Genomic DNA, 485,000 nt, shown 5'->3' with positions numbered 1-485,000 from the left:
CGTTGGCTGTTTTGTCCTAATGACAGTGACCTTTGCCTTATAGCAGCTTTTCAGTTTCATGAGATCTCATTTGTCAATTGTTGATTTTAGAGTCTAAGCCATTGGTTATCTGTTCAGGAAATTTATGGAAGAGTTAGGGGAAGGACTGAAGGAGCTGAAGGGGATTGCAACCCCACAGGCAAAATAACAGTATCAACTAACTGACCCCTCAGAGCTCCCAGAGACTAAGCCAAACCAACCAAAGACCACACATGGGCTGGTCCTTCCCCTCACACACACACACACACACACACACACACACACACGCGCGCGCGCGTGCGCGCGCATGCGCGCGCGTAGCTGAGGACTGCCTTGTCTGGCCTCAGTGGGAGAGGATGTGCTTGGTCCGGTGAAGGCTTGATGCCCCAGAGAAGGGGGATGCTAAAGTGGTGAGGTAGGAGTGGATGGGCAGATGGGGGAGCACCCTCTTAGAGGCAAAGGGGAGGGTGGATGAGATGGGGGAACAAGGAAGGGGGATAACATTTGAAATGTAAATAAATGAAATAATAAAAATATGAAAGGAATTTTATTTTCAAAGTTTTTTTTTTTTGCTATTTCATTTTTTGTTTATTTGTTTGTTTTTCAAGACAAGATTTCTCTTTGTAGTCACAGCTGTCCTGGAACTCACTCTGTACACCAGGCTGGCCTTGAACTCACAGAGATCCGCCTGCCTCTGCCTCCTAAGTGCTGCATGAAAGTCAAAGTGAATCCTAAGTTACAAACTTCAGTTCTTTTTCTGAGAAGATGACCCAGTGATCTCATAGACCACCCTCACTCCAGCTCTGTCCTGCAGAGGAGACTGGGGTCAAGAGCCTCCTCCTGCCCCTCCATTTGCTGAAACATAGGGACGGGTTTCAGGAATCTCTTCAACAAGTAAGAGTGAGTTTCAGATTGGACAGCCATCTTATGTGACTCCTACCTTCTTCCCTCCACAAATATGGTGCACCTTAGGAAACTCGAATATCTGAATCCAGTTAAGACCTTACAGGCAGTCGTTAATAAATGGTACATCTGAAACACGATCTTCTTCAAGTGATGCATATTTAAGCTTTCCCAGTTCATGCTTTTATAGTATTTCACCATATCTCAGTGCTTATATTAACATTAATAGTGGATTGTTTTGATGTCCTAGGTCTAAAATCTGTTGATTCAAATGAGCATGCCTTCTTGAAAGTCTAAATCCACCATATTACCTCCCAAGAGACTATGGTTGGGTACCCGCTGTATGTGCAAAAGCTCCTTCTCCCAGATGCATATGAACATTGACCTCGGTGAGTTCTCTCTGTCTTGACTCTTTTATGGAAGTATTGTGGCATCAGGTACAGGGTGTATGGGCATGTGTATATCCATGTGCATATGTATCCTGACATGGGATTTGTTGGTGGTTCTTGAGGAAACCATCTTCTCCCAGGTGCTTAGGCTGCAGGGTCCTCTGCCACTCTCTAGGCCACCTGAAGGCCTAATGATTGACACTCATGGTCTTCTGTTTTGGTTTCATTTTACTTCCATAAATATTCCCTCATGTCCGTTTTAATGGGTCCCCAGGGCAGAACTTGTGCTTAGTCTAGCATTTGTGTTAGAGGCAAGAAACCATGTGTATACTGCGCGACATAGAATCCTAGTACCTGGCCGTGTCTTTGGACCTTAAATATGTGATACACACACCCTGGTTTGTTCAGAGAGTGCTGCCAATTTAAGTCTTACAAACCCTACAGTGGCAAGGGAGGGCACAAGATGGCATGAGATACTTTAAAAAAATATTTACGTCCAAACATTTGAAAATGCCCTTTAAACCTGTGTTCTCATTTGGATGTCCCAAGGGCACCTTCATTTCAACATGCCTAAAATGGCTTGTCTTCTCATACTGACCCTGTCCCAGTTGGCATTGCTGTCACCCAGAGGCCCAGTTTACAAAACCCAGTTGTTTTTCCACCTTTCTGTCCCTTCACACACTTCATATACCTCCAGAGCCTCTTCCGCCATTCCCCATAATTACTTCTTGATTTAGCTCCGTGTTCTTTTAAAAGTTTTAAAATTACTGTGTGTGTGTGTGTGTGTGTGTGTGTGTGTGTGTGTGTGTGTGTGTGACAGTAAGGTGGTAGAGGGCACAGGACAACCCTGCAATAGTTAGTTTTCTCTTTCCACCATGTGAGTCCCCATAATGGAAGTCAGGTTATCAGACTCGGTTGTAAACATCTTGCATTAATTACTTTATCTACTGCTATGATAAAAACAAACAACAAACCAGCAAATAAAAAGACATTATCAAGCCAACGAATAGAAGAGTTTATTTAGGCTCACAGTCCCAGAGAGCTAGGACTCCAATACCAACACAACTGGGAAGTGTTGAAGAAGGCAAGCATGGTTGCCGGTGCTTACACATCTAGATGCATAAGCAAGAAGCAGAGAGGATGGTGCATGGCCTTTAAAACCTTACAGACCATTCCCGGGCACATACTCCATCTAGCAAGCTCCCAACTCCTAAACCTACCCAAACATTTCACCCCAGTGTGGACCAAGTATTGAAATACCTGAGCCTACAAGGGACTTCTCATTCAAACTTCTAAATACCTTACTCCCTGGACCATCTAGCTGCCTGGGGTCCCCATTCTTAATTTAGCATATCTCTAGCTTATGTCAGAAACTGAGCAGTGGCAACTGTTTTGAAGCGTAGATCGGACACTTACCTGACACCATTACCTCCAGCTTTTAAGTGAGACCGACAGAACCTTCTCTGAAATGGGCGTTTCTCCCTTTGGTTCATCCTCTGACCATAAGATTGTATTCTAAAGCAAAATGTGATTTTTATGGTGTGGCCAAGTAAACAGAGTTGGGGAATCAGAATCAGGCAAGGGACATCGCTGAATCACAGCTCTACTACCTAAGGTCATTGTTACTTTTCTCCTTGCGGATCCTAGTACCTAGGACAACATGCAATCTGCAGAGGGTGTGGTTGGCTTGGACCATAGATAGATACAGCGGCAGGAAGAGCTCTTCACCATGGCATCAGGAGTGTGCGGCTGCCTGTTCACATCTGGGCAGATCAGAATAGAAAGGAATCCTGACACCAAGCCAGATTTCATCCCCCCTGCCCCTGTTTTATTCCGCCTGGGATGTCTGCATATGGGATGGAACTACTCACAGCCAGGGTAGATTTTTCTTCCTTAGTTCCAGAACTGCCTCCTAGGTTCGAATCTAGTCATATTGATGAAACCACCACCAGTTTACTCATCAACATTCCCCAAAACATCACTTTTAAGCCACCACACCATTCATTCTTTAAGATCCAGCCACGGTGCTCTTTCATAGGGAGGTAGATGAGTCCTTCCATCCTCTGGCTTATGGTTTGTGTCAAATTTAATTAACTTTTTTACATATGTGATGGTTTCTTCCCCAGGTGTCCAACCAGTTGACCTTCGTTCTGCAGGGGTGGCAGTATTTGGACTATAGAAAGAAAGATGTGTCTGGCAGAAGGTCCTTGAGTCAGCTAGGTCCTCAGAAGGATCTGCATCTGGTAGGGTGTTGTTGACATCTCTTGGGAGTGTTGTCAGGAAAGCCCAAGTCTGGCCCACTCAGTCTCACTCTGGCAAAGGACTCTCTTTGGTCCCATAATTACTTACCTCTGCTACAGCTAAAGGAATCCCATTTTTATGCTAGACATCCATCTTGGTACCTACTAAGCATTTGTCTCTGACTACAGTCCCTGGAATATAAGCTCCTAGTAACCCCTGACCCAGTGATCCTTCCCAAAGTGTGCAGCTATGACTATCTACTTGTTATATGATTAACTGCTTTTGTAGGGGATATTATAACTCGTACACAGATACCCACTGACTGTTTTGAGTTGCTTTAATCGCTGAACTTGGCACAACAGAACAGTGTTTACTTGCCTGCATAAATACGGAACGTCTTCGTGTGGTTTTCCTCTTTGAAAGTCCTTCCCCATACCTCTCAGTTATGGTAATCTCAAATTTGACTCAAAAATTGTTCTTCCTGCTAGCAGCTAATCAATAAATCTTCTCATTATGTTTGGGTTGCGTCTGTAGTCTTTTCTGAGGGGTCACAAACCCTGTAACATCTCCTGCTCATGTTCCTGCCATGGAATGAGGTCATCTGTGGTGAGTCCAGGCAGCAGGAGCTTGCAGCAGCTGGTCACATCACATCCACAGTCAGAATAGAGCAGCGAACGCTAGTGCTCAGCTTGTTCTCTCTTTTCTTATACCGCCGAGGATCCCTCTTAGGGAATGGTGCCACCCATAGTGGGCAGACCTACCCACTTCATCTAATGCAATCATGGTGATTCCACACAGACACACCCACACCCACAGATCCACCTGGTCTGTGCAGACTCCAATTGAGACTCCCTCCGAAGAGAATTCCAAATCTGGCCCAGTTGGCAAAGGGAGTTGAAACAGTGCATAACTTTACCCGTTTTACATTTTCCCCTTTTCCACGTTTCTTCTAGAGTGACCAGTGCATTATGATGAACAGAGACTTTAAAGAATATCTTGCCAGCTTCAAATAAAATAAGAGAGTGATCATCATAAATACTTTCAGGTCAAAATTGTGTCTCTTCTAAAGGCTAAATGAGATAACAAGTTTTTGTCTATACCACATTTTCTTTTGAAATGTCATTCTGACTTACGAGTATCTTCTTTTGTATAACCTTGATGTTGGGAGGGCCTAACCAACTTTTAGGGATTAGTTGCAGTAGCTACACTTAAAATATATTGGAGTTATTTATTACATAGCATCGGTCATGTAACGTAACTCCAGTCAAGGGAAGGTTCAACAAACCAAAGTGTTCATTTAAAAATGACTTTAAGGACTAGAAAGATGACTCAGTAGGGAGAGGTTCCTGCCACCGTGTCTGGTGTTAGGAGTTGCATCTGTGGAACCATTTGGTATAAGGAGAGAACCAACTCCTGAAAGTTGTCTTCTAACCTCCACCATGCTCCCTGGTACATGAATTACTTAAATGGCTACTGTCTGCCGCAGAGAGAAGGCATGGCTAGGGCTTACAGGGTTGTACCCGTGACTCCTCACTGTTGTTGGACGAGGGAGCAGAGAACTCATGTCAGAACTAGACGTGGGTATAATCTTCAGGGCTGGGCTCCAGAGACCAGCCTCTTCAGATAGGTTGCACCTCCTACAGGTTCCTAAACCTCTCAAGACATTGTCACATGCTGGAGACTGGAGCATTTCCCACTCAAAACATAGAAAAGCCAAGTACTTTATTAGTGCAGTATCAGCCAGAATTTGAGAGAGGTTGTCTGCCATCCATCTTTGATAGCTTAGGAAAACAGGCACTGGAAATGCGACTTGTTTTAAACACCCTAACTTTTGAAAAGATATTTTGAAAACCAATAATAATTCTATTGAAGTCTCTTTGAGAACTCTCATTTAGAGTTAAGTGGGGGAAGAAAGCCAAATCATCTTTGCAGATGTTGAGAAGAAATTCATCGCAGGCAATCACCATCTAATATCAGGCACTGACTTTCTGAGCAAGTGCTTTCTCTAAATGATAAATCAAATGTGTTGGAAGTATCATTAATCTCAGAATATAAATGAGACAAGCAAGAATATTAAGACAATGGAAACATTAACATTAAAAATCAGCCATTATAGCCAAGAATAGAAAAAAATATTAGAAAAGTATGCTGAATTTTTTTGAGGTTGCTATTAACATACTCTAGCAGAGACTACCGTGTAATAATGCTAGCATGTAGGCTGTGCTATAAATATTTACCCAGCTAGATGTCATGCGGCAGACACATTGTCGATAATGATATTGCTTTAACTAACGTTTGAAATAAAAGGATGGAAAAGTTTGCCACTAAAGATGAGAGTGTGGGGCCAGTAAGAGGGAATCAGCAGATGAAAGGGCTTTCTGCCAAGCATGGCAACTTGTATTTGATCTCTGGGACTCATGTGGTAGCAAGAGAAAAAGAGACTCTGAAAACTGTCTTCTGACCACACACTGTGGCATACTCATGTAAGCATGCACATATACACTTGTACACACACACACACACACACACACACACACACACACACACACACACAGAAAGAGAGAGAGAGAGAGAGAGAGAGAGAGAGAGAGAAACTGAGACACACAGAGACAGACAGACAGAGACAGAGTGAGGGAGAGGAGGGGGAGACAGAGACAGAGAGATAGATATAGACACAGACACAGACACACACACACACACAGAGAGACAGAAACAGAGAGAAACACACAGAGAGACACAAAGAAATAGATGTTCACAGATGAAATAAATAAATGTACTGAGAAAATTAAAAAAAAACATGAACATGAAGACCAACAGTTTACTTAAATGCTATTCATCCCAAGCCCTAGGCAAGTGAGACTGCTTTCCAGGTCTTAAATAAGCCTTGCACATTTCAGGTTCTCCTGCCATAATAAATACCCTGACCACAGGCAGCTGGGGGACAAGAAAGGATTCACTTGGCTCACACTTAGAGGTCACAGTCCATCAATGAAGGGATCAAGGAAGAAACCTGAAGCAGAAGCCACAGATTAGCATGGCTCGCTGACCTGCATAGACGGATGCTTAGCTGGTTCACTTGGGATCACCTGCCTAGAGAATGGTGCTGCTCACAGTGGGCTGGCCCCTCCCACATTAACAATGAAGACCATGACGCACATACCAAGCCACAGGCCAAGCTGATCCAGGGAATCTCTCCATCAAGGCTTTTCTCTAAGGCGACTCTAGGCTTTGTCAAGTAGTCAAGACTAACTGGGACATCATATTTAGTGGTTTCAATAGGTATGGCCACCATAGACTCATGCATTTGAATACTTGGCCCATAGGAAGTGGCGCTATTAGGAAGCATGGCCTTGTTGGAGGAAGTGTGCCTCTGTGGAGGGGGGCTTTGAGGTTTCTCATGCTCAGGCTCTGCCCATTGGCTTGACTGCCTTCAGAAGACAGTCTCCTCCTGAGTGCCTTTGGATCAAAAGGTCGAATTCTCTGCTCCTTCTCTAGAAGCACGTCTGTCTATACACTGTCATGCTTCCTACCATGATGATAATGGACTGAACCTCTGAAACTGTAAGCCAGCCCCAGATGAATGCTTCCCTTTATGAGAGCTACCTTGGTCAGGGTGTCCCTTCACAGCAATGAAACCCTAACTGAGACACCATATATGCTTTTTTTCCATCTTCGTTCCCCCTGTTTCTTCTGTCTTCATGGCCGTATCTATGTGCCAAAGGCTTGTCTTTAAGTCCCAACAGAACACATGATTTTTATGCTATTTTACACCTTTAAAAACATGAAGTTTGTTTGTTCATTTCTTCATTTACTTCTACATGTAATTTTGGAGCTTGATCTCCTCCAGACGTCACACACGCTTGGGGAAGCCCTCTGCAGTGAGCTACAGCCCTGCCTCTAAGGCTTTAGTTTGTTTTGTTTAGTGACCGATTCACGTTTCTCTTAGTTTCCTGGCAGGGTTAGGTTATGTAACCCAGGCATAGCAGAATATGCAACCCTCCTCCCTCACCCTCTTGATCCCTGGAATTCTGGACATCCACCCCATATCTGGCACCTTAAAGCTTTCAATAAATGTCTTGGGCAAACATTTTTGTACAGATTTATGTAACAATTCAATATTCAATATGATTTTGTATAATGTAAATTTATTTTGTCTTTATATAAACACATGGGAAAGTAATAAAGGTGTAACTGGGTGTGTGTGCGTGTGTGTGTGTGGCAGCGGGGGGAGGAATTTTCAGATGCCTAAATCTCTTGCCTAATTTCAGTTGTCACACAATTCTAGGGGCTGAGAAGCTTATAATAAAAAAAAAATATCTCTTACAGTTCTGGAGCTCTGGAGCCCATGCTTTAACTGGCAAGAGACTTGCTCTGTCAGCACAGTGGAAGGCGTTATCAGCAAAAGGGAGGGGGCCAGGCCATGTCAGAAAAGGCAGAGCCAGTTTATAACCAGGTCTTGTGATACCATCATTACTCCACTCCTGAGGAGGGAGCCACCACAAGGTAACCATCTCTTGAAGGTCTTACCTTCCTCATACGGTTACATCGGTAATTAAATTTTACCGTGGGTCATTCAAAGTGCTGCTGCCCCATGGCTGCCCCAAACAAGTGGGTCTGGTGGACCACAGCTAGGTGTTAGAATCTGTTGTTTTTCCTGTGTCATTGTGGTAGTTTCATGATGGTTTCGACTTGACACAACATAGGATTACCAATGGAGTCTTATGAATTGTCTACTTGGACTGTGGCCATGTCTGTAAAAGGCATTTTAGTTGAGGTAGGAAGGCCCACCCTGAATGCACACTGTCCTGTTTTGTGGGCCGGGTCCTGGCCTGTGTAAGTGTGGAGTGAGCTGAGCACAAGTGAGCATCCGTGATTTCAGGCCCCTCTGTTCCTGAAAGTGGATGTTGACTAGCTGTTTGGGGTTCTTGCCATGACTAGTATCCATGATGAACTATAACCTGGGACTCAAACAGCCGCCCTTCCTCCAGGCCTGGAACTAGGCCTGCAATGCTGCTCCCCTGAACCCAAGTCTTAGCTTCCCTGGGCAGGTTGCACATACCCGAGGGCAAGCAAAGTTAAAGGATCTCTCTTGAAATGCTCTAATACTGATAGGGATTACAAGGCAGCCTCGCTTCTGGATGCAGCTCGCCAGGTACTAGAACCCCAACGCCCATCAGTCAACAGTTCGATTGCTTGTGAACACAGCCAATCGGTAGTCTATAAACCCCCTCGGCCTTGACAGACATTTGGGGAGGTTCTGGAGCAGGTAGCCTATAGCAAATTTCTACCCAGTAGGATTTAGTGAGGCCTCGGTTGTCAGAGTTTCAGTACAGCTGTCCCTTAACAAATACTACAGTCTCAACCATTGTTGTTACCTGGGAATTGTCCTACTTGGGGATAAATTGGGGACAGTGAGTCCTGCTGTCACATGCTGTCATCGGCATTTTAAAGATATCGGGGGATGCGTCTCTGGATGGCTTCTGAGTTTTGAATTTCTTGATTCCCTCTGGTTCTGTTGCAGACAAATGTGACCAGGCATCCTTCTTGACATCAATTCTCCCCTTACAGAGAAGTCTTTTTGTGCCCGGCTTTGGTTTTATGTCTGGTCCTATTATAGAGGGTTTTCTGGCTACCAGCTGCTCCCTTTCAGCATTTATGAGGATTTGACCTTTTTTATATTATTTTATTTCAGTGGTGGGGAGTCCAGAGTTCAGCGTCCGTAAGGGGTCCACCAGGCTGTGTTTTGTGAGTGGATTATGCATGAGGCAAGCCCACACCTTGGCTCTGATTTCAGCTTTAGGGGGCCTCCTCTTGCCTTGGTGCCTGTAGAAAGTTACGTCTCCTCTGTACCTCCTAGAGCGGGAGAGACGAAGGCTTTAGGCTAAATCGCCCAATCCTGTATTTCTGCAGCAGCAGGCAATAAGTGAAGAAGCTTAAGCGTTGCATTCCTACGGTCTGAAGCCTGCGGACCCTGCAATCAAACACGGAGGCCGTATTCCAAAACAATTGTGTCCCATGACGGTTTATTACGGAAGAGTCGGTCTCTCTAAAAGATGCTTGCCAATAAAACAGAGTGAAAAACCGGATCCCTTTATAATTTCTACTCCACAAACCCCAATTTTGTAGATGACAGCTGAGCTCTTCTTATTCAGATTTCAAAAACCACTTTGCATGCTTAGAGACCATTCATTCACACAGGGCCCCAGATGAAGGATTCCTCTGCAGGCAGCAAGTAGCATCAAGCAGAGACTGGTTGTCTCTGCTGGGCCCATTCACGCTGCCTGTGACCTTCTTGCCCAGCCATGTTGATAGCCTGTGAGGGCTGTGTTAACCAAGAGGTCCACCCAGCAGCCGGGGCTAATGGGCTTCCTCCCCCTGCCGTGTTGGAATTGGGATTTATCTTCCTGCAGAATGATTTTACGGACACCTCCCAGTCAAGCCTTTATTTCTACATCAGAGCGCAGTTGAAAGCAGGTTCAGCACTGGTAAAATGCAGATGCCTGACAACTTCACTAAGAGACAGTGTGCCCAGGAACATGGGAGTTATTTTGGCTTGTCTCCTCTGCCAGATGTTTTGTTTACAGGTCCTTGCGAACTTTCCTCTTAGTTAAGAAGTGCAGGTGGGGGCGTGGGGGTGTAAGGCTGTGAGAGAGAACTGGTGTGTTTGCCTGAAATAAAATGAGATAAACAGCCCTTCTCATATGAGGTGTGGAAACCATGCTTCTGCTGACTTACTCTAAAGTTTGAAGTTTTAAACACCCTTCTCTGTACACAGTTTGTGTCTGCGGACTCTCTTGTTGTCCTCACTAATTTAGCCAGAGCTAAATTTCAATTATGGACTAACTCTTAGATACTATATAATTTAAAGTGAATATATGTACTGGGGCTGAGGAGCTAGAATCTACATTAGGAGATTAAACCGTCTGTCTGTCTATCTATCACCTATCTACGTATCTATCTGTCACCTATATCTATCATCTATCACAGATAGAGAAGCAATTGAAAATTAATCCACCTGTCAAGGAAAGTGAGAATGTTATTTTCAGTCTTGTAGTGACTGCTTAGAAAGGTAATTATGTAAAAATAAATATACATAAAAAATACAAACTATACTAGAGCTAGGGAGATGGCTCTGCCAGTTAAAGGCCTGATGTGCAGGCATGAGAAACGGAGTTTAGATTCCCAGGATCCATGTAAAAAGCGGTTGGTGGCAGTGCTGGGGATGGGACATCCTAGGGCCAGTGGCCAGTCAATTTAACTGCTGAGGGGCTCTGGGCTTGGCGAAGAGACTCTGTCTCAAGAAGTAGAGAGCAGTGAAGGAAGATATCTGATACAGACCTCTGACTTCCGCATGCATGTGCACATGTGTGTGCACTCATACATAAACACATAAAAAAGACAGGAAAAAGTTATCTTAAAGTGAAAGCATTGGCAGTTTGCTGGACTCCAGATAGACACAGGTCGCTGGGCAATCTTCTTGAGGTCAGTGAGAGCACGGATACAGGCAGAGGACATGACAAAAAACGCAAACAGGCGAGGAGTCATTGAGAGAAGTAAGAGAGCCTGGAGAACCCCGAGGCATCATTGGGCAGATCTGGGTGCTTGGGCACCTTGATGACACTCTCTCATTGTGACCCAGGGCCTATACAGGATCACACATGTTCCCAACTCTTTTGTGCTTTGAAAGTCCAGTGTGAGCAGATCTTGTATTCACAGCATGATTCTTTGCAGTGCATCTGTTTTGATAAGATTGTTTCTTTCCTTCTTTTTTTTTTTTCTGCCCATTGGCCAACGCTGGGGCCAGTCTGCTTATGAACTGTTTTGAATTTCATTGCTGAATTTATGTTCTAAAAAAGATTTTAAGTCTCTTATGGGCAGTGAGTACTGTATGAAATTCATACAGTACTCACAGTGGCCATATGGCGTATGCTCCATAAATACCTAGCAAGTGGCATTTAACTAGAGGACAGGGAGAGGGCACATTCTGCATTGACAGACCACGACTGTAATTGATCTCGGTTTGTTCTGCAATGAGCCGTTTACCTAGCCTAACGACCTGCGAGATGCTTTATTTTCACAGATGCAGAAGTTTTTATTAAAGAATGGCTCCAAAGCCACGTATGATGGTACACATGTGTAATTCCAGCAGTCAGAGGGCTGAGGACTGAGGCAGGATAATCTCTTGCTCCAAGGCAGCCTGGGTGCAGAGTTGAGACTGTCTCGACAACTCCACTCCCACCTTGGACCCGAGAAGGGCCACAGCTACATCTTGTCTTAACCATGCCGACTATGGGACACACCAATAAACTTATCTATTGCAACGTTGACTGGGACATGGAGAAAGACAGGAGAATTCTAGGTAGGTTAGGATCTTTCTGCCCAGAGCCCGGCTGGGATGCTGTATCTGATCACCTCGCTATAGACTGAGGCAGGCTACGATTTCCTGTTACGTCTTCCTTCGATTGTGTCAACGCTGTCCACCAAAGAGATGACTTTCTCATTTCATCCCCAAAACCAGCCTCCACTGCTGTGTTTGTGTTTAATTAAAATAGACATTTTGTGCTCTAGATAAGGACTGCTTTGAAAGAAACCCCTCCCTAGAGTTCCTGCCTGCATTTTTCTGGGGGTTACTGAGCCCTCCCATGTAGCCACCGTGCCGAAAACTGCATTATTCATTCTGGTATCTTGTTAGTCTCCTTAGCCTTTCATCCCATTTTGTTCCAAGTCTTCAAATTGTATATAGAGTGAAGGGCGTGGTCCAGACCCCAGCTCCTTAAACAAGAGCCAACCTTTCTTCATTGTTCTGGGAAACCTGCTTGGGCTCCTGGCTAAGACCATTCTGCTCAGTTAGTATTATTATGACTCTGTGACCATGTGACTGGCATGTCACGAGGTGTGTATGTTAGGGGCTACTGTCAGACCCTATCAATTCGGAATTTATTTTAACTATAAACAAGCTGGGATCGAATGCTTGTGCAGAATTCTATATTTTAAACGGAATGTTAGACAGAAGTTACAGGGTAGACTAGTCCAAAAAAGTTTAAAAACCTTTGATATCATACTATATATAGACAGACTTAGAATATTATTTTATTTAACAAGCTTTTCTTCAGTTTAATTTTATTTGCTAGCATGTTGCCCGTAAACAAGATAGTATTTTGTCTTTAAGTGGTACATAATTTGGTCATTTAAGAACGAGACTTTCTCTAATTATATTGCATTAAGGAAGCACATCTAGTCTTTATAAACAGGTAGGACCGAAGAGAGGTGGTGATGCTCTTCTGTGAGGTTCACTGGAAAACAGTCCACGCAATCCCCAGGGCAGACACGGCACGCCATTGTCAATTCTATGTCCCGTCGAGCTTCCTCATTTGTAAATCTTGACTCTGACACCCTAAGTCAGGTGAGTTTCCTGAACTAGTGCAGGATGGGCCATATTTGAACTCAGGTCTTCCAACCCCTGGCCTCTCTGCTTCTCAGGTCTCCAACCCCTGCTTCTCTGTAACTTGACCTACCCTGCCTGTCTGGCCTCAGCTCTTTGGCTGCCTTCTTCTGTAGGAAGCCTGGGCCTCCTAGTGACCGGGCAGGAACAGGTGGAGAGGTAGGCACGTGAACTGGGAGCTGTTGATAAGGGGATCAAATAGCAGCCATCACTATCCTCCTCCAGCAAACAACCCTGGGTTTACTTGCTTGACTGTGATCAACGAGAAGTCACAAGACAAGCGGGGAAGACAGAAGGGCATGGGTTCAAATCATTTTTTTTTTAAACAACTTTGCTCTGCTCCACTTTACTCTGTAGAAACTATAAAATGGTTCAGTGAAAAATACCACATATCATACATCCATTAACTATTTAAAAAAGTACAATACTTTCTGATTACTTTCCAATTTTCCAGTCTTACTTAGAGATAATGGGCTTATCCCTGTAGAGAGGAATGGCGGGGTTCATATTTGAAAGAGTTAGGCTTGATTTAAAATAAATAAAAAGGAAATATGAGTCTGAGTCTTTTAACGTGCTCCTTTGCCACAAGATAGAACTTTATTAAAGCATTAGAAGGTATAGCCGTGCATTTAAAACTATACATTCTTAGCTGACTGAACAATCAGAGGAGTCTAATAGGTCAAGTGTAGTGGTACTTTTCAGTGTTTTATAATGCATTTAAATACTATCCAACATCCAGCCGAGAATTAGTATTATATGAATGTAACAGGAAGCCTCTCTTAATTTAGCCTATGCAAAAAAAGGGACATTTATTATAAGATAAAGGGGTGCCTTGTGGGACCAAGCCTAAGTCTTGAGGAGAGAATTACAACCATGGTAGACTGCTCAGGAGTCCTGTAGTAACCCAGAGAGCCTATTTTACCTTCTTGTCTGCTCACATAAAAACTAAAAATGGGACAATTGACTGTTATTATGACTTCGAATTTGTTTTATCTGGATCTATGATGGATATTTAATAAATACTGGCCTAGGTACATCGGCTTTTATACCCCGCCCCCAGTTAAGCATCTAATGATCTGTAAATAAGCAGTCAAGAGATTGCTTTCTGAGGGGACTCTGCTTTTTCGTGACAGATCTTGGTAGGATGTGAAGGACTCACCCTCTGGCTTACGTGTTTACTCACAAGATGCTTAGAGTAAGTGTTCTGTCAGATTTGTAAAAAGTGGGTCCAATGGCAGAGAGGCTGTGCTTTCAACAGAAAACGTCTTGCCTTCCCAGCGATGGCGTGATGCTACCCCTCAGGCTTTGAAGGTTCTGCAGCCACATGGAACCTGCCTTGCTTCTTCCGGTATTTTCTCCGCGCCTCACTCATCTCTTCGACCCCCGTTACCCGCCCCTTCCCCTTCTTTCCTTCACAATGGCGCCTCTGTTCAAGACACCAGTCACACTAAGACTGGCTGAGATCTCTTGGCTTTAATCCTTTAGCAGGAAGATGGAGGTGGGGTAAAGCGGAGCGAGTCCTCGTTAAATGCGCAGGGCGGAAGACCCAGGGCCCCACTAGAGGAGCCCACAGCTGGACGTGGCCAGAAGTTTGCTGACCCGACATCTGATTCTTCCACGGGAGGCTCAGTTGCGCCCTTATTCTCGGGTGCCTCACTTGTGAGGTTGAAAATATCGTATTTTTAAGTGCTCTCCTGGCAGTTCTTACACGCTGCAGTCTGGTAGGCACTGTTAAGAGAAGATGTTCTTTAAAAGATTGTGAACAGACACAATTTCAGGCTGAGAAAATACCAGAAACCGTAGGTTTTCTGAGTCCTGAGCTGAATGTATTCCCTTCCAGGTCTGGCACGGGCTTTGTACTTCACACTCCAGGGTCTATGAAAACACAGCGGAGGCCAGGGGAGCCACCAAGGGTCAGAACCAAGGCAGGCACGGTCGGGATCCCCACACGAGCTGCAGATGCCCAGTAACAAGTTTTCCTTGACTGCTGACGACTGAATGCTGTTTTTCCTGTTCACATTATTTTCAATTGGATGCACTCTTTAGAGGTTTGTTTATATTTATGCGTGTGCATGTGCGTCTGTGTGTATGTATGTGCACCCATGTTGGGATGCTACCAGAGGCCACAAGAGGGAGTCAGATGCCCTGGAGCTGGAGCCATGGGCCTTTGTGAGCTGCCCGACATGGGTGCTGGGAATCAAGTTTGGGTGCCCTACAAGACTGCAAGCTCCAGCCCTGAATGTATTTTTAAAAACCTAATCTCATCCAGAGTCATAGACACTTACTGCTGAAGGCATGTACTCCTGTGGCTAGGAAATTAGAGAACTTACTAAATGTATCTGTTGGCTGGAAAGTAAAAAAAAAAAAAAAAAAAAAAAAAGAGTTAACACCTCACTCAACCCTTCAGGCAGGAGTACACAAAGGGTTCCCCACTTCTTGAACCGCAAGAGGTACCTAGGTGCAAGGGCCTCCTTGTGCTAGATGTGCGGCTTCAGTCAGTCCCTAGACCCTTCTAAGGTAGTTACTGTCATCCCAGCACTCAGCAAAGGACTGGAAGATTAGACCACACCCGCACAGCGTCAGGGACACACATAGAGGTCACCGGGAAGAATCGTATGGCCTGTGTCTTCTGCATCATGTCAGAACATATCGTAGTGGCCGTGAGGAAACCTGTCACTCCCTAAGGAGTGGCTCCAGTCCCACCTAAGCATGCAATCTTCCCTGACTTTCTTATTTTTAAAAAGTGTCTTTTGTTTCACAGGTGATAATTTACACACCTTTTCATCACTGTCTCATTAGAGCTGGGCAGCCTGTTGTCATGGGCCACAGAGGGAAACTTCTCTTCCTGCTTCTCCATAAAATGAAGACACATCTTAACCGTGATGGTGTCTGTCTGAAACTCAATGAAATGAGGACCACACTCCTTTGCTACTTAGCAATCTGGACATGTCCCACAGTGTGGATACATGGCAGTAACAGTTCATGTACATTAAATACCCATGTGCTCCCCTACTGTGGGGAGAGTCTCTGTGACTCAGTGAGCCCGAGTGATGGAGCAGACCTCACCCGTGCTTCTCTTTGGCTATGGGAGGTGAGGGAGTCTCCTTCCTCTCTTCACCATACTGTGCTGGGACCCAGCAGGTATCTCTATAAGGTCAACTGACAAGAGGGGATGGATGCCTTTGAGGTGTCTCTCTTAAGCAAGGGATCTTTACATAGCTGATACTCTAAATAGTGTCCCTGGGGTGCTGCCTACCCTCACTCCTCTGCCTCCTGGTTCTACGTATCAGCAGGCTCCCTCTACCTCACAGGTCACTGTCCTGTGTGCTGACTGGCCTGGACAGGGTGACGAGCTGTTTCATGAGGGGGATATAAAGAGCAGCATGGACTTTCTAGTTTCTGAGTGGATGATGTCTGGAGAGGTGTAAAAAAAAAAATGTGTCATTCTTCAAGATGGTTCTTCACTCAAGTCTCTGACTTCCCAAGAAGCCCTTAGGACACTGGTCCCCAGAGCAAGATCCACCCCAAGAATTGTGTGAATGCAATGCTCAGGGTACTCCTGTGTTGTCAGGACCATCTTGTCTGTGAAAATGCCTTATGGCACCTCCCTGAATAGAAGAAGAAGTGAAGAGAAAGACTATTTGTTTGATGTAGTCAGATTCTCTGGAATTTAATCCTATATCCTCTTCATGGCTGAGCTAGCCATTCAAAATTAAAATGAACCTTTCATCCATGTGTATCATAAATGGGTATTTATCGGGATTATATGATTTTGCAATCCATCTGAATATGTAACCAGGATTTGTTTTCTTTCCGTTTCACTCTGTAATTACCATGCAACAATAACGAAAGTGACAAGTTTGAAGACCAGATAAAATGCTGTAAATTGGCCAGTAATGGTGATATTTCCTCATCTTCTGGAAAATCCATTTATTCTCTCTCAACAAATCAAGGCATTGTCAGCCCATACTCATCTTGTGGCCAGAGGGGCTCCACCAATTTCTGGATGTGAGCAAGTCCAGGAATGCAGATGAGGCAGACTAACGAAGGCTTTCAGCGCAGGCAGCTGGGCTTTGGTTGCCTCAATTTCTAAATCATCCGTAATGGGGCCAGGACCTCCCAAGCACTAAAAAGAGCGAGCTGACATGCTGGACAAACTGTTAATTTTTTCCTGAAGAAGCTGCTATATTGCACATCTGTCACTGCGGTGCGGACAATTACTCACTGAGTCGGGGAGGGAAAACCTGCTGCTTGTTTCTAACTGGGTTGTTAAGGGGCCTCATGGAGAAACAATGGCCCCAGAGTCGGAACGCACTGGCTTCTAGTGTGCTTGGCAATGCATCTCTCAGTCTAGGGACTGTCCTGTGATCATGTGGCATAGGATGTGCTTTCAAAGGAAGGACGGCACTGGATCCTATTGGTGTAGGATCCAGTGTGTCAGCCATCACGGTAAGGGCGGTGGCCAAGAGCTGCACACGCTATGGCGGAGTGCTGTGGCTTCCCGTTTTAGACTTCCTGCCTTTAACATGGGCTCCCAAGTGCCTCAACACTTTGGAATAACACGCCTTCCCGTGCACCACAGGCCATCCACAGTGATTCTGTAAGGAACTGGGTGACCAGTGTGCAATGTCAGAAGCCCGGCTGGCTGCTCAGTCAGAAACTGCTTCTCCTTTCCCCTCTTTTCTGGGTTCATTTGTCCATCCCAACTCTGTGGTTCTGGCTTCCGAGTAAGTTCACAAGAATTAGAACGGTTCATTTCTAAAAAGCCTGTCTTCTGTTACCTTTGTTTTTCACTCAAAATTTACTAAAGACTGATGGTTGAAGAAGAAATTAACACTTCTTGAATTTTTTTTTAAATTTTTTTTTTTTAATTGAGACAGAGTTTCCTGTAGCTGAAGCTGGCTTTAAATTCACTCTGTAGTTGAGGCTGGCCTAGAACTCCTGATTTTCCTGCCTAGATTTCCCATGTGCTAAGAATTTAGCCGTGTATCACATGTGGCCCTTAGAAATTTAGTAGTAACATAAACAGACTGAAGATAACTGGGCTGTTTCTCTTTGGGATGAAGTCCTAATAACCTAACCTAATAACCTAATAACCTAGTAAGTCCTGCTCACCACTAAAGTGTGTGACTCATTTGGAAAGGCCAAACCGAGGTGGGGGTGCCAGCAACTACAGAAACACAAGACGCATTTCTGTTGCTGGCCCGCCTCAGTCCCCTAACTTGAAGGAGTAGATGGCTGATAACAGTGACTTTGCAGGGGTGAGGGCTGAGAATCCGAGGGTGACTTAGACCATGTGATGACACTAATGTATGGAGAGGACTCTCGGTGGCAACAGTGGGTCACGGTCTTGGCAGCTAATGGCAGTGACCTGACAGACCCAAGTCTCCCTGAGGTGTCAGACGTGTGGAGTCCTTGCAGCAGCTCGGCCTTCATGGCCCACCTGTTGGCTGAGTTTGTATTACGACAAGCCTGCTAGCCTGTGAGTATTCAGTACCTGCTGGGCTGAAGAAAAAGCCCAAAACCTACTTCCTGTAACTAACAACTCTACTTGCTTTTGCCACAAGAACTGAAATGTCTTTTCGAGCAAAGTAAACTCAATAGTCTGATGGATATTACAAAATATCCCAAGTGCCTGAGTAGGTTAGGAGAGGGGAAGAGCCTTGCTGCACTGGTCACAAGATACTGTGGGAGAGAGAATGGAAGGCTGGCCTATTCCAATTTCAGAGAAAACAAAAACAGGCAAGTGTGGTCGAACTGGTCACAATCAGTTATGAATAAATTTGTGAGTCAGATACATTGCCAAATTTTTCTTTAATTTTTTTTTTTTGAGACACTGGGAATTCCCAGAGCTTACCAACAATTAACTCTACTGTTAAATGTTAACTGTAAGTCATTACAGTGGGTCAAACACAGAGCCCCATGCACTCCACCACCAAAGAAAACACCCAGAAAATCTTTAAATATTTCCATGACTCTGAAGGTAGGAGAGAAGGTGTGGAGGCCTGGCCTAGGGGATAGTGCTTGTCTGGAAAAGGCCTTAGATTCAATCCCAACCACCGCCAAACAGGACAGACAGGAAGAGAACTAACAGAAGGTTAAGACAGAAACACCAACAGCTGGATTGGAAATACGGCTCTTGAGATGCTCTACACGTTCACGTCTTTGCTGAACCAATACATTTTCTACAAAAAAACAAAAAACAAAAAAACCATCAAAGCACTCCTTGCTAACAACCTCACTTTACAGTACCAATGTAGAATATTTCTCTTTCTGAAACACAAAATACAGGTTAAAATGGTTATAAAAGTACTTCAACAATCACTGGCTTACGAAACATCTGCTGGAAATGAAGTGCGCTGAATACTAATTTGAACTTCGCAATCCTGTCTGTACACTGCAAACAAACGTGAGCTGCAAATGCTCCTGCAGTGTGTAAATGCTCCCGCGTGTACACACAGCCAAATGTGCACATTTAACCCTGATGTCTCAACTCTTCCTGTGCATAAGCACTGTAACCAGGAGTCCACAGCCACTGTGTTCAATCAAACATGGTGCCCCACTTATGGGTAAGTTGCACTTAGCGATGGGTTTCCATTGATATTTATTTTCGAGACAAGCTATCACTATATCCCCTCATCTGTCCTGGAACTACTATACAGTCTAGGTTGGTCTTGGACACCCCGCAATCCTGCCTCATTTTCCCAACTTCTGGGAATACTGATGGGTGCTAGCATGGCTGGGCACTTTTAAAGTCACTGGATCAAATGAAAACAAAAAGAAATGAATCCGAGGGGAATTCAGCCTTATTCATTTTATTTAGGGAAGAAGAGGAAGAGAGGTGGCAGCCGGCATCTGGTCGACATCAAAGATACACAATGTGGAGTCACGCTGCTAAGACAGCCATGCTTAGATGCTTTGGCCACCGTAGGGCATGGATGGGAAGAGACCCTGTCTTCCTGTCTTGCACAACGGCAGGGTACATTCATGAGGAAGCAGAGGAAATCTCTAGACTATTTAAAGGTCATATGAATGATACATTTAAAATCATGAACTGATCTGAACTGAATCTCTATCAAATGTAAACCAGTGGGCTTCATGCCCCAGCAGACAATTGATTTACACCAAAGTTTCCTGTTTCACTTGTGTTTATTTCTCGGCTGTGGTCAGGTCGACCCGAGCATCACTTCTTGCTGCTCTTTACAAGGACTCGAATGTTGAAGGGTACCCGTGGGCAGCTGGTGGTGGGCTAGGGGCTGGTGGTTCTCCTGTAAGTGCTGGTCATCCACTGTGAACAGATAAACACTGGTGGAATAGGAAGTGTCCACGGTTACCTGTGAGTCGAGTCTTTTTGTGTGAGAGTAGAACTCTGGTGTCACAGCAGCTCATGAGGACTTTGTGGCAGAAACCGTAGCCAAGGGTTCACACTGTCTAGAGGGCAGTGATGGGAAGTGCTCAGAGAGAGCAGTTATGGAGCCCCACCACTCAGCACGTGGGCTGCTCCTGTGTGTCCTTTAGGACAAGGCAAGGACACAGTAGCCACTTCCTCTGAAGCCTGGAGCTAAGTGTACAGGGGTCTAACTGTTTCTCGATGGCTCAAAATTGAGTCTTTATTTAAAAGTCCTCTCCTAGGGTTTTACAAGACCACCAAGAAATAAAATGCAAAGACAGACACGTTTGGAATAGACCCGGGGTCCAGCACATGACTAGTCTCCTCCATCTTCCCCTGCAAAAGACAGCTATTTAAAATGGCAGTTTGCTAGTGACGAGCTTGTCCCAGCAGCAATGCTCTCCCCAACATGAGTGGTCCGTGAGGCACAGCTGTCCACCTGTGTCCTAGGTGGCCCAATTCTTACCACGGCCACTTGCCAGGGTAGAAGAAATGCAGACATGTGCTGGACTCCCGAGGCCCCATTTATTATAGAGGACCACATAGGAAAGGGCTGTTAACCTGTGGAACCTTTCCTACTGCCTTAAATATTTAAAAAGAATTTTCAATTTACAAAATTGAAGTTCCTACTGCTTTAAGGATACACGAGTGTGGGTGGGTGATCACAGCACTTTCTGAAGCAAAGGCGACCAGGGTTGGTAATAACGAGTACCGGGGTTTTTAATGAAGATTATAATAAATCATTTTTTTCTGAACAAAGAACAACTTAAAATTTCTGACATTATGAAGAGAATGACTTAGAAATGGAATGGAAGGAACATAGTGTTTCACTTAATTTTAAAGTAAGTGTTTTGGTCTGAGAATGATGGGTCCCCGCAGTTCCTCCTGTTCTTGGTAAGTGGGTTAGGCCATTGCCTGACATCTCGGTTTTTGGACAAAGCTATTTAAATCTTCAAATAAAGTGACTCAAGAGTTTAATTTATTTACTTCAGTGACTAAGCCTTGAACCAGCCACTCTTCTCCACCTTGGAGCTGATCCTTAAACCCCAGCCTTTGGGAAGAGGTAGACATCTAGAGGACAGGGTTTACAGTTCAGTCAGGATGAATTTAAAAATACATTTTCTTTTAGTAATGACTTCATGTCCTAAATGAGGTAAACGTATAAACTCTGCACTGGAGTGATGCTGACAGCACTGGTGATGACGATGAGGAAGTTAGCTCTTGTCAAATGTCAGAGGGAAACACTGATTGCTGTCTCTCCACTGAATTTATGCTACATTGTTGAAAAAAGCGTCATCAGAGCCAAAGCAAAGGAGTGCGAGCTTACCAAGCCTTCTCAGATGAGCTAATGACTGAGCTAATGACTGACTCCTGCACGTGGGGAGAGGGAGGCAGAACTACTTAGTGTAGGCAACATGAGAATGTGACCCTCTCCAACCAAGTGGGTGTGCTCAACTGTTTCCAGGCTGCACGCACGCACGCACGCACGCACGCACGCACGCACTGCTGCTGCACTGAGCCGGGCAGCACAAAGAACGGACTTCTAGGATCAAAATAAATAAGAGCCTGACTGTTACTCATGTCTAGGAACCGATGGAAACTGAGGAGACGTAAAGGCTGCGGCTCGTACTTCAGCACCGTGGGCTGTGATGGAACCCATTTCTATCGCTGTGGGACTCTGCAGTCTGGAAGCTGGCTGGCGGCGGTGCTGAGGTCATCTTCACACCAGTGGGCTCTGTGATCATGTTATAGTAACGGGCACGGCGACAGAAGTCACTGGTTCTCTTCTCTGCCTTTCTGCTCAGGCAGGCTTTCCCGATGCGGGGACAGGGCTGGTGGGAGTGCTTTTTGGTAGAGGAAATCCAAGTCCTAACCCTTTCGGCCTCTGAATGGCTTGAACTGGCTCCGAGATCCCTCTGCCATCTCGCCCGAGGCCTGCCCCGGGTGTCCATCCCATACTCTGAAGCATTCGGTTCCCGATGTTGCTCTCTAGGATTGGCTGGGCGTTTTCACCTACAATTCCTGAAATGAGAACAGGACAAAGCACAAGTAAAGATCTGCCCAGGAGAAGAAGCCCCAGTGTTTTTCTCACCCATCACGCAAGCTTCCTACAGTCTACTATCCGCCTCACACAAAGCCACAGGCTCAGGTAAGCGCTTGAATATGAAAAAAGCCAGCAAACCAGGAAACACTCTACACCTGGGTGGGTTTCCGCTGCCACATGGGCTGCAGTAAACATACAATTATCCTGCAAGAGCTTACATTTGCTTCAGACCCTGAATGTAATAAAAGCAAACCAAACAAACCCAATACATAACTGGTTACACCCTGAATTCCGTAGGTGTGTATGCCTCAGAGCCACGTGGATGGTCTTCCTCTAGCATTCTCCATTTGACTTTGCGAGCCGGCATTTTCACTTATCCTGGAGCTTCGTGGCTGTGTAGACCCCAGGACAGCTAGACCCGGGATTCCTGTCTGTCATAAGCCAGGCTGTAGCACAGGTGCTAGAATTCTGAACTCAGGCCCTCACGCACATCTCCCCAAGCCCAGAATATAGTGTTGGCTCCTCTCCTTTTTATTCGGTTTGCCACCTTCTCCTTACAGGCCCATGTCTTCATGGCTATAGAAGAAGTGACACAGGAACAACACAGAAGACCACTAAAGAGCTCATGAGGTCCTTCCTGAGACCTGAGGGACAAAGGTCTCTCTGCACAGACCCACACGATGCCTGTGGTGGCCCAGCTCAGTCCGAGTCTGGGTGTCTCTGGTGTCTCTGTTCTGGAGTATGGAGAGAGGCTGAAGTGGGCCACTTAGTACTCTCCATGGCTCATGAGTCAGACGGCCTCCTTACCTCAGCTCTGTCACAGTCTTCCCCCACGGAGGTTTCTCCTACCTGACTGAGGAAGATGATAGCTACTTCTCTGTTTGTACCTTTCTACCGTCACAAAGAGCTGGGACTCTGTCCTAGGCCCCAGAGAGCCTCTAAAGGCAACAGGAGAGTCCCCAAACACTGACAGTGACAATAACAAGTGCCCAAAGGCTCCAGATACAGAGCTCTCCTAGTTCTGGTGTGGGTGGGCTTGCACGGGTGAGGTTTGTCACTGTTCTTTAACTGCACACACACTTGCATGTGCCCTTCTGCGCACATTTTCTAGGGAATAAGAAGTGTCAGTGTACAGCATTCAGGGAACCAGAGTGGGTTTATCTCACTGCCTGGCAGCACCAGGCAGAATGCTGCACACGCACTGTGAAATGACCGATCCTCTCTTACGTACTACAGAGTGGTCAACAGTTCTGCATTCTCCATTTTCAGGGCTTCAGGACAGGAGAAATATCGCTCACCACTTGTGAAGCTCACTCCAGTCCGCAGGGATCAGGCTACCAAAATAGTCAGCAATCATATGAGTTTTTGGCTAACTGAATCAGATGCCAAAGGGCTGGAGGCCCCTCAGGGTTAGAGTGCTTGTCAGGCATTGCAGGGCCTTGGGTTCGATGCCCATGATGGTAAGAAACGCGCCCTAAGCACCATGTGACAGGAAGGGCCCACTATGGCCTGCAGCTTGAATGGCAATAGCTGCCCCAAGTTTCCTGGTTAATATGGCCTCCTACTTGATGCTGCACAAAGACATCATTTATGAGACTGTGAGAAAGACAGAATGAATGAAATGAAAAACGAACAAAAAATATAAAGTCAAAGTCTTAAAAAACTTAGGTCTTTATTTCAAGCAGTGACCACCCTGAGCCTGTGGGAGCTGCTGAGCAGGTAGGTGTCAGGCGACACTGTGTGCACACTGTGTGCACACACAACTCTGGCTTCTCTCTGAGTGCAGTGCGCTGGCTCTGCGGGTAAGCTGAGCTGGGCTCAGAGGTTTGATGCTGCCCTGACTTTAGATCGCTGGTACTGAAGCATAGAGGCCTACGAGGCTTGTTCTTATAAAGTGGCCAAGAACTTGTTCTTTCTCAGTTTAGAATGGTGTCTGCACTGGCTGGCTTTGTGTGTCAACTCGTCACAAGCTGGAGTTATCACAGAGAAAGGAGCCTCAGTTGAGGAAAGGCCTCCCTGAGACCCAGCTGTAAGGCATTTTCTCAATTGGTGATCAAGGGGGGAGGACCCAGCCCATTGTGGGTGGCGCCATCCCTGGGTTGGTGGTCCTGGGTTCTATAAGAGAGCAAGCTGAGCAAGCCAGGGGAAGCAAGCCACTAGGTAACATCCCTCCATGGCCTCTGCATCAACTCCTGCTTCCTGACCTGTGAGCTCCTGCTTCCTGTCCTGACTTCCTTTGGTGAACGGCAATGTGGAAGTGTGAGCTGAGGATAGAACAACCCTTTCCTCCACGACTGGCTTCCTGGTCCTGATGTTCTGTGCAGGAGTACAAACCCCGACTACGACAGTGTTTAATTTTTTTAACTCAGTAAGGCTAGTCAAATAAAGCAGTATCTTGTATTTGGAAGAAAAAACCCAAAGGACCCAATTTCTAAGTGCAGTGCATTCCCATAAAGGAATAATGGAAAAGACAAAAAGGAAGGCCAGGCCACTTCATTTGTCATGGATCTATTCTCTCTCTGCTTGGGACTGTGGCGAACGCAGCCTGATTTAGTTCTTGTTCCAGGTTCTAGCCTGTCTGCTGGGTCCCCTGAGTCCATTGCAGGAGAGCCTGTCTCTCCCCTCAGACCCTCCACACAGCAGAGCTTGTGTAATTGGCTCAAGAGACAACCATCCTGCATCGGCCTCTGTCAGTCACTGATCTGTCCAGCTGACTGCGAGCCTGACGGGCAGCCTGTTGAGTAATTTGGCTCCTAAAGTATCGGACTGATGTCGGATCACCAGCCAGTGGAAGGGGAGGTGAAGAGCAGCTTCCCACACAACTGCAAGCTCCAGCCATCCCTGCCCTGCTCAGAAGGCAGATAGTTATTAGTCCTCCATATTCTGTCCAACCCCTTTGCTGGCCAGCAGGCTCAGGGCTGGTAGTATTAGCAATGCAAACAGAACTGTGGGTAGTAACTAAGTCCCCAGCATCTGCCTTAGGGATCAGAGGTGAGGACAGGAGGCATGGCTACTGCTTGTCAAAAACATCACTTATTTCACCTGTACAAGCACACATAGTTTCCATGTAAATAAAGTCAATCTAATCAATGCACATATCCATAAATGTCCTTTATTTTCCTCTTGTTTTACTGTGTTCTTTGACTGGGGATGGAACCCACAGCCTTGCCAATCCTCAGCACTCCCTTGCTCACAGAGTCTGCTCCCCAGTCCTGCATTTACATTTTATACAATGAAAATTATGATTTAAATTTACATGGAAATATAATGTCTAACTAGTTTCTTTTTCTTAAATGATAAACCGTGAATGTAAGACATAGTCGTCTCACCGTGTTTGGAGGAGTGCTTTCCTGTACGAGGTTTAGGTTGTAACAAACTGAACAGCTCGGACACCAGAAACCGCAAATAGCGCTAAACTCAGTGCGGTGGAGGGCAGGACGCTGAGCTGGGGTTGCAACCACATCAACACACGTTTACCACGTTTACCGCCAAACCTTCACAAGTTCTGACTCCTACGGACGGTGACACCCAGAGCGGAAGTGCTGGCCTGCAGACGAGCGACCCCTCTTCCCTCTGCTGCTCACTACTTCCCTGGCCTTTACTGATGGCTTTTCTCAGACTGTAAATGCCCCTGCTGCGAGACTCTTGCTTTAGATAACAGGGAATCCACGGCCTTTGCTGGAGACACACACTGGCTTTGGTATGTGACTTTGAAGGTGGCAGAGAACAAGCCATACATTAAAAAAGTCAATACCTAACCATATCAATATTCGATTTAGTTGTCAATACACAACACAAGGGGGAGGGAGCAGTAAATAAGCTAAGGCACTGACATGAATTTGGTGTTCCTGTCACAATTAATAAATGGACACCCAACAGCACTGCTGGTTGGTGCGTCCTTCTTGACTGAATTCTGCTCAGCACTCTAGCGCTGAGGACTGCAGGGTGGCCCCACTTTGGCAGCAGCACAGTCAGATGTGGGGTTTGGGTTCTGACGGGCTGAGTGTCTTACAGACATTCCCTATCATGAGTGCATTACTCCAGTGCTCGTGCCGAGAGCCGTCAACTGACACCGAGCCATGTGGGAAGGGAAACTAAGTTCCGAGTCGTACACTTGCAGCTCAGAGAGGATACAAACAACATCCGCCGCCATACCGTCAGTCTGCTCCCTACTTTCCATGAGAACACGGTCTTCTTTGTTCGTTTTTACAAGTTCCATCACTTACATTCAGTGCTGACTAAAAGAAAGAAACACAAGAGTGTATCTCAGGGAAGCGTGTCTTTTGGAAGGTCTGCAAGGACCTGTGAACACAGTGAAAACATACCTGTGTGTGTGGGACACATTTATGTGTGGGTACACATGCACACAGCCCAGAGGAGGACATTAGGTGTCCGCTTTTGCTGTATATTCCCATGAGACCCCATGTGTCTTTGAAGCTGGAGTGAGACTGGGGCTAGGCAAGTCCTAGTGACTGATCTGAGCCTTGTCTCTGCCCCCACAGAGCTCTGGAGTTGCTAGCGCTCTTGGCAGTGTCTAGCTGTAGATAAGCAGCTTCACTCAGCTGTGCCATCAGTGTGGGACAACTTCCCCAGCTGACACCATTTGTTCCCCCTTGAGAGGACTGCTGCACGCAGGCTTGACAAGTACACCTAAAGTCAGTGACATAGCATTCTGAGTAACTAAAGAACCAAAACAACAACAACAACAACAACACACACACGCACACACGCACACACACACGCGCACACACACGCACACACACCCCCCCCTAAATAACTACGAACGTTACTCCATGAGCTAAAATCTAGTAGTAAAATGAAAATCTCAACTCCTAAAAGCCTCTCAACAGGCCTGAAGTAGAGTGTCTGGAATATTGTGGCACACATTTTTGACAAAAGACGGTTTTGGCTATAGTTAAGGTTTACGTCTAACTTCTGCATGAATGTCTCCTTGATGTCCTGAGCTCTGAGGAAAGAACCCTCCTGTACAGGTAAGAACTGTGTGACCCTTCCTCACTCCATACAGTGCTATGTGCAGGGTGCTTCTGCTTTGTCACTGTGACCACACAGGACATTAGCAGTATCCTAGGACTTGTCCTTCTGTGGCTTCCTGTTGAGGAATTCCGTCCTGGCCTCAGGAGACAGAACTTACCACATATATTAGACTAAAATGTGGCTGCTTTTGACTTCACAAGCATTCCATATTCCCCCACGGTAACCAGCTGGACGCATCTTCTATAAATTTCAGACACATAATAGGGTTGACGTCAGTATATGCAAGAGCGGTCTCTTTTTTCATTCATTTTATATTAGTGTGTTAATTATATAAAATAATGGGTTTTGCTGTGACATCTTTATAACTGCATACGATGCGTTTTGATGGGACCTGCTCTCCTATTACTGCCCCTTCACACTGCCTACTCCTTCCTAGTGGTCCTTCTTTTGGGACATGATCCTTTTGATAATTAGGTGGCATTTGGGCCAGATGGCCTCTTTAGCTTTGTCTCTGACCTTTTCCAGAGATACCCAGGCAATATCTCTTAATGAAAAAAAAAAGGACAAATATTTTCACAATATCCTGTAAGCTCACTCACATTGTATGTGGGAAGATTCTAATCAGAACATGGCTGCTGAGCCCACATGTACAGCACTGAGCTCTATCAACACCATGCATCATACTCCAACCGTAGCTTCTGACCGGAAGGGTAGGCAGGTTATCTCAGGAAGGAAGAGATGGTAGGTAGGAAGGAAGGAAGATAGGAAGGTAGGGACAAGAGCCAAAGGAGGTCTTCACATGTCCTCAGAGTAGGTGCACACTCAGGATGCTAAGGGCATTACCAGGGGAAAAGTTGCCTTTAGCAGTCACAGGGTGACCACCTTGTCCCCCACTCAGACCCAGTAATCACACAGACTTGGTAGGGAGCTGTTGTCCTCTCATCTGTTTAGGCCCTGTCTCTCCTGCAAGTCCGTGAAGTTCTCCAAGCCCAAGACGCAGCCGTGGAGGTTTCTCTATCTGCGCGGCCCACCCATCTGACGCCCAGCTGAGGGGGCCCAGCATGCGTCTCACGGATTAGCTACTTGCCAGGTCCACGGTGAGGGGGCTACGCGTCCTAATGTAAAGGCAGAGGCCCTGCCTTAGCTTCTGGCAGCCATGCGTCTCTTGCAGGAGGGTGATTACGGTCGCCTGTGTTTTATTTGTGGTGATTTATGCGCGGGCCATTTGTGCCCCACTCCAACCCGTTCTGTTTTACCTGTTGTAGTGGGTCCAGGTCCAGGCAATGGGGCAGCTTTTCTTCTCCTTTTGATGTCTCCTGTGCACAAGGATCCTAAATGCATGCTTGTTTGCCTACAAGTAATTATCAGAAGAAATAAAGACTATTAACAAAGGAGGGGGAAATGACATACAAATACACAGCTCGTATAATCTGAACCTAAATGAAAACATTCTCACCAAAGACGGAGCTGCATAGTAAAACCACCAATCTTGTTTATATCGAAACATAATTACGTTTGTTGACAAGCGTTCAGCAGCTAAATGCACCATCATAAATTGTTACTGGGATGAATAATATAAAAGGAATGCTTTTTAATTTTCAAAACTGGCAATCTTTCTGGCTCAACATAAAATCAAGCACTGTTGCTTCTGACAGGAAAATAGCGAAGATTAATTATCTAAAGAGATCACAATATTGTTGCTAGGTTATCAATTGGTTGCTAATGCTTTACTGTCAGAACGACATTTATTACAGGAAAAGTATGATCAATTTCTTTTAGGATATTATGCAGCAGTGAATTCTTTTAAAACATTTTAAGTGGACGGAAGGGAATGGCGATGCTGTCTTATAACTCACACAATTAGAATGTTTAATTATTTACTTGTCTGGAGGGAACACGGTGAATGCATATATGCCTGCCTGCTGCTCTTGAATATCCTCGCATGAGCCAGGTTACAGATATGTAGAGACATGATACACAAGGACTCGAGGGAGCCTTGTTAATTTAGGAACCAGTTAAAATTGCCTAATTTTGCCTAACTTTAGTCCTCTACATTAAAAAGGTTTTATAGAAACAGTGGCACAACTAGAACTTACAAGGGTAAAATCAAAGAAAGAAAATCTTCAGACTGTACAAGCCACAGAAGGTTTCTGCGCTCATTCCCAGGACCATGGCCCCAGATACAAGGTTGGGGTAGGGCCTGAGGACCAAACCAAGGAGGAGAAACAAGGCAAAGTATTTACTTAAAGTACACGAGGTTTTAAAGAATCCAAATTGAAAATAGCCCGATATTTCAGAAATGTAAGAGGTGATACAGAGTCAGTGGTATACATTCATACTATATCCATATGCTTATGTTTAAGCACAACGGAAAAGTCTGCTGAGCAGTGGCACACAGCTGAACAAATACTCCCATGTGCATGCAGTTCCAGTGAGTGAGTTCCGGAAGACAGCAGGCAGAGACCAAGAGCATGGGGCAGTGTACCCCAGAGCAGCAGGATCTCTGCGTTTCCCTCCTGCGCTTGGTCCACTTTTACAGACTAAGTTCCTGTGTAAAAATCACTGAGCTAACACATAATTTTGCTTTGCTCCTAAATGGTTCTTGTCACACAAAACTATAACATATTTATTGGATTGGAAGAGGGAAATATTGCCTCATGCTCTCAAGATAAATAAATGATTATGGTCATTTTTATAAACCATATAAACATTTTAATCATTATAAGAAAACCACAGAGACCTTTACTTTTTGTACCAAATTAATTCAGCAAGCATTTGCTAGTATGCACATATGAACTCAGCATATGTTTTTATACAGGTGGCAAGAATGCCCAGAACAGGGAGGGAGAGGTGGAGACAGGAAGAAAAGGGCAGTCTGCACTTACCACAAGAGTAATTAAAAGTCAAACAGGAAAATCAACAAAATAATTAGCAGTGGTGGTGGCAAGACAGTTCTATTACACATGCACACACATGCACACACACACACACGCACACACACACATGCACACACACACACACACACACACACACACACACACACACACACACACACACATACACCCCTGTAAGATTTCTTTCTCAATGGAAGGAGCAAGGAACAGCTCCTGTCTACAGAAAGGCAAACTGGAGCTCTTCCAGTTGTGCTTGTCTGGCTCTTCCTCCGCAATCCCAATAACAGCTGTTATCCCCATTAATAAATCTGATAAATTCCAACACTTCAATTTCCTATTTTCTCCAGTCATGAGTTTACCTTTCTTTTATCACTTGTGTAAGCATGTGTGCACATATATGTATGCCCATGTATGTGTGCACATGTGTGTGTATGTGTGCACATGTATATGTGCCAGGTGTGCCATGCATGTGTGTACATGTATGTGTGCCCATGTATGTGTGTCCACGTACAGAGGCTCAAAATCCACCTCAGGTGAAGTTCCTAGGCATGTATTTGTTGTCTCTTTTGAAGTGAGGTCTTTTGTTGCTGGCCTGGAGACCACTGATGCAGACTGGGACCCACAAGTGTCTCAGCCTCCATAGCACCGGGATCACACGCGTGGGCCAGGCCCCACTGCTTTGTCTGGATGGTTAAACCCATGTCCTTATGCACTAAACTGCTTTACTGACTGAGCTACTCTCCCGGTTCTGCCTTCACACATTTCATTCCACTGGCATCTCTTTGCCAAAACTTAGGCTCAGGTCTCTAGAGCCTACACCAACAAAACTCAGCTACAGTACAGGAATGCCTAAGAAAGAAAGAAAGAAAAAAAGAAAGGAAGAAAGAAAAAAAGACAGACAGACAGACCAGTCTGCAAACAAGAAAATGGTGGAAATTGGTTTTATTTTAGTGTGTGTGTGTGTGTGTGTGTGTGTGTGTGTACGTGTGTGAGTGTGAGTGTGTGTGTGTGTGTGTCTGTGTGTGTGTGTGTGCCTGTACGTGTGGGAGGAACCAGCAGTCAATGTCTGGTGTCCGTATCCCTCTCCATTTACTCTTGACTTCCTGCCTGGTGTTAGGAATGTGAACTTGGTTCTTTAACCACATTCACCCAGCAGTCACTTTAGCCCTGAGCCATGTACCCTGACTGCTAGCACTGCGGGCTTCTTCTACCCAACACTGTTCTCGAAAGAGCTGTTTATACCCCAAGCACTGAACTTCAGTTTTCACACTATTAAAATTTATTAGCAAGGCCCACTTTAAAGATTGTGGGAGACAGACTTCAAGAATACTTCCCTCTTCTAAAACTTCCGAGGATCTCTACAGAGAACACAGCACCATCTTTATTCAACAGTCCTGCTCACCCAGTACAGGTACTCACTGGGGGAAAGAACTAGCGGAGACCACAGTCAGAGGCAACAGGCGGAGCAACCTGAGACCTGAGCCAGAAGGAAGAAGTCCATCAGGAAGCGAGTGCCCCGCATGTGGGGAAATTTGGGCTGCTAATCAGCAGGAGCACAGGCTGGCCCCAGGCAGGCCCCACTTCCACCTCACTCTAGACATGGGTGGTGGAGCAGCTACAAACAACTTGGTCTGTTATTCAGGTGTCACGGTTAATGTAAAACACAGCAGTTATGATTTTAATTTAAAAATCAATGACTGTCTCAAAGGCAGCCTTGCGTCTTTAGTCTGCTCGAGTTCTGCACAGCACAGGGCTGCCAGCTAGCTCCTTTTGGAGGAGGGGAAGGCACTGGGGCATTTTAAAGACAATACAACATTCTATGAATATCCAAAGTTAAAAGCTGCATTCTCCTTCGGTAAGGCCTGTCTGAGACCTGCCAGTGACAAAGCAGTGCATCTGTGCTAGCTGCACACACTGGATGAGAGGAGAGGAAGGCTGGCGGCTCAGCTCACGGTTTTGCTCAGCACCCTCAGGTCAGCACTGGGAGCCAGGCATGATGGGCTGCAGTCTAGACTCTGCAGCCATCTACGCAGACAGAGGAACAAGTCTGCTTGGATTTCCCTGTTGAGGAAAACCAGAGTCCTGGGGCCCTCACTTTTGTTTTGCTGTTTCAATAAACTGCCTCTGACTTATCCCTATTGCTTACTGCGAGCCAGCCTTTCAGATGGTCTGACTGTAGGAAACTGAGCATCTTATCATCTGGAGGGAGGAAAACATTGTCGTCGTCGTCGTCGTCGTCATCATCATCATCATCATCATCATCATCATCAACAACAACAACAACAACAACAACAACAACAACAACAACAACAACTAGTCCAAACAGGCCTATGATGACAAACCCCACGGAGAAGCTCCTTGCCCGAGAGAAGCGTGGCTTTGACAGGGGCTGACAGCACCGAGGCAGGCCATGTCAAACACAATAATACTACAGGCAAGACAACAGGAACTTGTCTCTTCCATGCATGCATTTACAAAGAGAGGCTTTTCTGAGCATTAGGCCTTGCAAAAGCTGCCCCCTGGATACAATGTGTTCCCAAGGCCTGGGACAAGTTACAGAGAGAAGACAAGCAGATGTGACCATGGCCCTAGCATTTGGCAAGAACGCTTACTGTCAGCTGGGACAATATCTGCCTGGACAGGGCATCAGCTGCACAGAAGTGAGCAGGGTCTATGGTGTCACTGGAGGAGTGCCCGGGTGGCAGAGGGATGGACAGCACTGCGAACCGCAAACCCGTGTGACCATCCCTCTCTAGACTCACATGGCCTTCTCTCCCCCTGTCAGTATGTCTCCACAGATTACACTGAACAGGCTGGGGTGGGATCGGCTCTGCTCCTTCTGGCCCCATACACACAAGTCTGAGGAACTTTCAAGCAAAACTTTAGGACAAGGACTCAAATCCTTGTTTCTCAGTGTCTTCATTTAAAGTACCCTGTTGTCCTCACCACCCTCCCTTCTCCTCCCCATGTATACATGCGTGCATACTTGTGCATGTGTGCTGTATGCATGGTCATGCACATGCATGCTTAGTTCAGAGGTTGGTGTCTCCCTCAAATGTTCTGCACTAAGTCAGGCTCACACAGGTTGCCAACTCAGCCCAGCGAGGCAGCTTGCTTTAGGGATCTCCTGTCTCTACCTCCCAAGAGCTAGGATTATAGACCTGGTTTATATGTGGGCGCTGAAGAGATCGAATTCTTGTCCTCGTGATGGTGTGCAAGCCCTTGGGTCTGCTGAGCCTCTTCTGTGTCAACTCTCCCAGGACGCGGACAGCGAGTCTCCATTTGGAATTGTTAGTCTTGGCTCTGATGCCTTCTCTCTGTCAAACTTTATCACCTGGCTTCCCATTCTGCTTCATCCTACATCAAGCCTCCTTGAATGTGTTGCATTTTAGGTCAGTTTCCTGAAGTAGATGCCTGGCCACAGTGACAGGGCTCTTCCCACATCTTAGTTCCTTCAGAAACAGGCCACTGCCTGCACCTTCCCAGGCGTTCACATTCAGGACCAACACCACAGCTTGCCACAGGAGCTCTTTCTAGGATTCCTGTGGCAGACTCTCCCATGGGAAACTCAGCAACCCACATCTATTAACCCTGCATTCTGTGTCCAGAGCTCTGTCCCTGGACATGGGTGCTCCCTGCCAGCACACAGCGCTCTCAGCTGCTACTGACAAGTCTGTCTGATTAGTGGGATCCAGCTTACTGTGCTCACCATGGCCGCGCGCCTTCAGAACCAAGTTGAAGACCATGCAAACGCTTCCCAGCAACAGCTCTTCTCCCCTCCAGGGCAGATAATACCTCCTTTTGATCCGTTAATAGAGAGATTTCCTGAAGCAGGGGACTGAAACTGGCCATCTAAGCATCTAGCTATGCATGGAAGCCCACATACGCTCAGCACTCAGGAGACTGAGGCAAGCGCACACTGACATACGTTAAAGGCTAACTTCACGGTGACTCCAGGTCATTGTGAGCTACAGTGAGGCTGTCTCAAGAAATGATCTTTCCATAACACTTCAAATATCTCATACATACAACTACACGGTGACTCCAGGTCATTCTGATTCTCCTAAAGCTTTAAATACCTCATACATACAGGGTCCCTTTCTAGTACAATAGATGGACAATAAAGTGTAAGAGTTTGGCCAAGGCATCCTCCAGGTATCGGCACATACGGACTCCAACAGCCACTGCTTTACTCTTGAGAGCACCACCCACTTCTCTTCAACAGACCCGAAACGAATGCACAAAAACGAGGAAACCCACACGTGTGCAGGGCAAAGCTTCCAAGAACTGTGGAGGGACACACTGGTGACTGGTTCTGTGTGCTGGCATTTTGTGGGGATTTCTTCTTCTTCTTTTTTGAGCTGGGGACCGAACCCAGGGCTTTGCGCTTCCTAGGTAAGCGCTCTACCACTGAGCTATGGGGATTTCTTCTTTTTATTACTGGCTGCTTTTGCACCAAGCCCCTAAGAAGACATAGGATGCACACATGGAAAAGTAGGCGCCAATAGAGCAGGTTGTTGGGGCAGAGGGCAAATCTCTATCAGGCAGCTAAGCTGTGACTGCTAAGTCACTTCGGTTACCATGGGTCTATCGGCCTGTCCCTGTTTAGCTCCCATCTCAGATTGCCTGCTCTATCTGTGAAGAAGACTCCGGTGGCGGCCATGTTTGTCAGTGCTGGCAGAGAACGCTCACACATCTTTAGCACACCGTGTCACTTCTCTTTGGCTTCTTTTCCATATATTCAGAAATTGACTCAACTAGTATGGACTTTACATATTTCGGGGGATGATTTTAGATATTCCCATGTAAAATATGTGGCGCAGATCGCATGCGCAGTGACACTGCTTCTCCTACACTACCATGCCACTTTGCAGGTAAGAAGCCTCCGGTACAGAGAAGGCAAACATAATTCATCCAGGTTCACACACATAACGGACAATGAAGCATGCTGCTGCTCAGTCCCCCTGGAGGCAGCTCTGTGAGCTGCTCCTAAGGCACAAGCATGTGACACAGTAACTATCACACACATACATGGCTCTATTCATACGCTATAAGGAAAGAATAACATTGTTTTAAATAACAATTATGTTGTTGTCTCCTGGTCAACAGAAAAGATTGTTTCTTCTTTAGCATTAGGTTCTGTTTGCTCTACCTATATTATAGCACCTTAGAACAAAACACCCATTTTTATCTCAGACTTAAAAGCTTATAAGTCCTGGGGCCTGCAGTCCCCCCTGCCATGGGTTTTCTCCTGGTCCTGACTCCATGCCATAGCCATGCCATACTTTCTGCTTTGGTGTAGTCGGGCTGTAGGAAGCCTGGCTTGGGGACGGACACCTGTGACAACTGGAGCTATCTGCATGGTGTCATGCCTCGTGTGTGCCATCCACAATCTGGAAAAGCACTTGTGCGACACTGGAAACAGCTACTGTAGCAGGGTAGGCACTCACTGAAGGGTCTGGGAGGTTGCTGGTGAACAGACTCCCATCTGGAGGGAAGAGCTAGCCGCACCGAGAGGGATGGAAGTGAGCGCTCCACACCTGCTGGTTCCTCCAGAACCCCTGCCAGTCAGTCACCGAGGCTGTGTTAGTGTTAACCTCAGAGCACAAACAGTCCATTCACTCCCCAAACTGCCCTCCCTGTTTCCTGCCTAATCCCGTCATCTTGGAGAGCTGGTTCTTTCTCACTCACAGTTCTCTCAGGGACATGAAGGCCATTTTCCTCTTCTCTCTTTTTTTATTTTTTCGGAGCTGGGGACTGAACCCAGGACCTTGTGGTTGCTAGGAAAGCACTCTACCACTGAGCTAAATCCCCAGCCCCCATTTTCCTCTTCTCTTAAGTGTTCTGAGCCCACTCCCCTTCAGATTCTTTCCCTCCATATCTACATCAGTGTGGCACGTCTGTCATTGTACACTTACCTTGATGGCGGCCTTCAGTTGTTTTCAGATTAGAAGGATCTGTCAGTTAACTGTGGGAAACTACTCCAGGCCGACGGCCATGTCTAAATCTCAGAACCCAACAAGCTGCTGTCGTTGAAATCAAACCTCTGGGAGGCTGTGCCCTCAACATTGCAACAAAACAGGAATTTCAAAAAAAGTATTTCTCCAACTATTATGTCAACTCAGTGGATTCAATGTATTTAATAATTATCAAATCTTCAATTATTAGATGCTAACCGAAATGCAGAGTGAGACAGGCCACATTCTCTAAAGCCTCCTTTGTAGTTTCCATGCATGACTGGGCTGTGACACTCTGGCTTCAGACTGAGCTCAGCTGTGACTAAGCCCACTCAGGAGTCAGTCATGTTGCCGTCTGAAGTGCACTTGTGAATAAGTCAAAACGCAAAGGGAAATGGGGCAGCCACTCTTATCTGCACACGGACATACTGTTTGAATGTCAGCAGACACTTGTGAAAAATGGAACAAGATCTTTGTTGAGTCTGTTAGGAGTACCGTGTGAAAACAAACATAACTGAATCTTGTTAAATTGCTTACTAGTGAAAATCTACTGGAATCAACTGACCTGCCACCTCCCTGACATGGCCTTTTGGGTTCCACTACAGAAATAAGTACTCATTCTTTAGAAAAAAGGTGTCTTCTACTTTAAGCTATGGTTACTTTCTACACAGACTATATGCCACGAAGGCAGTGGGGACCGCACCTGATTTACTGAAGACTATTTCCCTCAGCAAGTGCATCCTTGCTAATATCATATGCTTACAAAATAGTAACTGAATGAAATTTAACCAGGCATGCCCAGAGCTTACAAGAGTTTTCTCTTAAAAACCATTCATACTTTTATTGATTCCAATTTCGCTGAGTGTAAGTCCCTCCTTACGGAAACAGAAACATGCTAGGTTCCTTTGGTGAGTGTCTTAGACTGTGGGGTATAACACCGCGTGTTCACTACAATACAGACCTGCACCCCACTTCTACATTGCTGTCATTTCTGAATAATTCTGCATCTGAGTGAAGGTCCCTTCTTCCACCATGGCTGGGTAAGTAAATCTGACAAAGAGGCGGAGTATGGCAGCTCTTCAAACTCAGTGCAATTCCAAGTATATGGGAAGCTACAACATGCGGGTTTATTCTCAGGACTTGTTTGACACTGAAATATTTGAATCAAATTCCCCTTAAAACTTCTCTAATCCAGGTCTATTACTCACCGTATTTAAAGCCCTGATTTTCAATGCTCATGAAGTAAACAACCATGTTACAAGAACCATTTCAAATACAAACCATTTTTTTCTTTTCCCCTTATACACTTACTGACAGACATAAACAGGTGTATTTCTTCTTTTTTAAATTCAGATAATACACGCTAGATGATCAGCTTCCCAAAGAGTTGTGATTTCAAAATGTTTTCATATTTACAGACACACATACGCCAACTTTAACAGTCTTTAAGATGTTAATGGGGAAGACTGAGCGGGTTTCCATAAAAACAAGGGGTAAGCTTTCAGGAAGCAGGCAGGTTAATTGCCAACGTGTCCCACAATACTATCGTGGTGGGGACTGAACCCAGGGTCTCATAAGAGCGCGTGTGCGACTGCGGCAGACCTGCATCTCCAGCTCAAGATCACTGGCTTCACAAGGACGAGAAGTATGACTGGGTCACATCCAACGAGAGCTTCCCTAGCGCTGACTTAGGAACACTGTCCTTTCATACGGAGGGGTAATCGGAAGACCTGCTCACAGGGCTAATCTTAAGGCAGGGACAGTTCAATCCCCACCAGCACTCAGTGTCAGCTGCTATGAGAGGCTGGCTGTTCCGGCACATGCTCTGCCCCAGCACTCAGGGGCAGAGGATACAGAGTCTCAGTCTGCACTCTACAAGACCTTATCTAAGGAAGAAAAAGGAAAGGAGGCTTCCTTCTCAAGGGGGGAAACATGTCAGTTCTGCATTCATTCGTCCACCCCCCAGTCTGTAAGTGGTTAGGAGGACAAGCCCAGGGAGCCAGGGAGCCAAGTTCAGTTCTTGCTTCTCTGTCTGTTGTCTTAGGCATTCTGGCACCTGGCTTTCCTTCTCTGGAAATGGAGAGGCTAACGAAGCACCTCCCATAACGCTGACGTGAGGAATAAAGTCAGTGTGTCTCTTGGTGCGCAGTCAGCAAGCCCCTACGATGGGAATACGCATGCATTAAGAATGCTATATATGCTCTGAGGTAACTGAAAACTGAAGGGTGCAGAGGGAAGTCAGGACAGAGTTGCTTACTTGCTTTATGATCAGTAAACTAAAGATATTAGGTATTTGGAGGGCTGGAGAGAAGACAGTTCCATGCTGCTCTTGCAGAGGTCTGGTTGGTCCAAGTTTGGTTCCCAGCACCCACGTCAGGCAGCTCACAGCCACTGCCACTCCAGGCCCAGGGAGTGCGGCACTTCTGGTCCCCACAGGCCCCTGCACCCCATGCACGTTACCTTCCCTTTACACATCTAGAAAGGTGCACAGGTACAGAACAACAACGTGTGATGCTTGCAATGTTCTTGTGAAGGGCGGAGGGGCCACAGGCAGAACTGGACAAGGCTCTGATGTGAGTGTGGTCATCAGAGAGGATGAGCTGGCTTCAGATTTCCAGAAGTTTACCAGACAGCCTGAGAGTAAGACCGGTCTGTTCAGGTGTCTTCCCAAGAGATGCAGGTCAGACCACAGGGTGGGCAATGTCCTGAACAAACTGAACCGAAATGGGGTGGGAAGGGGTGTAACGCAGGCTGGGATGACGGCTGGACTTAGAAAAATTCTCCTTGTAAATATCTGACTGTGGAACCTTAAATCATTTTATGCTATTTTAAGAGAAAATAGTAATTTATTTTTACTTTCAACATAGAAAAGTGTATATTCCCAGTGAAAATACTTAACATGTGCAGAATAAACAGGAAAAGAGGAAAAAAAAATCCTATCTTAATGATTATTTTACTGGCAGTCACAATGGTTGTGTGATTTTGAGCCTGCTGGCTGGTATTGCCATATAAAATAAGTACTCCCATGCCCTTGACATGGACTATCTTCAACGCTGTTCAAGCGTAGACTGACAAAGCGAAGCCTACAGGACGGTGTTCTGAATTTGAGCTAGAGATGTCAGTGTGAACCACATCTTCTACCAGGAACAAAGGAAAAGGGAAGAAGAGAGAAATCCTATCGGCTTCCAGAAAGGACTCGAAACTATGCCCTGGCAATCTAAGTGGTTTCCGTATGACAAGAGCAAAGCTGCAATAAAGCACAATCCGGAGTCGATGGAGTCGCCCGTCTCAAGTGGGACAACTGGGCAGCCATTAGGATAACACCTGATGGACAGAGACACATCACTGTCTCTAAGAGAAAAATTCAGCTCTGTGAACTGAAAGGAAGGGCCAGATCCACGCCTTCATCAGGCCACCTCCACATCATCTACACCACACAGCACAAGTGGTCCGAAGAGGAATTTTTCAAGGAAGTAATCCCAGGTGGACAAAACCAAAGCAAAGCAGGAGAACTGTCACCATGTTGCATTGCTCATGGACAAGTGGCAGTGGCACCAAGGCCAATGCATTGCACAAAGAGCTGAACGAGTGACAGCACACACGTGTCCCTTTGTTAAACCCAATGCCACAAAAGAGGAACCTGACTGAGGGCACTGCCTTACTACATCTAAATGCTAGTTATAGGGCAGAGAGGACAGAGAAGCTGACCTAATGAGGCCAGTGGGAAAACAAGGCAGGCTTGTTCCAGGTGGGCTGGGGCTGTTCACACGACTTCACCCCTTTTGTTTTGTGTATTCAGATTTACTTACCAGGTTCATGCCAAAAGGAAGAAAACAAAAATAACTGAGCTCTTTCCAAAACCTTGTCAGTTTTGGGTCCAATCTGATGTCTTCAACAACAACACAACAACGTAAAGAAAACAGGATATGTATGGAAGGAGAATTCATAAGTGTAAGGGAATTAAAGACATTAAAGAATAAAATCAGTCAAGAAATGTGTGATGTGACATATATTCACACGTGCTAATTTTACCTGACTTTACTGATAAAGTCAGCATGATGGTGTTACCATGACTTTGTCAGAAGTTGCCAAATACTTTGATCAGTAAATGGATTAATGACCTGAACACCAAGCAAGTGCAAACGGCCAACACATGAAGACATGTTCAAATCTTCAGCCATCAGAAACATGGAAATGGAATCTTCATGGAACCCCCAGCTTACTCCAGCCAGAATGGCTGTCAGGAAGATGCAGAACAAATGGCAGCAAACGCTGGCGAGGATGGCAGAGAGGACCCTAGTCCATTACTGGTGGAAATGGAAATTAACATAAATTCCTCAGAAAACCAAACAGAGAGGATACTACTCCTGGGCACATACACGAAGGAACCCAAGTCATCATGTACACACACACACACACACACACACACACACACACACACACGCACACTGCTATGTCATCTGCAGAAGCCAGGTGCTGGCATCAGCCTACCTCTCCACCAGAGGAGGAGTGAGTACAACAGGATTGGAATAAAAAGTAAAACAAGAGAAATGCAGGACAATAGAAGTAGGATGTGTCCCAATAGTGTGAGCATTCAAAGTGTGAACAGCGCAATCTAGTACCATATGTGGAATCCATATTTTAAAAAGACACAGAAGTAGGAGCAAGACCATTTGGAAGGGGTAGGGCAGCCAGCAAGAGGTGGTTGAGACTGGCAAAATGTACTGCGGTGAATATGACGTTTGTGAAATGCGTGTATGGAAACGCCTCAAGAAAACCCAGGGTTTATAAATCAAACATATGCTGATACGAAGGGCCTGTGCTGTAGAGTGAACTGGCATACTCAAGGTGTGTATGTCTAGCAGGCAGGATCTGCAGTTGGCGAGAAGAGCATAGGCGTGCACACTTGCTAATGAATTACTAACATCGCCTCTCCGGCATCCTCGCTCACCAGCGTCTGCAGCCACCTGTCTTCTTCCTGACAGCCGCTCTGACTGCAGTGCGAGGGAATTTCAGTGACGTTTTATTTCCATGTTTCTGATGGCAAACATGTTGAACCTGTTTCCACGAGCCAGCCATTTGTACTTCCTTGTATTTTCTGCTTGATTCATTAGCCCTTGCACACATGGATACCTATCTAAAAGCCAGAGCTAGCTGACTGGCAGATATGAGCTTCAACTTTTCTTAGCATTCCTCCATATAAACATTTCTCATGGTAACACACTAAAATGGCCTTCAGCTCGAGCACCATTTTATCTTCTGGTCCTTATGTTTATAAGTTTAGAAATATGGAGTCACCATAGTCCATGCGGGCTCAGTGAAACAGACCATTCATAACTTTTAAGGACTAAATTTGAAATTCAATGAAGCTGTCTGTGAGGCTGGCAGTGTCCTCTAGTTTAGGAGCATGTGTACATGATAACCCACTGTAAAAAGAAAAAAATTACAAAAACCTTTATCCAAGGTTTATTGTCCTTAGGAAGGAGAATGAATCCTTCTCATTCTATCTTTCTAATTAGTAATTTAAGCATATGTTCAGCATTTAACTCTAAATGTTTGCCTTCTCCCCAAGCTCTAATACAGCTGTCCAAGATTTGAATGCCAGAAAACATTTAAATATCAACATCTGTTGAATTATGTTAATTTAGTATAATATAATTGGGCATGAGTTGGAGTTGAGCAGAAATATATGAAATAAAGAAAGGTAAAGTCCCATCTGTAGCCTGGTACACAACGGAATCAATACGGAATGACACAGTGTTTATTCCCGAGGAGAAAAGGGAAGAGAGAAAAAGAAAGTACCGGATATAAAAAAATTTGAGTAAAAAGCAAACCAACAACTAGGAAAACAAGTTTCACGTTACTTTTAAATTTATTTTGTATTTATCTAATAATTGAACAATGGTTAAAGTGATAGTTAAATTCTTAATATTTGAATTTTTATATATTATTAAGGGATTTTAGTTATAGACACATGGACATTAAAATTTATACTGACGGATAATTCCTGCTCTATTGTGATCCAGTTGATCTGGCTTAGATTCTACATGCATAAGACAGTATTGCGCATGCAGGATTAACTGACGCAGGCCTTCAGGTTGACGTAGGTTTATTCTGGAGCAGGAATGACACAAGCTGTCAAGTGGCCATATTCCCAGCAGCTCTCCACTGATAAGGTTAGAGCTGGAGCTTGTGGGAGTGTTCTGGCCAGGAGCACACTGCATCAGCATCCCCACATACTCCATAAAGAAGTGACAACTCGGGCTGCAGCGTGACACAGCCTTGAGATGCTGCTCTGCGGGTGCACCTTAATCATTTCCTGGGGGACCCATCCCTGCGAGCTGAAGGTTAGACCTGTGTCGGGGCCCACTTAGTCACTGGGCCAATTTGGAGAGTGCCAACTGTGAAACAGACACCTGTCCTTAAGGAGATGGACTTCGCACCGCAAATATCTTTCAGTTAAGGGTCGCAGGAGCAGCTCGCACATGCTCACAATTTTCCATCATTAGTGACCAGAGCCACATCCAAAAGCCATCCTTGGGGACAGAGTCTGTGCACATGTCTAGGCATCTGAAAACATCTAGTTCATCTGTGGGAGAAAGAGTTCCTACGTGATCCGAGATACACTGGGAGGAGTACATCTTTATAGAGTCTGATTTACTACACAAGGACACATATTTCCAGTTGGTAAGCTCGCTCATTCTCTGTGGTCCCTCAGATCCAACCCAAACGCAACAGTTCAACATTCAAATTGGCTAATTTATTTGGTATAATCATAACTTAAAATAACCCTCTCCAGTCATTCATTTAAAATCTTGGCAAGGAAGGTTAGGAATTCAGAATGCCAAAGGACAGGAGCCACGAGCACTGGCAATTTACGTACAGTGTGGTTTTATAAAATACAGTAATTTGGTCGTAGAGTGTAGAATGGGAAATTAAACCCCTTAAAAGCCATTTTATGTCTTGTGTGTGGGAAGCTCCCAATTACTCTGCTCTAACTATCTCTAGCCCTCGAAGTTATTCAAATGCTCTTTTTAATTAGGACACATATATAATTAAATGTACTCCAATTAAACAAATATGGAATGCATACATTCTAATTAAAGTGAACATGTGACTATTTTCTATTAGTTTGGCCATGCACACATAAGAATGAATGGGAATCACTTTGAGAGGGTTTTCTTTCTGAAGGGCTGAGCAAACCTGTTTACAACAAATATGGTCTCCCCTAGTTTTCAATTTGGGAGAAAGGTTATGAAGGACACTAACATTTTAAAGTCAGCATTTAAAGGTGGTCCCAAGTCACTCTCTGGACATATAAAATGCAAACTAGTCAACCAGCATAACTTGTTTTAAAAATACATTGTTAAATAGTTACAACTCCAGTGTGACAAGGACAGGTTTGTTTAAAATGCTAAATATTCTAAGAGGGTGGGTGGTGTCTCCTTGGACACAGAAGTAGTGCCATTTGGCTTTGCTGATATATAGAATGCTTGTGGATGTTTCTATGAAAGGCAACATTACACACACACACACACACACACACACACACACACACACACACGCACGCTCATACCCCTCACACGTAGTTCCATATCCACATCCTCACGTAGTCTCTAACCAGCAGTCTTCCTCCCATTTATTAACAGCTGCTTAGAACTGTAGTCGTTAATACTTTCATTTATTTTTGGCAAAGGTGCAAAATGACAAATAGTTTTGTATCTGTTGCAAATTAGCTTTCCTTCCAAAGGACAGACGGCAGACTGGGGAAGACCGAGCACAAATTAGCTTTCCTTCCAAAGGACGGGGGCAGACTGGGGCAGACTGGGGAAGACTGAGCACAATGCATCCTTGAACATCTTTGGAGCTTAGAAGATCAAGTAAAGAGCAGCTGTAATTTGTCCCTTCTGTGGCTACAGTGACAGCGTCGTTGTGGAAGGAGCGCAGCCGAGGTGGTGCACGCAGGAGAGAAGGCTCTTCTTACTCAGATGGGGTGGCAGGCACGAGCGAGTATGAATGTGTGACGCGGCCTTCCGTGTCTCAGATGAAATCTACTGTCTTCTATTTTTAATACATTTTTATTTTAATCTACTAACTGGGCAAGAAGATAGCAAAAAATCACTTTCTTCATTTTATTATGAATAGATAATGTAAGAACTTAGGGCACACAGTATATAAGAGTTATCAAATCATGTAATGTGAACTAAATGAAATGAAGTGAAAAGATATTATGGAGATTAAATACTATCAGCAATAAAATATTTTTACTTGATTTTAAATAATATGCAATGCATTGGATATGTTTTTCTGGGTGCTTCTTAGGAGTACATGCCAACAATTAAACTTTCTAAGAATGAGGGGAGAAATCCCACCTCACGACAAAAGTCTCCAGGAACGAAGGAGGCGTCTTGACGTAGAGGGAATAATGACTGGGCCGAGGGAAAAGCTCTGGGAGGGAACGGTCTTCCCAGGATGGCAAAACAGTGCCTTCCCGTGTGCCTGTGAAAGTGGCTGTCAGTTTGGGAGAGTGACGGGAGGTTTTTCCTGATGCTACACAGAGGTTTTTCAGAACTGGGAACTAACTTAATGTAACTTTAAATAAGGGGTGATATGGGGACACACAACTAATTTTTAAACCCCATCCTGTAAATGCTGAAGTAGAAGCTGGTGCCACAGAGGGCATCTCTCCTGGCCGTCATGGACACAGGCCCTTCCTCACTGAAGGTTAGGGCAGGAGGTACTGGGAGCAGACACATCCTTAGAGGAGGCTGAACTATGTGGAAACAGGGGATGTTTTGAGGCTTTGACCAGACTGCACCATATCCTGGAGGTATGTAAGCTTGGGTGGTTTCCTCTCAGGATCCCTCAGCTGCACCTCAAGTGTGGAATGGCAGGGACCCCATTTGTCTCAGAGAGCTTTCCTGAGCCTTGGGGGATCAGCTCAAAAATGAATGTCGCGTCTGGCATCTTTCCTGTCCTGCTGTCCATTCACAAGCAATAAACTGCTTCACACAGCGTGTGAACTCGTTCTGTCTCACTGCTCACAGATAGGGAGGTACCCAGGCCAGAGCTCAGTACTCTGGGACAGGCTGAACACAGATACTTGGGAGGCTGAAGTCAAGATGGCTGAGTGCCACTTGCAGAGATCCTACCTCAAAACATCCACAAAACAAAACATCCACAAAACAGAACCTCGGGTGCAATGCTCGCTCCAGGATGTAGTTCTGTTTCCACTTCAACAGATGATGGCTCAACAAAGTCATGCCTGCTAATTACGAACATCTGAAAGTGATAAGAAGTTCTAAAGTAACATTTAAATGTGCTTTTGAAACTGTTTTGAAAGTTTCATTTTCTTGAGTTTTTACTTATATTTGAAAGATTTTGAGGTATGTAAAGCTTAGCAAGTGGCACAACACTCTGATACTCATTAAACATTAAACAAGAAACAATACACGACCACTAAGGTAAAGACTCATGGCAGGAAACGGACAGCAAACACCGAGCCAATGGAAGAATGAACGGAACACAAAACTCCAGTGTGGCAGAGCTCGCCTGGAATCTGAGCCCGGAGCTCAGCCGGAGACCACTTCACCCGAGCTCGGAGGCCTAGCAGCACACATGTGAGTGTCTCCAGGACAAACCAACCCCCTGCTCCAAAGGAAAGCCCAGGTCCTATGCTCTTTGAACAAAAAGAATCAAGGGGAGAAGCCGCATGAAGGAACACTGGAGGGAGGTGAGCTACAACCTCCTGACAAACATGGCTGAAACCTGACAAACACCTCAAGTGAGCACCCAAGGGGGTGCTGTGAGGAACATTTCCCCATCCACTGCTGGGACACATCTGTGTGGTAGGGTACTCTGAGGAACACCACCAACCATACTGACAATCAGTGAATCTGCAATTTCATTTACAGTCGGTACTAATGCAGCCTGATGTTATTTTCTTAGTAGCCATTGGGATATGATAGGACGACCCATTGTGACAAACACTACTGGTGTCAGCAAGGTAAGAAAGAAATCCAGAAGTCCAGCACTTTGAGGAGCATGGACAGCTCACAGAACGCAGTGCAAATCTGCTTACAGAAATGACTGAAGCCAGACTGGTGAGTACTTCATACCTCAAGTCCCAAGATCCAGATGCTGAGGTGGAAGGGACAGTGTGAGTGTGGAGCCCTCTCAAGGCAAACAGTGAGAGACTGAGACTGTTAGGATGCAGCCAGCATGTGTAAAGGAGGTCTTAATGACGGCCTCTTCGTTAGGCCAGCACCTTCTCGAGCTGTGAGAGGACGATGTGGCCAGACTCAGTACTGCACAGAGCACAGAATATGAAAGCTGTGAGTGAGGAGACGCGGGGCAGGAAGCAGGAAGCAGAATCTCGAGGCACTGGTCAATACGTGGGTACAATTCTCTACAAAGACTCTTAACATTTCCCCAAGGTGCCCGGGCCAAAACTAACTTCACAGCACTTGGCTGTGATGGGAGCATCTCTGAACAATGCCCACTTTAAGAGTGTGCTACAGTCAAACATTTTAGCACTTCAGCCTTGACTCACACCTTGGATTTATGCCTCTGTACTTGCTGGGGATGTTCTGGGAGTAAATGGTCCCACAGTGCAATGACTCACTCAGTACGTTAGAGTCTTTTCCCTAACCTTTATGTTTTTCCCTAAGTTGAAAAAGGCAAGTGCAGTCACTCATCCAAAAGGGTTAAGAAAAGTCAAGATAATACTAAAATACTATGAAAGAAAATGGGTTTCAGGAGAGGGATGTAGAATACAATGTATGAATTGGAAGGTGAAAGATTTCATGTTGCATTTAACAAAGATCGAGAATAAAATTTAAGCTTCAATCTCTCCTCATATTTATGTTCGCTTTTCCACATTGCCCTGTGCCTAACACAGCCTGTGGATTCAGTGATCAAGGCAAAGAAGAAATGTGAGACGATGCTCATGAAGGGACATCTGGAGACGCGAGTGTAGAGGTTAAAAAAAATCTCTTGAGAACTGGATAATAACATTGAGAAAATTGCCCACCAGTGCTCCAGGAAGTCAGTTTATGTTTGTATTTATACCTGTTGTACAGTTGTGCAGACAAGACAATTGTGTACTTGTACCATAGACATGTATAACATAGACACGTGTGAGAGAGGCAATGGGAGAGGGGCAGGGGAGAAGAGTGTCTTAAACAGAGAATGAAGGGTTCTCCAGTACCTAAGTAAATAATGGAAGGAAGGCCATTACCTAAAACTGGAAGGTGGTGGTGGTGGTGGTGGTGGTGGTGGTGGTGGTGGTGGTGGTTGGGGGAAGGCATTGGATATGAAAACCCTGAGGCAGCTCAGTTCCAGGAGAGACGAGCAGTGTGTGAGAACACACACAACCTCCCATATTTAACAACCTTTTTCTTTCCCAGAGAGCTCAAGGGAAATAATGGAGCAGAAATATGAAAGGGGATGGGGAGCCCCTGGCTTCTCCCTCCTTCCCACACCTCCCCTCTTATTGTAGTGGTGCTGGGGATAGACCCCAGGGCTCTCCTACATAGACAGGCTCTGCTGGCTTCTAGATGTTCTTAGTCACATCTTCATTTAGTTCTGGCCGGTGTGTGGCCCACTTTGTCATCCTCACAGGGGGTGGGAAGCGCAGGTCTCAGTCGCCCCACTTGTTCTTATAGACTGGGCTTCAACTTCCTTAGAAATTCTTATTAATCCCAAGGTATAATGGCTAATTTTGCCTCAGCCATTCAGTTTTTGCTTTTCAGTGGAACAGAAGGACTGAAGGACAGAACTCCTCCCAGCCTCTGGGCCAGCATGGGTTTCTTGCTGGGGAGTATTAGTATTAGAAAGCTTTTGGTCTTGACACTTGCATTAGCTCCTTTTCGGGGATAAACACCCCCGCAAAAACAGCCTGAGGGGAAGGGGCTTCTTTAGATAACAAGTCTAGGTTACAGCCCATCAGTACTGATAAATCAAGGCAGTGAAACCTGAAGCAACATCGTATCCACAAATCCAGTCAGGAGCAGGGAAGAATGCATTAATTAATTAATGCATACACGCTTGTGCTCAATTCATTTTCTCTTTCTCATAAAGGTGAGGTTCTAAACTCAAGGGCTGCTCTGGTCTACTCTCAGTTAATTGTCTACAATGAACATCATCACGACAGTCACCACGCCCACAGAAGAAGACAACTCTCTTCCCCAGTGAGTTTGGAGTGTGCTAAGTTGATCTGGCAGTCAGTCATTCTTATCAATATTCAGTCAAGAAAGATAGTTTTTGTATCTGAGTAAAAATGAAATCTTCAGAAGCACCAGATGCAAATTGGAAAACATACTGTCAAGTGAGCTGCAGAAAAGCCTCTGCATTAAAACGAGGAGAAAACAGGCAACTTAGGTGACTTAAGATGAAAAAGAGATGAGTTTTTTGGAATAAAAAACCTTTGAAACAATTTAACCAAAACGGCATCTTTTTATTCATCCCTGGGAACCCTGACATGGGTTCTGATAAACACTACATACTTCACAAGGTTTCACGGTTGTCCAGAATGGCACTGAGCCGTGAGAACAGAGAGCATTCTGGGCACTTACCTGCTGGCTGTTTTCACGGAGCAGCTTTTCTTGTGCCCTCTTTCCGCTCGGTTATCTCTCAGAAGCTGATGCTACACAAAGTGCCAAGACAAGGTGTGAAAACAAGAACAGTTCCGTTATATCACTTTGCAATGAGGAAAATAGTTTGTAATCAAAGGGACACTGGAGTGTCCAGGCACATAACCCTCTGCCACTCCCTTGGCTAACGATGCCAGTGCTCCTGGAGCAGAAATGTCAGGGAGGGGTGGCGAGTCAGGGGTGACTTGTCCTTCACAGCTGCAGTGACTGACCTCTTGGAGCCTGGAGCTTCAAGACTAGGGATTAGGTGTGTCCCCACTTCTACAGCAACAGGGACAATACCTCTGTGGTCTAAGGCTTTGATTGGTAGGCTCAGCTGCCACAGTATTGAGGCTGATATGAAAGAGTTGACTGTTTCTTATGTACCTAAGCCTGCCCTAGCAGAAAACACACCACAAGTGGTCTAAAAAACTAATGGCCTGTGTGTGTGTGTACGTGTGTGTGTGTATGTATGTATGGGTATATGTATGTGTGTATGTATGCATGTATGTGTTTATGTACGTGTGCATGTGTGTAAATACACGTATGTATGTGTATATGTGTGTATGTATATATGTATGTGTGTATGTATGCATGTATGTGTTTATATATGTGTGCATGTGTGTGTATGTATGTATATATATATATGTACGCATATGTGTGTATGTGTACATTCTCCAAATATTTAGCCATACATGTCCCTTCATTCATGTTTTTTAATTAACTAGAAATAAAATCCACGTGGAAAACACTCAGCCAGTACTTTCACTATGTCAGTCAAAGCTTAATTTACTTTATACATAATTACTCTGAAGATGCATGACTAAGCTCAAATGCACAGCATATCAGAAATTGGCCTGGGCAGAGGAAGTTTTACAGGGACTGACACATGACAGACATGTGTTCCAGCAAACCCTCAAGTCATTTGCTTCAGTGACAGTGTCATCGAATACAAGCTGTACCCTCAGATACTCTGCACTCTCAGACAGAGCCTACAACCTCAGGGTTTGCACCCTCAGACAGAGCCTTCAACCTCAGAGTCTGCACCCTCAGACAGAGTCTGCACCCTCAGACAGAGTCTGCATCCTCAGACACAGTCTGCACCCTCAGACAGAGTCTGCACCCTCAGAAAGTCTTCCCTTCACTCTTCTAAGGTCTAGTCTCCCCCTGTAAAATAGGAACATAGGGTACTGAATTGTGGAGAGAATTCGGCCAGAGCTCTGCAGGTGTGACGGTGGTCACAGCTAAGGAACTCGGCTGCAGTGTGCACAGGCTGAGTCAAGGCCCTCTGCTGAAGGGTAGCTATTCTCAACAGTCCCACAGCCACCGAGAAGACGCTAATCTGCCCACTTTCTAGACAGCCCAGACCTCCACTCCGTCCTAGTACCCAAGGGTGTCTTCACTATCTAAGTTCTTCTGAAGGATCTATTTACCTCTACCCAGATTGTCACCATCCTAGTGCAGACCACGGTGTTCTCATTTGCCACAGCCTCCTAGGCCACCTCCCTGTCTGAGGCCTTGCTCTAGTCCACCTCCCTGTCTGAGGCCTTGCTCTAGTCCACCTCCCTGTCTGAGGCCTTGCTCTAGTCCACCTCCCTGTCTGAGGCCTTGCTCTAGGCCATCTCCCTGCCTGAGGCCTTGCTCTAGTCCATGCCTTGCTGAGCTGCAGTCAGTGTGAGCTTTCCTAAATGAACCTAATTCTCTTACACGTAAAGTAAAATTCAAAGTCAACGTTAGGCCATCCTGGCTCTTCATAATTTGATTACCTCTCTACATGAGTAACCTGCTGTGTTCTCTCCTACCCGTGGTCTAATCTCCTTACTTCCTCAAATCCCAGCCATACTGACTTTCCTTTGGGAGATAGTCCATGCCTTTGCTCATAGTGGCTCTTATTTCAGTGTTTCAGTTTATCTGTATCTCCAGGGCTTAGACTGTTCTGGAACATTTTCAGTGCTCAATGAATATTTGTTGAATAAATGAATGAACAAATGAACGAATGAGTGATGAGCGAATGAGTGAATGAACAAGGCAGTGAAATAGGCCTGAAGCCAGAGCTCATTACTGCTACCTACAGAAAACAGTGACCATTTATCTCAAGTCCATTAATCTGAGAGCATTTCAATTTAGAAATACTTTATACTATGAACATTAAATTGGTTCTGAAAATATGAAAAAAATTAATTGCTTTAAGTCTAGTGCCTTCAAGTCTATATATAAACCAACATTTGTGACACAGATAACTCAGAGTGAGATGACAAAATCCCCTTCGTTATCTTAAGATTCATGGCGCTAACTCTCTTCTCATTTTGAGATCAAAGTCACTGGAACTGTTTTCCTGAGGATGGCTCAAAAACAGTTCAAAAACTTAAAACCTTCAGTAAGAAAATGTTTCACAACTGGATTTGCAACTGCAACTATGAAGACAGGCTGCACCAAGCTGGCATGGTGGTTTCCAGCCTACTGTCTGGATGTCACGAAGGAGAGCATCCTGACTCTGAGCGGTGCTGTCGCTTCTGAAGAGAGCCACCTAAGACTGGTTTTGATGGGTATGGTATGTCACATGTAAGTGACTCAGGGGCCATGACTCAGTGCCTTTCTGGTTAAGAACAGAGCTTGTGCTCAGGCTTTCAGATGGGGGGTGGAGGGGGAGGAGGGGTGTTAGGGTCAAATGGAGCTTCTTAGCCATGTGCCCATCAGAAAATGGCTTTCATGAAGACAGCACCAAGTGTAACATGTAAAGCCACGGCACACAAGTTAGGGCTGATGGAGCCAACCAGGAAGACATGAGGGTCACTTGTAGCTCATGGTTTCCATGTACAGAATTCAAATGATGAGTTCCTCAGCTACTCATGTTCCCACGTGACTATTAAGTCTCACCAAAAGGGAGAGGCACAGTCCGCTTTACCGCTGCTCCAGACAAAGTACGCCTGGTCAAAGGCACCTCTGCTGGCACACCTCCTTCAGGAACCCTGACTATCTGAAAAGCCTTTTCAAGTCTCCTCAGACTGGGCCTTTCAGTGTTTTCAACATGAGAGAGAGAAAGGAGTAACATCTAAACCATGATCAGTGACTCAAAGTGTCAAGTTGTAAGATGTTCATGGAGGAAAAGCCTCAGAATCTAAACCCTTGTGCACACGAGAAATATACACACACATGCAGAGACACAGACATGTGCGTGTGCACGCACACACACACACACGCACAAACACACACACACACACACACACACACACACACACACACACACACACACACACACAAGGCCACACACACATCCACAGCCACAGTGATACACAGATGAGATGTCCCCTCTTCCTTTCACCTGAGTGGCCTTCCAAGATCCCTGTTTACTTCTCTATAGAGCCACCAACAGTCATTTCCTCTGTGTGCAAACCATCAGTGTCTAAGTAGAAAAACAATGCTTTTACAAATACCTTTACCTGTAAGAGTGGTGAGCATGTGACAGATCATACATGTGGTGGCTATCCCTGGTTGTCAACTTGACTGTATCCAGGATAAACCACAGTCTAGAACTGGAGGGCACACCTGTGATCCAGACCTTGAGGCTGGAAGACACAGGTTTCTGACCTGGCTCTTGGCCTGGAGATCTTGAGGCACAGTGGCCATAGAATATTTGGGCCCAGGCAAGGTAGCACATGCCTTTAATCCCAGGAGACTAAGGCAAGGAGATCTCTGAGTTCAAGGTTAGCATGGGACAAAGCAAGTCCCAGATCCATGCACGGTGGTGCACATCTTTAATCTGGGCCACGCCTTCTGCTGGAGACCTACATAAGGACAGTGGAAGGAGGAAGACTCACTCTCTCTTCTTCGCCTGCTTGCACCTTCCTAGGCAGCACATCTGTTGGAATCTGCTTCTACAGAGGAGCAGCTGAAACGGCTAGCCTCGTGGGGCTGGGCTACTCGATTCTTGGACTTCCATCCACAGCTGCCCAGTGTTAGGTTAATTGGACTACAGATTGTAGTGCATTACAATAAATTTCCTAATATATAGCGACAGTCCCTAAGTTCTGTGACACCAGAGAACACTAATACACAGATGACAGAAAAAAGTTCCTCTGTCTCAGGGAGGCAGCAGAAGCATGCTCGTGTTAGACAGCACACAAATGCACACGAGACAGCGAGGGAAGGAACAGAACAGGAGGGTGGAGCAAGGAACGAGTGAGGACTTACAGGCAATCAAGTCAATACTGACATCACTTTATGTTGCTCATTGGAATAGGAAAAGGGTAAGTACCTGGTAAGTCATTCACTCAACATGGGGAAAAATCTTATAATTCTCCTGCTTACTGTGCTACAGTTAGGTCTCTGTTGAATTCAGGAATGATCGATTCACAGTGTAAAGGCTATGCACGTGTGAACTGGTCCTCACGTAACTGTCTCGTGTACCTGCTGAAAATTATCTCGACACCCAGACCTGTGCTTTCCAAGCCACAACAGTCACTCGCAGACATATACTGAGGATAAAACCCAGTCTCCTAGGTGATCGGCCTACACAGTGCTGTCCTGCTACAGCGCTCATACTGTGAACAAACTGTTATGTGTGTGTGTGTGTGTCCTTTGCGTTCAAATGCTTTTGTACTGCTGTGGCCTGGGGACTAGTGTCTATTGCTTTTCCCCTCAAGAGAGCTGTGATGGGCTAGTAAAGAAAAGGCTCGCCTCTTAAGCCTTGCTCAGGTAGGGGCTAGTGCTGCAGTCAGAACTTAATGAGTCAGAGGTTTATATCTGAAACAGAACCAACCAACCAACCAACCCTCCCTCCCTCTCCCACTTCCTCTCCCACTCCCTTTCTGTCTCTCTGTCTCTGTCTCTCTGTCTCTCTCTCTCTGGTCACCAACTGACTGGCTGATGAAGAACTTGGGACCAAAAGTCTGGAAGAAACTAGCTCTGTACTTCTCTAAGAATACAGGTCAGTTTTACGGAATTTAGTGTTTGAGTCTACTTACAGAACCTAAGTACCACAAATGAGAACATTACTTATATTTACTAATTAATACCTTATTGAGTCAAGACAAAAATGTGGAATGCATAGTGAAGTTTAAGCAAAATGCCAAACTAAAAATCAGTCAAAAGAATCATGACTTTAGAAGTGAGAAAGAACTGGTACTCTCTTTAGAATCAAGGGGTGACAAAGGCACTAACTCCTGGGGCAGAGCTGAGCCCAGAGCCTCCGAGGTCACCTCTCCCAGCCCCAGGTCCCAGGGTCCAGTGAACTTTCAGACAGTGGATCCCTTATGGATCACATGACGAAAACAACTCTGTCATTCAAAAGAGCAAAAGCCCTCACAAGGAGTCAGAGGCTAAACTGTTAGTTTTAAGATTACCACAGTCTAACTCTTAGCATGTGTTAAGGAGACGATTAATACACTCACTCACTCATCTGTAAAGACCACTGAGGTGAATGCCCAGCTCCTGCCAGCCCAACTCTCACTGCACTGCCATGTATATCAAACGCTAGCCTAAAACACCCACCCGGAATAAGTCAAACCTTAGAAGAAATCATTGCCTCCTCCTCCGCTCGGCAACGCGACCTGTACCGCCTGGTCCCACACGGTTTTCACTACTTGCTGACCTGGATTTCTGAGGCAATTTCTCCTGCCAACCAGGCTGGCCCCCTGGGCTAGCCCGCTATATGAATGAGGATGCTCAACTCCCGATCTTTCCATCTTAACGTCCCAAGCACTGGATTACGCAGGCATGCGTGACCGCACCCAGTATTTCCTAGTAAAGTCCTTCATGTGACTCACCCCACAGTGGTTACCTGTGGCTCAGCACGGGGCAGGGGAGGAATCCCAGATGCAAGCTGAGGCTGGTCTTGAGGCCCAGCACAACTGACTCCTTTTAAAATAAGCTGCTCTCTCTGCCGACTTACTACCCCAGAGGACAGACTCATGGAAGGGATGGTTCCTTACCTGGCCGTGCTCTGTCCTAGCCCCAGGGCTAAACCAGTGGCTGTGGAGAGAAGAAGACCTGTGAGCTGACTCCTCCCAGAAGCCCTTGCTCTCCAATGAGCAGTCAGCATATGCTTTAAGGAATCTGTTCTCACCAGAACAGAACCTTAAATATGCTTTATTTTAATGGGTATTTCATGTAATTCTAGACTTACACCAATTTTGACAGGAATGTAAGAGTGCTCATAACCCAGTAATTTTCAATTTAATAAGCAAACGGAGTTAGAATTACATTTCCATTTAATTATGTTAACATAAACTGCTGGGACTGTGTTCATTTTACAAATCAATTCTGGTTATAAAATCTACAAATGCTATCATTTGCCACAACTTAATTATAGCATCATTATGCCAAATTATGACTTTTGATTATTAGAGTTATTTTAAAAAGAGTTGAAAATCCAAGAATATCCTATTCTACAGCTCCGCACTCAGGACTAAGACAAAAACAATCCCAGATATGAGTCGCGGACTTTTTACTTTGGATCCATGCCGTTCACAGTGACAGCAGTCTTGGTAGTGGGTCAGAAGCTCCACACCTAGGAAGCCATAGTCACTGCATTCTTCTGGCTTCTGCCAGCGCTTTCCCAGGCCCTCACGGATTCTCAGCACACTCGTCCCGCCAGTGCTCATCAGTTACACCCAGTGCTCTAGCAGCTCACAGCAAATATGCAGGAGTAGGAATAGAGGATGTTGAACACACTCAGAACTACAGGAGTACTAATGCATTAGTAGGTGACTAATACGACTGGAGGTGCCATTAGTATTATGAGGACAGCATCTTTATATGCCATGGCCTTTTTAGAGTCAGCAAATGCATCGCTCATCCTTACAAAACCTTAATTCCAGCTATGGAAAGGAGGATCTGGATTTCCTTACCACAGTCTGTGTTCAGCCATGCTACAGAAGGACACAGACTTAGACTGACTGGCACAGCCCTGGGGTCCCTCCGAGTCTATGGATTCTCTAGCTTCTGGGGCAGTCAGGTGGGTGTGACCAGCCTCCACAAGAGTGGGGTGGGGGGTTGTCTACATCTCCTTTAGCATTTCTCCAGGTCATGGTTGGTGATGTTCCCTGGCAGAGCACAACCCACGCTGCCGTGAGAAGGGACATAACTGGTGCTAGTGTGCTGCCGCTGGGTGAGTGCCAGCTGGAAGCAGACTCAGTGAGAGCTCCGCTTGAGTCACGGCTTGGCCAAGACCCCTTCTCTGCTGTGGACTGTTTTAAAGAGCAAATGCACAGCCTAGTGACTCATTTCATAGAAGGCTTAAAGGCAGCAGTCCTTCATGCAGTCTCTCCCAGGTCCAGAGTTCAGGTTGGAAAAGCAGCTCTGGTCTTTTCCTTTTCACAAACATGCTACATTTTGTAAGAGCACGGCATGGTGGTGCAGAAAGGATTTTATGTTAATTGCCGAGCTCCTGTTAGTGTAGACATACTCTTCCCTAGCTCCTGATGCTCTCCACTTTAGTCTGGCAGTCAGGTAAGGGAAGATTCCGATCACTACTGCTGAGCGACCGACCACTTCCTGCCAGCACACTTCTATTCCCACTCTTCCCTGGCTGGCCTCGGCTGCCTTCTTCTCCGCTGTGTTTCTGCTTTCCCTTCAGCCACCTTTAAATAAAGCATCACTTCGGGGGTGGGGTTGGGGTGTCCAATGCCTACCCTAGTTTAAGTGCTCAGCTTTTCTACGGCCTTTTGAGAGGCAGGTGATGGTTCTCTGTGGCGTTTGCTGACCCCACCCCTTCTATCTGCTGCCTCAGTTGATGCACTTTGGGTCTAGAAACTGGCTGAAGACTCTTCTATATGCCCTCTTCTCTCAACATTTTTTGTATTTTCTGCCTTCATAGAATTTTGGTAAAGAGATTCAAAATAAGTTTTCCAAGAGGCAAAAATCCAAAGATTGACCACTGAAGAAGTGTGGAATTTAGAGCATAAGGAAATGTAACTTGGCAGGTTCTGGAGGGGTCACTGGGGACTCCCAAGAAGTTCCTGGAGTTGGGGTGGGAGAGACGGAGATTCCAGTGTGGGTGGGTGGAAGGAGGAGGATGTGGAGAGTGCACTGCTAAGAGGAGATGGAGGAGGAAACTGGAGTGGGAGAGAGGATGTGGACCTGCGACAGACGAGGGCTGGCTGAAGCACAGCAGCCAACAGTGTCAACAGTGGACAGAAGTGCATTTCCTCTAACAGGCAAAACAGTAAGAAATCGGTGAAGGGAGGCATGAGTGGCCAAGGTTATCTGAATGAGCTAATGAGCAAAGGTTGTGAATAAGGACGGAGAGAGCTGGACAACATCAGAAAACCAAAATTCTGGAGGCCAGGAATTTTGGGTGCTTTTGCTCCAGAAAACCCAAGGAAGTGCTTTTGGACCTGCGTAGCACAGCGCACTGGTCAAGCGCGGAGCAAACCTGTCCAAGTGCTGGCAGGAACAGTTCATGCACATCTCTCTGCAGTGCCCCTGGTGTCAGGAGCACCCCATCCACTAGACAGGTAGCATTGGATCCCCAAACTCGCAAAGGGTAGACGCTTTGCAAAAAGAGAAACAGGCTCAAAGAGAGAAGTCATTTGCCAGATTTCCTAAGCAAGTAACAGCTGGAATTCAAACGCCAGGGTTCTGATTCCCAGCCACACTCTTCTGGCCACCATACCTGTGACTGCTGACAGAAAAGCAGCAGCGGTGGACAGCAGGAGAACGAAGGGTCCCCGGGGAGGTAGCATGTAGTGCTCTAGCAAGGAAGGCGCTCTACTGGGGTGCTGGTGTGGTCGGGAGAGGTGGCCTCTGCGCCCGCCATTGCACAAATGCCCCGGCAGGGTCAGACGCTTTCTCTCTACAGCACCTTTGCTCCACCTACCTCCTTTTGAGGAATTAGGGTCAGATCCCAGGGTGCTTACTTACCGTACTAACAGACTGGAGTTCTTGAGAGAGGGATGTATGTAAGAACAACAGTCACAGCAGTGGTAACGTGAAAAGTGTTAGACTCAGTTAGCAGAGGCAGGAGCCATGAGCTGCTGTGTCTAAAGTACGCTCACTGCTGGGAGCCTCACTCTGGCCGGGCAGCTCCCACCAGGCCCTGTCACCTCCAGTGCTCAGAGGCACACGAGGCTGCTATGCGCTAGGTAACAGCTGAACCCAGAGCATGCGATTCTGGGCCCTCAGTTCTTGGGCAGCCTCCCTTTATCTCCTCCAGTTTATATCAGGAGTTCTGGTAGAGGAATGGTTGGGAATGTGTTCCCGTGTTATTGTCTCCTTTCTGTGGCCACAGATCCTAGGATAATGATGAGATGATTTTAATAATACTGCCATTGGAAAAAAAAAAACCCAGAGTTGGGGAGATGACTGAGTTGGTAAATCCAAGAAGGCAACGTTGGCTTGAAATTCAGCAATGAGGAGGTTTAGAATGGAGCTTTCTGGGGCTTGCTGGCCTCCCAATTTAACCAAATAGGCAAGCTTCGGATTTGGTGCACACAACATGCACATACAAAATGAGAGAGAGAGAGAGAGAGAGAGAGAGAGAGAGAGAGAGAGAGAGAGAGAGAGAGAGAGAGATAATAGATAGACAAACAGATGATAGATAGATAGATAGATAGATAGAGATAGATGATAGACAGACAGACAGACAGACTGAGAGCTCGCAAATAAGATATACAATGGGGGAGTAGTGTCCTGCAGATGTGGCGGGCAGTGCTCAGAAGCAGACTACGCTGCAGTGATGACTATGTACATGGGTTATGGGTTTGTGCTCCAGTCAGGATTTCACGGTAAGCACTCAGATGACTAACTGTGAAGAAGTTGAACAGAAAGGCTGGGACATGGGCCTGTAGTCCTCTCAAGGCAGAAGAGCTGGATGTGACCTCTTGGCTCAGTTCTCCCTGTGGGCTACAGGCACAGGTTGGGCAGAACTAGAAACAGAGTCTATCATGTCAGCCCAGGTCTGCTGGGGAAATAAGTGTGCACCCCCGCACCCCCCACCCCCCGCCACCTTTTGCAGCCGTCATTCAAGCAGAGCGGTCTTGTAGCTACAGAGTGGAAGGGACTGTGTTTCAGGTCTCTGTAGATGCTGAGTAGCACATAAATTCCTTCTCATGCTTCTATAATCCCCTCTCTAACCAAGGAGCTGAACAGCAGGTAGCAGCAATGTATTGGCTTTCACAGGCAGTCAACCAACATTACTCCTGGGCAAAACGACAAAGCCAACCCCAAGGGTTTTGATTGAAGATTCTAAAAATGTGCTTTTATATACAGATTTTTTTAAAAAAAATTCTTTTTGAACAAAAAACATTTTTTAAACAGAAAATTGTGTGTGTGTGTGTGTGTGTGTGTGCATGCGCGCACGCGCGTGTGTAATGCAATCTGAATCTTTGCTGTTCGATACGGTAGCCGTTAGTCAGAGCTACCTATTTAAATTTAAAGGACTATTACACACTGGCTTCCTCTGCTCAGCAGTCACATTGCAGGCTTAAAGGTATTCGTGGTTTTAGGGATCACTGCTATGTTCACTTCAGTTCCCATGCGCACTACTGTGAACAGTTTACTGGACAGCACTGGTCTTAATGGGTTATGGCTGACAATCTAAATTAACATTGTAAACATTAGATAATCATCCAGCATGAACATGTTCCTTCTGAAGCCAGGCTTTTTCCCTGATGAGATCTCACACAACAGAAGGGCGAGCTGGGGACACACGCCTATCACCACGTACGCAGGAGATCCAGGAGAGTCATGAGCATCAGCCTAGCTGACGGGGGACTTACCGAAAAGATGAAAAGAGAGAGAAAGGCTGAGACATGACAAACTCCTAGCTCAGATATAGAAATAAACATTTAAAGCAAGATAGTCTAGCGCCAAGAAACTATTTGGCTACAGACTAAAGTCTTTGTCTTACCTTAGACAGTGGTGAAAAACAAAAATAAAAACAAAAAATAACAAAACCAAAAAGTCCTAGTAATAAAGGCTAACCTGTGAGGATAGAAACTGAGAGAGCTCAATCACACCAAATGATCAAATGAAGCAGACTAAACTTCCGGTGGCTTACTCACAAAGAAAGACTCCGTACCTATGTCTCAGGCCTGGCCTGCTAACCTCCAGTCTCACCATGTGACAATCTGCCTTCATGGTCTTTCACATGTTTTAGAATTGTTCCGGAGTTTTGAATGCAGAACATGCTATTTTATTTGCTTGGAATGTTCTTCCCACTCCCAATTCGTGTACGTCATAGAGATTTATCAGTTGTTGTAGTTCAATGTTCAGATAAAATTTAAGAATTAGAGCCCTTAGCTCAGTATATAGTAACACACATGTACTGATACGTAATTGCACATGCATGTGCCTATCCACTGACCACTGTCTGTTACCCTCTACAGATGGGAAAAGTCTGTGAATAGCATGAGCACAGTGACCGTGTGTGTATTCTCTGCTGTGTGTAGAGGGCAGCCTTCCTGGGTGTCCTGGGATGAGTGCAGAACGTGACTTAACCTGGCGGGCAGGGCTTCATCAACACAGCTGCCACGTTTGTTCTTTGTGAAGATATTCCTCCTTCATTAATTTTTTTTCTATGATATAAAACACCAACTCTAAAGTTATAAACAGAAGGTCTTTAAATGCTTCACTGACTTTATTAAGCACTAATGGAAATTCAGAAAGCTCAGCTTGATGAGCTTGATAAACAAAATCCCAAGTTCGGGTACGGGCTCCAGCCCCTCTCAGGCAGCTTCTGGCAAGTGTTATACAGTTGGGGTCTAGGTTCCTTCCTTATCAACAAAACGAACACTGGGAGCTGGCAAGATGGCTCAGCAGGTCAAGTCTTTGGTAGGAATGCTTGACTCTGTAAGTCCAACCTCTGGAACCAACACAGGGGAAACATAAGAGAAATGATTCTAGAAAGTTGTCCATGTGTGGGCCATCACACACACACAGACACACACACACACACACACACACACACACAGACACACACACAGACACACACACAGACACAGACACACAGACACACACACACACAAACACAGACACACACACACAGACACACACACAGACACACACACAGGCACACAGACACATACACACACAGACAGGCACACAGACACACACACACAGACACAGACACACAGAGATACACACACACAGGCACACAGACATACACACACAGACAGGCACACAGACACACACACATACATACACATACACACATACACACACACACACACACACACTAAAACATAAGAAAAGTAAAAATAAAGATCTCTCTCAGGACTTGGAGGCTTAAACATAAATTCTAATCTCCCACACGGAAGGCATTTGGAATCAATATTAATGTCCTTGTCCTGCAGAACACTGTAGGCTACAGTAACACATGTAGTTTCATTCTCAAGCTTTGAGACCCTCAATGTCCACAGAAGAATTAATAGGACTACAGCTCCCTATAGAATTCTCATAGGGCACACACGTCACAAAACATATCAGAGACGCCTAACATATTTGTTTCCTAATTGATTTTTGGTCAAGCAGAGTTACAGTGTGTGTTTCTGAAAAAGTGAAATCACCTATAAAATGGAGAAAGAACACCTGCTTTGGCAATTCAGAGAGTAATGACATTAAAATGACACATCTAAAAGTGTTCTGAGGAAGAAAACCTGTAAGGTGTAAGCTGCTGACGTGTTTTATAGCATGTGTAGATGGCGCAGTGCTCTGTAAACACCTTATGCAGGGAGGTGACCTCACTCCATAACTAAGTGACTCACACCATGATGACACGGTTGATAAGAGATGGAGATGACCTGGCATAGTGTATACACCTCAGCCTAGGGTGTAAGCCCATCTCCCCATAATGTAATAAATGCTAAATTTAAAAGTATTCCCAGTGAACATAACCTTTAATCCAATCAAATCTTGCTTAAAGCAAGCTTGATATTTACACAAAAGATAAAATGAGTGAATATTTGCTTTATGAAGGAATTCATCATAGGATTGTAATGAGTGTTAACTATGAATTTTTAAAAAAATTCACTCTATATACAGCTTTTAATGTAGATATAGTTTATATAAAAATAGAAACAGACTATGAATATCAATTTAAAAATCAATTAATAAATCATATTTTTCTCTTTAAGATTAATTATCTTGCAAGAAATTGAGAAAAGTTGGAGAGTAGATAAAGTCCTGGAACCTTTCTTTTGGTTTTCGAGACAAGATCATGTTGTTACCCTGGCTGTCTCAGTAATATGAAGTTCAGACTAGCTTTGTGATCTCTGGCAGTTCATTCTCTTGCTTCAGCCTCCTAGATGCTGGTCATGGGGGTGTGCTAGCATGCCTGGCTCAGCCTCCTAGATGCTGGTCATGGGGGTGTGCTAACATGCCTGGCTCAGCCTCCTAGATGCTGGTCATGGGGGTGTGCTAGCATGCCTGGCTCAGCCTCCTAGATGCTGGTCATGGGGGTGTGCTAGCATGCCTGGCTCAGCCTCCTAGATGCTGGTCATGGAGGGGTGCTAGCATGCCTGGCTCAGCCTCCTAGATGCTGGTCATGGAGGGGTGCTAGCATGCCTGGCTCAGCCTCCTAGATGCTGGTCATGGGGGTGTGCTAGCATGCCTGGCTCAGCCTCCTAGATGCTGGTCATGGAGGGGTGCTAGCATGCCTGGCTCTGCAGTCATTTGATGACAACAAGTTTTATTTTATGCTTGCACACAGTTCTAAGAGGGAGGCAGGTTAACTTTTACATTTCACTATCTGCATATTTAGAAAGGCAGCAGAATGACAGCAGAGACAATTACACTTCAAACATTGTTTTTAAGGTGATGATGATGATGATGACGATGATTAGTTTTGCTTATGTGTGACTGTGCCAGGAGAACAGGGATTCTGACAGAGCAGAGGCACTGGCTCCCCTGGTGCTCCAGTGACAGAGGAGGGAGCTTCCTGCTGCCGGTACTGAGAGGTGAGCATGGGCCTCTGAAGAGCAGTACGTGCTGCTAACTGCCGAGCCATGTCTCTAGTCTCCTCAAACTTTCTTTTTAACGAGGAGGTAGATGCTGACTTCACTGAGCTAGCTGGACTAATAAGGCTCTTGGCACATTCCGTGAGGGTATTATATTAACGCACACCTCATCTGTCTGTGCGCAGTGCTTCCTGCTGAAAGAGAACAACTATCTATTAGTGACTACTTTCAATACGATAATACTTTCCAGGGAATAATTACTAGTTTTTTTTCCCAATCAGCATAGGACAAAACAAAATGTCATCTTATTAAATGATCACATTTCCTGACTGCAGTACTCTTAGACCTTTCAGTGTGTGGTCCAAATGTCTACAGGACCCGTGGTGGAAGGTGCGTAGCAATGCTAACATTGGCGATTAATAACCCACATTGTTTTTATCATGGAAATCGTTTTGAATTGTCACTGCACAGCATTTACTTAGTTGACTATTTGGCTACAGAAGGAATGGGCTGAACCCAGGGTGGCGTGCACAGGCCACGAGTGCTCTACTACGGAGGGCAGCCCACCCCTTACCTACACTCCTACTGTCTGACTTCCACTCTCCTCCTCAGTGGAGAACGTTCAGAGTGGAATATCCTCCTGCTATTGTTCTCTGAAGCCTAAAACCGCCTCTCCCTTCTCCAGCACCTTCTCAGCTGTTTCTACACAGTCCGGCTCGGAGCAGAGCTCTGGGAGCCGCAGTCCTCCACCACCCACATTCAAACTCAAAGTCCCTTCATGCTTTAGAGCTGGCGCAGTAGCTTGCTCTACTCACTCAACTTTATTTTACCTGTGAATCTGGCCAGTGAAAGCCGTTATTTTCCTATGTTTGTGTGAGTGGTGCCGGAATGTGTGTATGCTTTCAAGAGTGTGGACACAGGCCGTGGAGGTCCTCACACCTACACAGCACCTATCTTCACCCACGGAGCCACCTCCCCAGCCTACAACTGAAACCGTTTTAAGACAGTTATTTTTCTACAAGACAGTTTTGGAGATTTGATAAAGAAATTTAAAAACCAAAACAAAAGTAATAAACAACAACAACAACAGCAGCAAAACCCTCCAAGTCTCACGACGTAGGCAGGCCGGTGCTGAATTTACAGTCCTCCTGCTGGCGCCTTTCTGAGTGTAACCACACGTACACTCAGAGAGCTCAAAGAACCCCTGATGGAATAAACAGCAGGCGAGTCCGGCTTTCCTGCAGGTCCTTACCACTGTAAGTAAACACAGGGCAGGTTCGCCCATGCATTTCCTGTATTCCGGTCACAGCACCAGGAAGGGCTGTCACAGGAACCAAAAACAAAGTAACTTCTAGCTGGGTGACATTCTAGGTGCAAAGGTCTGTTGTTTTTTAACACTCAATATCATGAAAAGGAAATCCACCATTCCACCATTATGCTCAACAACAGAAGGCTAGAAGACCACGTTTGGAAGGAGGCAGAGGATGGAGAGCTCTCACTGGGAAGTGCGAACTTCCCAAGCCAAGGCTGCTGGGAAGCCATGAGGACACTCAGCAGAGCAACTCCCACAGAGAGATGAGCATCTGTGGACAAAACCACTAGATCCCACCTGCCCCTGGCGGTCAGCGTGCACTGCCACAGATGGCTCTAGATCCCACCTGCCCCTGGCGGTCAGCGTGCACTGCCACAGATGGCTCTAGATCCCACCTGCCCTTGGCGGTCAGCGTGCACTGCCACAGATGGCTCTAGATCCCACCTGCCCTTGGCGGTCAGCGTGCACTGCCACAGATGGCTCTAGGAGACAGACCAGGAAGGGTCAGCAAGGGAGCAGCAGAACAAACTGAGTGTGTGAGGATAGGCCAAGGGTCAACCACATGGCCACCAATATCTGATGACAGCTCCGGCCTCTACCTCAAGAGCTGTGCAGCCTCAGTGCTGCTGCAGTCTCACGAGCAGCTGGTCCTGCAAGGCAGTGCCCTCTCTTCAGAATGGTGGTCAAACTGCACTGCACTCTCTGGCATTCCTGAGTGGACAGCTTCACCTTCTGCTGAGATGGCCTGCCCTCACACAACTCTATACCACGCATGTGCAGCTTTGGTGCAGAAGCCCCTTCACCAAGAGGATCCATAGTTAGACTGAATTAACAACTCCTACCAGGACAGACAGATCCTGGATGGGAGTCTGAGAGGGGTGAAGTAACCATAGGAGATCTGAAGAGGTCTCCTCTGGGAAAGGCTGGAGGGATCGAGTACTGCAACTGTGTAAGCCCAGAGGGAACAGACATGTGGATGGGGAAGCAATCGACTGAGCATGACAATCTGTCAGCAATTACTTCCTGGAGAGCAGGACAGGAAAAATGTCACGGAAGGTGGGGAGGGAGAGGGGACCAGCAGAGACTGTGGACTGTGAGAAGCAAGGAAACAACCAGGAAGTTTCTCTCTCACAGTCCCATGAGGGCACTAACCCTACTGACAGCTTTGCATCAGACCTGGGGTTTCCTGGGTAAGTGGTAAATTTTTGCTTCAGCCGTCTACTTTGTGGTGTTTTGACGCAGCAGCCTAGAATGGAATACGGATGATAAAATGATGAAGGGAAGCTGTCTGAGATAGAAGATGATGATAAGCTTTCCCGAAGAAGTCCCCTTTCTTTACTTACGTAAGAGAACAAAAAACAGGAAAAATAATCTGAAAGAAAGCAAAACTAAAGCAAAGCAACCGCAGACTTATGCTGGCCTAAGTCTGTTCCTAGCACAGACTGACTCTTTGCAAAGAGCCCTGACAGGAGCCAATCCCCGGTCTCAGGGTAGAGATGACATACAGGAGACACTGGGAGCATAGAAGCCGACTGATCTGGAGGTTTTATGTGCTGAGAATGGAGAGGACGGTGACAGACGGGTGTCAGGCATGCCAGGGCAGGGTGTTTGTTGATGAAAGCTAAGGTGTCCACACTGCTGGCAGATGACAGTGGAGAAGTTAAGTGAGAAAACAGGATGATGACCAGATCTGAACCTAAGTCACAAAGACAAGTAATGTACCCTAGAGCCATTGGAAGCTGGATCCTGAAGGGCCCACGGGGACTCTATGACACACAAGAATGAAGACAGCAATGGGTAGGAAGTGGGAAAGACTCTGGGAATGGGACTTGGGCCATGGGAAGGCAAGGGATTGGAGTTATCTAGAGACTGGAACTCTCCATGGTGAAGCAGTGGCGGGCTGCACATGTGGGAATGGAACCTAATGCCCACTACTCCTGGAGTGTGTTAGCATACTGAGAACCCTGGACAGACATCCTGGGGTGAAGGAGACAGAGGGACACTGAGCTAAGCCCTGTCCATTTGGGAGCAACACTGTGGATGGTATCCTGTTCTTTCTGACTTACTCATTCCTCTATTTACCACAGTTTTGGAGACGGGGTCTCGTAAAGCTGAGGCTGGCCCCAAGCTGTTGTAGAGCTAAACATGACCTCTAACTCCTATCCTTCTGCCCGTACTGTCCACGTGCTGGCCTGGGCACAGTGCCATGTCCCACAGGCAGATCAGAGTGTCCTAGTTTAACTGATACTAGCGGTCGGCCTCCAGCTACTCAGTGACTCCATCTAGCGGCCCGCCCATCAGGCGCAGGCTGCCACAGGCCTGCAGCAGCAGCCACGGAAACGTTCAGCAGAGCACCTGCCAGAAGGAATGATGGGAAATAGTGCTACATCTACCAGCCTCAGCTTCCGCAGTTCATCAGAGAAAATTAATGTAAGAACTGTACGCGGCATTTGGCTGCTGTCCTGAGTTTGTTTGTCTGTCTGTTCGTTTGTTTTTAAGGCTTCATCATATCAAGCAAGAAGACAAGGGAGATGCTGATAGCAATTTGCTGTCTGGATAATAGTTCCCTTTCTATTTCCGGTACAGTTTTTTGTTTTTGTTTAAAAAAACATTTTTTTTTAAAAAACAGATCTTAATTAGAATATTTTTTAGAAAAAAACCAATTTGATAATTCATGCCTTTCCACATCTCCCAGGCCACAATTTCAGCCATCTTCAGATGGCCGAGGAGACAAATAACCCAAACTACCATGCATCAGACATGGTTCTCCAATAGGACCATTTAGAATTTAAGGTCACCACCAAGAAATCCTACCTATAATTTATACTAAAGTCATGCAAACTGCTTAGCTATGTAAAGTTACCTACACCGCCATTTCGTTTGTTGCTAAAGAAAATATATTTTGGTTCCACTATAGCTCTTCACTGTGGTAAGTAAAGGCCAGCCAGGCAGGCAGAAGCCAGAGGGGAGGAACATCATGAAGATGGGTCATTTGGCGTTCACACTGGTACCATAGAAGGACTAGCACACAGGCTTGCTATAGGCCAATGTCATGCAGACTTAAATGCTTTTAGACAGGGCCTAGATTTCACTGAATAGGGCATGAACTTCGAACTCTATGGAAACAAAGAATGCAAGAAGTCCTTCTATTTCTGCCCTGAGCTCTACTACAGTTGCTCTTACAATGTTACCATCCTTGTGCCTTACTGTGCTCTTAGGGAAGGCACAAATGAAAGTGTCCTAACTTATAAATAGTGATCAATTTCCTAGAGAAACAGATGGATAACCCAAGCAGGCGACAGAAACATGAGCACTCACTCGTGGTGATGGGCGTCTGGGGAGAAGTGAACCATCCTCTTGTTACTGATAGGGCCAGGAGCAGACATCTGAAAACAAATGACAAAAACAAGTCACAATGGCTCACTGAGGGCCATGCCAAATTGCATCGTTTGAAGCTGCATCATTTGAAGACGTCTTTCTAAATGGAGGAAAGAACGTTAATTTCAACCCAAGGCAAAATGGCAAGGAGTGAAGGCCGAGTGAGAAGGGCACGCTGAGGGCTGCAGAGGGCACAGTGCAGACCTCAGCCTGGCACCCAGCACCCACTGAAATGCTGAGTCCCAGGGTTAGATCCTTGGGTCTAATAGATACCACACTAGGTTTTCAAGGTGCTGTCAGCTCCTTGACAAGTGTACACGTTGTGCTTAAGAACAGAGCAGTGACTTCACCATCCAGACACTGTCAAACTAACCTGAGAGGTCAGCCAGACCACTCCCTCCTGAACTTCTGGGAAACCAGCTCTGTTGTTAAGTTCCTAAATATGATGCTTGCATTAAAATGTGCAAATGCAAGTGTATACACGAACTTCTGTCAAAAGAACAGTCAAGGGCTCTTTTTATATATTTTCCACAAAGGAAGGAATTATCTTGGTATTTACATTGAGTGAAATATAATTTTAGCAAAAAGAATAATATTTGTTCCTCAATGTCTATATAAATGTTTGTTATGAGCGCCTGCTGTATGCCTGCTGTATTCCAGGTTCTCCAACGGAGCAAAAGGCAGCCAGGAATGGATGAATCTGCCATGACTAATGACAAGGGCTCTGAGTCATGCTCCCTCCTAACAAAAGTTACTCCTGTTTAATTACAGAGTAAAGTCAGCATGGCCCAACAAAGGAACATTTGGGGGAACTTTCTTCTTCTATCCCTTAGGGAACAGGCATCCACTCGGCATTTCTGTACAAGCCAGTGTGCAGGAGCTGACAGTGGTCTGTGCAGGGCAGGAGCACACACGGGAACACTTGGCTTGGCTCCAGGGCCACATCCTGCACCCGTCTTGGAGTACAGTCTCATGCGATTCCAGCAGGTATCCCCGGAACACAGTCATCCATTTTCTACACTGGGGCTGTGGGAAGCAGCCTGGGCCTGTGTCATGGTTTGTTAGACGTCCGTGATCATATTATCTCATGGCGGACCTGACACTTTTATTCAGTTTACAGGATGGTCTATGTACAGCAACTTATTTCTTTTGCCAGGGCTGCTGACAACCTTTTCCACACTATATTAATCTTGTTTACTGACTTTATCTTGGTACAAATATCAGAAAACTGAACTTTTTATCTCAGAGAAAGAATAAACAGCATGTTGACAGAAGCAGGAGCTATTTTCCAGGCTAAAATTGCTTGTTTACCTGAAGCTACTCTTATGGGAAAATGTTTAAGTCTTGCTCTGGATTGAAATACATAATCTGAAATTTAATAGATGAAGAAATTTCACATATACCCATGTGATAAATTGCCTGATGAAAACAACACAGGGAAATATAATAAAACAGAACTTTTAACAAGTTTATACCACAATATAAATGTAAGCTTTCAATCCAGTCAAAAATAATATTACTGGGTATTTCTCAGGAATTGGACACATGTCTAAAAAACTACACCCTCCCTTCGATTGCAGCACATAACTCACAGATTTAAAGACTCAAATGTAGACATTTAAATGATGTTATATGTGTATTTATCTGGTCATGGCCTTAGAGAAACACTAGCGACTGTCCTTCAGTTCCTATAAGTTACTTATATTTTGCTTTTAAAGACAGATAAAGTGGACACTTTCTGGCACTTCAAAATGCGCCAAAGTACCACTGCTGTGGTCTGTAAGATCACGTCTCAGAGTCCAATGTCACTACAAGGAGAAGCCTGACCCAAAATCCAAGTACGGCATCTACAATGCAGTCACAGCATTTTCAACTTTCAAGATATTTAATATGCCTGATTATTATTAACTTTTCAGATATTTAATATACCTGATTATTATTAACTTTTCAGAAACATAGTCAAAGAATTGTAAAAATTGATAGCAGGTCTATGATTAAATCAGTGTTTATAGTATTTATTAAAATAAAAACAGGCTAGAGAGGTGACAGAGTGGTTAAAAGCACTTATTGTTCTTGTGGGGGACCTGGGCTTGGTTTCCCAGTAACTGCATGGTGGCTCACAACCATCTCTAGTTCCAAAGATCTGATGCCCTCTTGTGGCCTCTGCACATATCTGTTATACACACATACATGATACTTAGGTACATACATACATACATACATACATACATACATACATACATACATACAATAAAACAATTAACCTCAAAGAAAACAATAAAAAGCCAGAGGCATCGGTCAGTGGTGCAGCCCTCCATGAAACAACAAAAGACCATAGAACTAAAACTTTTCAATATCAGATTATAAAGTGATTAATTCCAGAGAAGTTTTAGAAAGAAATCACAAACTATTGTAAGTCGCATCTCTTTAAATAGGCAGATCAAATATTCAGATAGTTGGGGAGGTTTCATTTGAGGCAGGGTCTCACTTTGCAGCCCTGGCTAGAGTGAAAGTCGTCTCTGTAGACCAGGTTGGCTTTGAACTCTGAGCTCCTCCTGCTTCTGCTTCCCCAGTGTTAGGATTAGTGGTATGCACCATCATGTCTAGCAAGACAGTCAAGTTTATCAGAACCAAAAACTTAAACTCATACAATTAGTAGAAGAGGAACTTTGAATTTCACATAGAAACAGAGCTCTTGGGGTATACAGCTCAGAGATGAACATTTATGTAATTAGAAAGTTTTAATAATGGTGATCTCAGCCGTCCCATGGCATGACCTAAGTCTTTAGGGTCCAGCTGCTAATTAGCATATGGCACTGAGGGAGGTTACGTAAGAACGCTTACTTCCATTATTTGAGCTTCTACCAATCAAAACAAGACTGCACAGCCAGACAGAGGGTTTCTATGTGATACAGACTTTCTGTTGTGATTTCAGTTTTTGCTGCTGGTGTTTCCAGCCAAATAGTTGACCTCAGCAAACTCCGAGGTAGTGAGAGATGAACACCTGACCATGTAGCTTAAGAACAACTGCTGACAGAATGGAAGTGCAAGCAAGTAGCCCTGTGGGCAGCACTAGCCCTCACTTTGACGTGTGGAGCCAGGAACGCCTAGCCCCTCAGTTCTTGTTCTCCATCAGTGTTTAATATGATGACGGTGATTTTCAAAGACTTAACGGCACCTGTTTTTCATTTTCCCAGTGCAAAACCTCCTGCAGGTTTCAGTTGACATATCCATCCCTGAACCAGAAACTGAACTGAGACCTACTTGTGAGGCTGCCCAGTGTGGAGGGGACGGCGCGCTCAGTCTGCAGGTAGAGGCAGATGCACCCGAACAGTGGTGTGAGAAAGCAGCAGCTTCACTGTGCCCTCCAGCAGCCCTGCCTACCAGCCTTGTGCTCATTTCCAACCACAGCCGAGTGCCTCCTGTGCACTATTCTGCCTCAGTGCCCGCACTGGCAAGCACTGACCACGGCAGGCTGCCATTCAAAAGAAAGCTTTTCAGCTTGGCGAGGCCTGGCTCATCAAAGCCCTGTAGCCTCCAGGCTGGAGGAAGCCAAGGCCTGAACTGCCTGCCAGTTTGTCCAGATATAAAAATTAGCTCTGTTTTCAGGATAATGATTAATTTGACAATACGGAGGAGAGAAGCAAGCCTTTACAGTCAAGCGGCCCTGAACCAATGTGTTACTCACATCCATGTGACAGATACTCAGGAAAATAACCCCAAAAAGGCAAGTTTCAAAATGTGCTTTAAATTCTGGGCTTGGGAAGCAAGAGCTGGGTGCTGGGGATGGGGCAAAAGGACAAGGAAACTATCCTTTAAAAGAGGTCAAGGAACTAACATTCTATAAAGCAGTCTGGCAAATGGTAATTATTACGTTTACACCTTCAGACACTCTCCATGAGCACTTGAGTCAAGACATTCATGCCAACACTGCTGTTCTTAAAGCTGTGCCCCAAGACAGACGGGGTGAGTAAAATACTTCACTGTGCCACCCACACTCACAATCATACAGACTGGTCACAATTACAAATGGTACAGAACACAGGTACACTTACTTTTAAAACAACATATGAAAAAGTAAAAGTTTCTGTGGAACAATTTGCCAAAACCACAAGAGTGTGCCTCGGACTACTGAGGCAGAGTGAGGGGCACCTGGCTGAGGAGAGCACAGAGGGGACAGAGCCTCCAGGAAAGCTGGACGCAATGCGAGCCCTCTGAAATGACGCCATGTGAGCACCATCTCAAGAAACACACACACATTTTTCTCAGTTGTCAAGACAAAAACATCATCCTAATACATACACATATGTGATAATGCATATGCACATATATACACACACTATATATATACACACACACACTATATATATACACACACTATATATATACATACATATAAATACACCAACATATGACTAGAGATATGATGTAATGATTTCAAACCCCCATTGAACAGTTTCTTCCTGCTAAAAGTCTGTATGAAATGGGAATTTAAAATTACCAGCCCGTTAGAACATTAATCATCATAACTAATGAATGTGTTGAGTCATGCTTTTGGTGTGGTTACTGATCATGTCTCTATTTCTAGACTGTAACAGTAATTATGCACCTCTGAGTACTCTCTCTGTTTCCACACAAAGGTAGCGTCCGTGCGTAACGGAGAGGCACAGTGGCACCTGCATTCATACCAGTGTTCAGTTATCTCTTTCTGAGGTTTTCCACAGCTCTAATGATGCTCAACATGGCTATGACGGAGGCTCACTTTCCATCTAGTTTCAGCAAGCTAGGAGTGGCCTCTACTGGCTGACCAGGGCCTTCCAAAATCCCTCATGTATATCCTGCCACATTCTGGTTTTCAAGGAGACAACACACGTTGATGTAATGAGGCCGTGCTCAAGAGCGGATGCAGATGGGTCTGAGCTACGTCCACAGGACGGCACGCACTTGAAGATTTCCTAAAATCTGTGTGCCTAAATTATACTGAGAATTTACACATTCTTCCCAAACTGCAACTTAATATGCCATAAATATGCACTCTCATTCAACCCAAACCAAAGCAACTCACATGCACTTTAAAAATGAATGCTTTCCACGACTCATTTTTAAAACACATACATACAGAAGAAGCAAAGCTCTGCTCAAAATACTGTGCACAGTGAAGACTGACAAAATTATCTTGAAGGCACACACGCACGCGCGCACACACACACACACACACACACACACACACACACACACTCAAATGAACTAAAATTCCTTAACGCCATTCTCAATCTAAAAAATGGCTTGACGTTATGTGTAATGGCTTTGAGAAACCCCATGAGAGGGCTGGAGAGGTGACGGCACAGCAGCTGAGGACGTCTGTTGCTCTTGCAGGAGGACCTGGGTTCAATTCTACCATTCAGACAGGTCACTGCCTGTAACACCAGTCCCAGGCAACCTGATAATCTCTTCTGGCCTCTGAGATACATACAATCATGTGGGCAGATACCCATACACATAAATATAGAAAATAAAAATAAAAACAAATCTTTAAAGACAGAGTGCTAGAAACACGGTAATACAAACGAGAATGTAAAAACAGTATTAGAATGCTTACGTTTGGGGTGAAGTATATTTAAGACATTTAATAGCAATTAACGAAGGGCTAAATTACTTTTTAATTATTTTTATGTGTATAGGTGTTTTACCTGCATGCATGTGTGCCTAATGCCAGGAAGCCAGAAGAGGGTGTCAGCACTGGAGTTACAGACAGCTGTGAGCTGCTATGTGGTTGCTGAGAGTTGAACCCAGGTTGTCTGGAAGAGCAGTGCTCTTAACGGCTGAGTCATCTTTCCAGTCTTGAAAGGGTTAAATCACCACCACGACCACGACCACGACCACGACCACGACCACGACCACCACCACCACCACCACCACCACCACCACCACCACCACTACTGGGAGCAGGAAATGTCACTTCAGAATCTTAGATGGAAAAGAAAGCATGCTATAGGTTTTGTTTGACAGCTTTTATATGTCTGTCTACCTACTGCCACCATACCCCCCACCCCCGGCCCCAACACACATATATGGCCAAGTTTTAACAGAGCTCAACCATTCCCTATAAGCCTCCCATACATAACATAGAAACATAAACGATGTTTGACTTATTTCCTTCATCTTTGTTCAAATGTATACACTGTCAAATATGCATAATAATGTCAAAGAATAGCTACATTCATTTTTAAAGTTATGGTTCTCATATGTCATAACATTCCCATGTATTTCAACCCTCACTTCAGATTCAGTCCCATATCTTACCTGCTGAAAAGCCTTCACAGGGTTATCTGGCTGACACATAAGACAGCCTTCCATCTCACCAGACACCACTGGGATATGACCCACTGACCCACTGTAAGCCCTAGTTATTAGCTTGAAACACACACCACATGCTGTAGCTCACAGTATTTGTATATTGAAACTCTATTATCTTTCTGGATACTCACAATATTATTTCCTTAAAATAATATTCAAGTGCCACAAAACATTTAAATAATAAAAGTTAAAATGATTCATTTTCTTTCTGCCACAAATGTACTGAAAGCCATGTATGTGAGTGTGTGTGCGTGTGTGTGTATGTGTGTGTGTGTGTGTGTGTGCACATATACACATTTAACACACACTGCAATGTATCTTGGCCTTATGCATTCATTTGTTCAGTCTATTATACAAGTTATATAAAGAGTAGGACTTAGAAAACAAAAGACATACTCATGGCTTTCCTTTCTAGGGAGAATTATGCTGCCGAGCTTGGTACATGTGAAACTTTTCTTTCATATATGTATATATATTTGGTTGTAAAAGAGGTCAGAGGGCTACATTTGATTTAGCACACAGCAAATTATTAAGATAGCTTTTTGGACCAAAATTCTAGGTGTCCATTAATACTCTTTTATCCAAGGATCTGAGGCAACTAGGAAGATTTTTATGTTCTTAGGTAAAAACATTTTTATATTCAAGAATCACATGACGAATAATACTTCAGTGGTCACCATTTTTTCTATGCACATCAGGTCGTACATGGCATTGTCACATGCTGCTCAGTCACCTGCCTAGATGCATGCATGGCTCCCACTGTGTTTTACAAACTGTTCTAGTAAAGGAGCCAACTTGTTACTTCCCAACAAGGCCAATGGTGGTCTGTGGACTCTTGAATTACATCAAAGGGTAAAGTTTACAGCTGGTCTCGATACTTAAAATATGGTTTCTAAGAATCTCAAGGATACTTTCATTGTAATTCATAAGGAAAATATAGACGGTTGCACATTTTTAAGCCAATATACATTTAGCAAAGCAAGAAATTAAAAATAGCACACCCTGGGGAGGGGCGGGAAAAACAGTAGCACACTCCTCAGGCTACTCTACTGAAGCAAACATCGGGCAGCTACTCAGTCCTGTGATGCAGGCCCATCTGGATAACCTGTACTTGTCAGGGACCATAACTAAAGTATACAAGTTAGAAGGGCGAATAGTCCTAGGAGGCGAATGGAGGGAGGGAACAGGATGCGAGAGGGAAATGGGGTGCAGTGGGGTGTCAGGGTCAGGTGTGGGAAAAGACAGGAGAGAGGGCCAGGAGAATGAATTGAAATATGCAGCTGGCAGGAGTGGGGAGGGTGGGGGGGCTTTCTAAGATGTGCCAGAGACCTGGGATGGTGAGGCTCCCAGGGGTCTATGGGGGTGATCTTAGCTGAGACTCACAGCAGTAATGTTGGAGCCTGAAGAGGCCACCTCCTGTAGCCAGGTAGGACCCCCACCCATCCACAAAATTCTACACCCAAAATGTATCCTGTCTACAAGTAATACAGGCACAGGGGAGGGAGCAGAGACGGAGGGAAAGGACAACCAACTGGCCAACTTGAGACCCATCCCGTGGGCAAGCACCAATCAGGACATGGTTAATGACTCTGTTATGCTTAGAGACAGGAGCCTAGCATAATTGTCCTCTGAGAGATCCACCCAGCAGATGGCTGAAACAGAGGCAGAGAGCCCTAGCCAAACCTTGGACTGAGCTCCAGACTCTTATGAAGAGTTGGAGAAAGGAATGAGGGCCCCAAAGGGGACAGGAACTCCACAGAAAGACCACCAGTGCCAACTAACCTAGACTCTTGGGGGCTCTCAGAGACTGTTCTGAGATTCCCCAAAAGAACACGCACAGGCTGGACCTAAGTCCCTAGCACATATGTAACATGCATGCAGCTTGATTTTCATGTGGGTCCCCCAATAACTGGAGCAGGGGCTATGCCCAAAGCTGCTGCCTGTCTGTGGAATTCCTTCCCCTAACTGGGCAGTCTTGTCTGGCCACAGTGGGGAGGATGCCCTATAGAGACTTGATGTGCCAGGGTGGTGGGGCACTTGGGAGGGAACAGGAGAGGAGAATCAGAGGAGGAACTGAGTGAAGGGGGCACAGGGGAAGCAATTGGGATGTAAAGTGAATAAATAAGTTAATGGAAAACATACAAGTTTGATCTGAGAGGAGAGGGGAAAGGTCACAAGCCAAGCACATACAGCGTGCTCTTCAAGGTGTAATTGAGGGAATGGATAAATCCTTATGAAGGCTCAATGGCAGTACGGTGGCTCGAGGAGAGGCTACACTGAGATATCCCCTTGCCTGTTGTGAAACCAAATGAAAACCAGCATATTTGTGGAAGCCAGGACAGATACTGGGACAATCAAGATGGCTCCTGAAGGCCAATAGTGTTGGGCATGTGATCCAGGAATCTCCACTCCTACAAGTGCTGGAGATGAGCCATCTTGGAAGCAGAAATGGAGATGAACATACTAATTTTAAAGAACAGCTACTTCATAATTTAACATCTTACACCAATTTCCATGCGCACACTTTGACAACACTGGGTGAGGACTCAGATGCTTTCCAATTAGCGGAGGTCACCAGCTTAAACAAAACGGAGTACTGAACCTAGCTCAGGGCTCTGAATTGCATGTGTTACAACTGACTTGCTTGTCTGGCAATAACTAGGGCCTCAAAGAAGCCCCCAGATCAGCTGGGCATCAGCTGGAGTAGCGGAAGGAGCAGGCCTTCTCCTCCAGTAAGCTGTGGGCAACTCCAAGTTCAACTGTTGGACACTCCTGTGACTGATCTGACGTGCCCTCAGTAACAAAGCCACTATTACTGATCTGTACAACTCAGACTGCATACTCTCTAGATGGCCGATTACTTTCATAAAATATCTATTCTCCCTGCTCTGTGAGATTCCAGAAATGGACACATATTTTTCATCAACGAAGCCTAGACAGGTTACAACAACTTGCCCTAAGTCTCTCCTGCCCAGCATGTAGAAGAGCCTGTATTTTACTGTAGAAATGTGGGGCTCACTGTGATAGATGACTGTGGATGGAACAGACTGGAGGAGACCTAGGTAGCAAGAGAATCCTCATGTCCAGATGTCTTTAGGACACCTCCTAAGGAGGTTGGCACCAAGAGTATGGTGGCCATACAGAGTTTTTTGTAAGCCATGAAAGCACTGTGGTGTGGGTGAGGGACACAGGTTGGAAGGCTTTGGAAATGCATTAGAAATGGCAGACGGGGAGATGTGTTGGCAGGCTAGGGTTCACCCTGAATTTGGATCCTCAGCATCTGTGTAAGCCTGGGTGAAGTGTTGTGAACATCTGTACCAACAAGGTGGGGACAGAAGGTTCCCTAGAGCTCTGGTGACATTCTAGCAAGCAGTATTCAATTCCCAACTCACAATCCAAGGCCACAATTTGAAGATATTATCAAGTACTAAATTCATAACTAAAAACTGCCCATCTTATTGCTGACCAGGGCTTTGACTGCCCAGTTTACTTTAAGTTTGAAACAAAACCACATTCAAAATGAAATTCTCTATGGTATTTGAGGTTTTTTTTTTTTTGTTTTTTTTTTTTTGTTTTTTGTTTTTTTTTTTGAGATGAAGTCTTCTGTTATGAGGCTCAAAGTGGCCTTCAGTTCATGGTGATCTTCTTGCTTCTTGAGTGCTTGAAGTACATACATGTGCCAACATGCTTGTTTCCTGATGTGTTTTCATTCATTCATTCATTCATGCATGCATGCATGCATGCATTCACTGAGGCAGAGCTTGATGTTACCTTCTCTAGGCTGGCCTTGAACTTCTCAAGTGCTAGGATTGCCTGACTCTGCAAGGGCTGAAATCTATTTTAAACCCCCGTGATCTATGACTCCATGGATAGTCCTGACAAAGTGACTGGAGTTGATGTGGCTTTAAAGCCAAGCTGTCCTGGTTTGTGATTTGCTACCCTTTAGCTCTCATTACTCTACTCCTGCAGCTGCACAGAAAGGTAACCAGCAGCAAAGACTGTCTCCTAGTGCTGAAGGGGGGGTCATGTACTCACATGTTATAACAAAGTTCTTAGGAAAATGCCAACAAATAATATGCTCTCAGCAGACACTGGTGTACTGTTACTCTCATCTGTTGCTGTGATAAAAGACCGTGACACAGGCAACGTATAGACCAGTGCACTTGCGCTAACAGCTCCAGAGGGTTAATGTGCATGACATGGTGGCAGCAAGTGGCAGGCATGGCAGCAGGAACAACAGCCGAGAGCTCACTTCCTGAACCACAAGCACAAAGCAGAAAGAGCAACTGGAATTGCAAAGTCTTAAATTCTTAGAGCACACAGAACAAAGCCACACCCGTTTGGCTGCCACACATGGCTAGTATCTAGTATCGGAAGTAGCATTCGTAGCTTTTATGGCTCCAATCTGCTTTATCAACCGGCTTGGCATTTTACTTCCCACCTAATTGCTAGGGTGACTCCTTGCTACGTTTTAGTTCCAATCGCTTGATTTAAAACTGTTACACCAGATGTTATCTCAATGTCAAGTACGACTTGCTCAGCTCTAGTGAGGCCAGTGAGCTGACTGGAAGTAAGTCTATCAAGGAGTGAGTTATGACCTCCTCAGCTTTTGTAAAGAGTTTAAGTTAAGTCAAAGTCAAAACTGTTGAAAAGGCTACCACATGCAAAAATCAAACCGACTGTATTTGTTGAATGGGCCAACAGACTGACTCTGTGGGCAGGAACTCAGCAGAATTGGTCAGAACTGGAACCAAATGCCAATGAGCCAGTAGTAACCAGTGGACCACAAACCCCCCAGCGGCATTGCCCATGGCCTACTAGATTCCAACTTGCACCACTTCTAGTGGAGTTTGATTGGTCTTCACTCTACCCACCTGTCTCTCCGTCACTTCTTTCCCCTGTGGGACTTCAGTGTTTTAATGCAATAAATAAAGAACTCTGTTCAGTCAATAATTTGATTCCTTAAAATATCAGCAAAACTTCAAATCTATATGCTTATCACTGTGAGTAGAGAAAGCTCTCGACTATAGTGAAAATTAAATTCTCATAATGTGTGTTTACCGAGCATGTCGTGTATCAGTGCGTGTCTGCTCATGTGTATGGATAGACACCAGTGTGCCTGTGGAGCCCCGGAGTCGTCTAGGTTTTGAGGCAGTCTCTCTCACTGGGATCTGTCTGTGATTTCCCTATTTAGCGAGTCAGCAGCCTTCCAGGGCTGTCCCAGTGTTAGGATCACACGTCTGCTTTCACACGGGAGCTGGATTGAGTCTGGGACTTCATTCTCACATCGCTAGCACTTTATTGACTGAGCAATGTCCCCAAGAACATGGATTAAAAACAAAATGAAGCAATCTATCAGGCAGTAAGACACATGATGCCTACAAACTTATGTTATTCTTCCATTGGGAACTTCGCCTTCTCTCCTTTGCTCTACAAACCACTGGAGAGTGCACAAATGCCTGCGCTTCAGTCAACCTCTCTACTGCCCACTCACAGGGAGAGCACAGTCAACCTCTACTGCCCACTCACAGGGAGAGCACAGTCAACCTCTACTGCCCACTCACAGGGAGAGTGCAGTCAACCTCTACTGCCCACTCACAGGGAGAGCACAGTCAACCTCTACTGCCCACTCACAGGGAGAGCGCAGTCAACCTCTCTACTGCCCACTCACAGGGAGAGCACAGTCAACCTCTACTGCCCACTCACAGAGGGAGCACAGTCAACCTCTACTGCCCACTCACAGGGAGAGCGCAGTCAACCTCTACTGCCCACTCACAGGGAGAGCGCAGTCAACCTCTACTGCCCACTCACAGGGAGAGCACAGTCAACCTCTCTACTGCCCACTCACAGAGGGAGCACAGTCAACCTCTCTACTGCCCACTCACAGGGAGAGCACAGTCAACCTCTACTGCCCACTCACAGGGAGAGCACAGTCAACCTCTCTACTGCCCACTCACAGGGAGAGCACAGTCAACCTCTCTACTGCCCACTCACAGAGGGAGCACAGTCAACCTCTCTACTGCCCACTCACAGGGAGAGCGCAGTCAACCTCTCTACTGCCCACTCACAGGGAGAGCACAGTCAACCTCTACTGCCCACTCACAGGGAGAGCAGTCAACCTCTCTACTGCCCACTCACAGAGGGAGCACAGTCAACCTCTCTACTGCCCACTCACAGGGAGAGCACAGTCAACCTCTCTACTGCCCACTCACAGGGAGAGCGCAGTCAACCTCTCTACTGCCCACTCACAGGGAGAGCGCAGTCAACCTCTCTACTGCCCACTCACAGGGAGAGCACAGTCAACCTCTCTACTGCCCACTCACAGGGAGAGCGCAGTCAACCTGTCTACTGCCCACTCACAGGGAGAGCGCAGTCAACCTGTCTACTGCCCACTCACAGGGAGAGCGCAGTCAACCTCTCTACTGCCCACTCACAGAGGGAGCGCAGTCAACCTCTCTACTGCCCACTCACAGGGAGAGCACAGTCAACCTCTACTGCCCACTCACAGGGAGAGCACAGTCAACCTCTACTGCCCACTCACAGAGGGAGCACAGTCAACCTCTACTGCCCACTCACAGGGAGAGCGCAGTCAACCTCTACTGCCCACTCACAGGGAGAGCGCAGTCAACCTCTACTGCCCACTCACAGGGTGAGCGTGCTTCCTTCTCCTACACACTCCTGTCAACCTTCCTCTTCTTCCACCCAGACAGGCTTAGTACAATCTGTCTCAAGTCAGCTTCTTTGCTTTAAGTCTAAGTTTTAATTTCATTTAAAACATTATTTTTACTTATTTACTTAGTTTTCAGTTTTGGTCAGTCTTAGCTTTTTTTCTATTCTCACACAGAAGAAAATCTGTGAATCATCTAAGTCACTGTGCTAAGTCACTGCCCTAAGTGACCGCACAGACTTAGTACACTAGATGCCACAGGGGATGGAGCGGTCTCTTTTTTATGCTTGAGTCTGTTCTTTGTGCTGTGAGGGGAGCCTTGCTGTGCTTCTCTGGTTGGCCCTGACTCCTGAGTTCAAGTACTTTTCCAGCTTCAGACTCCCAAGCAGCTGGGGCTAAAGGTAGGCACCTGACACAGCCTGGGGTGGTACCACTGTGACCTTCCCAGGATGACGTGCAGCCCACTGTGAGAGTCACCCTCAAACACTGCCTAATGCTAGCCACACAGCTTTTCTGTGAGGCTTAAAGAGGCAGAGGAGAGCCAAGATGCAAGCGTCTGCGCTGGAGCTGTCAGGGCTTCCTCCACACTCACTGCCCTCTCTCGCTTCCTCCTGGGCTCACAGCCGCTACGGACGGGCTTTCCATCTCTCTAAACAAGGTGAATTTCTGCTGTCTTTCCTGGGGAAGTCTCCATTTGCATCATCCCACTCTTTGCTCTGACCTGTTGGGAGCCTGGTTGTGATTAGGGTAAACGCTGTATGACTTTGACATTAACTGCTGACTTTCTACTCATTAGGAAGGTTTGCCCAGGTGATAACCACTATGAGTACACTAAATCCGTAATCAATAACTATGGTTCATAAAAATCCAGGGTAAAAACTACATGCCACTTCAAATCATCAGACCTCAAGTTTTAAATGTAAATTAAAAAAATAAAGAACCCAGGATTTTCTCTAAAATATGTTACCAAACCACCACATTGTGTGTTGGGGTTTGAAAATTATTTTCATACAGACTAGAAATGAGAAGGTTCCATTTTCTTCTTCCTTTGCCCTCACTCTCCTCAACCCTCCATCATGCCAGTGCTCCACCATACCAGGTTGTGGCCATGCCTACCTTACTCTGCCGTGGGGCCCGCTTCAATTAATCCTTCTACCTGCCTTGTTTCACACAGTGTCTGGACAAGGGGGCATTCAAACTATCTGCTGAGCTGCAGTCAGTCAGCTCGAGGCAGTTGAGAGAGACAAAGCACACACAAGGCTACCTCCTCACACTGATTGCCATTCTCTTTGTAAACCCTGCTCCTCCAAAGCAAGTGAAAAAAGTCACCTCTGCAGTAAAAAGCATCGAGCTTTTATGACAAGAATAGTGGAACGAAAGAATCTAGTTCAGCGGAGCACAGCAATGGCTAGTTAAGCTAACCAGGAACCGGCGAAGCGCTCCAGCTCTGACCTAAGTCCTCCAGTAATCCAGTAAGTCAGACAGTGCCGGGAAATTCCTATTGACAATGCTGCGGAGTCCCTCCTTCCGAGAGTTCATCAGCTTTTGTCAATTTCAAAGATATTAAGCAGCTTCTTTTACAGATTTCTAAGTAGATGTTACTGACATGTAGGCTGCACTACTCGGGCTCACAGACTTTTACTTTTCAACTGTGAACATGGATCTTTACAGACTTTGACCACGATCAGTCTTTCCAGACTGCACGGCAATGACGCAGTACAAGACCTGTATCATCCTGTCTTACCTGTATCATCCTGTCTTACCTGTATCATCCTGTCTTACCTGTATCATCCTGTCTTACCTGTATCATCCTGTCTTACCTGTATCATCCTGTCTTACCTGTATCATTCTGTCTTACCAGTATCATTGTCTCAAAACAAATGGGTTTTATCTCAGATGAGTTCATGTAGATCTCAAAATCGGAAAAGTCTGCACTTTTTGCTTCTCTTTCTTTTGTTTAAATTTTTTCTTTGAAATTCACATGTCCTACAAGAACATTTATTTAAGCTGCCTGGAAGGCAGAGGCTAAACTCACCCCTGCTCTGTAGTGGTTCTAAAACCAGACTGGAACTAAGTGTGTGAGCTCATGACAAGCAAGCTGAAGATGTTGTCCCCACCCATGGTGGCACCCACCTGCAGCTCCATCAGTGTCCTGTAGGATTTGCAAATTCTCACACTATGATAGCTGTTACTAAAGTGATACCATGTGGTATGGAGCTTATTTTAGTGGAAGGATTTAATTTTATCAGCTCTATAAAACTGTCCTATGTTGTAGAATCATTAATAGTCTGAAAAGGGGATGGGGAAAAGACCCAACTGACACATGGCTTGATGTGTGGTCATCAAATCTGATCATAGATCTCCAACATTCACACATAAAAAGCCAGGCATAGATATGCACGCCTGTAATGCAGTGCATAGAGATGCACGCCTGTAATGCAGTGCTGGGAGTTAGAAACAGGAGGATCTGGAACTCACTGAGCAGCCGCAGTCAAAGAGTGAGCTCCAGCTACAGTGAGAAGCAAGTTCTCAAAAAAAAAACAAAAAAAAACAAAAAAAAAAAACAAAACAAAACTAAACCAAAAAACCCCCCCAAAACCCCAAACAACAACAACAAAGAAAGAAACAAAAAGCAGGTGCAGACAAGAGAGACACCTGACACTCATCTATGCATGCAGGCACACAGGCACATACACAGGCACATGACACTGACCTATGCATGCAGGCACACAGGCATATACCCAGGCACATGACACTGACCTATGCATGCAGGCACACAGGCACATGCACATGACACTGATCTATGCATGCAGGCACACAGGCACAGGCACAGGCACAGGCACAGGCACAGGCACAGGCACAGGCACATGACACTGATCTATGCATGCAGGCACACAAGCACATACACAGGCACATGACACTGACCTATGCATGCAGGTACACAAGCACATACACAGGCACATGACACTGACCTATTCATGCAGGCACACAAGCACACACACATGACTCTGACCTACGCATGCAGGCACACAAGCACACACACATGCACATGACACTGACCTATGCATGCAGGCACACAAGTACATAACATGACTCTGACCTATGCATGCAGGCACACAAGCACACACACATGCACATGACACTGACCTATGCATGCAGGCACACAAGCACACACACATGCACATGACTCTGACCTATGCATGCAGGCACACAAGCACACACACATGCACATGACTCTGACCTATGCATGCAGGCACACAAGCACATGCACATGCACCACATATGTGGACTCACCACACGGAGTCCACAGGGACAAACATTGTCAGTCATACTGAACAGGCTCTGAGGGAGCAAACTAACATGCTCTGCTGTACCCCACTTTAAGATGCGGGACAGATATCCATAAGTGTTAATGGTAGATGGCAATTGTTCCTTCTGCTCACTGAATCTTAGCAAACAGGAAATACTCCTTAACCCCAAGGGAAGCGAGAGCTGAACCCTAGTATCTGGATGGATATAAATCTTAATGGAGAATGTGCTTTCCCTCCACCCCTACTATGGGTCCTTGAGGCTGCTCTGGGCCAACTATATCCATCACTATTACGTCAGCAGGGCTGAGTCCTAACTGATTGGCTATGGATGCTTTACGTGATCAGAGAGCACGATCTGGATCGGATCTGTGCATGGTGGAGCTGACTGCCATCGCTACTCCTTTACCAGTCTACTCTCTAGCACTCCATGAGTACTGAGGAGAGTGGAAAGCCATATTAATATGGACAGGATTTGCCATGGGTGGGGGTACTGCGGGGATTAAATTTCAAACTTTTGTCCATAACTAGACAGTTCAAGAGATTAAAGTTAATTGAATTCATAATTCTGCACAGGAAGGCACTGCCTACTAGTAGTTTCTTAGTAAATCAAAAAGCAAAAACATGGAAAAGTGTTGGTTCGGGTTAACATATTAAGTTAACTTCAGGATGGGGAGCGAAGAACAGGGTTTCCTGGAAGAAGTGGTTGCTTTCTTGGTAAGAGAAGGACTGTTAACGTTACACCTCGGGATGCTTTTCTGATTAGGACAGTATATATCTGCTCAATTGAATATCTGCAGAGTCCATCAACAAGGCTGAAATGGAGCAAGTATTTTGCGTTTGAAAAGGGCAATGTTCACAGTGTTCCCCTGGTACTACACAACAGCAGGTCAAACTTTTGTTCCTCTTGTCCTACAAACAATTTTCGAGCCCACGCTCGATAAATAAATTTGGTCTCGGCACTCCCAATCAGCGCGGCCCAAGCCCCTCAGCGGCAGACCTATGATAAATGGACTTATTTTCCCAAATCAAACACTAGAATTTAAATTCAGATGAGTTAATGCAAAGGTCAACATTGTAATCAGTTCTTTTGATCTTTATAGAATTTCTGGAGTAATACATAATAAATCTGAAACAAGGCAATTTGCAGCTCTGTATGTGTGGTTGGCAATAAAAATCTTAACGATCAGAGCCTTTATGTACTTAGGGAGCACTTTATTGGTGCCGCCATGGTGAGGGCTTCAAGGCCTGGGGAACAATGGCAGTAGATAAAGCCCAAAGGCTTGATCTCATGATTGCTTTACAATTTATTTATATACGTATTTCTAGAAAGCTTAATGAATATACATATCTGCCTACTGTTTCTTTGAACCACTCAGTATTTGTAGTACAATCATTTGGTTTGGACCATATATGTTGGGTAAAAATTGCTGAAAATAAAATTAGCATATCAGTTTTAACCAAAGATATTTCAAAATCTCCATCAGAATTAGTGTTTTCAGAGCTTGTTTTTCTTGGTGTTTTTACATTAAAGTCGGGAGTGTAAGCGACTTTAGGATGAAATGCCTGTCCTGAAGAACCTTACAGCAGAGGAAGGAAGCTTCCGACTGAGTCACACAACCTACAATGCCCTCCACTGAACTCTCAGAAAAGGAGGGAAGGAGGGAGGGAAGCGGAGAACAGGAAGTGGTAGTGGCAGGCACAGTGGCTGCTGGGTGCCATCAAGCTGGGGGCAGCAGGGCACCAGCATCAGCACCAGAGCACTGCTGAAGGGTGTCACACTGAGTGGGGTAAGAGTGGTCTCTCCTTCGCCTCCTTGCTTCCTCCCTCCCGCCCTTTCAAGAATGTCTCAAAGCATCTGCTTTTAGCAACACCGGACGTGAGGACTGTTGTTGAGTTCACTACACAAAGCATACAGGGTCCACAAAACAACCTGCTTCTAGCAAGATCCACTCTGACTCTGCTCCACGTGTAAGAGCAAACCATTCTGGGATAGACTGTGTGAGAAAGTAGTTCACCATTCAAGGTATATCTTTGATTAAAATTGGTATTCTAGAAATTTCCATAAGGTAAGAACTGGGTATCTACAGAGTTGAAGAACACTTTTCCTAGGATGGTATAGCTGAAGGAAAAGGGAATTTAAATCTTCAAAGTGTCACATCATATGTGTGGCTTTCATAACCGCTTCAGAGAAACTCTAAATCTTCAAAGTGTCACATCACATGTGTGGCTTTCATAACCTCTTCAGAGAAACTCCAAGTCTACCCATGTTCCTGGCTGCAATAGTAAGGCCTCCATGAAGAATGACTGTGATTCAGCTGAGAGAGAAAACAAGTGTATCTGTGCTTGAGAGCTCCCAGTGTCCGTCCTTCGGATGTCAGCAGTGACACCCTTCCAACTGGACGGAAGCTGTGTGTGCCAGTCAGTATCGGATTTAGTTCTCACTAGCCTGTGGTTTTCTATTAAGGTCCTTCCTCGGAAGACAATGCTCTAAGCAAATGCTCTATTCAAATGTCCATGAGTTCAGAGCTCTGTTCTCACTAAGACAAATCAGCAATGTTTGGGAGGTTTCTCCCCCTGCAGTTGCAGATTTAGTGTGTGCAGATGTCCTGTCAGAGCATTTAAGAAGTACAGTCTTGTGAGTCACTAGGGGTCTGACAAGTAGAGTCTCTCAAAGCAAAGTGATTACAAAAAGACCTTCATTTTTAGGAAAGAACATTTCTCCTTTTTTCTTTTTTAAAGCAAGTTTCTGCAACTTGGTGTACATGGAGAAACAAAGTTCAGCTGACATAGTTTTTCAACTTTAGAAGTGCTGACAATTGGCAATGATTGACACATACAAACAGAGGAAATTTTATTCTTTAGTTCATGCAGATCGATGTATTTATCTTTTGGTTCTTTTTTTTTTCGGAGCTGGGGACCGAACCCAGGGCCTTGAGCTTCCTAGGCAAGCGCTCTACCACTGAGCTAAATCCCCAACCCCGATCGATGTATTTATCATCTACTATCTATAAACAAAGGGTCTGATAATATGTGCTACATCACATGGTAGTCTCAGCTAAAGTTTGAAACACAAAGCTAAAGGTAAGGACACAGGAGAAGACACAGGTAAAGGCCACAGGTAAAGACACAGGAAAGGACACAGGAAAGGCCACAGGTAAAGGACACAGGAAAGGCCACACGAGAACCTATAAACTTAATGGGAGTAAAATGCAGCGCCCTCTCTGTACACTTCAGCTCACTGATACGGTACATATGACTTCTATACCCACCAATACTCTCCTTGTTTGTGGTCCAATTAAGTCATCAGCCTGCCAAATATATACGTACAAGTAGCATTATACACTAAACAGGCTGTATTCATGTACTGTGTGTATATGTGTGTGTGTGTATGTGTGTGTGTGTGTTTGTGCGCGTGCATGTTACACACGTGTGTAAAACAAGAACAAATGACAAAATGTGCCATGACTTTAAGAGTGAACAAGGAGGACAGGTATGCTGGAGAGTTTCTAGGGATGAGACAGAAGGGGGGAAATTATGCATTTATAACCTCCACAAAAAAAAAAAAAAAGAAAAAAGAAAGAAAAAGAATGTTTAAAATAATGAAAGAACCTTCTTTTGGGTAAAAGTTTGTTAGTGGAGCATGTGGGCTACAGAAGCTGATGACGAGCAGTCAAGAGTGTACGGTAACATACAAGGTAGGAAATCTGGTGTGAACAGATTGTGGCCGGGCAATCGTAACTCTTCTTCCTCTTACTAACTGGGCCTGGGTCTGGGCACATGAAATCTCTTTCCCATCTTTAAGGCTTGAGAGCTGAGGTGCTGCATCCACGTCTGACTGACTCCTGCTATTCCTAGTACTCCACTCCATCACAGACACGGTGCTTAGTCCAAGGATGTGGATAGGAAGGATCTGGTCAATCTGGGTCTACAGAACTGACCAAGTGTGCAACCCCACAGACGGAGAGTGTGGTTAGGACAGTGGTCAGCCTGCAGGCTTCCTAGGAGAAGGAAGAGAGCAGCTACACAGGCTCAGTGTGTTCCAGGCTGTTATCCTGAAGTGCAAAACAGTGGATGTTCCTGCCTATTTTCACCTCGGAAACTTGGAGAACAGCAGAGCAATCACTAAGTGAGACAGGAGAATAAAACCTACACACTGCCAATGGAGTGTTGAGAGAGCTACAGAGGCAAGCAAAAATCCAAAACAAGAACCCTGGGTAAAAGTCTCCTCTCAGACTTTGTACCAACAATGACAGAATCCAGGCTCTCCAGGAGGACCTGGGCTGAGAGGTGACACAGGTATGGAGGCTGAAAACAAGGCACAGGTTTGTCAATTTCTAGAGAGCAAGGGCCTAGCCAGTGACCAGTATGGGGCCAGAGATGGCAGGAGGAATCCACTATAGGCTTCATGGTCTCCGTGTTGCTCTCAGAACATTTACAAGGTAAGCCAAAGCTTTGAAACAAAGCAGCCAACAAGATGGGAGAAGTTTTGCACATAAAAGGTGAATATAAAAACAGAAGAAAGGTGCCAAGTCCTGAATAGCGCAAACCATTGCTTTACCACAGCCCTGGAGCGCACGTGAGCTCCTACAAAAGCAACGCAAAGCCAGTGGCTGGGTGTGCTCTCCTGAGGGTCAACTCTGAGAAGAAACCTCGTAGTTAGGATCTTCTACTGTGTACCATCCCCAGAAAAAACATTTTCTCAAGTAGAGAATGGCTAATGATACTGGAAAGGCCTTTCTTCCTTCAAGAATTTTTCCTCAACCTTGAAACAAGCCAGTTCTCCTGAACTTGACACGTAGGTGAGAGAGGCTGGCAAGTGAACATCTGGAAGACTGGACTGACCTCCAAAGAAACCAAGTGGCAACCATCACAAGACAAGATGACCAGGCAAAGGCAGAGAAAAAGGACTCCGTGCTCAGATTAGCTGTGAGAAAACCAGTTCCAAAAGAGAACAGAACTCCACCAAGACACTGGTGAGGAGCCAGTGTCCTCCGTACACTCTCCCTCATCCCAGTTAGGCATCTGGGGGTTATTAAATGTGGCTGAGGCACAGATGATCAAAAACAACACATATTGGAGTTTTTGATGCCAATCTTAATTGAATCTACTTTTTCTTGAAGGTGCTACTTATATTTGTTTTAAAAGAAACATACTAAATTTGGCTGAGATGACCTAGCAAGGTGGGATAACTGTGGACCTAGAGCATATTGAGGGGCTCTCCCCTTCTAGCAAGAGCTCCAGCAGTGGACAGACAGAGCATGTGCATTTGTGAGTCTCTGGCCAGGCAACTAGCTTCAAGAGCAAGGCCTGGCCTCTCCACTGCAGGCCATGCTAGTCCAAAGCACATCCCAGTGCAGCTATTTCTGCCCACGAGAAGAAGAGAGGAAGAATATGGTAGCCCTTCAATGAACACCTTCAGGCTTTGTCTGATGCAGCAGCTGTCGGCCTCTCTACTGAGCAAGGTCTCTGAGAGGGCGCTAAACCATTTCAGTTACAAGAACAAGACAAGGGAGCATAGTGCCAAAGTGGGGTTTTCTTCATGACTCCTGTACACAGACAACCAGAATGACATCAAGTAAATAGTTTATAACGTAAAGCACCAAGGAAGGAGACATGGTTCACAGGACTGTTACACAGCAAGCATACGCTGAAAGTGTGGACAGTGTTAAGCAGACGCTTGCAGTTTTCTAATTCCAACCCTCCATTCAGTAACTTTCCCCAGGCTGTGGGCTAGACAATGGGAGCTGTGTTGGGTATGAATGCATGCTAGAGCTTGGTGCTCTCACCTGTGAGAGGAAAAGTCTCTCACTAGTTGTTTTTACATCTCAAAGAACGGAATGATTGCATGTGCTATAAACACTAAGGCACCTGCTTTGCTCAGTCTATACAAAATCAGAGCCATCAATGGTTACAAGGAGAGTCTGAATATTTACAAAGATTACTGAGGGACTCAGCCATTTACATCTAATACCAGTCTGAGACGTTTTGCCCAGATTGGAAGACATCTTAGTTTGACGGAGGTGCTCCTTCTCTTAGAAAACAAACAAAATCACCACAAGAGTTACCACCTGGTTAACAACAGCCAGGTGCTATGGCTCTGTTTGTAGGAGCTGCACAACAGCTCCCTCCTACACAAACTCCTCTCACAGTAGCAAAAGGCTTCTTTCCCAAATGTTGAGCTTTCTGCTAGGCCCCTTAGCTCTGATCTAAGGCCATGATCACAATGTTTGGTACAGTTACACTATCACTGTTCTAAACACCTACTATGGGCTAGCACCATACTTAGATTAATTTAATTAATAGCTACTAGTGGGGAACAGTAACCGATGAGATAAATCAAGATTTCCCTAGCATATTAACACATTCATATGCCAGAACACATGTTAGGATTGTTTAATTAATATCTAACATTTGAACAATTAAAATGGTAAGCACTGCTTTTACGTAATTTTTAAAAGAAAAATCCAATATCTGTGTATGGAAAGATGAATATTTAGGAAAAATGTTGAACTCATAGCTTTGTCCTTCTCAATCCCTGAACCTAAGATACAGATGAAAAGTTCTAACCACCTGAGTCCCAGCCCACAGAAAAGCATCTAGAGAGATATTTAGTGTCTAGCATCCTTTCTCATTCATGAACTAATCTCATTATTCATTCAGCTCCCCAACCCTGTGGGCTGGGAAAAGGCTGGCCTAGCATGCATGGGTGAGGCCCTGGGTTTAATCACTCATAGCAACACAAAAGCAGCAACCCCAACCATAAAATCCACCAGGGCAGAATGACTTCACGACCAGCAAAAGGAACTGAGGTTGCCCCAGTGTAGGGAAAGTTTAGGACTGAGAAACAAAAGAGAAAAGTTTAAAGGTCCCCACACACTGCATCTAGATTTAAAATCTACCTGCAAAATCAATGCATTAGACTGAGGCCGACTGCATTAAATCACATACAAACCTCAAACCCCATTTCCTCTGATCAGTTCTTTAACAGAAGAGCCCTGCAGCAGAAGTCCACACCAGTCATCCTTAGTTTTTGTTTCTTGTTCCCTAAACGGCACTTCTGTAAGAATTTCATCCCTCTAAACATCACATGACGTACTGGAATGGTACACACTGGCAGTTCTATGGTGGAAGATCAAGCATCCTTGGCTCATAATCTGTGACAGAGCTCTGGGCCTCAGTGGCTAATCTCTTCCTTTACAGACCCACATGAGGATGCACAAGGATATTACAGACACTTAAGGCTTAGGGAAGACACTGACTACAAACATAAAACCGGGTACTGTTAGGGCCCATCAACTGGGGCTTTCGGTGAATACTGATCTGCATGTAATCTTTAAAGGGTTTACACAATTACTTTGCAAGAATGTGTAAATGAAACTAAAGAAAAACACTTAATAGTTGTTCCAGTAATGTGAACACACAGTAAATTTGTTCTGAAACATGAAGAAGAGCTGCATATTTGAAATAATTTTTGAAGTAATTTTTAATTTTCACTACCAAGTCAAAATTATTGCCTCCTTTATCTTATTGCACGTGTTCAATAAGAGCGAAAATGATATTGTATGTATTTTTGTGATTATAATTAAGATATGTAATTGCATTATTAGTATGTATAACTACATCACAAATGATACACTTTACAGAAAATTTCTGCTTGCACAAATAACACAGATTATACACCTATATAAAGATTCACAATTTTAAATCAAAATCATTCTAGAAATTAGGCTATTAAGGACATAATCCATTTTCAGAAATCTTCAAAGAAAGAAAGAAGCATGCAGCCAACCAGGAGGGCAACTGCAGGAAAATCCTGGACTGAGCAGGCCTGAGGTCAGTCCCTGTGGCTGTGCTACCTACAGCAGGGTCTCCCCTGAGGTCCTCCTCTCACTCCCCTGAGGCCCTCCTCTCATTCCCCTGAGGCCCTTCTCTCACTCCCCTGAGGACCTCCTCTCATTTTCAGTGTCAGGGATGGACAGCAGCACTTGGAACCTTGTTAGAATGTAAATCCCAGCTCCCTAACCCACACCCAAGGGTGTCTAGCCTGGGGTTGGGGGAGGCACTCTGCTGTTTCTCTTAACATCATCTCAGGAGAGTCTTTCCAAAGGTAGTAAGTTAGGCTACCTAGGCTAAGAACTACAAAGCATCCAGACCTCTCTCTAGTCTTTAAGTCCAACCCTGCAAATACTAACAAAACACCCCTTTCATCAAATGGTCCAAAACTGACAGAAACACAAGTACACGCACACGCCCGCCCCTTTACAATGGGGGACTGGGGTTTGGAGGGTTGGTTCTTTGTCAAACAGCTATTTGAATACCATGCTCGCAAAACAAAGCATCTAGGGCCATACGCTATCACCCAGGAGTCACTTAATTAATTTCTAAAAATCTATCTCAGATGCTTCAGAAAATACCAGTCATCATTAAAGATCAAAAGAAATCCCAGTAACATCTCCTTTGACCAGAACCTGCCTCAAGGTTGAAGCTCAGGGGAATCCCCACCAAGCCAATCTGCTGTGCAGGAGATGCAAACCTTACCCCTGCCACCGTCAGGTGCACACAGGACACTAGCTTCTTCACTGGGTTCCTGTGACACAGCCATGCACATGCATTGTGCTATTCAAGCTGCGTTCCCACCGTAGTTCCTCAGTAACTCTTCTAGTTGAAAGTCTGTATGGCCTGATGCAAACTCCAGGCTGGTGGACCTGCTCCACAGTCAGTGGAGGTGGTGGCTGGAGCCACAGGGGTTGTGGGGGCAGAGAGAGAAGAGCCTGGGCTGAGCTGAGAATTGGGGCTGGACAGTGATGGAAAGTCCATCTGCTACAGTGCCACCATAAACTACGCTGCAAAGAATGGTCAGGCCACCAAGGGTTCCAAAAATAGGCTGAACCTGTTTTGTAAACCTGAATTTGTAAAAACAAACTGCTTCAGTATCAATAGGAGCAAGCAGTGCTCTTGACATGTATTTTCACGTGCTCACTCCTGGGTGAGGCCGGCTCTTCAGACATGAACCACAACATGCTCTGGCATCAGAACTGCAAGGTGTTATTTCTTCTACACACTAAAATGCCAAAAACTCCGCATGCGTGCGTCTGGTGCCTCAAGGCCTAGAGATTTATTATGAGGGAGACAAAATGAAGGATGGTGTGTCAGTCGGCCTGAACTCCAGAGAACCTGCACTCCCAGGAAACAGAGACCAGGGAGCCTCCCCCTTTCATTATCTCGGGGCTGAGTCTGAATTATGTAATGATCGCTCTATCTAAAAAATATATTTAATGATGATAACAGCAACTTTATACGTCAGCAGCAAGTGCCCAAAGGGTTCTACTATCAATAAACAAGTTCATTTTTCTTAAAAGACAAACATTGAATCTAGAGATGTTAAGAAATGCCTATATAACTGTCTTACGGGTAAGAAAACAGAAACGGGCAATAAAAACACCCCAGGAAGACACCTCGTAAGCTCAATAAAGAGGGCTTTGGTTGACAGTTAGCAAGCGCAATTATTTATGAGTTACTAAGCCTGCAAACGCGCACTCTAGAGTAATAATCGCGCAAACCAGTGGATAATTAGATGGCTTCTTTAAGTGAATACTCCAGAGACTACAGGCTATTTTTTTAAATTGCTATGATCCTAAGACCAATAAATCCGAGGATCATATATTGATCATTCTTATCACAGATAAAATGCTGAAGGATCAGGGTAATACAGCTTTATTTTAAATTATAGAATTCTGTTTTCAATTTTTGTCAGAATGCCTTAGGCAAGAGAAATATATACACTACATGTACCAACAATCACATGGTACTTAGGGACATTTGGTAAAGTTTAAAACTGAACTTAGTGTTCCACCATAATTCATGTGCTGTCTCCCTTATTATTCTGAAAATTAAAAATGGTAATTTGCATTTCACTGAAGAAACAATAAATAATATTCATATTTGACAAAGGAAATGCAAATGATCCAGAACACAGATTTCAGCAGTGATTCATACTGGATTAGAATCATGTTCTCCTCTGAGAAATTGCTTGTCATTAGTGGGAAATACCATTAGCTCAGTTTCATAAACAGAATGGCGTTTGCACATAGCTTAAAAGTAGCCAAAGCCTTCCGAGCAGTAAGAATGCAATGCCGAGGTGAGAAGAGCGAACTCACCAGTCAGTATAAAGCCATACTGTCCCCAGCGTGAAGTGATCAGATACCCGCCTAAAATGATGGACAATTCGGGCCTAGTGAACAGGCACACACACACAAAAAAATCCCATTTACTCTCGTCCAGATGGGACCGACTGGACGCTTCAGCGAAAACAACTCATCCTTCTTCGGACCTCCTTGTCCGGCTCGTGAGCTAGCTTCAGTGGATAATGATGGATATCAAGGCTACAGTAACGTAGGTGACGATGGGGGCCTTGTTATAGCTGCCAGTCTTCCTGTCTTGTCATTAGTACACACTGAAGATTTATTTGAGTTTATTGTTGTGCACAGGGTCTAGCCATTTGCAATTCATCACCTACTACAGAAAGTTCAAGATAGTGGCCGAAGCTATAATTGCCATGTCCACCTGCCTCAGGAAATGACGAGGTCACCAGCTAGGGCACAGCTTCTGGGATAGGGAGGTAAAGCCTACTTTGCACTCTCGTCTCTGGCCTTCAGGTTCATATGAAGGCTACTTTCCGGTCTGGGACAGCCTGAACTAAAGCAAACACTGCACGATTACAGTGACAGAGAACAGGCAGTGAAGTTTCCAGAATCCACCGCAAGGTGAAGGTCACAGTTCCTACGGAAAGAGCTAAAGGCACTAAGCACTGAGTCTTGAGAAAGTCCTACTCTAAGCTGCAGAACTTAAACCAGACTGTCAAATGTTTTCAAAGGAGGTGAACTATAAACTAGGTAAGTTCTAATACAGTAAAGACTATGTATGCTTTGATAATACGAGCCAGCTAAAATCAGATGTGAAGATTTGATTTTCCTTTGATATAAGGAAAGCCCTGTTCATTTTGGATTTGGATATTACTATGATAAATACAGTGATGAACATTTGCCTTTGTTCCACGTTGCTGGCTTTATCTCATTGGACTGCAGAAGAGCCGCAGAGGCCGTCAGGGCTCTCGCCTGAACTGCCCACTCAGAGTTTTGCAGCCAGGCTACAGACGGCAGGAGCACAGACGATTTCCACGCTCCTCAAAGCACACGGTCACGTGCCAGTGTGCTCAGTGTGCAGACGGCTTCAGGATTTACGGCACCAAATCTTTCCCTGCTTGATATTCTGCCATTACTAGTTGTTACACCCTTGCTGCTAATGGATTTCTAACACCAAGATTTACTGAGATAGTATTTTTTGTTACAGGTTCTTTGGAAAGTCAATGTGTCAAGTAATGCAGAAAATGGTAAGCCGGCATCATGATTTAATATAAAATCCCAACTATTTGGAAAGATTATCTGCATGTTATCTTATTCCCCAGACAATGATATTCAACGATTTCATTTTATAAGGCTATAGCACAATCAAAGTTCTAGGTGGGAAGTCTCCGCCTGCAAATTCTCGAACAAGTGCTTCTCTGTGTGCCACCCGCCCACTGGCCATGTGATCTCACCGCCCAGTCTGCAAACTCAGTTCCAATGGATAGTCTGCTGTCCTAGGAACACCAGACTTCATTGAAACCACTTCACCTAGATGTCTGGCCCTATTTTAATGGCACGTTGATTGACTTCAGGGGAATAACGAAGTAAAAAGAGGGAAGAAAGGAAAACAAAGGCCCACAAGCTTCTATCCACAGGACACCACGTAACTGGAATCAGGTAAAGCCTCCGCCCAGCGACTCAGGTGTCACCATGGAAAGTGGCAGGGAGGTGGCTGTAATGCTGGCTCCTCTCACTCACCCTCCTGGCCACAGTAACGGCCGTCAGGCACGGGAGAGCAGACCTAGCAGACCTAGCAGACTAATAGGACGACAGATTTGAAAATCACCTACAGTTTTCAGATCGGCTCTAGCAAACAAAAGTTGACACGGGACTTCAGCAACAGAGAGCGGTGCTGCAGGTCTCGCTGCCTACGTATCTGTAGCTAGGACCCTGTGCCACACAGGAGCTCCCCAACTTCTTTCTCATGTGAGGCTCCTAAGTCGGTGAGGTATTTATAAAGTTAATGTACGTCTACTCAATGGAGAGGGAACAGGGGCTCAGAGAGGGGAGAGATTTAGTCACATGAGGTAAGTAGTAGAGTTCGGTCTAAAGCACAGCAATTCAAATCCTTCCTTCTGACCAAGACACAGGGGTGTACAAACAGGCATCTTAAAAATCTTGTGACTGTGGGAATGCTGACTAGATTCTAGGGTTATTGAATGAGTTGATTTACACCTTCTTTTTTTTTTTCCAAGCAAGCTTACATTTCCAAATATGTATCAAAATCCCAGAGTACTGTTTTGAATTTTTTGACTGAGAAGTTTACATGTTTGAGGCTGTATGGAAAAACCTCAGTTTAAGAACTAGAAGGCTGAGCCAATGTCTAGAATTTATGCACCCAGAGCCTGTCTCCATTCCCTGTGAAATGTATAACTTTCTCCTTCCTTTCTGAGGCCAGCTACTGCCATGAATCATAGTTTATTCATTCTCTGTTTGCTTTTTATTTTTTTAGCACAGTTGTACATAAAAAAAACATTGTTGATTAACCGAATTAAAAATGTGCCGATCTTTAAGTGTGAACAACTGGAATTATACTGCACGTGTTACTCTACGTCTTTTCTCCTTCCAATATTACAGCTTGAGATTCATCAAGGTGATGCGTGAGACTGCAGGGTTTTGTTCGCTTTTGTTTTGGCTTTTCCCCCCTTACATTTTACAGCATTTCAATGAATGAATTCTCCTGCTAATTCACTTATGTGGCATCTGACATTATGTGGTTAGATCTTTCTGTACAAATTTCCTAACACAAGTTGCTTCAGGAATGTTCCTGTGGGCCATGGTGCATGCATGAGGTCTGTGCTCAGTGGCTGTGTGACTGATTCTGCAACGGACACATTAGACACTTCCAGATTCTGCTGCTTCTCTCTGGGTAACAATGTATTCCTTCTACTTTAGGTTTTGGCAATCTGGTGGGCAAGACATGGGTGTTTCACTGTGATTTCAACTTCGGTTCCCCATTTCCAACCAAGACAAACATATTTCACATGATTAGGCCACCATACTGTCTCATTTGTGAAACGTCTGATATTGTCCTTACATCTACCTAAACGGTGTTTACTCTTATGTTTCTCCCAGACAGGCTTAGTGTGCATGTATGTGTTCCTTCCTTCACTATGCACAGTAATCCTAATGTGGTTCAATCCACCAAGCTCTTCCTTCATGTTTAAATGTCTTTCCGTCTTGTCTAAGAATGCTGTCTGCATTTGTAGTTACCTAAAATGTCCGCTCTCCACTGCTGCAGCTTTGTCTTTCTGTTAATGTGTTCATACACTTGGCGTCAGCTCTTCCGTGCGCTCTGCAGCAGGGACAGCGATGTTACTCCCCTCATGTGGATAACTGATTGCTCCTTCACCTTTCATTAAAAAGCACATCCTTTACTACCTGAGTAATACCACCTTCTCGTATGTCAGACGCACTATCCGAGTGCTCTGATCTGGAGCTTACGCTTTTTGTTTATCTTTCTATGCCTGAGCCAGGTCATCAATTGAAAAACCTTTTAATATATTTTGAAATCCTAAAAATTTCACTGTATGATATTCCATATCATATACCATAAAATAAGGAGAAATAAGCTATATTATTACTTAATAAGTTAATACGCTGAAGGTCCTAATGTTTCTGAATTGTAATCTACATCTTAAAGTTTGCAAGTTGTTTGTTTTTCTAACCACTGACTCCCTAAAGCATTTTCATGTTATCTCATCAATTCACATTTAACACGACACTAATTATTTGTAATGTTTTATATTATTGAAGAAGAATAAGATTTGTGTCACATGCCCATACAGAAAATGGTAAAAAGGCAATTCATGAAAGACTGGTTGCTCAACATTGAACAAATCATTATCTTTCTCATTACCTCATGTGTTCAGTTAATGCTAACGGCTGTCTTGGAGGATGTATATTAAAGACAATATACTCATTAGCACCTTACTTATCATATAGTGTGGACTAAAGAATATCTTCACTGAAGTCACAGGAATTTTACAATCACATCAAGAGGCAATGGAATAAATATCAAATTAGTCAACACCATAATCAAGTATCCCACACATCAAACTGGCCATGTACAAGTCAGGGCCTTACAAGTTCATCCAGCCTATCATCTTCCATTGTGTTTGTTTTTAAAGACAGGTTCTCACTATGTAGCTATGGTTGGCCCTGAAATTACTTTGTAGGAAGGTGGCAGAGAACTCACAGACATACATCTGTCTCTGCTTCTCAAGTGCTGGGAGAGTTATTCTATTATCCACTTTGTATGAATTTATTTACTCAATAAACAACTCTCATTGCCTACATCATAGTCTGACAAACATATATGCTGGCCAAGGGGCTGCCAGGGCAGAAGGATTGACAGGTGGTTGGGTAAAAGCACGGAACAGCATAATCTCAAGGGACCTCAGGCTGAAGAGAGAGAGAGAGAGAGAGAGAGAGAGAGAGAGAGAGAGAGAGAGAGAGAGAGAGGGAGGGAGGGAGGGAGGGGGAGGAGGTGGAGGAGGTGGAGAAAGAAGAGGAGAAGAGAGGGAGGAGGAGGGGGAGGGGGAGAGGGAGGGGGAAGGGGGGAGGGGGAGGGAGAGGAGGGGAAGGGGGAGGGGAGGGGAGGGGAGGAAGGACCATCAGCTTCAGTGCAGCTGTGGGGAAACCAGACTGTGCTTGCTCAGGACTGACAACATGAGAGCAGAGTTTGAGAGATTAAAGTCCTAAAGAGCTCTACCCTGAGTCATCTGTCCTCATCAGACCTGAGTGAGCTGCAATGTTTTCTTGCCTTCCTCCTCCTCTCTTTTCACCCAGTTTTCAATGTCCTTTGTTAGAGCCCCGCAGTGCTGACGTCTGAGGCAGAGAACTGTCTCCTACAGGAACATGGTGTGGGCACCCCGGCATGCTCAGCCAGAACAGCTAGCAATGACTATCTGTGTCCTGTGCTGGAGAAATTTCTAGGGGTAAGAACCACTAATCACCCTGAGTATGATTTTCCTCGAGTATTTATCAGTAAACATTTTCACTTTCACTTTTTGCTAAGACAGCTCTATTTTTAAGATCTTTAAAACTGGCATTGCCTATGGTAAGGACATTTTCACAACACAGAGGAAAGAAAGCTTAGTAAGTCTAACCTTCCCTTGAACAAGACAGGAAATGTGATAAAATGAAGCTCTGGGAATTAAAGCATCGAATGAACTGTCCTTTATCCTCATCCTGTAAGAGGGGCAGGAGGTGCAAGGGAGAGCATGAAGCTCAGACACTACTGGGCAGGGATGGAGAGGCTCATGGTGGTCTTCCTTCTGCAATCGAACCACACTCCCTACTGGGCAGTGCCGTGCTCTGAAGCACGGGAAACGCTCCTCTGGGAATGATTCTAGTTCAAGCTTATTTAACAAGTATGTTAGAATTTTGATATTTCTTTAATCAGTTACATTGGTGTCTAACACAAGTAGACAAAAATCTGTTCTTTATATGAAGCTCCTGGGTACAGGCAATGTGTAGCTGCCTTTGTGCTCCAGGAATCTGGCTTAACTCTAGCAAGTCCAACTGACCGAACGAGTGTCCAGAGCTTGGGAAGGAGATGCACTGCCTAGAAGACAGTCCTGAAGGGGCACAGCCTAGTAGAAGACAGTCCTGAAGGGGCACAGACTAGAAGACAGTCCTGAAGGGGCACAGCCTAGTAGAAGACAGTCCTGAAGGGGCACAGCCTAGTAGAAGACAGTCCTGAAGGGGCACAGCCTAGTAGAAGACAGTCCTGAAGGAGCTCAGCCTATCCTGCAGCCACAGTAGAAAGAGCACCCTAAGTGCATAAGCACATTCACACTGAGCTGGAAACAGCAACTCACGGGCACAGCCCAGGAGCTTGCAACCTCTGAAGTCTTCTTACACACATCCTGCTCAGAACATAAGTGCATGAATGGCTGTGCCAGGCTGGATGCTGGCTCACTTAACCAGTCTCTGGCACATTCTGCTGGGCCTGAGGCACCTCAAGGAGACAAAGTCTTCATGGAGCACAGCTGGAGCACTTCTGTCTGGGACAAAGGGAATGACCCTGCTGTTAAGGGTAGGAATGAAAATAAGGGAGCACAGAGCCAACTTGAGGGAACTGAGACACCCACAGCAAGCGCGGCTGTGCCTTACTACTCAGCTAAGGGAGTCAGGCTGCTCTGCTTTGCCCATCAACACAGTGAGATGGAGACATCTGATGCACACACACCATGACCAGTGTCGCTGCTTAGCAGAGCAATCCTGAGGATGTATGTTCTGAGCCCTCTGCACTTGACGCTCCTCTGGTTGGCAAGAGAAGCCTGGCAGCCCAGACCCTCGTCGCAAAGGGCACCAATGCACTTGTTACTGAGGAAACGCTCAGGAAAGGCCAGGCATCTCCGCTGCTATTCCAGCCCACGAGGAAATTTACAAAAGTGTAAAGGGGCTGAGGCTGAGACATGAAGCTCTGTGACAGGCCATGTGCTGGGAAGTACAAAGCCCTTGGTCCCATCCTTAGTCTGCAAAACAATCAAAACCAGGAACAGTACATAGAACACGGTGCTGTGCTTCCTTTACTGAGGTGGCCTTTTGTTGCTCCTGCAGTGGGGGTTCCTGCCTTGGGAGAACTACCTAGCCACAGCATTTGTACTGCAGGCTAACCTGTGTCACACGCCACAGAACCTCTCTCTCTGGTCGCTGTCCTTCCAACTCAGACCTCCACAGGAAGGAAGCCTTCCTGCTAAGCCTGTTAGAAATCTAGTGTTGGAGCCTCTGTAGAACTACATTCAGCCAAGAGCTTGGCCAACAGAATGCTCATTTCCTTGCAGGCATGCGGACACTCTGCGCCCTCCCCTTGGAGGGAGCTGTGTCCGGCTTCTCTTCAGAACACCAGAAACCACAGAATAGCCCCACTTCTCAGCACTCACCTCTTGGGACATTTAGTAGAAAAGTTTGCTGTCTCCCTTCTCCCAGAAGGCACCAAAGTTAATGAGAGGGTACTAGAGACAGACACCGAACTCTACAAGACACTGCTGTGAGGAAGGGAAGATCGGCAGTAGTCTTAGCCCCGGCAGCTAAATGTCAACAGGACTAACATCAATAGAGTGTTATTTCCACACTACTTCAACTGAAGACATTTTATTTCCAACCTCTGAAAAGTTGTAATCTTTCAGACACTAAAAAGCAAAAGACAAGTAACTTTTGACTGGACAACAATATAATTTTCTTACAAAAGTGTGTTTCTTTACCTGTATGGTATACAGATGTCAGAAGACTGGAGAAGGTTTGTGGAAGAAGGACCGTTTATCCAAGATAATTTACCAACAGAAGAGGTCCTGTGAATTACGCAGGATTTTTAGAAGTTTCTTTAATATCTTCCTTATGTCTGATCAAAGTCCTCACTTTAAAAGGGAGCAGCATTCTTTGCAAACTGAGCAAAAGGCCCGGATGATGGCCACATCTAATCGGCTGCCACCTTGCAGCTCAATTAGCCCTCATGTAAAAACGAGGCATGTAAGGAGAAATGAGGTTTTGACATTATCTCTGCCAGCAAGATAATTACACAGCCTTCATTTAACAGTAGGGCAACACTACTGTAGCAACAAATTAACTCAGCTCCATTTGCAATTCATGGTGTGTTTTCTCATTTAACACCATTTGTCTTTCCCCAAGTGAATGTTTCCATTAGTTTTCTGCAGCACAGCAAACACTCAGTGTGACTCCACACATTACATCACTGAGTCAATCTTAACTCCAAGCAACAGAGAAAGCAAAATCAAAGTCTGCCACAATGGCCTGTGTCACTGTTTTTCATTCTAGCCACAAGTTTTCTCCAGTGTACGGCCACACTAGAATAAGCTAACATATCTTAATGCAGCAACCACAGACGTGAAATTCACATCTGTGCCATCATTCTGGGAGAGTCTTGTCTTTGCAGAAGGAAAACTCAAGAAAGCATACGCAGGAAGTTATAGCTTATGCAGTGTTGTAAATGGAGTGTGCCAATAGCCCACGGAAGGAGAAAGGCGGCTGCAAGGACCTTTAAGAAATTAGGCTACAAAGATGTGTCTGTGACCTTATTATCTTGGATAGGTTTTACACTCAGAACTTTCTCTTGGCTCAGATTTACAAGCTGCTCTCCTCCCTCAACGCTAGGGAAGCCTGGGAAGGGTTCAGAAGGGAGAAATGTACTGCTACAAATGAACGTAGAGGTGTTTCTGAATGCTGGTAGGACGTGCTTGAAAATAGAAGTGAGTACTCTGTAAGAAACTTACGGACATTTTCAAAGACAAAGTAAAATGTTTATCATTTCCAGGAGTTCCGGGTTTTATTCCAATAATGATTAGTAGTGGGAGACGTGGACAATGCACGCTTGTGTCACTCTGACTGGGGAGGACCAGTACACACGTGCAGATTTCACAGCCCAAGGCCACACTGTTGATCCAACGCCGTAACAGCAGGTCATTCTCACAGCACATTGGTTTTCTCTCCTCTTCCTTCTAAACATTAAGATAACACGACGACATCCCCATATTTGCAGGTGGAGAAAGTTCTAGTGACTATATTTAAGGCTCAAAAAGCAATAAACAAAACAACATGCGATGCCTTTCTTTGTGCTCTGACCTGTGTGATTCTAAACAAAAGAAAATTAAACAAACAGTACCTGGCTAGCTCTTCCCAAAGCACCATGAGTAGAACCTTTCTTAACACAAGAGATTGGCTTCATTCACTCTCGGTTCAGCTAATTGAACAGTAGGGGAAAAAAAGATAATCAGTAAAGCTAAAACCATGTTTTATATGAGTTTCCATGCCACGGTCTTAAGCATGGACGTCCTGACAGCACAGGGAGGCCTGAGCCTTCCTAAGGTGGTCTGCACTTTCCTAAGGAGGTGGAGCTCCTGTCACTATTGTAGCTGCTCTTAGCTGAGGTCGGTACACACAGACGGCAGCTGGGACGTTTTCCTCTTTCTTACACACAGTCCACAGACACCGATACTTGGGCAAACGTTATGAATAACATATGAAAGCACTCCATGGATGCAGTTGTTCTCTATAGGGAAGTTTAACCCATCCATCCAAATAATAAAGAAGTGCACACTCTACCGCTTATACTCCTTCCTTTATTATTTTCTTAGTCTTAAGAACTTTGAAAATGACCAAGAAAAGCAACCATCCAAAAGCAACATTAAATTGATGCGTGAAGAATGATTATGAACGTTATGATAAACAATGTTGACTCAGACACTGGGATTCCATGTTTGTACATAGCGCCACAGTGCACCAGGTACTACGGACAGTGCAAGAGTTTTACTCCTAATAAAACACAATTTCCTCTAATGCCATTAAAACAATTGTTTCTATTGGAAACCTGTGGCTGGAAGATTAGGCTTTTAGATTCACAGTAATACAGCTATTTTCAGGGAAACCATTAAATACTAAAAGGGTTTTATTGCTATGAATGTACAGCTATAAAACTGAGCACCACTCAGCAACACAGGTGTTACTGCCCCCGCGTGTTTACGGACCCAGCTCTTTCTTCTACAATCCGTGATCAGTATCATCAATGCTCTGTTATCCATGATAAAGCTTCACGCCACCGAAGCTGTGAGCTGCGGCGTAAGAGGTGCACGCACCATATCCAAGCTGGATCTCCCCATAAATTATTTTCCCTTACATTCAATTTATGAACGTGCCCAATTAAGGCAGGAACAATGTCTACATACAGTGCTGAACTTGTCTGATGTTACATGTATTCAGACACTGATGATTAACTTATAACAGCCATTGGCTTTGAATATCTGATATCTACAGTCTTCACTAAAGTGATTCTACTGAGGTAACATATGTAAGTGAGTAATTACATGCATGTGTTATGTTTCTTGGGAGGAAAGACCTTCAGGTCACAAAGATGTTCACCAAACTATTATTTACAGCAGTATAAAAATGAGTCTTTAGGATAAGGAATATTTTATAGCTATGTGATAGTATCATGCAGCCATTAAAATATATGATGAACGTATGTGATGTTACCTCAAGATGCAGAACACACTGTGGTCATGGTGTGCACTCCTTTATGCAAACACTGACTTGTGTCTGCTGAGCATCGACTAGTGCTTGCCATTATGGGCACACAGATGTGAACGAACACTGTCGATTCCCTGCGCGATACCTACTTTCTAGGGAGAAAAGGTATGTGATGCCACAAGTACACATGGAGGGAGGGAGGGAGGGAGGGAGGGAGGGAGGGAGGGAGGGATCGAAAGCAAAGCAAAGAAGGAAAAGTTTTAGAGTTGGCAAACACCTCTAGTCGGCAAGGGAGAGAGTTCCAGTGTCCTCAAAGAAAGAGAATCACAGTGGAGGGAGAGCTACTGGCCCAGGCTGCTGCTACTGGGGAGAGGACAGAGCAGCACAGTCCACACAGAGGAGCAGTAGTATTGGGCCATGTCTTGTAAGCTGGCGGAGGACTCCCTCTGTTCCGCACTGCTGAGCTGGAGAGATGTGACTAATATTTTGACCTGGCCTCTCCAATGCTGATGTGGAAACGCACGGTAAAGAGCAAAGGCAAAGGTTCAACAAAAGGAGACGGACGCTGTTAGGACAGGAGGGAAAGCTGAAGGTAACTGGATGACTCTGACGCAAGAGACGTGACAATGAGATGTATCAATGCTGCAAACTACTATGCAATAGGGGGATGAGGAGGAAGCTAAAGTTTCTATCACACACAGAAGAGTCACTCAGTCACATGCAGAAGAGCACTGCTAGTTACTGTAAATGGGAAAACGTCCAAGGGGGATAGACGGTGGTCAAGATTTAACACATGAGTGGTCCAGATGACAAACAGGAGCAGTGCCACAACCTGGAACCCATATGCTCAATAAGGTGACGTGTTTCATCAGCTAACTATGTTAGAAGCAGTCATCTGAAAGGAGATACGTCACTCTATTCAAAACCAAATAAAGCAATGGATGCTTTTATTTGGTAAGCAAGGAAGATAATAACCATTGTTCTCTGGCTGATATTTTGATGATGGATCAAATAAGCCCACGTTTCAAAGAGCACGTGAGTAGACATGAGCTCCAGAAGAGGCCAACAATGAAAGGCGAGCACTAGCACTCAGGAGCACTCCAAAGATAGTGGGGAGCACAGCTCAAGCAGGCTGCCGAACAGGGTCCAACTGCACACCAGAGTCATCTAGTCATTCTGAACAATGTTTAAAACTAGAAAATGAATAGAAAAGACTTGTTATTGGGTACACTATTTAGTCTGTCAGCTTCAATTTCATCAGTAAACGTTTGGTCATACTTGCTTGGAGAAGGTATTTTGTTCAGTAAGGTAACAGATATACTACACGCATTGCAGCAGGACCCCAGCGCCTTCCTCTTCCTGCTGTGAATGACTTCCACTGCACTGTAAAGTCTGTCTCCAGGACAAGGAAGAAGAGTCCATCCATACTATTCAAACCTGCTCAAGTCCCTGACAGAAGGGCTCTGACTGTTCAAATATCATTCAGGAAGTGTGTTGAGCAACTGCCCACAAAGTCAAGACTGTGCATTCTCTTAAAGGAGGGACCTTAGGAGAGGAGTTCCTTAGAGGGGCTAAAATGGGTTAATAATGAGTAAGTTCTCAAAGGAAATGACATTCATTCTCAGCAAGGAGGCTGCTTTTACCTGGAGGCAGGATGCTTCCAACCACCAAGATGGCTCTGTCTGTAGCCACCACAGCATCTGTGCTGGGCCACAGCTTGAGTCAGGAGGTAGACAGAATTAAGCACATGCAGGTAGGAATCTGTAAAGGAGTCCTCTTGTCAGCATGATTTCCAGGCCACTTCAAGCCCAGACATTTATTTTTTAAGCCATCAGAACAAGCAACTATACCACTGCACTTCTCTGATCCCATCAAACCACACTGGAGGACAGAAAACTTAGGATGAAAGCCAGTGTTCATTAGAAAGGAACAGATCTCAGCAGTTCATGAATTCACCATGCACGCATCTCTAGAAAAAAAAGGAAAAACTTCTATTTGACCCAAGTTTAATAAATTACTGGCTTTAGTGTTACAAACTCAAACAATGTTCAACTAACTACAAAATGCTAAGCCTTTTCACTTACCCCCAAACTGACATGACATAGACTGCTTTGTAGTGATCAATGAGAGGAAAATATCCCAACATGCTTTACTGCTGGGCAGTCCATTTGAAGCATTAACAAACATTAAGAAAAGATAGCCGGAAAGGTGTGGAACTTGGAAATGTTTGTAAAATAACTGGAAAGAAATGAGGCTCTCGACAGTAAGAGATGCTTGGGAAAGGCCCCATCCACCTGAGAGAGGAAGGCATCCCTGCCCTTCATTTACACCCTTTGGTCATCATGTGATGTGTGAACAGAGGCTTAGTCAGAGCAGCTTCCAAACAGCTAGAAAATCCAAGCTTACCTTGGGTCTACTAACACATGTGCCACCCCAGGAGGCTGTGACTAGACTAACTTATAGTGAAGTGATATAGTTTATAGATTCCAAGTCACTGAAGTGAACAAACAAAGGCAAAGCCTGACACACTAAGTGTGGTCACAAGACGAGTGTGTTGTCAAGCTGGGCAGAGTGGCCTGGCTTGTGAGTCTAATATACTGGGCAGGGTAGGACAAGTACCAGACTTTGTCTAAAACAAACAAACAACAAGGTAAGTACTCGACAACTCCAGAATACACGTGTATATTCCTACCTGCCCCTGTGACTCCAGAATATACGTATGTATTCCTACCTGCCCCTGTGACTCCAGAATATACACATATATTCCTACCTGCCCCTGTGACTCCAGAATATACGTATGTATTCCTACCTGCCCCTGTGACTCCAGAATATACACATATATTCCTACCTGCCCCTGTGACTCCAGAATATACGTATATATTCCTGCCTGCCCCTGTGACTCCAGAATATACGTATGTATTCCTACCTGCCCCTGTGACTCCAGAATATACACATATATTCCTACCTGCCCGTGACTCCAGAATATACGTATGTATTCCTACCTGCCCCCGTGACTCCAGAATATACACATATATTCCTACCTGCCCCTGTGACTCCAGAATATACGTATATATTCCTGCCTGCCCCTGTGACTCCAGAATATACGTATGTATTCCTACCTGCCCCTGTGACTCGAGAATATACGTATGTATTCCTACCTGCCCCTGTGACTCCAGAATATACGTATGTATTCCTACCTGCCCCTGTGACTCCAGAATATACGTATATATTCCTACCTGCCCCTGTGACTCCAGAATATACATATTTATTCCTACCTGCCCCTGTGACTCCAGAATATACGTATATATTCCTACCTGCCCCTTGTGACTCCAGAATATACGTATATATTCCTACCTGCCCCTGTGACTCCAGAATACACATATTTATTCCTACCTGCCCCTGTGACTCCAGAATATACATATTTATTCCTACCTGCCCCTTGTGACTCCAGAATATACATATATATTCCTACCTGCCCCTTGTGACTCCAGAATATACGTATATATTCCTACCTGCCCTTTGTGACTCCAGAATATACATATATATTCCTACCTGCCCCTTGTGACTCCAGAATATACGTATATATTCTTACCTGCCCTTTGTGACTCCAGAATATATGTATTTATTCCTACCTGCCCCTTGTGAGTCCAGAGTATACGTATTTATTCCTACCTGCCCCTGTGACTCCAGAATATACACATATATTCCTGACTGCCCCCGTGACTCCAGAATATACGTATGTATTCCTACCTGCCCCTTGTGACTCCAGAATATACACATATATTCCTGCCTGCTCCTGTGAGTCCGTGAGCACTCAGCTTTATGGCACACACAGTAAGAGATGATACCCTAATCTATACAACAGCCTCACTGATGAAACAATCTTAGCAAGGACTAACACTATTTGCCCAAAGCCCCAAGATGAACAAGTTAGGAACCAGCACTCTAATTCTTCTGTTTTCTTGTGTACGTTTCCCAGTCTGGCTATACACTAGGTTTTAAAGTGTTGGTTTCATTATGGGTATATACACTATGGGTATTTGTGTGTCTGTCTCCATGTGGTGAGTGCAGGCAGTCTCAGAGGCCAGAGGTGCTGGGATATCCTGGAGCTCGAGTTACGGGCAGCTCTGAATTGCGCACTTCGGCTCTTAGGAGCTGAACCTGGGTCTTTCCAAGAACAGAATACACTCTTAACCTGAGCCATTTCTCCAGCCCCAGCAAATCTCTGTGTAATACACACCACTGTCTGGGCTACATCCTTGTGATGCTCTCATCTATTAAGTCTGAGAGGCCAGATACTGAGACTAATATATATGACGCTGTGAACAACTAGTCACATAAACGGCCACATATTTTAGAGGGGACGACAATTCTGAGCAAAGCAAGTGTTAATAATAAAACTTAAGTAGAAACCTTACAAATTGAGAACACATCTTCATAAAAAAAATTTCAAAGGTAACTTTTGTATCTACTTAAGAAATGTTAAAACATGATGGATACCTCGGGATACAAAACATTCACTATCGTTCCCAGGTCATTTATCTAAAATATGCTTTCTAAACAGATACAACGACACTTTGTAAAGTCAAATGCTGTAAGAGCCTGCTTGTCTTCTGCACAAGTGGCAGACCTGTTATCACTCTCATCGTATTGGAAGCTTATCCGAGAGATGCCCTCACTGTCCCCTCCAACAGTTCTTTGTGCACTCAGAATTCACCCCACTATCACGCTGTTTCTCTGGATTAAGCAATGTGAGACATTTGAAGAGGTCTTTGTTGTTCAAAAATGGGCAAAGTTGCATTAAAAGCATTAAAATAATTGTGGTCACTTGGAAGAAAAAAAAATCAGCAAAACACAGTGCCAGCATTTTATGTCAGCTATTCAGCGCAAAGGACTAGCACAATTTTCAACTCTTTAATTAAAGAGACAGTCTGTAAAGTTGGGAAGAAATGTTAAGTTGAATGTCATCCCCTTTCTCTTAGAATGAATGACCTCTGATAAGTATCTGAACCATTAAACACAGACACAAAAATGTTATTTTTAAAAATTCAACAAACATGAACTCTGGAGTGATCCAGTGGGGAGGGGGGATGCTATTTTCTAAATTTAATTAAGCAGAAAGAGAGAAAGCTGACAAGAGATGAGTTGCTTACATAAACTTTGAAGTAAAACATTGAGAAAAAGGAATGTTATTTATGTTACCAGAGCCCAAGGTGACGGTTTATGTTTTGAACTTCTTGTTAGTTATGGCCATAGCACAAATCTGTCTTTTGTCTTATAATTCTCAGTGTCAAAACTGCTAGATGTCCTTCTCACAGCTAACATAACCTGGCTACTAATTATGCCACAAACTGCATTCAAATAGTAATACTCAAATAACAAAATGGAGAGAAAGCTCAATTAATGGCTTAGGTAAATATATTTACTGAATTATTTTGAACAGAACACAGGAATTGTTTACTTTGCGCAAACAGCACAGAAAAGACAATTTTTCAAAAGCAAGTAACTGCATAATCTAAACACATACAGGCACCAGTGGGACTAGCGTCAGGCTATGACAAATGCAGATTATTCTAGACATGCCCATCACTGGATACCATTTCCAGCAGGAATTCAATCTGAGCAAATGAGCTCATACCGGACACGTACCAGGCACGCTCAGCGTCCTTTGCAGAGTAGAGGAGCCCCTAAACCATGTCTTCCTTACACTGTCCAGTACTCGGCTGCAGTGCAGGATTCTCTCAATGGTCTCCATTTCCCCAGGCCCAGCCCAGCCTATGACCCAGATGCTGCCATGGAGATTCTGATAGAAACCAACAAGGCCATAAGTGCTTCAGGGACTGCCTGAAGCTGACAGAGATGACTAGAACCCCTAGAGCTCCTCTAGGTTATGTCAAGAGGTGTCCTTCTGCTCCCACAACACACTCAGAAACTCTGCTCAGTACTGAATGGTTTCTCTAACTGCAGGCAGCAGGGCCACCCTTTACCTATGTGAGGAGAAACAGCCGCAGGTCTAAGCAAAGAGGGGACGGAAGCAACATTTCTGAGTATCCATGATGTACTTCTCGTGTGTTACAGTCACTCGGCTCCTCCATAAACTTCCCAAGCAACACTACTATTCTCCTGGCGAATGTCACCACAACAGTCCAAAGTCACTGTGGTCTGGGTCCTTTCCTCCTTAGTATGCTTGCCCAGGAAACCACAAAGGTGGGAAAGCTCAAGATCAAATTCAGGGGCTGGAGAAATATAAAAATCAATCTCACATCCACACTACTGCCTACAATAAGGTAAGAGATTACTTTAACTCTTTGATCCCTAAGAAACTCAAACATGAGTTTGGAAAATGTCAGTTAGTTTCTTCCTAGACACAGGGCACCGTCTGGTGCCTGAACAACTAGTCACACAAATCCACATGTTTTAGAGGGCATGACGATTCTGAGGAAACCTGAGCAAATCGAGAATTAATGTATTGTTTTATAAATAAATGGTAAAGGGAATTTTTGCATGTATTTAAACAATGTTAAAGCACATCTGTGACACCCTGAGATAAAGAGTTCAGAGGGCAGGAAGGCAGCAGTTTGAGGCTATGGTTGCTCTGTACTGGCCACATCCGCAGGTTTAGAGCAGAACAACCAAGGGCTCCCAGAAGAGGAAGGACAGCAGACAGGCGAATGTCCTGGCCGAGGCAAATGTCTGACCTTTTGTAAGGCTGAGGTTCAACTGCGACTGGGCAGATGGTTTGCTGTTCAGACAACTGTCAGGCAAAGTATTATTTTATTTTGTTTTGTACTTGGCCCTGAAAAAGGTTGTAATTCTTACTTCTCACAACTACATAATAAAAGCATGAAACGACATCAAATATGCTCTTGCTGTGAGCGCACTCAGTCATTATCTTGAGAGAAAATCAACTGGATTTATACTATTAAAAAAAAACAGTTTCACTCTGAGACATGCAGAAATGGGTGATTTTATTTGCCTAAAATAAAGATTTGGATTTATTGGTCAAAATTCCAGGTGGCTCAGATTTAAAACACAAGTGATGGAAAAGAGCAGTGCATCATAGCTCAAGATTGCTGACTGGCTCTTCCTCGGCTTCCAGTTTGATGGCTTTGGCCTTCTACACAAGTGAGGAGGCAGCAGAAACTATCAGTCTGGTAACCCGGCCGGTGTGCCCGGGTGTGCAGTCTGCACACGTGCAGGGCCATGAGTGCAGCAAACACACAGAGCTGCGCTGCACAGGTCTGCGCAGACTTCAGCATCATGAGAAAGACTTAGGACAGACTACAAAGTGTAAAACTGTACACGACAATTAGCATGCCTCTGTCTACGTCCCCGAGGAAGTCCAAGGGCTCACAGCTTCCTCTGTCTTCTAACCCCGAGTTCTGCCCTCAGTTCCCATTCATTTCAAAACCTTGATTAAAAGAAAAAAAAATGTAAATCTGATAGACCAAAGTCGCCATTACCTATTTGTGTCTGCCACAGGGTGAGTGCAGTTATACCCACCTACCTGCAAGTGGCACAGCTCACAGGCGGACCAATCAGTGATGAGAGAGACAATGAACCATGTGAGGGGCACGGTGCATATGTCAACACACACACACAGTTACACAGTCACGTCTACATCCATGTATTAATACCGGGCCTGCTTTAGCTTGCATTTTTATTCCCCCAAGCAAAGCAATTTAATCATTTGAAAGTTCATTGGCCATTATGAACTCATTTTTTATTATGAAGACATATCACAGAATGCAAATTGGAGCACTCATGACAAACTGGTGGGCAATTCTCCTATGGTTAAGCTCCAACTTAAAGTCAAAGGACACTTTCCTAGAACTTCAAACAATTAAATCATGTTTCACTACTGCAAACTATGTAACATGAAATCTGATTGCAGGAAGAAAATGGTAAAGGATTTCCAAGTCTTGTTCAGTCTATATAACGTGACAACAGAAACATGTATCCCAGCACACAGATGAGATGCCCAGATTTTTATATATTCCATTCACTGCAGGGTAGCCGGTCACATAATTCACATGCAGAACTATCCCCTTTGAACTAAATGAATTCCGTTATAATAGAGAGCTGGGCCTGGAAAATACTGCTTACAGCCGCACATCCAAGTGAGAAGGAAGCTAAGTCTGAATTAAGATGTCGGCTGTGAGCTTTCCAATAGGACCTTGACATGACTGTTGACCTGCTCCTGACATGACCGCACCAGTACGGATTTGGAATTCTATTAGTATTACCAGAGGAAAAAAGTCAAGGAGTCATCAAGAAAACAAATCTATATCTTCTACTCCATCAGCCAATTACTGCTGGTAGAGTGGAGTTAGGTGGTATTGATGTGTGCAGGGAGCGGGATTAAGCAGATGACCGAAGACACAGCAGCCCTGGCGCTCAGACCTGTGTTTTTAACAGTTTCGGTTTTGCTGCACAAAGTTTTGTAAAAATTCTGATACAGGAACCTGAAAGGCATGCCAATATTATGCCTAGGAAAATAAAAATTTTACCTGCTCACTGAATAATAAACATATAAATTCATTTAAGAACATTATTTTATGTAAGTGCATATTTAATTGCTTAACAAAGAGTTACTAGAAATCTATACCCGTCTATAAATACAGGACCATAAGAAATATTACTGAGGTTAAAGCTTTTTATTTATTTTCAATTTACAATCATACTTCAAGCTAGAAAAGTTATCAACTGCATTTCCAAGACAGGATCTTTCCTTAGGAAGCAAGGACAGCACAACTCCAGTAACTAAAAGTCCCAAGAGTCCTGTGTTAGAGGCGCACGCACGGCCATGCTACAGCCTTCGTTTCTGCACCCTGGAGACACAGCCCCCAACCCAGATTCCAGTCTATGCTTCAAGGCCGGGGAGTACTAAACCTAAGTCTTTACCGCCAGCTTGCAGAGCTGGGCAGAAGGCCATGTTAGAGGCAAGTGCTAAGGCTAAGTGAGCAGGCGTGTGTAAAATCTTGGCATAATATCCAGTAGCAGATTATAAAGTGTTTATTAATTTAGATTATAAACTGTTAGCTGTGCTTCTGCTGAAATGAGTTACTTTGTTCAAAATCAAAGTTGAGTTTTGTTGCATAGGGACTGAAATTCCTGAAGGGCTAATTGATCAAAATCAAGGAGCCCATGCTATCCTGTTTACTGGCGCTAGAGTACTATTTACAGAAACTGGGTTTATATCACAGTGCGATTCTCCTCGGTGTGCCGGAGAATGAAAAGCACTAGGAAGAACTGGTTTACAGTGGGGTGATTGTCAGGCTACAGTGCAAACACCACTTTAAGGGGAAGCATCCCCTCCTCTTAGGATCACTTTCCAAATCCCTAGTCCACGCTTCTGTTTCTCCATTTATGCCTCTCCCTTCTTCTATCAGCATTTTACAGACCTATAGAGTCTCCCTGGTGGAAGACCATCCCTGCCATTTCTTTACCACACATCGCACACATATATTAAATGTTTATCTTCCAAAGTCAATGGTGGATTAATGGCACATCATGAATATGAGCATGTCCACACAGCATGTGTTGAAATGATGATCCAGTGAATGTATGAAGGACCTTGAGGAGCATCGCCTGGAGAGCCAGGGTGTCAGCTTCTGTCATCCCACTGCGGAGTGGGTGGCCCTCTCACCCACACTAAGCACCTGGTAACAACATTCTTCCCTAGTCCAACTACATGTTGCCACACCTATAAAATCCAACATAAACTGTCTATTCACATGTCTACTTCAGAATCATGACTGCATTATGTCAGTGTTTTAACTTTCATGAAAGAATTTAACATTTCCAATGAACTGACAGGGACTACTATGCTATTATTTTTAAGTGTAATTTCTCTAAATTAAAAAAATACATATAAAGAAAAAATACTCCTATGAACCAATTAAAATCCAAATAATAGTATATTTTATAAAGATGTAAAATTATGTTTACCTACATTCTTTATTAAAGAGATGTCCAGAAATGCATCAAGGTTTCCAGAAACAATTTATCCACAAAACTTCTAAGAGGCATGGGAAGAGTTATTAGATTAGAGCACTGTCTTTAAAATAAATTCTGACCAACACTAAGAAAGCTGCCCAAAGCCAGACAAGAAGAAACCGCTAGAAATCTAATACACTCCGCTCGCCCTGCCACATCTTTTTGAACTTATTGGAAAATTCACTTGACTTAATATTGACACAGAGATGTGCAAATCAATACATTCAGAATGAAAGATATATTTTAATTTAAAAATGTTCAAACTGCAGCAGTAAATCTATGCACTTAGCGCACACAAATCATCCAGAGTTTAAATGCCGCTCTCCACCACGGGCTGAGCGGCACCTGAAGGTGAACCCAGCCGTGGAAACCTGAGCATTCGAATGCTACTTCACAGCCATTTCTAAGACAGTCTTTCTAAAATTTACCGAGATAAACTTACAAACAGCAGAGAAACTGAGTGTCGTGGAGAAACTGTCAAGCCCTGCAACCAGGGCACCACCTACCTGCTGCTGCCAGAACGTCTTTGCTCTGTAGCTGCGACTGTGGTGGTCTTCCCAGGTAAACTGAGGAGAATGGGAGCAGCCCCTGCTCTGAGTGACACAAGAACAAGCGAGGCAGCAGCCTTGCTTGGCGACTACATTGAGGTGTTCTTAGACATATTAGATTGAGGTGCTCTTAGACATAACATATTAGATTGAGGTGCTCTTAGACATAACTTATTAGATTGAGGTGTTCTTAGACACAACGTATTAGATTGAGGTGTTCTTAGACACAACGTATAAGGCAGACTTTGAAGGTTTACTACAAAAACCTAACTCCTGGTTTTTTGCCATAATAATTTTAGTCCTATTGATATACAGTATTATGAACATAAAGACACACATTTCCAGGACACAATATCTGTAAATAACCATGGGTTTCACCCTGCGATGTATCAGAATTTAACTTTTTCTATTTCCTGTAATAAATGGCTTACTGATACCCAAGTTTGACTTACTAAATCGTGTCGCTAACATAAACGATCAGTACTCTTCTTACTCACTAAATCCTATCGCTAACACAAACGATCAGTACTCTTCTTACTCACTAAATCGTGTCGCTAACACAAACGATCAGTAGTCTTCCTATTCAGCCAGTTCCACACATTTGTCTTTCGAATGACATTATCCAAGGGCTGGGACACTAAAACCAACAGCATCTCTACCCTCATTATTAGCAAACCCGCCTCTCAAGTCTTAACTTTATAGAATAGGGAGATGCTTTGCTTCAAAAAATGGTTAAGAACCTAAGTGAGAACCAATTCCCTCAAGGCAACAGCGAGGTCGGCCCCAGTTATTTCTCTCCATGGGCAGTAGGCAGCTTCTTTGGGAAATCCCCTCCCCTTACTCTGGGCTCCTCCCTCAGCTCCTCCCTCGGCTCCACCCTCTCACACCGTGCTACTTGTTGCGCCATCAGCGTCCTCTGGAAGCTCGGGACAAGTGCGGCCTTTCTACCCCTCCCAAGACTTAAGAGGTCAGAGCTGAGATTTCTCAGGATCTGTCACTAACAACCCTATCATCTGCAGAGACAGAGTTTGAGAGACACTACCTTGCACAGGGCGTCTCTTCCCTCTAACTTCAGTGTTTACACACTAGCCCTAGATTAACAAAGCTTTCCAGTGCTATGAAAACCAAAGACCACAAAGCCTTCCTTGGACAGGTAAGCCAAGTATATAAAATTAACATGCAGCAGAAGCTCCTGGTTTATAGAAACTCAGATAGGTAATGAGGTAGGCACTTAAAACGAGAGTCTGTATCACATGAAATCTCAGGCACATAAATAAGGACCAAGTTTCCGCAGGACTGCACGTCTCTTGCCACCTCCAGGAGATACACGAGAGAGGGTATATTCCTGAAACTGCTGCATATGCATACATGTACATGCCAAACATGGAGAGCTTCCCAGGAGGAAGCTTTAAAGTGCAACTTTTACTAGTTTACTAGACATTTGCTCAGCTTAAGGTCGAGTTGGGACAATTCCCTTTACCATGTGTCTTGCTTAGTCCTCTTCCTTTCTGTTCAAAAACCCATGTCCCAAAGAAGTAAGGTCAAGCAAGTAAATGCATTCTCTGGGACAGCTCTAAGGGAAACATAGAGGGGGAGCAGCTCAGGTATTAGTGGGTGTGCTTGGCACTGCACAGATCAGATGTAGTCCTGGCACTCTGGATATGGACACAGGAGGAGAAGTTCAAGGTCATCTCCAGCTGTATGAAAGTCAAGGGCAGCCTGCGGTGGAGGGTCTCAGCTTAAACAACAACAACAATATCCAGAAAGAGAATCCTGAACTAGGCTGGCATCATGACCTGAGCCTTTACTGTCCACTGTGCCTGCTCCTCTACTCCTCTTCTCTTTGTCACTCTGGTCCTGGTCCACTCCCCACTGCCCTTTTTCTGTTACAGAAAAGAGAAAATTGCAGTGTTACTTGAATAACGCTTGATACTCTTTAAAGGATGGTATTCTCAAAACCATACAATGGTTATAAATAACTTACAGTTCTCTAGTATTTTTAAGTTTTCTACCAAATATTTTATGAACCATTTTCATTATCAGTAGTTCAAGTCAACACAATCCCATAATACCAAATATTTTTGATAACAACAGTGATTATAAAGAGGAGCTCTCAGCATTTTTTGTACATATGGAAAATGTGTTTAGATGTTTAAAATAACACCAGAATGTACAGAAAGATAAATATAACCAGGAAATCATCCCAAATGATGGCATAAAAGGTGAAAGCACACCCTTGACCTTAAAAGAAGAGGTGTTCATTCTCAACATCCGTGACAAGGCTGTGCTGATGTCCACATACGCTCTAATCCACAACACTGTGCAGAAGACAATGGGTTAAACTGTTGCTTGTGAAGGAACACAAGGTGGTAGGTGGACCAAGAAGCCTGAGTCCAGCGGCCAGTAAGCAGCCACCAGCGTGTGAGGGGCTCAGTGACTGAGTCAGAGTCAGACAGCTTTCCATGTCTCACTGCAGCGAACTTCTCAACAGAAAGGCACTACTGTAGGTAGGGCTCCTGCTCTGACAAGCAAGGGAGGCACACCATTCATTACAAGATAGCATAGGTGACCAGGAAATCATTCATTAGACATTTTAAGGCTCCTACATATTCCACGGGATAAACTAGAAACGATTAAACCAGACTATTAGCTTTCCTTACAGGATAACTACACCAGTAACTCTTCTTAATAATCAGAATAGACTAAATAACACTTTGGACCAAAAAGAAAAAAGAAAAATGAAAAAAGAAAAGAAGGAAAGAAAAAAATCAAGTAATTACAATACTGAACTGAATAATGCAGCTCAGAAAAATCAACGAAATGGAAACTAGGAGAAAGGGGGATTGGAGGGCTGAGGTCTGGGGTCTGAGGGCTTAGGTCTGGGGGCTGAGGGCTGAGGGCTGGGGGGCTGGGGGCTGGAGGCTAAGGGCTGAGGTCTGGGGTCTGAGGGCTGAGGTCTGGGGTCTGGGGGCTGCGGTCTGGGGTCTGAGGGCTGAGGGCTTAGGTCTGGGGGCTGAGGGCTGGGGTCTGAGGGCTGAGGGCTTAGGTCTGGGGGCTGAGGGCTGGGGTCTGAGGGCTGAGGTCTGGAGGCTGAGGTCTGGGGTCTGAGGGCTGAGGGCTAAGGGCTGGTTCTGGGTTAAGCACATGACTGGTTCTTGCAAAGCAGCAGAGGTCAGTTCCTAAGCACCCACCTTGAGCTGCTCACCACATCTCTAACTCTAGTTCAAAGGGATCCAACACCCTCTTCCGGCCTCCAAGGGCACCTGCACCTGCATGCAAATGTCCACCCAGAGACACACAAATACACAGAACTAGAAATAATTTTAAAAATTTATTTTTTAAATGCAGAGCAAACTTTCATGTCTTCTCCACAGGTCTCAAACAACTGATTCAATTACCAGGTTTTCAAATGAGAAATGGGAAAGGAAATTAGCACTGCTGAAAAGGAGGGCGGTGAGAATGATAATGCTTTGTAAGGGAGGATGAACCATGAACCTTAATGGTCATTATAAAGAAGCCCATGAAGGCAGCGTAATGAATTAGTGAAAACCTGACACAGGTGTATGACAGGAGAGTTCTTCAAATTCAACACACAGTGCTTGTGACACACAGACACTTAAAACAGAACCACAGGGAGGAAGCAAATGCAAGAACACAGAATCCAAGGAAGGTCGGCAGCATTCATAGAAATGTGATGGCAACAGACCCGATAAAATAAAGACTAAAACTAACAAGCCAGGCTCGTGGGAGGCACGGCGGTCAAGAGCACTGCTCTGGCAAAGAACCCGAGTTCAGTTCAACACCACATCAGTCAGCTCACGTGATGTCAGCTGCAAGGGATCCCATCAATACTTCTGGGGGCAACTGCACTCACATGCACTCAGACAGACGTACAGACAGACAGACATACCTACAGATACGACATTCAGATAGACACATACAATTAAAAGTATTAAAAATAAATGTTTGATATTATAAAACTTTTAGCATAATACAGCTCATCAGGTGGAGGTGCTTTGCTGCTAAGCCTGATGAGTCCAGTTTGATCCCTGGCACTTGTGGAGGAAGGAAACCCCATGATCTGCCACACACACACACACACACACACACACACACACACACACACTTACACACACTTGCCAGGGCATGTGTGTACCCACACCCATAAACACAAAAAACAAATGTAACTTTAAGACAAACAAACCAATACATTTCACATTGTCAAGAAACTCAGCATGCTTTATTTAACACGTTCTTCAACGTCACTCACTTGGCATGCTTTCAGACCAAGGGGCCTTGCACTGAGACGTCTCCTGCATTCTGCTTTAGTACACTGACTGGACAAGGGGAATGGAGTGTCGTGACAGGAACGTTTTAACTGTCATAGGTGGGAAAGTACAGACATTTAGTTCTGTAATAGGAAATGCATATTCACCCCAAACAATGTATTACTGAATTGATATAAAGGTATAGGCTGAGGCAAAGCTCGGACTCACACAGCACTGTCGGCCTCTGGGAAGTTACCTCTAGGACTTCACTAAAAGGGGTTGAACTTTTCTTGTAGGCTGGACAGGAAGCCTACAGGCCAGTTCTTTCTTAAAATGAATATGACTGTATATGTCTGATAATATTCATACATTCTTAAATCCTGTAAGTTATATGCACATATATATATATACAGATAAATACAAACATACACTTATACACACTATAGTTTGCTTTTTTAAATATAGAAACATGTTTAGAAGAAACTCATTTTGACCTGCATCAGTGGTACTTTAAGGAAGGAGAGGAGGGTTGGAATACTTTGGACCCACAATCAATTTATCTCAGATATGGTCAAGAGCAGAATCAGGACAAAAGACCTAAATTCCCTGTCTACAAACATATTAACAGCATTTCCCAAAATATGAGTTCCAAAACCTATTTCAAAGCAAGCAAAGAGGAAAGAATTTTTCCCTTCCAGGAAATACTAAAAATCATTATTTCTCTTGATAAATCTTGTTTGAATGCATCAGAGAACTGCAGATGTGCATAAATTGCCTCATGAGGCATTCCCTGTACAAATTTGGCTGCAGAACACTCCTTCCATTCTCTCATATAAAATAAGGCTTTTAGAAATGCAAAATTAAACCCAAAACTATAGAGACCAAAGTGTAAAGAAATACACTAAACAAGTGGAGCCCTTTGAAAGGCAAGGGACAAAGGGAAACCCACACAAATGCCAGTGCTACAAGTGCACGGGAGCTGCTAGCTCAACCACGATTCAGAAAGCTGCCGTTAAGGAAACTGGAAGAACAGCATGGTGACAGGAGGCAGATGCTAGAATTTTAGTCAGGCTGTAGGTAGGGTGTGAGAGTAAGCAACTAGAGGAAGACAGAGGAGAGCTGGGTCAGGAAGGTGTGCTTTTCACCAGCAGTGCAGAGGGCTTCACCAGGATGACTTGTGCACACAGGGGAAGCTTTGTTGAGACCGAGCCTCTGTAATAACCTTGGCTGCACTGGGACTCACTATTTAGACCCTGCTAGGCTTGAACTAACTGAGATCTGCTAGACTCTGCTTGCCGAGTGATAGGATTAAATATATGGGACTGTATTTTCCTACATCGCTTACCAAAAATTATAATCAAAGACCTGGAACCTAATCTTTTTCAAAGTATTCACTGGCTATAATAAACAATTCAGGACAAAGAATATATTTAGTTTGTTTCTGAATCCACAGTCTTCCCTGTGTCTGCTCTTTACAGTAGAAATAAGACAGCGTGGTGACATATTTAACACAGAATCAAAGGTGGGCAGCTAGGATGAGCAAGTCCTTTGATTCTTTTTCTGTGACAATAAATCACCAACACTTGTCCAGGCAGACCAGACTACATGTCAAGTCATGTAACCAGGTACTTCCTCAAGGAAATCACCTCGGCAATCCCCACCACCTACCTCCACTGACATCCACCCAATGCCTTCAATCAGCCCACGTTTGTTACAGGTTTCTTTCCTGACACAATCATCCTGGAACCTCAAAGTAACACGTATGTGAGGATGCACCATTTCTTACGTTAGCCAGAAATTAAAACCTTTTATTTTCAGTTGTCTTTGAGTTAAGTACTAGAGTTACAAATGGATAGCTCAGGTTTTCCACAAAGAAAGACCTACACACAAGTTTGAATTAATGTTCTTAAGAACCCCACGTTAATTCTGTGACAATATGTTGGGTTCTATCATGGTTAGCTATCACCGTCAACTTCACTTCATCACCTCAAAGTCTCTAAGAGAATTGTCTAGACTAGCGGGGACTGTGGGTATGTCTAACAGAGGACTGTCAGGACATTAGCTGAGGAGAGAAGAGCTGCCCACTATGGGTGGTACCATTCCCTGGGTTTTAGGGTTTTAGGCTGTTTAAGAGTGGTAGAAACAAGGTGAGTGTCGCCATGCATGCATTCAACTGTTCCTCTGCTTCTGCCTGAGGCCGCGTGTCTCACACTCTTGCCTCTGCAACCTCTCTGTAATGATGAACCAACCATACCCTAGCACGCTGAGCTAAGATGAACTCTTTCTCCCTGAAGCAGCTTCTATCACTGTGTTTTTCACAACAAAAGCTAGGACAAGTTCCGTAATGTGTAACGTACTGTTTTAGACACCAAGAAGAGAGGTGGACAAGTCAGAAAGGAGTCCCTTCCCCTTCTAAGACATTTGAATCCCAGCGCTTAGTCAGAGCAGATAGAGAGGGGGTCGCTGCACAGAACAGTAAGTGTAGGTCATAGGAAGGGCACACAGCAAGACGGGGAGAGACAGAACAAAGTCCTCTGCCTCAGGCTGCAAGCTGCAACTCAAAGGCAGTTGCTAGATCCCACAGTCCTGCTCTTTCTCCTCAGCAGCACTGTTTCATAAAGTACTGTTCAGAAAGACAGCCGGCCAAAAGCACAGCGGAAATGACCTCGGTGATAGCTCCCCAAAGCACAATACATTTATGTGTCTGCCAGAGCACAACTTGTGTGAGCTGTCAGGTCTGTGTCCCAAATGGCTATGAAATCAACGTCTTCACTCGAGTTCAATGATGACTTTCATTTTAAATATGGTAAGAAACAACAACAAAAAGTTCTATTTACATAAAGTTTATTGACTTTCAAGAAGAGCGGTGTGTGCCTGATAGGAGCAGTGTGTGTGCCTAGGATCGCAGCACTCGGGAGTTCAGTGTCTTGCAGCTAAGTTCTGGCTCCATGAGATCCTCGCTGAGAGAAGGTGATGGTGGGAATGTCAGAGCAAGTCAAATCTGCAGGATACTCTTGTGGGACTAACCAGAGAACGCTGAGCTGTGAGAATGGGAAATGGTGACCAGCAGAGATCTCTTACCAGAACTGGCCTGGCAGTACCTTCCAACTGCCTGTCTTTCCTCCAAAGCTGTGGAGGGCTGAGCTGTGCTCCCCACCAGGGTTTAAAAACCCATGTAACTGAGATGTTATTATCTCTCAGTGAGATGAACATACACTGAGAGCCACGGGTCCTCAGAAACCAGCAAGTTCCACACCATGACTTGTATGTATGGCGCCCTGAACATGTGAAAGCAGATGTAAAGAAGGGAATCCTGTGCCCTTTGTTCCCAGAAAGGCAGAAGAGCTGTCACCTCTCCAGAGACTGGAGTTCAAAGTGTGGTGTCAAGACCTAGGAAACTTCTTATCAAAAAGAAACGAACAGGAAACCAAAACAAGCAAGAGAACGTTAGTATCCACAGTGGAGAACGCTAGTATCCACAACGTAGGAAAAAAGGAAACTGAACAGAGCCAAGAGGAAGGTACAGTAGAGAAAACCCAGACAAACTCTACAAAGGATCAAGCTGAAGCCCTGCTGAGTGTTATGGCAGCACATTCTGAGCAGCCCAGGGACATGGACAGGAAACACAGTCAACCAAGACAGAGAGTAGTGAGAGAACTTACAATTTTGGCAGCAAAAACAGCCTTAACCGCAAAGAACCCACAGCAGTTGTACTGACAGCCAACAGCCGGACAGCAACGTGACACTGCAGGAAATATCAGGAACCTGCTCTGTTCCATGGCAACTTTCGAGCTTTTGAATTTTTTAACTAGAAAAGTGATGTCACCATTGAAAAGAATTAAGTTTATTTTTTCTTTTTTTATTTATGAAGCACTATGTTCAAATTTTAACTGAACTAATCCAATTTGTTGCAGAGTCCGTGAAAGAATCCAAATCATATTATTATTACCCTTCAGAATGCACTCGACACAGGAACCCCTCTTATAGCTGCTTTCCCACACTCAGGGTCGTCACACATTCAGGCATTGCACCAAACAGGTGAAATAAATTAAAACTCCCTAAAAGAACATTCTCCACAGGTAAACCTTAATAGTGGAAGGTCAACTGACGTCAATGGGCAATCCTCACCCTCTTCCCTGACTGGGGTAACAATTTAATGGGAAGAATACAGTATTTTACTCTAAGCATACAAATCTAGCAATAAGTAATTTAAACACAATGAAAATGAAATCAATGATGTGACAAGTAATTATTTGTTTGCATGAATTCAACTGAAAGCCATGACAAACACATCTCTGAGATACTTAGCAGGAAGTAAGAGAGAGCTTTCCACGTGGACCAATTATGGGAAACAAAGCTGTTTTGTATTCTTGGTTGATACTAGTTACAGTTTTTCTGGTATGACATATATGAACTCACACACTAAATCAGTACAAGCCTTCCAGAATGGCCATCTGCCCTTAACATCCCTAGTCTTTTGATGTGCTAGTACCTCCCCTTCTACCTAGTGTCTCATGTCACCACCCCATCTAGAAAGCCACACACCCTGTGCCTACTTGAAGCCACCCACCACCCCACACAAGTGCTTTCCTGTTGAAAGTGGCCATCTCTTTAGTAAAGCTGCTCATAAGCTCGACCTCCTAAAACAAGCAGTCCTGCAGATGGCTTTTCTCCTGTTAGAGGTAAACAGCCGGGCTGTGAGCTGAAGCTCGGGGTAGAGCGCTGGCCTTGGACATGCAAGGCTCTGAGTTTGATACCCAGAACTAAAACAAACTCAACCAATCTCCCTATGGGGAAATGGACAGAACTGGAGAAGATAATGGTTAGCAACAGAAGAAACAAGACTCAGAGGCAAATACTGCATATTTTCTCTCATATGTGAATTCAGGTTAAAAATAACTAAGACAGGAAAGCAGACGGGGAGCTCCTGAGGAAACTCCTAGGGCGGGAAGGGTGGAGCAAGAGAAGGTAGGGAACAGGTGGACATGAGCAGAGGAGTGTCAGAGTGAAAGCCACCCTATTTGTGCAACTAACAAAACACACAGAAGAACCATTTAGTTGCTTTATAAGCAAACAAATGTTCTAAAACACAATCCAAGTAATAGCAAGAGAAATGTACAGGTTAAATCAATTTTCCTTCTCAGATACTGCAGTAAAGTTAAAAAGTTACATGAAGTCAAACAAGGCTCACTCTGGTGAGAAAGTCCTGTATCCCTCAATGAGTATAGGTCAAATTATTCTTGTTTATTAGTTTCTAATAAATGGAAAACACTTGTTTGTAACAGCTAGTAATATAGTGAAGTTTATACCTGGTTTACAGAATGACAAATATAGATAGATAGATAGATAGATAGATAGATAGATATTTTATATATTATTATATGCACTATATGTATAGTATGAAAAGTTGTTATCAATTTTTCATTCAATAACAGTAGATATAGTCATTTTACTCTTGAATATAAGAAAAACACAGGTCTTTTTGTTCTTTGGAGTTTATGTGGCTGAACTAAAGTCTATTATTTCTTGTTAAAAACCCAAGAATTGTTGAAAGCAGGTTCTAACAAAGGTAAGACAGAGTTACATTTCTAGAAGCAGAAAAGCAGCACACATCTTCCTGGTCGCACAGAAAAGAATCATTACTCTCGAGGATTAGAAGAAAAGCAACTGAGTGCCATGGCGCACAGATTCAGATTAGGACAAAGAGGACAGAGGTAATGACTTGTCAGAAAAGTGCCTGAACTGTCAACTGGCAGTTACAATACTTCTGTGGTCATCTCTCAAGAAATGACCCAAATCTGTGCATAGTCTCTACAGAGAATGCTATCCCTAAGAATCCAAAGAAGTCTACCATGCAGTTCTACTTACCGTCTTTCCCTCCTTACACGACACATTTAAAATTCACTTTCACCACATAGGCACTCATCTCCCCATCCTCCCACGGTCAAGAAGGATGTTAGTCACACCCTCAGTTGTAGTTTATGCTGATGGAGGCACAGGTGCACTGCAGGATTCAGCCAGCAAATATCTGTATCCTTCCTTCCAACCAGAAGAGCTCTTTAAAGGGTTTTCATCTGAACATCTGTCCCAGGGGCTGTGCTCCAGGCTGTGGAGACTTCTCACAGCTAGTCCTTACAAGTGGATCTTCTGCCTTGTCCCCTTAGACACCTGAGCTCTGGGTGTCTGAAGTAAATGAGTAATATAGCTCATGTCATCTGAGCTACTGTAAGGATGAGAGCGCTGAAGCTCCGTAAACAACATATAGTCAGGTCTATGCTGTTTGCATCATTCTAGAAATTGCTACAGGTCTGTCAGGAGTGAGGCAGTGTCAGGCTGAAGGGAGAGAGGGATGCCTTGGGGTGGGCACAATTTCAGAGCATCTTGAGGGAGACATTGCCAAACCTGAACCCCAGTCATGCAACGTTTCACATGGTGACAATGGTAGACCAGTAGAGGTTGACAAGGCACATTTGGGACATAGCGACTAGGTCAACATAGGATACAAATGTGGAAAGAGAAGTGAGAAACCTAAAGTCAAAGACGCAGAGAGAGACAGAGGGAATTCTACTTGACACCCATAAACTAGGAGTAAAGGGCACCAGCATCAACAAAGTCGCTGCTGGGCTGTGAGTAAATCCACAGATCTGTGCGGCTGGAGGCTCTGGTCAAAGCTTCTTTCTACAGGGGAAAGCGGTAACTATAGGAACGCGGAAGCCACCACAGTGCTGGAGGAGCAACTGCTGTGTTCAGCTCCAGATCGGGTTAAGAGCTGGTGGATGGGATGGAGTGTCGGGGAGCACTGTGTTCCAGGCATGACATAGCCCTAGCACAACCTGCTTCGGATTGGGTGTGGTCAACATTCCATTATGAGGGGAGAACTGACATGGCCTTCTCCTGGAAAGGTTGCTAAGGAGGAGCTCACAATACCCCACCTCTCCTTGAGGATGGACACACAGTTAACAGTTGCTGCAGAGAAGAGAGAGGTAGGTTTATTCTGTGGTGTAGCCACTGGTAAGTGACTCATGCTCGTTCTTCTAACGATACCAATTAAACCTATTGCTCTACCAAAACAAAAGTCAGGGAAACAGAATGGGGCCTACCTGGGAAGAAGGGACAACAGAGGGGCATAAGGGTGAACTGAGCAAAGTAGATTATATACGTGTGTGTGTGTGTGTGTGAGAAAATGTCATAGTGAAAATATTAAGTATATCAACATATGCCAATAAAAACTATTACTGGCCTTTAAAAGGCACAAGCTTTTGATATTTATGTATTTTCACTTGAAAGAACATGATTTGATATACTTTCATGTTTAATGTGATAAGAAAAACAAATTAAGAAGTACACAGAAGTCAGAGATTAAAGCTTGTATAGCTAGCTGCATTCATCAAAACTTGTAGTTTTTAATATAGAAATTAATTTGGTTAACCCAAATGAATAATATATTTTAAAGAATCCATCAAAATATTAAATTTTTAATTGACTTCTTAATATTTAATTTTTAAGTTCACAGACTTTTTTTAATATACTACTTTGAGATAAAAAAGACCCAATCAATGTTCGAGCCCTAGGTTCAATCCCCAATAACACAAGATCCCAAAAATTAAAAAAGAAAAAGAAAAAAAGACTTTCAAGTAAAGTCTGATCTTTGTAGGAGAATATTTATGTTAATATGCAGCAAACACTGAGTTCTCAGAAGGCTGCGCTGGCCACAGGACTATTGTTCTTCAGTCAATACATCACTCCTGCAGCACCTCCTACACCGGTCTGCCAGGAAGTTAGGGATTCCAGGCAGATGAGTTAATACCATCTTCATTCCTCACAGTCACCATTCTGAAAAGGTGCTGAAGACTCTGTGAGAGAAGAGTTCTGTGTGAGAAGAGTTCTGTGAGAGAGTTTAAAAGTTTAGATTTGGCCGCTCTGCCTCAGGACGTGCTGGGTACAGGTGGATTTCCATTGACTGAGAGAAGGAGCTAATCCCTGCTTTCACTCTGTAAAAGCAGCGCAATGGGAGTGCGGGGAGAGCAAAGGGCCCCAGTCTGCGTGCACAGCCAATGCTCAAGGCTCTGTCAGGAAATGTACTGAAGAGCAATTTAAGATATCAAAGATGGGAAAGGTTCAGGCACCACATAATGACATTTCTGCAGATGACAACTACATCCTGGAGACACTCTCCATAAGAAGCAGCAGATGATTTCCTGGGCGTAGCATGGACTATGAGACAGCAATAGAAAAACTTGTATTTACAAAACAAAAGCGTGCAGCCAAACCAGAGATCAGATTAAAGAGAAGACCTCAGAAGAAGGCATGGGTCGGACAGCTAGCCATGCTCGCCTGCAATGGCTCTTGTCAGCTAATGCTGCTGCGAGGCGGGCTCCAATTATGACCAGTATTTGACCCTAATTCAAACAGATCCTGTCTCCCTGTGAACACTCCACAAAACTGACGCACACCCATGGATCTCGATTCAAAATGCATCAATGGGAACTGCCGTCTACCAACCTTCTGTGCACTCGTCTCATGAAACCTCAGCCTTCCTGCAAGTTATGCTGAAAAGTCCTTTAATCTGCACTGGAAAGAATTCACTGGACTGCATTTAAGCTCAAGTTCAAGGGTATTAAAATGTACACAGGAGAGTGGAGAAGGTGCAGGGTTATAGATTTTAACTTCCTCACTAGAAAATTGACTGAAAATAGATTTTCTAATTTACAATGAATCAAAAGAGAAAACATTAGACCATAGCAGAAGTGGCACAAATGTATCAAAAGCCAAATGAATAAACATTTGAGGAGATTTATTATTAGAAATTGCAATAAATTTTGGAATGATGAATTGATTTTAGTTAAAAGGTATAACTGACAATTTATTGGGCGGGAAGATGCATTATTTTCCAATTGTTATCCATCTACAGTAAAACTGATTTGTGTCCTATTGTATTTTATGGAAAAGGAGAGTGCAACTTTCTGTGATTTAGATTAAATGTATTAATCATAACCAAGCACTGTGACCTATATATCTACTATTAAAGAAGATTTTTGACATTTAATTCTGTAGCAATATTTTGGCTCTGTACCACTCTTCCTAAATCCAATTCCTGCTACAGTTGGCAGATCTCTCCCTTTTAATTTTATGAGGCTGAGAGTAGCATTTAACCGCCCATGCGGTAAATAATGCGGGTTAGAAATAGTTAGTGTTTTGTTTCCCTTTCAAGAGTGGGAATCCATCAACTCCAAAAATGCTCTCTAAAATTTTTCTATATTTTTGGCAATCTCTAATATATGGTATCATAAAAACTATAAAATTAAATAAAATGCATCCCACAGACAGGAGAGATGTGCTTTCCTGACACAGCCTAGGAGAGCAGATAAAATGGACTTTGATCAGAAATGTGCAGTCTTTGGGGGAAACGACACACAACTTTAAAAAAACTGCCATTCAAATAGGACACTAGATTAGGAACTTTTAATTTTATTCTTTATTATTGCTTAATAAATCTTAATAAACTTGCAAATATTTTCTAAGCAACTTAACCACTTATTGATAAGCCATACCGTATTGCTTAGGGTTAGACCAAGTAGTGTAATAGTTATCAAACATTCAGATGCTCTGTGGGTGTGAGCAAAGGATCTATAAACGCGAAAGATGAATCTCAAACCTAAGACAGCAATGGAATCCATAGTTAATCCATTGCTTTGTAAGGGAAACAGCTATAAATTACATCCATGCTTCCTTACGGAAGCCAATATTTATAGTTTGACTTAAAAATAGTTAATTTTTGTTTTATACGGAACTTTAAAGCCCACAAATTTAAAAGTACCTCACTAAGCCAAAGTCAGTAATTTAAGCAAAACCAAATTCCAACTTTCAAATTTGAATTCATGTAAAAATGATAATTTTGGTTATTAATGAATCAAATTATAACAATAATCACCCTATAACTGCACATGGTACTTAGAGATATATCAAAGTAATAAAATAACCTGTCAAATGAGTAATTATCTGCATTTAATCTATATATAAAACAAATGGCCCAGAAATGAGTAAAGTCTGTAATTCACTCAAGACACTGGGATGCCATATATTCATGGTTAGAACATCTAATTTCTTCATACATATTCATGTCTTAATTCACTTTTAATGAAATTCCTAATTATAAATTATTGTGAAAACAAGTTTATATTTTCATAGTGATGAAATAAAATCAACAATTACCTACCAGAATGAGATAAGGTAAAGGATGTATGCGTATGTATGAAGAAGCTACCTCTACCTTTTCCATCCATAAATTGTCTGCAGTGCCCTTCCTGTCCGTCACAGTGGTAGACTGTGAATCGGGAGTTAAATACTGAGACACCAGAGGACAGGAAATTCACCTTGGCGAGGCAGCCTGCACCTTTAAGGGTGTTCCAATGGAAAGTAAAGGCATCTTAATGACAGACATTCTGTCTGAGGCTTAGTTAAGGGCAGACAGTACAGACTATACTCCCGGAGGAGTGTGGGGGGTGAGCTGGTGGAAGGGATACATTGTGTGTGCCTGCTTGGTTTTGTTTATCTGTTGGTTGGTTGTTGGGCTAGTTTTTGAGTGGTGGAGTCCCAGAGCCTGGGCTAAGGACAATAATGCCGAGCTTCTGGCTGATGACAAATTATTTCTATAAAGTTTCAAACAAAAATTTCCTGCATCCATCTTCAGAATGAAAACCCAGTTAGATTGTAACCAAGTAACTTGTGGACAGTGAATTTAAGTTCATTCGTGTGGTGTTTTAACAGTGAACCTTCCAGTAAGAGCACTATACCCAGAAGCAAGGAGGAGCACAGGGAGATTCCCAGAATGCTGCATCTGTTAAAATGTGGAAGCCAGCAGCTCAAACCCAAGTCCTGTCTCTCTCTGATTCTGGGAAATCTCACATCTTAGAATCTGTGCATCTGTAAAGTGAGGGTGCTACTACTAATGCACGTCTAGTTACTCCAAGGCACAGGATTACTTCAACAACCTCTTAGAAAAATTCACAGTATTCATAGCTTCCTTTCTAAAGAACTTGAAAAGGATTAAAATGCAAATTATGACCTAACAGGTTAAACCAAGAAGCTCCCTGAGTAAAGGAAGGAAAGAGTGAGGAAAGGGGCCAGTGTGTATTCACAGTGAGGAAAGGGGCCAGTGTGTATTCACAGTGAGGAAAGGGGCCGGTGTGTATTCACAGTGAGGAAAGGGGCCGGTGTGTATTCACAGTGAGGAAAGGGGCCGGTGTGTATTCACAGTGAGGAAAGGGGACTGTGTGTATTCACAGTGAGGAAAGGGGACAGGTGTATTTCCATGCTGAAAACATTGCACCTTCAAAAGAAGACGAAGTCTCAGCAGCCAAGTACAAAATCATGATTTCTCTAATACACTACACTGACCACAAGAGTTAGAATCCATTCTTCTTGAGATCTAACATGCCCATCCAAGATTTATAAAATCAACTGGAAAATCGACTGGAAAAGTAAGCATTTTGCCTTTGCCGAGAAGCCTAAGGAGCCTGATGGCTGAGGGCTGTCCCATAGGACAGAAGTGAAGTCCTGAAGCTACCACTATTTGCCACAATCCTGAACAAGTTGGGTTATCTAGTCTGCATGAATATGTGTGCTCCTGCGTGCACCTGTATGCAAGCCTGGGGCGGTCTCTGCCCTGTTCCCTTGAGGCAGTCTCTCAGAGAACTGATAGTTGGGGCGCCCCTTCCTGTGTGCCCCTCCTGCTGTTCAGGCTGACTAGCAAGCCAGTGATCCTCCCACACCCACCTCAGGAGAGTTTGGTCACACTTAGCTTGTCTGTGCACACTGGAATCCTCATGCCTGCACAGCACACGGCAGGCAGACCGTCTTCCTCACTGAGCCAGGTCCTGGGCCCCTGGGAAACCATTGGTGCCCAGTTTCCTGGTATAACACGGAAAGCACAATAATACCTACCTCAGACTCTGTAGTAAATAAAGGACATTCACAAAGAAATTAAAGCACTATTTGGCAATAGGATCAAAACACTAAATACTGTGAGATACTATTACAGCAATAAAGGATTTTTATTGAAGTATTTATATTAAAAAGCCAATATGAAAGCAAATTACTAAATAATTTGAAATATGCTGCTGCAGCAATGAGGATCTAAGTCTGGCTTGTGATCGCTCTGTCTAAAGTGCAAGCTCACAGTGGCAGACAGTGTTCTAGCAAGACCAGTGTGAAGGGACGGCACAGGGAAGGAAGGGCGTCGTATGCCATCCTTGACCTCTAGACTTTCAAACCCCATGTATCTGTTACTTTTTAAAATAATCAAAATGAAAAAGACATAAGGTGTAACTCCATAGTAAATATGACACAGTGATCATGCAACTAATATTAGTGTGGCTTTCTGCCAAAGCCTGACTGAAAGGCTACCAAAAGGTTATAAGGACAAAGAGATCCGAGAAGAAAACAGCATCAAAGGTGGAAAATCAAAGGCTGTAAGGCTGTGAGCCCACTGCTCAGCTTTCTGTGCAAAAGCAAGCTGAGAGAAGCATCAGGTCCCAGAAAAGGCTGGGCTGGGACTGGAGGTGAAGCATGACTTACACTGGTACCTGAGTGATGTCTGATGTCCCCCAAGTCTGGGTGGTTCTGCCTATGCAGGTCTGTGCTCTACATAGGTGCCTGGTGACCACGGGCCCCAAAGAGGGCATCAGATCCCCTCAGATAGGAGTTGTGAAAGGTTGTGAGCCATGGGTGCTAGGACTGGTCTTAACCTTTGAGTCATCTCTCCAGCGCTGTAACAATTGATTTTAAAACACTGCATCTAGATCCTACTCCTTGGCCCATACAGTCACATTAGCACTGTTACCCTAGATGTCAGCACAAGTTCAAAGTTTATCACATGAAAATCCAAATTTGAAAGGAGCTGTTCCTATGGACCACTGTCCCAGAGATTCAGTGGAAATCTGTGCACTGAATGCTCCCTGCAGTAATGGCATCTGTCATTCTTTCCTGCCCTCACCTATGGGGAAACCGTACAGGTAAAACAGCTAAGGATCTCCCAGTCACATGGCCAACAAGTTCTGCATCTGTCACAAGGCATTTGATTAACTTGTTAGCACAGGTTCAAATAGAGTCTGCTATTCTATTATGAAATAATGTATACTGGGCCAGAGTGTAGCCACCAAGAGCTCAGATTGGGAATGAGGCTACAACCACACTGACACGCTAACTAGACAGTTGTAGAAAATATCCTTAAAATGAGACAGACACAGTTAATCAGCACAAATACTGAGGAAAAAAAAGGATAAACTCTGTCCTGAGAACCAGACTGTCATGGTGAGAGTCAACGAATGAGGACAAGCAGATGAGAAAGAGTTCAGAGCCACTGGGTACCCAGAGATGGATGAATGGGTGGGCAGAGACAGACGCTGCCACCCCAGAGGAGAGCTGAGTTTAAAGGAGGGATAAAGAGTGTGTGACTGACAGAAAGAGCGTGAATGACAAACGCCATGGTTGAAGGCTGAAAGGCCTGACCAGAGGCAGGGTCTCAAAAGCCACTATGACCATGGAAGGGACATAGCTGTCACAGGTGGCAGTGAGCACAGAAAGAAAAAACTCTATTTCTAGTCTGATTACAAAAGTAGTTTTTTTTTTTTTAAACTGGGAAGTCAAGAATGTTTACAAATGTTCACTTGGTGCTAAAAATGATAAGGATTAGAAGGTAGAAAAATCAAGAGACCAGGCAGGGCAAGCAATGTCTGCAATGTAAGAGAATGAGAACACAGCCTGGTGGTAAGAGAGGGGGCTGTAGAGGAGGGACAGGCGTCAGGTGGAGGAGAAAAGAGCTGTGCAGTAGGGAAGATGAAGATGACCCAAGGCCAAGCTCAACACTACCCACAACAGCCACCACACCCCTAAGTAACTGCTTCTTTCTCTCCCTCCCTTTTTAAGTTAATTTATGCTAATCAAACCTAAGCAAGTGAGGACTAAGATACATGTCTAATTGACTATACCTAACCTAAAAATGTTCAAAGCTTCCATTGTGCCTACATCTGAATCAAGGAATGTGTGGCGAAGGTAACCAGACAGACTGTTTCCCACTGACTAATGTAACAAGTGGTGTGACAGGAAAATAATTTTATGAATCAAAAAGTAAGAAAAGTTGCTGGCCTACCCTCAGACCTGCTCAGGAGACTGAAGCAGGAGGATGATACCCTTGGAGAGCGGGAGTCTCTATTACATAACTTAATGAGAGTCTATGTCAAATAAACAAATAAATAATAAAAATCAGAAGTAGGAATGTAGCTCATTGGTAGAGTATGATGCATGTAGGAGAACTGGGTTCAATCTACAGTACTAAAAACAGAAAAGAATTAGCCTATCAAAGACACTTGGAAATGAAACTAAATAAGCTATTAATCTTTGAATTTAAAGACTAGTTATTGGGATTAAATGTTATAAATCCAAGCTAATATGAAATCCTTAAAACTCTGGGCCATATGTTTAAGTGTTGCTATAGTGTATTACAACTGATATTTAAGTGTTGCTATAATGTATTATAACTGACTGATAAACACGCCCGACAGGTTCAGAGTTACATTTATTGATTTTCTCAAACACTTTCATAGTAAACTATCTCAATTTCCTAATGCTACGCTTTAACCGAACAACAAAAAAGTTGACCCAACTTTCAGTTTATTCCCTAAGTAATGACAATTATTAAACATTGTATTGAACAATAGAAATATAAATGTTGTTGGCTTAAAACCGAGGTATACTGTTTGGCTCTACCTCTGGGTATCAGAGCCCCATTTCTTAAACAGTAGGCAGCACATATCCAATTGGCACACATTAACTCAAAAGTACGAGGGAAACGTTCTGTCTAAGTCATTTCTTCATGAACCCTGTTTTGCAAACTGACCTTCAGTTGGAGGGGTACAGGTGACTTCAGTACAAAACGCTTACTAAATGTTATTTGGAAATGTTCCACCCATCACTGAGTTTTTGAACTTTTCTGATAGTAGGTTTCTGACATATCTAAAGGCAAATTAGAAAACTGAGTTTTATAGACCATCAGAATAATTTTATCAGCAACATAAAAAGCAGAAAACCAGAGATGAACAAGTCTTGCAAAAAGTAAATGTAGGCAGCATTTCTACCTCCCTGATTTTGGTTTAAAGGGACAGAAGTAATGGGGACTCTAGCAATGTCACAGCAGCCGTACAGGGCAACCAGGAGAAGGTATGAATAGGAAGGTTTCAATGGGATCGTCCATTGGTGAAGTGGAATCGTGCTCACCAATCAGCAGCAACGAATCTCTTCACAGTGAAAACGGGGGTAAGTCTGAGAGAGGGACTTGCTAAGCTGCCCTAGCTGGCCAGCACTCACTATGTTGTTGACAGGGCTGGCTGGCCTGGAACTTCCCATGATTCACCTGCTTCTGCTTCCAGAACACTAGGATTACAGATGTGTACCACCATGCCCAGACATAATTTCTTAAAAATAAAAAGGAGTATTTAGAATATATTTCAAAGGTTTCTTAGTATACAACATAGAAATATAACATTTAGGTAGCTAGAATCTAAAATGTTAAGTCCTAAACATAGCCAGACATGGGAGATTATGTCTATAACCATAGCACTCTGAATTCAGAGGAAAAAGATCAACTGGAGGTCACAGCCCAGTGCTACCCAGAGAGCTAATGCCAGCCTAGGACACACAAAAAATCCCTATCCACAGAAATAGAGACACCTCCTACTTTTTTAAAACCCGTGTTTTAAGGATTCATCAGGGAGTCCAGCCCAACGGTAGAAGGGTAAGGAAATGTGTGCTTGTGATGTAGCATTTGAAAAAGGTGGACACCAGCCTTGCTCCACAGCAAATTCAAAGCCGGCTTGGACTACAGAAGGCTAGGTTTCAAAAGCAAACAAGTCTATAGTTTGAAGCCATTTCTCTAAGTGACGGAAGAATTTGTGTTTCTGTTATACAACTTGTTTTTTAAATGTAGAAGGTGTGGCATCCGGGTAGTCACAGGGCAGAAGAGAATACAAGCGATTACACATTAACTTTTGGCATAATCACTATGATTAAACATTAAACAGGATGGTCTAAGTCCCCTCTAAATAGCTACCCGTTACTTGACCCTAACCCATCTTGCTGAATGAACGGGTGTAAGGCTCGCACATGCGTCTTTCCCCAGATTCATGGTTAGTGAAGAGTACCCCGAGGAGTGGCACTAGACGGCTAAGGCTGAAAAATCACTGTCGCCTACAATGTCATGCAGGAACCCTCATGTCTCGCAACTGTCCTGCCTCCTCTCATTGTGTCTGCTTTGTCCCAACAACCCCACCGCATCCCCCCAGCTACTTTATCTACTTACTCCTCCCCATCCAAGATTACTTTCACTCATTAAAATAAAAGCTATAGGTGACCACACTGTCATTCACAGCAGTAAGATGCAAAGCCAGAGCACACCCAGTCCTAACACTGCTCAGCCTAGTGCAGGCAGCACTGACCAAGCTTGCTTGAGTAAGCGAATGCCACTCACATATTGAGATAGAAGATTCAAATGGTAAATCAAGCTTCAGTCCATTTTCTGGTTCATCTAATGGAGATAGGATGTAACTCGAACCTTGGATATAATCTTAGCTTATACTTATCCAATGTGCTTTCTATACAACTATCAGCAGGACCAGGATGACATGGCTTCACGAGATTGCTATGTTTATCCCAACTGTCTGTGCTCTAACCCTCCACATTTACCTATCAGGTATCTAGGCCAGGCCTGGTCAACTCGAGGTCCTGCTCTGCCTTCATGCCTGCCACCTCCTGTCCTCCATGAGTTAGTGAGCTCTAACCCTCATGCCTGCCACCTCCTGTCCTCCATGAGTTAGTGAGCTCTAACTCACCCTTCGGGTATCAACATCCTGAAGAGACTGTCCCAGAATCTTACCAAGGCCCTCCACAGTAGAGAGGAAGCATAAGGCATGGATTTCATCCAGGGTAAAAGGATGCAGCAACTAAGAGAGAAAACAGGCTTCCTTGGAGGGAAGGAGAAGAGAATGAATTAACACAAAGAGCAGGAAAACTGGCCAGAACGCTCTAGACTGTACGACATTAGAGACTGGTAAGAAAAACCAGGAGCCAATTATTAACCCACTCGAGGCCACGTGGTTATTACTGTACTTCTTGATTGTGGCTGAGGTCAGCATAGTGAAGACTGATATCGCAACAACTCACAGCTGAATATGTTAAACAGAAATGAGGACTACTTTAGGAAGAGAATTTATATTTATTAGCAATACAACGGCAATATGAAGAAATGTCCAAATCATATTAATTTGGGTTTACCAAAGGAAAAACAGTTTAAGATGTGACTTTATCGGAATGTTAACAGTATTAACTTAAACACAGAAAAATCCAGCACACACTGAGGACCGTTATATGTGCTTCATGTGGCACACCATATTGACGATCACAAACCCAAAATCAAACATATGAAGCCACATCTACACTAAGTCAGGAGAAAGGCAAGCACAAGTACTTAATCTACTGAAAAATGCAAGTGGTCACATTTCGTCCCATTAAGATTCATGGTTGATTGTTTGCATATGTTCCTTAAGGAGCTTTGAGCACACGGTGAATATGAGTATCCCAGTGTAACCGAGTGAGTAAATGGGTAAGCTGCAGTGCACCACTAAATAACTCTACAAATCCACCTTAAAATACAATCCAGGAATAGCTGTATTAATACTGATCCTATTTAAGTGAGATGTTATGGGATTTACATTTTCAATTATCAAGTATGGTCATTAAAATTTCACAGTATAAATTATAAAGTAACATGAAAGTAAAAAATTTAAAGCAAACAGATAATGCTAGATTTCTCATGATAAATATTAACATTTTATTAATTTGTATTTTTCTATAATACAAAAACCAATTTTATCTCAAAAATTCTAAGATTAAAATAGCGTGAAATCTAAATCTCAAGCTGATATGAAAAGAACATCGAATTGATATATAACATGCATTGTCCAACTGTCTAAACACATTCTCAGTCTCCAAAAGTGCTCTAGCAATACAGATCTCCACAAAAGATAATAGAGAATTCAGCTGCTAAGCTTAAATAATACTCACCTTATAATCAAAATATGTTGCAATACAGGCTGTGTGTTATTCTACATTATTTTAGATTTATTTTCTGTCATAAACTCTTTTCTCTTTGACTAGTCTAAAAAAAATAGGTTAAATCCTTTATTCAAACCAACTCCATTTTAAATGAGCCCTGTCAGTGAAAGGCTACAGAGGAGGGCCTACATAGTCCTACGATAGAATCTCATGAACGACATCACACTGAGCAGGGCACACACAGTAAGCCTGTCAGCAGAACTCCACAAAGGAAGCACCTACAACATTGTTCCTGGTCGGTCACAGCAGGAACTGCCTGCCCTAAAGGTCCTTTGTCCTGAATGACACAAGGTATGTGTGAACAGTGGCAGGAGAGTTTATAGAAAGGGTTAACATTCAGGCTTTGATTACATACCTGAAAACTCAGACATAAGAAATCAACTCCAGCACATTCAACTAAAAAAAAAAACAAAAAAAAAAAAACAAAAAACCAAACATCTTCCATGGTTTTATAATCACACAAAACTGCTCTTCAGGCCACTAGGCCACTGCAAACATTTTAAACAAAGCCCTTTATTTTACCACACTGTCTTACACAACAGACGCTGTGATTTAAGACGGGTCTTTCCCTCCCAATCTTTCAGCAGTCATTATAATTTGAATAACATCAGTGGATATTAAACCTGTAGATGAATCATTAGTTTAAAACAAAATAAAAACTCGAAAACCACGAACTACCTGGGATTCTTAGGAGTGGGATATGCTGACAGGCATGGTGGTACACACCTTTACCTCCCGCACTGGGAAGAGGCAGGCAGATTTCTGTGGGTTCAAAGGCAGTCTGGACTACACAGTGAGCTCCATGCATCCAGGGCCACAGTGAGACTGCTAAAAATCCAACAAAAACAAAACAAAAAACCAAAGAGCATCGTATTGTGGGTGAATGGACAGCTACCCTTTGGTAAGTCACTGAATCACGCCACAAGGGAGGTCTCCGTGAGCTAGAGGCCAGAAGCCTGCCATGTTACCATTCTGAACAGTACTCAACAATTAAAGTCTAGAAATGTCAAGGTTGCAGGCACAGCTTCTGGATGACTATCTGTGGTGGTTTGCATATGCTTGGTCCAAGGAGTGGCCTATTAGAAGGGATGGCCTAGTTGGAGTAGGTGTGTCACTGTGGGCGTGGGTCTTAAGACACTCATACTAGCTGCCTAGAAGCCGGTGTTTTCCTGTTTGCCTTTGGATGAAGATGTAGAACTCAGCTCCTCCAGCCCCATGCCTGCACGGGCACTGCCATGTTTCCACCTTGATCATAATGGACTGATCCTCTGAACCAGTAAGCCAGCCCCTTCACAGCAGTAAAACCTTAACCAAGATACTACCCTAGCACATTCCATAGAAGTGACAATTCCCTTAAACTTTCGTAGTAAAAGGCTGGCTAGCAGGGCTCCAATAAACTGGAGTTTCTAACCAGAAAACATTAGTGACTTCTTTTTGTATTTTTTGAGACAGGGTCTCATACAGTACAGGCTGACCTCAAGTTCGCTGTTACCACGTCTCTGGTCTCTTTCTCCCAAGTGCTGGTATTACTAGTACACACTACCATGTCCAGCCAAGTGGTTCTTCCCAACAGTAAACAGGACATAGAACCTCACATATACTTGGGCACAATTATTTAAGGACTGAATCTGGATTCAAACCTCTTGAGCAGTGTGAAAGAGTACTGAGATGACCGGGGACCTGGGGACGGAGGAGCGTGAAGGGACAGGCTTTGCAGCTTGCAGTTCAGTTTTGAGACTTACTTAGTCAGAATGATTCCTCAGACTATATTAAAGACAGAAGATATGAAAGTAACCCAAAGGTCTACAAATAAAGCACTCTGCTGAGGTAATGCACATTACTATAAAGTGTGGATGGAAGAGTTGAGGTGAGACCTGCACCTGGACTCATGACACTGGAAGTTACAGTACCAGCTATGCTCACTATCAGCAATGACACCAATTCTTGCTCATCCACTACGTGCCAGAGATGGCCTGAGCCTACTGCAGTGTACTGCACCCCATTTAAGGCTGGCAACACCTCTATAAAGTAAAAAGACACTGAGGGTTACGGTGTATATTCAAGTAATACTAAGCCAGGGAGAATTCCCGAGTACATGAGTTCCCCACCTGTTACCGCTCCACAACAGTGGCTCTCCGTCTCCTACGACTGTAACCCTTTAATACAGTTCTTCATGTTGTGGTGACCCCCAACCATAAAATTATTTTGTTGCTACTTCATAGCTACTTCTGTTATAGTTGTGAATCACAGTGTAATTATCTGATAGTCAGGATAGCTGATATCTAACCCCTGTGGATATCATGACCCACGGGTTGAGAACCACTGTTCTACAATTCCACTGTTTTCTACAAAAACTATACTCAATTTTTGTTCCTCCTTGCAGATTCTGAACCTGAAAACTTATCTACCAGCTAAAATTTATTTGCAGGCTGAAAGGCCATGCTTCTGCAGATTTCTTGGGTACGTGCACAGCAGTGGAAACCGAGCTACCTCACAAAGTGACAGAACACACACTGCCTCCTTACTGTCCCTCGGTGACTGACACTTCTGTGCTTTATCTGGTGGAGTCCGCCAATGTTACTAAGCATGAGAAGGTCACTGTGAGCCTTATGGACAAAATACTTGTTAGAGCGTCTTTCTTGAGCCTTTCTGGTATTATCGTCCATAAGTTCCACATTCACCAATCAACAATACATAGTACCTTTAACACAGTTCACATATAACAGCATGAGCAGGGGCTGATAAGACGATGGGGACCCCAGACCTCCAGGCACCTAAGCCTGACTGTGCTCAAGGCGCAATGGTTTCCTGCTCCCTACGTGGGTACCAAGCCTTCAGTGTCGTACAAGCCTGTGTGGAGTAGGGTCAGTCACCTGAGAACAGCCACATCTCAATTAGCTTCCCCTGTCATTTCCTCCACCATCGCTTCCCACTCTTTGCTGCCATCCTCGTTAATGGGTTGGAGCTTCACGGGATGAAATCTGCCCATGAAATGAATCTCTCAAACACACTTTGTTTTTCCCTGTGTGAATCTATGCTAAATGAATTTATTTTCTTATTATAAGAAATATCAGATACCCCTTAATGATGACTGCCTTAGCAGGCTAATGCTATGTATACGGTGAGCAAAACTATATAGAGGGTTTTCAAAGACATCAGCACAAATTGGAAATCTTACCTTTATTACCCAAGTCAGAGATTTTATTGGAGAAAAAAATTACAGTATGTAAAAAATCTAAACAAGGACCATTCAGGGTTGTGAGAAAGAAGGACTTCAGGAGTCCTGTTTGCAGTAAAAATCTGACCAGGAAACCACGTCATGACCTAACGCACTCATTCCATGTAAACCGTGCGGAGAGTATCTCCGTGAAGGGAGACCTAATCACCTCTTTACAATATAGACGGGGAAGGCAGCTTTTGGTATGGTGAAGCCATGTATCATCAACACTATGAAGCTAGCCTATCAGTGTAATAGCTTCTATAAAATACCACAGTGAGGCTGCAATAAGCGGAGAAAATGGGCTACAAATCCCAGCTATGCTCAAGCAAGCAGTGGACCAAAAATAAAATAGGTAAAACTAAGCCAAGAATTAGATAGCACTCATCTGGATTCATGATTGGTGAGGCAAAGTTCATAGGCTGGGCTGTTTCAGTGACTTATTCAGATCTAAGGGACGGTGACCAGAAAAAACAAAAGCACTCTAATTCAGAAAATACATGAACTGTTGCTCTGAGACACACTATAAAAATCCCTACTGTGATCACTAAGCACACCTCTGCACCTTTAAACATGGGGAAGTCAGGAGGCTCTATTTCACCGTGTCGCCTTTAGTCTCTCCAAAGACGTCAGATATTTCTACTTGATTTTTAAATCTTTCAGGACATATAATCTGAGGTAAAAGCAATGTCAACTTTACATTTCCTTCCCAATCATATTTAATGTAGCCATTAAATGCTGACCTGACAATCAAATTATACAGCATGAAAACATCCAATCACAAAGACCATCAGTTATGGGAATTTTAGAAAAATAGTAATCATTTTAAAATAACCATCTTAAAAACTCAAATGGCTTGAACTACTAAAATGTAAGGATTATCACCAGTGAAAACGTTTGATTTCCCTGCTGACTGGTGAAAATGAGCTTACGCAAGTATTTCTAAAACTCGATGGCACACACGCGCTGCCATCCTAAGGGTGACTCTCACTTTAGACACGATGGGGACACTGGGTCCTGCAGCACTGTTGAAACAGCCGGCTCGGTCATCTCGTCAGCTCGGAGCCAGCGAGGCAGCTAGACTAGTTCAAGGCTGACACAACCACTGGAAATGTAGGAGCAGGTGATGCCCTGATGCTGACCAGTTTGTCCTCACTGTGCTGCGTGAGAGGCAGGGCTTTTGCAGTGCAGTAAAAACTACAGTAACAGGACTAATACAGAACAATGATCCAAGGATGAAGAAAGCTGAATAAAACAAACTTCAGCAGAGATTATCAACCTCCCGATTATTCACAGCACTAGTTTAAATCACGCTGCTACAGGAGACGCCTGTTACAATGAACCATGAACGGCTAGCATCATTTCTTATTTACAACAGTCAGAGATCAAGACTGAATCTTAACCAGTCATAGAAATATTAGAATACTTGGGTTAAGTGTAGTTTTCAATTTTCTATCTTTAGTTACCATTTGGCAAAGCAAGCAATACATAAAAAGATCCAATGTTTAAAAACATAAAAGAAAAATACATAAAAATACACACTGGGCCGACCTACATCCCAGGGAAGCCTCCCCATCAGATTCACTTCTGGCTAAAAGAACACCAATCCTGCAGCAAAAACAGCCCCAGGTCTGCATCAGAGGTCGGCGAGTCAGTGCGTCCCTCCAGGGAAGAGGACAGGAGCCAGGTTCCCTCCAATGCCATTCCCCAGGTGTTCAAACAAATTAATTTATTAGCATTAGAAGATCTGACTTATAGGGGAATCACACTGGTCCAGTTTGTAGCCTACAAAAAAATGGATTATTTTTAAGTATAACATTAGAATATAAGTGAAAAATGAGGATGTGACTTTTTATTCCAGAGAAATGGAAATATTTCCAATCATGAAATTCAATAAAAAAGCATGCCTACCATTGAAGGTGGAGCCCCTGCAGATTTCTTAATATTCTTTGAAGGCACTCCATGAAGGCAACTGAGTCTAGCTTGGAAACCTGGGAAATCAAACAGTCGATTTAGAAGACATAGTGACCACTAGGGCACAGAAGACCCTGTCAACAGAGAATTAACCTAATTTGCTGATAGTTGTGAACACCAAGAAAACTACTGTGGAAAATGAACTGAGGTAAGTCCCAGCAGGGCTCTTAGGTTTGACTGGCTTGCATTCACACGCTAGAACTCTTACCAGGAAACACCATTCTGAAGAACGCAGTAAGACAGCCAGCATTTTCACTGATGTCAAAATGGGGGACTGCAGTACTTGGACTAGGATCCAGCAAGCTTCTCTACAGCATTCTGTGTTTCTACTGTTTCACTTTGCTCTAGCCTTTCAGTCAGTCTATCCAGGAGGAGCCACAGGCTAAGGGGATCAGCACCCAGGGAGAGCTACTGACCTCTTCTGCCAGGATGTGACATGAGAGGGAAGGAGCCACTTAAGATGCTCTCAAACACGGGGTCGGGGAGGTTGGTGTCCAGCTCTACGGGGCCTTCCTCTTCCCACCAGGGCGCGACTCCAGCAATTCCACAGGCTCCGCCCGACTCCTTCTCATAGAACCAGTCGCTCTGCTCATCGTCACCTGAACAAAGACAAAACCCACCCAAGAGTCAGGCTTGTCACGGCAATAGGTATTCCAGGGACGACAATCAGTCACTGATGTGATGAGAGGAACCTAGCAGGCTGCTAAAATGACCCTCAAATCCACCTAACCTCAGGGAGCAGCAACATTTTACCTTTCTCTTAAGGAATTACTAAGAGCTATAAAGAGACAAACATATAAAAATGATTAAATATAGAATGTAGACAGCTTAAAAAATAAGAAAAAGTAATATTTGAAAGAGTGTCACTAACTGTGCCTGAGATCCCAAGGAGCCTCGAGTGCTGTGGCTTGCTTGGCAGAGTTTCCACTCATGAGCTTGCCCTTTGAAGGACTCCTGACTTTGAAATTTCTTACTATTAAGATGAAAACTGCAATCATGAAACAAAAGCAGTGCAAAGAAGCCCAAAGTTTAGCTGAGGATGATACACGAGAAACAGATAAACAGTTAAAAGCAACTGTAAAGTGAGAATCACAAGACTTTAAATTAGAGAACAAAAATATTTTGTTAAAAAATTAAAATTTATAAAACTTAAATATTAACATTTCATAGAAGAGGTAAATTAAAATGTCACAGAGCAGGTCTATAAAATGCAAGCAGGGACTCACTTGACTTTCTTGTACCTGAATTGTCATTAGCACAACATAACCAGGTATGGACACAAGCCTAATCCCACCACTGCACTTGGAAGGCACGGCTGAAGAAGGCAAGTTACATACACACAGAACCTGTCCCAAAAAGGAAAGCAAAAACTACTCTGGAAAAATGAAGTTATTTGACCTCACTTTTATATGATGTGCAACCATACTGTGAAAAGTAAATCAACAGTCATTAAGAGCATGGGCAAGGACAGGATGGGTGAGGTAAAACTCTACCTCCTGTAACATGGAGAAAGCCACTTCCGCTGGATTAGTTCCCCATTCAAAATAAATAAATAAAAACTGGAACTCACACAGTTCTTAATGAATGAAATGAAACGAGAACAAGGTAAATGAATTGATAGAAAATCCCTCAGCAACATGAGATGCAGCGAACTCACAATTTCTGTGTTATTTCTTCTGAAAGCCAGTGCTTCTAAAGAGTACCAGGCTGGCCAAGAAGTTCTTTTTACTAAAGTTTAGCGTTTTGTTTGATCATATCAGCATCTGTAAGCCGGGCAAGGTCTGTATTTTAACAAAATTTGAGTCTATTATCCAGGTACCTCTCCTGACATGCTCCTGAGAAAGCGCACAGATGTGGAAAGAGCAGTCATCGATGTGTGTTCCTCACCAAGGAGGTCTGCGAGACAACATGGGCACCATTACCCATCTAAGGCAATAAATACTCTGTTTCTTTCTGTAGATCCTAGTTTCTGCTAATGCCTTCTCTGTGTTGTTTGAGTGATTTGTTTGTTTGTTTGTTTTTTTCTTAAAGACAGGGTCTCACTAAGTAGCCCTTGCTGGTGTAGAACTCACAGATATTATCTGCTTGCTTCTGCCTCTAAGTGCAAGGATTAAGGGCATAGGCTACCATTCCTGGACTTAATACTGCATTTATAAGAAAAAAGACCCCTCTGTGCTCAGTCCATATTGGCTCAACTTTATGGTCTGTACTGTGAATGAGAGAAGTTGGCTGCTGTGAGTAGGTGAAATCAGCCTAGGTGAACACAACTCCTCACTCAAAGTACTGCGATGCTGAGGTCTAAAAAGATTTTGGGTTACTGCAGGATAGAAAAGACCTCAAATATAGATAGTGTGTTCATTAGTTTATAATAGTGAATTCCATAAACGCCACTAACTACATATGAGTTGGAGAGTGTGTGACAACTGAATAAAATGACAAGCCATTACAAATCCACTCGAATGCTTAGTTTTACAAACATTTGGAATAAGGAGGATGGGACTCAGTGTCTTGTCATTCCAGGACGTCTTCTGTGGAGTTCAGAGACTAGCTACCACACTAAAGAGCAGTCTGAGTAGCATCTGTGATGCCAAGGGGCTGCTGTTCGCAGCTTCTATGACAAATGGACTTTTCTAAAGGGGAACAGTAAGTATCTCGGTACCTTGTCTTCCCTCATCGTTGGTGAACAGGCCGGCATCAGTGCTGCTGAGGCTGCTGGAGTCACTACGACCAGGAAAAGAAGACAAATGAAGCAGATCAAAACAACAATTGATCCCTCAGCCCTCAAGCTTTAAAGAGAGACGGCAACCCAGAGATGGACCTGAGCCTGACAAAGATCTGAAAGAAAATAAGATTTTTTTTCTTTTTTTTTTCAAATCAAATTTCAACTGTCTCAGTTCCATTAACCACAGAACACATTATTAGGAGGCATAAAAGCCCAGGAGTCTAGCGGAGAGTTGGACAGTAAGCAGATGTGACTGCAGAGTGCTGACACGGGGACACATTCTGTTCCCTGCTCTCATGGAAGGCTCACGGTTCCCTTCTGCTGTGCTGCGCGATTCAGCTCGAGCCTCAGCTCCATAAGACAGGAGGTCGCTAAGAAGCAAGCTGAAACTTTCCTCAGTACAGAAACACGGCCTATGGGAAATGACTTCCATAACTACATTTGTAGATAGTCTAGAAAAGCTGTTCTGACAATTTCACATCAGCACCATTGCTTCCCAAGGAGAAAAAGAGTCCATGCTGGTGACAGTGCCATAGCACAAAGTCAAGCCACAAAGTTGAGTTTCAGCCAATATTAACCAAGATTCTCATTTTTCTGTATAAACTAGAGAATAAGACACAGGTTCAAATTTAATATGGAAATTTAAATGAATAACATATACTCCAAAATGAACACACCATTATGATGGTTCTAATGGAACCAATATTTATATATATGATAGGCTCGTTAAATGAAAATGTAACAAAAATAAGAACAAATCATGAACAGCTTGGCCTCTTAGAAAACTGTTAAATCTGAAAGCTCTCTGTCCTTGCTTACTTTTATCTCTTGATTTTAACTGATCAAGAAATTGTCACTGCTGGCCTTTTAAATTAAATCAGTCATTTTAGAAAGTATTTATTTGGGGGCTGGAGAAATGGCTCGATGGTTAAGAGAACTGGCTGTTCTTCCAGAGGTCCTCAGTTCAATTCCCAGCAACCACATGGCAATTCACAACTATCTGTTAACTCCTGTTCCAGGAGATCCAACACTCTCACACAGACATACATGTAGCCAAAATACCAATGTACATAAAACAAAAACCAATAATGTTTTAAAAAGTAGTTATTTGTGTGAGTGTGCACGCATGTGCACATAGCACAGTCTGAAGATTTTGTCCGTGGCAACAGCTTATAAGGAATCGGTTCACCCCTTCCTACATGTGAGTTCTGAAAACCGAATGCAGAGCTGACCTGGACCAAGTGCCATGACTCTCAGCCCAAACCAAAAAAACGTAAAACAATGTAGCCTAGCTTATTAAAATCAGGCCCATTAGCCTGTTTAACATATTATAAAATATTTAAGATGAAAGTCACTACTAAGACCTAAATCCACATAGATTTTGCATACAAACTATGAGTTTATATGTGCTTTTCAAAAATAAACTTATGAAAGGTATAAGAACTTGTCTAGAGACTCATTTTTTAAACTTTCTTCTAATTGACTCTTGAAGTTTCCTATACATCAGTATTTCTTAGGTATTAAAGCCACGCCATCCATCTACAAGCACAGATGTCCTTGCATGACAGTGATAAACACCTCAGGAGTTGGACCGCCCTCCTATGCAGGAGAGGGCCATGGAAGTTTGACCTCCCTCTATGTAGGCAGGACCCAAATTGCTATTTCTGCTTTTCCTGTTTTTCTTTTAACCCCATCCTTAACACACCTCAGCCACAATACCTCTTCTGAAACCCCCAGATAAAATGTCCTTACAATTCAGAGTCCCTCAGAGTCCCTAGAGACAGACTGTATATCCAATGCCCCTGGAAGTCTAGTGTGGCACGCCATAATCAGATTGGGTAGGCACATTTTCCAATTAGACCAATGCTTACTAAGTATACCCGGTTGAGCCTGGCCTCAGAGAACAAGTGTTTTATGGCCTGCAAACGGTGAGTCAATTCACGGTGTTTCTGCTGTCATCGTCTTTTGGGTTCACATCTACCACTCTAATCTACTCTACAGTCAACCAGTTCACCTTTTCACAGTATAACTAACTGGTTGACTACAGGTTAAGCAGAATACCCAGAGAGAGAAGACCAACAGTAATTCTAATAAACGCACTGTACTCATGAACTGAGATGGAGGTCTCATAGTAACAGAATATCACCATGGAAAGGGAATGGACTCAGAGGACAAGAATGTTAAAGGTAGGAACTCTGCCAACTGCCTTTGTAATGCTTTTGTAAACTTAAAATTACTTTTTAAAAGCTCATAAAACATTCATCTATACATTTACCACTTAAGACAGCTTTCGATGTAAGAAATAAAAATTCTTAATTTATACTTGCAGAATTCAACTTGCAGGTTTTTTATGGGCTGGTTTCCTTCTGTTCTTCCTATCCTCATGCCTGGCAGGCACTCTTGTTCATGCCCTTCCTCCAAGAAGCATGCTCCCCTCTGTCCACAACACAATGGCCCAAGATGTGTGCAATTCAGCTCCCGCAAAGCCAGTCTGCAGTGATCCTCGCTCTCTACTGAGGTGTTTTTATGGACGCGAAAAGTAATTCTATTGTGTTCCCGATACCTTGCCAGTGCTACACACACTTCCCTGTCGCTATGCTCACGGAAGAAGACCTTAACCAGAAGGGCAGCTAGAGCACATGACGATTCACCTGTAAGGACACAGCATCTCTCTCCTCTTTGGAAATGATTTTTGTAACTATTGCTCAGGTGAGAATATATTCCATGAGAAACATACACACATTAATATTGATTAATATTTCCACTGGTCCATTTCTTTTTCTATGAATAAAACTCAGGCATCATCTGAGAGTGTTCCAAATACAGCCTAGACACCTGCAGGCACAGACAGACTCTACCCTCCACTGTCTGGACTGAGGTCAGTCAAAGGTCAACAGAACACTGCTGCCAAGATTGTGTTGTGCACAGTTTCTTCACTGCCTACACTTCCCATTTCCTGTGATGAGATCTGAACCCACAGCACACCGGCACTAAAGAAGCCCCGCTGCTGTAGCCTCAGAGCCTCTTCACGTCCTTGTAGCATAGCTGCAGACACTTCGTCCTACACGGATCTGACAGGCATGTCATTTCCTTGCTGACTCTCCAGCCGTCCCTTGTCTGAACAAGTCGTAGCTCTTGCTTTCAAAGACAGCTGCTGTGAGAAGCCTTCGCTCACACAGAACGTTCTCAGGATGAGCTGGGGTGCCTAATACAGCCCAGGAGGACGCTGGAGAGAGGGCCTGCGTTTTCAGTCTTGGAGTCATGCACAGTGTGGTAGCTAATCAAATGTTTGCCATACGCATACATGTGCGCGTGCACACACACTCAAACTATAGTTTTCCTAACTATAAATCAAGTCCAAGAAAATATAAATAAGCCTTCACTTTAACCAGGTAGCAATCTTTCTACAGAAGAAATTGCACGAAACCTTTAAATGGCAACAGAAAACTTGTATCAAGAAAGGTTTAAAATTCAGAGGAAATATAGTTTAAATTAAAATACTATATTTAAATATGCTGGGATGTGAGAAACTGGGAAACTTAATATCCCGGACAGTGATTTTTGTTGAAAAAAAGAGGAGAAATAAACGAGAAAGGATTCTGCCTCACTATGGTTCCAGGGTGAAAAGAGGAAGAAGCAGATCAATAAAGAGGCAGAGAAACAAGAGGGAAGGGCTTTCCAAACCAGCCAGCAAAGTGGGCGACCTGTGAATAACCCAGAACTCCCATCTCTCCTTCCCACTGCCCACACTGCCATGACCCCAGCAGTGAGCAAAAGCATTGGCTGCCTTAGGCTCCGAGGGTCTCAGTCACAAGGACTCAGAACTAGAATACAGCCAACCCTGTCCCTGTGCACAAACAACTTTCTAGAAAGAAACAAAGTTACTGTTTTACTTTCTTAAGGGAAACCCATGTAAACAGTAAAGTGTCTAATCAAACTAGCATTCTGGGTTATCATAACCACTGTCACACAAACACACAAATATCCAAAGCCTGCAATCACCAAGGTCAAAATGAGGCCAAGTTTAATTAAATTAAACTTAGAACTCAGACCCTTTTCCAAGAACCATGCACTGTCTTCAGGCTCTGGCTCTAAGAAACATAAGGACGTGTGTTGACCACATGAGCACTGATCGCTCGCTCTTATAAACAGTCCGGGTGGATAAATGGCGAAGGCTTGCTCCGTCGGACATGCAAAGAGCATGCGGCAATTACATTAAAGGCAGCCTGCTCCCGAGAAAGACAGAAAGGAATGCTACAATTTCCATTTTTTAAAGGGCCAAGATCAGCTGCTTCCACAGCATAAATCAGGCCTTTATGTTTCCTAAGTGAACAGAATCCCCTAGCAAGCTATAGATCAACGCACCAAGCCCCACGCATCACAGGGTATGAACTCTGAATATCAGGAAACAGAATAATGAGTATGCACCCTAAAATGCTCCGAAGGCCACAGCTCCCTAATGACACAGTGAGATAACCTAAAGCACTGCAATTCAGAAGCATTCCCTTTGCCACAAAAACGTCACTTTCTCACTTTGTAGCTGGAAATCAAGACAATTATAACACAGCAAACACTACCTAAGTGAAACGAGCGACTCTGCTTTCTGTGAAAATGCTATAAAGTATGAAGAAACACAAACCTAGGTACAAAGTAGTATCACTGTCACTGTGGAGACCTGCGTTTATCTAAACACTAATTAACATATAAACTACGTGGCGCCCCAGGCCAGCAGACAGCCACACTGAGGTGGAGGAGAAAAGTCACCTTTCACTCCTGAGCTCATCTGAGGCTTTCGGTTCCACATACTCCATCTTGTCCTTGTCGGCCTGGCTTACTTCTTCACTCTCCAACACCGCTCCTTCCTCCGGGGCTTTCGGTCTGATCACCTTCAGCCTCCGCTTTTTGACTTTACTGCGGATAAACTCGGGATACTGGCTGGCTCCATCGCTGTCCATGTCCTGGTCTCTACAGCCATCAGGCGGCTGGGTCATCGTCCTTTTGGTGGAGATGTCCTGCGGGAGATCCACCGCCATGCGCTTCACCTTCCTCCTCCGGCGGAGAGTTCTGTTCCCAAGGTTGTCCACCGCGAAGTCAGACTCATGCCACAGAAGTCGCTTACCTCGAACACTGTTGTTTAAGGTGGAGGACGGCCTCCGCTTCGCCACTAACATCTGGTCATCGGAGTCACTGCGGTCCTTTTTGTTGTTGCTGTGCTTCTCTCTGTAGTCCTTACTTGGTTCCTCTAAACTAGAATCCGAGCCTTCGCTTAAGCAGTGGCCAGTCTCCCAGGGGTGGTGAACATTGTAGGATCTCCGCTTCCTCCCTCTCCTCTTCCTGGCCTGGCGCTTCAGGGGGCAAGACAGATTTCGAGAATGATCTCCCGTTTCAGCAAAACCACCTCGGGCTTGCTCAGAGCTCTCTTCCAGTGCAGAGACAAGATCGTGAACAAGCTCTTCCATTGTTCGACTGAAATGCCTATATGTTTCAGAGAACAAAAAAAAGTCACTCAGTATTAACCTAGTTTTCCACACAAGCAATTCACTCTAAATATGGGTATAAATAATATTCTCCACAAGATGTCTGAAAGGAATATGACTGAACTATTCAAAGGATGACAGCTTCAATCTGACTGGAGTAAATTTTTGTGCTTTTTTAAAATTTAACATAGGAGTGGCTGGGTGTGGAGACACATACCTATCTATAATCCCAGCACTCAGGAAGCTACAACAGAAGCATTAAGTTTGAAGTCAGGAAGTCTGGGATGCAAAGCAGACCCTGTCTCTAAAGGTAAACTCCTAACTAACACTGGAATCACTTCAGGACAGGTTAAGTACAGTACCACTCGGTAGTGGAAGTGGGGTCAGCAGGTTAAGTTCTTGATGCACAAGGCTTAGGATCCACCTTTCTATCCCTGGCACCCACGTAGGAGCTGGGCAGGGGATCACATCTGTAACCGCAGTACTTGGGTAGAGGCAGGCAGACCTTGAGGGCTCACCCGTTGAGCTCTAGGGTGAATGACAGACTATCTCAAAAGAAGAAGTGGAGAAATGAAGAAGACCATTACAAGCCAATCTCTGGTATCCACATGCAACATGGGTGAACACACACACACACACACACACACACACACACACACACACACCCCGAGGATCCCAGAACTTTTACATGATTATTATGTAATCGTAGAAAATGTTTTTCTGCATAAATTACTGTTCCTCAGTCCACATCTGCCCCTTCTTTAAAATCAACTGCCTAAAAACTTTCCCAGTCCCTTCCTGCCCACTGATTCCTAAGGAAAGGAGGTGTATGGCCTACTTTCCATACACTTTACCTCATCACTGCCCTAAAAGAGAGGCATCTCCACGAGTGTGTCAGATACACAAAGATAGTTTAACCCACGAGTGTGTCAGACACACAAAGACAGTTTAACCAGTCTGGGGGCATACCTTTAGGCTACTAAGCACTCCTAGCAAGCAGAGTAGAAACTGTATTGCATTCCAAACTGGAACCTCAGTGGTCTGCAGGGCCATCACTAGCCCAGTCTGAAGCAGCCTACTACAAAGTCTTTGCACCAGCAACTAACTGGAGAGCTTGGAGCCTTTTACTAAATTATGTAGTCCGTTCCACAGTCTGTCCCCAATTGAGTTAAATTAGTTGCTGTGACAATCTTTAAATGGCCCAGGTGCTTCAGATGTGTATCTTTCTTTTGAAACCCATGGCCTATCACTTCTCAAATTAAGTTCAACAGGGACCCAGGGCATCAAAATATTCCCAACAGCCTTCTAGAGGCCAATAAAGCTGGTAAAGTTTATAAGAGGGGTGAGCACACTTGTTTTGCAGAGGGTGGGATTACAAATATCTCAGGCTATCTAGGGCATACTATCTTTATCAGTGGACTTCTTAATAGAAGTAGCCATAAGCAAATGAGCCCCGTTAGGTGGTTTTCTTTCATTCTGAATAAAATCAAGCAGTGTCTAAGCAGCTTTCCAACCCTTGCCTACAAGATCTCTACTGACACACACTCCCTACCATCCAGGCACTCTAACTCTAGAGAGTTCCCATGACAGCCTGTAACTTCTTATCTTCATTTAAAACCCAAGGACGTCCATGGTGCAGGAAAGGGCTGGTATTTACAGTCCTACACATCCCACCTAAGGGTTGAGGGGCTAATACCTGTCAATGTGTAAACTGTATTACTTCACTGCACTCTCACACACCACTCTGGGGTGACAAGCGAAATAGAAACAGCAAGAGACCAGTCACTGTGCCTATCTGAGTGGTGCACAAGGGCTTCAAGTCCTAGCATCTGATTCCAGAGCCCCGGTGCTGATCAAGGGCAGGAAGACCGCTGCCACAACTCCACCATCCACACTTTATAGCTTTGTCTCACTACTGTAACTATTAGGCAGCCTTAGTGCACGTCACAAAAGCCAAAGGCTCGCGTTTAGATACCTGGCTGCTGTCTCAACAGGAAGAGATCTAGAAAGCCTAAACCAACACAAGATGCCGGGCAGCAAGGCTGGTGAAGACGAACTGAGTTCAGGTAAAGTACCCTGCAGGGCTGGCAGAGTAGAGCCTGAGACAGGAATTACCACAACTCCAGACCCAGCTCTTCGCATAATCTGAACATAAACAAAAATACTCACACAGTTTTCAGACACATGGTGGTTCAAACACATTTTAACAAACTCTAGAAATCATGGGATTTCTTTCTTCCTTCAGAAGGCTTCAATATGTAAGTCTGCTTCAGACCCCAGCATAGCTCTGGCTTCAGACTCCAGCATAGATGGACCTACCCTTCTCAGCTAACATGGTTACCAAGCCAACAGGAGCTATAACTGATCGTCTGATTGTGTGTTAATAACTGTCTATTTGTTTTCTCTTAGTGCAACTAATGACTTGTTCTTTTCCTTTAAAACTAGTTCTCTGAAGAATGTAACCTGAAAAGCTTATCATCTCTGAACATAAGAGTACATCTTTAAACAAATTCACTTAAAGACACTTTTATATGCATTAAAATTGGGATCATTTCTCTAAAAATTTCTATCATTGGTTCAGATATAACTGCTTTTGGAAGACAAAAATGGTCTTATCACTGAGTGAACAGATAGTTCAAAATTACATATTAAGACATGAAATTAATAAATAAGTCTCCAAGTAAATTTACAGTTTATTTTAAAGGCAGTCTGGCATGCCACCTCAGATGAGAAAGGCAGTGGTCTTGATCCCTGTTTGTTTTCTGTGAGGCCCCCAAAAGTCTGACCCTCATGAAGTCCATCCTGAGCTAGAAAGCTAGCCACACACCACCATGCCTGAGTGGGTCACTGCTCTTAACGTTACAGTAAGCTAATACACCCATTCCGTCCACTGAAATAGGATACTCATCAACTCATTTTTAAAAATTTCTCATTTACTTTTATTTTAACATATTAGTGATTTGCCTACATGTATATTTAAGCTCTTCAAACAGTGTGTAAGAAAGCCAGAAGGAGGTTTTGGGGGATTTCTGTGGGATTGGGGTTACAGATGGCTGAGCTGCCATGGGGGTGCCTGGGTATTGAACCTGTGTCTTCTGGAAGAGTTGCCAGGGCTCTTAACTGCTTTGGCATATTTCCAGCTCCTCGCTGACTAAGTTTTATTGGAAAAGGATTTCAATAATTAGTAAGGTTTAACAAAATGTTAGCATGACTAAGAATGAAAGCAAATTTTCTTAGAATCTCATTGAAATTAAGGCAGCATTGATCAATTTCTATTGTTTCTCTTAAGAAAATAAAATATTTTAACTAGAAGAATCCAATGAATGTTATGGTATCATTCAAGCATGAACTAACTAAAAATTAGAGGATTCATTCAAAACTGCAGAAACACAAAAAAATGTATTTAATACAATTTCAATTCTAAATTTAGTCATTTTCCACCCCTAATTTGCTCTGACTAGACCACAACTCAGTTCCAAGAACACACCCCCCACCCCCCCACCCCCCCACCCCCCCACCCCCGCCATGAGCCAACAATATTAGCCAACTAACATCATATTGTTTCACTTTCATCTCAGGTAAAAGGGCATGAAGTAGAAAGAGATAAACTGTAACAGACCATGTTGCCAGCAGCTCTTGGATCTCCTCTGCTCGGGCAGGTGACTGAAGTAACATTAGACCACTCTACTAAGACACTTTATAGCAAACATTCTTATTTCCTTACAAAAGTCCTTGTATAAAAGAAATGAAGAAATGTAAGACTCTTCAGTACAAAGCAAGACTTACGGAACTGCCAGGTTTTAATCTGAATTGATATAGCTCAGTGAACATACCACTTGAGTTGTTTTTCTTCATATGTGAGGTTTCTTCACTGGGATTGAAATGGTGGGAAACGGCTGGGGGGAATGTCTAAAGCAGCAGCTCGCATGGCTTACAGTCCTGCTATGGTCACAGACTTTATCAAGGAAACCAGCGCCTGCCAAGTAGTGTTGGGTTATGCTGAGCAATATTAAATGTATTTGGTCCAAGATTTGATGAGCCAGTTGTTTTCAAAATGCAGGGCCTCAATCAGGTTTGTTTTCACGTTCTTTTTAGGCACTATTAATAACTTGCCTTCTTTGCATTCCTTACCACTATTTCCAAAAAGTGATTTTTCTAAAACACTGTACGCCAGTTGGGAAGACGGATGAAAGGAACAGAACACAGCATGAGAAGGCTTTTTTTTCTTCTCAAAGATTAATGTTTTCTGACAAAACCTCAAAGCTGCCCTTAGTCCTGAAGTCCTGTTATGTCTTCCCAGGATTGAACGTTGACAGGTAACACCTCTTCCCCACATTTCAATACATAAAAAGAGAGTAAGAATACAGAAAACACAGCCCAAACTCAGTTAACTAGTTTACTAATAACTATCGTTTCTGATGCTTCTATTTCCAGCAACTGCTATTCCTAAGAGGCAGGCAGAGACCATATTTAAAAAAAAAAAAAAAAAAAAAAAATATATATATATATATATATATATATATATATATGTTTGGTGTCCTGGATACTGTTAAAAATATCAGTGTAATAAGAGAATTTAATTTAAATGTGTATCTACTGAATGAACCAAGCCAGTTAATTAAAAAAGAAAAAAAAAAAACAAGCAAAATTCTTCTAAATGGAACTAAACTGTTTCAGTTATCAATATTTGAAATGGAAAAAAATCAAATATTTATCACCTAGTTCATAATCATACTCCCATTGTGATTTTTCTAGAACATGGACTCTTTCTTCTGCTAAGATTATCTACTTTACTAACGGCAACTAACTGTAAAATACACTGTGAAAGGGTCATTCGATCCCCAAAGGGGTTGAGATCCACAGGTTGCAAACCACTGGTCTACATAAATACAAATTCAGTGTGCACCGTAGTCAAGAACTACACTTATGAATACACAGCATATTATGACTATTCACAAATGAGAGCATAGCGGTGGAATATATATATATATATATATATATATACACATATATGTATATATATGTATATATATTCCCATATTATGTAACTACTGCACTTTATTTAAGATTTAAAAAGAAAAGGTCTTCTACGTACACAGCACCTAGCCCAAATGTGCGGATGAAAATTAATACATCGCAATACAAATGTGGCAATGAGTGAATAAACATAAATAGTGAAAGGGGCCACCCCAGGGGGAAGCTCTACATGTTAAGACTAATCAAACAAAAATATGATCCGTAAGATTTACCTTATTAAATGTTAAAATTTCTGATGTTCAATGGAACTTAAAATTTTCCTTCCTTAATCATACTGTTTAAATGTATTAAAATGAGTCTTTACTCAAGCAGGAGCAGTAACATGGCTCACTGGTAAAATACCTGCCTAGCCTGCCCAGAGCTCTGGGGTCCCCAAAGCACCACCACAGTGAAATGGATCCTGGCAGAGCCATTTAGTAAGAGCTGCGTCTCAGGAGGGAAGGCTGGCTCTGCGGCACTTAGGCATCCTTCCTGCCTTGCCGGGACCCAGATCTCTGTGCAGCACTGGGCAAGCAGCTTATAGCCTCCTAAGTCTCTGGCTTGCTGGGTAAGAAGAGGCCAGGGAAACTATAACCTTCTCTGACTTCCGTGACATACACACAGAAACAAAAGATGAAAACCTGGATCTTCAAACCCAAAAAGGAAACACTATGTCCTACGGCTTGGTCTAGTGGACTTCGCCTGTGACCTCATCACCGAACGAGGCAGAGGCAGAATCCCCTCCAATGTTGAGGCCACCCTGGGCTACACAGTTGAGACCTTGCTTTCAATGCATCTGATTCTTGCTTTAATGCACAGATACGAGGAAGAAGAGAGTTAGAGGCGAATCTCTCTTCCCCAGTTAGGAACCACAAAGCTCGCTAACAAACCGGCAAACCCACTCCCCTTCAGCGTACCCAAAGCTCCCCTGACTGCACCAAGTTGTCCTGTCTGCTGGAAGCTACCGCGCTGTCACTCTGTCACCGCAGACATCTGAGGAAACCACTTCCTCTCCTCTTTACCCTAGAAAAAATTTACAAACTTAATTCAAAAAAAGAGAGTAAAATCTACTTCCACTTTTCAGCTAGTGACTTGATAATGTGAGCTCATTCGACAAACTTGGAGACCGGTTCTTGATTTTGTTACTTCATTCAATGACTGACTTCAAGAGTCATCCGAGCTTTTCTCACTGCCTCTGTTTTCAAAATGTAAATTACTTATTTTCTTTAATACCTGGACAAAATGCAATCGGAATCTAAGTCAAACAAGAGCAAAAAATTTGAATTTAAAGAGTAATTCAGTTAAAACTTTTGATAGGATAAGAAATGTTTCATTGCTGATACATGATAACTGCACAGTAAATATTTACTGAATATATATTCTGAATTCCTAGATCAGGAACATGAAGACAGCTAAGATTTAAATATACGTCCCTGGCATACTGCTCAACATATAACCAGATGACAGGAACATGTAGGGCAAAAAAAATCACAGAGGGAAAGTGATGTTACTAAAACCTTCAGAAAATAGGGATTTTAACATGTTTGTTCTGTGAATAAGACAAATAGTTTACATAAAGGTGAAAATGAATGCAAATTACCAAAGCTTAAAGATTTCCAGCTTGACACACAAAGGATGCTAAGAAGCTATCCCACAAGTATTTGCCCCCAATTATCCTGGCTATTGTTTTGATCTTTGACTGGAAGAATATGTGGAATCAGGCAAAGCTAACTATTTACGAAACTGAGTTCAACATCCTAACCAACCAAAACACAAGCAAACAAAACAAACCCAACTACTCAAAAGAAGCAGTTTTTATTATATCGCTTTCCAGACATAAAGAAAATGAAATGCCAGATAAGAATGAAACTGCAGAAGCAAAGGCCCAGAACCCATTAAAATGGCTTTTTATTATTGTTAAAACAAAGCCACAAAACAGTTTAAAAATAAAAAAAAAAAAAGACTATCTCAGAAATTATAGGCTAGTCTACAAATCTGGACATGTATTTTCTAATTCATAGATGCCTATAGATATTACCTTAGTCAGACAGAACAGAGTGCACAAGGGCAGTGAGGAATTTAAGTACACTAGCATCAATCATACTGCAAATAAACCTCTTAGAGATGTTATTTAAATTATCTTTACCTCTGCTGCCACCTTATCTAGGCTGTAAAGAATGCACGGCGCCTATCGCAGAGAATTTACATGAGATGACACACACAGATAGAACCAAGACTAATTAATAATTAACTACTTAGTGGTAGTAACCACCAACACCATGGGGATTTCATAACCTAGATAAAACAATCGTGTAAGACAGTTCAAAGAACGAAACAACAAAAACTTCGTTAAGAAATAGCAAAGCCTGCGCAAGGCAGCTCCGTGCCTGTAGTTTCAGTACAGGGGAGGCTGAGACCGGTGCCCACTGCCAGGAGGAGGTCAGCCTGGGTTACAGAGCAAAACTCCACCTGAGACAGGGAAAGAGAGAAGAAAGGAAAGTGAGATTGCTGATGAGGGTGGTAAGGACGGAGTGGGAGACAACAGTGGTCTGGCATGAAGTTGAGAAGAAGGGTTCCGGTTTTGTGGAACACACAATTAAGACTCATTTTAAGACTTTCTTTCAAAAACACGAGCTGACAGGTGCTAATGACACTCTGGTCTCATTACAGGCGATGAGCTGTCTAGCAGGTAAAAACACAACTGCAGTTAACTCCTGCTTAGAGGAATAACACACCTAGTAATAGACAAGTAATACATACAGCCCTATCTGAGCATGATAGGTGACGGAGAGTAAAACGAAGAGTAAATGGGGTCACTGTTTGTTTTTGTCAACTAGTATACAAATTACTTCCTCTTTACTAGGACCAGACCAATCTGCTGAACACATTTCACCTCCCTTCCTTACCAAGGCACGGAACACTGAAACATTGAGAAAAGTACACTTTAGAGGAAACACCAGGATGTCGGGAAGAACCTTTAACCTTGTTTTCTGTGGTGGTTCCTTCTGCATGAACAACTGCCAAAGCTCAGAAAAACTAATGCATTGTGACCTGTGCCTCTTATTTCCAGCCGCGCACGCCAACTAAACTTGCTCATTTAAAAAGCATCTACTCTTCTAACTGAAAACCGTGACGACTTAAAAGTCACAAGAAAAAGGACACTCGTTAAAAAATGATCTCTCGTGAGGAACCAAATAAGATATCTGACCTAAGATATTCTTTTAACTTTTCAGTTGTCGGTGATGCAAAGCAATCAGACATCACAGCCCACTGGTGTGATCTTTAAGATCACAGTTCTTGACTTACTGGTTAGATTTTTATGTTTCAACATTGTCCACAGGACATCTACTTTCTTGTTACACTGTTTCTCTGATGGGAAATGCCTTGCAGGAAATACTGGAGGATGGGGGGGTGGGCGGGATGGAGGGGGCAGAGGTTGGCGACCAAGGTTTTCAACCAGAAAATCCAAAACGTAGCTACTATCTTTGGCACTCACGGGCACGGGAAAACTTTGCCTCTTAAATTTTCTGTGCCTGCGAGGGATGCCATGAGGATCAAGTGTGAGTTTGGAAACTCACAGCGATGGGGTCAGGATACACTAAAGACAAGTTCCAACCTCAAACATAAGGCTCCTGGAAAAGAACCCATCTCACGTGAACTAGGATTGAACCTCCTGGGTGGTGGAAAACTTCTTAGGTTTTACACGAACCGAGATGCGCGGGGAGTACGAGGGCCTGAGGTCTCTGCCACTCAGAAACTTCCGGAACTGGGGATTTCTGTAATCTCTTCGGCCACGGAATCTAGTACGATATGGCCGGTTTTGCAGGGGAAACGGGAACACGGCCTGAAGGAAATCGGTACCCGGCTTTCCCTGACCCGGAGCCGGGCGAGCTGCTCCCCTGCTAGCTCGCCCCGTTCCCAACGGCCCGCCGAGCTCACCAGCTCTTCCGGGCGGCGGCGGCGGCTCCGATCGCTGGGCGCCCGTCGGCCCCAAACATCAACGACACCCGGGAGCGCGGCCTCGAGGCTCAGGCCCGAGGACCGACTCTAACTCCCACAGCCCCGGCCACTTCCACACAGCACTTCAGCATTTTGAGAGCAATTTCCGGAAGCCGGCTGGAGGCGGAAACCGGAAGCTGGAAGCGACCATTCGCTCCCCTTGGCCTAGCTGACCCTTCCCGTCCTCCCTTCGAGCTCCCAGGGGAAAGGATCCAGTAGGCTGAAGTCGGTTCTCACATGAACAAATCTGATTTCTCTGTGCAGTTACTTGAAACTGAAACAGAGTAAAAGGAAAGGGGAGTAAGTCGGAAGTGCTCTTGGTTCAGCCCAGTTGCCAAGGAGACTGATAGTAACAATTTTGGTGAACTCCAGGCCTCTGAGGCCATGGCTACTTTAGCCAAGCTGCTGTCGCGGTCCGATTTTCTAGAAAGTCAGTACTACTTTAGGAACCGGTGAGTAGTGAAGAGAGGGGGGTCTCAGAAAGAGTTTACTGTTAACAAATTACTTAATTCAGGAAATAGTTCTAAATTCTCCCCATGGGGATTCAAACATGATCAGAAATACAATATATATTTAATATATAATATATTAAAGTGGAATTTATATATACATTACAAGTCATTAATAGGCTGACATGCTCTAAGGAAGGTCCCAGAATAGATATAATTATTAAGGGCAGCCCGAAATTAATAGATTCCCTCACTGGGGAAACCGGTAGGAGGATCGCTATGAGTCCGGTTCAGCCTGGGCGACACAGAAAATTCAAGGCTGCCCTGGGCAACATTTGGGAAATCTTCCTCAAAAAAAAAAATGTTTTGTGGACTTTATTTTTCGATATTTTAAAATAATCACCGAGCAATTTGGATTGGTGAAACCTATTTTACCCAGCAAAGGTCTAATAACCTAACTGACATCAACCAGGCTAGCCATGAGCTCAGAATATCATTGTCCAAAAGGGAATTTGAGCTTCCCTTATCTCACAGAGGTCATGGAAATCAATTCATCTGTGACTCGTTTGTCTTAAAGTGAAGTTTCTTCACCATTGTGACAAGATAATTAGTACAAGCAAATGGGCAAAAGCTAAGGCAGCATCCTCATCCCCCACACCTCAACTTTCTGTCCATTGAAACTAGAAGCCATGACTCAGGAGTTTTCACAACTTAGAAGAACCCCCCCCCCCAAAAAAAAGTACATTACAGGGTGGTGATAAAATACAACAGGCCAGAGGCCAGTGGTAACCATGCCAGTGTGAGAAGGTCCTGATGAGCTCTTCTGATCCTAGCATACATCTCAGCTATGATTTTATTATTTCACCGTGCACCTCTAATGACTGAGAAAGGTGATGATTCAACCTCGTAGTTTTTGTGAGACAGTATGGATTATGGATCTCCTCACTAGAAGTAGGCCAACGTTGCTTTCATTTTAACCACTGTTTCAGCCCCTGCCGCCTTACTTTGTAAGATGCAGTAACCACATCAATTATTTAGTGAATAATTACGTTACTGACTCCTCCAATTAATCATTGTTAAATAAGCGTAGAGCGGTGGGATTCTCCTGCTCAACATTCGGGAATTAGTCACCATTCGTGCAGAGTTGTGTGACAGGCTTGCGTTTGTTTAGGACTTCAGTGCGTAATAGAAACAAGTCAGTTCTTTCACGCCGTCGACAGCCTATTGTGGATCCGTCATTTAAAAAGGAACTGTGATGCGCTCTAAGTCAGAACTGAGCTGTTGGTTTCCTTTCCGCTAGCATTCATAGTGCCGGGATGTGCTAGGCAGGCTGTTAAAGGAAACAAGTCACTCAGGGATCACACTCAGCTGTAGGTCCTGTGTACCTAAACACTGAACTACCTGGGTAGATGCGTCCAGGGGAGCAGTAGTGGTATAGATGTTCTGAGGGGAGCCAACCACTTCCTGGTTGGATTAGAGAATTAGAAGGGATACATACCTAAAACTGTAGAACTGACCAAAGGCTTGGCTGGGGAGGCCCCAGACAAAAAAGCAGTCATATAAGACGTAAATATGGGCTAGCGAGATTGCTGAGTAGAAACAAATGTATCTGCTGCCAAGATCTATGACCTGAGTCTGATCCCCAGGATCCACACAGTGGAAAAAGGAAACAGATTCCTGAAGAGGTCAGAGGACCCCTTCAAACATATACCTATCATTATACATTAGGAATGATAAATAAAATGTAATCAATTTTTAATTAATATATTGAATATTAAAGAGGAAAATTTCTTGAGAAATCCTTGTCATTTCCCAATGGTTACTGAGTACAGTAGGTCTTCAAGAACATGTCCTCTAGAGTCATCTGGGATATTTGTTAAATGTGTTGATTCTGATTCAGCATGTCTCAGAGCCAGGAAGTGTGCATCTCTAACAGAATTGTTTGTGGGGCTCTGTTTTGCATTTTAAATGGACACTAGGAAAAATATATGTAGGGTTTTATCTGCAATTCTTCAGCATTCTTCTAAGCTATGCATTTTTTCCCTAATCCAGAAGGAAAGAAAAATGAGAATCAGTGTGAATATTTGTGCAAAGTCACATAGTGTTGTACAGGTCAGTGGACAAAATTCTCTTTCCACTGAAGTGGTGTGGCTGGTGCAGGGGGAGGAAACACCAAGCTCTGCCAGTCCAACCAATGGTTTAAGTGAACTGCTACTGTGTCCATCACCAGGGAGGAAGTAGCCTTAGTCTAATGCCATTCTTCAGTGTCTACAACAGGGTAGTGACTAAGCTTCTCTGTCTCATTACTGGCACTGGAATAAAGCTGAAGTAGAAAGATGATTTTGTTGTGAAAATATATCACTAACTAACAAGGTTTGTTATTTTCACATGTTAAATTTTTCTTTAAAAATTTATTTGTAATATTAATATTGATCCTGCGTGGCCTTTTGACTCAGTCCTATAACCCCAGCCCTTGGACTAAATAATGTATTCAAAGTCAGCCTGAACTATTGGATACAGTTCTAGGTTTAAAATTTTTCTTTATTTTATGGGGATTAATCCTATATTTCTCATTACTGAGGCAAATTTGGAGTGCTTTCAGTCAAAACTAAAGAAGTTCATGACAGGTTGAGTAACTACCTTCCCATTTGTTCCTGTGATTACCAAATGGACATTTAACATGTTACAGTGTTTGAAGCTAATTTAAATGTCCTTTTTTTCATAGCTTCCTATGTGTGACATATATATTTTGGGTTTTGAATTAACCTAATTTTTCATTCTCATCGGAACTCAATGCTAAGCACAAGACAAATGCTTACACACAGTCATACCATACACAACATATTTAAATATGATTATAGTTATCTATGTGGTGCCTCTTATTACTCATTGATTATGACTAAGGGAAGTCTAGTTTAGTTGGCCTAAATCATTTGTAAAATACCAGAAACATTAAAGATCTAGTAATCTGCTCTTTTTGTGTGTGCACAAATTTGTACTTGGTATATGATCTTTTTGTGTGTGCACAAATTTGTACTTGGTATAAGCAATGCTTAAATCATTAGGTTCCTGCATTAAAGTGTTTCAGAAGGAGATCAAAGGTTTACAAATCGGGAAGGAGGAAGTCAAGATGTCACTATTCACAGATGATATGATAGTATAACATAACAATCACACAAATTTCACCAGAGAACTACAGCTGGTTAACAACTTCAGCAAAGTGACTGGTATAAAATTAACTCAAACAAATCAGTAGCCTTCCTCTACTCAAAGGATAAACGCACTGAGAAAGAAATTATAGAAACAACACCCCTCACAATAGCCACAAATAACATAAAATATCTTGTTGTGACTTTAACCAAGCAAGTGAAAGATCTATATGACAAGAACTTCAAGTCCCTGAAGAAAAAAAAAATCAAAGAAGACCTCAGAAGATGGAAAGATCCCCCATGTTCATGGATTGGCAGGATTAATATATTAAAAATGGCCATCTTACTGAAAGCAATCTACATATTCAGTTCAATTCCCACCAAAATTCCAACTCAATTCGTCATAGAAAGAGCAATGTGCAAATTCATTTGGAATAACGAAAAACCTAGGATAGCAAAAACTGTTCTCAACAATAAAAGAACTTCTGTGGGAATCACAATCCCTAACCTCAAGCCTGTACTACAGAGCAATAGTGATAAAGACCACATGGTATTGGTACAGACAGGCAGGTAGATCAATGGAATAGAACTGAAGACCCAGAAATGAACCCACACACCTATGGTCACTTAATCTTTGAGAAAGAATGTTAAAAACCATCTGGTGGAAAAAAGACAGCATTTCCAACAAATGCTGCTGGTTAAATAGTGGTCAGCATGTAGAAGAATGCAAATTGATCCATTCCTATCTCCTTGTACAAAGCTCAAGTCCAAGTGAATCATAGACCTCCATATAAAACCAGATACACTGAAACTAATAGAAGAGAAAGTGGAGAAGAGTCTCAAACTCATGGGCACAGGGGGAAATTTCCTGAACAGAACACAAATGACTTATTCTCTAAGATCAACAATCAACAAATGGGACCTCGTAAAACTGAAAAGTTTCTGTAAGGCAAAGGATGCTTTCAGTAGGACAAAATGGCAAGCCACAGATTGGGAATAGATCTTTACCACTTCTATATCTGATAGAGGTCTAATATCCAAAATATTCAAAGAACTGAAGAAGTTACACTCCAGAGAACCAAATAACCCTATTAAAAATGGGGTACGGAGCTAAACAGAGAATTCTCAATGAAGGAATCTCAAATAGCTGAGAAGCACTTAAAGAAATGTTCAACATCCTTAGTCATCAGGGAAATGGAAATAAGAATGACTCTGAGATTCCACCTCATACCAGTCAGAATAGCTAAGATCAAACACTCGGGTAACAGCAGATGCTGGTGAGGATATGGAGAAAAAGGAACGTTCTTCCATTGCTGGTGGGACTGCAAGCTGGTAAAACCCCTTTGGAAATCAATCTGGCAGATCCTGAGAAAATTGGGCATAGTACTACCTGAGGACCCAGCTATACCACTCCCGGGCATATACCCAAAAGATGCTCCAACATATAACAAGGACACATGCTCCACTACGTTTATAGCAGCCTTATTTATAATATCCAGGAGCTGGAAACAACCCAGATGTCCCTCGGCAGAAGAATGAATACAGAAAATGTAGTACATTTACACAATGGAGTACTACTCAGCTATTAAAAAGAATGACTTCATGAAATTCTTGCAAATGGATGGAGCTAGAAAATATCATCCTAAGTGAGGTAACCCAATCACAAAAGAACTCACATAGTATGTACTCACTGATAAGTGGATATTAGCCCAAAAGCTCACAATGCCCATGATACAACCCACCGACCATATGAAACTTAGGAGGAAGGAAGACCAGAGTATGGATGCTTCAGTCTGCATTGAGGAGGAAACATGATGATTGCAGGAAGGTGGAGGGAAATATTTAGCTGTGGGGAATGGGGAACTGGGAGTAGCCACTGGAGGGTCCCAGACTCCAGGGAAACAAGAGCCTCCCAGGACCCAGCAGGGATAACTTTAACCAAACTGTGCAGTGATAGGGAGCTAGAACCTGTAGAGACCGCCTCCAGTAGATAGGCATGGCCCCCAGTCAAGGGATGAGACTACCCTCCCGTCTCAAAGTTTTTAACCCATAAATGTTCCTGTCCAAAGGAAGAACAGGGACAAAAGGTTGGGCAGAGACTGAAGTAAAGGTCATGCAGGGACCACCACACCTAGGGATCCATCCTGTCTGCAGACACCAAACCCAACACTGCTGGCTTTGCCAAAGAGACACTTGCTGACAGGACCTGATTTAGCTGTTCCTTGAGAAGTTTAGCCAGCAACTGACCAATACAGATGTGGATACTTTGAACCAACCATCATACTGAGCTCGGGGACCCTGATGGGGGAGCTGACAGAAGGACTGGAGGACTACAGGGGGATTGTAACACCATAGGAAGAACACCATTGGCTGACAAGACCACCCAATGCTCCCAGGGATGAGACTACCAACCAAGGAGTGTAGCTGGAGGGATCCATGGCTCCAGATACATATGTAACAGAGGATGGCCTTGCCTGACATCAGTGGGAAGGGAGGCCCTTGGTCCTTTGGAGTTTTGATGCCCCAGATTAGGGGGATGCTGGATGGGTGAGGCTGGAGAGGGTGGGTAGGTAGGGTGCAGATGTAGAATGAAGGGTTTGTGGAGGAGTAACCAGGAAGTGTGATAACATTTGAGATGTAAATTAATGGAATGATTAATAGAAAAAAACCACTAAGACCAATGCAATTTATAGAAGAAAGGGTTAGTTTCAGGGCTTATAGCCTCCCAAGGTTAGAGTGCATGGCCATCATAATGGGAGCATGGGCACAAGGAGGCAGGCATGGTGCTGGTGCAGTAGCTAGAGCTCACATCATGATCCACAAACAGAAACCAGAGGTTTTTGAAACCTGGAAGCTGCCACTAGTGACACACCTCCTCCAACAAATCCATAGCTTCTTAATTCTTCCCAAACCATTCTGGGATAAGTATCCAAACATGACTTTATGGGGCCCATTTCATTCAAACTAGCATACATTCTTATAGATATCATTCAGCATAATTCTAAGAATACTAAAGAAAAATATTCTCATAATTTTTAGTCTATACAGAAAGAGGGCAGTGGGGAGTAACGGCTAACCAATCCTGACATAGGGTACCTTTTCAGTTCCACATATGGTCTTAGAAGACAGGAAGAAGAATAATCTTCAAATTATTCAAATGATTATTGGAAACATAAGAGCCATGGCAAAGGTCCATGTTTTCATGAGGAGCCCCATGAACACTCCTGCATATGTAATCCATGAATATTCCTGAGTGTGTAATCCATGAACACTCCTGCATATGTAATCCATGAATATTCCTGAGTGTGTAATCCATGGACACTCCTGAGTGTGTAACCCATGAACATTCCTGAGTGTGTAATCCATGAACACTCCTGAGTGTGTAATCCATGAACACTCCTGAGTGTGTAATCCATGGACACTCCTGAGTGTGTAACCCATGAACATTCCTGAGTGTGTAATCCATGAACACTCCTGAGTATGTAATCCATGAACACTCCTGAGAATGTAATCCATGGACACTCCTGAGTGTGTAATCCATGAACACTCCTGAGTGTGTAATCCAGGGACACTCCTGAGTGTGTAATCCATGAACACTCCTGCATATGTAATCCATGAACACTCCTGAGTGTGTAATCCATGGACACTCCTGAGTGTGTAATCCAGGGACACTCCTGAGTGTGTAATCCATGGACACTCCTGAGTGTGTAATCCATGAACACTCCTGAGTATGTAATCCATGAACATTCCTGAGTGTGTAATCCATGAACACTCCTGAGTATGTAATCCATGAACACTCCTGAGAATGTAATCCATGGACACTCCTGAGAGTGTAATCCATGAACACTCCTGAGTGTGTAATCCATGGACACTCCTGAGAGTGTAATCCATGGACACTCCTGAGTGTGTAATCCATGGACACTCCTGAGTGTGTAATCCATGAACACTCCTGAGTGTGTAACCCATGAACACTCCTGAGTGTGTAACCCATGAACCCTCATTCAAAGCAGTATCGACCACATTATGCATCTGTAATCAAACGATGTCAATTCAGGGAGAAGGATCCAAAGAAAAGAGAGGGAGAGGAGTGGAGCCAGCAGCAGGGGCATTCCAGTTGCAGCTCTCAACAGCTGGCTTTGCTGAGCGTTGTGTTGGACCTCCAAGACGTATTCTTAACATAGTCGGGACAATTCATGTGGCCCTTTACACATTCTTTCTGAATGTCTCCTTGGGCGAGTTCAAAAGTTCCTTTAGTCTTTTTTTTCTTTCTCTCTTTCTTTCTTTTCTTTCTTTCTTTCTTTCTTTCTTTCTTTCTTTCTTTCTTTCTTTCTTTCTTTCTTTTTTTATCTTTATTAGCTTGAGTATTTCTTATTTACATTTCGATTGTTATTCCCCTTCCCAGTTTCCTGGCCAACATCCCCCTAACCCCTCCCCCTCCCCTTCTCTATTGGCTTCCCCTCCCCATCCTTCCCCCAGTACCACCCTCCCCCCAACAATCATGTTCACTGGGGGTTCAGTCTTGGCAGGACCAAGGGCTTCCCCTTCCACTGGTGCTCTTACTAGGCTATTCATTGCTACCTATGAGGTTGGAGCCCAGGGTCAGTCCATGTATAGTCTTATGGTAGTGGCTTAGTCCCTGGAAGCTCTGGTTGGTTGGCATTGTTGTTCGTATGGGGTCTCAAGCCCCTTCAAGCTCTTCCAGTCCTTTCTCAGATTCCTTCAACGGGGGTCCCGTTCTCTGTTTAGTGGTTTGCTGCTGGCATTCATCTATGTATTTGCTGTATTCTGGCTGTGTCTCTCAGGAGAGATCTACATCCGGTTCCTGTCAGCCTGCACTTCTTTGCTTCATCCATCTTGTCTAATTGGGTGGCTGTATATGTATGGGCCACGTGTGGGGCAGGCTCTGAATGGGTGTTCCTTCTGCCTCTGTTCTAAACTTTGCCTCCCTACTTCCTGCCAAGGGTATTCTTGTTCCCCCTTTAAAGAAGGAGTGAAGCATTCGCATTTTGGTCATCCTTCTTGAGTTTCATGTGTTCTGTGCATCTAGGGTAATTCGAGCATTTGGGCTAATAGCCACTTATCAATGAGTGCATACCATGTGTGTTTTTCTGTGATTGGGTTACCTCACTCAGGATGATATTTTCCAGTTCCAACCATTTGCCTATGAATTTCATAAACTCATTGTTTTTGATAGCTGAGTAATATTCCATTGTGTAGATGTACCACATTTCTGTATCCATTCCTCTGTTGAAGGGCATCTGGGTTCTTTTTAGCTTCTAGCTATTATAAATAAGGCTGCTATGAACAGAGTGGAGCATGTGTCCTTGTTATATGTTGGATCATCTTTTGGATATATGCCCAGGAATGGTATAGCTGGATCCTCAGGTAGTTCAATGTCCAATTTTCTAGGGAACCTCCAGACTGATTTCCAGAATGGTTGTACCAGTCTGCAATCCCACCAACAATGGAGGAGTGTTCCTCTTTCTCCACATCCTCGTCAGCATTTGCTGTCACCTGAGTTTTTGATCTTAGCCATTCTGACTGGTGTGAGGTGAAATCTCAGGGTTGTTTTGATTTGCATTTCCCTTATTACTAAAGATGTTGAACATTTCTTTAGGTGTTTCTCAGCCATTAAACATTCCTTAGCTGTGAATTCTTTGTTTAGCTCTGAACCCCATTTTTAATAGGGTTATTTGTCTCCCTGCAGTCTAACTTCTTGAGTTCTTTGTATATTTTGGATATAAGGCCTCTGTCTGTTGTAGGATTGGTAAAGATCTTTTCCCAATCTGTTGGTTGTCATTTTGTCCTAACAACAGTGTTCTTTGCCTTACAGAAACTTTGCAGTTTTATGAGATCCCATTTGTCAGTTCTTGATCTTAGAGCATAAGCCATTGGTGTTTTGTTTAGGAAATTTTCTCCAGTGCCCATGTGTTCGAGATGCTTCCCCACTTTTTCTTCTATTAGTTTGAGTGTGTCTGGTTTGATGTGGAGGTCCTTGATCCACTTGGACTTAAGCTTTGTACAGGGTGATAAGCATGGATCAATCTATATTCTTCTACATCCTGACCTCCAGTTGAACCAGCAACATTTGCTGAAAATGCTATCTTTTTTCCATTGGATGGTTTTGGCTCCTTTGTCAAAAATCAAGTCCCCATAGGTGTGTGGGTTCATTTCTGGGTCTTCAATTCTGTTCCATTGGTCTATCTGTCTGTCTCTGTACCAATACCATGCAGTTTTTATCACTATTGCTCTGTAATACTGCTTGAGTTCAGGGATAGTGATTCCCCCTAAAGTCCTTTTATTGTTGAAGACTATCCTGGCTTTTAGCTATCCTGGGTTTTTTGATATTCCAGATGAATTTGGAAATTGTTCTGTCTGACTCTCTGAAGAATTGGATTGGTATTTTGATGGGGATTGCATTGAATCTGTAGGTCACTTTTGGTAAAATGGCCATTTTTACTATAGTAATCCTGCCAATCCATGAGCATGGAAGATCTTTCCATCTTCTGAGGTCTTCTTCAATTTCTTTCTTCAGAGGCTTGAAGTTCTCATCATACAGATCTTTCACTTGCTTGGTTAAAGTCACACTGAGGTATTTTATATTATTTGGGACTATTATGAAGGGTGTCGTTTCCCTAATTTCTTTCTCGGCTTGTTTCTCTTTTGTATAGAGGAAGGCTACTGATTTATTTGAGTTAATTTTATACACAGCCACTTTGGTGAAGGCATTTATCAGGTTTAGTAGTTCTCTGGTGGAACTTTTGGGATCACTTAAATATACTGTCATATCATCTGCAAATAGTGATATTTTGAATTCTTTTCCAATCTGTATCCCCTTGATTTCCTTTTGTTGTCTGATTGCTCTGGCTAGAACTTCAAGAACTATATTGAATAAGTAGGGAGAGAGTGGGCAGCCTTGTCTAGTCCCTGATTTTAGTGGGATTGCTTCAAGTTTCTCTCCATTTAGTTTAATGTTAGCAACTGGTTTGCTGTATATGGCTTTTACTATGTTTAGGTATGGGCCTTGAATTCCTATTCTTTCCAGGACTTTTATCATGAAGGGGTGTTGAATTTTGTCAAATGCTTTCTCAGCATCTAATGAAATGATCATGTGGTTTTGTTCTTTCAGTTTGTTTATATAATGGATCACGTTGATGGTTTTCCGTATATTAAACCATCCCTGCATGCCTGGGATGAAGCCTACTTGATCATGGTGGATAATTGTTTTGATGTCCTCTTGGATTCAGTTTGCCAGAATTTTATTGAGTATTTTTGCGTCGATATTCATAAGGGAAAATGGTCTAAAGTTCTCTTTCTTTGTTGGGTCTTTGTGTGGTTTAGGTATAAGAGTAATTTCATGTCTTAATATGTAATTTTGAACTATCTGTTCACTCAGTGATAAGACCATTTTTGTCTTCAAAAAGCAGTTTTTAAAAAGTGATAAATCTGATTAGAGAGATGTCTCAGCTGGTGAAGACAGCCACATCAAAACCTCTAGATCTGAGTTTGATCCCAGAACCCACAGGGTGGCAGGATAGAAATGCCTCCTGTCAGGTGTCTTCTAATTTCCACATCCATGCACATGTGTGTGCATTTGGGACACAAACACACATGCAAATGTAGATGCAAAAAACATCCAAAGGAATAAATTTTTTACATTATGATATAAAAAATTCCTTTGGACAAATTATAGTAAAAATGTATTTAGGCAATTTTAGACTATAGAAATGTAGACTCCTAAATATGGACCTGGGGATAAACGAAGTGATCTGTAAAACGAAGAGCTCCGTAATTTTTCAGTTGAGAAGTGGACGGTCAGGGAGAATAGTCTTGGCTACTTGGATGCTTTCCTGTCTTACTTACACACTGAGCATTACATAACCGTAAACTATCTGTGAAATAAGCTGATCAATAAGAACACATGTTCTCAGAGAAAAAGGTTGTTTTGGAACCAAGGTTAAAGTGTGCATAAAGTTATTACTAATAGAAAATTTGGTCCTAACTTTGAAAAACTGGATTAAGTAAAAAAAAATTAATGAATTTTAGGCACAGTGTAGAAGCAATTGTAGGATTTGATCTTACAGAAGCAAACAGATTAGATTAGCCAGTCATTGTAGTTGTTTGTTTCTGCCTGGAGGTTGTATTTGGTAAAATTCTAACCTCTTCAAGATAGAGCATATGTAGTGTCTGGCTTCTCTTCACTAAGCCCTGGGGTGGGGGTGGAAATGTAGCAGCAAACTCTGACCTATGACTAAGAGTGATAAGCTATCAGAACATACAAACCCAGGAATATAAAATGGTACCAATGGATAAGGCTTTTAAAGTCATTTTTCCAATGTAGTTAAAAATCAAGAGGAAAGCATGAATATAACAAGAACTTTATAAGAAATGAAAGAAAAATGATACTTTTAGAAATTAAAACCACACTTGACATTAAAATTTGCTAGAAGCACACACACATGTGAACCCACAAATGCATGCACGCACAGCACACAGAAGAACATCGAACTTGTAAGGTAAAAGGTTGCAAGTCCCTCCTGCTGTCCGTCACTCTGCACGTTTCCTCACACATCAGTGTCCTCTATGTAACCGTAATCCCAACACCAACATCAGGAAGTGGGTGCTGGCTTATGCTTCTGTCTCCCTGTGAACCGCCAAGCTTTGCCAGCTTCAGTAGTAATATTTGGAAGGTTTGTGCAACACTGAACAAAAGTGTATCCTCAAAATCTTTATAGTTAAAGGATCCGATGTGCCCACCCAAGGACACACCTGGAGAAAGGCTGGTCCAGAAGAACTATTGGTTTTTACTGGTTGCTGTGGGAGATGGTACCAATTTCTTCCTTGGTATAGCCACTGATGAGTTACCCATGCTCTAGTGAGTAACCTAACCCTTGATCCTGCAAGCACCCCTAACTGAACTCAGTGTTGTTTTGTTATTTTGCTGATGTTTTCACTGGGAGAGAACTGTTTAGGAAGAAGAAAGCTATCTATGGGAACGAAGGGAATCAGAGAAGGTAATGGGAAGGGAAAAGTGATCAGAATTAATTGTATACATGTATGGAATTGTCAAAGAAAAGGCAAAAAAAAAAAGTTAACAGACCCTTCTTGTCCTGTCTTTCTTGGTTATCATGAACATGGAATATTTATCTTTTTTATGACTTTTGACCCTTTTGAAGATTACAAGCTAGTTGTCTTGCAGAAGTTTTCTGGTTTTTTTCCTCTAGAATACAGGGCACATTTTTGGGGGTGGAATGGCTGGCTTATGAGTGACTCTGGTCCTCACACTGTACTGACCAGATTCCATATGGCCCTGCATTGTTCTGTCACTGGTGGCTTTATTTCATTTCAACCATAACAAAGAAGATGACTAAGAGACTTCTCCACTAGAACATTCTCTCTCCATTTTAATCAAGGGTGTGTTTTAAAGCATGTATTTGGAAACCATATTCCCTATTCCTCAACCCACTGTAAATTTACTTATTTTTTTTTATTAACTTGAGTATTTCTTATATACATTTCGAGTGTTATTCCCTTTCCCGGTTTCCAGGCAAACATCCCCCTCCCCCCTCCCCTTCCTTATGGGTGTTCCCCTCCCAACCCTCCCCTCATTGCCGCCCTCCCCTTATAGTCTAGTTCACTGGGGGTTCAGTCTTAGCAGGACCCAGGGCTTCCCCTTCCACTGGTGCTCTTACTAGGATATTCATTGCTACCTATGGGGTCAGAGTCCAGGGTCAGTCCATGTATAGTCTTTAGGTAGTGGCTTAGTCCCTGGAAGCTCTGGTTGCTTGGCATTGTTGTACTTTTGGGGTCTCGAGCCCCTTCAAGCTCTTCCAGTTCTTTCTCTGATTCCTTCAATAGGGGACCTATTCTCAGTTCAGTGGTTTGCTGCTGGCATTCGCCTCTGTATTTGCTGTATTCTGGCTGTGTCTCTCAGGAGCGATCTACATCCGGCTCCTGTAACTGCACTTCTTTGCTTCATCCATCTTGTCTAATTGGGTGGCTGTATATGTATGGGCCACATGTGGGGCAGGCTCTGAATGGGTGTTCCTTCAGTCTCTGTTTTAATCTTTGCCTCTCCCTTCCCTGCCAAGGGTATTCTTTTTCCTCATTTAAAGAAGGAGTGAAGCATTCGCATTTTGGTCATCCTTCTTGAGTTTCATGTGTTCTGTGCATCTAGGGTAATTCAAGCATTTGGGCTAATAGTCACTTATCAATGAGTGCATACCATGTATGTCTTTCTGTGATTGGGTTAGCTCATTCAGGTTGATATTTTCCAGTTCCAACCATTTGCCTACGAATTTCATAAACTCGTTGTTTTTGATAGCTGAGTAATATTCCATTGTGTAGATGTACCACATTTTCTGTATCCATTCCTCTGTTGAAGGGCATCTGGGTTCTTTCCATTTTCTGGCTATTATAAATAAGGCTGCGATGAACATAGTGGAGCACGTGTCTCTTTTATATGTTGAGGCATCTTTTGGGTATATGCCCAAGAGAGGTATAGCTGGGTCCTCAGGCAGTTCAATGTCCAATTTTCTGAGGAACCTCCAGACTGATTTCCAGAATGGTTTTACCAGTCTGCAATCCCACCAACAATGGAGGAGTGTTCCTCTTTCTCCACATCCTCGCCAGCATCTGCTGTCACCTGAGTTTTTGATCTTAGCCATTCTTACTGGTGTGAAGTGAAATCTCAGGGTTGTTTTGATTTGCATTTCCCTTATGACTAAAGATGTTGAACATTTCTTTAGGTGTTTCTCAGCCATTCGGCATTCCTCAGCTGTGAATTCTTTAGCTCTGAACCCCATTTTTTAATAGGGTTATTTGTTTCCCTGCGGTCTAACTTCTTGAGTTCTTTGTATATTTTGGATATAAGGCCTCTATCTGTTGTAGGATTGGTAAAGATCTTTTCCCAATCTGTTGGTTGCCATTTTGTCCTAACCACAGTGTCCTTTGCCTTACAGAAGCTTTGCAGTTTTATGAGATCCCATTTGTCGATTCTTGATCTTAGAGCATAAGCCATTGGTGTTTTGTTCAGGAAATTTTTTCCAGTGCCCATGTGTTCCAGATGCTTCCCTAGTTTTTCTTCTATTAGTTTGAGTGTGTCTGGTTTGATGTGGAGGTCCTTGATCCACTTGGACTTAAGCTTTGTACAGGGTGATAAGCATGGATCGATCTGCATTCTTCTACATGTTGCCCTCCAGTTGAACCAGCACCATTTGCTGAAAATGCTATCTTTTTTCCATTGGATGGTTTTGGCTCCTTTGTCAAAAATCAAGTGACCATAGGTGTGTGGGTTCATTTCTGGGTCTTCAATTCTATTCCATTGGTCTATCTGTCTGTCTCTGTACCAATACCATGCAGTTTTTATCACTATTGCTCTGTAATACTGCTTGAGTTCAGGGATAGTGATTCCCCCTGAAGTCCTTTTATTGTTGAGGATAGCTTTAGCTATCCTGGGTTTTTTGTTATTCCAGATGAATTTGCAAATTGTTCTGTCTAACTCTTTGAAGAATTGGATTGGTATTTTGATGGGGATTGCATTGAATCTGTAGATTGCTTTTGGTAAAATGGCCATTTTTACTATATTAATCCTGCCAATCCATGAGCATGGGAGATCTTTCCATCTTCTGAGGTCTTCTTCAATTTCTTTCCTCAGTGTCTTGAAGTTCTTATTGTACAGATCTTTTACTTGCTTGGTTAAAGTCACACCGAGGTACTTTATATTATTTGGGTCTATTATGAAGGGTGTCGTTTCCCTAATTTCTTTCTCGGCTTGTTTCTCTTTTGTATAGAGGAAGGCAACTGATTTATTTGAGTTAATTTTATACCCAGCCACTTTGCTGAAGTTGTTTATCAGCTTTAGTAGTTCTCTGGTGGAACTTTTGGGATCACTTAAATATACTATCCTGTCATCTGCAAATAGTGATATTTTGACCTCTTCTTTTCCGATCTGTATCCCCTTGATCTCCTTTTGTTGTCTGATTGCTCTGGCTAGAACTTCAAGAACTATATTGAATAAGTAGGGAGAGAGTGGGCAGCCTTGTCGAGTCCCTGATTTTAGTGGGATTGCTTCAAGTTTCTCTCCATTTAGTTTAATGTTAGCAACTGGTTTGCTGTATATGGCTTTTACTATGTTTAGGTATGGGCCTTGAATTCCTATTCTTTCCAGGACTTTTATCATGAAGGGGTGTTGAATTTTGTCAAATGCTTTCTCAGCATCTAATGAAATGATCATGTGGTTCTGTTCTTTCAGTTTGTTTATATAATGGATCACGTTGATGGTTTTCCGTATATTAAACCATCCCTGCATGCCTGGGATGAAGCCTACTTGATCTTGGTGGATGATTGTTTTGATGTGCTCTTGAATTCGGTTTGCCAGAATTTTATTGAGTATTTTTGCGTCGATATTCATAAGGGAAATTGGTCTGAAGTTCTCTTTCTTTGTTGTGTCTTTGTGTGGTTTAGGTATAAGAGTAATTGTGGCTTCGTAGAAGGAATTCGGTAGGGCTCCATCTGTTTCAATTTTGTGGAATAGTTTGGATAATATTGGTATGAGGTCTTCTATGAAGGTTTGATAGAATTCTGCACTAAACCCGTCTGGACCTGGGCTCTTTTTGGTTGGGAGACCTTTAATGACTGCTTCTATTTCCTTAGGAGTTATGGGGTTGTTTAACTGGTTTATCTGTTCCTGATTTAACTTTGATACCTGGTATCTGTCTAGGAAATTGTCCATTTCCTGAAGATTTTCAAATTTTGTTGAATATAGGTTTTTATAGTAAGATCTGATGATTTTTTGAATTTCCTCTGAATCTGTAGTTATGTCTCCCTTTTCATTTCTGATTTTGTTAATTTGGACGCACTCTCTGTGTCCTCTCGTTAGTCTGGCTAAGGGTTTATCTATCTTGTTGATTTTCTCAAAGAACCAACTTTTGGTTCTGTTGATTCTTTCTATGGTCCTTTTTGTTTCTACTTGGTTGATTTCAGCTCTGAGTTTGATTATTTCCTGCCTTCTACTCCTCCTGGGTGTATTTGCTTCTTTTTGTTCTAGAGCTTTTAGGTGTGCTGTCAAGCTGCTGACATATGCTCTTTCCTGTTTCTTTCTGCAGGCACTCAGCGCTATGAGTTTTCCTCTTAGCACAGCTTTCATTGTGTCCCATAAGTTTGAGTATGTTTTATCTTCATTTTCATTAAATTCTAAAAAGTTTTTAATTTCTTCTTTATTTCTTCCTTGACCAGGTTATCATTGAGTAGAGCATTGTTCAATTTCCACGTATATGTGGGCGTTCTTCCCTTATTGTTATTGAAGACCAGTTTTAGGCCGTGGTGGTCAGATAGCGCGCATCGGATTATTTCTATCTTTCTGTACCTGTTGAGGCCCGTTTTTTGACCAATTATATGGTCAATTTTGGAGAAAGTACCATGAGGAGATGAGAAGAAGGTATATCCTTTTGCTTTAGGATAGAATGTTCTATAAATATCCGTTAAGTCCATTTGGCTCATGACTTCTCTTAGTCTGTCGACATCACTGTTTAATTTCTGTTTCCATGATCTGTCCATTGATGAGAGTGGGGTGTTGAAATCTCCCACTATTATTGTGTGAGGTGCAATGTGTGTTTTGAGCTTTAGTAAGGTTTCTTTTACTTATGTAGGTGCCCTTGTATTTGGGGCATAGATATTTAGGATTGAGAGTTCATCTTGGTGGATTTTTCCTTTGATGAATATGAAGTGTCCTTCCTTATCTTTTTTGATGACTTTTAGTTGGAAATTGATTTTATTTGATATTAGAATGGCTACTCCAGCTTGCTTCTTCTGACCATTTGCTTGGAAAGTTGTTTTCCAGCCTTTCACTCTGAGGTAGTCTGTCTTTGTCTCTGAGGTGTGTTTCCTGTAGGCAGCAGAATGCAGGGTCCTCGTTGCGTATCCAGTTTGTTAATCTATGTCTTTTTATTGGGGAGTTGAGGCCATTGATATTGAGAGATATTAAGGAATAGTGATTATTGTTTCCCTTTATATTCATATTTGGATGTGAGGTTATGTTTGTGTGCTTTCATTCTCTTTGTTTTGTCGCCACGACGATTAGTTTCTTGCTTCTTCTTGGGTATAGCTTGCCTCCTTATGTTGGGCTTTACCATTTATTATCCTTTGTAGTGCTGGATTTGTAGAAAGATATTGTGTAAATTTGGTTTTGTCATGGAATATCTTGGTTTCTCCATCAATGTTAATTGAGAGTTTTGCTGGATACAGTAACCTGGGCTGGCATTTGTGTTCTCTTAGGGTCTGTATGACATCAGTCCAGGATCTTCTGGCCTTCATTGTTTCTGGCGAGAAGTCTGGTGTGATTCTGATAGGTCTGCCTTTATATGTTACTTGACCTTTTTCCCTTACTGCTTTTAATATTCTTTCTTTATTTTGTGCGTTTGGTGTTTTGACAATTATGTGACGGGAGGTGTTTCTTTTCTGGTCCAATCTATTTGGAGTTCTGTAGGCTTCTTGTATGTCTATGGGTATCTCTTTTTTTAGGTTAGGGAAGTTTTCTTCTATGATTTTGTTGAAGATATTTACTGGTCCTTTGAGCTGGGAGTCTTCACTCTCTTCTATACCTATTATCCTTAGGTTTTATCTTCTCATTGAGTCCTGGATTTCCTGTATGTTTTGGACCAGTAGCTTTTTCCGCTTTACTTTATCTTTGACAGTTGAGTCAATGATTTCTATGGAATCTTCTGCTCCTGAGAGTCTCTCTTCCATCTCTTGTATTCTGATGGTGAAGCTTGTATCTACAGCTCCTTGTCTCTTCTTTTGGTTTTCTATATCCAGGGTTGTTTCCATGTGTTCTTTCTTGATTGCTTCTATTTCCATTTTTAATTCCTTCAACTGTTTGATTGTGTTTTCCTGGAATTCTTTCAGGGGTTTTTGTGTCTCCTCTCTATGGGCTTCTACTTGTTTATTTATGTTTTCCTGGAATTCTTTCAGGGATTTTTGCGATTCTTTCAGGCATTTTTGCGATTCCTCTCTGTAGGCTTCTACTTGTTCTCTAAGGGAGTTCTTCATGTCTTTCTTGAAGTCCTCCAGCATCATGATCAAATATGATTTTGAAACTAGATCTTGCTTTTCTGGTGTGTTTGGATATTCCATGTTTGTTTTGATGGGAGAATTGGGCTCCGATGATGCCATGTAGTCTTGGTTTCTGTTGCTTGTGTTCCTGCGCTTGCCTCTCGCCATCAGATTATCTCTAGTGTTACTTTGTTCTGCTATTTCTGACAGTGGCTAGACTGTCCTATAAGCCTGTGTGTCAGGAGTGCTGTAGACCTGTTTTCCTCTCTTTCAGTCAGTTATGGGGACAGAGTGTTCTGCTTTCGGGCGTGTAGTTTTTCCTCTCTACAGGTCTTCAGCTGTTCCTGTAGGCCTGTGTCTTGAGTTCACCAGGCAGCTTTCTTGCAGCAGAAAATTTGGTCTTACCTGTGGTCCCGAGGCTCAAGTTCGCTCGTGGGGTGCTGCCCAGGGGCTCTCTGCAGCGGCAGCAACCAGGAAGACCTGTGCCGCCCCTTCCGGGAGCTTCAGTGCACCAGGGTTCCAGATGGTCTTTGGCTTTTTCCTCTGGCGTGCGAGATGTGTGTGCAGGGAGCAGTCTCTTCTGGTTTCCCAGACTTGTCTGCCTCTCTGAAGGTTTAGCTCTCCCTCCCATGGGATTTGGGTGCAGAGAACTGTTTATCAGGTCTGTTTCTTTCAGGTTCCAGCGGTGTCTCAGGCACAGGGGTCCTGCCGCTCCTGGGCCCTCCCCCACGGGAGCCCAGAGGCCTTATACAGTTGCCTCTTGGGCCAGGGATGTGGGCAGGGGTGAGCAGTGTTGGTGGTCTCCTCCGCTCTGCCGCCTCAGGAGTGCCCACCTGACCAGGCGGTTGGGTCTCTCTCCCACCGGGTCTGGGAGCAGAGAGCTGCTGCGGGCCGGGATCCGCGGGTGTGGGACTTCCGGTAAACACAGAACGTGCCCGGTCCTAGAGAAATTCTGCTTCGGTGTGTCCCACGCTCACCAGGCAGCTTTCTTGCAGCAGAAAATTTTGTCTTACCTGTGGTCCCGAGGCTCAGGTTCGCTCCTGGGGTGCTGCCCAGGGGCTCTCTGCAGCGGCAGCAACCAGGAAGCGTAAATTTACTTATTATTATCAATGTGGGCTTATAATTTCCTGTTCTCGTCAATGAGATAATGTCTCCTTTTCTCTTCTTTCTTTAATTCTGACATTCATCTGAAGAGAACCATGTCATACTTTCTGCTTTGCCCCAATCAGAAAGCATCCCTGTTTTCTGACAAAAGAAAGTATTCTGGTCTCCTCACCATCCATTTCTCCAAGGAGCCCTTGTTCCATATAGTAAGTTCGCCTTGTCATTGGGAGTGTTTCTGGGGATGGTTACTTTTAATGGATCATGGACCATGCTAGGGACCATGCATACCTATGCATTAAGACATTTTGCACGTATGTCAATTTCTGTGTTAGTCATTGTGGATATTAAAAGCCATGAGTTGGCTTTTGTGGTATTAAAAGCCATTGTGAAAACTCTCTTTCATACTCAGCATCCTCAGATTAATTCTATAATGCTCTGTTGCTCCTAAACTCATGAACTCCAGCATTCTTCCTGTCTGCATCCTAAATAATTAGTACCCCAAGAATATACCACCACACCTGGCTTTTCTTTGTTTCTCCAGGTGTGAGAGGCCTGCCCCTCACTCTCCTGACTACATTTGCTTTATTAAGCTATTCTCCATGTGTGTAACCCATTTTCTCTTACCACAGTGAGTACCCTATTCTCTGGCATTGATACCCTTCTCAGCGCAGTCCTGGTCTCCCATGCTGAACTGTAGTCTCCCTGCCAGTTGGGATGTCTTTCCCAACATTTTAAATGGGAGAAGCTATGTTGTCTGCCCTTACAAGTAGACCGCTCCTTCACCTTGACATAGAACATTCCTTTCTGGGCTCGTACTCTGACATGCTACCCCACGTAGCCCCAGTATGCGAGTATTCTCCATGCAAACTCTGACAGCCCATGTGACTTTACCCCTTTGTGAAATGTCCAGCAGACAATCTTACTTCCATTACCTAGTACTGAATGGATTTGTTTAGGAAGTGAAAAGCAGTAAATAAAAGACACTTTAGCCTGCACTAATAAGAGTAACCTTTGTGGAAAACTATGTCTCCTGATTTATGATCTACATTGAGGTCTTCGCAGCCCCACACTTGTTAACCTGTTAAATAACAGCAGCAAAAGTCGTGTGAGCCTCTCACTGAAACAAAAAGGAAGCTCGCATCTCCTAAGAGTAGCCCTATTCATTACACCAAGAGCCTTTCATCAGATACAACATTATTATAAAATATGAATTAAGTGTAGTGTCTCCCTTTAAAGAGCTTAAAAACTTTAAAAACCAGCAAAATCATATGCAAAAGAGTCACTCTACACATCAGTGTATCTGATGACAAAGGTCAGCGGTGTTGAGATATTATTCCTACAGTCTAAAAGAGTTGCGCACTGTCTGGTAGTGAGAAAAAAAGAATATTGGGTCTTTAATCTAACATTTATTTATTCATAGCTAATATATGTGGGTCAGACCAAGGCCAGCCGGTAGACATGTAAGGCAGTGTTCGAATGTTACTTTCTCTTCATTTCGCTACTTACCGCCAGTTAGTCCCTGGCCTTGGATGTACACACATGCTTCCCAGAGTTCCTATGCCTGTACTTGACGACCAAGCAACCAGAAACTTCTCGCCTTCTCCTGATGTTTTATTGCATTGCTCTTAATACGTCAGCTCTTTTGTCATTATTAACTCGCTCAGTATTCACTGTGATAACACTGATAATAAATTTATTTCAAATCCATGTAGATGGCATAATTTATTCACTGCTATAGGATTTTCATTATAATCTGGAACTAATTATTTTACCATTAAAATAAGTGTTGCCCACAGTTTTTCATTTTAAACATAAAACGCCTAGGGGTTCATGACATATCGTGTAGGCACTCAGCCTCCCAGTACTAACCAAAGTATCTGGACAATTCATTTGAAGCAGGTATTTTTTTTTTAAGGACAACAGAAAAAACAATGCATGAAATTAAGATTTCAGTGCATACATTAAAACTCAGTTAAAATTAGTGCTTTTAAATGTGTTATCCATTGTGTAATATATACTTATTGATACCGCATACATTCGTATTCATATACATTATTGTTAAACATTCCAGGAACAGATGGACTTGACATTTGACTAGTGTCTCCAGGAGAGATTTGTTTTATAAAGAAACTTACAATGCTGTGAACTTGGCTGCTTATATTCTGCAGGCCTCGTACCACAAGGAGAGGATGGATTCAGCGTGTAGTACACTAACTGTGGAGTGTGTTACACTAACTGTGTAATGCTGTGTGACCTCCAAGGAAGTAGTCAGTGAGGCTCTGCACCTTATCCCTTGACTGCTAACTGTTGACAGGGAAGGGGAGAAACATTTCCAGTCACTTAAATAGACTGCATTTAAAGAGAAGTAAATCTAGCGGAGCCCCAGCACATGTTGACGGTCGGAGCCCCAGCACATGTTGACAGTAAACACTTAGTAGGAAGCCGTGTCTGACATCTTGACTTTAATCTTACAGCCACCTTGTTGAATGGGATTGTCTGCATGGTCTTTTTTGAGCTCCTTGCTCTACTGGACACTGTATTGCTGTGTCCTTGTGTGGGTCATAAGTGACATTTTTATGTGTTCCTATCACATGAGTTATGAACTCACGATTTAAAAAGAAAAATGGAAGACGTGCTCTTGCGCTGTGGCCCTGCAGAGACCTTGCTACGTGGCAGCTCTAGCATTTGGTCCCTGATAACCATTGTTTTCCTTTTCATGTCTCTCCATTCACTTCTGTGACACAACGTTATACTTTTATATTATACTTGCACAAGTTTTTTTTCCTTCTTTAGTTTCATTCAAAACTGTCACAAACCAAAGATTATAACCTTTGAGGATGTGAAGTTCTACTGTCCAATTGGTGATACTGTATATAAGGAATTCTGTACTCCGAATGGTACAGATCCTACCCTGGAAGCCACAGGCTTCTTCCTTCTCTAGTCTTACATGTTTTGCTTTCTTATTCTTCATCTTCTTCCTCTCCTCCTCCTTCCTCTTCCTCTTCCTCTTCCCCTCCTCCCCACCCCCCATGTTACATCGGTCACATTTTATCAGTTCCTTCAATGTCACAGATACTTTACTGTGTGTGGGAAAACAGATATGAATAAAAGGTGAGCCCAGCCACAAAGAATGAAAATGTTCTCACTGGTATGTAGAAGGCTATAAGCATATGAAGATCGACCTTCTTGGAGGGTGTAGCTGAAAAATCAATTCAAGGAGTAACTATGTGGTCTAATGGCAAGAGAGACCATGGTTTGTTCAGGGACCTAATGGGATAGAACTCTGCAGGGGATTGAAATGATGTAAGAAGATAAGGGAATTGCGATGGGCCAGATTAAGGAGGTTTTGTTTGGTATACTAAGGGCTATGACTTCATTCAGACATTTTGATGTGTCCTCTGAGGTTGAATATTAAAAACTCTCAAGGAAACAATGACATTATTAGATTTTTCAGAAGGTAATTTAAGGAACCAGTAAGATGGCTCAACAGATAGGGAACTTGAAGACTCAAGGTCCATCGTGAGGATCCACATGAGGGGAGAGCCTACTCCTTCAGATTGTCCTTTGACCAGCCCAGGCTGCCCCACCCCTGTAAAATAAGTACATAATATTTTTAAATGTTTTAAAAATCATTCATTCCACGTGTGGTGTTACTTGCCTCCCATCCCATAATGTGGGGCATTGGGCAAGAGGATCCACAGTTCTAGGCTACTTAAGGAGACCTTGCCACACAAAACAAAACAAAACACTTGGGAAAACAAAATTTCTGCAACTAATCAGTTTTAAAAAGATGAAGGCAGAACTAATGCTGACTACTTATTTCTCAATCTCTGATGTCAGCTATTGGTTGGATAACATTGCTATTCTTTGACCAAGAACTGGTTTAAGATAAATAGTAGTGATAAGAAGATTCTGGTCTCCCTCTTCCCCTGTTCTTTCCTAGAAACAATCTCTTCCACTTGCGAAGGTGTGTGGGTGTTTTCTAATCTTTTGATATGGCATTTAAGTCTTCACTCATTTTAATTCATGTTATCCTCAAGGATATTGGCTTGAAAAATCAAATATATATAAAATGGTCATAAAATGTGTCTTTGAGAAGCATACTGGCTTACTGTTCTTATGCGGTAAACAATTTTGAATTAATTAATAACTTATTGTCCAGTAAGTCTTTGTTTTTCCTGTAAGTTTCAGCGATAGCATTTAAAAATAATATGATACGTAAAAGGATAATATTTACTCGTGGCCCTACAAAGACTTGGGACAATTTGCTGCTCTTGCAAATGACTCAGGTTAGGTTCCCAGCTCCCACATAGGGCAGCTCACAACTACTGTACCTCCAGATCTAGGCGGTCTCCGTGAGACCCTGCACCCACATAGCCTACCTACATTCAAAACATTCACGTGAAGTAAAAGTCAACTTAAAAAAGAAATCTTTAAAAATATCCATGCAGTTGTTTTTGTGTTGGATTATTCCTGTGTTATTTAGGAAGACTTTCAAATCCTGCAGTACAGCAATTCAGATCTCCTCTCCTCCTAGCCTGCTGAAGGCTGAGACTACAGGAATTGTGTTTGGTCCTAGCCTGTTTGATCTGGCTTTGAGCTGATATTATTCATCCTTCTTCCCACAAGGTTCTTATGATGCGCTATCAAATGTGCCTCTGGTGTAAACATTACTGAAGTTTTAACAGAAAAGCAGAATTTAAGATTAAGAAATTTGACCATCATTCTTCTACACTTAAAATTTGACTCATGACTTTTAAGAGATTTTATTGGACTCTCTCCTTTGCCCACTTCTGACGTACAAAGGCGTTGTGTAACTATTATATAATGAATCAGGTTAATGAAATTCAGGTTTCATTCCCTGAGTTCTGTGTTCTGCACAGAACCACGATTCTGTATGTGCAGTCTCATATGCACTCAGTTAAACTGCCTCTTTCAAATATGAGAATGCAAAATATTATGCTGTGCATTTCCCATTATCATGCTTTATCCACTTCAGAGGTATTGATATACTTAATTTTATGTAAGAATAAAACTGTATTGTTTCTGTAGTGGTCACTATTTCAGTAGGCCACTCTGCTTGTTTCAATGTTTAGCGCAGTCTTTATGAAAAGACTAACTCCACTAAGACCATTTGGTATAGCCAGAAACCATTGCTCTTGGTAGAACAGCTGATGTGGGTTCAACCAATGGTGGTGTATTTCACTGTTCTGGCCATCCCTGGGATGGATGCTGAGGCATTCTGAGTTTCTATACAGCTTCCTCTGTCTTGTATTTCTTCAGAAACACCTTCAAGATTCTTCCAGTGCCATGAATTTGGATTGATGGGTTCTTAGCAGGAGCAGAGGCCAACTAACGATAGACCCGTTAGGGATGCTGGAAGCAAACACTTGTCACCACATTTTCACTAAGGAAGGTTCTGGAAGCTACATCAGTATCAGCTGCAGTGCAAGAGCTTTCCCTGGAAGGTAGAGAAGGCACAGAATGTGTGCTTCTTAAGCACAGCAGGACCTTCCAGTGTTGGCTTGACTTCCTTATTTGTAGAGATAATGGTGTAAGTCACACGTGTGTTTACATTTATAATCAGCATGACCTCTTTGCAGCCATGCCGGGTACTCAGAATCAGATAGTCTCCGTGTACTTGACTTTGATGACCCTGAAGACACAATGCTGACTTTGTTTAGCTCGAAGGGTCAGGGTGTCAGGTAACCCAAACTGGCCTCGGACTTCCTGTCAAGCTGTTCATCCCTGATCCCCTTTCGAGTTCTGGGGTTGCTGGTGAACCACCACAAAACTAGTTGACCCCACTTTCCCCTCCTCTTTCTTCTCTCTTCCCCGTCTCTTTCTCATTCGCTGTACTTATCTTTAAATGAGTGATGCCTTCTTCAATTTGTGGATGCCATCAGGAGATAATGAATTTTAGAGGGAAATCATAAACTAGGCCCTTTGTTTTTCAGGAAGCTTTCAAAAAAGGCAGAGAGACACAGAGGTGTGTCTTCCCTACTTTTTACCACTGCAGCCTATAGCACACAGGGTAAGAATCTGAACTTCATTGACGTGAAGAAAATGCTCCATTTTTAAAAACTGGAGGCTTGAACTTTCCTTTTGTTGAGACATGAATCTCACTGTGAAGCTCAGGCTGCCCTTAACTTAAAATCCTTTTGTCTTGACTTTTCAAGTCACTCCATATTCAGTGAGGGGTGTGAATTTGGATGTTCCCTTTTTAAAAAATACATGATAAAGCCCTTGGAGACCTGAGTTCAAGCCTCAGTTCCTTGTGTGCTCGCAGAGGGTAGTGATCTCAGTGTGGGGCAGTGTGAGGCAGGGATTGTTGTGGTGCTGGCCAACCATTTTAGTCTACTTATGAACTTCCAGCCAATGAGAGACCATGTCTCAAAACAAGCTGGCACGTAGGGATCAACACTTGAAGCTAACCATTGACCTCTTCACATATGCACACTTGTGCATGTGCCTGCACCTCATGGAAACACACACACGTACCTATGAGCATACAGAAACACAAAACATGTAGAATATGTTCAATGCTTTTCTATTCTATGATCTGTTTTTGTAAAATCCTTTGCTTCTGAATATGGATAACTGTCCTAAAGAATACTTAGGTTTTCTCTGTTGATCTATTCTTTTTAGTTGTTTTCAATGTTAATATTTCTTTATTGCAATGCTTTACATGTTTGATAATTTTTGAAACACCTCATCAGATTTGTGACTGTGTACTATCACTGCTGGAGCTTTGTAAATGTAGACTTTGCTTAATGTAGAAGCTTTGTTAATGAAGAAATTCCACGGTTGCTTTGTTTCTAATCTATCAAATTCAAATGTAGTTACTTTCCTATTTTTTGACCTCAGTGACAATGCTGTGCTTTACCTATATAAGTCGTATGTCACCTGTCATCAACTCCTCCATGCTTAGATCCACCTGACTGTTGGGTACCCTCGACGTACCTTTGTAGATAAGCTTCTGTGCACAGAAGTGTGTTCTCTTTAAAAACTGTCAGAGGGAAGCATTCACAAACGGAAAGAGTAGCTATGACCTTATGACTCTTGATTACCATATTAACTGAAGATAACAATAAAATGTGTCTTTTAAGTTATTCTTTTAAATGTAATGTATGTGTACCATGGTTATGTTGTGCCTGATCCCTCTAACTCCTCCTATCTTCCCACCTCAAATCCATGGGTTTTTTCTTTATTTTTGTTATACACACACACACACATGAATGAATATGTAATTCCAATCATGAATCCATTTAGTGTTGCTCATACTTGTATGATTTTAGGGCTGACCACTTGGTATTGGATAACCAATTAAGGGTTCATCTGTGTGGAAGAATGATTTCCCTCTCTCAGCAGCCTTTTAGTACTCATAGCTGTTCATCTGAGGGCGGGACACTTCCCTCCCATTTCTGTTGACATATCAACAGGTGATGTCATTGTCTAGCTCTTGTCTAAGTGTCCGTGTTGTTGAAGTTTCATGTGTGCAGCTCTTATGCCCTGTAAGGAAGACAGGGTCTCACCATAGACTTCCAGTTTTTTCTGTCCTTTGATTGGGGATGGGGGCGGGGGAGGCTGAAAGGTACACTTGTCTGTGGTATAAGGGTGAGTACTAGGAAGGAATTTATGGATTATTCTGCTGTGAGAGAAAGTGGAAGTAGTGAAAGTGGAAAGCTGCTGCCTCCTCCATGACCTCACCAGCCACACCATGACCTCACCAGCCACACCATGACCTCACCAGCCACACCATGACCTCACCAGCCACACCAGGACCTCACCAGCCACACCAGGACCTCACCAGCCACACCAGCACCTCACCAGCCACACCAGGACCTCACCAGCCACACCAGGACCTCACCAGCCACACCATGACCTCACCAGCCACACCAGGACCTCACCAGCCACACCAGGACCTCACCAGCCACACCAGGACCTCACCAGCCACACCAGCACCTCACCAGCCACACCAGCACCTCACCAGCCACAGGTAGTTGGCTCTATTCACAGTCAGGCATGCATTCCCTCCTCCTGAGCAGGCTGTAAGTCCAGTTAAGCTGCAGATGACTCTTGCACCTAAGAGGACAGTTTGTTTGCCTTGCTACTCTGTAGGCATTGTAGCTAAATAGGGCCGTTGACTGCTTTTCTCCAATGGCAGCTTGCATAGCTCCTGAAGTGCTGTGAGAATTCCCCTCAGGGAAGAGGCTTCCAGGGCAGACCTACCTCCATTATTCCCAAATCCCGCGTGTGAGATTCGTGGGGACTTCAGCAGCAGGAACTTCACTTGAAACTCCAGGAGGGACTGAGTTCTCAACCTGGTACTGAGGGGGTTTAGCTTTGGGGATGGGAGGATCCTATCATCAAATTGCCATTTTCTCTATCACAGACATGACTGCTTTTGCACAGATTTTTTTTCAATTCTAGAAGTTTGAATTTTTTAAAATGTATAAAATAAGCTTCTTTTACTTAAAATTGTCTTTTTCTATATGTTGAAGTCAGTTCCCATTTTTAAGTTTCCAGTTGATTGTTTTGGATGAGGACACAATAGAATTTCAGTTATAACATTTGGAAATGTATTCTTTTACATCTTTGGCTTTACTTGTCCCTTCTACTCTTCTAACTCTCCCTTTCTCTCTCTTCCCTTAGAAGCAGTGATGAATAAGAACTCACACTAGGGAAGGATTGCCTAGAGTCAAACTTGGTGTCCAACACTGATTCTCACCAACTATCCTCATCTTGGACAAAGGGAGAGAGTGAAGTGCTTGCCTAGCTCACACTTCGTGAGAAGTGCTTGCCTAGCTCACACTTCGTGAGAAGTGCTTGCCTAGCTCACACCTAGTGGTGAAGTGCTTGCCTAGCTCACACCTAGTGGTGAAGTCCTTGCCTAGCTCACACTTAGTGGTGAAGTCCTTGCCTAACACACACTTGGCCCATATTTGACCCCAGCACTAGAAAAATAGAAGAGGTGTGTGAGTAGTAATTTATATTATCATGTTGAAAAGATTGTGTAGAGCTCTCAGCTGTAGGTGTGAAATACTAGAAAGAGTACCTAACACATAAAAAGTCTATTAGGAAATTCTTTTAACTATAACCAGATATGCATTACTAGGTATAGGGTACCTACTAGCCCTTGTGCACCCCTGACATTGGGGGAAATTTTCGATGGGGATATGCTAGGATGAATGTGCCAATAGGCATCTGCCCTCGTTAGGAGGACCTTTGGTGTGACACAGAATGAGTGTCAAGACTGATTCTAGTTATCTCTTAGAGGCACTGCAGATGCATTATGGGGTGAATATATAAGCTACTGCCCTCTGGATTTTAGTCTTTAATGAAGAGACATCAACCAACAAGCCTTACATACACCTGAGTTCGGTGTATAAAGTGGAAAGGCCCCACCTAATGCCTGGGAAGCCAAGAGCACTCTGGGAAATGTTTTAACTTTTCCTTGCCCACACATGAAGTACAAACAAAAGAGCTAAGAACGAAGGTGATACTGACCTCCTGACTGCTGGTGCATTTGATGCGGGCACACCAATGGTGCTGGCCTGTGTGAATGAATGTTCTCCATGCTGCATTTGACACGTGGATCAATGTCATGCTTTTGTGTCCCACACTCTGCTCCTGTGAGCCTTCTTGGTTTGGCTTTCTAGGTTGTTTGTTCCTTATGTAGACCTGCAATCTGTCTACTTTCAATAGCTACTGGTGCTCACAGATTAATTGCTAATCCTATTTTTCTTTGTGTCTGGCAAACCTTATAACTGTTGTTTTTAAATTGTATTGTTGAAAGTCTTCTATTTAATCTGTTTAATTCTACATATATACTATAAATTTATATAAAATTCATGTTTTATTTAACATTCATTATGAAAACAGAAGTAAATCTTTGTAGGGAAAAATAATTCTGGGATCTAGAAAGATTACTCAGTCAGCGGAGGTTCTCCCGTGCAAACAAGGCTCATGCTCTGACCCAGCTCAGAACTTTAACACACACGAAAATCCAGGGTCTCCAACCCAAGTGCCGGGTGGTTAGAGAGACAGTGGCTCCCTGAAGCCTAATCACCAACCTGTCTGAGTCAGCGAGCTCCAGGTTCAGTGAGTCTGTTAAAATACAGACGGGATGAAGAGTGACTCAGGAAGATACCCATGCCAAACTCTAGACACAACACATACACACACAGACACACACAGACACACACACACACACGCACACAGAGAGAGAGAGAGACACGCGCGCACACACACACACACACAGAGACACACACACACACAGAGACACACACACACGCACACACATACACACATAAACACACACACGCATGCACATACATGTTCACACACACGTGCACACACACATATTAACGTGGTTGCATATAAGCACAAACATACAGAAACAGTAACAAGAAAGAGGTGTCACCATGTTACCAACTGTGTTCATTCAGCAAACAGGAGGTGTAAAATGTGGGCCAGCCAGCGTGGAAAAGAAACAGTCTGCAGTCTGCCGTGCTGTCCCTTTATTGATTGCCAGTGGAAAGGCAAGATAATATTGACATCAGTTAGGACAGATATATAAAGTTGGTGTCTTGATCCAACTTTTTCTTTGTTGTAAGTCAGTAAAACCTAAGAATTATGTTTCTCGTCTTTTCATAAGCCAGTGACCCACTCGCTGCATTCTTTAACAGAAGCAGTCTTTTAGCAGAGTAGACATTTGATGACAGATTCATTTGAATTAGAGGCAGTTCATTTAGCTGATGAGTGAGTTAAATATGCAGACATTTTACTTTGCGCGATACATGTGTAGTGGCATTTAAACCATAAGTTCAAATAATTGTGTTTTTAAAATACTGACAATGTAGCACATTGTTTTTATTCCCTAATAAAAAATGCTACCAAATTAATTAATAGCATAGCAGATGATTATTAAAATAAAGTAGACAAAGCTGTTGAAAGCTCATGGCTTCTCAGAGAAAGGTTAATTTTTAAAACACTGCTCATTTTTTTGAAATGCGTTTTTCTTAATTTAGTATTTTAGTTTCTTTAAAATGACATTTGAATTGTAATTACCATCTTAGAAGAAATTAAAAATTAAGGTTAACAGGTTGACTTGCCTGAGAATTACATTAGTTCCTAATGAAACACTTTTCAAACCTTTTCTAGCGCCGTGGACTCAGTCAGGAAATTCGAGAATGATGCGGCTGTGGCGATTCAGAGCTGGTTCCGAGGGTGCCAAGTACGGGCCTATATCAGGTACGTGGGTTTTCCCATAGACACGATTACAACCTGAGGGGTGTGCCTGAGAGAATCCCAGGGTGTTCATGCAGCATTCTCTTCAGATGCCCCCTTACTTCAGTCAACAGTGAAGTCATTAAGTTTATAGTGTCCTATAAAACAGCTACAGAACACTTGAGATTATTCCTTACTGACACATGAAATTACATCTGCCATAGGTAGACCTTTAAGAATTCTCAATATTGTGAGAAGATTTGACCAGACACCACCTTCCTGAAGAAAATTCCTCATGAAGTGCATTTATATCAATGAGTTAACTGATGGGCCAGCAAAGAGACTGGGGAAGAGGAATCTGAGATTTCCCAACGAGTTTGTTGAAAGCGATAATATTAAAATAGTGGTTCGCCATTAAGAACAAACATGAGCCTCAGTTTCTCCCAAGTGTGAAATCTCAAGCTCTTTTGCCAGCTATGGCAGACAACAGCCTTTTGTGGCTGAGAAGTGACTTTAAGGTGAAAAGTAAAACACTCATGGTCAAGAATTAAGTTGGCATAGTCAAGCTTGAGAGTGGATATCTATCTGTAATCCAAGTCCTTGGGAGGCAGAGACAGTACGGTCTCCACGTATCCAAGGCAAAGCAGCTTTACATAATGAGTTCCAGACTATGCATCAAGGCTCTGTATCACAGAGAAAGTATAAACAAGATAAAATAGAAGCAATACAAAAAAACCAAGAGAAAATGAAGACACATAGAATCTTCATTTAAATGTAACCTTGTGAGTTATAGAGACCTCTTTCTTTCAATGAGCATGTACTCATACCCTGTTTTCATTCTAGGCACTTGAACAGAGTAGTGACAATTATTCAAAAGTGGTGGAGAAGCTACTTAGGCAGAAAATATTATCAACTTATTGTTGAGGTAAATACAAATTTTCTCTTATTCTGACATTTGAGTTATACAATATGCTGTAAGATGTATGTTTATATGTAGTTTACAAATTTCTTGTGACAAATAGTCATAAATGAACTGTTACTGTTGAAAATGTCCGCAGAAGCCTCACATACTGAAGACCATACTGGTACTAGGTTGGAAAATTCTGGGACCTTTTAGAAATAGGGCCCACCTCAAGGAGGAAGGTCACTTGGAGTATGTCTTTGGGGGCTGTCTTGTTCCAGCCCTCACCTCTACTCCTCCATCCCCTCCTGCTGCCCCTTTCTCTGCTTCCTGACCCCATTGTGTGACCTTTCTTGTGCCTCTCTGGTTCTATCTGATCGTGGCCTAGAACCAATGGTTCCCACCAAGCTTGGGCTGAAACCTCAGAAACCAGGAGCCGGAGTAAATCCTGTCTGTTCAATGAGCTTCCTCTGGCCACGCCAGTGCACAGAGGATCATGGAAGGACAGACCTGAGCTTAATTTTGGGAAGGAAACTTTCCTGAGCAGCTTTTTCTAACTGTTTCCCCTAGGTGACTAACTTTATGGACTCTAAACTGCAGTGGCTATTTACATTTTAATATCTGTCACCCTGAGGGCTGGAGAGATGGCTCAGTGGTTACTAGCACTGGCTGCTCTTCCAAAGTACTGGTGTTCGATTCCAGGTACCTGCATGGCAGCTCACAAATTAACTCCAGTTCCAAGGGCTCCAACACCTCACAGACATGCATGCGTGCAAAAACCACCAGTGCACATTAACATAAATAAAATAAAAATAACTTCGGCTGCACGTTTAGTAGATGTATGTTTTGATGAGTCTCTGTTTGTTCTAGTGAAGTCTTTGCAAACAGGCACATAGCCTACTCCAGGGTTTCCCCATTGGAATTCCCCAGTGAATGTCTCCATGACATCAGTCAACAAGCTCATAAGGATGTTCACTAGGTAAACACAGACGTGGCGTCCATACGTAGTCCCCGAAGTACTTTCTACAAATTTTGTTTTACAGGTAAATGAGATTTCAAAAGTCAGTAAATGGGGTTGGGGATTTAGCTCAGTGGTAGAGCTCTTGCCTAGCAAATGGAAGGCCCTGGGTTCGGTCCCCAGCTCCGAAAAAATAAAAAGGAAAAAAAAAGTCAGTAAATAAGGCTAGTAAGAAGGCTCAGAGGCTAAAGCTCTTGTCCCCAAGCCAGATGACATAGTTCGATCTCCACACCGCACATAGTGGAAGGAGGGAATTGATTCCTACAAGCTGCTTACTGACCTCCACACCCCCGCTGTAGAACACATAAACAAACAAATAAATGTCACTTTCAAGAATTTTAAAGAATTATTTTAAATCACTAAGTAGTACCAAGATGGACGTCATGAGCATTTACATATTTGTAAATATATCAGGATGCATTTGCAATTAGCTTTGATGCACAGCAAATGACAGCATGGTGTCTTTACGCTGGTTGGTGTTGAACAAGTAAATGCTGTTTGCCAGGGATTTTGAAAATTTATATCTTCAGGCTGTTCTTTAAAACTTGGCTTTTATGATATCTATTTGATGTTGTGCATGCCAGGCGCAGACTTGCACATGTGCACTTGGCATCGTAGTTTGCAAACCTAACAGCTGTAGACGGCTATAATTGTTGTACATGGCGTGACAACCCTGGTCATTGCTGTCGTCTTGCACTGAGCCCCGGCAAGGACACACACGTGCGTCACTGCAGCTGTACTCCCTCACCACGGTGCTTTAGTACACGATCTCTTAGGGACAATTTTATGAATGGATAGATAGTGAATACTGTTTTTTCGTACATTATTGCTGCTCCCTTTATTGAGACGCAGAGGTCAACTGGACCTGACTGCACATCAGTCCAGGTACTTTTCATCACTTGTTTTTGATAAATTGTTTTGTTTGAAACGCAAGCCTCTGAATTGAGAAATCAAATGCCTGTCTCTGTGTTTAACATTTCGACAGGAAACTTGAGGAAGAATAGTTTCAAGTCATAATTCCTAGGGTGTTCCCTGCCAGGCCAGGGATTTTCTTTCTTTCTTTCTTTCTTTCTTTCTTTCTTTCTTTTTTTCTTTCTTTCTTTCTATTTTCAAATGGTTGCCAGGCATTTTGATCCTTACCTTTTGTTTGAATACATTTAACTAGCCCTTATTTTTTATTTAAACATGTACAGAGGCAGCGTTCTGCTTGTATCTGAACTTAATTCTGCTATTCTAATGGAGAACTTTATTTTATACCTGAGCCCATCTTGACCTTCATGGAAGACAAACGCCTCACTCCGTTTGCATTTCCCTCATTTCTTCTGATGCCTTTTAGTGCTATTTCTTAGACCCAAGTTTGCTTTCTTCTTTTTTCCAGTTTTGACACCCAGATTTCTTTTTTAAAAAATCACTGTACATTTATTGATATTTAAGGCCATTTAAAAAGTAATTTTGAAACAGTTTCAGTTGTACAGAAAAACTGTAAACAAGTATAAAAGACTTCCATACAATCAGTGGTCACTCAGATTTCTGAACTCAGAGAAAAAAGTTCCGATTATTACTTTCTTGTTTCTCAAGCATTCTCTTATTAATAGATACATATTGCTTTCTGTGTGTGCATTTGTATGCATGTTCTTACATGTAAGGAACACAGGTGTGCATGTATTTAGAAGGCATAGGACAACATCATCTCTTTTCTCATGTGCCATCCATCTTCTCTTGAGACACCTATAGATAACAGCTGTGCATATGGACCATTTGAGACACCTATAGATAACAGCTGTGCATATGGACCATTTGAGACACCTATAGTTAACAATTGCATATGGACTGTTAATGCAGTCTCTGCAGGTCAAGCAAATGACCTTGAACCTGCCTTTGGAGAAACCGTGAGCAAAGTTCCGGGGATAAGCTTGGCATTAGAAACAGCGAAAGCACCGAGGACACTGATCTCGTGGCCCAGAGAATGTGGAGAGCAGCAGGTTGGCCAGGACTGGATGCAGCCTCCAAAGTATAATCCTCTACATTGTAAAGGGAAACTTAGAGCAGTGTATTGCATTCATTTGCTCCTAGGATTGGTCCGTGAAGTGGTATATATAGAAAATATCTTCTTTCACATTTTGGATGATTCAAACTCTTTCAGACTTCTACTGACTTGAGACTGGGCCTTATACTGTAAGTTAATGGAACATTGGTCACACCCAAGCTGGCACTTTACTAGGCTTTCTTGTTCTTGACAAGGAGTGATGTAAATACTACTGTGCTCTATATCAAATATCTTTTCTAGCACAGTCTGAGGGCGGTTTGGAACTATAGAGAGCATTGTAATACATGGTTACTTTGATGCTATTATGAGGGAATTTACATAACTTAGTCCTAGCATTTAAATCGTGATCGTCCAGTTAGTGACATGTATTCATAGATTTATGGTAAATTGTTTAACTGGTAACTATAATAGTGGTTTTAAAACATTATTGTTCAACCTACAAAAATTATTCATTACATAGCTGGTGATTCAAAGCTCACAGTATTAAGTAACAAACCATTCTACATTTCTTACAAAGGATTGATATGGAAAAAATGAAAGAAAAGAACAGACTAAATAGACAAAGGATTGATGTTTGATAGAACATTTAAGTGAATAATAATGAAAAGAACTTTACATGACTTTAAACAGGATAAAAAAATCATCAGCTCTCAGATTCCATTGTATGTTATAATAAATGCTGATTTTTTCTTATTATAGAAAGAAAAACTATATAAATTATGCCACTAATTTTAAACTAGTTAGTAAGAGACTGGCATAACTGCTTTTATAGACTTTTAATTTTGCATTAGACAAAGGCTTCTTCTACAGATAGGAAAATATCCCACTCTCTTGGCATTTCTCTTCCTGAGATTTCCAAATCAGTTGCATGTAGAGAGCATTCTTCCCCTTCAGTGTCCGCGAAAAGAGCGAGATGTGTCAATTTTTTTTCTTCACAGTCCTACACTGAAAAATAGACAGCAAACATGGATGACTTAAAATTCTGAGTTATTGCTGTAAAATTCTGTTGATTTTCATCGGCTCACCTGCTCCCAAACATTCTACTAATGGCTACTAATGTGAGAAAGAACAGAATTGCATTTAATTTTTATGTCAAAAAGGAGGCTATTTTAGCAATCAGAGGTACCAGGCATAGTGTGGTCGTTTGCCTGAGAACAAGGCAAAGCTCGCATCCCCTCATGATTATCTAACAGTAAATCATTGCAATGATTAGTCATGCACTCAGAGCACCAGGGGAGTGGAAAACAGAGCTGTCTTAGCAGCCCTGTGTGCATGCAGGACTTGAAAATCTTCCGTGCTCCCCGGGCCTCAGTAAGTGCTGGCTACACATCGTGATCGTGAGGGCGAGTGTTACTTAAAATGTGATGCTTCTGAAGGGTGGAATTTCTTCCTTGAATCTCATTTCTCTCTTCTTGATTTCTTTCAAAATGCTTTAGAAGAAAGGAAAGATAAGCTAACGTAGGGTTTGTTCCTGCCGCATTGAGTACTATGCATAAAAGATGTAGGCCAAACCAAAGAAGAGTGGGAATCTGACCCATCTGAGGGAAACCCTCTAGGAGACATTTACCCTTCTAGGAGTTAAACAAAGGAGACTGGGATGTGGATTTCAGAGGGGATTGGAGCTAAACTGAACAGGACTCTGGGCTGAAGTGGTCTGACAGTGTGAGCTCAAGGAGCGACCCGAGCTGCACAGGTGACGGTCAAAGGCTGAGCACAATAGCAGTCCTCAGGGGTAAGACCTTTAGTCGGGAGTCAGACAGGTTTGCTGTGTTCTGTTTTGTTTGGCTATCTTTTTGTTTTGTTTTGTTTTTTTATCATGGCATAGCCAAGAAGGGATTTGGGAATGGAGTACCTGACACAACAGAAGAGGGAGGGAGAGGGAAGCAACAAAGACGAGGTAGGGCAATAAAATCAAGTATAATAGCACATATGCATGAAACATATCACTTTATAGGTTGTATACATTAAAATATAACCTAAAAAATTTGAAATTACATTCTGTTGTTTTCTCAAAGAAGTCCTGGTGTTTTAGGTTTGAAAACCACTTACAGCACCCACTGGAGCGAGGGGACTACTTAAGTTCCAGTTGGTAGTACTTGGACTATGAAGAAGGACAAATTCTATTATACATGCTTACAAGAAAACCAGGAAAGAGAATCTGTGCAGCCTAAAAAGGACTGCAGGCAGGACTAACAGACAGTAGAAAACAACAAAGGAATCAGATCAAAGGGCCAGGGGAGGGAATTGTTAGTGATAATGGGGAAGCAATCTTGATACTTGATTATGGTGAACTTTGATTGTTACGTTTGTCCCATATGAGAGTTCTTCTCATTTATTTGACTCCTCATTGTAAATTACTTCATAGAAAGAAAAGGAAGGTGTAGGAAAAATACAGACAGGCAGAGGCCAAGAGACAAAGAAGCAATGTAGACGTGTTCGTGCCAGCCGTCATTGTTCTAGAGAAGTGAGACGGTGTGTGCCCCGGCTTTGGCTTGGAGTTGGCCTCACTCACCCGTGGACATAAAGCATTCATGTGTGGGCAGCACAGTTAGAGCATTTCATGTTCAACAACCAGGGACGTGCGAAGGTCTTTCTTTATTTCAAAGGATTTAATAAAATATACTTTGTACAAATCAGTGTGATGAAGGCATTTGAGTGGAGTAAAAATAAGAAATGAGTATAAACATTTACAGTTAAAAGCGAAGGTGGCCTGAGCATGCTCAGAGGATACTCGGAAAGGATGGATGAAGGGAGGGGCTGGAGTCTTCCAAGCAAAGCCACTGTGGGGCTAAGAGCACAAAGACCTTAGAAGCAGCTGCAGTCAGAGTGCTACAGAGCCCACAGCATGGTCCTTTACTGACAGAACCAGTGGCCGGCAAATCAGAAAGGGTGACTCTTATAAATCACAAACATGATCACTGTGGTCAAATTTTGCCAAGTTAGAAATTGAGTATCAGCCATATCAGAAAAAATATTTATCAGATAAATAAGTACATTTTCAATAGGAATATGCATCCTATGGGTAAATCTGAAGAATATTCTAAAATATTGGCCCAAGTGATATGGCAAAGACCACAGGAGGTTGGCATTGATCAAATTATAGCCTCTGACCTTGGGGGTTCTTACTCTGTTGATATCAGGGGTTCGTATTCCCCCTTGCACAGGAGGTGTCAGTCTTCTTTCCCCATTTCTCCTCCATTCCCCCTTTGAATCAGTGAGTGGATACCACATTTGCATTATAGTGAAACAATGTAATTTCCCTATGCTTACTATTATGACATATGTCCCCTTCCGACTTAAAATGAACTTGGGGTCTCTATAAGAAATGGATAAAAGACTGGTAAATAGTAAAGAAGATAAAAATTTTGTTTGCTGATAAATTGCAATAGTTTTTAGTTTAGCTTCTGTTACAAGAGTTGCTACCACATCCTCTGTTTATCTAACTACACGGAAGCATTAATGTAACAAAAAAAGCATTGCTCAGACTAGAAAAAAGACTAAATTCAGTCACAGGAAAATATGAAATGGGGACCTACATCTCTGAGATTGGATATAGATATGCACATTCAAGTACATTTTGACTGTTTTTTAAAGATTATGAAATATTTAATACAATGTATAATTATCAATCATTTTAACTGCTATTCAAATACATTCACATTTAAAAATATTTTATCTTTAATCATGTGCACATGTGTGTATATGGGTGTGTGAACATGACTGCCTGCCCAGGACAGATGAGGGGTGTTCACCTGGAATTATAGCAGTTGTGGGGCTGGGAACTACCGAACTCAGGCCAAACTCAGGAAGAGCAGTGTGGGCTCCTACCAGCTGGGAGTCAAATTTCTGGCAGTGCCAGCTTCAGCCTGGCTTGAATAAATACAATGTGAAAGTAAGCACTTTAATTTACCTCAATAGCAGGAGTTATGCCACGTTTGCGTTAAGGAAGACGGAGAAGCTAAAGGCAGTCGTGTGAATGACATGATGTAGCCCGCTGTGTTCTAATCGCCCGGACTCTTGATGAACCATGCATTCCTGTGGCTCTCCACAGTTTGCTCTGGATCAGACAAGGCGACTCCCACAGTCTAATGAGAGGGAAAGCCTTTTGCATGGATTCTTGTCCATCAAGAGGAAGATGTGCCCATGATAGATGGTCGAAGCTTTTGACCTATTTTTTTTTCCCAGAAAGCTTAGCACTCATAAGCTAGGGTGGAGTTCTGTTTTCTGCATGACTTTAGATTGGATAAAATGCATACAGTTGTAGATTGTAAAGGAAAACACTTGGGAAGGGCCACACACTGTACACTGGTGCTGTGCAAGGTGACTGACTAGCTAGCTGATCGGAAAGGCAGTGTCTGTGGAGAACTGGACCATTGCAGGGCCAGATCACCATTACAGTTTATCTTGGCATCTTCAGACTTCTTAATCATTCTTTGCCCGCCTCTGTGTCTGGTCTAACATCCTCCTGACTAGCACATAAAACCTTTCAGAGTGGATTTAAAAAGCCTCTGGTTTCTACCAACTGAAGGCTAAGGATTCATCAGAAGATCTGAGGCCTATAGCTAGTATTTCCCTGATTTGCTGGGACTCCTCCATGATGGATCTACCAGGGTGATAGAAATGTGTCCTGCTTTACAATTTTTTGTTCTCTATTAAAACTTCAGCGTTACCATGTTACCGCATAGGAACATGGAATCAAATCCAACGTAACCTGAGTCTGTGTTTCTAAACCATGGTCAGTCATATTTGGCTGAGAATAAACTCTATTTATTCATTTATTTATTATTTATTGACTCGAGAGTGGTGTTTTGTGTTAAGAATATCACGATGAAAAAATATGTATGTGAATGCTTTTACTGATGATTTTGCCGTGCCTCTGTGACTTTTTTATTTTTAATTAAAAGACAGAGCAGATAGGTAAATTTAACTCAACACAGTAATTTCATTAGACGAAACACTGCTAAATGCTTCTTATTAAACATAGATCTGGGCATTAATAGAGTGTCTTTCTTGGAAACCAGGAGTTTAGGAAACCTTCCCTCTACCAAGGGATTTGCTGGAACGTTATATCATCATATTTGTGATTTTATGGAGGTAAAATGAATACTAAATGAAACAAAACTCCCAAGGCTGACTCAGGAGGCAGCTAAGCACACAGTCTCTCACATCGATGGTTGGAAGGCACAATTTGGCCCCGTCACCGCATCCGTACCCTTGAATGGTTTCGACTGAAGACAGCATTTCTTTGAATTTTTCATTAAACCCGACGTCTTGAAATATGAATTCCTTTTATGTTCCTGTGAGTTTTGGCTAAAAGAACCCCAGTGAATAAATCATACAATACGACGTGTCACCAGCACTTGTGAATATTTCTGCTTTGTTATTCTATTCTCAGTAGAGCACCATTGATTATCAAACTCAGCGGAGAGCATTTTATGATCATATATCTCCATTAGTTCTGAGTTTGACTACCATAGATTTTTCTGGTTAAGCTTGCATTATGTATTAGGAAGCCTATCTCTTCAATACAAAGTTTGATTTCATTTTCTAAGCCCAGAACTCTTATTATGTATTATGTATAAAGATTCTTACCCTTTATATGTAAAAATAGGCTGCACTGTCTTTATGTAACTGAAATCTATGCCATCCTTTCTTTTTTCTTGATCCACAGGCAGCGTATTATACTATGAAGATGAATCTCTACAATGAAATGGCTGTCAGGGTAAATATTTCTTCACTTGTTAAACAGACGAAAAGTCAATTGTGCCCTGACTTCCCTTTTAATAAGCCAGGCAAAGCAGAGTAATGCAAACCTGATTGCTATGCTAATGGAGGAGGGGACGAACACGAGTTAAAAAGTTAGCTACGCCAACACCTGGCACCACTGGCAAGTGAGGAGAACATAAACCACATCGTTATAAATGCCTGTGCTTTACAATGTCAGGGACCTCTGAGCCATAGCTAAAGGAAGACCGCAAATATTAATGAAGTAATGCATCACTGTTCATACGTCATGATATGGACATACCATGATAAATACACGACCATGGCTCTGAGATCCAAGAGTACTACTCCATCTAATGCAATTAAAATTATTCCTATGATTTAACAGTAATAACACTTGTTTCCAGCATAGAATATTTTCCTGTCACATTTGTGTTCATTTTATGTGCTAATTGTCTGATAGACGGGTGACTTTGAGGCTGATGATATGGCTTAAGTGGTAAATGTTTGACTTGCAAGCATGAGGATCCCCAGAACTCCTGTGAAAAGCTGAGCATGATGGTGGCCCTTTCTCAGTGCTGGCAGGGTAGAGACAAACGGGTCCCCCAAAGTTCATTAGGCAGCCAGCATAGGCAAATTGATGGGCCTCAGGTTTGCTGAGAGACCTCAGAAAACAAACAAACAATGGCTGGCTGGAGAAAGATTGATGGAGACCCACATCTACTTCTGACTACTGTTTGAATACCCATGTGCACACCGACATTAATGTTAACAAGTGCACACGCATGCACCTCTCCAAGAAGTTTAAAGGCTCCCTGCAGAGGCTTTTGAAGAGGTAACTTTGTCACGGAGTAGGACAAGGCTGACTTGTGGAGAGGCTATAAATGATCCTCTTAACAAAGATTGATTTTTAAGATTAGCTGATCACAGTGAGCAGTGACTAGAACTGAATTGACTTATAAGTGGGCTTTCTTTTAGGCTGTATGTTAAAACTTTGCTAACCTGACAACCACTATTCAATAGGCAGGGCTCGTGGAGCTGAGCAGTTGTAGAGACAGATTTGCAGCCAGCACTAAGTAATCGTCCACACTTGGGTAATGAAGAACCAAGTACATGAACGTGCTTTTGTTTTTGCAATGCTCACACTCTAACGTGCTGTGTTTTTAAGGGGTCACCCTTTCTCTGCAGGCTTACGATCCCCCTCTCCCTGAAGTCTATCGCTCTCTGACTTTATTTCTCTACTTCACCGTAGACATTTTTCTATTAAAACTGATGACACTGTACTATCCTTACTGATCTACATGCCAGCCCCACCATAGCTATGTTGTAAGTCCTCCGGGGCCCGTGTTGGGCTCTCTATTCTTCGGTTTCCAGTGCTTGACTTACAGAAGTGGTTGCACAGGTATCGCAGGGTGGTCGTTAGCACTGTCTTCTCTTACTCTTCCCTGTAGATGGAAGTCCTTTGACTTAAATGATTTGTCTCTACATCACTAAGGAGTGAGCACCCTTGTTAAAAGAAATTATTTTTGCTTTTGCTGGGGATATTTAAAATGTTTAAATCCCAGAGTAGGCACTAAGGCAGGGACGGACTGGACTAGAAATGTAATTGGTTGGTTCCTAGAGAGTCCCTTTTGTCCTGGAACACTTGTAGTGATTTCTCAATCAGGTGTCATTACGTAGTAAAGCCATTGGGCTGGGAGGAGGCCAGCAGACTCTAATTTTGAATGATTTGTCTTGATTTTAGCTCCCCAATCACTTCAGTTCAGATTGAAGTGCAGACTTTATGAAAAATAAAAACCATAACAGCAGGAGGAACACTAAAATTGGCTTCAAACAGATTTGCAAAGTGCTACAACTCTAGTGACTTGCTCACCTTTACAGCTGTGAGTTAGTGTAAACCACAATAGCAAGTTGTCATTCCTTTGTTTCCTTCATGTCTAAGATGTGAAGACTGTAAGAAAAATGTATGCAGTGATTCTCTTGAAAACGGTAGCCACATATGTCTATATAGAGAGCTGCATCTCAGTTCTTCAGAGCACCTATGACTCCGTTCATGAGTCCTGTGCCACACAGTAAGGGCGATTCACAAGAATGATGGTGGTGATTTGAAGGAGACACGTTGGTAAATTTTGTTTAAAAAGAGGATACTGATGGTCTCATAGGCTGGGGATGGTGTTATGATTCTGTGGCTACAGAATGAAGAGGACTGGTCTCAGTCACAGAAACTAAGGTTCCCCAAACTTGAGTGCTGCCATGAAGATAGGAAGGGACCATGTCTACAACGGTAAGTGTATACCTCATGACGCTTCTGTTACCATACCAATTAGTGTCTCTTGCTGCTTCTCCCTGTTATTGCAATTGCACATGCAAAGCACTTAAATCAATTCATAGAGAACGCAAAGGTAAGACCGGAGGAGGGAGGAGTGTTGCCATGTTTTCAGGATGTACACCAGGGCCTCGGCCCTAGGCAGGACACTGTCAGCAGGTTTGCGGTCCAGGCTTCCATCACTTTTGTTTCTCATCCATTGACATTCAGATTACTATGGATTTTGGAAAATAAAGATAAACGCAGTGGAGGAAACTGTTCTGTGAGCAGATGGTTTTTGATATATCAAGGTTTTGCCATTTGTTTGAGTGCTTAAAATAAACATTATTTATAAGACCACTTACAATGTGGTGTTACTTAATGAGGAGTGTGCATCACTGATCTGACGAGCGTAAGAGGTCATTTAGAACTCTCCCGTTAACAAGCTGTAATCTGCTGAGCACACAATGACTTTGTTTAAAATTATCTGTTCAGAGCTGATCAATGACAATAATTGTTTTGTTCCAATCACTTCTGAAAGTTCCTAATTACTTTGAAGGGCATGAATACTGGCCATTTTTTTATTTTTTTATTTTTTTAAAGTTGTCACCTATTCACCTTGAGATTAAGAAAAACAGTGTTGTAAAGTTTATTGTGGCTCTTGGAGGTGTTTTTAAAACATGCCTATTCACTGGGACTTGAATATCAATAGGAAATGCAGAAGAATGCTCTATATCAGTTGTGCTCACGAAGGAAGGGTAGCCACATCCTGCCTGCATGACCCGTCTGTACTAACCAGCATCTTTGTGCTAGCCTCTGCGTGTAGAAAACATGTCTTCAGAATCGGAGGCACTCTTTCTCCTTATAAGGTACACGTAAGACAGTCGTGCACAAAGTGCGCCACAGAGCAAGGCAGGCATGGGGCTGCGTTCCACCTCCGCTGTTTGCTTTTGGAATGGACAGATGCTCTGGAGTGAGTTACCGCACCTCAGTGTCTTCCTGTTCAACATGAGGCCATGCCTTGTTCACACAGAGTGTGAGAACGGAATCCATTAGTGTTACACTTGAAATCCATGAAGCACAATGAATTTCAGCCCCTTCACTTCCCCAACAGCTGTTCTCTCTGCTCACCCAAGGCTCTGTTCCTTCCAGCTCCTATACACACATTACACAAACCCACTTCAGTTACTGTGCTGGGTAGTTTAATGTCAGCTCGACACAAGCTACAGTCATCAAAGAAAGGGGATCTTAATCAAGAAGATGCCTCTCTGAGATGAAGCTGCAGGCAGGCCTGTGGAATGTTCTCTTAATTAGTGATTTATGAGGGAAGACCCAGCCCATTGTGGTACTGGGTTCTCTAAGAAAGCAGGTCAAACAAGCCAGGAAGAGCAAGCCACTAAGCAGCACCCTTCCATGGCCTCTGCATCAGTTCTTGTCTCCCCACATTCCAGCCGTTTGAGTTCCTGCCCTGCTTCCTTCAAAGATACAATACAATGTGCAAGCGTAAGCTGAATCAACCCTTTCCTCCCCAGCTTGATTTGATGATGGTGTTTCATCCCAGCACCAGTAACCTGACTGTACTTCAGTGTGAAGGACTTTTCATTTTTATCTTAATTATCACTTACTACGTCCTTTAGAATACAATTGGGAGTAAAGGATTTCACAAATGTGCTAAGAATATCAGGATTTCAGAAAGTTCCGTCTGTGTCTGTGTGGATGAGGTTGCTACTGTTCCCAGTACGTGCTGGAACTGGAAAAGGAAGGAGCCCAGGTACTGGTATTGAGTCTCCCCACATCACCTACCTCACCCCTCACCCCCACCCACATCACCTACCTCACCCCTCACCCCCACCCACATCACCTACCTCACCCCCACCCCCACCCACATCACCTACCTCACCCCTCACCCCCACCCACATCACCTACCTCACCCCCACCCCCACCCACATCACCTACCTCACCCCTCACCCCCACCCACATCACCTACCTCACCCCCACCCCCACCCACATCACCTACCTCACCCCCACCCCCACCCACATCACCTACCTCACCCCTCACCCCCACCCACATCACCTACCTCACCCCTCACCCCCACCAACATCACCTACCTCACCCCCACCCCCACCCACATCACCTACCTCACCCCTCACCCCCACCCACATCACCTACCTCACCCCCACCCCCACCCACATCACCTACCTCACCCCTCACCCCCACCCACATCACCTACCTCACCCCCACCCCCACCCACATCACCTACCTCACCCCTCACCCCTCACCCCCACCCACATCACCTACCTCACCCCCACCCCCACCAACATCACCTACCTCACCCCCACCCACATCACCTACCTCACCCCTCACCCCCACCCACATCACCTACCTCACCCCCACCCCCACCCACATCACCTACCTCACCCCTCACCCCCACCCACATCACCTACCTCACCCCCACCCCCACCCACATCACCTACCTCACCCCTCACCCCCACCCACATCACCTACCTCACCCCCCACCCCCACCATTCCACAATTTCAAGAATTCCTTTCAGTGCATAGGCGACTCGGCCAATTGCTTTGTCCGCAGAGGCTACTTTTCTCTTAAATGGACTCCGTCTCTGCTCTGTTGTTCGCAGACCCCTAGCCACCACACTCACTCCTCTCCCACATTGTGATGTCTGCTGAATTTTAATTTATTTGAATTTAGTATTATGTTCAGGAAAGAGCTGTCCTCAGCACCATCAGTGTGTGATCCATTTTCCTCAGGGCTATCTCCAAATGCCTCTTACATGCTGTAAACAGAGAAGGAGGCTGCAACACGGGGAGCCACCCAGCCACCTTGTGACCTCGGGCATCATTTGACGACACTAAACATTGAGTCTTCCTTCTTTCAAACGAGGCTCATGATCTATACTTCAGCATGAAGTGAGGACGTTAAATCGGATGAAACAAGACGCTCTCATTTGCATATATTATTTATATATGTAGACACTGAATTGTTTCTCTTTCTCATTAGAAAGCAGTCTGTACCAATTCCTCCATATTGTCAGACAGTACATGATTTTAGTTTAATAATAGAGAATTTCTAAATTAAATATTATATAATTTTTAAAATAACCTTCTTTTACATTAAAAGAACTGATCTATAAATGAGATCATTTGAGGAGCTTGAGAGACCCCTCAGTGGCTCAGAGCTGTTGCTGCTGTCCCAGAGGAAGCTTAGCTCCGAGCACCTACCCACATGAGGTGCATGTGAATCCTGCTTGTGACGCCAGCTGCAGGGCATATGAGGCCTTCTGGCAGCTACAAGCATTGCACAAATTTGCAGTTCTCCCCAAGTAGTTAATGACAAGTAAAGGAAAAGGCAAACTAAGATGACTTGAAGAGCATTTTGTTGACAAGTTCCGTGTGGCTACATCGAGTGGTGTTGTTACCTCATCTGGCTGCGAGGTTTCTGTCTCTACTACACTCACGGTGGTTATGCTGTTTTTGTTTTAGTCATTTTTCCACACTGAAATAAAATATTAAAGTCCCCACATGTCTCAGGCTGTAAAATGAATGTGAACTGCTTTTAAATGACTTTTTATTTAAGTCACAGAAAAATTCTTTCTGTGATGGTTTCAATATGCCTGGCCCAGGAAATGGCACTATTCAGAGGTGTGACCTTGTTGGAGAAAGTGTGTCACTGTGGGGTTGGGCTGCCTGGAAGACAGCAGTCTTCTCCTGTTAACCTTCAGAGCAAGATGTAGAGCTTGTAGCTCTTCTAATGCCTGCCTGCCGGGATGCTAATGCTCCCACCTGGATGAGAATGGACGGAATCTCTGAACCTGTAAGCTGCCCCAGTTAAATGTAAAAGTTGCCTTGGCTCTTCACAGCAATGGAGACCTCACTAAGGCAGTCGGGCAGCACTGCTGCTCACTGAGGATCGCGTCAACACTCACTTACTTACATGCTAAGCTAAATGTCCTTGGGCTAAACTAAGAAGCAAAGCAAAGCAAAAACAGTGTTGGGAATAAAATTCCACGAACTAGGGGTTAGACTCTTGTATTGAGTATGAAATTTAGACTCTAGTATTGAATATGAAAATACATTTAGAGAAGACATTCTTGCAGCCTTGAAACTGTGCTAAATTATGAAAGACTATCTCCTGCATGGCGATTGCTTATATGTGAGTCATTGCACAGTTAAACCTATGGGAGACTAGCAGAAGGTCTCGCTGCCTTCTCTTCTTATAGATAAGTGCAGAGTCTTTTTTCCCCCTTTTGCCACAACCTTGATATCACACTTTACATTTAGGCCTGAATTGCCAGGAAAATGGGTGGATATAGAACCAAAGGAGATGGACTCTCAGGATGCCTGGGTGTCTGAGAAGCTTGGAGCTTGCTTAAGTGTGTGACCACATGTCCAGGACTCCTCTCAGGTCAGAAAGTGGAGCTATGTCTTCTGGTAAAAATAGAATCGCTTGGATTTCTGTGAGTAGTACAAAGAAGATAGCTTCAAAAAGAAGTTTCATTGGTTAAAAATTGTCATTCATTTATTTTCCAATTCTGTTTGTAACAACTGAAAAATAGACTCGTGACTGCTCCAGCTCAATGGCTAGATAGAAAGTTACATCAGCCGTTTTCTTCTCCATGGTGAGATACTGTTTTGCACATGGAAATGTTCTGAAGATAAAGCACAGAAGTAAACTGTTGGGGTCCCACTTGACACCCAAGAAGTCAGCAAACAGCACCTATTGTTAACATGGTTCAAAACGCATTCAAAGTCATGGTCAACACAGTACCAGGCAGAGTTGCCAGGACCTTTCAGCCCAGCACTCCAGAAACCAAGGCAAGACTAACAATTTGAAGACAGCCTGGCTTCCATAGAGAATCTCAGGCCAGCCTGGGCTACTAGAGAGATGCTATGCAGAGTACAAAATAAGGAAACCCAACGTTAGCTGTTAGGATTTTCCTTCCATTCATGGAACTAAAGGCTTGAACCAAGGCCCTTGTGAATATATATAACTACAATTTAAGAAAAAGACACCATGAATTTGAAAGAGAACAGGTTTTAGAGTGAGGAAAGGGAAGGGGAAATTACATAATTATAATACAAAAAATGAAAAAGTTAAAAATAAATAAAAGAACAAAAACAACATTTTATTTAAAGAGCCTCAGTTAGCAATTCACTTTGATTAGACCTAATACAATCTCCAGTCAGTTAGTAGTTGTATTCGCTGCTTTCTCTGTTGCTGTGACCAAATACCTAAGAAAGCAACTTCATGGCCAGAAAGACGGTTCAGTGGATAAGCAGCTTCCGTTATAAGCATGAGGGTGGGGCTGTGGATCCCCAGTATCTCTGTAAGTGCACTGGGATGCTGGCCTATGCTTATGACCCCAGTGCTTGAGAAGGGGAGGGTATGGGAAAGGCAGGCTAGTTAAGACTCCTCGCACCAGCCTGGCTGCAGCCGGAGAGGCTGCCTCAGTAAATAATGGGGACAGTGATCAAGAAAGTATCTGACTCAACTTCTGGCCTTCACATATATCTACCCACACATGTACCCACACACATGAAACACGCTAATGCACATGTAAACATACCACACACACACATACACACACAGCAACCACATACAAATTACAATAGCGGATTGTTATGTTTTATCTTTGTGCTATCTTATAACAAATATATTGGCATCCCAGCTACATCTAATATACTAACTATATTCATAGAAAAACCCCAAGATGCTTTTTGTGTTTTTATTTATACATTTTGATCAGATGCTTTCTCTTCCCCCAATTTCTCCCAGATCCTCCTTACCTCAAAACAACAGAGAGAGAGACAGACAGACAGACAGACAGACAGACAGACAGACACAGACACAGACACAGACACAGACACAGAGACAGGCAGAGAATCAAAGCAGACAAGTTTTCAAAAAGAAAATCAATAAAACAAATAGTAAAATACCAAAACAAACAGAAAGCACACAAAACCATGAAATCAATGTAGTTTTGGAGAGCTAGTCCTAGGCATGGGACCTGGCCTAAAGTGAAGTTGACATAGCAAGTGATACTCCACTGGAAAAACTGAGTCTCCCTCTCCTGCACATTATCAATGGCAGATGGTTCGGGGTGGGACTTTGTGTCCACTTCCCTTTCTCGGTGTTGTTTTTCCTTCCTTGACCCCATTCAGATCATGTACATGCAGTCAGAGTTATGTGAATTCCTATGTGCATCAGTCGGGTTGTATCTGGAAGCCACTGTCTCTTTGGAGTATTCAACCACCTCTGCCTCCCAGCTCGTCTTAGTTCCTCTTCCACTTAGATTTCTGAGCCTTGAGGAGAGGGTTCTGATAATGACATCCCATCAATGACTGGATGCTCCAAAGCCTGTCACTCTCTAACGTTATCAGCTGTGGGCCTCTTCATTAGTCTCCATCAACTGCAAGAAGATTCTCTGATGGGAGCTGAGGGAGGCACTCTGCTGTGGGTGTGAGAGTGTGCCATTAGGAGTCATTCTGGTGTTAGGTCCCTGCAGCAGAGAAACAGTAATGGTTTCCCTAAGGCTCATGGTCACTTGATCTAGTCTCAGGTTCTTTGTCACTTCTGCAGTGTCAGAAGATAGGTCCAACTCATGGAGTGATCTTGAAAGCCAATCAAAGTAGTCGTTACTCCTACTTCATTTGAGCTACTAGCAGACCAGTATATCTTGCAGCCATGTCTCTGTCGTAAGTAGCAAGGTTGGTAGCTAGGTGACATTGATGATTATTTTTCTCTAGAGTGGTGTGCAGAGTACCATCCAGCATCATGAATGCTAGTCAGCAGGGGTGAGGCTTTTAGTTGGACACCAGTTTGACCTTTCAGTGTTCCATCACACAAACCTTGTCTTCTTCAGCAATAAGGTCTCACTATCAGGTTGTGGGAAACAACCAAATAGCTGTGGCAACATCCTGTGATGTTTGAGAGGGGTGGCCCACGCTTTGTCTAGTGACTGAACAATATGTAGTCCATTCCTAACACTGGGGGTTTTACCTGGTCGCAAAAGATGCCTAGTTGGGGCATTGTCCAATTCTTTATTTGACAGATGTTATTATACATTATCATCTTGGGTATTAAGAAGTATATTCTTATGAAAGATGTTCGATACTGTATTTTACCTTTTAATTTACTTATTTTATCTCTTTATCAACAATAGATTCAGAGACGATGGCGTGGCTTTAGGATCCGGAAGTATTGCTTTAATTACTATTACTTGAAAGAATATTTGAGAGCTGTTTCAGAGACCAATGATGCAATTAGGTGAGTACATGACCACTCATATACTACTGAAAGTTTACGTGGACTAGCCACTTGATACCTATTGTTATCATATGTACTAGTGGAAGTTTACATGGAGTAGTCAATAGAGACCTATTGTTATCATGTGTACTAGTGGAAGTTTACATGCACTAGTCAATAGAGACCTATTGCTATCATGTGTACTAGTGGAAGTTTACATGCACTAGTCAATAGAGACCTATTGCTATCATGTGTACTAGTGGAAGTTTACATGGAGTAGTCAATAGAGACCTATTGCTATCATGTGTACTAGTGGAAGTTTACATGCACTAGTCAATAGAGACCTATTGCTATCATGTGTACTAGTGGAAGTTTACATGCACTAGTCAATAGAGACCTATTGCTATCATGTGTACTAGTGGAAGTTTACATGGAGTAGTCAATAGAGACCTATTTTTATCATACTTGGAAAAGCCCTCAAGACTTAGTGATAGTGTGTTGGCAATAAAACTGCATGATTCTATTTATCTTAAACATTTATTGTCTATATGTCAAACTACCATGGATTACGTTAGATTATTTATGTGTACAGTGTGGGCCCATTTAAGAGTTTATTTCTTATTAAAATATTACTTAATGAGTTAGATTTATCTATGAAATGATTCTGCAGATGAAATTGTCAGTAAACCTCACATGTATTTTAAGAAACATGCACAATAATGAGAACTTGCTTCTGAAGGAAGAAAATATCACAGAACATGTGAAGGGGAGCAATCGACAGCAAACAACATCTTTAACCATTTAGTAAGATTGGACCCTGCTCTCCAGGACATCTTCTGCAGAAAGTGTGGGTGTTGTGGTGCTTTTCAGTCAATTTTCCAAAGTTCCCTGTGGTTTCATATTGCTGTGCCTGAAAAACAGTCTCCCTCTGTGACAGACCCCACAGCAGTGACACAATTACCACGTGCCTATGGTGTCATTACTATGTCACCATTTTGTTTCACTCTTAAGTCTTTCATGACTGAGGAAATGAGCACTTATGTGTGGTGAGGACCTTACTCTCAGGTGTGTCTTCCTCCTGAGGGCCTCCCTCTTTTCTGATTTCTGCTTTTAAATCTAAAGCTAAAACGTTTTAACCAGATTCCAATGCGGGAATCATAAAACTAGTTTCTGCAGGGTGGACAAAGTCCCAGTTTTGCCAACGTGAATGTCCCTAAAGGTTCTCGGATCTCCTCAGGCCTGCTGGCAACACTGGTGTCTCCATCCTTCTACCATGGTGGACAGCACCATCTTTCAGAAGAGCTTTACCAGAGTATAATTCCTTGCTGAGATGGAAGTGTTCCATTTTTGTATGCTTTAAATACCATTGCATTATAAATTCTTCAGGAAGAGCAATTACACCCTCTCATATAGGGAAGCTAGCCAATGACGTGTGTGTGTGTGTGTGTGTGTGTGCGTGTCTGAGTGTGCATGCATGCGCGTAACCAGATGGACATTTAAGTTCAGTGTAACGTGCACAAAGAAAACAAGGCAGGTCAACTGTCAAGGGATGAGGAAGGACCGAGAGCAGGTAATGCCTTGAATTCCTGTATTCATGTGGCTTTCCTTTGGAGGTCTTTATAAATTTGTGAATCTTGCTTTTAAGACTTTTTAAAAATTAACATAACTATGGAGTAGGGAAATGGCTCAGTCAGTAATCTCTTGCTCTATAAGCTTCAAGAACAGAATTCAGACCCCCAGACCCCATGAAAACTGGCCACCATGATGAGTGTCTGTAACCCTGCATTGGGGAAGGAGATGGAGACTCACAGAGCCCTGGAGTTCTTGCTGTCCAGTCTAGCCATGGGTGAGCTCCAGGTTCACCCAGAGGCGATGTCAGACAACAAGGTGGAGAGAGTACTCAGAAAGACTCACGGTGTCGACTCTGGCTCATCTGCAGACACGCGTGCACACACAGCATACAGACATGCAGGAATGCCATCATGTGGACACCGGGTACTGCTGTCTGTAGGACCACCCATTCTGTCTGCTTTACATTTGTCTGCCCATTTGTAATTGCTTCCTTGGAATCTATTTTTCAAAGTCTAATGTTTCTCTTAAACAAATTTACTTCTAATTTATAACATTGCAGTCAAAAATATATTTGGTATGAATATTGCTTTAGCTAACTATTGTTTCTCAACTTACATAGATTATTTTCTGTTATATGCTCTTGAAGGGCAAGTAAATGGGGTTTTCCATCTGTACTACGTTGTATTGTAATTGTACAGCAAATCCATGACATTGGGTATCTTAAATGTTATATTTTCTCATATCATTTAATGGTTTTATTTTTTTATTTCCTTTAATATATAAATTATTTCTTTATTTTTTAAACTTTATATACTTCTCACCTAAGACTCCTTTCTGCTCTATTGGTTGCCAGTTTTAGAGCATTTATTTTATTCTCTGTCTCTGTCTGTGTGTCTGTCTGTCTCTCTGTCTGTCTCTATCTCTTTCTCTGTGAGCGTGTGTGTGTGTGTGTGTGTGTGTGTGTGTGTGTGTGTGTGTATGTGTGTGTATGTGTGTGTGTGTACATGAGTCCAGGTGCCTCCAGAGGCCAGAGGTGTCAGATCCCCTGGAGCTAAAATTACAGACAGTTGTCAGCTGCATGATATGGGAGCTCAGAATGAACTCAATCCTGCAAAAGTACCAAGCACTCTTGACCATGGGCTGCCTTTCTACCTCAAGTTTGCTGTGTTTTAAACAGAGTTAGGGCTCTCTTACTTAAGCACACTTCAACTTCCCTGAAAAACTGCTGATGCTGTCTCCCCTTGGTGTTATTTGCCTGCAAGTTTACTTGACCTCTCTTTTGTGAAATGAGCAGGGGAAGGAGTCAGCATCCCCGTGAGCGTGAGCGTCCCTGTGAGCATGGAACCTAACACAGTTTGGACATAGGTGACCAGCTAAGTGCCCAGCATAGGGTGGAATAACGAAACTGCAGTGTAGTTTAAGTTTGTCAGTTAGATGCAATTTTGAGAATGGTGTGTTTTTTATCTTAATTATTACCAATTCCATTCAATAAACATCTACTGATTTCTATAAAGGCCTAGTAGTAGGTTAGGTGTTGGGGATACAGTGATTGAAGTGAGAGCTCTTACCAACTTTTATGTACACATAGCTTCTAGGATGATATCGCAGAAACACAGAAACGAAAGTAGAAAGCATTCATGTTTCTGTGCTTAGGGAATATGGTACTTCTTAGAATTCTTACAGATTTTATAATACAATGCCCGAAAAATCTCACTTTTTGAGACAACTGTACCTTCTTGAATACCCTGAATCAGGGACTTCCTGCCCTGGAGTAGCCTTCCTAACCTTCTTCAGGCCGATGACGCTCCTTGAATGATTGATTCCTCTCTGCACCATGTACATTTCTCTGCCACCTTCTGCTTTGCTCACCACTTGCTCCTCCTCTTCCTTCAATCATGACAGTTTTAAGTGACTTCACTTTATAGAAATATGGCGATAAGAAGCCAGTGTAAAGTTTCTAATCATTCATTTATGGTTGTCATTAAGTATTAGTGAAAAAGAAACTATCAATCTCTCTTTGCCTTACATGGTTCGGTGCAATCTTAGGGTTTTATTGCTAGGATGAGACACCATGACCAAGGCAACTCTTATAAAAGAAAACATTTAATCGGGGCTGACTTACACTTGAAAAAGTTCAGTCCATTATCATCCTGGCAGCAAGCATGGCAGTCTTTAGGCCCACATGGTTTGAAAGAAGGAGATGAGAGTTCTAAATCTTGTTCCAAAGCTAGTCAGAAGGAGACACCCTTCCACCCTGGGTGGAACTTAAGCATAGGACCTGAAAGTCCACCTACATAGTAACATGCTTCCTCCAGTAAGGCCACACTGACTAGAACAAGGTAGCACTTCCTACTAGTGCCACTTTCCATGGGCCAAGTATATTCAAACCACCACAAGTGTTAAATTTTTTGTATATTTAGAAAGGGTAAAACAGAGACCAGGATATATGCACATGTAGTTTTTGCTGTGAGCCAGGTTACCCTACTTGGAAACTCAGACTCTACTGGGGTCAATCTCTAGAGCCCAGGAATCTGAAGGTGGCGCATCCTCACTCTTTGAAGGAAATTCTAATGCTTGGGGCCTCTATTACTGTAATGGATAGGTGAAGTAAAAATGTTGATGGAAGGTGAATGTCTACACTGTTGACATAGTACAGTCATTTCCCTATAGCTCTTTGCTCTGTAAGACCATGCAGTTCCTGCTGTTCAGAGTTTCTTTTTTTCACTCTCCTCACTTTTTTTAGTTCTTCCAGCTTTGTTTGTCTAACAGTCCTGCAGCATGAAATATTAAAACAAAACAAAAAACCCAAAAAAACAAAACAAAAAACAGCCCGGGTTAATGTTGGCCAGCACTGGCAGACGGCCACTGCCTGTTTCCAGCCCAGTGGACAGGCCGAGACACACTCTTTACTTTTAACCAGGGTTCTCTCCTCCCATCCCATTAAATTCCCATTGCTGGCTGGAGCCACGCACACTCTGAGCTTCCAAATTCCCGTAGCTGGCTGGAATGCACCCTTGTACACCACACTCTGCTGTACATTTCTCTGGAACTCAGTTGAGTCGCTGTGTGAAGGAAAACATCACACAATCTTAGTTTAGAATTAACAGGTAACACAATCACTGGGTGCAGATTCCAGCATCCTAATTTTACAAACTATTCTGTTAGAAATTTTCTGGTGATGGATCCTTGCAGATCTGCCACTCGAAACAACAGCCTCTGGCCTCCTACATTCTGTCTGCCTCTCTTGCTTCTGCCTTTCTTGCTCTCCCCAGTCCAAATCCAGCGCCGATCCTCTCTTCTGCCTTCTCTTCCTCTTTCTGACCTGGAATTCCTGCCTACTTGTGTAGCCTTAAATATTAAAAAACAATACACCTTCCCACGCTGTACCGACACAGAAGGGTCACATGTCATCTGCGGGGTATTTTCATCTCAGTTAGCAAAGCATTTCACCAACTAAGCTCCCAATCTCCATCACAGGCTGCCACAGGCTACTCTCTGAGCCGCGGGCAGCAGCCTCCCTCTTACAACTCTCTTGCTGCAGACTCTGCTCACATTCCCAGCGTCCACCCACTGTGGTTATAGTCACAACTCCATGCAGCCCATTAAAATCAAAAGTCGATAAGCTTATAATTTAGCAATCAGATTTATATCTTAAATTCTCATTCCACAAAACATCCACACAATAAACTCACAACCAATTGATAATGATATAAGCCGCCCACCTAGGTAAGACAAATTGTCCTATAAAAATCCATCCTTATGAAATATTCATAACTACCTGTGTTCCTTTTTTTTTTTTTTTGGTTCTTTTTCTCGGAGCTGGGGACCGAACCCAGGGCCTTGCGCTTCCTAGGCAAGCGCTCTCCCACTGAGCTAAATCCCCAATATCTCTCTCTCTCTCTCTCTCTCTCTCTCTCTCTCTCTCTCTCTCTCTCTCTCTCTCTTGAGCTGGGGACCGAACCCAGGGCCTTGCGCTTGCTAGGCAAGTGCTCTATCACTGAGCTAAATCCCCAACCCACTACCTGTGTTCCTTAAAGGCCACACAGATCCGGGTTGTCCTTCTCCTCCTCCTCGGTTCTTCTCTTTCTTTTCCTCTCTCCTGCCTTACAAAATCTCTGCCCCTGCCTTACCTCTTCACTGCCCAATCACAGGCTTTGCTTTATCTTGTGCCAGTCTTTACCTGCATACAGACATCAACTGCTCATCCAGTGATTACTACATACTCTCCTTGTAATGTTTATTTATTAGGGGAAGGTCCTACCACACATGCATTCCTGTCTCCAGGTACCTCTTTCATCCCCTGCATGCTTAGTTAACTTTCAAGCTTCCCTTTGACTCTTTATGTTTGTGATAGCATATCTGTGCCTTCTTGTCTGGGTTTTCCTGAGTAAAAGCCCCTTAACTTGTTTTCCTAAATCACAGAATATAATACTCAACTGATAGATCCTGACAGTGTTCGAGAATGGGAAGCAACATGAGCGTGCTTAAAGTCTCACTTGAAATACACAAATCTTTGTTCCCTCCATCCCCTAACCCTCTAGGTACCTCTTATCAAGCACTTTGTCTAGTTTAATACGTTTCACTCTAGATGAATCAACTCATAAAAACATTTATGCACATATCCATCAGCTTTGGAAACAAATTTACATCATTGACAATAATCCTCAACCTGATATTTGCACTTTGAATATTATTCCATATGTAAGGAATGTTGTTCTATTATGTAATGGCTGTTTGGTATCATGTTATAATTCATAACCTTTGAACAGAACCTCTGAGACAGACATAATTATTTCTACTATTGTAAAGATAGAGCTATAGAAGACACCCTGTGTGTGTATTGCTTTTCTTTGGTCCTTTTCCTTGACTAGAAACATTAGGGTATCTGGTTGTCAGGTTCTTAAAAACCTTCTCTAAGGAATTTGACTGATTGAAATGTTAATAATATATCAGATTTTATACATATATATTATCGATACTGTATAGACTTTGTAATTAAATGAGCCTCTCATTTAGCCTTCATTTATATATATATATATATATATATATATATATATATATATATATATATATATATATATATATTGTTGTCAGGAGAAACTAATAAGTAGCAGGTGATCTTCCTGAGATGGTCTGCTTCAGATTATAATCCAAGACAGATTTGCTTTATAGACAAGGCCCAAGAGAATTCATTTCAGGAAAGATTCCAGCTATTAATATGCTTTTTCCTGTTGTTATTAAACACATATAACAATCACAGGGTATTAGCCCACCCCTTTGGAGCAGATCTCTGCAGATCTATGAAGATGTACTGTCTCGTAGTGATGCGATGTAGGCAAACAGAAGACTTCTTTAGTGTTTTTATTTATTTATTTTTTATTTTTTTTATTAACTTGAGTATTTCTTATATACATTTCGAGTGTTGTTCCCTTTCCCAGTTTCCGGGCAAACATCCCCCTAATCCCTCCCCCTCCCCTTCTTTATGGGTGTTCCCCTCCCCGTCCTCCCCCATTGCCGCCCTCCCCCCAACAATCTAGTTCACTGGGAGTACAGTCTTAGCAGGACCCAGGGCTTCCCCTTCCACTGGTGCTCTTACTAAGATATTCATTGCTACCTATGAGGTCAGAGTCCAGGGTCAGTCCATGTATAGTCTTTAGGTAGTGGCTTAGTCCCTGGAAGCTCTGGTTGCTTGGCATTGTTGTACATATGGGGTCTCGAGCCCCTTCAAGCTCTTCCAGTTCTTTCTCTGATTCCTTCAGCAGGGGTCCTACTCTCAGTTCAGTGGTTTGCTGCTCGCATTCGCCTCTGTATATGGTGTATTCTGGCTGTGTCTCTCAGGAGCGATCTACATCCAGCTCCTGTCGGTCTGCACTTCTTTGCTTCATCCATCTTGTCTAATTGGATGGCTGTATATGTATGGGCCACATGTGGGGCAGGCTCTGAATGGGTGTTCCTTCTGTGTCTGTTTTAATCTTTGCCTCTCTATTCCCTGCCAAGGGTATTCTTGTTCCCCTTTTAAAGAAGGAGTGAAGCATTCACATTTTGATCATCCGTCTTGAGTTTCATTTGTTCTAGGCATCTAGGGTAATTCAAGCATTTGGGCTAATAGCCACTTATCAATGAGTGCACACCGTGTGTGTTTTTCTGTGATTGGGTTACCTCACTCAGGATGATATTTTCCAGTTCCAACCATTTGCCTATGAATTTCATAAAGTCATTGTTTTTGATAGCTGAGTAATATTCCATTGTGTAGATGTACCACTTTTCTGTATCCATTCCTCTGTTGAAGGGCATCTGGGTTCTTTCCAGCTTCTGGCTATTATAAATAAGGCTGCGATGAACATAGTGGAGCACGTGTCTTTTTTATATGTTGGGGCATCTTTTGTGTATATGCCCAAGAGAGGTATAGCTGGATCCTCAGGCAGTTCAATGTCCAATTTTCTGAGGAACCTCCAGACTGATTTCCAGAATGGTTGTACCAGTCTGCAATCCCACCAACAATGGAGGAGTGTTCCTCTTTCTCCGCATCCTCGCCTGCATTTGCTGTCACCTGAGTTTTTGATCTTAGCCTTTCTCACTGGTGTGAGGTGAAATCTCAGGGTTGTTTTGATTTTCATTTCCCTTATGACTAAAGATGTTGAACATTTCTTTAGGTGTTTCTCAGCCATTCGGCATTCCTCAGCTGTGAATTCTTTGTTTAGCTCTGAACCCCATTTTTTAATAGGGTTATTTGTCTCCCTGCAGTCTAACTTCTTGAGTTCTTTGTATATTTTGGATATAAGGCCTCTATCTGTTGTAGGATTGGTAAAGATCTTTTCCCAATCTGTTGGTTGCCGTTTTGTCCTAACCACAGTGTCCTTTGCCTTACAGAAGCTTTGCAGTTTTATGAGATCCCATTTGTCGATTCTTGATCTTAGAGCATAAGCCATTGGTGTTTTGTTCAGGAAATTTTTTCCAGTGCCCATGTGTTCCAGATGCTTCCCTAGTTTTTCTTCTATTAGTTTGAGTGTGTCTGGTTTGATGTGGAGGTCCTTGATCCACTTGGACTTAAGCTTTGTACAGGGTGATAAGCATGGATCAATCTGCATTCTTCTACATGTTGACCTCCAGTTGAACCAGCACCATTTGCTGAAAATGCTATATTTTTCCATTTGATGGTTTTGGCTCCTTTGTCAAAAATCAGGTCCCCATAGGTGTGTGGGTTCATTTCTGGGTCTTCAATTCTGTTCCATTTGTCTATCTGTCTGTCTGTGTGTACCAATACCATGCAGTTTTTATCACTATTGCTCTGTAATACTGCTTGAGTTCAGGGATAGTGATTCCCCCTGAAGTCCTCTTATTATTGAGGATAGTTTTAGCTATCCTGGGTTTTTTGTTATTCCAGATGAATTTGCAAATTGTTCTGTCTAACTCTTTGAAGAATTGGATTGGTATTTTGATGGGGATTGCATTCAATCTGTAGATCGCTTTTGGTAAAATGGCCATTTTTACTATAGTAATCCTGCCAATCCATGAGCATGGGAGATCTTTCCATCTTCTGAGGTCTTCTTCAATTTCTTTCTTCAGAGTCTTGAAGTTCTTATTGTACAGATCTTTTACTTGCTTTGTTAAAGTCACACCGAGGTATTTTATATTATTTGGGACTATTATAAAGGGTGTCGTTTCCCTAATTTCTTTCTCAGCTTGTTTCTCTTTTGTGTAGAGGAAGGCTACTGATTTATTTGAGTTAATTTTATACCCAGCCACTTTGCTGAAGTTGTTTATCAGCTTTAGTAGTTCTCTGGTGGAACTTTTGGGATCACTTAAATATACTAACATATCATCTGCAAATAGTGATATTTTGACTCCTTCTTTTCCGATCTGTATCCCCTTGACCTCCTTTTGTTGTCTGATTGCTCTGGTTAGAACTTCAAGAACTATATTGAATAACTAGGGAGAGAGTGGGTAGCCTTGTCTAGTCCCTGATTTTAGTGGGATTGCTTCAAGTTTCTCTCCATTTAGTTTAATGTTAGCAACTGGTTTGCTGTATATGGCTTTTACTATGTTTAGGTATGGGCCTTGAATTCCAATTCTTTCCAGGACTTTTATCATGAAGGGGTGTTGAATTTTGTCAAATGCTTTCTCAGCATCTAATGAAATGATCATGTGGTTTTATTCTTTCAGTTTGTTTATATAATGGATCACGTTGATGGTTTTCCGTATATTAAACCATCCCTGCATGCCTGGGATGAAGCCTACTTGATCATGGTGGATGATTGTTTTGATGTGCTCTTGGATTCGGTTTGCCAGAATTTTATTGAGTATTTTTGCATCGATATTCATAAGGGAAATTGGTCTGAAGTTCTCTTTCTTTGTTGGGTCTTTGTGTGGTTTAGGTATAAGAGTAATTGTGGCTTCATAGAAGGAATTCGGGAGTGATCCATCTGTTTCAATTTTGTGGAATACTTTGGATAATATTGGTATGAGGTCTTCTATGAAGGTCTGATAGAATTCTGCACTAAACCCGTCTGGACCTGGGCTCTTTTTGGTTGGGAGACCTTTAATGACTGCTTCTATTTCCTTAGGAGTTATGGGGTTGTTTAACTGGTTTATCTGTTCCTGATTTAACTTCGGTACCTGGTATCTGTCTAGGAAATTGTCCATTTCCTGCAGATTTTCAAGTTTTGTTGAATATAGGCTTTTATAGTAAGATCTGATGATTTTTTTAATTTCCTATGAATCTGTAGTTATGTCTCCCTTTTCATTTATGATTTTGTTAATTTGGACACACTCTCTGTGCCCTCTCTTTAGTCTGGCTAAGGGTTTATCTATCTTGTTGATTTTCTCAAAGAACCAACTTTTGGTTCTGTTGATTCTTTCTATGGTCCTTTTTGTTTCTACTTGGTTGATTTCAGCTCTGAGTTTGATTATTTCCCGCCTTCTACTCCTCCTGGGTGTATTTGCTTCTTTTTGTTCTAGAGGTTTTAGGTGTGTTGTCAAGCAGGTGACATATGCTCTTTCCTGTTTCTTCTGCAGGCACTCAGCGCTATGAGTTTTCCTCTTAGCACAGCTTTCATTGTGTCCCATAAGTTTGGGTATGTTGTACCTTCATTTTCATTAAATTCTAAAAAGTCTTTAATTTCTTTCTTTATTTCTTCCTTGACCAGGTTATCGTTGAGTAGAGCATTGTTCAATTTCCAAGTATATGTGGGCATTCTTCCCTTATTGTTATTGAAGACCAGTTTTAGGCCGTGGTGGTCCCATAGCACGCATGGGATTATTTCTATCTTTCTGTACCTGTTGAGGCCATTTTTTGACCAATTATATGGTCAATTTTGGAGAAAGTACCATGAGGAGCTGAGAAGAAGGTATATCCTTTTTCTTTAGGATAGAATGTTTTATAAGTATCTGTTAAGTCCATTTGGCTCATGACTTCTCTTAGTCTGTCTACGTCTCTGTTTAATTTCTGTTTCCATGATCTGTCCATTGATGAGAGTGGGGTGTTGAAATCTCCTACTATTATTGTGTGAGGTGCAATGTGTGTTTTGAGCTTTAGTAAGGTTTCTTTTACTTATGTAGGTGCCCTTGTATTTGGGGCATAGATATTTAGGATTGAGAGTTCATCTTGGTGGATTTTTCCTTTGATGAATATGAAGTGTCCTTCCTTATCTTTTTTGTGAATTTTAGTTGAAAATTGATTTTATTTGATATTAGAATGGCTACTCCAGCTTGCTTCTTCTGACCATTTGCTTGGAAAGTTGTTTTCCAGCCTTTCACTCTGAGGTAGTGTCTGTCTTTGTCTCTGAGGTGCATTTCCTGTAGGCAGCAGAATGCAGGGTCCTCGTTGCATATCCAGTTTGTTAATCTATGTCTTTTTATTGGGGAGTTGAGGCCATTGATGTTGAGAGATATTAAGGAATAGTGATCATTGCTTCCTGTTATATTCATATTTGGATATGAGGTTATGTTTGTGTGCTTTTCTTCTCTTTGTTTTGTTGCCAAGATGATTAGTTTCTTGCTTCTTCTAGGGTATAGCTTGCCTCCTTATGTTGGGCTTTACCATTTATTATCCTTTGTAGTGCTGGATTTGTAGAACGATATTGTGTAAATTTGGTTTTGTCATGGAATATCTTGGTTTCTCCATCTAAGTTAATTGAGAGTTTTACAGGATACAGTAACCTGGGCTGTTATTTGTGTTCTCTTAGGGTCTGTATGACATCTGTCCAGGATCTTCTGGCTTTCATAGTTTCTGGCGAAAAGTCTGGTGTGATTCTGATAGGTCTGCCTTTATATGTTACTTGACCTTTTTCCCTTACTGCTTTTAATATTCTTTCTTTATTTTGTGCGTTTGGTGTTTTGACTATTATGTGACGGGAGGTGTTTCTTTTCTGGTCCAATCTATTTGGAGTTCTGTAGGCTTCTTGTATGCCTATGGGTATCTCTTTTTTTAGGTTAGGGAAGTTTTCTTCTATGATTTTGTTGAAGATATTTACTGGTCCTTTGAGCTGGGAGTCTTCACTCTCTTCTATACCTATTATCCTTAGGTTTGATCTTCTCATTGAGTCCTTGATTTCCTGTATGTTTTGGACCAGTAGCTTTTTCCGCTTTACTTTATCTTTGACAGTTGAGTCAATGATTTCTATGGAATCTTCTGCTCCTGAGATTCTCTCTTCCATCTCTAGTATTTTGTTGGTGAAGCTCGTATCTACAGCTCCTTCTCTCTTCTTTTGGTTTTCTATATCCAGGGTTGTTTCCATGTGTTCTTTCTTGATTGCTTCTATTTCCATTTTTAATTCCTTCAACTGTTTGATTGTGTTTTCCTGGAATTCTTTCAGGGGTTTTTGTGACTCCTCTCTATGGGCTTCTACTTGTTTATTTATGTTTTCCTGGAATTCTTTCAGGGATTTTTGCGATTCCTCTCTGTAGGCTTCTACTTGTTTATTAATGTTTTCCTGTGTTTCTCTAAGGGAGTTCTTCACGTCTTTCTTGAAGTCCTCCAGCATCATGATCAAATATGATTTTGAAACTAGATCTTGCTTTTCTGGTGTGTTTGGATATTCCGTGTTTGCTTTGGTGGGAGAATTGGGCTCCGATGATGCCATGTAGTCTTGGTTTCTGTTGCTTGGGTTCCTGCACTTGCCTCTCGCCATGAGATTATCTCTAGTGTTACTTTGTTCTGCTATTTCTGACAGTGGCTAGACTGTCCTATAAGCCTGTGTGTCAGGAGTGCTGTAGACCTGTTTTCCTGTTTTCTTTCAGCCAGTTATGGGGACAGAGTGTTCTGCTTTCGGGCGTGTAGTTTTTCCTATCTACAGGTCTTCAGCTGTTCCTGTGGGCCTGTGTCTTGAGTTCACCAGGCAGGTCACTTGCAGCAGAAAAGTTGGTCTTACCTGTGGTTCTGAGGTTCAAGTTTGCTCGTGGGGTGCTGCGTGCGAGCTCTCCGAGGCGGCAGCAACCAGGAAGATCTGTGCCACCCTTTCCGGGAGCTTCCATGCACCAGGGTTCCAGATGGCATTTGGTGTTTTCCTCTGGCGTCAGAGATGTGTGCAGAGTGCAGTCTCTTCCGGTTTCCCAGGCGTGTCTGCCTCTCTGAAGGTTTAGCTCTCCCTCCCACGGGATTTGGGTGCAGAGAACTGTTTATCTGGTCTGTCCCTTCAGTTTCTGGCAGTGTCTCAGACCCAGCGGACCTGCTGCTCCTGGGCCCTCCCCCACGGGAACCCAGAGGCCGTATACAGTTTCCTCTTGGGCCAGGGATGTGGGCAGGGGTGGGCAGTGTTGGTGGTCTCTTCCGCTCTGCAGCCTCAGGAGTGCCCACCTGACCAGACGGTGAGGTCTCTCTCCCACGGGGTTTGGGAGCAGAGAGCTGCTGCGGGCCGGAATCCGCGGGTTTGGGACTCCTGCTAACCACCGGAAGTGCCCGGTCCTAGAGGAATTTTGCCTCTGTGTGTCCTGAGTTCACCAGGCAGGTTGCTTGCAGCAGAAAAGTTGGTCTTACCTGTGGTTCTGAGGCTCAAGTTTGCTCGTGGGGGTGCTGCCTATGAGCTCTCCGCGGCGGCAGCAACCAGGAAGGGCTTCTTTAGTCTTAATGATGATCCTGTAAGAATTCCTAAAATTATATCAGTGATTATTAATCTCTTTGATAGTAGGACTGCTATTAGGTCCTTTTCTGATGGTCAGTACTGCAGTGAGAATGCTGCAGTCTCCCAGGTGTCACCAGTTAATTGCTCTTAGTAACCAGACTTTCTCCTACTCAGAGCACATTCCAAGAGGTTGTAAAGCAATTAACCAAAGGTCATCAAAAGGGATCTAGTGATTTATTATAAGTACCGAGAAAGAAGATAAAATATTGACTGGCTTTATCTATACAAAACTTCACTAATAACTTTGTTATGGTTTTAAACCTTCAGTGAACCTGTGGAGCTGTGACAGGTGATGGATGGTTAGAGATAATTACCCTATGGACAAGCATGTAAACATCCTCTGTTGTAAGCTTCACTTTCAATTTATGATTGGATTTTTTATGTAAACTTGTGATGAACTTCTTGACATGTGATCATGTATACTGAAAGGTGTGTAAGTGCTGAGGACAAAGAGGTGAGAGGGATTTTTCCCTTTCCCTGCTTAGGATCTTTCTACTTTCCCCTTAGATAGCGTTCATGGGAAACTCTTTACAACCTACTAATAAACGCTGTAATCTCTTTTCAAAGTGTCCCTTTTTCTTCCTTTGACTTCTGGCTGGCAGGCTGAAAGTTAGAGCTGTGCAGTTCCTGCAGAGATACAACAAAGGCCACATTACTTCATTCCCACTGTTAGGCTATTGGTGTCAACATCCTAAGCCAGCAGCCTTTTCCCCTCAGAAAGAGCAAGAAAGGTTTTAGGACTTTTTAGAAGGTAAGAGCACTGGCTGCCCTTCCAGAGGTCCAGAGTTCAAATCCCAGCAACCACATGATAGCTCACAACCATCTGTAATGGGATCTGATGCCCTCTTCCAGTGTGTGCGAAGATACATAAAATAAAATAAATATTTTAAAAAAGTTATCAGCGTTTCGGTACAGTTAGAGAGCTAGAGACCCTCAGGCTTTAAAGCCTCGGCAGAGTCCTACTCTGTGCCCTGCCACTACCCTCTCCCAGCCAGGAGGCTCCCAGCAGTTTGTGATTAAAGAACCTCTCATTTAGCCTTCATTTAATTTTTTAATATTTTAGTTAAACTGGTAAAACATTTTCATCTGCTAAGAAAGAACTTTCCTTTTCCTGGTAAATGGGAACTTCTTTTAAATCATGGTAACATTTTCTTTTTTGACAGAGAGAAATGTGGGGGTGAGGATGGGACACACAGGTTACAGTACTCAAAGCAGTCGAAGCGCATCTTCATGTGCTTGCTTCTCCCTCCACTGCTGATGACTGTGGGTGTTGAGCTCGGGTGGTTGAGCTCTTGTGGCAGTTGCCTTCATCTTAATTGAGGCATAGAAACGAGATCTGTGCAGCCAGTGAGATGGCTCAGTGGGTAAATGTGCTTGCCGGCAGCCTGAGTTCAAGATCCAGAAACAACATGAGGGAGAAGGAGAGAAGTAACTCCACATAATAACGTTTTGACATTGCGTGTGTGTGCATGTGTGTGTGTGTGTGTGTGTGTGTGTTTGTGTGTGTGGAGAGGGGTGAATGACAACACATACACTCATCCCACACACACATACACTCATCCCCCACACACATACACTCATCCCCCACACACATACACTCATCCCCCACACACATACACTCATCCCCCCACACACATACACTCATCCCCCCACACACATACACTCATCCCCCACACACATACACTCATCCTCCACACACATACACTCATCCCCCCACACACATACACTCATCCCCCACACACATACACTCATCCCCCACACACATACACTCATCCCCCACACACATACACTCATCCCCCACACACATACACTCATCCCCCACACACATACACTCATCCCCCCACACACATACACTCATCCCCCCACACACATACACTCATCCCCCACACACATACACTCATCCCCCACACACATACACTCATCCCCCCCACACATACACTCATCCCCCACACACACACACTCACTCACCCATACACGCGCGCACGCACACACACACACACACGCACATAATGAATAAAATTTACATAAAACTGGGTTTTTCTTTAGTATTATATAGAGGAATCCTACTAAATATTAATGGATTTAATCGTCTACTGATTTGGGTACTTCATATATAAATTGTATACCATTTAAAAATAGTCAAGTCTTTTTCTTCCTTCCCATCCTGTTTTTCTCCCATATTTCATAGCATTAGGTATGGCCTTTATGTAATGTTGACTAGAAAGGATGAGCATATCATGGTGGTCTTCACTGAAAGGGAAAATGTGATATTTTACCAAAACAAATAGTTTTTAATATTTGTTAGTTCTCAGATACAAAACCTTCATGAATTTAATAAACTTTCAGATGACCTGCAGGTACTTTGGCTATCTTTTCAACTGCTTTTCCTGCATTTCTTGTGATTGTTAATTTTTCTTTTCTTCAAAATAGCTGACTTTAAGTCACAGTTGCAAGTCAAGCACACTGAGTATGTTGCCTAATTGGGGCGTGAGGAAATCTCTTTCCAAGTTGCTCAGGATTTCAGACCGAGTCCTATATATGTTTGCTCTTTACTCGTTTTGGTTTTGCTCAGTTCCTACAAAATTAAAGGTTGTGTTTAATTTTCATGGATTGTCAGGTCATGTGCATTTCTTTATTCTGTGTTGTATATGATTTGGTATTAGCCGTTCTATCATTCCCTTTAAAACTATTTGTCACACTTTATAACCTTTTACTCTGTACTTCAATGTATCACTCTATTTTGAATTTATCACTTATAAAAAGCATAAAATTTGGACTTTTTTCTTTGTCTTTTTGAGATTAAAGTCTTTTTACATATACCAGGCTGGTATAGAACTCTTTGTATAGATCAGTCTGGCCTCAAACTCACTGAGACTCTCTTCTGTCTGCCTCCTGAGTCCTGTGATTACAGGCCTGTGCCACCACTAACTAGGGTATTATTATTTAATTTAATTATGCATTTTTGCAAGTGTCTTTATCTCATTGTCTATTTTTCTTTGAGACAGGGTCTTGCTCTGCAACTGAGGATGGTCTCTAATTCATAGCAAACCTCCCATCTCCCAAGTGCTATGATTATAAATGTGCACCACCACATGCCTAATTTGGGTATTTATAAACTTCAGTTGTCTGAGCTCCATTAACAAGAAGATTGCATTCATTTATATTGTGTTACCAAAAGTGAAAATTGGTAGCTATCACTTGATAATGTAATCCTTCTGAGTAGATTGTTTCTTTGTTTTTTCTTCATTGTTGTTTTTTGTGTTCATTTTTAATTTTCATGGTGAGTTCATGACATGCCAATCCTCCAGGCCATATTACCTACTTCCTCCTTGCTCTCTATCTTAGTAATTTTTATTTGTTACTTTTAGATTCTTTCTTTCTGTGATTTCTCCTCCTTTCTCATCTTCTGTATTGATTTCTTTTTTTATTCCATTTCTTTCTACTCCATAGACTTAGGAAATAAGCCTTCTACTTCCATTTCTTATGTGATTAACTTTGAAATTTCATCCTTAACAGACTCTAAAGTTAATCAATAGTCCATGTTCAGATAACACAAATGTTATTGGAAGGAACTGGAGAACATTTTAATTTTCATGTCCTTATAAGTTCAGTATTTCAGTTCCGTCTCTTATAACTTTATAAATTAGGCATTGTTTTTCCTACTCCAGACGAAAATGCCAGTTCTAGGTTTGATACCTTCTTACACCCTAATTCATGGGGGTTATTTCTTTCTTCCTGATATGCTATCTTCATAAATCACTAGACAAGATAAAGATGAGCTCATTAAATTTTTAAAATTAAATTATAATTTAATTCACACTCTGGAAAGCATGGATGTTTCTAACTTAACAGTTATTTTTCTGAGCACTTTGAATATATGACTTTCCTATTTTCTGTTTAATTTGGCTTGTTCTTCCCTGGTACCTAATTAACCTCTTTTTCTCTATATAGATGTGTGGTGGTGCTTTGTATAACATTACTGTAATATATCTTAGAATGAACATTGTGTATTGAATGTTTCTCTGTTCTATGTTCAAGAAAAAATATTTCTCCATGTAGCATTGCACTCCCAAAATGTATGCACGCATAAACTTCATAAAAATTGCAATATATTTCTGATGGTTTGTATATACTTGGTCCCGGGAGTGGCACTATTAAGAGGTGTGGCCTTGTTGGAGGAGGTGTGTCACTGTGGACATGGGCTTACCACATTCACCCTAGCTGCCTAGAGATTAGTATTCCTCTAGCAGCCTGCAAATGAAGATTTAAATCCCTCAGCCCCTCCTGCACAGTGTCTGCTTAGATACTGCCATGTTCCTACCTTGATGATAATGGACTGAACCTGTAAGCCAGCCCCAATTAAATGTCCTTTATAAGACTTGCTTTGGTCATGGTGTCCATTCACAGCAGTAAAATCCTAACTAAGACAGAAGTTGGTAACAGGGACTGGGGTATTGCTGTGATAGGCCTGACTATGCTTCTGTTTGGAAGAATCTGGATTTGGGGACTTTGGGTTTGGAAAACAGTGGAATGCTTTAAGTGGGGCTTAATGGGCTGTCCTACATGGAATACGGAAGACTTCATTGATGAGAGTGGTTTGAACTGCACTGACCCGGCCCAAGAAGTGTCAGGGAGAAGAATTTCAGTATGTGGCATAAAAACTGTTTCTGTGGTATTTTGGTGAAGAATGTGGCTACTTTTTGCCCTTGTCTGAAGAGTCTGCCTGAGGCTAAGGTGAGGAGACTCAGATTAATTGCATTGACACAGGGAGTCTCAGAAATGCTCATCATAGACTTTGTTCTCTGGTTAAGTCTCATGAAAAGCATTTTAAACAAATGTAGCAAACTGAGAAAGGAAAAATATAAAATATATGGTTCAAGTATTAAAGGGGCACCAGAAAATGAAATGGAGCTGGATCCTGTGTTCTAGGAAATAGCAGATTAAGGGAGTGAGATTTGGGGGCAAGATCCTATCCAGCTAAGTTTAGATCCAGGCATGGTGGTATACACCTTTAATCCCAGGAGTCAAATAGATTTCTGAGCTCAAGGCCAGCCTAGGACAAAGCAGGTTCAAAGTGAAGAAAAGCTTAAGGCCAGGCATACTGGTACACATCTGTAATTCCACCATTCTAGGAAACCGAGCCATGCATATCTCAGAGTTCAAGGTCAATCTACAGAGCAGGGAGTTGAGGAAACAGAAAACTGGAAATAGAATAAGGGGGAGGGGCATGTTCCAGCTCGATAAAGCAGCAGAATACTGCAGCTTTAGCCATGTGGCTCTGGATTTAGAGTGGAAAACAGAAGGGACTACTGAGACTACTGATGCTGTCAGCTGAAGCTAAGAAGTTAGCAGTGATCGTGAAGAGACCAGCATCACTGAGGTGAAATCTTCTGGGAAGTGTTTTCTGAGAGCACAAAGAAGCTGTGTTCCAGACATAACTCAGGTTGTACCTCATGCTACAGCTGTACTTGGTGATGTGTGAGAGTCACTCAGGCAGTACTGGTCTTGAAGGCATGAAGGGGTTTTGAAGAGCAGCTGAGGCGTGGCACTGTGAGAGGCCGTGGAAGGCCATTGGTGAAAGTACAGCCTCAGTTGTAGTTCTGAAGGGGTCATGCAAAGGATTTGAGGCTTGGCACCATGAAGAGAGCCTTTGAGAGGCTATTGGTGGAGCCTGGTTGCAGCGGAAGACCCCAGCATATTGGAGATGCCAGTACTATGGGACAGTCACCAAGAATGTAGAGACAGTGGAGTGGATCAACCTGAGTGCTACAGAAGGCAGTGCTGGAGAAGTAATGCCAGCCTTTTGGAAGAGCCCAGAAGCTTATGTGTGGATCCCAGACATTGAAACAAAAAACTGTAACATTGAAGCTGCCGTGGAGACTCCAAGATTTTGGGGATGCCAGAGACATAAGATATCTCCTGAGGAAAGCTGCTAACAGTGAGTGGAACCAGCTCAGGAGAAAGAAGTGTGTCTCAGTTAACACAGATGAAAAGGGAGCTGGAGATCTGAAGACGGCTTTGACATCAGCCATGGAGACGCAGAGTGTGGAGTTTGTCCAGCTGGTTTGCTTTCTTGATTTGGGCATTACACTTAAGTGATTGGATGGATCTCAGAAGAGACTGGACTTTTTACATTGCTGATACTGCTGTAGTCCATGGAGACTTTGGAAGTTGGACTAAACGTACTTTTTAATTATACTATGTTTAGGTATGGCCCCCAAAGACTCATGTGTTTGAACAAGCCTATGGGGGTTAGGGAGTGGATTGTGATGGTTATATGCTTGGCCCAGGGAGTGGCACTATTAGGAGGTGTGGCTTTGTTGGAGTAGGTGTGTCACTGTGGGCGTGGGCTTAAGATCCTCACCCTAGCTGCCTGGAAATCGGTATTTTGCTAGCAGCCTTCAGATGACGATGTAGAACTCTCAGCTCCTCCTGAACTGTGTCTTCTTAGATGCTGCCATGATGATTATGGACTGAACCTCTGAACCTGTAAGCCAGCCCCAATTAAATGTTGTCATCTATAAGACTTGCCATGGTCATGGTGTCTGTTTACAGCAATAAAACTCTAAGACAATATTTATTTTCACTTTCAACTCTCTCTTGCCTGCATTAAGACCCTCCCACCTACCCTCCCCAAGAGCCTTCCAATGCAGTGAAGTTGATGCTATTTGATTATATTATTGGGGTTTGTGTGTGTGTGTGTGTGTGTGTGCGCGCGCGCGCACAAGTACACACATGCATGCGTATATGCATGACTGTAAATATAAATACATCCTGCTCAGTCTTTTGCTGCTGTTGATGGTGGTGGTTTGTAAATGGTTTCAACATGGACCAATCTATGATGGATAACCACTAAGGGGATCATCCTTGGGAGAGGCTAATTCTCCCTCTCTTAGTAGCCATTATTTCCTATAGTTATTTTTCTAGAAGTGAGACCTCATAAAGTTCAGCCTTGCCCATGTTACCATGTCCATTGATATCACCATTTCCCCAGTCTCTTTATGTAGCCATTTCTAGGAGAGACTGTTCTCATAGAGACTTTCTCCTATTCTGGGTCTTACACTCTTTCCACCTGCTTTCCTGCAGTCGTTCCTGATCCACCATGATGCAGATATATCCATTGGAGCTGGTCTTCCCATGATCTGCTGATCTCTGCATTGTATCTAATTGTGATTTTTCTTTGACAGTCTCCATTTTCTGTAAAGAAGGCCTTTCTTTGATGAGTAGTTCTAGACACTCAGGTAGACACTCTTACATGGGGGTATAAGGACAAGATTTAGGATGTAGGTGGAATTGTGCTCTTTCACTAAACTGTTGTTAGTTTTCTTCTAAGATCCATGACCTCACTAGCTCCAGAAAGCTGTCCAGGTTTCCAGTACCAGGCATGATTTCTCTCCTATTGATGGGACTTAAGTCCAGTTAGACAGAGGCTGGTAACTGTTGGCATGTGAGGGCGGCTTATTTCACCTATGCGGCCATCTTGTCATGCTGGTCATTATTGAGGCTCATGGGTGCTGGGTAGGCCTACTAATTTCATCCTTCCATTGACATCTTGCATAGGATTTTGTGGTACCATTTTCTAGACCACAGGAAGAAGGCTTTCAGGTTAGATCCAGGTCAGAAGCAATAGCCTGACCTTCTACTCAGAATAAGGCTTCTCATGCTTGATGTTTTGCTTTGTATGAGTCTGTGGTCTTATGGGGAGCATTAGCATTGTCAACCCAAGTGGCATTACCACATCACATATGCATTCCTATATGTATTTATTTCATAGGTGCAAAACAGAAAATGTAAGATGATAGTCCTTGACGCACTGTCAAACAACTTTGATGCTATCTGACCCTCAGTCTCCCTGTTAGTTCCTTTCCTATGTTCGTCTTCTGCCTCACAGTACCTGCATTCTGAGAGTCCTCTCTTAAGATCCCCTCCTCACATGTCCTGTTTATATGCTCCTCACTCCTGAGGTTGCCCCATATTCTTAAACTTAAACGTTTGGAGCTTAGAACCCCACGTGAGGAAATGCACAGTAGTTGTCTTTCTGGGGACAAGTTGCCTAACTCAATATAATTTTTCCTAGGTCCATTTATCTGCAAATTCCATGAGTTTTAAAAATACTGAATAGTATCACATTGTGCCACAGTGAGTCCCACATTTCCGTTATCCATTCTGCAGGACATTTAGGTTGTTTCTATTTCCTGTCTAGCATGAGGAAGACAGTAGTGAACATTGCTGAGAGTGTATCTGTGGTGGAGGAAGACATTGAGCTCTTTGGATCTATGCCAAGGAGTGGTAGAGCTGTTTATATGGAAGATTGAGCTTTTGGGTTTTGAGCATTTTCTGCCCTGAAACTCTTCACAGCTAACCTGGTTTGCAATCCCACAGCCATTGAGTGAGGCTCCCTCCAGTAACCTCCCCAACACTGTGCTGTCCCCTGCTTTGTTCATCTCAGCAATTCTGACTGGGTAAGAAGAAATATTACATTCCTTAATCACCAACACTGGAGAATACATTTTGAGGTATTGCCTAACCATTTTTCTTTCTTCTGTTGAGAAATTTTTTGAGTGCCTGATTGTGCCCACTTTTTAAATTTTGTCATTTTGTTTCCTCGGCTGTTCTTTGAGGTCTTTGTATATTAGGATATCAATCCTCTGTAGCTAACAGAGTCTCCCCTCTCTGTGGGTGTCTTTTCATGCAACGGTTCCCTACCTCTCCAGAAGCTTCTTCAGTCTTAGCCAGTGTTGATTGCTGCTCTTAACTCCTGGAGAAGAGAGTCCTGTCCTGGAAGTCCTTCTTACCCTATGTCTTGTAGATACTGCCCATGTTTTCTTTGAACAGTTTAGTGTTTCAGGTTTCAAACTGAGGCTTTTGATCTGCTGGGATCTAATTTGTTTTTCTCCATGTGAATATCCATTTTCCTCAGCACTAGTTTTTGAAGATGCTGTCTTTTCTCCAGAGCCTTTTGGTTTTGTTTTGTTTTCTTTTGTTTTTTGCCTTCATGTCAAATATCAAATGTCTGGCTATAGTTACAAGTACTCATCCAATTTTTCTTCTTTTTAAAATATTTATTATTATTATCATTATTTTACGTATTCACTTTACATTCCACTCACTGCCCCCATTGGGTTTCCATTTTATTTCATTGATCTACATGTGCCGTATTGTGTTTATTACTAGAGTTCTATAATTTATCTTGAAATCTGTAATGGCGGGATCTTTTCTGGTTCCCAGTGGATTTTAAGATTTTTTTTCTATTTTTGTGAAGAATATTTTAGATATTTTGATTAAGATTGCCTTTAATATTTAGATGGATTTTGGAGTATTGACCATTTTTAAAACATTAATTCTACAAATTCATGAACTTGGGTGTCTTTCCATTTTCTTGTGTTTTTTTTTCCTTTTCTTCAGAGGTTTGAACTTCTCATTATAGTGCTCCTTTGTCTCCTTAGGCTTATCCCACAATGGTTGACTGTCTTTCATGCAGTTGTAAATGGAAGTGTTTCACCATCTCTTTCTCAGTGTGTTTACTGTTGCTACAGAGATAGGCTACTAATCTTTGTAAGTTGATTTTGTGTCCTGCCACTTGGATGAATTTGTTGTTTCTAGAAGTTTTCTGGTGGAAATACTTTGGGATTTCATATGTATAATATATCATCGGCAAATAGGGACAATTTCACCTTTTCTATTTTGTATGTTTTTAAATTTCCTTCTTTTGCCATATTGCTTCAGCTAGTGTTACCAGCACTATATTGAAAAAGAAGTTGGGAACAGTGGATACTCTACCTCGTTCTAACTTCACTGGGATTTGGGAGTTTCTCCATTTAGGATAATTCTGGCTATGGACTTTAGTATACAGCATTTCTTAAAGTGAGGTGTGTTTCGTCCACGCCTACTCTCCCTAGGACTTCTATTATGTAAGTGTGTTGGATTTTGTCAAATGAGTTTTGTGCATCTATTGAGATAATCCTTTGATCTTTTAAGTCCATTTATATGACTTATTATATTTATTGCTTGTTGAGCCATCCCTACATTTTGGGAGTAAACCAACTTGATTTGGTGAATGATCTTTTCGATATGTACCTGCACTCAGTTTGCTAGTAGTCATTGAGGGTTTTTACATCTGCTTTGATGGAATACAGGTTTTTAAAGTCTCTCATAAACAACAGATGGATTTTGTTTCTTTGTGTATTCAGATAGCCCGTGTCTATTCATTGGAAAGCTAAGGACATTAACATTTAGATTTATTATTGAAATATGTGTGCAGTTTCTAGTCATATTCGTGCACATGCTTGTGCATACACGTGTGTGTGTTTCCTGGTTTATGCTCTTAGTCATGCTTGTATTTTATTAAATTATAGCTTTTATCTTTCTCTCTAGTTTCATTTGCTTATTTTTTGGTGTCTCGTTTGTGAGTGGTTTTTTTTTTGTTTGTTTTTTTGTTTTTTTTGTTTGTTTGTTTGTTTGTTGTTGTTGGTTTTTTTTTGTTTTTTTTTTTTGGTTTGAAGTAATGCCAGTGCACTGGGATTCCAGTACTCCAGTCAGTGTTACTTGCTTTGGTGGATGTGAGTTTTCTTAGGATGCTGTGTATCATCAAACATTTTTCCTTCTCCTTCCAGTCTGGCAGGTAGTTTGGTTGGGCTTTGTAGTCTAGATTCTCAGTTGTGGTCATTTAGAACCTGGAGTACATTGCTCCATGCCCTTCTGGCTTTCAGAGGTTCCACTGTGACATCCACTGCTATTCTGAGGCTTTTCCTTAATGTATGACTTGGGTTTTCTCTTGAAGCCTTCAGTATGTTTGCTTTGCTCTGTATATTCAGTGTTTGAACTATGGCATGTTGTGTGGCGTTTACTTTCGGACCTTGTCTAATGAGGGCTCTGTGTGCTGCTCGTATCTCTATACATAAGTCTTTCTTCAGTTTGGGGGAAGTTTTCTTCTGTGATCTTGTTAAAAATCTGGTCCAGGCCATTGATTCTTCTCCCTCTTATGTGCCTATAATTATAAGGCTTGGCCTTTGATATTGTCTCACATTTCTCTCATGTTCCTGTCCTATGTTTGAATTGTTCATATTCTTGGCTTATTTGATATGGGTCCTCAATTTATCTTTGAGTCCTGATATTCTATATTCTGCTTGACCATTCTACTTGTAAGGCTCGTCCCCGAGTTTTCTAATAGGGATACCAAGTGTGCGTACTCCATCTTCATAACAGCTTGTTTTCCTCATCTGCATTTCTCTTGCTGAGTCCAGTCGTCTGTCCTGAATGATCTTCATCACGCCACTGACCCATGTTTTTGTTTTGTCTTGGACATCACGTAAGCATTTATTGCCATCTTCTTGGAGTTCAGTGAAGTGTTTATTCACATTCATTAACTTTTATGCAATTCTTTGGTGCAGTTTGTTATTTTCCTTTAAATCCCATGATGACTGTTCATCTATGTAGTTTTCACTAGAGTACACTCCTATAGGAATAGTGTGTTTGATAGTCGACATGTTATTTTAGTCATTCATTAATTTGTTTGTTTTGTGATTTGATCTAGATGCATAGACTTTGCTCTTTGGTTGTGTGTCTGGTACAGTAATCTAACCTTGGAGGTGGGGCCAGAGACAGAGATGTATAACCTGGGCTAGGCCACACGAAGCCGGCGAATTAGTTGTGTAAGTGCATCAGGTAAATATGGAAACCAATCCATGGGGCTTGAGTTGGACCTGTCAGTGTAGAGATGATAGTATGTGGAGGGAGAATGAAGAGGACTCGAGCTTCCTACCCCTGAAAGGTGACTGTCCAGGAAAGCAGGTTCAAAAGCTAAGCCTGTGAGAGCAGAAGTAACTAGAAGCCTCTGGGGAGCTGGGCACATTGGAAAGACACGAAGTGACTTACCCAGCAAAGGTGCTTGAGACCAAGAAGGATTTCCAAGCAGAGTGCAAACCTTGAAGTAGCCTTGAGAGTGTGGAGATAGACTTGAACTTTGAGTACATTGTGAAGAGTCTTAGGGGCTTTTGTTTGTTTGTTTTCTCTTTTGAGACAGCATTTTTTCTTCTTATAGAAAAACACACAACATGCATTTAGAGGTTTTGTTTTGTTTTTACATTCTAATCATTTGGACCATGACTTAGTTCAGTTACCCTTGTTGTATAGCGAAGAACACCCAAGCCAGCTTAAATCAGTCACACTGTTGTTGCCTCATGGTTTTCTCAAAGGAGGACACTCTGTGCAACTCCTCTCAAGAGGCTGCAGTCAGGCTGACATGTGGGGCTACTGTCTATTCACATAAATATTTGTGGGGCATGGGGTCCCATAATTCCTTAGGCAGTTAGCCAGTGATGCCCCTTAGTTTCTCACCTTATAACATGGAAATTTTCTGCCTCTGATCAAGAAAGCAAGAGATCAAGATAATATCCAAAATGGAAGCCACATGTGCAGCCTCCTACTCAAGGTGACACATGATCACTTCCACTGTATTCCCTGAGAGAGGAAACTGGGCCATCCCATAACCAATGGAAGGGAATGACACAAGGGACTGAATCCTAGAATGTCATTGTTGGAGGCAATATTGGACCAATTGTACTCTCAATTAGTTAGGTATAGTGTTCAATAGATCTATTGATTTTAGCAATTTGCCTAACGTCAAAGTTACTTTTTATACTTACTTAAGACAGCATTTTAATGGAATTTTAATTATTTGACTTCAAATTTTAGTATTATCTGAGAACAATTATGATTTATGCTAATTATTTATACTAGTAATTATTAAAATTTATGTCTGTTTTATGAAGAGTATATAATATAGCCTTTGTCTTTGGCAATATTACACCATTTAAAGAAAACAGATAGTATAATATTTTACATTAGAATGTGCCTTGATTTTGAATTATGTAGGATAGCAAAAGCATTGGGTTTGACATTCTCTTTTTGTAAAAGAATAGTTGATATATTCTATAGTTAATAATAAAAATATGTAATAAATATACAAGGATACATTTTCTTAACCAAGAGTGGGAACGTTACAAAGATAAATGGAGCTGATTAATTTAAGGCTGAGTTTGCTCATGGTAGACATGCTCCTTTGTAACCTCTAGCCTGAGATGTAAAAACTGCCCCAGGTTATGAATAATAAAATTATATAATGAAATTTAAAATTGGTATTAATAAAACATTATTAGCTTGGAGTACAAAAAACGGCTGTTTTTAAGTCTTTTGACAGAAATTTGAGGTTAAAATAATGCATTCTTCTGTGTTGAATGCAGGGATGGCATCACTGGCTGTTAATGACATCCAGTGGTACCTCTGTTCTGAATGTTAATTGGACAGTCATCAAACAAATTAGTTTCTCAGCATATTAATTTTGTATAGTGTGATTTGGTGAGAAAGAATTTTTAAAGAAGGTATTAGACTTTCTACTTGGATATAGCAGGACATTGTAAAGGACATATTTTGTTTTTATTCTACTAGCTTTATTAATACAAATTCTCACATATCCATTTCAAGGTCACTGATCTGTGCTTGGTTCAAATCTTCACATCTTAGCATCATCGCAGTGTCAACTTGAGATGTTTCTATTACTCTGCCTAAATCTGCTCTGTACCAGTCACATTCAACACCCCACCCTCCGGCTCCACACAACCACAAATCTGCTGTTTGTCTCTGTAGAGCTGCCGTTCTACACATTTTACATAAATTGAACATTGTAAAAATGAATCTTTGTGCTACTCTTTAGCATGCTGTGTTTAAAGGTCGTCTATGTTATAGTGTATGTCAATACTATTATATTGCTAAATCCTCCTTTACATGGATAAGCTATCATATTTTGCTCATTAATCTGATGGTGGAATTTTTAGGTGTCTGTCATTTTTAGCTATTAATGAAAAACGGTGTGGTGGCCCCATGGGAGGGGTGTTTACAAGAGTGAGAGCAAATGTAGAGGGTAGGACAAAGTAATCAGGATGCATCATATGCTTACATGAAGTTATCGAACAAGAAGTTTAAAACATGAACACACCTCTTGGGAAAGAACACTGTATCGGGTTCAGATATGTGTGGGTCAGAATTACATGGTTCTGCCCCTGTAGTTCAATGACCCTAAGCTGTTGTCTAAGGATAAATTAGACTTTATCATTTGAGACAGAGTTCTTTGTGATTTTCTGAGGCACATGGCGTATGGATCACTGAGTGTACAGTTGATGTTTAGCAAACATTGGCCATTATTGTCATGTGTGAAGTAGATAGTGGGGCACTAACAGCTGTAAACAAGGAAGTGAAGCCTCACTCCAGAATTCAGAGCCAGGCTCCTCGTAATGAACGAGAGGAGGAAGGCGACAAAGAGGAACTGAACAGAGTGCCATTGCTAGAGAGTAGAAATGAGTGGACGGTTATTCTCATGCCAAAGGTATTCTTTGGAGGGGTCGGACACTTTGCCAGAGTGGGCCAAACCTCCTGTCAATCTTTTCTGGCTGAAAATGCCTGAGGGGTTTGTGATCATGGAGCATTAGTCCTTCTAGGCAAGCAGATTTCAGTCACCACAGGGGGTTTTATCAGCTCTCTACCTCCAAAGGGTTTGAAATTTCTGACATTAACTTTTATGAATGTTTTTCATGGAGTGTTTTTAGGATCAATAGTGAATTATTCCTGTGCTAGCTCCCTTACTTGATTCAGCTTTTCTTCTCTTTCTTTCAAAGTGGCGCTTATTAGTTTGACATTGGGCTTCCAGAGTTCACTTGTTAATTCTGTTAAGTTGTACTGACTTCTCCTTACCCCTGGGCCATTTTTATTCTAGTCTGCCTTTTTTTTTTTTTTTTTTTTGCGAGCTTTCCCTATTGGCAGTGCAGCTTGTATTGGAAGATGGAAGCCTGCTGCTAAAAAAGTTCACCTTTGCTAGTTCTTCCTGATCCTGGCTGCCTGGTCAACTCAGCTGTTCTGCCTCAAGCTCCTCTCCAAGTTGAGCGATTCAAACTGGCCACTCTTGACTTCTCACTGAATTGCTCTGTTTGTCCTCAAACTCTGGCTGTCTGTTCTAATCTTCTGGTTCCTTCTCATTCTCTGGCTCATTCTGTCTTCACCAATGTCTAGCTTGTTCTCTCTGCAACCTGTCTCTGTAAAACTGTCCTGGTAAATACTACCTCTGACTCTGACTCTGACTCCCCTCCCTCCCTCCCTCCCTCCTTCCCCTCTCTCTGTCTCTCTCCCTCCCTTCCTTTCTCCCTCCCTTCTTCTTCTTCTTCTCCCTCCCTCCCTCTCTCCCTCCCCCCTCTCCCTCCCTCTCTCCCTTCCTACCCCCCTTCACTTCTCCCTTAAGTTCCCTCTCTTTTCTATGCTGTTGTTGTGAGGGTTGGGAATATCCTAACTCTAACTCATTCTGTTAAATATTTGATTCATTCCTTTGTCCCTCGATTAGACATCACTTTCAAACATGGGTGCTTCCTTCTACAAACTAACTTTACCTTCAGTGTTAGGGATTAAAGGTACATGCTACGGATATGCCTGTGTTCCAGCTCCATCACACAGACCTAGAAGGTCCTTGGATGTGATCCCTTGCATGAGCAGCCATGCTGATGGATTAAAATTACTCTATACCCCTATTACTTTTATGCTGACATTTAAATTTTCATGAAATGTTCCTAGGATTTTTTTTAAAACATTTCCTTTTTCATAACATCATGCTCTTACTACTAAAATACATCACATTTCTACAAGAATCTGGAGCAGTTAGCAGTGGCCTAAAACAGGATCTACCTGATGTGTCTTGACTATAGTTAAGTGAAAGGATGGTTTATTGAGATATTAACCACCATAAGACATCAGAGCATGGAATTCTTTAGTTCCATGACCAGACAGGAGGTTGCCAGTGCCAGTTAAGGAGCTAACCAGAAGCAGTAGCAGTTGTCAGGTGCAGTGGGGCTGCAAGTCCTCTCCCTGCCCTTGACCTTAGCTGCCTTTGCAGAGGGCAGCTGTTGCAAGATACTCCAAGGGCTTTGAGTTTTCTCTCAATTTCTTCAGAGCCTACATGGAAGGAGAGGAAAGTTAATTCCAATGGAATATGTGTTTTTCAGCTCTATATAATCAGATGTATAATAATTTGGGATCAAGCTTCATTAGGGAATATGCTATGCACATCCCCTAGAAGCTTTAAAGCACACCGTCTTACTAGGGCTGGGGACACCGTCTTACTAGGGCTGGGGACAAGGCTAAGTAATCAAAACACTCGTCTGTGATGGCTGTGATTGGTGGTTGCCTGGACCACATCTGGATGAACTATTACCCAGAAAAGGAGAACACACCTATGAGACATGTTTTGCTTTGTCTGAAGTGGGTGAATCCACTTCTAATCCACTGTACTTGGAGACAGGGAAACACCCGTCTTTTATCAGGATATTGAGGTGGGAAGTCACACCTTTAATCTGGGCCAGATCTTCTGCTGGAAGTCTATAAAATGACATAGAAGAAGGAAGCTTTTCTTCATTGCCTGCTTGCTCTCACCTTGCTAGCACATCCTTTCCTTCACTGGCATTGGGGCCTAATTGTTCAGGATTCCAACAGATACAGAAGACCAGCCGAAACATCCAGCCTGTGGACTAAGCATCTACTGGATTCTTGGACTTCCTGTCCACAGCCAACCCTTGTTGGATGAGCTAGCAAGTCATTCCAATAAAACACACACACACACACACACACACACACACACACACACACGGGGGGGGGGGGAGAGAGAGAGAGAGAGAGAGAGAGAGAGAGAGAGAGAGATTGAGATTCATTCTTTAAATTCGTTACTCTAAATAGAGAACCCTGACTAATAATACCATGCAAGCATAAGGACTTGACTTCAATCAGCAGGTTACACTTTGGTCCCTAGGAAAACAGAGAAATGAGCACCCATGGGGGCTCCCTAGCCAGCCAGCCTGCTGATTTTTTGAATTCTGGACCAGTGCTGTACCCTGTCTGAAAAGAATAACTAAATAAAAAAAAGTTAATGAGGAATGACAAAGTTGACCTCAGACACAAACCCATGCAAACACATGTACACAATACATGTATGTCGTGTTTGTGATTCAGATTATTTTCATTTTCCTTATTACCAAACAGCTGATGATCTGTGGCTGTTTATATATAATCATAAGAAACAAATGATGATTGGATGTGCAGAGTAAATTCTCTTGACTGGGAGGATTTGCTCACAATATTGTTTTAGCTACTTTTCTATTTCCATGTCAAACCATCATGACTAAGGCAACTTCTAAAAGAAAGCAGTTAGTTGAGGACTTGCTTAACTGTTTCAGAAGTTGAGCCCATGACCATCATGGTGGGGAGCACTGTGACAGGCAGGCAGGAGGGCGGGCGGGCGGGCGGCTGGGAAGGCGGGCGGGCGGGCAGGTGGGCAGGCACTGGAGAAGATGCCTGTTACTTCCCTGTGAACCACTTCTGGAAGTGCAGGCTCCCCTCTCCGTTTGGTTTCTCCATTATTCTGTCAGGGCTCCTTCCTAGAGATGTTTGTCATAATCCAGAAGTAACAGCGAACCAACAGCTTGCTCTTTCAAAATATTTATGTGAATATTTGTGCTAACTGCTGTCTTTGTAATCTGCTAATTTGCATTTGTTTTGAAGGATAAGCAAAAAAAAAGCTGCTATAAACCTGATGTTTATGAATGTGACTAGTTCCTAGGAATCTCAATCCAAAAGGTTTGCATAGCTCCTCTCCTCACTGTGGTTGACTTTCAAATCCAGCTAATGTGTGTGGTCTTTTATATTTTCCATCTATCCTTAGAAGATACAAATTGTCAACAGAATAAAATCTAAATTGTAAGCGAATGATAAATAAGTCATGCCCTAAAGTTAGGAGTGAAGCTAGAGGGTGGGGCTCAGCCTCCATAACCCCCCTCCCTTCTCCCCTGGAGCGGCAGTGGTCACACTTTAATTCTGGCATATATCATGAACAACTGTACTCAAGATCCACCCCAATCTCTCTGAAAGTTGCCTTCCCTTCTTTTGCAAGTAGACAATGAAAATCAACAAGTAACTTGGTCCTAGCCAGTGAGGCCTCCCTAGGGTATTAAAAGAAATGGAAAAAAAATTCACGATGGAATTTGTTATTGTAGATAGTTTTGTGGCAAAATGAAAACTGTCATGGTAGAAAAATAATTTTTCAAATGTCACCTACTGTACAATATGATACAAATATCTATCAATTAGGACTTTGATGTTAATTGAAAAGATAGGTACTTTTCAAGATATTGCTGATACTGCCTCCTTCTTAACGTTGAATCCACTTTTTCCAGCCGTATTTGGATTATGGCTGCTGTGCTGGTCTGCAAGAGGGATGGAAGGGAATTGTCTTTACTGTGTGCTGTTAGGGGTTGTGGTCCATATATAATGAGTGTTTGGTTATGAGCATTCTATTTATGAAACGCTCAACATGTCTGGACTTGAAGCACTCTATCAGCTGTGCCTATAAAGTGTAGGACCTTAGCTCATGTTCACCCCAGGTCTTCAAAGGGGGTCCTAGTGAGTTGGAATTGTCAATTTGTCACAACCTAGAATCATGCAACAGAACCTCAGTTGAGCAGTTGCCTGGATCAGATTGCCTGTGCGCACCTCTGTGGATTATCTTGTTGGTATGGGAGGGTCAGCTCCAACATGAGCAGCACTATTTCTAGGTGAATGGTCGTGGACTATAACAGAGGGTAGATGAACAGAGTCCAGTCTGTGAGCCAGCAGGTGCCAGCAGGCCGAGTGCTTCCTGGGCCCTGCTCTGCTTTCCTCACTGTGAGGTTTTAGTTGGAGGTCATGCTGACTGGAGTAGCAAGCAGGCTTGCCTCCAAGTTCTTGCTTGAATATTTGCCATGACTGCCCCCAGGGGACAATTCCAAGTAAACCAAGTCAGTTCCTTTCTCCCCTGAGTTGTTTTGATCAGCGTGTTCCATGACCATAGTGGAAATGCACCTTGGAAGCCAGACATACGAACCCAACAAGAAGGAAAGGCTAGGTAAGCCAGTGTCTACCTTCCTGAAGACAGCCAGACGGCCAGCAATATCTGCACAGTGGAGAACTACTGTTCAAACAGGGAGGCGAGGACGCATGCCAGTCTCTACTCAAGCCTGCTTTTGTCTGGAGAACACCTGCTCAGGAGAGACCTGTAGTCACCTATGGCAGGAACTCTGACTAGCCACAGTCCTAGAGTCACCAATGTGGATGGAAATAAACCAACCGTGTGGTACATGCAATCATCTACCAGCCAGCCCAGGGCACCAGGCAACTTAAACTTTGCTTTGGAAAAAGAAATAGGTGGCTTGTCGAGCTAGAAATGTTTGAGATTTGCCTCCATCAAGATAATTGGACACTGGCAAAAATAATAATCTATTCAGACAATAGAGTCACCATGTACTGTGTTCTCTTGCAAACTTGGAGACATTTGCAGAGGTTTAAGGTTTCTTTTACAAGGAAAGATCATAAAACCTCTTAACAGTCAAACCAGAGACAAGCACTTTTGGAGAATGACCTTTAAGAAAAGTTTTTCTAAGTGTGTGTGGTGTGTGTAACTTGGATCACTTCCTTTATACCTTCAGAGAGTAAATTTTTGTCCAATTAATTTTCCTTTTCCTAAATTGTCTAAGGACCCTACTCATTTCTCTTGCGTCCTGGACTTCAGATGTCACACACACGCAGCTGCGAGTGCAGTCGGCCCAGCAGTGCTGCTGCTTTGGTCACTGCCTCCCTGTCTCCATGGTCATGGGTCTGCCAGGCTCTGGCTCTCTGTTCTGCTCTGGGAGTGCCGCTGACGTGCTGGAGTACTGCCAATGCTGTGCCGGCTCCTCAGCCAGCCTCTGAGATTCACACTCTCTTCTCTCTCTTGTGCCATCCATTTTTTTTTCTAAGATGACACCATGTCAAGAGGGCCAGGTCCAGAGGACCAAGAGGACTTCAGTGCAAGGTAGGCAGACTCAGAGTGCCTTCCCCATGCATGGAGTCTGTCAGGATCAGTCTTCTCCACAAACCCCTCGGTGAGCCCAGGACACAGTTCACATGATTCTTCAGACTCAGTTGAGCTGACCTTTGTGGACTTCGATTCCTTTCAACACCCATCAGCAAGGGCCAAGCTCTGCAGTGCTTGGAAGCAGAACGGGATTTTCCACTCCTTTCTTCCTCCAAAGATGCTACTGCTCTTCTGTTCTCCTTGTTTGCTTGTTTACCTCTGCTCATTAGCATGTCAGTGTGTCAGAACTCTGCAACACGTGTCACCAGCACATATGCTAGATGACATGCCTGCTCATAGCATGTTTTCTAGCCCCTCAGTTATCCTCTTTGATATCACTTCTTAAGGGAAATCTTACAAATTCCCCAACTTAACCCCCATTTTATCCATCTCATACCCATAACTTTATAAAATTGAAATATTCCTGAAATACACTGAAAATTCATCTGACTCAATTTTCACAGCAAACCTGTAAAATAAATAGAATTGCTTGGTCCGTGCTCCAAAGAAAAACACTTCAGCAGTGTCAGGCATGCTGGCACACGTAATCTCAGCACACGGAGTCAGAGGAAGGAAGATCCATGGCTAACATGCCGCCTCAGCCAACCCCTTTGACGCAATTAATATTCTTTGATTAAGTCAAGGGCTTCCGCTTAGTAGCAAATTTCCATCTGATCTTCTTGTGGGAGATGTGAGAGTTCATAAAGTTGCTTGATATGGAATGAGTGTTCGCCTTGGCAAACTCAACCATAAATACAGACAGTGAACCATGTCCTAATTATTTGGAGAAAAATAGATAAAGTCAGAGTTATGATTGATTTCTATATTGTGTTATTTTTTCATAAAACTCAACGATTTACCATTTAAAATGTGATTTAAAGCTGATCAACTCATAAACCATTTGGTTTTTAAACATTATTTCAAAGTTGAGAAAAGGAGTGGTAGATTTTTAGCTTTTTATGTGGAACAATACTTGAATCAAAGGAAATGGTTATTTTGTAGATTTATTCGATAGGTAACTGTCAGGCGGCCTCTACGCAGGGTGTCATGTTATTTCAGTTCTTTTGCTCGTTCAGAGTGAAATTAACTTAGTAGTTCCCAGATTGTCTGGTGTGAATCTGAGCACCTAAGTAGGACAGAGGGAAAGGCGCAGTTCCACTAAGCTCCGGCATGTCATTGGCTGTCAGGTAAGCCTTGTTACGCTGTCCATCCTCATTTAACTATCCCACAAGATCTCTTAATGAAGTTAAGCCCCAAGTTCACTCCAATAATTCTGTGGCAAGAGTTTGTGCATTGTAACAATTCATCACTTGTCAGGAAGGCACTTTTAGTTTATACATTTAATAAGGGCATCCTCTAGCTTGGTTAATTAGAAGTGAACAGTTTGCATATTTACTAAATGTGGAGTGTCATTGCCACCACGGCCTATTGCCTACATGAATTATTTCTCTATCTGCAATAAACAGCTGGGTAATTATTACTGCCATAATCAGATAAATCCCCTCTGTAAGGCTTTTCTTACATGGCAATTCTTTGAACTCATCCAAAGCTGAGCAAAATTTATGAACTCCAGCAGCTAGGCCACTTTTCATACTGTGGTGTCCCTGTTCCCTATTCAAGGACACAAGTAGCGTGCCATAGTTATTGTGTAAACAAGGAGAACAGTGTGATGACCAAAGACAGCATGTCAATAAACCTCATCTTTAAAATACAGTATTCTGATCTCAACGAACTAAATAAACCGTGGAGGTTTGTCATCATCTAACTATGTAGGTTATAAACTCTTATGGGAAGAGCTAGCCTAAGGGCTGAAGAAAATAACAGCTTGTACAAATGCCCGAACCACTCCACAGCATTGGCTGTCTGTGCCATTTGATCTATTTTTATATCAAGATGTAATAATTGTCAGGGTGGTGTCTACTTGCAGTGTCTGACCGGATTCTTCACTTTAAAGAGCATCTACCGGCTATTCCTCCTAAGAGCAGGTGCTTCACGTACTAATACACAAGCTCCGTCAGTCTTCCTGGAAGGTGTGTGCTGCTGTGGATCAGTAGTGACGAAGGTGATTTGCTGGAAGGCTGTGCCACTGCCTGCTATGCGTTTGCCTCCATCTCACCCCACTTCTGTGGCACAGCAGTGCTGCCAACCATTGTGCCCTCTAATTTCTCTGAGAGCCTACATCGCACTCCACTGTTTTCTGTCTTCCTCTTCTAAGAGGTCTTTGTTTTTATCTGTTTTCTGCACACGTTTTGTTGGCTTTGGTTGTGTGGTTGCTGTCTTTTCCCATTGGTTGTTGGTTTGCTGAGACAGAGTCTCTCTGAGTAGGCGGGACTGGCTGGCCTGGAACTCACAGACACGCCTGCCCCTCCTCCTGAGTAAAGGGTTAAAGGTGTGCATCAGCACCACTGGCTTCTGTGCAAGCTTGGTTCGATTTAGTGTCGGTGCCGCCTCTGACCCTGTGACCTTTCGCTCTGTCTGCCGTGGACAGTTGTGTCTGTTTCTCTGAACTTTGCTATTTGGTATGGTTCCTAAATCCAAACATCCACCCAGAATTCCTGATCATTTTACCCATCTCCTCAGATGCTGGCTAACCTCACTCTTTGGTCATCTGTAGCTGCTTCAAGGAAGCGTGCTTGTGCATGAAGCAATGGTTTTCCCACGTCTCTACTTTCTAAGTCCTTTACTTTCTTAAGTCAGAAACAAGAAATGTATTCTCCACTTGAGTTCAGCCAAGGAATCAGTTAGGATTTGATCCCAAAGACATTTTCCTTCTCTATTTGACTGAATCCCAAAAATATTTTAATAGATCTCTGATCTCACTCTCATCCATCTTCCCACCACGTTTATCATGCACATCTTTGTAAACAAGATATAAACATTATTACTGATTACTGTATCCACTTCTACAGTGAAAGATGACAGTAAGGTCATAGACCATGGGACTCATGTAACTAGGTATCCATATTTGAGTGTGGTCTTTTCATATCCAACATTAAGACTCAGCAAGCCCGGAACAAATACTTGGATTATATTATTCCTTTTAAAGGATTTGTTTTTACTAGTGTGTCTCTCTGTCCGTGAGTGTATATTGTGAGTGAAGGTGCCCAAGGAGGCAGAAGAGTGCATTTGATCCCCAGGGGCTGGCATCACAGGTGTTTGTGAGCTCAGTGACATGGGTGCTGGGAACCAAACTCCAGTTTTGGAGAAGAGCCACGTGTGCCGCTAACCACTGTACCACCCTGTTAGTCCTGACAGTATTCCCAAATAATTACAGTAGTTAACATGGTATTGAGGAAAGTGAAATGGCCATCATAGTTGGAACGTTTGTGCACACTGATAGTTCCTGGAACATTTATGCCTACAAAGCACAGGATCTTGACCTCAAGTAGAAATTGTGACATGGTGGTCTACTCCAAGAGCACTGGATTGGTAAAACTCCATTTGTATTTGGTCTGTCAGTGATGTCAGTTCACCTTTGTTATGTTCCAATGTTCTCTACATCCATTTTTACTTCTGTTCTTCTTGTGTGGATACCACTGACAGGAGGGGAGAAGCCATTAGAGTTCAGTCTCTGAGTCCGAATTTTATCATGTCTTACTTACAGCACTCGGTGAGATGCACGTGTCCTCACATAGAAGTGATCACTGTCCTTAACGAAGACACCTGGTCTGTATTTTCTCAAATCTCAAGGATATTCACCGCTGTTGCACATAGTTGCTGCTTTAAGCCCAATGGCCTATTCTCTGATTAGCTCAGAGCTGACTCTGGTTGGTATTTGGTGGATTATGTGCAAAAAACAGAGCTAATTATCCATTCACTCTTATATTAAAGCACAGCAAATTTTAAATAAGAGGCAATGTGCAATGTTTGAGCACACATGAAACAAGTTAGACTGTGCAGCTCCTGTGAAGTGAGAGCATCAGTCACACCAACTCTGAATTCTCCTGATGACTGTGAGTCGATGTTAATTACGACATAGTTAATTACGACAAAGGCGCGCAGAGGATAGCGTGATGGACTTGATCTACGCATATGCAGGGACACCTCGGTGCTGCTTCTCAAGGCTCTCATCTGTACAGTCATGTTTGCAGAGAGACTGACATCTTAGATAGCCTCCCTTGCTGACCTCCATGCAGTGCTGTGAGGATAAACAAATGTCTGTGAAATACTTGGCATCCTGAGCTTCATATACTATGTGAATATCCGAGTTGTTCTGTTCTTGTAATTGCTCTCAACTACTGGGCATCATATTATATTTATATATATATATATATATGTTATATATGTTATATATGTTATATATGTATGTATATATACATGTTATAGACTTTTACTTCCTCTTACACAAAGAATCCATAATGATGAAAATAACACAATTTCACACTGAAGCATTATACTTGGAATATTTTCCCTTTATTTGTTTATTTGCTTTATATCCTGATCCCAGGCTTCCTCTCTTCTCCCTCTCACAACCATCCTGCTCTTTTACTCTAAGAACAGGGAAGGCCTCCTGGGTACCAACCCACCCTGGCACCTCAAGTCACAGTAGGACTAGGTTCATCCTCTCCCACTGAGGCTAGACAAGGCCACCCAGTTAGGGGAAGGAATAGGATCCACAGGCAGACAACAGTCAAAAACAGCCCCTACTCCAGTTGTTAGGGTCCCCTCGTGAAGACCAAGCTGCACTTCTGCTGCATGTGTGTGGGGGCTGTGTCCAGTACATGTATGCTCTTTGACTGGGTGGTTCAGTCTCTGGAAGCCCCCGAGGTTCCAGCTTAGTTGACTATGTTGGTCTTCTTGTGAAGTCCCTGTCCTCTCCAGGTCCTTTACTCTTTCCCCCAACTCTACCACAAGACTGCTGCGGTCTGCCTAATGTCTGAGTGTGGGTCTCTGTGTCTGTTTTGGTCAGTTGCTAGGTGGAGCTTCTCAGAGGACAAGTCATTCTAGACTCCTGTCTACAGTCATAATGAAGCATCATTGACAGTGTCAGGGATTGGTGCTTGCCCATGAGTGGGTTTCAGTTGGGTAGTCATTGGTCGGCCATTCCCTCAGTCTCTCTCCATCTTTCCCCTGCACTTCTTGGAGGCAGGACAAATTTTGGGTCAAAAGTTTTATGCAGGTGGCTTGGTGTCCTTATCCCTCCCCTAGAATCCTGCCTGTCTACAGGAGGTGGTCACTTCAGACTCCATGTCCCCACTGCTAGGAGTCCCAGCTAGAGTTGTTCTCATAGACTTCCTGGAGCCTCCCCTTCCCAGATCTCTAGCACAGCGTGCCCTGGAGATGCCCACCCCTGCCACATAATTGGAATATTTTAGAAGTAATACCATAATGTACAGAAATCCTTTCAAATGTTTGATATTGGTTTCTGTGAATGATCTCTGAGTGGGTCTTGGTGTTTTTGAATTCATGCAAAGTGAGTGAGTGAGAAGAACAGCGGCTCTGAAGGACAGCAGCACCGTGCTGTTCCTACTTTACAATAGCGACCTATGTGAGAGCCTTGAAACTGCTTCCCAGTCCTCACACAGCTAGTTGTAGTCACACAGTTGCTACTGCCATGCGTCCAGCAATGGCCAGGGAATGGTATTTTATTATAAACACTATTTATGCCATTTACAGAGAGAGGGGGGGGGAGAGGGAGAGAGAGAGAGAGAGAGAGAGAGAGAGAGAGAGAGAGAGAGAGAGAGAGAGAGAGAGAGACTCAACTGTACCTTATACCATTCCTCTCTATTCCCCCTGCCTGTGTTTAGCAAAAGCCCTCTCTACTCTTTTTCCAGTTGCAAGGCTACTACCCCCATTCCCATATCCTGCCTCTCTTGATCCCTTACCACAAGTGAGATTCCTGAACCAAAGCACTGTGCAAATGTCTCCTTCAGAGACTTGTTCTATCGGTCTAGGAAGATGTTAGTATTTCATTTTCAAGCTCCTTGTAAACAGGAACTAGACTTTAATATTTCAAACATCGATGTGACATGTATAACAGGTTAGTTATTTCTCTTTATGATATCAACTTTTTCCCCTTTTATTGAGAATAGACTCTGTTTTCAAATATATCCCTTCTCTCCCCTTCTCCCAGTTGCTCTGCATTTCCCCTCCAATCAGGATCCACTCCTCTATCTGTCTCTCATTAGAAAATAGCAGCCTTCTAAGAGATAATAAAACATAACAAATTAAGATAGGATAAGATAAAAAAGCACCATCACATTAAAGTAGGACAAGACAAACCAACAGAGGGAAAAGAGCCCAAGACAAGGCACAAGAATCATAGACCCACTTGTTTGCACACTCAGGAAACCCATGAAACACTAAACTGGAAGCTATAATATACAGAGAGGATCTGGTGCAGACCCAGCTATGTCCTGTGTGTGCTGGTTCAGTCTCCTGCACATGAGGTCTGCACATGTTGACTAGGAGGGCATTGTTTTCTTGATGTTAGCTCTTAAAACAGCTTAGATGGTTTTGAGAGAAACATACTGAAATAAGGATTTTCAGGAATTGCTAAATTGTGTGTGTGTGTGTGTGTGTGTGTGTGTGTGTGTACAATTGAAATGAGTCCATTGAATTTAGTACATGAGAGGGATGGGAGGGAAAAAGGGAAGAAGGAAAATGATATATTTTAGCTTAAAAATGTAAATATCTTACAAAGTAGTCTGACGTTTGTATTCCAATAGACAGGAATAACATAGAGGCTTTGTTTTTATGGACACTGCAGTCTAGTGGAAGACTCAGATGACAAATATATGTATAGATAAATGACTAAGATTTTTAAAATATATTTATGTATATGAGTACACTGTAGCTCTCTTCAGACACACCAGAAGAGGGCGTATGTAGATGGTTGTGAGCACCATGTGGTTTCTGGGACTTGAACTGCAGACCTCTGGAAAAGTAGTCAGTGCTCTTAACCACTGAGCCATCTCTCCAGCCCCAATTGTGAGGTATGTTTAAAGTGCTTGGAGGAAAAACAGATTTACAGGGTTATAAATGAGAAGATCTGTGGGGAGGATGCTGCATGCATGCTCTACTGAAAGTGAAAGTCCTCCCAATACGCTAGGGCGGACCAGGCTGGCCGGGAAGCACAGTGGTGCCGAGAGGGAGCAGCGCGCAGTAGGGCAGACAGAGGCCAGGGGCTCGCCTCAAGTCCTTGTAACTTTCTTCTATTTGTTAGTTATGTCTGCTGAAGAGCTTCTAAGTATCTTTTCAGTTTGTCCTTTTAAAAGTAACATGCATTCTGCAGTTTTTACTTTAAAAATAGCAAGCGGAAAGCATAGCTCAGGGAACAGGTTCCATGTTCCCATGCAGCCACCTACCTTTAAAGCTGTGACATGATTTGGGGAAAGTCATTAAACCATTCCCACTCTAGCTTCATCCTCATCCTCACATGTGCTTCCAAAAATAGCGTCATTACTTTCTCAGAGAGAGAAATTCTATCAATAACTAAGTATAACCTCGTATGAATTTAACTCTGATTAAAGCCATCAATTTTGGACTCAGACTTGGATTCAAATTCCGAGTTCCAGTTGCGGGTGTTCAGCAGAGATTTAATCTCTGAGTCTGTACGAGAGGCTGTCAGTCTGCTCAATGGGGCATTGTTTCCCCAAAGGACATAGAGTATTAAATCAGATCATCTATGTCTTACCTAGAAAACTCCTCAAAGCAGAACGATGACTAAAGTGCTCACCCTGGATGGTTCAAGATTAGTGCAGCAAGGATGAAAGAAAGGAAGTGTGCATGCCTCCGTGTGAAAAGACTTTGAAACGGGTCTAGTGAATGAGTAAGGACTGGAAGCTGAGGGGGAGAGTGCACAGGGAGCAATGCTCTGCGCCAGTGCCAGCCAGACTTGGGAGCTCTGGGATTTGGATGGGCCATTATGGTGAGGGGCAAAGCCTCAAGCCTGTGTCTTCCCTTAGTCAGCAAGTGCAACCTGCTAGTTTCCCCTAACAGGGTTCAGCTAGGAGCAGTTAACAGCCACCACTCCTGGCAGCCTCAGGCTAGGGTGCATTAGTCCAGTGTGGGGAAGTGTGATGCGGTGAGCAGCCAGCTCCAGCCATTGTCTGCACACAGCTCCACAGTGATGCAACAGAGCCTAGCAAATGTGCTTGTCCCCTTTAGCCATTAGCCTTCTCCCAGGAGAGAAAGGTGGAAACTCTCCTCAAGGTGACCTCACTCCACCATGTAGTATGAGGCAGATAGAAGGAAGAGAGTCCACCGTGTAGTATAGAGGGAAGAGGGCTTTGTCTGTGCTTTTAGTTTCCTCCATTTCCTGCTGGTGAAAGTGTTCCTCATGCATCGTACCTCTTCGGAAGCCGGGTACCGTGCTCTCGTTATGACATTACTACCACACAGTGTGCACTTAGTAGAAGGAATGTCATCAAGGGATTAGACACGGCATGAAAGAGCCGTCGTGACTAGAGTGACCAGCCTTGCACCCCATGTGTGAATGCTGAAGAAAACCGAGGCTTACATAGCATTATTCTGCATAGAGTCAGCTTATCTGACCCTCACAATAGCCCGGTGAGAAAGATGGAAATCGTAGTGTGTTTTTTCTTTTCTAGATGAAGGGATGGAGTTCAGAGGTTAGACAGCAGAAAGCACAGTGCAGCTCGTACAGCCAGGGTCACGCAGAGAACGTCTTAACTGCTCCACTACATTGCCTCCCAGTGGTTACTCTTATTTTTATTATCACAGTTATTCTAGAATATGTAAATATTTATCACTATAAATACCATGAGTGAAATGTACTCAAATATAAATCTTTGTATTTACAGTGGTTTAATCTTTATGTTTAAAGTGTTATCATGGGATATTCATAGGCAGTGAAAATGTTGCAGAAAATCTGAGTATTTTCTATAGTAGAAAATAGGACCATAAGACAAAAGACATGTCTAAGTCCGTAGAAAATACCCTCTCGGACTTGTGTCTGGATGGATGTGCCTCATCTGCAGTTACTTACCCTGAAGTCCAGAGTTCCCACTCCACTCCTACTGCTAACACATTCTTACTTGGGCTTGTTTCTACATCTTATAAGGGAAGACAGTCAGTACCTGCATATGCTGCTCTAAATCACCTCAAAGACTTGTACAAGAAGTTGAAGAATTTATTCTTTTTTACCAAATAACAAAACTAAAAGATTAAAATTTATAATGCACTGATGTTTTTGAGTAACATGATTGTTTGTTTTCCTGGTAAAAATTCTCATTTGCTCATATGTGACTGTCTTGAAATGTGTACCTTAAGGACAAAGAAAGGTCACCATTTCTTCTACCTCCTGGTTCTTTGTCAAAAAGTGGACACAGTTAATGAGGTTTGTTTGGTAGAGAACAAATTGGCAGACACAGACAGAGATGCTTTCAATGGAAACCAATTTGTTTGGCTTTACCAGGGCCTTAGCGATTAATAGCCCTGAGACACAGTCAGAGGGGTCATCGTGCCAGCTTGCCAGCACTGTCTAATGTGCAGCTAGCCCAGGTTGCTGGTGTGCAGATGCACCCCAAATACCATGCATAAAGGAAAACAGGCCATTTTATGCCTTCTTTTTTCATATTAATAAGCAATTTTCAAGGGAAGGGTGGTAAAATGGGGGCTGTGCCACTCCAAGTAATTCATTTATTTTGCAATTTAATCTTATGTTGAAAAAAATCGCTCTGCTACAGTGGCCTAGCATGGTGATTTTTAAACGTCACAGCGTTTCATAAGTAACCTTGTGTGAAGTATCCGTAGCTTGTAAGGAGGATTGCAACAGATTTACCAGACACTCAGGCGGCAAGGAGAGTCCTTTTGTTTTCTCTTTTCTTTCTAGTCTATCTCCTTCTAGTTCTCCCTGATATATGAAGCAAAGACTAAGAGATTTATTTGAAATTTTACATATAGAAGTAGACACCAACTTAGATAGCTATTTTAAAAATAAAACAGCAGAATTAAAATGCTGGTCTGACATGAGTGATAAATCTGTCCAATGAAAGCAAAAGATGTAGTCTTTCTTCCTTATTTGATAATATCGTGTCCTATTCCGAAGCTATTTATCACACAGTATAATTTAAAGCTTATTTTTCATTTAAATTTCTTAGGCATATACATAAATAAGGACTTTTTCATTATTTTAGTGGATTTCTCATGCCTTAGAAAAAAGTGAACTTAATCTAACCCTCTATTTAGATTACTTATGTTATTGAATAAAATGTCAATTCTTTAAATGCAGGATAATATGTGTAATTTTATTGCTATTAGTTGAGCTGTTTAATCGAAGTAAATAGAATCAATTAAGCATGTAAAAAGTCCAGACTTTAAAATAAAAAGTGATTAATATTCAGAGTAAGCAGGTAGACATTTGTAAATAAAAATTAAAATTTAAGACTTACATCCTTCTTGGAATATTTAAATATTTCCAAAGTAGTGAATCTTCAGCAAAGGACACGGGTGATCTAGACAGGCGCTCACTTTACTTTGGGTTTCGGCATTTCCTCTGCTGCTGTACTAATTGGAACATGACGCGCTTGGTGTGGAAAGCCCCGTCATGACAAAGTCACTTAAACGCTGTCTAACAACAGCAAAGATCCCCAGAACTCGCAGGCAAGATAAATTGCACCCTTGATTTTGATGGATGTAGCTGATCATCACCCCTCAAAAAAACTTGATTATCATCAGTGAAAGAATTAGGGATCAACTGAGGCCAACAGAGTAACTGCTAACGGTTTTGATGCAGGGAGGCTTTGGAGGAGTTCGCAGAAATGAAAGAGAGAGAAGAGAGAAAGATTCTCCTGGAACTGGAGGAGAAGCAGAAAGATTACCAAGCCCGCAAGACGCATTACCTGCTCAGCACAAAGCAGGTTAGTTCACCTGTGCCTGGCAGCTCCCATGAGCCACTTGGACTCCTAGACTGACAGAGACAAACTAGCGGGCTGAATAGGACATGACTTGTTGAAAAGATACCACAAAGACACTACTTCGAGTTCAATCTCGTGTTTCTGTGTTGGTGTGCACAGGCGTCATGATTGGCCTGTGACAGTGCCTCATAGAGGCAGCCACTGAGCCACTGGTAGAAAGGTCCGCATGAGCAGAGTGGTCGCCGCCACAGGGATACACAGGGAGGGCATAGCCTCGCCTTCAGAACGCATTCCACGTGGCTTATCGTTGTGCTGTGAATTGATCAAGAAGTAGCAAGTTATTAAGCCCAGTTGGCTCTCAGGCTTTCTCTTTTAATTCAGTGAATGGTGGAAGCTCATTCTTCCTCCTTTTCTAAATTTTGATAGATGTTGTCAAGAAAAACTTTTCATCAAATTGCTTCCTATGGAGACGTAAATATGGAATTTAGAATATTTAGAAATGTATTCTTATACTTAAGGTTTTGTTACAGTTGCTGAGAAAGAGTACCCTGCACATAGAATATTCTGTCCAGAGAAATATGCTTTTAAATGCATGACTTGGCTGGTGAGATGGCTTAGTGGGTAAAAGCTCTTTAACTCAGATTCATTGACCTTGGGTTCAAGCCCCAAGCCCCGACAGTGGAAGGAGGGAGCTGGCTCCTTTCTTTTCTTTATTTTAGTTATTAACAAGGATAGGAGCTCCTTACACTGTGGCCTCCACGTTGCTGCCCTTCTCATTTTCACTTTGCCTGGTGCTGTTGGTGTTGGGATATTGCAGGTGAAGCTGTGTTGTCAGGTCTTCTCCCTTGGAGAAGAAACGTCAGAGATTCTATCCGCCTGGCAATTTAGATTATGAGATGATGGTGATCTTACTATGTACCTGCAGGTAACTAAGGAGATAAAAGGATAACCTTTGAACCTATGATGACGCCCCCCAAGGCTGAGCGTCTCGGTGATAACATAGAAGAGTGATACTACCTTCTTTGGACTCTGTTATTGATCCATGAGCGCAGATGCTCCCAGATGATGCTTGTAGGCGCACATCTTCCCATACTTATGGTAGATCTGGTCTGCTTCCTTTGAGTCAGTGTTTGTCCATAGTCTACCAAGGTAGAGCTTAAGGACTACAGAGCCTTACTACACTGAGCATGGCTCTCCTCCTTAGCCTGTTACTCTGACTAGCAGAGTCTCTGAATGCTTGCCCTCCATGGGTACTGTGCTGGGAATTTAGTACATGTGAGGTTATGCTAATGAATCCTTAGCCACAAGGGGCACTCAGCTTCATTTACATTGGCTGTCACACAACTTTTTTAATAGGACAAAATTGCTATCTATAAGCAGTCTCACTAAGATTAACAACCATTTTCAGTTTTGATTTTGCTGATACAAGGGATTTTAAATACTTTCCCTATATAAGAAACAAAAATACATACTTCAATGTGAGTATTGTTACTCATTTGCCTTAATGACCTGGCTATTGGGTGGAAATTGAAGTTTGGATTTAAATATATTCTTGGTAAGTTGTCCCGGCTGACTCCCGGGACTGTTTGTACTTAGGACAGGATGTCTCACTTCCAAAAACTTGCATTCTAATTGTCAGTAGCAAGTGTAAGTTCTTTTTGGTGAGAAGTTGATTTGTACACAGTTTTGTTGAACTGTGTGAAAAGAATGTAGCACTTTTAGAAGAGAACATAGTTTATTGAAAGTTTCAACAACTTAGTAATGTCATTTTTAATATGCATTGTACAATAGTAAAGTTGACATTATATTCCTATAGTTCTAGTGTAGCCAGATATTGTTAGTAGATGTAAAACATTAGTCAGGCCAACAATGCTTTAAAAACACTGAAGAATGTTGCAGAGCAAAGTATACAGATAATGCTACTTAATGAATTAATAACCCTAGACTGGTTATGCTGATGTATTGATATTTATAGGCATAATTTAAGCTGATTTTAGTATGAATCTGATGTATATTTTAAAATAGTTTCAGGAGCTATTCATAATTTTATTGTTATCTCATCTTTATTCAAGCAAATATGTGTGTGCTAATAGGAGTTACACGAGTAGCTAACTAATATTGCAATGGGTGAATTAACAGGCCCCTCAGGGCTTTATTAATTAAAAAGTTCAAGTCCTAGTAAAGCGCCTCTTTTCTATGTTTATTTCAATCAGAAAGCTGAACATGGTAACTTATTTGCATAAATAATCAATCACCATTTACTAGTAGTAATAAGGTTAATTTGTTGCTGCAGACATAACAGGATTAGTCAATTATATTTCCTAGAAAATACTGTTTGCTATGCTCCCGCCACCTGTAAAGCAGGACTGTGTTTAACGTCCTTACTAAATGAACACATCAAAAAATCTTTGTCCCTGTAAAATTTTTTTGAAAGGAAAGTTAATTTTAGTTGATTTGAATAAAGTAAAATGCAAGCCGTACCTCCATTTGTAAATGTATCTTTCTGCGAAGATTGATTATTTAATAAAGTTATTTATTTTGATTCAGTAACCAGTCAAACCAAATCTAATACATACAGGGCATATTTCCTTTGAAGAAAATCTCATTTACAGATTTCTTTTATTCCAAAGAAACTGACTTTCATTCCTTTGCCCTTGTTCTCAGTAATAAATTATGCTGTCTGCTCCACCTACTGGTGGCTGCGGGCAAAGGCCTGTTGTTGAATTCACTCGAGGAAAAGGAGCTTCCTAAGCCTCAGCAAAGTCTCAGGATGCATTTAAAACTGAAGATCCAAACGGCCGCGGCCAGCACTTGGGAGATGAACATCACTGCATAGAACTATCCACAGGAGTAATTAACCGACAGTGACTTTCCTCATTTTCATGTTAAAATGATCATAGGAAAAACATACAAACACAAATGGAGCAATCAGTAGAGCTGCATGTTTTATTTTGTGTCATTTGATAGTTAACACAGATTCAAATGGAAATGTTATAGAAATAATTTTCATGTTATCGTTTGCATAATATGTTTTTATGTTTTCCTTATCCTAGTAATTTTTATATGGGTACAAAACTAATTCTTATCAGTTTTATGATTTTTAAAAATGCCCTTTGTAGTGATCATTATCGATAAACTATAATTTGATATACTTGGATATTTAAGAAAAATGCATACAGTCATCTGTTTTCAAAACCGTACCAAATTGAATTTATATAAGGAAGGAATATATTTTAATTAAAGCTTAAAGCACTAGTTATAATAAACTGGTAGGCTGCTCGATGGGAAACATGTTTAGAAGATAAAGATTATGAGGTTAAAATTCTTAATTAGAGGTATTTATGCTTTCCATCCTGCCCCTCAGCAGAAGCTGAGAGGTTGTCTGCTTATGTACATTATGGACTTGCCATGGGACGTGTGACAAGCACTTCTGTCCTGAGGAGAAGCCATGGGAAAATGGCAGGCCCTGTGTGTACACATGCCACTGTTTACATGTGTAATGGTGTGTGTGCATCTGGGTCAGGGGCTCGTGAATTTGGAAATTACAGTGTTTGGACAGGCTTCGCTGTGGAAGGGTTCTCAGGATTGGACAGGCTTCGCTGTGGGCAAGGTTCTCAGGATACAGCACTCAGCTGCCACACACGGGCAGCTCTGGAGCAGTGGTGCTGAGGCACGGCCATCAGCGACTGTTGCACATTTCATGCCTGTTGATCTTAGAGGCCACTTCACTCACTCGTGCACAGTCTGGCTCCTTGGTTACTTGGCTGTACCATTCCTCGGCTGCATGCATTTTGTCACCTGCCTTTGACTTTCTCCATGCCCTCTGAGCAGTCTGTGTGTCAGCACAACTTTTGCGTGCCATCTCCTCCATCAAGGCAATGACGGTGTTTGTAGTGTGGAGGGAAGAGGGACTCAGACACCCACCCTCCCTGAGGAACCTTGGACAGCAGGTGGCTGCTGGGGAGGGACAACCACCTTTAAGGGTATGGCTCCTAGTTGGTCAGCCATGCTCCTTTTGGTAGCCCCACCACCAGGAGTGTACACAGCTTATCCTGATGTGTTACGCAAATAACTACAAAACAAGAGGACAAAAGAAGCGAAAGAGGAAGGGGGTGGGGTGGATCTGAGAGGATGTGTGAGAAGTTGGGGGTGGATATGATCGAGATACTTGGTATGCAAATATGAAATTTTCAAAGTACTAATGCGAATATGTTTCAAACAACCCTTCCTTTTCAGCGTAAACATTGACAACTCTCCGCTATCTGCCTCCGCCCTGCCTTTCAGTCTTTTCTTCCTTTGCTCCTCTGTGTAGTCATGTCATCCCAGCCTGATATTATGTTCAAGAAAAACTTACCAAAACACCCAGCATACGGATGAAGCTGATTACTTCTTACAGCTAGTTATAGTCCGGACATTCAGTCCTGCTCTCACCCCAAAGAAGGGCAATTCTCACAACTTCCCACCACACCGACCTTTCCATTCCTTTACTTTTAAAGATGTCTCCTCCCACCTATTAAACTGCTTTGTCAACAAATGTACTAGCTGTTCAGCTGTCCTTATTAGTGTAGGTTGGTGAACACTGATAGATTGTTAATAGTTCATGAGAGGAGAGAGAGAGAAGTATCTGCCCAGCAGCAAAGAAGCTCAGAGGAGGAAGCTGTGGGGACTCGGGGCTGTGGGAAGGGTCTCGGTGTGCTAAGGCGCTTAAGGAATCGTGGGCTATCTGGACATTAGAGTAGGTATTGATGGCTCTTAAGTGAAAGTGAGTCAGACACAGGAGAAACCTGCCAGTCGTTTTGGAGGGTTCACTGCTACCTAACTTCCATTATTAGTCCAATTACACCATGGACCTCATGCGTTCCCAGCTACCGACTCTTTGACGTGGCAAATTTCTACAGAAGTTGAAGGGGCTTGGCAGTAAGGAGGTTGATGAAAGTATATTTCGGGTAGTAGCATTTGGAGGGTTGTGGGGGACAGGATCTCACTGTATACACAGCCTAGGCGTTCTGCAACTCACTATGTGTCCCAGACTGATCTTGAACCTCCAGAAATTCTGCTGTCATGGCCTCCCTAAGGGCTGGAATTAGGGAAATCAACCATCGTGCTAGGAATTGGAGGTAGTGTTTCACATTTCTTGTGAAGAAGTGCATACTGACCCTAGCTAGCAAACAGGGCGTGGTGCAGGATTGGTACGGTTATCTTCCTGTCCTCTTCTTCCAGAGGAAGGTTACAAATTTAAGGATGAGTGTTTGTTCATGGTTGTACCTAGTTCATATAAACTCAGTAGAACTTGGTCCCTGGAAGTCAGAGGCCCACATATGATTCACCAAGTGACACCTATGTGCACGACACTCCATCTCCACTCCTGAGATCCTGAGATCCTCCTTGATAGCTAAGTGCTCTGGTACCAAACTCTGTACAGGAGGGTGCTACAGTGCTTACAGAAATGTGCCCAGTCAGCCCAAGGACACTCATGGAAAAAACTAGAGCCTTTGTGCAGAAGGCTAACAAAGCCATGCATAACTTGGGCAGCTGTGGAAATTCCATGGGCACAACTCAAGCCAATTTGTCATGGTTTCTGTCTCCACAGTTCTGTGAAGCAGTTATCTCTGCTGCAGCCAACTGTTAGCCAGGTGGTTCTCTCCCTTAGGGTGGATGGCAGGTTTGGTCTTTCAAGAAGATTCTGCAGCAGATGGACTGACCTCTGACCTCTGACCTCTGGAGGCACAGAACAGGAAGAAGGCCTATGAGACTGGACATTCTCTCTGCATCCGTTGAGCAGTCCATGCCAGAATGCCACCGTCACACCCCTTACCTTTGTCAGCCTCTCCTCTGAAAGACCAAAGACTGAGCCACCATGAGAATTAATTCAGCACTAACTCTTGTATTTACATCCTCCCTCTCCAATGTTACATATAATTCTTGTTATATTATAATCCATAGAAAAGGACAATTATTTACCCTCTTGTCATTAAGTAGGAATGTAAGTGGGGAAAAGGTTGTCATCAAACTGGTCCCTCCTCTGCTCTCTTCTCTTTGTCTTGACTACAACATACGTCTAGGAAATTCAGACAAAAATGTGGACAGAAGCAAAGGGACAATCAGAAGCCACTGGAAAGAGACAGCAATGTGGAAGACTGTTTTTCAACACACAACACTAAAAGTATTTTTAAATGGATTCTTGGGGTTGGGGATTTAGCTCAGTGGTAGAGCGCTTGCCTAGGAAGCACAAGGCCCTGGGTTCGGTCCCCAGCTCCGAAAAAAAGAACCAAAAAAAATGGATTCTTTAGGAAGACATCATAAAACTTTCCTTTTGGCGATTAAAAATTAAATCCTGCTATGGGCCTAAAGCTTATACAGTTTTGGAAATCATTTTTAAGAATGTTTATTTTATTCTTTTTAAAAGTATGTGTCTGTAGAAGGGTGGTATGTGATGTGCACGGGCGACCAAAGACTTTAGGTCCCCCGAGCCTCAGGGTTGGGTGACGTAATTCTACATGGAACCAAATGAAAGGATTTTGGCTGCAGCTCAGCGGGACTGCCCTTCTTCCCATGCTTTAGGCACTGGGTTTAATTTCCAATAATGGAAAGAAGAAAAGACGAGACAAGGAGGGGTGAGGAGGGAGAGGAAGGGGAAGAAAAAGATGAGGAGAACAAAGAAGAAAGGAAGTAGAAGAAAGAGGACGAAATTATTATGATGTATGATTTCAAATTCATATAAAATATTAAAAGTCTTATGGTGTTTAGCCACTCACAGTCTCAAATATAACTACTTTGATTAACTGCTTGACCTAGATCTATAATATTTGTTCTTCAAGTTTTAACAATCATTTTGTTGCATTTTCTGAAGAGAATTATTCATTTTCTCCTCTAGCAATATTAATCTAAATTTTTATTCCTACGGAAAGGTTGCATGGTGTAGTATATCTATTATACTTTGTAATTTTTCTTTCCTTCTTTTCTTCTTTGTCCCCCTGCCACTCTGTCTGTCTCTTTCTCTCTCCCTTCCCTGTCCCCTCCCACTGTATTTCTCTCCCTCTCTTCCCCCTCTCCCTCTCTTCCCCTTTCTTTCTTTCCTTCTTCCTTTCTTTTTTTTCTTCCTCCCTTTCTTTCTTTCTTCCTTTCTTTTTTCCTTTCTTTCTTCCTTTCTTTCTTCCTTTCTTTCTTTCTTCCTTTCTTCCTTCCTTCCTTCCTTTCTTCCTTCCTTTCTTTCTTTGAGACAGGGTCTCAGTGTCTCACTATGCAGCCCTGGCTGATGAACTCATTCTGTAGACCATGCTGGGCTTGAAGTCTTAGAGATCTGCCTGTCTCTGCCTCCTAAGTGCTGAGATAAAAAGCATAAGGCACTACGTACTCATATTTTAAAGGGGAGATCTCAGTTTTAAATAGGAAATGGGAATCAAATTTTGTCCTTACAATTCATGTGGCTATTGGATCAATTTTCCAAAGTGGCTTCAGGACACAGAGGTTGCAGGCCACTCCTCTCTGATATGCACACACTTCAGTGCCCGACTCCATGCAGGCTGCAGGCACATTCTCTCCTGAGTGAGTCTGCACAGTGAGTGGTCTGCAGGTTCTGGGGAACTGCTGCTACAGAGGATTCAAGTATATTTGGAAATAACAAATTGTATGCATATAGAATTAATAGTATTAAATACTTTTAGTATTTTTCTTTTAAATGTATTCATATTTGTCCGTTGTTTGCTGTTAAAGCATGTATACCCATCTGTGCCTATCAGAAAACTCTGAATCATTAAGTGTTGCATTTTATACCTGATCTTAACCCAGAAGCCAATAAGCAATATACAACAAGTCTACATTATATAACATTATCTATACATGTGTGTGTGTGTGTGTGTGTGTGTGTGTGTGTGTGTACATATCTTTCAGTGCTGGGGATGAACCCAGGTCTTCTTCCACCCTGACAGTGTCCTCAGCTTCTGTAGGTCTTACATCATGGAAATGACCCCTTTAATTATCGGGATGTTATTTATGTAACTACAGTAAAATCAAAAGCCTGCCAACTACCGTGCAAACGTTCAGCTGCTGAGTCTCCTCCAGTCTTTGAGGGAGAATCTCCCTTTCCTTATTTTATACTTTGCCACTTACCTCGTTGCTGGAGTCAGTCCTTCCTCCTTACAGTGTAGGCAAACCCCAGAAAAGGGACATGAGGTCCCCCTCTTTGCTCTTGTATAAGGCAGGGTCTCCTTGTGTGACTCTGGCTGGCCTTGAACTTGCACTGATCCTAAATGTCTCTCTCTCCTGGTACTAATAGTCTGCACAGGTGCCGACATGTTTTATCTATGTCCTAACTCTTAGATTTAAACACGTGAAGCAGTTCAGATTTTAATCCTAGTCACTCAGTATTTCTTCTTTGAATTAAAAACATAAAAATAAAACAAAATTATTTGAAGTCTATATTGGCTTGAAAAGTGATGTCTGTGTTTGCACAAATAAATTTTTGTGATTTTTCATATTCCATTTCTATCTTTTATTTTTTCTTTTTCTTTTTCTTTTTACATCCCGACCGAAGTTTCTCCTTCCTGCTCTCCTCCCAGTCCCTCCCCCACTTCCCTGTTCCAACCCCCCAAACCTTCTCCTCCCCCACTTCTGTTCGGAATATTAAGGCTGGACAAAGCAACCCAATATGAGAAATAGGGTTCCAAAGGCCAGAAAAAGTCAGAAACAGCCCCCTTGCACTGCTAGGAGCCCCACAAGAAGACCAAGTTGCACAATGGTAAGGCATGTGCAGAGAGCATAGGGTCAGTCCCAGACAGCTCCCTGCTTGTCGATTCAGTCTCTGTGAGCCCCTAAGGGCCAAGGTTTGGTTGGTTCCGTGGATTTTCTTTTTTCTTTTTTTTTTTTTTCAGTTTTTAAAAGGGTGAATCTTGTATATAAAGAACAGACAGAAGGACAGCTAACATCATTAGAGATTCTAGACAGGCCAAATCAAGCCAGGTCATACACCAGACACAGGGAATGTGGTATTAACACTCTGGTCTAACCTGGATTGGCCAGGGTAGAAAAAGGACCCACCTCAAGGGTATGCCCTGAGGTCAAGATGTTCTTAACTTTCCTGTTTGCTTGAAAGCAAGGACCAGAGAGCATACTCAACCCCTTTGCCTTCTCCTGCATTGTGGAAGCTCTCATCCCTCCAAACATGAGGCCTTGGGGTGGAGGGAAACAAGCTTGACTTGTTAAGTCCTCTTGACCAAAAGGCAAGCATACGTTTCTGGCCCATAGGGATGGGTTTTAGGCTATTTTTTTTTTGTCTTCTCAAAAAGAGCCATTAGAGAGAAGTAACTGTGTAATTGCCATTTGATTACTTGTTACTTCTGCTGTCTGGACGGCAGCTGTAATCAGAAAACAAATGAAACCCACTCAATACTGCAGGTGACTGAGAGTGAGCAAAAAGAAACATGTCTTTGACATCTTACTCCCAAATTAGTTACTAATGGTTCTCTTAATTAGTAATGTTTATATTACTAATACATATGTTTTGTAATGTTCCAAATGACAAGAGAGGACTATTTGTGGGTATATTCAACACCATCTGCAATGCCAAAGCATGTGATGGCAGAGGGAGGCAGGATCTCTGCCAAAGACCAGTGATTAATCAGGGTAGAAACTGGGCACCTGAGGGAAAGAAGCGTTATCGACACCTTCCCCTGCTTGAGTCCAGAACCAGTCAGAGAAAGATGGAGTACATCTGCTTTGTAAGTTCTGGACACTGTCAGTAGTGACCTTGATTTTGTGTGATTCCATCATTCCTCTCATTTCCCCCTAGTAAGGCCAGGAAAACAGCCCCATCGCTGTACATAGAAAGAGAAAGAGGATGTTTGCTTCCTACTGTCAGACTGGCTTCCAAGAGGAGGGAGGCAGGAGCTAATGTAGGCTGGAGTACCATCACCCCAGATTGAAAACGTCTTCACTGCTGCAGGGAAGGAGACTGAGGATCATGGGAAATTCCTGTCACTGGAATAGGGGGTTGATAGGAGACTCAGGGTAGAGGAGGGTGTTCAGAGGAACAGGAATGTATTCATGTTCCCAAAATAGCCACATGGGGGAGAAAGCTTGAAAAGATAGATGAAACAGCTAAACACTATGGATGTTTAAAAAGGTGAGAGGTGGGCTGAGAGGCAGGAGAGTGAACTTTTCAGTATGTGGGGAGGGACTAGCTTCCATGGCAAGAAGTGGTAAAGACAGGACCAGCACTTTTGTATGGAGGCCCAAACTCACTACAGTCGGAGCACCCCAGCCTTCTCATTGTCCTCTGGCAGTGGTTCAGTGGAGCTAGGGGTCCACCGTCACAGATTTTATTCTGAGCACACAGACCCGTCGTTCTTTATTTGAAGATGTTCATTTCTCCTTCACACTTGTAGGATTTGACAAGGTAAATTCTCGTCAGTGATTGTTTCCCCCTCAATACGTGTTTTTTCTAGTTTCTTTCTCTTCTTTTCTTCCTTCTCTCCCTCTCTTCCTCCCTCCATCTTACCTGTCAGTCCCTTCCTTCCTCCTCCTCCCTCCTTCCTCCCTTCATGCTCGGCACCCGGGTTCATTCCAGCCATGGCTCTGCACAGGTTCTTGAACCACGCTTGTTACCATAACTGAACATGGTAACAAAAAGGGGCGACAGTAGATGTTTCTTGGGCGTGCAATGACCAAAAGTTAATCCAAAATCTAACACACAATTCGGGCTATTCCGGCAGTGCTCAGTGTTGCTGCACTGTGAGAGACTTTACTCTGAGCACCCAGCATCTAGGCCTGGCAGTGGCATGCCCTCACAGTGCAGTGCCAGTGAGTGAGCCTGAGGTCATTCGCAGTCATTGTACCTCAGATGTTTCCCTGATCCCTTCTCCAATTCTCGCACGTCATTCACAGGACAGGCACACCACACCTCTCACAAGTGCCCACGCCACTTGGACATTCTGCTCCAGTTTTGCTTTTTTGTTTTGTTTTGTTTTGAAATTTTTCTTGACATACCAGAAATTCTTTCCTCAGGCAGATTCAGTCTCCTAATGAGCCTTGCAGAGGCTTCTTCATTGCTGTTTTGAGTATTGCTTCCCATGTCAAACCTCATCTCTCTGCTTACACTGGTCATGTGCCCTACTATAGCATTTAGTCTTTTGGAATTCCTAGTGTGGAACTGGATTGGATGGCTGCGGAATGGAATTCTCACATTTATGACATATCTCAGTTTAGCTTTTATGAGTAACCTGCCCCATTCCATGCCCATCACTCTGTGTGTGTGTGTGTGTGTGTGTGTGTGTGTGTGTGTGTGTGTGTGTGTGTGGTGTATGGGGTGTGTGTGTATGGTGTGTGTGTATGTGTGTATGGTGTGTGTGTGTGTGTGGTGTATGGGGTGTGTGTGTATGGTGTGTGTGTATGGTGTGTGTGTATGGTGTGTGTGTGTATGTGTGTGTGTGGTGTGTGTATGGTGTGTGTGTGTGGTGTGTGTGTGTGTGGTGTGTGTGTGTATGTGTGTATGGTGTATGTGTGTGGTGTGTGTGTATGGTGTGTGTGTATGTGTGTATGGTGTGTGTGTGTATGTGTGTGTGTGGTGTGTGTATGGTGTGTGTATATGGTGTGTATGTGTGGTGTGTGTGTGTATGTGGTGTGTGTATGTGGTGTGTGTATGTGGTGTGTGTGTGGTGTGTGTATGGTGTGTGTGTATGGTGTGTGTGTGTGTGTGGTGTGTGTGTGTGGTGTATGTGTGTGGTGTGTGTGTGGTGTGTGGTGTGTGTGTATGTGTGTATGGTGTGTGTGTATGTGTGTATGGTGTGTGTGTATGTGTGTGTGTGTGGTGTGTGTGTATGTGGTGTGTGTATGTGGTGTGTGTGTATGTGGTGTGTGTGTGTGGTGTGTGTGTGTATGTGGTTTGTGTATGTGGTGTGTGTGTGTATGGTGTGTATGTATGGTGTGTGTGTATAGTGTGTGTGTGTGTGTGTGTGTGTGTGTGTGTGTGTGTGTGTGATGTATACATGCAAATGGGCTAATGCTGAATTCAGAGGACAGCCTTGGGTGTCTGTCCTCACCTCCCACTGGGTCTGAAAGCAAGTTTCCTTATTGTTGGCCAGGCTAACTTGCCTGCACACTGCCCAGGATTCTTCTGTATCCAGTTCCCATCTGTTTGTGATTTCCCTTTGGATTGTAGTTTTTGCCAGCATCTTTGTGGTCGCTTTGGGCTTTCTCCTAAGTTTATCTTTTAAAGGAGATATGAAAATCAAGAAATTTCAAAATTATAACTGAATTCAATTCAAGTTCTCAACATTCCAAAGATAAATTTTGGCAATATTCTCATGCCACAGTGGCCAGCCTGGTGTCTCCTGACTGTGCCCTGGTCAGCCTGATGTCCCCTGACTGTGCCCCCATGTCTTCTCCCTCCCTTGCTCTCTTGGTCTTGGTGCCTTTCTTCCATTTTTATTACAAAATTCTACCTAGTCTCAGAACAAATTCAGAGACGTTTGCCTCAATGATTGATTCTCATAGTGTGTTCTATATCTTTGGTAACAAGCACTGTGAGATACCCACTATCAGCCAGTTAGACCACAGCCAGTCATGCAAAGTCTTTCGAGTTCTAGCCTCTTTCTTCTAAGAATAGCCTCATGGGATGAAAAGCTTTTGCCCTCTCTGTGCATATCTTAGGCTGAGAAGGTTGGTAGGCATTCTATAGCCATTGATTTTAATTTGCGTTAGGGAATATTGTATTTAAGTTACTTTCTTCTAATCCACATTTCACAGGAAATGCTTTAATGTATAAGATTGATGAGAGTAGCAAATTCACTTCTGAATTTTTTTATTTAGTAACTACAGCTATTTAAAAATATTTCACTCTGATCATGTAAAAGTAAAATAAGAGCACACTTTGTTTCTCCTTTTAAAAATTCTTGAAGAAAACAAAAATTCCTCCACAATAAAACAGGTATATAGCACAGTATCTAGGGGACATTCTTCTGCACCTCTACCTTTCCCTGACCAAAGCTCTGAGGGCCATGGTGATCTCCTCTGGACAAGCAGAGCCCCAGGAGGTGCTGGCCAGGCCAGAGGAATCCTGGGGCAGGGGAGGGGCTGGAGTCTTCTCCCAATGCAGGGCTAACTGCCGCTGTGCTGCACCCCTGAGTGCCTCTGCTAGAATGGCCAGCAAGTGAGCAGCCGCATGTGCAAGGTCTGAGTTCTCAGAAGTCGGCGTGGTTAACAGGCCTTCACTGAACTTTGAAGGAAACCTTAAGAACTCTGCTTTCTTCTCTCCTCTCTGCTCCTTCCCCTCCTTCAGTTCCTTTTCCTTCCTCCCCTGTTCAGTTCTGTTCTGGAGTCAGGGTAAGGATGGAGCCTAGCACCGGGCATGTCAGGGGCACAATGACAAGGAGCCACAAAGGAGGTCTGAGGGAAGTATATCAGGTTCCTAAGAGTTGAGCTAATGTGCTTTTAAGTAACAAGACAGAGTAGTTACTAACACGACTCAGGCCCCGAATTTTCTTAACCTCAGTAAACCAACCGCACAGCTTTTGTGTGTTTTTTATTTGCTTTATGCCAGCACATTCATATCACGTACACTGTAGTGAGAGCCAGTGCTGAGTTCAGCCTGAGAGGCAGGAGGAATCCAGCTGCCTTGCTTCTTCTAGGTCCTCAGCAGAAGCATCTGGGGTGCAGTGGCCTCCTGAGCCCTGGGGGCAGGCAGCACTCTCCCAGGAGCAGGGCAGTCACTTGCTGAGTGGGGTTTTGTAAGTCCCTAACACAGGTAGGCTGATGGCCGTGATGAGGTCTCACTGTCTGTTCAACACTCCCTTCCACGGCAAACACTCCACTCGGTCCTAGGCCCACCTTCTCTTTTCCAGCTATCAGAACTCTTGGCCACTGTGTTCTCTTAATGTTTCCTTTCAAACTGCATCTGCTTAAAATTTAGTAAGAGAAGCATATTTTAGCTAGGCCTCTTTTGAGAAATGTGTCCCACTCAATGGTATTCACAGATTTTAAATCAAGAGGCCTGAAAATGGTTTTAGACTTTGTCTCTTTCTGTGGCAGACTTCTATTTGCTAAGTGACTTGAATGCAGTTTCCAAAAAAGAAAAGATAAAGGGTCTGAGCTAGCCTGTTCACCTCTGTTCACTCCCAGATCTGAGCTAGCCTGTTCACCTCTCTTCTCTCAAGTCTAGCCAAACGACTGTTTCAGGTGAAGTCTGACATTGAAACATGGATGGCTGTGCAGTGGGGATCTGAGGTGTCCATCGCCAGTTTCAGTCTCTTCAGTTCACAGATATGAGCTCTGAGAGGAAACCACAACAACAAAGAAACAAGAAGTTACACTGAAGCTTCCTGGCACACAGGGAACAAAGGTCTGTGTAGGGAGCTGCAGCCTGCACAGCCTGAGACAGCACAGCAGGTGCCCCTGCAGCAAGCCCTTCCTTTGCTTTCAAATCAGTTGCACCTTCAAATACTTTCCCATCCAGCACTTAAGCATAAGAATAAAAATTGAGGAGAAAAAAAACCTGCTGATAGATTGTTAGAAATATGGAATAGTTCAAAATATTAATGTAAGGCTAAGGGTGACTGGGTAACAAATGGTACATTTGCTCATTGCTCAACCCGACATAATTAATATTCTAGGTCATGCTTAAGTTCCTATGATGGACGGTCTAAAGGGGGGAATTCAGGAAAAAAAATATATCTATTATATAACTCATTGCCTTTTTTTTTTTTTTGTGACCAGTCAGAACCATAGCCTTTAAAAAAAATCAGCTTTCACACCCCATTTGCTTTGCAGTCCTCACCACTGGGCCACCAGTCAGCAGCCCAGCCTGCTGCAAGGAGGTCAGTGGGAAGCTATTAGCAGAGCCCCCCCTGAGAGCCCCGGTCTTATTGAGTTGAATGTTAGCATGACAGTACTGCAAATAGCTCAGGTGTAGGCTTTTCTCTTTCTTTCTCCTTTTTCAAACAGTTAGCACAGATTTCCCCATAGTGTTGGTCACTCTAGGAAATTATTGCTGAAAATGAAGTCCCCAAAGCTACCATGGCAGTGGCCCTTCCAGACTGTGAAAAATGGGGAAAGCAGAAACTCTGCCACAGAACCTGGGGGTGGGGTGGCTGGGGCTTTTGTGACCCACAGCAAAACATTCTTCTTAACCAGGCAGATCATGGAATGTGGCAGGCAGTGGAGACAATCATACGTTTGTAAATTTTACTTAAAGAAACAATAACTAAATGGCTACTCCAACAATAAACAGGGTGACCGCTCGCTGTGAGGAATGGGGTGGGGGCGCACAAACTGCTTCTACTGAGGTAAGTCAGCTAATGTATTAATTTCTAAAATACTGACACCTTGAAGATTTTAAATGATACATTTGAAATTCAATTAAAGTGTATTTTCTATCTATATTTGATTTAAATTGCAAAGAGAATACACATGAGGAGACCTCTATATAGTTGCAGAGTGTAATTTAAGGAAGCTATCATGGCTCTCACTCTATTTGCATCTCCCACTTTGCCTACACATGAGCGTGCAAATGCAGCAGGAGATCAGGATTCCTGGTGGGTAAAGTTAATACAGACACCAGCGGTTATTCAGGCCCATGGAGATGTTAGATGGTAAATTATAACCTTTAACTAAGTTGTAGGAATCTCACAGCTTAATCTATAAGGTGGTGGAAATTTGGGCAATAAATTAACAGATTTCCACTTAGACTCTCACTAACCTAAATGGTATTTCTTCTCTTGTATCCTCTGCAAAGAGCATAACATATAGTTATTTTTTGTCAGTCATCTTTTTAATCTAACATTACTTGTTCCTTCCCATCCTGGGTACATTTGTGACTTAGAAAAGCGCCTTAAGAACCATTTAGAGACTTAGCCCTCAGTTGAGTGGCCACGAAAGCCATCACAGGTAAACACACACTTGTCTGTTCCTCGGCGGCCATTTGCCTTGTTCATGCGCCTGTCCACGTTGTGTATCTAGAATAGCAAAAGTGTGTTACCCTAAAATACTTTTGTACTTAAAAAAAAATAAACTCATTCTAAAGCATAGTATCACTCAGATTAAGGAAAAGATATCAAAGAAGAACCAACTTTAAAATAATTTTAGGTATAAAATATATCTGTGTTAACTTTATTTTATATACAATAAATTTTAGTCCTTAATGGAAGAGCAGAAAAGGTTAAATTTAACATGACTAAAATGGGTCCTAACATCATCTTCGAAAGGAAAGGAAAACCACGTGTTAGACAAAAGGGGTCACATCCCATTGGTCTCAGGTCTGGATTTGTGCCTTTGCTGCTTTGGAAAGCAGAGTTGAGCACCGTGTGACACCTTTCTCAATGGAGTGATGCTGCCCCCCCCCCCGTGAGTATTTAGACTCATTTACGGAGTGTCTGCCGGGTACTTTGCAGACATACCCAGGGCCCTGCTCTCTCTCCACTTGGTTGCGGTGGTTAACTGTGAAACTGTGAGTTCTGTAAGGGATAATGGCGGGGCAGACTGGCACCTCCAAGAGAGTACAGAAGAACTGGGGACCAGGCTGGGGTAGGCGTAGGGTAGGAATCCCCACCGTCCGAAGGGTTGGCTTGAAATGTCAAACTCATCTTGTACAGCTTTTCTTTCTTATGGATATTTATTTATTTTGTGTGCATTGAGTTGATGTTTTGTCTATGTGTGTCTGTGCGAGGGTGTCAGATTCCCAGCACCAGAAGCTCTGACAGCTGTGAGCTACTGTGTGGATACTGGGATTTGAACCGGGTTCTCTGGAAGAGAACCATTGAACCAGCTCTCCAGCCTCCTTGGACAGTTTTCCCAAGACATCTGTCCTAGCTAATATTACCAGGGACCCCGAGATAACATATAATCAGGAATGTTTATGGGTTAATTGCAGCATAAAAGAAAAGTCTATTTCTTTTAGGAATAACAGAAGTGTTTAATACATTCTTTATATAGTTCAGTGTCTACAGAGCCACCAATCATTTCATCATAGAAAATTTCACTTTTCCCTACAAATGTGAATTTGCATAAAGGGTATTTACACATGTCTATGTGCAGGTATGCACATGTATTTTGATTATGAATCTCTGGAGATCAAATATCACCCAATACAGTTCTATCAGAGTAGTGTGATCTTCAGTCTGTGGCTCAAGTAACATGAGGCCTGCAGATGATGGACATCTGCTACGCTTGGATTTCACATTTCTCACACACGCATCTGTGGCACCCATTTAGCAGGGCAGATGCTGTGCGAAGTCTCGGCTATTCTGATGCAATGTGTGACAGAGTGGTAAGGGCAACATGACGCTGCAGAAGCAGGGCACCTGATGTGCACAGTAAGTGCACAGATTTGGAGTGATAAATAGTATCCCATATGGGTCTGGAACCAGAGGGATTGGCCAAGTACAGGACTTAAAATAGATGCTCACAGGGGGCGGGAAGCAGAAGCCAGGCTGCCCTGCTCTGCCTTGTGTGGGGTGGACACCACTACAAGGAATGCATGTATGAAGGGGGCTGTGCATACAGGGGGAACTGAAGACAGGTATTAGAGAAGCCTGAGGGTGGCTAAGGGACATGTCATCACCCAGTGGGGTCAGCTGGGTGGTATGCAGCAGCCTGAAGCTATGCAGATCCAGACTCAGCCCACAGTCTACCAGGCTGCACTATCGTCCTGAGTCTGGGCAATGATGAATTCCTGAGATAGAAATGCTTTGATTTCTGTATTGGACCTCCTCAAAACACTACCATGGCCTGTGGTACCACAAGAAGCCATGGTAGTGTCTGTGATCCACTCAGCTGCTGCCCCAGTCCATGATAAACCAGAGATTCATATAGACATATGCAGTCTGTACCATTGACTGAAGCCTCGGAGACGTCCTTGGTTCTGCTGCCTCAGGGGTCCGTGTTGAAGTGAGTGGCATGTCCTGCCACCTGAGGTCCTGTTGCTGTGTGTGCTTTTTGCAGCTGCTGAGGGGCATGTGGGGGTATGTGACCCTGATGCCTCAGAGGGCCATGTCGATGTCTGTGGCCCATGGTGCCACCTAATGCCTTGCAGATGTCTGAGGTTCATGCTGCTGCCTGAAGCCATATTGATGTTGTAGGCCACGCTGCCCCCGGGGACCATGTTGACGTAAATGGCCCATAAAACTGCCTGGGACCTTACCGATTTCCATGGCCCGTGTCACCACCTAACGCCATATTGATGTGAAAGGCCTGCACAGCCACCTGGGGCCCTGTTGATGTTCAGGACCCAGGCTACCTTGTTTGGGTCCATTTTCCTACTGCAGGAGGAGGCCATCTTGGTGGTTTGTGCTGTCAGCAGAAACCATGTGAAATCCATGCATGCTCCCGCTGACTATAACAAGCAAGGAAGCTACTCTTCCAGTGACAGGGATGACTGCAGACACACAGTTGAGAAAGAGGGACCCTGAGAGGCTTCTGTGACAACTCCCACCTTCCAAAGTCACAGCCCGAGCAGAACACCATCCAAGAGAACTCTTAAAGTGTGATAAACATGCTGAAATGTAGCTCTTGGAAACTGATGGCTTCTGGCAGGCGCCAGGAAGCCAAGGGAAGGACGCCGTCCCTGTTAAGGTGTGGGGCACTCCAAGTTTGACTTTGCTGCAGTGGGTATATAGAGAACACATGTTGAACTTCTTTATTTTTATTTTATTTTTATTTGGTTTGGGGGAGGCCAAGGCTAGGCAGGGCAGACATTAAAGAAATGGGAACTGAGTGTGCTAGGCTGTATGATCTCAAATTCCCAAAGAATCAATAAAAAGTGTGTGGAAAAATGCCCTTTCGGTGTATAATGATCAGCAATTCAAATAGTCAAGTATTTATATATAATTAATACCCTAAATTTGTTCAAGCATTGCCCACTTGCCTTTATGTAAATGAAGGTTTGACTTTCTGATGCAATTTAAAACATATATTTATGTAAATGAAGGTATGGCTTCCTCCTACAGTTTAAAACACATCATATCTGTCAGGAATACAACATGGATGACTAAAAATCTCTATTTTATTTTCTCAAATACAATTTCAGACTGAGTTTTCAAAACACATTTACTCTGCAATCCTGAAAGTTGCTAAGATTGTTGGTCTAAACCAGATACAAAGTTTTCTAAGTTCTCCTCTGGTAACTTACCCCTGATTAAGTACCAAAGTTGTAGTTTAAAGTACTTTTTCCTCAAATGGATAAAAACGTACTCTCGTATGTAAATTAAAGAAATGTGTTCCTTAGATTTCAGGTGTGTACAATTCACCTTTCCGGGAGCATCCTGACCCATGGGAGGTGCGGCTGCAGAAGGCAAAGCCTTTGGAGCACCGGAAGGGCTCTGCTATGAAGAGCAAGACGGCCCACAGTCTCAGCAGCTGGCTGGCATGCACCAGTGCCCGCTCCTTCCCCCGGTCAGCAAGTCTGCCGCCTATTGACAGGAAGCGGTGTCAGGTACCAAGCAGCCCTGTGTGAATCCATCATTAATTCTCTATCCTCACCCTTCTCCTCCACTCCGACTGTAGTAAAGTGTGTGTGCTGTGACATTTGTTAACGTCACCCAGCGTACCTATGCCCTGTCCATTTTTGTAGCATCAGGTTAGTTAGCGCCATTGGCTGAACACTACTGGTTGTCTCCACAGACAAACTCTGTCTTGGCCACCTTGGTTTCTTCAAAGTACCAGTTTTCTTTTCCAACATCCCATCATGGCCTTGTTCACTTAACACAGTGTTCCAAAGGCCAATCAGATTATGTCAGAATGGCATTCCTTTTAAATTCCAATATATACATATGTATACATATACATGTACATATACATATTCATATACATGCATATGCCCAACTGCTTATCCAATCATGACTCAAAATAGATGATCACTTTTATATTAGCTACATTAAAAAGAACCTCACGAACATGCTAGCATGTTTTTGACTACATACTAGAAAGTGAAACAACGGGCAAGTATTTTCTCCCATCCTGTGGGAGGCCTTTTTACTCCTGCCACAGTGTATGCTAACAATGCCTTGTCTTTAACAGTAGGTTTTTTCTCATAAAGATAACTTTATATAAGAAACTTGTCCCTTTGAAGTGGTTGTCAGAGAAGTTGACAAGTGGTCCCCTGGTACTGGGCTTTATACTGAGGATGGATTGAGAACATGGGCTCATGGGCTGAGATGCTGGACTGTTTTATAAGAATTGTTACGGTGGTAACTGCTATAATCTATTATTGCTAGAGATGTGTTTATGTGTTCTCCAGATGATTTGACATAACCTGTCCTCCGATGACACACATAGTTTATGTGCCATTTTAAATGGGGCTTACATTTGAATCATTTAAAAAGTGCCAGTTTGAGAACTGGAGCCACTCCAGAGAGTTGCAGCACAGGCCAGAGTGTGAGAGAGTTGGGTAGGAAAAGTCCTTCCCGGGCTGCAGGGTAAACTTAGAGGAGAAAATACCTGTCACAGTCCCCAGAAGAGACAACTTTGTGAACCCTTCAGTATTTCAACTGCAGAAGGCAGGTGCCAGCAGCTGGATTCAACCCACAGCTGGATTGAGTCTGCCCTTTAATCCTCTGTGCACATACAGGCTTAAACCAAACTACTTTTGCCTTTAGATAGCATCTCTAGGACTGCAGTTCTCTTAGGAGTGTAGGCTGGGTCCAGGAGCTGTGGCTTCCTCTGAAGGCTTGAGTAAACCGTAAGGATAAGAGGGCAAGGAGATCTCTCGGTGGGTCCCTCCATCCACATGGCTAATTGATTGCATGGACAGTTGTCATTGTCCTTCCTCAGTTGTCCACTCCACAAAGTTGCCATACAGTGTGGCCTCTGACTTCTCTCAATGGGAGCCATCCTAGAGAAAGTGGGAGTAAGCTCTCAAAGCACAAGCTAGAATTGATATCCCTCGGTGCTTACTCTGCTCCTTTTGAGATAAGTAGACCTGTTTCTGTCAAAGATAAGAGACCACTCAACAATGAATACCAGCAGGACCTGTTGGGACCATCCTAGAAACTACCTTTCCCTGTCTAACACTGAGTCAGCCTCTTAGTAAGACCTGCATTCTATGGTGTTAGAACTTTTCCTACACCGCTTATCCGTGGTTAATTTCTGTTTTCTGTAAGTATGTCCTCGATTGCCTTTACTTACGAATTTCCCTCTCTTAAAAGCATTAACAAAAATAAGTACTATTAACTGACATTTGTACAACATTTTAGAGAGAATTATAAAACATCTTTATCAATATATTTCCTTTTCTTTCCTTTCTCTCATTTATTTCTAGTCATGTTCTTTTCCTCGGCTCCTATACCCCACAGTCCCTCTTTTCTTCATGGGCCCCTATTACATTCTCTCTCACCTCTTTCCTCTTCTGTCTTTCTGTAATATTCTTCCTTCTATTTCTGCTAGTCTTGTTTCTTTCCTTCTGTCCCCTCTTCCCTCTTCCTTATTTTATTCACAGCAGGACTACTTTGCTGCCCTGCCTAAGCCACATCTCCTTTATTCAATGTCTACCTATACATTGAGGACACTTAGGGCTGCCAGAAGCCAGCGTTTGAATGCAACATTTGGAATTTGAAAGGTGATTTCTTGACACCTTAACTCTACTCAGTTAAAAAAAAGTCACTATTAAACTTTAATATACACTTATAAAATACAGGATGACTATTCAATAACACTGATTGAAGAACAGAAATAGATTTGATTTTCATAACCAAGACCTGCATGGAGGCAAGACAGATCAAACACTGTGCAGTTACAGCTGAGACTGCTAGAAGGACCTGGGTTCATGTTGAGATTTAGAGGGACACACTCCAAGGATGGTTGGTTAGAGATGATGGCAATTTGAAGTTATTTCCATGTGTAGTCACCTGTGTCACTTGAGGAATGTGTGGGACAGGATACACCTGAAATCTTTATGGTGGCAAAAAGTGTCAGCAGATGTCAAGTTTACTCATTAAAGAGGTGCACCATTGAGCTCAAAGGCAGAAAGCTGGTGGTCTGAGCCTGCAAACATGGAGACTGACTTGGGGGCAGGAAGCTCAGATCAAGCACCCAGAAGAGGAGCTTATTTCATTCTTTGTTACGGGCAAGGTTCCTGTGAATTCTAGTGAATCCCAGACAGATAAAAAGGTAGATTGAAGTAGATAGGTATGCGTGCATGCGTGCGTGCGTGCATGTGTGTGTGTGTGTGTGTGTGTGTGTGTGTGTGTGTGTGTGTTTGCATCCCAACAGAGGTTTAAGGCTTCTGTTGAAGAAACTATTACTCCACGTGGAGGCTAAACTTGTTACAATCTCAACTTCTAAACTTTTACTTCTTTGATGTTCCTATCATCCAAAAGCCGTTTAAATTATTTTTAAAACACATAAACCTTCCTGCTGCTTTCCGGCTGTATAATGTTCCGATTGCCACAGTGAGTATTACACTATACATACTAAAGGGAACCCCAGGTTGCATACAGTTCTTACTCTGCCTTACGCACGGTGAAAACGGGCTACAGAGTGACTTGCACCTGCGGTACACCAAATACCAATTATTTAAACCATTGAACTTTTCAAGGGGCAAAAGAGTCCAATTTAAGACTTTCTGTTTCTTCATAGCAGGCTGGAATCACCATCATATGTCTTTAAAAAGCAAACTTCCAATACAAATCCATTAACTACTTTCAAATATAGCAATCCTCCTGTCCAGCTGCGGAAAGTACTAGATGCTACTGATCTGCCATTTGTGTTATTTACGGTCCATGACTTTTATGGTAACTGGTTCCTATTATTGGTTTCTATTAATGTAAAACATAAGTGAACGTAAATGAGGCGTGAATCATTCCTTTTTATTAGCCCACCGTCTTCACTCGCTGCTCGCAGACGCTCCAGCTGCGTCGTCTTAGCAATAACCCATCTAAAGGAGACATTTTTAAGAATAAGGAATGAGAGAAGAAATCCTTGTCCATTTTGTATTATTCCTCTCCTATGCAGTGGTTAAAGCAATAGTAAACAATACGTCGTAAAGGGCACAGCACATGCCTGAGCTTTTGGGTGTCTGTGCTGATGTGATGCTGGCTGGAGGTCCAGTGGATCCGGTCTGTGCTGGCTGTGCAGGGCCTCAGCACAGGCTCCTCTGTGGGCTCCCTTCTCTCAGTTGTAGCCCTGAAACACTGTGTTCTTCGTTCTGCAGCCACCGAGGCTCAGATCACAGAGGATGAGCAGTGTGGCATCTCTGCTTAGGAACCAACAAGTAAATACAGGAGTTGGCGCCCACGTGTTGAAGCTAGGCCCTGCTTCTTCCTCCCAGCCCTGTGCTCCCAGAAGTCAGACTCAGACTCAAAATATATATTTACATATGCCTGGGCGAGGCTCTTCTCTGACTACATGTAACCTAACACGTCCATGTGCTCTAGCGCTCTAGCCTACACCCTGCCAAGCGGCTGGCTCAGATGCCATGGTCTGTGTCCTCACACCTCCCAGCGCATCTCCCCACGTCCTTCTTTCCCAGAATTCTTCCTCTCCCTGATATCCCACCTGTTTCCCACCTACACCGTAGGCCATTGGCTTTTTAATGACTGGTGACGCATCTGTGCAGGACACAAGGTGTTCTCTCTGCACTCCTGCACAGGCTTTTTTTTTTTTTTTTTTCTTTTCTATTTTTCGGAGCTGGTGACCGAACCCAGGGCCTTGCGCTTGCTAGGCAAGTGCTCTTCCACTGAGCTAAATCCCCAACCCCTGTACAGGCTTTTTTAATGTGTAAGAGGAGTACTTTTGGAAAATTAATCCTCATAATCTTTTCATGTTTTTACTATCTTAAAAAAGTACACACTTTGTTGTATTGGAGACAGTGAGCCTGTGATGTTGCAGTGTAAAGCGAGCTCAGACTGTGGTTTTGCTAGCCACACACACAGACCTTCTTGACATGGTGGGGGACATCTGCCAAAGCACAAAGAGTTTTAAGACAATCACTTCCATTGGAGAGAACAGTTCTAAAGATGAGAGGGTTTTGTGTGTTTGTTTGTTGTGTTTCTTTCAAGGCATAGTTTCTCTGTGTGGCCTTGGCTATTCTGTAACTTGCTCTGTAGATCAGGCTGACCTTGAACTCAGAGATTTGCTGGGATTAAAGGTGTGTGTCCCCACTACCCTTTTTTAAATTTGCTTGTTTTAGTTCTAAGAAAAATGGTGTTTTAAAAATGATTGAAATAAGCTTGTTATATTTTGTATAAGTTTAGCACAACAGTTGTCAACGCGTCCGGGACTCTTCTATAGTGAGACATTGTCCTTCTGTCTTTTAAGGGGCCCTTCCGAGACATCAATGAAGTCTTGGAACAGCGTTACAAGCCTTTGGAGCCTACCCTGAGGGTATCGGAACCTATCGACCACCTTCATGTGGCCAGAGAGGCATTCAAGCAAGAGGAACGGATGCGCAACGTGCAAGACAAGATGTGAGTGTTTAACTGAGCTCTGTTCATCCATTCAAATTTTCCAGCATTTCCTGTTACTCTCTATTACAGAAAAAAATTTTTTCTTGTACAGAGAGGTAAACTCACTATCTGCCTATTTAGAGGCAATAGTTTCACAGTAATAAACAGGCAATAATGATGCTAAGAATGTATGCACAGCACTCCCAGGGCAAACGCAAATCCACAGGCCACTCCCCTCAGAGAGGCATACCAGTGGCCCTCTTCGAGGATAATGACAGCCGTGCATGTCTGAGGATAAAATCTTTGTGTCAATGAGCACTCATTTATTTGTGATGCTTTCAAAATAACATACAATAAAACAAACACATCTTCTGTGGACTAGTTGTGCTTGAAGACAACAGTGCAAAACATTTTTTTTAAATCAGGTACAATGAAAGAGGTTGGTTCATAACTGAGCAGAATAAAGGCAAGCATGGAGGCTAACCCACCAGCAGAGTCAGTGTTAAGTCATTTAGTGGCATTAGTGACTCGGGTCCTAACACAGAACACCCTTCTCTTGGATGTTTCCTTTCTCTCATGGGACTTTGTCCACAGCAGAGTCCTGTGTAACTTGTAGTGGACCATTGTAAATCTGCAATGGACTTATTGTTATTACTGTTATTATCCTAGACTGTCTCTGCAATCATTATTGCAGTGTATCACACAGTATTTTAGTGTTTTGTATACTAAATGATTATGGTAATAATACAGGTGATTTTAATTATAATGTAATAATTTAGTATCATATAAATCCCTACATAATAGCATACTATACCATAGTGTGCCATAGACAATAACTACTAACCACTGTGTGCTACATGGCAGTAACTTACACAATAGCAATTACAAATGCATTAAACTGTGTTCATAAAGAAACAAGAATGGCTTTTCTCCTTCACACCGGGTTTTTGATCATTTTGTCAGTCAAGATACACATGAGTTATTAGGGTAAAGAAGTCTTAAACAAATCTTGAAAAATAAAACTGTTTATAAACTTAAAGATGAAATGATCACACATCCTATGGAATTGTCTAGGTTTACTTTAGAGCCACTATTTGTCATGAAAAAAAGTAGCATGTTTAGCGACTTTTTCTGCATCTGATCAAGTTAACCTAATGTATCAAAAGTAAGAAAAAATACCTTACCTTAGCCAATTAGTTTTGAAGAAAATATATAGATTTACCTCAGAAATTACATGTTGGTACTGCCTAAATTGAAGCAAAAATATTTAGCATTGTATAAATATGTAAGGAGATATGTCCTAAAGTTTGTTTGCTTTTATTTTGAGATAGGGCCTCCTCTTTGTGTAGCCCAGGCTAGCCCTAACCTTGGCTCATCCTTCCTTGTCCTCATCTGTGCCAGTTTCAGGTATATCACTCTGCCCAGCTCAGAATTACTTTTCTGTTTTCAACAATGTAAAGCATATGAAAGGGAAGAGTAATTACCAAAATAATTGATACTGTTGGCTATCCTGTTGATGAGCACATAGAAGTCAGCGCTTTTCCAAGCATCATGATGCCTTCTAGAATTTTCTTGAGTGGCCTTGAAGGATGGAGCATCAGTGTTATTCCCACGGAAAGGTGTTTGTGTTCACGTCGTCATGGAGATGGATTGCACTTTATTAGGAGGAACTGGAATGGAGTGACTTCAGATGTTGACTCTCCCACCATGAAGCCTTAGGACTCTCCTCAGACCAGCCATTTGCTCTCCTGACCTGCCCTCATCAGCAGAGTGTTGCTGTGACTCTTAGGAAATTATTTCACCAATAAGAATTTAGAAGGATCTAAATAAAGATAACCATTAATTGTCTGGGCTGGGAAAGATTGCTTAGCAGATTTGCTGCCTAAGCAGAGGAGCAGCGTTCAGATCCCCAGCACACATGCTGAAAAGGTGGCCGCGTACATCAGTGACCCGACACTTGGAGGGCAGATAAGAAACAAGGCAGAGAGGACATAACAATTGTCTTCTGTATCCGCCAAGATGCACATACCTTCAGAGACCACACACACACACAGACCCACACACAGACACACACACACACACACACAGACACACACACACACACACACACAGACCCACACACAGACACACACACAGACACACACACACAGACACACACACAGACACACACACACAGACACACACACACAGACACACACACACAGACACACACACAGACACACACACACACACAGCACATGCACTTTGCATATGCTACAGATATCTGCACAACAGCTATCCAAGGAGGAGGAGGAAGTCATGTTACAAGTACAGGCTGGGCCTCATATAAGCATCAGAAATTTTCACCACCCATTCTCCCTCTTTAAGTTCAAGGAATTTTTATTTGCCTCCAGATGTGTAAATATGTAGGTATGCAACTAATTGATAATAGACGACACAGGAGATTAATTTAAGACAATTTTAAGTACAGTTTGCTATGTGCTAAAGGTTGAAGTAAATGGGTCCAATAAGACGGATGTGACTGCTTTGTATAAAGAGCTGAACTTGCTCGAGTGTCTGAGTCTCTAAGAAACAGCATCTTCAGCACTTTTCAAAGTTGATTGGCATTTTGATTTCAGTCACCAACGCTGACATTGTGGCTTTGCGTGAGTACATAGTACAAAGTAGCAAAAGTATGTTTAGAGCCATTTCAAAAACCACGGGGAATTTTGTCTTAATCCTAAGCTAAATTCATGGAACTTTCTTGTTTTTTTTCTTTATGAAATTTGTCAGTAACACAAATGATAATTTTCAAAATCATTTTAGCACAATGTTTAAAAAAGTTAAACATTGCAAAAGTGCAGAGACGTTTAAATTTGATAGCTTCACGTGGAGAATCTCTTGTATACAACCAGTACAAGCATTTGTTTTCCAGAGCCCAGAGTCCTAAGTCTGGGGAAGAACTGGTGGTGATGAGGGTGGTTGGTAAACATGGGAACCTGGGCAGGGGAGTGGAGAGAGTGATCCGAATATGTTTGTGTACATGTGTGCCATTGTTGACAAAATTAATTTTAAACATTTTGGAAGGAAGTCAAAAAGGTCTTTGTTTTCATTAATTAAATCATTGTGGCAGTTTAAGAGTGAAAAATGTCATCATGACAGAGAACATGTTGCAACTCACAACAGAACAGTGTCAAAATCAGAGCTGAGGTGTCTCTGGCAATGTCTGTCAGCACCTAGTGGCACTGAGGTGCACTGGCCCACCTGAAGTACAGACAGCGCCACTCTGTGGACGGGTACCAGAATGCACGTGGGAGGAGAGAGGCAGCTAAGCAACACCTTTCATCTCTTGCTTCTAGACTGCAGCCTCACAAGTCTGCTGCCTCAGAATCCCCACCATGATTCTAGAGCTATGAGCCCTCCAAAACCCTTCTTTCTTGTAGCTGCTCCTGCCAGAGTACTTTGTCAGAAGGACAGGACAAGTCATGGACACCAATACCGATATATCTGTGAAGAAATATTGTGTTCAGTGAAGCTGTTTTGGAAAGTATTACAGCAGTGTCACTGGGAGGCAATGGGCTCAGCTGAAGGCAGACATCCGTCTTGTGCAAATAGCATCTGTGAGTTGTTTCTGAGAGACTCCATCTACCACATCTACTCCAGGGATTTCTACAAGTCCCGGTCTTGCTTCTGCATCCCAGAATTACATGTTCAGCCCCATCTTCATTTCTACTTCCACTAGATGTCTAAGACTCAGTGCCTGGCACACTGGCCCCTTGTCCTTGACGTGTGAACCTCGCCCACCTTCCTGCCCCAGGGGCACTCACCCTCTCCTTCTCCATATCCTGTCAGTACTGAAGCTCTCTGCATTCCACCCGGCAAGGCACTTTCAAATTCAACCCCCTTTCTTCTTTTTCTCCTTTCTCCTTTGAATCTTAACTAAGAATTTGTAATTTCCTACTTTAATCATGGCCATAAAATGCCACATGTCTTGCCTGCCTAGTTTTGCTAACAAAAGCCAACCATGCTATTTTATTTTCCCCAAAAACTTTCTATGGCTTTTGGTAATGAAAAACATTTTTCATATGATGTATTTTTGTCATGTTTCCCCTTCCTCAAATCTTCCTAGACCTCCTCACATCCCTGCCCACCCAACTTTGTTAATTTTCTCTCCCCCTCTCAACAAACAAAAAGAATCAGAAAAAAGCCCACAAATCCCATAAAAACATGTAAATGAAAAATTGAAATAAAAACCCATTGTACAAAAAAAAGCCACACAAAGCCAAAATGATACAAGTTGACAAAATACCATCGAGTTCCTTTTGTGTTGTCTAACAGCTCCTGGGCATGGTGTCTATTCTGGAGTGTGATGGATATGCCCAATGAGACACTATTGGAGAAAACCTGTTCTGCTTTGTCAGAAGGTATCAATTGCAGAAAGTTTCTTAGTTAGGGGTGGAGCCCTGAATTTATTTCTACCTCTCAGAGCTGACCCTGCGTGTGTTTTTTGAGTGCTGACACAGTCTCTGTGAGCTATCTTTTTGTCAGTCTTGTTATGTCTGGAAAACACTGTTCCCCTGGAGTTATCCATTATGTCTGGCTTTACAATCTTTCTATCTCTTCTGCACAGCCACCTGAGCCTTGGCGACAGGGTTGTGAATGTTCTGTGGGTCTTTGTGTGAGTTCTCAAGTTCTGCACCTCTGATATGGTTGAGGGGCACTGACCTGTGGATGCCATGAGGATGCTTGGTTGCCGTGCTCATTTGATGAAATCCTAATAGCTTCCCCTGAGCCATAACCTATTGTAGACTTAGGTCTTGGCTACGTTAGCAGTGTTAGGTATGAGTTCCGTCTCATGGAACTGTGAGCTGCATAAACAGTTTAAAAAGTGATTGGTTATTTATGCCACGGTCACATCCAGTATTTCTTGCAGACAAGTTAGTGATGTTGATGACAGAACAGAATTTATAGCAAGCGATACTGATGATTACATTTCTACTTAGGTACCTGCAAAGAACCTTCCAGCACTGTCATTGCTCATCAATAGAGATGAAGTTTTAGTTGTGGACCACCTTGACTTCTCTGTGTTTGATGTCATAAATAAGTGTTGTCTTTTGCAGTAGAATCTTACCCTCAGGTTGTAGAGAGCAACCCCAGCAATCACCTGTGATGATTGTTGGTTTCCGTGAGGTCCACTTGGCCAACAAGAAGATGTAACCCATTTCCGGCAATGAAGGTTTTATGTGGTGGCATAAAATGCCTACTTTGGGGCACTGTCTCCCCTATTACTTGGTGCCTCAATTTAGACTTGTTTTATGTGTGTATACATTTTTAGGAAGGCTCAACAACAGTGGGTTTCTATTTGTTTTTTCAAATGACCTTTAGTGTTAGCTGTCTCCCCGCCCCCACCTTTCTTTTCCATCCATCTCCCTATTCAATCCTCTGATTCTAACCTGTTCTTTGTCTCTGTAATAACATGTTCTATTTTTCCTTCCTGGGGACCCTCCTCTCCTTGCCATCCCTCCTAGGTACCCAATCCCTATAGTTATTAAGATCTTAGAGCCACCTCTAGACAACTCGTCACACATGAGAGAAACACGGAATATTCACTGGGGAGACTCCTGATCACCTCACTCAGGATTTGTTTTCTGGTTCCATCCACTTACCTGAAAGTTTCACAGTTTCATTTTTCGTAACAGCTGAACAATTCTGCTGTATAAAAGTACCACATTTGCGCTATCCACGTACTAGTTGATGGGCATTTACGTGGTTTCCGATTGCTAGCCCTTGTGAACAGGGAGCAGCCGTGAGCATGGATGCTCTTCAGGCAAACGTGCAATAGCAGCGTAGCTGCATCATGGCGTAGGTTTCCTAGCTTCCTGCGGAACTGCCACACCGACTTCCACAGTGGCTATGTAAGTTTCCACTCCCACCGCATCCCCACATCCTTGCCTGCATGTGCTGCCATTTATTTTTTTGATCCTGGCTATTCTGGCTGGGTAAAATTAAACCTCAAAGTAGTTTTATTTGTATTTCCCTGATGACTAAGGGTGTTGAACAATTTCTTAAATGATTTTCGCCATTTTTGTTTCTTGTTCTTTTTTCGTTCTGTTCTCTACTTTTTAGTTAGGTGGTTTGTTTTGTTGGTGTTCAGATATTTTAGTTCTTCCTGTATTTTAGATCTAACCATATGACTTCCTGTTCTTTAGGCTGCATCTTTGTCCAGTGATGGCTTCCTTGGCTATACAGAAGCTTGTCGGCTTCATAAGGCCTTGTTTATTGATCGTGGCCTGCATTGTCAATGTCCTGATCAGAAAGCTCTTTCCTGTGCTAATGGGTTCAAGCCTGTTCCCACTCCTTCCAGATTCAGGATGGCCAGTCTTACACTGAGGCCCTTGGTCCACTTGGAACTGAGTTTTGTGCAAGGTGATATCAGGATCTATTTAAATCTTACACACAGCCATCCGACGTTATCACCACCATTTGCTGGAGATGTTGTCTTTTTCTCTAGTGTGGATTATAGATTCTTTGTCCAAAGCCCAGTGTCTATAAGGCATATGGACTTGTGTGTTTGCATCTTCAAGTTGATTCTGTTGACCAACATGTCTGTGTTCTTGCCTATGCCATCCGACTTCCATTAGTATGGCTCTGTAATACAATTGAAATTTGGGATGATGTAGATAATTTCAGTTCTTATTATTATTCCGGATTATTTTAACTATCCTCGTGTGAGTCTGTGTGAGTGTGTGTGTGTGTGTGTGTGTGTGTGTCTGTATGTGTGTGTATGTCTGTGTGTGTCTGTGTCTGTGTGTCTGTGTATGTGTGTGTATGTCTGTGTGTGTCTCTTACTCTGTCTCTCTGTCTTTCTGTCTCTCTCTGTGTGTGTATGTGTGTGTATGTCTGTGTGTGTGTCTTTCTGTCTCTCTGTCTCTGTCTCTGTCTCTGTCTCTGTGTGTGTGTGTGTGTGTGTGTGTGTGTGTGTGCGCGCGCGCGCATTTGTGTTTCCATAAGAAATTCAAGATCGGTATGAAGAGTTGTGTTGCAGTTGTGATGGAGATTACATTGACTCTGTGGATTGCCTTCACTAAGATGGCCATTTCATAACCAGCACTACCAGTCAATGAGCTTGGGAGATCCATGCTCTGCTGTTGTCTTCGATTTCTGTCTTGTGCGTCCTAATATTTTTATTATACAAGTCTTTCACATCCTTAATTAGAGTTATATCAAAAGTAAATCTTTAAGCACGTGAGCCTGTTAGAGACATTTCAGACCCAAACCATGATTCTACCTAGAGCCTCCACAAGGAAGCATTGTGTGTGTCTGTGTGTCTGTGTGTGTGTGTATGTGTGTGTGTCTGTGTCTGTGTGTCTGTGTGTGTATGTCTGTGTGTGTGTCTTTCTGTCTCTCTGTCTCTGTCCTCCATTTCAGCCCAATAACACTCATTTCAGACTTCTGACCTTCATCAAGTTTAAGTCACCAAATGTAGAGCAATTTGTAATAGTATCAAAATGTATAAAAGCTTTCCCAAATCAAGGGAAAGCCCAGATTAGGTGGTGAGATTAACTCTAAGCTGAACTAAACTTGAGGGATCCTTTGGTGATTAGGACTCAAGATTGTTTCATAGCTTTGGAGTAAGAACATGAAGGATTGAAACTTGTGGTAACAAGCAGGCATTTCCTCAGAAGAGACCATCACCATTCAGGCATGTTGTAGACAAGCCATGGTTTAAATGTATGCAGATTTTTATGTTAGACCCTGCATTCTGATCTGGAGGGATGGCTCAGTTGCTAAAGGGAAGGCTGACAACTGAAAAGACATCTGCACTCCACCAATGCAGTAGCATTTTCTCATTCTTTATGTACTCTAGATACTAATCCTGGATCAGAGGAAGAATTGGTCTTTTGGGACGATTGAACTTGTTAATTTTCAATAATTATTCAGAGATGTAGGTGAAATGGGGACTATCCTATAAATATTAGGAGCAAAGTAAACTAGCAATCTGACTCCTGAGCTCTCCCAGCACGCCTGAAACTAATGGGAAAAACATGCAAAATGTGAATTTAATCTGTTTTGTACGTGATGCAAGTTTGTAACTTGGCTTAGATGAGGCTCCTGGTCAATGCTGTAATACTTGCTTCTAGACATTCTCTAGTATTTCTGAAGACCAGCATCTTTTCATACATGCTGTGTAGACAAAGTGCTATAGGAAGGGTTAAAAACTAGATTAAAACAGCATTTTTAAAAGACATTAAAGTATTCTATATATGCATTAGATCTGCCGGGATGTATCACTAAAGAATACTGATGAGGAAGGGAACAATGCATCACATAACCTCTCTATGGGTGTAATTAAAAAACACACCTTGCACCTTGATAATTTTTACATTTCTGAACTGTTGTTATATATTATGATAGTATATCATATATTTTCATGTTTCCTTTACAATTTAACTTTTATTTGTAACTCCCCGTTATTTTAATTACTAACCCAGCATGCACCATTCATTAATCTTCAGAGCCCTTTAAAGTTAAAAGCAAAATTAGCTGACCCGGTTAGCACAGGCTGTTCCAAACAGGCCTGAGAGGAGAGCAGTCTCTGGGCAATCACACTATCCGTAAAGTGACTGAGCCTCAGTCTCTGTGACAATGATACCTAGGCCTCTTCCAGCCAACTTCCAGTTGAAATTCACCAAGTACTGCCTTCCCTTTTCTAGCTTAATTTTTCTAGTGAAGTTCTGGTACCTCATAGCACTGGGGATATATAAGCCTTTGTAATTAAGTTCTAGACTCTGTCTACATAAGAACCCTTTATTCTGCTGGCATGAGGTGAGAGCTATGCTCTCTTGTTGACTTGCTCTTTGGAAGAAAAAAAAATTGTCTTCAACAAATGACCACAGAACACTAAAGTTCTGCCCTGTCTTTAAAGCCCTCAAAATCTAAAGAAGTTTGCAGAAGACACAGCTAATGGTTTTTCAGTCATACTTGTGATAAAGGATTTGTTTTGCTTAGTTTGAATTATCAGATTGGCCCACTCAAAGAATGTACTTAGGACACAGACATATTAAGTCAATGGACACATCCCATCAACACATGAATCAAGTATGGTTCAGAGGAGCACGTGTCATGTGAGGCAGATACATTCCTTATGAGTTAGGCCATGAGCCAGGATTCTGATTGAGGGGAACAAAAGCCATCAAAAAACTTGATGACTAATTAAATGGTAATGGACTGAACTTAAAGGATAGGAAGCACAGACAAATGAATCAGAGAGGCAGCTGGTTGATAAGAAGGCTTTTGTTACACCGCTCACTGTTTGATTTTCCTCTGTAGACTGCTCAGTATCCCCAGTGTGCACTGGAAAACACTGTTCTTGTGTTAAAGAAAGACATGTTTCTGCAGGGAGAAATAAATCATCAGTGTAGAGTCACTGGCTAACACCATGGTGATGACAATATGCCCTTCCCCTTGGGGACAAACTATACAGAGAAGATTGAATGCAGGTCTCTGAGATTTGCTTTAGTGTTAGGGCAGCGAATTAGTTAGGGACAGTGAAGTGTATGTCACTTTCGGGTTATAGACATAGAATCAGAATCTCAACCACGAGAAAGTTCAGCTCATAGGGTATGAGTTTGAAGTGTTTCCAGTTGATTCTAACTCACAGGTCTGGCTAATTTAAGTGATTGGCAGAGCAACACACACACACACACACACACACACACACACACACACAGTCACCAGCTCCCTGACTTCTACAAGCTCATCTTTCCTTATTCAACTCTGACAGGCAAAAGCTTAAGCTGCCCTCAGTTCCAAGCTCCCTTCAACATGTATGCACGCATAAACACTGGCATGTACACACGCATGAACACGGACATATACACACGCATGAACACTGACATGTACACATGCATGAACACTGACATGTACACACACACATGAACAAATACGGCCTTCCTCTGGTCACTTGTTGCCTCTGTACTTTGTCCCCCATCACATGTTTTGTGTGCTCTTCCCCAGTTCCCTGTCTCCTCCTATAAGGAGAATTCTTTCCAAGTATTCTGTATCTTCCACCACATATCTGTGGTTTCCAAAGGGATAATTGTACAGAAAATCCCCCTTAATGTCAGTTGAATGAGTAACATTTAGGCAATGGAGAAACAAGGGTGGCTGGGTTAAGTGGACTCAGCTGTCTAGGAGAGGGGAGAGTTGAACTGGATTCTGAGGAGAGCAGAGGATCAACATGTCAACAGGAGGAGCATGCACAGGAGCCCAGAGGGTAAAGGACGGCAGACTGGCTACAAAGGCAGTTAGGGCACAGAGAAAACGGGCAGATGGAGTTCAGTGTACAAAGCTTAAGCAAGGCTGAAGATTTGAGGCTTGAATCAATACTAGATTGAGCTTCATGATTTGAAGATTTGAATTACCTGTCAGTAAAAATAAGTGGGTTGGTGAGAAACCTAGAATTATGAATGACAGTAATAAGATTATATGAAGAGATGGGAAATTAAACAGAGTTGTAAGGCAGAAAGAAGGGTAATTTGTTGGTGTTATTTAGAAAATTACACTAAGTATATTAACATTCCAAGTCAATTACAATAGATCATTTTCTGAAACCGTTTTCAACTACTGCTTCCTCGGACTTCTGGCAAATCTAGAATTGTCCCTCCAAGTGGTGAGTCACCAGCATATGTCCCTTTATCTCACACTGCTTTGAAGACGTTTTCCTTAGATCTGGGCAGTGAGATAACTTAGCAGACAGGCACTTGCCACCGAGTGTCACCACCTGAGTCCAGTTACTTGGTCCCACACATTGAAAGGCAAGAACAGACTCTGAAGTTGTGCTCTGACTTCCACGTGTCCATGGCCCACATATCCTGCGCACATATATGAAGTAAGTTTAAAGTGTAATAAAAACGTACTTATTTCTCCAGATCTGCATCTTCAGTAAGATTATAGAAACCGTAGGCTAGCCCACATTTTCTGAGACGTGGAGTCCAGGTGACTGAGCAGCGCCCAGTGAAGGCACAAAGTGCAACAAAGGATATGTTTCAGCTTGGAGAAGAAAGTTTAAAATAAATGTACACTAACCAAAGTTTAACAATCACCTACCTTGTGAATTTTAAACTTTCATAACCATTTGTTTGACGGTTAAGTCATTTTATTAATTTTAAGATAAAAGTTATTTAAAGATTACGCAACTTGCAGGTATTTTTGAATATACACTTTATGTACATATGCATACACTCAAGACCACACATGCATGTGACTTCATTGAGTCACTGTGGCTAAATTAAAGTAGGATTCATTTGTGGGCCTTGTCCGTGCCTTCATTTTGCACATGAACAAATTTTACACAGACACAAAAGAAAAATGTATTGAAACACCATTCAAGGAGAGACAAAGACTAAATGCAGCCACTCCTAACACCATCTACGAGTACTCAGGGACACTGGGGCCACGTTAATTCTGCATGTCTGTGAGGTCCATCCCGTGTGCAAATTAGCATCAGAAAGACTATAATTTGTCTTCATGGAAGCTGGTTTCCATGCATACATGCAAATACTTCATGCTCTGGTAACTAACTTTGTAAACTTAAAGCTTTCTATTTGCATTGTTAAAATGTTAAATATTATTGAAAATATAAAGTTCAGTGGTCCAAATTAAATGACTAAAGTAGGACTTTTTCTATGTTTATTGTTTAAGCAGACATAGGAACACAGTGATAAATAAAACTTTAATTTGGACTTATATTTTAAAGTATCTTGTGTTAGTTAAATGTACTATGTGAAAATATCAGGACACAGTAATGGTTTAATCAACATTTCCTAAGCCTCAACTTTACTAAACTCGAAGTTTTAAAATATTTTCCTTAGTTAGTTACTTCAACTTGCTGTATATTTTTAGTTTTCAGGCTTTTCTTTTTTTAAAATATCCCTTATTTTGAAAAAAGAAAAAAAAACAACTACTTCTTATTTCCTGAGCACCATATCCCCTTGGAACCTGGTTACTACACTATGATACCTTGATTTTTCCAGTTAGGAAACAAATCTAACCAGAAACTGAGTGTGATTTGCTTTTTGATGGGGAGACTCCATTATACCACAAAATGAGCTTTTAATTAAAATATTTCTCAAGGTTGGCCCTTGAGCACACGTCTCTGGAAGTTTGCTATGTTTTCGAGAAGTTGCAATAGTTTTGCATAGGTTCCCGTGACAGTCTGTTTACAGATGAGCAGAGGAAGAAGCAAATGGATGGACTGTGGGATACACTCCCTGGGTACCACTCCATCCAGTGCTCCCTCACTCCATCCAGTGCTCCCTCACTCCATCCAGTGCTCCCTCACTCCATCCAGTGCTCCCTCACTCCATCCAGTGCTCCCTCACTCCATCCAGTGTTCCCTCACTCCATCCAGTGCTCCCTCACTCCATCCAGTGCTCCCTCACTCCATCCAGTGCTCCCTCACTCCATCCAGTGTTCCCTCACTCCATCCAGTGCTCCCTCACTCCATCCAGTGCTCCCTCACTCCATCCAGTGCTCCCTCACTCCATCCAGTGTTCCCTCACTCCATCCAGTGCTCCCTCACTCCATCCAGTGCTCCCTCACTCCATCCAGTGCTCCCTCACTCCATCCAGTGTTCCCTCAGTCTGAGGCACACTGCACTGTGTTAGTTCTGGGCTTCGGGGGCTGGAGGGCGAACTCTTCATGTCAGAGTATCTGAGCCTGTGTCTTAATGAATACATGGGATGCAGACTGGGAACACAAAGCCAGGGCCTCACTCAGTCACTTAGGGATGCTTTTGATCTGCCTGCTTCAGCTTTCGTCATCAATCTCACCTTCTGCAGTGACCACAGCATCAGTTTTCAGAGTCCTGAGAGAGAGAGAGAGAGAGAGAGAGAGAGAGAGAGAGAGCCTTTTAATTTTCTTGGGCATCACTCTGTCCTGATTCTTACATTAACATTCGTTTTCCTCATACTTTCTCTGTCACATGTTCCCAATCCTCTTCCCACCTGCTAAGAAAGGGCCCCTTGCTGTCTCCAGCTTGTGTTCTTCTGTCTTCTTTCTCATGGATGCTTAAAAGTGTTCTGTTCTTTAACAGTTCTGTTCTTTTATTTGTTGAGTTCCAATGAGGATTTAGCAGGGCCAGCAGGACAAGTTGCCAGGTTGCACAGAGAGCCTACTGCAGGGACAGTGCGGTAGGAGTGTGAGAGTTAGTCTTCTGCGTATAACCACTAATACGTACACTAATCACAAAGATCAAAATGAAATAAAACGCTGCCAGATGCAGCAGGACACTTCCCTTGCTCACCATGTGCACGGCCTGTGTCCTAGTCAGACTCCGTGCTAAATGATGGTCCACATGCAGTCGCTTGTTGCTCATAGCAGCTCTGTGTGGAAGTCAGGACTCATGGAGGTCATGCGACTAGGTAAGGAAGTCAGGAGCAAAGCAGAGCTGAGGTGGGAGCAGAGGTGGTCTTTGATTCACACCTGATCAGATATGCCTTCACAGGGGGGTGTGCCATGAGCTTTGATTTCAGAAACCTGATGTCAGTAAGAACTGCCTGTGTTGCATAGTATTTCTTTTGCTTTTTGTATTTTTGAGATTTAAACAATTTTAAAATGCCATTTTGTTTATATTATGAAATTTGAAAAACCTGTCACCTTCAAATTGTTGATTGGATAGTCAGCATCATTATATATTTAAAACTCACAAAATTCCCATTAGGAACCTTTGAATGTCTTCATCACTAGACAAATAGGAAAGGAGGGGTCCCAGAAGCCAGTGCTTGTAACAGCGGCCAGGGTTGAAGTGAGTGCAGGTGCTCTGCTTCTAAACCCTTGCCTTCTAAACTCTTTGACTCGGTTGTTTCTGGAAGTCTAACCGTGAATGTTTCCTGTTTCAGGTTTTTGCCATTTTCTTCCTACCATAAAAAGGAGACGTACATCCCAATGATACACACGTTGAGCACGTATGATTCTCCCTCTTATGGACAGAAGTACTTTCGCTGTCAAGACCCGAAGAAGTGGATCTCTGACAAGGTGGGTCCATGATGCAGTAGAAAGGAGGCTCCTTTAAATGGCTAAGGCAGACAGTGATGACAGGACTAGGACATGGCACCACTTGTAAATGGCTGAAGATGGATACAGACTCTAGCAGATGCAATTGTTCTCATTATAGCTGTGACCATCAGTTATAAACTTACTTGAAACTCTTTTTGTAAGGATAATGCAGTTGTGTCCATGAGAGATTTGCATTAGTTCTTTGCATTACTCTGCTCTGAACGTATGTTTTATGGTGACAAATCCTATAATCATGACCTGGATCACTGACTTTGTCAGATGATGGGCTGGAGTTTAAAGGGGAAGTCCTAGTGTGGAATGGAAGGTGGACCATGGAGGCCAGATGTCTCGCTCTCAGTCTCTGTGCATGTGTACTATGTGTGCACAGAAGGACATAGGCTATAACTGTGGGCTGTATACACCTGGCACGTATGTGTATGCACTGTGCACATTTGTAATGTGTGCAGAGCATGTAGGTTTTAGAGGCATCTATAAGGGGTATCTGTTCTTACTGCCATAATGACCCTAGAAAATCAAGTGAACAAAATTAACAAAGTTAGAAGTGTCACGCTAGTTAATTTCAAAAGATATTGCATTGCTATAGTAGTCAAAACAGCACACATGGTCTGGGCACTCAAACACGAACACTGACTGATGGCATGGGAGAGAAGGTAAGAACCTATGCCCACATGTGTATGCCGAATGGATCCTCAAGAGCGGGGCCAAATGCATGGCCCATGAACCATGACTCAGCAGACAGTGCTGGGAAGATGGGCATTCTGATGCCGGAAAGGGAAACGGGGTATTCACTTCTCACCATGTTAGTCATCAACTCAACGCACATTCAAGATTTCAAGAAACCTTTGATGATGGGCTCAGCCGTGCTCTCTGGATATGCCCTTGGAAGCAGCACTAGCAGAGGCAATGACACCATGTCAGGCTAACTGACTTAGACATAAGAACCTCTAATTGGCAGAGCAAGAGACACAGGAACCACTAACCAGCAGAGAGGGCAACGCCACTAGCCAGCAGAGTGAGAGATATCCAGTGGGATGGGGAAGATACTCGGAGCCACACATTGTAATAAGGGCCAACATCCAAAATGTGTGAGCAGCTCTGTGGACAGATATATAGCATCACTAAAATTACACTGAAAATGCAAATCAAAACCACAGTGTGTCATCTCATGCCTGATAGAATAACAATTACCAAAACCCAGAAGGAAAATGGCCAAGTTGTGAGCAAATGAAACCCTGTGCTGTTTGTGAGAGTGTGGGCTACAATAGCCTTTGTGTTACAATTTGACCGAATAGTCAGACTTCTGAGCCTAACTCCAAAAGGAGTGGAATTAGTAGTCGTGTGTTAAAGAGGTAAGTGACACCAGGGTCACTGCAGCAACATTCACAATATCCAGGACAGCTACACAGACAAGTGCATAAGGAAATGAAGTGCACACACTGGAATATTATTACGCCATAAAAAGCAAAAAATCCTGTCATTCATGACATGGATGACCCTGAAGACTGCATGCCCAATGACAAAGGCCAGGTACAAAAGGATAGATTCTACCTACTGCATGTGAGTTAGAGTCACCCTCGGAGGAGAGAGCACAGTGGTGAGACCCCAGGGCTTGGAGATGGAGCTGGGCTAAAGTCCCACTGCAGAGCCTCTGCTCTGGCTCTCTGCGAGGGCTGGCGTGGGCCCTTGGACATTGGGAACAGCCATCCTAGCCTCCTGGCACTGTAGGAAGGCTCTCTGTCCTGTCTGTGGGAGCAGCAGCAGCCAGGGTGGTTCCTGAGTTGCCTTGTGGGATCATTCTCCCATTCTCTTGAAGAGCAGTTGCCCAGTCCTGCAAAGCACGGGGAGCCCACAGCCTGCGTCCACTCTGCCTTCTTCCCACTCAGTTCAGGGTCAGTGCCTTTGCTGCTCTAACCCAGCTCTAGTCCAGTCTGTGTTAAAGGCTGACCATCCTCCTTAGCATCTTTCAGAAAACTGCTGTTTCTGCTATGTCGTGTCTCCCTGTAAGACATGTTTCCTCACTTCTTTCCTTCTGAATCTATAATATGAATATGGGATTTTGAGAGAGAGAGAGAGAGAGAGAGAGAGAGAGAGAGAGAGAGAGAGAGAGAGAGAGAGAGATTTGAACATGTCATGGCACAAGGTGCCTGTTTAACGTTTTGATTTCTTATTATCATTAGCATGGGGGGTTACGTGAGGGTGTTCACATGCATGGTACGCACGTGGGTGTCCAAGGATGGTTTCAGGACACTCTTCTCTCTCTAGTCTGAGTTCCAGGGATGAAAATCAGATTGCAGGCATGATGAGCCTCCCACCTATCCATGAGATCCCTTCTCAACTGTCACTATTAGGCCATTCTGTTTAAAGGTTCTCCAATGCTAGAAATTCCAAGTCTAAGGTCTCTACTGTAAGTCATTTGTCCTCAGGACTGATTGTCAGGCTGAGGTGTGGTTTATTGTGTCATTTTACAAAATCCCACAATAAGCCATTTTCTTGTCATTTTCCACCAATATGCGACCTTCTGAATACAAACTAGATAGGAGCTCTCACTCTTTCGTTTCCTGTGGTGTTTGTAGATGTGATGTGTATTGCATTTTCTAGTCAGTGTAACTTTTCACAATAGTGCCTTTGCACCATTTAGTTGAATCCAGCCAGCAACTCTTCCTTGAAAGTCTAAGTAACTTTAACACATTTATCTCCATCACAGTAGGAAAGATCCTTGTGTGCAGCGTTCGTTTCCTGAAGTAAAGCCATTCCTTCCCTTTAGAGCTTTGCAGCCCACTCGCTTACCGGAGTCCAAAACTTCAAGCACTTGTGTGTCTGTCTCAGTTAAGCAACTTCATAAAGCAGAAAAATATTTGAATACTCACTAGAAGGGGGAATAACTTATTTTATTATAACTTATTTTAGAAATCTCACTAGAGATGATCTTTAATTCATGAGAATTAAGAGAAAAAAGAGTAGAGATTCAGTAAACCTTAATAAAGCACTGCCTTCCCCGCATTGTGTAGACTGTAAGAAAGTGCAAGTGGGCATCGCCTCCCTTCCTCCCTGCTTAGCTTCCTCCCTTCCTCTCTCCCTTATTCCTTCCTATGTCCCTTTGTTACTCGTCAAATGATGTACTAGCTGTATTCTTCTAAGAGGTCAAACAATCTATATATTCTGAATTAGCTGTCTCATGAATATTGTGAATTGTTAAATCTTGGAGTTATTTTAAATATTTGTTTTGACTTGATATTAAATAACTTGGGTAAGAATAAGCTTTTAGAAATGGGCTTGTTTGCCATTCTACCAAGTTTTAAGCAGTATATATGTCTGATTAGCCTGGAACTCACCGTGTAGATGAGTCTGATCTCAAACTTGCATTGATCCCCTGCATCTGCTTCCTGAGTGCAGGAATTCCATGTGTATGACAATACACACAGCTGTTAATTTATATTTAGAAATTGTGACTTCTTAATCCTGAGAACTAGAGACCATAGCTTATTGTGAGAGGATTAAAGATAATCTTGGCAGATGAGTTGTTAGGTTCAAAATGCAGAAGAACAAAAGGCCAAGTATTGAAATAGTCACCTGTAGGGAGCTTGGCGTATTTATATGCATTCCAGTGTACATTGAGGGCTCCTAGCATGTGAGAGCCTGGTTGCAGCACTGCACAAGCAAAGAAAAGCAGCTTTAGTAATGTAGCAGGTTGATTGTAGTTAAGTACCCACCTCGCCATCATGAGGTCTCCATGGAGAACTGACTTCCTCTACTGCCTTCTTTAAACAGAGAAGCTACAGGTCTCAAGGGACTTGCTAGCTAGCTGGGTTAAAGGACATCAGTTGCAAAAATATCAAGTATGCATTTAGTACTTTTTCTATTCATATAAATTCATTTCATATTCATCTCATATAAATTCATTTCATATTCATACAAACAATATAATTCCTTCTTTTACTTTCTCAGTTCTCCATTAGCTTTATACGAAAACTCACAAACTCAGTGAATGAGAGAACCCAATACTATTTTTTCCTAAAGCCCTGGAGCCAGTAGTGAAGTGTTTTTCCTTTTGCATGTGTTTTTGTATGTGGCACGCTTGCATATATGGAAACAATTTTACATGTGTGTCTTTGTATGTGGCACGCTTGCATACATGGAAACAATTTTACATGTGTGTCTTTGTATGTGGCACGCTTGCATACATGGAAACAATTTTACATGTGTGTCTTTGTATGTGGCACGCTTGCATACATGGAAACAATTTTACATGTGTGTCTCTGTATGTGGCACGCTTGCATACATGGGAACAATTTTACATGTGTGTTTGATTCCAAAGCTGCCTCCCTTCCTTTGCCGTCTGCCCTGTCTTCCGAGCTGCATCACTGAACCTGGGGCTTGTTGATTCTGGCCAGTGTGACAAACCGGCTTTTCCTCGGCACAGGACGACAGGTGGTTGCCATGTCTGCCAGGTCAGACTCCTGTCCTCACACTGAGTCAGCAAGTGCTTTATCCACTGAGCCATTCCCTCAACCATATACTGCATTGTTTAAAATGTGAAAATAATGAAATAATTTATAATTCACGCAAATTACCCATGCTTCTTCAAAATACTTGTGAACTGCACCAAAGTAAGCTACTCAGTTTTAACTCGGTGTTTTAAGTGGTCAGACTTTGGAGCTGAGGTAAATACTTGAGTATGACAATTCTCTGGAGTGCTGACCTCAGAATGGGTGTGAACTAAGGAGCTTCCGGTCAGTTGGAGTTAATGTCATCTGTTTGGGTAGCTCTGTGTCTGACAATCGACAGTTCCACACACTCAAAACATCTCGTTTGCCAAAATATTCATGTTCATATTATTGAAATTGAAGTGACCATCTCTGTCGTTGATCTGAATTGGAAGAAGCTTCTGTGTGCCAAGGTTTGTATTGCTAGCTCCCTCCTCGTCTGCCTGATTACAACTGAATTATGGCAGCAGACCTCCCTCCGCTTCATCTGCGCATGCACTTGGGCCCCAGTCCTGACTGTATACATTACAGAGCACAGAAATACCCTGCACTCCAAAGAATTCATTTAGGGAACTAAGCATATTGCAGAGAACATAAAGCTGACCTTCCCCGAGCACGCTTTGGGATGCGGTAGGATAGGGAACACATCACGGACTTAATGTGCCACATCGCCTGCTGTAGGGACTTGGGTGGGACTGAGAGTGCTTGCCCACTGCACCCAGAGAGAGAATCTGCTGTCACCAGCATCCTGATGATAATGAACATTCAGCTTAACGACCGTGATTATGATGATCATAATTGATGTGCGAGTGCTGTGTGTGGGTCGTCACAGTCAGCCATGAGTGTCGAGTGCGCCTCGGCGGGGATGGCTGTGCTTGCACGCACTGATTGGGGTAAAAGATGCCTTTCTACAGCCAGCTTTGTAGAATTTCAGGATCTTTCTGTGCATGCCGATCGATGATTAAGCACTCGCTGAACAACAGCCCTTCACAGTTGTTTGTTTGGTGTGGTTTCGTGTCATTAGGAAATGGAAACAGTGAAATAATTAGGCGTAATTGAAGGAAATGTCTTGCTCATTAGCTGACCTTAAATAACCATATATATATATATATATATACATATGTATGTATATACACACACACATTATATGTATACACACACACACACACACACACACATCCCTCCTCTCTCCCCTCTCTGTCCCCTCCCCCTTTCCTCTCCATAAACCAAGTTCAGAGGTTGGGCCGTGACCACCCTTGTGAAGTCTCCCCAAGCCTGAGTAAGTTTCAGGACAACTCTATGGCGATTTTTTATAAACCCGGGGAGTAGAGATTTGTCTCACTCTGCTATGCACTTAAGAAAATGGAAGCGTAGAGCCAAGTTTTCGTTGTGTCAATAGTCAAGCACAGTACAGTGTCTGTGCACCACACAGGCTCGCTCTGCATCTCAATCACTGCCTCTGTTAGATCAGTTTGTGCTACTCTATGAAATTTCAGAGTTTATGATTTGACTTCTTAGGTGTAAGGAAAAATATCACGTGCAGTGATAGCTCCAGGATTTCTGAAAACCTTAGTTCCCCGTGGACTGGTTTGCGGTCTCTAGCCGACGAGTTCATTTCGCAAGCCGGCCCAGTGGGCTTGGTCTAAACAGTGAACGACCTGCTGGAGTGCAATTTTGCAAAGAAGCATGGTCAGCCAATAGAAAAGACACTTCGCACCTGTAACCCATTGTCCCAAATGGAGCAATGCCCGCATCCTGTTATCAGTAACTACAGGGTTCTGGAGAGATGGGGTTAGGGTTAGCTCCTGAGACCTGTGGAATTTACATCACCCACCAGAAACATGCACCGAGCTGCTCTGCCCCATGGTGGGCAGAGGGCAGAGTCTGCTGGCACTTTGAAGTTTTGTAGCTTTTACCCACAAAATTTTCTATCTGAGGCTTCAGTCTGGTGTGATCAGTGAGCTCTGAAAAATTCCCTTTGGAGTTTTAAAGCCTCCAAACCATTGATGTGTTCAGTCTTTCCTGCATTTTCGTTAAACCAAAATAACAAGAGTTAAATTCATCATCTTATAAGGATCACGGAGTACCTACCTCTGCCTTGCTCTGCAACCGAATGCCCAACCTTGAATCGTCTACGTTTTAAAGGCCATTTGCTCTTGTGGGGGGTGAGGGGCGAACGGCCCTATGCCTATGGCTGTCCTCTAAGTGTGGGCACTGCTTTACTTTCTGTGAGATCCTGGTTATTTAACTTGTTGAAGGATCAGGTTTTCACAAGACTATAAAACAGCATGAAGATTCTTCCAAACAAAACCTAAACAGAACAAACCCCCTAAAGCAGAGCTAGCATAGATGTCTGTATCACCACTATTGGAGTAAGCTAGATCAGCTCACCACAGAAATGCTTGCAGCCTGTGTTTGTCTCACAGCAGAGAGGCTGTGGAGCCAGCCTATGTGCCTACCAATAGATGGACAAGTAAAGACAAACATACACACACACACACACACACACACACACACACACACACACACACCCCTCCTGTATGGACTATTTATTCAGTAGACAGCACTGCATTCTTGTAGTCCTACTGTAGTCCAGCCTGTGTGCACATGACCTAGCAGGCAGTCACCCAGGAAGTTGAGGGTCTTCCTGATGGATTCTGATTGACAGCATTACTAAGAGATGGATGGCAGTTTACTAATTTAATTTATTTTCCTAGCAACACTGTGGTCCTTTTTAATAAAGAGATTTAGGAATTTTATTATTTCTAAATATTTTTCTTTAATAATATTTTTCTCCCTGTAGTATTTTATTTATTATGTCAGGGATTTTGGTTATATTTAATGTTAGTTTTTCTTTGCTCATCTTCCATCTCTCTTAGAGATTTATTTTTATTTCTCTCTCTCTCTCTCTCTCTCTCTCTCTCTCTCTCTCTCTCTCTGTGTGTGTGTGTGTGTGTGTGTGTGTGTGTGTGTGTGTGTGTGTAGTCACAGTCTACATGAGCAGAGAGGGAAGACACCTAGATTAGTCAGAAGAGAGAGTCAGATTCCCTGGAGCCAGAATTATGGATGTTTATGAACTGCCAACATGAGTCCTAGAAGCTGACACCTAGGTGCCCTTAGGAGGTGAGCCATCACTCCACCCTTGAGAGGTGAGCCATCACTCCACCCTTGAGAGGTGAGCCATCACTCCACCCTTAGGAGGTGAGCCATCACTCCACCCTTAGGAGGTGAGCCATCACTCCACCCTTGAGAGGTGAGCCATCACTCTACCCTTGAGAGGTGAGCCATCACTCCACCCTTGAGAGGTGAGCCATCACTCTACCCTTAGGAGGTGAGCCATCACCCCATCCTTAGGAGGTGAGCCATCACCCCACCCTTAGGAGGTGAGCCATCACTCCACCCTTAGGAGGTGAGCCATCACTCCACCCTTAGGAGGTGAGCCATCACTCCACCCTTAGGAGGTGAGCCATCACTCCACCCTTAGGAGGTGAGCCATCACTCCATCCTTAGGAGGTGAGCCATCACTCCACCCTTAGGAGGTGAGCCATCACTCCACCCTTAGCAGGTGAGCCATCACCCCACCCTTAGGAGGTGAGCCATCACCCCACCCTTAGGAGGTGAGCCATCACTCCACCCTTAGGAGGTGAGCCATCACTCCACCCTTAGGAGGTGAGCCATCACCCCACCCTTAGGAGGTGAGCCATCACTCCAGCCCTCGGCTTCCATCTCAACCATTTTCGCTTTTCCTCTCTGACTCTTTCTATTTATGTCTTTATCTTATCTTCCCTTTTTAGTTGTTTTTCTGCCTTCTTTCAATGAGACCTATTAAATTGTCACTGAAATAAATTTAATTTTGGCCACATATATTGTACCTTTTATATCTGACTATGGACCTATCTTTGTCCTCAATTTCTTTTCTGGATAAAAATAAAAACACATCTTTCTGTGTTTTGTTTTTAGTTCATTTCTAGCCTTTGTCTCTAAGAATGTGATCTTTAAGTATCGTGTGCTAAAATAGCTACTAATTGTTAATTGACAAGATTTGATTTATTTGGGAATGCTGTTGTTTCCTGATGTTTTCAGTATAATGTGAGCTTTAATAAGATTGCTAGTTTTGGTGTTCTTGTATATTCTCTGGGCAATTCTCTCTCATAGGATGAGTCTTCGTGATTTTGTCAGCATAGCAGGCTGACTGCCCATGAGGTGATGCTGTCAAGAAGGAAGAGTGGCTATCTATGACTTCTCTTCTCAAAACCCTACCCCCACTTTTGTTGCTTCTTTAGTTGATGTCCAAAGGGTGATCTATTTCTGTCCCTTCCTGTTTGACTTGAGCAGCACACACTGGACTGTGCTTACTGTATTCACATTCTGTCTGCTCTCCCTCTGGAGAGGACTGGTCTGCATCCTCCGTGGCACTCCCCTCTTACGTAGCATTTTGTAAGCGGTCTTTCCCCTGCTTTGCACACACCATGCGCTGCATCATTGGGGAATTTATTGACTCTATTAGAACATTTTATTTCGTTAGTTGTGTGTGAGAGAATGTGTTGTGTCTGTTTTCCCTTCTGCTCCTTGTGATTATCTGAATGGAGGGGTTGATACACAGAGACGCTTGGATTTAGCTTCTATTAGGATTGGGATTTTACCCCCTTAGGGCCAGCTAAAGATCCTTGAAAATCCTGTTAATGGCAAGTTTCTTCAGTGACTCAACAAATCTTTATTGAGCATCTTGTATGGATCAGACTCAGGCTAGGTGTCAAGGATATAACCTTGAGCAAAAGCAAACAGGGCCTCTGCTCCCACTGAGCAGATAGTTTACCAGGAATAATGGACATTAATCATTGCTCCAAATACTGTAATGGGAAAGCCATAGATCTGCAGGACTGCACTGCAAGGAAGCAGGGTTGGCAAGAGAAAGTGGGGGTGTGCCCAAGGGAATGGTGCTGAGGCTAAAATATGAAGGAGAGTTAGCAAAGCAAGATTTCTCTCTCTCTCCTCCTTCCTCCATACCTTCCCCATCTGTCTGTCTGTCTGTCTCTGTCTCTCCGTATGTGTTTACTGTGTTGTATGTTTAGTGCGTATGCCTGTCTGTGTGTGTATGAGTGTGTTTAGCTTGTGATCAGATAAGAGAGTAGAATGTCCCTAAAGAGCTCTGGGATTACAGAGAACATGAACTTTCAGGTCTCAGGGAACACATACCTTTACATTTCAAGGAACTGAAAGGAAGCCCTTAGGGCTGGAGATGAGCATGTAAATGTGTGTATATTAGGTGCTAGAGAGATGGTTCATTGATAAAGTGCTTACCATGTAAACAGGAGGACCTGATTTTCCTAGCACTCACAAAAAACATGGTACAGTGGTATGTACCCATAGTCCTATTGTCAGGGAGGCAGAGGCTAGAGGAACTTTGTGGCTTGGTTAATAGTCAATCTAGCCCAATTGGGAAACCCTGGTTCAATAACAGACCCCACTGTGTGTGTGTGTGTGTGTGTGTGTGTGTGTGTGTCTGTGTGTGTGTGTCTGTGAGGGGGAGGGGGGAGGAAGAGAGAGCAACACACACACTGAATATACTGGATTCAGGAGCTTTGTTGCTAAACCTATAGTTGAACTCTAGTATAAATTAAAGACTTTGGTTTTTATACTGGGAGTTTTGCAAGGCTTTCAAGCAATATGGAAAAGATAAGATTTATATTTTCAAAGGTGTTGATAATTACTTTTATAGAGGTCAAAATAAAAAAGGAAGGGACCAATTAGAAACTGTTTGTGGTGGTGCATGCCTTTAATCGCAGCACTCAGGAGACAGAAGCAGGCAGATCTCTGTGGGTTTAAGGCTAGTTTGAGATCCAGGAAAGCCAGGGCTACACAGAGAAGCGCTGTCTTGGAGGAGGAGGAGGAGGAGGAGGAGGAGGAGGAGGAGGAGGAGGAGGAGGAGGAAAGGAGAGAAGAGAGGGAGAGAGAGAGGGAGAGAGAGGGAGGGAGGGAGGGAGGGAGGGAGGAGAGAGAGAGAGAGAGAGAGAGAGAGAGAGAGAGAGAGAGAGAAGTCTAGGTATGATGGGAATTAATTCAGGTATACTAAGAGTAAGGTGATTATTATGCTAAATTTTGCTAATCTTCTGTCATTTTCCACGAAAAGAAGCTGGGTTAAGGGCAATGGTAGTCACTGGGAGAAAAGGAGCAGCCCAGCTTGGGGACAAGCAGAGAGAGGAGATCATCAGTCAATGTCTGTCCTGTTTGCATCTGTGATGACTTTGACTCAACCCATTGGAGATGTCAGAGATGGCTGAACATTGAGTCCATTTCTTGTAAGGACAGTCTTAACTAGAGTTGTAAAACTGAGTAAATTACTTCATAAAACGTGATCCATCATATAAACAAACTGAAAGAACAGAACCACATGATCATTTCATTAGATGCTGAGAAAGCATTTGACAAAATTCAACACCCCTTCATGATAAAAGTCCTGGAAAGAATAGGTATTCAAGGCCCATACCTAAACATAGTAAAAGCCATATACAGCAAACCAGTTGCTAACATTAAACTAAATGGAGAGAAACTTGAAGCAATCCCACTAAAATCAGGGACTAGACAAGGCTGCCCACTCTCTCCCTACTTATTCAATATAGTTCTTGAAGTTCTAGCCAGAGCAATCAGACAACAAAAGGAGATCAAGGGGATACAGATCGGAAAAGAAGAGGTCAAAATATCACTATTTGCAGACGACATGATAGTATATTTAAGTGATCCCAAAAGTTCCACCAGAGAACTACTAAAGCTGATAAACAACTTCAGCAAAGTGGCTGGGTATAAAATTAACTCAAATAAATCAGTTGCCTTCCTCTATACAAAAGAGAAACAAGCCGAGAAAGAAATTAGGGAAACGACACCCTTCATAATAGACCCAAATAATATAAAGTACCTCGGTGTGACTTTAACCAAGCAAGTAAAAGATCTGTACAATAAGAACTTCAAGACACTGAGGAAAGAAATTGAAGAAGACCTCAGAAGATGGAAAGATCTCCCATGCTCATGGATTGGCAGGATTAATATAGTAAAAATGGCCATTTTACCAAAAGCAATCTACAGATTCAATGCAATCCCCATCAAAATACCAATCCAATTCTTCAAAGAGTTAGACAGAACAATTTGCAAATTCATCTGGAATAACAAAAAACCCAGGATAGCTAAAGCTATCCTCAACAATAAGAGGACTTCAGGGGGAATCACTATCCCTGAACTCAAGCAGTATTACAGAGCAATAGTGATAAAAACTGCATGGTATTGGTACAGAGACAGACAGATAGACCAATGGAATAGAATTGAAGACCCAGAAATGAACCCACACACCTATGGGGACTTGATTTTTGACAAAGGAGCCAAAACCATCAAATGGAAAAATATAGCATTTTCAGCAAATGGTGCTGGTTCAACTGGAGGTCAACATGTAGAAGAATGCAGATCGATCCATGCTTATCACCCTGTACAAAGCTTAAGTCCAAGTGGATCAAGGACCTCCACATCAAACCAGACACACTCAAACTAATAGAAGAAAAACTAGGGAAGCATCTGGAACACATGGGCACTGGAAAAAATTTCCTGAACAAAACACCAATGGCTTATGCTCTAAGATCAAGAATCGACAAATGGGATCTCATAAAACTGCAAAGCTTCTGTAAGGCAAAGGACACTGTGGTTAGGACAAAACGGCAACCAACAGATTGGGAAAAGATCTTTACCAATCCTATAACAGATAGAGGCCTTATATCCAAAATATACAAAGAACTCAAGAAGTTAGACCGCAGGGAAACAAATAACCCTATTAAAAAATGGGGTTCAGAGCTAAACAAAGAATTCACAGCTGAGGAATGCCGAATGGCTGAGAAACACCTAAAGAAATGTTCAACATCTTTAGTCATAAGGGAAATGCAAATCAAAACAACCCTGAGATTTCACCTCACACCAGTGAGAATGGCTAAGATCAAAAACTCAGGTGACAGCAGATGCTGGCGAGGATGTGGAGAAAGAGGAACACTCCTCCATTGTTGGTGGGATTGCAGACTGGTAAAACCATTCTGGAAATCAGTCTGGAGGTTCCTCAGAAAATTGGACATTGAACTGCCTGAGGATCCAGCCATACCTCTCTTGGGCATATACCCAAAAGATGCCTCAACATATAAAAGAGACACGTGCTCCACTATGTTCATCGCAGCCTTATTTATAATAGCCAGAAACTGGAAAGAACCCAGATGCCCTTCAACAGAGGAATGGATACAGAAAATGTGGTACATCTACACAATGGAATATTACTCAGCTATCAAAAACAACGAGTTTATGAAATTCGTAGGCAAATGGTTGGAACTGGAAAATATCATCCTGAGTGAGCTAACCCACTCACAGAAAGACATACATGGTATGCACTCATTGATAAGTGGCTATTAGCCCAAATGCTTGAATTACCCTAGATCCCTAGAACAAAGGAAACTCAAGACGGATGATCAAAATGTGAATGCTTCACTCCTTCTTTAAATGAGGAAAAAGAATACCCTTGGCTGGGAAGGGAGAGGCAAAGATTAAAACAGAGACTGAAGGAACATCCATTCAGAGCCTGCCCCACAGGTGGCCCATACATATACAGCCACCCAATTAGACAAGATGGATGAAGCAAAGAAGTGCAGACCGACAGGAGCCGGATGTAGATCGCTCCTGAGAGACACAGCCAGAATACAGCAAATACAGAGGCGAATGCCAGCAGCAAACCACTGAACTGAGAATAGGTCCCCCGTTGAAGGAATCAGAGAAAGAACTGGAAGAGCTTGAAGGGGCTCGAGACCCCAAAAGTACAACAATGTCAAGCAACCAGAGCTTCCAGGGACTAAGCCACTACCTAAAGACTATACATGGACTGACCCTGGACTCTGTCCCCATAGGTAGCAATGAATATCCTAGTAAGAGCACCAGTGGAAGGGGAAGCCCTGGGTCCTGCTAAGACTGAACCCCCAGTGAACTAGTCTATGGGGGGAGGGCGGCAATGGGGGGAGGTTTGGGAGGGGAACACCCATAAGGAAGGGGAGGGGGGAGGGTGATGTTTGTCCGGAAACCGGGAAAGGGAATAACACTTGAAATGTATATAAGAAATACTCAAGTTAATAAAAAAAAATCATAAACTAGAGTTCTGATAAAGGATAAGGAGAGAGGAAAGATAGACATTTTAAGGAATGTCAATATTTGTGCCATTTGGAGTAGAAAGCCCCTTAAAGGAGATGTGTTGACACAGGAGAAAAATCAAGCAAACGGTGGTGCTATTGAAGAAGTCCAGGAGAGAGACTGCATGAGAGGTAAGGCACGGTGTGCCATGTCACTTGATGCCAAGAAGTCACTGGATGGGTGCAGAACATGCCTGCAGATTTAGCAAAGCGCAGGTCACTAGCCTGTCAGCAGGACCTGTTAATGACTGTGGGTAGACTGAGCACTAACCCAGACAGAGTCACTCAGGGTGGTCAGAGCAAACAGAAGCCACTTCCTGTACAAAAGGGGATCCGCAGCTGTGAAGAACAGTGAGGTAAAATACCTCTCTTTTTTTTAAAGTGAAAGCATTTGGCCATGAATAAATTATGTTATGCTAGATACATATTACTTAACCAATTGTCTGTGTTTTAAAATTTTATTTACCTTTTAATTTTATCATTTTAAATTTTTATGTTGGTGATAAAGACATTACAGGTGTTGACATTAGTTTTTTATTAAATCTACTCTGAGCTATTTCCAAAGAGCTACCTCACAACAATTGGGTTATTCAATGAAACTAATCTTCCTCTTCTGTAATCTCAGCTGGACAATGTGGTCCCTTGATGCTGATTGCAGGCTCTGAAGAATGAGTGGATCCTGAAAAGAGAATGTGTGTGGGCACTCACTAAGGCGCTAGACTGTGGAGCATGCTGTGGAGCATGCTGCTGCTGTCCATCCCTGTCTCACCTCCAGCCCAACAGTCCTCTCCACACCACACACTCGGGGGCTCTCTCCACTCCTTCCTTCAGAAGGCCTCTCCTAGCCCTGTGTGGAGTACACTCCTAGAACCCCAGCACTCCTGGAGTAGAGACAAGAGGACATTTTGAAGGTTGGGGCCAGTCTCATTGATAGAGTGAGCTCTGGGATGGCCAGGCAGGGCTGCGTAACAACACTGTCTCAAAAGCGAGCACAGGAAAAGCCTTCTCAGCCCTCCTCAGACGTACCCTTTACTAGTGAGTGTAACTGCTTCTCAAACACCAAGCCTGGAATAAAAGGACATGGGTTTTCTTATGCTAATGAGAAGACCATTACATTCGGTTAATGTTTTAATTATTTTTATCAAATCTCCCTGTGATTTTGAAAGTGTATTTGCTGTTAGAAGACTGAAGGTATGCCTCTCCAAGTTTCCCTGTGGCTTTCCATAGCCATAGATGACCCTGACATGTGCTATCCTGTGTGTGAAGAACAGTGTGCCTCTGCCTTGTACTTTTCCCTACATCTTAAAGATCTATTTTTATCTTCTACATACTGGTGTTTTGTGGGTGTGTATGTATGTGTACCACATTATGTGCCTGTGCTCATAGAGGCTGCAAGACATTGGAACCCTGATACTAGAGTTAGAGGAGGTTCTGAGTTGCCTTATCGGTCCTGGAAATTGAACTTGAATTGAATTGGATGGAAGAGAGATGGGTGCCCTCTGCAGAAGCCTCAGGTGCTCTTAACTACTGAGCCTTCTGTCCAGCTCCCTCTTTCTCTAACTTTCCACTATGGTTGTGTTGCCTTCAGAAGATCACTTCTATTTGTCCTTACCTTCTGGAGAAACTCATGTGAGTTGATAAAGCCCATAAACAATATATAAGAGTATTTTTTTTGAAAATAAGTTTTTGGAAAGATGAGATTTGAAACTCTGTCAGCCTGAAGCTGAAGCCTTGTTTGCTGGTCTCTGGGAGGTTCTGACATTATATATATATATAGTTTTGCTAAATGAATTCAGAAATCATCAGTCATCTTAGCTCTGACATCTACTACACATAAATAATATCCAAAGGGTGGAGGCGATCTCATCTGCAAGTTCTAATAGACTTCCTAGTTCTGATGGCATAATTGAGGAAGTCTCAAATCTCTGTGCCCAATATATACAAGGTTTATAAAAGAAATGTTCATGTTTGTGCTTGCTGCCAACCCTAAATGGTAGGGAGATTTCTAATGGTGTAGCCAAACGGTAACGAGGGGACTGCACATGGTTAGATGTGTTTGCTCATAATGTGCATAGTCTATCTTTTATCCTAAAGTATTACTGATAAAATTCCCGAGCTCCTCCTGCTGCTCTTGTGGACATCCCTGCTGACGGTGGAGAAGCCTGGAGAGGCCTAAGTTGCTGGGATCAGGAGATTTGCAGGTCCACTTTTGAAGTGCTTTGTATTCCATGAAGTAAAGCCCTCTGCTGAGCATAGCTACCACATTGGGTGAAGCTCTGGTTTAACAGCATTTCAACCTTCAGTGGCAGCTCTGGGGTCCATACATAAAGGAAATTTCACTTTCGAAAAAGCTCTGTCTGCTAACGGGTATCAGCACACTGCCTCTGCACTGTAACTGTGGCTTCTGTTTCCGAGCAAAGACACTGTCCAGTTTCCCCCAACTTACCAATGTACTTTAGAAACAAACTCCTTCATTATTACTATGTATTCTGATCTCAAAGAGGTTGACAGTATAGTTTCTTTTGTGTTTTAAATGATATAGACAGAACTTAGTTACCTTCAGAACACATTATTGGGAAAGTATCTACTCTAGATATTCAGTTCATCTGTCTTTGCCCTATTAAACTTGTAGTATTTTCCAGAACTAAACAAATATAGACTCACACAGGAAAGGTACCACAAGGAAACAACTGGGAAAACGTCTCAAGCCAAGTTTCCGTTTAAGAGTGAAGCTCCGTTGTGTAACCATTTACTCCATGAGACTAGAGTGAGTGAGGATGGTACAAGAAGATAACCCTGGCAAGTGTTGTGTGCTGTGCTGTGCTGTGCTGTGCTGTGCTGTGCTGTGCTGTGCTGTGCTGTGCTGTGCTGTGTGTGCTGTGTGTGCTGTGCTGTGCTGTGCTGTGTGCTGTGCTGTGTGCTGTGCTGTGCTGTGTGTGCTGTGCTGTGCTGTGTGTGCTGTGCTGTGCTGTGTGTGCTGTGCTGTGCTGTGTGTGCTGTGCTGTGTGTGCTGTGTGTGCTGTGCTGTGCTGTGTGCTGTGTGTGCTGTGCTGTGCTGTGCTGTGCTGTGTGTGCTGTGCTGTGCTGTGCTGTGTGTGCTGTGCTGTGCTGTGTGTGCTGTGCTGTGCTGTGCTGTGTGTGCTGTGCTGTGTGTGCTGTGTGTGCTGTGTGTGCTGTGTGTGCTGTGCTGTGCTGTGCTGTGTGTGCTGTGCTGTGTGTGCTGTGTGTGCTGTGCTGTGCTGTGCTGTGCTGTGCTGTGCTGTGCTGTGTGTGCTGTGCTGTGCTGGGCTGTGCTGTGCTGTGTGTGCTGTGCTGTGTGTGCTGTGCTGTGCTGTGCTGTGTGTGCTGTGCTGTGTGTGCTGTGTGTGCTGTGCTGTGCTGTGCTGTGCTGTGCTGTGTGTGCTGTGCTGTGCTTTGCTGCTATTCTTAGTTGTCAACTCTGGATTGACCAACATCAGAAAGGCTGCCTATACCCGTGGGAGGGAGTTTTCCTTAATTAAGTCACTTGAAGCAGGAAGACCCACTTTTAATGCAGATCTTTTGAGGTGGGAAGAGTCACCTTTAATCTGAGCCGAGTCTCCTCATGGAGCCTGGATAAGAAGAAAGCTTTTGTTCCTCGTCATGTAGATGCTATGACCGGGCATGCTGGCATTCATGCTGCCAGTGTGTCTCTCAGAACTGAAAGTCAGCAATCTCTCTACCATTTTAGGGACATGGAAGTTGATTCCATAGAAATTGACTTTAAAAGCATTCTCAGGGATTTGTCACTGGAGTAGCAATCCCACTTTGACTCTTTTTAGAGTGTGAACTTACTGACATACTTTCTCAGGAATTAGTCATTAGATACAATTCTCTCCTCATCGTATTCTGCAGGGAAGGAGGTTTTTAAATGGATTAATGACAGCTCGGTGCCGTCCATACGGTAACTGCAGTGAAGTATATAAGAAGGAAGCGTATGTAAGTAATTCAGTCCATAAGTGAGCTGCTTTGTGACTGGAGCTCTCAGTGTAGCCCCAGGCTGGGTTTGTGCATGAGATCTTCCTGCCCCAGCCTCCTGCATCCTGGCTTTGTAGGCAGGTAGAAACCGTCAGCATGCACGGGTAGAACTCCTGACATCGTTCTGACTGCGGTTTTCTGCTTCTCCTGGGTTATTTTGAACTTTAGATTAAAGTTGAATTCTTGTCTAAGACTTAGATTCTACTTTTTAGCATCTCATAAAATAACACTTAAACGGTTCTGGTTTTGAAGCTGGCTGTCCCAAAGAACAGGCAGAAATCCACGCTTATGTGCAAAGGAAGACAATAATCCAGATGAGAAGTGGGAAGTCTATCAGTGAACAGCACAGGCGGGTGTGTTTCTACAGACTGCCAGGACTCTACTTGGCCAGTTTCTGGGCATCCCTTCCAGTTAGAGTTACTCAAAAGGACTCTCGATCATTTTGAAGAGAGGAGAAGAGCCTGTCAAGCCTATAGAAAGGTTCTCCATTGTGACACAGTAGAAATGGAGATCTGTCCATGAGTCAGTTCTTCGCAGAAGCATCCTAAAACATGCTGAAGAACGGTGTTTCCTACCCTTCTACTGGGCTATGTGGGAGGAGTGAGAGCGAGGCTTTCTGCTCTGGTCTGTGTGCCACATGGAAATGTCAACACTTGCTGTCCTGCTCAGTCACCCTAATTCTATGCAGCTTCTTTTGCTTGTACTCTAGTTATTCTCAAGATCTCCAAGTAGGTACAAACAGGTTCAGACTTTTCAAATCAAGTCATGTGAGTGTGTGACAAGAATCACCTTTGTGACATATTTTTACAGAGGACCACAGAACCCCAGAAAAAAATGTATTTTATATTGTTAATGGCAAAATCATTATAGTTCAAGGAGTTATTTTCATTACTATTTTATCATTCTGGACTTAACATTTTTTCCTCTATTTATAGCAAAAGTAAAATGAATGATTCAATTTTGAACACACTTTATATACGTAAGAGCAGTTTTGAAAAACAATCAAGGGCTGGAGAGATGGTTCAGTGGTTAAGAGCACTGGCTGCTCTTCCAGAGGTCCTGAGTTCAAATCCCTACAACCACATGGTGGCTCACAACCATCTGTAATGGGATCTGATGCCCTTTTCTGGTGTGTCTGAAGACAGTTACAGTGTACTCAAATAAATAAAAATAAATAAATGAATGAACAAATAAATAATAAAAAAGAAAAAATAATCAAATAGACAGTAGTCCCAGATTCCCACCAGAATAGACTGCAATTCTGTAATGGTTTGGTTGGAACTAGAGCATGGGAGTGGTTGAGCCCAGGGCTTGAGTCAGAAGTTGCCGATCGGCACATGATGAAAGCAGGTCCTGGCCAGTGACTGCTGCAACTGTATTGGTGGATACAGCTCTATGCTGGCTCAGTCCCAGCTGAGGAAATGCTCCTGTCTTTCCCCACTGCACCTCACTCATGCGTAAGATGATGCTGTCCTCCTGGCCTAGTGTATGCTGTGTTGTGTGTCAGCCGCGCACTGGCTCCTCCACCATCTGCCATTCTTCTTTGCCCTGTTGATGTCCTGTCTTGTGTTCACAGAAGGGTTTGGGGTCTTAAGGTCTATCTGTGTCTCTGGTGCATGTTTGTAAAGATGATGGCAAGTTTGCTCTCATTGACCATTAAGTTAAGTACGAAGGCCCACTGAACTCTAGAATTTTCTCAGCACGTAGCAAACAACTGCTCCATGAGGTTGGGAAGATTTCGCAGTCTCGCAGTCTGTGTTATCTGATCTTTAGCTGCGTAGCTAGGGAGCACTTTAAATGTGGCATCTCTAGCTGCAGAAAGCGGGGTATAAAATGCACCATAGATCCCGAAGACTTGGGTAAGCCCTGTAACTGTCGCTAAGATTTCTACTCTGTGACACATGATAATACCTTAGCTTAGATGCTTTCTGAATACAGAGCTAATTTCATCTGTTTCCTGTTGCATTTTTAAAGTGATCATTAGATAAATAAACTGAACTTTGTGACAGACGTTGTGTTCCTGGATAGTACTACAGAAGGATATGCTTACCCAATTGCTTATAGTGGAAAGGTATTAGCAGAATGTGGATACAATTTTCTCTGGAAACTTGGGCAAGCGTGTCCTGTGGTGTCAGCCTCTTTCTGCTCTCAAGCACCCTAGCGTTGCACAGCACCATAGGCCAGACACAGATCTCGACTGTGTCTGCTGCTTCTTCAGTTCATGGAACCACTTCCAGCTCATGCATTGTGGGCCAATTGAAGGAGAATTTACAAACACAGAGTGGACATTTTATCTTGGAAACATTCTTAATGAAAAAAGAACTAATACCAATCAGAGTATTAACAATGAAAGCTTTGGTGTAATTTGCATGATGCTGTCTACAGTGTGCTGTTGATCTGAGATTGGCTTTCTTCATGACCCAAGGACTAAAGAAAATGCTTCTGTTGTAAGGGAGCTAAGGGACTCGCTTCCCACCATCTACTTTAATCAGCCTACACTATGAAAAGTCAGAGTGAATATCCATAATTCCAGGGAAAGGTTATAGTTCAGTAGTTGACCAAAAAAGGCAAGCAATATTCTCATCACTTTCTCACAGAACATACCGTGCTCTTCAACCTAAACAAACCTGAGGGATGTCTACATACAGTCACAGAAATGTGTGAAGTCTGTATTTCACCACAATTTGGGTGAAATACACTAACCAAATCTCCCAACATTTGAAAAGCTGCTTAGAAATTCTAATATAAATACATATATGTGACTCCTGGACCCATAAAACTGGAAGAAAAATCAATCAAAAATACTCTGGATATCAAAAGCAACTTTGTGCTCTGATGTGAGGCTGCTTGATTGAGTAGTGCACTAGCGACCATGTCCGTCCCCTAATGCTAGGAGTAATGCACACAGGCAGAGTGACAGTCACAGCACAGCCTCCCATCAGCAATAATTAATCTCTCAGTTAACCGAGGCTCAGAGAGCACTCGTCAGTCTTCTTCAGTCAGAAGGACCCTGGTTTTGATGTTTGCATTCTGAGGAAAATTGTCCCCACCAGTTCTCACAAATTGAAACACCAGGCTAATTATGGCAGCTGATGAAGTGTGTGGAATGGCCACAGCTTGTCGTGAAACTGTTCCTTCAGCTTGGATTAGAGTTTCATCAATCACTGGTTTAAACTGATCCAGAATCGCTTCTGCCCGCTGCTTGGCATTTTAATGCTGTCTATGTAATTGGTTTTTTCCCCAAGCTTAGACCGTTTTTTGAAATATTACATTCTCAAAGCAGGACTTGCAAACTCCAGTTTCTGAAAAAAAAATTACTATTAGAGATATCCACTGATCAAGTGGTAGAGGGCTAATAAAGGCCACAGAAATAAAACCTGGTGCGACACCTCAGTCCTCTGGACAGCAATAAAGCGTTGTCATGACATACTGTTTTCAGACGTGTACGTGACGCGCTTTGGGAGAATCACGGGTAGTGGTTGGCTGACGAAATTCCACAAGGGTTTCTTCAAAACTAATGTGTAGATATTGGGTTATATTTTAGGAGAGGGCAGGTCACTAATAAGAATTGTAAGGTGTACACAATTGGCAATTGGCATCAAGACAAACATTTTGAAGACTAAGACTGAAGGTATACTTTGTGTGTGTGTGTGTATGTGTGTGTGTGTGTGCACATATATCATTATTTTGATTGACTTTTCTTTTCTGGGTATATATTAATGGCTGACAAAGCCTTGTTTGTCTTGTCTGTAACAGGGCACCAGCCGTTGGCTACCCTGGAAGGCAGCGTGCTCCCAGGAACCTATTGATCAGGACATGCCTTTGTCATACGCCACAGTGTCCAAGCCACTGTACTTGGTTTGCCATTGTTCACACTTGCATTCACCAGGAAGGAAGATCAGCTTGGGTTTTGTTTCCTTATGAGTGACTGACAGGATATTGTTAGCAAAGTTATCCTAACTTTACAGAATAATTTAGGTCATTCCCTATTATTTTTGAAGAGATTTTTATATAAATTGTTAGCTATTGCTTAAATATTTGGAAGAATCCACTAGTGACTCTACAAGCTGGTGGGGTATTCTTCCGGGTGAGTTCCTGTAGTTATTCTAATACACAAAAGATGGGCGGCTACACCATGTCTGTTATGGTGGCTTCTTCAGGGTCTGACTCAGTCTTCTGAACGTCTGAATCCTACATGTTGGGAAAATGGATGCCTCTTGCTTCCTCTTATCCTGTGAGGATGTCTATATTAATGCTTATGAATTATTAGTTGTTACTGCTGTGGGCCCACCATTTCTTTCATGGAGATTGGTCCGTATTTTCATGGAGCTCTTACTTTCAGTTTTGTTAGGCAACTTTTGTCTTTCTTGATTTTCTCTTAACTTACCTATGTCACCTTTCTTTAATATTTTCTCATGCTTATTTTTGATCCGTTGGGTTTAATTTGCTGTTGCTTTGGTTCTTGATAATAATCCTTACATATTTCAACTTTAATCCTTACATTAGGCATACAAATCCATAAGCTGCTTTCAAGAAATGAATTCAGTAGCCTATCACAGGCTTTCATCTTACTTTTAAAAGGTTCTCATTGTTATTCCTATATTGACCAATAACTTTTCAAGATTTCAAGTTACATTTATTAATTTGCTTGCAAAAGTTCTCTATACTCAGAGAATCCCCTCTGCGGTTGTTTTCCTCTCAAACTTTTATAGAAATTGCTTGTTGGCCAGGTTCCGTTCTGTCTAAGTAAATATTTCAAGTACATAAAAATTATACATATTTTGCTCTGCTGCACACAATCTTCAATATTAATCAATTTCTTGAATTTTTGAGAAGTATGTTCAAATATTCTACATCTTTAGAATTAGCTCATCATAACATTTAAAACATTACTATTATTGATATTTCTCCCTTACTTTTCAAAATGAACCATTTCTTTACTGCATGGGACATACCATGAAGGTGTGACTTAACGGGACATCACCAGGACCTTTCTGTGCTCTTGAGTCTGCTGGGCAGAATTAGCTATTATTACCAGTTTCCCCATCTGTGTCAGTGGTCAGTCAACATTCTCTTCAAAGATCATGGGGGAAAGATCTCAGGTTTTGTGGCCACCAGACAGGTTTATATGACACTAAACTGTCACTGCCACACAAAGGAACAGATCTAGGGACAAGTGGGCATGGATTCCCCATATAAAAGGTTGTTTGCGAATGCAGCTGCCTTGGGCCAGTGGCTGCAGAGTTTGCTGATCCTTGTTTTGTTTTCAGGAATCCGCTGATTTAGAGCTGGTATCATGTTTGCCTAAAATGAAAACCGTATTCATCGGCGACCTCATAAAGCTAGGCTTACGTCCCTAACAAAGTGGTAGGAAGCAGAATGTAAGTTGAGTTGAGGCTAGCCTTCACAGTGCACGACTGAGAGTTTAGGAAAGTAGTGCCCATCCTGAGCTTTAAATCCCACATGGGATTTCAGGAGGCCCAGGCACCATAAGGCTGCTGAGTGTGGCAATCTACTGGTTCTACCGGAAGCAGTTAGCAAGCATGTGGCACATGCTGGGGAGATGGTACTTGGCTTCAGAATTTCCTGTTGCATAAAGAAATCCTTTGAAGTAGTCCTGGGTTTAAAAAATGTCAAATTCTATATTAATTTGGGTACATTCAACAGTACACCTGGGAGCTAAAGGAGCAGACGCTGTGCTGCGAGTCTGTCTGGTGCCGTTCTTCTCAGGGTCTCCTAGAAGATGTCTGGAATGAGAGACTGAATAGCTACAGGGCTTGGTGGGAATGCCATCTGCGAGCAAGTGCAGTGGACAGGAGATAAAGACAGAAGATGGCTCTCACCATGTGGAGCAGTGCTCAGAGCCTGCACCTTCGTGTAAAGGAGAAGTGGACTTTCCTCTGAGCTTTTACTCTTTTTCTCGTGGGGGTTCTGACAGCTGCAGCAGAATCGAATGCCCATTTACACGTCAGACAGGAATGTGCACCTCAGTGTTTGTAAAATGTCAGGCCCCGGTCCACTTGAAGCAAACCTCAGACATTAGATTTTTGCCTTAGTGATAGAAAGGAAATCTCTGAGGGAAGACAGCTTCTTTTATTATGTATTGGGATGGGGTGCACATTTTAATTATTTCCTTTAAAGTATGACCTTGCCTTCATCACTAATTCAATTTTGAGCAGCCAATTGTTACCTCCAAAGTGAATTTTTAACATCTTTTTATTATTAGTGTGTATTAATTGTACAGAAATTGAGTTTCATTATGACATTTCACACATGTATATAAAGTACTTCCAAGGTGAATTTTAATTATTAGAATCTTAGTTTTCTCCTTTTTTTATCATCTCTGTCCTTACTTTATGAGTATCTGGTCCTTCCTTTTAACCTATTTTATCCATTTAGCCTGTCTTTTTAGTATAAAATAGAATTAAAGCGAGCAAGTTACCTCCACCCTTTAGATGTTCGCAGTGCTGTGCAGGCTGGCTCTGAGCTCCCTGCCCCTCACTCAGGCCTTGGCACGCTGCTTTCTTCCGTGGGTTTATGAACTGTTTCCTCTCATTCTGAAGAATGTTAGATACATTGTTTACCTGAAGGGAAGGCCAATGAATTTAAGCCTTTAGACTTGATTAATCAAGATGTCTTTTGAGGCTTAGGTTGGATGACACCCCCATTTCCTAGCTCTCCAGTTTTGATAATTGATGAGCAGAGCCCTGTGTGGCGTGGCCCAAGATGCCCTACAGGAAGTGCTCTGCACCCAGCTCAGGCTGCTGCTATGCTTCTGCAGCTCCTAAAGCCACTCCCTGCTCCTTCCTCTGAGCATTCCTAAAGGGAAGAGCACACACTTCAGAGATCTCCTTATGCATTTTTTCCATGTGTTTATCAGAGCTGAGTCAGGGATTGTATGGATCCAAATAGCAGATTGCCTACAACAGGCTGTTTTTCTTGCTCTCAGCTCATTATTGAGCACCCATGATGGCCAAGCACTCGTGGAATAGTGAGGTAACAAACACACACGTACAATCACATTAGCAGGCTTGAAAATATGTAGAATGCAGCTGGAGCAGCTTTCTTTTCCACAAACCCCTGAGCCTGTCCTTTCCAACTTAGGCCCAGTATGGCTCTGTCAAAGAAAGATGGTGAGAAGAAGGGCTGCTCTGCCATCAACAAGGTGGTGACAAGAGAATACACCATCAACATTCACAAGTGCATTCATGGAGGGGGCTTCAAGAAGTGTGCCTCTCAGGCGCTCATGGAAATTTGCCATGAAGGAGATGGGGCCTCCAGATGTGTGCATTGACACCAGGCTCAATAAAGCTGTCTGGGCCAAGGGAAGAAGGAAAGGTCTGTATCACATCCAAGGACGTTTGTCCAGGAAATGTGGATGAGGACTCACCAAACAAGCTCTACACAGTGGTTAGTTATGTGCCTGTGACCACACTAAAAACATCCACAGATGGTCGATGTGGATGAGAACATACCAGCTGGATGTCAAATAAAGTTGCAGAACTGCCAAAAACAAAAACAAAAACAAACAAACAAACAAACAAAGCCATAGCTGAACAATTGGAGCTCAGAGAAAATAGTTAAAACACTTTGCCAACTTTGTGAGTTGTTGTGTATTAACTCACACCCTTAGAAACTAAGAGCTTTGTGTCAATGTCACTAGAGATCATTGACACCTATATCACAATCTGTTAGTTGAGCATATATCAGTAAGAAATATATCGCTCGTTCATCATTAGCAGCTAAGTTACATTGCTAAAGAATGTTTCCATGAAAGAAACCTAAACTCACATTTGTGCAGCATCTTACTATAATGCTCATAACAGTCTTAACTTTATTTTTTAAACCACTGGTATGGGGACATGCATGGGTGTCATGGCGCACATGAAGATGTCAGAGGACAACTCTTCGGAGTTGGTTCTCTCCTTTCCCCTTTACTATTGGTTATGGAACCAAACTCAGGTCATTGGGCTTGCATGGAAAGTGTCTTTACCAAGTGGACCATCCCACCAGCCCCTTAATAGAATCTTCCTGTGTCTTTTCATTGTGGAATAGTACTTATACTTTTTCTTTCTTAAATAAGATGGAGAACTTCTGGAAGGTTTTGACGTGTTTGTAGCCCTCTGAGTAATTCACATCATCCCACATTTGTAATGGGTCTAAGGACTGCTAGGAGCACTACAGACCATGTCTGCTTTTCCTGTCCAGATACAGCAGGACACTGGCTTCTGACCTTGATGTCTTATCATCTGCATCATGTTTAGGTCTTTATAAAGATGGCCTTGCTATGGAAAGTGGTTTACCTGGTGATACAAGAGGGGTAGCCTCCTTATCAAGCCAGCATCTCATACATATCTGTAAGGGACCTGCCTTGCTCACAGCTAATTCACTAAGACCATGCCATATTCATAAGTTAGCTTCAAAGTCACAATTCAAGGCACGGTGTGAATCAAACAAAGACACAGACCAGTAAGCCTGGCTCTCAGGAGGCCCAGCAAGAGGGCAGAGCAAAGTTACAAAGCAGGTCCTGGTCAGGCAGGGCTATATTGTGAGACTGTGACTAAAACCAAGCATCAGGTAAGCCGTGTGAGGACAGTTTTCAAATGTCTCCAGGAAATTAGTCTTCTTTATTGTATGTAGCTCAGGCTGGTCTTGAGTTCAGAGTCCTGCTGTTTCCACTTGAACAATGCTGTGTTCAGATGTGTGGACCAACACCTGGAATTTCTGATAAATTCCTACTTGAAAAACAGAAGACCAAAGAAAGCATAGATCTGCACTTAGTGTATGTGTGCATTGTCTGAGTCGAGACAACACGTACGCAGCTGAACTCAACTGTCCCTTGTGAGGTCCTGACAACACAATTCTAAAGGATGACAATGACCTAAAGTGCTCCATTTTTATATATTCTCTATATGTAAATGCTATATTCAAAAATGATTAAGTCACACCAATGGACTAAATATTTATATTAAATTCTAACATACCTCAGAAGTCAATGTTTTTTATATTTGACAGTCTTTCATTTACTTATTGTTCAGTAGATTGTGCTTTGACATAGCAAGTAAACGTCTTTCATGTTTAATACCAAGGTGTTCTACCTACATGTGCTTTTAGTTCAAACTCTGTAAAGTTCAAGGGCACCCAAGTATGAAAAGATTACCATTGTCCTCTTAATTTGATTTAGTCAGAGAAAAGGACACTAGTCCAAAGAATAGATCTTTAATAATTTTGGTTCAAATATAGACACTAAATGTTGTATATAAACCAGTAAATGTGCATATAGTTTCTTCAAAGCATGCAGAGAGAGTTGGCATTATAAAATAGTGCATTCATTTATGCTGACATTCTTATCTGCATTCTAATTTGTCTAATATCTGTCTACTTACAGAAAACATTACTACCATGCTCAGAAAGAAGTCATGATTATATATCTACACACACACACACACACACACACACACACACACACACACACACATATACATGAGAATTAGCATGATTATTCTGTGTAAATGATTTTTTCCTAAGATACTTGTAGTTTGATAAAAAGTGAACAATTAAGATGAAATTTGATTCTAAGAACAGTAAATGGTTTATTGGAGTATTTATTATTTGCACTTTAATCCTGGCAAAGGGTAACATTGCTAATGTGACATAGCCCTTACTCTCTTGCCTCTAGTCTGTAAAAGTAATTTTGGGGGTTGGTTTGCCATCCCCTTATTCCTGAATAACAGCGGGGCATCTCTACACTTCTGGACCATGTCAGCTCCTGAGTATGACATGAGACCCAGCATGTTTATTCATAGGCTATAAACACTAAGCTGGGCAGGTTCTGAGCCTTCTAACCTTCCATGGCTGTCTTCTTTCCAGCCATGAGATCTTTTACCTGCCTCTGAGTCTTGCCTTGGCTCTCTCTGGTCCATGTGTGTCGTCACGGTGGTATCAGAGGGGATAGAAAACAGTCTTTACACATACATCACTGAGACGGGGATGCTCTAAATATCATGACAATGCTAATGTCCAGACTTCAACCCAATCTGAGCACAGCATTCAGCATCTGAATACACAGGGCACAAACCATCTTCACCCACAACTGGGCTTGCCCAGGCCTCCTAGACACCAGCGGGCTGCATAGCGCTGTCTTCTACCTAAGTTAGATGTTATCACTTGGCTTGTACTTTCCATGTGGGAAATAAGAATTTATGTTTTGTAAACCACCGTCTTTAGGTTTCCTACGTTTAGTCATGTGTCGTGACTGAATGAGTACTGGCGCTCTCCACTGCCTTCCCATGTGGTACTGTTTCCTGTTACAGCAAGAACGCTCCGCAGTTTCCCTGTCTTCTTTTCTGGAGTTAGTCTGCCTTCCTTGCATTAGCATCATTTCTCCATGTGCCTTGTCCTTTCCCATGGCTTCTTACAGCCTGGTAAGACAGTCTCGGTGTCTGAGAATATCATCTTGCAGCAAACAGACATGGAACTTGCAGTTGGACGTCGTTTCAATTCCACTGTAAGTGTTTGCGGTCTGTCACTCTGACTTGGAGGAATTTTACTTTCCAAATTGTGTTCCGTTTCTCTTCCAGGCCAACTGTAATAGCTTTTCTAGAGCTACCATAGTTGCAGACGGAGCTCTTTAGCTGTGTGGTCTTGCCGCTTTTCACTGTCTGTTCTTTTGACTTTGTAAGAGGCTCCGCGCTGTGGAATCCGAGCTTTTCCATGAAGCCGTTTTCAGTTTGCATGCTGTCATTTCACTAAGATTTCTTTCTCTGTAACTGGCAGCCTGTACTTATTTAATAGAAGCAATTGTCATTTTATGTCTTAGGATATTAATTTTAAATGTTCAATGGTACTTCCTTCTAGCCTCAAATTCATCTAAATGTTTTGTTTATTGCTAATGTTTTTTCTTATCTACATTTTAATTGGGGTTTTTGTAGCCAATGGCTTATCTTTCCTGTTTTTACTCACTTAGTACTAAGGTGCAAACTGAAAGACCACCGGGATGGGGAAGACCCCCACTCAAATCTCGAGACAACGCAACCCCCAAGAACTCACGAGAAACCAGTCTTGATGTAATAAACAAGAGGTGTATTTGGGGAACCAGAGCTCTGGGGACGACGCGTATCTCACACAAGAGACAGAGGAGTCGACCCCGAGCCCAATTAGGGGAAGGGATTTGTAGGGAAAATTACATAGGTAGTTGGCAACAGTCACACAAAGCAATTTCATTGGTTTGTAACTTGGGCTCAGTTCAACTCTAGGCCACCCTCCTTCTGGGGCAAGCTGACCCTAATTCTCGTTTTTCTCAGGACTGTTGAGTCAGGCCTTATCGAGGCCAGATGGTTTGTGGTGGCTATAGCCAGGCTACATCCCCAAAATATGTTATTTTATTCTTTTCTGTGAGGTGCACTTGTCCTCACAGCAGGGTCAGTGGGGGATAGTTTAAAATCTTTATTCTTTCACAAACCACACCTGAAATCATGACCTCCACAGTCAGGGCTTGCTGGGGAAGATTTTACAGTGGAGGTGCCTGTCTGGGAAGGGCAGCCTGTACTGTGGGCGTAGCTGTAAAGGGCCAGTGCATACTCTGGGAGTGCTGTCTGTTGAGAGCAGTGTGTTCTGTGGGGGTGACTGTGAAGGCCAGTCTGTACTGTTGAGGTGACTGTGAAGGCCTCTAGAGGCCTGAAGCTACTCATTTCCTCAATGGAGTCTTATCTAATCTTATTCTGAGCATACAGCAGTATTTGAGCAGGCGTGCAAACTGGAAGTACGATGTGGTTCTCAACATTCAGCACAAGAACTTCTACTCAACCTTCAGCACATTAGGTCTAGTTATCCAGAGTAGAGTTTCACACTGTTGGGTAAAAGCATCAGGCCATGAAGAATTGAGTCAGGCCGTACTGGGCAATAGGCCCTAGCCTTAAAGAACCGTTTGTCCGCAGCCTGAGCTGTCTGCTCAACCTGCGGAATCAGATGGCAAAAGACCTCCATGACTGGAGATCAGAGAGTCTGGGAAGAAGAAGTCAGAGGACAGTGATGGGGCAGAACTGGAGAAAGGCAAAAGATCAAGGCCAAGCTGGGCTTGCACAGCCACCAATAAAGTCTCAAGGACCCAAGTTCCATCCTCAGGACCTGAGCTACTCACAGACGCACTCACTCGGTCCACAAAAGACCGGAGGTCTCAGGCTGAAGTAGTGCATGACTAGCCTATATAGTGAGCTTAACAGGAGTCTGGTGCCTATGGAATGACCTGGGAGGTGGGAAGGAGGCCTTCTCACCAGAGAATGCTAAAAGGATCGTGTTTTCAGCACCAGATGTAAGAAAGATAAGGCAGAGGAAAAGACAGACTTGATCTCAACAGAGTGAGAACTGCTGTACTGGAATAGTGAGGGCCCCTGTGTTTCTGCGGGAGGAAGGTTGAACGCATTTAGAAGGACCGGGTGGGCAGTTATATACTCACGCACACATATCTGGGTAGCTACAAGGAAGTTACAGCTGGTTTTGTGTCTAGTTTAACTGGGAGCAGAGTAGATTTTCTTCACACCCAGACATATTCTTTCATGTGACGTCCCCCACCCCACCCCCAGTATGTGCTTGAAACTTTGGATAGCTCTGAACCTTATATATATCATGGTTTCCTTTATCCATATAAGGAATAGTTCAAAAAAGTCTGGGAACTGACACTGCTGAAAACTTAGCAACAGGTGACAAGATGGTGTGCAGACGTGGTTCTATGCCTGCGACAGAATATGACACTCAAGGGTAGGCCAGATGCTTGAGGCTTAACTCTTCACAGGGCAGAGAGGAGTCAGGCATACAGACAATTTCAGAGCCATGGTGAATGATTTCTTTGGGAATGTGATTGGACAAAGAAGACAGTGTACTGGGACAAATCCTGGGGTGGCGCGCGATTCTTACTCTCTTCCTCTGCGATACGACAGGAATCTTCTCGGCTTCACAGGATTCCAGGGAGAACCAGGAGAAATTGTACTCTTTCGTTGGCAACCTGCCCTTAGGTAGCAGACCAATGAACTTAAGAGGAATCTTTCCTATCAGAGCCCAGAGCTGGTTGTGCCTCAGGTGCTGTGAGTTTGAGGTCAAAGGGATATATCCAAGTGTTTGTTTTTGTAAGGTTGAATTGAAAAACCAGGGGCAACCAGTGTCTCAGTGGTAAACAGTAGTCGCTGCTCTTACAAAGAACCCAGGTCCAGCCCCAGCTCACAATGGCCTGGAACTCCAGGTCTTTGGGTTCAGACCACCCTGTGGTCGCTGCAGGCACCTGCACAGATCTTACATATATGCAGGCACAAATGCACACAGTAAATTAGGCACAGTTACAAGATTAACAACTAGCAATGCTAACGTAGAACCATTATAGCAACACATGAGAATAAAATTTATTTAAAACATATTAGATGTGTCTGTAATTTTTCATTCATTTTCAGACTATGGGTAGATGACAAAGTGCTGAACATCTCAAAATAAGGGGGTGCCATCATATGACCTGACCCTTGCCTGCTGGCATCTGGGGGCTTCCAGTCCTCCCTGCTCTGTCCTCCAAAACTGCCCCACCCCTGAAGCTAGGGCAGAGGAAGAAGGGTTGTTTCTGAGGAGAGGGCAGAGGGGGAGCTAGGGAACTTGGGTTCTGTGTCCCTCACATACAGTTTCTGGCAGATCCTGTTCCTTATTCTGCTGTCCAACCTACCTGAAGGTGTCAGTGGCTCAAGTTTCTGGGCATAGAGAGGAAGAGTAGATCTTAGCTGTAACCCTTCTGCCCTAGCTCTGCCCACCGTCAGTAGTAACTTGAAGTCCCTACTACCTTCTAGATTCCGGACAGGTGTAATTTACCAGAGGGTACCCAATTCTCCATCCTTGAGTGTAGGCATTCCCGAGAGGATGAACAGGACGAAAGCTTCGCTGCTCTGCCATGGTGAAACTTCAGTACACAAGGCTCATTTTTTTCGCAGAAAACGAAATGATAATGTTGGTTCTAAAAGTGTAATAATCCCTTATAGGCTTTGCTCCCACTGGCTTTCCTGTGCACACACATTTGAATCTAGCCAATGAAGACTAATGGACAGAGGCCGAGATCTAACTCAGGAACCTTGCCATTCCCTAGGTGAGATCAGACTCCAAGGGGAATTGCTGTGACTTAGAACAAGAAGCATAAAAGAACATGAGAAAGGTGTGAAGATTTGCAATACGTCTTCAGTGCAGGGAAATATAATGTATTTCTAAAGACGGACTTTCCTGAAGGAACTGGCATTTTCTGTAGGGTGTAATGTTTGGGTGGATCCGCACCTACTGAGGGCATAACAAAGATTTGCTACCTACAATTAACATCACTGTCAGCTTGTGTGGTTTGGCGTGCTGCCTTGCAATTCTGCTAATGGTAAATACTGTTCCTCAGTGCCCTGTCTCAGCTGCAATCAACTCACTTTCCCACTTCCTACCTTCCCTGAGAGAAAAGATCAAAAGCAGAAAGAACATTCACAGTAATGACAGTTATTGATACATGCTGTAATTATTAAAAAAAACTTTGCAGTGGGAATTCTATTATATTAATGATACAAGTATATTATTAAGAATTATAAATATTGAATAATAAAGCTTCAAGTTCACACACTCCCAGATGTTATTTTGGGGTTACTAGACTGGCAATTTTTCAAAAACACAAGCAGTAATTAGAAATCTTTCACGAACTCTTTCAGAAACAGTACTTGATTTTAATTCTTTCATTTGAAAAAAAAACTTGTAAGAAAAACACTGTCAGAACTGTTGACATTTTTATAGCTTGACAAAATGAAGCATAATTAAAATGAAATATTTGTTGCATAAATTAAACCACAATTAATATGTTTTCTGCCAGTGCTTCAAGGATAAGATTAAAACCGTGTCCTTAGCAGACTCCCGCAGTGAGACTAATTTCCTGATTTTTATACCGAACATTATCACACGGGTTCTCACAGCATAGACTCAAAGCAACAAGTGAAACACGCTTTTTGATGAAGATGTGTGCAGAAGGAGATGAACTGCTTTTATGAAGCAGGGCAGGATTGCTTTTTCTTTTAAGATCTGATGACTAGTTGATTCCAAGGGGGAGATTTGCACATGTAAAGCCGTTAAAATACACAGAAAATTGCCCTTCCTTTTAGTTAGCTTTGCCTTTTAAATTAGCCAGTTTATTGTTTCCAGGATGTTTGCCTTTTCAGAAGGTAATTAGAAAATGCATGTGATATGCTATGCATAAGGCCCGCCTTCCAGCTAACCATGAAATAATAATACACAAATCCCAGTCCTGAACAGTGTCCAGATAAATGGGAGAAAAATGTGCTCTCTATGAAGAGGGCCACTTCTCCCACCAGTACCCATAGCCATAGAAAGAAAACCCAATCCTGATGGAAGTCACCTATTGCTCTTAAAAGTGCCTGGGCTGGGAAGATGGCTTCTACCTTATGTATGTATGTACGTTTGTATGTATGTATGTATGTATGTATGTATGTATGTATGTATGTATGTACGTTTGTATGTATGTATGTATGTATGTATCTATCTATCTATCTATCTATCTATCTATCTATCTATCTATCTATTGTTTTGGTTTTTATTTATAAAAAAGCCAGGCTTGACTGTGACTACTTGTAACCCTGCCATGGGAGGTGCAAACAGAGACAAGAGGATCTTTGTGGCTTGCTGGCTACCACATAGCTGAAAACAGGGGGCTCCAGATTCAGCAAGACATTTTGTGTTGCAAGGAAATGAGGTAGGCTGGGAACAATAGAAAGCACTTTCTAATGATGTTTTCCTCCGCCTCGCGTGTCCATAGGCAGATGTGCCTGTATATATTACATACATACATACATACAGACAGACAGACAGACAGACAGACATGTGTGCAAATTCTCAGCTGCCCACACAACACCTAATCTTTCTATTTGATTTCTTCCAAACTAATTTCTTTCTGACATCAGACACCTTTTAAGCACTCGGTGAAGGAAAGAAATAACCATTATCAGCAGTCATCTCCATTTCTCCCAGGGACAGTGCTGCTCAGAGGTATAACAACCCCAAGAGCACTCAGAACGGTGCTGGCGCTCATTCACCTCTGAGCTGTTGCCATCTCTTCATAGTGGTGTGCTAGATGCTGGCAGCATATGGAACCGACTTGGCTGTGAGAGGAGTGGCATGAGTCGGGAGAGCTCTGTAAGCTTGTAAGGCCAGGGCACCCCTAGCCCGGTGCCAGCTCTAAAGAAAGAGGCAGCTAATCTTATGGCTGCACACTGACCAGCATTCTGCATTGCTAATGTCAAAGGCGTTAACAACTTCCAGTTCAAAATTTTTAGCTCCCCAAAATTTTCTACCATCTTTTGGAGGTACTTTGATTTTGGTCATTTGATAGGACATGAGTGTTGTAGTGACAGACTTTATGGTGTGGTTGTGCTTCAGAATGGCACTTCTGTATTTCAGGGTTGGGCAGATGTGTCTTCAGGTAGCCTCCCTGACACCTAGGTGGAAATCACAGGCGCTTTTCCAGTCCCACCCATCTGTCTCCCATCTCTGTCCCATGTCTGCTTCTTACCTGTCTCCTGTTTCTAGAAATTTTCATTCCATGGAGACAGGAAATTTTGTCTAACTTAATCATTACTATATTCTTCCTGCCAAGGCACTTGATTAATACTTAGTTTAAAAGACTATAAATAAGTAAATGAATATTTGAAATCAGTTTTTAGAACGAGCATTAAGAAACCAAAATAGCAAATGTGGTCGTGTTTGAGCAGTGGTGGGATTGGAGATCTGGCAATTGGACATGGGAATTGTACACAATGCTCATCAAGGTTCTACTCACACATTAGCCCGTTCCTACCTCAGAGAAATGGTCCTGACTTCAAAATTATTCCTTTTCAAACTAAATTTCAAATTCTAATGTACATAATTATTTCCTGACCTGAAAACCCAAAATCTGAAACTCTTTTTGTTAGAAGTGGACTGAAGTGGAAAGAGCCTTGCCGTGAGACTCTCTAGTGCTCAGGACCATTTAAGTAGTTGATAAAATTACCTTCCACTAAGTTCGTGCTGTGCTTGTGAAACATAAACAACTTTCCTATTTGGATTTGGACCCATCGCCAACATATACTGAGGTACATATATGTAATTATTCCAAAATCCATTCCCACTGGAAAGAATCCCAAGCACGTCAGTCCGAAGCATTGTGGGTGAGGGAATGTCCTGTACCTGGCTCTCTATCGCCTGTGAAGATTTGGTTAAGATCTCTGTGCACACTTTAAGTTATTACGTCATCTTACTTGTTCATATTCTCATGCGTTGACTCTTTCCCATCATGGTGGCCTAGAGTCTGCCATATAGTGTTGGAAGCTACAAGTTCATGCACATTGATTTGTCCTGACAGAACTGACCTAACTGTAAACTCTTTCTTCTCATCATCTGTGGAAGCTCTCTTTTCTAAGGTCACCATGAACACCAAATACTAAACTGTAGATCTAAACACCCATGGGCACTGTCCGCTCTGACATTCAGGATCTATAAGAGAAAGGTAACTGTAGAAATGAGCTTGGCAATGGTGTATAATTTTTTAAAGCAGAGGGAAACACACAAGGATCCATGTGTTCATTGTTTTCTTAGCTTCTCTATAACATTTATGTCTCTGGCACTACTGGTAGACAAATGGGGTTCTATTGTCTGTGAGGAACCATAATGAGTGAGTGGTCTTGCTTCTGAGCCCCTTTCCTGTGATTCAGAGCACACAGACATCTAAGCACTCTGCCTAGAATGAGAGTCCTGACCCCGCCCATGCTCATGCAAGTACGGCGAGCACTGGATTGTGGGTAACAAGTGAGCAGTAACAGCGGTGCCGGTCAGGGGTCCCTGTAACAGCTCCTCCGTTCTTATGAAGTCTTCGTTAACGGCATTGAACCCACTTTCTGACAAAATAGAGTCACACTTAAAAGGCTTGCATTTCTATTGAGTTAAGATTTATTTATGTATTACTTCATATGCATAATGTATTCAGGACTGCGATGGCACTAGAAGACAGACAAGACGGATAAAGGCCCTGGTTGTGCAACTCTGATATACTGTTTGATACTTCCTTCTTGCTAGTGGACCGAACGCTCTTGGTTAATATTTTACAAGTACTTTGAAACTTGGCTTGTAGCTGTGAAGTGATACACGGCCATATCTGCTTGCTGGGATCCTAAAGGCTTCAGTCATGTGTGAGCTGACACTAGGATTCTGATGACATTTCTAGAGAGGCAGGCTGAAAGACAGACAGACTTGAAGGTGTGTTGACCACAAAGGGATGCAGGGCCAAGCCCATGTGTGCCTTTTTTCAACCATGTCTTCAGCCAAGAATTTACCAAGCCCACTCTGTGCCTATCAACTGTGTTAAGTTAAATCCAGAGAATACAACTATGAATAAATTGTCACCTGGCTTTCAGCAGTTCCTCCCTTCAATGAGATCATCCTTAGGGAGCCTCCCTACACAGAAGCACTTGGGTTTCCTTTTACCAAGACACACATTTTGGAATGTTATACTGTTGGTGTCTGTTGTTATTCCCATTGTAATCCGTTCCCGTGGCGCCAACCTGATACTAGCTCTGAGCATCTTTACATTTTCCAGTCGATTAGCCATGTGCGCACCACACGCTCCCTTAAGTGCCAGTCTCCTCCAACATTCCTCCTGTTGTCTCGTCTTTGTGTACACAGGTGATGTTGCCGGAACTGCCTGCCATGACGTCATTAGTTGTGTGATGAAAACCAATGAGCAGGCCATGGACCTCCCTAACTACAGCATAGTGTCTGGTTGGATGTCTTATTTTGTTTTATTTGCAGTGAAATTAATATCTATGCCTTTATTTCTGTGCACACATCTATTTCTGTATGTGCATCTATTTCTTCTGACATATTGTTATATCGTGTACTCCTTTTATTATGGGATATGTACCCCATAGTACAATAGACTTGTCAAGAAGAATCCCCACGGCTTATGTGCCGATTCACACTCTGGCTTCAGTGCCTGTGTGCACATTTATAGCCAAGACTGTGCATACACTAGGGAGCCAACAGTGAGAACTAAGCAGGCAAGCTCTGAAACCAGGAATGTTTTAGGTGGCCAACTGTGAGGAGACCGGACACCCATCTGTCTCTCAGGAGTGTAGGCCCTTTCTGTTTGGATGCTTGTGGGGTAGAGGAACAGAGTGGCCTAGCCTGGAGCACAGTCACAACCCCGGCATTTGTAAAGCAGGCAACAGGATCTGCGGTGTGAGGCCAGGCTGGATAACAGAGTTCTAGACAAACAAGGCTCATGGGAAGTACACCTCAGTGTGAGGAATCCCAGGTGCTCTTCATGTGCACTCCAACCTTCCAGCTCTTCATAGGACGCATGTTCAGCAAGAGGAGTGACTGGGGGCTGGGGGTGGGGAGGCTCTGGCCTCTCAGATAGGAGCATCACCCATCCACACCCGTGCATGCACAGATGACAGGCTGCAGACTTCTGACAGAGCAGCCTTGGTGTCCCTGCAGAGTGGGCCACAGAGTGGGTCATTGTGATGCATATATCAGCAATGCCACCTACACCAAAACCAGTAGGAATTTAATAATATATTTCTCAGCCATGTGGCTTCCAAGACGAGTGATTTGTAAAGTTAGCTGACAGTAACTCGGAACACTTTTAGAAGGCTTATTTAGGTTCAGTTTGCATGGGGAAAAAATGCCAGGCACTCTTTACAAGCACCCCATTAACCCCCACTTGAAAAGCAGAGAAAACCCGGAGGACTAGCTGGCAAGAGCTTTTGGGGTCTCATTCACTAAAATAGCATTTAATATTCAGGTAAACATCTCTTATCATCTACCTTGGTTTTTTTAGTTCTAAGAGAAAAATCTCTGCTGACTACATTAAAATAATTTAAGCTGACCCATGATTTTACCGTTCTCTCAGGGCTCTATCCATGGTACAGCAGTGGTGTTTCACTGAGGGGCATGGGTACGTGTTGTTACTGCTTAGCTGTGACTGTCTGCTGGAAAGCCTTACATAACTAGATAAACGTAACAGCTGCTGACCTCGAACTCCTACACTGTGGGGTGAGCGGCCCAGGAAATTCACTCTGTCATTTTGACTTGGGTTTAAAATGGACTTGGGCTACTTTCCAGTTGAGAGAGCCATTCACCTCCAAACAGTTGTCCCAAGGAGCTCATTGTGGCCATGGGTGACTTGTGTTTGGCTGGGCATCCTAATAGCAAAGCTGTCTGCTCTGTCGAGCAGCAGCTACGGCAGGATGTAGAATCACTCTGCCCAGTGTTTTTCTTGATGAGACTGTTTTTCAGAAAATCAGCCCCCAGCCCCTGTTTAACCTCACCCCATAAGAGCATCATGCAGGTGGCTTCTTGAACTCAGGAGTAAATCGATTCTCATGGCGGGGTGGCTGTTTTAGTGTGTCAGAAGCACTTTGAATGGTACTGGAAATCGGGACCAGAGGTTTTCTCAGACAAAAGCTGCAGTTAGAAACTAGCTAAGGTTGTGGGGGACTGGAAAACAGAAAAGGAGACAGAGGTGGGAAAGGCTTTTGGAAAGATTTTTCTTCTGCAGTATATAGTAGGCAACTCGTGTTCATCCATATAACTGTAAATGTTCGTCTATTGTCTGGCCCTGGGCAGGACTAAGTCCTAGTACCAATGGTTGGACAGAACACTGTACTCAGATGCTAGCTGGATGCATGTGGAGGGGAACTCTATAACTAACAGAAGTCAAACTAAGAACACAAGAGCATACCAGGACTGAAGGAAAGAAAGCCAGAACTTCTGACTGCAGTCATTCTTAATCTTATCTGTACACATGGACGCATGTGTTTATGTAAGTTCAGGGTGCTTGTTTAAAATAGCATGACAGGGAGTGGTGATCAAAGTCTACTGTACCACATTGCTCTAAACTTGTCAGAGAACCAGTGGGTTACTTTAGTGTGCACTTGAGAGGACAGAATACGTGACTTCTAGCAGACTTTGACCACTGGTGGAGAGGGGAGAGAACACAAAGCTGAGAGCCTTGTGCTGTCCTGTTCATCTCCACGATGAAGTCGAGAGGCCTAGCACCCCACTAGTCAGTTAATGAGACACCGTTGAGGCCAAAGGGAAGAGTGATGTCATGTTTCCGTTTTTGGATAGATACAGGCTGTTCCGATCATCTGCTCACCCTAGCAGAGTTTCAGCAGTGTCTCTCAGCATTGGCCGATTTTGCCTATTGTCTAGTTTCCGACTGTAACTTCCTTGTTCTGTCCATATTGTCCTCTCGGAGCTTGAGGTCTGTCTTTCCTTCTGGCCTAGCTGTGGTGTATGCGTTTTCTTTTCTTGCTCAGCTCGGTTCGCAGTGTCCCGCTTTTATCGATGTTTTCAAGGAAGTGGATGACTTTGATGCTTCTGTTTCCCTATTTCATGTGTGTATGTATATTAATGTATGTGTGCATGTGTACACACACACACACACACACACACACACACACACACTTGCTTGTGGAGGTCTGAAGCAGACACAGGCCATCGCTCTCTCGTTACTTTGCACTTTCTTTACTGAGGCAAATGGTATTGGAGAAAACCAGAGAACATTCTAGTGCAATGGAGGAAACAGAACTCCCAGTTTTAAGGTCCCCACACCAGAACTGCTTGGCGTGTTTCTGTTTCCTCCTCTTGTCACAGAGTTTGTCACTGAGGAAGCTGGGCCTCACCGCTTATGGCTGGCATCATCCACCCAGGGGATCCCCATCTCTGCCTCTAGAGTACAGGGACTACGTGTGTACTTGGGGTCCAGAGTCTGGCCCCCATGCTTGAGTGGCCGGCACTTCACCTGCTGAGCCATCTCCCCAGCCTGGGTTTCTATTTTTGACTTCCTGAGTTCTCCTCGGATCGTTTTCTTCTGTGTGGTTCTGAGTTCTCCCCTTTTCCTAGTTTCCTGAAGCAGATGCTCTGGCCTTGCCTTCCCTCCATGCCTGTGGCTCCTGTTCTGCCTTTGGGGATTCTGCTATCTGCATAAGCTTTATTTCCACGGGTTAGGTTTGTCTCCTCATCAGCTTTCTTTGACCTGCGTTCTTTTCGGGAGTGCACTTAGCTAATGCTCAGATATTTGGAGGCTTTCATGAATCTGTCATTGATGCCCAGTGTAAGTCTGCTGCTTTCTGAAACAATGCTTGTGTGGTCTGTTTTAAATTCGTTAGTTTTATGGTCCAGGACATAGTTTATCTTGGTGGTATTTCTCTATGAATCTGTGAAGAGTGTACACGCGGCTGCTGGTGGATAAAAAAGTCTATAGATGTCAATTACATCCAGTTGATTGACAGTGCTGTTCAGGTCAATTATACCCTTGTTGATTTTCTACCTGCTGGATCTGTCAGTCACTGATAAAGAGGTGTGGAATTTGCCAAGTACAATAGTGAATCCATCCACTTCTTACCAGCTCTATCAGTTTCTGTCTCGTGCATGCTGACCCTCTGATTCTAGGCACACGGACAGTACTGATTGACAGGTCTTCTTGGAGCCTTGACCCCTTTAGCATTCTACAGTTGCTCTCATTATCCTGATCATTTTCCTTACTCTGAAATCTGCTTTATCCACAATTAATATAGTGGTTTCTCGCTCCCTTGGCTAATGTGACACTCAGGGCCTTTCTCTGTCCACATGCTCTTCACCATTTGTGTCTTTATTTAAAGCAAGTGTTTAGACAACTCAGCATTCCGATGTCCTTTATGGGCGTAGAGCATGCCTGGATAAATGATGACTGACGCATCCGGTCACTACCGACCACCGTGGCAACGGCTTTTTCTTCACTATGCTTGTGGAGTTTGTTTTCTTCTTTGTCTGCTATTAACTACTTTATAACATCCCATGTCTCCTCACTCTCGGACTCAGCTGCGGTCCCTAAAACTGCACGCTTACTCCTGAGGTCATGGCTTCTCTGGAGTTGGGTATATATTACAGCAAATGACTCACCTTCCAGGTATGGCCGCCTCACCTAGGGTTAACAGGTGTCAACAGATTCCCCCCGTTTCTCTCTCCAGACACTTCCGTATCACGTTTGCTCTACTCTCCAATCATTTGGCCGTTACTGTATCTCCATAACAAAGACTGTCATCTGATAGACTAAGAATAAGAAAAGCTAACGATTTCATTTTCCCTGTGTGTAGAACTATGTTTCTGATGTCTATCATGTCATGTGGGACAGGTCTATTTGTTCTGGAAGTCAGGTCAGAGATCACTGTACACACTTACATGGGTACAGCCAGTCACAGTTCTAGGTTATGGTGCTTGTCAAGAGACCGTGTGACAGACACCAAGTGTTACAGATTCTAGGTGAAGAGCTGTGTGCGGAACTCACCGTGGGCAAGCATGCCCGCCACACTGCAAATAGTGCAATGCACGGGTTTAGATGGCCTCTGCTGTGTCTGGACAGAGAAATGCTGCTGAGCCCCATGGGAAAAGCAGACCTCACTACACAGTCACCCACATGCTGCTTACTGAGAAGCATTTCATTCAGACCAAGTCATTAGTTTTTATCTGAGTCTCTGTTGCACACACATTGTCTCTGCACTCGGAAGCAGGGCCTACCACAGCCACTCGGGCAGACAAGTGCAGGCATTTTTCTGGGGCCTGAGGTTAGTCATGAAAGCGGATACTTAGGGTCAGGAGTCTACCATTACAGGGCAGAGTCAGATGGGTGGCAACAGAGACACAGACACACCTCAGACTCTTCTGAGAATCTTGCTTTTATGTACTTATAAATGTGGACCTTCTCAAGACCTAGGCCAAAGACAGCCTTTCTCCTAGGCTTCCCTCAGCCAGAAAGTTTCAGACAAAATTTTCTTCACTGATAGACTCTTAGAAAAGCAAACCTCTACAGCTTATTCACGGTATTCAGAACTGGTGCATGAGCTGCCTCATTAGCCCTGCATTTGTGAACACATCCATTTCTTAATCAGATGCTGTGAAACTGGCTACTTGCAAAAAACTCCTTCTCCATGTGCATCCTAAAGAACAAGGGTGAGCGCTCTGCTCACCCTCCAGTGAGGGAACGTGGGCTCGTCGCACTCCTCTTTTTGTGGGTTCTGTTAACAAATGCTTACTTTGCCAGAAACTTAAGTACAGAATGCTCTGAAGCCAAGGCAAAGGCGATCTCGTTGCAAACTCCTTGAAAGCTTGTAATTTAACCTCGGGTTGGCACGGCCCCGAGCTGCTTGCATGTGCTGCCTATAGACATTGAAACTGTGTGTTCACGGGGTGTGGTGCTGCGTGCCTGTGCTCCCTGTACACAGGAGACAGACAGGAAGACTGACATGTGTGAGGCTGGCCTGGCCCACATAATGATGTCTAGGCCAGTGCTACACCTTGCCTCAAACAACAACAAAACAACGAAACAAAAAACCAGAAACAAACAAAAAAGCAAGCAAGCAAAAAAAAAAAAAAAAACCAAATTCAAATTTAATGAAAGCTTTAAACTGAGGAAAATCTAAAATGTGTGTGTATCGGGGGGTTATGATGAGGACAGGTGAAAGGTGGTTGTTAAAATCTACCTTAGAGTTCAAATTAATCTGGACGATAGTGACACCAGTAGGAACCATTGGGGTCTCTGTGCTAACCTGAGCTCTTTCCCCAGGATTTTCAGACTGTTCTGCCATCGTTTGAACTCTTCTCAAAGTATGGAAAGTTGTACTCGAAAGCTGGACAAATTGTATAAAGGTATGCATTGGTTTTTTTCTGAGTACTTCCAAATATATACTAAATAAATTACTAATCAAATGAGACTGGCTTAACTGTTAGGCACTTTTAAAATGCTGTTAATATTCATGTAAGGTAAAATTCCATACATTTCTTTAATTCTAATCTGATGGTTTCAACAATTGGTTTTATTTTTCAAATATCTTCTCTAAAATGGACTAAAATGCATTAGCAGAGCTAACAAATGTCTGAGGTGTTCTTTATCTTTTAATTAAATGACAGTAACGATTTACACAGTGCCTGAAAATACTAGTGGTATCTCAAAAGCTAAAATGTTTCTTAGGACTTCTTAAATATTATAGTTAAAAATTCTTTACTTAATTTAGAGTGATAGGAAAGAGTTTAAGGTCTCTGATAATTACCAAAGTTTGCAGGATAGACAAAAAAAAAAAAAAAAAAAAAAAACCACTAAAATTCAAGAGCCAAAAAAGCTTTCAATAATTTTATATTTATTGCTAATGTATTTTAGATTAAAAATGATTGTAGATGCGCTAAGGTCATAAACAGTAGTGTGTGTGTCTGTGTCTGTGTCTGTGTGTGTGTGTTTCGTTTTTGCACAACTTAAGCAGTTATGAGATAAAAGACAGTCAAATGGGAAGGTCACAAATAAGAAATCACCTGGATTAGAACTGCCTGGTGTCCTCCCAGGCCAACAAGTAAGGGAGCACACACCAGTTTGTGGGGAGGAGCACAGTGCACATAAAGTCTCCCAACATGTGGGGTCCTGTGTTTCCTCTATTTCACATGTGTCTTTGAAGGCTTCAATTTGAGTGTTAATATATTAAAGGCAGATACCAATACTCACCACTTAACTGTTCTGAAGCAATACCTAAGAGGAAATAGAAAATATTTCTAGTTAGTAGAAAAATTTTATATTTGTGTAACCAAGTAAGAGCACTGTTTCAAAGTATTATTGCCATTGAATAGGTATGTATCTATGTCCCGTAGTATGTCACATATATGTGCGCAACTTTTATTTGAAAGATTTATCAATTCTGTTTATAATGGTTTTATGAAGAAGTATTTCTTGTGTGGTGCTGTTTCTGGGACACATGAGCAATCATCTATTCTTGCCAGATAAAGAACCGATGATAGAAAAAAGTCACCAAAGTTCAACTGGTGGCTAAGTGAGTTTTGGGATTGCTTAGGGAGCACTGTTAGGGACTTACTTATAGGATGTAGACACCTCAGCAGCAACTGCATCTCCCAAACCCCATTCCAACATGGGTGACAACTCATGACAGTCACAACCCTGGGTCACTCTACATGACTTGGAGACACCTTCGTGGGCAGAGTCTGCCCTCCTCAGCAGTTCTTACTCATGACCTTGGGGCAGAGGTGGGGGTGTGAATTTGGTTGATTTCAGAGACTCTGTGAGACTTGTGAGTTGTTTACTTTCTGACTCTTAAGCAGCTTTCTTAAGAACTTCCTGAGTCTTAAGTTTCCCTCCAGGATGAAATGCCTTAATTCAGAGGAAAGTACTACACACCAACATTGGAAGCAACCTAAATGCTGATTAATGTATATATCAAATTCAGTGAGCAAATACAATGTAATTCTATGCTGATTTAAAAAAATATTTTTACCCACTGATCTGACCAAATGCCTACCTTGTGTTCTTAAGAAGGCCATATTTAAAACCACTGTTCAATATGATTGCATAACAATGTATTATGCACACATGTATATACATAACTGCAAATATATTGAAGCATATTTCTATATACCCATTTATATGTAAAATATGCATATATACATTAATATGTTGCAGAAATGTAATAGTAGCTATCTCAGACTGGTAAGATTTTTATTCACCTTATTTTTCCCAGATTCTGCTTTATATTTCAACTTAGTTTTAAATTTTCATTTAATCAGATAAAGGCAGTGTTGAACTAATTCTCCATTAAAGTTTAATGGTTCTCCTTTACAATTACAAACATGTGAACATTACAGTTCTTCTTAACCATGTTAATATAAGGCATGGTTATTTTTTTCTGAAGATAAAATACTTGATTATTTATAGCGAATGTTAAGAGAAAGAGTGACAAGTGTTTCACATTGGTCTAACTGAAGAGTAGGGACATGCAAAGACATATGTGTGGCAGACTTTAAAGACAGGTCTGCTGACTCATCTCATGTTTTACATATTTTGTGAATTAGCAGTGCTATTCATTTCTTTGATTTGCCTTTGTAACTGGCAAATCACTTTCTGATAAGTTGCCAAATCAATTTGACCTAAATCAGAATACCTGGGCCCTGTCACTGTTGGCCATTTTTGCAGCCCCATTCATGCCACCAGACAGGAATTCTCTAGTAGGCAGAGTAGAAAGACATTGTCACAGAAGCCAAGATTGTTGTTTGTATTATGGATGAGACCCCATCAGAGTTCACGCAGCATCCACGGGGGCATCCTGCATTGTGTCCTGATGCATATTCCACTCTTCTTTGGAATGGGCTTTGGACCAGCCTGTCTCTCTGCTAAAATGTGTTTCTATTTGGAATCCAGATGAATTTTAATTAAATATTTGTTTAGGCATGAAAAGCAATTTTCATTTTCCTCCATTCTATTGGAATCCAGCATATGAATGACTCAAAACTTGAAAATAAAAAATAAGTATACTTGACACTTTGGTTGGAAAACTAGAAATTTCCACTGTCTTTGTAAAGAAGAAACAGTATCCTGGGTATGGAAAATGAGCTGTATAAGTTGAGAACGGAAAGCAAACATTTAAGCTACACTTTACATGCTGGGAATTAAAATTTTAACCCACTAAGAAAAACTATGAAACCTGGCCATTCATGCTGGCATTGTACAAGTTTGTAACCCTAAGTTTACTCATAGTGATCTGGCAAAGAATAAAACAAAAACTCTTTTCTTAAACTATCCTCACACTGAAGGTTCTGTTTATCACTTACCCACCTGCTCACAGGAGGCATGTCCTGTGTTTTCAGCATTATTAGTGACACCTGTCTTCAAGATTGCTAATCTGGGTGCAGTCAGAGGCATCAGAGAGCAGGGAGAATACTCACAGATGTCAGGGATCCATGCAGGACCCTTGCTTCCTCAACTAAGAGATCACTTTGTATTAAGAGTGTGAGAATATGTTTTAACACAGTGCCTTCTCCCTCCCATTGTGCTGCTGCTTTGTTTTAGAGAACAGAAGACAGAATGTGGAAATGAGGTGAGCATGAATGGAAGATGCCACTGCCCAGAGCTCCAGACTCTAGCTCCACAGAGAGGAACAACCTTGACATCAGTCCTTTAACCTCCGTGTGCTCCTGAGCTCCAGCTCTCTTCCTCTGTCCTTCCCTCCCCTCCTTCTCTCCCCCTCCTAACCTCAACTCACTCTTCTGCTCTCACTTTCTCATCTGTCAGAAGAAAAAAAATCAAAACCATTTCGGGCTCATTATAAAACTTTATAAATGAAAGGAAAATACAAAAGAAGCTTGTATAAAAACTATTCGTATTTACCAGTGAGCCAGATTCACTGTGATTCAATAAACTATAACATTTATTTTACAGCTTATATGTATTGTGTGTGGGAGATGTATTTATCGTGTGTGGTATTTGTGGTGAGGGAGGTATATGTGAGTTTGTGGCGTATAGCTATGGGAGGGTGGAGGTATTTCAGTTTCTTCATTTATTTTGGGACAAATGCCTTTGAGAACATCTGTGGACAACTATAGCCTGTTTCACCCAAAGTGCCATGAATGGTTCTATTGGAGGTTCTATTGAAGTGACAACATTCTGTTCCCTGTCACTCTATTTAGTGATGAGCAGCCTTGATCTCAGGCCCTGTGTTACTGGATAATAGTTAATAACAGCTAACATGATTTGAAGTAAGGAAGTCGTTACCATAAAAGTTCTTCCTTAAGAGAAATGATGACACATTATCCTAATTATACCTCTATGTCTGTTTTATGACACTATTCCTTGACAGTCATGAACAAACCTCTTTCAGCCTAAGCAGGGAACCAACAAGAGATCAAAGTAAGGATACCCCCCCCCAATTCAACTTGATGAACCAATGCATTTTATTGAAGTTACTTATAGGAGTAGAAATGGCTCAAAGAAAGACAACTGCACCACCAAAAGCCCACTCAAGCAAGGGCAAGAGCTCATGAAATCTGGAAACCCAGAGCCCGCTGCACAACTTGCAGGCAGCTGTACAAGTTAAAGAGTGTCTTCACTAGGCATCTTCTATTAGCCTGAGCTTCTTCCAGGCAGCTCAGCTTGTCTGAGAGTGTCTCTTAGCAGTCCTTACTCCTACTTTTATAAGCTTAGAAGAGGAAGAAGCATAGTACATCTGGTCAGTTTCAGGGACTTCCTAAAACTTATGAGTTGTTTAGTTCTGACTCTAACAGCTCCTTGCAGGATGGAATGTTTCATAACAATGTCCTGAAACTTAAGATACAACAGACAGACAGTAGTGGGTAATTGAGCCAAGTAGGCATGTTCTCAAATGAGAAATGCATTTGCAGACTGCTTTGAATGGAGCAGTAACAAGATCACCTGGTTTTGTGGCTGTGGCTCTTCAAGTCGGTGACCTGCTATTCAAGTTGTGATCTGTTAGGAAGCCAGGTAAGGTTCTTACTTTTTCCTAAAGGCTTTAGTTTTCCTGGGATACTTATGTTAAATAAACAACTGATGTTCCTGTGTTCCTTGATCCCATTCCCAATTCATTCTCACAGTGAAAATTTCTATTTGAGGTTGTGTGCTGTTATACTGACTTCCCATTTGAAAGGGTCTAGAATCACCTCTGAGACACTTTGCAAGGATGAGGAGCTGAGATCAAATCTGTAGCAGCCAGACAAAAAGCAGAGCATGACTGTGTATCCGTTTACATGCACTGCAGGTGTAACCAGGCCTATGTTGAGAGCTTGCTGGTCTGTCAACCTGGCTGAACTTCACGTTTAGTGAGAGATCCGATCTCAAGGGAATAAGATAGAGAGTAAGAAGATACCTGATATCCTGTTTAGGCCTCTGCATGCTCATGCAGGGTCATGCTCACTCACATGTATGTACCATGCACATACAACATACAACAAACTACAAACATGCAGCAATAGATAAATGAACTGGTTTTTTATCAAATTATTTATTTCCATCCCAAATGTTGCCTTCCCACCTTCCTGGTCCCCGTCCCAGAGTTCTTTACCCCATTCCCACCTCCCCTTTGCCTCTGAGAGGGTGTTTCCCCTGAAGAACATTCTTTCACTAAGATTTAAAACTATAAACTAGACCATCATTAGTAAATTTATTTTAATAAACCATTAGTTTTTCACACATACTCAATAGCCTGAAAATGTACATATATTTTTAAATATTTATGCCTAAAATATTCCATTTGTATTTTTGTCATTGGGGAAGCACAACGACACCCTAATAAAAGATACTTCCGTGGATAAATGGAATAAATTTTGCTTAAGAACATTTCCCCTTATCAAGTATGTAGACCACACTTTATGTACTTTGAGTAGAGAAGAAAGCAATGGGAGCTAGAAAGGAATCCTGACTCCAGCCTTCTCCAGTTGTCTCTCACTGACATCAGTAACCATCCCTACACAGAGCTCAGAAGGGAAGGAGGAAGACAACGGAAAATCCATTTGCATGTGTGCAGACGGCCCTTGGCCAGAAGCTCCAGAGACAAAAGGTAAGAAATGTGAAGGTCCAAGCACGGTGTCTGGTGTTGTTCTCTGTTCCCATTACAAAAGTGGATTTTTGTTAGAAGAGTTGCCAATCAGTTAAGAACCATAAAATGTAAGACCACATGCTCGAGTATCTAAGAAGACATCAATGAGGCCAAGCCATCAGAGAATACAGCCTCCCCTGCACACTGCTATGCCCCTGGACACATTTCTGGTTTCTTTTTTTTTTTTTTTATTAACTTGAGTATTTCTTATATACATTTCAAGTGTTATTCCCTTTCCCGGTTTCCGGGCAAATCCCCCTCCCCGCTCCCCTTCCTTATGGGTGTTCCCCTCCCAACCCTCCCCCCATTGCCGCCCTCCCCCCATAGACTAGTTCACTGGGGGTTCAGTCTTAGTAGGACCCAGGGCTTCCCCTTCCACTGGTGCTCTTACTAGGATATTCATTGCTACCTATGGGGTCAGAGTCCAGGGTCAGTCCATGTATAGTCTTTAGGTAGTGGCTTAGTCCCTGGAAGCTCTGGTTGCTTGACATTGTTGTGCTTTTGGGGTCTCGAGCCCCTTCAAGCTCTTCCAGTTCTTTCTCTGATTCCTTCAACGGGGGACCTATTCTCAGTTCAGTGGTTTGCTGCTGGCATTCGCCTCTGTATTTGCTGTATTCTGGCTGTGTCTCTCAGGAGCGATCTACATCCAGCTCCTGTCGGTCTGCACTTCTTTGCTTCATCCATCTTGTCCAATTGGGTGGCTGTATATGTATGGGCCACCTGTGGGGCAGGCTCTGAATGGGTGTTCCTTCAGTCTCTGTTTTAATCTTTGCCTCTCCCTTCCCAGCCAAGGGTATTCTTTTTCCTCATTTAAAGAAGGAGTGAAGCATTCACATTTTGATCATCCGTCTTGAGTTTCGTTTGTTCTAGGGATCTAGGGTAATTCAAGCATTTGGGCTAATAGCCACTTATCAATGAGTGCATACCATGTATGTCTTTCTGTGATTGGGTTAGCTCACTCAGGATGATATTTTCCAGTTCCAACCATTTGCCTACGAATTTCATAAAGCCGTTGTTTTTGATAGCTGAGTAATATTCCATTGTGTAGATGTACCACATTTTCTGTATCCATTCCTCTGTTGAAGGGCATCTCGGTTCTTTCCAGTTTCTGGCTATTATAAATAAGGCTGCGATGAACATAGTGGAGCACGTGTCTCTTTTATATGTTGAGGCATCTTTTGGGTATATGCCCAAGAGAGGTATAGCTGGATCCTCAGGCAGTTCAATGTCCAATTTTCTGAGGAACCTCCAGACTGATTTCCAGAATGGTTTTACCAGTCTGCAATCCCACCAACAATGGAGGAGTGTTCCTCTTTCTCCACATCCTCGCCAGCATCTGCTGTCACCTGAGTTTTTGATCTTAGCCATTCTCACTGGTGTGAGGTGAAATCTCAGGGTTGTTTTGATTTGCATTTCCCTTATGACTAAAGATGTTGAACATTTCTTTAGGTGTTTCTCAGCCATTCGGCATTCCTCAGCTGTGAATTCTTTGTTTAGCTCTGAACCCCATTTTTTAATAGGGTTATTTGTTTCCCTGCGGTCTAACTTCTTGAGTTCTTTGTATATTTTGGATATAAGGCCTCTATCTGTTGTAGGATTGGTAAAGATCTTTTCCCAATCTGTTGGTTGCCGTTTTGTCCCAACCACCGTGTCCTTTGCCTTACAGAAGCTTTGCAGTTTTATGAGATCCCATTTGTCGATTCTTGATCTTAGAGCATAAGCCATTGGTGTTTTGTTCAGGAAATTTTTTCCAGTGCCCATGTGTTCCAGATGCTTCCCTAGTTTTTCTTCTATTAGTTTGAGTGTGTCTGGTTTGATGTGGAGGTCCTTGATCCACTTGGACTTAAGCTTTGTACAGGGTGATAAGCATGGATCGATCTGCATTCTTCTACATGTTGCCCTCCAGTTGAACCAGCACCATTTGCTGAAAATGCTATCTTTTTTCCATTGGATGGTTTTGGCTCCTTTGTCAAAAATCAAGTGACCATAGGTGTGTGGGTTCATTTCTGGGTCTTCAATTCTATTCCATTGGTCTATCTGTCTGTCTCTGTACCAATACCATGCAGTTTTTATCACTATTGCTCTGTAATACTGCTTGAGTTCAGGGATAGTGATTCCCCCTGAAGTCCTTTTATTGTTGAGGATAGCTTTAGCTATCCTGGGTTTTTTGTTATTCCAGATGAATTTGCAAATTGTTCTGTCTAACTCTTTGAAGAATTGGATTGGAATTTTGATGGGGATTGCATTGAATCTGTAGATTGCTTTTGGTAAAATGGCCATTTTTACTATATTAATCCTGCCAATCCATGAGCATGGGAGATCTTTCCATCTTCTGAGGTCTTCTTCAATTTCTTTCCTCAGTGTCTTGAAGTTCTTATTGTACAGATCTTTTACTTGCTTGGTTAAAGTCACACCGAGGTACTTTATATTATTTGGGTCTATTATGAAGGGTGTCGTTTCCCTAATTTCTTTCTCGGCTTGTTTCTCTTTTGTATAGAGGAAGGCAACTGATTTATTTGAGTTAATTTTATACCCAGCCACTTTGCTGAAGTTGTTTATCAGCTTTAGTAGTTCTCTGGTGGAACTTTTGGGATCACTTAAATATACTATCATGTCATCTGCAAATAGTGATATTTTGACTTCTTCTTTTCCGATCTGTATCCCCTTGATCTCCTTTTGTTGTCTGATTGCTCTGGCTAGAACTTCAAGAACTATATTGAATAAGTAGGGAGAGAGTGGGCAGCCTTGTCTAGTCCCTGATTTTAGTGGGATTGCTTCGAGTTTCTCTCCATTTAGTTTAATGTTAGCAACTGGTTTGCTGTATATGGCTTTTACTATGTTTAGGTATGGGCCTTGAATTCCTATTCTTTCCAGGACTTTTATCATGAAGGGGTGTTGAATTTTGTCAAATGCTTTCTCAGCATCTAATGAAATGATCATGTGGTTTTGTTCTTTCAGTTTGTTTATATGATGGATCACGTTGATGGTTTTCCGTATATTAAACCATCCCTGCATGCCTGGGATGAAGCCTACTTGATCATGGTGGATGATTGTTTTGATGTGCTCTTGAATTCGGTTTGCCAGAATTTTATTGAGTATTTTTGCGTCGATATTCATAAGGGAAATTGGTCTGAAGTTCTCTTTCTTTGTTGTGTCTTTGTGTGGTTTAGGTATAAGAGTAATTGTGGCTTCGTAGAAGGAATTCGGTAGGGCTCCATCTGTTTCAATTTTGTGGAATAGTTTGGATAATATTGGTATGAGGTCTTCTATGAAGGTTTGATAGAATTCTGCACTAAACCCGTCTGGACCTGGGCTCTTTTTGGTTGGAAGACCTTTAATGACTGCTTCTATTTCCTTAGGAGTTATGGGGTTGTTTAACTGGTTTATCTGTTCCTGATTTAACTTCGATACCTGGTATCTGTCTAGGAAATTGTCCATTTCCTGAAGATTTTCAAATTTTGTTGAATATAGGTTTTTATAGTAAGATCTGATGATTTTTTGAATTTCCTCTGAATCTGTAGTTATGTCTCCCTTTTCATTTCTAATTTTGTTAATTTGGACGCACTCTCTGTGTCCTCTCGTTAGTCTGGCTAAGGGTTTATCTATCTTGTTGATTTTCTCAAAGAACCAACTTTTGGTTCTGTTGATTCTTTCTATGGTCCTTTTTGTTTCTACTTGGTTGATTTCAGCTCTGAGTTTGATTATTTCCTGCCTTCTACTCCTCCTGGGTGTATTTGCTTCTTTTTGTTCTAGAGCTTTTAGGTGTGCTGTCAAGCTGCTGACATATGCTCTTTCCTGTTTCTTTCTGCAGGCACTCAGCGCTATGAGTTTTCCTCTTAGCACAGCTTTCATTGTGTCCCATAAGTTTGGGTATGTTGTATCTTCATTTTCATTAAATTCTAAAAAGTTTTTAATTTCTTTCTTTATTTCTTCCTTGACCAGGTTATCATTGAGTAGAGCATTGTTCAATTTCCACGTATATGTGGGCATTCTTCCCTTATTGTTATTGAAGACCAGTTTTAGGCCGTGGTGGTCCGATAGCATGCATGGGATTATCTCTATCTTTCTGTACCTGTTGAGGCCCGTTTTTTGACCAATTATATGGTCAATTTTGGAGAAAGTACCATGAGGAGCTGAGAAGAAGGTATATCCTTTTGCTTTAGGATAGAATGTTCTATAAATATCCGTTAAGTCCATTTGGCTCATGACTTCTCTTAGTCTGTCGACATCACTGTTTAATTTCTGTTTCCATGATCTGTCCATTGATGAGAGTGGGGTGTTGAAGTCTCCCACTATTATTGTGTGAGGTGCAATGTGTGTTTTGAGCTTTAGTAAGGTTTCTTTTACGTATGTAGGTGCCCTTGTATTTGGGGCATAGATATTTAGGATTGAGAGTTCATCTTGGTGGATTTTTCCTTTGATGAATATGAAGTGTCCTTCCTTATCTTTTTTGATGACTTTTAGTTGGAAATTGATTTTATTTGATATTAGAATGGCTACTCCAGCTTGCTTCTTCTGACCATTTGCTTGGAAAGTTGTTTTCCAGCCTTTCACTCTGAGGTAGTGTCTGTCTTTGTCTCTGAGGTGTGTTTCCTGTAGGCAGCAGAATGCAGGGTCCTCATTGCGTATCCAGTTTGTTAATCTATGTCTTTTTATTGGGGAGTTGAGGCCATTGATATTGAGAGATATTAAGGAATAGTGATTATTGCTTCCCTTTATATTCATATTTGGATGTGAGGTTATGTTTTTTGCTTTCATTCTCTTTGTTTTGTTGCCAAGACGATTAGTTTCTTGCTTCTTCTAGGGTATAGCTTGCCTCCTTATGTTGGGCTTTACCATTTATTATCCTTTGTAGTGCTGGATTTGTAGAAAGATATTGTGTAAATTTGGTTTTGTCATGGAATATCTTGGTTTCTCCATCAATGTTAATTGAGAGTTTTGCTGGATACAGTAACCTGGGCTGGCATTTGTGTTCTCTTAGGGTCTGTATGACATCAGTCCAGGATCTTCTGGCCTTCATAGTTTCTGGCAAGAAGTCTGGTGTGATTCTGATAGGTCTCCCTTTATATGTTACTTGACCTTTTTCCCTTACTGCTTTTAATATTCTTTCTTTATTTTGTGCGTTTGGTGTTTTGACAATTATGTGACGGGAGGTGTTTCTTTTCTGGTCCAATCTATTTGGAGTTCTGTAGGCTTCTTGTATGTCTATGGGTATCTCTTTTTTTAGGTTAGGGAAGTTTTCTTCTATGATTTTGTTGAAGATATTTACTGGTCCTTTGAGCTGGGAGTCTTCACTCTCTTCTATACCTATTATCCTTAGGTTTGATCTTCTCATTGAGTCCTGGATTTCCTGTATGTTTTGGACCAGTAGCTTTTTCCGCTTTACATTATCTTTGACAGTTGAGTCAATGATTTCTATGGAATCTTCTGCTCCTGAGATTCTCTCTTCCATCTCTTGAATTCTGTTGGTGAGGCTTGTATCTACAGCTCCTTGTCTCTTCTTTTGGTTTTCTATATCCAGGGTTGTTTCCATGTGTTCTTTCTTGATTGCTTCTATTTCCATTTTTAATTCCTTCAACTGTTTGATTGTGTTTTCCTGGAATTCTTTCAGGGATTTTTGCGATTCCTCTCTGTAGGCTTTTACTTGTTTATTAATGTTTTCCTGTGCTTCCCTAAGTGTGTTCATGTCTTTCTTGAAGTCCTCCAGCATCATGATCAAATATGATTTTGTAACTAGATCTTGCTTTTCTGGTGTGTTTGGATATTCCATGTTTGTTTTGGTGGGAGAATTGGGCTCCGATGATGGCATGTAGTCTTGGTTTCTGTTGCTTGGGTTCCTGCGCTTGCCTCTCGCCATCAGATTATCTCTAGTGTTACTTTGTTCTGCTATTTCTGACAGTGGCTAGACTGTCCTATAAGCCTGTGTGACAGGAGTGCTGTAGACCTGTTTTCCTCTCTTTCAGTCAGTTATGGGGACAGAGTGTTCTGCTTTCTGGCGTGTAGTTTTTCCTCTCTACAGGTCTTCAGCTGTTCCTGTGGGCCTGTGTCTTGAGTTCACCAGGCAGCTTTCTTGCAGCAGAAAATTTGGTCTTACCTGTGGTCCCGAGGCTCAGGTTCGCTCGTGGGGTGCTGCCCACGGGCTCTCTGCAGCGGCAGCAACCAGGAAGACCTGTGCCGCCCCTTCCGGGAACTTCAGTGCACCAGGGTTCCAGATGGTCTTTGGCTTTTTCCTCTGGCGTCCGAGATGTGTGTGCAGGGAGCAGTCTCTTCTGGTTTCCCAGGCCTGTCTGCCTCTCTGAAGGTTTAGCTCTCCCTCCCACGGGATTTGGGTGCAGAGAACTGTTTATCCGGTCTGTTTCCTTCAGGGTCCGGCGGTGTCTCTGGCAGGGGTCCTGCCGCTCCTGGGCCCTCCCCCACGGGAGCCCAGAGGCCTTATACAGTTTCCTCTTGGGCCAGGGATGTGGGCAGGGGTGAGCAGAGTTGGTGGTCTCTTCCGCTCTGCAGCCTCAGGAGTGCCCACCTGACCAGGCGGTTGGGTCTCTCTCTCACCGGGTCTGGGAGCAGAGAGCTGCTGCGGGCCGGGATCCGCGGGTGTGGGACTTCCGGTAAACACAGAACGTGCCCGGTCCTAGAGAAATTCTGCTTTCCTGTGTCCCAAGCTCACCAGGCAGCTTTCTTGCAGCAGAAAATTTGGTCTTACCTGTGGTCCCGAGGCTCAGGTTCGCTCGTGGGGTGCTCCCCACGGGCTCTCTGCAGCGGCAGCAACCAGGAAGACCCACATTTCTGGTTTCTTAAACACTACAGAAGCAAGGAACTAAAATCCAAGCAGACAGTGACAGAGAAGAAGCTACAAAGTGAGGCCATCTAGGGAGCTAGATACTGAGTTCACAGATATGGAGGAAGAAGAGTCATTAAATGAAATACCGAAACGACAGAAAACAATCACCACTAAAACCAGATTCACTAATACAAGATAATCTCATGAATTTAGAGTCAAAGCTACTAGACACAAAATACACAGATAAATTAATTCATCAGTTTAGAGCTAAAAATACATAGCTTCTCTCTGGCGGTGTGAGTTACCCTTGCAGTCACTATCAGGGAGCAGGAGTCTGTGTGTAATACTCTGGTTTTTCACCACAGTTGTCTTGTTGATGTATCATTCATGAATTGCATACTTTCCTGAAAGGAGGCAAGAATGCAAGGGGTGAGGCAAATCCGACACCCCTAGTACATGTGTTCTCGGAAGTTGGCAGTCTTTAGCATCCTTCTCTGGTTATGTGCACAAAAAAGAGCCCAAATAACATTGTCTACTTTCTAAGAGAAGCTAAGAATACATGAAATTTCCCATCAGACACTGACAAAGATATGTGTAAACCTCACACCAAGGACAAGCAGAGCTGAGTCCTTCTCTAAGCTCGTTCTCTGGTAAACCATAATGGACTCTTTCAAAGGCCGGAGACATTTACTATGCCTTCTATCTTATGAACATTTATTGTTTGCCCAGCCTTAATTTCTTCACCTAAAATTCAAATAATCATTCTTTCAGCAGTGCCAAAAAGGTCGAATTCACTTAGCATGGCTCTTCTGATTCAACACACTCTCAAAAAATAATATTTAATATTGTTCAGCTTGCTGGAGTTCTGTCTGGGGCTGACAAAAGTAAACAGGGAGATGTGGTGGCATAAACGGTGGCCTCCTGAAACAAAGGCAAGGGCCCATAGATTCCCACACCTGTATTTCCCTGACATCAACATCTTTTCTTTTCCTCACTTACTCACCTCTCCTGTAGCTCTCCCAAAAGCCAACGCCACTTGTTTAAAATGGTGATGAGCACTGAGCAGTTGGACAATCAGACCTATCAGACCATGACCAATCTCAACTTCCTCTTTCCTCATAGACATCTTATGACTTGGCCTGGTGTTAGACTGTTAGTCATCGTAAAAAATACCCAATGCAATAGATTAAAGGGACCTTTGTTTTGGCTTGGACTTTCAGAAGACTTAGTTCACGGTGGCTTGGCCTGTTGATTGAACAGAACCCCATAGCAGTGGGATCTAGGGTAGAGGACTTTCTTGACCACATGCTGAACAGGAAACAGAACAATGAGGAGGAGCTAGATGTGGTGGCTCACAGCTTCTATGGACATGGCTGCAGTGGCCTGCTTCTTCCTGGTAGGCCCCACTTTCCAAAGTTTCCAGAACTTCACAGAATGGTGTCAACATTGGGGGCCAAGGATTCTCACAGGGGCTTATGGGAGATGTTGTATCTCAAACCACTGCAACACTCGCTTTCTGAAATTGTATTCCTTTTCCTGGACGTATGTTTCTGTGGGGTCAGTGATGGTTGGTAGCCTTGTAGGATTGTTTTCAGAGACACAGCATTGATAATCTCAAGCTGACTAAAGGAGGAAAGGTTGGCTCACACCTCTCTTTTTGCATGAGACTTTTATACCACACTGAGACCTTCAACTTCACACATACACTAAATAGTAAGGACTCTCCCATGATTGAAAAACCACTGATAACTGTATGTTCACATTAGCTTTTGTGACTCAAATTTTATAAACATAAATAATAACCTTTTCTGTTTCAAAATCCATGACCTTACACTTTTGGAAATTCCTACTTGAAAAATAAAGCCAAATTTAAAAAAAAAGAAAGAAAAAAGAAAAAAGAAAAGGAAAGGAAACAAGACTTGGCAGAAAAATCAAGTTGGAACAGTGGTTTGGTCAGTGAATAACAGCGTCATGATTAGGGAATTCATGCTATGTGTTTGTCTCTTTAGTTATCTTTAACTACTTAAAACACACTCAAGTCTGGGCATGGTGGCACCTGTCTGTAACCCCACACTCTGAAGGCTGAACGAGAGGTTCACTGCAAACTCAAGGGCCAGCCTATGCTCCTAAAGAATTGGAGGCCAGGCAGAGCTCCATAGCAATACATTATCTCAGTCAAGAAGGCAGGGCAGGGCTGGGAGATGGCTCAACCTGACATCCTGAGTTCAAATCCCCAGAAACTATGCAAAAGCTAGATGTGGGAGCATGTGTCTGCAACCACAGCACTCTGAAGAAACCAGAGAAAGCCTTGAAGCTCACAGGCCAGCTAGACTGAGGTACTCAGTGAGAGAGAGCCTGCCTTCTTCAGCAAACTTTGAGGTGAGGAATGCCACATGAGGTCCTCTGACCTCTGCACACAGTGCATGGCATGCATGGACCCTCACAGGCTAAGATGTATTCACACACATTTATAAAAACTAACACTCAAATGCATGTAATATATACATACCTATTGTTTATAAATATTTACATTGGAATCTGTAATTTAATAAATATCTGTCTCATAACGAACTTATAGTTATTTTACATAGTGTTTCCAAATCACATGAATTTAGGAATATCATTCCCATATCCAGGGAGTAAATTAAGACAGGAGAATAGCAGGTTTGAGACGCAGCTCTAACATGAGGCTTCAGCTCTGCCTGTTGGTTTCAGATCATTGAAGCAGTCCTCTGAGGTCCGTGCTATGTCCTTAGCATGCAGCAGTGCCACAGAACATGTGCCGTCCACTGTCCCCTGGAGGAATGGTGCATTCTTTGACTGTGTGGATGTGATGACAGCCATTTCTTTTGCTATATGTTAGGAGCAGAGATGATTGGTGTTATGTGAAGGAAGAGTGACACTTGTTTACTCTTCTGTTGTCCTTGTAGCAAACCATTTTATTGTCATGAGACAAAATACAAGGAAAGGGAACACACACACACACACACACACACACACACACACACACAAACCCTGAAGTCACATTTGCATATGAAGATCACAGTTATTTTTAAATGTTGTGGAACTGTACATATGTACATGCATGTTTCCATGTATATGGGCACATGGCAAACATTAGAATGCACTTAGACATTTGAAAATTCTCACCAAACATCACCCACAGAGGCTCGATGTTCCAACATTTTAGCTACCTTTTCTTTTTAAGCTACTGAGCTCTTCCATCAGAACATCCAGTCTCCCCTTCAGGAAAACTGTGTGGAGATGAGGAGAGCAGGGCAGCCTGAGAAAGAGGAAAACGGTAGCAAGAACATGTCCGGAAGACAAGCTACAGTCTAGGTAGTACCTCCCACCTTCATTACCGTGCTTCCAAATCAATCTCTCCGCTCTTCTTGAGTGGCAAATAAAAAGATCAACTCACATGATATATGTGTGTGCTGCTCCTGATGAGCCTTGCCATCCATCTGCCACACGTCCCACACGCCAGCCTGAGGACGCTGCAGGGAGAATTAAAGACTCCACGAGTCCACAGCAGAATCAAGAGGCCTTTCTCTTCTGGACGCAGGACGCTGATCTCCTGGGACTTCTCCCACCTCATTCACTCTGTTGCAAAGATGTTAACTGCTGGTGGACAATAACTGATCACATGCCTAACCTTCCAGAAGCCAAATGGACTCAAATCTAGAGCCCAAGTGGGTCTGGTACGTTTCATGTTGGCAAGGACTCCTAGTTCAGACATACCAAAATTCACACAAGGGAATCCCAAATTCTGTCTCTTAAAGATGTTTGTGATGATTAATCTTGCCAACTAGAGACACAGTGGAAGCAAATAAGTGTGCACACCTGCAAGATATTATCTGAACTAGGTTAACTGAGGAGAGCAGAGTCACCTGAAGGTAAGCCCTACCATTCTGCCAGCTCGAGTCCCAGATTGAACACACAGGAGGAACCAGCATTCGTCTTTGTCTGCCTCTTACTGTGAACATGGTAAGACCAGCCTCTCCTGCTCTGTCACCATGATGCCTTGGCCATGACGGTCCACAGTCCCTAGAAGTACAAGTCAAAATAAACCTTCCTTCCCTTCCTCCCTCCTCCCTCCCTCCTCCCTTCCTCCTCCCTCCCTCCTCCCTTCCTCTCCTCCTTGCCTCCTTCCTTCCTCCACACCTCCCTCCATTCATTTCATTGCCATTGCCCAATAGTTTGTCTTAGTAACAAATAACTAATGGAATGTTTAAATTCAAGTTACATCTAAGGGCACTTAGAAATCAAAATACTTCCTAAAATACACAGCAGAGTTGAGATATTGCTTTTACACTGGGAAGGAACTTCAGGAGAAGCACTATAAATGTATCTACTAACTGAGTGTCATTGTACACTTGACTTTATTGCAAGGTTTCCCATTGTTAGAGATTTGAAGGTGTGGGGGAATTCCGAACACAGTGCTTGCCTTCATCATGCGCAGTGGTCAGAATCCTGCCTAGCAAAGGCATTGCCTCTGCCGAGTCCCTCCAAGTCTTGGGAAATTGCAGAACCTCTTGGTTTTCCATGCTGGGTTTCTGTGACTGGTCATCGGGCCTTTGTCACAGGAGCCTGTGGTCTCACTTGCTGGTTCTAACCTGGTGCTTTAGAACAAGTTGGTGTTCTGCTCTACATGACTGTCCCTCACATGGTTGGAAAGGTGCCCACACATTCTTTACCTTGTCTGTGCTTATGCCTGTGGGTTCCTCAAGTCTCCCTCTGGTTGCCATGACAGACAGTGCTTGTCCTAACTCCCTGTCCACTCACTCAGAACCCTTTCTGTGGCTGTCTAAGCACCCACTGTCATCTGAGTTGAAAACCAGGTTCAAACCCATTTTCTATCTCTCAAATTCTAGGTCCAATAGCAAAAGGCCCAGGGAAATGGAGGTGCTGATTTGAGCTTTTTAATACTCTGAACATGCCCTGTCTTGGGTGCTGGTCCAAGGTTGATGTTGGTGCTCTCTCTGCTTCAAAGCAAGGAATTACATAAAAGGATATATAAGGAATTATAATAGAATGTCAGAATATCAATTGCATTCTCGGTAACTCAGAGTCCATTAAAAAGAACTGATCTAAGCTGCTCAAGGAAGCAAAGTATCTGTAATTGGCTGAAGTCTTAGTGCTGAGTCGTTAAGAGAAAATAGCAATGAGATGTGGAGACTCCATGGGAGCATTGTAGGGATGTGTGTTTCATTTAGTTCAAGGCACGACTAATTAGCTCTGTGTTTAAGCCCTTATATTTCACAGCTACATCAAGCACCTTGAATCTAGAACATTCTTATCTGACAGCAGTGCATAATTAAAGTTCACATCAGGTTTGATTAGAAGCATTCTGACATTGGAAAACGCTTCTTGAATGCATTGCTAAGAATCCTGACTTCCTCCCTATTCTTCATCATCTTGTGCCAAGAGATCTGCAGAATGAACCTTCTGTCTCTGTAGGATGAGATCATGCACATCTACTGCCAAACTTTGGGAAGGCCAGTAGGGATGTTATCCCCATCTGTCAACCCCAGCAAACCTAATGTGGAGATGAATCACTACTCAGGCAACTTCGTGGCTCTTTCTTTGGGGGTGACTTTCTGTGAAAATACTATAATTCAAGTAAGTATAAAGTCTAGTAGATATTTTTAAATCATAAAGCTGTTTTCAAACAATTATAGCACCTACATGCCTCCATACCCCATTTGACCTATGCATTTTATATATAGTGACAAGGACTGTGCCTGTATAGTGACGTGGACTAAGCACCAGATCCCTCTTGTGGCTGGAATTTATTACAGTAGCAGCTTCTCTAGTTAAGAACCCTAAAAGTTGGGTCTAAATCCTTTTATTTGAAAAAAAAAAGTAGAAAAGTCCTACAAGATGGCTTAGGGAGCTGGATGATTTTGTCTAAAGAGATACTCGAGAAGTTAGGAGCATATACTGCCCTTGCGGTTGATTCAAAGCCAGAAGTCTGGTTGATTTACACTACTGGTCCCTGCACACACAAACTCTCACACACAGAGACAGGCGCACACACACAAACACATTCACACATACAAAGATTAAATTTTCCTAAAAATGAGAAAACATTTCAGTGATTCTTTTTGGTTTCAACTCTGCTTTACAAAAAAACTGTAGGAAGACTCTTGCTGAATACAAGGAAGTTTTGGAGAAAATGGTGAGCACCTCAGACCCAGCACTGTTGGGTGACCGAGCATAGGTTCAGGGTAATACTTAGCCTTCCTGGAGCTAGAAGGAAGATGATTTGATTCACTCTGAAGTGGATGTATGCCAGTTACAGCCAAATGCCTTGCAGCACTTATGAAGGGAGAGGTGGGCCAGGAGGCATGTGTTTTGCCAGTCATTCCTTCAATCCATTTCTTTTTAATAACTTGTTGCTACAAAAGTGGAGAGGGGTCTGCAAATGCAGGAAGTAATTTAGGTTAGGTTACCAGCTGAGAATCCAAAGGCTGCTGATTGGCTTTATGAATGGAAGTCTACCCGGTACAGCCCTCACTTCTGTGCAGGCCATCTTACTGGACTGACTTGACCCGTCAGGAGTGCTGGGGTGGATGGACTTCTTCCTCACTGTATGGTGGTCAAGAAACAATCTTCCTGTTACCACCGACCTGCCTGTCTGTCTAGGCCTGCACTGACACGACCAGATGGATTAGCATCCTAAATCTAAATGTTTATAAAACTCCAGTAAGTAAGCAGACATTTTTTTTTCTTTTCTTTTTTTCGGAGCTGGGGACTGAACCCAGGGCCTTGCGCTCGCTAGGCAAGCGCTCTACCGCTGAGCTAAATCCCCAACCCCAAGCAGACATTTTATTAATGTGGACTTTTGAAACTTGAGCAACCGCTGGGATGATTGATCAGAGGGTGTAAGCAGAGGCAACACTGTGGAAGGCTGACAGTGGAACAGCTCTGAGCATTACCTACGTGCTTCTGTTCTGAATTCCTGGGGGCAGGGGGCGGGGCAGGAGCTCAAACAAGAACTATTTTAAAGTAAATGACCAAATAACCATTGCCTGCTCCCAATTTGCAGCAGTCCACTAGAAATCTAAATCTGACTACAGGTTTAAAATAATTTTTAAGTGGATGATGGGGCTGGAGAGATGACTTAAGAGCTCGCACTTCTCTTGCAAAGGGCCCACACTGGGCAGCTCACAGTGACCTCTAAGTCTAGCACCAGGGATTCCGACACCTCTGGCCTCCATGGGCACTCATAATTGTGCATTTTCAAATGTGCTACCACTGGGACTTACATAAAATTGAAAACATTATAAGAAGGATACAGCGTATCAGATCTCCAAAACTGTGAAATAGTCCAGAAACACTGTTTACTTTGAGACAGAATCCTGGGCTACTATTCAACTTTTCTTACTTCTTCTTCCATGTCTTGTCCTTGATGTGCACTTGACTCATACTTTGTCATCTAACTTTACTTTACTAAAGAGATCTGGAGACAGTGTTCGTGCTGCTAGAACTGGAAGAAATTCTGGAGATTCTCTCCTGCTCAACCTAGAAGGGAATGTCCCAGGGTAAGTGTGGATGCTTGTGTCTGTAATCTCAGCACTTGGGAAGTAGAGGCAGGAAGATCGTGGTCTGAGACTAGCCCTGCCACTCCCAGTTGAGTGCTCATTCTGGTTTTGGACTGTCAGTGCTAATGCTAAGGAAGGTGGCTTCCACATCCCTAGTCTCCCTGTTATGACTGGACTTTGAGATGTTGGATTTAAACTCCGGCATCTTATCTGAGTTGCTCGAAACAGCTGGACACCTTTCTCTCAGGAAGAGGACGGTGAGAAGTCCTTCTGCAGGCCCCATCTTGTGGTGAGATGAGAGTGGCCCGATGGGAAAGGAGGGAGGAGCTCACTTCCCAGAGCTGTTCTGTGCCTTCTCCCCTAGCGCTCTCCACACTCGCCCACTGAAGCCATTTGGCTTTGGTGGTTTTTGCTCTGGAAAACCATGAATCTGAGGGGCTTTGGAATAAAGCGCTGTAGTAAAGCTTCCAATGAACCTGTCCTGTCATCCAAAGTAGCATTTTCCACAGTGGGTGTCAAGACTCAGCTTTGACATGCCCAGTTCTTTGAGGCATGGGAAGCTGAAAGGCCTTGGAATCAAAGCCGCCCGGCCTGCTCACATTCCTCCTCCTGAGACAGGAAGGGACTTTCCTCTGAACCCTCTCATCTACCTGAAAACGACCCACAGAACAGTTCACTTTGATCCCATCCTGAGGTTCCACTGATGAGAAAGACCAAACCTATCTCATCAAGGGGAACAAAGGATAGCCCCACCTAGACAGACTTTGTCTTCTGTCCTTTGGTCCATTTGACTTCCAGAGAGAATCAAAAGCCATTAGTCTTTGTGCCCATCTCCTACCCTGGGAAGTCCTGAAAATCATCTGCCTCGCCATCTGAGCCACTATCAGAAAGGCATGTAGAATTCTGAGTCCTCCAGAATTGGGTGGACTGTGCACACTGACTTCTCTCTTTTCTTTGTTACTATGCCTGCTGTAGGTTCATTTCAGCAAACCGTCAGAAAATAGAAAGGGAATTTTCCTAACCCCTACCAAGACTTGGGTAGGGAAAAAGAAAATTATAGGTCACATGCAGCTTTACTTCATAAGAGAGAACAAAGGTGACACTTGCAGTTCTAATTCACTGGTAAATTATTTTGTAAGGGCTCACAGATGCCAGATCGCAAGCGAGACACACCACACATCAATTCAAATACAGGAAGTTTAAGGAATTAAGTACTATAACTAACTATAAATTGGTGCACCGAGAGACTGGCCAGTAAGTCTAGAGGAGTAGAACACCAGAGTAGCAGGCAGACGGAGCAGGACCCGGATGGGTCTGAGGAAGACTTCCCAACCCACAGGAGAACCAGGGAGCAAGCCCTGCTCAGTGGGTGATGTGATGCACTGTCAGAACCTGCTGTAGTGCGTGTTTCAGAGTCCCAGGAGAAGCTGTTCATGGATGGAGTCCCACCACAGACACGCTGCTTCAAAGAAACATAGAGAAAACTGGCTGTAGCGTACACAGGCTTGGGACCAGGAACCGCCCTTCCTCTCTGCACTGTCTCTCTACTGCCCTCTACTGACAAGAATTAATCCCAAGTCCGCTGACAATGGGACAAATGCTGAAAGGAACTTAATTAAAGCTTTGACCCCGGGGAAATAGGTCTTGAAGGGAAGGTGGAGCTCAAACAGAGGAGACCAGATAGACTGGTGACTGGCAGAACATTTTCATGCAGCTGTACAGTTGTGTGGTAGTTAATCTTCATCCGCACGGGATTTGGAGTCACCTGGGAGACCTAACTTGGGATGTGTCCTTGAAGGTGATTCCAGACAGGTTAAACTGAGTTACAATCCATCCTGAATGTAGGTAATCCCCACCCATGAGCTGTGGAGCTTTCATCCTGAATGTGGTAGCCGTGGGACCAGCCTGGTCAGGCTCCTGATCCTGCCACTGTGCATTGTAGCATGAGCCTAAATAAACCCCTTCTCCTTCAAGTCGCTTTGTTCTGTGCTATCTGTTCACAGTAATGAGAAAGGCAGTTACTGTAACTCAGTCATATATAATTCCCTGAAATTCTCTCAGACATGTACACTTGACTTCCAGTACTTGGAAATATTTATATTTTGATGGTTAACATACTTTCTGCATTCATGACATGCTGGTGAATCCACCCATCTCGTCTCGGTCAAGTTCTCACACCCTCCAGTCTCCGAATGAGACTGAATCTATGCCATTTCCAGCTTCCTTCTCCTTGCAGATAACGCCAAACACTGTGGAGTTAGAAGAAAGTGGACACATGGGTACCACTGTGCTTTCCCCAGCTGACTTCCTGGAGAGGTACCAAGTCTCAGAAGTATACGTAAGATTGCCTTTGTTTTCTTTGCCCCAAGGGTAGCCATGTTTCTCAAAGATTCTGTGATGTAGAAAATAGTTGAGACATCTTCACTCTGAAAGATAGAGATTGTGATTTCAAAAATAGCACATTATATTTGGGAAAGTTAGGTGTATAAAAATCTGTTTCATCGATGCAAATGCTTTGCATTTAGAGAAGTGTGTTCTATCTGGTATTAAAGTTCTAGAGCTCTTCATTCTATTCTTTCAATGATCCATCTCTCTTATTTAGTCCCCAGCAACTTTGGAAAACAGGCCTATATGCCCAAACCACTCAGCACATAACTGCTTATCTATGTGGAGTAGTAACGAATCTCCCGAATCTCATGAGTGGTCATGAACTCAGGAACCTAACTTGTGTCTGTGAGTCCCTAAGACCACCTACGAGGTTAGCACTTTGTTAGAAGTGTTGACAAAGCTCAGCAAAGCTGTGATATTTGTTTTTCTTTTCTTTTTTAAAAATTTTTATTAGATATATTTCTTTACTTACATTTCAAATGTTATTCCCCTTCCCGATTTCCTGTCCATAAGTCCCCCATTCCCTCCCTTCCCCTTCCCCCTCCCCTTCCCCCCCATACAGGTATTCCTCCCATACATCCCCCTTATTGCCCCCTATTCCCCTGTACTGAGGGTCCAACCTTGGCATGACCAAGGGCTTCCCCTTCCACTGGTGCCCCAACAAGGCTATTCTCTGCTACATATGCAGTTGGAGCCCTGGGTTAGTCCATGTCTAGTCTTTGGGTAGTGGTTTAGGACCTGGAAGCTCTGGTTGGTTGGCATTGTTGTTCTTATGTGGTTGTAAGCTCCTTCACCTCTTTCAATACTTCCTCTAGTTCCCTCCAAGGGGGTTCAGCTGAAAGATGCATATTGAGATCAACCACATAGAATGACAGAGAATCTACCACTGCCACATAACTAGACCAGCCCCTTGAGAGCCCTCCATGTCTGTGTGCACATGCCTGTTGTCTCTTACAATCTTTCTGTCCTCCTTCACAATGTTCCCTGAGCCTTCGTTACAAGAGTTGTTTTGCAGATTCATTGTTGGGTCTTACACCCCACAGGCAGGGGTTCCCTACAGCTTGGCCAGTATGGTTTTCAGGGATGGTTTCCATGCTGCAAAGAGAAGGTTTTGTTTTGGTTTTTGTTTGTTTGCTACCTTTTTTTGTGGGTGTAAGAATGAGCATGGAGAAGGCAGTTAGGAACTGTGCTGGTCTGGTAGTGGGGGTAATAGCTTCTCCTCCAAGATCCATGATCTCACAACTAACCTTGCGTAGTAGGGTCGGGCTTACAGAGCCAGGGAGGCGTGACTTCCCTTGAGGTAAGGTGCCCATAGGTCCAATTAGACAGCCATTGGTTACCGCCAAGATCCAAGTGCTACAGCTGCACCTTACGGACATTGTGCCGTGCTGGTCACTGTTGTGGTTCCCAGGTGTCACCACTACAATCAGGTAAGTAGATTGGTGACAACCCAGGACCCTGACCACAGTTTTCAGCTCCACTAGAGAGCAAGGTGATTTATTATAATGGCATTTTCAGCACACACTCTATGTCTGTCTGGCAAGGTCTAAGGTCCTCACCACATGCCACATTTTAACACTGCCTGGCTGCCTCCATGTATAAGCCACAGTGAAGTCATGACAGACCAAGATAATGCCAAGTTTTAAAGTCACGCTGTAGCGATTGCAATTTTTAATTAAGCAACACAGACGTTGAGTAGGCTGTAAAGACAATTCCAATTCAACAATAGATTAGAAAACAGCAGAATCTAAAGAAAGGACACATTTTTTGTATATTTCTTCTATCAGGTAATAGTTTTTTTTATCTTTGTATTCAGCTTGAAGGGACAAATGGTGTTTTTTGAGCTTCTGTCCCTTCTATCCTGCTTAGAAACCCACCCAAATCTAAGGAAAATGGGTGCCTCTGGAGAGATTGTGCAAATGAGTCCAGGCTAATTGCTGCTGGATAAGTACAGTTTAGCAGCTGTGTGAGCGGGAAGAAGGGGCTGTGGGGAGGATGTGCTTAGATTGCATCAAGAGGAACCCAGGTTCAACTTGAGGACAATTTGCTAACTAAGAACTTGAAAGCCTGAAACAGCTACCGAGAGTTATGAACTCCTTTTTGTCTTAAAAAGAGGAAAGAAATGAAAAGATGCAGCAAAGCCATCCCTCAGTCTGGGTGCCAAGGCCCTGTTTCTCTTTTTATCTCTACCTCAGACGCCAGTCAAGATCCACAATAAACTCAGCAGCTCTAGAGCAGACTCCGATACCCAAGAAGATGGGGTGTTACTGTATTCCAGGTTAGGCTTCAGCAAAATTGGGATTATTTTTGGAATAGGGTGCTGGTATCCGAGATGAGTTGTTGGAGTACAGAGACAGACTTACGTGTTGAATTACGAGTTCCAGCACTCTGTAGAAGAAAGCATCTGCTACAGAGAATGAATCTAAAAGTCACAGGCCTCCGGGGGAAGAGGTGCTCGGCTCAGAAAAGCCAGCTGTCTACCCTGAGAGCCAGAAGCCAGAGGAAGCCCCAGCTAAAAGGAGACATGTTTCCCCATGTGTCACGGGGTTGGGTCAGCTTTTGACAAGACATTTAGCCAGAGAGAAGGTCAGTTTTACTTCTTCGAGTTGCGTGTGTGCTCAGAGCCTTCAGAAACTTAGAAACAAGACCTCAGAGACCCAGCCAAAGCTGTCCCAAGACTCAACAAATGGCCAGCCTTAAGGAACAGAAGGTGCGACTGACAGACAGACATAGAAGGGACCCAACAAGAACATTGGCTCAGACTTTTCTTGACCTCTCTGACACTATGACAAATTTCCTTGAGTCTCTGTCTACCTGCCTGTCTCTCATTTCCTCTCTGCCTCTGTGGTTCTGTCCGCCTCACTTCCCCAGCTCCCCAAACATGCGCCTTTTATTTAGATGCCTGGAATCAACTGAGGGCCTTGTGTATGCTAAACAAGCGCTTTACCAAGACACATCCCTGGTCTTACAACAAACTTCCTTCCTGTCAGCTCTTAGGCAGAAAGAGCAGGGGGATGTTTCCTTGTATTGTTAAGCAGTATGGCTTCTGCAGAAAGGACCTGTAATCTTTATGGCCATTCTTAGGGGGTGAAGAAGGCCAGGGGCTCCCTCCAGGAGCCCCTTTCTTTCAACTACTCAGTGCAGCAAGGAGCTGGACTTCGAGGTTGGTTTTCAGAGCTCGGCCGCTGCTCTTTTGTCCACGTGCCTCCTCTACTGGGTTTGGTTCACTGCATGGATGGGAGTGGTATAAAAAACTAGCAAGATGAAATCATCGCTCACATAAACAGGGTGACGTCTTATTATAAACAACCATGCCAAGTAAGTCATGATGTCCATTCACAGTCTGGGCACTGCTAAAAAAGGCTCATTGATTTAATCGAAGGGCTCATTTATGGCCAAGTAAAACAATGACAGAATCCTGCTCAGGAAGAAATGTTTTTAGTGTAAGCAAAAGTCGCATGAGTTTTACTAAGTAACAAAGTTCAGAACATGGAAGCAGGCCATTAAAGATGCACAGAAGCCAGACATAATGGCACACGCCTATAATTACAGTTTTGGGGAAGCAGAAACTGGAGGGTCAAAGTTCAAGGTCCCTGCTGGCCTGGAAATTTGGTTCTTATCAGACAATGTAATTCTGGAATTGGGTAGGGCATGCTACTCTCATTTCCCAGAGGACCAAGCAAACTGAGGAGGCTCCCATCATTCCTTGATGTTTTTGCTTCCTCTTCCAGAAGGTCCACTCTCTTTTATTACTATTAATTCACTTCTCAGTATCCTTCATAATTATAACAAATTTAATCCCCAGTTCTTAAAAGAAACTTACCATTATAAAGTGTTAGGAGGCAGTTTAAATTAGATGTTAGATGTATGGCCATTGACTGGACAGCCATTGCCCGAGTGCCTACTGAAAGAAAGATATTCTGTCTGTTACAGGGAGCCTTAAGGAGAGCACACAGAAGCTCACACTCAGGGATCCCCCCTGCTCCTGACATCAGAGGGGAGTCACACACATTATTTACCTTGGGTTTCACACTCAGGAACCACCCATTTACAAGGAGAAACCAGTCCTGGATAATGGAGGGGAGAACTGTGGCAATGCCTTTCAGAACTTAAAACACCAAATGGCACAGAGGAGAAATGATCCCCTCCCCCACCACCCGCATACACAACCCTGCTAGGATTTTACATAGTGGAAGGCAAGAGCGTACAGGGCTTTGCTGAGGTCCATTAAGGAAAGGCCCTGTCCTCTTTGTAACTCGTGGCTATCTTATGGATTTACTTATAAATTCTCTATTTATTATTAATTTGTGTGCTTTTCTGTTGCATGGCATTGGTCCAGTGACTTGGCTCTTAGTTGAATCCCTGGCCCTGGGTGGTGACATGGATTTCTGGTAAACAGCAAAGATGCCATTTCGTCTCCTTCCTTAGGACTTAATTTACCCTTAGGACTGGGTTTAACAATGACCTGGATAATAAACTCCCTCTAGAGAAAGCTGTCTGTTCTAGAGACTCTAGAACAGTGGTTCTCAACCTTTGTGTCTCGAACCCCCTGGGGCTCAATCAGCCCTCGAGCAGAGGCCTCATGTCAGATATTCTGCATATCAGATATTTACGTTATGGTTCATAAGAGTAGAAAAATTACAGTTGTGAGGTAGGAACAAAATAATTCTATGCTTGGGGGTCCCTACCGCGTGAGGACCTGAGCTAAAGGGTCTCCTCGGAAGTACTAGGAAGGTTGAGAAGCACTGCTCATGTAATGAATACATGACTATAATGAAAATACATCGTGTGTGATGTGCATGCAAAGCCTGCCTCGACATACAGGTTGGCACAGCCGTCCCTCTGGCCATTGCCCGCTTTCACCCATGAAGAGCACTTTCTGTATAATGCTCTCCACTGTTCATCCTCCCACCTTGACAAGAGTGTCCTCTGAGATGAGCCTTTTAATAATTGCTGGTCTCACCCTTGAGAGGGTCTCAAGGGTGTAGAGAACTCTGCCTTTCCTCTCCATTAAAATAGTAGATTTCAGATAAATGGTAACAAAGAGACTGAGCCTTGGACCTATCAGCACCTCTCTCTGCTCTTGCCCACGCCACCCTTGCCCATGCCCCTTGTTCACCATCCTTGACCACGCCCCCTAGCTCGAAGGCCATCACACCATCCTTGACCACATCCTCTTGGCAGACATGACCCAGCCCAAGATCACGTTTCACTTTCACCATTGTAAACATCTCTTGTTGTGATCTTCACACCCTGGGTGCTGCCCAGGACACAGCACAGCCACAGGGTACCAGCATTGCTGCCATGCAGAACTGCTCCCAAATGCCATCATCTCAGCGGATTTGGCCAGCATCACTAACTTGTGGTGACAGTCCTCATCACCACCTAACTCCCCGGGTGACAGCATCACTCTCTGAAGATGAATGTACCAGTCCTTCCAGATGTGCCCGGATGTGGGAAAGCTGCCCACGGTCACACTCTTCTCTCCCAAAGGATTTACTGTGTGTGATGCCGAGAAGCCTAGAGTCCTGCTTTGTCACTGGCACTGTGTGCTGCCCAGAAGCCTGGGCTGTCCATGAACAAGCTCAGATCCTCCTCTTCATACAGCGTTCCGTCTCCATGGTCTCATCATCATCCGTGTCCTCTCTACAAAGCCTCCCACTTCCAAGACCACCAGCCACAGAATACTACATAAGGACCCCTACTCCTCATTCCAGAATGAAGAGCTTGACATATATGCATGGGCAGACTCTCCTGCCATAGCTGGTCTTATAAATGCACAGTGTCCTAGTGCCCCTGTCCATTGTCCCAGCACAGGCTTGATCCCTTTGAGGAACTAGGGCCCCATTCGTCTCCCATCCATGCCCCTGACCAGTGGTGATGCCAGCATCCTGCTACCCCAGCTTCACCCTAGAGTGTTCTGTGTGTGAGGATGTGTTAGGGTTTCCTTTACCTCTTCATTAACATTTATAAACCATTTAACCTGTTCAGGGGTCTGTGGACGAGCCCAGACTCCCAACTATATAGTAAGCATTAGTAGAGTGTGGCTTTGTGGGTTCCTGTCCTGGACAGATCTGCCCTGACCTCTCGCCTTGGGTATCCAGTCTACAGGGCAATGGGATGCTGCTGTCCAGACCTGACATTGAGGTGACATTGAGTCCAACAGAGTTCTCACATTTGGACAGGGTGAGTTGGACGTTTTCATATTATGTGCTACGTAAAATAACTTCTTTTGGACATCTTGATTTCTAGATTTGAGGCCAAAAGTTTGGAATGTAGCACAGCTTTCTCTCTGAAGTTCCCTACCGTGGGAGGTGCACATGATGCTGTGTATAGCTTATCTCTCTTCTCCGGCTACAGCAATCCGTTCACATTGCTCTCCCAGTGTTCTCTTCAGTTTTCCTGAATTAAAGTTAATTTCCATGCCCAGGTAACTACCTCCTCCAAGGCATTCTACAGATGCTCTTTAAACACACTCCAGTCATTTTTATGGACCTCAAATAAAGTTCAGTATGGGATTCTTGTCTGATTGGGCAATATCATGTGTGGCTGTGTTCCTGGCCTGTAACACATTACCCTTTACAGATTTGCTCTCTCTCTCTCTCTCTCTCTGTGTGTGTGTGTGTGTGTGTGTGTGTGTGGTTAAATTATAAAAATCACCATCCAACAAAACTCAAAGGCTCAAAATGTCACTGCAAGTTCCTGTTAGAAATGTGGCCTTCACAAAGAACACATGGCACACCAGGGCTTCTCTCTCTGATGGAGAGACACAGCGCACTCTCAACTGTCTGTTTTCCAGTCGTGTGTTCTGCCTGGAAGCCGTGTCATTCCCACCCCCCATCAGCATTTATGAATATGCATTGATTGTTGAATTAAAAACAAGTTTGTTCCGAACACTGTTGACATTAACTAAGGCTCACAAGTGATCTGGACACTGAAAGTCTTGGACAGCCAGATGGTAACCTCATCTGCAGGCTGGAAAAAAAAAAGATGGACTTTGATTTTCATGTATTCCTTTGTCTGTGGGTCAGTAGAGAGCTTTATAGAAGAGGCCACGTCCAGAGAGGCAGGACTATAAACCAGAACACAGTGGCCATTCTCGCTGCTGCTGAAATCTAAATCAGACTTACAGTTCTAAATATTTAAAATAACCAAGTAAAAATGAAATCCTGGTATTTGGCCTTTAAGAAATTCTAATAAAGCTAAACAAAGTGTGCCCAGAGATTAGGTAAAAAGTATCAAGTCAGCGTGAATACACAGGTAGGCAGGAACTAGGGGAGGGCTGGAATTGGACACGGGGAGTTAGAAAAGGAACAGGAAGATGTAGACGCCTGGAGCCTGCCGTGGGACAATGGAGAGACACATGGATGGTTGTGATTGACAGCCTCACTGGATGGAAACCTGGCTACGGAACAAGGGGAGCCAAACTCTAGGTATATCACTGGGAAAGACTAGGGGTGTAGACAAGATTATGTCTGGTCTTACAGTTACACATTATGAATTATAGTTTATTATAGTTAATTGTAGAATATGATTTATATAATAAGATGTCTATCCTGTCATATAGATAGAGGAAGACCCACCATGAAAATGAGCAGTAGCATCCTGTACACTGTGACCTGGATGGCTATAGGAAGAAAGAGCGTGACGCCCACATGTGCTGACACACCCCACCCCCATGCCACTTCCCCCACTTCCCCACTCCAACCCCCAGTCCCACTCCCTCACAGCAGCCCACACACATAAACACAAACACACACACACACACACCACACTCCCATCCCCTACACACACATAAACACCACACCATACATAAACATATAAACTCACCACACACACACACACAAATAGCACACACACACAAATACACACACACAAACACCACATACACACACAAATACCACACACACACACACAAATACACACACACACAAATACCACACACACCACACACACCACACACACATAAGTACCACACACACCACACATACACAAATACCACACACACACAAACACCACACACCACACACACACACAAATACACCACACACACACACACACACACACACACACACACACACCTTATGAAAGTAGAGGGAACTGCTTAAAAGGAGGGAAAGAGGTCCTCCTTGATCCACTTGGACTTGAGCTTTGTGGTAAATATGGATTATTTCCATTCTTCTGCATGCAGACCGAGAGTTAGATCAGCACCAGTCACTGGTGATGCTTTCTTCTTTCCCACTGTATGTTCTTGGCGTCTTTGTCAGAGATAAGTGTCCACAGGTGTGTGGGCTTACCTCTGGGCCTTCTATTGCATTGGTCGGCTGTCAGGCTCTGCATAGTGTGTGGTTTTATCACTATTGCTCTGTAGTGCAGTCAGGGGTGGTGATTCCCCCGGAAACTCTTTATTGTTGAGAATTGTTCTGGCTAACCTGGGTTTCTCTCTCTTTTTTTTTCCTGAGAATTGCTCTTTCCATGTCTGTGAAGAATTTTGTTGGAATTTTTATGGGGATTGCATTGAATCTGTAGATTGCTTTTGTTAAGATGGCCATTTTCACTATGTTAATCCTACCAATCCGTGAGCATGGGAGATCTCTCCATTTTCTGAGGTCTTCTTCAATTTCTTTCTTGAGAGACTTGAAGTTCTTGTCATACAGAACTTGCTTGGTAAGAGTTATATCAAGATATTTTGTACTATTTGTGGCTGTTGTACAGGTATTGTTTCCCTAATTTCTTTCTGAACCTATTTATCATTTGTATAAAGAAAGGCTACTGATTTGTTTGAGTAAATTTTATATCTTGCCACTTTGCTGAAGTTGCTTGTCAGATAGATGTAGGAGTTCTCTGGTGGAATCTTTGAGGTCGCTTATGTATACTATCATATCATCTACAAATAGTAACACTTTATTTCTTACTTTCTAATTTGTATCTCCTTGATCTTCTTTTGTTGCATAATTGTTCTAGCTAGAACTTCAAGTACACACACCCTTAACCTCCTAATTTGAGATAAGGCTCTCAGAGCTAGTTCATAGCTATTTCTTGAATTGTATTCCCAAGCCCTCAAAACAGGGTTCATCATTCACAAACTCAGTGCTCACTAAAATCTATCTGCAACCCGATCAGTGGTCACCACTCACAGTGTTCACTCATGTGATTTTGAGCTGCAAAACTCACACGTGGGGAAGGAAATTACATCAGTTCTTTTGATTGGTAGAAATGAGGGAGCAAGCTTTTCTTAGATCTTAACTACTATAAAGGAGAATAAACTGTCCTATCTCTCCCAACTGTGAGTGCATGTGCAGACATTGATAATGGAATCAGAAAAAGCTGCGGAGCAGGAAAAATTGAAATTAATTTTGTAAGAAAAATGATAAGATGTAAGAATGTCAACACTCACAGACACACACACATAGACACACACAGACACACACACATACACATACATACACACATACATACACACATACATACACACATACACACACACACCTACACACACATACACACACACAGTCACACACAGACACACACATAGACACACACAGACATACACATACACACACACCTACACACACATACACACACACACACATACACATACATACACACACAGACACACACACATACACACACATACACACACACACAGAAAAACACACAAGTTCACAGAGGACTTTTTTTCCCTATGATGTCATGATGGATGGCAAACAGACAGCTGACAACACATTCACCAAAAAGGCAAATATCATCAAATACACTCACATTCACACCTCGAGGATGCTACATGACCCCAGCATCATTAAAATCATAAAGACTGGCAAGGCCCAGTGCCAGCAACAAGAACCCTCCTTCCTGTCGGCAGAGATGCTGGCACAGTATGGCTATGCTGACAGACAGCTTGACAGTGTCTTACAAAATTAACCCAGAAACCCTCCACTCCTAGAAACCCACCCAAGTGAAATGAACATTTCCCTGTTACCAATTTAAAGTTAACATAACTAAAATGTCATCTTAAAGTTAATGGATGCTACATTGGCATAATGGAATAATATTTACAAGAAAGAAGAGATAATTGATTCAGGAAATAACATAAATCTCAGCTTCATTTGTCTAAGCAAAGGAGGGAAGAATGTGAAGGTATTGGAGTGTATTACTGATGCCATCTTATATCGCAAGAAGGGGAAAACTTTAAGATTAAAAAAAAATGATTAGCAGTTGCCAGTGGATGAGGTAGCTTAGGAGACAGGTTGAAACAGGGCCCTCTTCTGAGTGGTACTGTTTTGAAGGACATACCATGGAGTTATCAACACCCACAAAGGTACATTATAAAAAGGAGGGGACATTTCTTGACTTTTTAAGTCAAGATGTTGATGTCACGAGGATAGAACGAAGACTATATTTAACAATGTCAAAAGTGTATGGCTAAAGGAAGGAAGAGGAAAAAGTCAAACCATGTAACTTTGGAGAAGTTATGCTAGACTGGGCGGTGTCCTTGCTAAGGTGTGAGAGGTCAAGCTGCCTGCTCCTGATGCCACAGCGGTGCCTCTGCCAGGCTTTCCTGGGCGGGGCAGCTGCACCCCTTCCTACCAGGAGCCCAAATAAATCCTGCCTCCTTCATGTTGTACCTGTCCCACTGTTATTCACAAAATACAAGAGCAACAAATCTGAGTATTTTCAGGGCAGAGGAAAGAGTCATACATTACATGCAAAAAAGAAAGGAAAAAAAATTCTCAAAAAAGCCATCTGAGTCCAGTGCTAACTTGGCACCAGACATTTAAAGCAACTTAGCCAGGCTTCAATGTGGAGTGGAGCTCAGCCCTCCTCATGGGGGAAGCAGCAGGATGCAGGCTGCTGGGAAGACAAGTAGCCAATCCACAGTTCACTTGAGAGGAAAATCCGGCTTCTCTTCAGTCCTCAAGCAGCAAAACGGTGGCACATTAACCCCCTGCGTCCTTTCAATAATGTAGAAAGTAAATCTAAGTCACCCCACCCAATGGATATGAGGTTCTGCTGTAGAAAATACCTAGGTCAATGCCACCTGGCACTTTTCCACAGTCATTTTCTCCGTCCCACATTTTATTATTATGGTGTCTATGAAAAGGTCCCCTGCACCATAAGGAAAGTATGAAAAATGGCCACCAAGCATTCATCATTTTTGTAATATAAATAAATGTGTGGTATGGTAATAAATATACAGTGTTCTCTACACATTCATTATTGCAGTAAATATGTGAAAGGCGTTTCAGACCAGAAGGGCGTAATTCCAGCCATTTGCCCCCATTTGTCATAGGGAGATTTCCTTCCTGAGGGACTACACTGCAAAGTTTTGTGACTTTTAAAGAATAGACACATGGCGCGACGTGCCCGTAAGCCTCCTCCACTTGCCACTCCTCGTGAACTGAGGTGGATTATGTCATTCCCTCCGAAGCCTCATAACGAAGCCCGAAGAGTAATGACCCTGAAATGTGGCTTAGCTGAAATGGCTTTTGCAGTGCCAGCAAAAGATGACTCACACTTAGCTTGGGAGCTGCCTCTGAAAACTGCAGAACAAAGGGGAGAGGTAACGCACCACACAACTGTCACCTGGAAAGCCACCTTGGAAACGGGCATCTCACTAAATACAAACACATTAACTGACTGTTTTTATATTAATCATTCCATTCCATGTCAAATGATATCCCACTTCCTGGTTACCCCTCCACCAATCCCCTCCCCCCTCCCTCACCCCTTTTCTTGTATGAGGGTGATCACCCACCCACACTCTCCTGCCCCACTGCTCCAGCATCCCCCTACAATGGGGTATCAAGCCTCCCCGGGACCAAGGGCTCCCCCTCCCATTGCTGTCAGGCAAGGCCATCCTCTGCTACATATGTATCTGCAGCCATGGATCCCTCCAGGTACACTCCTTAGTTGGTGGTCTAGACTCTGGGAGAACTGGGTGGTCAGGCCAGCCTAGATTATTCTTCCAATGGGGTTGCAGTCCCCCTCCGCTCCTGCAGTCCTTCTGCGAGCTCCCCCACCAGGTTCCCTGAGCTCTGTCTGATGGTTGGCTCCAAGCGACCACGTCTGCATTGGTCAGTTGCTGGCCGGACCTCCTCAGGAACTGCCACACTAGCTTCCTGTTAGCAAGCGCCTCTTGACCACAGCAGCAGTGTCCGGTTTGGAGTAACTGACCTTTTTTAAATAAATGAGTGTTTTTGCCATGTAGAAGTCTGTTATGCACATAGTCATTTATAATATGCACATATATGTATAATTTATCCATTTATTCTTAGGGATAGATACGTCTACTTGGATCCAATGGCTCTTCCTCATCCCTTGGTTTTAATGATGTCAACAGTCTCAAAACAGGACCTTGGTTGAAGTTGTAATTCTGCTACCATTCGTTCCTGTGCTCCTAGGAATTAAGAAAACCACATTAAAAATATGTGGTGGTCTTGTTCATTTTTCTGTGCTGCCAGCAAAGTTCAGAAAACATCTGTGCACCTGTGTCCCTGCTGCTTCTGGGACAGGGCTTCCCGCCACTTCTCAGGGAAACTGTGTCCCTAGATGCCTTGTTAGGGAATTGGTCTTCGTATGCCTGGAGAATAGCTTTCTGTCAGCCTCTTCTACATCAATGGACCACCCAGTTATCATATTCCTCCTGGGCTATGTGTCAAGCTGCACATTTATTTTTCTTAATCTTTCCTCAGAAATCAATTCTGTGAGTCCCTTAATCATTTTTATTGATCTCGCTTGAATTTTCTCTAGGATGATGGCACCTGTCTGCTCCTGAAGTACAGGTGCTGTCTGCCTCACTTACTGTCACCGTCTCCACTCAGGTTCAACCAGGCTCCACAAATACTCAGCACAGAGCATGCCAGCTGATGTTTGCCTCAAAACAAAACAAAACAAAACAAAACAGCAGTTCTCCACAATTTGTGAGGCCCTACCCAACAGCTTGCGCCTTAACCATTTGGGCATCCTGTGCTGATTCTGTATCAGATCCCATTATAGACAAGACATCACCATTATTAAGTGAAGAGGTCCACTTCCCTGCCATGTCTATAAATTTCCAAGGCTTCATATCTACTTTCCACCAGGCGTCCTGCTTCTCTGCTCCTCACTGCTCCTCACTGAGCCTGCTGTATGTCAGATGAGCATCATAAGAGTGTGTCGAGAGAGAAATGATGTGCAAATTGTGTTCTCCAGAAACAAATCTCCTGCTTTGTAAAGGTGGCAAGCTTGTCGCTCGTGCAGATAAGTTGTGTGACTAAAACAGAGACCATTCGGAAAGTAACAGGAAAAGCAGGATTCTCAGTGGGTTGGTGGAAAACACAAATTATTCTGCAGGGAAAAGAGGTTGGTGATAGGCTGTGTCTATGGTGACTGTTCTGTTCTTGTGAGTACCAGCTGATGGTCCAAAAGTTTTTACTGTTGTTGTTTTGTTTTGTTTTTGTTTTTGTTTTTCTTTAAACTTAAGTATCATGAGAGACACAATTATTTGGGTATTTATTTACATATTATTTTGCATAACAAGAATTGGACCTAGATCCTCATGCATGCTAGGCAGGTGCACTACCCCTGCCCTGTGACCCAACCCTACATCGGCCATTTTTGTAGATACAGGAAGTGAGCCTGTGACTTTCCCTGGGCAGCCATGGACAGATATCCATTCGTCTTGGACAGGGAATGTGGCAGATCAAATTGAAGATCCTATCCAAGTCTCGTTCAGTGGACCCCTAAGTCTACTGGGGTCACTTCCAGGAGCGCTGATGCCAGCTGCAGCTGGAGTACCCATCCCACTGGGGCGATGGTTTACCAAGGCTCAGACTCCATCTGTCCAACTTGCAAAGAGCTGGGCTGAAGTCTCCCAGCAATGTTTTCTTCTTACTTAACCTCGGGGTGGGGCTCGTGGATATTGTTTCTTTTATGCACTGCCACCTCCCTCCTAAAGAGAGTGTTTCAATCTGAGACTAGGAGCTACACCAACGTCACAGAAACACTGAAAGTGCGTCTTGGTCAGAAGAGTCAGTAAACTGAGAGGTCGGAGTGCAGGGTGTAACCCCAGGTATGTCGCCTAAGAGTCTTTGTATTAAGACACTTCTCAGTGTCATAAAGAATCCCCCGTTTGGGAAGTAAGGGTGCGTTCAGGTAGATGAGGGCACTGGGAACACATGTATGGGACTTTTTATGAGTCAGGTTTTCCGCAGCATCATGTCAACCAACTTCAGAGAAGTACGCAATCCTGGGGGTGCAGTGGGGGGAGAATCAGCCAACTATGTGATGTTAAGTAATTTTTCATTAACTTGATAACAAAAAATAATAACTTGAAAGCATATTGAAGCCTCTTTTTAAAATCTGCGCTGGAGAGATGGCTCAGCAGTTGAGGGAAGTTGCCGTACAGTTATGAACAGGAAGGAGGTTTGGATAACAGCACCCGTGCACATCCTATGACCCTGGCTAGGGCTTGCTGGGTTATCTGGGAGGACCTGAGCCCAGGGTTCAGGGAGAGACCCTGCCTGGCACAAGGAAGTATGTAGAGAGTGACAGAGGATACGTGACACACTCTAGCTTTCAGGAGTATGCGTGAGTGTGTATGTCCACCTACACATACACCAACACAGATGTGAGCACACATGCATACATAAAAACGAATATACAAACAAATATTAAAATTCCGTGCCTAGAGAAATATTCCACTGGCTTTTGTGTTTGCCTTTCATTTTTTGGAGGGAGGGTCTCATGGGCCCAGTTTACTGTGAAGCCAGAGGTTGGCTTCAAACTCCTGCTCTTCCTGCCTTCACCTCCCAAGAGCTGGGATTGCAAGGGAGTACCATCACACCTGAAGATTCACTTTTATGAAAAAGAAAACTATTTCAGACCCCGCAAGTCTACCTTGAGAGCGGCTCACTCATACATGGACCCCAGCTTTTCTTACTCTTCATTGAGGCAAAACAACTCCCCAGGCAGAAGAGAGCTTCATTCTGGAAGGAGGAATTCAAAGGGAAGGGCAGCTGGCCCTAGGCTCTCCATCTGCCATGGCCCATTTGTCTTTGCGAGGAAATCAAGAGTCTCTATCTGCTCTATGTGAGATTGTCCGGCTTGGCTAAGCTAAAATCAAATCCATATGCATCAAATCTCCATGCTAAAATGAAAAGTGGTATTTCGGGGAGATTCGGTTTGTCCTCCAAAGGACAAAGCAATCATTCCTGAAACATGAACACAACATCCAGTGAGCAGTGAGGGGCAACCTCTAGTCAGCTCCCTCACAGCTGTGCCACGAGCTGAAGACCCAGTTCCCAGCTCTCCTTTCCAGAGTTCGGAGGCCCTGCAGGAGTGAGTTTTTTAATCTATGACTTAATGCCTGTTACTAAGTGATTCTGGCTGTGTCAATAAATGTGTTTGCAGCTCTAATTGTGTTAATGAATTGAACATAATTAAACTTACAACATGTCATGAGTTTCTTCTGGCAGAACTCAGTAGATTTTTCAGAAGGAAAAAGAAAATCTCTGTTGGAAAACAAACACACCACATAGCTTCAGGTGTCCCAGCACAATGTCTGCAGAAAGGGTTGAAATGAGGTGTTCAGGAGTTGGCTTTGTGAAGACTCCTTGGTGAATAAAACTGCACTCCATTTGCAATGTCAGTGGCCTCCTCTTTGGTGAAATCTGCAAGGCCAGAAGCTCCCTTAGGGTAGAAAAGATGTGCAATGATGACTAGTTTTGATTGTCTACTTGATGAGACTTTTTAATCACAACAGAAACGAATTTTTGGGTGTCTGTGAGAGAACTTCTTGACTGATATAACTGAGATAAGAAGACATACCCTAAATGAGAGTGAGTCCATGGGTCAGGCTCCTGAACTGAATAAAAGGAGAAAGCAAACTGAGCCCAAGCATCTCGGTGTCCTGCTGCTCATACCTCAACATCGTCGTGGAGCCAAAATCAGCCCCCCATATCCCCCAAGTTGCCTTAATCATGTATTTGATCACAGCAGTGAGAAAGGTAATCAAGACCATCTCTATCACTTTACCTTTGCCCTTATTCAATAAAGATCCACGCCTGAAAATGTCTTCCTGGTCACTATTTGTTGCTGCGGTGTAAACACCAAGACCAATGGTGGAGAAAGGGTTGGCATCAGTTTACAATTCCCCAGTCTGTCACTGAGGAAGTAAAGCCAGAAAGTAAAGCCGGAACTTGGAAGTGTGCAGAGGGCTGCTTCCTGCCTGCCTCACCGGGTGTGTTCAGCTAGCTTGTGTAAACAGCCCAGGCCAATCTGATCTAGGCATGGTGCTACCCACGGTGGTTCAGACCCTCTTACCTCAGTCATCCAGCAAGCCAGTCTGTCAGACAGTGCCACAGGCCAATCTGATGGAGGCAGTCATCAACTGAGGGTCCCTCTTCCCAGGTGACTCTAGTTGTGTCAGGGTGACAAAACCAATCATTAAAAGGGGAGTGGGGTATGGGAAAGGGCTCACTCACTTTCCTTTAAGAGTCTGGCTGCCCAGACTGACCATGCTCCAGTGAGGATATGGGCAACACAACTTGGACTTGGTTTTTAGTTTGTTTTTTGTTTGGCTAGTTTTGTGTTTTTCTTTTATTCCCCTGGGAGGAGGGAGTTCCAAGGGTGAGGTGGGGACTTAGGAGGACTGGAAATTGACAGTGCTTGGGGTTCATGATATGACATTCCCAAATAATAAAATATTATGAAAAATATATCATTACAAATTGTACCTTAACTTACAGAAATTTCATAATTGTATTAAATAATGAAATCCTTGTTGAATGTTAACCAATAATGGCTTTACTATTTGGGAAGAATTTGTGTGAGGTAAATGAGAATCAGAAGGTAGAAAATACTGTGTTACAAACAAAACAAAACAAAACCCCCAAATTAAAACCAGCCACACAAATGTTTTGGAGTGAATTCACTGGGAACTCAGAGAAGGAGGGACCATCATTGCGACTGTCATCGACCATGTATCTGATTGAGCTAGGATTGACACTATCCCATATAGGACTGAATTCAGTCCTCACAAAAGCCCAGGAGAAGCAGTTCCCTCCATTTGACAGGAGGAAGCTAAACCTCCAAGAGGTTGCCCTGCTGATCTTGAACACTAAGTATGGTACTGTAGATTCAAGTTCAAGTGTGCCTGATTTTCTTCCTGCCTCTTACACAGCTCCAGGCTTTCCAAAGGAAACATCACAGAGGTTAGGTTTACCCTTTGGGTCCAGTGTTGCCAAAAATGAAATAAAAAATAAAAAGTTACCAAGGGATTGTGAAGCAACAAATACTTTGCTGAGAATAGAACAAGGAAGCGTGTGTAACTTCAAGGAGTGCTGTGCTGGTGGCCTGTGCAAGGATGTGGACGGTAGCCACATCCCTGCCCTCCCATCTGCTGCAGTGCTCAGTGGTTGATCATTGCTGACAATGTTGGTTTGAATTATCCTTTTATGAAATATGACTGTCAAAAGAGAAACACCTTAAACTTGCAATACCTGAAAGCTTGGTTTGTGATAAAGAAAAAAAAATAAATCAAGACCTAGAGATTATCTATCACTTATGGGCACAAGGAGAGAGAAAGTGTGCTCCAGAAACCAGAAAGTGTATGCGTGTTTACTTCAGTTTTGCTAGAACATTCCCCAATAATTTTACAGGGTTACTAGTATGTTTTACTATTTTCATACTGGTGAAATTCTTAAGATAGAGAGATGAGAAGAAAGATGAAACAAAGGGCTCCCTATGTTGAAATAAACATAGTTTTATTTACAGTTAGTGAGCTCCTCGTCTGGCTGTGCCTGTTCTAGCCCAATGAGGGCAGCAGTGGCGCCATCGTCTTCATTTCCTCCCCACAAGGAAAGGAGCGGAGCATCACATGAGCAGGCTGTCCCACCATAAGCTCACACTCTCTAGCAGCCGGGCGCCCTTTGCAGGAAACAGAGAAAGTTACCCAGAAAGGGACAGTCAAAAAGCTCCCTCACAGGGAAACTCTGGCTTCCAGGGCAAGGGAAGATTGGATCCCACTCAAGACCTTCGAGTGGCTTTCAGAAAAGCCAGAAGAATGGGGGCAGCGCATGCGTGATTGAGCTATGGACTCACCGGTGAAGGAGCCCAAGAGAAAGTAGGAACCACACAGGCGACCAATGACCTGCTGAAGCGCAAATGGATGCTGCTGAACAAAGGGCCCAGTTGCTATAGGACCAGCACAACACAAATGATACTTTCGTCATTTATTGATCTGCTTATTTTTTTTATTGAGACGGGGTTCCACACTGTAGCCCAGGTTGGCCTCTTACTCAATAATCCTCTATTCTCAGCCTCCTGCCTGTTGGAATTACAGCCGTCCAGCACCATGCCAGGCCAAATGAGACTCATCAATCATTTCTTGAGGTTACTAGTTTTAATTGATTTTCCAGGCATAACCTTTTAAATAAGGGATAGTCTATTATCATCATTTGTGGATTCCATACTTGTGAGTCTGCCTGCTCACCAGAAATTACTTAAGCTTCAGATCATTCCTGTGCTTTCCCGGCCACTTGAGGACACACACAGGGTGGGCAAACCACAGCATTGGCTTGCACACTCCTTGATGAGCTCAGATGAAGTGTGCCTCACTTTCTTCTGCTATCCTCATGCACACCCAACCATGCTCTCCGTACAATCTTTTCCTCGGGCATCTTTTGACATTTGTGTGGTTTTGTTAGTAGCACCACTGAAGTTGTGATGTTGAAACACTACATCTACTGCTAAGCTCAAGAGGATGGACGTGTGTCCTATAGACAAATCAGTGAGTAAGATCGACTTTGTTCAGACATTTGGTATAGTGCTGTCCATTATGATTTCCACTTCAATGAAGCAAAGTGTGCGTGTGTGTGTGTGTGTGTGTGTGTGTGTGTGTGTGTGTACATTATATAACATATATTATACATGCAGTGCTTTTAAAAGAGAAACCACCAATAGAAATGATTATGTATTAATCGTTTGATGATCATGCTATGACTAGAAGCTCTTGGCAACTAACCCTGCACTTCCTTTAAGGTCAAAGGGTTGTTCTTGCTCGATGTTTACAACAGTTTCAAAGAATGCACCCAGTAAGTCTCAGAGGTCCATTCAAAGGCAGGGAATAAGAATTATTCTAGTGTAGTTTGGCCGGAGAGTGAGAAGTCGGGATAAAATTTTCTGTACTCTGAGACCTTGAACTAACATTAAAGAAGATAAATTCCAAAGCAGCCTCACTCTAAAGCTAACTTTTTCCTGCACGTGCAGATCTTAGGAATGACCAAAGTTAACATTTACCCCAGGACTCTCTAAGTTCCCCCACAGGCGGTGGGAAAGTACCTGGGAAGTTGAATCTGTAGGACAGGCAGGAGAGTGTGAAGGCAAGGGGAGGGGAGGCCAGAGAACTGACTGCCAACTTCTCGTCCCAACAAGAAGTAGTCACCCCATTTGTCCATAATTACTAGTTTTCCTATCTTAGAAGTGCATTGGAGAGAGCTAGATGGCTCAGCTAGAGGCACCTGCCCTCAAGCCTGACAACCTGATCCCTGGACCAATAGAGTGGAAGGAGAAAACAGACTTTAAATATTATCCTCTGACCTCCACATACCACACGATGGCACATGTGCACACATGTGTGAGAGTGTGTGCATGTAGACACACACACAATTCAGTCTTCAAAAGCGTGAGTCTGACCTCCACTTACCTGCCTGCGTTTAAACAACATATTTCTGCGCAATACTAGGGAACTCTTTCAGGATTCTTCCCTGTTACATGGGAGATAGAGTCAAACTGTCAGCTTTCAATGCAGAGACTTGGTAAGAAGGATGGGGCTGTGAACGTGTACGTGCTGATGGTGACACCTGTCCCATTAGATGACATTTTCCTGACTTTTTCTGGCTTACACTAAAGGAGAGAGATAGAACCAGCCCTCACAATGGAGCCAGAAAGATGCATGTGAGTTCTGCCTCTCTTGTTGAAAATGTGTTTGTCAACCTCGACCATGACAAAGTGCAGATAAGGGGACCGTGTCCATGAACACACACTCAGTGAGCTAATGCAGGCTTGGGGACCCTGTCTCTCTGGTCCGTAATTCTTCCTTTGCTCTCCTGGAGATTCACAGAGAACAATTAGGTCAGTCAGGCTATCGTAGAAAATTTCGCTATCCCTCCCCCACTGTCCACTCACAAGGCAGTAGAGAGCCGAAACGGGGAATTCGGTCAGGTGCCAGAAGCTCCCAAATGTGCCCACTTTGTGGACATCATGTCACTGTGTCCACTCCGAGGGAAGTTTCTCTGCGAAAGAGGGCTGAGCTGTCACCTCCGCTCAGACATCCTGTGCTCTCTGTCATGTCCATCACACATATGGTGCCTGGCAGGGTGCACCTCTACTCCGAGGCCCTTTCTGGAGAGCATCTGCTAACCCTGCCAACCTGATGCCGCCAACCTCAGCACCACCTTTTCCCAGGTTTCTTGCTGAATCAACCAATTAGCTGAAATCATCTCTGACTGCTTTGCACTGTGTCTTGTTAGAACATGGGCGGATGGGGACCTGGTAAAGTCTAAAAGTCACTCTTAAGAGGCAAGCTTCAGATCCCCCAGAGGCTGGGCTCGCCTCTGTCTTGCATTTAATAGTTAGCAATCTTGGGGCTTAAGTTTTCAGCATGGGTCCCGGAAGAATGCTGGACCAGAGTCTGGGGACTGGACTCATTGCCACTTTCCTCAAGGCATTTTTCTCAGGGATCTGTCCACAACCTAAACCCTAAACCACGCGATTCATTTAGGGGGGAAAGAATGAATTAAACAGCTCCCTGCTCAAGAGATCAATGTTGCATTTTATGAAAGATTATCTTTCCTTTAACAGCTGCACTTGAGCTTATCCTATCTCTGTGACAGTTCCCATACCTGCGTTCCCAGAGTCTCCCAATCAGAGGAAAGTTCAGGAGCTCCGTGCCATGCTGCCCATCACACCAACAGTCTAGGGCATCAGGCTCCTTGCCCTTTCCCTGTGCTTTGGCATGCTTGGGGGTGAGGGGCAAAAGTTCTCTTAGTGTCAGATTCCGCCCAACCATGGATAGTCTGTTTCCTTTGAAGTTCTTCTGCCCAGGTTCCAAATTCTTACCTGGATTTCTAAATAATTCTGAGGACACCCGGATGCTCATAAGACTGTAATCGTGAGGGGGACCAATAAAACCACACTCTCTAAGACACACACAAGGCTTCCATACGCTCCCGAATGGCCCTTTGGAGGGTATTTATTTGTTGTAAGTGATATAGTTCCATTATGAGACCACGTCTCACGACCCCTTGTGTTCATCCTTCAACCAAGAACCATTCTGGTTCTGTACCCACAGGATGCATCAAACACCTCTCTGTGTCATTTTCTCTGGAAAATTCCTGAAACTTTTGCAAGTGAAAACTTGACAATCCACGAAGCAAGCTACCATTTCGAAAGCGATGCCCACCATAACGATCTGCAAACTGCCCCCGCATCACAGTAGATCCCGTGGTGGAGTCAGAGAAGAAACGTGGGGGATAATGGGGGGTTTTCTCCGTTCTTAGAGTACTTCTCCCCACTAAGTAGATTAGTGCATATGGTCCAGCTGTGAAGAAATAGCTGCGGACTCCTAACTTATTATTAATTAGGCTCATTAAAATGCAAGTAAAGAACGTTGCCTGGGTAAACAATACCTTATGTCAAAAAGTCATTACTTGACAAGAGCAAGTCTTCTTAACTAAAGTCATTACCCATACTTGGTTGAGGGGTTTTTAAGGCTCCATGGGTGCCAGTTAACTACTTTTGACTGACATCAAGGACAGACACGCCGAGCTGAAAGGAGCCAGTGGTATGGCACAGCAATTCTTTACACATCATTTCAAAATACGTCTGTGGGAGGTTAAAGGTTGACAGCCCAATGACAGGCCTTCTTCAACTGTGGCGGTGTCACAGCAGGAGCACGTCAGGAAAATTTCCTCAGCTCCCCTGAATGTCTTACATGTTCACATTTCTTTTCCTGTCTTCCTGGTTTGGAGGTTCTGACAGCATTATGACAAACACCTGGAAAAGACAAATGTGCAGTATCCCTGCTGGAGGAGAAAGACACCTGCCCCGGAGTGGGGAAGTCTCTCCTGATGCTCGACCAGATTGGAGAAGAAAGGAGGCTTGCGTGGGTCCAAAGGGATGTCACACAGTGGCCCCACCAGCCATCATCCCGCGCTTGGCCAGGATGTGTGCGGGTGAGCTGTGGCCTGCAGCCACTGGAAACACGCTCTACAGTCTGAGAGAGAGAGAGAGAGAGAGAGAGAGAGAGAGAGAGAGAGAGAGAGAGAGAGAGAGAGAGCGCACGGGCTACACACAAGGAAGATGCACAGAGTCAGCTTGGTCCTTCTGTGGATGGGAGAACACAGAGTTTCAGTGTCAGACTCTGCCCTGAGGGTGGCAGGGGACCATCCCCAGGCACAGCCTTATCTCTGAAGTCCTTTGCTGGGCAGCTGCAGCAGTGACAAGCACACACAGGCGGCTGACTTTCAGAGTTCTGGCATGTTTGTCTGCCTTTAAAAGTCTGTGCACGCTTGCAAGTAAATCACTGCGGGGATGTGGGCTCCGGCCTAAATGGATCAAAAGCGACCATTGACAGATGCTGAAATGAGTGTCTACCTTTAACAGTGGGTCAATTGATAAGTGTCTGACCTAGACTCTTGACTGACACGAAGAGCTGTCAGGAAGTAATCTTCTTTCGTGGTGATGACAATGAGTCAAGGCAAGAGAAGAAAGAGGGAAGAGAAACACAGGGAAGGAAGGCTCTCACTCCCTGGTGAGCACATTACTGCCCCCTCAGACCCACCCCACGCAGCAGCATCTTTCATAATAATGGTCCATACTTGGGCTGGATGAAAGACAGAGCAGGACCATGAAGTCTAGAAGTCCAGCAATGGGACTTGGGAAAAGCTACCACTTGCCTTAATCAATGCATTGTTCCTGATACCAGTTTAATACTATTCCAAAGTGACTACAGAAAAATGCTAAACATAAGGCAGAATTGTCCCATGTTATATAGAAAGGTTGCAATTTGAGTATTGATGTTGTTGTTTTGAGACTGGGTCTCACTGTATACTGTGAAGCCCTAACTGGCCTGGAACTTAATATATAGACCAAACCAGACTTCAATTCACAGAGATCCTCCTGCTTCTGTCTTCACCCAAGGACTGGGACTTAATTAAGGCATGTACCACCATGCCCAGCAACTGCCTCTTTTTTTTTCCATGTGTACATCTGTGCTTGTGTGTATGCATGTTCACATATGTTAGGAGCTGGTGTGTGCACATTTATTTGAAAGCCAAAGGTTGATGTGCCTTCCTGGTTGGGTGACTTCTTGGGCTGGTCTTCTTGGGTGTGTCGAGACTGATTCTCTCCCTTGATGCCAGGGCTTGTTGATTTAGCTGCTCGAGGAACCCTCTGTCTCTTCCTCCTGAGGAAGGATTTCAGCAAGGCCCTTATGCCCATCCTGCATTTAAATGAGCACCGGGACTCCCACGGCAAGCCCTCACAGCTGTTTGGCGAGTGCTTTACACACGGAGTCACTTCCACAGCCTGAGTTTGTCATCCTGAATAGAGGTGCGCGCTGGAGCGGTAGCAGGATCCCAGTATATCAATCTCTGGTGCTCCTGACTAGTTTAATTGACTTGCTATTTATTTTGTTGGATTAGGGATTGAACCCAGGGCCTTCAGCTTGTCAGCATACGTCCCATGTGCTTGCACTTTTTATTTTGCGCAAGGATCTTGGTTCAACCCAGCTCAAGCCGGCTTAGTGTGAGCTGACACTGGGGGAAACCAGCTTCACATCCACTTGCCTCGCCCCAGTAGGTAAGTGGAGTTGCAGGGCTACTCCAGGTCAGCTGCACTGTTTCCATTTAGCATTTGATCACAACCTCCGTGACAGGCTGTGTACTATTTTTGTGATATCATTTACTGCGTACGCGAATCCAACTAACATCTTGAAGGTTGCTTCCTCTAAAAGAAGCTCTTTCTTCCCATGTCAAAAGCTGTGGCTTTGTATTCGGATGTCCAGTCCTGGGTTGAGATGGCGTAGCCTGACAACCAGGACTCAGTTGTTGGGTTGCAGTGTCTGCCAGAGTCCACACAGATGCCTCTCCTAGATCTATCTCTCTCTCTCTGTCTCTCTCTCCCTCTCTCTCTCTGTCTCTCTCTCTCTTTCTCTGCTTGAGAAGATGGCCATTTGAAGAAGTCTATGAATGGACTGATACCCTCAGCATGCTTACAAATCTTCACGTGCACATGTGCCTCAGAAGAGAACCAAGTCTCTTGTGTTTCCCTTAGGTACAACAACTAATGAAGTAGTTTAAAAACTGTGAAAAAGGGAGAGCCCACTTGAGACCCACTCACAACTGGTAACCAAGCCCTTACAACAAACCTTGAGAAGATAACTACTGTACTTGTAACCTGAGGAGTCATGATAATAGTCAAGAAAGAAGTCAGTTAGCACCTGCAATTAAGCATTGACGTCAGAGTCCACGGCCTGTGCACGTCAGCATTCCCGGACAACTCTGACTGGCTACAGAAGCTCAGTGACTGAGAACCGTTTCACCTCAGTGGACAGTGTTTCCTCTGTGTCCCTAAACCATTTGTGCCTTCCCCCACCCCCAGACTGGAAGAAAATTACCTTTCACAAACCTCATCTAACTTTCTCCTGAGCCAGTACGCATCTCTAGTGACATTGGTAGTGTTTCCCTTCTGTGTTAGAGCAGCATGCTGGCTCTCCTCGTGCTTCCCTGACCTCCCCTCCCTCTCCATCACACACTGACACCTCGAGCCCAAATTTGCATCACCTCAGGAAACTCACAGCTAATTTCATTATTTTCAAGAGAAAAATGCAAATCAAGCCAGACAGCTGGTGCTCTCCTCGAGGCTGAGAGTGATGGAGGGGCCGAGGCCCACCTCATCAGAGGCCTGCACACCCGCCTGCTCAGACAGGCCATGGAGGGCGGGAAGTACGAGGCTGCAGGAGCAGCAGGAACAGATGGCTAGGAGGGGAAAGATGGAGGAGCCCGGCTTGCTGGAGAGGCTGAGGAAAGGTGGAGTGTCAGCTGCTGGGCAGTCAGACGCGGTGCACGGGACAGGACGGACATGTGGTAGCTTTCAACAGCACTGTCGCCTTCAGAGCGGTGGAGCCCTGTACCCAGCTTCCTGGCACAGTCTGCCAGCGGCAACCCGGACTGAATACTTTCATTTTGCGCAAACTTGGACGCGCTCAATAGAGATAATTATGGGGAGGCACTGGGGGATTGTTCAGGATAGCCCTTACTTTGCAAACAGGAGGGCCTGGGTTCAATTCCCAGAATCCAAATAAAAAATACTAAGTACGGTAATACGTCATTGTAATCCTAATGGTGAGGAAAGAGTCAAGGGGGTCCCCCTGTGAGCTGGCCAGCCAGTCTAGCCTCATTGGTGAGCTCCCGGCAAAGGAGAGACCCTGTTCCAGGTTTCTTAAGAATGGTGCATGGGGTTGTCCTTTGGCCTAACCACACTGGGCATTTATGCATGTGTGCGCATGCGCGCACGCAAGCCAATGGAGAAGGGAGAGCTCTTTGCTTGTGCGCCAAGTGAATTTCAGTCTGCTAACACAAGTTACACAAGACATCTGACTTTATTTTACTACCACTGAACTTAGTTTAATTTTATTAAATACTGTGCTGGAGAGCTTTAAGTCAGCTCGACACATGCTAAAGTCCTGAAGAAGCAACTTCAATCCGGAAATGTCTTCGTAAGATCCGGTTGTAGGGCATTCTTTAATTAGTAATTGATGGGCAGGGTCCAGCCCACTGTGGGTGCTGCCATCCCTGGGCTGGTGGTCCTGGTTCTATAAGAAAGCAGGCTGAGCAAGCCACGGGAAGCAAGCCAGTAAGTAACATCCCTCCATGGCCTCTGCATCAGCTCCTGCCTGAGGTTTCTGCCCTGTTTGCGCTCCAGTCCTGACTTCCGTCTGTGATGAACAGCGATGTGGAGTGTGAGCTGAATAAACCCTATCTCTCCTCCCTATCTCTCCTCCCTTTCTCTCCTCCCTATCTCTCCTCCCTTTCTCTCCTCCCTATCTCTCCTCCCTTTCTCTCCTCCCTTTCTCTCCTCCCTATCTCTCCTCCCTTTCTCTCCTCCCTATCTCTCCTCCCTTTCTCTCCTCCCTATCTCTCCTCCCTTTCTCTCCTCCCTTTCTCTCCTCCCTTTCTCTCCTCCCTATCTCTCCTCCCTATCTCTCCTCCCTTTCTCTCCTCCCTATCTCTCCTCCCTATCTCTCCTCCCTTTCTCTCCTCCCTATCTCTCCTCCCTTTCTCTCCTCCCTTTCTCTCCTCCCTTTCTCTCCTCCCTTTCTCTCCTCCCTATCTCTCCTCCCTATCTCTCCTCCCTTTCTCTCCTCCCTATCTCTCCTCCCTATCTCTCCTCCCTTTCTCTCCTCCCTATCTCTCCTCCCTTTCTCTCCTCCCTATCTCTCCTCCCTTTCTCTCCTCCCTTTCTCTCCTCCCTATCTCTCCTCCCTTTCTCTCCTCCCTTTCTCTCCTCCCTATCTCTCCTCCCTTTCTCTCCTCCCTATCTCTCCTCCCTTTCTCTCCTCCCTTTCTCTCCTCCCTATCTCTCCTCCCTTTCTCTCCTCCCTTTCTCTCCTCCCTTTCTCTCCTCCCTTTCTCTCCTCCCTTTCTCTCCTCCCTTTCTCTCCTCCCTTTCTCTCCTCCCTTTCTCTCCTCCCTTTCTCTCCTCCCTATCTCTCCTCCCTTTCTCTCCTCCCTTTCTCTCCTCCCTTTCTCTCCTCCCTATCTCTCCTCCCTATCTCTCCTCCCTATCTCTCCTCCCTATCTCTCCTCCCTTTCTCTCCTCCCTTTCTCTCCTCCCTTTCTCTCCTCCCTATCTCTCCTCCCTTTCTCTCCTCCCTTTCTCTCCTCCCTATCTCTCCTCCCTATCTCTCCTCCCTATCTCTCCTCCCTTTCTCTCCTCCCTTTCTCTCCTCCCTTTCTCTCCTCCCTATCTCTCCTCCCTATCTCTCCTCCCTATCTCTCCTCCCTATCTCTCCTCCCTATCTCTCCTCCCTTTCTCTCCTCCCTTTCTCTCCTCCCTATCTCTCCTCCCTATCTCTCCTCCCTATCTCTCCTCCCTATCTCTCCTCCCTATCTCTCCTCCCTATCTCTCCTCCCTTTCCCTCCTCCCTTTCTCTCCTCCCTTTCTCTCCTCCCTTTCTCTCCTCCCTTTCTCTCCTCCCTATCTCTCCTCCCTTTCTCTCCTCCCTTTCTCTCCTCTCTATCTCTCCTCCCTATCTCTCCTCCCTTTCTCTCCTCCCTATCTCTCCTCCCTATCTCTCCTCCCTATCTCTCCTCCGTATCTCTCCTCCCTATCTCTCCTCCCTTTCTCTCCTCCCTTTCTCTCCTCCCTATCTCTCCTCCCTTTCTCTCCTCCCTATCTCTCCTCCGTATCTCTCCTCCCTATCTCTCCTCCCTATCTCTCCTCCCTTTCTCTCCTCCCTATCTCTCCTCCCTATCTCTCCTCCCTATCTCTCCTCCCTATCTCTCCTCCCTATCTCTCCTCCCTATCTCTCCTCCCTATCTCTCCTCCCTATCTCTCCTCCCTATCTCTCCTCCCTTTCCCTCCTCCCTTTCTCTCCTCCCTTTCTCTCCTCCCTTTCTCTCCTCCCTTTCTCTCCTCCCTATCTCTCCTCCCTTTCTCTCCTCCCTTTCTCTCCTCCCTATCTCTCCTCCCTTTCTCTCCTCTCTATCTCTCCTCCCTATCTCTCCTCCCTTTCTCTCCTCCCTATCTCTCCTCCCTATCTCTCCTCCCTATCTCTCCTCCGTATCTCTCCTCCCTATCTCTCCTCCCTATCTCTCCTCCGTATCTCTCCTCCCTATCTCTCCTCCCTATCTCTCCTCCCTTTCTCTCCTCCCTTTCTCTCCTCCCTATCTCTCCTCCCTTTCTCTCCTCTCTATCTCTCCTCCCTATCTCTCCTCCCTTTCTCTCCTCCCTATCTCTCCTCCCTATCTCTCCTCCGTATCTCTCCTCCCTATCTCTCCTCCGTATCTCTCCTCCCTATCTCTCCTCCCTATCTCTCCTCCCTTTCTCTCCTCCCTTTCTCTCCTCCCTTTCTCTCCTCCCTTTCTCTCCTCCCTTTCTCTCCTCCCTATCTCTCCTCCCTTTCTCTCCTCCCTATCTCTCCTCCCTATCTCTCCTCCCTTTCTCTCCTCCCTATCTCTCCTCCCTATCTCTCCTCCGTATCTCTCCTCCCTATCTCTCCTCCGTATCTCTCCTCCCTATCTCTCCTCCCTATCTCTCCTCCCTTTCTCTCCTCCCTTTCTCTCCTCCCTTTCTCTCCTCCCTATCTCTCCTCTCTATCTCTCCTCCCTTTCTCTCCTCCCTTTCTCTCCTCCCTATCTCTCCTCCCTATCTCTCCAACTTGCTTTCTGATCATGCTGGTTCATCACAGCGATAGAAACTCTCAATAAGTGCCAGGCGCACTCAGGAGAGGCGGGTGGAGAGTTCGAGGCTTGCATGCTCTACAATATGAGTCCAGGACAGCCAGAGCTTGATAACCCTTCCTCAGAAAAACAGAAAACAAAAAGAAAGGAAAACAGGAAGGAAGCTGGAAGACAGACGGTATTGTGGCTCTGTACTGTGAAAGGGCAGCTTGCTGGAAGGCTGGGCCTCTGACTGTGTAGCATTTTGCTTTCATCTTGACTTCTGAAGCATGGAGACACTGCCTGCATTGTGTTCTTTAACTTCTAGATCCTAGATCTCACTCTACTCTTCTGTTTCCCTCTTCTAAGAGGTTTTGGCTCTATTTTCTGGGTGTGGTTTTTTTTTTTGTTTTGTTTTGTTTGTTTGTTGGTTTGTTTGTTTTGGTTTGTTTTGTTTTGCTGTATGGTTGTCTGGTTTGCTGAGACAGAGTCTCTCTGAGCAGGCGGGACTGGCTGGCCTGGAACTCACAGACACGCCTGCCCCTCCTCCTGAGTAAAGGGTTAAAGGTGTGCACCAGCACCACTGGCTTCTGTGCAAGCTTGGTTCGATTTAGTGTCGGTGCCGCCTCTGACCCCTTGTCCTTTCACTCTGTCTGCCGTGGACAGTTGCGTCTTTTTCTCTGAACTTTGCTATTTGGTATGGTTCCTAAATCCAAACATCCACCCAGAATTCCTGATCATTTTACCCATCTCCTCAGATGCCGGCTAACCTCACTCTTTGGCCATCTGTAGCTGCTTCAAGGAAGTGGGCTTGTGCGTGAAGCAATGGTCTCCCTAAGTCTCTTCCTCTTTGGAGCATAAACTAAATAAACCCTCCCCTGCCCAAACTCCTCTTGGTCATGTAGTTTGACCCCAGCAGTGGCATGACTAGGACAGACTTGGTACCAGGAGTGCATGGTATGCACTGTGTTTTTTTGAAGAATCCTGGAAGGGCTTTAGAACTTTGAGCTAGAAAAACCATTGGATGTTCAAACTCTGGTGAGCTGTTCTGTGGGAGCTTTGGCGGCCTGGCTTGAGAGGTTTCAGAGGAAAGTTTGAGAGTCACTGACTCTCAGGGACATTGCTAATTTGAGTTAAGGATGTGTCATTCTGGTTGTCAGGGGATGAAGAATCAGCTGTTATTAACAAGATACCAGAACCACTGGAAAAAACTTGGATTTCCTAGGACAATGGGAACCAGTGAGCAGCCCCCCACCATGGCCTCTGCATCAGCTTCTGCCTCCAGGCTTCTTTTGTGTTGAGTTCCTGCCCTGACTTCCTTCAGTGATGACCAGTGATCTGGAAGCGTAGCCCAGATAAACCCTTTCCTCCCCGAGTTGCTTTGGTCATGGTCACAGCAATAACCCTAACCAGGACAAATACCTAACTGGAGCTATGGGAATTATTCTGATGCTCTTTCTGCTGGAATCCTACAAATGCTAGGAGGCTTGGAAAGTTCAAGGGAAGGCATGAAGCTCCGTGCCATCACTCCACATTGCTTTGTACTGGACACCCATCTCACCCTCATCTCTTGGTCATTCATCTGTATGGACGGCTTCTGCAGAATCTTTATTTCTTCTCCTTCCATTTCCTTGGTACCCACAGCTCAGTTCAGAGTCTGGTCCTGTGTCAGGTGGACTCAACTTTTCATCTCAGAGTCACAGTCATTTCCTCTCTGTGCCTCTCTGCCACCCAGACACCACACACAGGTCACTATGCCTCCACGTCACCATGGGGCTTTCGTCTACTTTGAGGCAAGTGTTTACCTCACTTTCCTCTGAGGATCTCACTAAAACAAGCAGAAAAGCAAGCAAAGCCAACAGACAGAACCAGGTTATTATTTCAAAATGTCTAAAAGTCACGTGACTCTGAGGAGAAGATGGTCACAGAGAGACGAGACCCCAGTGAATGGCTAACTGTGTGGACCTGGGACCTGCATCTTCCTCATATAGTGTGGCAACAGTTGCTAGTACTGTGCCCTTTCTCAGAGTCACTGTGCAGTGTTTCCCACGGGATGGGGGGGGGCTTTGCTTCACTCTGGTCTCCTGTGATCTGACTTGTTCCGGATGGGCACTGGCAATCCCACAAACATCCGGTGCTGCCCAAGCCGCAGGGACAACATGGTTGTCAGGGTTGAGAAGGGAGGGACAGAGGTGGAATAAGGTACTTGATGCTCAGGTTAATCACGGTGGGGTCAGTTCATCCCACTGATTACAGAGATCCTGGAGAGGCTGCCAGATACAGGTAATCAGGCCTGGAGATTGCAGGGGACCTTTCACATTTGTAACAATCTAGGTCTGATTGTGTTTCTTTGTACGCGCAACATCTCTGTGAAATAACATCATTTGAAACTTGAGGAAGGAGGCAGGGATGGAAAGTCAGGGCAGCGTCATCAGTGGCTCAGCCAGGGTCACTTAATTTCCTGCAAGCTTTGCTTCTGCCTTCCTCCCTTCCGGTCATCCCATGAGGCTCAGTAAGCAGTGTTGTCTAAGTCTGTACCTAACCATTTGGACAAGATCCTCTCCCACCTTGCAACGACGCCCTCTGGAAAAGCAAGTCCTTTCTTGTTCCTGAGCTGAGGGACCCAGTTATACCTGTAACATTGTAAGTTATGAATTGACCTCAGTTCTTAGTGTGCTTCCATTGTGTCCCAGTTAGCTGTAACTGTTAACTTGACACAGCCTAGAGTCACCTGAGAAGGGTTTCAATTGAGGGGTTGCCTAGATCAGGTTGTAGCACCTGTTGGTGCTTCTGTGGAAGATTATCATGATTGTTAATTGATGTGAAGGTGCCCACTGTGGGCAGCACCTTTCATTAGACAGGAGTCTTGGGCAGAATAAGAAAACCTGCTAGACATGAACCTGAGACGGAGCCAGCAAGCACAGTTTGTCTACAGTTTCTGCTTGAGATCCATGATGGACTGTAACCTGCAGGTAAAAATAAAACAAACCCTTTCCTCCACTGAGCTGTGATCTGTCAGAGTGCTTTGTCATAGCAGTACAAAGTCACCTAGAACAGACTGGTTTCTGCCTTTTGAGAGTCGGCCGGGGCCCTGAATGTCAGCACTGTTCTGCCTTTTTATAAGAATGATACAGAAACAACCAATGTATTTAATTACTCTGGAGCATGTGCAGAGATTAGCTGATCACCAGATATTTCTATGTGTGTGCTCACGTGCATGTGCAGAGTGTTATGTGTGTGCCTGTGTGCGTCTGCATGTGAGTGTACGAGTGTGTAACTGTGTATGCAGATATATGTGAAGGTCAGAGGACAGTCTCAGCTGTCACTCCTCTGTGGCTATCCACCTTGTTTTCAGAGATTATCGATTGGTCTGGAGTTCTCCAAGTGAGCTACACTGGATGACCAGTGAACACCAGTGGTCAGCCTGCCTCTGCCTCCTAAAACTGGGTTACTGGGTCTGCCTCTGCCTCCTAAAACTGGGTTACTGGGTCACAAGCACATGGCTCTGTGCCTTACCTTTCTACCTGGGTTCTGCAGGATTGAACTCAGGTTCTCATGCTCTCAAGACAAAGCACTTTATGGCCGGACCCACCTCCCTGGCCCCACCCCTACCCAATATCTCTACAAGCATTTCTTCAAAAACGTGTCTCCTTTCAAAATACCAAAGGCTCTGATACCTCTGGTCTTCATAAAATTCAAAGGGAGGGAAAAATGGGGGTAAAACGGATTCTTCAGCTCAGTTATAAACACTCATGGGGGGAAAAAAAGACAGGGCTTCTAAATTCAATTAGCATCTGTGTTTCTTTCAAGTAATTTCTTCTTTCTCTCATGCCTTTCATGGGACACATGGCCTGTGATGGGGTATGGTCTTTATCCCGTTTTCCCAGGTACTGGCATCGACACCCCGGAAGTTCCCATCCCGTAGACCCACATTGTGGGGTATTCTGGGCCCTGCAGCCAGTAGCCCGTTTCTCCACTCAATGGCTTCCTGCCTCCCTTTCAGGGAAGAGCATCTGTGGCGGCGAAGTTCTACGGTAATTGCTGTAATAGAATTTGTGAACCACTTCTACATGATTTTAAAGCAAATGTCACTGTGCATTGTAACAGTGAGCTAACAGGATGTTAGCGGGCTCCAGTTTGCATTTAATTCACTTTCCCACGCCGAAGTTCCTGTGAAGCCTGGGAGGACAGCCGCGTTCAGTGAATAACAGGGCAGCTGGGCCATTTATTTCTTTGCTTCTCCCCTGCTGCCTCCCTGGGTAGGTTTTGAAGTTTAGTTATTGCTACGCTTCCTCTCCCGCAGCTAGCCCAGGGAGCGTAGTGGCTGGTTTAAGGAGCAGTCAAATTTGCACGTTCCAGCTACTGAAGTAAAAGATGTCTTTACCCGGGCCTAGTTACCAAGGGGATCCTTTCGCCGCCATTGTGACTGCATCCATGCAGAGCTGGAGGCAAGGGATGAGCTGCTGGCTCTGAGCTGGTCTTATTATGGGAAGACTGGCAGAGGTTCCAAGCCCATCCTGGAAATCCTAATTCCTAGTTCTTAAGAGCGTGCCCATATTTGCTAATGGGGCCACGGCAGACTTGATTAAAATGTGGTCATACAAGAACGGGGTATAGCCCAATTCCAATACTTCTAATATTGTCTTTATAATAAAGGGAAATCTGAAGATGGGGAAATGGACAGTAGGCGCCAAGAGGAAACCTGCTCTTAAGTTTTTTTCAGCCAAGAAACTTCTATGATGCTGGGTCTTCCAGAGCCCTTAAAGCAAGGGTTCTCAACCTGTGGGCCTCGACCCCTCGGGAGGTCAAATGACCTTTTCATTGGGGTCGCCTATCAGATACACTGCACATCCGCTATTCACACTACGATTCATAGCAGGAGCAAAGTTACAGTTGTAAAGTAGTTTTATGGCTGGACGTCATCACAACACGAGCAACCGTATTAAAGGGTGGCAAAATCGGGAAGGCTGAGAAATGCTGCTTTGGAGGAAGCATGGCCCAGTGACCTCGGTTTTCTGGATTCAGAGCTGGGGCCAGCATGGTTCAGTTCACTTGCATTTGTAGGTTTTTGCAGCCTTGGGATATGGTGGCCAGACCACATTTCCCTGTTCTCCAGACTCACAGGATCCAGAGAGCCCTGAACAGCTGGCGCTGCGCCGTTCGGTCGGGGATCTAGTGATGGATACAGAGGGGAGGCCTCCTGCCTCTCGCCTGTGCTCAGTGCTCTGAACTCTTCTTGAAAGAGGAAATCCCAGCCTCCCTCTGTGGAACAAAAAGCAGAATGGTCCGAGAGGAGGGTTTTAGCCAACTTGCGTTTGCTCAGCCAGTACAGAGTTGCTGCTCTGGCTTTAATTTTATTGCTGAGATTAACAAACAAATAAAGTCGTTGATCACAGCTCACAGTGCCAGGTGCCAGTCCATCATAGGAAGGCCACAGCGGCAAGACCTTGAAGCCAATGCTCAAGTCACACCTGCCATCGGGAGCCGAGACCAGTGAAGGCCTGCAGGCTCACGCCCTTGCTCCTGCTCAGCTAGGGTTCTCCACTTTAATATAATTGAGGACACCCCTGGTCCCCACACATACCTAGGTAAAAGTGTCATCCATAAGGCCCTCACAGTGTGCGGGGTATTCACACGTCTATTAACTAAGACAGTGCCCTACAGACATCTCCACAGACCAGTCCCAAACAAACAATCCCTCACGGAGACTCTCTTCCTATGATTTTTAGGTTGTTCCAAACCAACAATTAAAAATAAACACCATGGTCCTTAAGACAGCCAGGATCTGAGAGAACACCACATGGCCACCATCCTGGAACACCCGCATCTTTTTCTTCAGTTCAGGATAATGTGCACTTGTGTCTGGCAATTTCAGTGATGATATAGACATATGACTATTATGGTCCTCAGCGAAACAATGCTTACCACCAGGAGCAACCATGCTAAACTGTCGTCTACTGTATAATTGCAGGGAAGTAGGGAGCTATGCCTCACACAGACAATGTTCACAGAAAAGTGACAGAGCAAGGTCAGACCCAATGGGGAGCGGTGGCCCCCAAGTCCTCTGGGAGGTAGCCTGCAGGCATTCTCTTGGGCTTTGGCTGAAGGCTCTTGGTCCTTCCCCGTCCGAAACAAAGGTAACAATAGAGTTGACCAGCTGCCACGGGATGTACACACGTGACAGAGCAAGTTGGACATATCACATGCAGTACAGGGAACACCTTCTGAGTGTGACCAGCCAAGACCTGGCTTCCCGAAGGTGATCAGTGCTCATTCTGCTGCTGACAAAGCAGGACATAGAGCTAGGCACTGCAAAGTCCACCAAACAGATTCAATTTACAGAAACCAAGCTTCCCTTCAAAACCCTTTAGCAATGGCGAACATAAAACCATCGTGGTTTGAATGAGAAAAGTGCCCCACAAGTTTTAGTATTTGAACATTTGGTCTCCAGTTGGACATGCTGCTCGTTCAGGGAAAGTTATGGACCCCTTGGACTGTGGAACCTTCCTGAAGGAAGCATATCCCTGGGCGTGGGCTTGGAAGTCTTAGTCCCCTCCCACTTCCTGTCCCTCCTTTTTGCTTCCTGTGTGTGGATGAACATGTGACCAGCAGCTTCCTCATCCAGATACCAGGCCAGGAGCGTGTGCCATGGTTCCCAGCGTGTTCACAGATAACTTAAAAGATTTCATCTAAACAGCATTTTATTTTGTCTTTCTTTTTTTTTTTTTTTCGGAGTTGAGGACAGAACCCAGGGCCTTGTGCTTGCTAGGCAAGCGCTCTACCACTGAGCTAAAGCCCCAATCCCTGAAACAGCATTTTAAATACATGTCAATTGAGAACCTGCTACTCCATGGCAGGCTCTGGGATACAACTCTGCACTCAGCAAATTCTTCTCCGAGGTGACCAGACCATCATAGGCGTGAGCAATCATCGTGCCAGCATTCATGTATGAGGAACTGTGCTAGGCCCAGTTGGCAGAGAATAAAAGCGTGGTAGAGTTGAACTTAGAATCTTGGACACACACACACACACACACACACACACACACACGAGTCAAGATTGAGAAGAGAGCAATTCCAGGACCGCCAGAGGCCATTAGGAAATAGTATATGGGGTATATGGAAGGGACATCTAAGATGGGAGGTTGAAGAGAGTGTCCCGAAGGTTAAACAACTGCCTACTGCCTCAGGAAGAATGCATGGGCCTCTTAGTAGTCTGATTTAGACCTTTCATTTTCACATTCAACTCTAGTGTGCTTGAGTGTGTGTGTGTGTGTGTGTGTGTGTGTGTGTGTAAGGATACACGTGTAATACATGTATACCTGTGCACATATGTTACCAGCATGTGCTACCAAGCAAAGGCCAAAGGAGATGATGAAGTATCCTGCTCTATCATTCTTGTGTGCATGTGTGTGTGTGTGTGTGTGTGTAAGGATACATGTGTAATACATGTATACCTGTGCACATATGTTGCCAGCATGTGCTACCAAGCAAAGGCCAAAGGAGATGATGGAGGAGGTTATGGAGGGGATGGTGGAGGAGGAGATAGAGGAGGTGATGGAGGAGGTGATGGAGGAGGTGATGGAGGAGGTAGGTGATGGAGGAGGTAGGTGATGGAGGAGATGGAGGAGGTGATGGAGGAGGAGATGGAGGAGGAGATGGAGGAGGTGATGGAGGAGGAGATGGAGGAGGTGATGGAGGAGGTGATGGAGGAGGAGATGGAGGAGGTAGGTGATGGAGGAGATGGATGAGGAGATGGAGGAGGAGATGGAGGAGGAGATGGAGGAGGAGATGGAGGAGGAGATGGAGGAGGTGATGGAGGAGGAGATGGAGGAGGTGATGGAGGAGGTGATGGAGAAGGTGGAGGAGGAGATGGAGGAGGAGATGGAGGAGGAGATGGAGGAGGTGATGGAGGAGGAGATGGAGGAGGAGATGGAGGAGGAGATGGAGGAGGTGATGGAGGAGGAGATGGAGGAGGTGATGGAGGAGGTGATGGAGAAGGTGGAGGAGGAGATGGAGGAGGTGATGGAGGAGGAGATGGAGGAGGTGATGGAGGAGGTGATGGAGAAGGTGGAGGAGGAGATGGAGGAGGAGATGGAGGAGGAGATGGAGGAGGAGATGGAGGAGGCGATGGAGGAGGCGATGGAGGAGGAGATGGAGGAGGAGATGGAGGAGGAGATGTAGGAGGTGATGGAGGAGGTGATGGAGGTGGTGATGGAGGGGATGATGGAGGTGGTGATGGAGGGGATGATGGAGGAGGCGATGGAGGAGGCGATGGAGGAGGCGATGGAGGAGGAGATGGAGGAGGAGATGGAGGAGGTGATGGAGGAGGTGATGGAGGAGGTGATGGAGGAGGAGATGGAGGAGGAGATGGAGGAGGTGATGGAGGAGGAGATGGAGGAGGTGATGGAGGAGGTGATGGAGAAGGTGGAGGAGGAGATGGAGGAGGAGATGGAGGAGGAGATGGAGGAGGAGGAGATGATGGAGGAGGAGATGGAGGAGGTGATGGAGGAGGAGATGGAGGAGGAGATGGAGGAGGTGATGGAGGAGGAGATGGAGGAGGTGATGGAGGAGGTGATGGAGGAGGAGATGGAGGAGGTAGGTGATGGAGGAGATGGATGAGGAGATGGAGGAGGAGATGGAGGAGGAGATGGAGGAGGAGATGGAGGAGGAGATGGAGGAGGTGATGGAGGAGGAGATGGAGGAGGTGATGGAGGAGGTGATGGAGAAGGTGGAGGAGGAGATGGAGGAGGAGATGGAGGAGGAGATGGAGGAGGTGATGGAGGAGGAGATGGAGGAGGAGATGGAGGAGGAGATGGAGGAGGTGATGGAGGAGGAGATGGAGGAGGTGATGGAGGAGGTGATGGAGAAGGTGGAGGAGGAGATGGAGGAGGTGATGGAGGAGGAGATGGAGGAGGTGATGGAGGAGGTGATGGAGAAGGTGGAGGAGGAGATGGAGGAGGAGATGGAGGAGGAGATGGAGGAGGAGATGGAGGAGGAGATGGAGGAGGCGATGGAGGAGGCGATGGAGGAGGAGATGGAGGAGGAGATGGAGGAGGAGATGTAGGAGGTGATGGAGGAGGTGATGGAGGTGGTGATGGAGGGGATGATGGAGGTGGTGATGGAGGGGATGATGGAGGAGGCGATGGAGGAGGCGATGGAGGAGGCGATGGAGGAGGAGATGGAGGAGGAGATGGAGGAGGTGATGGAGGAGGTGATGGAGGAGGTGATGGAGGAGGAGATGGAGGAGGAGATGGAGGAGGTGATGGAGGTGGTGATGGAGGGGATGATGGAGGAGGCGATGGAGGAGGTGATGGAGGAGGTGATGGAGGAGGAGATGGAGGAGGAGATGGAGGAGGAGGAGATGATGGAGGAGGTGATGGAGGAGGTGATGGAGGAGGAGATGGAGGAGGTGATGGAGGAGGCGATGGAGGAGGAGATGGAGGAGGCGATGGAGGAGGCGATGGAGGAGGCGATGGAGGAGGAGTTGGAGGAGGAGATGGAGGAGGTGATGGAGGAGGTGATGGAGGAGGTGATGGAGGAGGAGATGGAGGAGGAGATGGAGGAGGAGGAGATGATGGAGGAGGTGATGGAGGAGGTGATGGAGGAGGAGATGGAGGAGGTGATGGAGGAGGCGATGGAGGAGGAGATGGAGGAGGCGATGGAGGAGGAGATGGAGGAGGTGATGGAGGTGGTGATGGAGGGGATGATGGAGGTGATGGAGGAGGTGATGGAGGAGGAGATGGAGGAGGCGATGGAGGAGGAGATGGAGGAGGTGATGGAGGAGGAGATGGAGGAGGCGATGGAGGTGGTGATGGAGGTGGTGATGGAGGGGATGATGGAGGTGGTGATGGAGGGGATGATGGAGGTGGTGATGGAGGAGGCGATGGAGGAGGCGATGGAGGAGGTGATGGAGTATCCTGCTCTATCACTCTTGGCCTTATTGATCCATGGAGCATGGTAAATATTTGCCTGGCTGGGCTGGATGGCCTGTGAGCCTCAACAATGTCACCAGCATCTGACCCCAGCTCCCGACAATGGGTTACAGGTGTGTGTGGGCGCTTGGAATCCTAGCCCCATCCTTATGCTTGGGTAGCAAGTGTTCCTATCCACTCGGCAAACTCCCCGGCCCTGGAAAAGGAGTGTTTGCAGAGCCTTAGTGAGCTGGGCTTGGTAGCCACTTTCTGAGAGCACACCTAGAGTTGAGGGAAAACATGTATACATTCAATCACATCTATACATTCACAACACAGGAAAAAATAGATATGCATGCCTCTAGAACCACCACATAGAAACAAATGCTTGCTTTCTCGTAAGATTATTTTTGCTTACCCCTCTTCAATTAAACCAAGACTATCTTCAAGAAGTAACTATAGGCTTTAGAACCTTCGTTCACACCTCATCACCGTTACTTATTGTGACTTGGGCTGACGTATTTAATTCTCTGAACCTCTGATTTCTTACTTCAAACTGTGAGCAATATTTACCCCAGGGGTCGCTGTGAGACATGAATGGATTCACTCACTGTTCAGAGTCTTGTAAGCCGCAAGTAGATATTTTAGACATCTTTCTAGTGGCTTCTGGAAACATGCTTGCGTTGGTTTTAAATGTGGTACTCTGCTAAGTGAAAAAGATTTGTTATGAGGTAGTATAGAGTAATTGATAGTTCCTTCAGTAAGTTTTTACTAGCTGAATTAAAAAGGGAATATTTGAGCCCCTGTGACTCAAATCAAGAGTTGGATTATTTTGCTCCCAGCAAGGTGGGATATAAACAAAGCCAGTAAGCCACCTCTGCTTTGGAATCCCTTACCAGCGGGGTTGTCACAAGGGACATGGTGGCTACCACAGGCCTCAGATGGACATATTGCCGACCCAACAGTCCCCGTGGGGACTGGGCTTCTTCTCTTAATATCCATCCAAAATATGCCAAGTTGTTTCTAAACAGCCCGTCTTGGGTCTATTCTAAAACCCCATCTTGTCTGAATTCTCTGTCAAGGCCAAGGTGGAATATGTGTTTTCCTGATCCTGAGGAAAGGGGACATGGCCTAAGACACTGCAGGGCTTGCTCAGGGCTCTGCCTTTCAGTTTTCTCTTCCAAAACACAGATATATGCCTGCACGCATTGCCCTTCAGATGCACAGATCATACAGAGAGTGATGCCCACTTCTGTGGGCGATTAGTCATATGGAGTAAGGAGGCCCTGAAAGACCGAAGTCTGTAACCTTTTACACTAAGTGGCTTCATATTTATTTATTTAACTACTTATTGTTTGGAGTAAAAAGCAATCCTGATTGGTTAGAAGCGAGTCTACACCTCTTCCAAGCTGTGGTCTAGGGTGGTGTGTACGTGCAGATGTATTCATTTAAGCCTACAAAGAGATAAACACACATTTATATGATGCTAGGCTACCAGCAAATCCCTTCACCGGAGACTGAACGGTCAGCAGTCACAGCCCCTAGGCAGGCAGCCTTCCAATCCCTTGACCACACAACAATACTGGACCTGTGTACTTTTAAAGCCCATGACTTATTGTTAGTGCTGGATGTCTGGGAATCCCTCAGGCAGCAGAGGTCTATAGAGGGACACTAAATTTATCACACCTGTGTATAGAGACCATAGGAGCTTGCGTGCATGTAGACTGGGTATTTATATTGCAGACAATCAACAGATAAGGACTTTTTGAGAGGTCCAGAGAAATGGATACAGTTCATCCATTAAGTATTCTACATAAAGTGGCCAAGTAAAGAGGGAGGATTTGAGCTAATGTAACTGAAATGATTCTGGCTGAAAGTTGGGAATAGGAAGAATGCCAGCTCTGAAGTTTGTCACAAGCAAAATATGCTTTTAAAGAACAACCAAGAAGGAAAAAAAAATCTTCAAGGCAAACAATGTAAGTCATACAATGTTATTTTCTTTCTTGGTTGTTGCCCTTCCCTACTTGCCAATGAATCACTGCTCTGATTTTAACAAGACCTCTTTGCTGGTGCTGGGTTTTGGCTCACAGAAGGTCCCAGGCCCTGATGTCACCCTGCCACTGAACGCTGAGTCAGCAGCTAGCTCCACAAAGCTCAGGACCCTTCTGTACCCCAGCAACCCTGGGACCTCCACTCCAGCCAGGCAGGCAGCAAGGTAGCCTTGCCAATCTCCAGCCTCCCCTGCCGTGAGAGCCAACAAGAAGACCAATTAATGCAAGCTGCTATGTAGGGATCTCCGCTGAGGATGAAACCCCCATCCTCCTCTGCTGGCAGAGGCCGCTGAAGGGCTGTCAGGTGTCAACAGCTTTCAGTCACTCCTGAGCCATCTCACCAGGGTTTCCCTGCACCTGGTCCTGTCTCTGCCTGACTACAAAAGTCCGCATCCCTTCCTGGATGTGGGACAATGGCGTGCAAAGCTCTCCAAGTACAGCAGGACCTAAGGGAAACTCTAAGAAAGTAAACTGGAAGGTTTGGTTAGCTGAATTGGGAGAAATTGAGGCAGGACGATGGAGGGGTTCAAAAATCAGTCTTGGTTGTGGGGTGACTTAGAGGCTGTCCTGGGCTACAGTGAGACCTTATAAGAAATAAAATATGTGGATTGTATATGAAACTCGAGAAGAAAGGAGATCACACCAAATTGTGGATGCTACAGTACTACTCAGTAGAGGGAAGAGAAAAATCTCTGGGAAGTAAAAGGGATCTGGGATGGAGAAAGGAGGGGCAGGGAAGGGGAGCAGTTTAGATGTGGGAGGAAATGGGGGAGAAGTACAGAGGGTCAAGAGTTTGAAAGTAGGTGTGTAGCAGTGGGGGGTGCTGAGGATAGTCACTAGAAAGTCCCCGATGCCAGGGACCCAAGAGGTTCCCAGGACCCAAAAGGGAGGACTTTAGCCAAAATACCCAACAAAGAGGAGAGAGGACCTGTAGAGATCATATCCAGCGGATAGGCACAGCCCCCAGGGGAGGGATGGGGCTACCTGCTCACCTCAAAAATATTAATCCAGAATTGCTCCTGTCTAAAGGAAATGCAGGGACAAAGAGTAGAGCAGAGACTGAAGGAAAGGCCATGCAGAGACTGCCCCACCTGGGGATCCATCCCACCTGTTGTCACCAAACCCAGTCACTATTGCTGATGCCAAAAAGGGCTTACTGACAGGAGCCTGGTAGAGCTGTCCCCTGAGAGGCTCTGCCAGAGCCTGACAAATACAGATACGGATGTTCACAGGCAAACATTGGACTGAGTGTGGGGACCCCAATGGGAAAGTTAGGGCAAGGACTGTAGGAGCTGAAGGGATTTACAGCCTCATAGGAAAAACAACAATGTCAACCAACCAGACCCACTAAAGCTCCCAGGGACTAAACCACCAACCAAAGTGCACACAAGGGAAACCCATGGCTCCAGCTGGGTATGTAGCAGAGGATGGCCTTATCTGGCATCAATGGGAAGAGAGGCCCTGGGTCCGGTGGAGGCTTGATGACCCAGGAAAGGAGAATGCTAGGCTACTGAGGAAGGAGTCGGTGGGCGGGTGGGAGAGCACCCTCGTAGAGGCAGGGGGAGAAAGGAAGGAATAGGGGGTTTGTGGAGGGGAAACTGGGAAAGGGATGACATTTGAAATGTAAATAACTAAAATAACCAATAAAAATGCACAAAATTCACATTGAATAAAAAGGTTTTAAAACTAAATAAAATATAAACACCAAAGAAGTTTTTCCAGCCACTTTGTGGAAAGAAGACACAGAAGACTGTGCTCCCTGGACACAGCCAGGAGCTGCATGTTATGAGAGCATCTGAATAAAGAACACACACACACACACATACACACACACACACACACACACACACACACACACACACACACACACGTTCTGGGAGACATGCCCAGACATCAATTCTTTACATATCTGGAAGGAGATCGATTGCCTTAGAGCGCTGCTGAAGTGGACATGAGGTGACATCATGCAGAACTGTTTGTAGGGTAGAACAGAGAAGTAGCAAATGTTTCACCCTGATAAATACATAAAAGATATAGTTTGGCAGAGCCCTTTTTCATACTGAGTCTCTCTTCAATTCATCCCGACAGGCGGATTACCAAGTAAATACAGTGGCTAGCTATGGCTTTATTCTTTCCTTACGGAGTTTGGGTGCACTATCTTTCTGTTCTGGAAGAGCATGTGACCTTCCCGTTACCCTTGCCAGACCCCAGAGGAGCTTTCTCTGAGCAGCTGATAGGCCCACAGGGATTCATGCAACCAGAGAGAGAAGAAGCCACAAACAAAAACAGTAGCCCAGGGGCTGGAGAGATAGCTCCGCCATTAAGAGCACCCGATGTTCTTCCAGAGGACCCAAGTTCAGTCCCCATCACCCAAGTATTGTGGCTCACAACCTCCTGTAACTCCAGTTCCAGTGGTCTTGGCGCCCTCTTCTGGCCTTTGCCGTGACCTGAGTACACACAGGATGCACACATATGCATAAAAACAAATCTTTATAAAAAGAAGTGGCTTGGGTGTCAGAATTCTCTGTCATTGCTCAGCAGAAGTCACTTGGAGGTGACACTGGAAACAGGAAGGGGTTGGATGTCAGTGTAAATAACCTTGATATGAAGACCTCCACTACTGACCAAATAACCCGAAGGCTTCTCTTGACACTCCCGCCAGAGCAGGAGAGGGGAGGCCCCAGAGACCCAGGACTTCTGCTGAATATGGAGGCAGCCTATCTAATGAGCAGGCCTGTAGCCATCTTGTTCAGCACTCTGCCAAGCAAAAGGAACAAGGAGGCTCTAGATACCCGTCACCCATTCACAGAACAAACCCCATGCCATGTCATTCCCAGCTTTAGGGACTTAGCACATTTGACTGTTTTTCTGACATGCTGACCCTTCGAAACCCCGATCTCTCAGGTCTCTGCCTCTAATCACAGACTACTGAAGGCTGCAGAAGGAAGACACACCAAATGGAGGAAGCTGGACGGCGGGTAACGTGGGGATAAACCACCGGATAGAATAGCCGTGTAGGACATCACGGCTTGTAAAGAGCTCATCAACTACTCACTATCTTTCTGACTTTTCAGTCACCTGGGAAGGAGCCAACTGACTCTTCCCTCCTTCTCCAAGCTCCCGCCCCATGCCAGCATCACAGGATGGACACGGAACCCTTGGGACTCTGGGTCTCACATTCTGTGCTAAGGGTCCATCTCTGACATGTTCAAGGTAAACCATAGGAGTTTCTTGTACCTCTGGGTCTCATTACTATCCCTCCCATTTAACAGATGGACAAACTGAGCCTGGCTCACTCGTTCATGGTCACAGTGCTGTTGGCAGACTGAGACCAGACTGAATGCAGGACCCCTGCCTCCTCAGCCTGTTACAACTAATGTTGCATCATAATTACACATTATTAAATGATATGTCTTCATCAAGCAAGATAGTGCTTTCCTCAAAGGAAAAGGATGGAATATTGAACATTGAATTCTTCTTCCTTAAATTATTCTCACTGACACACACACACACACACACACACACACATATATATATGTATATATATGTATGTATGTATGTGTGTGTGTCATATATATTTATATGTCACAACAGTAAAGAAAGTCACATTGGATTAGACTCCTGTTTCTTTTCAATGAGCTTTGGTAAAAGGGCATATTTTGCATATTTTAATCTGAAAAAGTTGAGAAGTACGAGTGCCATTTCTGTGAATGTTCTGAGGAGAAATGTTCTCAGCCAAATACTTATGACGCTTAACAAAGCCAATTCTCGTTATGAACTTTAAAATCAGCCCATTTGGTCTTGGAAATCATTTCCGTCTCTTCTCTTGATCATTTTTGTGATTTGATGCCTTACCCGTTGCTCTCCTGCCTGGCTGTCTGCAAACTCTGTGTAGTGCAAAGCTTTGCAAAAAAAAAAAAAAAAAAAAAAACACAAAACCTCTTATTTGACCATGAACTTTCGATGATCTAGTTAGCGTTACTGTCAAGCTTCCCGCGGTCTTTTTGAAAAGCTGGACTTGTCCATTCTGCCCTCTGGCCAACTTCAGTGGGACTAAAATGCTAGCAAGAGCCATCAAACTGCCTGACGGCTTGTCACCAGCGAGGCTCCACTAATTTACACACATTTCCCAGTGTTTGGCGTCTACCATGATAACTCTTTTCTCTTCCAGGCAGTTCCTGTTTGCATTTAACACTTGGGTTAATTTTCATCAGAGTTTAAATTTAGCCATCAGTTATTTCACCGGAGCTGTCAGCCAACATATGGAGAGAGGGAGGGAGAAAAAAAAATCCTTCTGAATTTATAATAAAGTGGGATCTGTTGAATGTGAAACAAAAACCAACCGCAATATAGCGAGGCCCCGGTGGGGAGAGCAGGGTCAGGGAAGAATTGCAGAGTGGATTAGCTGTTCTATTCACCAGAGCCACGTCTGGGCACCTCTGGAGCTTCCGGATATATCAAAAAATGATGGAAAGACACAGTTCAATTTGTCCCCCTTTTATAAAGGATAATTAACCTGTCAGTCTAGTCACTTTAACAACTTCATTAAATTGGAAGCGAAATAGGTGCTGAGAAGTCTTGTCTTTATCCAAAAGGAACACAGGGCCCCGGTGTAAACGCCGGGAGAAGAAAGAAAACATCCCCACACACCTCCGTAATGCTGTCTGCCTCCTGAAAAAATGGGACACGCTTCTTCCAATTATGTAATAATCCCGCCTTGACTATGACCTGCTAAAAGTAATTTTCTTAACTTGGAAGGCAGGAGGAATAATGTCACAGCCCAAGTAGATCCAGGAAGCATACCGTTTAAAAATTGAGGTTATAGGGTTTCCAGGGCTGTGGGCCAAGCTATTTAAGCTCCAGAGCGATGGTTAGCAGAGGTGAGCAGCCTTTCACAGGTAACAAAAATAAATGGAAACCGCTCGTGGGCCCTCCCACTCCCCTCCGCCGCCCACACGTTGGTTTCCAGCCTTCACGACCACAGGGGGAAAATCCTGCTTCTGAGAAGATTCCAGACTTAAAATATGTTCCTTCCTCTTCATGTCTGAAAATCGGACACAGTCCCAGACATTTGTTCTTTCAAGGAGATGCCGTTGCTAGTTTAAGAAACTGTAATAATGGGTTGGGTAAGAGTCCGGCCCTTTAAAAATTCTATTCTGTACAAAGAGGGCGGGCACCAAGGGACAGGAAAAAATGATAAAGTATGCTTCAAACTTGGTACTATAAAAATAATGTTACCTCAACACGGACATGCTTTATGACCTCGGTAAGTCTCTCCTACAATCACATTCAATGGTTAAAAAGGTACTTTATAACCATGAAACAATAATAAAAATTTCTACTACCCACCCAGTAAAGTTAAAACTATTTCCTAAGAAAGGAATATTGCAATTTTTAAATAATTTAAAAAATTGGTGATAATTATATATTTTCAAAAAAATTTAAAACCAAGATTTTTATCAATATAACATTAGCTCTTTAGGGCTTATGTTACCTACCAACTCACATTTAATTTATGATCTTTACAAATCAGCACTTTTTTAATCTTAAGTGTTTCAATATTTTGTAAATAAACTAGAAAGGAAGAAAAGAAAATTATACTTTTTCACCCAACGGAGGCCACATCAGCCAAAACATTAAATTATATCTCAAGTGGCAATTAGAGAGTCAGTCACACACACTGCATTTGGCCAAGAAGTCAGAATTCATCTGTCTCACGTTTTATTTGAGACATGTGTTGAAAAATGTAACAGTTCTGACAATAGCTGTGTAATCAACATTTAAGAAGAGAACTCATACTTTTAATAATGAAAAATGCACAATTTCATTGAAATAGAATTTTTTATTGCTGCCTCAGTGGATGAGCTGGATCCAGAGACTTTCGGGTACATTTAATTGTGCGTTCTGGGGTGCAGCTTCCTGTATACCTCACCTAAGAATTGTATTTATCATCAGCAAAGCCGTTCTTGTCTGGGCATCTGGAAAGAGACCTGGGCCCCCACAGAACTGCAAAGTGGTTCTCTTCTGTTCCCGCCCTGTGCCGGTCTCACGTCTCTCGGTCCGCAATAATTAAGATGATGTGTCTTGTATTGTTCCATCACCCTGTCCACACACATTTGCAGAGCATGAGCCGGACCCGCCCCTCCCCTGCAAGTTGCTCAGAACCGGACAGTGATCGGGAGTGGCAACTGTTCTTGCCACGGGTGCTTTTTCGACTTGTTTGCGCGCTCAGAATTCATGGTGTGGACACAGCGCTGTAAGTGCTCTTTCAGAACAATGACACTACCTGTCCACAGATAGCACTTGGCATGTTTGCTTGCTGTATCTCTTAGAAGAAAGACCCGAGGGCCATTAGGATTAGCAGGCCCCTCGATCGTGTCACCCTCTCCAGCTGCTCTGGACCGGGGGCACGGCAGACTGAAAATGACTCTGAGTCCTTCTCACTAATGTCAAGAGACTGGCTATGTTAGGAAGGAAAGCGGCGATGTCAGAGCTTGTTGGCTCTGCCGTGTGGACAAACGGAATGCTACAGGGACCAGGCAGGAGGTGCGGGGAGAGATCCTCCGTTAGCATTCTGAGGTTAGGTTCCTCAGACTGTGCCTCTGAACAAAGAGACAGGGTGAGCCAACAGCTGGACTATCCAAAGCGAGTGTCTCCACATCTCCCCGGAAGGTATTCAAGCTCTCAGCCACCACGGCCATCTGGCAGTGCTGTCTTGAGGGGCAACTGGTTTTTCCTGCTCTGGGATGCTCACACGCACGTGACAGTCGAGTTCTGTTTTCAATGAGGAGCATGTTGTTTTAACCCAGCTGTGTGTGTTTTTCACGAGTTTTATTGGAAGGCGGCAACATGATGTTAATTTTTAGACAGTCAAATGCTGATCCTGGTGCTAAAATGAGCGGCTAGTATCACCAACCACACACGAGAGAGAGCTCAGTTCTCTACTGTAAGCAGATGCGTCAATTGCCCCTGATTTAATCACTGTAATTTAGTCATTTTATGAATGTAGTCAGTCATTTGCCCATAGTGCGGCTTTTGTTCAAAGGGTGTATTTTCTCACAAGTAACCTTCAACTATGTAGCCAATGTGTCCTAAGGAAGTTACAAAATTGTCAATGAGGCATAAATATAATTAGATCTCTTTCTGTAAATCACTGGAAAACCTCTCTGTAAAGGGTTGTGTGTCTCCTTTTCACATTAATAACTGGAGACTGGGGTGGTGCTGTTTTTCAAAATATATTTATTCATAAACTGTGTCTGTATCCCAAACTATATGTATTCATAAACTGTGTATGTCCGTGTGTGTGTGTGTATGTCCGTGTGTGTGTGTGTGTGTGTGTGTGTGTGTGTGTGTGTGTGTGTGTGTGTATGTGTAGGTCATGGGACAACTTGCAGGACTCGGTTCTTTCTCTAACCCTCTGACCCCATGTGGGTTCTTCAGATCAAATCACCAGACTCAGTTACAAATGCCCTCACCTGCCGAGCCATCTCATCTCACTGGCCCAAGTAGCCGCTTTGTTTCGATGTTTTAGATTTATTTTTATTTATGCATGTCTGGATGTGTGCGTGCTAAGTGTATTCAGGCACCCCGGAAGGCAGAAAAGGCAGCCAGATCTGCCAAGGGCTGTTGTTAGAGGTGGTTGTGATTTATCCAGTGTGGGTGTTACAAGTCCAACTTGGGTTTTCTAGAAAACAAGTGTTTTTAGGATGCTCCCCCACAAAGTCACAATTTCTAACAGAGAAATCCCGGGCAGTGACCTTGAAAAATGGTTATCCTTAAGTCCCGCTATCTTTGTCCCTCGTGTCTTTACACCATGCAATACATTATCTATCTTCACCCAATTAAAGGAGCAGGGGATGGGGGGTGAGAATTATTTGAACACTTCAAGTAAATCTATAACGGGTTAACTACCTGGTTATTTAAAAGGAAAAAGAAATGGCTTATTTGACTCTCTCTGTAAGGGAGATACAGCCAAGGTGTATGGAGACTTCCAGACGAGGTGAAACCAGCGCCTCTCGGCACAGACAGCAATGGATCCAGCACTCATGTCCCCTGTGTCCTTTAGCCAGGGTTTGGGGATGGAATATTTGAACAGCTCTCCACTCTCCCTGGGTAGTCCTCAGCTTTGCAAAGACAGTGGATGACCCTTTCCTCCCCTGGGCTGGATGTTGTGGCCAAACCCCTGGGGTCAGAGAGCAGTTACAATGGTGCTGGCAGTAAGATTGTAGGATCTCCCTTGCAACGCAGTCCTGCTCCTGAATCACTTTAAGACAGTTCCCCGTGGAATTAGCATTCTTCATAGTTCATAGATTTTGGGAACACAAGATTTAAGATTTAAGGATTAAGAAATCTTGATGGCTACCTATCCCAAATGGTGATCTCCAGGTTCAGGGAGAGAGCCTGCCTGTCTAAAAACTAAGGAAAAGAGCTAGGGGAAGGAAGACACCCCTTCATCAGAGGCAGGGAGAGGGGCTCGGGGCAAATCTTCCATCCTGGTTCTCAGGGGGGTCAACCTGAAGACACTTAACTTTAACGGCCAGCCTCACACCATAACACGACGTGTTTCTGTTGTTTTTGTTATCTAAGCAACACAGGATGCACGCTTCCTTTACACTAAGGTTTAGGGACTGTGGCCTTTTATTAACCAGCTTCTTCCTAGTCATAAGGAAAAGGATGTTTCCTGTCCTCCTTTTCGATACCCACAGTCTGAAAATACAAATATGTATATCATTTTGCACAAACTTGATAGAAAGTGGATCTGTTTTAGCATGCTCACAGTGGTTTTGACACATCTAAGTTATGCAAATCAACCGCGTGAAAGAGGTAACTTGTGAGACTGCTGGGGATACTTGCAAGACGAAGTCTTCTATTAACATGCACAAATGAAACATAAAAGCTGACATAGAAAAACAGAACGTGGTCGCTCCCAAAATTTGACATCATCTATGCCATTTCGTTACACACACACACAGCGTGGCACAGAGACAAAGGCCTTATGACCTATGACCTCGGCTCTACATGGCGACTTCAGTGAAGCAAAGAGCAGAAATGGGGCTTATTGGTGAGAGAGCAGTGAAGGACACAGAATCTCAAACAGGAAGGCTAAGCTTGAAAGAGCCTTTAATCCCAGGGCTCAGGAGGCAGAGGCAGACACCTCTGTGAGTTTGAGGCCAGCCTGGTCCACAGAATGAGTTCCAGGACAGGCAAGCAGTGTAAAGAGGCCCTGCTCAAACAAAATAACAATCAAAAGGCAATCAACAAAAAAGGGAAAAGTTTTAAAGAGCTTAGACTCCAGCATGATGCCTGGAGTTAACAATATGTTAGACACTTAAAAATTGCTAACAGAGTAGATTTTAAATGTTTTCATCTCTCTCTCTCTCTCTCTCTCTCTCTCTCTCTCTCTCTCTCTCTCTCACACACACACACACACACACACACACACACAAACACAAACATGTCAAAATGAGATTTTGAGCCATAAAGAGGAGTGAAGTCATGTTGTTTGAAGTCATATATGCACACAGAGATGTGGGTATTAGGAGATTTGGTATATACACATTTTCTCTCACCTGTGTGTGTGATTGGACATAGTTAAATAAGCTCATGTTGCACACATAAAATGAAAGTAGAAAGGAAATGTCCAGGACACAGAAAGGATATACAGGAGGGGAGAGAGAGGCTTGCTCAGTCTACAAGATATATATATGAAAATTAAAGAGAAAATATTATACTAAAAATGTTTAAAGTAAGCTGGCTCCATGATGGTGATGCACATATTTGATTCCAGCTCTCAAGAGGCAGAGGCTGGAAGATCTCTGAGTTCAAGGGTAGCCTGGTCTACAGAGTGAGTTCTAGGACAGCCAGGGCTCTGCAGAGAAATCCTGTCTCAAAAAAAGAGAAATGTTTAAAGTATATGACATAATTATAATAACTAGCTTGGTTTAAACAGTGGGTGTTGCATACACATTTAAAACACACTGTACAAATAAATTAATTTTATAGATCAGATTTTTTAATGTGATATTCAAAATAAAGAGAAACTAGCAAGATGGTTTGGCAGGTAGAAGTGTTTACCGTGCAGGCATGCTGGCTTGAATTCACGTCTTGGAAGGATCAGTGGATTCCAAAAGGTTGCTGTCAGGCTTCCATGTGCATGACTCGTGTCCATGTACCCAGACTCACATCATACATAAACATACATGCAAACTTAAAGGTAAAAAAAGGAAAAGAAGGTTGGGGATTTAGCTCAGTGGTAGAGCGCTTGCCTAGCAAACACAAGGCCCTGGGTTCGGTCTCCAGCTCCGAAAAAAAGAAAAAACAAAACAAAACAAAAAAGGAAAAGAAAACAGGAAAAAAGGAAGCTGGCAAATGACTGAGTGAGGCCCAGGTTGCTGGGCAGCTGTGAGGAAGGAGATGCCATTGGATCCGTGGAGGTTGGGCTCTGTCACCCAAATCATCAGCATCCCTTCCTCTTTGGAGGCTTCATGTAGGAGTTTCCTGTCCAAGGCTCCACTTGAAGCCAGTCATACTGGCTTAAAGAGATTGATCCAGAGGCAGGGGAGATGGCTCAGTGGGTAAAGAACAAGTCTATGGTTGTCCCCTGATGCCCCGCCCCGTGCCAGGTGGCACCCCCACCACTACAGAGACATAAAATTTTAAAAAGAGAAAATACACTTGCTTTGGTGTTTCCTAACATGATCTTTCCAACTTAACTACCCTGCAGTCCAACAAGTAATATAATGAGAAAAAAAATGTCCAAAGTCAGGTCTTTCATTGTTCCTGTAATTTACCCAACTGTCCAGTATCCTTGAAAAAACTCAAGGTAAGGGGTTGGGGATTTGGCTCAGTGGTAGAGCGCTTGCCTAGGAAGCGCAAGGTCCTGGGTTCGATCCCCAGCCCCCCCCCCCAAAAAAGAAAAAAAAACAACTCAAGGTAAATGTCTTGAGTTTCTAAGTCTACATTTGGAAGTTGCTGCTGCTTCTGACTAAAATGTGAATGAATCTTAGTTTGCTTCCTATTACTGTGATAAACACCAAGAGCAACTTGGAGAGGAAAGGGTTTATTTGGTTTACATCTCTTAAGTAGCGTTCATCACCAAGGGAAGTCGGGGCAAGAACTCAGGATCCAGCAGAACCATGGAAGGTGCTGCTCTCACTAGCCTGCTCCTCCTGACTCTGCTCAGGTTGCTTGCTTGTACCACCCAAGACCACCTTCCCGTGAGTGACACCTCCCACAGTGGGCTGGGCCCTCCCACATTAATCATCAACCAAGAAAAAAACCCACAGGCCAATATGATGGGGACATTTTCTCAACTGAGGTACTCTCTTCACAGATGATTCTAGCTTGTATCAAGGTGACCAAAGACTAACCAACAAAATGTGTTTTTCTGAACTAAAACTTCTGGGAAGATTGAAACTATTCTGCCATTACCTCATTTAAAAACCTCAAAGAGCCTCCTGCTCCAGAATCTTCTGTCGTTCTAACTCTGTAGCATAGGCTGGACTAATAGCAATTCTTCTGCCTCAGCCCCAAGACTGCTAAAATTATAGGCATGAGCTACCATGTTTGCTTAAAAAACACTAAGTACTTTCAGTTTGGAAGCATTATCAGTAGCCTCCAAATCAAGTGTGAGTTCTGGTTGGTTTTTTTTTTCAGCTGTAAGACAGTAGAGCAAGCACTCCTTACACTAGGGCCCCTCTAATGCTCCCTGAAGAAGCTTGGCTCTCTGCCAATTCCAGCTGCACTCAGTTCTGCTTTGTTGAGCTGCCTAAGACAGAGTAGATCCTGCTGACTTCCATACGCACCCTTCCCTATCTAAGCTACCCATGTAGTCTCACAACTGCCTGTAACTTCAGCTCTAGGAGACTCTGTCGCCCCCTTCTGGTCACCATGTGTACCTGCACTTACACGGGGGAACATAACATGCACTTACGTGGGGGAACACAGGTCAACATTCACAGACATCAAATAAATAGATGGATGGATGGATGGATGGATGGATGGATGGATGGAAGGAAAGATAGAGATCTTTCAAGAGGACATTAGTCACTGGCTGGTGATATAAGTTGTACCTCAGTGGTAGAAGGCTCAGCTAATGTGAATGAGTTCCCAAGTGTGACTCCAGTACAGAAAAATCATCTCAAATCCCTTAAAGACACTCCAATCCTCAAGCCTCATTGTCTCTCCATTTTCCCCCCAATTTAAAGAACTTTGAGTTGGGTCCTTGACAGGAAGATGACTGCTTTTCTGACTGAGCCCCTTCTCTGTTCCTGAGTCCTGGACCAGAATGTTCTCCGTCCTTAGTGGCACATTCCCTGATAGTCCTTGTTTGTGTCCCACAATTCTCTCTTTCCTCATTAGAATAGACTACCTGGAGACAAGGATCAGGACTTAATTTGGGTTCCTCACAGAGTGGGTGGTGTGGACTAGACTTAACTATGTGGTTCATTCCCAGGAGAGAAAGTCAGATTCTGTTACATGGATTCTAAAGTGCTCTGGAGCACAGCAAACGTGGAATTAGCATTTCTGTTTTGACAGCAGAAGTGATGGTTCTGTCAATGCCAGTGGCTGTTCCTGGCAGGAGCGCCAAGATGGCACTGATGCCGTCGGCAGCAAGGTGTGCTCTGGGCCTTCTGAGGTGGGCCACTCCTTCACATTGGGGCTTGGTGGGAGATAACTCATTTAACAAAGAACATTTAGGGAAAACCTAAAGAGTGGTTAACTATCACCAACCTGGTCCAATTCTGGGTAATCAGTAGGAACTTATTAAATGCCTGCTACAAAGAAATGAGGTCATATGTGATGCTACGAACACCGGTGCTGGCACACTTGAGTAAGCCATGGCCTCCGAATGGTGTTTTTGTATTCTTATAAAAAGAGCATAGTGGACAATTAAATTTCCTTGAAGAGGACTTGGATAGCTGGGACATGGCTCAATTGATAGTTTGATGTGCTGCTTGCGTGCGTGCATGATGACTTGAGAAGCAGATGCCCTGTGAGGCTGAATGAAAGGGCAGAGACAGACAGATCCTCAGAGCTTGCTGGGTGGCCCACCCCCAGAAGAATCAGTGATCTCAAGGTTCAGAGAGGGACCCTGCCTCAAAAAGTAACATGGAGACTAAGAAAAGCTCTTTCTGTTGACCTTTGACCTCAACACTCCCCCCCACACCAACGTACATGTATACGTACATACATACATACATACATACATACATACATACATACATACATACATACATAAAAACCCCTCGACACCACTCTCTGACACATGACAGTATTACAATTTGCCTTCAGTGTCTTAGTCTGAATCCACGTGTGCCTTTTAGAAAAGTAAACTAGAATCTGTGAGTCGGGGAACCTGCATCTTTGAGTGCCTCTTCAGGGAGAACAGCTGTGGTCTCCGACCAGAAGGCTCCTCCTCGTTCTTCCCTCCGCTTGTGAGGTGAGCAGCTCCCTCAAGAGCAGTGCTTACTGGGAAGATATTTGCACCGTGCGGTGCTGAATCTGTGCTCAGGGTGGCCACTGGCTTGATCCAAATAAATTACCATTGTCTCGTGATCCTTTGGAAACGCCCTTTTCTCAGTTCTCTGCTTCCTCTTCGCCAACTTTGCCTTATCTTCCTGTGTGGAAGAGGAAATTCTCCATTTTCCAGGGCGGCTGCCAAGCATGTCTTATTCACCACAAGTCCCGTTCTGCTCCCCCTGCAGTGACTGCAGATTTCCATGATCACATAGGTAATGGGGCATTTGGGATTTGTGGGATAGAACTAGCCCAAACACCTCCAGTATCCCCTCAGCATTCAGATACGGTATTCAGTTTGCTCTTACCGACACGGTTCCAGCTGCAGTGCCCTCGTGTACTTCGTGTGTTCACCCTGACCTTGCCTCGGGGACTCCCCTCCCCCATGTCCTCAAAGGCAAGGAGAATATATTCTTTATCCCAGAAAGCTAGCTAGAAACTGGCTATGCTTCTGAAAACAACAGGGCAGGGATAACTAATAGAGTGGACTGCAGAATATATTTAGTATTTAAACACAGCCTAGAGAGCCAAAGCAGTCAATCACACACATGCAGACATTCACACAGACACACAAACACAGAGATTCGCATGCACACACAGAAACACAGACACAGAGACCTTCACACACATTTACATATACACACAGACACACACACAGATATTTGCATGCACACACAGAAACAGACACACACAGTCTTTCACACACATTTACATATACACACAGACATACACATTAACATACACATACACACACACACACACACACACACACACAGAGGCACACACCCTTCAGGTATATTTAGAATTTCTTGGCACTCAGGAGCTCTTTTCCTAAGTTTGCTTCTACGTCAGTTCTCCTCCACAGTCTAGTATCTACCTTCCCAGGCTGGGAGAGAGACTGCAGGCTTTTTCCCTCAACATGGGGCGTAGAATAAGCACCTGGAGTGGAGAAAGAATATCCTGCTGCTTCCAAACCTCTTTGCTGAAGGTGAAGGGGCTTGTTGAAAACATGGCTGTGAGCAGATGGGCCCCTGAAACCATCTGCTATGAAGCAACTAAATGTTCAATGATGCATTACAGAATTATTTAGCTCTCAAAGAGCCCGAAAGTAGTTAGTAATGACGGCATCTGCACAGAGAGCAAACAGCCTATTTATATATGATCTATTACTTCATAAGCTATATGAAGGCTCTCGTTCCTTAAAGCAGCAGCCGTCTTGATTGCAAGGATAAAAGTTATTGGTGAAAAAGAAAGCCTGTCGATTATTGTCTAAAGATTAGCATCTATTTTCCCAGAGAGTTACCTAAGCTTTTCGTTGAACCCAGCACATCCAGGATTCCCCCGTCAGAGTACAGTGGTCTAAGATAGATCGCTGTGATGATAATTAAAAGGTAAATAAATACACTTCACAGTTCCTAAAGCCTCATCCTCTGCACATTTCGTCTTCTTTGTCTTTTCTAAAATAAAGTTTGTCTATTAAAGAGGTCTGTGGTCTTTATGTTTTAAAAGACCAAGCAGCCACATAGTGCAACTCTACCCAGCACTGAGCAAGACAGAATCTTAACACACACAACAGAGCTGTGCCTAAAATCTGCTCCACTCACTAACAAAGGCCACAGAAACACAATGAGTGGGGCCATGCGGTTCCTCCTGGACGAGGCAAGGCTGAACAAACCGACGGCATCCAGTGGTCAGAGGTCAGTGAAGGGTGACATGAGTGAGCTGGGGGAGGGACTTTGTCTACCTCAATTGAGGGAGAAGTTACATGGTCCATCGCATTTACAAAATCCACACAACTGCGCACCAAAAACAAAATACATCTTAGGTACGATTAATGTCTTGTAAAGTATATTTCTAAAAAGACTATAAATTCAAGAAGTCATCAAGTCTCAGTTTTACATTGTTTCGGGAATAAGTGTTTTTCCTGTCCGCAGCGACAGAGCATTATGTGTTCCAGGCCCTGGTCGTCCTGGCAGTCCAGCCATTTGCAGGGAGTTTGCATTCTGGTGCTGTGTGTGTGTGTGCACTCGTGTGTATGTGTGTGTGTGTGTGTGTGTGTGTGTGTGTGTGTGTGTGTGTGTGTGTGTAAGAGGAGGAATGGAGGAAGGACCAGTCAGAGAATATTTGAGTAAAATATTCAAAGAGACAGAGGGTGACATTGGTCACTTGTAGCAACCCAATAAAAGTCTCCCGGACACTGAAAGTGGGGTACAGGTCTAGAGAAGAGGGAAAAACAAGAGGGGTGAGTACCAGTTGTCTGCTGAGGATTCTAGACACATCCAGAACTACTCATGGCAGGGGACAGTACACTCTTGCCATCTCTGCCAGAATCATAGTATCTTGTGTGACTAGAGAACAGCAAGGTGGTGGCGTCACAGACACACACACATACACACACACACAGAGAGAGAGAGAGAGAGAGAGAGAGAGAGAGAGAGAGAGAGAGAATGCAATCGTGATTGGTATTATCCAAACACTAGCCAGCCATTTTTTTTTGAACAACCTCTCACTGGTCTTGAATTCTCCAAGCACACTAGGCTTATTGGCCAGAAAGCTCCAGAATTCCCCAATGAGATTACAAGGACTACCCACCTTATGAGTCCTGGGGTATCTATTCAGTTCCTTAGCTTGTGAGGTAAACACTTTACTAACCAAGCCATCCTTTCCCTCCATCCTCACACAGACAGTTTGATATGAGTTCTGGATTCAGGAAAACGCTCAGGCTGTGACACAAACTTGGGAGTCATCAGCATGTAGCTGATATTTAAGTCACATTCCAACTCACTTGGGCCATGTGAACTTAAACACTGAGGAGTTTTCCAAACTCTGCAGAGTTCTCCATCCGGGAATCAATTATCGAGCAGCACCTGGTGACTGACGCAGTTGCCCTGGAGTTTGCCTCGAGTCTTTGGAAACATCTACAGCGGAGCTTTTGCTCCTCCCAGCTCCCGGTCCATGCTAACCCTGGCACCGAGCCTTGCTAATCTGAGCATGTTGATGGCTATGCTAAGGTTGGTGAGCTTCCCATGGAGTGAAGCATCCTTCTCTATCCACACTCAGAAACCTGAAGTAGGCGGTGCTTCATTTTATTAAAAATGGCAAATGTAGAGGCTGAGGAGATGGAGTACTGGCTGCTCTTCCACAGGTCTTGAGTTCAATTCCCAGCAACCACAACGTGGCTCACAACCATCTGCGTTGGGATTTGATGACCTCTTATGGCATGCAGGTGTACATGCAGACAGAGAACTCATTATAAAATAAATAAATATTTTAAAATGGCAGATATATACTATGCAATTCTTGACAAAAATTTGCTTCCAAAATATAGGCCATTATAAAATAGTGAAAACCAAAACCAAATTAGCCACTTAAAAAAAAAAACAAAAAAACCTTAGAAATCACTTTCAAAGGCAATATTCTAATTCTTTTCCTCCTCCCCCCACCGCGCATGCACACACACACACACACACACACACACACACACACACACACACACACACTAGCCACCTTCACATTCTACTTGCCAATTCGCCATCAGCCCCTCAAGTAGAAAGGCAAACCAGTAGCTCACTGCCAGCCAGGTGGCACGGCCTCTCATGCACTGTGCTCCTTAATCCAGGTCTGCCTGGGACTGGACTTGGGGTTCTATCCCTAATTGTTGTGATTGAATGCTTTTGTATTCTGTGTAAGCTATGGTGGCTCACCCTCCTCACAGGACTCCCAGACCTGGTCTACCCCTCTAGGAAGACAGCCTGGTTCTTCCAGTCCCCAATGAAGAGTCATCCACCAAATGGCCTCAGATTATTCAATCAACCCTGCTCTCTTTCCAGTCTGGTGTCAGAATGGGAGAGTGTTAATTGGCCCCTGCAATACAAGTAGGCAAATTCAAGGTGTAAACAGTAAGCCTGCCAGCCGCTGAGAAGCAGGCCTGACATTTCAATAGGAATGGATGGGCTCTTCCTTGCTGGGGTCCTCCAGAGCTTTCAACCTTGACCTGCGGGGAACACCTTTTCTACAAGTGACAGGTAATTTAGTTTTCTTGCTAAGTTCTGGGGCTCTCCGGTGGTGAATTATGTATGGCGTTTCCGTGATACAGACACCTGTCCACTGAGAGCCAAACCAAAGCTGATAGATTCCTCTTAAAGACCTTAGATTAGATAGAAACTACCTTTTCCCCCCTAGAAAAGTCGTCAGAATGCCAATCACTGGCCTCCCCTTTCCTCCGTGATTTCAGGGACTCGGGCTTGGCTGGTTCTGAGGACAGCGTGCAGGCTTCTTCTTCCATTGTCTAAAAGCGTCCCCGAGCCCTTTTTAATTGTGGGAGTAAACTTGTGAACTACATGTGCTTGTGCCCCCATCAACGTGGATTTTAAGATAATTCATTAAACTGTATAAGTGAATAAATGCACTGCATTTAGCAACGATGTTTGACCAGTCTTAAAAGCAACCTTTCTGCTTGTTTGTTTATTTGAGACAGTGTCTCTCTATAGAGAGACCCTCCTTGGCTGTCCTGGAACTCACTGGAGGGCTTTGAACTCACAGACATCTGCCTGCCTCTACCTCCCAAGTGTTTGGCTCAAAGGCATATGCTGCCACAGACACCTTGGAAAGCAAAAGCAGCTTGTGAGGTGAAAACAATAATTTCACATTGCACTCTAGGCGTACAATGTCATTTGGGAGACATAAATATTTCACTGTGGAAAATAGACAGAAAGTCAGTGGGGTGGCAACAATCCTTATAGACACACACAGGGGCAAGACACAGAAGACTGGGCCTTTGGGAAAAGGCTTAAAGGGCTCAAGATGGGGGAGTGGGTGTGGGGTGGGGTGGGAGTTAAGGACATAGGGTAAGAAGAGGCGGTAGGCTTCCCCCAAATAAAGCACACTTATGTCCTGCTCAGGTGGCACCTGGCCAGGCAGGCTTCTCAAACTCAGAGTACCACATCAGTGCGACAGACGAGTATACGGGCTTTGGACAGCCCCGTCAGTGGATGGTGTTTCGATGTGTGTGTGTGTGTGTGTGTGTGTGTGTGTGTCTGGTGAATGTGAGCATACGTGAGCTCGTACTTGAGAATGAGGCACACGGGAAGCTGCCATTAGCTCAGGATGATTAGAGTGGGAGGTCGGCTTGGTGTGCTGTGAACCTTTCAGCCAAGCACTGACCTTTGAACCTACTTTCCTTCCCCTGAAAGTGACAGAAGCCCACTTCCCTGCTGCAGAAGCTATTCCCCGACTTCCTGTCCATCAGAGCCTGTGAGTCAAGGGCAGGCAGGTCCATTCCCATTAAAGAAGGGATGTAAATGGGGAGGACCCTCCTGAGATGAGCCCCTCCCACAGCCCAGTGCTCCAGTCTCCCTAAGGAGAGCGGGCTGTGGAATCTCATTAGAAAACTAATACAATAAAGACATGCAGATCTTAAGGGTGGGTGAGGAGCGCAAATCAAATTACCTTCATTAGTTTATTCTGCACCTCACAGCGCTTCTGCCAGTGGTCAACTGCATTAGATCACTGGGGCGATCAAAAGGCAAAAACTCCCTGGAAATTCATTGTCTGAAGCCAGACTAGGGGGCAAGGGAGTCCCAGAGGAGGAGGCAGGAGTAAATTGTGTTGACCCAAGGCATAAATTTATGACATCTATCCACATTCATGTTAGGCCTTTTGCTTTTCAGTTCCCAGGTCAATGTCTTGTTTTATGATAGCTATGCACACAGGACTGGGAGGAAGGAAAATGACACAAGCTATTGAGACTCGCTTGACTTTTAGAGCCTTGCTTCTTATGTCTGAATCTCATGAATCCCTTAGAATTGTTTAAAACACACACACACACACACAAGCACACACACACACACACACACACACACACACACACACACACACACTACTTCTGGACCTCATGCCAATACCTTCTATAGAGAGTAACTAACATTTAGAAGGGACAATGTAAGCGTCAAATAAGTGACCTAAGTAATTCTTTTACACAAGAAAAGGAAACTACAATAGCAAGTGATGTGTTCTGAGAATTAGACTACAGAAAGGCATGATGGCAGAACACGCTGTGATAGAACTCAACGCACATTGGGCAAGAGCTGAGGGAGTTACTGGCTGCTGTTATTTTGATCTTGAATGTATTGACGTGTTGGCTGCACTACTTAGGCTGTTGCACTACTGGGAAGTGATAGGGCCCAGTAGTGTGTGATGATTAGCATTGGCATCTTGACCCAACCTAAATGACTGGGAAGATGGTCAATAGGGGTTGTCTGCATTAAATTAGTCCTAGGGCACGTCTGCTTTGGGAACGATTCAAGTTAACAGATATGAAAGTACCCAGTCCACTGTGACACCATTCCCTGGCAGGAACTCTGAACTGTGTCTAGGCGGAGAAATGGACTTGAGGACAAGCAAGTGAGCTTTCATTTATGTCTGCTCAACCCTGGATGTGATGTGGCAGGCTGAAGTCCTGCCTTCACTTCCCTATGATGATGTAAACTGAAGGAAACTCCTTCTTTACTAAGTTGCTTTGGATAAGATATTTCATCACAATAGCAGAAACGAAACTAGAACAGAAGGAATATTGGGAACCCAGGCTTCCTTGCTGTTTCTCAGCCATCATGGGGTGAACAGTGTCCCCCCCCCCCCCCCCGCCCCGCCAGGCTCCTGACATAATGTGGTTTATTGCCACAGATCTGAAGCAAAAAGGTCAAGTAATCACAAAATAAAAATTAAGCTATGAGCCAAAATAAACTTTTCCTCTTTATAAATGCTTTCTCATGGGCATCTGCCACTGCTACAAAAAGCTAAAAAAAAATACAATTGAAGTTGAAATAACACACACCAGAAAATAAAGAGGCACTCACTCATTTGAGTCCAGGAAGCAACAGGATGTGGATATAAACAAAAGGGATTAAAAGCCAGTTAAAATAGTTCCAGGGACCAGCGCTTTGCCTTAGTATTTTTTAAGCTTTTAAAGTTTCTCTTTTCTTGCTGCCCTTAGCAACTGCACAAAGTTAACGGTCAGTTTCTAAGAATTGATTTGTAAGTGAATGGGTTGCATGAATTCCAGATGGGCCTTGGGCCCACAGGCACTTGAACCAACTACAATTATCTCGGTAGAGTCAGGGTAAACAAATGGGAAAAAAGAGGTTGTGTGTGTGTGGAAAGAAAACAAGGAGAGAGATGCAGGTGGCTGCAGGAGAGTTATTAACAATTCTACATTTAAAAATAACCCATCTCCATATTTAAAAAATCCTTTCATGGATTTCTTACAACTTTTGAGCAAGAACGCTGTAACTTAGAACATACATGAAATCCCTTCGTATCCATTGTTCCATATTTAGATAAAATCACCTGGCAAAGGAAGAAAAGGGAAGAAGCATAAACTCCCCATGCCTTAAAGGTGGGCTACACAGGGTGATGGATTTCTAGAAGGGCAATATGAAAAGAAGGCAGATGTGATGATATACACCAGCACTCCTAGTTTTGAGTCTGAGTGGGGATGGCTGAAAGTTCAAGGCCAGACTGGTAAGACCATGTCTCAAAAAAAAAGAAAAAAAAAAAGTTAAGGGGAAAAAAATTCAAGTACACACAGTGGAGTGAGTAACCCTGCCAGGCCCTACAACCTCAGCCTTATCCTCATCCAGGTCCTTATCAAGTCTGATACTTCAGAATTTTGGTGTGTGTCCTTGGCATGATAAAAATGACACTTTACCTCTGGGATCATGCCCTAAAGACCCACGGACCTAGTCTAATCATAAGGAGAAAAAATCCAGCTACTTTAAATTGTAGAACAAAGTACTAACCAGCACTCCATAAGACCCTGTCAAGGTCAGTAGAAATGAGAAACGTCTGAGAGACTGTCACAGTCGGGAGGAACCTCAGGTGACTTACTGAATAAATAGTGTCCTAGACTGGGCCGGAATAGACACTAGGATAAAGCCAATGGGACAGTAACCAGTGTGGACATTAGCCAATAGCAAAGTATGACCGGTGGCTCATTCATGAACTTAGAAATCATGGTAATATATTAATAATGGGGAAAGGAGAGGGATGCTTGGGTATATGGGACACTGACTTTTTAGGTTTTGTCACATTGTCCTGGATAACCTGGCTCTTGCTCCCAAAGAGCGTCCTGTCAGATGAGAAAGCAGTCAGGGGTCTTCATATCTTTTCCTGTGCTTTTCAAGCTTCCAGAGTACTGTCAAACTGGGCTTAAAGATTTAAAATACTAGGAAATCATTACTGGTATGGTCTGAAATGACTAGTACTTGAAGTTTAACATTGTGGAATGCCATCTAATCCACAGAGACTATGAACTCTGTGCAGTTGCAAAGGACAACTGGAAAGGGAATATAGAATAATAATACTTTTAAAAAAACCTTAAAAACAAAATGAGAACTGCAACTTCAAGAAAACAGGCATAAACAACACATTTTTTATCTTGACTGTTGGGACTACAACTTTTAAAGCTAGTTTCGCGGAGAAAACTGAACTTTGATCAGAGTGGTGTATGAATAGGGTCACAAAGTAGAACTCAGGAAGTTATAGTAGAGATAACTGGAAAGGAGTAAACGAAGGGAGACATGAGGGCTTGTGGATGACTAGACAGTATTGACAGAGGCCACCAAGAATTTTTGTTAATTTTATGGGCAATTATAATTTGAGGGTCAGAGTCAATCTGTTTAGAATTCTTGGGTTGGACCACTGATAAAATAATGGATTGGCTGTGACAATTATTTTTCTTACAGGAAAAATTTTTGTGAGCCAATCTATAACATATCTACCTATTTGTATTTAAACTATATATACACGCATATACACACACACACACACACATATATATATATATATATGTGTGTGTGTGTGTGTATATATATAATCTACATGTTTCTGAGCTTATATAAATGATGTAACCCACTCATTGACCAATGATGGTAGGTATCTATTCCATAGCAGTCAACTAATTATTATCTAGGTATTCCAGAGACAGTAAATTGATAGGATGTACTAGGACATACAAGACCTGAGAAAAATATTGGAGAAGGTGACTATATAAACAATGCGATTTTAAAAATTCATCTCACCAAGTGTGGTGGTATATGCACTTGGGAGACAGGAGGAATTTCAGGGCCAGTTTCAGATACATAACTAGTTAGAAACTATCCATGGGTAACATGAGGACCTGTCTCAAAAAAACAAAAACAAAAAACCATGATCCCATGTGAGATGTAGTGGTTTATTGATGACGTTCTACAACAAATGGGTAGCGAATGAGAACAAGTACACATTTGTTTACTGTTCCGTCATTATACATGGAAATTCCATCAATGCCTACTCAAGTTGAGGAACTATTTCTCTGTATTCTTTAGTTTCAAATATCACATCCTTGGCTATCTTCACACCTCCCATCATAAGAAAAAGTAATTCTCTACTCAATATCCATGGTTTTTCAAAACCTGCTTGCATTAAAGAATATAGACCATTTCTTCTATGGTTTCTTGATACCATTTATTTGGAGCTGTTTAGATCCTCTATGTCACGGTACTAAGCATGAATACTGACTAGTGACTCCCAAAGGCTGCCACTACATTTCACTGAGGATGACTACTAACAAAGGATTAAAGTACACAGGAAAATAAAAATGCCATTGCATTTCCTGGTCGTGCTAAGTTTAGCAACTAGAACTGTACACTTAAACAGGTATTTCAACCATAACTACTCTTGAACCCCTGGGCTGTTATACATTTCCGAAATGCCATCCTTCATCCTGGGCCTCACCCCTGCCTTTCTCAGAGTACCTAAGGAATACTTAAGGACAGTCCCATTCCCATAATAAATACCTGTCCCTTTCTTCGTTTTCTTAGCCCAAGTTCAGAAAATTTATTTTGTTAAAAAAATTTGATATCTTAAGCATTACTGAGCCAACGGGACATCAGAATAAAAGTTGTCTAAAGTAAGGTACAGCACATTAACAAACAAATGATCCTTACTCATGAAGTTATAAATGCAGAGTAGGATGGGGGAGTAAGAGGAGAGTTAATCCAAACTACAACAATCAAGTCTTTAAACCACCTTCTGAACGGGGCTTCTGGATTGTCCCTTTCTTCTTCTCACTTTAAGCTCCCTTAAAACGTATTCAGAGGGGAATCACGGGCGGCAATGTGCTGTGAGTTCTTGAAGCTATACAAGGTATAGTCTGGCAAAGTTGCATGTGGTGGTTTCTGTATTTGATAGAGTGACCTATGGCAAAGCTGGCTCAGTTACCCCACCAGTCAACCCCCTGGGAGCTATAATTTCCTCCATATCCATCACTATTGTAAAAGCCTCCATAGCTACCTCCACCAAACCCTCTGCTGCTGCCATGGCTGCCTCCACCACTGCGACTGTTGCTAGCACGGCCACTGCTGAAGCTGGAACTGCTGGCACCGCTACTTTGTCGATAGTCTCTAGCACCAAATCCTCCACTAAATCTGCTCTTGGACCGTCCACGACTGCCACCCTTGTAATGATGTTCAAAAGCCATGTTTTCTAGCCAAGATGGCACTTCTTGTTTTGCTTCAACAAGAAGATCCAATAAATCTTTGGTAATATTTATGTTCCTCTCGTTGAAGAATGAGGTGGCAAGGCCAAGGTTTCCAACACGACCTGTACGGCCAATTCGATGCACATATTCTTCGATGTCACTAGGCAAGTCGAAATTGATGACATGTTTCACATTGGAAATATCCAGTCCTCTTGCTGCTACTGCTGTAGCCACGAGAATTGGACTTTTTCCTGATCGGAATTGGTGAAGGGCCTCTTCCCTATCTCGCTGAGATCGGTCTCCATGAATACTGGTACAAGCATATCCTTCATGGTATAAGAAATCCTCCAGAGAATCTGCACCCTTTTTGGTTTCCACGAACACCAATATCAGGGAATCCTTGCCTGTCGCATTCAGGAGGTCAAGCAGAAATGACCGCTTGTCTGCTTCTTCCACCCACACAACTTTCTGTGTGATGTTCTCAGAAGTAGATCCGACTCTTCCTACGGCCAGAAAGATATATTCATCCAAGAAATCCCGAGCCAGCATCTGTATTTCCTTAGGAAAAGTAGCGCTAAACATCATAGTGTGACGGACACCTTTTGGAGGCATGGTGTCTTGTTCAACTATTCTTCGTATCTGAGGCTCAAAGCCCATGTCCAACATTCGATCCGCTTCGTCTAACACCAAGTATTTGCAGAAGTCCAGTCCGATCTTTCCTCTCTCCATCATGTCCACTAGCCGTCCTGGAGTAGCTACTAACAAGTGACAGCCACGTTCCAAGTCTCGAATCTGCTGCCCAATATCAGCTCCACCATAAACCACACAAGGTCGAACTCGAGATCGGTATGAGAATTTCCTGGCCTCCTCATAGATCTGCACTGCCAATTCTCTGGTCGGAGCCAAAACCAAGGAGATCGGATACTGTTTGCGACGCCCATACTTTCCATTCTCCTTCATGGCCCTCAAAGCCTCACCTGGACCATCTGTATAGATCTGACTCAAGATAGGTAGAAGAAAAGCTGCCGTTTTTCCAGACCCTGTTTGAGCACAAGCCATCAAGTCTCTTTTCTCCTTGATAATAGGAATAGCATGCTTTTGTACCGGAGTTGGGCGTGTATAACGAGTGAGCTCGATGTTTCCCATAATAATTTCTCCCATCTCGACGTCGCTGAAACTTTCAATATGTGGAGGGCAGTTATTCCCTGTCGCTTCAACTGGAATGTCATCATATTTCTCAAAGTTAATCCCAGTATTGCCTCCAGAAAAGAGCTCCTGTTCCAAGCGTTCGCTTGGTGGGAGTGGTTTAGACCAGTCATCCTCGTCTGCTTTGTCACACCAGCGACTGTTCCCGCCCCGCTCAAATTTGCCAAAGCCACTTCTACCTCCACGGCTGCCAACGCCCTCATAGTCACTCCGCCCGCGGTCATCAAACCTTCCTCTGGAGCCACTTCCGCGGTCGCTGAAGAAACTCGACTTGGCTCTCGTGTCACTGCGGGAACCAAAGCTGCTGTAGGCATCCTTGTCTTTACTCCACCGTGAGCTGTCTTTGTCGTAGGACGCTTTCGTAGCCTCCCTGTTCCGCAGGTGAGGAGGGATGTAGCGCCCTTTGCTGGCTGTGCTTGCCCCGCTCTGGCTGTCTGGAGACGTCAGGTCTAGGCCAGCCAACTGCTGGTCCAGCCCAAGCTCATCTTCCTCTGCCACATGACTCATCCCTGAAGAGTACGGAGAACTCTGGGGTTTACCTCTGCTGAGCTATGGTTTCACCACAGAGGTCCTCTGGGGGGAGAACGGTGCTTCTGGTGGGCGACCTGATTCCCCAAAGTCTGCTCTGCCGGCGCCACCGGCCTCTGGTCCCTCTCACGGCCTCTCTCCAGCTAACGCTATGGCTTCTGCCCCCGCTCCTGTGCGCCGATTTCTAATCTCGCGAGACTTCCTGGTCAGACCCGGAGCGCCATCGCCCGCGATGCGGTCACAGGGCCCGCCGCCCTCTCAGACTTACAGCGGTGGTGGAACAGCGATCGATTGAGTTCATAATGGAGTTGGATGTGCACGGCAGCCCGGAGTCCAGAACACTGATCGACCGCTGTCCTGTTTTCGCTTGAACTTCACCCTCCCCTCTTCTCCGCGATTACCCGTGCTTTAGAAGCTCTCAAGATCTCGCGAGAACTCTGCCCTCTAGCAGTGAGGCCTTGAAAGTTGCTGTAGGCCCCTTGGCTCTCCGGCTGCTCACTGTGGCGTTTGTGTTTTTGTTCTGTTTTGGGTTTTGTCCTTCCGCTCTCTCCAGCGCTCCACCTTTTCCCGTAGTTTCCAGGCTGTGGGAGTTCTCCGGTTTGGTTAGCCCTTGCTTTCTTCGGGCACAGCCTTTCTGAAATCGGAGTTAGGCGGAAAGAGGCCCAAAACCAAGAGGGCAGCGGGTCACGTGGCCACAGGTGTCCCGTGGAGTGGCCATTTTGTGCAGTAGGAAACGGTTGCTTGAATACAGTGTTCTGAATGGGGGGTGGGGTGGGGGAAAGGGGCGGTTGGAAGCCAGGGTGGGGTTGGGGGAGGCAAATGGGCGTGAAGAACGTGTTTTCCTTAAGACCAAGTAAGGACAGAAAGCTCCAACCTGTTGACCAGGTGGAGGAGGGCTCCCCAGAGTTGCCCAGACCCCGCTTGGAAACCATGGAAAGGGCGCTGACGTACCAGTGGTAACACTGGTTCCACAGAGTAAATGACACACAGAAGCCAGCTGCCCTGCATCTTGTAGGGCCGGGTATTCAGAGCCCTTAAGTCCTCAGATCCAACCTGAGTGGGATTCACCCCAGATCAGCGACTTGAAGTGGGCCCTACTCCTGATGCCACCAGCTTTGCATCTCCCTGGGGGGACTCCTGCTCTGCATAAACGAAACAGCCTGGGCATCCTGCTTGGTATGGGGCAAGGAGAGAGGGCTTGTGTATCGCGAAATAACTCCAAAATGGGTGATTTGGGCCAAATACTGTTTAAAAGATGTAGATTTGACCATGGGTTCCCTTGGAGGTCTAAGGAATGGTATGTTTGAAATGTGGGCTACTCGGTTTTGTGCAAGATATTTATGATCTGGAAAGATGGCTCAGTGCTTAAGAGCACTTGCAGCTCTTGGAGAGGGAGACTTAGTTTCCCAGCACCCACATCTGGTGGCTCACAACTGCTGATAATGTTAGCTCCAGAGGAATGTGATGCCCCCTTGTGACACCTGTACCCAAGCAGTGCACATACAAAAAAAGCAAGCAAGCACGCACGCACACACACAGACACACACACACACACACACACACACACACACACCTTTAAAGCGGTTTAATAACTGCAACAGAAAAGATCATTATTGGTTTATTTCATAATAGACTTGTACATCTTGCTTCTGCCCTATTTAGAATTTAGGCAAAAATAACTAATATGACACTATATATTGAATATGATGTATGGGGAACAGAAAAGAGTAGATGAAGGATGTTTGTTTTCATGGTTTCTTTTCAGATCTTTAACACCACAATGGACAGCTGAAAAAAATGAAGCCAGTATACCCAGGAGAGCAGAGATCAAAAACTTAGACAAAAAAGTGATTCCTTGATCTCATTAACTCTCAAGTCTGTCTGACCTTTGAACCTCTGAATTACATGAACCGTTAGGTCCTTTGTATCTTTATGCTATTTTAAAATGTATGTTTAAAGTTACTGAGAACACAGAGACTCCCAACTGACACCAGCATGGGCTACTAAACCAGATTTAGTCAAAACTGTTCACCATAAGAAGTGTGGGATAAAGGCCAAAACGTAAAACACCCTGACCCTGACTTAACCTCAACCGGGAGACCAGGGCCCAGAAACAGAATCCCACCAAAATCCACGAGCTTACTCCAGAAACTCACCTACTCCTGAGCACAAAAACCCAACAGTCCCTGATAGGACGCCCCACCCCCACCCCCACCCCCACCCCCACGCCGCCCGCCAATCCCTGAACTCTCTTAAGGTCAAGAATTGAAATCCTACCAATCCTCACCTTGGAAATCTCTATCCTTGAAAGCTGCCCCCTTGCCCAAGAGACCCCACTGCCTTCTGCTCAGTTCCTTGTCGCTGCTCTCCCAAGCAGAGTCATCCACCCTCCTGAGGTTTTCCTCCCAATAAGTCTGTGAGGTTTGTTGTGTGGTGTGACTGCAGTCTTCCTTCTTTGATTCCTGATTGCCAGGATACTTCTGGGAGCAGAGCTGTAACACTTCTGCTCCAGCCTAGCTTTGGCTGGGAAATCTTCTGCCAGAGCAGAAATGTTACACTTGCTTTGGGGAACCCTTTCCTGGCAGCTGGAGCAGAGCTGTTACAAGAAGGAAATAGTAACAACTAGGAACTGGGTATAGTGCTTAAAAAAACTTTGAACTTAGGGAGAGGAGAGGGTCTTTGAGGTAACTAGGTGAGATGAGTAACTTATTTCTGAATGTCCTTGAATCTCTACTAACATTAGGGCTGGGAACCTTCACTAGTTAAAGAGCTTCCTTTCTAGTCTTTCTGGTACTCCTAGGCTCATATTTATGTCATGGTCAGGGATTTGGGTAAATGTTTTGCCTTATATTGATCCTACTCTAATTTTTAAAGTCTCCCTCCAAATAAATGCTGGTGTGGAATTTCAGGTAGATAGCTTTCAAGAATAGCTCTCTTTTTTTTTTTTTCAGCAATTCCATGTTTTGCTATGCCCCTCCCTTTGAATATATAAAAGATGGAGTGGAATTTCCGTCATTAGGTTATAAAACAACCTGAGTTCATCTTGCTGGACTCTTGCACTACAAATAAGAAAAACCCAAGCTGGAAAATACAATCTGAAAGGAAGGAATCATAAAAACATACCATGTTCTGGGTTTTAAACCATAATAAAATGTGAGAGATAAGATAATAAAATGGGTTTGGCTTCAACTCTTTCTTAATCTACAAATAAAAAAAAAAAAAAAAAAAAAAAAAAAAAAAAAAAAAAAACCTTACCTCTATAGTATAAGTCAGGATCTACCTTAAGGTCTTCTCTAGGACAAAGTATAAAGCATGCACCTGGCCTGGTTTTCTCCTCTGCTTCATTTGCTTCCCTGTCTGGATCCGCCCCCACCCCTACCCTCACACCCCACCCCACATCCCTACCGCCTACCCACACCCACCCCTAAGGAATTGGAGTCACTCCCTACATTTGGCTCTCAACTTCTGAACTGAACTTCTGAAGTTTAAGGGGAGATGCTCTGACAAGGAGATTTGCTTGTCTTCAAGCCTGGCTGTGCCTTCCTTTAATTAAAAATGGTATTGATTTTTCTCTGCTTAATGATAGGCACTAGTCTGCCCTCCTGATGTTCACCACTGACAGCTTAAGTATGAAACAAAGGGCACTTATTCAGCACTTAATGCAAAATTATGACTGATTAAAAAGTGATTTATCATGAGGACTACATCTGCATAGGGTGTGTGTGTTTCTCACAGTACCCAGAGTTTGGAAGGCACAGCAGGATGCTGAGAACAGTTCTTTCTCTTTGTAATCCAGTTCTTTCCATTCCACTCTTCTTCCCTTGTTTCCACACAAAGTGGGGAAAACAATTTTCACTGAATTCAGGACCATGAAACACAGGAAGAGAGTTGTGGGAACTTGTGAAAGAATTCTTTAAGAAAAAATTTACTTGTCACAAATTTAGATCTAAGGGCTGGAGAGATAGCTCAAGGGTTAAGAGCTGTTCTTACACAGGATCTGGGTTCAATTCTCAGCACCCACATGGGGGCTCACAACCTCACAACCCTATAAGCTCCAGTTATAGGGTTTCCTAGGTCTTCTGGTAGCACATGTGGCACATCTATGTACAGTTACATATACATATCAAGTAAGGGAATCTGTAAAAATACTTCATATCTAAGCAGAGAAAGAAAAAAAAACATGAAGATTTAAAAATTATTCTCAGGTGAGCCAATTGACAGTAGTTTGCATAAATAACAAAGTATTTCATTCTGTAGCCCCATACTATCCCCTTTTATGTTAATGGTTCAAACTTCTGTAGACTATATGTAAGGTGTCTGATGTGTATATTGTGTGGGCTTGTGCACACGCACACACACACACAGTGGAGTCCTTATGTATGGAATGTCCTTTGTGAATGTCCACGATTTAGTATATCTATAATATAGAGATAATCAGATATGCAATATAGGATTACATGTAAGATTATAAAATAGGACAATATATAAGGTTATACATATATAAGGATGATATATAAATAAGATTACATACCATTCTATATTATATATAGATTATATATACCCTGGTGTGTGTGTGTGTGTGTGCATAGGGACATTTAAGATGTGGTTCCCTGAAGATTGTTGCCTATGCTGTACAAATACCTAAGAACTGAACAGAAGAATCCCATAAGGAGAGTGTGCTCCAGTGCATGAGATGCAGTGACAAGGATCTGAGTAGGAATTCTCAACTAGAACACAGATGTCCGGCGCACGAAGGAAGTAGCGGGGGTCTAAGACGTCACAGGCTTTGCCAAGCTCTGGTTTTCTGCTTGTTTGCTTCTTTGTTGTTGATGATGATGATGATGATGACTTGTATTCTTAAATCTCTGATGAAGTTTGGGTTGCTTAGGCACTGCAGTGTAGTAGATCATTTGCTAAGTGGGGTTTATGTAAAGTAACACAAGGTCAGTTTACATTAAATACCGGTCTCTGTGATTCGTCATACAGAAGGCACATGAGTGACTTGTTTAAGGATAAAAACCATCACATGACTCCATAATAACGTATTCCAGGAACATCTAGCTCCACATGCCAGGAACTGCTCAAGACTTTAGCATAGTAATGGGACAGACACATACACACATTGTCTCCTACCATGAACCAACAGCAAAGTCCCTCTGCTAGTGGGGCCTGCATTACTCACTACATTACACTACATACATTACATCACATCACATACGCATCCAAATCAGACTTGTGGGAAAATTCTAGTAGGAATATGTGAAGTGGAAATTTCTGGTTTCTTTGGAGACTCAGTTGTGCTGTAAGACATGGAAACTGTCTTATGAGAGGATGTTTTGCTGAGAACAGACACATGGTGTTTTTTTCTGGAAGCTGCCTGGAAAAAGGACACATGATGTTTTGCTGGAGCGGACACTTGAGAAGACACAAGCTCTTTGGAAAGAGTGTGAGTATAGCCCAGCAGACAGTGCTGTGAGTACAGCCCAGCAGACACTGGTGTGAGTACAGCCCAGCAGACACTGGTGTGAATACAGCCCAGCAGACACTGGTGTGAGTACATCCCAGCAGACAGTGGTGTGAGTATAACCCAGCAGACACTGGTGTGAGTACAGCCCAGCAGACACTGGTGTGAGTACAGCCCAGCAGACACTGGTGCGAGTACAGCCCAGCAGACAGTGGTGTGAGTACAGCCCAGCAGACAGTGGTGTGAGTACAGCCCAGCAGACAGTGGTGTGAGTACAGCCCAGCAGACAGTGGTGTGAGTATAACCCAGCAGACACTGGTGTGAGTACAGCCCAGCAGACACTGGTATGAGTACAGCCCAGCAGACACTGGTGTGAGTACATCCCAGCAGACACTGGTGTGAGTACAACCCAGCAGACACTGGTGTGAGTACATCCCAGCAGACAGTGGTGTGAGTACAGCCCAGCAGACAGTGGTGTGAGTACAGCCCAGCAGACAGTGGTGTGAGTACAGCCCAGCAGACAGTGGTGTGAATACAGCCAAGCAGACACTGGTGTGAGTACATCCCAGCAGACAGTGGTGTGAGTACAGCCCAGCAGACACTGGTGTGAGTACAGCCCAGCAGACACTGGTGTGAGTACAACCCAGCAGACAGTGATGTGAGTACAGCCCAGCAGACACTGGTGTGAGTACAGCCCAGCAGACACTGGTGTGAGTACAACCCAGCAGACAGTGGTGTGAGTACAGCCCAGCAGACAGTGGTGTGAGTACAGCCCAGCAGACACTGGTGTGAGTACAGCCCAGCAGACACTGGTATGAGTACAGCCCAGCAGACAGTGGTGTGAGTACAGCCCAGCAGACACTGGTGTGAGTACAGCCCAGCAGACAGTGGTGTGAGTACAGCCCAGCAGACACTGGTGTGAGTACAGCCCAGCAGACACTGGTGTGAGTACAACCCAGCAGACACTGGTGTGAGTACAACCCAGCAGACAGTGGTGTGAGTACAGCCCAGCAGACAGTGGTGCGAGTACAGCCCAGCAGACAGTGGTGCGAGTACAGCCCAGCAGACACTGGTGTGAGTACAGCCCAGCAGACACTGGTGTGAGTACAGCCCAGCAGACAGTGGACACCACCCCAGCATTGATTCTCCTTGCCACTCTTTGCTGATCTTCACTGGGCTTTGCTGACGCTGGTCTTCACTAAGGATGCTGTGGCATTGATTTTTCTTCCCTTCTTTGCTGGTCATCGCCTGTCATTACATCATAAAAACACACCAAAGTACTGCTCAGGCTGATTGGCAGAGCCTGGTTGTTTCTTGTGGATGGAGCTGCTGTTGTTGGTCCATGAATTTTGTCTTCCATTGGGTGGAGCTCGCTTTGCTGATTCATGTGGGCTGAACTGCAGATCTCCTGATAACAAAGATTGGAATCACCCAGAAGAACCATTTCTAACCAGGTCCACATCCTCCTCTGTCCTCTTAACCTTTCCTTTCTACTACGTCTGGTGAGTGGTGGTCTAGAAGGGAGGTTAAAATGTTTAAAAACCTTCAATAAACTAGGTTGTGAAAAAAACAATTAAGCCTACAACCATGTCGTAGCTATTTTAATTCAGAGTAGTAGCTGCTGCTTCGTTACTGGGTAAGTCATTTAAAATATACTCAACACTCAGAATCTCCTAATGATCAGAAGGAGAACTTGCTGACGTTTCCTATGTAAGCAGGCTAGTGAGTAAAGCTGCAGGGAGACTGCCTCTGTCATGGTGCTCACCAGACTGGTCCATCAGCTTCTTCAAGATTTCAAGCATCCAAGATAATGAACAGTGTAGGAGGACCAACTGTGGCCTACCCCTGCATAAATGCCAGGGGGGCCACGCAGCCACAAAGGCATCTCCAGCAGGAGGACCTAAATGAGGACCGCCTGAGAGACCAAGGATTGCTAGCACAGACAATGCCAGCCAATCAGTAACTGCTGTTTAGAAGGGATGCTTTCTGGGGACCAATGGGGCAGTAGTGGAGGGTATTAAAGGAGCTTGCACAGTGTTCAGAGAGATTGCTGTGGTGCTTCTCACCTGCTCCCAGGAGAATATGCAACTGATTCTGTCGCCCCATTTCATCACCAACCACCAAGGACAAGTAGGGTCAGGCAGCGGGCAGTCCAGGACCCAGGCAACAAAACAGCCCAAGCCATTACTGCCTACCACAGTCTGAGGGGACTATGTTGGAGGTCTGCACAAAATCAGCTTTCATCATTTTACAACCCCAACTCTGTGGTTTCAATTCTATCACTTCATATCTCTGAGCCCTGGGTTCCTTTTCCAGTGAATGGGTTACCACGTACAGATTTAAATAGAGATTAAGTGTGTATTTCATACAGAAGTGATCATTCAAAACACAAGCTGATCCTGTAGTATGCACAAATGCCTCCTACTTAAATGGTTTTCTGACATTTGCTGTGCCCCAGGTATGGTTGGTAGTAATTGTCAGTGCTATCAAACCTCAGAAAATGTTTTCAGGGCTGGGGGGCGTTCATTAATACAGCAACCAGTTAAGAAAGAGCTCCATAGTCACCGCAACTTTCTGTGACTGTTACCCTTTTGGCATTGGCCTTCTACCAGCAAACAAAAGCAGTTCCTGAAGGTTCACACAATTGTTAGCACATTCTTGCTATTGAAGTATTGCTCATTCTTAAATTTTGTATCCCATTTGCTTATTTGGTGTGTGTGTGTGTGTGTGTGTGTGTGTGTGTTTACACACGTATATGCAATCAAGCTTTGGATCATAGATTTGTGCAACCTGACTGGAGTCAGTTCTCTCCTTCTACCCTGTGGATCCCAGGGATGGAGCTCTAGTCTTCAGGGTTCAGTAGCCTTTACATGCTGAGGCATTTTTCTGGGCTTCAGTGAAATGTTTTTAAATTAAAGCACAATATTAACCCAAACAGATGCACAGAGGAGGGGGAGAGAGAACACTGGACTTACTGCAATTTGCACTTTATTACAGGGATGAGATGATTTCTCCTTCATCAAACAATGTGAGTAACCATCTTAGACAGTAGCACAAAATATGTCCCAGAAGGTGACAGGATGGTAAAAAGTTCTCCACAGATCTCTTTTGATATTGCTTGTAGATGTTCCTTGAGGGTTCAAAACACCAACTCAGCAGACAAATGACCAAAGCCTTCTCTTTCTTCTTCACCATTTTGGTCCTGAAAATACTTCCTTAATTTAGGCCCTTCCTTTGTGGCATAGCTAAGCCAGCCCTTTCTTCTTCTGGGTGGTGTCTCATCTTTCTTTCCCTTCCTTCCTTTCTTGGTTCTTCTTTCCTGGAGGAATTCCCTTCTCATCCCAGATGTATCTGCACATCTCTCTGGTGGAAATCCCACTCCCCAAATGGCTGACGGCGTGGGTCACTCTGGGGCTTCCAGAACGATCAACAGCTCCAGCTCCCACCTCCTCTTGAGCATCCATACATGTCTTAGCCATTGGGAAGTTGCCTCCCTCTTCCCCTGCTCTTTGAAAGGACAGCCATCACAGAACATCTTATCACAGAATTCAAACTCTCAAGCACAATCTCAGAACAGTTTTGGTGTTGGACACCACATTCTTATTCTTGAAATGTCCCCTTATCTGTCCTTGATGTCCTATCAATTCTTGTTCTGCCCTTTGTGTTTTTCTTTTTTTAACTTCCTCATGCCGATTTTTCTAATCTTTAATACTGCTGACTGATCGCCTTACCCTCTTACACAAAGACATTCATAGTTCCCTGAGTTACTTCTAGTTTTTGAGACTGTCATCCCCAAGGTTCAGAGTCGACTGGATATCGGTCTAGGTGGTGGCAGGTGTAGAGATGTGTGTGTTTGAGTTGTGAATGGTTTGAGGGTTGAGGTGGCCATTGGGTCAGAAGAGGATGAAGCCCAGCTGGCTTTGTTGCTATGAGACACAGGAGGCCAGGAACAAAGACCACAGAAGCTGACTAACCCCTGCTGTCACTTAGGGCTTTACAAACAGGCATGGCCAACCATGTTCTCCAACCAAGACTGGTGGCAAATCAAGCTGACAGAGCACAAGAGGGAAATGTAGGCAGACAGAAATAGGGTTGGGCAAGAAGTGGCACCCTGGGGACAGGCTGAGGTGTGTCTACAGAGACTCCATCAGCCGTTTGTAAGTGCAAAACAGGATTAAATAGGAATGAAGATGCCCCCACAGTGATTTCTCTAGGTTTTCAGGACTAACTTCCAGAGAACACCAGACAATATGCACAGCACACACAACTGGCCTGGAACCAGCCTTTGGTTCTGGATACACCACAGCTTACCATCCCCTGGTTCACTTTAGTTTTTTTTCTTTAGTCCTGAAAACTTCGTAGCACAACAATATGCTAGGAAATGTCTAAGCATTTTCCTAACACAAACTTTTGGAAGCCTCGCAGCAAGCTTATGGGGCAGGCGCTACGAACAGATCTCAGAGCCATGGATGTAAACCCAGGAAAGGCGAATCCATGCTCTGAATCGCACTGCTTCTCAGCCAAGTCACACACATTCCTCAAGACTCATGCATTGGTTCTTACGGACCATCTCAAGGTCAGCACAGTGACAGCACCATGCTCCCACTTCACCCATCCCAGAAACACTGAGCATGTCCCTCCTGTGCCATGACATCCTGCCAATGCCAGGGACTAGACAGACCACAGGTCACTGAGGCGCTTGCCCGGTCATAGTGCGAGCTCAGCGAGTGTCGAATGGAGACATAGCCAAATAAATGTAAATGACTTGTCAGATTGTGAAAGTCACAAAGAAACACCAGTGACCAGCAAACCAAACACCCCATGAGCTTGCTGCATTCACATCTCCATTTGCTTGTGAGCTCCTAAAAGTAACCCCTGGGTGGGTGGGGGAGTAGGAGCACAGCGTCATAGGAGTGGGACACTCATCGAAGGTGCTAAGCCAATGGTCACTCACTGTCCCTTCCTCTAAAAGGGACAAAGACCTGAAGAGAGGCTCAACTTTTCACAAACCTCTCCATCCCTGCCCTTGAACCTCCAAGGTACCAGACAATGGAGTGTCCTGTTGCCACCAAGCCCTTCCCTCCCTTCTATGCCATTGCTTGCTGTCAGGACCAGGTCTCTTGCGGGTGGTACCTTCCACCTCTGCGGCAGCTCCCCTGCCCCATGTTACATGGGGTGTCTCTGAGTGGGACCCCCGCAGGTCTGTATTAGATCCCATTCAGCTGGTCTTCAGTTCTTTCATATTCACCAGGAACTTTCCCTTCCTCAATCTGTGGTAGCTGCTTATGAACTCTGCATCCGCACCTGACTGGGAGAGACCGGGAGGTGACACAGTGAGCAGCCAGGAGGCCATCTCACGGTGAGAAGCTCACATTGGGGGGAGTCTGGGCTCCAGAGAATGTTACCTGGGCTGGGAGCAGCAGCAAGAAACAAAAACGGAGGAGCCTCCCTTCCTCTCTGAGCGCCTCTAATGACCTGAGGGGAAGCTGCACAGCAGTCATTTCGCAGATCCGATGGCAGGTCACTGCGACAGATGTTCCCAGCATATGTACGGAATTAATTACCCACTAGTAAACAAAGTCTGTGATGCGAAGAGTCATTTTGTCCACATTTCTTATGATTTTGCTGCTACAGAAAGCTTAATTTTTCTTGATCATCTAGATCTCCTTGGATTAAAGCTCTTCTTATTGGGCTCTGAGGAAGGGTCCAAAGAGAAATAAAGGCCTGGGTTACTAGAGAGAAGGAAGAGAGAGGAGGAGAAGGGGAAGGGGGAGGGGGAGGAGGGGCAGAGCGCAGCAGACAGGACAACAGAGTCAGCCATCCGGCGGATGGCTGGACTACACAATGACGAGTGATTGGCAAATTGTCTGATTAAAACATTGGATGCCGGTCATATTTTTTAAAAATTCTAATAGCTGCCTTCTATTTCATAGCACTCAAACTTAATTTAGCCTCGTGCTGTGGAACAGCTGTGGTGTCGAAAAGGACACAACCACACTCGGAGAATGAGTTTCCAATCCAGATTCCTCTTGAGTGGCTTTTAAGGTTCTGAACACATTTCTGTCTAGGGATGTAGAAGAAATTCTGATGTCCATCAATTAACAAAAAACAAATTGGAAGGAAAGACTCGGCTTCTTAATTTTCCTAAGGTAACGATTTCCTTGGCTATTCTCATTGTCAACACCAAAAGCAAAAAACAAAAACAAAAACAAAAAAAAACAAAAAAAACTGAACCCAGGACAAACAAAAATCCCCAAACAAACAAACAAAATCAAAATGCAATGAATCTTTAAAGAAAAAGAAAATCTGAAAGGCCTTTAAAAACATGGTGCTCTGTCCCTTTGAAAGTTTCTGGCTTCTCTAAATTCTACTTTCATAAATCTTATTCAGACTGCGTGTGTAACAAAGTATAATAAGCTAAAATAAAATCTGTCCATTCCATCCAGCAGTGTCTGTATACACACCCTTGTTTTTCTCATTCATTCATTCATCCATCCATTCATTCATTTACTGTGCTAGTCGTTCAACGATATCTGTGCTGGGTGCTGGAGAAATCCAGCCCAGTCAAAGGTCTGTGGCTTGAAGGACTGGCTCCAAAGCTGATCTCTAAAAGCCAGAAGCATCCCTCCACCCTACCGGCACCCTTGCCTGCTTCTAGAGACACTATAATACGTAAAATACCCTCTAGGGGGCAGTACTGAACCCAGGCCAGTTCAGAACCACCAGCTCTGTATTTGATCCCATTCAGCAGGACTTGATATTTTTCTGGGAATGTGCTAGGGAAAGATGAGTCAGAAGTGTTTCTTGAATGCTCTCTTTCATGCCTGGGATATAACTAGGGAACCCGTATTTCTCATGCTAGGCACCCATTTCTGTTCTCTCTTCCTTCAAACTCCACCCATCACGAGCAATAAAAGTCTCGGCAAAACGATCCATGATTTTTGTTGTTGTTTGGGTTGGGTTGCGAGACAGGATTTCTCTGTCGTGAAACTCACTCTGTAGACCAGACTGGCTTCGAACTCAGAGATCTGCCTGCCTCTGCCTCTCAAGTGCTGGGATCAACTGCATATACTACCGTGCCTAGCTCGATCCATGATTTTTAGTGTCACGTTGGCATTCATTTTTGCTGCAAAACACCAGAGTCTGACTGTGGAAATTTTTTGATATAAGAGTTCCTTGTCCTCACTTCCCAAGGAACTCCAACTATCTGCCTTAATTCCCCCACAATTGAGAGGTGGATTAGGAACCATGTTTTGTTTGCTTCTGCCAGCTTTGTTATTTAGAGCATCAGATATCTGCTACATACTTTGTGATGTTGCACCTCAGCCCTTCATCTTGGCTTGCTTTGGGAGGTACGCCACCTGTGCCTCTAGTTTGGTAATTCTGAGGACAATGAGCTGTAATCTGGGGACTGGAGAGACGGCTCAGTGGTTATATGTGCGTTTCCACAAGCACAAAGACCTGAATTCAAATCCCCAGCACTCATATTAAAAGAAGCTGGGGACAACTATGCATGACTAGAAACCTGCTGCTGTGAAGGGTGAAGACAGGATGGTCCACAGCGCATGTTGACTTCTAGCCTAGACCCTGTCTCAGGAAAATAAATCAGAGTATACATCAGGACACCTGCTACCGTCTTTCTCCGGATTCCAGGTATGTGCATGAGTGGGCACATTTTCCCTCTCTTCCTGGAAGTATGTTTACACTACGCACACATGAATACACAGGCACACACATATGAACACACAGGCACACACACATACACACACACACACACACACACACACACACACACACACACACAGGCGCACACACACTTTAGAGACACAGTAATTTCTTATTGCCTTGGTTCTTCCTCCTTGGTAGATATTTGTAAGTAAACACTGACCTGAGGTGGCCATAGCCCAGAGTTTCATGAACTTGATACAATTCTCTTTGAGCTTTATAAGATACTTAGTTTCACTCTAAAGATGCAAGAGAATCCTGGTGCTGTTTTTGCCCACTCTGGCCTCCTGGGCATGTTACAACCATTCTGTGTTGGACTATTCTTTCATTAAGGAAAACAATAGCAATCTAATGCAGATTGTATATTTCCCTGCTTCTTAATCTTCATACCATTGTGTTTTCATTCCGGAGCTTATACATAATTCAACCCTATTTGAACTTGCTAGCATGGCACTGTATGTCAAATATTTAGAAGCAGGTCAAAACAGACCTAGTTCAAGAGAGCTGGGGAGTCCTCAGCTGTGCTGATTTATTATTCCTCGCAACAAATGATTAAACCAATTCTCTGATTAATCAAAACTGTACTTTGGAACTAGCCACATGAGACCAGAATTTTAAATCATGTTATGCAGACTGTGGCAATATAAAGAACAAGATTGAAAAATTAATTCTATAAGAAATATTTAGCAAATAAGCATTAATCTTTTCTCAGACTTCATGGACGATCAAAGCTACTCTCAAGTGCACTCTGTAAAATGTGCTGTGCCAGGCACTGAGGAGGAAAAGGCCGCATTCCGAATAGGCATATAGTCCGATGGTGCACCATTTCTTCATGAAGGGCGTTTAAGCACTCTGGATGTCACTCCTGGATGCAAAACCCTCGTCACTTTTTCTAGTGACTCTTTATGCCCTCTCCCCATGCCCTGCTAAAGAAAAGGCTCAGTTCTCATTTTGTACTGAGACCTCCACAAGTTTAATTCAGGATACGTGGTACGCAATCATACCAGGCATCTAATAAAAACTGGCATTTCCTTCTCCCTTGGTATCCACCCATGCCTGACACATACCACACACGCACACACACACACACGCACACAAGTACAAAGGTAAGGCAGAGATTCTGTTCTCAGAGCGTTGTTGATGATGTGAGGAACACTGGGATGTGGTTAGTTTGTGAGTGGACAGACACCCTGCCTACTATATGATGTACACCTCATGTTACTGTGGTATATAAGGATAGTATATGTCAATACGTGATGATGTGATTGGGCAAGAATATCAACATCTCATCATAGTATCTCATCATAGGTCTAACAAGAAGGAAAAAGGGCCAAAGCCCATATCATTCTGTGATACAATAGCTCAATTTTTTTCTGTAGAACTGTACATGTGTGGTATAAATAAGAGGTAGAAACGTTAAGGGCCTAATTGTATACAGTGGGAGAAGCTCTAGAGTGTGAAATCCTGAGTGATGTGTGTTGTTCTCGCAAGTGTGGCCATGCCACGGAAGCTAGCCTCAGACACATGGGGAAATGGCAACACACTGATTCCCTGGCCCCTGTGTCTGAGAGGGATGGCAACATCTTCCTCAGGGTTTATGTGCAGCAAATGTCCACCATAGCCTCCTCCCTTTGGATATTTATAGCCTGGAGATCGGTGCCCTCCAGGGACTGCTCTACTGAGACTAGGTAAGCCTGTCCCACTGGTCCATTGTGTACCATAAACCCTGCCTCCTTCTCCAGCTCTGTGTAATGACCCCATCTGTCTGCTCAACTGCACAGAATAGACACACTGAGCTTACAGGGTGCTGCCGCTTCTCCATCGGAGAGCCCAGCGTGCCTGATCTCAGCCTTTCTGTGTGTCCTTGTGGCTGTTTGTCTTTTCTTCATTCCCCAGTTGGGTCAACTCCTTGAACCCATGCAAGGCCTTGGTACCTGATAAGTTGAACAAATCTTACTTCCTGCTTACTCCAGCCATCCTTTCCAGTGAAGACAGACAGATTTTCACTCCTCAATACTGTCTGACCATTAAGGTATGCGTCCCACCTCCAAGATCACAAAGTCTGAATTTAAATACATTTACTTAACCTCGGTTGCTTTACCTGATCTCTTAGCAGGTTCCCACTGAGCATGCTCTGGTTTTTCCTTCTCCGGTCCTATCCAGTCTTTGTTTTTCGCCCAACTGTGGTTATCAGACACAATTTCAGCTCCTCTATTCCCCGGCACTGAAGTCCCAGCTTTATGAAGACAGCACCAAGGTCTCAGGCCTCTACATGGAGTTACCAGACTCAGTCTCCTTGTCTTCTTGTCCAGATTAATTGCACTCTACAGATCAAGTTCTCTTGGGTTGAGGTCAGCACAAAGTAACTGCTGGATCCTTAAAGGAGCCCTCTCTTGTCTCCAGCCCTGCACTGAACACTGTACCTGTTTGTCCCACGTCCATTCCTGTTCTCTTGTCACTGCTTGGAATCTCGTTCTGCTTATTAAAATGTTCAAATGAGGACCCCATGGTCAAGGTTATCATAGAATCTCCTCAGTCCCCATCTCCTCCCTCTTCAAAATGAACGTTAGGGGATCAAATGTTCTTGCTTGTTGGAGAGAAGATATGCAACAGTGTTCTCTACATGATTGGGGTTTCTCCTCTCTCCTAGGAAGCTAGTCTGCCAAGGATTCCAGCTTCCTGTCTCTCAGTTCTCTTTCTCTTTCCTGACCTTGATCAAACATGGAGGACGCAGAGGAATGACTAAGAACATAGCCCTACATTTTTCAAAAGTGCAGTTACTACGTAGTCACAGCCATTAGTGGTAAGCAGGTTAATGGGCAGTTCCTTTACTTTTCTTTGCTGTCAAATTCTTGTGCTATAATTTAAACATTCACCTTTCTGTATTAATGGATCCTTTCGTCTGAGAGACAGCTTTAAAGCACCTTCCTGGGTGCTCGACAGAGTCCTGGATATTTCTCAGAGTTGCATCTGAGCCCCGGGGAACCCCTTTGCCTTTACTGTACATTTCAATGTTGCTTGTACTGCTGCCTCCTTCAAGGCACAAGAAGCATTGAGTAACTAAATAAACATGTAATTATGGTAAATTATGGAGTGGGCAAGAGGAGACTTCTGTGATTGGCAATTAAGAATCCTGGGCACTGAAAGTAATTCAGTTTAATTCCCTAACCTGAACATACCAACTTACTAACAAAATTAACATTTAAAACATTAAAAGGCATTTATAAAAATTATGAACAAAACTTGAAGGAAATTAATTTACCTGTAATTACATTAGCAATAATCACTTGATGTTCCAAGCACAACCAAATTCATGTCCTATTAATGACATGCGGGTGACTCCCCTGCCCTTCCCACTTTATATTTTCTCTTTGGTGGAGCTTGGGATTAAGCCAAGGGTACCGTACATGTTAAGCACGTGCTCTACTGCTGATCTGTATCCCCGGCCTCCTTATTCTCTTTGAAACATGAAAAATGCATTTAGAACTACTTATGCATTATGATACTTAATATATTGACTGGATGAGTTTAACAAATTAAACACCAAGAATACACGGATATAAAGAAGACCACACTCCTAAAATGTAACAAAGTAACTTCTGTTTTGTCTTCAAGGAGCTTGTTCGTACATTTTTTCTTTCTTGACTTTTGTTTCTGCTGAGGTTCTTTCTTAAGCAAGCTGCACTCACGAGTCTTAACTGATGAGATTATACTAGGATGGAAATTCCTCATTCTGGTGACCTGTTTTGGTGACCTGTTTGGCCACTTTAATGATGGTTTGTTCCAATAGCCACAGACATTCTTTTCTGTTCCTGACACTGTGCTGTGTGCTCAGTCTTAAGAAGTAATCGAGGTGCTCATGCCACACTCACAAAGACAGCATTCATGTAACGTACTCCTTTAGACTCAGTAAGATCTCTGGATGGACAACCTGGAAGGTCTATTTAATTACACATAATATAGAATACTGAATATTGCCCCACTGGTGAAGAGAATTGAAGAAACTTCAGCCCCAACAATGGGGTGTAGAGCACACCTTTGTTACCAGAAGTAGCCCTTGGGTTGTTGTGCTGTCCTACTCCTCACAGCCTTTAGTAAGCTGTGACTTCATGTACCTGTCACTGTTTTGAGCAGCAGTTAATCCCCTCTGTGGTTTTAAAAGTTCTTAAGCTTAGAAATAAAGAAATGGAGATTTTAGGGTAAATTGCTTGTCTAAGTTCTTGTATCTAACAAGAAACTGAGTTACACATCAAGATCTATCCATAAGAGTCCTACCTCCCCAAAATAATACACTGTTGTGGTAAACACAGGTGAGTGAGAATAGCCAGTGGACACATCACACAGAGCAGTGCATACCAAGAAGGCAGAATGATGTGACTGTGGGGGAGGCAGAGCTCTCCCACAGTCATGAGATGGTTTCTTCTGGGCTGGGGGACATGGTTCAGTCAGTCAAGTACTTGATTTGCAAGCACAAAGGCCTGAGCTGCATCCCCAGAACCCACATTTTACATGGCAGGGCCAGCAAGATATTTCTGTGGGTGTCAAGATTGACCACATAAGTTTGATCCCTGAGCCCTACATGATAAAGGGAAAGTTCCTGTTCCAAAGTTGCCTTCTAACATTCGTATGTGACCCTGGTGCTCCCTCCACCCAAAAGCCCAGCACTCTTGTAGAAACTTGTAATCCCAGAACTGGGGAGGTAGGGACAGAGGACCCCTGGGGATTCCAGCCAGCCACTCTGGCCTACATGGCCAATTCCAGTCAGTAAGAGACCTTGTCCCCCAAAAGATAGATGACACCTGAGGAGCAATACTTGAGGGTTTACCCTGAATTCTACATGTATACATACCCAAACATATGAACACATGCACACACAAGCACACACACATGAACACACATACACACACATGATCACACACTCATGCAAACATGAACACACACACACACACACACACACACACACTGTGGGGGGCGGAGAGGGAGAGAGGAAAGAAGTGCAAGAGAAAGAGGGAGAGTATAAGTGTTTTTAGGAAGGCCTTTCTTTGGTGAGCAGCCCATGAACGTCTGTTTTGTCTTCCCTGCAGCTCCTGGAGACTTAGGATGCTGGGTGTGAGCTTTGCAGTTCTCATCTGTTGAAGGATGCTCAGTCTGTACCCAGAGCCTCCGTGATTGACTCTTACAAATTTTAAACTTGTTCTAATGTTGTTAAAATAAAAGACCAAGAATACTTGATTAACATTCTCTAGTCATCCAGGAGACAACAGATCTGAACATATTCAGGAGGGAAAAGAGTGATAAACAAGAAAAATAGCTCCGGTTCCCTACTGACTCTGAACTCATTTTGCCTGAAAACCTATTGACTTAATTTGCAACGATTTTGGGGGTAAGTAGATTTCTGCTTCAGTGACCAGTTTAGACAAGCAACTTTTGCTCGCACAACAACAACAACAACAACAACAACAACAACAACAACAACAACAAAAATGTTGGTTAAGATGCAGGCAACATTAACACAGGCCTTTTACAAACAGCAGTGGATCTCCCACTGAGCAGCCACCAAACCAGGACAGCTTACTCTAATAGCGCCCTTAATGGAACATTACCTCTCAGCACCCCAGCTCCCAGTGAGTGTCAGTTGAGGTGAAGGGACCCTGCTCCTTCCTTAGATACCACATCTGCTTCCAAGAGTGTCCATGGAAGGTTGTAGGGTCCCTGGATCTCAGTCTTTCTGAGCATGTACTCCAGGTCTGCTTGTCCAGTCTGTGCCGGGAGGATATAAGCAATGTTCTGTCACAGGAACCAGATGAGTCTAAACAACAAATGTCAAACAGCGGGACCGGAGAAGAAATGAAGCCAGGCATGGTGCTACATTCTTGCAATCCCAGAGCTCAAGAGATTAAGGCGAGCCTGCGGGCTCTGTTTTGAGGGCATATGACCAGGGCAGGGTGGAGGAGGAAGAGAGGGAGGAGGAGAAGAAGGAAAGAAAAGAAAAGAAACATAGTGTGAAATCAGGACTATACTATCATTGCAAGATCAGTGGCCTGGTCATACGCCGTTCTCCACTGACTGTCGAAATGTCGTCAGTGCTTCCTTTTTACTGTAGTGTATCAGTGGCCGCAACAACACTTCCGTTAGAGAGGGGATGTGCTAGCTCCTTTTCTGACTTCTGATAATGTACCTCATGGAAACACGGGAGAGATATTTATTTTGACTCATGGCTTCTGTGTGTTCAGGCACGTCACATGTGATGGGGAATGCACGGTGAAGTCATCCAGGGTACCAGGACCATGTGGCAAAGTTCTTCATGTAGAATAGGCCAAGGAACAGAGCTCAGACCCCTCCTACAGGTAACCTTGAAGGGCCACCCCACAGGCCCACATCCACCAAGGAGACCACAATCCTAAAGGCTTCACACAGCAGCACTACCAGCTTCTGACCAAGCTCAAACACACAGGCCTATGGAGGGGCATTGCACATTCCAGCCACACAAGGAATAAGCACAGGCTTTTATACACATATACATACACATACACATACACATACACATATACATATACATACATATACATAAACATACACACATATACATATACATACACATACGCATACACATACACATACACATACACATACACATACACATACACATACACATACATACACATACACATACACATATACATATACATATACATATACATATACACATACACATACACATACATACACATACACATACACATATACATATACATATACATAAACATACACACATATACATATACATACACATACGCATACACATACATATACATATACATACACATACACATATACATACACATACACATATACATATACATACACATACACATATACATATACATACACATACACATATACATATATATACATATACATAAACATACACACATATACATACACATACACATACACATACATACACATACACATACACATACACATACACATATACATATACATATACACATACACATATACATACATATACATATACATATACATATACATACACATACACATATACATATACCTATACATACACATATACATACACATATACATACACATACACATACACATACATACATATACATACACATATACATATACATACACATACACATATACATATACATACACATATACATACACATACACATATACATACACATACACATATACATACACATACACATATACATACATATACATACACATATACATACACATATACATATACATACACATACACATACACATATATGTTTATATTCCCAGTGATGAAAAGCCTACTTAGCACACCCAACATTTTCAGAAAATAGTTCTCAAGTGTAATTTTCTTTGCACTCAGTAATGGCACCAGTTACTTTTCCAATGTTGTGCTGAAACACGATGACCCAGGCTTAGGAAAGGATTACATAGGCTTAGGTTCAAGGGGAGGCCATCACCATTGTGGGGGAAGCAGCAAGCATGGAAGCTGCAGCTGCAAGCTAAGAGTTTGCATCTTGAACCACAAGCACAGAGCCCAGGAAATGGACACTGAGGGAGACAGGAGTCTTTGAACTCAAAGCCCACTCCCAGCGATGCGCTTCCTCCAGCAAGGCTGCATCTCCTAGTGCGCCTACTCCCAGAGTGTGTTCAGCTGATGTCCAACTGTTCAAATGCTGAGGCTGTAGGGTCATTTAATTCAAACCCCACCGCAACCAGTGTGTCCCGAAGAGCAAATGAAAGCTCAAGAGCTTCAGACAGGCAACAGGCAGGCCTTCCTCCCACGAGGCGCAGCACAGGAAATCCTTTGTACTGACCTGCTGGGGGGAGTCTGAATTAGCACCGTTGACAAACGACTTTCAGAACGAACAACCAGCACACAGACACACAAGCACACAGACACACAAGCACACAGACACACAAGGGCAGAGACACAGAAGCACACAGACACACAAGGGCAGAGACACACAAGCACACAGACACACAAGCACACAGACACACAAGCACACAGACACACAGGACAAAGACACACAAGCACACAGACACACAAGCACACAGACACACGAGGGCAAAGACACACAAGCACACAGACGCACAAGGCCAGAGACACAGAAGCACACAGACACACAAGGGCAGAGACACACAAGCACACAGACACACAAGGGCAGAGACACACAAGCACACAGACACACAAGCACACAGACACACAAGCACACAGACATACAAGCACACAGACACACAAGCATACAGACACACAAGGGCAGAGACACACAAGGCCAGAGACACAGAAGTGCACAGACACACAAGGGCAGAGACACACAAGCACACAGACACACAAGCACACAGACACACAAGCACACAGACACATAAGCACACAGACACACAAGTGCACAGACACACAAGCACACAGACACACAAGCACACAGACACACAGGACAAAGACACACAAGGGCAGAGACACACAAGCACACAGACACACAAGCACACAGACACACAAGCACACAGACACACAAGCACACAGACACACAAGCACACAGACACACAAGCACACAGACACACAAGGGCAGAGACACACAAGCACACAGACACAAAAGGGCAGAGACACAGAAGCACACAGACACAGAAGCACACAGACACACAAGCACACAGACACACAAGGGCAGAGACACAGAAGCACACAGACACACAAGCACACAGACACACAGGACAAAGACAGGTGGTAGACCTTCATTTATTGCTTTGCTCCATAGTCAAAATAAATCACAGACAGATTTCTTCTCTGTTTGAAAAATCAGGACCCTTCCTCAAAACATACGCTTTTGATCTGTAGACCATATAAACATTACCTTTGACTCCTGAGTGGCACTTCTTCCTCACTACCTTCAAAGCAGAATTCCAAATAACAAAATGACCCAGCCCACAGCAGGGCCTTCTGGCATTTTGTGAAATTAGGTCAAACCAGGATAGCCAATTTCTTTTTCAGATTATCTTTATCTTATGTGCGTGTTTGTGTGTATCTATGTGCACTGCATCAACACAGTGCTCGGAGAGGCTGTTAGATCCCAGGTATTGGAGTTACGGATGGTTGTGAGCCACCGTGTGGGTTCTGGGAACTGAATCTGGGTCCTCTGCAAGAGCAGCCAGTGCTCCTAACCACTGAGCCTCATCTTCTGCCTCCAGGGTAGACAAACTTACCTCAGCTGGTTCAGAATATTGCTTATTGAATGCTAAACTCATGTTTGCCTCTGTGAAGAGGGTGGAGGGGAAGCAGGTTGTCTTAGGGTTTTATTGCTGTGAGGAGATAACCATGACCCCAGCAACTCTTCTAAAGGAAAACATTTCATTGCAGCTGGCTTATGGTTTCAGAGGTTCGGTCCATTATCATCATAGCATGTAACATGGCAGCATCCAGGCAGTCATGGTGCTGGAGAAAGAGAGAGTTCCACATCTTGATCTGTAGGCAGAAGGAGACTGTCTCACACTAGGCATAGCTTGAGCACTTATGACCTCAACGCTTGCCTCCACAGTGACACACTTACTCCGACAAGGCCACACCCACCCCAACAAGGCCACACCCACTCCAACAAGACCACACCCACTCCAACAAGGCCACACCCACTCCAACAAGGCCACACCCACTCCAACAAGGCCACACCCACTCCAACAAGGCCATACTTCCTAATAGTGCCACTCCTACGGCCAAGCTTCAAATGTGGTCCATGGGGGCCATTCCTATTCAAACCACCACACAGTTCAATCTGACAATCTGTCTCTATATTCCCTCCTCAAGTCCTCGCATGAACTATAGTTTGAACATTTTCATAGTAAATAAGAAGAATAAGTAGCATGAGAAGCCTGCATTTGGGTCTTCTTTCTATTTCCTTTCTGGGTTTAGGCAGCAAATGATCCTGTGCCGAAATGGGCAAAAAGCAGTTTTAAAAAGAATATAGGTCAAGGCATTAATATAAATTTGATCACCGCCTTTTTACTCTCTAACATTCCCCATGATAAATCAGCCCTTTTCCCTCTACCCCCTCGTCATGCAAGCTTCACCCTCCTGCGCTGATTTCGGATCTTGGAATGTAAATCTGTGACAAGGGCATCTATATATAATATTAATAGTACCGAGGAGGACTGGTGTGAAGTGTGTGAGCTTGCCAAGAAACGAGAGATCCGAGCCCTAGTGTTCATCCTTGGCGGCAAACGTTACATCTTCAGCAAGACAAATGCACCATCATTAGGAGGTGGGAAGGAGAGAGAGAGAGAAAGGAAGAGATAAAAGAAAGGGGAGGAGGAGCCAGGGAAGTAGCCATCTTGCAAATGTGTAAGATGCAGGTTCTAATCAATCTTACTAAGCCAGGTCCCCTGAGATACTGTCAGCCGCTACGGGCAAAACAGATTGCTAGAGAGATCTCTCGGAGTCAGACAAGCAAGGCAACAAAGAAACCCCAGAGAAACACACTAGAGAGAGCAGTGTAACTCAACCGGCAGTGGACATGTTAAATTCTTGTCCTTTATGTACTTGGGAAAGAGAAAGGAACTTTACCTTAGGCGGGAAGAAAGGAGACTGGGGAAACTGCTACAGAAGGAAACTTTATTAGAAGTCACCAAGCATCACAAAAGTACAGCAGGAGACAGAAGTATAAATTGTGATTTTCACTTAAGGACAAATACCAACTCCCCAGGCAGCAAACTGGGAGGCTGCTCGGTTTCTTTGTGACTTTATGTCAGTCATGGAGGGTGTGATGGTAGTTTCCAGCTAAGGGTCCTTTGGCTGAGCGTGGTGACACACGCACTTTGAAAGATTACCCTAAGTTTGAGGCCAGACCGAGCTACATGAGGTGGATCATGTGTCAAAACACACAAGACTAGCCCCTCGTCCCTGAGCCACAGAAAGCTCACGGGTCTCACAGGCTAAACTTGGATGGAGTTGTTACTTTGTTTCTGTACATAGCTGCGAGTACAGACTTCACAGAAAATGAATACATTAATTTATTAAAAATAAATAAATAAGTAAAGAGCCATGCTAAATCCCAAACCCTCCGTGTGATGTCATGAGTATTGGGGTTCACATAGCCTTCCCAAGGCAGGAAGACTCCATAGCTCTCTCCTTTTGTCTTCTAGGACCCAGAGGGAGAACAATACACTGCCAACCAGGAGATGGGTCCTCCAGGCTGCACATGCTGGCACCCTGATCCTGCTCTTTCAGCTTCTCCTCAGCCTTGAGAAATCAACATTTGTCCTTTCAAACACCCAGACTCTGAGTTTGTTACAGCAGTCTGAGCTGTCTAGGCCCACTAGGAAAACGAAATTCACCTGTTCCCTAATTGTTTAAATATGCTAAAAAAAAAAACCAACAACCTCAAACCCCACCCCATGCTGGTCTTGTTTGACCACTTCGCCCAGAGCTGGATTCATTATTTAATTTCCCAGATGCCGAAAGTGCAGGGAGAGCTGACTGGTGGATTTTGTTACAAGTATTCTTAAGGTTTGCTTTGGAGAAGCCCAGTGTCCTGGCTCCTACCGCCAATCTGTTTTTGAAGCCCACTTGAAAATAGGTCGAAACAGAAGAAGTCAGATATCGAGTCTTTGCAGGAGCCTTCTTTACAAATTATGAAAAGGGAAACTCTTACTCCTGCCTAGCGTTTAATTCGGAATCTTGTTCTTTGGAGACGATAACATACGGGCAGTTGCAGACTTAGGTCCACGGGGCAGGGGAGAGTGTTTGATGAGGCCAGACTAAGCAGACACAAGCTCACGTGTAACTGCACTCCGTTCACTCTTGAAGCTCTGGAAGGGCTTGGTCATCAGACCCTTTACAGCGAGCTGATCTCGCCTGATCACGAAGTGCTCTCCTCCGTTCAGTGTCCGTAAGTCGTACTTCGTAGAGACTAAAACATGTGAAATTAGGGTGATAGTTGTGGAAGGTAGTTAGGAGAACTTACTTTACTAACAATAGTGTGTTGTCTCAGCCCTAAATGGGACGTCTCCATCGATCCCTCTCCTTAGGGCCAGGAAACCCCGTGGAAGAGGGAGAAGAAATAGAGGAAGAACCAGAGGAAATAGTAGACACCAAGAAAATGGGGCTTTCTAAATTAATTGAGCAAGGATCATATAAACTGACAGATACTGAGGCGGCATGAGCAGGGCCAGCCCAGGTCTACACCAGATTCTCTGCATATACATTATATTATGTCTTCCAGTTTAGGATTTTTATGGGATTCCCGGTGTGTGTGCGAACCAGTGGGTCTCTCACTCTTAAGCCTTCTCTTGGGCCCTTTCTTTTCTTTTTTTCTTTTTGTCTTGACTAACTTTGATGCTTTTATTTTATTCTTTTTTGTTGTTGTATTTTATTATTTTTCCCTTAGAAGCCTGCTCTTTTCTAATGAGAGACATAAAGGGAGTAGACTCTGATGGGAGGAAAGTGGGGAGGATTGGGGGGGGGAGCAGAGAGAGGAGAAACTGTCATCAGGGTTTATGGTATGGCAAAAAGAGAGCAGAGTTAGCTCAACTAGCAGCTCTTTTCAATAAAAGGAAAAAATAACGTGTTGTACATACATAATAGTCTCTGTTACAAAAGGAAAACAGTGGACCTCTATGTAGAAGGTACCAAAGCGAGAAATTCTTTAAATAGAATTTGATTTGAACATGTGTGGCCCGACCTCTCCCTCTGAATGGGGAAGGAATGGTCCTCACCCGGAGCTGTGACTGCACTAACAATCCATTCTGGCCAACAACCTGACACTGGCTACACCGAATAACCTAAGGATTCTCGACAGGTCATACACGCTTTTGGTTATGACCTCTCTTGCAAAGTAAGGACTAGATGGACTGAAACCTGGCAGTCTGGGCATGAAGAAAGAGTATTTTCTTATTAGTCTCTAAACAGTAAGCAATAGTACGTTTATTCACATCGAATAAAATATTATGTAGTTGCTTAACCTGCCTAAATTTGTGTTTACATGATAATGCAGTACTGAGGATGTTTGTGGCAATAAGCACTTCACTGTAGAGATCAGGAAGTACGTGGGTTCGTAGAGTCTCTGTCTAGTTTTCATGAAGCCCTGAATTTGACCCCCAGCGTTGGATAAGTTGGGATGGAGTGTTGTGAGCCTGAGATCTCAGGCTTCAGGAAGTCGAATTCAGAGCATCAGAAACTCAAGGTCATCCTGCAAAGCATAATATCAGACAACAGCAGTAGACCAATGTAGATGTAGTCTGATTTAAGTTACCTTGCCTTGATGGCTTATCTTTAATTTATCTTTTAAATTTGTAGGAAATTAATTTACTTGCTAGCATTTAAATATTCTCTACAGCTGTCTCTCTGAGTGGAATTCATCTGCATTGTGGAAGTGTTAGAAAATATACAGCACAGAATGCTTGTCATGATGACTTTCTTCCCCCAAATATAGACCTGTGATTTATTCATTAAATATATCTGACATCTTGACTAAATTCCTAGCTCATTGTAGGATGAGGCTGTCTCTCATTCATCTTTTTATTCTGAGCACTGACACAGGACTGGGCCCTGACCGAATGCTGCGGCTCTGTGTAAGTCTGTCTGAAGGCTTATTATTTCTTTGATTAACGAGAGGTTTAGCTGGGATGATCAGAAAGTTCTGCTCTGATGAATTATGATTGAGGATGCCATACACATGCTATGAAGTTGGAATCGTACTAGGTCTTTGTAGGGGAGAAAATCGTGTAAAAATTGACAAAACAAATAGCACAGTCAACAAACTGTAGGGAGAAGCACTCACCACGGGCTCGGATTAAAGACGGACTTAAAATGGAGAAGACTTTGAACTGTGTCTCTGTCGATGTGAAACATTTCTAGGACAGGGAAAGGGACGGCCATGGTGCTCCGGCCTACAAAAATAGCCCAGACAAAGCTGAAGTTTGTTTGGAGAGGGGCTGATTAGCTCAAGGTAGCTGTGGGTGTAATGGAAGATGAAAAGAACACTAATATTAAAAGCTGGATTTGAGAGGAAGGAAAGACAAGGCCAGGCCATGGGGCATGAGTAAGCTACAGCAGAGGAGGTGGGATTTGAGCTGAATCTTGGGAAATGAGAAGGATTTGAGGAATGGAAGCGGACTGGATTTAATACTGAGCAAGTGTGTCTGGTAGATATATTTAGGTCAAGGGGACAATTTGATTAAAACGAAGCGTTTGGGAGAAAAGACTGTGAAATGATAGAAGATTATGGGGAGGAAGGAGGGTCGTGGACCAGAGACTTTATCTGTTTCTCGTGTCCTGGATAACTCCAGCCATGCGAGGGGCTCCATAGTGGGAGGCAGAGACGTAGAGTCATAGCAGACTGAATGCAGTCAAGATGGCACGAAGGCTGCACTTCAGAAGTGGAGGGGAATGTTACCAAGGCCAGCCGTGAGGTAATAAATAATCAGAAAGGAGACCTGACAGGGGTCAGTAATAGGACCGGCAGATGTATGAGGAGGAAAACCATACAATGAAGTTTTGAGAAAGTGGCCCACACTTGTCATTTATAACACACAGGGCATGCAACAGTGTCCCATTTGTTTGAAAAAGTTTCATTTTGTATGTGTTTGTTCATTTGTTTTGAGGTATATATATATGTGTGTGTGTGTGTGTGTGTGTGTGTGTGTGTGTGTGTGTAAAAGAGAGAGGGAAGGAAGGAGAGAGAGGAGAGAAAGAGGGGAGAGAGAAGGAGAGACAAAGAAAGAGAGCACAGAGAACAGTGATTTTCCTTAGGCACTGTCCATCTGGATTGCTCAGATAAGCTCTCTCTCTAGGCTAGGCTAGCTGATAGGCCAGCCCCACACTCCTGCTTCTTTCTGATTCCTAGGGATGGGATGACAAGCTCACAGGACCACGCCCAGCTTTTTGACATAGGTCCTGGTAACTGAACCCAGTTCTAATACTTGTGTAGCAAACAGTTTGGAGCACTGTTATATAGTGTTATATAAGTCGACCATATTGTATCCCAAGCCTGATGTGTTGAATTCTATTCTTTGGCAACAAATCCATTGTGGCTAAAACACGCTCGGCCACAATTAAGGTATGTTTGATCATTGACTACAGAAAGATGAATTCAGCTATCTCGAATAATAATAAGATTGCTACTCCCTGGTGTGTAGATTTAGCTACTGGGCAAGCTAAATTTCTATTTTGACTTTCTTAAATTCTTACTCTTGTCGCCTTCTGACTGTGATACATCTGTACCTCCAGATATTGAGCAGATACCTATTTATGACAGGAAGAAAAGACAAAAATGTATCCTTTTACGTTCATCTAGTAGGGTCTTGTTTACATTCTGTTATCGGGAGGATCACCATGCTCATTCCCAGTACCCAGGGCATCTGGGCGTGTGTCTCTGAGGGAGCTGCATGCCAAAGCCGAGATACTGCGAACAGGAATGCACCTGCGGTCGAGTGGCATGTGGGCAGCTGGAAAGTCATGGCAGGGTGGTTTCGACATCAGAGTAAATGAGAGTTCTAGACGTGACTGTTTTCAAGTAGTAATGAGTTAGTTGCAGTTGAAACCAGACCATCCATTGGTGTAGGTTGTGATCCCTTGAGTCCCTCAAGTGATGCTTCTCCCATTTTCCCAGCTTCATGAATGGCGTATTGGTTCACCACTATCCCGTTGCTTGTTTTTGAACAATAAGATCTGTCTGTCTGTCTGTCTGTCTGTCTGTCTGTCTGTCTGTCTATCTGTCTATCTATCTGTAACAATAAGATGTCCTAGGTAGAGAATTCATCTGAGAGTAAATGATGTCTACCAGGGCACTCTACTGCTTACATCAACAGAGGATGGCCCAGATGGGAGGAAAAGCTTGAGGGCATCGTTGACGTTAATAAGAGAGATAAATTTACAAATGGAGTTAATTTCTCTAGCGGTCATGGGAAATATTGACCAGGAAGAGACATCTTAGAGTAGTGAACAGACTCTTTCTCAATGTTGACTATGAAGTTTATGCGACATGTGAAGCTGGGAGACCATTCTTCAGTGGCCTCTTTTTCTAGGAAGTTTGGCTGGAAGGGGAAGGATGAAGAGAGCAGAGGCCAAGTGCACACCAAGACCCATTCCCTTAATAGAGAAAGGCCCAGGAAGGTAGAGAGGCTCAGCTTCACTGCCAAGACCCCAGTCTTGCTCTGACCTACATAAATGAAGGTCATACATACCCATCCCAACACTGGTCATCATAAGAGATTTTCTCTACGCCAATCTTCCCTGCTCCTGTAATTAAACTTATTTACTTAAGGTCTTCTACGATTCTAAAAACAGACTATGTGTTCAAACTCTGTTGCAAAACTCTCTGTGGCTACCTAGCTCTGTCTGACCGGGTCGTCATCTCTGACTACTCTTTGATTTGCTGTTTCTTCATACCCACACTAGTCTAACTTATGACACACTGTTCTCCACTCAACTCAGGGTGTTGTTTAGGGTTTCCTACAACCCATTGTTGCTGTCCAGACCTGTTTCTTCATTTCTCTAATTATGCTAATACCTTATTCTCATTCCAGTTACAGTGGAATAATTCATTGACATTGTCTGGTTCTGCCACCAAACCACAGACTCTACAAAAGGTGGGGACTGTGGATTCTTGGTCCCTAGTATGGTACAGACTATGGTGGTCAGTGTTGCGTGGGAACTTGACAAATTGGAGTCACCTGGAGGAAGAGTGGCCTGCTTGTGGGTGAGGGCCTTGATTACACTAGTTGATGTGGAAAGCCCCTCTTTAATGGTGGGCAGGACTGGGCTGGGATCCGGAGCTTTGTAAGTGGAGAAGGTGAACTGAGCAGAAACTCTCTGCTTCTTGCCCTTGGATAAGCTCCTTCTACTGTGGCTTCCACCATCATGCACTGTACCCCGGCACTGTGAACCCTTGATAATTGCTGTTGTCAACGTGTCTTGTCACAGTGACAGGAAAAGAAACTCTGACACGGATAGTGAACGAATATACAAATGCAAGAATGTCTGCTAGCCACGAAGTCACCTGCACACACAGCTTCATCTCTGGGAAACAGAGGTAGGTCAATTCTAGAAGAGCCATTTCACACATAGCTTTAATTTATTAAAGGCTTAGTTAATGATATCAGATGATATCATCTGAGTGGCAGGCTCAGCTAGGTGACCTGCACCCCCTTCCCAGAGAGCTGCAGATGCCACCTTACTGACAGCAGGAAGCACACAGTGGTGGCCATTGAGAAGAAAAACTTTAATATCTGACCCATGTTGCCTTCCACTCCAACGGGTCATGGTGGGTCCCTTTGAGAAAGTAACAGTGTGGATGTCTAAAGAAGGCACCCTAGTCCAGGCACCTGGCAGAGGCTTTTCATGACGTGTGAGTGACAGTCGAGAACTGCAGTGGGAAGAGATTGAAATGTGCTCCGCTGTGAAATGTGTGGAGTAAGCACTCAGATGTGACTCTGTACTGCTCTGTTAGCTTCTCTGTGAAGGTTCTGGACAACGGAATAAGAGTTTAAAAAGATGCACAGCCCACAAATGTGGGCAAAGAAAATAAGTAATTGTCTTTATGAAACTCCAGGAGAATAACTCAAAATCCATTATGATAATTAGAATTTGATTAAGAAATGCTTGTTAGGAATTAGGTCATATTTTTATATCGTAGATGACAAGTCAGATAACATTAAAATATAGTTCTACTTAAAATAGGAATAAAGTAATTAAAATGCTGGAAATTAATAAAAAGTTAACAAGACTTAGATAGTTATATTAAGAAAATCACTCATTTGGCATTTAATAGATATATATCAAATCCCACATACTCATATAAGCTCTCCCAAAAGCGGATAAAACACGACATTTCAGAAACTGTTATCCCATCTGTGGATGATACACAACAAACAAATAACTTGGCAAGCTGATATGTAATAGCAAAGGTAGGAATAGATGCTGAGGGAACAGCCATGGTCAGGACACAGGAAAAGAAGTAAAAGAGGACTTGTTTGCTTGTTTAAACATGGAGTGTCTAGCAAAGCCTCCTGGGAAGTTGACACTGAAGCAGAGACTTGGGGAAGTGAGGCATGTATTGGGAGGCTCTCCAAAAGGGGACAGAAAATGGCAAGTATAGGGACTCTTAGGATGAGAACAGCAGGTTTCTGAATCATCGAGGGGGTCAACGTGACTGGAGAGGAAATACAACCAAGGAGAAGATGATGGGAAACGACAATGGTCTTAGGTCATAGGAGAGGCCTAAGGTTTCTGCTACCTGTAATATGAGACCTTTGGAAAGTTACGCTCAGGCCCAATGTAACCCAGACCTAAAAGGACATGCATGATATGCACTCACTGATAAGTGGATATTAGTCAAAAAGTTCAGAATACCCACGACACAACTCACAGACTATGAAGTTTAACAAAAAGGAAGGCCCATCTGAGGATGCTTCAATCCCACTAAGGGGGAACAAAATAATCACAGGAGGCAGAGGGATCTAGGAGACAGAGGAAAGGGGAGGGAGAGGGGAAGGGGGCAGAATCAGGTATGGGGGAAACAGGAGAAAAGCCCAGAGGGCAAGGAGAAGGAAGGGAAATAGCAGCTTTTGGAGGAGGGCAGGGGAATCTCTAGAAAGCCCCAGAGACCTGGGATGTGAGAGAAGATCAGGACTCGATGAGGTGACCTTAACTGAAATGCCCAACAGTGGGGGGATGGAACTTGAAGAGAGCACCTCCAATAGATATACAGGGTCCCCAGTGGAGTGCTGGTGCTACCTACCTACCTTCAAGTTTGTGACCCAGAATTGTTCCTGTCTACAAGAAATGCAGGGACAAAAATGAAGCAGAAAGTGAAAGAAAGGCCATCCAGTGACTGGCCCAAGTTAGGATCCATCCCGTGGGCAGGCATCAAACCTTGACACGAATACGGAGGCCATGTTGTGCTTGCAGACTGAAACCTAGCATGGTTGTCCTCTGAGAAACTCTACCAGCAGCTGACTGAGACAGATGCAGGTACAGCTAACCGTTGGCCTGAGGTCGGGGGGTGACCCCTATGGAAGAGATAGGGGAAGGATTAAAGCAGCTGAAGGGGATGGCAGCCCCGTAGGAAGACCAACAGAATCAACTAACCTGGACACCTGAGAACTGAGACAACAACCAAAGGGCATATATAGGCTACTCTGTGGCCCCCTGCACATATGTAGCAGAGGGCTGCCTTGTCTGGCCTCAGCGGGAGAGGATGCTCCTAGTCCTGTAGAGACTTGACTTCCCAGAGAAGGGAGATACTGGGGGGTGGGGTGGGATGAGGCGGAGGTGGGGGGCACCCTCTCAGATGCAAAGAGGAGGAGGGATGAGGTGAAAAACTCTGTGAGGGGGGATCTGGAAGGGATGGCAACACTTGGAATATAAATAAATAAAATAATTTAATAAAAATAAAGTAATTAAAAAAACAAGTCAGGGGATTGGAGAGATGGCTCAGAGGTTAAGAGCACTTGCTGTTCTTGCAGAAAACCCAAGCTATGTCCCAACACCCACAGGATGGCCCACACACTTCTGTACTTCTCCTCCTAGGGATCCCATGCCTTCTTCTTTGGGCAGGGAACACACAGATTGCATATAAATACATGCAGGTCATACGCACATGCGCGCGCGCGCGCACACACACACACACACACACACACACACACACACACACACACACACACACACACTAAAAATAAATAAAAGTTAAATACCAGACCATGTGACAGGTAAGTGACTTTAGGGAGTTCTGGGTGGAAGCAGAGAGAGTAAAAGGAGAAGTTTGCAGTACTCAGCTGGAAAGGATTTTCAGGTCCCACTTGTACTTCCTCTTAGAATAAAGTTTGAGTTGGCAGTCTCATGCATGATGATTTTATTTGATATTGGCAGATTGCCTACCTAAACGTAGGAAAGCATGAGTTCTGAGCCAATCCCTATTTCTCCTCATCTTCATTGATTATTAAACATTTATTTCTTTTTTTCACCCGTGGTAATGGAATGGTCAAAATTTTACATTAGTTGAAATAATAATAAGGTAGATACGTCTACATGTCATGGATATTTTTAGCTTTTTAATGATTTTGATATTGAATTCAATCATCAACTATCCTCTTTATCTGAATTTACACCTCAGCAATATTGGACACTTGGGCCAGAGTCTCTGCTTCTTCTAAACTCTTTTCACACATCACAGTCTCCTGGACCTTTCTTCTTCTTAAGGTCTGGATTGGTTACAATTGTCATGATGAAACACCAGAGGAAAATCAGCTTACAGCAGGGAAAATGTTTCCATTCACCATCTTGGAGAGTTTAGCCCTTGTCATGAATCACTGGCTTTGAGCCTGTGATGTCCAGAAGACACCTGCTTGCTTCATGATTACAAGGAGTCAAAGAGAAAGAGCAGAGGTCTCCAGATCCCCTCTCAGACCTTACTCCAAGTCATTGACCTTCCTTCCACGAGGCCCCACTTTTCAAAGGCTCTATCGTGTTCCAGCGATGCCACAAACTGATGAACAAACCTTGTAGATGGGCCTTTGGAAGGTGTTTCAGACCATAGCAGTGTCCTTCTCGGTTTTCCTGGTGGCCAAGTCTATGAACTTTGGAGCACCCTTAGAATGTTCTAAAATTTAGAGGAATTTTGTTCCATTCTTTACTCATGACTCCCCTGGTTAATTTCGTCTTATACAGCTGCAAGACTTACTACCCTTAATACCATTCTAGGTCAGCCTCACACTCCTGCCTTCTTCCCCGGGCCTGGGCATCTAAACATCTCAGTGTTAATTTAAGGCTTCTCAAATTCAATCCGTTCAAAGCATACTCACAGTCATGGTTGGTGTTCATGTCAAAGAATATTAGTCTATGTCTCGGGTTGCCTTCTCCATCTCTTCAGCGCATACATTTTAGGTTGTCCTCCATAAATATCAAACATACGAGAGGAAATCAGGAGACAAGAATGCCTACTTAGCACTTTAATAGGAAGACAGAAATGAGGGACGCATCCATCACAAGAGATTAAGTAATCATGGCCTGTCGTTGAAGGGGAGACTATGAAGTCTTTACAGACCATGAAGTAGCTTGATTGCAAAGTGTAAAGAGCAACTTGCAAAGCAGTAGAATATCAGATGGAGCGAATGGAGTTTCCACCAGAGTGTAGAAGGCTGAGGTCACAGGCACCCTAATGAGGCACTTTCCACACTGTACCAGCTATTTATCTGCAAGTTGAACAGCCTCAATCCAAAAATAGGAAATGAAATTTTTTGAATGCCAGCAGGATACCATCAGTAGAAAATTTCACACCTGACTTCATGTGACTAAGAGCCACAATAAATATACCCTACAAAGACTGTGCTAAAGGCCAGAGGTGTAGCTCGGCTGAAGAATGCTTGTCTAACATGCACAAGGCTCCAGCTACACTCTCCAGTGCCATAAAAATGAAATATGAAGGCATAAGCCTGTCACCTCAGCATTCAAAAGGCAGAGGCTGGGAGACTAGAAGGTCAAGTTCATCTCTGACTATGTAGTAAGTCTAAGGCTATCCTAAGATAAAAAGGGGGAGAGACATCACACTAAAATACAAACACATTAAAACAAGGGAAATAATTTTCTCTTATGTAGGTCACCTTGTAAATGACCTTGTAAATGACCTTGGATTTGACTTTCACTGTAGTGAGAATTTCTGCTTCTTAAAAAACCAGTTATGTTATATGGGAATACGCTTTTGTTTTAATCTCTGATGTGAGATGCGGATCTGCTCTGATCACCAACTGTGGACTTGGATTTTAATAAGGGTTCTTAAATTCTTTAACATCTCTTGTAGCCTACCACCAAGAGGTAGTGGAAAGGCAAGGTTAACAGAGAAAAGGACCTGTTTAGAAATAGTTCTTTGAAGCAAATCCAATCTGCATTGTCAGGATATCAGCAGTTCCGGCCACACAAATCGTCAACAGCTCGATCCACTCATAAACACCATTCACACATGGGCAATGGGCAGGTGGATCCAGAAGAAACCTCAAGGCTCTACCAATCAGTGGAAGTAGCAAGAAGCCACCTGAACACTACCAGAAGTTTTTTTTTTTTTTTTTTTTGGTGCTTTTCTCTTTATAAAGTCACAACAAACAATGACTAACAAGGAATGGTAAGGCGTACCAATACCATTCGGCACTGTCCACAGTCCTTTGGGCTATATTTTTATCCTTTCCAAATATCATATGTTCTCTCAAGCATTCACTCTAGCAAAACATTACGTGCTCTTTCTCTAGGCTGCCTTCAGAAAAGAACCATGTGTCTGTTTTTAGCAAACATTCTCTCACATGTTTGCTTCAGCAAAAACATTCTTCCATAAGATGATTTCCAGAAAAAAAAAAAATCACGCGTCACAACTGAGTCTCCAAAGAAACCAGAAATTTCCACTTTAGTCCACAGCAGCTATGATTTGTCTCGTGATTTTGCCAGCTGAAGATAGTTCGTGTTTAAAATTCTGTGGACTCTTCAGAGGGTATATAAATGCCAGAGCCCCAAGAAAGGAGTTTGCTGCTCCCTCCTGTGGAGGCTGCTAATGCTGATTACTGGTTGCTGGTTGCTGGTTGCTGGTTGCTGGTTGCTGGTTGCTGGTTGCTGGTTGCTGGTTGCTGGTTGCTGGTTGTTGGGTTGCTGGTTGCTGGTTGCTGTTTGCTGTTTGCTGTTTGCTGGTTGCTGGTTGCTGGTTGTTGGGTTACTGGTTGTTGGTTGTTGGGTTGATGGTTGCTGGTTGCTGGTTGTTGGGTTTCTGGTTGCTGGTTGCTGGCTGTTGGTTGTTGGGTTTCTGGTTGCTGGTTGCTGGCTGTTGGTTGTTGGGTTGCTGGTTGCTGGTTGCTGGTTGCTGGTTGCTGGTTGCTGGTTGCTGGTTGCTGGTTGTTGGGTTGCTGGTTGCTGGTTGCTGGTTGTTGGTTTGTTGGTTGCTAGTTGTTGGGTTGCTGGTTGCTGGTTGCTGGTTGCTGGTTGCTGGTTGTTGGTTTGTTGGTTGCTAGTTGTTGGGTTGCTGGTTGCTGGTTGCTGGTTGCTGGTTGCTGGTTGCTGGTTGCTGGTTGCTGGTTGCTGGTTGCTGGTTGCTGGTTGTTGGGTTGCTGGTTGCTGGTTGCTGGTTGTTGGTTTGTTGGTTGCTGGTTGTTGGGTTGCTGGTTGCTGGTTGCTGGTTGCTGGTTGCTGGTTGCTGGTTGCTGGTTGTTGGATTCCTGGTTGTTGGTTGCTGGGTTGCTGGTTGCTGGTTGCTGGCTGTTGGTTGTTGGGTTGCTGGTTGCTGGTTGCTGGTTGCTGGCTGTTGGTTTTTGGGTTGCTGGTTGCTGGTTGTTGGTTTGTTGGTTGCTGGTTGTTGGGTTCCTGGTTGTTGGTTGTTGGGTTGCTGGTTGCTGGTTGTTGGTTGTTGGGTTGCTGGTTGCTGGTTGTTGGTTGTTGGGTTCCTGGTTGTTGGTTGTTGGGTTGCTGGTTGCTGGCTGTTGGTTGCTGGTTGCTGGTTGCTGGTTGTTGGGTTGCTGGTTGCTGGCTGTTGGTTGCTGGTTGCTGGTTGCTGGGTTCCTGGTTGTTGGGTTCCTGGTTGTTGGTTGTTGGTTGCTGGTTGCTGGTTGCTGGTTGCTGGCTGTTGGTTGCTGGTTGCTAGTTGCTGGTTGTTGGGTTGCTGGTTGCTGGCTGTTGGTTGCTGGTTGCTGGTTGCTGGGTTCCTGGTTGTTGGGTTCCTGGTTGTTGGTTGTTGGTTGCTGGTTGCTGGTTGCTGGTTGCTGGTTGCTGGTTGCTGGTTGCTGGTTGCTGGTTGCTGGCTGTTGGTTGCTGGTTGCTGGTTGCTGGTTGCTGGGTTCCTGGTTGTTGGGTTCCTGGTTGTTGGTTGTTGGTTCCTGGTTGTTGGTTGTTGGTTGCTGGTTGCTGGTTGCTGGTTGCTGGTTGCTTGTTGTTGGTTGCTGGTTGCTGGTTGTTGGTTGCTGGTTGTTGGTTGCTGGTTGCTGGTTGCTGGTTGCTGGTTGCTGGTTGTTGGTTGCTGGTTGCTGGTTGCTGGTTGTTGGTTGCTGGTTGCTGGTTGTTGGTTGCTGGTTGTTGGTTGCTGGTTGCTGGTTGTTGGTTGCTGGTTCCTGGTTGTTGGTTGCTGGTTGCTGGTTGATGGTTGCTGGTTGTTGGTTGCTGGTTGCTGGTTGCTGGTTGTTGGTTGCTGGTTGTTGGTTGTTGGGTTACTGGTTGCTGGTTGCTGGTTGCTGGTTGCTAGTTGCTGGTTGGAGATATCCTGACAAGGAAGATCAAACTTGTCCCAAGGAACTCAACACCCCTACTCAACAGGAAATAGTTTAAGGAGATAAATGCCCCCATTCCTCTCTAGCTTTCTTTCTCTCCTACCTAGTGTTGGGAGTTGGAAGGATGAATAAGGACAATAGGGAAAAGAACCAATAAAGGAGCCAAAGGTCAAGCTACACTTCAAGCTTTAGGATTCCTAGGAGAGGGCTTTTTCCCTAAGCCATGTGTCTGGTTCCAAGCTCTCTACTTGGTTCAACTGAACCCTTTCCATCTGTGTCTACACTGTATGGAATTGCTGTCATAAGCAGACTAAAGAATACAGCCTTATACAAGTGTAGGCTAGCCAATGCCTAAAACAATCATGAATTTGCTTGTTTGAACATTGAAATTCTTTCCTCTCATGTTATCATACTGCTAAAAGTCTCCTTATATTATAGAATGAAGGTAGAATCTATGACAAAGCAAGAAAAATATAAATATGGACAAATGTAAAGACAACCGTGAGGTACTAAGCATGTGAGTGGATGTTCGTTGTAAAACTCCAACTTCTGTAGACTTTTAAAATCTGACCAGAGGGGCTGGAGAGATTTCTCAGTGGCTAAGAACACTTGCTGCTCTTAGAAAGACCTACTTTCAATTCCCAGTATCACGTGGTGGCTCCCGACCCTCTGTAACCCCAGTTCCAACAGCCAAAGCATTCATAAACATAAAGTAACATAAATTACATTAAAAATAAAAATATTTTTTAAGTCTAAGTTTTCGGCAAGCAGCCAGACAGAAGAGGAATACATAGTTTCCTTTCAGTTACACAAAAGCAGAACTCCAGACCCAGAAATCCAGGAAGGACCTGTACTGATAGAGGAAGGGCAGGCTGTTAGGACAACTTCAACGTTATACCAATGAATTACATCACAACCGTACTTAGGTTACAAGGATGAGCCCAGGCAGAGCAAAGGGCTCTTCTGAACACTCCATCAAGTACTCCCAAGCAGTTTGGCCCCAAAGCCTGGGGATTCCACTCAGCCTGAAGCTCTGCCTTACTGGGTGACCTTGAGAAAAGACTGCCTGCCCCTCCCTTGTCTCATCGGGAAATGAAAACTATTGTGGATGCTCCTGTGACCTCCGAGGACAGCACAAGATGGCTGTAAAGGACTCACGAGTGCCTCCCATATATTCAAGGATTTCCTTTTCCTTTTCCACGGAGACGTTTTTTTAGTGTTCCTTGAGGAGTTTCTGAGAATTTAAGTTGTGCTGTGCTTGCTATTCCCTTCTTTCCCACCCTTCAGGGTTGAGCCTAGTGCTGTCTTCATAGCAATCATTCAGTAAATATTTATTGACTTGATCTGATAACCTAACCCTATCAAAATACATTTCTTCCAGAGAAACATCAACTATCTTCTTCTTTACAACCACCCCCACCTACAGTACAGGCCGCAAACCTTGAGGCTGTCCGATCCAGTGGAAGCTGAGTCCTGGTTCTCATCCTAGGAGACCTTGAAGTGACGGCCGCATTATGTCTAGGGCTTCCTGGTCCCCCGCCCCCCAGCCTCAGACAGTGATACACACCTTAGAGTCGAGAGAAGAGATAATAAATCTAATTGATTGCCTGTGTGTTATCTTAACACGGAGTCGAGCACAAACCAGGCTGCAATATTTAAATGAAAGCCACACCGTCAACATGATGCCAAGGAAGAGAACAGACTGATATTCCTAATTCTGAGAAACTGTATTGGTAATCAATTGGAATGCAAGAGCAATTGAGAAGCTGTCCAATTTTCAATTTCAGTATAAGTTGGGAAACAATTTGAAAATAATAGGTCATACAAAGAGTTTTTGAAGCAGTCAATATGGACTCCCTGTGAAGGACAAATAGGAACTTGGCAGCGTCTGCCATGCCCAGCTACACGAGTCACACGGCATCTGGAGCACCCAGAGATGCCCTCCTCCCCCAGCAGAGTCAGAACCTTAAGAGAGTGACTCTGGGGACCCTTCATAAAGAGGGACAGTCACTAAGAAAGTGGTTCTCATAGGCACAGAGTTCCTGCAGCTATTCCTACTTGTATGAGGTTTTCACTGGACCTGTGTTAACGTGCCTGACTCCGGGATGCAATCACAATGGTCGTTTCTATTCGACAGTACGACTATGCTTATGCAAGCACACACCGAAGGAAGATCCGCTTCACCACCATGCAGGGATTCTGAGCTGTTGCTAAATTGTTCTTTCTTACATAAAATACACGCACGGCTTTTATAAAGACGGAATCGAGACAAAACCGAACTGCATGTGGCAGCCAGCAACTGGAATCCCAGCATCCAGGAGGTAGAGGCAGGGGGATCAGGGGCTCGAGGCTAGCTTCTGCTTGATGGCAAGTTTAAGGCTAACACACTTTCCTGTGCAATTTGGGTAAAAAAAATAAAAGCAAGTAAATTTACAGGTTATTTATTTACATGAAGAAAAACTCGTTGGTTAGATTTCATTCTGTCATACACCTTCAAAATAGAAGAATATCAATGGAACATTTAAATTTTTAGATGTCCAAATCTGTTATTTTAAAGACAATTTTATTTTATTTTAATATACATATTTTTTTAAGTGTGAGTTTGTGTCCTCAGAGTCTGGAAGAGGACGTCGGGTCACCTAGAGATGGATTTACAGATCGTTCTAAGCTATCCAACATGGGTGCTGAGAACAGAGATCACTCTGGTCTTCTGCTAGGGCAGTCTTCTGCCTCGGTGGCTGAGCCATCCCTCTAGCCCATCAGATCTGTTTTTAGAAGCTCACACAAGTCACGGGGGTGAGGTAGAATCGCACGGAGGACTGAGTGAGTCATTTGCGCTGTCCTCAGTAGTTAGGACCCCCTTTGTGTAGTAGTTTGCATTATACACGGTGCAAATATTTATTAGCGTTGCAGCAGAGGCGGGATCTAATTGACCCGCCGAGTTCACTTTCTTGTAAATGAGTTTGTATTTAGTTTTAGAAATCTGTAACCTTCTTAGAATAAAATAATTGTCCTGTGAAGTTGAAAAAGCATAAAATAAAGGTATCATGCCCCCCCACTTTGTGTGCCCCCCCTTTATCCAATGAACGTTATAATCAGATTCCCTTTTTGTGTTCGTGTAAATGCAGTGTGCCTGGCACAGTCACAGGCTGATGTTGGAGCTCTCTCTGGCCCTGGTTTGCTATGCTTGATGGAGATACACTTTTCTAAGCACCTCATTTCCATAGTCACAGGAACAGAGAGCAGACAGCTGTTTCCCTACAAGGACCGCACTTGGACCCACACAGACATGCAAATTAGCTGACATGTATTTAGTGCGGTTGCACGTCTATTAAATTCACTCACTTCCTAATAAGCTTCCTTGACAGGAACTGAAGCAAGACCCTCTAAATGAAGGCCTAAAATGTACGCATTTTAAAATAAAAATAAGACTTTAAAAAAGACACCTTGAAAGAAGCAAACCAGAATATGATTTCCTTAGCCCCTAACTTCAAGGCTGCGTGAAAACATTCTTCCAAAAGAAATAAAATAGGTCGACGTTTCAAAACCATGAAACATGTCACTGTGACCAGTGGATGACTCTCCTCTACACTGTAGGCCACAGCCAGAGGTCCAGAAGGGTTGGACCAACCCAGTGTCTTCTGCACACGGCAGGACTTTGTACTGAGAACCTCACAGCAGATGTGGCTGACTGCTCAAAACCTATAGGAGATCAAGCCAGTGAGCATTCTAGCATGGAGGGGAAAGGGGGTTAATGGACCCTGACCCCTAACTGAGGAGCTTTTGACAATCGTTGGCTTCTGAGGGAGAAAGAGTCAGCTTTCTTTAAGGATACCATTCCCGGTAGGTCGGACAACCCCAGGACATGGTTACTCAAACAGGAGAATATGGGCGATATAGGTATTTAGTTAATTTAATAGCCAGGAGGTCTTGAGGTTGGAAAGGTGTGAGGAGGTTGAGGGCAGATCTGGGAGGAATGTGAGGGTGCTGTGTGGGTAAGTGTGTTACTAAAATGCATTGTATGCCTTTGTGAAACCCCCAAAGAGTTAATAGATTACGTTTTGACAGAGAGGGATAGCCCTTCCCTTCCCCTGACATCGTCAGCTCTGTCACTGTAAGGAGCTGATGACTTTCTTCTGTGCTTCCAGTTGTCATCAGACACAAGTCATCACTTTCAAATTTCCTCCTAAAAACACTGTTCATTCTCTCTCCATGACTATGATGTATTTTAGAAGGAAAGATGCTCCAAAAGATGAGGGCTTTCTTGAGAAGCCTGATACCTAAGCAAGGAAAAGGGGGTCCTTGAGGGTGCTGGGGTGACTCTGCCAGTATTGTACAAAGCACTGTCTAGGGGGTAAAAACAAATACTCATGCTTATGTGAATATGCTAATTAACAAACCTTTAGGAGGTGTATGTATGTATGTATATCACAGATTTCCCTCTTTATAGTTCTCAAGCATATACTAAGATTGCATGCTTAAGATTGTAACTACAATCTTATTGTTATTAAAATTATAATTTAGATAATCTTTTTATTTCTGGATTTCCAACTTCTGGTGGGATAGATTATGAATCACAATTATATATAACTTTTCTAAGCCTGAGACAGGAGGATCACTGCAAGATCAAACCTAGTCAGGGCTATACAGTGTGTTACAAGTTAGACTGGACTAGAGTGAGAACCTGTCTGAAAACAGAAGGGACAGAGGGAAGAAGGAAGGGGGATAGATTTTCTCCCTAACTCAATGCAATTAAATAAATCGATGAGAACAGCGAACAGATTCTGGAGTGACCCATTGGAGAGACAGAGAACATACCTTCATGATCACGTGACACTAGAAGTCACATGACATTCCAGTTTGACTGTAGTCTTAATTTAGCGGAATTTGAAATTGCACGAAAACGTATTTTTTACTTATTCTGAGACAGTGTTTTGTGTAGCCCAGACAGATTTCCAACTATTCACATAGCTATGGATGACCTTAAACCCAGACCCTCTGGTATCAGCCTCTTAGGTGCTGGGATTCCAAGCATGTGATGCCATAATCAGTTTGCAGAGTTTAAAAATTTTAGAGCTAATTATCAGAGTAAGGTAATAGACTAACCAGCATTCCTAGTTAGAATTAACCAGCTATGGTAATAGGAACTAGCCAGATTTCCAAGAGATTAGTCTTTTGTTTGCCAGGATCTAAGGACTCCAGATCTCTTCTCAGCTTCTGCCCCAGAGAAATAGCCTGACAGCCTTATAGGACACTTGCAAGTTTTTCTGTTCTTGGAGTCTATTGGTCTTGTGCAAAAAACACTTCTGTTTTACTGCAATGGTGTAGCCCTGTTATTTTTTCCCATGTGTTAACCCACTAAGATATGTTCCTCATAAAATAATTATGGCCATTATAGTAAGTAAGCAAGAATATCATTAAAACTTTAAGAAAGGAAGGGAGGTAATATCAACACCAGTCGTTTCTTCTTAGTGAATGTTTTATCCCAACAGGTCATTGAGCTCTTTACCTCTCAAATCGAGCATACTCAAAATTCGAGGGCTAATGTTGGGTTTGCTTTCATAGGAGGTGGGTGTAGTCACTGCCAATTGCCAGCACCAGGCTGGGCTTCCTATTAAGCATTTACAGATCACTTCACAGATCACCCCAACTCATCCTCACAGCCTACATGCGTTCAATCCATCTCTGACCTACTGTCGAAGATCTTGGGAATTCTTTTGATCTGCTTATGTCTAATAACCTCATCTCCATGACCATTGGAAATTTGCTGTATTGTCCTCCAGGTTGAGGTTGTTCGTTATTCAAAGAAATTAAGATCACCAAAACCTCTTGGAGAGCAAAGTACTATTATTTGTTTGAGTTTGTAAAATCGACATCATACTGGTTTACCACAGAGTGGTGTGTCCTCCCACAGTAGTGTGTATAATGAGCTCGGGGGGGGCCCTCAAGCTCCAGGGTTCCTTCCACACAGCTGCTGGAGAAATAACAGCCATCAACATCCCACAACATCAAGGCAACAGCAGGGCTGAAATGGAATGTAGAGTTAAATAAAACCCTCACTCCAGATCCCTTCTCTGAAAGGGCCTAATTTCTGTCCCCTCTTGGAGAGGCTCTGAAACAGGCTCACTCTCCAGGGGAGAACAGTGGGTCTTTGTTCACTGGTCGCTTGTGACATAATTAGCTGACGACCAGGCTCCTGCTTATTATGTGTGAAGACGACGACAACGTAGCGGGTAGAGAGGGTTAACCAATCTGGAAACCTTTTGACATTAAAGGAAACCCTGAAAAATAAGTAGATGAGACGCTGGTGCTGATTGGTGCTGACTAGTGCTTCCAGCGCTAGCTGGTGCTGACCGGTGATATCCGGTGCTGACTGGCGCTGACCGGTGCTGACCGGTGCTGACTGGCGATGATCTTTTAAGCCACAAACAATCTGAGTCGTTACAATAACAACAGAAGAAAGCAGTGATGCCACTTGGTTGTGAGTCAGGAATTTTTACCTCTGGAAATGAGAATGCTGCCCTTCTTTCTATAGCAGTGGGAAAGAGTCTGAATTAAGTGGACTAGTCGGTGATTTTTGAACTCAGAAGCTGGTGTTTAGAATTCCCAGCTCTCATAAACCAGGATCTGAAAGCTTACTGTTGGTTCTCAAGAGATTTTTATTTGACTTTTTCTTTCTCTGTGACTTTGGATGTTATTTTGATGACAGATTACCAAGACACTAAAATCTATGAAGGAAACATCAGTAGCAAGGAGGAAAACTAAGGGGTGGGGGGGAGTGGTGGAATAGACCTTGGTTATGACTGTTAAATAAGATATCGAAAACCTCTCTTCTTCTGGAAGAAAACAAAGGGTCCAGCTGCACATGTTCGCTAAGTTTGTTACGATGTTAGATTGGCTTTTGACTTTCATTTTGACAGGCGCTAAGCTGTTCAGTTACTGCCATGTTTTGTCTTCTCACTCTGTGTGTGGAGTCTGGTTTGTGCCTCTCAGATTTCTAGAGACCCGGAAGAGAGGTTTGAATGCCTTGTGAGTTCATCCAGAATGATTCTTCTCTCTCTCTCTCTCTCTCTCTCTCTCTCTCTCTCTCTCTCTCTCTCTCTGTGTGTGTGTGTGTGTGTGTGTGTGTGTGTGTATGTGTGTGTGTGTGTGTTTGTGTTGAGGACAGTGGGTTTGATTAAGGAGAAGCACCTCCCTGACTTTCCCAGATCACATCCATCACGTTGATCAGGCCCCGAAAGGCAACATATTGTCTGGGACCGGGCCAAGGAGGGATATCAATTTCACAATTGCACTTATGTCGTTCAGCCAGGAACCGGTTTATTTTTGGCTACTGGATTCTGAGACCCACTTTGGAAGCTGTGTTCACACATTCTCGATTTCTGCCAGCTTCTTGGGAACTTTCTCTTTAGTCAAACAGAGGCGTCTCTTTGCAAAGCAAATTTGCTCCCTGTGCGCCAGCTTGGAACCAAACATCTTCCATAAGTCATGCTTTATATTTTAACAGAGTTCTGAGAGTTTTTCCCCTTCTATTATTAATTCTTTTACAAAGAGAGATTTCATCAAGGAAGAGGTATGCCTTTCAAACATAGATCTAAGAAAAGGCTGTGGGAGGTAGCAGTATTACTTAAGGAAAGCCTTTTTGAAAAGCAACAATTGTATCAAGAGTTTGCGACATAGGCTAATAACAGTGACAGTGATAACAATATCATTTATGCTGTTAAAAAGCCAGTCCCACTGGGGCTCCTGGCTTTTGTGGGCGGGTATATAAGGGTCTAAATGTCTTTTAAAATGATTTTTAATATTGTATGTTGAGAAATAACAGAATTACATGCTATAGTTCAGGTCCTCGTCAACATTTGGTACAGTCAGTTCACTTAACATTCTGACCACGATCATTAAATGTGTGCTTTCCCCTTAAAAACACACACCCCGTTAATTCATTTGTTGTGATCATTTTCTTACTGGACATTTTCTCACCCTTTGTAGTCACTGCTCTTGTCTGGAATTTTGCCTGATTAGGAAAGGTATGCTTACAGGGGTGAAAATTATGTGAATTATTAAAACAACTATGAGAGAGAGAGAGAGAGAGAGAGAGAGAGAGAGAGAGAGAGAATGTAAGTGGTACATTTTCACTCCTGTGCACATCTTTGGAATATCTAAGGTTTTAGTGATTTGTCACAAGTAACTAGTTTAGTGTGCCATTTTTTTGTGTTGTGAATTATATAACAAATTACAGAAACTAATTAATTTCTTAAAAATAGGCACCTAGTTAGTTTTAATAGTCAAAAAATTTTAGTGTTAAACTTCAAAAGCCAAATAATACGTTTTCCCCCTCAGAGTTATATTCTGATAGATTAGTGTTTAGTGATGGCCCTAATAGTAAATATGATTAAATAACTATTTATTAAACACATATTTGTAAATTATATGTATCAGGCTTAATGGTGAGTGCGATACTCTTCTTTCAGCCTTAAAATATCCCAAAGGGTAGATTTAACAATAGTTTCAAGCATGAAATTGAGCATTCTGTTTAAATGATTTTCCTCAGAGACTTCGCCTCCCTCAGCCAGTGCCCAGGTTTGATTATTTGATCGAGGTTCCTTTTTCATTGTCGGACACAGGTGAGGCCTCTTTACTATTTCTTCAGCATCCTGAGAGGATGCTTCAGTTCTGAGCAGTGTCAGGGATCACAATAGGCACTGGATCCCTACCGTGTTGAAATGAGCTGACTTGTGCTAATGACCCCCAGCAAGATCTTTGAAATGTACAGCTACATTCTTTAATTACCTGGAAATGCCTTCCTCAAATTATTTGAAAATGATTCCTCTTGAGTTTTGGGAATAAAATGACTCTTCCATAGCCTCTGCATTCAGTTTAACCATTATAAACCCTCTTCTTTATTTTTAGCATAAGGACTGTCTGGTCGTTTTTTTTATTTCTTCTCTTGATACAAAGTGTTGCAAGGTCTCATTTTAATTTCCACTCTTGCTGTTTCTCCAGAGGGGACTTGTGCACTCAAGTTCATTTTAGAGGACAAAAATACTAATTAATACTTGTGAATCAATCAGTAGTTGTATAAAATCTTTATTTATTTTAACAGCTTGCACTCCGTGTGTCTTTAAATGTGGCTGTCACTCAGTCACAAGACGGTAAAGGCGGACGGTAGTTGTCATGGGATGGTGAATCCTGATGGGAAATACCAGCAGAATAGTGTTTCCTTAAAATTTGGAGTTTGGTAACACATATTGTAGTTTTGATTGATTATATTCCTAAGTGTTTGTTTCTCTCTAAATCATATCTTAAATCCCAGGATGAATTCTAACCTTAACGGCGACAGAGGAAAGCCATTATTCGCCTAAATGAATTTCACAACCTGAGATAATGTATCATTAATTTAACGGAGTTCCTTGACTTTCTTGATTTTCCCGTTAGATATCCACCACCTCCACACACCGCCAAGATCAGCGTGCACCGAACTAAGTCAGCAGTTCTGACGTCTTTATTTCATTGTCCTTTTCCGTACCTTCAGCAATGTTAATGTTACAAATTACAGGAGGGCATGTTAATAGCCATACCCAAGAAGCAGAAAGAAAAGTGCATTTTTTTAAACTAAGTACTAACTTGGGATTTCCCCCGGCCCATTGTCAAGTCAGCCGAACCCACAGCTCCTCCATTGTGATGATAATGGATTCCGTGTTGTTGGCGCAAAGGTCGTGAGGTCACCGTAAGCTCCTTAATGGACTGTGAAATAACTTTAACTGCATTAACCTCTCTGGATCACATGGGTGGCACCAACAGCCACTCCTGAAATTCTCATTCGCTTATAGAGGCGATACCATTAGATTATTATATTTTCCATTTGGAACAGCACTAGACTCAAAGCAATTATGCAGCTAAGCATTTCCATTAAGTGAATAGGACCTTAAAGAAGATTAACTAGAAAGTCTCTGACACTAGGTGGTGGGGGGAGGGGCAGACATTCTAAAATGTCACCTGACTTTAGATGCCTTAAACTCAGAAGTGGCTGTTACTCTGGGGTTTAGGCTATGTAGTCAACGGGTAAAGAAATGTATATTCTTATATGTTGGGAGGTGTGTGTGTGTGTGTGTGTGTGTGTGTGTGTGTGTGTGTGTGTGTTCCCAAATGAATTCTTTCTACTAAAATGTATATGTGTATGTGCATTCCCCAAATGGATTCTTTGATGGGTTAATCAAGAAGAGAAACATTTCTCCATCTATTCATTTCTCTATGAAACCAAGACCATGGTGAGAAGGAAGAGCTCAGACCAGAGAAAACTACACTGAAACCTCAGGCTAACCTTTCCCTGGCTCAACCCACAACACAGCTCTTTTCCTCAGGAACTGAAATACTGCTGTTCCCTTTCCACCTTTCCGTTATTGTGTTTTAAAGGCTGGAGTGATTTCCTCTGAAATCCCACAAAGCTAGGGAGCCTTGTTTCTGAAGGGTAAGAATGTTTGTTACTGGTTTGCACGTAACAGTCAGGCACCTATTTACCCACAAGTGAAGCCCCACTGGATAAGTAGCCAAGAGAGATTTAAAGGGTACCATGGTCACCAGTGTCATCATTAAAGTACCTCTCATTGTCATCTTGACATGACATCACAGAAACCCACACACCACATTAAACATGTGCTTAAATGTAATTTGATTTCCTAGCGGGGTACGGACTGGAGAGTGACAATGAAGCAGACCCCATTTCTCGATTCTAGAATGTATGCTTTAATGTTTTGAAAATCATAATCCAAATTGCAGTCCTTTTGTTTTTGTTCAGCATAGCCCTCTAACAATTCTGGGAACTCTGTTATCATTGAAGGTGTCTTAGAACTGGGAAAACACAGTGAACTAGTTGGAGATTAAAAAAAAAATGCCCTTTCTTTGATCTTGAGGGGTGTGTGTGTATGTGTGTGTTGTGTTTTAACCTTGGAAAAAATGTTTTTCTTTCTTTCTTTCTTTCTTTTTTTTTTAAGGATTTGATAGGAATCAGTTATTGTTCTCCAGCAGTAAAAGCAAGAAGATGAGCAGAGGACAAGCTTGGCCTATCAAGTAGAAAATGACATTGCTAGTGCTGACCAAAAATTCTGATTGGGTAAGTCACATCTTGCTAAATCTACATACTTCCAAATAGCATCTCGATAGCTGTCGTGATGTAATAAAAAACATTTTATGGGAATCTTTGCCTGTTTTCACGGATGTTGCTTTGATTTGTCTGGTCAGAACCATCCTGGGTTCAGAAGTCGTCCATCAAGTGGATCAGTCAGCTTGCTGTAGCCACTAATCTGGGAACCAGTTATTGGGCTACGCATGTGGCTCTGTTGGTAGTGAACTTGTCTACCAGGCAAGAAGTCCTGGGTTCTATCGCCAGCTAACTTAAAAACTCTGGGCTGTTGATGCATGCCGTGCACAGGAAGTGGAGCGAGAAGAAGCATAAGTTCAGTGTTTTCTGCAGCTTTACAGTAAGGTCAAGGCCATCCTTAGACCCATGAAACCCTACCCTAAAAAGGGGGGAAGCAAGTAAGCCACGTGCCTTTTGTGTGCCAAGCATTTTCTATATATGGACATAAGAGATACAGACTGGGCAGTCGCTTGAGCACGGGGTGAGATCCCTGTAGTGGTTGAGACCCACCCTGGGAATGTGGGACTCAGAAAAGCTATTGTCCCACACACTTGGTAGTTGAAGCAAAGCTGTCTTTCAAACTTCCCCGTCACTCTTCTCGATTCATCACAATAACACTGCTTCTCAAAAGGCTCGGTGCCCCAAAGTACTTGATGCCATCTTTGCTCATCTTCCAGCTTCTCGAGATGGTTTTCCCATCTGCCAGTATGTGGCATAGCCTCTAGGGAACACACATGTGTCCAGGATACCAGACATGACAGGTGTACCTGCTGTTTCCACATCTCACAGCCCAGTTCCGAATCCACAGCTCACTCAGTGAAGTGGTCTGCAAATGCATACAAAAGCGAGGCGTTGGCTGGACTTCATTTGCGTTGGCAATGTGGACTGATGAGGACACAATCAACTATCATTTGATAGAGTAAGCCTAGGGAGGTGTTCTCAGTAATGCTCAGCGTGCAAGCCAACAGTGGCAACGCACAGCAATGAATAGAGAATGCTGACTCATCGATGTAGTGCTCACACTTCTCCTGCACCCACTGTACTGCCAGGGGCATGACCACACTGCACAACTGGATAAAGTGCACACAGCTTGGAGATGTCTATAGTTACATAGAAAAGAATTGTATATGATAGCCAAAAGGGAGTCATTCAAACAATGAAAGGTTGGGTTAATATTCCCTGATCAATACACATACATATACACATACACATACACATAATATACATATACATCCTATACATACATATACACATACACATACATATATACATACATTTACACATACACACAATACAAATATACATACATTTACACATACACATACACACACATACACATACAAACACACATACACATGCCATACACACACATATACACACATTCACATTCGCACATATACACATACAATACAAACACACATACACACATATACATACATGTATATGTATATGTATATGTTCATGTTAACAGAATGAGAAACAAACCTCACAAGCCACATGATCACCTCAATAGATATAAAAAGAAAAATCATTTTGACAAAATCCAATGCCCTGTGATTTAAGATGCAAGGGAGCCAATCCATTCACTCAGAGAAATAAGACTGAAACATTCTAACAAAACCAGCCCTGCCCCAAGTAGTATAACAATGACGCTTAATGGTGAAGTCGAATGCTTCTCTGTCTCAGGAATAAGAAAGCATACCCAGTCTTGCTACTTCTGTTGGGCATTGGTACTAGAGGCTTGTGGGTAATTAAGCAGTAAAGAGTGATTAAAGCAGTCTATATTGAAATGAGGGCCACTCACTCCATCCACAGAGGACACGACCTTCTTTATAGAAAAGTCTAAACAATCCACTAAAAAGTTATCAGAACAAATAATGAAACCATGGGGCTGCAGGACACAAGATCAATACAGTAAAGTCAATCACGTTTCTTTACACTTTCAATGAACAACCTGAAAAACGAAGTGAACATTTCCATTTATAACAGTTTTGAAAAAACAAGATGCTTAGGAAGAAACTGAATGAGAGAAATCTGAGCTCAGACTCTGAAACACAAATGAACAAAAATACCATGGAAAGTCACTAAAGGAGTGCATAAATGGGAAACAGGTCACATGTCCACAGACTGGAAGACAAAACATGAAAGGGAACACCACCCACCCCTGTACAGATGCTCTCTGTGACTGCTGTGACAGTGTTGGCTGTGTTTGTTTGTTTGTTTGTTTGTTTTTGTAGAAATAAACAATTTAATTCTAAAGTTTATATAGAGCAAGGGACCCAAAGGAGATAAAATGATCTTGGAAAAAGATAAAAGTATTTTAGAGCACAGACACTTGAAAGGTGGTTACAATACAACAGTAGTCAAGATAATGAGGAATGGGCTTGAGATAAGTATTCAGATTAGACGGCTACACACACACATACACACACATACACATATACACACATACACATGCACACACATACACATGCACACACATACACATATACACACACATACACAGAGACACACACACTCACACACACACACACACTCCCTCAGACACACCTTTATGATGGTTGGACACCTTTATGACTTAAATTACGACTTAAATAAGCTTATTATTAAATACATTTATTTAACTTTCTGTTTTCACATGCTTATTACTTTTTCAGACAGGATGTATCTACCTGTTTACTTTCTGGCACTGTAATAAACACAATGACCAAAAGTAACTTGTGGAGAAAAGGTTTATTTCATCTTATATTTCAAGGTAACATTTCATCTCTGAAAGAGATCAAGCCATAAACTCATAAACCTGGAGGAAGGAGCTGAAGCAGAGACCACGGAGTAAGCTGCTTTCTGTGCTTACCTTATTCTACAGTCCAGGAGCCCCACCACCTATCCCACATCACCCTAGTTTATGTCAAGTTGACAAAAACCTGTCTGCCCCCAGTTTCTTGCTAGGTATCATTGACTGGCGTAGTGCTCAATCCACAGTAGCCCCCCAGAAGACTCAGCTTCTCAAGTGCCAGGATTACAGGTATATGTCAATCAACCCAGCTGTTCAATCAAATTACATCCACTAAAAAAAGGTCAAGTCAGACCATTACAAATGTTAGTGAGGCTGGGAGATTTACATCCCTCCCTGCTTCAGTCCCTTGGAAAAGAATCTAGCTTTCCTCATGACTAAACGTTGAATTTCTGAATAGCCTGCAATTCTACTTTTCCTGTGAGAATGGAAACACATTTCCACACAAAAGTTCAAGTGTGAGTGTTTAAATTAGCATTATTTATAATAAGCAATAAAAGGAGACATCGAAAGGACCAAGAAGCAAACAAAGAAAACACAGGATTTTCACACAACAGTGTTAGCCCCCCTCCCAAAATTTGTTGAATGTGTTGATGCACTAGGGACAAACTTTAAAAACACAAACTCCAACTATACCAGGCAAACCAAGCTAATGGCAAGGAGACACACATGTTATCATCAGTTTCGTATGGATGATATAGTTTGTGGGTCTGGGGTTTCTTTCTAAGGTAAAATGGAATTGCCTTACATTGATCATGGTGCTAATGTACACATCTATGAGTAATCTAGAAGCCGTTGACTTGAAGACTTTAAGTAAGTGAGTTGTATAATATGTGAGTTGTATCACACGGTACATATTTTATGACATGTACTCTAGAACTCTCTAACTACCTTTCAGGTGCAGGGAGACATTCTCAATACTAAGTACACAACAGAAAGAATTTATGACTCTCAGAATTGAAGTTAAAGCTCAAGCTGGAGGAAGAGTTAAAGCAGTTGGCAGCAGACTTTTGAAGAAATAGAAAAATCGATGTCTATTTTGTACAAAAAGTCTAGATCAGTTTAAACTTTGTTCCCCACAAACAAGCAGGAGGAGGAACCTGACTTCTTCAGTCCTAAAGAATCCACATGATTTCAGTGCCTCTAATCTGAGTTACCGTCACCTGAGCGTCAGAACACTCAGCACGGCCCCCTTTCCCATCTCATTTGGCTTTGGTTTCCTTTGGTTCCCCACGCGGTCTTCTCCAGTTCCCACAGTTCAGCCCAGATCTGCCTTGCCTTTAGGATTCTTAAATTAACAGCCGCTCTCTTCTGTGGTACATACCACTGACAGCATTCCTCTGAAAGTCAGATATAATATTTTTCATATTCTAAAACGGGGCAATATTTAACAACTGAGTGCGTGATCTTTTTAGGATAAATACAACCTCGGAGCTCAAAGAGAGACCCTGAGATCCATTTCTTGTCTGCGTGGAGAGGAGGGCTAATGGGTGGTGGTGTCTGCGTGTGAGTGTTCTTGCTGAAGTTTATTTTCTTCGGGTCCTAAGGTGGCTGAACATGTACCACAAAGGCGCTGGCTGCCTTACATCGTTCTGTGTGAGCGGCTCTCCCTTCCCAGGTCCTGCTCCCATTAGTACCTACCGCATGATGGATATGTAATCCACGCAGGCATTTTTCATACATCAGAAGACACTTTTAAAAAGCTTGGAGATACATTTATTAATTTCACACTCTTCAAGGACATTTTGAAATTCCCCAGTGGGCTGTTTCTTTTTCTCTCTTCAATGTGTCTGATCTAAGAAAATTATCGAGCAGGGCTCTGTTTGCTCCTTCTTCTTTAGGAAGGGAAGGTCTGGAAGGTCCTCTGTGAAGGTTCGCTGAAGTTCGCTTGCTCTCCAACCTTCTACATGAACCACACCGAGATTCAGCTATGTGTTCAAGTATACCCAGCTTCAGAGCCCTCAGAAAAAAGAGTTGAGATGATCAACCTCGATGTTTTGGCTTAGGGTTTCTGAGGTTTCAGTCTGTGACTGCTCGGGTCTGCTGTCTTGAGACCCGTGTGCTGCTGAGTACTGTGGCAAGTGGGGAGTGGTAGAAAACCTTTCATGACTGCAGGGGAGCAGAGAGTAGTGGCCAGTGTCACAATATCTCTCCTGAAGTCACATCCCAATGACCTGACTTCCAGCAATCCCAACCCCTGGTAGATTTCTTCACTTCTCAATTGTTCCAAGTGTAGTGACAAAGTGCTAGTCATCCGAGCCTGTCTCATATGCCTGGAATTCACAAAACACTGAACCACCGGAAACAGTTTAGTAAGACTCAGCCTTCAAGGGGTAAGGGCAATATTATGAGATGTTTACTTGTAATGCCTGACCCTGGGCAATGGGTAATAAACACCTTAAAAATGGACAAATGAGAGAGAGAGAGAGAGAGAGAGAGAGAGGAAGAAGAAGAAGAAGAAGAAGAAGAAGAAGAAGAAGAAGAAGAAGAAGAAGAAGAAGAAGAAGAAAGGAGGAGGAGGAGGAGGAGAGGAGAGCTGGTTACGTTCTGATTGCATAAGAAAGGGGTTTTTTGCAGTGGAATTCAATCTGACACCATTGTTAGAATATTTGTCCCCCCAAAGGGTTAATGTTTCAGAACATTGATTCTTGGGGTGGTGATGTTATGTCTAGGTGGTGTAGAATCTTCAAAAGACAGGGCCTTGTGGGTACTAATTAGGTCGTTTAGAATGCTACACCCAGCAGGGATTAAGAAAGCAGGCCTGTCTCTACAGTTCACTATGATCTCTGTCCCTTTTGCACCCACTCCAGCTTAATGCTATCAACCGTGCTGGGATCCAGCCAGGGTTGCCCTCACCACAATAGCACCATTTAGCTGGAACTTACAGCCTCCACACCCTGAGTTGAGTAAGCCTCTGTTTCTTTTGACGTCCCTTCGTTCTTTTGTGATAGTGGTCAGAAAGAGAGTTCTAGACTGTCTGGATCTAGAGAATGAGGAAAGGAAAAATATAAAACACCACCTGTGGCTACATGAGAGCATAAGAAAAGAGAGACTCAGACGGGCTTTGAAACAGTGGGAGTGAGTGCTTGCCTCCCCAGGTGTGTCAGAGTGTAAGGAGAGGTCAGGACTCAGGAGTGTAAATTTGAGGTCTAACTACACTTGTGGTGGCTTAAAACATCTTGAATCATAAGCAGACAGCTAGATCATGAGTGGGGACCCTCATGAGTGGGAATCAGGCCCCATAAAACAGATTTCAGAGCTATCATCTGAGGGTTTACCACCGTGCTTGTGACAATGAAGAAAGATGAATTCTGATGGAATATTTACCCTGGTGCTTCCCAGTCAGAACCTTTGAAACAATTTCCTGTTGTTTATAAGCCATTGGTTTTATGATATTTGTGTCAAAGAAACCACAAACAGTATCGCAACCTTATAGTCTCATAACCTTTTGCAATTTAATATTTACCAACCTATAATGCCCTTTTCAAACTTCTGAGGAATTTAGGAAAATGTATCGGCCAAACCAGCTTTCACACAGTTTCTAGCTTAAATAATCTTCAGATAGCCAAGAGTAAAACCAATGAGAAATCCAGCAAAACTTAGAAGATAGGATAATTATCATTAAAGAGTAATTAATGCAGCTTATAATTAATTAATGGGGACTAACCTCAATGAGGCCCTCAAGTTCTAACATCATTTATAGGTGGATCAATTTTATAAAACCATCTCACAGGAAAAAGAAAAAAGGGATTCAAGTTTTGAATTAATAAAACAAATTGTGAAGGTCAGGTTTAACCTTTACTACTATGATAGGACACAGACAACTCTTTATTAAACGCAGAGGTTAAATAAAGGAGTCAGGACAGAAGAAAAGCGTATCCAAGGCGATCCTGAAAGACCACAGGATCAAACAGGCCCAAGAGAAGCTGTGACGTTAAATGGAAGCTCTATTTCTCCATAATAAAAAAATCTTTATATAATCGTTTCATCTTTTTTTTATAGATATATATCACGCGAAGAACTCATTCCCTGCCAGTAAATTAAACTCAAATTCTAGGAAAAAACACCTGCACACTTAACTAGCGGCTTCCTTTTTTATTTTCCTAAGTAAGTGAATATCTCAAGTAGAAAGGTTGCTTCATTTGGCTGGGGACTCGGAGGGAAGCCCTTCTGTTTGTTAAAGTAACTATATTTGGTTAGGGAAGATGAATCTATAACTGCTTCAAAGGGTAACCTTGATTTCTCTGATCAAATCTCCGGCCTGAAAACCGTAAGCAATATTCGCTGTAACCATTAACTCGGCACTAAGGATGGTGTGTGCATGCTAACTCACCGGATCCAGCCCCGAGGAGGGTGTGTACGAGTACCCAGCATCCTTTTGGGTTTCCCATTTAACCGTAAGTGATGCTGAGATCTGATTTTACCCTTAAATCTAGACTACGGTTTTTCAAATCCTTTTAGAACTTTTCGTGTAACTCATATCAGTCGAATGTGATTTTAAACAACAAGGAAATCCTGGAGTTACGTGGAGCAACGAGAACACTTTAGAAACATCAGGTGACTGTCTCACCGGAGTTGGTGCGTGAACTCCTTTCACTGGCAGCTGTGTTTGGCATTCGTCTTCCACACTGGAAGTCTGTCTGCTCCCAGAAGGCTCTGGTGTTTATTGCTACAACTTCTGGGTGAAGAACTTGACCTGTGATACATGGGATAACCAGTTAAATCTTTCCTTTTCTTTCTCTCATGTGTATCCATGTGGCGATGCATATGTACGCGCGCGCGCGCGCGCCTATGTGTGTGTGTGTGTGTGTGTGTGTGTGCGTGCGTGCGTGCGTGCGTGCGTGCGTGCGTGTGTGTGTGTGTGTGTGTGTGTGTGTATGTGTTCAGGCACTGCTAATCCGAGATGGAGTTACAGGTAGGCAGTCACATTAACCAGATGTTTTAGTGGGGACTAGAAGCCCAAACTTCAGTCCTCTATGACTTTGTGACTTAGTACAAGGGAACTCAAAGAAGTTTTCCCACTGAACCCCTGACACGGGAGGAAGCCCAGCTCTGAAAACCGTAGAGCTTTCTTACATTCAGATTTGAGAGGCAGAAAAAAATTCTGGTGACCTATCCTAACAATCTTTGGGACTGTGGACAACTAAGTTAACCCCCACCTCCTTTTGACCTCGGTTTCTATATAACATCCACGTGATAGTTGTGAAAACAGAACGGTTTGTAGTGAGGCAAAAGCGAACGCTTAGTAAATAAAGGTTTCATAGTTCGATCTTCCTACAGGCAACTTGCAATATCTGGGAGATACAATGCAAATATATCTAGAAAATGGTTGAGGATATATTCCAAGGCAATAAAATCTTGGTATGTAAATAAGAGACAAGCACCTCAAATTGGCTTCTGTGCTCAGTGAGTTGGAAGTTGCATAGCGAAAGGAATGCTGGTGAGGAGGACTTGGGTGCTCAATGATTTAAAAATGTGTGAAGGAGGGCGCAGTGCACCAGGAACAGGAGAAAGGGGGAGCACTCTGGGTTCCATTGTGTTGCTTAGTTCAAATGCCCTTACATTAAGCAAAGTGGGGGAGAAGGGTTCACTTGGCTTTCCGTGCTGCAATCCATCACTGAGGGGAAGTCAAGACTGGAGCCCAAGACAATATATCCACAGCGAAGAGTAAAGAGAGACTCCTGTCTTTTGCTTTCTCTACTCATAAACAATCCAGCCCCTTGCCTGGTAGTGCTGGCACCTATGGTATGCTGGGTCTTCCCCCACCGATTAAAAATCAAGCAATCGCCCATAGACACACCAACAGACCAACCTGAAGTAGACGATTTTTCCTTAATATTCTCTTCCCAAGTGTTTCTAGGTTGTGTCAAGTTGAAACCAAGCAGCACACTTTGCTGCACCCAGGAGAACTTTCTAGAAGGGTCGTAAGAATGGATCTGACTGGTCTTGGTGATAACACTGCTGAATTCCAACCATGATCAAGAGAACAGGAAGCTGAAGGGAGCAGTCTTCACAGACTTTGGAAATCACTCTGACCCTCAGAGCCCACTGTGGATCCTTTCTAAAATGCTCCCCGGGAACCAGCAAGACGGCTCAGAGGATAAAGGCCCAGGTCAAAGCCTGAAGACCCACCTTTGACCCCCAAAGGGGAAGAAAGAATCGATGACTGCAGATTTTCCTCTCATCTCCATGGAGGCTTGCTTCACCCCTCACCTCTATAGAGTAGTGGGGAAAGTCTTTTGAATCTTACAGAACCCAGTGGAGAACCCTTTCTGAGTGACCTTCCACAGCTTTTTGACAAGAACTTTCTTTCTCACCTTTGCTGCTTTGGTGACTAGAAAGCTTCACATTGAATTCACTTCCTGCAGCACACAGCATCTCTGATGGACTCAAAACTGAAACATTTTCTTAAACCACTGTCCTTTCATTTGGATTAGGAAATGACTTAATTTTATTTTTAAGTCATTAGATGTTGAGCTCCTCTAGACTCCCCATGAGACTCTCTGATCTTAACCAACTGGAGTTTATTAACACCCCGAAAAGGCGGGGGTGCTTTCCTTCACATCAGTTAAGAGAGAAACCTACTTAGAAACAAGATTTTACAGAAGATTTTATTCTTAATTATGTGTATGTGTGTGGGATTGCATGTGGGTGAGCACAGGTGCCACAGATCAGAAGAGGCCGTCAGATCATGTGGAACTGGAGTTGGAAGCCCCTGGGAGCTGCCTGACATGGGTGCTGGAAACCAAATTTGGGTCCTCTGCAAAAGCAGTATTTGTTAATTGCAAAGTCAGGGCTCCAGCTCCCCACACCTCAATTTTGTTTTTATTTCCAATAGCCAATGTTAAGCGATTGACATTTTTGTTTGTTTATTAATACAGTTCAATACTAATGAAGGGTCAATAAAAATAGCTAAAAGACAGCATCAATATATAAAAGTCTATACTATGGATTCTAAAATCAATATTGCAATAAAACTTGAGAAAATTCTTCAGGAAGGTTAGAGCCACTGAGATCAACTGTTTCAATATCTGGTAGTACTGACTTAAATATTCAAATTACCAAAGAATAAGATGACCGAGCCCAGTTCCTACAGGAACCATGGCAACAGAACAGCTGTTTCAAATTGAGTGTGTTATGACATAATGTCACCTAAGGGGCCCAGTGATGGCTCAGTGGACAGAGGTGCTGGCCATCAAACCTGATAACCTGAGTTTGATCCCTGGGGTTCACATGCTGGAGGGAGAAAACTGCCCCCCCTTTACACCTGTGCCATGATGGGGCACACACACGTTCATACTAAATAAATAAATAAATAAATAAATAAATATTTACTTGTCAATAAAGTCTAAAATTTCTAGATAGATGATGATAGATAGATAGGTAGATAGATGATTGATAGATGATAGATACATAGATACATAGGTAGGTTGGTAGACAGATGATAGATAGATAGATAGGTGATAGATAGATGATAGATGGATAATTGATAGATGATAGGTAGGTAGATAGATGATAGATAGATAGATAGATGATAGATAGATAGATAGATAGATAGATAGATAGATAGATGATAGATAGATAGGTAGATAGATAGATGGATAGATGGATAGATGGATAGATGGATAGATATGTAATTTGAAAGAGAGAAAGATGCATGGCGTGATCATAAGAGATAACGTGAGGCAGAAGAACTGACTCCTAGGACTGAGGGTTTAGGTGCTGGGGGAGCTTGGATTCAAAAATTAGACCACACTAGCTCTGAAAAGGGAATAATCAGAGGCAAAGAAATCATGTGCACAGAAAAGTGTTCCTTTGTGTGAGCTATCAGTCCAGTCTGCCAACTGCCTAAGTAACGGTGTGCAGAGGTAAACAAACTGCCATGTGGTGGCTCGTAATCCCGCACGTAGAGATGAGGACATACGGAGTTCTCAGAAGACCCCAGGAGGTGCAGCATTTCCTCTCTGCTGGTCCCTCTGCTAAGAGTGCTCAAGTGCTTCAAAAGGTGTCCGACACCTTCCATTTGCTGGGTAGAAGACTAGACCGCAGCAAACATCCGGATAGCAGATATCTCGGGTAACAAATGCTTACTTTCTAGTTTTCTAGTAGTTAGAAAGTCGAAGCAATGTTAGGGAAGTAGCTCGGCTGCTCACTGCTAGAGTGCGTGTATCCTGTGCAGGGCTCTGGGTTCTAATCCCACTACAACTCCCCCATACACATAATTGAAGAAAATATGTGAATTTTTGCACAGGTTAAAAAAAATTGCCAAATTAAGAGAAAAAGTAAAACGAAAGAGGAAAGAAAAGGAAAAAAAAACCACTAAGAACCTGTGTCTGAGACACCTGTTAAACTCATGATGAACTAAGTAACTGTGGGAAGTGTAGAGATTTGAAAGGGTTCACACAATGGTCTCCTAAATAAAAAGCTGAATGTATAACCATTCGGGCACACACAGAGTCAAGGGGATCCATAGAAAGCCTCTGCACATTTCCGAAAACCCCAAAGCTGCTACTCTATCCCACAGAGCAGTTTCTAGGAGATTGAGTACAAGTCTTGATGCTCAGTGACTCACGGGGCTTTCCTGGAGGGCCCCGCACTCCTCGTGCTTATCGCTCAGTTAAGGAAGCCGGGAGGGCACAGGAGGTGTGCACAAATGCTTGGTGATTGACTGGTTGACTGGAAAGAGGGAGACATGAATCTTCAGGACAAACTGTCGGCTCCAGATGGTTCCCTGAGGAAGAACAGGAGGCGATCCCAGATCTCTGCCCCAGGGGGGAAAGCTATCAATTAGATGCATCAAGCAAAGTTCAGGAGAGGCGAGGTGGGACTAGCACGGATGGAATAATTCCTCAACACACCCTCCCGATAGTTTCATCTCTTTTGGAGCAGTCTGCAGGGCATCCCCAGGAGTGACTGGATCTACACACGGCTCTCCAAGAGCCTCTACGTTTTAAATGTGCATGAAGTCAATTCCATTTCACCGTTCTGTTTGTGCCTCTTCTCGTGCACTGAGCTTCTGATAATTTTTCCTCAAAAAAAAAAAAAAAGTTTATTTGCTGCCAAAGAGAAAGTACGGGTCTTTGTTATTAATGTTGTAGAAATACAAATATGTCCACCTCAGGAAGGAGTCTTCATTAACTCCCACAGCCCAGAAAATTAAGGCACGCCTCATCAGGACCCACACTTGCTGCTGTGGGCTAAATTGCAAGGGATTAGTTGAGTTACTGAGAACCGTAATGCTGATGGAGCGGTTTCCACCTGAGTGAAGGATAAACAGCGATTAATTTCAGCCAATAAATAATGGTTTGAGGCCCACATTGAAAGAGGGACAATTACTTTTACATTTTTCCTGCCAAATGAGCTGGGAAGAGAAAACAGGGGAGTTGGCCGCGTAAATCAGTCTTAATTTTATCTTCCCCATTAAAAAGCAGCCATTAAGACCATCTTCGGCTCATTTCACCCTCCTCTTGTTCACTTTTTCAATTTGCACAAAAGGGGGGAGTTTGCTCCTCATAAAATTTCACTTTGGCCAACCTATCATTTGCATCTGGGCCAATAAATAGCAATTAGCATGAACATTTAAATCAGGAACTGGAACAAATCCTTGTTCCCCCAGCAAGCTGTTAAATTACTGTGTTTTACTATATCTAAGAAGCACTAAACAAAAGATCTGCTGGGCACTATTATAGTCTTCAGAATAAGGCATGGTTGAGAGAGAAACGATAACTCCGAACCCGTGAACTTCCCGGCGCACTCTGACTGTCTTCAGTGGGCGTGGCCTCTTGAATCCGGGTTCCCCATCAACTGTTGAAGTTAATCACCGGAACAAGTAAGCTTCCACCTAGTTTTGTGAAATTTGAAACCGTAGTAAGGAAGTTCTTGGGGGAATGAATGTTTTACATTCTTACTAAAAGAGGAGTCAAAGAAACCTCTCTGAGTTAAAATCAGATTTGCTCACGAAGACTACATGGGTTTAACCAGGAGATGAGACCTGGTCCGTAGGCTGCAGAGAACACTGACCTGTGAAAAGAATCTCACCGTGTAGCTATCAGGGGCTCATCAGGGTGTAGCTCATTCTGCCTGATTCCCTTTCTCGGCCACCATCCCGGGCAGCGGCTA

At 43.6% G+C, this 485,000-nt stretch overlaps 3 protein-coding genes and 5 long non-coding RNA genes across 32 annotated transcripts in view; 5 read left to right on the top strand and 3 right to left on the bottom strand.

Moving 5' to 3' along the window:
• The window catches only part of LOC102553391 (uncharacterized), a 25,985-nt gene extending 9,937 nt beyond the window's left edge, over positions 1–16,048 (top strand). For both annotated transcript variants that reach the window (XR_359192.4, XR_005492730.1), the window contains 2 exons: positions 1,172–1,310; positions 14,834–16,048. This is a non-coding gene — a long non-coding RNA (uncharacterized LOC102553391). The remainder of the gene's footprint in view (positions 1–1,171; positions 1,311–14,833) is intronic.
• A 2,740-nt stretch (positions 16,049–18,788) lies between these two features.
• Positions 18,789–159,485, bottom strand: Gpatch2 (G patch domain containing 2). 13 transcript variants are annotated; one of them, XM_039090591.2, is made up of 11 exons: positions 159,325–159,466; positions 149,657–150,367; positions 144,830–144,891; positions 142,587–142,769; positions 142,108–142,187; positions 67,431–67,498; positions 54,836–54,875; positions 48,849–48,919; positions 28,679–28,773; positions 27,580–27,662; positions 18,789–26,665 (listed from the first exon to the last, which is right to left on the bottom strand). In XM_039090591.2, exons 1-10 carry the CDS (start codon positions 159,381–159,383, stop codon positions 27,616–27,618), a joined length of 1,416 nt encoding a protein of 471 aa, XP_038946519.1. In that variant the 5' UTR covers positions 159,384–159,466; the 3' UTR covers positions 18,789–26,665; positions 27,580–27,615. The 13 variants fall into 13 exon arrangements, 12 of the variants coding, with proteins under 12 accessions (XP_038946519.1, XP_038946515.1, XP_038946518.1 ...); XM_039090587.1 differs by lacking the exon at positions 27,580–27,662 and adding an exon at positions 156,303–156,408 and having other exon boundaries at positions 18,789–22,405; positions 159,325–159,462; XM_039090590.2 differs by lacking the exons at positions 27,580–27,662; positions 159,325–159,466 and adding exons at positions 156,303–156,408; positions 159,095–159,311 and having other exon boundaries at positions 18,789–22,405.
• LOC134481542 (uncharacterized) lies at positions 28,841–36,135 on the top strand. Its single transcript, XR_010057135.1, has 2 exons — positions 28,841–34,273; positions 34,365–36,135. It is a non-coding gene; the product is annotated as an uncharacterized LOC134481542 (long non-coding RNA).
• Positions 125,687–144,132, top strand: LOC120096343 (uncharacterized). 3 transcript variants are annotated; one of them, XR_005492729.2, is made up of 3 exons: positions 125,693–125,797; positions 139,363–139,439; positions 143,986–144,132. It is a non-coding gene; the product is annotated as an uncharacterized LOC120096343 (long non-coding RNA). The 3 variants fall into 3 exon arrangements; XR_010057133.1 differs by lacking the exon at positions 139,363–139,439 and having other exon boundaries at positions 125,687–125,797; XR_010057134.1 differs by having other exon boundaries at positions 139,363–144,132.
• Positions 159,486–159,676: 191 nt separating the features above from the next.
• On the top strand, positions 159,677–338,483 carry Spata17 (spermatogenesis associated 17). Of its 7 annotated transcripts, none has more exons than XM_006250449.5 (11): positions 159,677–159,836; positions 190,304–190,393; positions 191,213–191,294; positions 200,007–200,057; positions 209,544–209,647; positions 253,971–254,094; positions 273,302–273,508; positions 278,329–278,477; positions 292,337–292,472; positions 334,835–334,917; positions 338,118–338,483. In XM_006250449.5, the coding sequence occupies exons 1-10, from the start codon at positions 159,769–159,771 to the stop codon at positions 334,913–334,915; spliced, it is 1,092 nt and encodes a 363-aa protein (XP_006250511.1). In that variant the 5' UTR covers positions 159,677–159,768; the 3' UTR covers positions 334,916–334,917; positions 338,118–338,483. The 7 variants fall into 7 exon arrangements, with proteins under 7 accessions (XP_006250511.1, NP_001385596.1, XP_038947427.1 ...); NM_001398667.1 differs by having other exon boundaries at positions 159,755–159,836; positions 338,111–338,483; XM_039091499.2 differs by lacking the exons at positions 159,677–159,836; positions 190,304–190,393; positions 191,213–191,294; positions 200,007–200,057 and adding an exon at positions 200,066–204,135 and having other exon boundaries at positions 338,111–338,483.
• A 31,130-nt stretch (positions 338,484–369,613) lies between these two features.
• Positions 369,614–383,106, bottom strand: LOC102548113 (uncharacterized). Of its 3 annotated transcripts, none has more exons than XR_005492727.2 (4): positions 378,245–383,106; positions 373,665–373,757; positions 372,792–373,012; positions 369,614–369,759 (listed from the first exon to the last, which is right to left on the bottom strand). It is a non-coding gene; the product is annotated as an uncharacterized LOC102548113 (long non-coding RNA). The 3 variants fall into 3 exon arrangements; XR_595613.4 differs by having other exon boundaries at positions 372,792–373,031; positions 378,245–383,092; XR_005492726.2 differs by lacking the exon at positions 378,245–383,106 and adding an exon at positions 377,529–378,223 and having other exon boundaries at positions 372,792–373,031.
• A 37,647-nt stretch (positions 383,107–420,753) lies between these two features.
• On the bottom strand, positions 420,754–423,923 carry Ddx3 (DEAD-box helicase 3). Its single transcript, NM_001108858.1, has one exon. It carries the CDS (start codon positions 423,495–423,497, stop codon positions 421,518–421,520), a length of 1,980 nt encoding a protein of 659 aa, NP_001102328.1. The 5' UTR covers positions 423,498–423,923; the 3' UTR covers positions 420,754–421,517.
• Positions 423,924–424,270: 347 nt separating this feature from the next.
• Positions 424,271–426,692, top strand: LOC134481541 (uncharacterized). Of its 2 annotated transcripts, none has more exons than XR_010057132.1 (2): positions 424,271–424,694; positions 425,284–425,449. It is a non-coding gene; the product is annotated as an uncharacterized LOC134481541 (long non-coding RNA). The 2 variants fall into 2 exon arrangements; XR_010057131.1 differs by lacking the exon at positions 425,284–425,449 and adding an exon at positions 426,470–426,692 and having other exon boundaries at positions 424,291–424,694.
• Positions 426,693–485,000: the final 58,308 nt, after the last annotated feature.

The sequence above is a fragment of the Rattus norvegicus genome, chromosome 13 (genome assembly GCF_036323735.1).
Source record: "Rattus norvegicus strain BN/NHsdMcwi chromosome 13, GRCr8, whole genome shotgun sequence".
Taxonomy (NCBI): domain Eukaryota; kingdom Metazoa; phylum Chordata; class Mammalia; order Rodentia; family Muridae; genus Rattus; species Rattus norvegicus.
Note: the sequence above shows the minus strand (reverse complement) of the source record. Positions and strands in the feature narration are given on the sequence as shown.

What these genes read in the sequence shown, in the direction of transcription:
- Gpatch2 (NM_001401368.1), bottom strand. Translation starts at nt 159,383, where the DNA reads ATGTTTGGGGCCGACGGGCGCCCAGCGATCGGAGCCGCCGCCGCCGCC. An exon ending in GCCGCCGCCCGGAAGAGCTG is followed by an intron (nt 150,368 to 159,324) that starts GTGAGCTCGGCG and finishes TGAAACATATAG; the next exon opens with GCATTTCAGTCGAACAATGG. An exon ending in TCCGTGAAAACAGCCAGCAG is followed by an intron (nt 28,774 to 48,848) that starts GTAAGTGCCCAG and finishes AATTACTTGTAG; the next exon opens with GCAAACAAGCATGCATTTAG.
- Ddx3 (NM_001108858.1), bottom strand. Translation starts at nt 423,497, where the DNA reads ATGAGTCATGTGGCAGAGGAAGATGAGCTTGGGCTGGACCAGCAGTTG.
- Spata17 (XM_006250449.5), top strand. Translation starts at nt 159,769, where the DNA reads ATGGCTACTTTAGCCAAGCTGCTGTCGCGGTCCGATTTTCTAGAAAGT. An exon ending in CAGTACTACTTTAGGAACCG is followed by an intron (nt 159,837 to 190,303) that starts GTGAGTAGTGAA and finishes AACCTTTTCTAG; the next exon opens with CGCCGTGGACTCAGTCAGGA. An exon ending in AGAAGTGGATCTCTGACAAG is followed by an intron (nt 292,473 to 334,834) that starts GTGGGTCCATGA and finishes CTCTTTCCCCAG; the next exon opens with GATTTTCAGACTGTTCTGCC.